At 47.0% G+C, this 574,030-nt stretch overlaps 6 protein-coding genes, 4 long non-coding RNA genes, 1 other non-coding gene and 1 pseudogene across 23 annotated transcripts; 6 read left to right on the top strand and 6 right to left on the bottom strand.

The window, feature by feature from the left end:
* Positions 1–44,213: 44,213 nt before the first annotated feature.
* On the bottom strand, positions 44,214–46,014 carry TMEM158 (transmembrane protein 158). Its single transcript, XM_077859196.1, has one exon. It carries the CDS (start codon positions 45,678–45,680, stop codon positions 44,802–44,804), a length of 879 nt encoding a protein of 292 aa, XP_077715322.1. The 5' UTR covers positions 45,681–46,014; the 3' UTR covers positions 44,214–44,801.
* A 112-nt stretch (positions 46,015–46,126) lies between these two features.
* Positions 46,127–54,719, top strand: LOC144290205 (uncharacterized). Of its 3 annotated transcripts, none has more exons than XR_013357996.1 (3): positions 46,127–48,334; positions 53,363–53,556; positions 53,889–54,719. It is a non-coding gene; the product is annotated as an uncharacterized LOC144290205 (long non-coding RNA). The 3 variants fall into 3 exon arrangements; XR_013357995.1 differs by having other exon boundaries at positions 53,360–53,556; XR_013357994.1 differs by lacking the exon at positions 46,127–48,334 and adding an exon at positions 50,408–50,962 and having other exon boundaries at positions 53,360–53,556.
* A 41,145-nt stretch (positions 54,720–95,864) lies between these two features.
* Positions 95,865–108,891, top strand: LOC144290204 (uncharacterized). 3 transcript variants are annotated; one of them, XR_013357992.1, is made up of 3 exons: positions 95,865–96,273; positions 104,744–106,643; positions 107,090–108,891. It is a non-coding gene; the product is annotated as an uncharacterized LOC144290204 (long non-coding RNA). The 3 variants fall into 3 exon arrangements; XR_013357993.1 differs by lacking the exon at positions 95,865–96,273 and having other exon boundaries at positions 102,756–105,373; positions 105,487–106,643; XR_013357991.1 differs by lacking the exon at positions 95,865–96,273 and having other exon boundaries at positions 102,756–106,643.
* Positions 108,892–127,420: 18,529 nt separating this feature from the next.
* Positions 127,421–316,398, top strand: LARS2 (leucyl-tRNA synthetase 2, mitochondrial). 9 transcript variants are annotated; one of them, XM_077859190.1, is made up of 22 exons: positions 161,808–161,963; positions 166,508–166,761; positions 172,690–172,818; positions 186,031–186,122; positions 188,329–188,389; positions 216,924–217,013; positions 227,934–228,077; positions 247,695–247,802; positions 250,213–250,372; positions 259,941–260,045; positions 262,801–262,916; positions 266,206–266,489; positions 270,232–270,330; positions 273,345–273,482; positions 288,147–288,247; positions 290,625–290,807; positions 292,070–292,239; positions 294,042–294,119; positions 297,777–297,888; positions 303,449–303,521; positions 309,891–310,018; positions 315,075–316,398. In XM_077859190.1, the coding sequence occupies exons 2-22, from the start codon at positions 166,528–166,530 to the stop codon at positions 315,143–315,145; spliced, it is 2,676 nt and encodes an 891-aa protein (XP_077715316.1). In that variant the 5' UTR covers positions 161,808–161,963; positions 166,508–166,527; the 3' UTR covers positions 315,146–316,398. The 9 variants fall into 9 exon arrangements, with proteins under 9 accessions (XP_077715314.1, XP_077715315.1, XP_077715316.1 ...); XM_077859188.1 differs by lacking the exons at positions 161,808–161,963; positions 303,449–303,521 and adding an exon at positions 127,421–127,492; XM_077859189.1 differs by lacking the exons at positions 161,808–161,963; positions 303,449–303,521 and adding an exon at positions 160,522–160,593.
* LOC144290203 (uncharacterized) lies at positions 160,928–171,744 on the bottom strand. The gene is made up of 3 exons (XR_013357990.1): positions 171,644–171,744; positions 162,874–162,983; positions 160,928–162,694 (listed from the first exon to the last, which is right to left on the bottom strand). It is a non-coding gene; the product is annotated as an uncharacterized LOC144290203 (long non-coding RNA).
* A 23,661-nt stretch (positions 316,399–340,059) lies between the features above and the next one.
* LOC144291319 (small nucleolar RNA U3) lies at positions 340,060–340,180 on the bottom strand (annotated as a pseudogene).
* Positions 340,181–340,759: 579 nt separating this feature from the next.
* On the top strand, positions 340,760–411,002 carry LIMD1 (LIM domain containing 1). The gene is made up of 8 exons (XM_077859186.1): positions 340,760–342,569; positions 371,147–371,248; positions 396,490–396,557; positions 399,557–399,619; positions 404,528–404,658; positions 405,472–405,523; positions 406,066–406,134; positions 407,388–411,002. Exons 1-8 carry the CDS (start codon positions 341,225–341,227, stop codon positions 407,523–407,525), a joined length of 1,968 nt encoding a protein of 655 aa, XP_077715312.1. The 5' UTR covers positions 340,760–341,224; the 3' UTR covers positions 407,526–411,002.
* Positions 411,003–416,559: 5,557 nt separating this feature from the next.
* TRNAR-ACG (transfer RNA arginine (anticodon ACG)) lies at positions 416,560–416,632 on the bottom strand. The gene has a single exon. It is a non-coding gene; the product is annotated as a tRNA-Arg (tRNA).
* A 258-nt stretch (positions 416,633–416,890) lies between these two features.
* SACM1L (SAC1 like phosphatidylinositide phosphatase) lies at positions 416,891–473,857 on the top strand. The gene is made up of 20 exons (XM_077859185.1): positions 416,891–417,021; positions 435,355–435,452; positions 437,015–437,089; positions 438,308–438,435; positions 441,184–441,333; positions 443,804–443,863; positions 444,776–444,809; positions 448,622–448,723; positions 451,164–451,249; positions 452,026–452,112; positions 452,828–452,896; positions 457,189–457,268; positions 460,795–460,893; positions 463,886–464,024; positions 466,159–466,228; positions 466,350–466,422; positions 467,357–467,450; positions 467,567–467,659; positions 468,597–468,654; positions 472,012–473,857. Exons 1-20 carry the CDS (start codon positions 416,990–416,992, stop codon positions 472,146–472,148), a joined length of 1,764 nt encoding a protein of 587 aa, XP_077715311.1. The 5' UTR covers positions 416,891–416,989; the 3' UTR covers positions 472,149–473,857.
* Positions 473,858–479,949: 6,092 nt separating this feature from the next.
* SLC6A20 (solute carrier family 6 member 20) lies at positions 479,950–518,403 on the bottom strand. Its single transcript, XM_077859184.1, has 11 exons — positions 518,216–518,403; positions 503,090–503,230; positions 501,389–501,480; positions 497,274–497,501; positions 493,876–493,986; positions 492,735–492,976; positions 491,687–491,849; positions 488,310–488,514; positions 486,364–486,523; positions 483,417–483,582; positions 479,950–481,252 (listed from the first exon to the last, which is right to left on the bottom strand). Exons 1-11 carry the CDS (start codon positions 518,334–518,336, stop codon positions 481,100–481,102), a joined length of 1,782 nt encoding a protein of 593 aa, XP_077715310.1. The 5' UTR covers positions 518,337–518,403; the 3' UTR covers positions 479,950–481,099.
* Positions 518,404–540,895: 22,492 nt separating this feature from the next.
* Positions 540,896–555,580, bottom strand: LZTFL1 (leucine zipper transcription factor like 1). The gene is made up of 10 exons (XM_077859183.1): positions 555,422–555,580; positions 552,963–553,087; positions 550,375–550,569; positions 549,006–549,066; positions 547,769–547,840; positions 546,471–546,536; positions 546,307–546,384; positions 543,446–543,622; positions 542,552–542,655; positions 540,896–541,362 (listed from the first exon to the last, which is right to left on the bottom strand). Exons 1-10 carry the CDS (start codon positions 555,422–555,424, stop codon positions 541,344–541,346), a joined length of 900 nt encoding a protein of 299 aa, XP_077715309.1. The 5' UTR covers positions 555,425–555,580; the 3' UTR covers positions 540,896–541,343.
* A 4,894-nt stretch (positions 555,581–560,474) lies between these two features.
* Positions 560,475–572,960, top strand: LOC144290197 (uncharacterized). The gene is made up of 3 exons (XR_013357989.1): positions 560,475–562,457; positions 566,602–566,720; positions 568,180–572,960. It is a non-coding gene; the product is annotated as an uncharacterized LOC144290197 (long non-coding RNA).
* Positions 572,961–574,030: the final 1,070 nt, after the last annotated feature.

Here is a 574,030-nt window from a genome sequence, read left to right as displayed (position 1 = left end):
GCCTCTAGGAAAGTGAAGATCAGGATTTAAGGACTCCATTCTGAAGGGGGATAAAGAGCTCTGTGGGGCCCTGTTGGGTGCATTTTGGGAAATTAAGTCATAGACACACAAGTCCTCCTCAAAAGGTACCATTTTCAGCAACTGGTTGAAGGAAAGGCCCCCTAATTCTACAAGGTTGGTGTTTTTCCAGGCACTGCTCCTCCCCTGGAGGGCAATTTCCTGCTCTTATTTAAAAAGTGAGCTGCTCTGAGTAGGTCTCTGTAGAGACAGCCCTGTAATTACTGCTGAGTGTGAACACATTCATTAGCTAATGCCTCGTGCCCAGAGGGTGGCTAGGCTTGTCAGAGGCGTGGGGGGGGGGGGTGCAGAGGGTCTCAGGGAAGCCCAGCCCTTCCAGGGCCTGGCCTGGTTTTCCTGGGGCCTCAGTTCAGGAGCTCCCTCACAATGAGGGCTTGCTGCTGGACTCAGGACCTGAGGTGCAGACTCTGATTTCTAGGTCTTTCCACTGCTTCTTCCCTCTCAGAAGAGTGCACTCAACAGCCTTTGTCTTAATACTATGGGTTTGTTTTTGGGGTGCTTGGGTGGTTCAGTCGATTAAGCCTTTGGTGCAGGTCATGATCCTGGAGTCCCAAGATTGAGCCTCGTGTTAGGGTCCCTGCTCAGTGGGGAGTCTTCTTCTCCCTCTCTCTCTCTCTGCCCCCCCTGTGCCCCAGCTCCTATACTCCCTATCTTGCTCTCTCTCTCTCAAATAAATAAAATCTTTAAAACAATAATAATAATATGGTCATGTTCTTACTTTTCCAGCCGCTGGCTGGGAAAATGTGATGCCAAACCTGGTACAGGGAGGGAAGCTCATAAGAAAAGCAGTGGGGAAGGAGGAGTGCATGAAGAGACAGGCCTCAAGGAAGGGGTGGGGTGGGGTGTGCAAGTCCCCAACCCAGAAGTTGATCTTCCTTCTTCGTCCCTCTGAATTGAGCAAGAGCGAGAAATCATGATGTGCTGGGAGGGGGTTGGGGGCTCATGGAAGTTTGTGCAGGGCCACACCTGGGTGCTACCTCCCGTGGGGACAAGACACGGTTGGCAGAATGGATGTGGCCCTGGCTGACCCCCTGGCTAGGCCTGGCCAGGGCAGTCTCTGCCCCCACCCCCCCACCCCTCCGCCCAAAGCCCCTATCTTGGGGAAGAGAAGCTGATGCCTGCACTGTGAGCCCAGCTGCTTTGGTGGCTTGGAGGCTGGGCCACCTTCCATAGAGAGAGCAATTATGTCTTGCCCTTGCACAGAGAGAAGAAAAGGCCTGGGTCTATGCTCTGAGGGTCGGGCAGAGTTGTAGAGAGCTTGTGGGGCTGGGCAAGGGACTGAGAATGAAATCCAGGATGGGGAAGCCTGGCGGGGCGGGGTGGGGGGCGCTGAAGAACTGTTCCGACCCCTAGGATCGTCCTGGCGGTCTGTTGGGCCCCAGGTTGCAAGGTCTGATTTTCCAAACATAGATGGCATCGTGGGACACGCAAATGCTGGGAGCTCATTTAAAGAAATTGTAGAGATGATTTTTGACCCCCAACACCCCATCTGTGTCCATCAGTGGATGAATGGATAGCAAAGTGGTGTATCCCGACAATAGAATGTTACTTGGCCACAGAAAGGAATATCGTAGCCCTGACTTGTGCTACAATACAAAGTGGGTGAGCCTCAAGAACATTGCACTGAGTGAGAGATGCCAGTTGCAAAAGGCCACATATTATATGATTCCATTTATATGAAATGTCCAGGACAGGCAAATAAATCTGCAGAGACACAAACCAGGCTGGCGGTTGCTGGGGGCTAGGGGAGAGGGGGATGGAGAATGAATACGTAATGGGAACAGGTTTTATTTTGAGGTTTTGAAAAAGTTCTGGAGCTAGATAGAGGTGATGGTGTACAACATTGTGAATGTACTAAATGCCACTGAGCTGTTCATTTAAAAATGGTTAATTTTATATTATGTAAATCTCATCTCAAAAAAACCCTCAAAACCAAAAAACCAACAACCATCTGCCTCCATCCACACACACACACCATTAGCAGCTTTTCTCTGGTTCAGGGCCCCTCTGAGGGGTAAGGAGGCTCTCTAAGGCCTTTCTTCCCACCAAGGAGCATATGTGGCGGTGGCCTGGAGGGCCTGGGCCTATGGGAGCTCCCCCCTTGGGCCAGGGGAGTAGCTGGTGGGGCGACTGGAGGCTGGGCATTAAGTGAGGCTGGTGCATAGTGAGGCCTCCCAGGCAGGGTTTCCCAGGAGACACAGCTGTGATAGGCATCCCTGGTCACCGGAGCAGCAGCGCCAGGCTGGATGGGTGGGGAAGGGGGGGTGGAGAGCACTTGAGAGTAGCCTCCGGTAGTCACAGTCATGTGGAGGCTCCCAGGGACCAAGACTGGGACTACATTTCCTGGGACTACACACACCTTGAAATTTTGATAGAGCCCCAAGGAGGCACGGAGATGAGTGATAGGGCACATAGTCCAGGTAAAGGAGCTTAGCATCACATTAGTTTGTAGGAAAACAAAGAAATGTGGTACCAGGTCCGGGGATGGGCATGGAGCAGCCTGGGAACCACTGTCTGTAGGGAGGCAGGCAGTGAGAGGATACTGGGCCAAGCTTTTTAATGGCAAGTGATAGAAATCTCAAGTAAACTGGTTCACAGAAAAGGTGGATGTGGGCACATGTGCAGGGAGTAACTGGCTAAATAACACGAGGATCCAGAGGTAGACCCCCTTCGGGGGCACTTTCATCATGGCTTGAATGCCCCCCCCTCACTGCCCCCCAGTCCCGGACCCGCTCTGTGGTTTTACTCTCCCCTCACCTTTGCCCGATGCTCCCACGGGCTCCCTCCTGGGATCTCCAGGGGGCAGATGAGAGAGCCTCCCCCTCTCCCAGCTCCAGGTCTGATGGCTGTTTCTGACTCAGTCAAAGCTGCCTGGCGTCCCACTGTGCTCAGTACCAGAGGCTGTCCTGGTGGCCAAGCATGGTCCCAGCGGGGCTGGTGGCAGCCTTGCCCCACCAGATGCACCAGAACGGAGCTGCGGAGGCAGAGTGAATGGGTGCTGGGTGGTCAGACAAGCAACCAGGAGGCTCTATCTGGGAAGACTTCCTGGAGGAGGAGATGTCTAAGATGAAGAATGAAGAGAAAGATTTGAGTAATGATGTTGAGACAGATTGGTGGAAGAAGCACGAGGGAGGGGACACCTGGGTGGCTCAGTGGTTGAGCATCTGGGCGTGATCCTGGGCTCATGGCGTGACCTGGGGTCCAGGGATTGAGTCCCACATCGGGTTCCCCATGGGGAGCCTGCTTCTCCCTCTGCCTGTGTCTCTGCCTCTATCTCTCATGAATAAATAAAAATCTTTCCAAAATTAAAAAAGAAGAAGAAGAAGAAGAAGAAGAAGAAGAAGAAGAAGAAGAAGAAGAAGAAGAAGGAGAAGAAGAAGAAGGTGAGAGAGTCTCCACAAGCCAGAGCGCACTCAAGGAGCTCGGCCTCTGGGGAGCATGCAGTGCAGGTGGCTCGGCAGGGCAGCGTGGTGAAAGGTGACATTCCTGAGGTCAGGAGGCCATCATCGAGGGGTGCATTTGCTGCACCCAAAGCATATCAGCTTATCCTGAGGACAGCGGGGAGCCACGGAAGGTTTTTAAGCAGGGAATTAACGTGGTCAGATTTGCATTAAAGAAAGACCGCGCTAGATGCTGTGAGCAAGCCGTGACGCTTTCTCTGTTATACAGAGAAAGAAACGGTCAGTAGGGGCCTTGCGCTACCCATCCACCAGAGAGCCTCCCTTATTTTAATACTATCCATCTGCAAGTTTTGATACACTTTCAAGAATACATTTAAGTCACAAAATACTTCAAATATACAGAAAATTATATACCAACTGTTCAGATTTCCCGAAAGTTAAGACAGTGCCACATTGGCTCCAGATGCTATTGTATTTCAGAAATAAGAAGTAACCATACATTTCTGTCCCTCCTTGCCCAGAGGTGACCCCTACCCCAAAGTTAGTGCCAGGCCTTTCCAGCCATGTTTTCACACTGTAACTACAAACACCAAACATACACATATGCATGGGTAGGCATTGAGCACTTTTTTTTTTTTAACATTTCATTGAAATATATTTAAAAGTCCCTTTTTATAGGTCACCTGGGTGGCTTAGTATGTTAAGTGTCCGCCTTCAACTCAGGTCATGATCTTGGGGTCCTGGGATCCAGCCCTGCATCAGCCTCCCTGCTCAGTGGGGAGTCTGCTTCTCCCTCTCCCCCTCTCCCCCAACTTGTACTTGCTCTATCTCTCTAGGGCTCTCTCTCTCTCTCTCTCAAATAAATAAATAAAACCTTTTAGAAAATAAAAAATAGAGATCCTTTCTCTTCTTTCTTAACTGCTTGCTTTACAAAGACCAAGTCTTCTCCAGTGAGTAGAACTGAAGCGTTGACATGGGTATTGGGATAATTCATGTCCACAGAATGTTTTGGCCTGAAATACTCCACGAAACAGGCAAACCTTTGCCTCGGCTCACAAGAGCTGACAATAAGCATGGGCTTGCACTTAACTTAGTTGATGTGGTTTTGGTGAAAGCCCCAGGAAGGGTGGAGCACACCATCAAAACCCTCTACCAGAATTTATATCTTTCCTTTTTTTTTTGTTGATGATTATGTTTATTTATTTGAGAGAAAAAGCATGAGTGGAGGACCAGAGGGAGAGGGAGAAGCAGACTCCCCACTGAGCAGGAAGCCCGATGTGGGACTCGATCCCAAGACCCCAAAATCATGACCTGAGCCAAAGGCAGACGCTTAACTGGCCGAGCCACCCAGGGCCCCTGGAGTTTATATCTTTCAAGAGAAAGTGGAGTCCTTTTAAGATCTCCTGGGATCTCGGGCAGCCTGGGGGGCTCAGCGGTTTAGCACCAACTTTGGGTGTGATCCTAGATCCAGGGTGTGATCCTGGAGACCCGGGATCGAGTCCCACGTTGAGCTCCCTGCATGGAGCCTGCTTCTCCCTCTGCCTGTGTCTCTGCCTCTCTTTCTTTCTCTCTCTCTCCCTCTCATGAATAAACAAATAAAATCTTAAAAAAAAAAATCTCCTGGGATCTCAACTCTCTACTTCTTTATCTCCTGTCCCCTATTCACCCCTGAAATGAATCTCTGGAACTAAGTTAGATAGAGCCTTTCTGGGCTTCCTATAATGGACATTCCTATAATGGACATTGTCAAGGGCCATGAATAGCTGTGGTGCTTGCTGAGACCCTTCAGGCAGGCAGGGTAAGTGCATACCTGGAATCTGTGTCCATCCTGGACAAGGTGGGTCACTGACCCCTCTAGGGAGTCAACTTCCCCTCAAGTGGCTACTTGCCCTCCTGCAGGGCTACTACCACGTTGGGGTCTCAGTTGGTGCCTATTGCTGGCAGGTAGACCTCAGCAGCAGCAGGAGGAGCTGAATGAGCTTTGGGAAGAATAAGGCCATACTATTGGCCCATGCACAGACCTATTTCTGCCACATGGCTGTTTGTGTAAACCCTGGGTGGTTGGGGACAGGCACCAAAGGACATCTACTGGCTGAGCCATTCTGGTCACTAAATTAGTAGCGCCTCTTCTGCAGCAGATGTTCTCTGATGGGCATGAACATGTGGCACAGAAATCCTCACCACCGTGCCTATACCAGTAGGCCCATCTTATGCCTCCTCCTGGGACCTCCTTGTCCCCCGTCTTCCAATCCTGCTCCTCCCGGACACCGATCAACCAGCTAAGCCAGTTGGCACTGCTCACGGGTCTGTGTATATTCTCCTGTCCACACTGGTGGATGATTAGCTTTCTTTGCCCAAGCCCCGCCCATCAGGAAAAATTCCTTTCTCTGGTGTCTTTCACCCCTACGGGGGCTGCAGTGCCACAGGATCCACACTGTGAGCAAGCCCGCACACGAACCAGGCGTGGGCCTTTCCTCTTCTGGCAGCTGGTCACAGGGCCGCAAGGGTGAGCTGAGGGAGAGACATGAGCAGAGCAGAGATGGGTGACTCGACGTCTGTGCCACCTGCACATGAGGCTCACTTGTGTCCTCTGGTCCTGTTTATGCCTGATGGGGGATGGGTTCTGAGTCTAAGAACTGGTTCAAGTCTGGAAGCTGTGCAAGGAATTATGACTGTATATGAAGTGGCTGACTTTGGCCTTCTGCTCAACCTTGGGCACTTCTGATTGGTTATATAAGGCTGCCCATCCATCTTCACTACGCCTAAGAGCATTATCTTCGTATGGATATCCACACTCAGGCACTCTTGGTTGCCATTCTAACTTTGCCATGCATGTCGGTAATCACTCTCAACTTGATTTGGATGGCTGAGCGCTAGCCCCTAACCTCTACTACCCCCAGATCTGATCACCCCCACTGTGACTAGGGAACCTAGGTCTGTAATAAGACCTCTTACATCTATCCCCTACCTGCTGTGGACAGCCAGCACTAAGCTTCAATACAGGTGCCCCTACCAGAACATTTCTTACTGCTTTGGTAAATGGAGTGACCTCCAGGCCTTCCCAAGGAACATAATCAGCTGGGGGCAGGGGGTTGGGGGAGGGCCTCATATCTTAGATCCATGCTAGCTGCTCACTTCCTGAGGCCTTTGATCCATTTCTCTAGAATCTTCCACATCAGTTTTGACATATTGTTTTCACTTAATGTGGGCATTGCTTTTTCCAGGCTTCCAAGAGTCATCTTGACAGAGTATCAGTTCAAGCCCCTGGGACCTTCTCTGGGTGTTAAAGCCTATGTTCACATTGACAAACTCTTCCTTCTTGGACTTAATTCTGACCCCTTTGATCTAGCATCTTGAGGATCTCCTTCCAGGCACCGTCTCCCAGATCTGCGTGGATGTCTTGGCCCAGTCCTGTAGCTCCCCAGCACACAGTCCCTCTTCTCACTTCATGGGGCCAACAAAGCAGCTATGTTAACATTCAAGCTAAGCTGGTACCTGTCAAGCTATCAGGACCCTCCTGGTAGGTCTGGTGGCTGGGCAGTTGGGACAGATTCCTGAAGAGGGCAGCCACTGCCTCCTAAGGCCTCTGTCTCCTGGGAGACTTCTGTACCCTGCCATGAGGGGAGAAGAGGGGAAGTGAGGCACTCTTGCAGGCACAATGGGTTCAGGAGAATCAGAGGTCAAGTCTTTGAAATGCACCTATCTGCCTCCAGAATCCCATCCTGAGTTTCTCCAGGCTGAAGTTCTGTTGCTCCTACAGTAAGATCCTATGTCTACTCCCCAGCTCCATCTACCCTTTGCTTACAGGTTTGGGGTGGGGAGAGACCCTCTGGCTTTCATGTTTTGAACTGATGATCACTTGCCCTCAGCCTATTATTTTTTCTCTTCAAACATGAGTGGTGGGACACCTGGGTGGCTCAGTGGTTGAGCATCTGCCTTTGGCTCAGGTCTTGATCCCAAGGTCCTGGGATCGAGTCCTGCATCAGGCTCTCCACAGAAAGTCTGCTTCTCCCTCTGCCTATGTCTCTGCCTCTTCCTCTGTGCATCTCATAAATAAATAAATAAATCTTTAAAAAGCAAAACAAAAACAAAAGGAAAGCATGAGTGGCATTCAGCCATAGTCACCCCATTCCACTGGCCTTCTAATCATCCTCTCTCCCTAGATTTTTCATAGGTCAGAGACATTGTATGAGCCACCACATCCCATTCTACCTGCATCCCACCCCAGGTAGTGTGTGTGGCAGTCAGCCTTTGTCCAGCTTCAGGACACCAGGCAGAAAGAGAGGAAGGCACTTGCCCGGGTCTCCTCAGGAGCTCATAACCATGCTGGCACTGCTCATCCTGCTGGGCTCTACTGCATTGCAGGGTGGGGACAGAGGTGGGGGCACCCTGGATTCCAAGAAAAATAAACAGCCTCGAATCTTCTCAAGTAGGACAGAGTGCAGTTACTGCAAGGAATCACCCACTCAGGAAGTCAGGGAAGCCCAAATCCAGGTCTATGGAAACCATGAAATTGGTCTGCCAAGGCCAGAATCCACGCAAGTACGTCTGAGGCCACAACAGGAGGAGTTAGGCCTCTCCCTACCAGAACTGGGCACCCGCTGTGGGCCTGTTCCCCTCTCTTCTTCCATTCACTGGCTTTTTCTGTTGGTACTCAAGACTTAGGAAATCTGATTGGCACAACTCATAACTGTTGCTGCTGGGGAGACATTTTGCCATCAGAGGTGAGGGCACATCAGTGACTTTCCTCCTTCCTGTCCCATTTCCATGTGGTGAGTAGGATGGAGCAAACTTGTTTTCTCCCAGGGTAGGCCCCCACCCATCCTCTTTCACTTTCTGTTCCACGCAGGAGTCGCGCCCGACAAGGCTGGCCTTTCTTTCCGGTCCACTTTTCTCCCAGTAGGAAGGCTGTAGATCCAGGTGCCTGAGATCCGGGGGTTGAGAGGTGAGGACCAAGTGTCCGTGTAGGTTTGCTCATCCGAACTGCCTCCCTCAGAGCACCTGGTACCTGAACTCTGCACTGGGAGTCTCAGCTGAGCCCCTCTAGAACTCGTCACCCAAATCAGGCATTTTGAGAGAGAAAGAGGGGTTTCATACTGACCCTGGGGAAAAGATACAAACTGGGCATGTTCCTTGCAAACCGGGGCACCCAGTCACCCAGACTCACACAGCAGTATCTGGTTTCCCAGTTGGTTCCCCTTCCTGGTGAACAGATGTTTCGGTGTGAGATCCCAGAGGGAGAAGAGAGGAATGTCAGGATCTGAAAACCGAAACCCAACCTTGAATCTGTTACACAAAGAATAGACTCTTAATTAATAAGGGGGCAAGAGTGATACACGTAGCCGAATTACTGCACTGTGATGCTAAAACCAGAAGGTAATATTGTGGCAATGCCAGTAGTGAAGACAAGGAACTCTGGGAACATCTCTGTCTGGTTTGATAGATCTGAGAATGAGTTGGGACCCCAGCTCGTCACTTGCGAACTGTTGTCGCTCTGGGCATATTGTTTAACTCAGGGCTGTGTGTGATCCAAATGCCACTGGGGGCTGCCCTGCCCAACCCCTGGGGGTTTGGCACGTTTGACTTAAACACCTTGTGTGATGGGTTAGATAATTCAGAGTTTTTCTCAAAGTTCCTGCAAATCCCAATTCCGAATCCTTATTTTTTAATGCTTTTCCTTTATGCTGCTCTCTGTCCCCAGGCGCCATTGTGTGTGTATTGGTACAAGGATCAATCCCAGATGTGAACCTTAGCCCATCCTCCTTTCCGTAGGAAACCCCACCTTTCCCCACATTGCATGGGTGTGGAGGTTTAGAGATGTCCCTGAAGATTTGGGGGGTTATCCAGAGAAGTTCATTGCAGCGTGGCCGTCTGCTGTCTGGGGGGCTCCAGGTATCCCCCTTACCACTAGGTTGTCTTTCAGAGTTCTTCTCTCCTCCTCCCACACCCCATCCACTCCACAGACCCTTGGAGAATGCACTTCCGTCTCCCTATGACTTCTCTCGTGAGAACAGTATGCCCCTGCCCGCCTCTGACCCCTTGCTCTGTTTTAAAGCCTTCTCCTGAATTCTGCTGAAGAAAATTTTAGCCATCCCATCCCATGTCTTTTCTTTTCTTTTCTTTCTTTCTTTCTTTTTTTTTTTTTTTTTAGATTTTATTTGTTTATTCATGAGGGACACAAAGAGAGGCAGAGACAAAGGCAGAGGGAGAAACAGGCTCCCTGTGGGGAGCCTGATGTGGGACTTGATCCCAGGACCCTAGGATCACAACCTGAGCCAAAGGCAGATGCTCAGCCACTGAGCCACCCAGGTGACCATCACCATCCTGTCTCCTGAATAAGAATATCTGGGACAGGCTGGGCACACGGCACCATGACCATCTTGCAACCATGGAGATTCTCAATAATAGTGGTTCCTGAGTCTCTCTGAAAGCTTCAGCCTATGGCCATGCTGTGTGGACACACACATTTCTCTAAGGTACTCCTTCTTAGCTCTTACCAGATTTTCAAAGATGTCTGTGACCTTTGAAATGAGAGCTCAAGCTTTGAAGTTGGATGTCCTGTTTCAATTTAAAACTTAAAGCCTCCATTTCTATGAAAGAGGCACAAGGTTGAGGTGTCACCTAGACCTATCAGCAATGAATAGACCCATCTTTAGGCTCACAAAAGGAATAAAAAATGAAGAAAAGATGGAGCACCTGTACCCCTTCCCCCAAGGCAACCGAGCATAAGCCGGAAGAATGGAAGGGAAGGCAAATGAATTGGTTCTGTCAGTGAATCTACTTCCAAATACCAGCAACAGAAATACCAACTGGAAGTGGATTTAGTAATAAAAATACCAAAGTGTGGATGTCTCCAAGGGTGATAATTCAGCAGCTCAATGACACTACTGAAGACCCAGCTTCTTTCCATCTTCAGCCTTGCTTCGTCCCAGGCTGGTCACCTCAATTCCAGCAGCAGCAGGAGCGGACACAACAGCGTCCAGTGATGACAGCGAGTGGCATCTCTTGCCATGAATCCCTTCTAACCAGCGACAAAATAGCACCCCCAAGCCCCCCATAAACTTTTGCTCATTTCTCCCTGGATGGAATTATATCATGTGTTCCTGCCCAAACCAACCAATGGCGTCACCGACACCGGCCGGAGACTGATGGATCATGTAGCTGCCACAGAGGGAGGTGGGCACCAGGATAAAAGTGGATTTTCTTGGACGAGGGATTGGGTTAGCAGCCACATGTGCCACGGTGAGACTCAATTTACTGGTCTTCAGGTGATGAAGATGGGGGCGGGGTACACAGAGCTCAGCCCAGGAAGGAGAGGGAAGGGGGGGTGGCGGACAGCTCTCCCTGCTCTTAGGACCTTCTGGTTATTTCTTCAAAAGCCTCGGGGCAGGTAGAGGCTGGGGAAATGCAGTGTGAGTGGCCGTGAGCATAAGCTGCGGTGACTATGCTGCTTCTCACCCGGGGAGACTCACTGATGAGATTTTGTTTGCAGTCTGATCACAGCTGGTTCTGCTTCGGCATTTCCATTCCAATTCCTGTTCCAGCAACTTCTTCTAACACCGGATGCATCCTTCCTTGTCACGGATTCTTTAAAGCTCTCTCCACTTTTCATTCCTTTAGTGTGTCTTTAATTTTCTGAAGGTCTCAAGAAATACTTTCATCATCTTTAGTGTCTGGTCTAGACACTCCAAGTGGGAAGCAGCTGCAGATTTCGGCTCAGATTCTGCAGGGGTGTAAAGACGTCTGGTCCAGTCACAGGAGCCCTCTTGGGCCCCTGGCACCCTGAAAGAATTGAAATACCTTCCCACCCATGGATCCAACCAGTCCTTGACTGGTTAACCTGCTCAGAACCGACTGCCAGTCCACGCCACTGTAGTCATCCCTGTCTGCAGGCCATCTTTTGCATGCGTTTAGAAATCGAGTCATTTGCAGATAACTCTGTCCCTCTAGGTTCCCCATGATGGCACTGGTGTCCGCGGCAGTCTCAAATGAAACTTGCAACAAGGCTCCCATGATACCCACCAGGAAAGCTTCCCGGAACTGGGAGCCAGCACATCTCCATTCCTTCACCCTCGTTTCACTGAAATGCAATTTAGATAGTGCTTTTCTGGTTTCTGGTTCCTCGGGGTCTGCTGTGCACCGTGGAGACAAGGCCATTGGTTGAGATATTTCTGATTAGGAGAGCAGGGTTGGTGGGCTGTGCAGGGCCTGGATGCTCAAACAACATTCTGCTCCCATCTTGTGTCTCTTGGATACATGGGAACTCTGATCTGTATGGAGGGGGGAAGAATGGGTTTTATTTGGAGACGGGCTGGAGGGGACACAAGGATTGCGGGAAGGATGCTATGGCACCTGTTCTTTGACTTCGGAGAGAGAAAGGGATTCGAGACTGAGGCTGCTCAAGGGAGAGAGTCTGAGGACTTGAATCCAATTACAACTGCCTCGGGGCCAGAGAGTACAATGAGGTTGGGGTGCTGGCTATGGGAAGGACTGGCCTCTGCCCAGGAACCACTGATGGCATGCCCATGGTTTGCACCTTCGTGTCTGAAATTGGGCAGTGGCCTTGGGGAGGCTCCATTGAACAGCCTTGTTAGCAATGACCCCTGACCGGGAGGAGGGGGAGCTGGGGCAGGAAGTGAGGAGGGGAGGGGTAGAAATCACAGTATGTTAGGAGCCCCAGGAGGGTGCCCCCATCGGATTCCTAGTCTCTTACCTGGTTGTTGTCAGACAGTGGCTGGAGAAGCAGGTGTCTGGCCAGGCACCTCTCTCCTTTCAGGTGGTATCGGGGCCTCTGTGTGGCCTCTTCTTACAGCCTAGTTTAGGTTTCCTTACAGCATGGTGGCCTCAGGGTGGTCAAGATGCTTCCAGTTGGTTGAAGGCTTCAGAAGCGAGGACTATAGGGCCTCTGCGTGGCTCAGTCAGTTAAGTGTCTACTTTGGCTCAGGTCAGGATCCCATAGTTCTTGGATCAAGTCCTGCATCAGCTACCTGCAGAAGAGGAAGACTGCTTCTCCCTCTCCCTCTAACAATCTCTCTCTCATGAATAAATAAATAAAATCTTCAAAGAACCCTACACATACAAGTGAGGGCTACAGGTGGAATATGGGTCACCTTTTAGGTAGGGCCCAGCCTGGGAAGTCTCACGCACCATCATTTCAAGGAAACATTATTCGTTGAACCAGTCACAAAAGCTCAAGGGGAGGGGAATCAGACCCCAGCTCTTTTTTTTAAGATATTTATTTATTTATTTATTTATTTATTTATTTATTTATTTTACATAGAGAGAGGCAGAGACACAGGCGGAGGGAGAAGCAGACTCCCTTCAGGGAGCCCGATGCAGGACTTGATCCCAGGACCCCGGGATCACAACCTGAGCCAAAGGCAGACGCTCAAACACTGAGCCACCCAGGTGCCCCTAGAGCCCCACTCTTGATGGGTGGGGCAAGGTTTTAGAAGCACAAGGGGGACAAAGAGGGATAGGAGACATTGTTGCATCCGTCTTTGAAAATATAGCCACAACCACTTTTTCCACGCACGGCAAAATCATTGTTTTGAGCCTTCGTCCAAGGCCGGCTTCTTTTAAGACAGCCTGGGTCTGTGACTCTGCTCCTTCCTGATCAGCATGCAGCCACCTTTCCTACCTGCTTGAATTTCCACTCCTCTCCCAGGCTCATTTCTTCCTGAACCCTGTTTAATATGCAGGGCCTCAGACACAAAGCCTCTTCAGCTCTCCTGCTTTCCTGCTGGGTGAGATTTTCCAAAAAAGGGTTTGAGTTAACAGTTCTCAAGAGGGAAGACCGTGCAGAAACCCATCAGAATGCTGACGGGGATGCGGGGCGGCTCGGGGACACTTGGCTGATGGGAACATCCTGCGTGTACTTTGATCTGAGCATGGCACACACCAGTGAGACACTTAATTACACGGCGGCTGAGCGGATGGGGAGGACGGGGGAGTGAAAGGCTGGGGGTGAACCCAGGGAGAAAAAATGACTTGGAGACCAGCAGAAACTTCAGGGCCTTTTTTCCAAGCCCGAGGCATGTCAGGACAGTCCCAGATGGCCTGTAAGTGATTCAGCACCAATTGTCATGCAGCACAGTTAAGGATAATCATATGCAACAGGCCTAGAATCAAAACCTTTAAAAATAATAAAAGTAAAATTAATTATTTTAAATGTTATTATTTTATCAACAAAAAGGAGATCCTATGTAGAAGCCTAGAGAATGATGATAAATGAAAGGTCAAGACGGGGTCCTTCAGAGGCAGGACAGCAGAAAGTCAAGGATAGTCCCATGTGGCTATTAGGAAGGGGACTCATGGAGACCAGGTGCCTCTGGCCGGAAGAGACCAGTTTATGGAATCACTTATGTCTCCTGAAGTCACACTAAGCTGCCACCCTCTCCTCCCTGGGGTGTTTATCCTTTTTTTCAGGTGGCATTGAAACAACCAGGCCCCACAGGCATCCCGCCCTTTCGTTTCTTTGTAATTCTAGCCAGAGGACGTGGGGCTCAGACCCAAGTGTGTTTTCTGGCTCTGTCATCTTCTGAGCTGTGTGACTTTGGGGAAGTCACTTAACATCTCTGAATCTCTGCTTGCTCCTGGAAACTGTAAAACAGTCAACATTATGCCCTACCTTTGTCCTGGTAAAATGAGAAAATATAAATAAAGCATTTAGAAGAGCCTTGGATCCAACTGGTGCTTAATCAAACCCTCTTCCCATTTCCTCTTCATTTACCACTGAGCATCTTTGTTTCATTCTGCAACCAGTCTCAAATTTATTTCTTTTGCCAGGTGTGCCTTATTTAAAAAGCAAGGCATTTACCATCAAAACATGGTTATCTCAAAGGGCAGGTAATTATCTCTCTGGGGGATTTAGCAGAGGAAGTTTCCGCTCCACAGTTTTCTTTTTATGTCTGGGCCTTCCAAACCAACCTCTCTGCCAGGGGGTCTTCCCTGGGTGAGTTGAAAATTCATCTGCTCCCCCCAGGAGCAGATCTTGGCGATGAGTCAGGGACGTAGCCCACTCAGCATCCCGACTTTGGTCCTTGGATCCAGGATCCTAGATTGCCTAGCCGGTCACCGGCTGCCATCACAGGCTTAGGAAGGGATGGTTGGCAGTTTTGCTGCGGAGTCTTGGTCAGTGAAGCACCCAGGAGCCTTGGAAGGCAGACTTCATGTGCCCCATTCAAATCCAGCCCCTTCTGAACACACACCACGGATCACCTCATTCTCCTTCCCTGGCCAGAAATGCCCTCCCTATTCACAGGAGGCCTCCCTTCTCAGGCAGGTATGCCTTTCTCCTCTGAGGCTATGCAGTGCCTGGGCCACAGAGGCTCTCCCTGGGAACCCACGTGGGATGAATTGGTGCACACTGCCTCCCCCGCCAGGCCCCAGGCCCTGCAGACTCGGCCACTCCCCTCCTTGCTCACATTCCTACTTCCCAGCAGCCAGCCTAGCACAGAGCAGTGCTCACTGGTATTTGTTGACCTGAATCAAATTGATGCAAGGCAAGACTTTTAACCTCTCACAACCCTATATTCTGTGATTAATCTTTAAAAAGTGCCTACCCGGTTAACTTCATTCTCGGAATCTAATTAAGTCTAAAATAGATGTTGTGCAGTTAGAAATTTCACATTACAACTCAGATGTACATAAAAATGTTACTGAGAATTTTCTCTCTAAATGATTCATTCTGCTTTGAAACTTCATTTCTTTATATTTAAGATTGCATTTAAAATTAACAGGCTTGGAAAGAGGGAAAAATTTCTTAAATATAACACAAAAAGCACTAGCCATGAGGGGGAAATTGCATAAATTGAACTGCATTAAAATGGAGAGCTTCTGATCATCAAAAGATACCCTCAACAGTGTGAAAAAGAAGTTACAGACTGAGAGAGGATATAGGTAATAAGTATATCCAACAGAGGTTTCAAAATACATAAAAAAACTCATACATGTCAATAGATAAAATTGACAGCTCAATAGAAAAATAGACAAATGGCTTGGACTGGCACTTTCCAAAGAGAAAATTAAAATATTCAATACATAGACAAAAGGGGGCTGGTATTAGTTCCAGGAGCCATAGAGGAACGTTCTAGCCTGGGTGGCTTAAATTATAAATAAATATAAATAATAATACAAATAAAACTTATTTTTTACAGTTCCGAGGCTGGGAAGTGAAAGATCGGGGTGCTCGCTGATTTGGTTTCTGGTGAGAGCTCTCTTTTTTGGCTTGTAGATGACTAGCTTGTTGCCCTGTCTTTACATGGTAGAGGGAGAGTGAAAGGGAAAGAAGAGGGGGGAGAGAGGGGAGGGAGGAAGGGAGAGGAAGGAGGAGAGGGAGACGGAAGGAAGGGGGAAGCAGAGAGGGGAGAGAGGGGAAGGGAGAGGGAGGGGGAGGAGGAGGGAGAGAGGAGAGATCCTCTCTGGGTCTCTTCTTAGGACACACCAACCCAGTTGCTTCAGGGCCCCATCCTGATGACCTCATTTTCCCTTAATTACCTCCTTATGCGCCTTCACTCCGAACACAGTCACACTGGGGCTGAGGCTTCGGCCCGTGATTTTGGAGGGAACACACCTCAGCCCATCCAAGGCTCAACAGAGAACCCTGATAAAATGCCACTCGACAGCCACCGGACTGGCTAAAGGGATAGGAGACACTTCCAAGTGTTGGTGAGAACCGGGCACCTGGACGTCCCGGGCCCTGCCCCCAGGAGCATGGTGGGACTGGAACGTCCTGCACAACTGCACGTGCTGCACGGTGGGACTGGAACGTGCTGCACAACTGCTAGTCGTTGTTCTCTAAAACTGAGGACATGCAGACCATTTGCCCCAGAAATGCCCCTCCAAGGTACAGGGTGAGCCGAAGTGGGTGCCTATGTCTGAAAAAAAAAAAAAAAAGAAAGAAAGAAAAGCACAACAATGTAGCCCTGCCTGTAATTGCTGGAAACCAAAAACTGGCCCATGGCTTTAGCGCTATGGAAGGCACGGCGGTGGGCTGCACCGGTTCCCGCACCCCAACTTCCTATGTTGAGGTCCTCATCCCCCCAGGACCTCGCAGGTGATTGTATTTAAGGATGGGACCTTAAAGAGGTGGTCTAGTTAAAGAGGGACTGTTTGCATGTACCTGGGCGGGTCTGCCCCGCGTCCTTCTCAGGGGAGATTGGGACACACGCAGAGGGACACACGGGGGACACGGCGAGAAGGCTCTGGTTGGTCTTGCAAACCCTGGGGCGAGGCCTCAGAAGAAAGTGACCGTGCGGCCCCTTGGTCTCACCTCCAGCCCCCAGAATAGCCTTGTGCTGTGCAGGGCCGCCGGCCTGTGGTATTTTGTTACTGCGGCCTGAGCTGAGCCGGACCCCTTTGTGAGATGCCACACAGCAGGGGGTGGGATGCAGGAGCCCTGGCGCATCCCGCGACAGGTGGGGCCCTCACACAGGGGGGCGCACCCCGTGAACGTGTCAGGGCGCCTTGGAGCCAGTCACGAAAGAATACCGACTGCACCTTCTATTGTATAAAGCTCAAAGCTGGGCAGAACTAGGCTACGCTGTCTGACTTCTCACTGAACTGTCTCGTCCATACAGAAGAGCCTACTCCCGACCTAGGGGCCGCCGGGAGCTGCTCAGTTCTGATTCCCGCTCTGCGTGCTGATACATGCCTGTGTTGATTCTATCATGTCAACGCGTCGAACTGGTCACTTATGATTGATGCACTTTTCTGATCCTTTAATAAAAACTTGGCCAAGGGGGATCCCTGGGTGGCTCAGCGGTTTAGCCCCTGCCTTTGGCCCAGGGCATGATCCTGGGGACCTGGGATTGAGTCCCACGTCGGGCTCCCAGGGTGGAGCCTGCTTCTCCCCCTGCCTGTCTCTGTCTCTGTCTCTGTCTCTGTCTCTCTCTCTCTCTGTGTCTCTCACGAATAAATAAATAAAATCTTAAAAAAAAAAAAAAAACTTGGCCAAAAACTTTGGATACAACTATGTCGTTCGGCCAGTTTATAGAGTTCACACTCCCTAATGAGGGTCCTGTCCCCTCAGGAAGGCCTCTAGCCCAGTTTTTTTCTCTCAGTATGAGAGCAGTTGAGGAGGGTTCCAGAGTTGTCCTTTGCAGGCTCCCACTGGTCTGGGTGGAGGGATAGCTCAGCTGACCCAGCTTTGGGCATTGGCTCTTGTTGCTGCATACCCTGCTCACGTGTCTGTGGCTTGTGTCATCTGTAGTCTGTTTTCTCAGCATGGGCAAATTATGGAACTTCTTCCAGAGAGATTGGTTCAGCCCTCACCAGCATGGGTGTACCTAGGGTTGTGTAGTGCATAACCTACACATGTCCTTGGGCTGTCCATGGCAGCCCTGATCCTCACCTCAGCTCCTGGGGCTCTGCGGAGCCCCTGAGACCTAGAGACGCTCTCCATTTGTTCCCTAACTCACCTCTGCCCTGAGCTACTGTCACTGTTGGAACTGCTTCACCTTCTCTATCCCTCACAAAGAATGGAAAGTAGGCATTCCCTCCACCTCTTCTGGAATGTGCAGGTGTGGGAAGCCAAGAAGAAGAGAAGGGTGGCTGTGAAGTTGGTTCTGTCCTTGTGGGGGAAGCCAAGGAACTGAAAACAGCAGGCACAATGAACAGAGGGAGAGAGTAGTGAGTCTTAGCTTCTGTTTCGCCAGTGGCAGGTCCCACTTACTTCCTGGGCTTGAATCACTTAATCCAGCAAATTCCCCTTTTGGCCCAGGCTGGTTTGAAATAGGTTTATGGTCTCGAGATCAAAAAAGTCCTGACTAATGCATCCATTAAAGTCCTCCCCTGCCCACCCAAAGAAGCAGACTTCCTGCAAAGGCGAATTCAGACTTTTGGCTTGAAGAAAGTAGAAATATTCATTCAAGATTTAAAAGAGTGAGTCAGGTTGGCCCACCTCTTCACCCACTTCCCTTCTGATCATCCAGGTCATCCAAAAGCAGGGCTTGGCCTCAGCCCGAGTACCTGCTCCACAACGATTAAGACAGAGAATTAAAAAGGAGAGAGAGAGAAAGAGAAAAAGAATTTAGCTGGTGTTCAATGAGTAGGTGGTTGCTCAATGAACAGATCAAATGAATGTAACCAGAATAACACCACAGGAAACACACTCACTGACCTGGGGTTTCTTATCTTAGGTGCTGGTTTATCTGACAGGGATGATGAAGCATTTCTGGGAACCCCGATGAGGCTGACAGCAATTCAGGCATTGATGGGAATGTGGATTACATGGTTTTGACTGCAGGGGCAGATCTACTTTTCAATATTGCCCCACGGTTATGGCTGGAGACTCTACTGACCACTTGTTTGTAGGAGCCCAGTCTTTCCAGGAGCCCCCCAAGACAGTCTTGTCAGGAAGGCTGTGTCAAGAAGCCACTGTGACCTGCATCACCACAGGATGTGAAATGTCCAATGGAAAGATGCAACAGACATGGGTGGAGAAAGTAAAATCTCTGCAGTGATGACGGTTGTGGAAACAGGCGGGAATGGTCACGGAGACCAGGAGGCACCCCAGCTGCCTCCAGAGAGAGGGGTAAGGCTTCCCCCAGTCCCCTGAGTCCTCACAGGGACAGCCTCACAGGGCAAAGGCTCTGCTGGCACGACGTGCCCTCTGCCGTCCTCATGGGAGGGGTGAGCGGGTTTATGTCTCCTATTACTGCCTCTGCAACCCCAGATGTTTTGAAGACTCTGGCTACGGACCTGTGCACTCCACAGGTGTAAGGGGTGGAATAAAACAGCCCGAGCCCATGGGTGTTCTGCTTGAAAATAAAGACAGATCTGTTTCCCAGGAGCATCCGTTCCTGCAAAGGGTATCTCTATCCTGCAAAGGGTATCTCTGTCTGTTCGCCTTGGAGGAGTTTGCTAGTAACGCGTATTGCTAAATTAGATGCCAAGCTGCTTTCACAAATTTATGCTCTCACCAGGGCCTGCATCAGCACATTCTCACCAGCATTAGATAGGAAGATTTTTAACAACCCTTTCCTATATGAGAGATACTAAGTGATATTTATAGCTGGCTTTTGTTTGCATTTATATCTGTTTTTAAATAATGCGATGGGATAATGTTTTGGATATCACCTACTACATATTCATTTCTCTCTCTCTCTCCCTTTTTTAAAAAAATATTTTATTTATTTGACAGAGAGAGAGCACAAGCAGGGGGAGCAGCAGGCAGAGGGGGAGGGAGAAGCAGGCTCCCCAAGGAGCAGGGAGCCCGATGTGGGGCCCGATCCCAGGACCCCGGGATCATGACCTGAGCTGAAGGCAGATGCTTAACTGACTGAGTCACCGAGGTGCCCCCATATTCATTTCTCCATAGCCCATTCTCTCCCTCCTTAGTGCCTTGTGCCAGTAAGTGTGGGCCAGGAGGCAGAGGCAGGGCTCTCCAGAGTAGAGGAAGGCGGCCACAGTGTGAATCAAAGACGTCATTTCTCTGCTTTGAGTTTTGAAGCTGTCTTAAAATCTCATAGCAAGACAATGGTCTTAAAAGCCAGACTTTTCGGAGAGAGAACGGGTTTTCTTAAAACTGCCAAGGCTGGAATTTTCACACATCAAAAAATCAAAGCTCAGAAAAGTTGAGCGATCATTTGGTGAATCATAGAGGAGGGCAGAACACAGATATGACAAAAGGGAAGTCTCTACCTCACAGGAAGAAGAACAGCTGTTTTGTGATTGGGGAAAAGAAATGAGGAACAGGGCAAGAAAAGGCAAGCCAGCGTCAGGTTCTGAGGTGCTGGTTCTCCCCACCCTACCCATCCAGAGCAAACCCCAGTAGGGAAGGGAGAGTAAAAATACCCAGGTTGTTTTAAAGACTCCAAAAACATCAGGGCTGGTGCCTTTCCTTCCTGCTTGTAGCCTAAGGAGTTGTCGCATCTTTCAGTGGAGCCTTTGGGTCAGCCTAACATTGAATCCATCATGGCACCCAAGTCATGGAGTAGAAATGGTTGAGAGAGGTGCTTGGCAGGTTGGGTGTGAGGTAGCACCCCCAGTTCATATTGTATGGTCCAGTATGAAATGCGGAGGAGGTCTAGAAGCTCCTGTGTGCCATCAGGGGACCCAAAAAGTAGCTGGGGTGTTACCTGGTGAGTTCACTAGGACATCACCGTGGCAAGTGGCAAAGTGACCAAAGCTGCAGGATGGACTTCTCAAACTGGGGGTCAAATGGCTTTCCCATACAGTCCTCCAGGAATCAGGAGTCTCAGTGAGAGCCAGATAAGACCAAAGCCTCCAGGAAGAGCCTCCAACCTTCAGGCATCATATACTTGAGCCGCAAGATCAGATGATACAAAAGCTTCTCCTGCAACCAGTTGCCATCTTGGAATGAAGAGGGAGAAGGAAATCCTTTGCAGGTGTGGAGAAACCCAAAGACAAAGCAATTATGCAAAAGATAATCTTACCCCAGGAGAGTCTGATATACCATAATGGCAAGAACAAGTCTTTTGCCTGCAGTGGAAACGGGGCCTCAGGAGCTGACTGGGATTTTATTGGCAGCCCCACTTTGCACATCTGCGCAAATTCCACCTTCACAAGATGCTTGTGACTTTTATAGTAACGTCCTTCATTTTTTCCCAATTATAATGGTACTAGGGTTTCATTTTAGAGAGTTTGGGGCACAGCACTGTAAAATTGAAAATAAAACTCAACCCATCATCTCTCAAACCAGAGATAGCCAGTGTTCCCATCTTGGTTTATTTCCTTCCTGTTGGTTTTCTGTGTGTGTTGTTTGCTGGCGTGTGTTACTGTGATCGCACACTTGTGCATCTTGTTTGTGGGCAGGACTCTGTAATGTATAAGGCGCTTTTGCTTGTAGGAAGGAACACCCACCACTTTGTTACTTTATTAGCATTAAACAATTAATAGTTCTAAATGTTCACAGTAGTCATTACCGCTCAAATAGAAAATATATGAAGTTAACAAATTTGATTTCCCCAAATGCTTAAATATTGACTCAAGTGTGATCAATTCAACTTCCCTCAACATTTGATTACAAATCTCCAATATATGAGATTTTTCTCATGTGCTTTTTAAGTGCCATAAAATGGGGACAGAACACAGCCACCATTTGACAAGGATTTCTGCACTGCCCAGTGCTTGTTAACAAAAGTGCTGAAACCATGGATTTACAACCTCCCTTCAACATCATCATCTTCTTCTTCCCCTGTTTATTTCTCCCCAGGGACATAACTTTCCTTCCCACAGCCTCCAGAGCTGCTGCTGACTGAGGGGATAAAGGACAGTGGGTCAGGGACTTCTCAGATTATTGATGCTGAAGGCTCAGATATGGTTTGATTTGTTGTAGACCTTGTCTTTGGCCCCAGAATGACACTTGCTCTGGTGTTTTTCACTCTGTAGCCAGACCTGTTTTTGCAATTGTCCAGGGGAAGGGTGGTTGGAGGGGAGGGGATGGCCTGATTTAGATACAAATCTGTCATCCTGAAACTACAGCCCCTTTCTTGTTGACTATTTTGACCTACAATATTGACATTCTTGTTTTTCCTCCTAATACCATTTCATGATTTTAATGGCTGCATAACATTTGCTGGGATGGATGCACCGTCATTTAGTTAACATGTTTACTTAACTATTGGGCATTTAGATTATGTTCAATTTGGTTTTCATTAAACTCATCTCTGTTTGAACAATGCTTGCTCATGAATCTCAGCATACCTTTCTAGTTTCTTGGGTTAAACTCGTGGAAAGGAACCTCTTAGGTTCCTTGGTTGTGCAGATATTCAAGGCTTTTTTTTTTTTAAGATTTTATTTTTTATATGAGAGAGAAAGAGAGAGAGAGCACGAGGAGGGAGAGGCAGAGTGAGAGGGAGACACAGACTCCTCACTGAGCAGGATGCCACATGGGGCCTGGGGTGGGGTGGGTGGACCTCCTGGGCTCAATCCCAGAACCTTGGGATCAGGACCTAAGCTGAAAGCAGACGCTTAACCACCCAAATGCCCCATCAAGGCTTTCTATATGTAATGACGAAATGCCTTCTGGAACAGCTCAGTAGGCCTCATTGTTCTGGTCTGGGTCCTACACAGAATAGGAGAAGACATTGCTATCTTCCTTGGAGCCAGGGAAATCAAGACAGAGCAGAGCAAGTTGACCTTGGGAAGAATATTTGGAATCAGGACTATTCCAGAAAAGCTGGAACATATTATCATTAGCTATTCATACCTACATTGTCCAATATGGCACCCACTAGTCATATAGTGGCTATTGAGCCAGTATGGCTATGGAATGAAATTTTTAATGTATTTTTAAATTTTTAATTAATTTAAAAACTGATATTTGATTCAGTTATGGGAAAACTTTTTTTTAAATTTTATTTATGTATTTATTCATGACAGACACACAGAAAGAGGCAGAAAGAGACAGAGGGAGAAGCAAGCTCCTCATAGAGAGCCTGACGTGGGACTTGATCCCTGGACTGGGATCAGATGCTCAACCACTGAGCCACCCAGGCGTCCCATGGGAAAACTTTTTGGTATGTTTGGAACAACTCCAGTATGTGAGTTTTTAACTATAAATAGTGATAACTATAACTATTTTTTAACTATAAATTTTATGAAACCTAACTAAATACAGCTAAATATTTCCAATGACAATTTAGCATCCAAATTGAGATGTACTGTGTGGAATGCACACTGCATTTAAAAGACTCAGTATGAAAAAAGTATGCAAGCTACCCTATTAGTAAATATTTTATTTTATTTATTTTTAAATTTTTTTATTATTTTATTTATTTATTTTTTTTTTTTTTAAATTTTTTAATTTATTTATGATAGTCACAGAGAGAGAGAGAGAGAGAGGCAGAGACACAGGCAGAGGGAGAAGCAGGCTCCATGCCGGGAGCCCGACGTGGGATTCGATCCCGGGTCTCCAGGATCGCGCTCTGGGCCAAAGGCAGGCGCCAAACCGCTGCACCACCCAGGGATCCCAAATTTTTTTATTTTTTAAAGATTTTATTTATTTATTCATGAGAGATACAGAGAGAGAGCGAGGCAGAGACACAGGCAGAGGGAGAAGCAGGCTACATGCAGGGAGCCTGATGTGGGACTTGATCCTGGGTCTCCAGGACCATTATCCTGGGCTGAAGGCAGGTGCCAAACTGCTGAGCCACCCAGGCTGCCCTAGTAAATATTTTATATTGATAATGGTTGTAATGATAATATTGTGGATATATAGGGTTAAGTAAAATACGTCATTACAATTAATGTTACCTACTTCTTTTTAAAAATAAACTTTAATTTTAGAGTACTTTTAGATTTGCAGGAAGATTACAAAGATAATATGGAGAAGTCCCATATACCTCATGTCCCATTTCTCTATTATGAGTATTTTAACAATAGTATAATATTTTTATCACAATGAATGAGCCAGTATTGATACATTATTATTGGCTAATCTTTCATTCAAATTTTCTCTGTTTTTACCTAATGATCTTTTTTTGTCCCAGGATCCCAGCTAGGTTACCACATCACATTTAGTTGCCATGTGTCCACAGTCTTCTCTTCGCTGTGACAATTTCTCAGACTTTCCTTGTTTTTGACGACCCTGATCATTTTGAGGAGTACTGGTCATGTAGTCTTAGCGTGTTCCTCAGCGGGAATTTATCTGATGTTTCCTCATGACTAGACTGGGGTAATGGGTTTTCTGGAGGGGACATATGTTTCTTCTCCCTCAAATATCTATTTATTCAATCATTTATTAGTATCAATATGGCCTCATGGATATTTATTTTATTCTTTATATTGTTATTGGATACTACTTTATTCAGGTTGTTGCTCAAATTGTTCTAGCTTTGGCCATTGGAAGCTCTCTCAGTTTGCTCTTGCATCCCTTTGACACCTGCCCCCCCCGCCCCCATTGTGGAGTTTTGGGAGCCTGCTTCATTTTTCTTTTTTGAAATGTGGCTATCAGAAATTTAAAAATCGCACTTGTCATGTGCATTCTATGTCCATTGGACAGCTCTTACCCAGCCTCTCCTGTGTGCAAGGACTTGGTGTTTAGAAAAATCTTAACCCTAGGACCAGCAAGAGGGTCTATATCTTGTAGGCATCATAAATCTTGCATTTGGTTAATTTTTCCTCTTTGCTTTGGCCGCTGGGAAGCTCAGTGCCAATAGGGTGATCTTTATCTAGGCATATCTTAATATTCTAAATTTCTTTCTGGATGTATTTACCATGTATCTTTTCTGTTGCCTCAATTCCAACAATTTCATTTCTTTTTTTTTTAAATTTTATTTATTTAACAGAGAGAGAGAGAGAGAGGGAGATGGAGCCCACAAGGCAGAGGGAGAGGGAGAAGCAAGCTTCCTGCTAAGTAGGGAGCCTGATGTGGGGCTCCATTCCAGGACCTGGGATCACAACCTGAGCTAAAGGCAGATGCTTAACCAACTGAGCTACTCAGGCGCCCCTAACCATTTTCATTTCTTTGTATTGTACTTAATTTTGTTAACCCATCTTGAATCCCGTATGGAATAAGACAGGTTTATAGGACAAGGTTGCTGCTCTGCCCAGAACCCTTAGATCCCCTTTTACTGGTGTGTAGGTGTTGTGTTGTGTGTATGTTTCCACCACCATTCCCAACAGTCAGTCCCTGTGCCTCTTCTTTGGACATCCAGTCTTGGGCCATTAGGGAAGTTATTACCTGAGGATTCACACCTCTCTACGGTGACCCTGAACCAATGACTTGTGGGGTGTGAGAACATGCAGGTCTTGTCTAGGTGCACTGAGGGCAGGCCTGGAAGGGGGTCCTGAGGCGCCACTTGCACTGCAGCGCTCCCTATGGGACTAAACTGAAGCCACCACCCTCCAGGGGATGTTGCCTGGTGGGGGGTGGGTGTCTTCCCTGAGGAAGTCTTCCCTGAGGGCACATCCTTTATCAGTCACTTACAGAACTTAGTTCATCTCAATGTCTGCTTGGGGAGCCTGACCTAGACAGCCAGTGATACATTTTTTAATGTTAAAATAAATTTGAAAAAATAGCAGGCTCTGTGGGTGTACTTAGGAATTTGAGTTGGTTTGAACAGCTAATTAAGTAAAAAAATAAAGCCAGGCTTGTTTCCCTTGGCACATCAGCTGGGAGTGGAACTGGAACAGCAGGTGGGATCCCTGGAAGTCACAGAGGGTCACTTCTGGGGGGGCCGGAACCCGCTCAGAGGATGGGGAGTGGGCTTCCCTGAGCCTCTCCATGGCTCTTCCCAGAGCGCAGGTGAGGTGAGTAGCTCAGTGGGAATAGAAATAACGGTGCCCGACACACGGGACTCATCCAGCGCACACTCCAGGTCCCCCGGGGCCAAGAGGGAGGAGGAAGCAAACTGGGGGGTGCCTACCTCTCGCAGTGCAGGGGCTGAATGGAGATGGGGTTTGGGGCTGCCCTGCATGACCCCAGGGGGCTTCCTAGAGCACTGCCCCCTCCGGGCAGCTTCAGACAGCAGAGTGTGCTCTGCCCTCCACTGCAACAGCTGGAGGAAGCATGTGTGTGTGTGTGTGTGCGTGTGTGTGTGTGTGTGTGTGTGTGTGTGTTGCCTGAACAGCTCAGAAGCCCTGGGAGCTCTGAGAAATCAAAGACACTTCCAAATTCAGGTCCTGCCTTCTGCGCAGAGGCAGAGGAGGGACAGCTTGGTTCTTCCAAGCAGCTGGGTCAGATGGAATCACCACCACGTGCTTGCATCTAGGTTGCCTGTGGGCCTCCTTGCAGGGCGCCACCTGGTGGTGGGTGCTCTGCGGGGGGGGGGGGGCGGGAGGGCGGGGGGGGGGGGTGGGAGCTCTTTCCTCCCAGTCTCTTTCTCCTCTTGCGCAGCTGGTGTCAGGGGAGGTGGGGGCCAAAGGGACTAGGACCTCCCTGGCAAGCCACTGCCTCCGGCGCCTTCGCCTTCGCTGTCTTGCTGTGATTGAGGGCTTGGCTGGGGGCGCTGGAGCCAGATGCTAGCATTCGAGCCCCAGCTTAACTACCGGGGACCTAAGACAAGTTGCCAGGCGTCTCTAAACTTCAGTTTCTTACCTGTAAAGGACAGATCAAAGGACCTACCTCCCTGAGTTCTTTGCAAAGAAAAAAAATGAGATTATGCATTATCTGAGTTTGGGTTCCCCCAAAGCAGATCCTGAGAGATTGACATGTAAGCCGTTTTTTGGGGAGGGAATCTCAGGACATACCACTTGAAGGGAGAGAGGAAGAGGACGGCGGGAGTGGCACATCCAGTGCGTGTGCTGCCATTGGGACACCAGGCACTGGGTCCTTCTCAGCACTAGCTGGCCTGGGGCTCGAGGGAGCTGGGGCTTGTCCGCACTGATGCCCAGCAGTCCCTGATTGAAGCTGCTCCTGGGGTGTCTTGATGCCTCAGCTCTTCCGGCTTATCCTGTGCTGGGACACAGTGGGCTCCAGCAGCCAGAGAGTGTCCTAGGACAGATTCAGAAACGACCACATTTGGAAGTTGGGCCAACATGCATGGGGAGGTGGTACGGGTAGGGGAACCGCCAAAATCTTCTATATGCATATTTTTAGATTCGCAGAGCAGAGTGGGCTGCTGTAACATCTCAAAAAACAACCACTATTAATAATAGTACACTTCAGGGGGCCAGTGAAGGCCCCTTGTCCACCCAAAGTGTGACATGGCTGATAAACTAGAAGGGGCTACAGCTACACTGTGTGCCGTGGGGGATGCTAGATGCCCATCACCCTACAGGTAGGGGTTTGGTGTCCCCCATTTTATAGACAAGGAAACTGAGGCTCCCAGAGTGTGAGAGCTTTGCCTTAAGGTCACGTCAGATGACACCAGCGTTGGTGTCTCAGGGGCAGGTACTGCTGCTCCCACCTGCACCAGGATCGTAGGGAGTTTTCATCCTGTGCTTTCTCTCTGAGCCCAGCCATGACTGTGCAGAAATTTGTTTCCGTCTGTGAAATGTCAAAGCTGAATCTCTTATGTTCTGCCCTGGGTCTGCCCCCGGTGATGAACTCCACCCAAGCCCCACAGCTGCTTCCAGCTCCCGGGACTCTTTGGGAGTCTTGGAATAATAACAAAAGGAATAGTTCTCCATGGCAGGAGAGAGTGAGGGAATAGTTTTATCATTTTTTTTTCCTGCACGATTCAGACCCAAGAGAAAAGAAGAGGGAATTGGTGGAAGTAGGAGAAGCTGTGACCCACTCTCACTGGCTTCTGGGCGTGGTAACCCTGACCTTGGGAGCTGCCTGCCCACAGGGCCTGTGGCAGGTCCATCAGGAGCCAGAAACCCAGGGTCTCATTTCTGCATGAGGGGCAGGAATGGAGGGTCTGCTCAGCTCTCCTTCCAGAATGTCACAGCCCCAGGTCAGTGCTGGAGACCAGAAAAGAGGAGCCCCAGCTCCCTTGTTCCTGTCGTGGTGGGTGTGGGTGTGTGTGGAGCAGCTGGCGGGGGGGGGGGGGGGGGGGGGGGGGGGGGGGGAGGTAGGCAAGTGGAGCTCCCTTCAGGGAGCAGGGTTCTGCTCCAATCCACTGGGTGGAGGACAAAACTCATCTTTTATGGCCCTTGTTCAATTCTCAGTTGGAGCCAGATAAGCCTTTATTTTCATTATTTTAAATATATATTTTATCGTGGTAAAATATAAATAACATAAAATATGCCATTTTAACCATTTTTCAGTGGCATTAATCACATTTACAGTATTTTGAAACCATTGCCACTCTGTTTCCAAAACGTTTTTATCACCCCGAATGAAAACCCTGTACCCATTCATCAATAACTCCCACTGCCTCCTTCCTCCAGCCTCTAGTAACTTCTACTCTACGTTCTGCCTCTAAGACCCAGACTACTCAAAGTACCTCATGTAAGTGGAATCACTTTTGTCTTTTTATTTGTCTTTTTGTGACCAGCTTATTTTACTCACCATAGAGTCTTCAAGGTTCCTTCATGTTGTCACAGATGTCAGAATGTCTCTCCTTTTTTTAAATTTTAAGGTTTATTTATTTATTTATTGGGGGAAGGGGAAGGACAGAGGGAGAGGGAAACGTGAGCAGATTCTGTGCTGAGCGTGGAGCCTGCCTTCTGCTGTGCGGAAGGCAGCAAACAGGGGCTCCTGCAGGAATGCCCCAGGCCCATCTCATGCAGCGTCCATCTCGTGCTCGATCCCACAACCCTGAGATCACAACCTGAGCCAAAACCAAGAGTCGGGCCCTCAACCAACTGCACCACCCAGGCACCCCAGAATATCTCTCCTTTTTAAGGTCGGATAATATTTCCTTGTATGTTTATGCCACATTTTGTTTATTCATTCATCATGATGGTGGTGAAGCTTTCCCGACATCTACACCCAACTATACACTTTAGAAAGAAAGAGACAAAGAAGACACTTCAGCTCCCATAGGACAGTCGCAGCGCCGGTCCCGGCTCACTCAGGCCACTGAGGCCGCCGGTGTCACTGACACCCTTTGGTGAGGCTTCTGAGAACAGCGAACAGTGTGAGAGTAACGTACACGTGTTTCCATCCATTACCCGTAAGCATGGAGTTAACGTTTGGTCCTTGGAGGTGACTAGGACAGGCTGCGTGTCCCATGACAGCAAGGTCCAGAGCTGCTGGATCTCCACTCTGTACCCACCTATTGAGCCCGCAGTGATACTCAGGAAGTACTTTCTGATTATGGACAGGGAGTGATTTGCCGCCTTGGTGTAATAGCACAACCAGCACTGTTTCTTGAGTGCCTACGTGTGCCTGGTGCCTCACAGATATTTCCACTCCTCCTCCCAACAGCCCGGCAATAAGAGGCATGATTGTGCCTGTTTTATAGACAAGAAATCAGAGTTTGAGTATTTAACCCGAGGTAGTACACAGCCCCCAGGATTCCAGTCGTAATCTGTGCTCCTGGAAGAGTGTGGAGAGGAAGTAAACGCTTTGGTATGTTATCGTTTAAAATCCTTACAACAATACCTACGAGGAGGTACTTTTATGCTTCCCATTTTACAGACAAGGAAACTGAGGCCTAGCAAGTGGCAGGGCCAGTATTGGACATGACTGGTCTGGCTCACTGCCCACCACCTCTGCCCCCCTGATGGACCCCATTTCTCATACCATTCTGTAGGAATCCCTTCACCGGCTAAATGTCAAACATTGCTGGGTCTTTGGCTTCCCTCTGAGTGCAGTTGGATGAAGGGAGTCCAGAGGGATCTTGCCATCTCATCTGGCTAATTAAGTATGATTTGGGGGCTCCTGGATGAGGCAGATGTGAGTCATAAGAAACTCGGGCTCATCTTGAACCCCGTAACTACTCTGGTCATGCATCTATGTTTAGAACGGGCTGGGACGCTGCACGAGATGGGCCTGGGGCATTCCTGCAGGAGCCCCTGTCTGTTTGCGGCCTTCCGCACAGCAGAAAGACTCATCATCAACCAGAGGAGAACCTGAAGCCCCCTCCCCACATTGAAGAAGCAGGAACCTTGCAGGCACTTCCCTCAGCCCAGAGGCTCCCTCTGAGCCCTACAGGTGCCAGGACTCCCCATTTCAGCAGGGTTATCAAGGGGAAGGCAGAAATACCCCTCCCTCTGCATCCCCTTTGCCCCGGGGATGAGCCAGACTCCAGGCAGTGGGAGAGAGAGTGCTTCCAAAAGGTCAGGGATGACTGTTCTGGATGATTTTCCAACAACAACAACAACAACAACAACAACAACAACAACAACAAGAATAACCCAGCGATAATAAGCTGCATTCATTGAGCCTGTGTCCATGCCAGGGAGCACCTTTAGAAGGAACCCATCTCACACTCTCCTGCTGCAACGTAGGTATTACATTCCGCCTTTTACAGATGAGGAAACTAAACTCATGGGGTGAAATGCTGAGCTAAAACCCACACTTGGGTATACCCCTGCTCCTTTGCCTCCTGAGGAGGTGCCTCAGGGGGCCACTGTATCTGTGGGCAGGTAGGCACGTCAGTGCTGGTGGGGCGTGTGTGTGCGGGATAGGGGTAGGTCTGTGGCATCCTGGGTGGGAGATGATGGAGAGAGGCCCTCCTGGGGGTCACCTACAGCGGTCCAGAGCTCCTCTAGTTTCTCAGGACTGGCTCTCTGGCAGCCCCGGGTGGAAGGCATACCTGTGTCTGCCTCTAGGTGCTCCAATCCAGGTGAAGCTTCATAGAGCAGCCAGGCCAGGGCAGCTCCCCTTTCTTTGCAAGGGCCTACCTGGAAGGGTATCCAGTAGGAATGCCAGCCCTCACGGAGGCATAGGGGCTCTCAAAAAGAAAACAACCTGGCTGGCTCAGTCAGAAGAGTGTATGACTCTTGAACTCAAGATTGTGGGTTTGAGCCCCATGTTGGGTGTAGAGATTTCTAATAAACAAACAAACAAACAAATAAATAAATAAATAAATAAAAAGAAGAAGAATTCAAGAGCCCAAATGTTGTATAGTCTTAAAAAAAAAAAAAAAAAAAACCCAAACACACAAAACCTGAGGGTCAAAGAGGCCACAGAGGAATTCCACAGAATGTTTTCAGAGCCTGGGCTGGGAAGATCTTGGAAGGAAAGAAACCACTGGTGTACAAGATTCTTGCTTCTAATTCTATTCAACAGTGTTCCGAAGAGCTCGCTGTGGGCACATCTCTAGCACTCCAAGATGGCAAAATTCTGGGATTATTACTACACCCAGGGAGGGGACAGCTTATTGTCCCATGTTGGGATTTGGAGTCACACACTTGGCCTTGGTCCTGGTTCTATTTCTTATCAGTGAAGTAGCCTTGAGCAAGGGACATGAGGTCTCAGAGCCTCTCCCTTATCGTCACAGGGTGGGAGGTGAGGCTGAGTGACGCTGGCGCCGGAGGTGACGTACTCCTGAGTTCTCAGCCTATGGCAGTTACTGCCATCCTTAATTTTAATGTGGCAGAGCAGTTAAAAGTGGGTTTGTCTGATAAAGTACAGGGTGCCCAGTTGAATCTAAATTTTAAGTAAATAGTTATTTCAGTACAAGTATATCCCAAATGTTGAGTGAGATATACTTATACTAAAAAATGATTTGTTGTTTATCTGAAATTCTTCTTCTATTTAAGATTCTATTTATTTATTCATGAGAGACACACAGAGAGAGACAGAGAGAGACAGAGAAAGACAGAAACACAAGCAGAGGGAGAAGCGGGCTCCATGCAGGGAGCCTGACGTGGGACTCGATCCTGGGTCTCCAGGATCACGCCCTGGGCCGAAGGCAGTGCTAAACTGCTGAGCCACCTGGGCTGCCCTGAAATTAAAATTTAACGGGGCACCCTGTATTTTTATTTGCTACACCTGGCAACCCTAGGGCTTAGGCAAGCTGCTTAACCATTCTGTGCCCTGGGTCCCTTATCTGCAAATCCAGGTACTGCTAGGAACTCCCTCACAGGGTTCTCCGAGGCTAGATGGGAGACTTCTGTATTTAGCACAGAGCCTGGCTGCCTGGCCTAGCACGTGCTGGGCAGTGAGGGTTAGTGGTGCGTTCAGGGGAAGGGCGTAAGGGAGTGTGGCTGGACCCTGCCTCAGAGCCCCCCACCACCCAGGTTCTGGAACCAACCGAGTCCTTCGGGGGGAAGGAAGAGCTTATAGCCGGTCAGGGTGCGCACCCTCTTCTTTGCCTGCTGTCTCCCCTGCCCTATGAGGTGCCCCTGCCTTGTTCTTACCTCTACAGCCCTGCCACCTTCCGGCCTGGGCCTCTGCCTGTTTCTGCCCCCAGACACCAGGCTCTGGGCGCCCCCTGGCTTGCTAGGATTGCACCTCCCCTCTGGGTCCTCTGTCCCAGCCTCCAGTGCCGATGGTATCCATCTTTCATTCTCTACTGGACACCCCTTCCTGCTGCAGAGGTGCCCACGCCACATCTGCCCTGGTCCCATAGGATCCTCTGATGCTGGGTCAGGGCACCAGTGTGGCAGGGCCCTCACTGGAGCAGCCAGGACACCGCGGTGTTCCCAGTGATGGAGAAAAGAGACACCTCCCAGGTTGCAGGCTCTGGGGAGATAGGATGGTGTCAAGTGACCAAAATGGGCTTCCCCTACTTCAAGTCTGAGCTGAAGAGGCACATTTACATGAGAAATTTCTAGATGGCAGGGTCTTCTACAGGTCTGTTCCAGTCCTTTCTCATCACGTCAATTACTCATTCACCTAGAGGGTCAGAAAGAAAGATTTTGAATTTGTTTCTTTGGAGTTGAATGTTCTTTTTTTTTTGAGATTTTGTTTATTTGTTTGACACACAGAGAGAGCACAAACTGGGGGAGCAGAAGGAGAGGGAGAAACAAGTGCCCCACTGAGCAGGGAGCTCGAGATGTGGGGGTCAATCCCAGAACCCCAGAATCATGACCTGACCTGAAGGCAGATGCTTAACTGACTGAGCCACCCAGGTGCCCTGGGGTTGAACTTTTTAGCTTGATTTGATTTTAACACTCACCTGGTTTCCGGATATTTCCCACCATTCCAGCTTCCCGAGCCTCACATTTAATTTTGATGTTGTTCTTTAGGGTGATCCAGATTCCCTACATCTTATATATCAAGTCAAACTCTCATTGGAGGGCCATGAAGCTCCCAGTAGGTGGATTTGAACAGCCAATATTGCAGAGAAACCCCAAACTTAATGACCATAGGGCCAACAGTGCTGTGCATGGTTTTCTATCTTGTGAAAATATCAGACCCTTGGACTTGGATTCAAAAGCAAAGGGGAGGCAAACTAATTTCTAAAAATTGGACAAGAGTCTTTACAAAGGAAGATGCATGAATGGCCAATAATCATTAAAAAACCCTGAATCTAATCAGTCATTCAAGAAATGCAAATTAAAACCACAACGAGAAAGTGCTACACATCCATGAGGACACTAAAATTAAGACTGGCAACACCGAATGTTGAGGATGCTGGAGCACACCAAACTCATATATTGCTGATAAGAGTGTAAAATGATACAAAAATGTTGGAAAAAATGGAATTCTTATAGACAAACATAAACCTATGTCTACCCTATGACTTCCAATTCCACTTCCAGGTATTACCCAAGAAAAATGAAAACATATGTCCACGTATGTAAGTTTTCATGGCAGCTTTAATAAAGTAACTCAAAACTGGAAATAGCTCAGGTGTCTTGTCCATCAGCTGGAGAATGGGTGTACTGTGGTCCAGCTATGAAATGGAATCCCTCTCAGCAATAAAAAGAAACAAAATAGTGAAATGCATAGCAACATAGTTGAATCTCAGAGATGTGTTGGGCAAAAGAGATGCAGAAGAGCCCATAGTATGATCACATTTATATGAAGTTCTAGAAAAGGGAAAACCAACCAATGGCAATAGACGGGAATAGTGGTTATTCCCACATGTGTGTGTTGTGTGCACATGGGGTTGTATGGCATGGGGATTATGGCTAAGGTTAGAGACACGGGGGAGCTTTTTGAGGTGATGGAACTGTTCTGAATCTTAATAGGGTCTGGGTTACGTGGATGCATTTGTCAAAAGTGATTGTGCACCTGTGATCTCGTTGCACATAAACTATACCCAGACAAACCAGGACAATACAAATTCCTGTGCCCTATGTAAGTAAATTGATTAAATTTAAAAAATAAAAGAGAGGGGAAGAGAACACATTTTACTTTATTTAAAAAATATATTTTAAAAAAATAAAAAAAATTTTAATAATAAAATTTTAATAAAAATTTTTTTAATAAAAATTTTAATAATAATTTTTAAAAAATTATTTTTTTTTGAGAGAGAGAAAGAGAGAGCAGGGGGGAGGAGCAGAAGGAGAAGGAGAAGCAGACTCCGTGCTGAGCATGGAGCCGGACCCCGGACCCTGAGCTCATGACCTGAGCTGAAATCAGGAGTCAGACATTTAACTGACCGAGCCATGCAGGCGCCCTGAGAACACATTTTAAAATCTCTTCCCCTTCAAGTTGGATGCCCTGCGTGGTTCACCCTGTTCTGATGGAGAAGCCACATGTTACAATCTCTGTAGATATTCTTGTCAATCCTGTTTTATGGATGAGACAACTGGGCTTCAGCAGGATTAACTAACTTCTCCAGAGTGTCAGTTCCAGTCCTGACCCACATCCTTCTGGCTCTATAGCCCGTGTGGGTCCTCGTGCCTGGACTCCGATGCCGGAGCATCGATGGTGCGCTTGGAGAGAAACAGATTTTACTCTTTGATGATAAAGTAAAATACTTCCATTTTGTGAAAACAAACAGACTGTGGGGTAACAACAAATTTTGCATAAATTTTAAAAATAAAAGATAAATATTAGGAAAACCACCCCCTTGCAAAAGGCAGTATTCGATAACAACAGATGCCCCGGGATGGAGGGGCATTCTCCATTGTGGATGAGTTTGAGAACTAATTCGCTGCATCATTATACCGTCACACCCATGTGTCTGGCTGCCAGCTCCTGCCGCCGTTGCCCGTGCTGCTCACTGAGCAACCAGGCTCTTGTCTGATGCTCAGGGTCACGTACGCCTGGCAGAGAGCTGGTGTCTGCGCGTGGTGTGGCTCGTCTGCCGTGTCCCATGTTGTAATCTACCAGCCAGGCAGACAGAAAAGGACACAGAGCTTCTAAACACGCTGCCTGGAGCTTCACCAAAGTTAGATTATACTGTAGGATCAGGGCGTCTGGCTGGCTCAGTTGGTGGTGCGTGTGACTCTTGATCTCAGGGTTGTAGGTTTGAGCTCCACGTTGGGCGTAGAGATTACTTAAAAATAAAATCTTAAAAAAAAAAAAGGTCGTATCACAGGATCTATCAACACACAGAAGCAGAGCGCTCTGAGTATCTTAATGGGCAGGAGATTCATGTTGTAGGGAAGGATCCGATGTTTTCCCATGGCCTTTATTGCTTATCGAATGCTGTGTGCAAACACTATTTTCCTCACTGCTCTCAGCTCTTTGCCTGGTTATGTGATTCCTCGATCATCTGAAGCTTGGAAGTGGTATAGAGCACGGGTCCCCAAACTATAGCAAATGACCTGTGGGCTTGTTTTGTACAACCTGTGAGCTGAGAATACTTTTTGCATTTTTATTTTTTTTATTTATTTTTAAAGATTTTACGTATTTATTTGTGAGAGACACACAGAGAGAGGCAGAGGGAGAAGCAGACTCCCCATGGGGAGCCCGATGCCGGACTCGATCCCAGGACTCTGGGATCACTACCTGAGCCTAAGGCAGATGTTTGACCACTAAGCCACCCAGGCATCCCTCTTTTTGCATTTTTAATAGGTGCAAAAAAATAAAAAGAAAAATAATTCATGACGTGAAATTTATATGAGATTAAAATTTCTGTGTTCCTAAATACAGTTTGACTAGAGCATAGCCACACTTATCCGTTTACATACGATTTGTGGCTGTTTTTGAGCTCCAATGGCAGGGCTGAGTAATGAGAGACTGTATGGCCCGCAAAGCTAAAAATATTCACTGTTTGACCCTTTCCAGTAAAACATTGTCAACCGCTAGTGCAGAACAGAGCCCATCAGGACTCTGGAGGGAGACAGAATTACCTAGAACAATCTTTAGGGTGGTTGTCTCTCCTCCCCCAGTAGAATGTGAGTGGTGTCCCCAAATTCAACTTCCCCTGGAGATAGTAGCACTGTATCTAATACTAGTGCTAATGCTAGTACCAGTACTAATTCTGTGAGACTTCCCTTGTAATGCAAGTGTTGGGGAGTCAAGACTTGAACGCAGAGGCAAAGGCAGGCACTTCAGACTTTACCAGGGGGTGCCAGCATGACGGAGCCAGCTGTACCTCAGTTGGCACAAGTGCAAGACACCCAGAGGCAAGGCCAGCCAGCCAGGCCTCACTTGAGACTGGCAACGGCCTAGAGGTCAGCACACAAGTGGGACAGGGAGTGTGGAGTTTAAACAAGTCTGAGCTTCACCCCCCGCCACCCCATACCGCCGTTGTGTGGGACTCAGGGGCAAGGGGAGGTGTGCGGTGAATCCTGTGGGTGGTCTGCTCAGATTCCCTTTATGGGACTGCACAGGGAGGCTAATGCCACCCTTGCACCCAGACCTTGGCCAGCGATTGTCTGATATGGGAATACAAAAGACCAGGCCGGTGCCTCGAGGTGGGGCAATGCTGTAGTACAATTCCTGTTCCAGGGCTCCCGTGGGATCTGACCTGAGCTGACCCTGGCTGAGGACACATCCTCCCTTTGCTCCTTCCCCTGCCTCATCCTGTGTCCCTCACTCCCCTCCTCCTGAGAGCACCTCTCCATTAGTTCCATGTGTGAGTCTCTGCAACTCAGACCCCGCCTCTAGGGAACCCAATCCTAGACAAGAGTCATCACAGAAGACCTCGACACAGTCCCATTATCAAGAGTGATGCTGAATACATTTTGACCCACAGATGGTTCCTGTCTTTGGCCCCCTTGCCCGCCGCTGGCTGGATCTCAGGGCCTCTCCCTGGATGTTCTATATTTAGCAGTTGCCCCTGCATCAGGGCATCTGTGTGTCGCTTTGCTTGGCCATGTGGAGCCGGGACAGCTTTGGGGGACAGCATTCTACAGGAGCAATATCCTTCCTGCTTATTGAATCTCAGAATTCATTTTCGTACCAAAGACATCAAATAAACCCAGACCATACATGGCAGCTCCGTGGTTATGACCTGAGGAGATGAATCACATTGTTCATACTCTAAAGTTGTGTTCCTTATCAGCCTCATCTGGAACCTTAGTCACAAAGTGGACGCATTGCTCCAGCAGGGGTGGGAAGTTTGATCTGGCTTTGATATGTGTCTGGAGATGATAAACTTGGGATGAGAAAGATAACAGACCTCCCCATCCCCTGACACACACACACACACACACACACACACACTCCATCAGGCCTTTGGCCCTTGGATAGGTTTCAATATCCTGTATGGCCACTTTCCACCCCACTTGTTAGGAATCAACCTTTATATACCACCTGCCCTCAGAAGGCCTGCATTACCTTCTGCAGAGGCAGGGGACCACCAAAGAGCCCCTGAGTGCAGAAAGCAAAGCGTTAAGAGGCAGGCACCCCAGGGTTAAAATAGCAGACACATTTGACCATCTGTCAATAAATAAAAATAAACAAATCTGTGCTTGCCAGTGCTGACTTTGTTGCTAATATTGATCATTTATCTAATGAAGGGTATCCTCTCATTTTTCTGTAGTGTAGCACTTGTATAATAAAGTTTTTAAGGACAGTCAAGCATAGCATAATTCCAGTTTTTAATATAAATAATCAGTCACAGACACACATACACGTGTAAAAATAGACCGGGAGTAATTGCGCCAAGATGCTTACAGGGCTTATTTTTGGGTAGTGGAAATATGAGCTCTCTTTCCTTTCTTTTTTATTTGTCAACATTTCTGATACTTCTGCAATGAATATACATGATCTGTGCTCAAGCAAGAGTGCAAAGATGATGCTCTGGAGCCAAGTGTCCTTTCTGAGACTCGCTAACCAACACAAGTGCCTTCTTGGCGACATGGTGACAGCGAGGAGTTGACACCTTGGGCTGTGCCTCTCAGGCTGGGCGAGACTCCTTTCTTGCACTTGGTGATTCGAGCCTTCCAGGGCTGAAGGAGAGGACTGTTTGGGGGCAGAGGACAGCCGATGGAGCGGTCCCCATAGGGGTAGCTCTGTTAGGAGGGAAACCAGCAGAACCCACTCCTAACTGTCATCCCTGTGTCCTCCAGCCAGCAGCCATCCCCATGTCAGTCCCCAGGATGCTGTTCCTTCTCTCCATCTTTCACCTGCCTCAGCTTATGGGGTCTTTTACTTTGGTTGCGTGTGTATAGGAGGGGGATGGGATCTGAGAGACGATCATCCTTCTGTTGATAAAGCTGATGTTTTAATTTTCTTTCTCTCTTCTCTTCTTATTGCTTTTCCTTCTCCTTACCACTCCAGTCCAAAATAACCATTAAAAATAATATTATTGTTGTTGCCAGTGTAGTTCTTTAGCAGCCGCAGAGTGTTCTAGGAACATGGGGGTTGATGTATGGACCGTATAATGTGAAAGCCTATGGTCAGAAAATCAACATCTTTCTTACTAGAAGAACCACGGAGTTTAACCTGAACCAGAACATACCTATGATCATAAAATATTCTGCAATAAGATTCCAAAGTACTCTAATGATAACATCGCTATTCTATCTAGATCATGACCCAGCGTGCATCACGACTTAAGTCCAGGATGGCTAGCATACAAGGAAGAAAGCCCAAGAGGAAGGCTGGCATTCACGATCGGATCTTGGGACTAGAGCCACCGTGCTGCTGCAGACTGCTGGGGAACAGCAGGATCTCAGAGAAGCTGCCTCACAGCCAAGAAGTGGGGGTTCTTTAAAGTTCTCAATAGGGTTCAAAGCTGCAACCCAGGGGTCAGATCTGGGAGGGGTGGAGAGCTAAGTGGCTGGCAATCTGTTGCCCCTCCACCCCATGCCCGGTAGACCTCAGGAAGTCTGATGGAACTGCCCAGCAAGGACTCTGGTCACAGAGCAAAAAAGCGGGTCCTGGTAGGCACCCCAAATGGAGGTAGGTTTTTCCTTGAGTGCCAGAAAAGCTTATTGGGAGACAATTTGAACACAGAATCCAAATGGGGCCTTAGGTGTTATCAAGATGCGAAGTATTTTGATTTTCATCACTGCCCCTTTGCAAGCCCAGGAGAGAACACGTCCTCAGCCGTACAGATGCTCACTCCAGGACTTTGGGAGATGGTTCTGGGAATACTCAGGCAGTGAGAACACCAGGAAAATGCTAAGGGCACGGTGAGGAGAGAGCTTTAATTGTCCGGGGTGTGCAGCAGGCATGCCACCTGTCCTTAGGGGACCACAGGGACTCCTCACCCTGCTTGAAACATTCTTGGACCCCGTCCTGTCCTGGGTGCGGCAGAAATCACCAGGTGTCAGCGCTGGCATGGGGGATGCCGAGGCTGGGCTGCTAGCTGGAAGAGAAGGGGTGAGAGAAGGAGGTGCTTCTCAGGAGGCAGATAAAGGAGAATGAGTCTGCTGCTTCAGAGCCCTTGGCCAGCTGGGGCATCAGGAGAACTGCTGAGAAGGAGTTATTCAGAGCTGATGGGAAGGGCGTAGGCCCAGAGAAAAGTGGATTCTTGAAAATTCCTGAGAGCTAGAGACCTGTAGGAATCTAGTCCTCAGGGTAGGGCCCAGGGAAGACAGAGAGTAAAAGAAGAAGTCCCAGAGACCAAGACCTGGCAAGGAAGGTCTGGAGGACCTCGGGGTCTGCTGATGTGGAGTATGAGCTGACTGATTGGAGCAGTTTGCCCTAAAACCAGATCCCGAGCAGGGAAGAGCCAGGGAGAGAAGGTGAAGCCTGGTCAGTGCCTGCCCATAGCGAGTGCAGCAAGAGGCCTGTGTTCTGTTCCACTGTGTGCCCCGGAGCAGTCCTCCCACGCTGCAAAGTGGTGTGGCACTGTCACCCAGGAGGACCGAATGCTGCCCTGGGAGATGCCCCCTGGAAGAGGTGCGGCACAGCCAGGGAAGGCCAATGCACCATCTTTAGAGGATTGCCCTAGAGTGCAAGTGGGAGCGATAGAAGGGCCACTGGCAGGAGACCAGGCAGGGGACAGACAGCTCCCTGAGCACCCAGGACAAGGTACAAGGTGTGTACTGCAGCAGCCGGCCCACAGCAACCCGGGGGGGTCTAGGGCGCTGGTCTCTGCCCTTCTGACCTCTCAGTGCTCTCAGGAAAAGGCTCAGCCCGAATGTCTGCCTTGCTCTTAGCAATCCCAGTCCCTATAACTTTACACCTCTTCTTCTAACTGGAAATGATTTCTCCCCAGTGAAGCCCAGCCCCTTTCTTACTTTGAAGGTCAGTGAATTAACCATTTCTGTGCAGCGGGGAAGGGTTTAGGTCCAGGGTGGGGGGTGTCTGCTCTGACCTCTCCATTCCTTTCTCCCCATTTTATTCGAACTTTTCTCCCATCTTGCTCCCTGGATGACTCCTATATCATGGGGATCCAGAGAGCATTTCTGTCCAAACCTTCCAGATTGATCTCTTGGGGGACCCACTTTGCCCAAACATTGGAGCAGCCTCGAGGATGATGACCACCTTCACTTGTAAAATCGCTAGAAACAGGCTAGCTGCCAGTGAGGGCAGGTGATATAGGTGTCACAGGAGGAGAGTCTCGGGATGGCACTTCTGGGGTGAACCCTTTGTCTACTCAGTGAAGTCCTGGAGTTCTCCTGCGTGGCTCGTAGGTCACAGTGGTATTGGGTGTTGTTCGCATCAATGCTGTCCATCACCACCACCACCCCCAGGTTCTCCTCTCCTCCGGGGACTGGAAACATGACCTTCTTGGCTCCTCTGTCATTGGGTGAGGCCATATGACTCGTTCCAATCAATGAGCAAAAAGGATGGGACTTCTTGGCTGGAGCATTGAGAGCACAGCTCTCACCTGTGTGAGAGCCTCCAGAATTTCCTTCCTCCTAACTAGACAATGTGACCGTATTTGAGGTCAAAGTCACGCTTAACCTCAATCCCTGAGTGATTCCAAAGGGCAAAACCGCTGCCCTGTTTTTATTGTGTTAAGCATATGAGGTGTTGGGATTGCAAAGTACCACAGTGTAACCCAGCCTATCCTGACTGATACCATCATCTGAGAGGGAAAAGAAACAGGCTTTCTTTTGACATGTGTATCTAGGAGACGTGATGATTAAACAAGCATTGGCATTAGGGGATATTGCCCTTATCATCGCTGATTGTGGATATTACAGAACCATCCGAATGGGAGAGAAAAAGTAGAAATGCATGATCTGTGCAAAAGGAATACAAATGATAATCACTTATGAGATCTGCTCCTTGGATGTTCCTTGTGGCTGGAACAATTCTGCATCTCATTAGGTAAATTGTCCAGCACAGGTTGGGTTCCCGAAGAAGCGGGTTGTGAGCTAGAGATCAGTGTGCAGGAGGTTTGTTGGTGGTGGTGTTGGATTCACAGCCTGCGGGAGGAAGGGGTGGGAGGAGGCGGGAGTGGGCAGAGGGAGAAGCCAAGTGTCCCTGGAGTCTCTGTGGAAGCTTCAGCCAACGCTACCAGGGGTTCTAAAGGTGGAAGGACCCTTCAGAGCTCTCCCTAGAGGGCCAGGTGTCTATGTTGATGGGTCACTGGACACGGTGCCCTAGGAAGAGGGTGTGGCTTTGGACTAGGTGGTTCTCTTCAGCTGCCACAGGCGCTAGGGGAGACCAGGGCATTCAGATCCAGCCCAGGGGTTGCTCTCATGATGAGCGCAGACAACTCAGGGCAGCCTACAGCAGTGGCCGGATTTTGGAGGGTGGGTATGCATGATCCTCAGGGGTAAACTCTCTCTCAAGAGAAGCAAAAATAACTGGGAGTGATGCTTTATCCTGGGGACTTAGCTATGTCACTAACAGCTCAAGATGTCCTTAGGAGGCTTGAAGAATGGGCTGGAATCTGGGGATTCGGTACGCATGCACACATACCGGCTGGCCTTTAGTAAAATGCATACTTGGGAGTGTTTCACTACTGAGATGATGCAAGTTAAAATCGCCACAGGGCACAGATCCCACTGCTGGCACCTGCTGGGCCCTACTGACTCTGCCTGGTGGGCAATCCCAACTAAACAGAGACCAAAAGGACACTAGTTTCATCCTGACTTTGTAGCCTCCTGCTTGGGGGCTCTGGCCCTCAGAGGGCAGTGAAAGTCAGCATAAAAAGGAATCATCCTGTCCATCAGTTTTATATATGCAGAACATATATGCCTGTAGAGACGCACATGCGGGTTCCATGAGCAATTCTGGAAACGTCCCCTTAGGAAGGTCTATTATTGCAGCAATAGAAACTGTTAGTTCAACTCCACCCTAATAAAGTATACATTAGGCCCCATCCTATGTATGTTTGCATGTCTGTGTATCTATAGTGTGCATATATTATACACACACATGTCTATTTTTTTCTGTTAAGTGCCTGAGTGTCTTATTTAAAATAAATGTTCTCTGGCTTCTTTGGGCATATGGCTGCACAGAATCTGATGGTGACCGGGGTTGGGGTGGACAGAGGAGCAGACCTTGAGTGACTAGCTCCTAATTCTGAGAAAGGAAGTTTTTGCTGATGAAAAAATACCAGTTAGGAAAGCAGAAGAGCAAAGCTTAGTCTCAGCTCTGCCTCCACGATCATGTAGTTGTGTGACTGTAGACAAAATGCTGAACCTCTCTGGTCCTCAGTTTCTATCTTGGGAAGAAGTAGGGAGAGTGAGTGTGTGTATGTATGTGTGTTTGTTTTTGTTTTAAAATTTTTATTTATTTATGAGAGACAGAAAGAGGCAGAGGGAGAAGCAGGCTCCCTGTCAGGAGCCCAGTGTGGGACTCCATCCCAGGACCCTGGGATCATGACCTGAGCTGAAGGCAGACGCTCAACCACTGAGCCACCCAGGCATCCCTGTGTGTATGTGTTATACCAGGAATACTTAATGTGCCTTCCAGAATCACAAGTACTGTGATTATGTGAAAATTGACCGTTAGCAGTTGCTGGCTTTCTCCTGCTAGATACTGCAGGGTTAGAAAAGAATGCAGCTCATGGACCACCCCACTTGGAGCGAAAGGCTTACAGTGACTTGTAAGGCTAGCAGATTTGCATCACATTGAACTTAAATAGCTGGACCAGGAATAGGGGAAGGCCATCACCCTCACCCCCTCCTCTCTCTTGGTTGGCCTTGGCTGGAGACAGCCCTGGATTCTGAGAGCCAGATGGGCAGTTGAAGCTGCAGGGCAATGACCCAAACTCTCCTTCAGTTTCCTGTGGAAAGGGGTCTCATGTCTTTAATATAATAGGGACATCCCGAGATCAAAGGAGGCTTCATATTTTGAAGGTTCCCTTCTGCTAGTACACAGTAGTTCTCAAACTTGAAACACACCAGGATCCCTTGGAGGGCTTGCTAAAACACAGATTGCTGGGCCCCACCCAGAGTTTCTGATCCAGTTGGTCCTGGATGGGGCCTCAGTTTTGCATCTCTGAAAAGTTCCCAGGTAATGCTGATGTTGCTGGTCCAGAGATCTCACTCTGAGAACTACAGCTCTGGAATAGTATCAATTATTCATTCAAAAATGGGAGGAACCGGAGGAAGGGAAAGTAGCTTTCAAAATCTTTTTAAAAGGCTTTTAAAATGGTTTTTATGTGGAGTTGATTTAAGGATTTTTCATTTATCCTTCTTCTGAAAACCGGGAAGAATCTGAAACTACCGCCCAGAAGACACCTTAATAACATGGACACCAGGAGTGAGGAAAGCCTTGTGGTCGTGACCTACTAAGCTGCCAAGAGTTTACCTTAATGCCAAAACAATACCACAGGTCTTAAAACTAGCTTTTGAAATGTGCTCATAGGCTAACGTTTCTGCACACACAAAGGAAATCTACGTGCTTTTTAAAATGAGCCATTTCAGTAAATAAATAAATAATTAATTAATTAAAAATGAGCCATTTCAGTGAAAGATACCTAGCACAGGGGAATTACTGACTTTACCAGTTTGGCATTTTACTGGATGTTTCACAGCCTGTGAGGGAAGGGAGGGACAAAAAAGACAAATCGCATAGAACCCTGTATGCCATCCTGTAGAAGGTCAATGAGGAGGAGGGTGGGGTGAGGATGTGAGGGTGTTGGGGGGCAGCCTGGTGAGCCCTAAAACAAAGGCCATTAGGGCAGGTAATATAGTTTTCATCTCCTACTTCTCCTAGACAGGCATTATTAACCCCTCTGTGACTCTGGAGAATCCCTCCCTCCGTTTTCAGGGCAACATCTTGTAATTCCTGGATTCCTTTTCCTAAATCAAATAAAGAAAAAGCTACGTACGCATCTCTGGAGGAAAAAGTCTGTATTAAAAGCCAAAAAACCAAACCAAAACAGAAAAAAAAAAAAAAAAAAACCACACACACACAGAAGTACAAGAAACGCCCACCAGGCCACGTCACTGGATAGATCGACTTGGAAAAGGTTCATAAAGTTCATTTTTAGCCGTAACAATATGTGGGTGTGAAGTCCTTCCCATGCCCCTCCCCACCCCTTTTAAATAAATTAAAAAAAGAAAAAACAACAAACTTCAAATACTATGTCTGGATACAAAGAGCTTCTCTTACTACAGCAATAGCAACTTGAAATTTTTCTTTTTTTTTACTAAAACTTTCGTTTAAAACGGTTATTAAATATATAAAACGAATACACAGGATTTGGTCGTTTTCTGCCATGAATCTAGGGCACGTGGGTGCGGGGAGGGGAGGGCTGGGGGTACGCCGGCGGGGAGGGCCCCGGCTGACACCTGCCCTGCGGGCGCCGCCGCTGGCGCCGCGGAGGCCCCCTCCGCCCTGCCCGGGAGGAGGACTGACGGTCACCACAGCGCGAAGCACAGCGGCCGGGTGTGCGCCGGGGGGCGCGGCGGGGGCGCGGCGGGTCACTTGGCCGCCGCCCCCGAGGTGACGGTGACGGCGGCGGCGGCGGCGGCGGCGGCGGCCGCGGCGGCGGCGGCGGCGGTGGTCCCCGCGGGCACGGCGGCGGGGGCGGCGGCGGCCGGGGCGGCGGCGGTCCGGCGCTGCTCCATGCCGTTGGGCAGGAAGCCGGCGATGATGGGCACCGGCCAGATGAGGGCGGCCACGCTCCACACCACGATGACCAGGGTCATGAAGCAGGCGACCAGCGTGGACTCGATGGGCTTGCGGTTCAGCCGCCAGCCCGGCTCGCCCTGCAGCTCCTCCAGGCTGAAGTCCAGGCAGCAGAAGTGCAGCGGCTCGCCCTGCAGCCACAGCGGCCCGGGCGGCTCGGCGGCGGGGTAGGCGGGCAGCGCGGTGGGCGCCCCGGCGGCGGCGGCGGCGGCGGCGGCGGCGGGCCGGAGGCGGCCCGGGCGGCGGCCGCGCACCCAGCCGCAGCCCACGCACAGGCGCAGGTCCTGCTGCGCGCCGCCCGCCGCCAGCCCCAGGTGCTCGATGAGCAGCGGCGGCCCGACGCGGTGGAAGGCGGCGGCGAAGAAGGCGCGGCCGTGCGCGTTGGTGGAGAAGAGCAGCAGGTCGCACTGGAAGCCCCGCGGGCGGCCCCAGCGCACGAGCAGCGAGCTCAGCATCTGCCGCTGCACGCTGATGTTGCACGGCGCCGCCGCCGCCGCCGCCTCCTCCGGGCCCGGGCGCTCGGGGGGCGCGGGGGGCGCGGGGGGCGCGGGGGCCGCCGAGGCCAGCAGGCGCGGGGACGACGCGTTCACCGAGGCGTTGGGGGGCGCCCCGCCGAGGCCCGGCGGCAGCGGGCAGGCGGCGGCCAGCAGCGCGGCGAGCGGGAGCAGCATGGCCTGCGGCGGGCGCCTACATGCGCGGGGCGGGCGGCGGCTGCATGGCGCACGGGCGGCGGGCGGGAGAGCGGACGGCGGGACCGGCGGCCGGCGGGAGCGGGGGGCGCTCCCGGCTCCCAGTACCCGGCTCCCGGCTCCCGGCTCCCGGCTCCCGGCGGGGGCGGCGCGGAGGCGGCGGCGGCGGAGGCTCGCTCGGCGCGGGGATCCCTCCCGGCCCGGCTGCGTCTGGGGTTCCCCGCCGCCCCCGGCGCGGGGGCCCTCGGACGGCCCGGCTGCTCTGCAGGGCCCGGCGCTCGCCGGGAGCAGGATTCCCCGGCTCGGCTCCGCCTCCCGCGCCGCGCCCCGCCCCGCCCCGCCCCGCCCCGCCCGCCGGCCCGGCCGAGGCTCCGCGGAGGGCGGGGTTGCACGCGAGGGCGAGGCGGGGGCCCGGGCCGGCGCGGGGACGAGCGGAGGGTCGCTAGCGGCGGGGCCGGGGCTTGGCCGTCCGACTCCGGGCGCAGAGCAGGCTCGGGGCTCAGCTGCGGCCCCGCGGGGGACGATCCCCTTGCGACGTGTCGCCTTAGAGCTCACCTGCACCACTCTCGCTTGCACAAGGGGAAACTGAGGCCGAGCGAGGGCATCCCCCGAGGCCACCCCGCGAGCCAGAACCAGGACTCCGGGCCACGAAGCCGGCTTCCTCCACGGTGGCTCTTAACATCGCAAATCTGCAGACTTTTATTTTTTGATGCGCCTCGGACACACTAGACCCGCTTGGCATTCTCCTCGGGGCAAGCGGAACCCCGAGGAAGATGCCAAGAACTCACCCTAGGGAGCCTTGGGTGGAGATGGGCAGGTGCGGCTGCGGGGGCCCCCAGGGGGAGCTTCGCTCCCAGGAAGCCGCTCCTCCGGTGCAGAGCCCTGCCCGGCAGGCAGCGGAGCATCTGTCTGTAGAATCCGCCACAAGGGACGATTCATCCTCCCCGTTAGGAGAGTAGGTTGGGGGACGTCTGTCGAGAATAAGGAGCCACCATCAGATTCGTATTTTAAAACACTTTACAAGTAATTTGGCCTCTTACCTTTTGGGGGAAAAAATCAGGGATGCCTGTTATGGGAACGACCCTATGCTCTTCCTGAGTCTGACACGGAAAGGGTGGAGGGAGCTGCGAGTCGCAGTCAACAAAATGGCCCTCACGGAGGTAAGTTTCCTGAACAGAACTATACTTTGCATTAGGCATTGTGGCTGAATAGGTTTCTGGAAGCTTTGGCCATTGTTTCTAACAATGAATAAAACCAGGTTGGAAAAGATGTAAACACAGCCTCAAAATACCCGAACCTACCAGGCGTCTTTCCAGCTGGGCAAGTCATCATTCAGACTTGGCCTTGGTTTCCCCACCTGAGCAGCGGAGTCCTGGTACCTGCGGAGGAGGGATACTCTGATAAACGCACCCAACTCAGTGTCCGTCTGTCTGTCCACGGAAGTGCTCACCTGAGGGCTGCTATGCTGGACTTACTACCGGTCCTGCCTGAGTTGGCTCTGCGGAAGGGTCCTTGGTTTCTACAGAAAGGGCTAGTTTCCCCTAGGGGATAGGATTCCCCTTTTGTTTAAGCCTTTTGTGCTGGGCAGTGATGCTCCCAGAAAGAATAATGTGCATTTTCATGCTTTTACTAAAAATTACTCTTCCTATAAGCCTTGCATGTCAGGAACAGAATCTGTTGACTGCTGTTGGGGAACGGAGCCGTGTGGCTAGTGAACAGCCCCAGAAGAACACCAGGTAATGTGAGCTGGGCGAGGCCCAGTCTTCAAGGTGTGCATTCTAAGCCCGGCCGCTGTGTACAACAGGGGGTGACCCTCTCTGGGGTTTCAGCCAGAGGTGGGGGCTTCCCGGCTTTGTCTGGTCTGCGGGGAAGGCAATAACAAAGGGAGAAGACCACGATCTGTTTGGAGGGGGGCAAGTAGTTTCCTGCAAAGTTGCACCACCGTAGCCCTGTGTCCTGGCAACCTGCCCTCTGCCCACTTTTCCGACACGGGCCACAGGCTCCGACATCTCTCCTTCATTCAGATGGACAGTCAGTTCCTGTGTTTTCTAGACTGATTTGCTGACTTCTTGGACAATTGGAATTTGGGAAGAAAAGATAAAAATTGTTATTTTCTGTCCTGTTTACTGCTATTTACCAGCAACAAGAAAAGTACCTAGCACAGGGTAGAGGCTCAGAACTAGTGGCCTCTCACCTTATGGAGGCTGGGTTCCTCCTTTGAACATAAGAGAGTATATGATGCAAATCTATTTTATCTTGAGAAAAATGTTCAGTTGAGCTTCTTCTTAAAGATGCATGTTTTGGGGTGCCTGGGTGGTTCTGTCGATTAAGTGCCTGACTCATGATTTCAACTCAGATAGAGTCCCACACGTCAGGCTCCACACTCCACGCCTCTCCTTCTCCCTCTGTTCTCCCCCACCCCCTGTCGTGCTCTCTCTCAAATAAATAAATAAAGTCTTTAAAAAAAAGATGCATTTAAAAATATTTTGTTTATTTTTCATGAGAGACATATAGAGAGAGGCAGGGACATAGACAGAGGGTGGCTCCCTGCAGGGAGCACAACGCAGGACTCGATCCCAGGACCCCAGGATCACGGCCTGAGCCGAAGGCATACGCTCAACTGCTGAGCCACCCAGGTATCCCAAGATCCATGTTTTATAAGCGTATATGAACATGCTATAACATATTTTGAATATGTTATATTCATATAACATAGCTGATATTCTGTGCCATACCCTTTTCCGTATTTGAAATTAGCTCAAATTGATTTGTTCTCGATTTCTCTGAAGGTTCCTTCTTTGAATATATTTATATTTTCTAAGGAGTGAAATTTATTTTGGAAACTGAGTCCAAAGGACTGTCTTTCACACATAATGATCTCCTGTTCCATCCTTCAGTTTAGTTAACAAAATCCTGCTGTGATCATTCAGGATAAACAGCACAGGACACTGCAGTTTGGGATAATTTTTGTTTTTTAGCAGTTAGAGGAATACATCATTGGACTTGCACACCTAACTCATGATCAGCTATACGGTATTTATATATGAGAGATGATATGGGTCTGTACATTTGTGATAATATGGGTTTGTAACATATATAAACAATAGCATGGGTTTGTAACATTAAAATAAGGGGAAATTTTGTCTGTGTGTTTTATTGCCCTCATAGAATAATAAAGGTGTTACGTATTTAAAAATGTTCAAAACAGGGGCGCCTGGGTGGCTCAGTGGTTAAGCGTCTGCCTTTGGCTCAGGCCATGATCCAGGGTTCCTGGGATCGAGTCCCACATCAGGTTCCCTGAGGGAAGCCTGCTTCTCCTTCTGCCTATGTCTCTGCCTCTCTCTCTGTGTCCCTCATGAATAAATAAATAAAATCTTAAAAAAATTTTTTTAAAATAAAAATATGAAAAACATATATCATATGTTATAAACATTCAGTATATTACATTATAACCACATTATATAAAGGTTGGAAAACAGTGAGGAAACAATGATACTCCCAGCTACCTGTTCTCTTTACTTTCCTCTATCTGTGTCATATTTTTTTCCATTTTGTGTATTCTCTAAAATGTGCAACTATTACTTCTGGGGGAAAAAAAGAGAATTATCTTAAGGTCTCACCCCCTTTTGCAACTGTTACTGCTTTGCACTCTTCCCTTCAGCCCCGGGCCAGCCAGGGGCATAGGGTGCGCAACACCCCATTGCTGGCTGAGCAAGCGGCCAGGTTAAGAGTGCTGCTGAGCTACAAGGCAGAGAATTGCTCCTGGGCTCCTGTGTACGGTTCCCGGCCCGCTATCTGACCCATCTCCTACCAGTTTCCCCTTCCCCTCGCCTGCTCTGTCCCAGGCACACTGGCTTCCTTGCTGTTCCTGGAACATGTGGAGCAAACTCCACTTTTTTTTTTTAAGATTTTATTTATTTATTTATCAGAGACACAGAGAGAGGCAGAGACATACGCAGGAGAAGCAGGTTCCCCGCGGGGACACTGATGTGGGACACGATCCCAGCACCCCGAGATCATGACCTGAGCCAAAGGCAGCCACTCAACTACTGAGCCACCCAGGCGTCCTGCAGACTCCGCTTCTGAGCAAACTCAAGGCCTTTGCCCCTGCTGTTCCCTTCACCCCGACACTGCTCTTTCTGACATTTACTTTGCTTGCTCCCGTGTCTCCCTCAGCTCTCTGCTGCAAAGGCAGCTCCCCAAGGAGGCCCTTCCTGGCCACTCCTGTAAAACAGCACCCATCCCCCTGTCCCCACCACTGTCTTCCTAGTACTCACCATCAGCTGCCATACTGTCTGGCTTTATTCCTTGTTTGATGTCTCTTTATTGGGATGCCTACCCCCCAAAAGCAGGCTTTACCTGTTTTATTCAGCAGAACACTATGTGGCACATAGTAGATGTTCAGTAATCTTTGGTAAGTAAGTGACTTCAAAAGATTGTGGGTCCTGCAGGCAGGCTGTGGGGCAGAGTTTAGGGAGTTGAGATGGACAGAGCTACACTGATACCCCAGCAAGGCTGCTGTGTCCTGAACCAGCCTGTGCGCCAGGAGCTGCCCACCTGGCCCTGCCCAGGGCTGGCTGAGGAGCCAGGCCCCACCGGGCAACCACCTGGCTGGGCAGAGTCTGGCATAGAAGGCTGAACTGATCTCACGAGCTCTGCTGCTGAGCAGCACTGAGGGGCAAGGGCCAGTGCACACCAAATTACTAGGAACATTCCAGATGAGCCCAGATCTTCCTTTGATCAATGTAAGGAAGAAAAGCAAATGAGACTCCTTACATTTCCCCCAACCTTATATTTTTATAAAACAAATGGAACTTTCAGGCACCTCTGTGTTGTTCATATAACAGAAAGAGCAAGTTTTTCTACATGGATTGTATCGGTAGAAAACAATCATGGAGAACTTCAAAGAAAATAATTAGTACCAATGCACGTAATTTCATTCTCTTCATTCTCTATGCCCCTGCCCGGTATCAGCTAATTTTCCCTGTCTACTGCCTATGAAGTAAGACAACAAAAAAGATCTCTTTGGGTTATTTAAATTCCTTTCATCCCACGACCTCAGAATGGTGCAGGTAGGGTAACTTGTTAGTCCTCTCCTATTATGTGGGTGGAATTAAGATATTATTCCCACACATTGTAGACGGAGAAATAAGCAAGAACCACAAAAAGAATCATAAAAATAGGACAGAGAAGAGAAAGGCTTGGAAGCCAGTGGCTCAGCCACGTCAAGAGTCACCGGTGGAGGCTGAGCGAGTGCGTCCACGGTGTGTGTCGGGGACTCCGGGGTTGGGGGGTACTAGGGGAAGTGGGGGAAGATTCATACCTGTTCCCTGAGAAATCCCATTCCTCAGATGGCAGACTCGAGGACTGGTGGCAGGAGCAGCTGAAGAGCCGGTGGCGGGAGCACCTGTATTGGGGTTGGGGTGCGGTGGCTCTGGGAGCCCCCAGCCTTTGCAGAGCAGACCTTGACGATCCCGTGCCCTCTGCCTCCGCGCAGCTTCGTGATCTTTCTGGGTGCCTCAGCCAGATCTCCAGGGTGTGGGCATTTATGCTCCAGACCTCGTGGTCAGCGGGGAGCTGTGCATCTGCCGGACTGGCCGCAATGACGCCCGCACAGCTCACTTGGCCATTCATCATGGGCTGCCCTGGGCCTAGGCCGCTCTTGGTGGCTCCAAGCTGTCGGACTGGTGCCATCGTTCACTTGTGGGTACCCCGGGTGCAGGGTGGGCAGGGCCGCTGCTCAGATTTCTTTGGTATCCAGAGACCTGAGCACCGTGCTGGGTTTCTGGGAAGACTTCAACCATGACTTTTTGAGGAAATCAGAAGCCTCTGCTCTTACGGAAAGATGGGGTGTCTAAAAGAGGGCCAAGGGGAGAAAATGGTGCCCCGGTGGTACGTGCATGAGAGGATTTGAAGGGGAAAGGAGAGCCTGCTGAGCAAGCACCCTTCTGGGCTTGGCACCACATTGGCACCTTCACCAGATGACAGTTGTCCCCTAACACACACTTCCTGTGTACCAAGCACCGTGTCGAGCACTTGAGATTCATTCTCACCACAGTCCCCTGAGGAAGAGATGACTATGGCCATTCAACAGAAGAGTAAACTGAGGCTCCAAGGGATTCAGTCAGTGGTACAGAGTCACACAGGGGTGGATCAAGATTCAAATTTTGACAATCTCATTCTTTTTTTTTTTTTCTTTACATAAACTCTACACCTAATGTGGGGCTTGAACTCAAGACCCCAAGATCAAGAGTCCCATGCTCTACCGACTGAGCCAGGCCAGGCGCCCCTCAATCTTAATCACAGCCTTGCTCAATGGCCTCCGCCGTCACCAACAATCTTGTGAGTTGGAGGGTATTGCTCTGTTTTACTGATGAGGAAACAGGTGCAGGATGCCTGGGCTGCTGGCAAAGCCCGGCTCATCTGCGTCTCTTTGGCCGGTATTCAGTCCCAACTCATAAATCCCACTGACACTAAAGATGCTGGAGGATGTTTCTCCAATCCAGTGCATCCTTAATGATGAAGGCCTGGATTACGGTTCTCCAAATCCATTGCTCTGCCTCCAGGGCCACCAGGGTGCCTGGTATGGAGTAGATTCAGCAGGGGCTGCTTAGCTGGGCAGGAGCCTGAGGCTCCTGAGGTTACCTGGGAGCCTTTGGGTTGGACATTGACAGGTTTTAAATCATTTATTTATAAATGACTCAGAGAGGTGTTCAAGAGAAAGATAAAAAAGACCAGGGGTATCGACTAAACCACATCGTTGGGGACAGCAGAGTAGTTTCTGTGAAACACTTCCAGGGTTAGCATCTGTCAGATGAACCTAACTGACATTATTTTTAGAAAACATTTTTTTTTGTTTGGTAATAAAAGTAACTTATTGTGGGTTGGTGGTGAAAGACAACCCTTAAAGCAAGTGCTATTTTGTGGTTCTCTCTTATCTACCTTCTAAAAAAATTAGAATGCCATTTAGCAATTAGAATTGTAAATTCTGAGGATTTCAGTATGGAAAACCTGGGGGACTGAGCTGGGTCATCAGAGCAAAGGCACCTGGATATTCCCCATCAGCCACTAACGAGCATTGCACAAATTTACTTCATACTGCTTCTAAACACCACCAGACACTTCCTTCAAATAAAATAATTGGTATTCCACTTCCAGAGGTAGGGAGGAGATGGGGGAAGCAAGAGCCCATTTCTGAGAGAAGCAGGCGCATTGGAACACATTTATCAAAGACTCCGATGCCTTCCAACCACACCCTTCCTACTGGATCTTTCGGCACACACGTGCCTGGGGACATCTGTCATTTGCCTGGGTGCACTGAGTCATGTAGGTGTCTTGCCTTTGCATTAAGATGGCCTAACCTCTTGGTCTATCCGTTCTTTTTCTACTAAAGTCTCCAAATTTTCTATTTGAAAGAGCCCTGGCTATGAACATGGCCTTTGGAGCCTCACAGAACTGGCTTGGATGCACTACTTCACATTGCTGTGTCTCAGTTTTCTTGTCTGTGAAATGGGCCTAACAATTGTTCTACTGTGTGGGTTAAACAAGGTCATTGTTGTAGAACGATCAGATCAGGGCCTGTGCAGGGTAAGTATGTTTCTGGTTTTTTTGTTTGTTTGTTTGTTTTTTTGTTTGTTTGTTTGTTTCTGGTTTACTTCCAGAAGCATGGGAACATGACTCCTCCTCTGCTCTTACCCTACTGTGAACATCGGTATATTTGCACCTGTGGGGATTCATCACTGTGTGGAAAATACAGAGAGAGAGAGGGTCAGGTCTTGATTGAAAAGAAGCCAAACTCCTGTCTACGTGGAGCCATCTCTAGCAATCAAGCGAATCTGTAATCCTGTGGTCATGATTAGTAAGCATCCTGGAGGCCACCTGGTCCAAGCTCTTCATAGATGGGGAAACCGAGGCCCAGGGCCCTGGGGGTCGGGGGGCCGCTGGCCTTGCCAAACATCATAAACTGGCTGCAAAACCAGGGCTGGAAGCCAAACCTCTTGGCTCGCTGGGCATCAGATGTGGCAACTCTTTCTCGAAGTATAGCCCTTTGCAATGCTTTTATAGTCGCACTTTAAAAATGAGGGCCGGTTGCAAAGTGAGAGCAGAGAACCTTTCTAATTTACTTAGAGAAGAAGAGGAAAATGATGGGCTTGATAATTGCTGGAGTCGCACTTCTAACTCTATTTACAGGATGGAGGATTGATTGCAGGGGCTGAGAGTGTCGGCGCGCTCGGCAGGCTTCCGTTCTGATGCAATTAAGCCTTGCTCCTTCCAGCTCTGCCTCGGACCTGGGTCAGGCCCCACGAGACCTGGGTGTGAGCTGGAAGCCCAGGCTGGACCTACTCCAGCCTCGAGTCCTCAAGAAGTCCACGGGAGTAGGCAAGAACTTGAAGCCTCTGGTCCAAGCAAGGCCATCGGGGGCCATCAAGTCATGCTTCCTGGTACCTGGGCTGCTGGCCAGACTCCTGCAGCCACTCACATGGTATAGGAACCAACATGTCACTACCTGCTTCAAGTTAGGTGGCCCCCCAGAACCACCCAGAGCTGGCTGTGCTCTGTACTCACCACCCAGGTTGGCCCCCTGGACGACAATCTCCATCTTGATTGTGCCTGGGTTTGCTCTGCATTTTGCACTTTGGCGATGTGAGCTGTGAACCTCTCTATGGAAAACCCCAACACTACCCTGGAGCCTGTTTTCCCAGCCCTGTCCACTCCAGCCAAGCATGGCTCAACCTGTCCCTATATTTGGTTTTGATATTTATGAAAGCAAAAAATTGCTCCCAAATAAGGGGATGGTTATGGAAATGCAGAAATGTTGACCACTGTGAAAGAGTATGCAGCCCTGACAATTCTTATTACAAAAAGTCTTCTGCGGGCAGCCCCGGTGGCGCAGCGGTTTGGCGCCGCCTGCAGCCCAGGGCGTGATCCTGGAGACCCGGGATCGAGTCCCACGTCAGGCTCTCTGTGTGGTGCCTGCTTCTCCCTCTGCCTGTGTCTCTGCCTCTCTCTCTCTCTCTCTCTGTCTCTATGAATAAATAAAATAAAATCTTAAAAAAAAAAAAGTCCTCTGCTTAGCATGGCACTGAGACCCACCATGTTGAACTGAGCACTTCTCACGGTGTCCAAGGCATATGGAACCCCCGAGCACTTGGGTTGTTTGGATGATCATTACCAACACTTTGTGTACTTTGAGGGGATGTTACATTGCACAGGGCTTGTGATTCCATGGATAGTCCCTCCATATACGCCCCGTTTTGGGGGGTCTCACTCTTGCCTTTTTCCATGAGGCATCCAGCTCATTGTCTTCACTCTCCTCCCCTCTAGATGTCCTGAGGGAACCTCAAAAGCCCTTCCCTTCTGTCATGAAGAGCAATCCAGTTCTTTCCTAGCTCCCCCCCTCCACCCCCAGTTCATCCTGGGACTCCTCTAAGAACCATGCAGGTAACCAGACCCTTCCTCTTTATAAGGCAATTGAGCCCTGATTTTTGCCACTGGATCATGTCCTTGGGCTTCCCTGCCTCCACCGCAAATAGCTTCCCAGACCTTAACAGCACCCCAATCTCCTGGAAGGCCCCACACTAGCATTTCTGGGTCAGTAGGGTAGGGGTGGGACCTGACAATCTGCAACTCTAACAAGGTCCCAGGTGATTTCTGGATGGTGCTGATGCCGCTGGTCTGAGATCACGTTCAGAACCACTAGCTTGGGCCATTTCTTCTAAACGCATGAAAGACTCTCCCCGAGAGGAACTTTGGTGAAAAATGTTTTCTGCATCTTGTCACATATTATTATATCATTATTGGAGGTAGAAAAAGCTACGTAAAAATGTTTACACCTGGGGCATCTGCTTCCCAGGTTCTCCAGAGAGGCAGAGAAGGGGATTCAGAGAAGAGGATCCTAGACCCACCCATCAGCTGGGTTTGCTTAACCAAAAATGGAGGCCTGAGGCTTGCAAAGATGATTTCCAGTATCTAACCAGGGCAACTCTCATGGTTTCTGGGCCAGAGGAGGTGCAAGTACTGAGAGCAGCATTGGGAGCAGGGCCGAGCCAATAGGGGTTGGAATCCGGGACTTCAGAAGCCAGATCAAGGATCATGGACACACTGCCAGCTGTAATCAGATACCACTGTGCCAGGGGCATGTCTGAGATGGCCAAGGGCACAGCTGACCTAGCTGTCTCTGACCCCAGGGCCCTTGCTCTCTCCTGGGGGAGAGGTCAAGCCAGTGTATACAAATATGAAGACTTCAGACTAATGGCGGTCACTGGTGGGAAAGCCACATGGTGGAGAAGCTTCAGGTGACCTAGTTCTAGTCCCAGCCCCAATGTTCACTGATGAGGCTTTGATCTTGAGCACGTCAAGGCATCTTCCTGAATCCTGTGGTGTCTCATTGGTTAAAAAAAAGGCGGGGGGGTAGGGCTGAACTAGAGGATGTCCTTTGCTCCATAAGACTCCATGGCCAGATGGGCTGGCATTCCACTTCCGCATTAGGGTTGCCTTTTTTTTTTTTTAAGATTTTATTTATTTATTTATTTATTTATTCATTCATTCATTCATTCATCCATTCATTCATGAGAGACACACAGAGAGAGAGGCAGTGACACAGGCAGAGGGAGAAGCAGGCTCCATGCAGGGAGCCTGACATGGGACTCCATCCCGGGTCTCCAGGATCCCACCCCGGGCTGAAGGCGGCGCTAAGCCGCTGAGCCACCGGGGCTGCCCTAGGCTTGCCTTTTTTGTTTGGGGCCGGGACAGAGGGCCAGCTCAGATGTTGTGAGGACTTGGCCAGTCAGGACACAATTGTGTTTTGCAGCCTCCTTGGGCTGTGAGGGGTGGTTAGACTTTGAGAGGCCCAACACTCTGTCTTGGCTCCTGGGGTGCTCCTTTTACTCTGACAAGTAGAAGCAGTATGTTGGGGAGCACAGGTGTGGAGATGGGTGGCAGACTTGACTTCCAGATGTTGGGAGTGCCCTGCACAGCCAGACCACATTTGGCCCTGGTGGCGGCAGCTGTGTAGGAGATCTGAAGGCCCAGGGAGAGAAACATCAAGAGCTCTGGCTCGCCCTCTCTGGACTTGGCCCTGACTGCTTAAGATGGGTGTAGATCCTGAAGGGAAGGGAGGTTCTAGGCTGAGAGGGGATGGGGACGACGTAGGAGTCTGTGTGCAGGAGTGTGGCTCCTGGAGTCAGCCATGGAACTTGGTCTTGGCTGGTACTGGGGCGACTGGGGGACATTCCTCTAGTTTCCCCGCATTCTATAGTCAGATTGGTCCCAGGACTTAGAGAGGTCTCATCTGCCAACAGGAGCTCCTGGCTGCCATGCCAGCCTCAGGCAGGGCCCCTTCTCTGGCCAGATAGGTCTGGCCGTCCCTGTGACTTTGGGGGACAGCCCCAGACACAAGAATCTCCCTTTTTCCTCCTTGTTCTGTCTTTCTGGAGCCTTGGGATGTTCCTGGCCACAGCTAGCTGTGCACTTCACACCCCACTGAAAAGCCACCACAATAATTACCAGATCATTAACAGGGGATTTTGAAAAGGCACTTCAAAGCAGCTCTCCCAGAATTGCTAAGACAGGTGTAAAAGTCTATCTGGGCAGAGAGCAGCCAGTTTAAAAGGATGTTGGGGACTGAAGGGTAGGTGTTAATTAAACTGGGCTGAGCAGCAGCAAGGAGAGGGGAGCCTTCCCATCTGAGCGTGGTAACAACCGGGCAGTGGTGGGTGAGGGGACCTGAAAGTTCTAGACAAAATACAAAACATACAGACTTTGTCACTCCTCTTATACTTTATTAAAGAATTTGACCAAAACCTGAGCTTTTCTTTTCAACATCTGGGGGGCTCAGTGGTTGAGCATCTGCCTTTAGCCCAGGTCAAGATCCTGGGGTCCTGGGATCGAGTCCTGCATTGGGCTCCCCCGCAGGGAGCCTGATTCTCCCTCTGCCCTTGTCTCTGCCTCTCTCTCTCTCTCTCTGTCTGTCTCTCATGAATAAATAAAATCTTAAAAAACAAATGCCTGGTATCTGTTTTGACAAAGTTCATATATAATAAACATAAACCTTCCTGTGCCTCAGGCTTCATGATTAATTTTACTAATTAAGGTTAATGAACATCAAATGTCTAAGTGGCTGGGGATGGGGTACACAGATTGACCCTCCTTGTGTCAAAAACCCTATTTATGTCTCAAATAGGTGAATTCTTAGGAACACCCACCTAAGCTACTCACTTTACTGAAAGCATAACATCAGCTCTTGCATCATGACAAACCCCAAGGTTGTTTGGGTGGATATACAACCCTTCCTGACATGGGAACTTTGTTTTCAGAGATCCTCACCTACTTACAACCAATCTCTGGTCAGCAATATGCTCAAGTGCAGAGCTTAATGGCCTAAGTCAGTGAGTAGGTATAGGGAACCAGCATCTCTGGGGCTGAAGACCTAACATCCATATTTTTTTCAAGATTTTATTTATTGACTCATGAGAGACACACAGAGAGGCAAAGACATAGGCAGAGGGAGAAGCAGGCCCCTGCGGGACTTGATCCCAGGACCCCAGGATCATGACCTGAGCCAAAGCAGATGCTCAACCACTGAGCCACCGGATGCCCCTGGATTTTTAAGCAGCTATCAAGGTGATGGTTGCGCAGCCTTTAGTGTTCTGGTGTTTGGGAACTATAGGAGCCAAAAATACTTTTTGTGGTATATTTTTTCTTTTTTGTACAATGCAAGCTACTTCAGAGCATAACAGTTTCAAAATGTTGCCTTGGGGTCTTCAGCAACCTTAGCTCCTTGAGAGGGCTGATTTGCAAGATGCATTTCCTAGATGCCAGACAGAAAACGTAAGCCAAGCGCAGGAGCGTGTGGGCTCATGGTGACCATCTTCAGCGTCATGTGAGCATCTGTCTGGCACCTTGCAGGCTGGTGAGGCAAGTGTGAAACAGCTAGTACTTCACTGGGGCTTTGTATATAGAGTGTAGCAAACTCGACCTAAGACATCATGCTATCTGGGTATGACTTGCTAAGATGTAATTGTGTCCATTTGTCTATGACACCCCGTCCACCCCCCACCGTGCTATAAATGCGCTGGTCCATCCCATGCCCATCCCAGATTCTCTGCCTGGCTCTTGGACAGTGGGTCATGTGGCCTCAGGCTGCCTTTGGCTACCATCACGGTGGGAGGGGGAAGGGAGGTATGGGGTGGTCTCAGAGGGGAGGAGGGGGATGGGAGAGGCTGGTGGCCCCAGAAAGGATGAATGAAAGTGATGGGTAGGGTGCAGAGCTAGGGAGGAAGGTGTCACCAGCTACATGAGAGTCAACAGCTTGGGGAGACCCCCTGTAATTCAGAGATCAACCTGGGACCCCCCCCAAATCCTTCAATGTGTTGGTATCAGCTTGTCATTTTGGATTTTATTAAAACCACCTCAAAAACCTGTCCCTTTATCACAGGTGACCTGATGTCGCTGATGTCTCTAGGCATTCTGGAGGCACTTAATTTCTCTGGCCTGCCTGTGGCCCTGATTCCTGTCGGATGTCCAGTCTCTGTTCTGCACTACTATTTTTCCTACAGGATATCACCCCACCTCATTCCACCCTGACCTCTTCTTACTCCAAAGTGCCATTGACTCAAAGCTGGGGTGGAGCTGATTCCCAGACCCAGTTCAGCAGAGCCCAGACACATAGAAAGGACACCTTTGCCTTCAGCCTGGTCTGGATCCTTTATACACACGCTGCTCTTCGAGCTATAAAAGCAAAGCATGCGTCCTCTTCCTGGCCCATTTCACTCTCATCTCGCATCTCCTCCCTGCTCAGAGGCCTCTGATGCACCACTTGCCAGGACAACACTGCCAGCATGGCAGGGAGAGTGCAAAGATGAATGATTAAATTCAAAGGGCCGGGGTGGGGGGTGGTTGGGAGGGTTGGGGGAAGAATCCCTGGGTGGCTCAGCTGTTTAGTGCCTGCCTTTGGCCTCAGGGCATGATCCTGAGGTCCCAGGATCGAGTCCTGCGTCAGGCTTCTTGCATAGAGCCTGCTTCTCCCTCTGCCTGTGTCTCTGCCTCCCTCCCTCTGTGTCTTTCATGAATAAATAAATAAAATCTTTAAAAAAATAAAATAAATTCAAACGGCCACAGATTAGATTCTGCAGGAATAAGCCAATTACATGCAATTTTTGGCAAATCATATGCAAATAACACAGATGACTCTGCCCTGGATTGCATCTGCTTGGAGCAGGCAAGTAGAGCTTATTGGTGAAGTGTGTTCAAGAGGCGGGGCCACGAGCCCGAGACAGGAGAACAGTGGATCCCTCAACTCCAACTGCATGCTGGGAACTTGTACCTCTGCCATTTGCACAACTAGCACTTTCTGAGCGGCTGCTGTGTGCCTGGCATGGTGATGGAGGCAGTGACATCAACGAGAAGCAGTGCTTCCCCCTCCCAGAACTTCTAGATAAGTCAGGACACAAGTATGGTGACGGGGGTTTGCAATGGAAAGGCCACTCTGGGGGCATCTGGGTGGCTCAGTGGCTAAGTGTCTGCCCTTGGCTTGGGTGGTGATCCCAGGGTCCTGGGATTGAGTCCCACATCAGGCTCCCCGCAGGGAGCCTGCTTCTTCCTCTGCCTGTGTTTCTGTCTCCCTCCCTCTGTGCCTCTCATGAATAAATAAATAAAATCTTTTTAAAAAAGAAAGAAAGGCCACACTTTGGAAATGCGATGGTGGTGACCTGTGCAGGATGCTGTAGGGACACAGAACAGACCATCTAATCAGCCTGGGGGTATCAGGAAGCCTTCTGGAAGGGGTGATGCCTGAGCTGAACTTTGACGGATTAAAAGGAGATACTAAGTGAATGAGGGGATTGTATTTAGGGCCACCCCATGCAGGAGGCAGAGAAATGTGGTGCTGGGAGGAGTGCATGAGGCGGGGGCCCAAAGGGAAGGGGGCTGGGGAGATTCAGGAGCTGGATTGTCAAGGGTTTCAGCGCTGAGCTAAGAACGTGGAGGTCTAGTCTGAAAAATGAGGGTGTAAGCAGGAGAATAATGAAAAAAGGAGGTGTTTCAGGAAGCTCACAGACTGCAGTGTGGGGTGTGGATTGGAGCCGATCCGAGTGGGACAAAGAGGCTGGTTGCAGGGGTTTAGACTGGGCAGTGGTGGGAGACACCAGGAGGTGGACATTCTCAGGAAAATTATGTAGGGGCGGTGGGAGGAGGCAGGTGTGAGGACAACTCTATCTTGGACACATCTGGCGTGAAGAGCTGCAGGGGCTCAAGAAGTCATACCCAAGATGCAGGATGCCTTTCACTGTGTTGGGTCAGGTTCTCCAGAAGCAAGTGTTTCATCTGAGTGCAAGGACTGCATTACTGAAGAGCTCCCAGGAGAAACTGGTAGAGGTGTGGGGAAGGATCTGGGAAGGGGACGAGGGCCAATGTCACACCAGACAGGTCCACATGACAACTGCTTTGCTTCAACCAATCCCAAGAACTATTTTCACTCTCAGTTTACAGGCAGGAAAGCGCAGGTGCAGAGAGACTCCCGACCAGGGCTGCGGTGGGTGCTAATATACTAGCAAAGAAACTAGGATTACCAGGTCCATCTGCCTCCAGACCTCATCCCTAGATGCCATGATCCATTGCCCCAGGCCTTCCAGGGGAGGCATCATCCCAGCAAATGCCAAGACTGTCTTGGAAAATGTATGGGAAGAAGTCAGGGATGATATTTTAGGTTTGTTAGGGGGTCATTTAATTTCCTTTGGCAAGGAGCCTGAGGCCAGACTGTGCAGTACAGACTGTCCTGGCCTCCCAGGTGCCCCAGTCAATGGGAGAGAGGGCTGGGATCTGGCTGTCCTGTTGCTAGTGATTCCTGCAAGGGTAATTTTGCAAACAATGCTGAGAAGCTGATTGTGGCAATAAATTACCATGTTAAAAGGAATTATTTTTATCACGGTGTTCTGGGGCCCCAAAGAATGCAGCAAACAAAGATAGGTTGAGTAGAATATTCTGTTGTGTGGGCCTAGAGTGGAGGCACAGATGCAGAAGTGTGTGTGTGTGTGTGTGTGTGTGTGTTCACATTCCTGCCTGCTTCTCAGCTTGAAATGCATTATGCAGGCGCTGGGCCCTTGTGCCCTGGGGGTGTTCACAGGAATCTGAGATGCTGCATCTTCAAGGGTGGTGGGGGGGACCTACCTGCCCAGGACATAGCAAGAAAAACACTCTTTAGGGGATGATGTCTGAAGAGCCTATGGTTGAGGCTCATAACTCTGGGAAATAAATTCAGGGTGGCTGCAGGGGAAGTGATGGGGGAATGGGGTCACTGGGTGACGGGCATTAAGGAGGGCACTTGATGGAATGAGCACTGGGTGTTATATGCAACTGCTGAATCACTAAATTCTACTCCTGAAACTAATAATATACTATATGTTAATTAAATTGAATTTAAATTTTTAAAAAAATCTTAAAAAAATAAAAAATAAAAAAAGAGCCTATGGCTGGCCTGGACCTGAGAGCTACCTGATGAAGAGTTTGTGGCTTTCCCCAGGTATCTTCCTTTGGAAAGGCTGGCCAGGAAAGGCCCCATCACATGTCCAGCTGAGGTAGAGGTGGATGCTTCTCCCTTGTTTGCAGAGAACACATCACAGAGCACTCTGGCTTACACGGTGGTTCCATTTGTCAACATTTGATGAAAGCTAACATACTCAGGGCTGAGCAGGCCTATGCAGCCAGCACTCAGGGAAGGAAAACAGGGCCACCAGCTCCCCTCCAGGAGCCCTCTCCTGCCTGCTTCCTGTCACTGCCCAACCAGAGTGACCTCCTCTTGACTTGGAACAGCGTAGCTCAAATTCGCCTGTTTCTGTGCATGATATAAAAGAATCACACAGGTACATTCTGAAAGAAAGATTATAAACTTGAGTCCTGGAAAGTAAATGATAGGCTTACTGTCAGGGTTACTTGTAATTTAAAGGAATCTTCTCGTGAAGTCTTTTGTAATTGAATTAATTGTCCTTGGACCCGAGCCTTGTGCACGCCAAGGTTTCTTAACACTGAATATGTCTTTCAAGGATTAGAGATTCATTTAGCGTCCTGGACAATGGCCCATGTTGTAGACAGGGCATTAGGAAGGAATCACCAACTGAGTTTTTATGAAACAGGACCATGTTGCGTTGCCTTTGGCTTTAGATAACTGATTCTCAACTTCAGCTGCACTTCGGAACCCCCTAGAGAGGTTTAAAAAATAGTGATGCTGGGGTGGGGGTGGGGTGGGTCCTACCCCAGAGGTTCTGACATTCAACTTAGATAATTTTGGCCTTTTCTGTCCTCAGAGTTGACCTGTAGGGTGTGAAAGAAACGATTGTTCTGACACTTGTTAAAGATGAGGAGGCCGACTTTATTCAGAGGGGCCGCTGCGATGGGGTCTTGCTGTAGGGGAACTCTGAATACAACCAGGGAAAGTGGGGACCTACAGCCAAGGGGCAGGATAGAGAGGATCAGGGTTTGGAAAATTATTAAAAGGATAGGGCAATTCCTTGCTAAACTGACCTAATACGATTCTTGCTGAAAGCAGGTCCAGGTGAGCAGATATGACCCTAACAGATGAAGAACTGAATCAAGTATTGAGGGTGATCACAAGTTGAGGATGGGGGAGTCTCTGGCTGAACTGTCTAGATAGCATTCTTGCTAAGATTGAGCCATGCAAAAATAGGTATAGAAGTCCAAAAGTCGAAGCTTATTGGGAAGAGGATTCACAGGAACCCGTTGAGAGTTTGGTCAAGGATACTCTTTTAGTCAAGGGTATGGATCTGGGTAGGGAAGGTTCTAGGCAACTTCAGGGTGGAAGCATATGATGCATTTGCTAGCAAGATGTTGAGTTCAGCCCAGGCCCAGGGCAGAGGTCATTTCTCTATTCTATTCTCCTCCAGTGACAAGACAGTCCCCTCTATCCAGACATTGTTGTGATGACTGTGAGTAGGGATGAGGAAGAGGATGATGGAAATCATGAGGACTGGAGAATGTTGCTTAGTATCTCTGTAGCTGGTTTTTGATCTATGGAATGGGAGATAATAGCACCAAACCCACAGCTTTCCTAGAAGCACTGAACTAGGTAAGAGGAGTACGTCATTTAGCATGTCAATGGGCACATTGTGATTGCTCAATCAATTTCAAAAAAAAGAGAGAGAGAAGAAAAGAAAAACAAATCAAAACAAAAAAACCCCCGGACCAAGTAAATTGGATGATCTAATCGGCTTTATTAAACGATTCATGATCCGGGCAGCAGCCCAGCTAGCAAGTGGAGGGGAGCTCCAGGAAAGGAAAGTCTTTTTTTAAAGACAGAGAGAAAGCATTTAAAAAAAAAAAAAAAAAGGAATTTATCATCAAGGGAGGCATTGTTTGGGAAAGGCTGTCCTCCTAAGAGGGTGGGGGTCTCTCAGTGAATTTCCTGCAAGAAATTCCAGTGTGTCTCGTTAAGGGTTGCATCCTGGAGGAGATTCAAACTGCAGTCAGGCTAGGTTTTAACCTCAGTTTAGTGATGTTGGACTTTCATTTAATTAGCTCCATTATGGTCTCCATGGTTTTCTTTTTAACACCATCTTTATCGCCGGTTATTGAACGCCGCCTTCAGAAAGAGTATTTATGACTTTTATAATCCTCAATTAAGATGTGCCCCATCTGAGCTTAGCCAGAAAAGAACAGTGACATCACCTAATATTCTTTGGGCCAGATGGGCCTCTCTTTTCTGGAAACTAGTCCAGGTCCTTCACGGACCACAACTCTGAAAACAAATCCCCGGGGCTAATAGTATTAAAGGTGTGACCACCTCGCAAATGGAGGTCTAGGCCTGCCTAAAAACACAGGGGGAAAGAAGAGGCATGTCTGATGGCTCATTCCAGCCTGCGTAAGGCTTGCAAATTGGAGGCAGAGGGATTTTTTTCTCAAGAAAAATTAGTAATTCTCTTCTGAGAACACTGCAAATGTAATGGATTCAAGCCAGAAGCTAGAATTTTGTAAAAATCTCAAGAAGAAGAAAAACTTTCCTCTGGCTGAAAATTTAAATAGCCACAGCTCCAAGGACTCACTTCTCTTGGATTTTGATGAAATCAGGGTAAGGAGGACTCATGGTGGAGAGAGTCTAGTAGGGAGCTCAAGTATTCACATTCCATTTCAACAAAGTGAAGAGGAAATTTAAACCCAGCCCAAGAGCGGGCTTTGGGCCAACATCCAATCTCAGCTGGGTGATGTCCCCAGATGGTTTCCTGTGGGCCTATCACTGTTCATTCTTTAGCTTTTACATTCTGCAGAACTTTAAAAGAATATTTAATCTCTTCCGATATTCAAGAGCACCCTGTATGTGGTATCTCCATTTGCTAGATGTATTGTAGAAGATATATTAATTGTGATCTCCTTCCCTTTTAACAAAAGTTGTTTTTTTTTTTTCTCGGCATCTACCTCTGCCTCACATGACTCAGATGAGTCCTACTCCTATCTCCAGCTTCCATGATACATCCCGGTTTAATAACCTGCATCCTTCCCAATGATTAGTTAGTTCATGACATATGCCTCAATTTTAGCCAACAAGAAGGGAGAGGAAGTTTGCCGAGTGTCTCCAGGAGAGTTTGTTTTTCTCCTAAGAAAGAGTTGGCTTGGAAATTTCTGGGTCTGAAAACGACTCCGGGCACTGCTGCTGTGATCTTGCTCCTAAACCAATAATGAAACCCCTTAAGAGACAGAGTGCAGTGATGGAAGGACCTGGATCCTGAGTGACATGGTTGAGTTTCTGAGTATGTTGACTGGCCTAGTTCTGGACCTCCAGTTGTGTGAAGGAATGATTTTCTGGGTTGCTTAGTTTCCTGTTACTTGCAGCCCAAAGCATCCTAAATGCTGTATTGGGGGACTCAGATGCTTGGGACTCAGAAGTTAAGTGAATGACTTGTGGTTACGCAGGGATTAAGTAGTAAAAACAAATCTACATTTCCATACTCCTTGCCCAGCTTTCTGCTTTCCTCCATCCCAAAATGGCAAGGTTACTCTTATGAAATTAATCATAGGGTGTCCTGTCGTTGAATTGAATGCCTTGGGGCCCTTAATAAACCAATGCCCAGTTGCAGGCCTTAGCCCATAGCAGACAGAGCTGTCATGTCCTCACTGAAACTAAGCATGAGCCCCACCTGGACAGATGCAGAGGTCTTGCCTGTCTCTCTCCCTCCCTCTGACATCTTTGCCGGAATGTCCCCCCATAGCTTTTCTCAGCCCAGGCATCATATATTCCGATTTCTGGTTGCTCTAACCCATGCAGAATTGACTCACCTTTGCTTTGGTCATCACGAGGGCCTCTACCAGGCCCAGTTTAGCCATCCTATCCTGCATCAAGGACCCTGGTCTTTTGTTCCTTGTATGTTCCTTACCATGCTTTATATATTGGACACGTTTCTTTCCATCATCAGAAATGGCTACCATTGGCCCAGATCACAGTGAGGTACAGACACAGGAGAAGAAAGGGGACAGAAATCCTCATACCTTTCTCTTTTTATTTTTAGAAGACAATCTCTTCTCAAAGCTGCCTGAGAATTTGCCTGAGACCACAGAGCTGGTGATATAGTGGAGCAGGATTTATTTTTTTATTTTTTTTAATTTATGATAGTCACATAGAGAGAGAGAGAGAGTCAGAGACATAGGCAGAGGGAGAAGCAGGCTCCATGCACTGGGAGCCCGACGTGGGATTCAATCCCGGGTCTCCAGGATCGTGCCCTGGGCCAAAGGCAGGCACCAAACTGCTGCACCACCCAGGGATCCCTGGAGCAGGATTTAAATGTGACTCTAGACTGCCCAATAGAAGTATAATGCAAACTACATAAGCAGTTTTAATTTTTTAGTAGCTATAATTAAAAAACAGGTGAAATTAACATATTTTATTTAACCCAGTGTATCCAAAAGCTTATTTTAACATGCCATTGATCTATGAAATTTTTTTTTTATGAAAAATTTTTTAAAGATTGTTTTTTTTCTTTGAGGGTCTAGGTAGCTCTGTTGGTGAAGCATCTGCCTTTGGCTCAGGTCATGATCTCAGGATCCTGGGATCCAGTCCTGGTTGTCAGGCTCTTTGCTCAGAAGGGAGTCTGCTTCTCCTTCTGCTCTTCTCCCATGCTTGTGATCTCTCTCTCTCTCTCAAATAAATGAATAAAATCTTTTAAAAAATGATATATTTATAAAGTAATCTCTATATACAACGTGGGACTTGGACTTGTAAATCCAAGATCAAGAGTTGCAGGCTCTACCCACTGAGCCAGCCAGGTGCCTCTCAACCTATGAATTACTACTAAGATCTTTTACATTTTTTAATATTAAATCTTTGAAATCCAGGGTGATCTTTATACTTATACATTGAGTACATCTCAATTCAATCACTACATTTTCATCGGAAATACTTGATCTGCATTTATATTTCATTAAATTTACATTGAAAAACATAAACATACCTAAGTTGTTCCAAAAAGACTAAAAAGTTTCCCAATAGCTGAATCAAGTAGTGGTTTTCACATTTACAATCAAATTGATCAAGTTCAATAAAATTAAAAATCCAGTTCCTTGGGATCCCTGGGTGGCGCAGCGGTTTGGCGCCTGCCTTTGGCCCAGGGCGTGATCCTGGAGACCCAGGATCGAATCCCACGTCGGGCTCCCGGCATGGAGCCTGCTTCTCCCTCTGCCTGTGTCTCTGCCTCTCTCTCTCTCTGTGTGTGACTATCATAAATAAATAAAAATTAAAAAAAAAAATCCAGTTCCTTAATCACACTAGCCACATTTCAAGTGGCTAAATATATGGGGCACCATTGTTCTGGATCCTGTACTTCAGCTAATTTTTATCAAATTCTCTGTGACCTAACACATGGTAATGCATTAGCAGGTGTCCACTTATATGTAGCTGGTGCACAAGTTCTATAGCTAGAAGACTGGCCAATTAGCTGTGTAACCTCTAGTGAGTCACTATGCTTCTCTGGTCCTCTGTTGACTCACCTGTTATTGAGGGACTGTGATCTTAAGCATCTCTCCTAGCTCTCAAATGATGTATTATTTCTCTCTTCTAGAAGGGAAGGGAATGAGGACATTATTAAAGCCCCAGACCCTGAGGCACACATGCATTCTCTTCAGTGAAAAATAGGAAACCAGGTGTGGCCAGTCTCTGGCATCTGCTGCAATGCTGTGGGCAGGCAGGGACTCACATGGCATCTCTTCCTCTCATCCAGTACCGAGAGTCCGCTTATTGTCTCTTTGTCCAGAATGCCCAGGATAAAAAACACTGACGCATTGCCTGGACTCCAAGTTCCAGGAAATATTGCTGGTTTGTTCCTTTTTATACACCGCCTTTTAAGGAAGAAAAACCCTCTACGTGGACAGAAACCCCTGCATTGCTTTGTGCCATGGCTCTGAGTCACTGGGTTCCTGGACTGGCTCCGTCCTTTTATATATGAAAGAAGGGGCCCTCGGCTCTCCTAAATTCTCCTCCTATTAGTGTGTTTATATTCTGTGCTCCTGGCTTTTTAGTCAGAAAGGGGCTTTTGGCTTATCAGCATAAAACCTAAACTCTATTTTAACTCCAGAGCTACAAAAGAATGATCAGGGGATTCAAGTCAAACTGAAGAATAACTGTTGAAGCTTGAGGCTCAGCGCTCCACATAATAATTGGGTTTGACTCAGAACTTGCCTTCTGAGTGGAGGATATAGAGCCATCAGAGGGATAAAACTTTAGGGCTTTGTTAGAAGGGACTAGTTCTCAGAAGCAATTCCCCCAAACTGGTGACTTTTTGCTATTAGAGGTTCATTTCTTTGGGTTCCATAAGGTGGGCATGATGGAAATTGCCCCCTTTCCCCCAAATGAGAGAGTCTAGCCTCAGATTTGAACTTTGGAGAAGAGAGTCTCAAGAAATGAAATGGGAGCAGAGGGCAGGAAAGGGCAGCAGAAACCAAGAGGACACTAAAAGAAGATGCTAAATATGTCAGCCATTTTCCATTAAGCTAATGCCATATTGGAGTTTATACAGACCAGGAGATATGTAAAGAACCTGTCCCAGGTTCCCTGCTTAAAGGACACAGGAGTGTTTCTTGAATCAGAATGGCAACTGGCTTGTTTATTAATTAATTCGTTCATCTTTTCATCCATCAATTATGGCAGATAGCTTTCAAAGATGGACACCGACAATTCTTGTTAAGGGGCTCTGCAATTTCAGTGTATGGGAAAGCAGAGGGAGGGTGGCATTCCCTACACCAACAAGCAATTCCCTGGCACTGGCTGGGTGTCCTACGGTTCAACTCAGGTCTGACACTATCTACCCAGAGGCAGTGTGAGATTCCACCGGTGATGGTCTGGTCCTATGAGACTGCCCCCACTACAGATGCCAATGGGAGGAAGTCCAGATTGGAAGTTCCCATGACCCCTTCCTCAACTTGGGTTAATTTGCCAGGGCAGCTACACAGAACTCAGGAGATCTGTCTACTCACTAAATAACTGGTTTATTATAAAGGATATTAAAGGAGGCAAATCAACAACTAGATGAAGAGATACATAGGGTGAGGTCCCAAACAAAGGAGTTTCTGTCCTCGTTGAGTTTGGGGCCCAGCAGGGTGGTAAGTGGAAGTGTTCTGGTTCACTAGTCTGGGAAGCTCTTTAACTCTGTCCTTTGGGTTTTTTATGGAGGCCTCACTGCATAGGCATGATTGATGAATCATTGGCCATTAGTCATTGATTCAACCTCCAGCCTTGTTTGGGACTGAAAGGTCCAACCTTCTAATCACATGGTTGGTTCTCCTGGCAACCAGCCCCCATCCATAGGTCCTAAAGTCACCTTATTGACATGACAAAAGACATCTTTATAGCTATCAAGCACTTAGGTCAGTCCAAGAGGGTTTTTTTGGTTTCTGGGCCAGAAACAAGGACAGAGACCAAATATATATTTCTTATTATAAATCACAAATGTCACACCTGCTCTCCCTATACACACATGTTACTTTTGACATCAGGTGCTAGGTTTATTTTCCCCTCCACTTGATGCTGTGGAGAGATTGGTCTGGGACTTACTTTGATCAGTGGAACATGCTAGAAGTGACTCTGTGCCAGTTCCAGGCCCAGTCTTTAGGAGGCTGTGAAAAGAAGCTCAGGATACGTTACTGGATGAGGAGCTATATGGAGAAGGATAGGACATGCAGAGGAGCCTGAAATATCATACTTTTTTAGAATGAAACCTTCTGGGACCTTCCCACCGCATCTGGAAAGTGACCCCAGCTAATGCCACATGGAGCAGAAGAGCAACATATCAGCTTTGATTCACAGAATCATGAATGTTTTACCTTGTTATGATTATAAGCCATGATGTTTTGGGGTGGTTTGTCACCCAGCAGTACTTTACTGAACACTTATCATATGATTTTGGCAGTTATAATTCAGGCGGTTCCCTTTTACTTCAATTTTCTAGAATAGGTTTTTGGCCATAAATAAGAGTTGAAATCTGTTAAGTGATTTTTTTCTGCCTTTATTGAAATGATCATGTGATTACTTTTCTCCTTTAATCTATTAGTCTTTAATTTGCTCTGAAAATTTTCATAGTTTTTTAGCAGAGTTCTTGCACATTTTTCATTAAATTCATCCTTAAATATTTTGATTTTTGATACTATTATAAATAGTATCTTAAACTTATTTATTTTCCAATTATTTGTGACAGTATATACCAAGAATATTGATTCCTTTTTTAAAAAAGATTTTATTTATTTATTCATGACAGACACACGGAGAGAAAGGCAGAGACAGAGGCAGAAGGAGAAGCAGGCTCCATGCAGGGGGCCCGATGTTGGACTCGATCCCAGGACTGTGGGATCATGTCCTGAGCCAAAGGCAGATGCTCAACCGCTGAGCCACCCAGGCATCCCAAGAATATTGATTCTTATATATTGACCTTGCATTGTGGCGTTGCTAAACTCACTTACTTAGTTTTAGTAATTTTTAAAGATCCTTAAAATTTTCTATGTACACAAGCATTGTCTACAGACATGGCTGTACTTCCCTCCAGTCAGCATTTATGCCTTTTGATTTTTCTTGTTTTATTGAAATTCTATGATTTCTAAAACAATGGTGAACAGTAGTGGTAAGAGTTTGTATCCTTGCTTTGTTCCTGCTATTAGGGGGAAAAGTATTTTTCATCACAAAGTACCATGTAAACTTTAGGTTTTTTCATAGATACCCTTTATCAGGTTGAGAAATTCGCCTTCTAGTCATTATTTGCTGAAAGCTTTTATTATGAATGGGTGTTGAATTTTGTCAAATAGTTTTTCTTCATTAACAAGACATATTCCTTCTCTTTTATTCTGTTAATGGGTGAATTACAATGTGGTTGACAGCCTCTAGGATGGTCCCCAGGAACCCCCTCTTCCTGGTATTCATGCCTTTGTGTAATTCCCTCTCCTGAGAATGCTCTGGACTCAGTGATTCACTTTATAAGGAATATAATACAGGAGAGGTGGGAGCACAGCACTTCTGAGATTAGATTATGAAAAGACTGGGGCTTCCATCTTGACTGACTTCCCTCACTCATCTGTTCTGAAGAAAGTGAGCTGCTATGTTGTGAGCTAAACACAGGGATGTCCACATGTCGTGGATGGAGGGAGGTCTTTGGCCAATAACTGGAGAAGAACTGAGGGCTTCAGGCCAATAGCTCATAAGGAATTGAATCTTGCCAGTAACCACATGGGTGATTTTGGAAGCAAATCCTTTCTCATTAGATCTTCAGATGAGACCACCACACTGGCTGACCCTTTGACTGTAGCCTTATGAGATACCCTGTGCCAGAGAACCCATTAAAGAGCACCTGGGTTCCACACCCACAGACACAGTGAGAGGATAAATGTTCATTGCTTTAGGATGCTAAATTTTGGGGTGATTTCTTTATGTAGCAATAGATAACTAATATATACATCAAGTACTTTTTGAATGTGAAATAAATTTTGCATCCTTGGGCTAAACCCCACTTGGCCATGATATATTTTCTTTTTATACTTTATTGGATTTGATTTAGTAATATTTTGTCAAGGATTTTTGTGTCGAGGCTCATGAGGGATATCGGTCTGTATTTCATTTGTAATGACTTTGTCAAGCTTTTGATATTAGAGCTATGCTAGTCTCATGAAATGAAATCTTTCCTCCTCTATTTCTTGAAAGAGTTTATGTAAGACTCATATTATTTCTTCCTGAAATGTTTGCTCTACTTTGCCAGTAAACCTATAGGTTTCTTCTAGTAAACCCCTTTTTCTCCTCTTATGTATAAATTCAATAATCTTATAGATATAGGTCTATTCAGATTTTGTTTCTTCTTAGGTCGATTTTTTCCCCTTCTCCAGCTTTGAAGATTGAAAACAAAAATATATGGGTTGACTATCAAAATAAAGGCAACCATGGCATAATAAGAATTCCTAAAGCTGCTTAGCACAACAGACTACAAAAGATAAAAGGAGCACAATTAGGTGGGAATGCTTTTGTAGAGAAAAGTTCAAGAGACCAAGATGGCGGGAAAAGATAGCCTGGATGAGAGAGTTTTGTCGGAGCAGAAGAGTAAGAAAGTTTTAGGAGTTTTAGGCTACTAGAGATTTGAGAGCAGGAGATTTTAATGAGTTAAGGCCTAGATTGGATTCCCTTGTATCTGTGAAAGAAACATGCATTTAAATAAAATTTGTGCCTGTACCAAGCTGAAATGTGACAGCCCTTTGGGACACCACTATGAATGTTTGGGACACAGGGCTGGAGGGATGAATGCTTTGTAAGCATTGTGATTCCTAGGGCAGCCCGGGTGGCTCAGTGTCTTAGCGCTGCCTTTGGCCCAGGGCCTGATCCTGGAGACCTGGATCCTGGAGACCTGGATGTCAGGCTCCCTGCATGGAGCCTGCTTCTCCCTCTGCCTGTGTCTCTGCCTCTTTCTCTCTCTTCTCTCTCTGTTTCTCTCATGAATAAATAAATAAGTGAAATCTTAAAAAAAAAAAAAAAGGCATTGTGATTCCTTTGCTCTATTTAACTTCTTGAATGTCTTTAAAACAACTTAGATACTTTGTTCCCCTTGCTTCATAATACATTGCTCCAAAACTTAGTGACACATGAGAACCATTTTTTATTACACTCATGGATTCTTTGGGTCAGGAATTTGAACAGGATATATTATGCGCAAGTTGTCTCTGCTCCGTGTGGTCTCAAAGACTCAGTTCTCTCTTGCACCCCTTCTCTGTGCCCTCCATATCAGTGCCACTATGCCTTCCAGACCCAGCCGGTTGAAAGTCTTAGCTTCCTTAACGCACTCTGCATTTCTCTTGCCAAGGTTCTTCCTCCACACACGTGCTTCCCAGCCCAGAATGCTCTTCTCATATCTCCTTGACAGATCAATTCTCACTTTTTTGTGGGGCTGGTTAGATGGGATCCTCCTTGACCTTCTGCACCTGCTTTAAGTGCCCTTCCTCTGGGCTCCCAGCATTCTCTGTACTTCATCATAAAACACATCATGTGTAACTTCTTGATTTTTTTTTTAAGATTTACTTATTTATTGAGATTTAAGGGATCCCTGGGTGGCGCAGCGGTTTGGCGCCTGTCTTTGGCCCAGGGCGCGATCCTGGAGACCCGGGATCGAGTCCCACATTGGGCTCCCGGTGCATGGAGCCTGCTTCTCCCTCTGCCTATGTCTCTGCCTCTCTCTCTCTCTCACTGTGTGCTTATCATAAATAAAAAAAAAAAAAAAAAAAAAGATTTAAGATTTACTTATTTAAAAAAATTTATTTTTTTTTAAGATTTATTTACTTATTATTTACTTTATTCATGAAGACACAGACTGAGAGAGAGAGGCAGAGACATAGAGGGAGAAGCAGGTTCTGCGCAGGGAGCCCGATGCGGGACTCAATCCCAGATCCTGTGATCGTGACCTGAGCCGAAGGCAGGTGCCCAACCGCTGAGCCACCCAGGCGTCCCTAACTTCTTGATTCTACTGTCCAAATCCCCAGCCAGGGTGCCAGCTCTCTGAAGCCAGAGATGGCCGCCGTCTGTTCAAGTGCTATCCCCAGCATCTGGCACAGGGCTCAATGTTTACTTGTTGAATTCATAAATAGACAAGGCAGGCATTGTTATTCCCATCTCACAGAGGTGAAAACAGGGTGGAGGAGAATAAGAGCCAGCCCAAGTCATGGTCAATTCTTGACAAAGCTGAGTTTAAGTGCAGGTCCTGCTGCCACCCAACACACTAATGAGTCCTGGAAATAGATCACCAAGCAGGATTGTGGCAACCTCCCACAGCTTTGGTGCTTGGTACTCTGCCAGCTGTGCCCACTGTCTTTCCATCGTGGATATGCCAGGCAGCTAGGTCCATGACAGGAAAAGCCCTTGTTATTAACTTATTTTTATTCATTTGTCCATGAACCACCCAGCAGGAGATTATGCCATTAACTTGTCTTGGTAAGTGCAGCCAGAGAGATGCACATTCTATTCCCTTGATTAAGGCTCCTTTACAACTAAAATATTGATTGTAATTAGGAAATAATGCATAGAGAGGGCGCTGGGAAAAGTGGCAGCATGATGTGGAGACAATAGACATGTGAGAAGAGGAGAGGGTGGCAGTTCTGTCAACTTGTGTTGCTAGCATTCTTCTTTCCCATGTAGAGTAGTGACAAATTGTTTTCTTTTTCTTTTTCTTTTTCAATTGGGAAAAAAGTACCCACAAAGTACTCAAATCAGGGATAGAACAAGACTGACAGCCAGACAGCTGGATCACCCTGTCTCTTTTTAGTAGCTGCTCTTCATGGGTGTTGAATCAATACTATTGAACCCTCAGACTTCCCAGACTGGATACACCCAGATGCCCAGCTCTGAGGCAGGGGGAGCTGGGAGGTGAGGCAGGCCTGAACCAGCCACAGCTGGACCTGTGAGATGGTAATCAAGCAACAAGGCACTCAGGACTTGTGGCAGGATGGCAAGCGGAATTCAAGGCAGCAGCCTCTCGAGGCAACGTAAGAGCAAGGTCCTGAGACAGAGAGCTCAGAGGGCCAAAAAAACAGGAGGAAAAAAGACACCTGGTTACTAGAAGTGAGAAATCCAGATGGGCGTGGGAATTTCTGAATTCCATAGCAACCTAGTAAACAACGAATTATCCTTTTTGTTTTTTTTAAGATTTTATTTATTTGTTCATGAGAGACCCAAAGAGAGAGAGAGGCAGAGACACAGGCAGAGGGAGAAGCAGGCTCCATGCAGGGAGCCTGACGTGGGACTCCATCCCAGGTCACCAGGATCACACCCTGGACCGAAGGCAGGCGCTAAACCGCTGAGCCACCCAGGGATTCCCCACAATGAATTATCCTTAATACAGAAGCCAGATCCTAGTCCACAGGGGTGCTTCTGATACATTTTCTTCTTTTTAAAAGATTTTTATTTATTTATTTGAGACACAGAGAGAGAGAGCACAAATTGGGGGAGGGACAGAGGGAGAAGGACAAGCAGACTCCCCACTGAGCAGGGAGCCCAATGTGGGACTCCATCCCAAGACCCTGAGATCATGACCTGAGCCAAAAGCAGATGCTTAACCTACCAAGCCACCCAAATGCCCCCTGGCCATATACTTCCTTTTAAGAATGAAACCATTTTAATACATGACAAATAACACACAGGAGCACTTAAAAAACAAAGCCATACAAGTGGCCATTAAGCCTATGGAACAGGGGTCTCTGCTTTTCTAGTCATCAGGGAAATGAAAATTAAAACCACAATGAAAAATCATTTCATGACACAGGATGGCTAATCTCAGAATGGCTGGAGGGAAGGCAAAATGGTAGATCCACTTTGGAAAATGGTTTGGCAGGTTCTCATAAAGTACATTTGACTACTCTACAATCCAGTAGTTCCATTATTAGACATTTACCCAGGAAAAATGAAAACATGTCTACAAAACAATATGAATGTTCATAAGCAATTTTACATAGAAAGCCCCAAACTGAAACCAACCCAAATGTCCATCAACTTGAGACTAGATAAATACATTTTCTATACAATGAAATACATTTGACAATTTAAAAGAAAGAACTAATGATATGTGCAAGAGGGAGAATGAATCTCATAGGCATTATACTAAGTAAAAGAATCCAGTCATTTCTAGGTAATTCAAGAACAATTGAAAACTCATCTCCAGTGATGGAAATCAGAATGTGGTTAGGGATGGGGAGGACATGAGGGAACATTCCAGGATGATGAAAATGTTCTATATTTCATTTTGGGTAGTGGTTCCAAGAGCATAGACGACCGTCAAAATCCATCACCTAATATCATTGCACCTTGCTATGTGCAAATTATATCTCAGTTAAAACAAAGTCACAGGCAACTTGGAGTTTACAGGTTTAGGATGATAAATACAAAGCTCACCTACTGATACTTCCACTTCTGCTCTCAAGGCAGACATTATTAATTGATTTCAGCATTCTGTGCACAAAATACACTCCGGTGTGGCTCTGTGAGCAGCCTCTATCAATCCACCAATCTGTTAGGAGTCAAAGCCGATGGAATAGTATTGCTGTTACTGTGGCCCTTGACATATTTCTCTTTTGGTGAGGCCTGGGGGCATTCAAGTTTTTTTTTTTTTAAATAAAAATGATGATCCTATTACAGAGAAGTATTATAATAATTCATATCCCACTTTTTTAATCCTACCACCAGTACTGTTGAAATGTATTTCCTTTTACTATGTTGTCCTAGGTATAATTTAACATACAAGTGTGGGTCTTGGTTCTTTCTTCTTTTTTATTTCTTTTTTTTTAATAATTTAATTCTTGTATTTCTTTTTTTTTTCTTTATTCATGAGAGACACAGAGACAGAGAGACATAGAGAGAGAGAGAGAGGCAGAGACACAGGCAGAGGGAATAGCAGGCTCCATGGAGGAAGCCTGACGTGGGAATCGATCCTGGTACTCCAGGATCAAGCCCTGGGCCAAAGGCAGGCACTAAGCCGCTGAGCCACCCAGGGATCCCTTTTATTTCTTTTTTAAAGATTTTATTTATTTGAAAGTTAGTGATCGAGAGAGAGAGCACACTAGCAGGGGCAGATGGAGGGGAAAAGCAAGCTCCCGTGCTGAGCAAGGAGCCCGACATGGGGCTTGATCCCAGGATCCTGAGATCATGACCTGAGTGGAAGGCAGATGCTTGACTAACTGAGCCACCCAGGTGCCTCCTCTGGTTCTTTCTTCTAAGCATATGTCTTAGTTACTCGTAGCTCTTCTTTTTATTTTTTTCAAATGGTGGCATAATTCTCTGAGGCACTGCACTGTCATTTATTCGTCCTTTCCTATGTTGGCAAACTACTTGTCCTCCCTTTTTATTCATACGTTGTGGGGGTGGGTTTTGGGTTGTGAGCTATAGTAAACCTTCACTGAGTGCCTGCTACATGTAGGCACTGTGTTCAGCAGTTCATGTCTGTTTTATTTAATCTTTACAACCACTGTTTGGGATAGGCACTAATGATGCTTAATGGATAGGGAAACTGAGGCACAGAACTTTTGGAACTCAGGCAGGGCTACACCGCTGCTAAGTGGTAGTGTTAGGACTGAGCAAGGTGCCCACTCTTCGAGAGTAGCAAGTGAGAAGGCCAATGTACTCCTCGCTGGATGTATAGCTCTCCATACAGGTACATCTGGGGGAAGCTGGTTCTCCTGGTCTAATGCCACCAGCCGGAGTAGCCCATGCTATTTAGGCCAAACTCCACTTATCTGCTCCCAGCTGGCCCTCCTCAGCATCCAGAGAATGAATTGATTTGTTATTGGGAGGCATCGTGTGCTAATTCATTCCAGGGATTCCCGTGGGCCACTGAGTGGCTCAAGGTTAACTCAACAATCTAGAATCTTCCATCCAAGAGAAAGATGCCAGTAACATCCTGCCCTCCATGCCTTCCAGTCCATGGTTCTCCTCTGCTCAAGTCTTAGGGACAGAATTCTGGGTGCTGTCAATTATCTTTAATTATTGGAGCAGATACAGGCTTGTTTTTTGTTTTGTTCTGTTTTTAAACAAGGACTAGGGATTGGTTGCTCATGGGTACTCCTGTGGCCTAATTCTTAGCAAAGAAAGCATTATGAGTAGCAAGGTGGCTTGTTCTGAGCCCTTCTTTCACCATACATGAAATGGGGTAAAAAAAAAAAAAAAAAAAGAAATGGGGTAATAAGGTCCACCTCAAAAACCTGGCGTGTGGGTAATGACTTAGTTTATGCCAAACACTTAGCTGGTAACTTGGCAGTTTCCTTGTTCGGCCCGGATGAAAAGGCCCTACTGCTATTGCCCGATGTAACAGGCTCTTTATTTTAAGCAGAACTTCAACTTTTCCATCAAAATGCTTGCTGATTAGAGTTTCTAGATCACCTTTCCAATTAGTGGCAAAAGATATCAGCCTGCCAGATGCTTACGGTCAAGCAATATTCAGTGCATGGTGGACTCTTGTAGGGGTGACACCCTGCCTCTCCCACTTCTCTAAAACCTGCTCCCAGCTCCCCACCTATGGGGTGGGCACTGTGGACTCAGGTGTCCACTCTTCTCCTGCTCCTCTGGCCAGAGCTGGTGGGCCACAAGGATACTCGTATAACCAAGCACTGTAAAATCTAGGAGCTTAAACAATTCCTTATCACTTCCAAGCCTGCGGGTGGAGTTGGGCTCAGCTGAGCAGTTCCTCCCTGGGGCCTCTCATACAGCTCCTGCCTGATGGTGACTGCGGTTGTCAAGAGGGTGCATTCCCATGGCTGGTCACTGGTTCTGGCTGCTGGCTGGGAGGTCACCTGTGGCTATCCATCAGTGTGCCTAACGTGACTTCTCCACATGACTTGGGGGCTTCCCACAGCACAGGAGCTGGGTTCCAAGGGTGAGTATCCCCAAAGTAAACTTCCTGGGAGACTCAGTCATGGATGCTTCAAGGCTTCTCTAAAGGAATAAACACTGAGAGGCATGGTCACTGGTGGTGGGAGGCACATTTAGGGGAACTAGCTACCCCATTTTTTTTTTTAAAGATTTTTAAAAATTTATTCATGAGAGACACAGAGAAAGAGGCAGAGACACAGGCAGAGGGAGAAGCAGGCTCTCCTTAGGGAGCAGGATGGGAGACTCAATCCCAGGACCCCAGGATCATGACCTGAGCCAAAGGCAGACGCTCAACCACTGAGCCACCCAGGTGCCCCAGCTACCCTATTCTAAGGTCTTTTCAAGTTCCACTATTTCCCACCTACATTGTAATACACCTGAAATAATACATTATTTCACCTGCATCACAATATTTGGAATCCCCACTCTCAAAATGAGGAAACCAGTCACAGACAGGGTCCCTTTCACTGCAAGGCCAGTCTTCTCTGCCTGGTGGTTTGTGACCGGGCACCAGAGTGCTGCCATCAGCTGCAACCCCGCCAGGTTCCCAGCACGAGGCCAGGTTCCCCAGGAGAGGTGAAACAGGTGCCTCCGAATGAAACACGAGTCTTTGTTTTGAAGATTCCACAAAAGAAAGGATTGCTTTGAGTCTGTCTCCCTGGTATGACTCACAGGCCTTGAGAAATGCAAACACATTCTAACTTATTGACTGGATGCAAGATGAAAAAAAAAAAAAAAGAAAGAAAGAAAGAAAGAAATCTCTCCTTGAATAGCCATCTTGGAGAAGAGAAGTGCAAACCGGAGCGCAGGGGAGCAGCCCCCAGGCCCCGCTCCTTCCCCGCAGACGTGGGGTGGCAGCCACGTGGTGGGCAGTGGATCTAAGACCCTGTGGTCACAGAGGAGCATCTCGACGCTGGAGCAGGCCCGGAATGAATTTTTCCCACCATCAAAACGAAGATCAACTCCAACCCGTCCTGCCTGAGCACGCAGCTGGCCACATGCATCAGTTAGGCAGCATCAGTTAAACACCCCTAAAAATACCCTTCACAGAGGAACTCGTGAGAACACATTGCCGTGACAAAAGCTATTTTCCCCGAGATTCTTCGTCTCTCGGGACATTGAAGGAGTTTGCCTGGCCTCCTGGTCACCCAGCCCTGCGTAGGTGGGGGAGGAAATCCTGGCACCTCCGAGAGCTTCCTCTTTGGACCTCCCCCTAACAACTGCTGTTCTGCTCAGCACTTTACAGTTTATAAAGCCCTTTCACATATCCACCCCCTCCCCCGACACTCCCCTGAGACCTGGTGAGCTGGCTGTTATTCTTATTTTGCAGGAAAGGCAAAGTGACTGGGAGGAGGGGGAACACCTGGCTCAGAGAAATGTAGTTAGTAGAGGTTACAGCTAGAGCCTGAATGATGGCCTCGGACCCAGATGCCAGCCCTTTCTGCTCTGCCACAGCCCAGTGCACCGCAGTTAGCCTGGAGACGTTCCCTCACTTGGAGAGCCCGCCGGGGCTCCCGAGGAGCAGCACCGAGCCACTCAGTCTTGGCCCTTCATCTGCTGTGGTGTCTGCTGGTCACCTCGGTGGAGCCACTTGGAGAACAGGAGCGACCGCAGGCAGGCCACTCTGGCTCCAGGCTTTTAGGCTGTGTGTTGTGCAGCATAATCTGTAACCATGAAACTTAATTTTTTTTCTTCCCACCTTAAGTCTTTCCAAAAAAAGAGCTCCAGCTGAATATAACAAGGATGCCCTTTGGCACATCTCGCCAATCCTGCAGGTGACTCACAGACCTGAATCAAGACACCCAGGGATACAGTAGGTGCCATGTAGTTAAAAATATCCTCTGGAAGGTGCTGGAAGGTGTCACAGATGGACCTAATGAGCTTGCCCAGCTTCTCCAGACTTGCAGTAGTGTGGGTGGCTTTAAATGGGACTTCTTCAGGGTCTGGTTATCATCAAACCAGGTTACCAACCTTCCCAAATACCCCCAGAGCTGACCGGGCAGAAACCTTGGCAAGAGGTCAGACCCAGCAAGGAGAACAGTACAAGTTCTGTTCTGTGCAGTCTTTCTCATGGGACAGCCCAAGAGGCCCTGACCCCACTGACAAGGGTTTGCTGGAGGTCTGCTCCAGGGACCCCATCAGGGGGCAGAGGAATCAGGATGGGGCACCGGGGAGGCTGGACAAACTGTGGGTTTGGCTGAAGTCTTCTCTCAGTGGAGCTTGGAAGCACCAGTTGCTTTACCTGGAGGTAAGGCCTTTGGCCTTGGCACACCCACATTGGTCACCACTGGCCGTGGGCTGCCCAGAAACTTCCAGGCTTTTCTGAGTAAGGTGTTCCCTTGGTTGGGGATGATTCTCTGGAGAAGGGAACAGCTGTGAGCCATTAGTGGCTGACCCTCACAGCAGCTGGGGGACAGGTGCACTGGCCAGGTAAAGAGCAGCTCAGTGAGTCACCACCTGCCTCTACTAGGTGCCATTTCTTATTTGCTTTAAAATCAAATTGGTCAAAGCATCTGAAGTCCTTTGCTCATAGCAACACATTATTTTCTGTCTGTCCCAAAGGCAAGAGGAAGCCAAAGATGGTATCAACTCGTTTTATCTTTTGTCTGGTTGTAGACCTGATTTTCTGTGCATGGGGCAATCCGTACGAGGGAGAAAGAAGGACAAACATAAACATAAGGGATTACTCCTCCCCCTTACACGCTCAGCTCCCACTACCCACACTCCCTCTCTCAGGGCACATGCCCAAGCGTGCTCACTTGGCCCACACTTCAGGTTGGCCTGGTTCTTACTTTACAACCCGCTTGGCTCTATGAGAGGTCTGCCCAACAGCATGGGCCTTCCTCGTGACCAGGCTAAACGTTCCCCCGACTGAGTCCCCCCTGGCTGTCCCCTCTGGGAAGCCGCTCTCTGCATTGCAGCCCCTCCCGGGGCAGAACTGCCAGCAGTGACCAGGCCCACCCTGCATTAGGGTCCCCAGGGGAAGCATGGGAGTAGGGAGGGCGCACGGCAAGCATAAGTGTGATGTGTGTAAGTACGCTCATTCAGCAGAGTTTGGTCTTCAGTGACTTTCTGAGTTTCAGGTAGCTTAAAAAATAAGGGAGAACCCTTTAATTTTTCTTTTTTAAGGATTTTATTTGTTGATTCATGAGAGACACAGAGAAAGGCAGAGACATAGGCAGAGGGAGAAGCAGGCTCCCCACAGGGAGCCCAACGTAGGACTCAATCCCAGATCCCACTTGGTCCTGGATCCCAGAATCACGCCCTGAGCCAAAGAGAGCCGCTCAACCGCTGAGCCACCAGGTGTCCTAGACCTGTTTTCTATAGAACAAGAAATCTAGAGGTCAGGCAGCCAGTTCAAACCACTGTCAGCCACTGCATCTGGTTCTGAAGCCAGATTCCTTCTGGGTAACACCTCTTCCTCTTCTGAGTCTCTGGCAGTCCCTTTCGGATTCCCCATTACTCGTGGAAGAAGTCACAAAAACAGTAGGAGAATAGGTAAGAAAAGAACTGAGACGCGTGCATGGAAGGAAACATGGGTGGATGACCACGTTCATGCAGCCCTAGGTGGTGTCTCTGACTTCCTGCCCCTAACTGCGACTCCACATGGCCCTTCTCTTTTATTTATTTTTATTTATTTTATTATTTTATTTATTTATTTATTTTTATTTTTTGGCCCTTCTCTTTAGCGGCATCTCAACCAGACAGAGTTCTCGACCCAGTGAGGTGCCCCAAACTTTGATTTTTGAGGGCTCTGAGTCCCTGTGGTCTTGCCTGAATGGAGTTGTCCGAGTCTTCCATTAACTTTTTTGTTATACTGGGTCTGACTTAACCAGGTGTTGCCCTCCCTGTCGTGTAGGCGGCATTGCTCCCAGGCCTGTTATTTATATAACAGCACCTGTCACTGCAGCCTACTGCTAACCCTCTTTATGTCTGTTCACCGAGTTGCATGAAAGCATTGACTTGGACAGGTGGCAGCCTCAGTTTTCAACACAGTGGCACCCTTCTTTTGTCTTCTTTCTTGGGTGTTTGTCCTCAAAGCCCGCAGAGATGAGTTGCAGAAATAATATGCCACTCCGGATCCCAATGGAAAACTGAATCCAAGTGACTTGATTTAAAAGAAGAAACTTTGGTTGGGGACCACTTATAGAGGGAAGAGCAGGGTTAGGGAGCCTAACACAGGATGTCGAGGGACACAGACTAATGAGAGTGGAAAGCAGATAGCACCCTGTGGCTTGAAGGGGTAAGGGGTTTGCAAATATCCTCGCCTCTGTAAGACCAGTGAATACCATGATTTCCATCTAGCCTCCTTAGTTCTTTCACTCTTAAATAATTCCTTGTTTAGATGCAGTGTGGTGTGGAACACCTCAGTGGCAGAGTATTCAGCAAGTCTTCTGATGATGTTGCTGGAAGAAACATGGCACCCATGCAAGGCAAATTCAAATCCAGAGTGGGATTTTATGACCTGAGGACAAATCATTGCCCCCTTCAAGTTGGAAGGGAACTAGTACAAACAGCTTGCCATTGGGTCCCTGGCTATTCTGGTGATGTAGGTGCCATATCAGGTGCCCAGCAGGGGTCTTTGCTGCTGGCAATTGGGGCAACAATAGTAGCAGTAGCCAGTTCAACTTGATGAGAGGGGATCCCTGTTGTCGAGCTCATGTATGATCTCTGTCACTGCCAATATAGTCATTTTGTTTGATAACCCAATGGGGTGGCAGAGGTGATTTCTATCTACAGTCAGATTATCCATCTCACTCTTGAAAGCCTCCTCCCCAGAAGAGCCCTTTTTGTGACTATCCACATGAGATGCAACATCGTCACATGCTGTGCACCCATTCTAAGAGGCCCATTCCAACACCTCCCCCCATATATTTTCTTGACACTAATCTACCAGTGTTGTTCCTTCCAAATTTCTGGCCAGTTAGCCAATCCATTAGCCATACCCATGAATCAAGATGGATGCATTCTTCTGGTTATCTTACCTTCCAGAAAAAGTAGATAACTCAAAGTTCTTTCTTCTGGGAGTTTTTACTTCGTATTGTCTTCCAGAGATACCTCTGAATGAGTTCATACAATTTCAGAAAATAAAAATTCATCTGTAAGCTACACTTGACCATCTTTCTTTTCAGTCAGTAATGTCAGGAACTCCCTATGAGGGTAGGTGTGGGTTGAAGGAGAGGTGGCATTTAACCAGAGAAGGTACATCTTGCTCACATAATTCATCAGTGGCTTCAGAACTGCTCATATCACATTTTATATGTACTGCTTCCACTTCCACCGTGCCTGCCTTTACAGTTTGGTATATCAGATATTACCTAGTTATTCACGGGAAGTTCAGATCTCATGGTACTTGGTGCCCTTCAATCATGCATTCAGTCTCTACTAAGCTCAGAAGCAAGACATGAGGGACGCCTGGGTGGCTCAGCGGTTGAGCATCTGCCTTGGGCCCAGGGCGTGATCCTGGAGTCCCGGAATCAAGTCCCACATCCGGCTCCCTGTGTGGAGCTTGCTTCCCTCTCTGCCTGTGTCTCTGCTTCTCTCTGTGTGTGTCTCTCATGAATAAATAAATAAAATCTTAAAAAAAAAAAAAAAAAGCAAGACACAAATTCTCAAAAGGCAGATGGTTATCTGTGAAGAAGGCTTGGTTCTTCTCTTAAACCCTTGGGCTTGCATTATAATTATCCTATTGCTGTATGTTTTGCATAGCATCCCAGTCTACCATACCTAGGGTCAGCAAGTTGGATCTTCTGGCCATTGGCTCTAAGAGACAGAAGTTCTTTTTTCTTTTTTAAGATTTTATTTATTTATTCATGAAAGACACACAGAGAGGGGCAGAGACACAGGCAGAGGGAGAAGCAGGCTCCCTGCAGGGAGCGTGATGTGGGACTTGATCCCAGGACCCTGAGATCACCACCTGAGTCAAAGGCAGATACTCAGCCACTGAGCCACGCAGGTGCCCTGAGACAAAAGTTCTTACACCACAGCTTGCACTAGCTGGAGAGCTGATTCTTGCCTCTCTCAAAGCTGATTGTCTTTTGGGTAACTTGGTTAAAAGTTGGAGAAACACATCCAATCAGAGCAAATATATTCTCCTAAATACAATGAAGCCCAGTGACTATTATACCTCTTTCTTAATGTTGGGTACAACTACTTGCCTTTCACTTTGAAGTAGCTACTGCATCATTTCCCAGATTACTTCACCAAGGTGTCAGGACCTAGTATTTCCATGGGATTTCTCTCTTACCTTCTGGCATGCATGTGTCTTAACAAAGCCTCTCAGAACATTGGCTGCTTTCTGTCTTTTAGATTCTAGTCGGATGTTATTATTGGTGAAGCATGTGATGTCTTGTGGGATGGCAAAACAAACAAGATCCCTATAGACTAAATTATGGTCCAGAGTGAGAATGTTGACATAGTCCTGAGGCAAATGGTGAAAGTGGACTGCTGTCCCTGCCAAGTAGCTTCCAATTTTTCTCTGTTTATTAGGATAGGAATTTTTTTTTTTTTTATAGATGAAGACCTACAGTTCCAGAAACTATGTTTATTTATGCTGATTAAAGATCTATGTTTGAACAGTAGTTGTAGTTGGGGTCCTCTCCTAACTAAGCTTATGGTAATTTGTTGTCTTTATCCAAGACCCGTGAATCTTTGTAAATTCTTTGTTAAATTGGTGTGTTAAATGGGGGCTAGGATAGAAATCAATACCCCGACATCTTTCACATCTTTGAGTATTTTGAATATTAATTTTTAATTCATATTAACTAATTTTGGTAGTTCTCTCATAGGTGTAGACTTGTTTTTTGGTTCATAATTTTGGATTGCAGGAGAAGCTTTAGGGCCTCCTTTATGACTCTTCATACTATAATTGCCTTTAATCCAAGGTCAGTGTGGGGATTCTTTTTCTTGGTGAATATGTTTATTCCAACTATATACTCAGGAACTGGGAAATTAGCCATTACGTGCTAGGGTAGAAATGTGTAAGATATCAGCAGGCTGACTGGGATGGACCACTTCTTTCTGGTTCCAAAGGATTGTAGTGAAGCCTTGGGTCCCTCAGAGTAGATGTCCAATTCTCCTCAAATGGTCTGATAATTTCTTTTCCCCCAGGACATGGTTACCCTGGAGAATGACCACAGGTCCCATTGGGAGATTGGTAATTGCAAGGAGTGGAGGGAACTTGAGATTTGGATTTCCCCATGAAAGTAACTTAAAAAAAAAAAGAGTGTATTTATTTATTTGACAGAGGGATAGAGAGAGCACAAGCAGGGGGAGAAGCAGGTTCCCTGAGGAGCAGGGATCCCAATGTGGGGTTCAATCCCAGGACCCTGGAATCATGACCTGGGTCGAAGGCAGATGCCTAACCAACTCAGCTATCCAGGTGCCCCTGAAAGTAACTTCTTTAGGTGACATCATCACAGGGCCTCAAGCAAGGCAAGAAGAACTTCAAATTGGGGAGGAAGGGACACTTTCTGGTAAGAGTGGATTAGTGGAGTGTGGCACCTTTCTCGCTAAACTTCTCAGTGCGCCTGGAAGAAGCTGGTTCATCCCAGGCTAGTTATAAAACATGATGTTCATGCTTTTGGTATTATCACATTATCAAGGGTCCCGGGTTTTCTAAATGACTCAGATTTGGGAACTGCTCTTATAGTTCAAGTTAAGCTCTAGTTGGCCAAACTAGCAGTTTGGGATAATAATGTCAAATAGGATCATAGTTAGCTGGTACCCTATTCGAGTCCATAGGTTCCATGCACTTGACTTCTCCAAAAAATCTCTGTGGTCAGACTAGTCTGAGTGCCACCCTAGCCCTTCTGCTGACTGCTGTAACCCTGAAGCATCTTCTAGTAGCTAGTGTTAGTAGAAGGTTACCTCTTGGCCTCAGCCAATTCTGTATCCCTTCAACACACACTGACATCAGGGAGCCCATTTTATTTTATTTTATTTTATTTTATTTTATTTTATTATTTTATTTTATTTTATTTTATTTTATTATTTTATTTTATTTTTTAAAGATTTTATTTACTTATTCATGAGAGACACACACACAGAGAGAGAGGCAGAGACACAGGCAGAGGGAGAAGCAGGCTCCCTGCAGGGAGCCCGACATGGGACTCGATCCTGGGTTTCCAGGATCACACTCTGGGCTAAAGGCGCTAAATTGCTGAGCCACCAGGGCTGCCCAGGAAACCCATTTTAATGCAGTCTCTCTCCCTAGCACATCCAATCTATAGGTAAGAGCTACAATAGCACCTTCCGAATATTCTGATTCTTTCCTTATTGATGTAATTCTCAATACTTTGGCAAGGAGAGTATCTCCAGGGTCCTTTCAAGGTACATAATTAGGGAATAAGTAAGCAAATCTCATAGAATTAACCCAGTCCACATTTATAGCTCTTTCCCCTACATCAGAGCTTCATAACCTTGGGTATACATTTTAATCACCTGAGGAGCTCTGAAAAATACTGATGGCTCGGCTCCATCCACAGATGTTTTGATTTAATTGGTCTGTGGTGCAACCATGGCCTCAGTAGTTTGAAAAGCCCCTCAGGTAATTCTAATGTGCAGCCTGGCTTGTGAGCTGCTGTCCTACATTATGCCATGGAATTTCTGGAACTCTGTTTTATGCTGGTTGTCAATGAATCCAGGATTAAGTCAGCCAATCAATTAGAAAGGGTAATTAAACTACAACCAATTGCTCAAGATCGTCTGTTAAACACAGAAATCTCTGGTCAAAGCACTCCTATTGACAAATGCAACCTATTTACATAATACCCCTCCTTCCCTGGTCTTGCATCTTCAGAATTAATTCCTATACACAACTCCAACCTTCTTTTTGGCATAAATTAGCAAATTCTTGAAAATCTTTTAATATAGATGCTTTTTCTTTACAGGTTTAACTTTATAGTTGACTCCTAGTAACTATTGGAGTCTGATTTACCTCATAAGTCTCAAGATAATCATTGGTGCTGTTAAAGGGTAAAGGGAACTTGGAGGAATTTGGAGTTCCCCAGCAAAGTAACTTCAGTGGTGAGCCATTCCAGGGCCTCAAAAGCAAGACAGGGAGAACTTCTGCAAACAAGGAAGAAAATACTGTTCTGACAAAGGCAGGATAGTGGGGCCCAGTGCTGCTCTTGTTAAGCTGTCCAGTGTAGCTGGATGCAGCCAGTTTATCCCCACTGGCTCTGAATTCTTCACACTTTTCATATTTTTTTTGATGGCAGCACAGTTAGATCCGTCTGAACTTTGCCTTCAATGTGCTCTTCAGGGTGACCCCAGGAAATAGCTGACTCTACTGTTTTTAAGACTCATAGCTTAGACTGCCAGGTCCTATTCCTTAATGCTAACTGGCTCTTCAGTGCTATTTCTTCCAAATGGGTCAGATAACCAAACCCACATTCCTCCCCAAGGTTCTGTAGCTGGCAGTGACTTCTGGTCCCAATGTCTGGATAAGTCAGGTAGGTGTCTGATGGTGAAAAGCTGACCTTGACTAAGTAGAAAAGGTGTTTATTAAAAACACATTACCATAGCTCCCAGAAGTGTCGGGAAGGCTGGAGAATCATGCTCAAGGCTAAGTTTTCAGAATCACACTGCAGATTCTGATAAGGACCCCACCACCTCTGGTACTCAAGGAACCCCCACCCACCTACCACTGTGGCCACTTCTCTCCAGGAAGTAAGCTTGTATCCATAGCTGACTCTGAAATCCAGATGCCTCAGCTACCATCCTGTGGAAGGTTCTGGATGTAGCCTCTTTCTTTGTATTGCTAATTTCTGAAATCGAATCTGAGGTAAGCCTGAGAGTTGGCACAGAGGTTATGTGCCTGTGTCTCAGCAGCAAAGGAGACTGGGGAAATGGAGATTTCTGAATTCTACCCTCTACAAGCAAAATTCATAAGGCTGGTATATGAGATTTATCTTAAGAGATGAATTATCTTAAGAGATTGGCTTATGTGATTGTGGACGCTGGCAAGTCTGAAATCCTCAGGGCAGTCCAGCAGGCTGGAAACTTCCAGGCAGGAGCTGGTACAGGCAGTCTTGAGGCAAAGTTTTTCCTTCCTCAGGGCAACTTCAGTTTTGCTTTTAAGGACTTTCTACTGATTTGATGAGGATCACTCCCACTATGAAAGATAATCTCCACGTCTATAAAATACCCTCTACAGTGACAGCTAGATTAGCATTTGATTGAATAACTGGGTGCTATAGCCTAGTCAAGTTGACACATAAAACTAACTATTGCAGTTGGTTATTTCCCAAAATTAGCAATGGTGTTCAAAAGATACTAGGAAAAAATAAAGTAAGTCAGATATAATAAAAGCATGTGCACCAAAAAGCTGTTGGATAGCCAGAAGACCAAGCAAATGTTTAAAACACACCCCACATACTTGCCACTAAAGATGAGATGGTGATGATGAGGATTTCCACTACAATGACAATTTGTTGGGCTCTTACCATGCAGCAAAGGGCTAGCATATCACTATTTCATTTAATCCTCTATAATTCTATAGAGTGATTATGATCATCCCCATGTTATCAATAAGGAGTCCAAGGCTCAGTAAGGTCAGTTCATGATCACAGCACAGGTGGGGGAAAGAGGAGTGAGGTCCTCTCTGCTGAATTTTTTTTTTAAGATTTTATTATTTATTCATGAGAGACACAGAGGCAGAGAGAGAGGCAGAGACAGGAGAAGCAGGCTCCATGCAAAGAGCCTGATATGGGACTCGATCCCAGGACTCCAGGATCATGCCCGGAGCTGAAGGCAGACGCTCAACTGCTGAGCTACCCAGATGTCCCTCTCTGCTGAATTCTAGAGTCCGTACCTTGTAAACTGCTTCTCCAATTGTCATTCAGAGCCACGTGGGCAGTTTAGCCAAGCCTCAGTATCTGTACAAAGGAGGGGAAGAAGGAAATTGGTCAAAGCAGTGATTCTCCAACTTGAGCGCACATAATCATCACCCAGAGAGGCTGTTAAAGCACAGGTTCCTGGGCCTACCAACAGAGAATCTGATCTAGTGGGTTGGAGGCAGGACCTGAGATTCTTCATTTTTAACAAATTCTCAGATACTGCTGATGCTGTTGGTCTGGGACCAAACTTTGAGTAGCACTGGGTTAAAGAAATCCATACCTAATGCAAGCATCTCTCTCCTGTGCAAACTTAACAGCAAAATCTATAAATAGCAAACTGACTAGTATGGCATCTCTCCTCTCTTGCCTACGGCTGACAGTGAAATGATCAGAAGTCAATGGGGTATCAAGGAAGAGAAGAAGCAACAAAAGACAGCCTGCTAATCTCTTGTCAGAGAAGAACTGGCTGTCAGAGAGAGAAAGCTGGATTTCAGTTTTGTGAGCCCTCCATAAGCCTACAAACATTCTGGCTCCTTGTTCTGAGGGACCCCTGCTAGGTGAAGAGTTGACATAGTGTCATTTTTCCCACGGAGGAAATTCAAGGCTGAATTTCAGATCTTGGAGAAGAAGAGAGGAAGAGCTCAGGACGAGTGGGGCCTGTGGCCATCTCACTTGTATCAAGTTCTGCCCAAGTATACACTGGTTATGGGTAAGGAGATCCCATTGCTCTCTCCTGGCAGCTTACTGGGTTGGGATTTAAAACTTGGCCCTGAGAGTAGCAGAATTGAATGAGAATTCAAAAAATGAGAAAAGAGTCCCCGTTCAATCATTTAAGTGATAAAACATCTTGGAGTCTCAGTTTCATCAACTGTGAAATGGGGTAATACAACTTAACAACAGGTTCATGCTTCAGTGGAGCTCAGAGCCATCCCCGGTGCTGCAGCAGACCTCTGACAAGTGTGGGTTACAACACAGCAGGAAACCCAGACCTGCGGCCTGCAGATCCCGACCTGGTGAGTTCCAGCTCTGTTTGGCCACTGCTACCATGTTTTACTCTCCATCAGCTTCTTGGTAAGACAGCCACCAAGCTTTTCTCTCAGGATGCTTTCTGTATGTGCCCTGTTCTTGTTCTTCTTGTGTTAAGGTGAGGCCCAGGACTCACCTGCTCCCAAATTTCCTATTCCTGGATTTCTATCCCAGTCTCCATTTCCCCCCAGAACTTCAGTAATAATACAAAACAAACAAACATCCTAAACCTTAGAACCAGTGTTCCCATCAAGACTACATTTGGTGTCTAATTGGACTCTTAGTTGGGATCATCTAGAGACTACAAAATAATAATAATGCAACTGCCAAATCAGTGGAAGACAAGTGACTTAAACTCATTAACTCCTCAAAACATGCAATTGCAATCTGGATAGACTTACTGTTATTGGTCTGTAAAAACACTCAAGAATTCAGAGATAAGTCTCTTAGATCTGAAAATTACGGGTATTACAATATAATATGGCAGAGAGAACACGAGTCAGTGTGTACCACAATTGCATGCTTTTACCCTAAATACACAAGAAGCCTAAGCTTCCCACTAGATATTTTGCAACAAACCCTGAACAATCTGCCCACCTCCCTCATTCAAGAGTCTTGGTAAGTGTAGCTGCAACTCTTGAAACTTCTGCTTCAGTGTCTCGGGGAAGAACCAGGCAGGTTTTCCTGAGTCACATAATTCAACTCAGCTTGCAAACCATATGAGTTCCTACAATTGGCGAAGTCTTGTGTTTGCTTGGTGCTCTAGGAGAAAAAAAGAAGTGAGTTCCTGCTTTCTCTGCTCTCTGCATACACACATTAGCTCATGCTTTGCCACCAGCATTTCCTGGAGTTTAAGATGGATTTTGGAAGCAGGCACACCCAGGTTAAAATTCTGGCTCTGTCATATACTAACCTTATGATCTTGGACAGGTTAATCTTTATGCACTAATTTCCTTATTTGTAAAATGCAATATTAATAGTGTTCACGTTTCGAGGTTATTGTGGAAATGGAATGAATGTTAATATATGGAAGTTACTTAGTAGAGTTGGTAACACATGGTGAATTCTTATTAGCTGTTGAAATTAGCATCACCATAATCACCATCCCCATCTCTTTGTAGCTCAAAGAACAATGAGAGAATAGGACTGGGAGTCATGAGGGGTTTTTGTGGAGGAGGTAGAAGGCTGGTGTATGATTACATCAGATAGCTTCTGGGTTCACGATGTCTAATAAGCATAAAAGCAAAAAGGCTTTCCTGAGGTGTGGTGAAGAACCTATGAACTTCAGCAATTGTCCTAAGTAGACATCCATTGTTTTGTCTGCCCAGAGAAGCACCTTCTCCCATCTGGGAAATGCCCTATCTCTCACTCTAACAATGTGGTTTCACTGGGAGAACTGTATTGAAATAAGACTTAAACTCTTCAACTAGAGTGATGAGTCTGAGTTGGGCAGACCCAGACTGCACCAGTCTAACACCATGTAGGGATTTTTAGCACTGGAAGAAGAGACAGTTGGAGTCTTTCTCTAGAGGTGCAACTGGAAGATAAGTCAACAGCTTAGACCCATACCCAAGGAGAAATGGTTCTGAGGGAATGCAGAGAGAGACAGAGACCAAAGGCAGAGAAAGATCTGTCAGTAGTCACATCACACTTCTATCTTGTCTGCAAAGGCAGTGGGTGGTATGGACTAGATTATGGGGCTGAAGGCTGGGGATTAAAAAACAAAACAAAACAAAGAGAGGCCTTTCATGGATTGATGACAATAGTTGATATACTGAACTTGATCAACTTAATTCTGAGTTACTTCATGATGTCCTAAAGAAACTAATGAGTAAGAGAAAATTTCCCATGTGGAATCTGTCTCCCCTTCTTTTTACTTCTTCTAAATCCCTCTTTACTTCACCCAAAGACTTCTTTTGAGTATCCAGAGCCCCATTATTCCCTGTAAGCGATTCCCTCCTTTCATTACTGAATGTTGATAGTAGATCAGAATTCAATAATATCCATGGAAGGCAGGGACATAGAGGTGAGAACTACGTGCTTCTTCTTCTTCTTCTTTTTTTTTTTTTTACAAGTGTGGGGTTAGGACTTTATTCGGGGTGGTGTGGGCTGGTGGCAATTACTTCCAGGCATGGCTTTTCTACCTTGATGCTGCCACTGCTGAATGCCAATGGGGAAAGACTTTGTCTCCCTCCACCTCTTGTGCAATCATGGACAATTCAGGCTTGGCTGGAAGCTACTTGATGTTCTCTGGCCCCTTTGATGCTGCTGATGGTGGATTCTCTGATTCCATTCAACCCCCTACTCATGATAGCTGCAGCGGATTTTTCCATCAAGTTTTTCTTTTTTTTTTTTTTTTTTTTCCATCAAGTTATTTAAGGAGCAAGCAACCTCATCACGGCAAGCATTGACCTTGTTTCCCCCAGAGGCAAGTCCAATTTCAATATGAGGAAAGTCTCTTCCTGCCATAAACATAACTACTGTACTGCTGGCATAATTGTGACATGTAGAATGTTACTTTTTCTGCCCCTATGAGAGTTGTTAAAGTGGCTGCAAAAGGCTTCTCTCTCTTAGCCACCTGCACGGGTGGTATCAGCTTGGGTTAGAGTCTCCCAATTTCAGTTCACTGTGACAGTGGCTGATGCACCGGTGATGCACAATATGAATGCCTGCCCCATTCAATTCTTCTCTTATTTATGATGATATTGGCATTGATCTCATTAAATAACAATGTTCCCATCAGCTTTTTCTTTTACATTCTCTCCCTCCCCTCTTCTTCGACTTCTGGCCTTGTCTTTGCAGCTTGACCTCTTCCTTGTGATATTTGTATATCCCTTAAAATTATGAAGTGGTTGGTCTCTTTGGTGATAGATTCTTGAGAAATTCCTATCAGAGAAGAAAAAGAAATTTAAAGTCTCCCCTCTTCTTGACAAGGAGCTGTGGTTCTGTTTACATCAGTAGAGTTGCAATCAGAAAAGTACTAAACATCCCAGATTAATGCTCCAAACAGCTTCTGTGTGGGTGGGCAAGGCAATTAAAAGCTAGACATGTTCAAGTTTTTTAGAGGATGTCTAGGTGATAAAAATGCTGTCAACACATCCAAGGAGGACTCTGCCAGCATTTGTCAGAACAAAATTCTCACGTCCACGAAGGAAACTCTCATCTTTTCATCAAGTCCAATGTCAAACTGGAGAGGAGTGTTAGTGGGGGTGGGGGGATGGGGGCAGGAGCAGGTGGCTCTATGCGTAAAGGACAGCCAGAAAGAGATGCCCATTAAAATCAGGATTATGCTGCAGAGCTTTTAGAGACCAACATCTAAATTTCTAGATGGAAAAAGGGGTGAATTTCTTTAGAGTGTCTCTAAAGGCCTCCTTCAAAAAGTTTGAAGGATCCTTCAGCAGTATCTGGGTCTGCAGCTTGGAATTGCTCATTGTCATTGCCCTGAAGTTCCGTTGATCCTCATCTAGGTACCAGGAATGTTGCTGTGAGCTTCAAGTATCCCATTTCACGGGCCACAATAGTAGGCATTGTTGTCTCTATTTTGCAGGTGATGAGACTGGGTCTCACATAAATTGAGAAGCATTAACAAAAGTTACTCAGCTTCCAGAGGCAAGATTCAAATCTCAGGACTACCTCTGAAGCCCACTGTGTTCCCACTCTACCCCTTGTTAGTCTTTATTCTTTGAGAGAGCACTTCAGATTCAAAGATACAAGTAGACCAAAGTAGAAGAATGGAAAGGGTTATATCATGCAAATGGCAACCATAAGAGAGCTAGAGTGGCCATAAGATATCAGACAAAACAAACTAAAACAAGATGTGCTAGACTTAAAGATGAATGTTTTATAGTGATAAGAGGGTCAATCTATCAGGAAGATACACCAATTATAAGTATATATGCACCTAACAACAGAGCCCCGGAATACTTGAAGCAGAAACTAAAATGAAGGGAGAACTAGAACATTCAACAGTAATACTTGGGAATTTCAATACTCCACTTTCTTTCTTTTTATTTATTTATTTGTTTAAGTAGGCTCCCTGCCCAACATGGGGCTCAAACTCATGACCCCAAAATCAAGAGTCACCTGCCTTACTGACTGAACCCAGCAAGGTGCCCCTCAATACTCTACTTTCAGTAATAAATAGAACAACTAGACAAAAGACCAGCAAGGATGAAAAGACCTAACACGTACACAACCAGATTTAACAGACCTCTCTAGAACACTCCACTCCGAATGTATATTATTCACAAGCATGCATGAACATCCCCCAGGATAGACCACATCCTAATTTATAAAGTAAGTCTCAATTTAAAAAGATGAAATCATACAAAGTACATTCTCCAGGAACAATGCCATCAGATTAGAAACCTGTTACAGAAAGGAAGTTGGGAAATTCACAAATATGGGGAAATTAGACTTCCACACTGCTTTCCTAAGTAACCGATGGGGATAAAGAAGTCACAGGGGAAATTAGAAAATACTTTGAAATGAATGAAAACAAAAACATGACATCTCCAAGCTTATGAGATATGGAGGGATGCCTGGGTGGCTCAGTGGTTGAGTGTCTGCCTTTGGCTCAAGGGGTGACCCCAGAGTCTGGGATCGAGTGCTGCATCGAGCTCCTTGTGGGGAGCCTGCTTCTCCCTCTGCCTATGTTTCTGCCTCTCTCTCTCTCTGTCTCCCATGAATAAATAAATTTTAAAGAAACTTATGAGATTAGCTAAAGTAGCACTTACAGGGGTGTTTACAGCTATAAGTGCCCATATTAAAACACACACACACACACACACACACACACACACACACAAAAGGGAATCACAAATCAATAGCCTAACCTTCAATCTTAGGAAACTAGAAAAACAAGAGTGAACTGTAACCAAAGCAAGCCCAAGGAAGAAAACAAAGGGTTAGAACAGAAATCAATACAATGGAGAGTAGAAAAACAAAACTTGCGTTTTACAAGTAATAAAATAGCTTTAAAGAAAAAACTTTATATATTAGTATTTTTAACAGCACTTTTCTCCTGCTTTTTGAACAAGGGGCCCCACATTTTCATTTGTACCATGACCTGCCCGCAATACAGGAATTGTTCTAAAATGCAAGTCATACCTTGTACTTCAGCTACTTAAAACCCTGTACTCTTCCCTGCCTCCTCATTGCTCTAATGCAGCTTTTCAAGGCTCCTCACAATCCTTTCTAATCATATTTTCTGCTGTACCTCACATCACAGCTTTTACCTCCAAAGCATAGCTCTCCTTGTCATTGCCTGGACACCCTGTGCTGCTTTTATGCCCTAGTGCCTTTGCACGTACTGCTCTCTGTGTGTGGTATGTCTTCCCCTGCTTTTTTTATTTTTAATTTTTTAAAAGGTTATTTATTTACTGGAGAGAGAAAGAGAGAGAGCATGAGCAGGGAGGGGGGATTGGCAGAGGGAGAGGGAGAAACAGACTCCCTGCTGAGCCAGGAGCCCGACCTAGGGCTCAATCCCAGGACCCTGGAATCATGACCTGAGCTGAAGGCAGCTGCTTAACTGACTGAACCACCCAGGCACCCCTCCTGTTCTACTTTCTGCCCCAACTTTAGCATTTGTAACCCCCCTTCAGCCTTCACCTCCTCCCTGAAGCTGTTGTCTGAAGCCCCAGTTAACCTAAGGCTCTCTTTTTTTTGTTTTTTTGTTTTTTTGTTTTTTGGTCCTATATCTGTGCCTTGTTCACACTCCCCATTGTGATTGTGTTTTAACTGTGTCTTTACTAGGTCTCCATGATTGACTGCTGGCTCCTCAAAGGCAAGGACCCTTTCTTATTTACTGCTGTATTCTAAGAATCAAAGGAGATCAGAACTGAACCACAAGGTGAGCATAGCTCTGTTGCACTTGAACTAGGAAAGCAAAAAAGGAAGGTAGGTTACTACACTACAACCCTGAGTGGGGACCTGGCTTTCATCGGTAAATCTGACACTAACATAGTGTTAGCTGGCAATTCACTTAACATCCTCGAATCTCGGTTTCCTAACCTGTAAACTAGAGATGACAATATAAATCTCCAAAGTGATGTTGTTGTGATAACTAATGCAATGCAACAAACAAAGCAATTAATAGATGCACTAGCTGTTACTATTTATTATCATCAGGCTCTTTGACTCAGTAGCATTTGGGGGAAGGAATGAGATGTCGAAATGAGAGATGAGGTTGGCCTGCAGAGTCTGGAAAGTTTGGATGCCCACATGGCATCACTGAGACCTCTAGTAAATGCAATTCCTCTTTGGAATCATGGAGACCAGGACAAAGAGTGGTAGCAGCTCATGTTAATTGAGCTTCCACGAACCAGATACTTCTAGGTACTTATTAAGTCATCTGATATTCACGGCAAGCCTACAAGTTATATGACTTACTGTCATTAGCCTAACCACATAAGCTGAAACATAGAGAGGCGAAGTAGATGGACACAGTAATATTGGTGGAGAAGGGATTTGAACCCAGACTGTGTGGCTGCAGAGTTTAGACCCTTAACAACTAAGCTCTGCTACCTCTAGTTACAATATATCAAGCCGCTTCTATGTGCTAGAGACTGCACTAAATGTTTTCCATAGAGGTATTGGCTCAGTCAGCACTGTTTCTGACCTCTTTCTAAAGTAACTTCTTATACTGGGAAGACTGGAAAGTGAGGCATTTTTCAGATCCCGTAACAGCTAGTTCCCAGATGTGCTGTAGGTCCCTTGCACTGGATGATCTTGTGTAAGACTTCAATCTGCTCTTGAAAAGAGAGGCAGGGCACAAGGTGTCCAGGCTGGGCTAGAGGAGGCATGACCCTTGAGTCATCCCTTGGGTTCGTGATCTGGCAAAGGAAGAGCCCTTTTGGTAGACCTTTTGGTGGTTTTATGGAAGCTCGGCTCAGAGCCAGTTTCCTCACCCATCACCCTAGTTCTGTAGGTTTTATAGTCTCCTTAATAAATTCCTTAGCTAGAACAGTTTCTGTTGCCTGCAGGCAAGAGTCCTTGGTAATACCCTTGGATTCCCTCCCCATAGGGTTAGTTGGTTGGTATCTTCATGAGGAAATTGGAGCTCAAAGAAGTTAAAGACTGGTCAAAGACACACAGCTTTGTTAAGTGGTAAAGCCGGAACTCAGATTTAGCTCTGCCCAACTTCAAAGCCTGACACTCAACCACTATATTTTTCTTTTTCTTTCAATTTTTCTACTTGGCTCTGATGCAATCACAACCCATTATTTTTGAGAGATCTTTATTATCAGAGGCAACTATGTTTCTCTCTTCCTCTCTCAGCCGGAAATGTGGTTCTGAATCTCTTGACAGTTCCAGAAGCATTGTCTTCTTGTGACTTAGCTCCATTGTCATTGAGTTAGCCCCATGCTGGGAGTTTCGTACCATCCTCTAACAACCCCAGAAGGTGGGTAATATAATCCTTACCTTAAAAACCAGAAAAGAGACTCTGAGAGCTGTTGATTGAATATCCTAGCTGGTCACTTAAGGTCATGTTAGCTGTTGGAACAATCCTAACAATGGGATACAGGCTCAAATATAGTAGAAACTAATTTTTCATTCATCATAAGTCTAAAGCAAATGCTCCTGATTGGCAGGTGGGTCTCCTCCAAGTGGTGAAGGAATACCAGGAGGCTGGCATGTCCAGGGACAAGGACAGAAAAGCCAACTGGTGGGGTAGGGACAGGGAGGAAGGGACATACAGAACCTCATCATTCTCACCAGGGCAGTCTTTGCTTAACAAGCAGTAGGTCCCACAAGTAAGTGATGTATTCAAGCAGAGGAGGAACACAGAGCAAGGGTGGGGTGGGGGAGTTCACAGGTTCCCCCCACCCCAGCTGCTGAGTGGGGAGCTGAGCTGAAGGGGGAGGAGGGGAATCAGAGTGCAGAGGCAACACTTCACACCTGCACTGCATCCCATTGTCAGCGCTCTCTTTCTGCTATTTGTTTCCCCCACATATTTTTTTTAAATTGTATTTTATTTAAATTCAATTAATTAATATATAGTGTATTAATAGTTTCAGAGGTAGAGTTCAGTGATTCATCAGTTGCATATAACACCCAGTGCTCATTACATCATGTGCCCTACTTAACGCTCATCACCCAGTTACCCCATCCCCCAGCAACCTCCCCTCCAGCAACCCTCAGTTTGTTTCCTAGAGTTAAGAGTCTCTTATGGTTTGTTTCCCTCTCTGATTTCATCTTATTTTATTTTTCCCTCTCTTCCCCTGTGATCCTATTTTGTTTCTTAAATCCCACATATGAGTGAGATCATATGTTAACTCTTTCTCTGATTGAGTTATTTTGCTTTAGTATAATACCTTCTAGTTCTATCCACATCATTGCAAATGGCATGATTTCACTTTTTTTGATGGCTAAATCATATTCCATTGTGTATATATATACACATATTTTTTATCCATTCATCTATCAGGGAACATCTGGGCTTTTTCCATAGTTTGGCTAGTGTGGACATTGCTGTTATAAACGTTGGGGTGAAATACTATGTTTGTATCATTTGGGTAAATACCTAGTAGTGCAATTTCAGGGTCATAGGGTAGCTCTATTCTTAACTTTTTGGAACCTCTATACTGTTTTTCCAGAGTGGCTGTACCAGCTTGCATTCCGGCCAGCAGTGTAAAAGGGCTCCCCTTTCTCCACATTCTTGCCAACATTTGTTCCCTGACTTGTTAATTTTAGCCATTCTGACTGGTGTGAGGTAGTAGCTTATTGTAGTTTTGATTTGTATTTCCCTGATGCTGCATGACGTTGAGCATTTTTCATGTGTCATTGGTCATTTGTATGTCTTCTTTGCAGAAATGTCTATTCGTGTCTTTTTCTTTTTTAAGATTTTATTTATTTATTCATGAGAGACAGAGAGAGAGAGGCAGAGACACAGGCAGAGGGAGAAGCAGGCTCCATGCAGGGAGCCCGACGTGGGACTTGATCCCAGGTCTCCAGGATCACACTCCGGGCTGCAGGCGGTGCTAAACCACTGCACCACCGGGGCTGCCCTATTTGTGTCTTCTGCCCATTTCTTGACTGGATTATTTGTTTTTTGGGCGTTGAATTTGATAAGTTCTTTATAGATCTTGGATACTAGCCCTTTATCAGATAAGACATTTGCAAATATTTTCTCCCATTCCGTAGTTTGGGAGAAACTGTTTCCTTTGCTGTGCAGAAACATTTTATCTTGATGAAATTCCAATGGTTCATTTTTCTTTTGTTTCTCTTGCCTTTGGAGACCTGTCTAGCAAGAAGTTGCTGTGGCCGAGGTCAAAGAGGTTGCTGCCTGTGTTCTCCTCTAGGATTTTGATTTCTGCCTCACATTTAGGTCTTTTATCCATTTTGAATTTATTTTTGTTTATGGTTAAGGAGGTGGCCCAATTTCATTCTTTTGCATGTAGCTGTCCAATTTTCCCAACACTGTTTATTGAAGAGACTGTCTTATTTCCAGCAGGATATTCTTTCCTGCTTTATCGAAGATCAGTGGACCATAGAGTTGAGGGTCCATTTCTGGGTTCTCTGTTCTATTGATCTATGTGTCTGTTTTTGTGCCCGTACCATACTGCCTTGATGATTACAACTTTGTAATACAGCTTGAAGTCTGGCATTGTGATGCCACCAGCTTTGGTTTTCTTTTTCAACATTCCTCTGGCTACTCAGGGTCTTTTCTGGTTCCATAGAAATCTTAAGATTATTTGTTCTAGCTCTGAGAAAAAAGTTGATGGTATTTTGATAGGAATTGCACTGAATGAAGATTGCTTTAGGGAGCATAGACATTTTAACAATATTTGTTCTTCCAGTCCATGAGCATGGAATGTTTATCCATTTCTTTGTGTCTTCCTCAATTTCTTTCGTGTTTTCTTTCCTTTTTTTTTAAAGGTACGTCTTTTTGATTATCGCATCTATGTTTTGTTTTGTTTTGTTTTAAGGATTTTATTTACTTATTCATGGGAGACACACAGAGAGAGGCAGAGACACAGGCAGAGGGAGAAGCAGGCTTCATGTAGGGAGCCCAGTGCGGGACTCGATCCCGGGACTCCAGGACCATGCCCTGGGCCGAAGGCAGGCGCTAAACCTCTGAGCTACCCAGGGATCCCCCTCATAAGTGTTTTATAGCTTTCAGAGTACAGATCTTTACCTGTTTGGTTAAGTTTATTCCCAGATATCTTATGGCTTTTGATGCAATTGTAAGTGGGATCAATTCCTTAATTTCCCTTTCTTCTGTCTCATTGTTAGTGTATAGAAATGCAACTGATTTCTGTGCATTGATCTTATATCCTGCCACTTTGCTGAATTCCTGTATGAGTTCTAGCAATTTTGGGGTGGAGTCTTTTGGGTTTTCCACTTAGAGTATCACATCATCTGTGAAGAGTGAGAGTTTGACTTTTTCTTTGCTGATTTGGATGCCTTTTATTTCTCTTCGTTGTCTGATTGCTGAGGCTAGGACTTCCAGTACTATGTTGAACGACAGTGGTGAGAGTGGACATCCTTGTTGTGTTTCTGACCTGAGGGCAAAGGCTCTCAGTTTTTCCTCATTAAGAATGATATTCACTGTGGCCTTTTGGTATATGCCTTTTATGATATATTCTCTCAATCCCTACTACAGAGAGTTTTAATCAAGAAAAGATGTTGTACTTTGCCAAATGCTTTTTCTGCATCAACTGAGAGGATCATATGGTTCTTGTCCTTTCTTTTATTAATGTGATGTATCACACTGATTGATGAATGTTGAACCACCCTTGCAGACCAAGAATAAATCCCACTTGGTCATGGTGAATAATACTTTTAATGTCCTGTTGGATACTATTGGCTAGTATCGTGGTGAGAATTTTTTGCATCTATGTTCATCAGGGATATTGGTCCGTAATTCTACTTTTTTATGGAGTCTTTGTCTGGTTTTGGGATCAATGTAATGCTGGCCTCTTAGAATGAGTTTGGAAGTTTTCCTTCCATTTCTATTTTTTGAAACAGCTTCAGAAGAATAGGTATTCACTCTTTTAAATGTTTGGTAGAACTCCCCTGGGAAACCATCTGGCCCTGGACTCTTGTTTGTTGGGAGATTTTTGATTACTGCTTCAATTTCTTTTCTGGCTATTGGTCTGTTCAGGTTTTCTATATATTCCTGTTTCAGTTTTGGTAGTTTATATGTTTCTAGGAATGTATCCATTTTTTCCAGATTGCCTAATTGTTGGCATATAGTTGCTCTTAATATGTTCTTATAATTGTTTGTATTTCTTCAGTGTTGGTTGTGATCTCTCTTTTATTTTTCCCACAAGTTTTGAGTTGCTTAGGCAAACTCTTCTGATGTTTACTAATCACGTTCTAGAGCTTGATCTGGAAACTACAGGTCCTTCTAACTGCAGGTGAAAAAATTCTTATCACGATTAAAAAAATTGTCATCTCCTTCCTTGCCACTACAGAAAAGTGGATACTACTCTACTTCTTAATACAATCTTTGCAGAAGCTGTATCTGACAAGGTCTTCTCTAAGATGTCTAGATTTGGAGATGGTTGTGCTGCAGCTATAACTATGACCTATGACCTCTAAAATATCTCTGGTTCTAACTGATTGCCCTGGTAATAAGATTTAAAATAGTATCCTTCTCAGGATGAGCATTGTGTAATGTATAGAATTGTCAAAACACTATGTTGTACACCTGAAATGAATATATCATTGTATGTTAATTATAAAGAAAACAAAAACAAAACAAAAATAAAATGGCATCTTTACTTCCCAAAAATGAGTACTTACAAGGGTACTTTCTTAAGCCCTGAGGAGAACATTGATCATCCCCCTCTTATCTCTTTGTAAGAAAAATATATGCCTTTGTAATTTTTTTCAAACAGAGTTTGGTAGCTTGGGTTCATTTAAATTACTCTAGGAGCCTCATAGGGAGCTTTTGCAAAGCCCGGTAGGGGGGTGCTGCAGGCTGGGGTTGGGGTGGAGGCAGCAGGGATGAGAGAGTTGGGAATTGGACAGAACTGAGAAAGATTCTGGAGATTGAATTGAAAGGATTTGGGGGAAAGTCTGCACCGAGCGTGGGAGGTAAGCAGGGAGTCTTAAGGATGACTCTCAGCCTCCTTGCATGAACAGCATGGAGGATTGCCCATGAAAAGGAGCCGGAGGGTGGAATATCTCTTGGAAATCTGTTTATTTTACAATTGGTGGTGTCAAGAGGTCCTTTATGCAAAATTATCCTCCTCAGAGGCCCGTGAGTGAAAATGTAAAGGTCATTGACTATATCTGATCAGTGTTGGAGGAAATGAGGATGGAGTGGGAGGGTGACGGGGGTTCTAGGTGACTCAGAAGGTGGATTTTCCTCTGCAAACATTTCAGATGATGGATGGGGACATGAATAGAAGCAGAGTTCTATTCTGGAGTCCCCAAAGAGGCGACAGTTTTGTTGGAGTTCCGCTGAACTGTGTCTTCTGGCTACTGAGAGCCTGGGGGTTTGGGGGTAGGTATATTTCACACATTGTGGAAACTGTGACATTGGATTGTTCCGAGGGAAGTAAGGACAGGGCTGAATGACTAGGAGAAATATGCTGGGATTTGAATTCTGTATGACATTAAATATGTAAACAGTTATGACCAGAACATACATAAAAATAGAATTCTGACCCGCAATGTGCAGCCACTAGTTCAGCAAACAAGCCCACAACTCCTATAACAATTGGCACCAAATGACTAGGATGTAATCAATGGCTGGATATAACTGCTGGCTTCCCAAAAGTGTGTTCCCCTTCCAATTTAGGACCAATGAGAGAAGGCCAAACATGCTCCCCTCACCAATCACATAGGATGCCCCCATGTCTAGTTATCCTGCCTCCAGCTCCTCCACGTCCACACCTCCAACTGGGGCACACCTGGATCCTTCTCCTTCTCACTAGAAAGCTTCCCGCTCCTTTACCTGCCTGTGAGTCTCTGCCAAAGGCAAGTGATAGTGGCTGGCTCCATTGCTACAGAAAACTCTGGATAAATACCCTTCGCTTGTTCTCATTTGGGTGGTCTTCCCTTATTTCCATACCTGGCTCCTTCTGAGACCTCATCCAAAACATGTTGCTGGGGACCTGGGGAGAGGGAAGGCAGACTCTGAACCTGAGCTCTTCATTTTTCTCAGTGTTTGGGCAGAAGGCAATTCTTCATCCGGGCTGATGCTGGCAACATCTGGCAAGTTAGTCCAACATCTTCATCGTGTGTAGCATAGAAGTATGATTGGGTAGGAGGGCTGTCGGCTGGCACAGATTCTCCAAGACATTGCTGTTTAAAGGTGTGTGTGTGTGTGTGTGTGTGTGTGTGTGTGTGTGTGTGTTTGAGTGCATGCACGTGTTTTCCTGAAATCATTTACCTTTTTTATAAGAATAAAGCCCATAATGGCTGTCATCACCTCAGAGTTTGAAGCTGTACAAGTGGCCTGCATGATGTGTTCTCCTTCCCAGAGAATATATACAGAGTATGTGCACATTTTTCTGGCCCTAGGTCTGAATCCTGGCTTTACCATTCTCCATCCCTGTGAACTTGGGCAAGTTACTTGGCCCCCCAGTGTCTAAAAGTCTCCCTGTGTTTAGTTCATGGACATTTCCATGCTGCACGATTGGTCTAAGTGTGGTCTACACACTACCTGTGTAGTGTGTAAAATTCCCTGGGGTGTTAGTTAAGCATACAGATTCTGGGCCCCGCTCCAGAACTCATGTATCAGAGTCTCTGGCAGTGGGCAGAGAACTGCGAGACTGGCCAGCTCTGCGAGTGACCTCTCTACTCACTTGAGTTTAGGACTCTCAAGGTTATTGCATCTTGGGTAGTTGAGAGGTTATAGTGATGAGCAAGACCCAGTATTCCTCCTCACCAAGGGCTAGTGTACAGATACATCTAAGGCAAAGGAAATTGCAAAAACCAGAGAAACAGAAGAAACAAGAGCCATGGGAAGAAGAGACGAATTCCAATCTGAGAAATCCAGGAAGTTTGTATGAAAGAAGTGTTTTGAAAGAGAGGTAGATTTCATAATGCAGACATGGAGAAAGCGATGGAAGAGACCAGCAAGAGCAGAGACACAGTCTCTGTCAACTTTTGCTGAGTAAAAAACCACTCCAGTGATTAGCTTCAAACACCAATGTTAACTATGGTGTCTGAGCCCACTGATCAGCTGAATGTTTCTACGCATCTGGATCAGGTATGGTTGGTCTCTCAGGCTGGCTTGCTCATGGGTCTGCAGTCAGCTGGGGGACTGGCTGGTCTAGGGTGGCCTCACTCGTACCCCTGGTGTCAGCTGGCTGGGCTGGGGTGATATGGGTGACAGAGCCAGTACCCTCTTCACCCCACAGGCTAGCCTGGGCTTCTGCATATGGCGGCACCAGGGTTCCAGGGGGAAGAGCAGAAGCCTGCCAGAACTTTTGAGGCTTAGACTTGCAACTTGCATATCCTCACTCCTGCTGCATTCTGTTCGCCAAATCAAGTCATGGTCCAGCCCGGATTTAGGGAGAAATTGCCCCCATGACTTGATGGGACAAGCTGCAAAATACAGAAATCTATCACAGATTCCAAGGCAGGAAAATGCTAAGGATCTTCCTGGAACACCAGAGAGCAGGTGTTTGTGGAGGGCAAGGAGACACCCGAAGGGCCATGACTGTGAGTGTCCAAAGCTTCACTGTAACCGGTCCCTCCCGTAGCTGTTGAATGCCCACAGTTGGCAGCTGAGGCCCACCAGTGGGAAGGGGCAGTGGAGTGTTCCCCGCATCTGACAGAAGGTGAGCATTTTATTTTATTTTTATTTTTATTTTTTAAATATTTAATTTATTTATTCATGAAAGACAGAGAGAGAGGCAGAGACACAGGCAGAGGGAGGAGCAGGCTTCATGCTGGAAGCCCGATGTGGGACTCGATCCTGGGACTCCGGGATTACATCCTGAGCCAAAGGCAGATGCTCAACCACTGAGCCACCCAGGTGTCCCAAGGTGAGTATTTTATCATTGACATTCCTTAGAATTATTGGCACAGGGTGCCAATAACAAAGCAGACTAAATTTCAGTCACTTTCAGTGTATTTTTGTTTTTTTAATTCTCTACAGACAACATACTCTCTTGTTGCCCGCTCGCAGGGCAGGCCACTCCCACTGTCACTCCCTCGTTGAGCTGCTGCCAGAGTTACACCCAGCATCCATAGGGTAGAGCCCCACATGAGGAATGGGTGGTGAGGAAGAGGAAGATCTTTGCTCTCCATCACCGAGAGGCTCCACGTGGTCCATGGGTCCATGTATTACAGTGCCACAGGGCCATGCCAAAGCCCAGTTGGATGCCATTTGTCTAAGGGATACATAGTACTGTCCCTGCTTCATGGATGAGGGACCAGAAGGCCAAAGAAGCCTAGAGACTGGCCAAAAGGCACGTAGCTAGGACAGACACTGGAGGGTTGACTATGGAGTTAGTAGATCTGTAGAAAGAAGGGACCTTCTGTGGAGCATTTGAGGACAGGAGAGCCTCCACTGATCTGTTTTTTGGGGGGCAGCCATGGTGCTAACCATTCACGGTGGGAAACCTGCCCTCAAGGCAGGAATATGGTTAGCCACCAGCTCTGGGGAGAGGAGCCCTGGGTGGTCGTGCTTGCCAATTGCTCTGATGTAATCACTCCCAGCATGGCCGCACTATGGACATGATGTCACTGAATAGAGCTGGGAAGAGATGCACTCAGAGGGCTCTTGGGAACCAGCAGAAGGGGCTCCCGAACGCCGTGACTGAGGGCATGAATGAAGGAGAAGTTGAGGCCAGACACACCATGGGAGGTAAGTGATGCTGCCGGCTGGTCCGTGGGCATCTGGCTGGTTCTGAATGCCCTGTGGTCTCTTTGATGGGCTGTGCCATCTTTAGGGCTTCTTGGTCATGCCTCTTCTGAAGGATTTGAGCCATTTGCAGCTAAGGAACTCCCGGCTGTGGGCAGTGGGAGGGGTTGCACACTGTTCTACTCTCAGGAGGGAAAGCATCCAAGATCTTCACAAGAGTGAGGCTTGCAAAACAACTGGTCTCAATGGTCGAAGAGGCTCTGTGGGCCTGATGGATGAGCCAGAGGAGAATGACAGCTTCCTGACCTTGGGGACACCAGAGGAGAAGTGCTGGGAAGGCAGTGAGGGACCTCCCACCTGAGCCTGGCTTCACGGTGTGGAGACCGAGCTGAAGGAAGGAGGAAAATTTGCTATCAACGAACCTGTGCAGAACAATGGCAACCAGATAAGTAAGAAGTTATTATAATTTCAACATGCATGCGAATTTTGTGCTTTATGATTTTTATTTGGAATTACATATAGGGGGGAGGCAGGACAGATGTCTATTCTTACCCAGGGCACTAAAGGGATTTATCCAGTCCCACCCCACTGCCTCCTGACCCACATCTGCACTCAGTGAAGAGCGATGCACGTCACTCAAACACAGCTGCTAAATGAACCCCATGCTTGCAGTGGGGTGGGGGATGCTGTTACTTATCTCTGGATCAGAAGCTCAGCTGTCCCTCTCTGACAGCATCCTCGGTAACCAAAGAGACCAAGTTAAGGCAGAGCACACCTGGGGCGGGGGGGCACACACACCATCTAGGCAGAGAACACCCACCAGCAGAAGGAGGGAAGCAGTGTCCACCCAATCACGGAAGACCATCCGGGTTCCTGATTGTCCTTCCTCTTCCAGGACCCAAGGACCCAGGAAAAGGGCTTTGATATTGTTATTACTATTCTCCAGTGGCATCTTAAGGACCTCAGGTGGAGGACAGTGCCTGGCACGTGGCATCCACTCAGGTATCTTATGGTCATGAGGTGCCTAAGAACGTGGATACTTCTGGTGATGTGCTCTGAGGAGGACGGACGGGGCCAGGCTGGAGGCAGGAAGAGAGGCCAGGAAAATGTAGCAATCAAGAACAAAGAGCGAGGTGTAATGATGAGGATGGGGGGCACTTCACCCCCGGGCCCTTTCTCCCAGAAACCTATAGCTCCAATCTGAGCATGAGGAAAAAGACATCTGACAATCCCAAACCAAGGGGCTCTCTTTAGAACACCTGACCAGTAATCTTCCAAACTGTCGAGATCAGCAAAAAAAGGAAAGACTGAGGAACTGTCGTGGATCAGAGGAGCCTATGGAGAAATGACACCTGAATATAATGTGGCATCTTGGAGGAGGTCCTGGGACAGAAAAAGGACATTAGGGGAAAACTAATGAAAGTAGAGTAAGGAGTGAGGTTTAGCGTACCAGTTAATCTCTTAGTTTTGACAAACGTGCCACGGTAACATAAGATGTTAACATAGCGGACACTGGGTATGACAGATATGGGAGCTCTCACTACTATCTTTGAACTTCCCTGTGAATCTAAAGTGGTTCTAAAATCAGAAAGCTATTTAAAAGTGAGCAGCGAAAAGAGACATTGCTTCCTAGTGGGGTGCTCAGGGACAGCTTTGTGAACAAGGTGTCATCTGAGCTGTTGTACAGCACGCAGGTTTGGGTGGGTTGGGGTTTAGAGACTCGAGGGACAGGGGAGAGGGCCTGGCTGTCACCTTGGCGCTGCTTGTCTGCCTGGTAGATGTGGACAAACAGCATGATGATCTCAGTGAGAATTATTTGCTTTTGACTCAAGGATTCTCTGAATCAGGAGGTAATTCAGCAGCCCCAGGCCTCATGAGAGCACACGCAGATTCCATCTGTAGGGAGTGTGGGTGGGTGGGGGCGGGTGACTGCAATGCCCAGGAGCTCTGGGCCTGGGACAGGGCAGGGGAAGGGGGACTCCCCCTCCCTGCTCTAGTGAAAAACAAGTATGTTGGTTCCCCGCAAAAACCTGCACACAGATGTTTACAGCAGCTCTATTTGTAATTGCTAAAATCTGAAAGCAACCAAGATGTCCTTCAGGAGCTGAAAGGATAAATAAACTGTGGTCCATCTAGACAATGGAATTTTATTCCGCTAAAAGAACATGAGCTATCAAGCTATGAAAAGACACAGAGGAAACGTAGATGCATTTTACTAAGCGAAAGAAGCCGATCTGAAGAGGCTGCAGCTGTATGAGTCCAACGACGTGACATTCAGCAAAAGGCAAAACCATGGAGACAATAAAGATTGTCTGCCAGGGGTTGGGTTGGGGGAGGAAGGGTGCGTAGGCAGAGCACGGGATTTTTAGGGCAGTGAAAATTCTCTGTATGATACTGTAATGATGGATGCATATCATCACACATTTGTCCAAACCCACAGTAAGTACAGCACCAAGAGTGAGCCTTACTGGAAACTCTGGACTTGGGGTGGTGGCGATGTGTCACTATAGTGGTAACTGGTGCACTCCGGTGGGGGATGTTGACAAGGATGCTGTGTGTAGAGGGGAGATGGGGGTGGGGTGCAAATGAGAAATCTCTGTACCTTCCCCTTCATTTTACTATGAACCTAAAACTTCTTTAGAAACAAAATGTTAAAAAAAAAAAAAAAGCCAACCGGAATAGAAAACGCAAAGCCAAGTGTGTTGAGGGTAGAGCAGGGGTCCAGACGAGCCCTCTCCACTACAGGCACTGCCAGCCACTGGGCCCTCCCGTGAAGACACCGAGACTGGTCTGTCTGGGAGAGGCTTTGCCTCAACTGAAGTCATCCCAGGACCTGGGAGAGCACTGAGCCATTCTCTGGAGGAGGCTCCGGAGGAGTGGGCATTTTGCTGACATTCCCCTGTGACTGAAGCCCCATCCCAGCCCTCCCCACTTTCTCAAAAGTCCTCCCTAATGGGAACATTTTGTTAAATATAACGTCCACGCACATACTGCTCTCTGTTCATGATCTTCCTGCCACTTAGCCTGTCACTGGGTCCCCTCCCAGGCCTGGAAACTGTGCTGCTGATGGGCCCCTGGGTGGGCCGCGCTCCTTCCATTAAGTCTGAAAGATAAGCTCTCCCAGGCCCTCTGCTGCCCCAGCAACCCTGTTTTTCTTTACGGTGGCTGCTCTGGAAAAGGGGAAGAGGCTGAGTTGAAAATTCTTATTCTGCTCATTCCATCCCGATTCCCCCATAATTGACCTGGAGGCAAAGAGGAGCTCCAGCCTACACAGCCTACAGTCTGCCTTTTGAAAGGAGCTGGAGGGTTGCTAAAGAACTATTGCTGTTTCTCAGAGTGGACGGCTGTGTATCCTACGGAGAAGCCCAGTCTGGACTGTCCCCGGTGCGGATGGCAGCTGGCGTGATGGCACCCTAATTGGAAGAGGATCCTGTGACCTCCAAGCCAATTAAATGTTTCCTCAGGAGCCGGGAAGAGCTGTGTGAGGAAAACACTTGTAATTGCTCTGGGTAGCAGGTGAACGGGTTTCTGCCGCCAGAAGTGGCTCCGGCGATTGTAGGAGGTATCGACCGTGGGTGTTGTCTGGGTCCGGAAAATTGGACTCAGAAGCAAGAAAAGTGACATTAGCAACCTGGCTTTTTCAACAGAAGCTCTAACGAGGCAGAGCGGGGCTGTTGGGGAATAATTACTTCCAACTATCAGGAAAAGTTGCTTGGGCCAGAAATAGGTGCCTTAGACACACAACTTTCAGAGGGACAGAGAATTCAGGGCGGGGCGTGAGGTTTTGGGACCTCTACCCCCGGTCATGCCACTGAACTGCAACCAAAACTGTCTCTTGAGACTGTTTCTTGGGGATAGAGCTTTCTAGATCTTGATTGTGGTTGATGGTCACACGACTATAGGCAACTGTCATTTCTGGCATAAAACTGTAAGCTTCAAAGGGTTAGTTCTGCGACACATAGATTATTCCTGAATTGAAGCACACCCAAAACACCCGCACCCAGTGCCCCTTGAGCCTGCTCTCCTCACCCAGACCTGGGTGGGCCTCTGTGTGCTCTGATGCTAACCTCAGGTCCTGCAGAAGTCTTCAAAGGAGGAGAAACACCAGCACAGGACTTTGAAGACTTGCGGACCTCTGAAACAGTGGTCTACCACTGTGGTTGCTCTCAGAACCCCTTGGGAGCTCTGACACCCCGGTCGCAGGCCCCACCCGGCCTGAGGAAGAATCAGTATGGTTGGGACCCAGCCCAGGACTTTTAAGCCCCTCCCCCTGCCCCAACCTCCACCTCCCGACAGTTTTGTGAACCACAGCTCTAAAGTTATGAGGGGATGGCTCGTATTTTTCCATCCTTCCGTATCACATCTTTGGAGATAGTGTCAGAAGACTACGTTTGAGGTTCTGTGCCCTCCCCTCACCACCCCCACGCCAATCCTGCAGGATTTTCATCTTGCTGCTGTGGTGGGTTGTCAACAGGCTCCTCCCTCCACTGCCCAAGGATCCACTTGAAGCTTTGGCCCGGGGTTCCCACTGCCTCCCTGCACCTGCCACTCCTCCCTTGTCCCTGGGGCTGTAAGAACATACCATGCCCCCAGAGGAAGGAACATGCAGTGGTGGGAAGACCTCTCCAGGGCCCTGGGCCACGGGCACATCAGCCTCCCTGAACCTCATCTCACCAGCAAGATGTGGGAAAGAGAAAGGGGTCCCAAGGGATCCACCTGGGAAACTCAAGCAGTCAAAGCCTAGCTCTCCCTCATCCTGGCACCCTGGAGGGCAGGACCTCACAGCCTCTGGATTGCCAGCGAGTCACTGCCCTGCTCCCGGAGGTCACGGTTTGCCCAATGCGTTACTGCAAAGCCTATTTCTCGTGGGAAAGGGGCTGAGCTATTTTCAGGCGGGCAGGCTGAGTGCACTGCAGGCCTCCTCTGGAACAGCTGCCGGCTCCCGTGGGGAGGCTTCTGAAGTGACCCAGATTTCTAAGCGATCCTGTCCTCACAGAAAGGCTGTCACCATGGCCATGCCCACCTTCCCCCTGAGAGGAGGACCCTGAGCTGCCTTCCCACACATTCTGGCACTTTCCAGTGCAGCCCTGACACCGGGGGCTCGGGCTGTCCCCTGTAGGGGTGAGAATTGGGGAGCTCAGTGGGGAGTGGTGTTGCAGTTTGAAGCTTTTCCAGAATTGATTCGTTGGGATCATTTTTTTTAAAGATTTTATTTCTTTATTCATGAGAGACACACAGAGAGAGGCAGAGACATAGGCAGGGGGAGAAGCAGGCTCCACGCAGGGAGCCGGATACGGGACTCATCCAAAGGCAGACAGACGCTCAACCGCTGAGCCACCCAGGTGCCCCATTTTTTTTTTCATTTTTTTTAAAGTCCCTCCTTAATTGTTGGCAAAGTGGCCAGACTACCAGAAAAAACTATGACATGGACACCGACCCTCAGCCCTTATCAGAGTTCCCCACCTCCTCAGAGCCCTAGGGAGGCTGCCCAGCCCACTGCGGGGCATCAGTCTCCCATTCAGAGGTGGTGAGTACAGGGTGTGCACTGCACATGGCAGAGTGGGGCTGATGGAGGAAGCTCAAAACAACAGAAATTTCTTCTCTCCCAGTTCTTTGGGCTGGACATCCCAAATCAAGTTGTCCCACACTCCCTCTGATGGTCCTGGGGAAAAGTCCTTCCTTGCCTCTGTCTAGCTTCTGGTGGCTGCCAGCCATCCATGGTATTCTTTGGCTTGTACATGGGTCATTGTGATCTCTGTCCCTGTCATCACATGGTCTTCTTCCCTGTGTGTCTTCACATGACTCTCTTAGAAGGACATTAGTCATTGGACTTAGGGTCCACCCTAATCCACTATGACCTCATTTTAATGAATTATATCCACAAAGACCTTATTTCCAAGTAAGATCTGAGTGGACCTGAGTTTTAGGGGGATGCTACTTTAACCAGTACAGTATCCCTGGGGCTCACCTACTCCAGGGCCAGGAACCACCTCCCCTGCCACTCTGCCCTGTGCCCTCACCCCAATACCTATCATGGGGCCACCCTAGTCATGAGATGGCATTGATACAGAGCCTACTTGAACTCAATTGGAGGGGTTTCCTGGCAAAGTCTGGGTGAGGTGAGCTCAGCCTGAATCTGAAGACTTAGGTCAACTTCCAGCAGACCTTGGGGAGGTCACTACTCTTAGAGCATGAAGCCACCTGCAGCGCCACAGCTTACTAGGATTAAGTTCTAAGACTGAGTATATAGGGACACCTGGGTGGCTCAGTGGTTGAGCATCTATGTTTGGCTCAGGGCGTGATCCTAAAGTCCCCCATTTGAGTCCTACATAATGCTTCCTGTATGGAGCCTGCTTCTTTCTCCCTCTGCCTGTCTCTGCCTCTCTCTGTCTCTCTCTCTGTCTCTGTGTATGTGTCTCTCATGAATAAATAAATAAAATCTCTTTAAAAAAATAAGACTGGGTATATAAAGATTAACTGGCCACTTTCTGCAGGAAATTCCTTCTCAGGAAGATAAAGTTACAAATAATTTTATTATTTGCCCCTTGAATTTTCTGAAGATCCATTCGTCTGAAATTGTATTTATTACTCTACTAGCCTTTGCCAGAGTAAATAGCCCCTTCCTCAGAAGCTCAGCTGGGCTTATCAAACACTATTCTTTTTATTTATTTAATTAATTTATTTGAGAGAGAGAGAACAAGAGTGCAGGTAGCAGGGGAGGGGGAGAGTGAGGGGGGGAAAATCTCAAGCACGCTCCCTGCTGAGCACAGAGCCCAACACAGGGCTCAATCTCACCACCCCAAGATCATGACCCGAGCTGAAATCAAAAGTTGGCCGCTCAACGACTGAGTCACCAGGCGCCCCACGACTGTTTACTTTTAAGCTTCATTCAAAACCTTCCTTTCTCTGTTTCCCAATCCTCAACTTCTATACCAAAAACTCAGTTCAATCCCAATCAGCTCCCCAGAAGTGAAGACCTACCTTAAACCAGACCCCCCAAATCCCATAAATATGGTGCTCTTGACCTTGATGCTGTGAGGCAGTGCTTCCCTTGCAGCAAAAAGCAGTGAGTTGAGCTTTGCTGCCTCTGCGGGCTAGCTAGGTGATATTTTGCCAGGAGTTGGCAGTTGGCACCTCTCGAGCATCAATCTCCTGTATTTTAAATTTATATTTTATAAGTATGTAAATGCATGTTTTATACATAAATACACATTTCCCATTATGCATTTGCATACTTATGTTTTATAAAATCTATACAATGAGGTAACAATTCCCTACTTCATCCTCCACATAGACTCGTGGGTCCCCCACTCAGCCCCACTCCGGCACCAAAGAGGAAAACAGAGACTTGCAAAAATTCTCATCAGCAGAGCACACTCCGGGATCGGAAGGAACAGCTGCCCACTTGGGAGGTTTGGAGTCTTTTAAATGCGATATGTCTGTAAGAGAATTCTGTAAATCGTTGGCTGCTGTATAAACCTCAGGGACAATTATTAGCAGTTAGATATTTTCGTTCCTCCACCCTTAAATGGAAGCTTTTGAACCAAATAACAGAACCTACCCAGGCGAAATTAGCCATTTGTTGAGAAATTCTGGGCTCTCGACCAAGAGTTTCTTACCTTTTGTTATTTAGAAGTAGAAAAAAAAAAAAAAACCCACCTTCCCCCAGAGCTCAGGATGGACCAGGGTGTCTAGTGCTGGAGGGGCTGGAGGAGGGACAGTGCTGGGCATCTGCTTGGTCTCCCTCCAGCCCATCTTCAGTGTCTTACCTACCTCTCCACTGGATGGGAGTCACAGGAGAAATTACTGTGCAGTAAGTCAAGAATCTACCACTGAAAGTTTAGTTATCTGAACTGACTTTGGAGAGTTTTCTTTTTTCTTCTTTTTTTTGGGTAAGATTTTATTTATTTATTTGGCAGAAAGAGAGAACGCACACACAGGCGGGGGGAGCAGCAGGCAGAGAGAGAAGCAGCCCCCCATTGAGCGGGGAGCCCGATATGGGGTTTGAGTCCAAGACCATGGGATCATGACCTGAGCTGAAGGCAGATGCTCAGCCAGCTGAGTCCCCCAGGCGCTCCTGGGTAGTTTTCTGATTGGCACTTTATGTAAGATGGAGGAGACTGTGCTGTGTTGGGGTTGTGTGGAATTCCTCTTAGCTTTAGGAGCACATTGTGATGACTTCTCTGAGTGTCCAACAGGATTCTGGGGGTGGGGCTCTTGCAGATCAGGGAGTTGCCAACTGGGCAGCACCTCTGTGGTTTGGCCCAAGGAAAAATCAAAACACAACCCCTGTTTCACTTTCCCCAAGTGATCCTACTATGTCTTTAGACCTCCTTCCAAGTCAGCACCCAGTCCAGATTTGAGCATGGAATTTGGTTGCTGTGTCTGTTTCACTTCTGTTGATACAGAATGTTTTGGTCCCTGATGCTGTTGACTCCTGGAGAAGATGATTGGTCATAGGATGTTCTACCTTCTGGAATTTGTCAAATCGTTTCTTCCTGGTGTCATTTCACTTGTTTCTCTTTCTTTCTTGCCAAGTGGGAGTTAGGGCTCAAGTCTCAGTTAGATTCATTTTTGGCAAGAATACTTCATGGATATTTTTTAAATAATTTTTTCTGATAATAAAACCAATTCACATTCTTTGTAGACAAAAAAGATTTTTTTTAAAGATTTTATTTATTCATGAGAGACACACAGAGAGAGGCAGAGACATAGGCAGAGGGAGAAGCAGCTTCCCTGTGGGTAGTCCGATGTGGGACTCGATCCTGGACCCCAGAATCACACCCTGAGCCAAAGGCAGACGCTCAACCACTGAGCCACTCAGGCGTCCCTAGAAAAAAAACTTTTTAAAGAAATAGATACAGCCCAAAATCCTACCATCCCAAAATAAATATCTTTCGGTACATTTCTTACCAGCCCTTTGTTCTCTGGATGTATATATAAAGAGGGAGCAAGAGAGAAAAGACATAAATATTATACTTAAAAACAAAATTAAGCTCATAGTCTTTCTGTGTGATTGTGTGTGTGTGTGTGTGTGTGTGTGTGTGTGTGTGTGAGAGAGAGAGAGAGAGAGAGAGATTCATTATTTTATACTTTTTCTTGCTGGGCATTCAGGTACTTTCTAATTTGTGTCTGCTATGTATATGATAAACATCCTTGCACACAAATCCTCAGGTGTCCTCTTCCAAAATGGAATTACCAGACCAGTATTATGCACAAGACTTTCGAGACACATTGACAGGATGCCACAGTTGATTAATGTTTATATCAGCCAACCTCGTACGAGCCTGCCCATTTTGCCAAAACTTCACCAAAAGAGAATTGTCTTTAAAAAAATATTTTGATAGATGAAAACACGACGGTATCTAATTTTAGTTTTCATACCTGATTATTTGAGGAAGCCAAGCATACTTCCACATGCTCATTAGCCCACTGGGTTTTTCTCTAGCAGAATTTTTTCCATCATTTCTTGTCTGAAGGGATTTTTATCTATATTAAGAGGAATAATCCTATGTCATGTATGTCGTTCTTATCAAGTTGTAAAATGAAAAGCAATCTCAGAGCTCACTCACAGCTGCTCTCTCTGTGGGATGGAGGCTGGAACCTATGATCTGCTGAGCAGGGCAGGGTCTGCGGCTGAGATAGCGCCTGGCACGGTGCCTGGCACCCAGGAGGCAAAGGTTGGGTGCATGCTGCTTTTGCAGATGTACAACCCCAGGTGATTCCAATAAGCTTCAGAATGGTCCCTCCCGCGACCATAGGGACCCTATACTAAGCCACCAGGATGATTCTCAGTGCTCCTCCTGGCCTTGCTTCCCTACCTCCCACTTCATCCCTGTCTCTCCATCTGCTCCCGGTGAGCCCAGACCTGCTTGGATTTGCCTCTTGATTTTCCCCTGGCTGAACTACAGACTTGTTCCCCAGTTCCCTACGGCCTGATCTGCAAAAGCCCCACCCTTCGGAACAAGGTCAGTCTGAGATGCCTGGCTTAGCAGGTTGAACCCCAGAAGCTGCTGAGGATGGGAGCTGGGATGGGGGCTGAGATCTGAGTTTTCCCTGTTGCCATCACCAGTGACTTGCCTATCTCCTCCAACCAGACTGTGAGTGCCTGGGAGGTGCAGACTTGCCCCATTCGTCTCGGGGTCCCTGGCACCTGGGGCAGTGTCTGGCACATAGAAGGTATGGAACGAACTGCTGACTCTCTTTCTGTAAAAGGCTGCAGCAGACACAAGGGCTCAACAGGAGGGGCAAGAAACCCACACATTGCTGATCTTGTGCCCCCTTGGACAGCAAGGCCCAGCCTTTGATATAACTCAGAGCCAATGGCTGCACTGTGGAAGGAGGCTCGGGGTGTCCCCTGCTTCCCTCAGCTGTTCTAGGATGTTCACCCCTCTGCATCCCAACTCACACTCAGCTCACCTTGTCCAGGATTCACTGACATGCAGCAATTTAGCTTGGAGGCAGAGAGGAAGGGCAAGGTGGTGGTGGGGGGTGTGGATCTGCATGGGTCTGGGGCTGGGAGGGTCCAGAGACAGGAAGTCTGATTTGAAACAGAGCAGCTGCAGGTGGAAGGGGCTGCAAAGGCCACCTTGAACAATTTATGATAGCCTGTTACTGTTCTTCCCCACCCACCTGCATGTTTTAAATCATTTAAGCTCTCTTTACATGAAACGTTTTTTATAAGAAAACAGCTCAGATAGAAACCTGCTGTGGACAAAGAGAAAAAGATGGACCTCGGTCATCCATTCTCTGGTTTTCTCACTCCTGGTCCCAAAGGGCAAGATGCTGTCTCTAGGCCCCCCTCAGGATAGATGCTGCTCCTGGGAGTAGGATTCAGGAACCAACTCTCTCTCTCTCTCTCTCTCTCTCTCTCTCTCACACACACACACACACACTCACACGTGCACCCGCACTCATGCATGCACTTGGCCCCAGGCTAAGAGACCAGCCTTCTACAGCCCTGACACCCTGCCCTCACCTTTGCAAATCCCATCTGTACTGAGCCCTCCACCAAGGATCTTATTTGCTTTTGCTGGCTTTTACCGTCTGGAACCCTGACTGATACTGTTTTGTTTGGAACTTTTCCAAGAGCTGTTCGCCATCTGGGAAAATCATGTCACCAATAGCAATGCCACTGGTGGCATTTGAGTTGCTAATTCAACTCACCTTTCCCAGTCTGCATTTCAGAGCAGACACATGCGTGTCTGTGTCAAGGGTGTTTTCTAGCATAATCGTGCTCAAGCATTTACACATTGAAATGAATGCTGTTTTATTATACACTCCTCTCCTTCTGCTTCTCCTCCTCCTCCTTTTTTTCAAGAAGGCATTGTGATCATTTTTTTTAATCATGTGTATGGGTAGATTATCAAATTCAGGATAGCAAAAAGGATCTCATAAAATAACCTGCTTTAAAGAGAAGTCACTGGGGCTGAAAGGCTGGGAAACCAGTGCTCTAATCCTGTTCCCAGTGATCTGCGCTGTTTCTTCTGAGCCAGAAGCCCGGACTCACACTGCTATGCTGACCACAGCCACAACACGCACATAAAAAACACAGCAGTTGCCATTTGTCATTGTCTTCTGTGAACTCTCCGCTTCACATATGCTTTCTCCTCTAGCTTTGTCCCCACCACTCCCAATTTGCTATTTGATATATGACAATACCTATCCCCACTTCCCTTTGCAGCCCTAGTAAAAAATCAATATGATAATAAAAAGTATTAAATTTGTATAATAATTTTAAAAATTTTCTATAGATATGATATGAACAGCGCCTCTTGGAACGGGACTTGGCTGTGCTAGGTTCTGGGTTATAACGGGTGGGTTTACCATGGAGGAGAAATCACAGGACTCAGGCATCACCGAGAGAGGAGCCGTGCCCTGCAGCAGCCCTTCCCGCCCCATCACCCCACTCCTGATGGTCAGAAGCCATCCTGTCTTCAATTGCTCTGTCTCCCCAAGGCTGTCGCATCACAACTCAATGCTTATTTTTGCACTCCTGTATTATTTACATGTAACAAAGTTCACCCGTTGACAGTGTACAGCTGATGCGTTTGAGCAAGTGTGTACAATTACGTAGGCGCTGCCACAGTCCGGACCAGAATCATCCCTTCGCCCTATGAAACCCCGGTGAGCCCCTGTGCCCTTGCTCCCTTCCCCGCACCAACCTCAAGCAGCCACCCTGTGTTGCTCTGTCACCTTTTTTTTTTTTTTTAATAAAGATTTTATTTATTTATTCATGAGAGACACAGGCAGAGGGAGAAGCAGGCTCCATGCAGGGAGCCTGATGTGGGACTCGATCCCAGGTCCCCAGGATCACATCTTGGGCCGAAGGCAGGTGCTAAACCGCTGGGCCACCAGGGCTACCCTCTGTCACCCTTTCTTTCGTCTTTTCTAGAATTGCACATAAATGCTCTCACATACAGTCTTCTGTGTTTGACTTTTTCCTAGTCGACAGCTGTAGGGGTGCAGGGCTTCCAGAGCCCGCCTGACCCCGCTTCCCTCCCTCTGCCCACCACCCCCCATCAGGCTCTCTCCCTTCTGCCAACATCCTGCGTGCATTTCTTTTGCAGAGCTGACATCCTGCATGTGCCTCACCCCAGTTTGGTTGGCAACCTGCTGCTGGATTGTTCTACAGCCAACTTGTTTACTTGGAGAGCTGCGTTTCCCCAAATCCCCTTCCAGGTGTGGCTCTGAGTTTGATTTGGCTAAAACTGAAGTTCCAAACCCGGGAGGCAGGAGGCAGGAGGCAGAAGCAAAGCCACAGCTCCCAAGGTCATCGCTGGGGGGGGGAGTGGCAGCAGGGCAGGGCCGTGGACCCTCTAGTTTGTCCACCCCCTCCTTGCCCAGGATCCCTGCCAGGGGCTTCACCGTGACCTTCCAGATCTGTAGCCACTGCCCCTCGGTTAGCACTGAGGATGGCAAATCCCCTCTTTGAACATCATGTTTTCCTCATCCCAGGGGCACCCTGTTTTGGGGGTGCTGTTCTTTTCCGAGGGGGAGGGTTATGGTGCAATCGGGCAGTCATGGTTCCAAGTGGTGAGCTTTCTCCTGTCTGCCTCACATGATTAACATGGCTCATCCTGTTTTGAGCTTGGGTGCTGGGTTGGGACAAACAGGGATTTAAGGATCATCAAGGGCAGCAGGAGCCCCCAGGGATGGTTATAGAGCTAATCGAAGTGTGTTATACATTTCAAAACGACAAAAATCAGGGCAGACTGGAGGATTGAGACAACTCCCAGGGAGAAATATCAGGCTGCTTATCCTGTCTTTCTTGATAGCTTCCCTTTTTTCTTAGGGGATGAGGGTTGTTATGGTGATGGACTGAATAGTGAAGGGTTGGGGTTTTATGTGATTATTTATAGGCAAGGGCACGACTTATAGGAACCACTGTAAAAGTCGTCTTCCTTCCTTCCCTTTATTAACCCTGTGGACACGACCACCGAGGAGGATGTGGCTTTCTACCATTTCCAGAGCCAACTCAGTTTTTATTTTCTTGGCTTGGCTCAAACCCGCAGGGAGTCCATAGCTACTAAAGAGAGGAGGGAACAGCCAGGGCAGGTGACCCAGTGGCTGGGAACGGATATGTTTTATTGGTCATTTCTCCATCTGCTGATTTGGGCTCTAGAATTTGTACATCTTGGAACGAAGCACATGGCTGCGCTTCAAAACCAGTCACAACTCATTGGTGGGTACAAACTGCTTCCACTAGCAAAAAAGACACAGAGCCAGGCAGGAAAAAAAATCACTGGTCAGACTTGGGTAAGCTGTCCCTAAGGCCGTGGCTGGATGGTAGGAACCCTTGTCTCATACTCCAGGCCACACTGCATTTATTCACATGCTGGAGAGCCCGAGGGAACCCCTCTTCGAAGCTATCACACTTCTGTCTCCACCTGAAATCTCTGGGCCACCCAGACCTTCTCTCACCTTTGGCTTCCTTGGCTCAGGGACGCAGTCACATTTCTACGAGCTCCGGGAAGCTTCGGGCTTGCTTCACACACACTGCTCTTGACTGCTGGCATTATCCTCAAAGACGGAGGCTGTAATTATACCAATCACTCTGCCGGATAGACCTGGAGTATCCCCATGATTAATGGAAAAGATTCACTCAAAACACAAGATGTCTCATTTTCTAGTTGGGTGTACAAGTAAAATACTGGGGAAATGTAGCCTCCACTACTCCAGCAGAAATGTCTCAGCAGGTTCCTTTGATTCCTGGGCAATTGGAAACAGCAGGGGTGTTTCCTTAGAATCCAAAATCGAATGCAGGATTGGGGTGGGGGGAGGCAGTAGAGGTCCCAAGTGGCTTTTAAGCAAATATTTTTTAGAATATCTAATTTCAAGAGTGAGTTCATGTGCAATTCATTATAGAAAAGTTGAAAGTTACAGAAAAGCATGTAAAAGAAACAAAAAGTCATCCATAATCACATTGGCCACAGGTAATCCTCCTTGGCATGTTTGGTATCCACTTCCATCTTTTTTTGGTGCATGCACATAATAATAACTCACATGAATTATTCTGTTTTTTAAACTTTCCCCCCCTTAGCTTACCCAGATTATTAATATTTCCCAGTCAACACATATGGAACATTAGCTCCATACCAGGACCCATCTGCTGTACTATAGTGGCATGATCTCATTTGATTCTCTCAAGTCCTAGAAGAAAGATAGTTCCATCTCTTCCATTTTACAGACCTCTGGCTTCCCCTGTGAGCTCCCCCACCAGTGAGTGTCCAACTTCAAGAAGTGCCTGGTCTTTCTGGTCACCCTGTGCGGGCCTGGCACAAGGTGAGCCGTGCAAACCTCTCCTAAGCACCTGTTATGTGCAAGATGTTGTGACTACAAAGTTAAGAAACATGGGGTCCCGGCCTCAAGAACCTCAAAATGTAGTAAGGAGACAGACACCACTTCCTGGAAGTGTGGCAGAGCCAGGGGCTTCATGAGAAGACCCCCAGGGGGCCTCCTGCAGGCTACAGTGAGAGCAGGGATCTGCTGCTGGGGTGACTCTGAGAGCAGGTCAGCAGACCAGCTTTATCACCTGAAAGGAGGGCTTGCTCTAAAAGGCTGTGGATCCTCATCAGGTCGACCTGGCCAGGGGCCAGGCGGTAGTAGTGCTGGGAGTCAGTGGTGGAAGAGCCCTGGCTGCGTGTGGAGGTGGTGTACATTTGTTGCCATGGTGCCCAAGAGCAGGAGGGGAGCAGTGAGAGAGGAGCCTCTGGGCCACCTGCCCCCCAGCAGGGAGACATTCATGGTCAGGGGTATATGCCCAGGCAGGAAGCAGAGCCCCAGGAGGACAAGAGGACATGCCTGCCCACAGCCGGGAAGGCTGAACTTTAGTGACAGGGATGCTGTCAATGCCAGGATGCCAATGCCACACTGCCAGCCTTGGCCAGGGCGGCCACTTGTCCTTAGAGCTCACAACTGCCACTCCTGCATTCCCGCTCCTTCATCTGTCCTACCAAGCTGATGAGAGCAAAGGGGAGATGTTGAAACATTTTGAATGGCCAAAAGCAGCCGGCCAAGGTATAAGGTCTGGAGGGGTGCTTTTGCCTGCAAAAAAAAGTAGATTATTCTCATTAATGCACATCTCTGGAAAATTGAGCCTGTCCCCTCTGGTGACTGGGCTGTGCCCTTCTGTTGTTAGAGAAGGTGTCAGTGTCCAGGAAGCACACACTGGTGATATTTTCCTGCTCACAATAGCTATGACCACGGCCCCCAGGCATTTCCTCTGGGCAGGTGCTCGGCCCAGAGTTCCCAGTGTGCTCTCCCATTGAATCCACACAGCATGAGGCTGGTTCAAGGACTGCTCTTGTACAGATGAGGACATGACCCCTGGAGAAGCCGGGGCCATGCCCAGGGCCACACCGCCACCAAAAGGCAGAGTCCAGATATATTTTTTTTATTATTATTTTTTAACATTTTATTTATTCATTCATGAGAGACAGAGAGAAAGAAGCAGAGACACAGGCAGAGGGAGAAGCAGGCTCCACGCAGGGAGCCCAATGCGGGACTCGATCCCGGGTCTCCAGGATCACGCCCCAGGCTGAAGGCAGGTGCTAAACCACTGATCCACCCAGGGATCCCCCAGAGTCCAGTTTTATGTCCAAAGTCACATAATCACACATCACCGGGTGGGCTGCGTTATGACTGTGTCCCTTTGGGACCCTTGGAGCTCCCTTTGGCCTGGAAACCATACATTTAAATATTCTGGCTCATTTGCAATCATTGTGTTCAGGCAAAGCGTGCCTGGGCTGGGGGAGCAGCCACCGGAGAGGTTGTCTGGATCCCTGCGGAGCCTGGGTCCCCACTCCAGCCCCATAGGGGCTCCAGCGAGGGGGTTCCTGAGGCGGGGGCTTTGCTGCCGACCCCAGCCTCTGCAGCCGTTAGAGCAGCGCTGCACCCTGTGCCAGATGGAGGCAGGGAGGCTCAGGACACCGAGGTGAGGGTGAAGGGAGAACCCCTGAGTCAGCACTGACGCTCCTTCTCCATCTTGACCAGCTCACCCCATCCACCTGCTGTTCAGATGGGGGTCATCGACAGCCCACCCAGTCCCATAGTCTCACCTCCTGCGCTCGCTTCTGACATCCTTCCTACCAGGACACATCACCCCCATGTCTGAAACTCAACCCGTATTCCTCCCTCCCGCCCAAAAATCCCTCAGTGCTCCCTCCTCTCAACTCCTGGCGCACCTGTCTCAGCTGTGAATGCTGGGGGGGGGGGGTCCAGAAGCTCCCCCCGTCCTGCTCTGCTCTCTGCCCCCCTCCTGTGCCTGCTTGCCCTTTCATCGGGGCTCCAGGTCCTTTCTGGAATGAACTGTTGTGCCAAAAGTACCATATTGTCGCAGGACGCAGGGAATGATAGAGACATAACAGTTTTAGAATGATGTTTGTAGAATAATATTAGCATTAAGCCTATCTCAGTCCTAGCTTCTTTTGTTGCTTATAAGACTATGCATAGTTTTATTTTTATTTCATTTTAATTATTTATTTGACAGAGAGAGAGAGAGTGCGCATGCACACACATAAGCAGGGGGAGCTGCAGCTGGAGAGGGAGAAGCAGGCTCCTTGCTGAGCAAGGAGCCTGATGTGGGGCTCGATCCCAGGACCCTGGGATCATGACCTGGGCTGAAGGCAGATGCTTAACCAACTGAGCCACCCAGGCGCCCCTACTCATAGTTTTATATACCCACTGAACACCTAAAGTTTCCTGTGGTCCTCACCATTGCTGTCTCCACTTTCATTATGAGCTCCCACTCCTGCCACAAGGGCTTATGCATAGGACATGCTGTCTTGTAGGGATCTGAACACAGGGTCCACCCCAGGTCCCCAGGAGTGGAGGTGCGGTGGTTGCAAGGGAAGATCCTCGCTGAAAAGGTGATCTTTAAGCAGAGGGCTGAAGGAGTGGATGGAACCTGTGGTGGGGCTCCACGCAGAGGCATTGGCAAGAGCAGAGTTCCGGAGCAGGGCTTGCTGGGTGAGGCAGGTACGCTGTGGGGGGCAGATGAGTGGCCTATGGAGGTGGTCAGGGAGAGTCAGAGCAGGGGCCAAGCGGGGGGACTGGTCACTGAGGCCTTGTGGAAGGCTTTAAAGGGCTTTGGGTTTTGTGCAGATGGGTTGGGGAGCCTTTGAAGGATTTGACTTTATTTTTACTTATGTTTGAAAGCATTACTCTGGCTGTGAGTAGAGAACAGACCTGGGGGCGGGGCAAAAGCAGATCCATGTCAGAAGTGAGGGCATCAGAGGCAGGGCAGGGGAGCTGTGGTCAGAGTCTGTCTCTCCAGCCCCCACCCTGCCCTGCAAATGTCCTTCACCATCAACAAGATGACCAGGGAGTCAGCATCGACCACTCTGTTGGCTCCCTCTGGCACTAGGACCACAGAGTAGACTCTATTCATTATCACCCAGAGCTCCCAATCCAGTACCTTCTCAGGGTGGGCACAGCATGATTTGTCCTTGATACACATAAGCCCCACTGGCCTCAGAACAACTGAGAAACCCATATCCTTTGAGGGAACCCGGGGAGGAATGGGATAAACATGATACCTGATGAGGTGCTCCTATGCTGTAAAAAGGCTGAAAACACATTGTCACCCAGTTCATCAGCCAGTCTCCTGGCTGGAACAGACTCTAGCCCTGTTTCAAGAGACTTCAGTGATGGGGCCATTACAGAGACCACACAGGTTAAGGAAACACAGAGACCAAATGCAATGGGGGGTGGGGAGGGTGGGAGAGGTGGGGGAGGTGCTACCCTTGGACCTGAGGGGCGAGGAGAAAAAGGTGTTCACAGAGCACTGAGAGAGCTGGAGCCATGAAGGAAGGGCCACCTGATAGAAGCTGTGGTCGTGGGGCCATGGTCAGGGCCAGAGAAAGGCCCACAGAGAAGACCCCCTCTGGCTCTCCACCCCCATGCAGATCTCTGCTGGTGCCTTGCATTGGCCAGCCCAAGCAGAATCTGGAAGGCGACGATGCAGTCCTCAGGACCTGCCTCGTGGTATCTTGGGTAGGGCAGAGAGGACACAAGGGAAGAGACAAAGAGAGAATAATCAGCACCCCCGGAGATGTCCTAACCCTGGGGTAAATGGGTTCTTAAAAACCACTGATTGTTCATTACTGCTTCCCATAGACCTCGGCTGAAGTTGCAGCTGGAGAAAATCAAGTTCTCTGGAAAGAACATCCTGGTAGGAATAGTGATTAGGTACTAAAAACCAGAGACTGAAATCCTGGCTCTTGAGGGCTTTCCAAAACAGACGGAAACAATCGCTGGCTTCAAATGTCAGAGATCTTCCAGAAGGCAGACGGATCCATGCAAGACCCTTGCAGTCATTCCTAGCTCTGGTATCAACATATAGGACTGTGTTTTCCAAAACGGCCTATGCAACTTTATATAATGGAAACAGAAATCATTTCCAGGCAAACTACATACTAGCATATAAACTCAGGCTACAATTATGTAACCCTTTTCAGGGCAGACACATCATGGTAATTGGAATGGCACAGATGGCTCTTTAAGCCCTCATAAATTCCATATAATTAGAATACTTTGGAACCTAAAGGAATTCATTATAAACTACAACTAAATACACTGCGTTCTTAATGCAAAATATTTTTTAAAAATTAATACTTTTTAAATTTCTCTTTTCCCTCCAACAAAAATCTAGGTTTCCACAGGAGAGCAGCTGGCCTTTTGAATTGAGCAGAATTTGCAAGTGATTATAAAGTCAAAGATCAATGCTTATCAAAAATCAAATCAGCTTGGGGATCTATTTATTTTCCTGAGCTGTGGAGGCAGCTCTTCTGATACTGTGCACTCACCCTGTGTCTGCATTTTGGAGATATTCTGCATCTGAAAAGTACCCTCCAATCAATTCTCCTTGCCTCCCAACACCCAGGCAAGGTTGGTGGCATATTTCTACCATCCTCCCTTCCTGCCCCTTGGGACAAAGGCTGGGCTACGAACCTCTGGATTCACTACATCTATCCAGACGCTGGAGCCTAGACCTGCAGTGGGGCCTGAAGGCTTTGCTAGGATGTGCCATCTTTACCCTGTCTCCTCTCCTGGGTCTCTACGGCTACCTCCTGGTGTCTTTTTGCCCGTTTTTTCCCCTTTATCCTTTGGCAGGGACTTTTAAAGAGAGAGTTTCAAATAAGTGTTTGCATTCCCACTGGTCTAAGGAGGGAGGGATGAGGCACCTGGGTAGCTCAGTAGTTGAGCATCTACCTTGGCTCAGGTTATGATTCTGGGGTCCTGGGATCGAGTCCCCCCATAGGGAGCCTACTTCTTGCTTCTATCTCTGTGTTGCTCACAAATGAATAAGTTTTTTTTTTTTTAAAGGAAAGGGGACAAAGATATAGATGCAATGAAAGACCGAGACGCCTGCATCCTGATGTTTCTAGCAGCAATGTCCACAATAGCCAAACTGTGGAAGGAGCCTTGGTGTCCATTGAAAGACGAATGGATAAAGAGGATGTGGTCTATGTATACAATGGAATATTCCTCAGCCATTAGAAACGACAAATACCCACCATTTGCTTCGACGACGTGGAGGGACCTGGAGGGTATTATGCTGAGTGAAGGACAAACATTTATGGTCTCATTCATTCGGGGAATATAAAAAGTAGTGAAAGGGAATAAAGGGGAAAGGAGGGAAAATGAGTGGGAAATATCAGAAAGGGAGACAGAACATGAGAGACTCCTAACTCTGGGAAAGGAACAAGGGGTGGTGGAAGGGGAGGAGGGCGGGGGGTGGGGGTGACTGGGTGACGGGCACTGAGGGGGGCACTTGACGGGATGAGCACTGGGTGTTATGCTCTATGTTGGCAAATCGAACTCCAATAACAAAAAAAGACACAAAAAAATTTGAACATCAAAAAAATAATAAAAAAAAAAAATAAAAGGAAGGGGGATTTGGGGTCATTGGGTCAGCATCCTTTGTTTTGTAGAATCCAGGAAATGGGTAAAGAGGAAAAGACTAAAAATGAGATTTGGGTAAATAGACATTTAAAGCTAAGGCAGTCAGAGTGGTCAGACTGACCTGACGTGAAGTCTGGGGGAGAGGGGAGAGCAGAAGGTTGGAAAGGGGGACCACGGAGGGGGAGAAAATGAGACCAGACCCCAAGGGTCTCCGTGGGAGGAGGAGGTTTGGGGATCTGAGAGACACAGAAATGTCTGGGCAAAGACGGGAAGGAATTTAGGGAGATGCTCTTCTACGGTTTTCAACTGTTGGCTCGTTTATTTGCGCCAAACCACCTCCTGGCAGGGTCACACGGGGCCCTGGATTTACCGGCAGTTTCATCCCTTCCCAGGCCGGCGCGGGGAGCAGGAGTCCTCGGGCCTTTCAGATTCCCCTCCTCCTCACCTGCTCCAACACCCGGCTCTGTCAGCGCCCCACCTCCTCTGCTCTTTCTCTCCCTCTCCTGGAGTCCGTCCCCTCCGCCCATAAACACGCTCAGGTCTCCCCACGGTGACCCTGGCTCTGAGGGGACTTCCGGTCTGAGGCTTCCGGCCTGCGACCCCCTTCCCTCTTCATGGGTTCCTCGTCCTCCCGTCCCAGGTTAGGTTACATGACCGGCTCCCCAGGACCCCCCCTGCCAGGGTCACGCAGGCCGGGGAGCCTCGAGGGCGCCTCGAGGGCGCGGGCAGGCAGCGGGGCCCACCTGTTCCTCATCCGCCCTTCTGCTTCCGGGGCAACGCCTCCCTCTTCCTCCCCATGCCGCGAGCTCTCCAGTTCCGGTTCCGGTTTGGCTCCCGCGGCTTCCTTCGGCTGGAGCAGCCCCGCACCTCTCCAGCTCCAGCTCGAGTGCAGGTGAGTCGCTGTGGCCCAGGCCCGCCTTCCGGCCTTCGTCCTCCGCGCCGCGTTCCCGGGCCCTCGGCCTCCGCCGTCAGACCTTCTGCCTTTCGCAGCCCTCCTCTGCGCCCTCCTTGACCCCCTGCGGCCCCCCCCCCCCCCCCCCCCCCCCCCCCCCCCGTCTTCCTCCACCTGCGGGCATTCTGTCCTCCCAGGCATCCCAGGTACCGCGTCTCGGCGTCTCCAGCTGACCTCTCCTCGGAAGTCTCCACATCCCCCCCCCCCCCCCCCGTTTTATTTGTTTTCCCCTAATTATAGATGCACGCGGAGTCTCAGCACCTGCTGTTTTCGCTCCACGTGACCACCCAGTAGGACCCACTGGATAGGGTTCCTGTGACGCTTAAATAAGGGGGTGGTAACATCCTCCGGGTGGCTGGCGCGGGCCCAGGCCTTCATGGCTTCAGTGATTCTTCCGAAGACAAGACGGCAGCGCGCGTGGACGCTGGATGCGTTCCCCCCGCGGATGGGTGGCGCTGCCTTCAGTTACTCTCGGGGCCCTGGAAGTTTAAGAGGGAAAAATCTGTATCCGTAGATGCATGTGATTGAACAGCTGTGATTTCCACTGTTTTTCTTTCTTTCCCTTTATCGTGCTGTTTCTTTTCGTTTTCCATAGCAAGAAAAAAGGACGCGAAAGGAATTCCAGGCCTGTATAAAGTCGTGCTAATGAGTTAAACCAAAGCGTCCCATTCATTCAATAATATTAACGAGGACACTTTTGTTTTTTTAAGATTTTATTTATTCGTGGGAGAGAGACGCAGACAGAGGCAGAGACGTACGCAGAGGGAAAAGCAGACTCCTTGCGGGGAGCTGGATGCAGAACTTGATCCCAGGACCCCAGGGTCACAACCTGAGCTAAAGGCAGATGCCCAACCACTGAGCCACCCGGGTGCCCCAAAGGACACTTTTTTTTTGTTTGTTTAAGATTTTATTTATTTATTTATTCATGATAGACACAGAGAGACAGAGAGAGAGAGAGGCAGAGACAGGCAGAGGGAGAAGCAGGCCCCAAGTAGGGAGCCTGACATGGGACTCGATCCCAGGATTCCAGAATCATGCCCTGGGATGAAGGCAGGCGCATAAGCTGCTGAGCCACCCAGGCTGCCCCAAAGGATACTTTTTAAGCATTTATTTCCTCTCTGCTGAACTATGCTAAGAACTTTAGACGATTATCTCATTCAGTCTATAAAATTATTCCAAGAGATAACTGCTAATATTGTCAGTATTTCGTAAGTAAGAATTTTTTAAGAAATATTTATTGTGTCATGCCCATTACGCTAAATAGGGAGGAACAGGAAAAAAAAAAATAACACATAGGATGCCTGGCTGGCTTGGTGGTCGAGCGTCTGACTTCAGCTCAGGGCATGATCCCGGTCCGAGGATCGAGTCCCGCATCGAGCTCCCTGCAAGGAGCTGCTTCTCCCTCTGTCTATGTGTCTGCCTCTCTCTGTGTGTCTCTCATGAATGAATAAATAAAATCTTAAAAAAAAAAATAACATGTCCTTGCATTAACAGGCAGAGGATTGTGGGAGGAAAGACAGATGCATAAACAAAAACATGCAATAAAGTATGGGAGCCACCGCGAGCAACTGTTAGGGCTCAGATGGACACAAAGAAGGGAATGGTCCCTTCTTGGTGTTATTCAGGTGGATGTAAGTCCTGGAGATTTCAAAAGGGCTAGGGAAAAAAATAGACCTAGAACCATCATCTCAACCACTTTTTTGTTGTTGTCATTAAACCAAAGCTCTCAGCCAACCTCCTTTCTTGCAGTCACTTCTGCTTGCAGGTGCCCCTCTGCATCCCCATTACTGTGTTATCCCCCAGGCCCTTAGGTCCGCTCATTCCAACCTTAGAAAGAAAAGCCCAATATTTTTCACCCCATGTAGTGATTGTAAAAACTATACCCTGTTAATGGCAGCTACTGTAAACCTTCTTAGGAAAGCCATCCAGGGAAAAATAGCATGGCCAACCCCTTGAGGGCAGAGCAGGGCGATTACAAGGTAAGAACCTGAAAGTAATGGTTAAAAATGAGAGAGTCAAAGGAGTTTGTTGTGCTCTTGAGTAGAAGAGCAAGGAGGCAGAGCAAAGCCGGAGTTACTGAGAGGGTCCCTGGGGGCAAAGGATGCAGAAACAGAGGTCCCATACTGGTGGCCAAAGGAAATTCCTAAGAACGAGGACACCTGATGGCCAGTTGTAAGTTACAAACCCTTTTCTTCACGTCGCCAGCGCACGCTCACACACAGATTTGAGAGAAATCTACCACACTCAGTAACACCTTGACATCTTTCAGGGAGAAACAGAGGACTGAATTCTGTGTGGGGGTGAATGCCCTGTGGCATAGAGCTGGGCGCCTCAGTGCAGAGGCAGAGCCAAATTTCACGGTACCTGAAGCTTCTACAGTTTGGTGGGATCCCATTAAAGAACATAAAAATATCAAACTTTTGACAATTTTACTGAAGCCCATGATCATGGGAACACTTTGTTCGGCATCCTACAGCTGGAGTTTAGACTTCTTTAGCTTCCTTATAAATCTTCCTCTGGGCAGATGAGGCCATGGGAAAACCAGACCCCACTTGAAAGTCCCCAAGATCTTGGAGGGAGCATGGGCTCCACAAGGTGTGCAATGGGGGAGTCTGATCCAGATCTCAGGGACTGGCCGGATAGGTGGGTTATAATCTCTGGGGAGGAGAGTCCCGGTGAGAAGGTGGAGGATCAGCTGGCTTGATCCTGGAAGTGCCAGTCTGAAATTTTGTGCTCATGGAGGGCCTGGGGGGAGGGGGGCAGGAAGGATGACCACAGGCCTGCAGGGTGATATGAGCTGGCTCTTTAAAAGCTCTTAAAGTCTTAATTAGAAAATTGTGATAGCGAGATCCCCTGCCCTCGCCTCCCTCCCAGGGCACATGGTAAGATCTTTCCTCCACTCTGATTACCCTCATTTTAGAGCTCGGAAAGAAGCTAATCAGAGGGCTGACATTGTATAAGCCACTTCAAGTGCAATTCAGAATTCAGTCTGATGAAGGGAGTCGTCGGGTGTGTGATTATAAAGCAGTGTTCCAAAGTAATTAAGGCACGGAAGGTACAGGGCTCTCCATTTAGGGGAGGGTGGACAGGCACGGTTAGAAGAAATGAGCACAGCTCAACACCACCCTCGGCCAGCTCCCACCTCTGCACACCAACCAACAAGGACAGACCAACTTCATTGCGCTCCTATGTGTCTGGCAGCTTTTCTTATAATCCTCACAACGAGCCTTTGAGGCAGGTGTGTTAGTTTCCTAGGGCTGCTATAACAAAGTAGCACAAATTTAATACCTTAAAACAACACACATTTATTTTCTTAAAATCCTGAATGTCAGAAGTTCAAAATGGGTCTCCCTGGCTAAAATCAAGGTGTCTTCTGGGCCGTGTTCTTTTCTGGCGGCTTTGCCGAGAGTTAATTTTCTTGCCTTTTTCAACTTCTAGAAGCTGCCTTTGTTCCTAGGCTCATGGCCCCTTCCATCCTCAAAGCCACCAATGCAAGTCCTTCTCACTGTGACATTGACTTTCCTGCCTCCCTCTTCTGCATTTAAAGGGCTTTGTGATTATATTGGGCCCACCTGGGCAACCCAGAATACTGTTTATTTTAAAGGCAACTGATTACTTTCCCTTTGCAATATAATGTAATATTCACACATTCTAGAGATTAAGGGATTAGGATATGAACACCTTTGGGGCCGCTATTGTTCCTACTGTGGTAGGTAATATTATCTCCTATTTCCCAAGTTAGGAAAATGAGGAACAGAGAGGTTGTGTGACTTGCTCACAGCTGGTGAGCAGTAGAGTTGGGATCTGCCCAGGCCATCTGATGACAGACCCTGTATTCTTAGCCTTTAACCTGTACTCCTTCCAGATATTCCTTGCTCTTTCACTCAGTACTTTAGCACAGGCCTGCATTGATGGAAACAGAAGGATTTAAGGTAACAGAGCAAAGGACCCACAGGAAAAAATGCAATGGGTTGGGGGGGTGACAAGGAGTGGGGCAGGGATTGCTAGGGATTGCTGGTGGTACAGATGTGCAGAGAGAGGTATACCGTGTACCCCAGATCAGAGCCCTAATGAGTGTCTCCTTGTATTAGGTCACAAGAGAGCTCTGTTCAAATCCCAGCTCTGCACTGGTACTTCCGACCCTTCCAGCCAGTGTCTTGGTCTCTTGAGTTTCTTCATCTGCAAAATGATAGTAACAGAAGCCACCTTGTGGGTTTGGTGTGTTACTAAAACATACATGAAACACCACCTGAAGCACAGGTTGTGTTCCCTAAATGCTGCTGTTACTCCCTCTCTCTCCCAACTCCCACTCCCCCAAGGAAACCGAACTTTCTCACGTGTGAGTATTAACAGAGGAAGTGGTGGCTGAAATTTGTGGATCTGAGAAGGCAGGATCCAGGGGCAACGGTAGCTCCCTGTACCCCTGCACCAGACTAGATGGGAAATATATCCAACACCCTTGACTGCTTTTCAGGAGGCAGAACCTGGTTACCAGCTGTGGGTTACATCTGAGAGAAACCAGGAGCTCCATTTCATTTATCTCGGGTAGACCACCTTTGATATAATCAGAGAAAGGGTTCTAAAACAAATCTTAAAAACACTAATATTGGGGCACCTGAGTGGCTCAGTCCGTTAGGCGGCTGCCTTTGGCTCAGGTCATGGTCCTGGGGTCCTGGGATTGAGCCCCGCATTGGGCTACCTGCTCAGAGGGGAGTCTGCGTCTTCCTCTCCTACCCATCCCCCTGCTCATGCTTTCTCTCTCTGTGTCTCTCAAATAAATAAATAAAATCTTTTTAAGAACCCCACTAATGTCACCCTATCCATTCTTTCATTTCCTTCCTCCCATTCTCCTTGGTTTGTTTTTGTTTGTTTTGACAAGGTTACAAGAGAGGGAGAGAATAAATGAAATGTTCATTACAGTTAGAATCCCTTGGTTGAGAGCAACAGAATCTGACTCTGGCTAACTTAAATGCAAGCTGCAATTGGTGGAAGGATGTGAGGGGACACAGCACTGAAGACAGAGCTGAACATCTGGGTCTCAGGAAGACAGAAGCAGGCAGCTGTGGGGATCTGGACAGCAGAGAGGAGTGGAAGGTCTCTTCAGGGCAGTCACGCCTTAAGTGGAGCCCTTCTTGCCTTCTCCCAGGTTTGGCACTGGGCCCACTCTCTGTCTTTTAGGGACATTTGCTGGCCCCTTAACCCTCCAGAGCACCTGCAAGAGAGAGTTCCCCAAAAGAGAGAGGAACAGATAGCCAGCAAGCAGACAGGTGGGTTTTCTCCTGGACACTCCAGCTTCTTCATTCATTCCTTTATCCTGCAAAGTATTCTCTCAGCAGCTACTGCCACAGAAAACAAGACCAAGCAGTGTCCTGCTTCTTGGTGTGTGGGGAGAGAAGAGCACTTTATATATGTTTTATTATGGGGCCAGCCGAGTCTTGTCAACCCGGGATCCTGAGCATAGTGGCCTCCTGCCATGTCAGCATCGGTCCGAGGAATAAGGACCAGCATGTCCAATCCGGCACAGCCTCATACGTTACAGCTGACACAGAGATCTGAGAGCCTCGGCAACCTGCTCAAGCTCATGTGGCAATTTAGAGGCAGGATCACTGCTGGCTCCTTCCATTAAACAACCCAGGCCTTTGTGGGTCCATTAAGAGGGGGCCCTCCTCTTATCTGTCAGGCTCAGCTTTGCCCCATCATGGGTGAGGATGGGAATGGCACCTCCTGAAGTTGCCTGATGACATGGTGCTGGAACCCGGCAATGGGGAGCTCATGTTGGCTACCTTTTTTTTTTCTTTTTTTAAATTTAAAGCTTGTATTTTTGTTTTTATTTGAGAGGGAGAGAGAGGAGCTGAAGCAGGAACAGGACCAGAGGCAAGGGGAGGGGTTGGAGGAGGGAGAAGCCAACTTCCCACTGAGCAGGGAGCCTAGATGCAGGGCTTGATCCCAGGACCCCAGGATCACGACCTGAGCCGAAGGCAGATGCTTAGTTAACTGAGCCATCCAGGTGCCCCATGTTGGCCGTTCTTGAATTGTGCTCCTGGGAGAGCTGGTACCATGCTGGGGAGTTCTGAGCAGGTGCCACTCCCTAGACAGTTGTCAGTGCCCCTGGGGCTTAAAAAAGGAAAAAAGAAAGGGAGAAAAAAGGAGAAACTCCTCCAATCTCTGATCTTGCAGAACAAGGCAAATTTCTCATTTTGAAAGAATTAAAAGCCAAATCTGTCTTATCAAGAGACCAAAGGAAGTTACAAAGTTCAATAGATTTTTTTTCCCTTAAATTCTTGGATCCCATTTGAAAGGAAGATGGTTTCTGTCTTCAACAGAGAGGCAAGTGAAATGAGAGTGTCTCCAGGATGGAGAATTCAGAACTGTGGTTTGTCCAGATGCATCCAGGACGTAAGGGAGGGTGGCCTGTTTCAGAGTGTGGTTGGCAGGTCATTTGAGCAAGGGGTGCCAGACTGGAAGAAGGGCTAGGTTCCAGAAGAACTGGGGGCCTCCTGCTGTCTAGTGACTTCCAGATCACAGCCTTAGGTTTCAAGGAAGGCAGAGGAGAGTGAGCAAATCTAAGCCAGGTTGGTCCTGCAGTGAGCCTCCAAGCCCTACCTCCCATCACTAGGCCTCATCATCATACTCTACAGGAGGTGGAATCTAAACCCAAACATCTAATTTTACCTTGATTACGTTTTATTTCTATGCTGTTCTTGCATCCCGGCTTTTCTTCATGAATAGGCCACTTGAGTCAAAAACAAAACGAAAATGCAATAACCTGAGACCAACAAAATGAAGCAAAGCCAATAAGGTATTTTGTCAGGATAAAACATCTTAAGCCCAGATACACATTGCTTTGGTATCATGTGTACCTCATTTTATCTTTATGGTACCTTTGGCCATCAGCTGGTAGGAGGTTTTCAGAGTAAAGCTCAAACATTATCTTATCTGACAGACTGGCCATCCTATTCCAAAGAAAATAGGGCTTAGCACCTAGAGAAGACCCTGGCATATATTAGATGTTCAGTAAAAACTTGTCAAATAAATAAATGGCAATTTCATCCATAGTATGTGCCCGGAGCCAGTTATGCTGATGCTCAAGGAGTGAGTGGATCATTCTACAACATTTCTTGACTGCCTTCTAAGGTGGAAAAAGTAGGCATGGCGTGGGAAGACACAAAGGAAATAGTATTTCAGGTTGCTCCCCTGGAGGACTTAACCATGTAGTTTGGGAGGAAAAAAATGTACTTGGAAGTTATAGGGGCTAGTGAACTTGTAATAGCAGCAGAGCAGCATGGAGGCACATGAGCAGTCCATCTGCAAGGGATTGCATTCATCCACCAGAAATGCTCTGAGTTCTGGGGTATGAGGAGTCCTGAGGCTCACCCCTGCCCTCCCAGAGCCTTGGGTCTGGAGGGGTGATGAAGGGGTAAGGGGAGTGTCCAGAGACAGAGGCAATTTAGGTTTCAGACTTTAACAGGGACTGATTTAATTTGTTTCATTGCCTTAGAATTAAGGCAGAAATTTGACCAATAAGGTTCAAGAAATACATTTTAAGTTAATGAAATTTAAGAAATGGTATCTCATTTTATTTTTATTATTATTTTAAAGTTTTTATTAAGTAATCTCTATACCTAATGTGGGGCTCAAACTTACAACCTCAAGATCAAGAGTTGCATGCTTTTCTGACTGAGCCAGCCAGGTGCTCCTGGAATCAACTTTTAAAGCTGAGGCAGAGGTTCAAGTTCATCCAATCTACCCTGTACCTCTTTACTATCAGATGTGAAAACTGAGGCTCACATTGGCCAATGGATAGTTTTCCAGATAAGAAAGAGGCTCATATCCTGGGGTGAGGAAATCACAAGCTCCATATGGTCATGGGTCATGTATGGTGGGAAAAGCATACAACGCAGTAGCTAGTTTGTGGTGCTAATTAAAAATAAAGCTGCTAGTTATTTTGCCAGCAAAAAATGAGTTTATTTGGGAATAGCAAAGAATTGCAATCCCCTGCAAGCAAACTATGGCAAACCCATAGGCAAGTCTGGAGAACAAAGGAAATGAACACTCTTATAGAGAAAAGGGAGGAGACAGGAAGGGCAATTCTAAACAAAAAGTCTATGGGAGGAAACTGGGATTCCAAGCAGAGTGGCTTCTCATTGGCTGAGTTGTAACAGTCTCTCTCTCATTGGCTAGGCTGTTGCCGGGGGAGTAGGAAACCTTTCTTACTCCTTATTAAAGTAGTAGCTACAGTAGTATTAATTTGCAAGGTGTGTCTCTTCCAGTTGGGTCTGCAACTGAAGATGAACCGTAGGCTGTGAGAGCTCCTCCTGCCGGCCTCCTGACTCCACTCTAAACAAGCTTTCCTTATTACTTTTTGCAATGGTCCTAGGATTTTATTTTTAAATTTCATACAGCATTGAAGCATGATGTGAGAGTGATATTTATCAAAGTGAGCGTGTACACCTGACCCAGTGCTCTTCAAAAGCAACATGGTCATGAAAGATAAAACCAAGAAACTGCACAGATCGAAACTTAAGGAGACCTAATGCCTAAAAGTGCCATGATAAACACCTCCCAGTTACTTAAGATGTTAACAGTAGAGGGACCGGGATGGAGGGCATGTGAAAATCTTTCTTTGCAACAATTCTAAAATTATTTAGAACTAAAAAGTTATTCTAAAAAAGAGAGCAAAGAGTGTGTGTATGGGGGCACCAGGGTGACTCAGTCGGTTAAGCATCTGACTTGGCTTTGGCTCAGGTCATGATCTCAGGGTTGTGGGATCCAGAGCCCTGTGTTGGGCTCTGCCCTCAGTGGGGCATCAGCTCCAGATTCCCTCTCCCTCTGTCCCTCTTCCCTGCTTGCACGTGCCCTCTCTCATAAATCAAATAAATAAATAAATAAACAAATAAATAAATAAAATCTTTTAAAAAAACGAGCAAGATGTGGTAGACCATATTTTCTAAAAATGGTTCCACCAATAGTTCTGGTTCCACCTGCTGTTCCAGAAGTTTGCCACTTCCTCCTCAAGAGGTGGAGTCTGTGTTCCTTCCTTTGATTGGGGGATAGGTTACTTAACTTCTCTCTGTGCCTCAGTTGCACCTTTAAGATAGGAAAAATCCTGATGTGAAAACTGAGGCTCACATTGGCCAATGGATAGTTGCTTTTCCTATGAAATAACACGAATGAAGCACTTAGTGCTTGGAGATGTTGGATGTCATTGTTGCAGGTCACAAGTTAGGAACCCCATTATCACACTGGAACACAAGGTCAGAGCTGAACTGTCAATCAGAGTCACTTCCTACTGAATCCCTGGAATTCTGTAAACTGCTTCAGGAGAGAATCCTTCCTGGGGATGGAAATGCCAAGTCTGCAGGTGGGCTGGCTCTGGTGGCGATGCGATGGAAAAGACAAATGAGATTCCAGGAGTGGACAGTAAAGGATAATGCCTCTGTTCAAGGAAGGAGGAAATTTTTATAGGGGTTGTGTCAGGAAGGGGTGAGCTGTAGGGGGTGAGCTTGCACCCTGAAGGTTGTTTGAAGGTGCAGTTGAGCAGACAGGCAGGGAAGGGTGACAGAAGGGGAACTAAGGCTTCATCAGGTGTGTTCTCATGATCTGCCTAAAAACAGATAGGGGTTTGTGCTGATCAGCTCCAAGAGAGCTAGTCAGAGAAGTAAGCTGGGGTCAGGCCTTGAATGTCATGATTAAGGTTTGGACCAAGACTCTTTGCATGGAAGGACCAGGCAGAGAATCAGTCATCACCACAAACACCACCACTGTCACCATCACCACCACCACCATCACCATCGAGGCCCCCACTCAGCTTCCTGTCAATTCCCACTTCCATCTGGTCTTCCTGTCTCTATTCTCTCTCCAAACCAGCCTACCTATGGTTAGACTTAATTTCCTGAAATGTGGCTTCTACTTAGGATGTTCCACAGAACACTCTCCTTAGGGCTCTGGGAAAGCTACTGAGGGCCATGTACACCACTGGGTGTCAAAGGCTCTATCTGTTGAGGAGAGAGAGAGAGAGAGAGAGAGAGAGAGAGGGAGAGACAGAGAGAGAGATTGCCTGGGAAATAAGCTGACACTGAGCTGGCAATGAGGAGGATGAGGGAAAGATCCAGCCTTTCTTCATGATACCATTCCATCTCCTGGATGGAGCTGGCTTTAGCTCAAATCTCCCCTTCAACATTTTAGTTCATATAAGCTGATAAATTCCTTAAAAAAGGAAAGTTAAGTTGATTTGGTTTATGTTCCCTGCAATATAACTAGAATAGAGGGGTAAAAAGGACAAAAAGGAGAGAGGTTGGACAAGACCAGACCTGCCCAGTTTTCATTTCAATGTAAGTAGTACCTGTCGCAGACACTGTAGGCTTCCCACCTGACACCCCCACCCCCATAACCTTCCTTGTAAAGAGAACCTCGGTGTTTCTCAGGTGTTACCCTCCTACCACCGACCCAAAGAAAGGCGACTCAGTAACCCCAGACGCATTCTAAACTAATCTCGGTCCTCCCCTGTCCCTTACCAATGATTGGCTCAGGAGTGAGCATGCGACCCTGTTCCTCTAATGAGATGGCAGAGGGGTGGCTTCTGGGAGGAGCCTTTGGGAAAGACTGCAAGAGAGGTGGGCTCTCTCGGCTCTGAGCAGTATGGGTTGGGATGTGACACCTGGAATGGCTGCTTGCATGGTCGCAAGGTGTCCCTAAGCAGTACAACCAGCAGAGGAGCTACCTGGGCTTCTGATGACATGGAATCCTCGAATGCTGATTGTCTCTTGCCTCTTGTTATGTGAAGTAACAAATGAGAAAACGCCTTGAATTGGGGTTTTCAGCTACTTGCAGCCCCCATCCTGCGGAAGCTGCAGGAAGCCAACTCACCACCACCTTATTCTGCTGAGCATGGAACTAAGGCCCAGAGGGACAGCCACATGTGCGGGGCTCAAAGCTAAGTAAGGGTAGTGTGACACAGGTGTGCCTCACTTCTGCCACACTGGCCTCATCCTCTCATACCACAGGTTCTAGAATCTTCAGTCAGTGCCCTGCCCCCATCAGCCCAGAGCCTTGTGTAGTCAGATGCGCCTACCCAAGCTCATCTGATTGGAATCCAGCAGGCGATATTCCACCTAATTAAGCGATTGTAAGCAGGAAAGCTGTATCTCCAGAGCCTACCTGTGTTTTGTGATGAGTCTTTATAAACCCTCACTGGCTGTTGTGACGGGTTGCTGAGACCTCTGGAAACAGGGTCCTGCTGGGCCACAGTGGGGTCTGTGGCGGTGTCTGTTTATAGACCCAGAGTCTGCATTTGGATAATTACCTCCATGTAATTGTCAGATTAACATCACCTGAGCCCAAAGGTCTGTTTTGTGGGTTTTTTTTTTTTTTTTATGCTTACAGAAAGAGAAAAAGCAAAACCCTTCAGAGATGCCCAACAGCTGTGGACTTGAAAAAGCTCGAGTCCTAAAAATTAGGGAACCAGTGTAGCGAGGCCAGAGCCCAGCCAGCAGCATGCTGAACAAGTGTGCTTGTGGATGAGGCGGAGGGGAGGCTGGCAGAAAACATGCTTGTTTTCCTGCTTTCCTCTCACACATACACACACACACACAAAGGTGTGCAAATTCTCTGAGAAGTTGGCAGCAGTAGGCTCCTGAAAAGCTTCTGAAAAGTTCGACCTGGAAGATTCAGAAAGAAGAAGGCTGGGGAGAAACAGAGTGGGAACAGAAGCTACTTTCATCTTGAACACCCGAGCTGTTGCTCCTGTTACCCAAGGGCAGTAATATTGCAGCCCCAGTAAATGCCCATTCCTTGGAAGAGCTCTTCAAAGAAACAAAGGCTGGTGAGAGAGGTGCCACCTGCACACTGCTCAGCCAGACCGCACAATACTGAGTGTGCGTGGGGGGAACCCCCAGTAGGTGGTCCAGGCAGCATGTTCGTCAAGTTTGGGGGGGGTGTGAAATCCTCAGGTGGGTGCTCTGCAGACAGACCTTTACAGCAGCTGAGGGGGCTCTGAGAGGTGAGTGGTGAGTGTTTGGGAGGAGGGAGCAGGGAGTGGAAATGGTCCTGTGCACAGGTGGGATTGTGTATGTGTGTGCAGGTACACATGCATTCCTGCACACAAAACCCTGCAGGGATTTGGGCATCCCTGACTATAAAAAGTCCCTGGTGCTTTGGGAGGAAGCACCAGACCAGAGGTCTAGAGTCATGCTAGTAGAAACGTAATGTGAGCTAGATATTTAACTTTAAATTTTCTGGCAGCCATGTTAGAAAGTAAAATTAATTTCAATAATATATTTTATTTAACCCAACCTATCCCAAATATTCTCATTTCAACATCCAGTTAACGTACAAATATATGAGATCCCTTACATTCTTTTTTCTTCCAACAAAGTCTTCAAAAGCTGGTGTGTATTTTATCCTTTCAGTGCCCTCTCAGCTTGGACCAGCCACATGTCTAGTGTTAGTAGTCATGTGTGGCTCGTGGTCATGATACTGACCAGTGGTGGGTCTAGAGACTCGAATTTGAGCCCTTGCTCCGTTTCATTCCAGCCTTGTAGCCCTGAGAAAATCAGTGTTGTCATTTGTTTAAGGAGATTACTAATAGTCATGGCAGTTGTTCAGTTAGTGTCTTGTGGGTTGCTGGATGCCTAAGGGGCTAAATGGGTTGCTGGACCCGTGTGTACAGTGGTGTGTTGGGAGCAGGCTCCTACTGGTTCCCAAGAGCACATTCTTAAATATGTGAATTGTGAATTGGTGTTAAACCACTGTTCTCTTGAAATGTATCCTGGTAAGAGAACATTTATACCACGGAAATGGGCAAATGCTTACTCATCAACCCCTGCCCCTCCAGAGAGTAGATTGTTAAACATTTACCCGTATACCGCTGAACTTGGGAATATTTGCACGTAATTGAAGAGGCTGCTGCCCTGGCCATTTCCCCCAACTTCTCCATTCACGTGCTCCTATCTTATGGTAGCTCCTTCCAGATTCCTTTTCCCACTGTGAGAGGCAGCATCAAGCAGTTGTTAGGTTGGCAGAGCCTGGAGCAGACCCTAGTTCCAGTATTTACTAATTTTGTGACTGTGGATGGGTTATTTAGCCTCTCCGTGCCTTAGCTTCCTCATCTGTGAAAATAAAACAAGCTGAATTTCATAATGCATAGAATTGTTGAGTCCCTAGGTAGCACACCTGAAACTAATATAATCGTATATGCCAGCTATTTTAAAAATAACAATCATACCAGCTGAGAAATAGGGTTGCTCTTGTTGAGTAAATGCCATCCATGTATAGTGAGAGGACAGTGCCTGGTACACACTAAGTGCTCCATATGTGTACCCGCTCTGTGATGATGATGATGACGGTCTGCAGGCTCTAGCTATTGGTTACTACTGTCCACATTCTGGAAGGGGCAGGTGCTTATGGCAAATGGACGCATCCAGAGGAGGCACTGGTGAGATGGTAGCGTGGATAACAACACAGTGACATTGGACCTGGTATGATCTTTCCTTCTTCCCTTTCCATCCTCTGTCTCATCCTGCTGCAAGAATTGACCACCTACTGCGTGTGGATACAATTGGGAGTGGGTGAACACACAAAGTTGAGAAAAGGGTGATCCTCCCTGTCCCTGTTCTCATGGGGCTTACATAAGCTCTTTGATCTTCAATAATTTTTTAAAAGATTTGTTTATTTTAAGGGGAGAGAGCGAGAGCATGCTAGCCAGCAGGAGCAGGGCTCAATCCCATGACCCATGAGATCACGACCTGAGCCAAAACCAGGAGTTGGATGCTAACTGACTGAGACACCCAGGCACCCTGGGATCTTCAGTAATTTTTAAAAGTGTAAGGGAGTCCTTAGAACGAGAAGCTTATGAACTACTGGCCTGGGGTATAACGGAGAGACCACTCAATATTAAGGCCAGAAGGCTTGACCCAGGTTCTAGCTCTGTCACATGTTATTGTGTTCCTAATCCCTGGCCTCTGACCTCTGCTTCTTCCTCTGTAAAATGGGAGTGATAATGTGGATCACTACCCCAGCCACCTCCAGGGCACTGTGAAAATATATTTGAAAACTCTAAAAGCCCAGATGCAAGCAGGGCAACCTCAGGGTCACTGTGTGTATGAGGGTAGGGAGGTGCTGTAGGCACAAGATAGGCCCTGGGGGACCCTTTTCGGAGTCTGACATTTCATTGCCTAGAGGGTCTAATTGATCCCCTGAAGTGCAGAGAAGCTTAGCAAATACCCAGCATACTACTCCAAGCCCTGTGATCTGGCTTTCCAGAATGCCAGGGATTCTCTGGAACATTTCCCAAATCAGTGCATGAAAAGTAGAACCAACCATCTGGGTGACTCTGGAAACATCACTAGAAAATGCAGCCAACAAAGAGATTTAGGGGTTGAAATTTCTAGATTTCTGTTCCCCTTTTCGAAGTTAACAGCCCCAACTCTGTCATCTACCAGGATCAGTCTCGAGATGGAGGGCTCTAAGACTCCAGACCAGCTCCGAGGGGACATCCCTGCTTATCCTGCTTGTGACCTTCCTTCTGTTGACCCTGTCCTCCTCTGGTTCCAATGCTTTTCTTCCTATCCAGAGATGTTACCTTGACTGTTCCTGCCCATAGGAACCCATAGGTTGTCCTCCACCAGAACCCCCATCTCCTACCCCATTTCCCCTGGGACCCCCACCTGAACCTTGGTCATTGACTAAGTAGGGTAAGGAGACCCCACAGGATTTAAAGAGCTTTTCTCAAAGAAGGGCCTCAGAGGTTTCTGGGATGTTCAAATCTGTCAATATTCATAGAGACGTTTTAAGTAGAAGAAAATGCCAGGGGCACCTGGGTGGCTCAGTGGTTGAGCGTCTCCCTTTGGCTGGGGTCGTTCGTGATCCTGGGGTCCTGGAATTGAGTCCTGCATCAGGCTCCCAGCAGGGAGCCTACTTCTCCCTCTGCCTATGTCTTTGCCTCTCTGTCTTTCTCGTGAATAAAATTTTTTTAAAAAGAAAAGAAAATGCCAAATTAGAGCTGGTCAAAATGCATAGAATCACTCCATGCAAACTCAGAAACCAACAGGGCAGAGAGGGTGGATTCTCCTTAGCAGCATTCAGGCCGATGGCCTCTGCTCCTGGCATGCCCCACACACAGCTGTGTGCTTTCCCGGGGCCTCACCCTCACCCCTGCCCCTTAAGGAAGACAATGAGCCTCTGAGCAGAGGTTTCCAAATGACATTACCTCAGTTTTTCTATCTAGTTCAGGACTATTTCTGACAATGACTTTTAAAATGGAAATGATTTTTTAAACGTGAGTTTCTTCATTATAGAAGTAAAGCTTCATGTTTGTTTTTGTTGTTGTTGTTGTTGTTGTTGTTTTTTAGTAAAGCTTCATTTAAAAAAAAGTTTAAAATAGGGGGAAAAAAATCACTCCTATTCCCCCCCACCCCTAACATAACCACTACCATCACATTGGGGCTTTTCCTTGCAGCTTCTGTCCCTATAAATACATTTGATTCTAGCATTGTGATACTTGTCTTGGTCTTGTTCCCCAGAAAGCAGAGTCTGAGACGAAGGTTTCTGTGCAAGTATTTGATTGAGGTATGAAATTCCAGGGAGTGGTGATGAGGAATCGGTGGTGGTGGTGGGGGTGGGGGGTTGGCACTGTATTATGGAATTGGCCACCACTGAGTGCTGGACTCAGAACCGTCTGAGGAGCCATATGAAGACCTGCCATAGGTGGGGGGAGGGAAGAAGCATATTTCCCTTGGCCAGGGTGAAGGGCAAGAGCCACGGGCACACGATGTCAGGTTGCAGCTCTGAGAAGATGGCCAGAGTCTACGTAGAACTGGTCACCCCAGCACTGCCTACTCTAAGAGACAGGCAGGGTCAAGAAGATCTGAAGAGGTGTCTTAATATAGTCTTTGTGATGCACATGGAATTTCATTCTTGTTTTTCCCACTGAACATGCCATATTTAACATATTGATTAATATGGCTTTTTAGTGGCTGCTTGTTATTTTAGTAGATGAAAAGAAGCATATTTTAAATATAATCAATTTCCCTGCATTGTGGTATTTGCAAAACAGTGACAAGCCAGCCCAGTGAGGTGACCTGCAAAGGGTCATTTTATACATTTGTGGCTTGAAAGGAGGGGCTGGCCAATCCCCAACGCAAGTGGGTAGTGGAAGGGTGTTGATCTTTTTACTAAATACTTTTGCTTCTGTATCAAATACCTTTGAAAAATATTGATGATTGAAAGCCAGGAGAAAAAAACCCTACTGATTTCATGGCTCTGATTCAAAATCTATTCCTTTTCTTCCTCCCCCAGTGGCAATACTTTTAGGACTGCTGAATAATTCTGGATAAAGATGGGTTCAGGACTCCACTTGTCTCTTTGCACTCATTCATTCAATAAATATTTACTGAGAAACTTCTATTTATTCATGAGAGACAGAGAGAGAGAGAGGCAGAGATACAGGCAGAGGGAGAAGCAGGCTCCATGCTAGGAGCCTGATGCGGGACTTGATCCTGGGACCCTTGAGCAACTTCTAAATGTCAGGTATGGCACCAGGCCAGGGGATCCAGAGAAGAAGGAACATCTTTGTTCTCAGAGCATCTAGGTGATGCAGGCATGACAATCAAATATTGTCAAAGCTGCGGTGGTAAGCATGGGACCCAAGAGGGAAAGTGTAGGTCTGACATTCATTTATTCACTGATTATATTATCTGTTGCTGGGTAACAAATTGTCCCAATACTTAGTTATCTAAAACAACAATAATTATTATCACAAAGTTTTGGTAGGTCAGGAAATCAGAAGCAACTTGGCTAGATGGTTTTGGCTTGAGGTCTCTTGTGATGCTGATGCCGAGATGCCAGCCAGCACTTAGTCATCTGCAGGTTTGACTGGGACTCAAGGATCTGCTTCCAAAATGGCTCTTTCCACAGGGCTGTTGGTGGAAGGTGTCAGTTTTTCACTATTGAACCTGGACTATTCCAATGTCCACGACTTGGCAGCTGGTTACCCCAGAGCAACTGATCCTGGTAAAGGAGATTGAGGCCACAATGTTTTTTATGATCAAGCCTCAGAAATCGTACACCATCACTTCTACCATATTGGGACCAAAACATAAGAGGGAACTACCCAAGGGGTAAAAGAAAGTGGGGATCATTGGGGGCCACCTTGGAGGCTAGCTACCACATTGGTTCATTGAGTCAATCAATTGCCATGTATTAAGCATCTTTCAGGAGTCTGATACTCTGTTCAGGACTAGGGATACCAATATGGTTGTAATTATATTTAGGGACTGAGTCTTTGCTCAATTTTGTATCTCTGGTGTCTGGAACACAATGTCTCCTTAAAGGTTTATTTGTCAAAAGTAAGGAAAATGTAGTGGTTAGGAGCTATACCTCTGGGGCCAGTCTGTTTAGGTTCAAATCTGGCGTCTTCCTTCCAGCCCTGATGCTTTCCTGATAGATCTTGTTTAACCAGTGTTCATTTCTGTTGCCTAAATATAAGAATCCTAACTGGTACACTCAGTTTTTCCACTAATCTCCTTTGACTAGTTCATAATCCAATCCAGAATCCCCACAGAGCATTTCGTTTTTATGTCTCCTTAACCTTCTTTAATCTGGGGCAGTTTCTCAGCTTGCCTTGTCTTTTATGACCTTGCCACTTCTTTTTTTTTTTTTAATCTTTTTAAATTTATTTATTTATTTTTTAAGATTTTGTTTACTCATGAGAAAAGGAGGCAGAGACACAGGCAGAGGGAGAAGTAGGCTCCCCATGGAGAGCCCAATACAGGACTCGATTCCAGGACCCTGGGATCATGCTCTGAGCCAAAGGCAGGTGCTCAACCACTGAGCCACCCAGGCGTCCCTGACCTTGCCACTTCTGAAGAGTACTTACTAGTCAAGCATTTTATAGAATGTTCTTCAATTTGGGTTTGTCTGAGGTTTTCTTCTGATTAGGTTGAGGTAATGGATTTTGGACAAGAATACCAGAAGTGATTTTGTGAATCATATCAGGGATGCATGATATCAACATGTCATTACTGGTAATACTGACTTTGATCCCTTGGGTAAGATGGTGAGTGTCTGCTTAGTTTCTGTTTTTCCCTTTGTAATGAATAATTATCTTGAGACTATGGAATTATCCTGTTTCTCATTTTTTTTGCCCATAAATTTTAGCAGCCATTGATGATGCTTTTAGATGACAGTTATTACTATGCTGTTTGCTTATTGTTGATTTTCTATTTCTATCATTCCTTCTACGTTTATTAATTGGAATTCTGTAAAGAAGAATTGTCTCTTATTTATTCAAGTATTTACTTATATCAATATGGATTTGTGTATGTTTTTTTTCTTCCTATGGTTTATAATCCTTTACTATGATTGTTTGTTGCTCAAATTATCTCAGATTTGGCCATTGGGAACTCTCAATTGGTTCTTGTATATACAGGAGTATTTTTTTAATATCTTCATTTTTTATTATAAAGTAATACATGTCTGGGTAGAGGGCACATGGGACTTCTCTGTACTATTTTTGCAACTTCCTGTAAATCTACAATTATTTTAAAAAGAAAGTTAAAAATTAACATATACTCATTTTTTTTTAAATTCAGGAAGTACAGAAAAATATAAAAAATTATTATCTCATTTCCTAGACATAATCTCTGCCTGTGCTCTGTTTTTTTCCCTCTCCAGACTTTTCTTTATCATTTTAAATGGTATTGTAACACAATTATGGCTACTCTGAGACCAACATTCTGGTTTTGTAATAGAGAAAATGCAGGCCAGGGAGATGGGAATTAATAAGACAGTAACACCACCTGCCCTGACTTCGTGTGTCTGCCACCTGCTCTCAGCCCTCCTCATGCTCAGCCTCATGTAATTCCTGCCCCGGATGGTGTGGGGTGAACAATACTAATCAGATGGGGTATTGGAGGGTCTTGAACTATTGAGTCAGGGAGAAAAAGGTATCAATGTTAGCTCATAGAAACAGAAGGAGTTAAAGCTAGTAAATCCAGGAGAATGTACACAGGTCAGGCCAACTCTGCAGAGAGCGGAGAGAGGCAGGGGAGAGGTAGAGATTATTAGAGGGAGAGAAAAGAGAAAAACAGAAAATGTGGAATTTTTACATTCTTGCTACCAGGAAACAGGGCAGCCAAGAACTCAGTGGGTGTTTAACTAAATAGACTTAAAGTTTAGGTCAACGATGGACTTCCCACCTCCACTCTGGGTTGCCCTGACAACCTCCTCCTTCTTGTATTGACATTATTGCAAGAAAGTAGGAAAAAATAGGCAGATGAAGTCATTAGAGGCGGAACCAGTGGTAGTCTGGCTTGTTACATCCTGTGTGCAGGGTGGTCCAGGGAGGAGCTGGGAGGGGCAAAGGGCTCCTGGGCTGGGGCCGCAGGCAGGGGCACGACCATAGTGGGCCCAAATCTATGCACTGGAGGCTTTTACGAAATTCTAGTGAAGCTGGTCAGTGTAAATTAAATCTCAGTGTTTGCATATCCTCATTGCCTCCCTTGCCCTGTTGGAATTAATCAAGAATACTTAGAAGAAAACCCCAGAACCCTGACTCAGGAAATGGCAGCCACTCCCTCTTCCAGCTGGGCTCAGTCACCATATCTACCTGGCTGTTATAGTCCTCTCTTTGTTTCCATCACCCAAGATGGTTGGGACCATCAGAGGGTGTCACCAATAGTTACTACTTCCTTCTCTTTCCAGAGAAGGAAACTGAAGCTGAGACACTAAGCAACTTGCCTAAGTCACAAATCTAAGAAGCATGCTGGATTCAAACCCAGGTCTTGATCAAGTCAAAATATGTGCTTGGTAATCACCTCACTCTGTGATATAGAACAGTGGTTCTTCAACCACAGGTTGTGAAAGAATCCCCTGCAGAGCTTGTTAAAACATGGGGTGCTGGGCCCCACCCCAGAGTTTCTGATTTGGTAGATCTGGAATATTGCTGGAGATTTTGCATTTCTAATAAATTTCCAGATGGTGCTGATGCTACTGATGATCTGGGAACCGCATTTTGAGAAGTGCTTACATAAAGCAAGCCATTTAGTCCTTGAACCTCAAATATGGTCTTTATAGAACAAAGAGTAGGACTGGATTTGCAGTCTTTGATTGTGTCCTGAGGTTTCTACATGTTTCCAGAGGTGCCTTAGCCACAGGGCAGAGATAAGAAGGTTGAAGGAGTTCAAGTCCCCCACTGTTACTTAGGCAAAGTAGCTTTCTTAGATCTCTTTATATACTAGGGTTCTGTGTGAAATTTTATTGGAAAAGAGGTTTCTGCTATTAAACACAAAGCCAAGAGTTTATAAACTAATGAACTAAAAAAAAAAGTTAAAATACTGTTTGTTCCTATTATCTATTTGCTGTGGTTTAAAACAACAATTATTTTAATATGTAATTTTGTGGGTCAGGAATCTAGGCAGACATAACTCATGAAGGTTACTCAGTGGTATGCTTCTGGTGTCCGGACTGGTCTAAAGGGTCCAAGATGGTGTTACTCACATGTCTGGAGCCTTGTGGGGAACGGGCTGGAAGGCTGGGCTCAGTAGTGACTACTGACTGGAACATCTATCTACATGGGGCTGCTCCAGCACTGTGGTCTCATGGTTATTGGACTTCATGGTGGTTTAGGGCCCAGAGCAAGCTCCAAGAGAAAGTAGGAAGCACCAATCTCTTTAAGGCCCAGACCTAGAAGCAGGTATGGTGTTACTTTTCCATCTTCTGTTTCTCAACCAGATCAATGGAGCTCCCCAGATTCCCGGGAAGGGGACATACACCCCACTTCTCAGTGGGCAGAAAGTTCTGTGTCTATCTTTGAAGTGTACCTGAGAAGACACATCCATATCTGAGCCTCATTTAGATGATGAGACCCTGGTCCTCAAGCCAGGGGTGGTAGAGGGATGTGACTTTGGAGGGTATTTTGTACATTTCAGAAATGTAGTTTGAGGGTGGGTTATAATATGTCCTGGAACACCTGCTCCTGAAGTCAGTCATCTTGCTGGAGAAAGTCCAGGCAACCTCATGGAGAAGCCCAGAGAGAGAGAAACCCAGTCCCCCATCTCCACACCAACAGATCTAGCTGAGCAACCAGCCCATAGCCAGCACTAACTCACCTGCTGCATGAGTGAGCCAGTTAGGAAGGTTTCAGCTCCTCCAGCCCCAGGTGGGCTCCTTTGCCGCACTATATGGAGTGACATGATACCAGACTGGTCACTGGGATGGTTAATGTTATGTGTCCACTTGATTGGGTCATGGGTGCCCAGGTAGTTGGCCAAATATTATTTTGTATGCCTCTCTGAAAGTGCTTTTTGGATGAAATCAACAATCAGTAAACTTTCACTAATGTGGATTCCCCCTCCATAATGTGGGGGCCTTGTCCAGTCAGTTGAAAGCCTTGATAGAACAAAGACTGACCCCACCTGAGCAAGAAGAAATTCTGTGAACAGATAGCCTTTGGACTCACTGCAGCTCAGCTTCATGGAACACAAGTGTTTGATGAAAGCTAATAAGTCCTCAGCAATTTAAAAAAAAAAAAATGATTCCGTGGTCAATAATTTTTGGGAAAACCCTTTGTCAGACAATGCTTTTAAAGTCTCTGAATTGCAAAACTTCTCATAATTTGGCATGGATCTTTTGCCGGATGGGAGCCTCGGAAAAGGCTGATCTAGGCTTATTGTGAGCTTCCTGAAAATGAATCTTTATTCTGTTTCGAAAGTGGGTCACCCTGGTCAGTTTCCCTTTTTTTCAGAGGGTCTCCTTGGGTGAAGGGAAAGTGATGCATCACTTTTTCTCTTCCATGAGAGTGGCCCTGTGGGCCCATGAGGGAAGACTATCCAGGGTAAGAGCTGATGCCGCATTTCAACCTTCCCCTAGCTCCTTAGGCTTGCCCTTTCTGCAGGAGAGTTTGGACCACTCCATTTGATATTCTAGAGCAGAACCAATGAATTATTTCTGCCTTTTCTGCTGTCAAAGGATGCTAATGAGATGCTAATTGCAATTTCAGTGCAATTCCTGGAGACTTCTTTTTACTCAGGGCTGCTGGTTCTGCCCCCTACTGGCGATGAGAGATAGGAATGGTCAAAGAGCCAAGGAACTGAAGACTTCCCAGCCAGCTCTTCCAGACGGTGGAAGCCAGAGAACTTCAGAGACTGCTTTTCTGGCCGGGCATCTAACCATCTTCCTACATGTGGTTTTGGGGTTGTGAAGAATGGACATCCAGAAGATTGTTTTACAATTACACAAAGAGGATAGCACTCTAACCACTTCCTCCAGGATGTCTTTCCTGATCTCTCTCTACCCCCTGCATGCTCTCTCCTTCCTCTCCAGGCTGAGAGATGTGTCCCTCCTCTGTGTTCCATAGTCCCCATTCTTACCACCATCATAGATTATGGAAGAGAAGAGTTTCAATTGTCTGTCTCCACCATCAGCCCTGAGCTCCTGAGAATATGCATTTGGTATCTTTTTCCCTTTTGTGCAGGACTGACGATGGTGCTGTATATACAGGATGTTCAGACATTGTTTGGTGGGTTGAATTGAGTTGTTCATTTGTGGTTAGTTCAATTCAGAAGGAAACGTGATTATTTTGATAGGGATTAGTCTTTGCCTTTGGAGCTGCTAAGCATATTTAATGTGTAAGCAAGACTCAGATGGAGAGATGTTAACACTCTTAAAAATCTTTCCCAAGGTACTTTGGCAGTCTCCATTTGACCAACAGTTGACTAATTTCAAATAATTTGAATGTATTTATAAGTAAGTCCAATAGGACCAATTTCTATTTGGCAAAATTCTGTTCATTTATCTTTTTACTATATGGCCTTTGAAGCGTTTTCATTCCATTTTACTTCTTTCTCTCCTTCCTCCATTCCTTTCATCTTATTAAGGTTCTATTATCCAAGCTTCCCACTCATTCAGATGGGGTTTTGCTCCCAAATTTAACAGAATAAGTAGGGATTGGGGAGCACATCAGTGGTCATGTATCTTGTCTTTATCCCTGCATCACTTTTATGTTACAACTGACTGTGTGACACCAGGGCCATCAGTTAGCTCTTTGCTACTCACAAGGCAGGCCGTGGGCTGGCAGCATCAGTATCTCCTGGGAGCCTGTTAGAAATGCAGAATCTCAGGCCCGCCCCAGACTTTCTCATAACTGGGTGAGTCCTATGCACATACATATATGAGAAGCAGAGGTTCAACTAATCCTGTCTCATACCTTGTAGATGCTGTGGGAACTGAACTAAAGAAAAGTATAGAATACATACCTCTTTGCAATTTGTCATCAGCCTGTAGATCTACTGGATGGACACACTAGCCAGCTTGCCTTGCCTGCCCCACCCTGAGCTCCTGGGAGAGGAAGTCCCACATACAGTACCAAGGGCCGCCATTACATTGTGCCAGGAGCTGTGCCAACTGCTTTACGTGCATTCTCTTATTTAAGCCCTACAACAAGTCTATGAGGTAGGTACTGTGCCTGTCCCCTTTAGAGATGAAGAGCCTGGGGATTAGAGAGGTACAACAGTTTGTTTTCTGCCACCCAGTTTGGTATGCAGTACCAGGGTCCTGTAACTGAGGGCTCCTATCATCATCCTCCTCTTTCTGGGGCCAGGGTGGTCCTAATTTAAACAGAACAGTCCAGTTAACTGAGAAATTGCATCTTGGTGATCATCCTCTCTTTTCAACCCTTTGTGTACAGGAAATAGCATTTCCCTACCCTGAGCTGAGGGCTGGGGACAATGTCTCATTGCCTGTCCCATACCTCTTCCCTTCTATATTCCTCTACTCCTCCTCCTCCTCAGTTATCTTCTCTTTCTCCTTTTGATCTTCTGCCTCTCCTTCTGTTCCTTCTCTTCTTTTTATCTTCCTTCTCTTTCTCTTGACAGGCACTTGAACTCAGCTTCTCTTTCTTTCTTTCCTCCTGTCCTCCTTTCACCTTGGGCTTCACATAGAGAATTTGGATGCTGCTGCTGCCACTGACAGTGATGGTGATACTGATGCTGATGGATGATGATGGTGGTGATACTGAGGGTGATGGGTGATGCTTATGGTGATACTGATGGATTGTGATGATGATAGTGATGCTGATGGATTATGGTGATGGTGGATGGTGATGCTGATGAGTGATACTGCTGCTGCTCCTTCTGGTCATGGAGATTTTGTTGTTATTGTTCAGCTGACCAGGATTTTTAGCCCCTCAGCTCCCTTTATTATTTTTATGTTGCACACTGGTAGGAGAGAGGTCATTCAGCAGAAGAACATGAAGTTCTGCTACAAAAGGCAGCCAATATTAGGAAGAGAAAAGGTGATTTGTTTTTGAGATTTAGACACTCTGTAGGTGGAGGGAGGGTCATGAAATTAAAAAAAGGGGGGGGGTTGTTTACAGGGAATGAGGAGGGAGGAGAGAAGAGACTAGAAAGAACGACTCCAGGTGCTTGCTTCTCAGACACATATTCTGGTTGGTCTGAAAGGTGACTAGTAGAAAAAATATAGATATGTTTGGCACCACCTTCTCTACTTGGGGTGTGTTTGTTATCAACCACTGGAAGGCTACTGCCAGTAAGCCCTTCTAGCCATTACAGGACACTGAGGAGCAGTTACATTACTGTTACCATTAATATCAGCCCACCACTTCCCAACCTCCCTTCATGTGCCCAGAGTTTCTTAATTCTTTACAAACATTATCTGTATGCCCCATAAATTGGGCAGAGTAGGAAACTGAGGTCTATGATGTCTCTATTTGTCTGCTGTATAAGTTGGGATGAAAAACACTAATCTAGATCTTAGGGAGTAACATACAACTTGTGTTCTGTGTGTATAAAACTATACTACTGGTCAAGGATGGGAGAAGTATGATCATTGATTTAGTTTATTGTCTACTTAGGAGAAGACATATGCATATAAAGTCAAGACTACTTTACAAGAATATAGAGATGCCAAAAGATGGTGACTAAATGCCAAATTAATGGCAGAGGTGTAGGAACTGTAAGATCTTATTAACATTTATTTATTAAAGTTGCAGATATCATCTACAGATAAGCAAGATACACTTTATGCATTTGCAAATAAATTCACGTTACCTGTAGACCACTCTTAGACAAGCAATAACACATTCTGAATATATTCAGGTCAAATTTAACTCAATACAGCTTTTCCTTGACTTACTGTGGTGTTATTATGTCTTGATAAACCCACCACATGTAGAAAGTACTGCAAATCGAAAATGCATTTAATGCACCTAACCTACTGAACATCACAGTTTAGGCTTGCCTAATTGAAACATTCTCAGAATACTTATATTAGCCTACAGTTGGAAAAAAATCATCCAACACCAAGCCTATTTGTTAATATACTACTGAATATCTCACATAATTTATTGAATAGTGTCTTGAAAATGAAAAACAGAATGATTGTAACTGTATTTATTGATTGTTCACCCTTGTGATCCCGGGACTGACTGGCAGTTGTGCTCTCTGCCCCTGCCCAGCATCATGAGAGAAGGATCAGACCACATAGCACTAGCCTGGGAAAAGATCAAAATTCAAAATTCAAAGTACAGTTTCTCCTGAATGCATATCACTTTCTCACCATTGTAAGTCAAAAAATCATAAGTAGAACCATCGTATGTCGGGGACCATCTGTACTGTTTTATACATTCAGTATTTCTTCAAATAGGATTATCTTTTTCTAGAAGCAATCACAAGGCCTAAGAAGATTTGCAGCAATAGAAAAGATTTTTTTTCTCCCCTGTAATGAACAGATTAAAAGCTTAATCCCAAGCTCTGTTTCTGTGTCCAAGTATAATTGTTGTGTTAGCCACTCCAAATGGGTTTTCTCATAAACACTCAAGAACTATAAGGTATTCAGAGGGAGGACCCCAAATCTAAAAAGTCAACAAATGAGATCACTTTCAGTAGACTTTGTACCCTGGAAGGGATGACAAAAGTGAGTGCTTTTTAATATCAGGCACCTAGGAAAATAATGATTTTACTCCAGACCCTTCAAGGTCAAGATTGCATTGTGGCAACTTTCAGAAGGGCATCTACTCTTATTTTCCCAGTTACTGACCTCTCTGATCCTGGCTCTGCAAAGATTATCATGAGTCTTTTGGCCCATCAATGCTGCTGATTTGACTTTCAGCTCAGTAAGAACTGTTAAAGAATTATCCATGACATTTGTTAAAACAGTGAGGGGCACTTTTCAAATAGACGTAGGGACCACTGCAATGGGGTTTTGCAGTAGGGGAGGGGTATTAGGCCCAGGTCTGGATATAAAATAAGGAAAAGTGGGAAATTATAGCCAAGGAGCAAGGTCTGAGGGGCCAGTGAGTGGGCTGAGATATAATCAAGGAAACTGGCCTCTGCTGGGATGGGAATCCAACATTTACCAAAAGACCCATATGCCAGGCACCATAAGAGGGTTGTTGTACTTAACAGTGACACCATCTCTGCAAGGCAGACGCTATTAATTATCATTGGAGGTAAAAAAAAAAAAAAGCAAGGTAGGTGGTCTGTCCAAGTTCACACAGCCAGTAAGTAATTAAACTGTGATTCTTTATTTTTTAAAAGATATTTTTTTTATTTGAGAGAGAGAGAGAGAGAGAGATAAAGGGACACAGAGGGAGTGGGAGAGGAAGAAGCAGACTCCCTAGGGCTCGGTCCCATGACCCTGAGATCATGATCTGAGCTGAAGGCAGATGCTTAAGCGATCGAGCCACCTAGGTGTCCCTAAACTATGATTCTTCCCTGGATCTGCCTCCCTCTTGAGCTTACTCATTTGGCATCACATCACTGAAGGTGTGTGCAAGATTCAGTTCCTGTCCTCAAGGAGCTTGCACTCTGGTAAAAATATCACCAGGGCACATTCCATGCCACTCCCTCCTGGCCTGAATGGGGTCAGTACTAGACAGGAGATCTCTTTCTTTCCCGTACAATCTTGGCATTTGCCAAGCACTTGTAGTGTGTGTAGGCCAGTTCTTTAAATTCAATAAAAATGACAAAAGCAATAGATCCTGTTTATTGAGTATTTACTCTGTAACTTGGCCAAACACTTTACATAATTTCATTTACAAATTTTTCATCCTCCCAGCAACCTAATAGGTGAGCACAACAATCCTCTTTTACAGGCAGAGCAACTGAGAATCAAGGAGGCTGAGGAAATTGCCCACAACCATTCATCTTGAGAGTGGTAGAGCTGAGCTAAAAGCCAGGCTGCCTCTGCCCAGAGCATGTGCTCTTGATAACTATGATGTCAGAAGAGCTGGGTCACTCCTTTTTGCTTTCCACATGCAGTTAGTTGTTTCACATCATTCACAGTAATTTTGTTCTATAAAGTCACCCGAGCTCTACATTAGCGAATATTGAAGCATTTCTTCTAAGGAAAATACAGGGTTAGGTTCCTGAAAGCCTCTGGTCATAAAGTTTTTGCCAGCTGATCCATTTCTTGTATGTGAGTTTCTGCTTACTGACACCTATTTAATATAGATTGTTGATTCATTAACGTTGAACTTACAGCCCAGAGCCCTGTAACTCATGCCTGAACAAAGATCATCTAACACACATTCTTTCCCCATAAGACACATCGCAGCTTTATTGTGCTTGGAACCGGGACTTCTGTGCTTTTCTTCAGATCCATTTTCAACCGTGAACTCACTAGCAGAAAGCACAAAAATATAAAAAAACATGGCATGTAATATCCTGGAAAAATACTCTGTTTATAGTATAAGAGCCAAAACAACGAGGTAGAGTGGCATCTTGTTAGGTCTCATGGGAACATGCATGGGATGGGGGGGTGGCACTCAAACTTTTCACTCCTCTGTGTATGTCTGTGAATGACCACAAAGGTGCCACAAGTATTGATTTTGGGGTTAACACAGATTTTAGAGAGTAGATGAATTCACAAATATGGAATCTGTGTACTTGCCAGTTTTAAAAGATTGCATTTAAAAGACATACACCGAGTACCCACCGTGTACTGTCCTTAGTGGTAGATAGATGACTAGGAAGTGGTAAAGAGGCCATTGCAACAGTGCAGGTGAGAGAGGAGGGTTGTATTAAGTGCCAGGCGACAGTGGAGGGCTGGGGAAAGCTATTTGAGAGCAGAGGTAACAAAACCTGGAGACGGTTTCCATGTGGAGGGAGGGAGAAGGGTGGGTGACGTCCCTGTCAGTTGGGTAGGCGGGTATAGCAGGATAACTTTTGTTGTGATGAACAGAAAACCCCAGTTGAACTGGCTTCAGCAACTAAGGGGCCTCCCCAGCTCCTGTGCATGGGAAGTTGAAAGGCGATTTAGCTTCAGGCAGGGCTTGATTGAGCAGATCCTTCTGTGGTACCAGGACCCACTTCTTCTGCATCCAGTCTTAGCAGGCTCTCCTAATGTGATTCTGGAATGTTTGAGGCAGCAACTAGCAGCCAAGAAAGAGAATCTTGGTTCTATTTTTTTTTAAGATTTATTTATTTATTTATGAGAGAGAGAGAGAGAGAGAGAGAGAGAGAAGCAGGCTCCATGCCAGGAGCCCAACGTGGGACTCAATCCCGGGACTCCAGGATCGCGCCCTGGGCCAAAGGCAGGCGCTAAACCACTGAGCCACCCAGGGATCCCCGAGAATCTTGGTTCTAATGTTCCCAGCAGAAGGCTTCTGTGCTTCCTTCTGAGAGCTCTGGCTTAGGTCAAGTGCCTGTCTGAACTGTCTCTGTGGTCAGGGGATGGAATGAGCAGATTGATTCAGCCAGACCTCTGACCTGGGGATGAAAGGTCAAGTCCACAAGACTAAATGGCTCAGATTTGGGGTACAGGGGTGGTTTCCTTCAGGGAAGTCTAGAAGCCCTGGTCAGGAAAGAGGGAAGAACAGGTGTTGCTGTGAAGCATAGATGATAAGTCTATCTACACCTTAAGTGATTTGATTATCAGGACTCAGGCATTTTTTTTAATCGTAAAACAATCCATATAGTAGTAAGAATCTTGGGTTTTGCTTTTGTCTCCATAATGGATAACTGAATGCCATTCCCAGAAGACCTGAATCAATGTCTGAAATGTGACAGCTCAGGGAAGAATTTACATGGCTGCCCCAGTGACTTATTTTTGGAAAGATCACAAAAGCATGGAAATAAGTGTCCGGTTGGAATTATTTATGACTTCGGCACTTCTAAGTCACTTCTAGTAAATTTGCCTTACCTTGTGAGGTAAGATAGAGGAATAGTCTTATTTTTACACTGAGGAAAAGAAATGGAGACTCCTAATTCTGGAAATTGCTGACACACAAGCTTTTATATTAGACAAAGAGAATGCAGAGCAAGTGGGAGGGGTAAGGAAATGAACAGAGAGTAGAGAAGGGAAGCCACCACACCCCTTCAAACCAAACACATGGTGATGGGCATTAATTTATTTATTACCAAAAAATCTTCTTGATTTTTTTCTGCATAGAAAGTCATGGAAGCTGAACTATCACGCTTCCTATGGCTACCGTAACAAATTACTACAAACTTGGTGGCTTGACCATCAGTGTCACTGGGTCTAAATCAAGTTGTCAGCACTCCCCTTGGGAGTTTTAGGAGAGGATCTGTTTTCTTCTCTTTCTTTTTTTATTAAAATATTCATGAAACACCATTTGAACCATTTTTAAGTGTATAGTTTAGTGGCATTAAGTATATTCATGTTGTTATGTAGCTACTTACCACCAACTGTCCCCCTGGACATTTTCATCTTCCCAAACTGAAACATTGTGCCTATTAAACAAATTAAATGTCTTCAAGGTTCATCCATGTTGTAGCATGTGTAAGAATTTGCTTCCTTTTCAAGGCTGAATAATATTCCATTATAGGTTAACATCATATTTTACTCCATCCACTCATGACTCAATGGACACTTGGGTTGCTTCCACCTTTTGGCTATTGTGAATAATGCCTCTATGAACATGAGTGTGCAAGTATCTCTTTAAGACTCTGCTTTCAACTCTTCAGGGTATCTCCCAGAAGTGGAGTTGCTGAATCATATGGGAGAATCTATATTCTTGTGTTTTATATCTTCCAGAGCTGACTTATTGCATTCCTTGGCTCAGGGTCCTTCATCTTCTAAACCAGAAGGGTATGGGGGCACCTGGGTGGCTCAGTGGTTGAGCATCTTTGGCTCAGGTCCTGGGATTGAGTCCCGCATCGGGCTCCTTGTGGGGAGCCTGCTTCTCCCTCTGCTTATGTCGCTGCCTCTCTCTCTGTGTCTCTCATGAATAAATCAGTAAAATCTTTTTTTCTTTTTTTTAATTTTTATTTATTTATGATAGTCACACAGAGAGAGAGAGAGAGAGAGGCAGAGACACAGGCAGAGGGAGAAACAGGCTCCATGCACTGGGAGCCCGATGTGGGATTCGATCCCAGGTCTCCAGGATCGCGCCCTGGGCCAAAGGCAGGCGCCAAACCACTGCGCCACCCAGGGATCCCAAAATCTTTTTTTTTTTAATAAATAAACCAAAAGGGTAGCATCTTGCTTTAGGAGTCACATTGCCTCTTCTGTCTCAAACTTCCCTCTGCCTCTCTCTTAGTAGGACAGATATAATGGAATGTAGGGCCCAGCAAGATAATCCAGGATAATCTTTTTAAAAAGATTTTATTTATTCATTCATGAGGAGACACAGACAGAGTCAGAGACACAGGCAGAGAGAGAAGCAGGCTCCATCCTGGGTCTCCAGGATCACGCCTTGGGCTGAAGGCGGTGCTAAACCGCTGAGCCACCTGGGCTGACCAATCCAGAATAATCTTATCTCAAGATTCCTAATTTCATCACATCTGCAAAGTCTCTTTTGCCATATAAGGTGACATTCCTAGGTTCCAGGGATGAGGACCTAGATATCTTTGGGAATCATTATTCAGCCTCCCACACAAGCTAATAGAAATTAGCAAATGAATACAGAAGCTTGTCATAAAAAGAAAGGCCCAGAGAACCACCCCATCCCGAGAGATCATCACAGGATATAGGGACATAGTTTTCTAGATTTCTTTCCACACATATACTAACAAATGTATTTCTTTTATCTCCTTTCCTTTTAAAAAAATAAAAAGTGGGGTAACTTTCTACATGGCCCAGCAACTTGTCTCTTTCATTCAATAATGCATCTTTGCAGCAAGCTTTTTAAGAGTGAAAGGGATTTACTTTCATGCTACTGTCTTCTTTGATGTAAAAATAGCAACTTTCCAGTAAAGCAAATGGCTTTTAGAAAAATTCTATTTGAAATAATCTCCTAGAAAAGTCAATGTTAACTTTAATTCTTAAGAGAGAAGAGAGATTTTGAACCAACATAAGGGTGGAGGCTACTTAGAGTTTAGTATTTTGGATAATTAGAGAAAGGGCGCTCTAGTTATAGATGGATAAAACATGACATACCTGAAGGCTAAATTACTTTAAGTGTAGCATGTTAATATGAGAGTCACTGCATCCATGGTGTCAGTTTTAATTAAGCATCTAAGGGCACCTGGATGCTCAGTGGGTTGAGCGTCTGCCTTTGGTTATGATCTCAGGGTCCTGGGATAGAGCCCTACATCGGACTCCCTGCTTAGTGGGGAGTCTGCTGCTCTCTCTCTGGCTCCCCCTGCTTGTGCTCTGTGTTTGTGTGTGTGTGTGTGTGTGTCAAAAAATATATAAAAATCTTTCAAAAAATTAATCAAGCATCTAGTTTCAGGGGTGGAGAGATCAGAAGACTTGGATTGGAATCCTGGCCTTTCCATCAACTGGCTGTATGACTTTAGGCAAGCTGTATCTAATCTCTGGGCCTCAATGTCCTAATCTTTGAAGTGGGAGGGTTGCAGCGGTAGCTGCCCCAGATCCTCGTGACCTTCCCTTCTGCAATTTGGGAAGGGCACTATTCTAGCAGGCTACAGGTCCGGTGGCAAATCACAAACCTTCCATTAACTTGTTTATGACCTTGAACTTGACAAGTCAGTTCTGTAGGGCCTCGGTTTATTCATCTGTAAAAGGAGCAGGCTGGTCTAGAGTGTTCTCAAGATCCTTTCTAACATTCACATCCTAAGACAGTGAATCTCAAACTTCCATGTGCCTGAAAATCCCCTGGGGATCTTGTTAAAATGGAGAGCTTGATTCAGCAGATTACAGTGTGACTTGAGATTCAACATTTCTAGTAAGTTTTCAGGTGAGGCTGATGGGAGTCTGGAGACCCCACCCTTTGAACAGCCAAGTATTTAGATTTCCCACTGTCCGGAAACTTGGTTAAAGACTTGGAAACGGGCAAAAAAATTCCTGTGTGTCCCTTGGGTGGAGTGCTGGTCTGGTACTTATCTGGTGCTAGCGGTGTATGCACCTTTCCTTATCTTCCATTGTTCAGCATTGTAAGAGTAGAAGTTAAAATGTAGAATATGTATAGTAGTGGACTGACTTGTTTTATAGAAGTACAACTGATGTCAACAATGGAAAAAGATGGCTCTCAAACATTACTTTTTCTTGTCCTTTAGGATCATCAACCAGTTTTGCATAATTACCAAGTTCATTTCAGTATTCCTGATTGCCCACAGATAGTTCTTCAAAATCTCCTTTAAACAGGCTTATTGGGCACCTGGGTGGCTCAGTGGTTGAGCATCTGCCTTCCTGCTCAGGTTGTGATCCAGGGTCCTGGGATTGAGTCCCTGATCCAGCTCCCTACAGGGAGCCTGCTTCTCCCTCTGCCTACGTCTCTGCCTCACTCTGTGTGTCTCTCATGAATAAATAAAATCTTAAAAATAAAATAAACAGGCTTTACCTTTTTAAAAATCATATGCCACTGGTCCTTTACAATTTGTTCGTTGATTCCTTCATTTGTAGCAAGAAACACTAGTGGGGTCAGGTGAGGGGTTGGGTTGTGGGTACATAAACTCCTCCAGGAAAGTGGTTGGTCAGGAATCCTGCTTTCCTGACTCCCAGCCCACTTCCAGGTGAGAAAAGTACACTTTATCCCAAATCACGGCCAGGTAATTCCCTTCACAGGGCTATAAAAATCACAGAATATGATGGAAGAAGATCCTGAACCATCATTAAGGACCCAGAGGTCACAAGACCTACCCAAGGCCAGCAGGCAGTTGTAGGTAAGCTAGGATGCAAATCCTTTTTTTTTTTTTTTAGGATTTTTTTAATAATAAATTTATTTTTTATTGGTGTTCAATTTGCCAACATACAGAATAACACCCAGTGCTCATCTGGTCAAGTGCCCCCCTCAGTGCCCGTCACCCATTCACCCCCACCCCCCGCCCTCCTCCCCTTCCACCACCCCTAGTTCGTTTCCCAGAGTTAGGAGTCTTTATGTTCTGTCTCCCTTTCTGATATTTCCCACACATTCCTTCTCCCTTCCCTTATATTCCCTTTCACTATTATTTATATTCCCCAGATGAATGAGAACATATAATGTTTGTCCTTCTCCGATTGACTTACTTCACTCAGCATAATACCCTCCAGTTCCATACAGTCGAAGCAAATGGTGGGTATTTGTCGTTTCTAATGGCTGAGGAATATTTCATTGTATACATAAACCACATCTTCTTTATCCATTCATCTTTCGATGGACACCGAGGCTCCTTCCACAGTTTGGCTATTGTGGACATTGCTGCTAGAAACATCGGGGTGCAGGTGTCCCGGCGTTTCATTGCATCTGAATCTTTGGGGTAAATCCCCAACAGTGCAATTGCTGGGTCGTAGGGCAGGTCTATTTTTAACTCTTTGAGGAACCTCCACACAGTTTTCCAGGGTGGCTGCACCAGTTCACATTCCCACCAACAGTGTAAGAGGGTTCCCTTTTCTCCGTAGGATGCGAATCCTGACATCAAGACACTCCCAGTGCTCTTTACGCCACCTGCCATCTAGTTTATTCCGGGGCCACCAAACTGGTGTCTTTCACTTGTCTGCAGCAACTGGAATAATCGGACCTGCAAGTAATGGTTTCGGTGACGTCAGAAACCCGGTAGAGGGGCAGCCCGGGTGGCGCAGCGGTTTCGCGCCGCCTTCAGCGCAGGGTGTGATCCTGGAGACTCGGGATCCAGTCCCGCATCGGGCTCCCTGCATGGAGCCTGCTTCTCCCTCTGCCTGTGTCTCTGCCTCTCTCTCTCTCTCTGTCTATCATGAATAAATAAAAATGTTTTTAAAATCTAAAAAATAAAATAAAAGAAAAAAGAAAAGAAAGACACCCGGCAGAGGACTGGGCCGAAGGGCGGGGCTTGCGGCCGGGAGGCGGGGCCCGGGAACGGGGGGCGGAGCCTAGGGCCGCCGCGCAGATGCCCCGCCCACAAGCTGCCGGGCGTCCGCCTCCCGGGCCCCGCCCCCGCCTGTCTGTGTTTGCGCCGGCCGCTACCGATAAAGTTGTTGTTCTGCCAACATGGCGGCGCCCACAGTGACTGTCCGGGCCGTGTTCCCTTAAAAGTGGAACCAGAGGCGTGAGGAGCCGCAGGCCAGGGCCTGTGAGCAGGTAAACCCCGGCCCAAGGCTCAGAGGGACGAGGGACTTCTGGAGGGGAGGCCTCTGCCCCGGCATCTGGAGGCTCCGACTGGCCGAGGGCAGGAAGGGGAGGCGCGGGCTGGGTTAGGTGGCCCCGGAGCCGGGCGTTTCTGACCTAGGAAGCCCCTGAGCCCCGGGTCTTCAGACTCCTGCAGCCACGGGCCCTGAGGATAGCTCTGGGCTCTCCCGTCCCCAGGAGAATGCACCTGGTCACGTAGTTGTGTGCTTAAGTTCCCCTGCCCTAGTTCATCCCCGGATCTTTGCTTCCCTGGGCCGGGGGTCGGACCGTCCAGGGCATCTCCGTGCCCCGAGGTCATTGCCGCCGCGTAGGAAGGCTCGGGAGCCCTCAGAGATGACGTGGGGCCACCTCCTCATCGTCCAAAGACGACCCACGGTTCCCGACTGGAAATCATTGTCTGAGGCGCCACAGGGGATTTAGTCCTTGCAAAAGCCAAAATCTGTATTTTTTGTCACAAAATCTGTTTTCTTTAAGATGCACCTTCCCCGGCCCCTTGCACATTTTCTGGTGGGCGCACGCAAATGCCCTCTCGTTCCTTCTTCCGTGTGTTCAGTCTGTTCGTCCGTCTCCTGCTCTTCCGGTAGGTTTCTCGGCCCATATAGGATTGTCATTTCTGCCCTGTTCTTAGGCCTGTCCCGTCCTGACCACGAGCCACTGCCTCCATCGTTATCAGAAAGCTTAACCTTAAGCCCCAAGAGAAGGTGAGATCAGGACTACTCTGAAGTGCAGTAGTGAGGATTGATGCTTTGGAAGGATGTGGGAGAAAAGACCGGATTCCAAGCATCTAGGCAAGAAAGTGGATGAGACAGAGATAAGGAAGAAAAGGGCCGAGTTGATCCTAAATACAAGACCCGAGCCACACCTTTCACATCGATGGAATGGGCATAATTCTCTAATAAAACGGCTGCATCTGTTGCCAGGAAGAGGCTGGGCCCCTCAGGGCTTTGGTGGTGGAGTGGCCAAGAGCAGGGCCTGGAAAGCAAAGAAAGAGAACAGCACTGAGCATCAGGAAGTTCCTGTCAAGGCAAATTGAACAAGCCTTTTAGAATTTCTAAAAGAAAGTGGGTTTTATTCAACGCCAAGTTAGGACAGCTGCTGGGGTACAGAATCTTCACAAAGAAGACAGTGCTCCTGTGAAGGAACATTTGGTGTGGGGTTATATAAGCTCCAGGGAAGGAACATTTGGTGTAGGGTTGTATACATTTTTTTTTTTTTTTTACATAAAAAGTTGCAAATCATTAGACAAAGGATGTTTCAGAAAGTTGCAGACCTTAGTTTATGCTTCTAGTATATGCAGGACTGTATGACTTTAATCTTATGGGAACCAGGGAGGTTTTCCCATTTTTAAAAATCTTTATGTTTGGAATGCTCCTTTTTGTATTGTTTCATAAACGAAGCAGATATACAACGTGTGCTGACACAGAAAGAGAGCCCATACTTTGCCAAATCATTTTGACCCTGGTAAGTGTGTTAAAGTGTAGCTTCCCTGGGAGCCCAGGAGCAGGGCCCACAAACATTAAAGTTGAAAATTTTTCTTTATTTTATCAGTATCATACTATATGCTGTGTCCCCCTGAGTCTTGAGGATCCCTTAACTTTGGGCGTGAATTTTTCTTGAAGATTCTTGACATGTTACCACATTGCTCCCCAGAGAGGTGGAATCCGTTTATATTCTCACCAGCAGTGTGTAAACATGCCCATTTTTCACTTAACAGATTTTTGCTGATCTGTCAAGCAAAATATTTCATTGTTGTTTTAATTTGCATTTTTTGATCAGTTCTTAAGTTGATGTTTTTCATATGTTTCTTAGACATTTGTATTTCTGTTTCCATTTTTCCTTTGCCCATTTTTTAAATTGGATTTTTAATGTTTCTCTCTCTCTTTTTTTTCTTTTTAAAGATTTTATTTATTTATTCATGGAGAGGGAGACCAAGAGAGAGACAGGGAGATGAGGTAGAGGGAGAAGCAGGCCCCATGCAGGGAGCCTGACATAGGACTCGATCCTGGGACTCCAGGATCACGCCCTGGGCTGAAGGCTGGTGCTAAACCGCTTGAGCCACCCAGGCATCCCCAACGTTTGTCTTTTCATATGTTTCTTTTCATATGTCTCTTTTTCAACGTTTCTCTGTTCATATGTTTCTTTATAGGGTAGGATAATCTTTTGTTATTGCAGTTTTGGCAAAGATTTTGTCTCAGCTTATTGCTTACTTCCTCATTTTGTTCATGGTGTTTTTGTTATACTGACACATCTTCAGAGTCAAATTTATTAATGGTTTGTGAACTCCTCTGTTGCTTTATGCTCAGGACAGAACATCCTGCACCTTGGAAAAATATATTAAATACTTATATTTTTGTCTTGTTTTATGATACTTAAAAAAATTCTTTAATCTGTATGGGATTTACACTGGCTTATGGTTTAGGATGAGGGTCTAATTTAAATTTTTTCCCGTTCATTAAATAATATATCACTTTCTAATCTACTTGTGCTTTTTTCTTTATGAACTTTAAGTTCTTTAAATGCCCAGATCAGTTTCATCTATACCACTGGTTTATGTAAAGGAGAGGTTGTCAGTGAGCCATGTATTATGTAAGCATATTTAGAAAGCTTATTCTCATTGGTAGATAGTCTTGTATGTGTTGTTTACAATTAGTATATAATATGAGGATGTTACAGAGACATTTAGAATTTTCAGTGAAAGAATGACCTCCCTTCATATTGCTCATATTGGTGATCTGTCTGCACTCTGGGTTTTCATGTGTCACAATGGCCAACAAGCAATGAAAGCAAAAACTTGTGAGACTGTGGCTCAGGTTAATTTGTTTTTATGTTTTTTTGTGTCCCATTGTTTCTGTTGGGGAGAATAGTCCCGAACCTTCTCCTATGTGTTCTTAGGGAATGAAGTTCAGGAGAGAAATGGCAGGCATCTCTGTGTGCTCCTTGCTAATTGGGCAGTCTTTGGCTTGTAAAAATAGGAAAATGCTGACTTAGCCAAGGAACCATGAAATCCATGACTCCCGTGGATAGTTCTAATTATGTAGAAACCCAACCCTTAAAAAATAAATACAATTGCCTCAAGTGTACAAAGTGTCTATATATCAGGTTGGTCATATGGACTTGCTGTTATTCAACCATTTCTATATAGTTAACCTTGATATCTATAGTCACATCTACACACTTTAGAATAGCCTAGCCCAGTGGATATGGAGGTTTTCAGGTTTTTGTTTGTTTGTTTGTTTTGTTTGTTTTTTTTTGTCTGTTTCCACCCCCAAAGAGGCAAAAGGTGTTAAATACAGTGAGACTTGGTATATCAAGATCTTTGGCAGACCATCTTGTAAAATGCCAACACTGTGATGCCATTTTATGTGGGTGTGAAACCCACTTGTGCAAGCCTATGATAAACTCTCTTGGCAACATCTGTGACCCAGGACCTGTGTGAAAACAGGCCAAACACTAGTAGCTATGGAAAAATTTTTGGGAGAATCAAACAATTAACACCAGCTTAAAGTGCACGTTCTTCCTTTAGTTCTCTCTTGGTTTTATATCTGTTTTTTTACTGTAGCACTTCTCACGTGGTCTTGTATAAGAAGGCAGAAAGATTAGGCTATTTAGTCATAAGTCTTAAATATTTGATGACCTGTCCCCTCAGCCTTTTAGAAAAACATGAAACTGCTTCCACGAGGTCATTTTTGGAATTCACCTTTGGAGAAAGCCAGTGAAACATTCAAGTTGAGTCTTGAATGGCTGCTGGATGTCCTGGTGGACCCCAACCTATGGGTTGTATTCTAAAAACACCATGGCACTCACCACTATTATACACGTATATTTATTTGTTTGTATTCTTACCTGCTTTTCTTTACTAATGTATAAGTACCACAAAAGAAGAGACTTTATGTTCTCTGCTGTATCTCCACTGCCTAGAACAGTGTGTGGACCTAGTGGCACTCAATACATATTTGGTGAATAATGAATGAAGAACTAAATGAATAAGCAGTCTTATAAATAATAGTTATTTCTTGGCTCAGTTTATGAGTACATGGAACTTACAATATGTATGAAAAATGCAAGTAATTTCTCCAAGTCTCTGCACCTCTGGAAGGCAACATCTGAGCCCCAAGCCAAGCCAACTTGTGGTTGGAACTCCTGAAGCCTGGATGATGGGACGAGAAGTGTGCTGGACAGACCCTGGCCTGGTCTTCAGGAAAGGGAGACTGGGAGCCTGTGGCAGGGGCTGGCCCAGCTGGCAGTCTCCATTTGCTCCTGTAGGAGTTTTGTATCTTTGGCATCTGGAAACACTGACTGCCTTTATATTTTCCATTAAAAAGTTTGTGTTTTGTTCAGTTGATGTTCTCCTATGTTATTTTCAGGAAAGGAAGTCATCAAAAATAAGAGAGCATGTGCATGTTCAGGAGACACCAGACTATGTGGAACAGGAGGACAAACTAGTGAGAGGGTTCTCTGGGCAGCTCCTAAGTGTGCTCTCTGCTCTCTTTATCAAGGCCTTCCACCTTTCTGCACAATGGCTTCTGCCTGCCGGAGACTGGGTTTTTACATCTCTTTTCTGAAAAACCAGCTAGATGGTGGACTAGCTATCATCAGTGTTGGAAGGAGAGTGATTCCGGGATGTGCCAGAGGTATTTACAGTGCCACGGGAGAGTGGACGAAGGAGTACACGCTGCAGACAAGAAAGGATGTTGAGAAATGGTGGCATCAACGAATCAAAGAACAGGCCTCCAAAATTTCCGAAGCTGATGTGAGTATTCTGAGGGCTGAAGTTATCATTTGAAAAGTAAATCAGCCCACTCCATCCTCCTATTGAAAAAGGCCTTCAAAAGATCCCCACTGCCTTAAGTAGGACATAAAAACTCCTTACACTGGCCTGCAAAGCCCCCTGCAGTCTGTTCCCTGCCTCCCCACTCGTGGGCACCTCGCTGGCTTTCCTTCAGCCACAGGGGTCTCCTGGTTGTTCCTCCCACATCCCAGGCCCGGTACTACCCCAGGGCTTTGGATGTGCCATTCCCTCTGCCCGGGTGGCTCTTCCCCAGGTGTTCTCTTGGCACCCTCTTTTACCTCCTCCAGTCCTCTGATGTCACCTCCAAGAGGCCCCCAACCCCCCCTGGTAAACTGCTCTCGTGCCACACACACACACACACAAAAGGGGGTAGAAAAGAGGGGCTAAGGACTTGGACTCCGGGGCCCTATTGCCCAAGGTCAATTAAGTTAAGTGAGTGACCTTGAACCAAGTGGTGGAATCTGTGCTTCAATTTTCTTATCTCCTATAGACCGTGCTAATAATAGTACCCACCTGCTGCCTCAGATGCTTGTGAGTGATTGAATGAGATCAGACAAAGACAGTGCTTAGGGTTTCAGCGTGGTGCATATCCACAGGATCCATGCAGACAGTGCCACACTGGGCATGCTGGAGCTGCATTTACTGGAGAGACTCATCAGGGCTGGAGCCGTAGCAGGGGTTGGGTCCTTCATGGTGCATTGCATGGTGGGGCAGCGCACCAGGATCAGGCAGGGTCAGACGTGAAGCTCCAGGAATGACACCTGGACCCCTCACCTGTGGAGCTTTTAATATTCTGCATATTTTGAGAAGTGCCTGCCTCTCCCCTGGCCATAGACTGTGACCTCCAACCTGGTTCTGCCATCTCAGCATCAAGGTTTGGGACGTGCCAGCCCTTCCCTGGTGTGATCTGGGGCTGGGATCCAGGCTTACAGTGGCAGCTGTATGAGTTAGTGAGTCCTTGACTTCAGCTCTGGATGCATTGGTATTCCCCTTGAATAATTATCTTAAGTATTTTGTTGTACTCCATTTCCGTGGGGTGCCATATTGGAGCAGCGCTCCTTCTCTAGGAGTCCAGCCTGTCGGGGATAGTCTTGGGTATGGTAACCCTTACCTTTTGATACTGGTCAAATTAACAAATGGGAGATGTCATGTGTTACATGAAATGTTGACTCTGATCAGAGCCAAGCACTATAAGATGGTTTACTCTCAAGTTCTGACCATCCTTTTGTAATAGTTACCAAATAATATAGACTTTCTACATTTAACATAACATTAAAGAGATTCAGCCAGAGGCAAGCAGTTGAGTAAATATAACTGCACGAGACTGCTTTTCCCTAGACTTGCCTTTTCCCATCTCCTGATTCTCGTTCTTTTCAGACTCCTGCCTTCTAGGAGATTGATCACTGTGCAGAGTGCTGAGGGCAGTTATTTGTGTTAAAGTGAAGAGGATGGTTTTGGGAATTGGTTAGAAAGAAAATCTGGTATTGAGAGAGGTATAGTGGATAACAAGTGGAATGATAAAAAGGAAGGTTTGAATAGGATGCATGATTGTACATTGAAAGCCTGACGTCTGCCTCAGCAGGACATGAAAAGCCTTCATGTCAACACAACCAGACTCATATAACTAAACGTATTTTGGAAACAAACTAGGGAGCAGTTGAATTCTGAACAAGGAGAGTAAAATTAGCATTTCTTTTTGTCTTTTTTCTTCTTAGTTTAGATTATAATTTAGTGGCTGCCACACATTTTAAAGTTGTAGCTTACTGATTTTTGTGGGATTTCATTCTTAAGTAATTGTTTTTGGTTTTTTCTTAATTTAAATGGATCACAGGGTGCCTGGTAGGTGGCTCAGTCATAAATGAGCCTCTGGTCCTTGGCTTTGGCTCAAGTCATGATCTCAGGGTCATGGGATGATGCCCTGCCTCAGGCTCTACGCTCAGTGTGGAGTCTGCTTGGGATTCTCTCTCCCTCTCCCACTGTCCCTGCCCCCTGTTCGCACACATGTGCATGCACTCTCTAAATAAATAAATTCTTTTAAAAAATTAAATGGATCAAAATAAACTGTGTATCAATAATTGGAGAAGTAGCTAGAGGGATGTGGAGAGTGATCTGCTGGTGGCACCCCCTCTGGGTCTGCACTGGGGAATGATAAGGTGGAGAGGGGGCGATATGCCCAGTCTGGGGCCGGGCCAGTACTATGGGCTTGGCCTCAAGACCTCAGCCTGATTGTGGCACCTCTTTGATCCTCAGATTTCTTTGCATTGTTTTTCTCACAGAATTGTTTTGAGAACCAAGTGAGAAAATGTGGCTGAACACATTTTACTCACTGAAATGTTACATAAATCAAAGATACAAGAGGATAAAAATGTGTGGTATCTTTGTGAGGGACTATGAATACAAGTGGATGTCAGTGGATTTCGAAGCATTTAGAATGGACCTCACTCTGCTAGTAAAGATATTTAAAATCCATCCAGGGACAGCCCCGGTGGCTCAGCGGTTTAGTGCTATCTTCAGCCCGGGGTGTGATCCGAGAGACCCGGGATCGAGTCCCACGCCAGGCTCCATGTGTGGAGCCTGCTTCTCCCTCTGCCTGTGTCTCTGCCTCTCTGTGTGTGTGTGTGTCTCTCATGAGTGAATAAATGAAATCTTTAAAAAAAAAAAAAAACTTTATAAATAAATTTATTTACATAAATAAATAAATAAATAAATGCATCCAGATGAATTTCTAGGAGTTGAATGTCCTGCCGTTATCATCATTATGAAAATAAGTTCCATTTAATGAGCATTTTACAGTATGTCAGGTCCTATCTTTCTATTACCTCATTTAACCCTGAAATAACCCTGGGGAATTTTTGAGAGATGAGAAAACAGAGTCTCAGTGGGAGGTTTGGTAATTTATTGGGATACCTGCCTACCACCTTTTGTTGCCTCACCGTTGATTTACAGTTTCTGAGCCCATAAAGGCAAAGGAATTTGCCCAGTGTTTCACAGTTAGTAACAACGCTAGGGCCAGAGCTGGGACTCTGGGCTCCTTCTCTCTGCCCGTTCCAGCCTCCACCACAGCTCTGGGACATGATCTACAAAGAGGCAAAAGTTATCTTTTCTCCTGACATCAGAAGCTGGCAAAAATAATAGGTCCCACTTATAAAAACCATCCCCTTCCCATCACTTGCAATCTTAATTTCTTTTAAAGGCTTACATTCTTACACTTTTATATAATTACGAGAATTTCCCCTTCAGTCAGATTCCTGCTCTGTTTTACCACAAACAACCATAATTCCTTCTTGCCATCCCCAGAGGATAAAACTCATTTCATTATCACGGAGGAAAATGATTTAATTCACATAGAAAAGCAAAAGGCAGGGACATGAGGGAAGCTGAATACCTCTTCTGCAATAAACAAAAATAGTCATGAATGTGAAAGACTTCTGCTAAGCAGTGCTTTTCTGCATATCTTCTATAAGCTCCATTTTGGAGTTTGGCTTAGTTAGTACGTAATGAATCACTCAATTGTACTATAAATTAAATCTGTTGGACAGACCTGAAGAAAAGAGGTAGTCAGGAAGAGACTGTATATGGAAAATGTTTGGGGTAAGATCAGTTATTAAATAAACATAATATAGAAAGATAAATCACTATAACAGAAAGAAGGTAATAAAAGAAAAATGGGCTAAATGTCAAAACTTAAAATGAAAACCCAGAAATGGTTTATATCAAGGATTTTATTGATTTTTTTTTTTCCCAGATCCTAAAGACCTCTGTGTAATAGCTGTTTTCCCACATCCCCTAAAAATGCCCCAAGAAAAGGCAATAGAGGGATCCCTGGGTGGCGCAGCGGTTTGGCGCCTGCCTTTGGCCCAGGGCGCGATCCTGGAGACCCGGGATCGAATCCCACATCGGGCTCCCTGCATGGAGCCTGCTTCTCCCTCTGCCTGTGTCTCTGCCTCTCTCTCTCTCTCTGTGAGACTATCATAAATAAAAAAAAAATAAAAATAAAAATAAAAAAGAAAAGGCAATAGACCTAATCCATTGTGAGGAGTGAGGAGTGAGGTTCCAATGGTTTGGACAGTTTGCTCCAGATTCTGCACTGAGTGACAGAGTAAAGTCTTGCCCCTTCTTTGAGGGACTGGTTTCCAAGCTGAGAGGATTATATGTCACTTTCCTTCTTAAAGACAGCAAGTCCTGAGTCCCCATTGCCTCCACACCTCAGGGACTGTCTGTCTCCTGAGGTTTTCCTAAGGATCATGGATCTGCAATTTCTGATAAAAGTGTGTGACCAGCGTGCTGCTTTCCATCCATTTATGTAAATCAATTGCACTTGTCACTCCAGCATTATGCGATTTTCTCGTTTGTGTGTTTGCCAGAGTCCTCTGTATTCTCTTTTCCCTTTCTTTCCTTCTGGTAGCTTGACTTACCTCTTGGTAATTTTGGGTTGGGCAGTACAGAGAAAATTCTAGTTTGTTTTGCCCCATATTAGTAGCCCAGTTAAAGGTTTGTTTAACTTCTTTGCTGCAGGAAGTTTAAAGCAAAGGGTCAAATGAGACTTGGAAAGAATCTGATTTCTGGTTTCTTCTGCTTCCCTGATTCTAGTTGGCTGTGTCAATGATCAGTCGTGCAAATACTTAGCAAAAAATATACCACCCCCCTGTACACGAAAGAAGGGTCACGAATATTCTGTTCTGCCTTTGTTTTCATTCCTTTTGGAGAAGCAAAACCTGCAAGTACTCTAGCAGGGCTACAGGAAGGAAGGAAGGACAGAAAGAGAAAAACAGGAGGCAGAAATAAATAAATGAGTGGTAATATCAGAAGGTGCTGACCCTCAGAGACCCAACAAAGCAATTACCTCTTCCTTTCTTCTGAGAGCCCTGCCATGAGAGCATTTAAGGCTGGGTAGCGGGAATGCACCTGTCCCCTGGACAGGATTTGTGTAGCTGGGGAAAATGCCCTTAGGTCCTAAGTACTCTGTGGAGGCTGGGTATTAAACTCCTGCTGGGGGTGGGGGTGAGATGGAATGAGGTAGGGGGGGATGGAGAGGGAGATAATTAAACATAGCCTTGGCCCTTGAATCACAGACCCCTAATTAGCAATCAATTAAATATTACCATGATTCCTTTGGAGGCTTATCCCCTCGGGCAGTGTATAAGCCCAAAGTCAGCAATCTCAGAAGGACTCCCCGCCCTGTGTTCATTCCATTTGGACACACATACTGTTTTTCTGTTTCTCCTGGTGCAGCTGTGTCTTTGGCAGCTGGGAGGTTCTCTAACCCTGGCAGGAGGCTGTCTGTAGATCACCCCTGGGAAACAACAACCTTCTTGCCTCGTTGGCTATGATTTTTCTCATTACTTTCCCCTTTCAACTTTGTCAAAAGATAAGCTCACAATACAGCAGAGAAAGCCAGGGCCCTAAGTGGGGCCTCAGGATCCTGGTCAACTTGTTAAATCCGGGTCTGAATACAGCTACAGGGGATTTAGGAAGGGGCTCCATTTTTAGAGGTGTCACATCTGTGTAATTCAACTATTGTGTCTTTGAATTATATGGATGTATGCATTAGAGCTTCATTTGGAAAAGCATCTAGTTCTTTAAGGCCTAGATAGAAACTGTCTTAAAAGGGAAGCTTTGAAAAGAGGGGGGAAAAGGATTAAAAATATATATATGGGTAATTAGCACTTTGAGGCATTATTTTGGACATTCTTTAGCTTAAACAAGGGCTTTGAAGTTTGGTTTTTGATGTTTTTGTCAGTTTATGGGAGCAGCTTTTTTTTTTTTAAAGGAAACTTTTAAAAAATGTTAAACTTTTAAAAAATAGTGCCAAAATTTTATGTACATATAGGTCTCAGTCAATGCTGGGGAAATAAATGCTCATTGTCATTCTTTGTCATTCTTTCCCAGAAATCAAAGCCCAAGTTTTACGTGCTTTCCATGTTCCCTTATCCTTCTGGCAAGTTGCACATGGGCCATGTGCGTGTGTACACCATCAGTGACACCATTGCACGATTCCAGAAGATGAGAGGGATGCAGGTAAGGAAAGACACCTGCTGGAACACCCGTTCCCCCCCCGCTCTGTCCCACTCAGGGTGGCAAGGATGTTGTAACGTGGTCAAGAAAAATGAAGAGAACCAACTTTAGTTAAAATCAGGACAGCTTGGAAGATAAACATGAAAAGCCTAGTGTGTCCTTGTACAAGTTAAAAGACCTGATAAAGCACTTGGATTAATGGATTAATGGAGCCGTGTGTTTGGTGTTGTGCTAGGGATGGAGGTAGGCCAGGGTGGGGTTAAATGGAGCTACAGATGTTGGTAACACAGGCCGTCTTCCCAGGTGAAGTTCACATGGTCTGGTAGGGGTGAAACATAATAGATAGTCACTGGGTAGGGGAGTGAGTCCAATACTACAAATAGGGATCAAGTGCTGTGAGGAGGGGGAGGTGAGGCCACAAGAGACTTTTCTCTGTCTTTTTGATATTTTCTATCTTCTTTAATGAGCAAGGATTATTTGAGAAAGGAAAAATAAAAATTTTTATAAGAAAAAAAAATCTGGGGTGTAACAACTATGGGGCATTTGGGAAAGGTTCCACTAAAGGGAATTTCTGACCTGGGTTTTGAAGGACAGATGAAATTTACCAGAACAGGAAGAGAAAGCCCCTTCCTTGGCTGTTGTGAGTCCGTCCCCTTCACCACATTTCAGTTACCCCAAAGCTTGCTCTTTACTCTTTAGCAGTGTATCATCTGTAAAACGGGGCGGGAATGGTCACAATACCTTCTTTACTTACAGAGAGGTGAGATAGAGGAGGGCAGTTGAGAGCAGAGACCATTGAAGCAGATGGCCAGGACTTGAATGCCAGCTCTTCACATTTACTAGCTATGTGACATTCCCTCATCTATAAAATGGGGATAAAACCATACCTGACCATTGGCCTGTGATAAAGATCAAAGAGAATGGCTATGAAGCATTTAACACGTACCTGGCACCTAGTACATAACGAGTAAATATTAGCGATCACCAGCGGCTGGCTGGAGCATGTTCACAGCAGCTCCTGAGAGCCCACTGTGCACATCTCTCTCCAGCTCTGTGTTGATCAGTCACCTCAGTAGCTTGAAATCACAACCACAGTGGGAGTATTTACTGGACATCATCCATGGACATCAGCAAAATGCTACAACTCTGGGTTTTTTCCTCCAGGGAGGTATCTGTTAAACATTTCCTGGCTCTCCCACTGGCTGTTGCTGTGATTAACCTGCCGGGTCCTATACAAATGACATCTGCCACCTCGTAGTTCATTCTAAAGATTTTTTCTTAGAGAACTAGGTGCATCTGTTGTCACAATTGGTTTGAAAATTTGTGCTGCACTGACATTGGCAAGAAGTATTCCTAAAAAGGAAGGCAAGTTATAATGGCTCTTTGTCACTTGAAGAGTTAATAACTTTATACTACCAAATGTGGAGATTTGTGTTCTACTTTAATAGTCAAAGGTATTTGTCTTCCTGGTTTATGTCAGATATTATTTCCCCCAGACATTGTTTTCCATCACTGCTGCTATGTTTATTAGAAAGAGACGGTGCAGAGTGAATTGGCTCTTTGCCTGAAGTATAATTCTTTGTCTTACTGTGATTCTTCAACTGGATTTATCTTGTTGTTTTTTACTTACACCAACTTATTTTGGACAATTAGTGAGTATAGGCAAATTGCCGAAGATCAGGCTTTTATAGCAAAATTGTACATTTATGAAAGGGTGCAGGTGGTTGAGGGGGTGTAGGTGGGATTCCAATTGCCTTGGATGGGATGAGATGTTCCAGAGGAAGCTCAAGGAAGAGCTCCAGGCCCAGAGCTATTCAGGCCCAAGAGACAAAATGGAGACCCCTATAGTAACTGAAGCCTAAGGTCAGGCTGGACCTAACAGGTGGAAAACCTAGATTTGAACAACAGTCTGCCACCTTCTTGCTGAGGGACCCTGTACAAGTCATTTCATGGCTATGAATCCCCACTTTCCTCATCTTTATTTTTTTTTTAATTTTATTTATTTATTTATTTATTTATTTATTTATTTATTTATTTATTTATTTATGATAGTCTAACAGAGAGAGAGAGAGAGAGAGGTAGAGACACAGGCAGAGACACAGGCAGAGGGAGAAGCAGGCTCCATGCACCGGGAGCCCGATGTGGGATTCGATCCCGGGTCTCCAGGATCGCGCCCTGGGGCAAAGGCAGGCGCCAAACCGCTGCGCCACCCAGGGATCCCTCATCTTTAAAATAGGGAAAACAGTAATTCTTGCCTCATGGGATTGTTGTGTGAGTTAAATGAGATAGTACATGTGTCTGGCAAAATAATAATCCCTTAATAAGTGATAGCTGCAATTATTATTTACATTGATTTGATTTATTTTGGAGGTCAGCCACCACCACTTAATAAATGAACCTTGCTCTCTTCACCCTGGTGCATGCCGCATAGAGTTACCTCCTCAGAAGCAGCTTAACTATAAAACATTGCCTACAATTTGTATTACCCATCCTATGACTTGGTGGGTGCCTAAAGCTATTCTTTGTTATTTAGTTTACAGTGACTGAGTTTGTGTGATTAATAGGCACCTAGGGTTTGCCTTGTTTCTAAGTTTCAGTACTGTTTAAAATGATAAACTATCTTTTTTGGGGTATCCTCCAGGTTCTGCTGAAATTAATTTCTAGTTAATTTTCATAAGCCATACTTAAGTCAGATCATTTCATCTATAACTCCCAAATTTGGTGAAATCTTGTCCAGCTATTTTTTAAGTGATACGGTAAGAGAGAAACAAACCTCAGTGTAATTGTCAACAATATGAGCGCCTATTGAGTTTGCTGCTGTTGTTTTTTTTCTTTTTCTTGTCTTTTTTTTTTTTTTTAATTAGGTTAAGTATTTTTTTTAAGGTTTTTATTTATTTATTCATGAGAGATACAGAGAGAGAGGCAGAGACACAGGCAGAGGGAGAAGCAGGCTCCATGCAGGGAGCCCGATGTGGGACTCAATCCCGGGTCTCCAGGATCATGCCTGGGCTGAAGGCAGGCACCAAACCGCTGAGCCACCCAGGGATCCCTGTTTTGTTTTGTTTTTTTTATTTTTAAATGTTATTTATTTGACAGAGAGAGAGAGAGCAAGCACAGGTAGGCAGAGAAGCAAGCAAAGGGAGAGGGAGAAGTAGGCTCCCTCCTGAGCAGAGAGCCTGATGCAGTACTCAGCCCCAGGACTCAGGGATCATGACCTGAGCTGAAGGCAGACACTAAACTGACTGAGCTACCCAAGTGCCCCGTTTGTTTTAAAATCCATTCCCAATGTCAGGACTGGTCCCTGAGATGGAGCAGGATTGGATTCAAGTCAAGTTCAATGTTTCTCACTCTAGGAAGAAAGGAATGTCTAACTTGGAATAATAACAGAGTCTAATGTGTATTATTCATTCAATAAATAATAGCTGAGTATCAGCTTTGTTCTGAACACTGGGATTTCTATTGTATTAAATATAAATATCAGAGTTTTAGTATCAAAATCAGTCAATAGGCCAAAGAAAAATTCAGCAAGCTTTGCCTTTTTCTAGAACCTGTTAATTTGTTGATTGGTTTGCTTTACTCTTGAGTAGAAATACATGAAATAACTCTTAAGTCACACGAAGAACAGCATGGGAAATAAAAAGTGGAGTGACCCATGAGGCGGTTCTGCTCTCTTCAAGGCTACCAGTGACCTCCCTGGATGTGCCTCTGTCCTTGTCTTTCCCAACCTCAGCAACATGAAATATGGTAGACTGTTTTCTTCTCCTTAAAACACCCTGACCTCATGGAGACCCTGTTCTCCAGGTGCTTCTGTATTTTGGCTTCTCCCTCCCAGGTTACTCCACAGACTTTTCCTAGTCCACTCCTATCTTTGCATTCTCTTTATCAGGTTGAAAAAGTTACTCTTTATTCTTACTTTGCTGAGAGTTTTTCTTATGAATCGGGGTTGATTTTTGTGAAATAACCTTTCTGTATCTATTGAGATGAAGTTAAGTTTTTATCTTTTATTCTGTTAATGGGATGTGTTCTGTTGATTGATTCTTTAAAAAATTTTAAATCAGCCTTGTGTTCCTGGGACCAATTCTATTTGGTCATAATATATTTTTTTAATGCATAGATTGTTGTATACAATTTGTTAATCTCCCCATGTGTGTGAGAGATACTGCTCTGAAATTTTCTTTTCTTAAATGTCTTTGTCTGGTTTTGCCATCAGGGGGATACTGGCCTCATAAAACAAACTAGAAGGTGTTCCCTTCTTCTTATTTTCTGAAAGTGTTGTGTATTATTGATGTTATTCTTTCTTATTGTCTAATACCGTTCACCAGGGATAGTGATGCCATTTTCTTTGTGGGAAGTTTTAAAATGACAGATTCTATCTCCTTAATGCTGTAGGGCTATTTAGATCTTCTGTTTTCTTCTGTGTCAATTTTAAGTTGTGTTTTTCAAGGAATTTCTCTACCTTACCTCCAGTTCTGTTCTGCTCTGCCTTCCCTAATTTTTATTTTTCCTTTGTTCACTTTTCCTGGGTAATCTCATTTATCCCCTTTAGTTTAAACAGGATACTGAAAAAAAAATATGGAACATTTCCAACAGAGAATTTCAGAGAGCATTATCACAGATACCCAAATCCATGTCCTGATAGAAGATGCCAGCATGTAATCCTGTTAGCCTCAGTGCTTCTGTTTCTTTTTTTCCTTTTTTATGTTGTGGATACAGTTGTTCCTCTCCACAATTGGATTCCAATCCGTGAAGTCAAAGTAACTACTATTCAGGAGTTAGTGTATATATCCTTTGCCTTCGGGATCCCTGGGTGGCGCAGCGGTTTGGCGCCTGCCTTTAGCCCAGGGCGCGATCCTGGAGACCGGGGATCGAATCCCACATCGGGCCCCCGGTGCATGGAGCCTGCTTCTCCCTCTGCCTGTGTCTCTGCCTCTCTCTCTCTCTCTCTCTGTGATTATCATAAATAAATAAAAATTAAAAAATAATCATAATAAATAAAAAAAATAAAAATAAATATCCTTTGCCTTCATGCTTTCACTGTTATCTATTGTTTAGGGATACATACACACTTATATGCAGTAATGTGTTTTTAATTTTATATAAAAGATCTTAATTTAATATTCTGCATATTTTTTCACTCAGTATTTTGTATCAAGGATTATCCTATGTCTCTATAGTTATTCCATCCATTATAAGTGCTGCACAATTATGACAATAGTTAATTATCCATTTTCACATGGATAGAGTTTTAGGTTGTTTCGTATTTTTACTCCAGATGAACGTCCTTGTACCTGACTAGTTAGCCTGTCGGAGAAGTGGCATTACTGGGTCATAGAGTGTACATAGCTCAGCATTATTTTAAATCTTTCTAAATTCCTTTCCAAACTGTTGAGACCAATTATTACTCCCACCAGCAATGAATGACGTTTGTAACTGCCCTACATCCTTGATAACACTTAGTAAGGTTAGACTTTTTAGTCTGTGCTAATTTGTCATATGGGAAATAGCATCTAATTGTGTTTTTAATTTACATTTTCCTGAGTACTATCCTAGTGAAGCTGAGATATTTTCATATGTTTATTGCCTATTTAATTTTCCTTTTCTCTGTTTGCCTTGCTCATATTATTTGCCAAGTTCCTCTTTGGTTGTTTATATTTTTCATGTTGCTCTGTAGAATTCTTTATATCGTCTGGATTATTCACTCTGTGTTGGTTAAATGCAATGCAAATGTCTTCTCCCGGTCTCTGGTTTGTTTTTGTATGTTGTGAACCCAGCCAGACCACAGATTGTAATTTGGGTTTGAGAACGGGTGAGAATGATGATTTGGGAAGTTCAAGATTGCTTGTACTGGGCAGCCCCGGTGGCGCAGTGGTTTAGCGCCGCCTGCAGCCTGGGGTGTGATCTTGGAGACCCGGGATCGAGTCCCACATCGGGCTTCCTGCATGGAGCCTGCTTCTCCCTCTGTCTGTGTCTCTGCCTCTCTCTTCGCTCTCTCTGAATGAATGAATAAATAAATCTTTAAAAAAAAAAAAAAAAGATTGCTTGTACTTTGGTTTCCTCCTATAATGGTAAACAAGTTGTACAAAGGAGAGAAATGAGAAAAGAGTGCAACTGGATCATTATGGCCCTCCATCCTCCATGCTGTCATTCCTTTATGGAGATAGGCCTAAAAGCCATGACAATCACAGCTTTCCTGGGAAAAGCTGACATCACAAACAGCTGACCAGGCCATGGATATGCATGCCGATACAGAGTTTATAAGTGGAGAGTTAGGTGATTTGGGGGTGATGAATTGATCAGAAATAGGGGCTTTAGTCAATGCCAATGATAAGTCCTGCCCAGCCCACCTCACAGATTTGTGGCAAGGTTCTTATGAGGCAGTGAGAAAAACTGTAATGCAATTTCCCGTGTAACCCAACTGATAGTAGCAAAAATAAGGTAGTCCTGACGTTTGGATGGTTAAGCAGGGGCCTCTTGGAGCCAGAGATCAGTTATTCTCTCTCAAGAGTCAGAAAAGACTGCCCTGCCAATTGGCTTCTTCTTAAACTCAACAGTGTCTGATGACGTATTTAAAGCTTAGCATATATGGTGATTTTGTTGTGTTTTTGTATGTTGTATGCACAGGGGATTTGAAAATAAAATGACCCACCTGGCTGGTCTTCTTGGCACCCTCTGGATCAAAAGCAGGGTGATGACAGCATCAAGGTGCCCAGTCCCTCTCCCAGGGTTGGGCTTGGACTCATTTGTCTCAGGCCAGAAGCCTCCGCACACTGCCCAAGTCAGGTTTTCTGCTTGAGCCTTTTTGCTAGTCACTGTGGAGGAGGAAGTAATTGAGGCTCTGTGTCTTGCTGCTGCATGATCATAATGTGATTACCCCCAAATATCAGGAAGCGGAGGGAGTTCTTAGCAAGTGAATGATAACAAATGTTTCATCAATTTTCAGCCTGCCAGCCAGTCAACAAGTGTATATGAAGTATCCAGAAGGTGCATAGCAGGACATTTAGTTTTCAAATTTTTGACTCTCTGCAGCTTCTAAAAGTGGAGAGTGGATTTCCAGGGCTTATCCTCTCCGATTTAATTTGAAGGGAGGAATGAATTGCTGGTCCAGTGTCTTGATTAGAAACTGGCTGATTTATCTGCTTGTCACATCTCTCCACCTTCCCAGAGGAGGTCTTCTGGTTTGGGTCTAGGTATTGTCATTCGGGTTTTTTACTCTGAAGTCCTCGCTTGAGGACTTTGAGCCTCAGTCTATAATAATGATGGGTTATTACACTTGCTAAACAAAATTAAATGTTGTGCTTCTCATTTCTTGGAAATAAAGTGTTGAATCTACTCCAGAGAAACCATGACATTCTCTGAAAATAGCAATTTTTTGAGAAACAGTAACCATGGTTGCTCTCAGCTCGAAGCTGAATTGGTTTCAATTGGTTTCAACTATAAAGTTTTGTTTTATGATGAAAAGGGGAGAAAGCTGGTCATTCCTAGGGAATAGGTTGGTAACCTATTCTGTAGTAACAGCTGTGTTCTTCCTCTTGCCATCAGGAAGGCAGATGATCAGCTGCCCCAGCTTCCTTCCTTTTTACCTTAAAAGTTTTCTTACCTCTACTTGATCTTACTTCCTGTGTTGGAGGAAGAACTGTATCTTTGCCTGTTCTTTTTTTCTTTCTTAAAAAATGTCTTTTTGGGATCCCTGGGTGGCGCAGTGGTTTGGCGCCTGCCTTTGGCCCGGGGCGCGATCCTGGAGACCCGGGATCAAATCCCATATCAGGCTCCTGGTGCATGGAGCCTGCTTCTCCCTCTGCCTGTGTCTCTGCGCCTCTCTCTTTCTCTCTCTCTCTCTGTGTGACTATCATAAATAAATAAAAATTAAAAAAAAAAAAAATGTCTTTTTAAATTGCACATAACATCCCATATTCTTCCCTTTAAAAAGAAGAAATATGAGATCCTTAGTGGCTCAGTGGTTGAGCGTCTGCCTTTGGCTCAGGGTGTGATCCCGGGGTTCTGGGATCAAGTCCCACATCAGGCTCCCCATAGGGAGCCTGCTTCTCCCTCTGCCTATGTCTCTGCCTCTCTCTCTGTGTCTCTCATGAATAAATAAATAAAATCTTTTTTAAAAAAGAAGAAGAAATATGACATAGATGAGGCTAGAGTCTCCTTTGCCTACCCCCTCCAGGACCAGGCCCTTCTGGGCAGTGACCCCTGGCACGTTCCGGTGTATATCCCTTCAGAACCTCATCTGCATGTTGTCCTATGTAACCGTGCTCTCTCCTATATCTTTTTTTTATAGTCTACTTGCCATCCACCCTGCCTGCCAACCCTGAGATGTCCACAGCTCAACTCGCGAGGCAGCAGAAGGCCCTGTCAGGGTGAGCCCTGGGCACGTGATTCTGTCCACACCAGAGACTGGCCTAGTCCCAGCTCCCAGGCCTTACCTTCTGCCCAATCTTGGTTTTAGTTGCCAGGCTTCTGATTCCTTTGTTTGCCCTTTGACAGTGGCTGGCCTTGACTCCCCTTTGACATCTCAAATTGTGGTAGGTTTGAGGTTCCTGGGCTGGCCCTTGGCCCGTTGGCTGTCAGCTCCACCCACTGCTTTGCTCTGACCCCTACAGAGCAGAAGCACAGACCCCTGCAGACCACGTTTCCCAAGCCCTAGTGGCAGCTGGCCTCCAGCTGGTTTTGGACAAGAAGAAATTCTGGCAAGCCTGGCGTGCAGGAGGAAAGGAGAAGCTGGAGAATTTCCCTCTGTCTGCCCTGGTCAGCATCTTCTTCAGGAATCCAGTTCCGTCTGGGCAGACCCCTGTATTTCAGTTTCATGACCTCAGGTGTGGAGCTCTGTTACTTCTGCTTCCCACTTAATTCCTCCTTCAGTCTAGGGGTGGTGGCGGGGTTCTCCCGCTCTTCTGGATTTGGGGGTTGTTCCACTGTCCCTCTCAGCTTCTCACTTAATTTTAAATGTGTAAAAGAGTGTTAGAAGAGCAGCTGGAAGTGATGGTTTTTCACACACTGGAAATTTAATTTAATAGATTTCCAAGTTAAAGCTACTAAGACTTTTTTTTATGATTCCTTTTCTACAGAAAGCACTCATGTCCAAGAAGTGTTAATGCCTAGGGAATTGAGAGGGATTGGGTAGCCCTAGCTGTAAAGGTTAAACCAAGTTAGGGTGATAGGAAGAAAGGAGGAGGAATTTGAGAACTAAAAAGGAGAGTTTGAATTCCTTCCAGTGAATGTTTTGGATAGTCTTGGCCACAGGAAATCACAGGCAAGAAGGCAGGCATCCTGGGTCTACATTGGAGGTATTCCATGTGGACGATGTCTAAGAGACCAAGTGGTAAAGGAGGCTGGCAAAAGAAGCACGTGACGTGGTATCTTTACTATCAAGGGGCTGTGACAGTTTGTTCAGCAAATAGAATTTGTTGCCTCGGAGAAAGGGACAGGCTTTGGTATTTTCATGATCCTGTTACAGGCTTTACTGGGTTCCTGCTTGACAGTGGTGAATCCTCTCCTAGCACTAGAGTGAGTTCTGCACTTGGTCCCGGAGGCTCTGGAAACCCAGGTAGAGGAATGATGGGACCCCTCTCCTGTTCCATAGAAATTGGCTCACGGGAACATTTATTCCAGTGACTTGGCCCATAGTGGAGAGAACTCTTCTGACTTCAGGATGCAAAGAGGCCTTCCCACAGTATGTATTCTAGGGCAGGCGTTTGCTTTTTTGTCGATTTTTGGTAAGAATGGAATATTAAGAAGCTTTAAGATTTTCTAACTTGATTTTCATAGACAGCTTGGGAACATAACATGTGGGCTAAGAATATCTTTTCATGTGAATTTCATCTGAAAACAAAAATAGAAAAATATTACGTAAATCCAGACCGGTTTTTGTGACGGCCTCTGTATTGACTTTATTTAAAAACATGGACAGCATCTAACAGAATGTTGATAGGCAGGAGCATTGAACCAGTGTTATTTTGGCACTTCCAACAAAGAAACCAAGGGTAATTAAGTTTTCCCCTTTCTCCTGGAGCAGTTACACAACAGTTACATTTTTCCTCCAGTGAAGCAGCCCCAGGAGAATTAAAGCACAACTGGAAATCACACTTGCTCTTGTATAGTCCATGGAAGTAGTGCAGAACTTTCTAATAATCCAGCACAAATCTCCAACATGTGATTGATTGGTTGATTGAATTTTTTTTTTAATTTTTTTTATTTTTTAGCTTTTGGAAATTAAAGAAAAAGAGAAAAAATTATGAAGCTTAATAGTTAATACAAGGGAATGTTTCTCATCTATGGATTAAGCAATGCTGAAGAGACAGCTGTCTCCTGAAACATGTTTGTTTTGCTCAGGATTCTTGGCTACCAGAGACTGCAGCCCCCAGCTCAGACCAGCTTAAGCCACAAGTGGGGTGGGGGGGAGTGTTTGTTTTTATAGACTCTGGTGTAGTTCACAGAATCAGAGGTAGTGTCAGAAGCCCTTGGGGACCGGGACAGGTCCTGGAACCATGTGGGTATCCCCAGTCTTTGTCCCCATACCAGCTCTGTTTTCTTAGATACCTCTACCAGGTGGAGGGTGAGGTCACCCAGAGTCCCCGTCTCATCTCCTTGTTCCTCTGGGCCAAGGAGAAATGAGTAAAGTGAGTGTGTTGTCCTTTTTCTGATCTTTGTTGCCTCCCACCTCCACCCCTACCCCCACCCCCTGCAGACAACAGACAAGCCCAGAAAAGCAGCATTCAAGCATGTGTAACCAGAGGGGTGGGTTTTGTGATTGGCAGCCCCCAGCAAGACTGTGTGAAGTTGGAGGAAGAGCAGTTTCCTGAAGGGGAGGGACACCATCTGGAAGGATGAAGCATTTTGGGTCTGTCCCATTTATTTTATTTATTTATTTATTTTTAAATTTTTTTTTTTTTTACTTATTTATGTTTTAAGATTTTATTCATTTATTCATGAGAGACACACAGAGAGAGGCAGAGACACAGGCAGAGGGAGAAGCAGGCTCCATGCAGGGAGCCCAATGTGGGACTCGATCCCTGGACCCTGGGATCACGCCCTGAGCTAAAGGCAGACACTCAACCGCTGAGCCACCCAGGCGTCCTGGGTCTGTCCCATTTAGCAGGAGGAAGAGAGATCTTGGATCTGAAAGATCAACTGGATTGGGTTGTATCTGGTCAAGTTCCTAAAACTACAAACAGCAGATATACCTGGGGAATGTTAGGATGTTTTAAAAGGCCACACACAAGCACATAGGTGTACACACACATACACTTACATCGTTTGTACAGATGTCCATGATATGTTAAATGAAAAAAAAAAAGCAGATCATAAAATAGCGTATAACAGGTTGTTTCCAAAATAAACCAGCCAGCTCCTATGTATATGTACATATGTTTGTATATCTGTGCTTGAGTGAGAAGAAAGATGTAGAGGGATACAGAGGCTGGTGTTACCAGTTAAGTCAAAGAGCTGAGAATGGGGGTTGGCGCCAGGGGGGAGAGTCAGCTTTGCTTTTATGTATCACGTACTGTGTTGTTTCATGTGTTAAAGTAAGCTCGTATTTTGTCTGGACTTTGAGAAACATCCTGTAAAGGAGAAAGGAAGGACCCTATTCTCACTGAACTCAGGAGGTGTACAGATGCAGGGCTGAACGTGGGAATCATGTCATCTTTGCCTGGACATCCAAGGCTTCCCAGCCTCCCCTGTGGCAGTAGCCAGCTGGAGCACTCCACAGTGCTGTTTGTTCACCAGGCCTATATCTCTTCTGGAAAGCAGATCTGAGTGGGTCAGACTCACCACCACCCCTACTATGGCCAGATCTACTAGGCAGTGTGTCCTTGCCCAGGACAGAGGCAGGGCTCTTCCCACCCAGGGTTCCCGGTGGCTGCCTTCTCTCCCGGGCTACCCCTGCTTTGGCCAGCTGTGGCAGGAACAGCTGGACTACTTTGAAGTGGAGCATCTGATAGGAGTCACTAATTATGCAGGACAGAACCACTGGGCCTCTTTTATGGAAAAGAAGGCCAAGTAGATGACTGGCCCTTTGAAGCTCATGGTCCATTCGGTTTGGTTAAGAACTTCCAACACCTGGCACCAATGTGCTGCAGACAGTTGTCATGAATAACTCACGTTCAGGAAGCTAAAGGGGTAAGGATGCGTGTGAGGTCAAGACGTCTGCCTCCCTGCTGTCAGATGGCCTCCGTAATACCTCTGGCCAGTGACACCACTGAAATATTGTGGGGGAACCAGTGATGTGCCGTGTTGTGGGTGCTGCCTACCAGGGTAGCAGATGACAGTGGCTGCCACAGTAGCCCACGCCCCCAGGTCTCATGTGCCTCTGAGTATTCGTCATTATCCCAAGGAAATGCAGCTTGTGTGTGAACAAGCTCAGGCTGTCTATATGATTACAAACAAGGCTGTCCCTTGGTGCCACAGTATGTGTTTCAAGCCATTGTTCCCATTCGTGTAAAATAGGTTGACAGGAGCTGCCAACTGAACTGTAACTGTTGTCCATTTGCAGAATGAATGCCTTACTGGCACATCCTGGCTGAAGGTAATTGCTACTGCTGTGATGTGGCTAGGCTGCTCACTCTTGCGAGGCCCTTGTTGCTTAAACTGTCCAATTAAAGGGGTTAGGCCTGGATGACATATCAAAGCCTTTTGAGCTCTAAGATTTTAGGCTGCTTCTTCAGGGAATGGGAACGTCTTACAGGAAGTGATTTGAAGTGCCTGTTGCACTCTTGAAAGGTGGCTAGCATGACTGAGGAACTGAATTTTTTATTTTAATTTAAGTTTAAATTTATATAATCACATGTGGCCAGTGGCTACCGTTTTGGATGGCCCAGCTCCTCAACTGGAAGAAAGTACTATGAGGTGAGCATTTTAAATGCCTGTGCATTTTTACATGTACATATTATTGAAATTTTTTAAAAACTGTAATTTTAGATAAACGATTTGGTTTCATTATAGATAATACAGCCAAGAGGAAGAAAGTAAAGAGTAGTCATGAAGATGAGTCTACTCAGAGATAACTGCTATGGGCACCTTGGTGTGTAACGTTCTATATGCTCTCCTCTCCATTTGTCATGGTAGTCAGCTGGCTTTCAGAAGCATAGTCTGGAGTCGTCCAGAAGGGGATATGACATGTTGGTAGGAGAGAATGCCTGTTTATGACCCAGAAGAATATGGATAGAGGTGTTAGCAATCTGCCATGGCTGATGTTTCTCTTCCGGGTGCTAGGTCATCAACCCCATGGGATGGGATGCATTTGGACTGCCTGCTGAAAATGCAGCGATTGAGAGGAATCTACATCCAGAAAGTTGGACGCAAAGGTATGTATTTACAGGCGTCTTCAAATACTTCCATACAGAAACCTTAAAAAAATGTTTTACTCTGTGCCTGAGAAACAGATAGTGAAGCAAACAAAACATTGCTGTCTGCCAAGCGATGAGCAGGATTATGTATATTGGCGTTTGTCTTTTAGCTTGCTGTATTCTTAACTGAGAAGTCCCAGAGAAGGTTCTGGGTATTCATTCGGAATGTGTTCATTTTGATGCTTTGTTGTTATAAAGTTATTCTTCCCCTGGGTATTTGCATTTGGAAGGGAAAAGAAGGACAGGGTTGCATTTGTTAAATTTCTATAGTGTTTCTCATCCGCTTGACCACAATGTGGGCTATATCCAAATTCCACATTGTAATTTTCTCGGAAAATTCTGTTAATGTTTGCCTTCACCATTCTAGAACAATGGAAACTTAGACATTCAATGTAGAAATATATGGCCAGTGTATTTTGAATATGGCCTTCTCCAAGGGGGACACATCCCCAATTCCACCTGTGCCTCAGGCTTCCATGTACATGTGGGCCAGCAGTGCCCATCTCTCACACCAGAACCCAGCGGAATGTTCTGGGCTCACTCTGCCAGCCTCTTTCACAAAGATCTGGGGGCCTTTCCCCACTCCATGCCTCAAGAGATCTAGAAGGGCAATTCCAGGGCCTATCTCAATTGTCTTTGACCTCCCTTTGCTTTATTTTGCCCGAGGCTACTTTGTAGAATCATCCATTGTACCATTCACTTCCCTTTTTTTCTCCTAACCCCTAGTTACCACTTTCTCAGTTATGGTTAATTTTCGATTACATGGGAGTAATGAAAAAAGACAGAAAAGATATTCAAATAAAGTGGACCAAAGATGGCACAAAATTGATGTAAAGCTAGATGGGGGATTAGCAAACTAGGCCCCATGGGCCATATTCGGCCCTGCCTGATTTTGTAAATAAAGGTTTATTGGAACACAGTCATACCCATTTGTTTACATATTGCCCATGGCTGCTTTCATGATACAGGGGCAGAGTCGAGTAGCTGTGATAAACCATATGGCTCACAAAGCTGAAAACATTTACCATCTGGCCCTTTGCAGAAGTTTGCCAACCCCTCCACAGAAAAAATAGTGGTTAAGAAGATGGCCCCTGAATCAGGCCACCTTAGTGCAAATCCTGCTTTCTTGGTAGCTAATCACCTTGAGGAAACTACTTAACGTCTCTGTGCTTCAGTTTATTTGTCCGTAAAAGAGGGATAGTCCATCTTAGTTGGCTGCTATAACACAAATGCCATAGTCTGGGTAGCTTATAAACAACAAACATTTCTTTCTCATAGTTCTAGAGCCTGGGAAGTCCAAGACCAAGGCACCTGCAGATTTGGTATCTGGAGAGGAGCCCCTTCCTGGTTCACAGGTGGCCATCTTCTCTGTGTCCCTACATGGCAGAGGGGCAGGGAAGCTCTCTGGAGTCTCTTTCATAAAGGCACTGCTCCCATTCAAGAGGGCTTCCCCCACATGATCTTGTCACCTTCCAAAGTCCTCACTTCTAAATACCATCACTTTGGAAATTAGGTTTCAACATACAAACTCTGGGGGGGACACAAACATTGTCCATAGTAGGCACTTTTCTGCAAAATGTCTAGCACGAAGCCTGGACGAAAATAAACTATTGTTGGCTAAGCAGAGATTACCAAGGGGAAAAAAAAAACATATTCCCTTATTTCATTTCATAATAAAGTTGATTAATTTGCTTTTCTCCCCCTATCTCAATTATTGGATAGTTTTAGATTTTAGGTTTTGACCGATAAACCCGAAAGCGGGTTTCTTTTGGATTCCCACAATTTGTACATTAGGGTTTTTTTCTTCAGCTGATTTTAAACTTGTAAATGCTTAGCTTAAATTTGCATGGAATACAGACATAGGGATGGGCCAGGAGTGCACATACCACAGGGGTTGCCTATCACAGCCAGAGGAAGAGCCAGTCCCCAGGGCCAAAGACCACTGTGGTTTCTAGTAGATTCTGGATGAATCCAAATAGATATCTTCTAATACACTGATATTTTCGTTGAGTCTTACTGATTAATCTTTTTTCCCCAGGGCAAAACAACATTGGAAGCCCTTTTGAATAACTTAGATTTTTACTTTCCCTTCATATCCTCAAAGTGTTGATTGTCTGTGGCTTCTGTCTTCTGAAAACCAAACTTTCTTCCCTCCATTTCACAGTAATATTGAACACATGAGGAAGCAGCTTGATCGACTGGGCCTGTGTTTCAGCTGGGATAGGGTAAGTCAGCCCTTTATCCTGGAAAGTTTTCCTTTTTATGAAGGTCGCCCTTCCATGGGGAACCATGTGCACTTACTTCACATTTCTCCTCTTTGGGTTGGGAGAAGGGGAGGGAGAGATGGGAAGGATCAGCATTCCACAAATGAAAAAGTATTCCCAGAGGACAGTCTGCCTGCCGACAAGTCATTTTCTGTAGGATTAAGTGAAGAGAGTTAACTTCTTATTTAACTCCACAGCTGGCTAGAATTTATGGGTATCAAAAGCCTCACACAAATGGATTTTTCCTCTTTGCAATATTTTAAAAAGACTAGTGGAATCTATATTAACGTGATTAATTATCAGCCTCTCTGGTTTTTTGGGGTGAATAGGTGTTGAGTTGACTGACCATTTATTTATCTGCATTCCAAGTTCCAAATTGGGTCTGATAACAGCCCATAATGATTATGTCACAAATAGCATTTTGGTGTAAAATACTTTTGAGCTGTGTATTAAGTCAGTGGAGAATCCTAGACATGGGAGGAGTTCATGAATACCACCTGGGTGTTAGGAACACTCAGGTAACTGGGAACTGAGCCCTTGCACACTGTGGCTGAAGGCCCACCCCCTTAGACACTGGTGGCCTGTTTGGTAAGAGAGACCCTTCTAGGGCAGGCCCGGTGGCCCAGCAGTTTAGTGCCGCCTTTGGCCGGGGTCGTGATCCTGGAGACCCGGTATCGAGTCCCACATTGGGCTCCCTGTGTGGAGCCTGCTTCTCCCTCTGCCTCTGCCTCTCCACCCCTGCCCCCTTGTGTGTCTCTATGAATGAATGAATGAATGAATGAATGAATGAATGAATAAATTAAATAAATAAATAAATAAATAAATAAATAAATAAATAAATAAAAGAGGGACCCTTCTAGTGTCATGAACCCTTCTAGCATCCCTATGTTCCACAAAATGATTGAGGTTTTCATTACTGGGCCTGTCAAGTTCAAGTTCACATCCTCTTCCTCATGAGAAGCACCTGGAACAAATCCAAAAACAATCTTTTCCTCCTCCTCCAGCAATTTCTTAGATAATTGAGATTTGTTGAATACAGTGAGAAAAAGCAAACACATCCGAACAGTCCTTTTTGTTTGTTTTTTGGTAGCTTCCTTAGATAAGGTCACGAGTTGAATTAAGTTCTAATTGTACCACCGATGCCATTTTTACCACTGACTTGATTTGCAGGGTCACCTCAGTTGTTCATTTGGTGAAGGGGTGAAAAAGTCCTGGTGCCCCGGTCACATTGTCCCAGGATGTCAGCCGGGAATTACTGATGAAATGCAGTCTGTTGCAGAGAGAGCTGAATACTGCCCATAGCTCTCCAGAGCTGAGATTCTAGGTTCCCTGAGGGCAGAGATGGACTTGTTAACCCTCTAGTCCTGCATAGGAACATCAGCCATAAATGGCTCAAAATATTAGCGGCTAATTTTCCTGATTATTTTAGAAAATTAGAAATTACAGAAAAAATCTAAAGAGTGTAAGTCAGTGCAGCTAATTTAACATCCCGGTATAGTTCTTTGTATATTTTATTCTGGAATTATAAACATCTATGTAATTTACTTTTGCAGAGTTAAATCCATAATGCACATTTTTATCTTTTTTTTACACTTACCATCCATGAACATTTTCTCATTTTATTAAATATTCTTTGAAAAACTGACTTTATAGAGGTATAGTTTTCTATCTTATGACTATATTATAATTTATGTAACTTCTTATTACCATACATTTAGATAGATTTTAATGTTTCTCTTATAAATATGGGTTCTCAATCCCTTCTGTGCAAATCTAAAGTCCAGAAAGCTCTAAAAACTAAAAAAAAGTTTTTTAACTCATTTGACTGCAAAACCTGAACTGATATTTATCTCACTTAGAATGAGTATTCATATATTTTTCTGTATATATAATAATATAATTGATTACTGGGTACTCTCCTAGACTTTGTTGGATAAATATGCTCTTGCTTTTTGATATCCAAAGAAGGTCTTAATTCTGAGGCACATTTGACTGCAAGCATTTCAGGAAAGAGATTTTGAACCTATTGTGCGATGTTGTAGATAAATATGCCCCTGCTGCTACAACTCTCTAATAGTTACAGAGCACTTACCATGGGCTAGGCATGCATAATTATTTCTTTGGGTCCCTAGTAAGCTCTAAAATGAAAATACTGGGGCACTTGGGTGGCTCAGTGGTTGAGTGTCTGCCTTTGGCTCAGGCTGTGATCCCAGGGTCCTGGGATCGAGTCCCACCCACATCAGGCTCCCTACAGGGAGCCTGCTTCTCCCTCTGCCTACATCTCTGCCTCTCTCTGAGTGTCTCTCATGAATAATGAAATACAATCTTTAAAAAATGAAATGAAGATAAATTTATTACCATGATTTTATTGCTGGTTACTCAAGCAGTAGGGCTTGGCTAATCCCCTGGCCAATTTGACTGCTGTGTTCATCTCCCACTTTTGGGGCACAAATCTTGGTAAACATGTTCTATTATTTCTTTAATGTGAACTCTCAAAAAAGCCATGAACAAGTTTAAGGCTTATATAGATAGGTACTTGAAGGAAACTTAATTTGGCTTGTGGTATTTGAAAGTTTGAAGACCATTTATCTCTCAAGTTATTAGATGTTTTCATCTGTATTTCTTTCATTATTCATGATAGTGAGGTTTCATTTTGTTTTGTTTTTCATGTGTTAAATGGATGTTTGAATTTAGGGTGTGTGTGTGTATGATCTAATCCTGTCTTTTGCCTGCATAGGCAAGGAGTATTTGTTCTTTTCCTTTTTCTTCCTTTTTTTTTTTTTTAAGACTTTATTTATTTATTTATTTATTTGAGCAATAGACAGGGAGAGAGAGAGCACCAGCAGAAGGGGCAGAGGGAGAGGGAAAGAGAGAATCTCAAGCAGACTCTGTGCTGAGCCCAGAGCTCAGTGTGGAGCCAGATCTCATGACTCTGGGATCATGACCTGAGCAGAAATGAAGAGTCAGACACTTAACCAGCTGGCGCCCCTGTCCTTTTCTTAATAATATTTTTTTATAGATATGTTTTCTCAGTTTGTCATTTGCCATGCATTTTGTTTATAGTGAGGTTATTAGCATACAAATATGTACTTGGAAAGACCTTCTTTGAGATAGATACATTCATATCTTCTCAGTCTTTTATGGTTTAAGTTTTACATTGAACTCAACTGGAATTATTTTAGTATAGAAGATAAAGAATGACTTTTTCTAAATAACCAATTGTTTCTGTTTTTATTTTTATTTTTATTTTTTTATTTTTATTTTTTTTGTTTTTATTTTTAAATGGTCCTTTTCTCATTGATTTAAAGGGCTACCTTAAATATAACTTAGTTCTTTTATGCTATTATGCTACTAAAGCTCTGTTTCTGATCATTTGATCCATTTGTGATATTATTACTCCCATATTTTAATTATAGTTGCTTTATGATTGGTTTTAATGCTAATACCTGGTAGTCTACAGAGGCTCCCTCTTATTGTCTGATGTGACAGTGCGTCCCTGTTGTCTTGTTTCTTTGATGTGTTTTGTCCACTTTTTTTTTAAACTTTTAGCCCTTATCTGTCAAATTCTTTTGTTACATCACTTGTAGACTCAGTTAAAACATAGTTTTAGATGTCTTTTTTTTTTAAGATTTATTTATTTATTTATTTATTTATTTATTTATTTATTTATTTATGATAGACATAGAGAGAGAGATTGAGAGAGAGAGGCAGAGACACAGGAGGAGGGAGAAATAGGCTCCATGCTGGGAGCCCGACGTGGGACTCGATCCCGGGACTCCAGGATCGCGCCCTGGGACAAAGGCAGGCGCTAAACTGCTGAGCCACCCAGGGATCCCTAGATATCTTTTTTTTTAAATGGGTGTCTTACAGTTAGAATTTTCTCTTTTTTTCCTCTAGAGATTAAAAAAAATTGTTTTTTTATTCTGCTAAAAGATAGCTTTAAGTGTTTTTCTTTAGTGTTTAGTATCAACATACCAAATAAAACCAGGTATTTTTTGCTTGCTGTGTGCAATAAGGAACTTGAGAGGCAGTGACACTTCCACTTTATACAACCTATTTTTCTAGGGTTTTTTTTTTTTTGATAAGAGTTTTTTCTTTTTCTTTTTTTTTTTTTTTAAAGATTTATTTATTTATTTGAGGGGGAGAGAGAGAGAGAGAGAGAGAAGGAGAACATGACTGGGGGAGAGGCAGAGAGAGAGGGAGAAGCAGACTCTCCAATGAGCAGGGACCCAACATGGGGCTTGATCTCAGGACCTGAATCAAAACCAAGAGTCGGATGCTTAACTGACTGAGCCACCCAAGCACCCTTGGTAGGAGTTTTTAGGCCTAATTTATTCTTTATATTATACCTTTTCTGTTCATGTATTATTTCTTAAACATTATGTTTGGTATTTGCTGCTAGTTTTTAAATCACATCCAATTATTCAAATTGAAGTCTCCTTAACTGGTTTAATGCTCATCAGTAGAGCTTTTTAGAGCTTATGTCTGCCCATTTAAAAAAATCTGACTCTTGCTTTTTGTGACATCATATGTTGTCTTCATAATGGAGAATGATTGTCCTTTGCTTTCATGTGTGAACAGCAATATGCTGAGGTATGGAATTCTTTCTTTCAGATTTCTGTAGTAGACCTTGATGCTTGGCCGACCATTTTTTTTAAATAATTACAGAATTATAGGGGGTTGCCAGACAGTACAGAGAGATCCTAGGTACCCTTCACCCAGCTTCCCCCCAGTGATAACATTTGATAGAACTACTATATGATAAAATAGCAAAGCAGGAAATTGACACTGGTATGAAACTATTAACTAGAGTATGAATCTCATTCAGATTTCATCATTTTTACATGTAGTCACTGGGGTCTGTTCAGTAGTAATCGTTCTGTGCAGCTTAATTCCATGTGGAATTTATGTAACCACCAGCCTCTGACCCTCTGACCTTTGGTGGGGAAGTCTGAGACCAACCCAGAGGTTTGTTCATACATGCAGTAATCTTATACCCCCCCCCCCATTTGATGCTTGTCAGATTCATCCTATCTCTGCCCCCACCGCTTCCAGTTTTCATCAGAGCATATTCCTGTATCACTCCTTCAACTTAAATTTTGGGTGCTCAAGGACTCCTTTCGATCTGTAGTTGTGGGCCTTTTCCTGTGACAGTGTTATGGGCTCTGGTTTTCAAGAACTGTACACCCGCTCTGCTTGCTGTCTTCCTTTGTTTTCTCTGTCTCCCTCCTGACCTTGGTCCCTTTGTTCTTCTCTGCCATGTGGAAGAACTTCTCATGTTTGCTTTCCACATCACCGGTCCAGTTTCTATTGAATGAGTGTTGCTTTGTGTGGTTTCTAATGCAGATACTAATTTTGCTATTGTATTTTTAGATTTCATTATTTTCTTTTTACTTATCTCATTCAGTTCCCAGTTTCTTTCTCAAGCTTCTTTATTTTCTTGTTCTTTTACCATCTTATCTCATCTTCACAGACCGTGTATGTTCAGAAATTTTGAGAATATAAGGAGATGCTGTTGAAAACTTATTTTTGCTTCCTGTACTGAGTCTTTTTTACAAGTAAGAGTGCTGCGTTATCCTTGTTTGTTTTGGGATCTTTTCACAGACACCTTGTGGGTTTTCTCCTGTGTTTGCTGAGTGACCTGGACTGGTATATCAAGTTAGAGATCTGTCAGCCTGAGGGGTGGGGGGAGGACGCTCCTTCATCATCTCTGCATTACTGATTCCTTTCTGGGCTTGGGGAATCCACTGTTCCTGGTGCATCTTTTCCTTTGGTCGGATTCTCACCCAGGGATGAGTTGTGATGTCACCATACCCCTGACCGTGACTGCTTGAAGTACCGCTGCACCACCACAGCCACAGGGGTCCACTTTGTGAGCTTTCCATCTGTCCCGTGGCCCAATGTCCCCTCAGGACTTTGCCCTTTCAAGTAAGAGGTAGCAGAGCCCAGCTTCTCAAGAACCCAGCCTGTTCTTAAGGTTGGGAGGTGGTGCACGGTTTGGCTTATGGTATTTTTCTTCAATATGGTTCCATCTGCCAAAATTCCGTGACATTTGTGGCATGTCAGTGACACCTTCTTTTGTTCCCCAGTACTGGTGCAGTCCCCTGTCCCCTGTCTTTATATTCTGTTGGTCATTTTTTTTTTTTTAAGATTTTATGTATTTATTTAAGAGAGAGAGCACGCACACATGAGTGGCAGGCGGCAGGGGGAGTGAGAGGCAGTGGGAGAGGGACTGATCAGGGAGCCCAATGTGGGGCTCAATCCCAGGACCCCGTGATCGTGCCCTGACTTGAAGACAGACGCTTAGCCGACTGAGCCACCCAGACACCCCACACTAGTACTTTTTGATTAAATGTTACAATCTGTTTGGTCATATGGAGTGGCAAAGTCAGGAAGTAGAAGAATAGTTTATTTAATTGGCAAGGCAGACCTGTGCCCTTTGCAAGTGACATTCCTAAAGTCTCATAAAACCTGGCTAATTCAACAGATGGGTAGCTGTCAACAGAATATTTTAAAGATAAGATAGCTCAGAAATGCTTCTTCCCCAGATGGAGAAAGTCAACTTTAAAACCTGGGTCTAGGTCTAATTCTTCCTGCCTCTCCCCGGGTGGGACTCCCATTAGAATTGTCCAGCTCTTGAGCTACATTCTCATCATTCTGACATAAGAGGCTTAATTCTTGGGATTAAAAAAAAATGTGTACACTTCTAGAGTTAAGGCATGTCTGGTGAGCCAGAATGAGAATCAAACGTTGCTGTTAGCACAGTGCTGGGTTTCACTTTTTCAGATGTTACTCCTGAAACAGCTTGTGTCATCTTGAGAAGAGGGAAAGTAAGAAGCCGAAAGCTGAATTTGAATGGCTAAACATCTACTAAGGGAAGAATAAAGAGGAAATGAATTCCAGACTGTGCAGTGAGAGACAGGGACGTGCTTCTTCTGGAGCACTTACTCTGTGGAAGAGTTGGCAGCCTTCCTGCAGAGAAGGCTTGGGCTGCGTTCTACTCTCGTGGGCTCAGGTAACAGCCTCGGCAGTGGTCACCCACTGGTCCTAGGGGATGGCTCTGTGAATTCCTTGTGACAAATGACAGAGTTCACTTTGAAGTTGTTTGATGTGGGCTATGGAGGCGGATGTGTCTCTGGACTTCACGTCCTGCCTGCTTACCAGTGCTCTGGGGCCTGAGCTGGTTCTAGAGCAAGCCTTGGCTGCACATCTTGATTGAAGTAGACTCTGGGGCCTGATTTCTTATCAGGAATTGTCTGCATAATTGTTGTGGGAGCAGTCCCTAGGAGTTACCTCCAAACTGAGACAAGTATAAGAAGGAAGAGAAAGTTCAAACCAGATGAGACTCAAAGTAATTCCTGTGGAATCAGCCAGAGGAGGGCTTTATTATTTGCTTTTGGTGCTTGCTGAGCAATCCCCAAACACATTCATACTCCAGCATAAACTCAAAACAAGACAAAACGGAAACATATTCCAGGACTTGGCATAAACGGTGTTTGGATTAATTTTTTTTATTCTCCTGTACTGGAGCAATCAAGACTTGACTCTCACTGAGTTTCTTTATAGTGGAGATTATAGGAGTTTTAATTTATACTCATTTTCATTGGATTTTTAATTCCTTTGTCTCATTTCCTCCTTGTATTTCTGGGTTCAGTCTTCTGTACATGTTGGTGTCCAGTAATAAGATTGACACTTTTGCCCATCGGTCCCAGTAGGGCCAGGCAAACTCCAGAATAGCTGCCCCCTAAGACAGTCATCCATTGAAACGAATGCAAATGCGCTTCCCCAGCTTCCCGAAGGCAGAAGGCAAGGCTGCACAGCAGGCTGAGAAAGGCATGGAGCGTGGCTATCTTGGAGCTAACACAGGAGGCACATCAGAATTGCACTCTATCAGGACTTTTACTAGGATAGACTTTTGGTGCCTTTGAGCTTCTCCGGGTTTTATCTGGCAGTACCACATAGCCTCCATGAAGTAGGGGGGGTTGCTGGGGCACCCAAGGTGTCTCCACCACATGCACAGGTCTCTCCGTCTGTCTTGTCTTTCACTGTCCTCTTTTCCGTTCCCTTGTTCACTCTCACTCCTTCCATTGACTCACTTGCTTTCCTTTCCAACTCTCCCTCTCTCTTTTCTTTCTCTTTTCTCTCTCTCTCTGTTTTTTGAATAATTTTTCATTATGGAAAAATTCTAGCTTGCACTCCAAAAAATAGACTGGTATAGAGAACCTCCAAGCACTCATAACCCAGCTTCCACAGTTTGCTGTTTCGTGACCAGTTAGTACTTCATCCCTACCTTCTGCTCTGAATTACTTTGTAGCAGGCATGAGGTCAGATAACTTTATCTGTAAAGAGTTCAGTACGTGTTGCTCGAAGATGAAGGCTTGCTCTTTGCTCCTTTCCCTCTTCACATTCCCATTGTCACAGCTGAAGCAGTGAATGACAGTCCCCTAACATCGAGGAGGAGTACCAGTCATCTTGCAGATTCCAATTCCGCTGGTTGTCTTGTAAAATATCTTTCTCCTGTGCTCCTGCTGGTCTTTGGCGCTTTCTCCACCCACCCATAGGCGCTTCGTGTTGTTATCATGGTTTTGGAACAGCACCCTCTCTTCGTGCAAAACACACAAGCTCTTTGGACCATACCTTCATGAGTTTACTTCCAAATGCAGCCTGATTTGTATGATTACAAGAGTGAAAATTAATGTTTGCTTCAAGGGCCTTAACCTTGGCATTTTGTTTACATAGAGGACCAGACATCTGATAGGAAAGATTAAACTCCAGGAAGTAATGAGGGCTCAAAGAGAGTAGAAAGATATATTTTTAATGGTTTTTATTTTAGAAGACTTTAAAGAATAGCTCAAAACAAAAAGAACTTGGGGGCAAGCGAGGGCCTGAAAACATGGTTGGGAAGATTCCCGCAGCGAGAGCTGGGAGCTGTGGTTGCCTTGACAACGTGTAACAGGCACTCAGAGTGACTCTCCGAGTCTTCTTTCAAGTTCTTCCAGAGGTGAAACAGTTTGTCTGGCAGAGGCAGAAAATTAACCTTTTTCCGGAGGTTTTCCTTTGGGTGAGAGGGAGAAGGGGATATCTCTATTGGAGCTGAAGTGAATTGGCGGCTCATCCTGTAGTGCTTACCTGTTTACAGGGAGGTTGGTGCTGGTGTTCAAGGGTTGGTATTCAGGACTGTGGTCGTCTGGAGGTTGTGAAACACATGTCTTCATTTTTTTTTAAAGATTTATTTATTTATTCATGAGACACACACACACACACACACACACACACAGAGGCAGAGACACAGGCAGAGGGAGAAGCAGGCTCCATGCAGGGAGCCCGACATGGCATTTGATCCTGGGTCTCCAGGATCACGCCCGGGCTGAAGGTGGCACTAAACCGCTGAGCCACCGGGGCTGCCCAAGCACCTGTCTTCATGAATGCAGAACACATGTGCCTCTGACCTCATACAGGGCAGCGCCAGTCCACTAGTTTTGCATCCACATTTGTCGCTTCAACTAGGATGGCTTTCTTGGACTTGTCAGACCTAACTGATGAAGGAAGTATCCGGAGCCACTCTTGATTTGACTATCCAAGGAAGTTGTTTATTTTATCCAAAGTCCTCCCCTCCTGGTGGTCACGAGCCCGGTCAGGCCATCTTTGTCAAGGATGCACACTCTGGTTAATGGCAGTGGCATTACCCACTCATCTCAGAGGCCTGGATTTGGGTGATGGGTCTTGTCATTCACATGTGGTGGGCATCATCTATTGCTCCTCTAAGCCTCAGCTTCTCTCCAAGTGAATGTTTCTTATGGTTATTGAAGAGATAACTCTTAGATCACTCTTTAAATGTCTTAGAAAATAAGAGTATAAACCCTTTCTGTCCACAGCTGAATCAGACCTCCAGGTCAATCTTGCCCATCAGCCATTGGGACAACCATTGATTAGAATGGCTGCCTGTAGTTGTATGGGGACAATGGGCTTGAAGCATGTTGGGAAGCAATATCTAGAATATCTTGGAGATGAAGTTGTAACTCCATGAAAATGAGGATTACTTAGAAGTGTACTTATACCACTGGTTTTTAAACTTTGTGAGCATCAGAATCACCAAGAGAGCTTGTTAAAGCACAGATTTCTGGGCCTCGCTCCCAGAGTTTCTTATGCAGTATTTCTGTGATTTTGTTTTCCTATTCAGAAAAAAGGATCTTAGGAATGATCATGCTCCTGAACCTTATTAGTTAGGAATCAAAATACAGGCCTACCCTCAATTATTTCTGGTGTAAGCTAGAGCATAAATGAATAATAAAAACAAATTTTGAAAAAGCTGGCAATATTTTTGCAAATACAAGTATTATTTATATAACTTCTTAAATTGTGAGATATTACACATATATAGACTAGAACATAAAACATGTTTGTGTAGTGACCTCCTAGGTTACAAAATAAAACTTCACTAGCACCCAAAAACTATTTGTGTGTCCTTTTCTGTGTACAAGTTTGTCTCTCCCCTCTACAAGCGACCACTGTTCTGACATCTGTGATCGTCACTGCCTTATTTCCAGTTTTACCACCTATATATGTCTTTTACACAGTTACATAAATGGACTCATACAGTATGTGTGTGTATGTTTTTTTTTTTAATAGTAATCTCTACACCCAACATGTGGTTCAAAATCACGATCCCAAGATCAAGAGTCGTATGCTTTTCTGACCGAGCCAGCCAGGTGCCCTTAGTATGTATTATTTTGTGTCTGGCTTCTTTAACTCAACAGTTTTTTTCTCCAGCAATTTATAAAATGTTTTTGAGCATTTATCTGCCTTCACCTGTGTTCAACCATCACTGACATTTTGCCATATTTGCTTCACAACTTGCAGACATGGTGGCACTTTCCTGTCTTTGAAGACTTAAGATGTCCTCCTACATAACCACAATACCATTTGTCAACTAAAAAAAATTAACAGTAATTCCATGATATTATCTTATATGCAATCCATATGTAAATTTCCTGGTTGTTGCCAGAAAGTCTTTCATAGCTATTTTTATCCTAGACACATCTCCTGTATTAGCTTACTGTAAAAATTACCACAGGGGCACGGGGGTGACTCAGTGGTTGAGAATCAACCTTTGGTTCAGGTCATGATCCTGGGGATTTGGGATTGAGTCTCACATCAGGCTCCCCTGAGGGAGCCTGCTCTCCCTCTGCCTATGTCTCTGCTTCTCTCTGTGTGTCTCATAAATAAATAAAATCTTAAAAAAAAAAAAATTACCACAAACTTAGCATCTTAAAACAACACGAACTTATTATCTTAGTTTCAGTAAGCTGGAAATTTGGTTGGGCTTTACAGGGTCCTCTGTTTGGGATCTTAAAAAGCCGGCATCACAGTGTCAGCAGAGTTGTGTTCCATGCTGGATGTTGAGAAGAAATCTGCTTCTTGCTTCGTTTGGGGTGTTGGCTGAGTTCAGTTCCTTGGTGCTTGTCCCCCAGGCTCTTGGTTCTTCCAGTCTGCCTGCACTCCTCCTGTGCCCTCTGTGTGGCTTCTCCAGCAATGGTAGTTGGGTCCCTCTCATCTCTCTCATGCCTCCAATCCCTCTGACTTCATCCTTTTGCCATGTCCCTCTGACTCCAGCCAAAGAAAGATCTCTCCTCCTTAACCAGCCCATGTGATGACATTGGGCTCACCTACATAATTTAGCATAATCTCCCTGTTTTACCTACATCTACATAATTCTTCTAGCTTCTAAACTAACATGTTCACGTGTTCAAGGAATTAGGGAGTGGACATTCTACTGCCCACATCCCGACACCAGAGGATACCCACAAATTAAATCTCAATAGATTGTAAAAGATATCATACAAGGTATTTTCTCTGACCACAATGGGATGAAGAGGAAATTAAATAGCACATTCTTAAACAATCAGTGACTCAAATCACAGGGACATTAGGAAATACTTCGAGACAAATGAACAAGGAAACACAACATACCAATACTTCTGGGATGCAGCAAAAGCAGTTCTAAGAGGGACATGTATAATATATGTGCTGACATCAAAATACAAGAAAGATGTCAAATAAACAACCTAACTTCACAATCTAAGGAACTAGAAAAAGGAGGGCAAACTGAATCCAAAGCTAGCACAGGGAGGGAAATAACAAATATTACAGCAGAGATCAATGAAGTAGAGAATAGAAAAACAGTAGAGAAAACAAACGAAACCAAAAGTTGGGTCTTAAAAAAGACCAGCAAAACTGACAAACTTTTAGCTAGGATTGACTGACAAAGAAAAAGACTCCCATTACTACTAGTAGTATACTACTAGTAGTATAATGTAGATGAAATAGGTCAATTCCTAGAAACAAAACCTGCCAAAAGGAGATTGGATCAGTCATCAGAAATCTCCAGACAAAGCAAAGTCGTAGCCTGGATGGCTTCACTGCTGGATTCGGCCGGCGCAAGGTACAGAAGAGGCCCAACCACAGGAACCTCTGTCCTGATGGAACCAGAATGGGCCTCTCTTCTGGCTTGATGTTTATCATCCCAGAAGCTCATAAAATCCCATTGTTCAAGAGTTTTTATGGAAGTCCCACCCCTTCTCTTCCTTTCCAGAAGTTGGTGGTTGTGGCTGAAATTCCTAGTCCTCTATTTGTCTTTCTGGTGACCATCCTGAGTCTATCTAGGGTCCGCACCCTAAGTCACCTCAGGTATGCTCAGAAGGACAAAAAAAACCTTTTGAAGGACAAAAAAAGACCCAACTTCTATCAGGAAATTCTAAGGATTTTTGGAGCTTTATGCCAATAATGGGGACAGAAATTTTATACAAATATATTTATTATATCACAGATTTCAATTATGAGATTTTGTTTTATAGCCCAGAATATGACCTGCCTTGGCATCTGTTTTGAGAATGATGTGGATTTGGCTGTTTTGGGGTAGAGTGTTCTATAAATGTCAATTAGGTTCTGTTGGATGTTGAGTTCTAGCTCCTATCAGGTTCTGTCATTCATTTTGAGGGAGGTCTTAAAGTCTTCAACTGTAATTGTGGATTTTTTCCAATGTCCTCCCAGTTTTGGCAGTTCCTGCTTCACATATTTTACAGTTCTGCTGTTTGGTGTACATACATTTAGGACTGCTGCATCTTCTTGGTAACAGACCCTTTTATTGTTATGTAATGTTCCTCTCTGTCACTAGTAATTTTCTTTGCTTTGAAGTCTACTTTATGATGTTTTACCTTGTAGTACATGAAATATAAATGAAATATACTGATAATACAGCCACTCTACTTAGTCTCCTTTATCTTACATTAATAAAGCCTTTCTTTCTCTTTTGTTTTATTAGAGTTGGTTGTTTTTGTCTTTGTTTTTTAGTTTCAGAGGTAGAGGTCAGTGATTCATCAGATTTCTTCCTTTCAGCTAATTTTTACATGGTATATCTTTTTAATCCTTTTATATTTCAACCTACTTACATCATTATATTTGAAGGGAATTTTTTTCAAAACAGAATATAGTTGGTTCATTTTTTAAAATCAATTTTGCCAAACTCTGCCTATTAATTGGTATATTTGCACCATTTACATTTGATGTAATTATTGATATGTTGTGGCTAAATTCTGACATTTTAACTTATTTTCTAGTTTCTTTTATTTTTTTTGCTTCTCTGTTTTCTTTTTCTGCCTTGCTATGAATTACTTGAGTGATTTTTAGAGTTCCATTTAGATTAATCTATACTTTTTTGTTTTTAGTGTGTTGTATAGCTTCTTTAGTTTTTGCTTTAGGTATTATATTACATATATAATGTATCAATGACCATTGGTATGGTCATTTTACCAGTTTGAATGAAATGTAGGAACCTTTACATTCTTTTACTCTTTTCCATCTGTAATATATTCAGAAAACTCGGGAAAAAGAAAGGCTATTGTATTTACCTATATTTTTGCTTCTTTTTTTTTTTTTTTCATTCCTGATGTTTCAAGATTCCCTTTGGGGGCACCTGGATAGCTCAGTCCATTGGGTGTCTGACTCTTGACTGTAGCTCAGGTCTTGATCTCTGGGTTGTAAGTTCAAACCATGCATTGGGCTCCATGGTGGGCATGGAGCCTCCTTTAAACAAAAAAAAGTTTCCCTTTCTTATCTTTCTTATCATTTTCCTTCTATGTAAAGAACTTCCTTTAGCCATTCTTTAAGGTAGTTTTGCTCATGACAGATTCTCTTGGTTTTTCTTAATCTGAGAGTCTTGATTTCTGCTTCATTGAAGGATACTTTCACTGGATAGCCAATTGTGGGTTGACAGTCCTTTTCTTTCAGTACTTGAAAAACATGCCACTTCTTTTTGGCCTTTATGGTTTCAGGTGAGAAATCTGCTGTCTTTTGAATTTTCTCCTTATGCATTGTTTCCTGTACATCCTGTAATGCATTGTTTCTGTCTGTCTGCTTTTAAGGTTTTCTTCTTCATCTTTTGTTCTTAGACATTTGATTATGATTTGTTTTGGAGTGGATCTCTCTGGATTTATCTTGTTTAGAGTTTTACTCCGTTTCTTGAATATGGAGGTTTATGTTTTTCCAAATTTGAGAAAATCTTGACCATTATTTCCTAAAATACCTTTTCTGTTCCATTCTTTTTCTTCTTCATTTATGAAACGTCAATGACTTGAACGTTAGATCTTTTGTCATCATCCCAGGTGTCCCATCATCCCATCTGTTCATTTTTCTCCAGTCTGTTTTCTCTCTTCTATTCAGTTTAGATAAATTCTGTTGTGCTGTCTTCAAGTTCATTGATTCTTTCCTCTGCCCCCCTCCATTCTGGTGATGAGCCTATCCTTTGAGCTTTTTATTTCAGTTATTTTATTTTCTAGTTCTAAAATTTCCATTTAGTTCTCGTTATAACTTTTCTTTGTAAAGACTTTGGGTTTTTTTTTTTTTTTTCATTTGTTTCAAGTGTGTTTATAATTTCCTATTGAAACTTTCTTATAATGGCTGCTTTAAAATCCTAGTCAGATAATTTTGGCAGTCTAGTCATTATGGTGTTGGTACATGCCAATTGTATTTCTTTCTTAAAGATTTTATTTATTCATGATAGACATAGAGAGAGAGAGGCAGAGACACAGGCAGAGGGAGAAGCAGGCTCCATGCCAGGAGCCTGACATGGGACTCGATCCTGGGACTCCAGGATCGCACCCTGGGCCAAAGGCAGGCGCCAAACCACTGAGCCACCCAGGGATCCCCCCAATTGTATTTTCTTACTCAGTTTGAGATCCTCCTGGTTCTTGGTATGACTAACGATTTTTTTTTTTTTTTATTGAAATGTGGACATTTGGGGGAATTCTTTTAAGACTCTGGATCTTATTTAAACCTTGTATATTAGCAGGGATTCCCTGGTACTGCTCCAGTGGATAAAAGGGGAGCACTGCCTCTATACTTCTAGGTAGATGTGGAAGTCTAGAATCTCCAGATGTCCACCATCAGTACCCTGGGAATGGAGAACCTCCTTGTTACAGCTGGGCAAGGGTAGGATAGAGGCTCCCCACTAGGCCCCTGCTGATATTACCCTAATTGGGAAAGAGGACATTGTTACTGTCCCCATGAGGATGCCACTGACACCATAGGGGATGGCCCTGTTACCACTGAGCAGGGACGGACTTCCTGACTCCTCTACCACTCCCATCAAGGAAAGGGAGGGGCACTTCATTACTGCTGGTTGGGGTAGTTCAGATATACCCTGTGGTCTCCACTATCACTGCCAAGGAGAAATGTTCATTAATGCCCAGTAAGGGTAGAAATTCTGGTTCTCTACTAACTTCCTCTGACACTGCCCTGGTGCAGAGTTTGAGCTGCCTGGCTATAGCCAGCCAAAGTTGTAAGTCTAGGGTCTCCCACTAAGCCTTTGCTGGTGGGAGTGGGCTGCCATTTTTTTTGTGATCCTGGGCAGAATAGAGCAGCTGTCTAGGTTTCCTTTCTTGCTAGGTTGTCCCTTCCCTAGTATTCGGGCTAGAGCAAGCAGGCTTTTCTTTTTTCTTTTTCTTTTTTTAAATTTTTAATTCTAAAAAATTTTGGTCTGTACTCCTTGACATTTCTGGGTTACTGGCTTAGTTAGCTGCCATTTCGGGACTTAGAGATATCAGGAAAATCCATGGAACTTACCAATGCGTCATTCCTTAGGTGCTAAGGTCTTTAACTGCTCCGCCTTCTCTTTTTCATTTTTCAGAGTCTTAAGTTTGTTTTACACACGGAATAACTAGAGTTTTTAGTTTTACCTAGTGAAAAGAATAGGGGAAAGTATATCTATGCCATCTTCTTCTAGGAAGAAGATATTTTTAAAACTCCCCCTTACCTCCTGTGAGATTCTGATCTGTGCTTCCCTGCCCCTTGCCCTTCCCTTAAAAATCACTGAACAAAAAGATATCCAAAATAATTTTCTATACTTTTTTCCCCAGTTTATAGTTTTATCTATTGGTCTGTGTCACATGTGACAGGTTTCAAGCTGTGACAGGTTTCTACTACTCATTGCTTACGGCACTTGCAGGCAGCAGAACAGCTCATTTTGCACACTGCTGTCACTGTTTTTGCATCCATGGAACTGATGAATTGATATTTCCTCTTCCTCTGGATCCATGCCCATGTCTAACAAATAGCCTTCATATTATTCAGGAAACCTGGAGAACTCATGTCTCAAAATACCTTTCAGAGGACTCTGTCCTGCTAATCCCGAAATTTTCAAAAATGTTGCAGATAAAATTAACATTCTTTTGTCCCAGAAAAATGGGACAATTGTAGGAGAGCAGGTTTGGCTCGGACAGTTGAAATACTGGCATCCGCCCAAGTAGACTGATAACAAATTGCAATTCAAACCCATTAGTCTCATCTGTCGTTTAATGGAAGGTTTTCTGTTCCCAACTGTCTAGTTAGAAAAGCTGTCTGTATTGTTAGACGGCCGTGATGAAACCCTTGTCAGCTGGCAGAGAACAATTACCAAGAAATTAAGCAAATTGTTGCTTCTCATCCGATTATGGATGAGATGTCGGAGTCTTGTGTAGTTTGTAGCAGGAGATAGCTTTCAGGTTCCCTAAAAATGATAGTGCTCAGAGTATAATGGTCAAGAAAATAGCAAGAAGAGAAACTCACCAAGCTGATTTCAGTTGAAAGACAATGTGAGCTGTCTTAAAACTGCAAAGACCATGATTCCCTTCCATTAATACTCATTCTCTAAATTGGCCTCAAGAGCATGTAGAACATAAGCCTTTCAAATTACGTGAGAATCTAGCCGTAGCCCTAGATTTGAAAAACAAGACCTTCAAGAATAAAATGCATGCTGTATAAAAGCACAGTGCCTAGCATTTGTCATTTTCAATTTTCATGAAATGCTCATTTTCAGTCTAAAGTTAGACTTGAGATAAAGGAACATAATTACATAAAAATGAGCTCTTAGACAAATGTTAGGGTCATGATTAATTAATTACCCTGATATTAACACCTGTTCCCTCCACTCTACACAAAAGAGGAGAACAGGGAAGGTAAAGGAGGCCAGAGGCAGAAGCTTGGCAAAGATAGAATCTAACAGATGGTTGAAGGAAGAGAGATACAAAGAAGTGGCCAGTAAGGCTGAGAAGCCTAGGCTTTGGGAGCCTTAGGAAATAACAGTCTGGGAAGGAGGAAGCAGTGGCCATGTGGTCTAGGATGGGAACCCCTGGCCAGGCCTGTAGGCGACTCCTGGCCTTTCCCCGTTGATGGGAAAGGTGCAAATGAGGTAAAATGAAGCAACCTAGTGGCAGGGGCAGGTGCCAGGCCTGGACTGCTCGGGAGTTGGGGTGGATGGTGGATTGTCTCTCTTTCCCCCTCAGATAAATGTGACTGCGTGGTCAGGGCTGGGGATGATAATTCAGAGGAACTTTGCATAAAGAAGGACAAACCATGAGATGGTCCACTATAGGTGGCCTTAATCTTCTTAGTGATGGAGGAGCAGTCCTCCCCAAGCCACCAACTAGTGCTCATAATGTAGCTGGTACCCAGTAAATGTCTTTGGAGCGATTCAGTAAGTGAATGAGCAAAGAGAACCTTGACTGGGGTGGAAAATCTATCCTTTCTGCTCTCACGTACCACCATTTTCTCTCCTTTGCTCAAGCCGATTAGTGAGTCCCCCAGGATGAGAACTGGGTAGTAGACCCTCAGTGAATGTTTTCTCCTGGGGATCCCATGGGAAAAAAACAAAATTCAGAACCAGCTTTATACCAGGGAGCTGAGAAACTGATCTCAGTGAATTTCTTTTTTAAATTATCATTTGTTACTAACATTGTAGAAGTGGCTAATGGAGGTAAACGTGTTTCCTTTTTTTGCTTTTGGAAGTTTGGAGATTCTGCATACAGAAGTCTTAGAGCACTTAGTGTGGTATGAATTTGGGCAGTATTTCTCTTGTGAACCCATATTTGACAAAATTTAGTACAAATAAGCTAGATTGTGGTTCTGAGAAGAAACATACCACTTTTTAAGAAAGCCTGCAAGTTTAAGAAATAGCAAGGGCTCTGTCTCAAGACTTTTTTGGGTTTTTTTTTTCTTTTTTAAGATTCTGACACTTGACTACCTGAATTTTGATATATTTGTTGTTTTAATGAAGATTCATTGAGTACCTGCTGTGCATCTATACTGAGCCAGACAAGCTGACCCTCTTCAGATAACCTTGATCCTTATAGCAGTTTCCAGATGAAGAAAGTGAGCCTTAGGGAGGTGAGACCTTTGTTCAGGGTCACCAGCGAGTCCATAGCAGATCCATGAGCAGAATCCAGTGCTCAGACCCTGGTCTTTAGCCTGCCAACCAACCCTATGCTCCTGCCATCCGCCGCCCTCCACCTGCCATCAGGGGCTGACAGCCTGTCTTGGAAGGTGAACAAATCTTGGGGACTTGAATCACAGAAGCAAAAAAGTCTGTGTTAGGTCCTAAAAGAGGGGTATGTGCTTGACATTTCAGATGGAGTCAGGCAGGAGCATGGAGCACTAGGCCTCCCTGTCATTCCCCCGTGGCCTGGGCAGCAGACCAGTTGTCTGCCCATGCTGTGGAGAGGGAAGCTTGGTGATGCGGGGATACCCTGGGGGCTCCACCTTCTCATCTGCATGCTGAACATTTGCCAAGTGTATTACCCACATTTTTTTCATTTAGTCATTGTGTCCATCCCAGGACTTGGTCCAATTAGTGACCCCTTTTACCAACGTATTGGTTATCTCTTGCTGCATAACAAGCTGTCCCCAAACTTAGTGGCTTCACAGTTTCTGTGGATCAGAATCTAGGCATGGCTCCCCTGGGTGCCCTGGCACAGGGTCCCTCGTAAGGCTGTCACCACAGTGGAAGTCTCGTCAAGAACTGTAAAACTATGGGCTAATTTCAAGTAATAGTCACTCTATGAAATCAGTGACGTTTAGAAAAGCCGTTTATAATTTTAAGAGAATCACCCATGCTCAGTGTCATCCTGAGGCAACCCAGTGTGTGTTTATATGTTGCCCCTTTTCTCCCTGACATTCTTTTTATATTTTCATTATATAACTGAAACCATAAAGTATATTCAATTTTGTATCAAATATCATATTCCCATGTCATTAAACATTATACAGTGTTTATGTAAGTAAAGGATATAGTATTTAAGCCATTTCATTCGTTCTAGCATTAGTGCACATCATGCAAATATTCAGTGGAAAGACAGCTGTGTAAACCTTTATAATACAAGTTTAAGTGTATGTTATATGTGTTTGGTTCACACAGCACACCCTGCTTTGAAAACACTTGGCATCACGTCTTATAAAAGTCAAGCTGACTTTGAGAGGAGGAAATCATTTGCAGAGGTGCAGATCCCGAGTCACTCTGACCCACATTTGGATCCTAATTTTGCCTCTGACTAGCCATGCAAATTTGAACAAGTTATCTCGAGTCTTGTTTTCTGATCTGTAAAATGATGATTTATTCATTCAACAGCCATTCACTAAACATCCGTGGTACCAGGTAGTGTTCTAGGCACTTGGAATACATCAGTGGGAGGAAAAAAGACAAAACTCTTTTACAGCGGAACCTTGAAATGAGTACACTAGGAGTGGGGAGAGAAGAGGAGACAAAGATTGGCAAATTATTATTAAACATAATAAATAACTGAATAATAAAGTACACTAGAAGAATATAAGTGCTATGGAAAGGAAAAAAGGTAGAACAGGGCAAGGGCAGGTGGGAGGATCAGGCGGTGAATTGCAGTTTCAAACCGGGAGCTCAAGCCCACATTTGATAACCAGAGTAACTGACTCCTGGGATCATACTAAGAGCTAAATGAGATGCTTCTAAGTAGCCGAAACCGAGTCCAGCACTGCTCAGGGCTTGGGAAATGTTCACTGTTACTATGTCTGCTGCTGTTGTTTTTGCTCAAAGCATATTCACCCCGGTATTCCTTTATGGAGGAGTGTTCTGGCTCCTTCCTTCTGCTTGATTTACCCAGACCTCCCGGGAGTATGTGTGTGAGTCAGTCCAGGCACAGCAGGGCAAGCCAGGGGGTACTACTCAAGGTGGTGTTTTACTCCCTGATGTCCCTCTGAGTCGAGATACCTGGGTTCCAGTGTCCCTCCTGCCCCCCCACCCCCACCCAGAGCTGGGCAGCCTTGGGTGCTGCCCTCTCCCCTAGCCTCAGCCAGGTGTACAGGGTGCACAGTGCCTGCCACAACGGAGCTGCCACAGGGAGTGAGATGAGAGGAGGAGGGAAGAGCAGTGTGGGAGCATGGAGCTGTGCACAGACGTGTCCCGTCGCCTGCTAATTAAGACTCCCAGCCTGAAGCTGTGTTGTGCCACCTGCCTCCATTTTCTCTGCCCCCTTCCTGCCTAAGTCCCCTTTAGGGGCATCCAGGTGAGGATTTAAACATCTTCCTCCTCACCCTCTCCCCAAGAAGCCTCACGGGAGGACCCGGCCACCATTGTTGGTTTTCTGCAGCCTCCCCTCCAAGAAGCACTCTCCTCTGGGCAGAGACATGAGCTGTCAGAAAGTCTGGCATTTTTAAGCAGTCGACCACTGAGCATAGGTAGTTACCCGATCAGGTTGCTTTTTCTGTTGTTAGAAAGGTGGGTTTCAAGTGGTGATTTCTTGCTCTTTTTTTTTTTTTTTTTAAGATTTATTTATTTATTTATTTATTTATTTATTTATTCATTCATTCATTCATTCATTCATTCATTCATTCATGAGAGAGAGAGAGAGAGAGAGAGGCAGAGACACAGGCAGAGAGAAGCAGGCTCCATGCAGGGAGCCCAATGTGGGACTCGATCCGGGGTCTCCAGGATCACGGCCTGGGCTGAAGGCGGCGCTAAAGCGCTGAGCCACCCAGGCGTCCCCCCAAGTGGTGATTTCTTATTGTTTCCTGCCTGTGTATGTCTTGGGAAGACAGAGAGGGCAAGGACTCTGTGAGAAGGAAGTGAGTCTGTGCTGGGCAAGACGGGAATCAGGCAGGCTGGTGGAGAGATCCCGCTCAGCACAGAGCGCTGGGGACCTTGGTAGAAATCGCACATCGACTCAATCGTGCTCTTGGCTCCTGCTGAAGCCCAGTTAAATGCTGTGAAGACATGGGCAGGACCAGATCCTGCCTTTCATGCAGTATATTTGGGAGGGAGATGTATTTGGGGGGAACCTCTTTGCAGTGATTCTTAACACTGGCTGCTCTTGACACTTCTGGGGGTGGGGTGAGACCCAGATGCCAGAAACCTCTATAGCTGTGCTCCAAGGTGCCACAAAGTTTGAGAGCCAGTGCTAAGTTTAGAGGACTTCCTGTGGGGGTGGCCGTTACTGTCCCATTCTGGCAGATTTTCTTCCTCTTCCTTCTTCTAGCACAGTGGGTGCATGGAGCTCTGGACTGGAACCTTGTACCAGCACCAGTCAGGAACATCTGGTGCAGCCTGGATTGATTTTTTTTCTTGTCTTCAGCTGCACACTATGAATCCTGAGGCCGGCTTCTCATGTCCTTTGAGCTATGCTGTGTTTTCAGAGCCCCTTCCCTCTAAGATTGGAGAACCTGACAAGGTCATTACCATACGTTCCCTTTGGATCCAATGCAATAAGGAACAGATGACAAAAATGCACAGTACAGAAGATCAGTTTTTAAAAAGGGACCTCTCTCCTCTGTTTCCAGGGTCCATTGATTTGAAGGCAGGAGGTTCACAGTGAGACCAGGGAGAGAGGGCGAATGTCTTGCCTCTGGAAACCAACGCATGGCAATTGCTCACCTTTCTTATGGTGTTGAGTTCCCAGGGTACTGGGCTACTGAACGGCTGACTTAATAAACATGTAGCCTCAGGTTTTTGTTTTATTGTATGTAATCCTAATAGCTAAGCTGAATATGGTGAGGCTGCCAGGCAAATTAGATTCATGATAGCTTTGAGTGATGTTAGCTCTTCTGTGGTCGAGGACCAGTCTCTGTTAGAGATGCCAGGGGAAGCAAGGAACAGTGGGCTAGCTAAAGCCTACCAAGGCAGAGGGACTTTGGGGAGGCGACTTATCTGGCTCTCCCTGCCTGGGTGTATGTGTGTATGTGTTGTGTGTGGAGGTCTCCAACTGGGTCATGTGTTTAGTCTTTCCCTCATAAGCACAATCTCTTTGTAGTAAGAAGGCCCATATTTGGGAAGGTATTAATGATGCTAAGTAACAGTGAGTTAGCTCTCCCTTTCACCTTGCTCCAGTGGCCTGCCTCTGAGTGTGTGACAAGGAAGCCAGCCTCACACTCTGACACACCATGGGCTAAGCTAAGGGAAGTAGCCCCGGCAGCCCCTCCTATGTGGCCAGCACATGCTCTATATACATTATCACATTTGCCCTGACAACATCCCACTCAGATGGTCTTCAGTACCCCAATTTTCTAGATGGGGACACTTGGCGAGGGCCACATAGCTAATGGTGATGTTAGGATTTGAACCCAAGTCAGTTGGCTCCAAAGTAGATTGTCTTTCTTGTAGATCACGCTCTCTCCGAGTCTTCATGGAGTGAGGAGTGTGAGCCTGAGGAGGCCTCTGTGAAGTACACAGAAGGTAGCTAACTACCCTCATTCTTTCTTCACAGACCAAATACTGTCTCATATCAAGGACCATACAGTAGGCTCAGCCTTCTGGGCTTCATCAGGGCCGAATCAGGGTGCTACAGGAACCCCCTGGCAAAGCCAGCTTCATTATTAACTCATGCAGTCAGGGAGGTATGGCTGGTAGGCCTCAAAGGATGATGTTTTGAGCCTCACCTTCTGTGTTGGGCGCTATGTTTGGCTGTGAATGTGCAAAACATTTTTAATGCTAAAAACCTGGCATTATTGTAAGATGTAAAATTGCAGTGCAGAGGAACGATTCTAGGTAAGATCCCAGATTCATAAATTTCGTCTCTTGACAGCAAGATTGTGTTATCTGGAGTTCAGGGGGATATAAAAGGCAATACTTTTATATAAATCTATGTGGAGTATGGCTGAAATGCAGCTGCTTTTGGAGCTATAACTTTGAACTGCTTGGTTTTGTTTAAAAAAACAAGTCTACAGCAATATTTGGGTGGCTCAGTGCTTGAGCGTCTGCCTTTAGCTCAGGTCATGATCTGAGAGTCCTAGGATGGAGTCCTGCATCGGGCTTCCCACAGGAAGCTTGCTGCTCTCTGCCTATATCTCTGCCTCTTTCTGTGTCTCTCATGAATAAATAAATAAAATCTTAAAACACACACACACACAAGTCTACAGCAACTTGGGTGTTGGCTTATTTGGAAAGCGGGACAAAGGAAAGCAGGGGGATGAAAAAGGATCTGGAACATAGTGAACATTATTCACTTGACTTCTCTGGTGGTCTCATGGAGAGGTCTTACCAGGTTGGTGCCACCCCACAGCTTGTGGGCAGCTGTAAGCAACAGAACCATGGACACAGGGCTCCCCCTTGGGGTCACTGGCAGGGCTGGCCCTGGAGGGGGCTGGATTCCAACAGAAGATACTTAAACTCTTATTTGTTCAACCACTCTCTCATGAGAGAGGGATAAACTGATGTCATATCAAGAACAACCGTATGTCTCTCCTACTTCAAAATAGGAGAATTTATTACCCGAAGTTACTACGTGAGATTTGCCAAGTCAGATGACTTGGAGGCCTTTTACATGATTTAAAATTTATATAGTTAAATCGGTCACTCATTTCCCAGTAGCACTTTGCGTGCAGAGGAGAGTTCCAGAATCATAGCTGCCTACAGCTGCCAGATTTGACAGACCTCTCCCTCCGTTGATCTTGGAGTTGGTAGAAGGGCGAGGAGGTGGCGTCCCACAGCATTTCTGTGTAACCCTGCAAGACGCCCTCAGCAGAGATGCCATCACGCCAGCTGAAGAAGGAATTCTAAGTTAACTTCTTTGTGTTTCCACTTTTATGGCTTTTTATGGAATGCCCGCCAGAGAGTTGCTTTGTTCACTCTCCCTTTATCTGCCTGTGGTCACAGACTCAAAAAACTAAAAAGATCAAAACCCTTAGAGCAGGGTCTCTCCCCTTGGTATTACTGACATTTGGGGCTAGAGAATTTTTTGTTCTTGAGGTTGTCTTGTGCATTGTAGGGTAGTACCACTACTACAGTAGTGACAAAGATGCCCGCCAACATTACCAGGTTGGGATCCCTGGGTGGCTCAGTGGTTCGGTGCCTGCCTTCGGCCCAGGGCATGATCCTGGAGTCTTGGGATCGAGTCCCACATCAGGCTCCCTGCATGGAGACTGCTTCTCCCTCTGCCTATGTCTCTGCCTCTCTCTCTCTCTCTCTCTCTGTCTCTCATGAATAAATAAATAAAATCTTTAAAAAAAAAAAAAAACAAAAACATTACCAGGTGTCCCTGGGGAGAGGGTGATCTGTGTTAAGAACCCTCTTCTTAGGGAAAGGAAAGAAGAAGGGCTGTTAACATCTTTGTGAGTGCTGACCACCACCCCCCCACTGTGCCCCCCAGGAGACCTTTGTCCACAGGGCTGGGTTTTGAGTAAATAGTTCCCCAGACATGGAATTTCTAGTCCGTTGACAAAAGTTAACAAAAGTTAAAGTTTAACTTTAACAAAAGTTAAATTTAAAGCTTTTAAGCAGTTCAATTCCAGAAAGATGTCTTCGATATTTTGTACTGAGATGAGACATTAGAAGACTAGAAAGAGCTATTTTGGTTTTTTGAAGTTTCCCCAAATTAGCAAATCAAGAGAGGTTCCCGAGGGTTCTAGGACTTTTTTCAGGAAATGCATTTCTGAGCAGGGTCGATCTTCCAGACCATGTTTATGGCTCCTGGGGAGCCTGGTGAGTATGTGCTCTGGCATGTCTTACAGGTTAGGTGGAAGGTAGTGAGAGTGCTGGCTGGGCCTGGTGTCCAGCAGATGGGAGTAACTGGAGATCAGATCCCATCTCAGGGCATCCCCACCTCTTCTGGGCAGGTGGCTTTGGCACCAGGCATCACGACAACTTTGGGGGAGGCTGATGAACATGCAATTGAAAACTGTCAGGAGTGGATAAAGGTCCTTGGAGCAGGGCTCTTCAAGCTTTACCCTTCTAGCAGCTGACAGGACTTTCTCTTCAACCAATATGTGCAGAAACCTAATATAAATAAGATGAGTCAGAGCCAAGTTTGAGGCCAGGGTGCATGCAGGGGGCCCACAGGCCCCTTCCCCTCCCCTTTGCTCCCCTCCCCTCATCTCACCTCACTTCACCTCTCCTCCCCTCCCCTCCCCTCACCTCCCCTCACTACAGGGGAGAAGGCTCTTTGAGGAGAAGGCACTTTGCATTACCGTCTGCCTGAAGGTAGGCTAATGCTTGGTTGGATAACGATCTTTTTCTTTTCCTGACTGGATCTATCACCTTTTTTTTCTATTTTAGGTGAAAGTGGTTTTCAAAACCCTAAGCCAGGATGAAGATAATAATGCCAATCCATTCCTATTTAATTTTTCTCTCAATACAGAGGCAGATTCAAGGGCTGAGAATACACACACACACATACACACACACACACATTCATTTGAAGTATTTTGATATTCTCTTATGAATCATAAAACTTAAATCTATAGAAAAATAAAAGAGAACTCCCTTCTCCATATAACAGTTGTCAATGATTTGGGTCACATTTGCTTCACATGTTTCCTTAAACTTCTAACGCATGAGAATTTTAAAGACACAATAACAAGGTCTGGGAATATTTTTACTCAGTTCCTTTGCCCCTCCCCCTCTCCCAATGCCCCCGTTCATCTTGTGGATTTGATGTGATTTGAATTTAATTTGTGAAACCTATGCGAGGGATACAGATTTGACTCAACATACAAGCATTCTTCTTTCCATTTAATTTTGGGGCGCCTCAACCTGAGCAAAACAAAACACACAGAGCATGGCTCCTGCCCTGGGTTTTTTTGTTTTGTTTTGTTTTTTTAATTTTTTTTTTTTTTTTTTTCTGCCCTGGGTTTTGATAAAAATGGGAGCTCTTAAGTAGCTTCTCTGGAAAACTGGGGAAGATGAGTTCTGTGCCATGCCTGTGAGGGCTGGGGCTGAGCACGTAGCTGGTAGAGAAAAGATCATGAAACCTTAGAAGGTGAATTTGGAGGTTTGGGGGAACAAGCATGCCTATCGTGTGCTGGTCCCATGCTCGAGTTGGCCAAGTACTTTGTTCATGACACCCCTGCAGACCTAGCCTCCTGGGGCCTCAGGGCTGTGTTGAGCGTGTCCCAGCTTTGGCATTGCGTGAGGCCTGGCTTGCTGGGGGACAGCTCCAGTGGGAGCAAAGCTGTTAGACTGGTGGGTTATTCTCTACCTGCCTTGCAACAGGGGGTGTGGAACCAGTGATCAGAGTTGAATTCCTTGTTTTCTCAGAGTTCACTCTGCTGTTTTTTACAAAACAGCAGACAAAAGGACCCAAGAATCCTACAAAAGAAAAAGAGCCTACTGGGGGCACCAGTTTACCTGATATCTTGCCAAGTGCTGGTCACACTTGCCCTCCCATCCTTGGTTTTTCAACTCTCTTTTCATTCATTCATCTAAAGAAAGACTAAGTTGTTTGCACTTTTGATACAAGTATGCCTTGTATCTATAATTCATTCTAAATCGAACCATTTAGAATGGTCCCTGCTCTACATTCATTGCATTTATTTATTTATTTATTTATTTATTTATTTATTTATTTATTATTATTTTTTTTTATGATAGTCACACACAGAGAGAGAGAGAGAGAGAGGCAGAGACACAGGCAGAGGGAGAAGCAGGCTCCATGCACCGGGAGCCCGATGTGGGATTCGATCCCGGGTCTCCAGGATCGCGCCCTGGGCCAAAGGCAGGCGCCAAACCGCTGCGCCACCCAGGGATCCCATTTTAGCTATTTTTTTGAAATTAAGGACCACTTGAAAAGAAACAATGTGACGGGGATCCCTGGGTGGCTCAGTAGTTGAGCGTCTGCCTTTGGTTCAGGTTGTGATCCCAGAGTCCTGGGATTGAGTCCCTCATCAGGGGAGTGAGGAGCTTGCTTCTCCAACTCTGCCTGTGTTTCTGCCTCTCTTTGTGTCTCTCATGAATAAATAAATAAAATCTTAAAAAAAAAAAAAAGAAACAATGTGACAGTATAGAGGTTGTATGCTTACTTGACTTTTATCAACTTAGAGATTGGTTCCTCAGTAACTTGTTTTTAAAGATTCTATAGTAAGGGGATCCCTGGGTGGCTCAGTGGTTTGGTGCCTGCCTTCGGCCAGGGTGTGATCCTGGAGTCCTGGGATCGAGTCCCACATCAGGCTCCCTGCATGGAGCCTGCTTCTCCCTCTGTCTCTCTCTCTCTCTCTCTCTCTCTCTTTCTCTGTGTCTCTCATGAGTAAATAAATACAATCTTAAAAAAAAAAAAGATTCCATAGTAAATGGCGTTTTCGGGACAAAAAAACAAATTTTTGGAACCTTAGATTTAGGCTTAGAAATATAAGCCAGGTAATTTCTCACTAAGTTTAATTTTTAATAATGATTTTAATGGGTCCTCCTAATTACGCAGGAGCCTGATTCACCTAACGGGATAAATGGAATGTAAATAAGTCTAAAAGAGCTTCCAGGGCTTTGTTATATGTAGAAACACAAGATTTGTTTTCAAATGAGTATCCTACTGAAGCAGGCAAATATTCCTCTTGAATTTTGTGATTGCTTTCAAAATTCAAACTACGTTCATGAATTAGTGTCACGATCCCCAAAATACCTGCTGACAAAAATATTAAAGCCCAATCTTATACAGTGTCGTTCACCTGTTACTTGCATGGCCTGGGGAAGAAGTATGCAGAAGACTTTGAGTTTCTTATCATTAAACTGACCCTGGGACAAGTAGGGGTGGCATTTCAGTAATAACCTTTCTTCCCAGAATGAATTGCTTCTTCCCCCACTTTACGAATTGGCAGAAAAAAATATTGCTTGGTAAATATTTTTGCAGTGTGATTGCTTTTCAAAATTGAATCGCAGGGCCAATGCATACATTGGTGGTGGGGTGAGGAGAAATGTTTACAATGGCCTCTGAGTGTTTTTTTTCCCCCCCTTTGCCAGGAAATAACTACATGTTTACCAGATTACTACAAGTGGACTCAGTACCTCTTTATTAAACTCTATGAAGCGGGGCTGGCCTATCAGAAGGAGGTAAGTTAAAGTTAACTGCACTGTGAAATTTTTGTAAATCTTCTCAGTCTCATTAGAGCACATTATTATTAAGTAAGCTACAAAACCAGAAACCGTGGAATTGAACACCACCCCAAGTTCATGAAATCAGTCACAGCAGATGCAGAAAATAACTACCCTCTGGCTTAGTTTGGTGCCTCCGGGACAGGCCTGGGGTTTCTTTTACCCTTGAATTCCACCACCACGTGTCTGGTGCCTGGAATGACATCAAGGAGGGAGCATAGGAGGAAAGGAAGTTTCTCCAATCCCAGCTTAGCAACCTCTCTCAGCAGCATACAACCTGGGTAACTTAACTCCAGGAATTGTGGTTTCTTATCTGCTAACTGGGTGGTAGCATCTCCCTTGGGAAGGCTTGAGGTGCTACTTAAAGAACAGCTATCATAGGGACACCTAGCTGGCTCAGTCAGTCAAGCGTCCGCCTTCGGCTTGGGTCATGATCTCAGAGTCCTGGAATCAAGCCATACATCGGGCTGGGCTCTCTGCTCTGCTCTGCAAGGAGTCTGCTGCTTCCTTTCCCTCTCCCTCTGGGATCTCTCTTGCCCTCTCTCAAATAAATAAAATCTTTAAAACAAAATAAAGAACAGCTATCATAGTGCCTGCACATAGTGGTATCCTAAGAAGTGGAGGTACCTGTTCTGACAGGGGCTCAATCATGGTAGATAAGCCTTAGGTGGGGAGAGAGGAGGGAGAGAGCACCAGTGTGGCCTGGGGCTGCATTATCCACTGTAGTAGCCACTAGCAGTGTGTGGTTGTTGTTACTTAAATTTAAGGTAACTAAGATGAAATAATATGAGTAAGTCCAGTCCTCAGTCACACCAACCACCTCTATGGGCTGGGAAGCTAGTATTGGACAGCGCAGATATAGAATGTCTCCATCATAACAGAATAATGATGAGCACTCGTCTAGAAAACTCAGAAGTGACAAGTAGAAAATCCATTGAGCTTTTCTGTTTGAGACATTCTCTTTTGACCAGAGGGATTTAATGACATAGAATTACATTTGCTTTTCTGTGGTGGTATCACACAGCTTGGTCTTGCAGTGAACGGACTTACATAATCCTTATGTTTTAAGTTGAAAAATTTTTAGAATCAGCATGGAGACAAATTCAGAAGGCTCGATTTGAATTTCAGAATAAACCCCAAATGTCATTAAACCTTGACAACATAAAAATCGCAAGGCTGACCAAAATCAGGAGGTGAATTTGGAGAAGTAGAAGCAAGGGTGAGGCGACCCCTTTATCTTTCATAACAAGGAGGCGTAGATGAAGAACTAGAGGTGTAGATCTGTTTTATTTATTTATTTATTTTTATAGTTAGAAAGGTAGCTATTAAAGCTCAAGGTAACAAAGACCCCTAAAACTAGAAGAGGAATTGGGGGGAGGAAGGCTATATGACCGTGCTGAATACCTCGAATTTCATGGCAGAGAGTCAGTAGAACTATCTAAAGGTGATATGCCAAAATCGAAGTGTAATTTTATTAAAGTTACAATGGCAAACACCAGAAGAATGAATGGACAGAAGCTGCTCAAAGTGGGGGAATATTTTAATAACCATTTCAGATTATTTATGAATGTTCTTTTTTGATAGTACACCAAAACTCAACAAGAGGTGGTTTCTTAAAAGTTAGTTGCAGTATTAAATCTGAGACATCAATGAACTTTTATACTCTGTTAGATTAAAAGTGCATCTGTCTTGCACTTTGAATGGATTTTTTTTCCCCCGTGCATCATCTTGTAAACATCATGCTTTGGTCACTTGGAAAATCCCAGTCTAGTGAGTTATGCAGATTTCCCAAATGTTGCCATATTTCATCTCAGAATACCATCAGAAGAGTTTTTAAGTGGTGGGAAGCTGTGAAGTTCATGGTGGGTGGATGCAAGTTTTCTAAAATTCTGATTTTTCACTTCAAAGTTCAAATTTTATCATTGGCAACGGAAACCATCAGTTGTTTTCCTTGGAGCAACAGGCTCACTTTGTTTATTTTTGAGGAAATGTTTGCCAGATTCATAAGTCTCAATAACCATAGTTTATCATCAATCATTCTTTCACATAAAAACATAGTTGCATAAAAAACTGACTAATCCTGCTCACAACTCAAACAGTCACATGTGTGTTTTTTCTCAAGACAACTGTCCCACTTTGCTGTGTGGCAGCACTTATGCGTACGTCCCATTTCATCACAGAAAATACTAAGAGGATGTGTGCTCAAGTGTTAAGATTTAAGAACGTGAATACATTGTGCTGCTTCGTCAAGCACGTTATTGGTGAAACTGACTTTTTCCCCCTTTCTAACTGTGAGTGCACAGTAGCAAATAATCCAATGACCACTCACAGAGTCTGGGGCACCACCTTGATTCATGCTGAGGACCAGTGGTCTCACCCTCCATCACTTTTGCACTATCACTGTAGCTGTGAACACAAGGGAAAAAGCGAACAGTGTCTTGTTATAACAAAGAGTTTTGACCTACAGACCCCTTGAAAGGGCCTCAGGGACCCCCAGAGGCCACTGTACAAAGTACACAACCCCTACCTTGTCTCTGCTCCTATCTTTAAATTAAGAATATTAAAATGCTGATTATTATTGACTTTATTTTTTTGGACAAAGCATTGAGTCCCCATTAACATTTGGGATCAATTGATTGCGAATTTTGTGGAACTGACTCATACTGATGTTCAACCACTGAAGATTCTCCTGGTCAATTTAATTCCTTAACTCAGTTTTTCCTTGGCTCAGAGTCCCCTCAGGTGGGAAATGATGAGAGACAAGAATACCTGTCCAAAGTTCCTGACCACAGCAGATCTCTTTGTATTGTTTAGTTTCCAGGAATTAAAAACCTGGCTCCCATACAAATACAAAATGAACATGTGTCAGAGATTTTATTCAACTCATTAATTAGTGAGGAAACTAGTTGTATGTTAAAACTGGTTCAAATCAAGGTTTCAAGGAATGGAGATTTATGGAGTCAAACGAATACTGCAATGAATCTGCTAATAGAATGCAAACCACTTAATGTCCTACAAGGCAGTAAACCTAACTTTGGGAGCTGTCCTTGCTATGATACAAATCATTTGTTGCCAGTGGATGGGAGCCATTTGTATTACTCTCAGACAGAAACCATTTGCATTGGGATAAGTTTTCTAAGTTAACCTCTCCCCTCACACCCAGGCAGGGTTGTAAAATAACTCAAACCATAGTAAATAGGAAGTCAAAGGTACCCACGTCTAGAAAATCAGATCATTCCTGGGAGATGTGGGCCCACTCAGCAATCCCAGCCTACATAGAAAAGACACCTACTAGTCCCTTTGGTCTATTTCTAAAATTTGGATAATTATTCTAAAAAGGATCATTCAGTATTCAGAAATAAAAGGGTAGGAAGAGAATCAGTAGAAAATTATCAGAGTCCCACTTCCACTCAACAGTTTCGGTGCTGATCTGGCAGCCTGACAGGCACATTTGCAGAAGAGCCTCCCTTGCTCCAGTAATTACGTCCCAAAGGGGTTTCCACACTGGCATCACCCATGGGTCCAGGCAGAGGGAAGGAGATTTCATGAGCTACATCGTGTTTCCAGGTGACAGGAAGGATGAACTCAATCAGATTAAGACATGAAAAAGCCATAGCAAAGCAGAGAGTGCACTGGAGGTAAACTACAGGGAAGAATAAACAGTTCTTTGAAGAGCAGTTGTGTGAGCAGTTGTGTGAGATTATCCAATGTTCCCTTGCCCCAGTTGTGTGGTTACTGTTTATTTTATATGCATGAGATATGAAATGATGGGGCACGTTGACGCGATAGTGTAAACATTTCTCACATGGAGCCCTTACGTGTGTTGTGTAATATACCTTCATAGGACACTTTATTTTTTGTAGCTCTTTATTATGTATTCGAGTTGAATTTTTGAGTATATTGAATATTTATTGTACTATTCCCACACAAAGGACACTTGCTTCTCTGTCTCTGCACTCAGGGTTTGTTCATGGTACCTCAGTTTTACAGCACATCAAACCCAAATAGGAAACTTAACCACATCACTGTTGGGTTGAATCCAAAGCCAATCATGTACAGCATCTTAGGAGCTAAGAAACTTGTTTTAAAGATGGAAGGGGTTCTCAGGGAGGGTCTCGTTGCATGGACACAACCGTCCTGCTGGCTCTAGATGTCTCTCCTCCTCACCTCACCCCCCTCCTCCATGACACATGCCCCTGAGGAACACAGTCCAGTTTCCCCACTGATGGTTTCTCTCTTAGGAACAACTTATATTAGTTTCCTATTGTTGCTACTGTAACAAATACCATAAACAGGGTGGCTTAAAACAACACAAATTTATTATTTTATACTTCTAGAGGTCACAAGTCCATGAAATGGGTTTTGCTGGGATAAAATCAAGATGTTGGCAAGACCACCTTCCTTCTGGAGACTCTAGAGGAGAATCCGATTGCTTGCCTTTCCCATCTTCTAGAAGCCGCCTGCATTCCTTGACTAGTGACCCCACTTCCCTCCCCCCACCCCCAATCTTCAAAGACAAAGCATAGCATCTTGAAATCTCTCTGACCTGTGCTTCCACCAACCCATCTCCTTCTCTGACTCTTCTGCCTCCCTTTTCTCTTAGAAGAGTCTTTGACATTTGGGCCCACCTGGGTAATCCAAGCTAATCTCTCCGTCTCGAGATCCTTCATTTGATCATATCATCCCAAAGACCCTTTTGCCCTGTAGGTAATATATTCATCAGTTTTGGGGATTAGGACATGGACATCTTTGGGGTGTGATTGTTCTGCCTGCCATAAGCCTCTTCTCCCTGATTCACTGAGGATTAACCAAGTCAACACTTGTAAAGAACCTGGAATGGTGCCTGGCACAGAATTGGTGCTCAATATATGCCTGCCAGAGCGTGCCTGCAGAGTTACCTAAAGTTGTAGTTAATTTAAATTGAAAAAATAGAATGGAAGAAAATCCTAAAGCTTTCTGGCTAATTCTAAGGCAGCCCATCCATGGCCAGGCATTAGGGAAGAATAATACAGCTTATTTTATGAATTTCATTTAGAAAGATAGTGTTTACATTGTTGCTAGTTGTTAACTGAAAGGTTTTTGGCGTATTAATTTATTTGAGCCCACCGAGTCATGATCTTAAGAAAAAAATCATAAATAGAATGCAAAAATCCACACTTGGTATGTTGTTTGAAGATCAGCATTAGCCTTAATCCAAAGTATTATTCCATGTAGGTCTCCTTTTATTGGATAGCTATTTCCAAATTGGCTTGAAAATGTAAAATGTATTGATGTCAATTGGTATTCCATTCAAAGGGCTTATTTCAAAATATAAACTTTTGAAATTAACATCAGAAAGTTAATTGACTCCAGAAAGGCTGCACATAACATAGTCTGTGAAGCATATTAAGCCAAAAATAACCTGCATATTTATGCCTTTCCTCTAACAGCATTGTCATAACTTTTTTTGAAATATGAGATAGCCTTAACCCTTTAATTCAGTTCTGGTATAAGCTGTCTAAATAAACTTACATTTGGGGGAAGTATTTTAGCAGAGCGTTGCTAAACATAGCTGGAGTGTTGAGGTCTTTTGTTCTTAACTAGCACCATCCATCAAAATGCTCATTTCCTGGGACGCCTGGGTGGCTCAGCGATTGAGCGTCTGCCTTTGGCCCAGAGCATGATCCCAGGGTTCCGGGATCAAGTCCCACGTCAGGCTCCCTGTGAGGAGCCTGTTTTTCCCTCTGCCTGTGTCTCTGTCTCTCTTTCTCTCTCTCATGAATAAATAAATATGATCTTTAAAAAAAAAATGCTCATTTCCTTTGCCAAAAGAATCTTTTCTTGCTCTCGCAAAACTATTTTTAGCCAAAAATATGACTATAAAGACCTCCACTTGGCAGAACCTTCATTTCACCTCTGATTAAAAAAAATAAATGAAAATGATGTAGTAGAGGTAGTTAGTAGGGAGGATGCTATGTTATGCTTGGGCATTCTGGGGAATTATGGAAGCCGCTGAATCTGTGAGTTTGTCTTTGGCCTCCTACATGATTTCAGAAGCAGCTGGTGACAGAGCTAATGCACCCACCTGAGTGAGCTAGGTTTGCAGTGTGGCCTCGTGTTTGTTTGGGGAGCGTACAGAAGGAAACAGTGCACACAGGGGCAGCCTCTCCCACTCTGCCCTCTCGTGGCTTTGGAAGGTGGTGGCAGTAAATAACTGGTAGCCTTGGCAACCCTTCCCTCCGGACTCAGTCCAAACTGAAGCCCATTCTAGATGGAATAGAGGAAGATAAATTTTGAGGGTTCGATTTCTTAATAAGATCTATGTGATGTTCCTTAATTACACATGGTTTTGTCAGGAAAAAAAAACTAATGGACCTTGAGAAAATCAATACCCTAAAGCATCCTTCTGGAACCTGCAGCTGCCTAACAGCATACTCAGGAAAGGTTTTTGGTAGTAAAAAGCAGAGCCTGAGGAGAAAGAAGCAAGGGAAAAGATGGAGGGTAGCCAAAGGCCTGAGGGGTGATGCCTTGGCCAGGAGACAAAAGCATGCTAATGAAGGGTGTGATCTAGAAGGGACTGGTGATCTAGAAGGAACTGGCATCCGTGTAAAGGGTGAGGCCCAGGGAGGCAAGGGGAAGGAGGATCCAAGTGGAGGGGAAGGATAAGATAAGAAAGTAGGTTTGGAATAGGAGGCCCACTGGGGCAGTAGACACCACATGGCTGATGTGTCACAGAAAATTTATAAATGATAATATGAGATGAAAGCACCCCAAGAATCTCTCCTGGAGCCCATAGTCACCCACCCCTCTGAGAACCTAGGGTCCAAGAAGGAGAGGGGAAAGAGGGTGGAAATGATGGGACACCTACCATCACTCTTGTGAACATGGCTGATTAAGATTTATGACTATGTCAGGGGTGCTTTTCTAAAAGACTTTCTGAAAGCTTCCCACAGATCACAAACAAAAATATATGAATCCTGGTATTTAACTCTTGATAGGCTGGGGAAATTCTCTTATTTGGAATGGCTCCTTCTGTGATGTTGCCAGGTAACTTAAAAGAGAGAAGCAGTGGGCAAAATCTCCTAGAATCCGGTATGTTTGTAGGTGCTTTAATGATATCATGGATTGATTGAATCATTTATTTATTTAAGGTTGATTTCAAAACACAGGTATAGGCTGTGTTTTATACATAAGAGTAGTTAACCATAAAGAAGCATCGAGGTGGCTTTAGTGGGTAATGGCAAACAAAGGTTGATCAGGAAAGAAAAGGAAAAGACCAGAAGCAGTGAAGTTGTCCAGAAACCACATTAAATATAGCAAGACTGTGCTTGAGTAAAAATCAGGGTGTCCATCAAAGTCCATGTTCAAGGTGTGAAAATCCAGAAATGTTGGATAAGACCCTGGTTTCAAGGGAAGCTATCTGATAGAAACTGTTTATAAGGATGGAGACCCAAGTAAAAGGATTTGGGAAGCAGGTCCTGGGAGCTTCATGAGACTATACATGCTGCACACCCAGGACCCCGATGGCCCTGCATTTGTCCCGCCTCCCTGGATTCACCACCTGTGGAGACGTTGCGCCTGACCCCTGCAGGTCCTGGGGAGAAACGCCAATGGGTTCTCAATTCAATGATGATTTGAGAGGCTGTTTCCTTTGATGCCTTTCCTCTTCCTCTAGGACTTTCATGGAAGGGGGACAAAATTGGTTTTGTGTTTTGCTTTTGTCTTTCATTCAACACCAGAGTTTTATTATAACATATAAACCTCTTAGGAGCACATCTCCCTCATTGTACTTTGTAACCTAGAGCCTGAGAGATGCCAGGCCACATGGGAAAATGTTGATAAGAAAATAAAGTCCTATTTGTTTCTGCAATCTTCCTGTTTGCTCCTCCCATATCCTTGGAAGTTTGCTGAGGGCAGGAGGCAGAGGTGTGGTATAAAGGAATTTTTTTTCTTTCTTCTCTGTTTTATATAATTTTAGTTGTGCATCTTTTTGGGGGGGAGGGGAGCTCTTGAAAGACCTGTGCATGTTCCTAAATAATACTTGGCCCTTTCTGTTTATCTTTTATTTTACTTTATTTTTTAAAAAGATTTTATTTATTTATTCATGAGAAACACAGAGAGAGAGGCAGAGATCTAGGCAGAGGGAGAAGCAGGCTGCCTGCGGGGAGCCCAATGTGGGACTCCATCTCAGGACCCCGAGATCACAACCTGAGCCACCCAGGCGTCCCTATTTTATTTTTTAAAGATTTATTTATCTGAGAGAGAGAGAATGTGAGTGAGGGGAAGGGACAGTGGGGGAGGGAGAGAGAAAATCCTCAAGGAGACTTCCCACTGAGTACAGAGCCCTGTACTGAGATCATGATCTGAGTTGAAACCAAGAGTCCACGATAGACCAACTGAGCCACCCAGGTGCCTCTTATCTTTTAAGTACCTCTTATCTTTTAGGTACCTCTTCCTATAACGCCCTAATACAGGCAATGATAAATAGATAAGTAAATCATCCTGTTTATTACCCCAAAGTGTTCAGATCTAAGATACTTTTGTCCTGTATTTTGTCTCTCTATATTTATGGATCCAAGGTTTTCAGGGACCGTGAAATGAGAGAAGGAAAAAATCATTCAGTGCATACCTTTCCCCCTCTGCCTCTGTGCTTTCAAGCCTAAGTTTTTCAGTGGATGCACTATGTTTTAGTTGTAAAAGCACAACCCATGGATGGGTTAGTCTGTCCTCCACTCCTAATTTTTAGATATATCTCTAGATCAGTCATAGTCTCGGCAGGAGACCCAAAAGCAGTTATTGAAGAAAATGTGATAAAAGGACTGATTTTGTGCAGTTTAGGGAGACCCACAAGGAGTAGTTAAGCACCTGGTGCTGGCAACAGAGGGAAGCCTTTGCCACCCCAGGCTGAAGGGGCCGCTGTTGGAACTGGGAGAGCAAGAACAGAGAGGCCTGTGTGCCTGAGGATGTGTGGACTTTGGTGCCACCAGATACGGCCCAGTGGAGAAGATACTAGGGTGCTTCTCACTGGTTGAGCACAGCCATAGAACAAGGGCCCAGGTTAATGCGGGTGCAGAGATCAGCTTCCTAGGGTGCAGACCAGGGTGGAAAGAGGATTTGGAGGGGCTGATACTTCCCACTGAGTATGGAGCCCTATACTGAGATCATGACCTGAGTCGAAACCAAGAGTCAGTCTATAATCTCTTCTTAGAATTGCTTAGTAAAATTTTACTTATTTAAAAATATTATTTTTAATTAATTTATTTATTTGAGAGGGAGCACGTGCATGAGTTGGGGGAAGGGCAGAGGGGGAGAGAGAATCCTTAAGCAGACTCCCTGCTGAGTGCAGAGCCCAACACAGGACTCTATCCCGTGACCTGAAATCATGAGCTGACCCGAAATCAAGATTCTGCCTCTCGACAGACTAAGCCACCCAGGCGCCCCTTATTTTAAATATTTTTTAAAAACAACGAGTATCAAGTCAGGATATTTCAGAACCTGGACACATCTCCTTTGGATTTATTGTATTCATTTGTATTCATTGCCTTCTTTGCCCTAAGTCTTACCCTAATGTCATAAAAGGATGAACATTGACAGCTAAAGTACTTATTTTAAATGATGACAGAAACAAATTAGCGCTCTGGAGAGAAGCTTCAGTTAAGACTGCAGGTGCAGTCAGCCGGCCATGTCTGTGGGGACAGATCTCAGAATATTGCTGCCTGTTGGGGACAGATACTGATTTGGGAGAAGGCACGACAGGATTATTTGGGGTTCTGGGGATGTTCTGTATCTTGATAATGAGCATTGACAAAAATTTGTTAAGTTGTACACTTCAGATTGATCCACATTGTTCTCTGTATGTTCTATCTGAATTTAAGTGGTTTTTAGGGCACTGGTAAGCATCCAATTCTTGATTTCGGCTCAGGTCATGATCTCAGGGTGGTGAGATTGAGCCCCACGTTGGGCTCCATGCTCAGCGGGAAGTCTGCTTAGGATTCTCTCTCTTCCCCCTCTCCCTCGGCCACCACACTTGCATAATGCACGCTCTCTCTCACTCTCACATAAATAAATAAAGCTTTAAAAAAAAAAAACGGAGTTTTTAAAAGTTGCAAAAAGTTTTTATAGTTTCAAGAGACCTAAGTTCTTGCCCTTTCTCTCACTTACTGACTCTGTGACCATAGACAAGTTATCAAATCACTCTATTCTTCAACTTCCTCCTCTGTAATATATTCTTACCTCCGCTGGCTGGCCAGTAAACTCACAAGTGTAGGTGGTATGCTATACGAGAGGCAAGTCTTTTATTAACACCACAAAGATCTCTGGCCCAATGAGTGGAATCCGAGAGTAAATCTTGCTGCAAGTAATGATAATAATATTCTTACCTTTAATTCTTACCCTTACCTAACCCTTACCCTTATTTTACCCTTAATGTGAAGACTTAGAAGAGCCAACCTTAGTTTGATCCTTAGCACAGCATCTAGCACATGATAATCACTCAACAAATGCTAGCTATGTAAATTTAACTAAATATATTTATTTCCCCTAAAATAACCTGGTTCTGCTAAGTTCCAGTACCGTTTTTTTCCTTTTATTCTATTTACTAAAATTCCCAATCCTGCAGCTCCATCCTTTCACACAAGAATATACCAAACTTGATTAGGCACCTGCTCACAGGCTTCCTCCCAAGCCCACTCTATGATGAAAGCACAGAGGTCGTTCATGTGTTTTTTTTTTTACACCACACTGGTGGTTTCCTTGCCATGCAGTACTCCCAAGGAGATGCCCTCAAGTCTCAGAGCAGAGAGACTGCACTTGCAGACCCTTCACATGTAAGGAACCTTGAGATGACCTCATTTAGTATAGTCACCAGATTGCATCATTTTGTTTTCTGAATTATAACAGGCCTTGGTTAACTGGGACCCAGTGGATCAAACAGTGCTTGCCAATGAGCAGGTGGATGAACATGGCTGTTCGTGGCGTTCTGGAGCAAAGGTGGAACAGAAGTACCTCCGACAATGGTTTATTAAGACGACTGCCTATGCAAAGGTGAGTATCTACCTAGTGCCTGCCCCCGGCCCCAGTAATACCATCTGTGTTGGGAGGCAACACCAAGGTCTTCTGGGTCTTAGAGAGCCTCGCTGTTGGGAATAATCTCCAGGAAGGGCTCTTGGAGCTGTGGGTGTGTAGACTGGAAGCATGTGAGCCTTAGGGTCACTCATTGAGAAGGCGATGGGTTTGGGTATTTTCAAGGTAAGTCAAGAATGGTACCTAGAGGTCATGGTTGGCCATTGTTTTGCTGACCTTTCAACACACTCAGTCATTGTGCTGCCATAAAGGCAAAAAAAACATTCAACTTTGCAATTATATCAGCAATATAGTTAGAAAGGAAAAAAGTATCTTCATCTGTATAATACTAATAAAACCTCCAGAAAGAGTAGGACATTTCAGAAGGTCCAGAGAAGACCATCTAAAAGGAGTGAAGAGGGGTGCCTGGGTGGCTCAGTCAGCTGAGTGTCTGCCTTGGGCTCAGGTCATGATCCCAGGGTCCTGGGATCAAGTCCTAGATTGGGCTCCCTGCTCAGTGGGGAGTCTGCTTCTCCCTCTCCCTGCTTGTGCGTTCTCTGTCTCTCTTTCACTCTATCTCAAATAAATAAATCTTAAAATAAAATAAAGGGAGTGAAGAGATGGTCGATCTCCATGAAGGAAAGTCAGAGTGTAAATGAACTAAACCAGGAGCCAAAGCTCTGATTTTGACTCTTGTTGCATCCCTAATTAATACTGTAAACGGTGTGAGTCAAGAGGCTTCATTTTCTCATCAATAAAAGGAGACGGTGGGACCAAGTGGTTTTTAAGGTGCTTTCTGGCTCTTTCTGTGTTCAGAAAAGTCAGCCATTGAAAGAACAGGTTTTTTTATGAAATCACTGATAGCCTGAGCAGAAGAACTCATTCTGGATATGCCAGAACCACTCTGTGCAAGATACACTTCAAGCTTACTGAGTTTCAGAATACGGAATTGAGAGATATTTCCCTGAAACTCCAGAGAGAAATGACTAGAGCAAATCAGGGATGCTTCCCATGGCAATCTGATAATCTCCAGATTTTTTAGCTTACGACTGGACATAAACAGGATCTGAAAAGGTAAAGACCTCTTGACAGGCTACTGATGGTGTGCCATTCTAATTCTTGCCCCATGGTAGTCACCATGAGAAGGACAGTTATACCCATCCATAGTAGCCTCTGGGGTGCTCTGTCAGAGAGAGGGTGGTGGGCTGAAATGGACTTTGGGTCAGATCCAATACTGTCTTCTTACATGCCAGGAAAGCACAAAGTTATAAATAACCTCTGATCAGTACAGAACTTTGCTGAATTAGAACTGCAGTACACGAACTCACAACACCAGTGCCATATGGATATATGACCTCCAGTTTTCTCACTCAAAAGACAGGTCTTAAATGAGGCAGTTTTCCCATTATAGGTTGTTCAGAATGTAGCAGAGACTAGCATATGGATTTGGCAAACTACCCATTAGAACTTGTTAACACAGTGCCTTGCTCCTTTGAAACACACGGTAATATCAAGAGACTGATTGAGAAAAACAAAGCTGAGGATATTGTTTCCATAACATCCCAGGCAGTGGGAGCCCCTATCTGCTGACAGCCTAGGTCCGCTGCATTACCAGGAGGGAAGCCAGGTCATCTCCAGATGACTCTGTGATAGGCATTGTGGGAAAGGCCATCTAATTAGGTCTTTTTTTTTTTTTTTTGACCTCTGCCTCCAGCTGGGAATGTTATAACCTAACTGAGGGACATTATTCTTTAAATTGTCAGCTGTGAATTTTCAGCTGTTCAGCAGAAATGGTTAGTTACCATGGTGATTCACCTGGTTCTTGCTGAACTCCTGTGCAGATTTATTGAAAAAGCTGTCTCTAGAGGTCAGCACTTGGTTTGCCCTGAAAATCAGGAGAAGAGGGAGTGGCATGGGAGTGGTAAGGGCGAGCAGAAATCAATGTACACTGTAAGTCCTTGGCTGGAGGCTACACATGCACCAAAGCAAGACTCCAGAAGCTCTAACAGAAAATGATCACCGTGAGACAGGGGAGATCAGATACCAGAAGACTGCATAGTGCTCAGAGATTTTGGAGTCATGGCCCAGCCAGAAGTCTGCAGTTGAGACTCCCAAAAGGCCATATATTAGAGGTATGGATGACATCCTAGGACCAAAGACAAAATCAGAATAGACTCAACTTAATAAAGAGTAAAAGTCAACCCAACAGTTTCGAAAGGAGCTTTCAAGACAAAAGTCAACACCTTTAAAGGGAGACAACATTATCCAGACTTTGTACATAGTTTTTATCTGCATGTTCCACATATAATTTAAAAAATACTAGACTTGGGAAAAATTGAGAAATCGTGGCCCATCAAGAGAAAAAAAAAAGGGAGAAGGGGCAGCCCAGTAGAAATAAATTCTGAGATGACCCAGATGTTAGAATTAGGAGATAGAGCCAGAGACATCTGTTATATAAATAGTCTGGGACTTAAAGGAAAAGATGGTCATGATGAGTGAACAGATGGTGAATCTCAGAAGAGAACTGGAAACTATTAAAAAAAAAACTGGAAATCTAGAACAGAAAAGTACAATATCTGAAATAGAAAATCACTGTTTGGGCTTCAGAGGGATGAGTAAGGGTTAAATAAAGCCACAGACTGGAGGAGAGCTCCTTCATATGGGGAACGTCATGTGGTGGCCCTGAAGTAGAAACGTATGTAATAATTTTGAGAAACTGAAAGAATGACAGAACTGCAACAGGAAGCCAAGAGGAGAGCTTCAGCAGGGCTGGAAAATCTGGAGAGGAAGTTAGGAGCCAGATCAGCCAAAGCCCTTTAGGTCTTCAGGAATTTGGACTGTATCATGGGGGCCGTGGGAAACCACAGGTAATGGATTTGAAATTTCAAAGATCAAATGAGGGATCCCTGGGTGGCGCAGCGGTTTGGCGCCTGCCTTTGGCCCAGGGCGCGATCCTGGAGACCCGGGATCGAATCCCACGTCGGGCTCCCGGTGCATGGAGCCTGCTTCTCCCTCTGCCTGTGTCTCTGCCTCTCTCTCTCTCTGTGTGACTATCATAAATAAATAAATAAATAAATTTTAAAAAAAAAAAAAAAGAAATTTCAAAGATCAAATGAGATAAGACATCTACCTTAAAACCTAGTATGATAGAAATAGTGTTGAATCAGGGAGGAGGTCCTGCTATAGAGAGAAGATGAGGTGTCAGATCAGTTAGTAATGCTCTCAGCTGCAAGTAACTAAAAACTTGAGTTAGTGGTAGCTTGAACAAACAGGAGTTGACTTTTCCCACATAAGAAGGCCCAAGTTGCTGGGACTGCACCGGGATTGGGCTTTCAGCTGGCATCTCGGTGGTTCTCTTAGCCCTTCCTTCCTGCTTATCACCTCATGGTTGTAAGATGGCTGCTGCAGCTTCAGACATCCTATTCAAGACAGAAAGAGACAGAAGGGGCAGTGTGAGTGACTTTCTTTTACCTGGAAAGCAAGAACTTGCCCACAAACCCCCAACAAAATTCCACTGATGTCCTGTTAGCTCCAGGTGTGTCATGTAGCTACTGCCTGGTTTCCTTTTTTCTTTTCTTTTCTTTTCTTTCTTTTTTTTTTTTTTTTTTTTTTTTTGAGATTTTATTTATTCATGAGAGACACAGAGAGAGGCAGAGACACAGGCAGAGGGAAAAGCAGGCTCTCTGCGGGGAGCTCAATGTGGGACTTGATCTCAGGACCCCGGGATCATGCCCTGAGCCAAAGGCAGGTGCTCAACCACTGAGCCACCCAGGTGTCCCTACTCTCCAGTTTCAAAGGAGACTAGGAAAGCTGTCTTGGGCTCTTTTTTTTTTTTTTTAAGCTTTAGTCAAGCTGTTTGAGGGAAGAGAAGGGCCAGTTAGTGCTGGGATGGCCCGTGAGCTGTGCCCACCACAGTCATCTTTAGAGCTTTGTGTCTGCATCTGGTTTTGCTGGGGAGTGTGGCTGTGCGGGGGCCCGCCTTTCACTCACTCACCTTCCAGATTAGCAAGACGAGGCCCAATGTGAAAATTAGAGGGAACCCTGAAATGCAGAAATCCCTTTTTAAGGCTCTTCTGTGATGTTACTGGATTTTTCTCCCCTTACCTCCCTACCCAGTCTTGCTAGGACTCTTTGCTTTGTGAAATGTTAAGAAAACTTGCAGTAGGAGTATCAAAAGCACATGAATTAGTCTTGGCAGAGGTGTGTGGGAGGTATCCTGTGGGCAGCACCACGAGGTGAGAGCAAGAGGAGGAGCAGGGATTGCAGACCTCCCTACAGAAAGAAGAGATTCAGGGTCTGAGCGAACGCCTCAGCTCCTCCCAGCCGGGTGACAGTTGGAAGGTGAGACAAAGACCTGGCTTCCCATTTGAACTTTTCTAACAGATCTGCAGTTTTGATTTCTGTGGCTGCCTCCTGTGGCCCCCAGATGCTGCCTCCCGGAGGCCCTCATCTCCTGGGGCACTGTACATAGGTTCCCCTTTGGCGGTAAGATGGGCATCATCATGCCGTTATGGTGCTTAGTCAGCCACCACCCTAGATTGGTGGGTATACCGTCCAAGTGTTCAGGAATTACCTGGTAGCTGCTAGAATATCAAAGTCTATCTTCTCTTCCCATTTCCTACCTGTTTGCCCATGATCTGATCAGATCTGATCAGTGCTCGGGCTTCATACAGACACCATCTTACGTAACCCTCATGTTATTCCCCCTGAGGGCTGGGGTGCCTGTTATCCCCATTTTAGTGAAAAGGAAACCAAGGCTCCCACTGCTAATAAGTAATAGCACTGGGGTTCAAGTCCAGGTGCTGGAGCTCGTGGCTGGCAGTCTGTATCACATCTCAGGGAGTGAATTCATTCATTCTTTCCCCAGATGTTACCGAGCGCCCGGCCAGACCTGGGCTAGGTGCCCACAGGGAGGATGGAGGCTAGTGCAGGAGACGGGCTCAGGTTGAGGGGGCACAGCACAATAGGATCCCTGTGACAACACAGGTGAGCACCAGGGAGGGGGTGAGGCGGATCTCCAGGAAGTGATGAAGGATGGGAAGTGCAGAATGTCTCTCAGGGAACATTTTATTGCCTTCCAGACATGCAGGAAACTTCATGTCTCACAGGTATTTGCAAGTAGAATTTCTGCTGGCAAGAACAGCCAGGCAACAATGCGCCCTCATGAAATCGGGGAGCCCTCAAGAAATCAGGGAAAATGAGAGGGAGTAGCCTCCATGCCCCTGCCCCCTTGCACCTCTGCCCCGATTTCATGCCGGGGCCTGCTTCTTCACAGGTGGGTGGAGGCCCAGATGAGAGATGGGCTGAGGAGGCCAAGTTTCTGGGAACCGAGAGGGACAGGTGAGACATGTTTAATGAGCTGTCTGCTTCTCTGCAGGGCTGTTGGGATAAAAAGCAGTGAGGACACTGGCCAGGGCCACATTTAATGATGATGCTTGGGCTTATCTAATGTGAGGGTTGGCTTTTAAAAGCCCTGTGGCTTTAAAGCTATTATGGCATCATCCCTGCCATGCCTCTTGGTGCTCACCAGGCCTGGAAGGGTGGCCTTATGCCTCTCTGCTTGTAAAAACAAAATATGTTCTCCGCTCCTGAGTGGTAAGAGTAGCTGAACCCTTGCAGGCTCCAGACCCCTGAACTCTGAGAGCAGCGCTCAGGGGCACCCTCTGAGTGCGAGCTTCCTTCTAGAATTCTCCCCCTGCCCTGGCTGTCTCTTCTTTTGGAAGCCACAGACTCTGCTCTCGTCCCTAAGATCTGGTTTTGACACCCTGTCTCACAAAACTAATTAGTTGTTAAATCTGCTCCTCCTTACATAATCTCTCTGACTTCTTTCTCTCCTCTGTATTCCCTGCCTCTCTAGGATCATTCCTCTCCTAAGCTGTAAGGTGAACTCAATCCCCCACCCTCCATGCTGTTCCCTCTACACAACTTGGGGTGATCGTCAGCCTTCTTACAGGGAGAGCTACCCCTGAGCCCCCTGGAAGTCATTCTGGAGTGGAAGTGGGCAGGACCCAGGGAACAGGGCCGGGAACAGGGCCGAAAGGAAAGCAGGTGCCTTGAGACCGACAGCTCCCTGAAGTCCCCAAGCCTCCTGCTGCTTGGAGTGGGTCACAGCCACAGCTGGGGGTGACAGTGAGACTGCAAGAGGGGTGGCTGGCTGGCTCCTCGCAGCCTTTGGTGGGAACTCTGCCCGGAAGGGTTCATCAGAGTTGGTGCAGGGCAAGGGCCCTGGCTCCAGGGTTCAGGAACCCACAGTGTTTGTGGATGGTACCGAGATGACACTGGTAATTAGATTTCCTCTCCCTAGACACAGGGCCTTCCTGGCCACCTCTGGCAGGCCCTCTGCCAGTGCCTGATCACATCTGTGTGTGTTCTCCATCAGCTCTGTTCCCTGTGAGCCCTCCTCTCCCTTTTCCTGGTGCCTTGCAGTCTGGGAACTGAGGACAGCTGTGCCTGCACAGCCTGCCCAAAGCACTTCTGAAGCGGACACATGGGCTCCTGGTCAGTGTGCACGCTTGACAAACAAGAAGCTTCCATTTCTGTGTTGTTTGGGGGGTTTTGTATCTAACATAGAAGGAATGACTGCAAAGGGAAAAATGAGAGAAATAAATACCATTGACCCATGAATAACATGGGGTTCAGGGGTGCTGACTGCTGCCCCCTCTCCATGCAGTTGAATATTCACAGATAACTTTTGAGTCCCCAGAAATCTAACTAGTCATAACCTACTGTTGACCAGAGAGACCTAACATCACAGAAACAGTCGATAAACACATATTTTGTGGGTTGTATGTATTATATACTGTAGTCTTACAATGAAGACACCTAGAGAAGAGGAAATGCCAGGAGGAAAGAAAATCATAGGGAAGTGGCACCTGGGTGGCTCAGTGGTTGAGCGTCTGCCTTTGGCTAAGGTCATGATCTCAGAGTCCTGGGATTAAGTCTGTGTTGAGTTCCCAGCAGGGAGCCTGCTTCTCCCTCTGCACCTGGGTGGCTCAGTGGTTGAGCGTCTGCCTTTGGCTGAGGTCATGATCTCAGAGTCCTGGGATTGAGTCTGTGTCAGGCTCCCTACGGGAGCCTGCTTCTCCCTCTGCCTGTGTCTCTGCCTCTCTCTCTGTGTCTCCCATGAATAAATAAAATCTTTAAAAAGAAAAAAAAATCCTAGGGAAGAGAAAATACACTTATGGTGCTGTACTGTGTGGACCTGTACAGTTCAAACCCATGATGTTCAAGGGTCAACCTATACTTCTTCGGTTATACTGAAAATGAAATAAATTGTAGATCTGATTAGGAAAAAATGAAGGCAAAACTAAACATGTTGTCTTGCTCTTAAACCCTGAGGGGGCTTTCTGAGCTCCTGGCCAGATCCGTTGGGGTGTAAGAATCTCTTTCCTTCTCAAAGTGTTAACTGGACTCCATGAGAATAAAGGGCTTTGTTATCACCTTGTTGTGGGGGTCTCTGGGTATGCCAGAGAGAGCTGCTGAGTGTAGTTACCAGTGAACCCCTTTAACTTAGGGAGACATTTGGGTTTTAAAGATTGATTTTATTTATTTGAGAGAGGGATGCCTGGGTGGCTCAGCAGTTGAGTTGAGTGTCTGTCTTCAGCTTAGGGCGTGATCCCAGGGTCCAGGGTTGAGTCCTGCATCGGGCTCCCCACAGGGAGCCTGCTTCACCCTCTGCCTATGTCTCTGCTTCTCTCTGTGTGTCTCTCATGAATAAATAAAAATCTTAAGAAAAAAAAAAAACAACTCATTCATTTGAGAGAGAGAGAGCACATGCACATGACTGAGGAGAGGGGCAGAGGGAGAGGGAGAGAAAATCTCAAGCAGACTCCCCAGTGAGCTTGGAGCCCGACCCAGGGCTTGATCCCATGACCCTGAGATCATGACCTGAGCCAAAGTCAGAGGCATAAACAACTGAGATGCCCAGATACCCCAACATTTGGATTTTAAAGCTAGAAGAGACTTGAGCAAACAGTGCATAGGCTCCCCAACATTTAGCCCACAGTCTCTCGTGCTTTTTAAATCCCTGCCCTGATCTGAAAAACATAAATGCAAACAAAAAAAAAACCTCATGATTTTGAAATTACAAAATCAGTATGCAATCTAAAGACAAATTAAAAGGATCGGGCATTGCTTGCTCTTTAGCAGCATACATCTTGCCCCACCTCCTACTCCCCCGGCGGCTCCTGGCCAGCTCGAGGTGTCCTTGAAAATGACAGACCTGGCCCATTCCTCATTTTAAAACTAGGCTCCCAAGCCCAAGAAAGCCAACACCCAATTTGGGTTTCCTGAGAGCCAGGTCTGCGTGCTTTCCACCAGCTCTTGAGGACAGGTTCCCAAGCAACCAGGCATTTCTGAGCACTCCGTGCAGTCAGAGGGCAGGTATTGGCAGGAAGGCCAGACATTAGCACAGTAGGAAGTGTAATAAGGGCAGGGGCAGGGCATAGGTGGCCAGGTAATGGCAAGGACAGTGGTTGGAAGTTTTCTAGCTTGTTCTTGATGGAATTGGTTTGCTGGCCTCTAACCTGAAACTGTGTCTTTTTGTGTCATCTCTCTCCTCCAACGTCCTGTCCTTACCCTAGACCTTTGGAGCCTGGCTGCTTGGGGAACAAGGACACTGATCCCATGGCTGCCGTGCTGTGAGGCAAGCAGGCATTAACAGCCATATCCATAATCATATGATAGTGCTTTGTTATTCAAAATAAATGTCCTTCTTAGAGAGGAAAACAATTTTCCACAGTATCTTTCCATTTCTCTCTGTTTTGTTTACTATTCCACGGTGGCTAATTTTGAGTGTCAGATTTGCTCGAAATAAAGATTTAATCCTTTCTAGAGCGGTAATAAGTTGTGAACTCCAGCAAAATGCACACTCTGGTAGTTTAAAAAGAGTAGACTAACAGCATGATCTTAACTACATGAAGATCCCATGAGTACCCACAACCCTAGTACATTTTATCAGCTGTAACACGTGACTGGCATTACATCTTTTGTTCCATAAGAAAGAAAAATGGTGTCAAAGGCACCATTGATTATAAGACAGGTCCCAGTTTCAGCATTTATGGGGAAAATATACATCTTTGGGGCACCTGGGTGGCTCAGTCATTAAGCATCCAACTCTTGATGTTGCTCATGATCTCAGGGTCATGGGATCAAGCCCTGTATCTGACTCCATGCTCAGCAGGGAGTCTGCTTGAAATTCTCTCTCCCTCTGCCCCTCCCCCCGCTCATTCTCATTCTCTCTCTCTCTCTCTCTTTCAAATAAATAAATAAATAAATAAATAAATAAATAAATAAATAAATAAATATCTTTAGAAGGAAGGAAGAAAGAAAATGTGTATCTTTGAATCAGTGGAAGATGAGGTATAAGTAGGATGGAAAGCCATGGAATAAAATATTAATAGTGACCTCCCTAGGTATTTATATTGATTGTGGGAAACTTGTTCTTCATCCTTCATATTTTCCAGAATGATTATCATCATTTTAGTAATCATAAACCAAAACACCTGATAGCAGGGTTATGTCAGCATTTATTTACATATCTTCTGTAGACCCGAGTGCCTCGGAAGGGATGGTCTTATGTTCCTGCAAGTTTTCAATTTACAGGCAGGCTTCCAACTTGAAGGTAATTGAGTGGAATGTCCCATGAGACTGCTGTCCCCATTTTTTTTTTCCTCCCTTATTAGACCAATAAAAGCTTTCAGTCTTGCTCCTAAGACTCTGCTTTCCCAGAACAAAAGCACCTTTCCAGACAAGGCTAGCCCAGAGCTACAGATTGGGCTGAGTGCATGGTGTGGCTGTTTCACTGCTTGCTCCCCTTCTTGTGGGGTACAGGATAGCCTTGCTTGTGTCCTGTCCATCCAGGGGCAGGGAGGTGACCTGAGTGGCCCCTGGGAATCAGAAGCAGCCTCATCCAGATAGATGACTGTCACCAGGAGATCCTGTCCTCTATCATCTACATTTTTAGGGGCATGGTGGTGACATTTTAGAACCTGTGGTCAGTACCTCTTGGAAGTTCGTGGAATTAGAACTGTTCTGAGAGAGCAGTGGTTTGCTTGGGTCTGAAGTGGGGGGAAAAGACTGCTAGGTGTGGCCTGAGTGAACGTATGCATACAGGAATCAGAGATTACCCAGAATGGCTGCCACCATGCTTCCTGGTCTCCCTCCCCACATGCATCCCTGGTGGTTGCACCCAGAAAGCCCTTCCTTCTGTCCAGCTGCTTGGAAGCTATTTAATAGTACTTGGTGTGTTTCTCTCTTTGACTAGGCCTTGAGATGCACACTCAGTGTTCGTGTGGGCTGCTTGACGGCTCTCCTCCTCTTACCCTCGTGGCCCCAGAAATGCACGCCTTGTTGTCAAGTTGTGTATCATCAGTAGGATGCCTTGCTCAGTACTGATTATCTCCCTTCTGGGTTAACAACACCTTCTCTGGAATTGAGACTCTTGGATAGCACAGCTGTCTTTGCAAATAAATGTTTTGCCTTGAGATGCCACAACAAATGGATTTTGCTAGAAATACATATCACCTTCAGAAGAGAGGTGAAAGTACAGCTGTCAGAGGGAAGTGAACAAGGTAAACATTGCCAAGTGAGCTTTGTAATGCAGAAGTCCTTGTGGGAGACTTCATGCCAGAGTCAACACAGGAGAAGGAGACTAGACTGCGGGAGAGCTTATCCCTCTAGAATATTCTAGACAGGACATCTGGAGTTTCTGTAAGCATCTTACTGCCTTCAGCATTTATTTTCCTTTATTACACCTCAAAGGTACGCTGATACACTGTGTCTTTGGAGTGACTGCATTGAAATGATCTCAAAAACAAAAAGAATAAGGACATCTTGGCCACAAGATTTAGTTTTAGAAAAAAGTACATACGAATTATAATTCAAACATAATTGCTACTCAGATCCCACTGATTCAGAACTAGGCTAAATGTTGAGACTTTAAAAAGTGTCCATTTTAATTAAATCTTGTCATTAAGTCTTTCTGTTCTATTCTGCCTCCAATCTGTGTCCAGCTCTCTGGGCTCCAGTTTCTGAACTTCTCCCTTAGTAGCTAATAAATCCACTTTATTTCTCAGTTTGCCTAAACCATTTTTTTAAAGTTTTTTTTTTTTTTTTTTTTTTAACCAAGGTCTTCTAAAGTGTATCATGTTTTTAAAACCACTTCTTCTGGAATTCTTATTTGTGGGCCTGCTGTGCCTTGTTCTTAATGCTTTAGCCCACGTACTGTCCTCTCTTGGGAGGTATGGATTTATTCCTGGCATTATTTCTGCTTCTTTGAAGAAAGAGGCAGATTAGCCATGTTATATTTAATTCTCTTTTTATCCCCAGCTTTTTCGTTTTAATCTCTGTCTTTTTTATTCCTATGTTTTGTATCCCCGAAGCTTTTTTGATCGGATGCATGCGTCAGCCCATCTCTTGTTGGTTCACGTTCTTAAACCCTGGCTCCTATTCAGACTCACTAATGTACAGTCCTGTTTCAGCTTCTTAAAGCGTCTGCATTCAGATGGTATACCTGTGGAGCAGCAATGGCAGTATTTTCAGACCTATCCTGGTGAAAATGATTGTAAGGGCCCTTTGCCAACCACAGTACTTCTGTGTATGCTGAGTAATAACCACAGGGAAATGGTAGTCTGACTTCAGGTAAGTATAGTATAGTCCTTATTTATAAAAATTGAGTAAGGAGCCCATTCATATGGTTAATTTTTCGGTTTTGTGGTTGGAAGGTTTTGTGGTTGTTTAATTTACATAGAGATAACTGAAAATAGCACAGGGGTTCCAGGACAATAAGGAGACCTGGGTAATTCATTATTTGGAGTTTGCTGTTGACCTGGTTGAGTGAGTTTTGTTTTTGTTTTTGTTTTTCCCATTTATCAGGTGAGGGATGTTGAATAAATTAGTCGTTGCCAAACCGTGCCAAGCCTTAGGATTGATGGGGAGGGCTCAGAGGAGAGAGCAGGGCGTGTCCTGGGATAGTTCAGCTTCCCTCTGAGGTCCCTGGAAAAGTGATTTCACCATACTTTTTAAGGAGCATGTCAAAACCTGCTGTTTCCCCGGGTTTGGGGATTCTGTAAACCAGTAAGATTTCTGTACACTGAGGTTGGCCAGGATGGGGAAGGGAAGCACTGCCAACTCTACCAGATGAGATGAATTCCATTGACTATTACCATAATTGCCTCAAAAAGGAGGAAGAATATCTGGTCTCAACCAAAGAACCCAACCAAACAGATAAAAATAGCCTACTTTAGATCAAACAGCTGCAGTACTCTAACCGCCCCCCCCCCCCACCTTGTTCCTGGTCTGGTGGAGCTGGTGGGGCAGCACAGGATGGAGAGGTCCTTGGGGCTGTTGGGCTGTGCTCTCTAAAACTCTGTTCATCAAAAACCAGTGCATAGGGGCACCTGGGTGGCTCAATGGATTAAGTATCTGCCTTTGGCTCAGGTCATGATCCCAGGGTCCTGGAATCAAACCCCACATCAGGCTCTCTACTCAGTGGGGAGCCTGCTTCTCCCTCTCACTCTGCCTACCACTCCCCCTGCTTGTGCTCTCTCTGTCAAACAAATAAATAAAATCCTTTAAAAAAAAAAAAAAAAAGAAAGACAGTGCATAATGCATCTGTTTTACAGTGGCGACGAAGCAGTGTTTGCTGGTTTGTTCTCAAGATGTTGATTTCATTTGGTTTATTTGTCAAAATTTCTTCTGGTTTTTAAAAAATATTCATATATTGGATTAAGATTTTAAGCAGGTAGTCCCCCTCATAATTAGCATATCAAAACATTCACATTTCATTTTATTCAAATTTTTGTCCTCACCGAGATCTGAATATTTTAAGCAAAACACCTCCACCAGAGGTATTTCAGCCTTGACAATTCAATCTAGAAGGAAAACATGGTGAGAGGACTTACATACTCCTTCAGTGATGCGGGGGTGGGGAGTGGGGCGTCAAGTGTGGTCAGCATTGGGCCCTATCAACTCTGAATTTTCTGTGGCAGGAAAGGATAGTGTGGGATATGGAGCTAATCTTCAAATCATGTAACGTGGGTTTTATCAGATGGAAAGACATTAGATGCCATGAGACCACATGTGGGTTTGCTTGGAAGTTAAATGGAATTTATCGATTGTTGGAGAGGATAAGCCATGGGTCATTTTTAGAACTTACAATACACTAGTTATGTGCCTGTGGGCATTGAAGGACCTCTAAATCATTCCATAAATTGAAAAGCTTTCTAGAATGTGCAGTTTGGTGGATTATTAGTTTATTAATATATTATTGTTATATTAATATATAATTAAGATATTCAGGATTTTATACTTTGATTACAATGATAGCAGTGTAGTACAGCGTCAGCTAATAGAGATATTCAGGATGTTGAAACTTTTAAAATCCATTGATATTAGTTAGAAAACTTGCTGCAAACAGCAACCTCACCTTATTCTGGTTAACTTCAGCTACAAAGGAATTGATCAGACGAGGATCAAGTTATTCACAGTTCAGTGGGGAGGACAGAGACTCAGGCTTTGGCAGGATTCATGGAGAACAAGACTCAGCTAAGACCATGCCCAGGAAAGATCTGGTTAAGCCATCACCACTGTCAGTCCCAGAATCTCCAGCCTCTCAGGTCTGGTGTAACACTTAAAGCAGTTGCCCATGTGCCTCTGTGTCCCTCACCCCCACCCTGCAGCGTCCCAAGGCTGTACTGAGCCTGCACTGTGATTGGTTACCCTGTTTCGCTTCCACAGAGGAGAGTGGGCCTGGGAAAGCTTCCATAGTTGGTGATGGGTCCCTGCCACTCACCCACCATGGATCGCCCCCAAGAAAGAAGAGCTTCAGGTACTGGGCAGCTGATCCAGTAGAAGTTCCCTGTGTCACTGGGGAGAAAATTTGAGCAAAGTATGTGCTAGTTAAATGAGGACTGAGTAGCATACTAAGGACTGGAGTTTTGGGGCCTGACTCCAGTTAGCTAAGTGACGGTGGACAGATTGCTAAAGCACTGGGGGCCTCTGTGTCCTCATCTGTACCGAGAGAGGGAATTTTACTGACTGCCTCAGCCCCATGACTCCATAACCAGAGTCCTTCTTTCCAGCAATAAAATTTAAAAATAAATGAGATAATAGAAGCAGACAGAGCTGTAATAAAGCATCTCTTCAAAGTTCGAGAATGCTAAGTCGACACTCCTTGAAACCTGGACATGAGAAAGTTTAAGTATTTGGATGGCAGAGTGGTCATGGTGTAGCAGGTGTAGGAATGGATGGGCTTGAGCGCTGCTTTTCCAATGCCATCACCCCAACCCTGTCCTTGCAGGGTGCCGCACGGGAGATTTCTGAAACTTGTATTCGCATCTGCAAGGTGGACTTGCACTGTTGTGAAGATGAAATGTGCCTCATCTTCATTGAGGCCACACATGTAAAAGTACCCAGTGCATAGGAAGTGTTCCAAGGAGGTCATTCCTTCCCTGCCCAGGAGGCTGATGGGTCTGGTTCTCCTGGTTCTGCTCTCTCAGTCTCACCCTCGAATAGAGGGAGTTAAATGGCAATTCAATGAACATTCGTCAAACACAAGGCACATTTCTGTGCTCTGGGCCAGGCCCGCATGGGTTCTAAAGAAAAACCAGAGTCAGAAGCTGCATCCCACAGGCCAGCCCTGCCCTGTGCCCTGCTCTCCAGGAGCCCTCTGGGATTGAGAGCTGTGACCTCTGCAGTACCAAACCTAGTAAGTTTTTGTTTTGTTGTGACATTTTTTGCTGTAAAATGAAATGCATATAACCATATGAAACAAATATATAGTTTCTTGATTTATCTTTAAGCAGCCACACTTGGAAGTCAAGATGCTGAATTGTGCCAGCACCCTGAAGCCTTCCCTATGCCTCTGTCCCATAATAAATGACCTCCCAAGTAGCCACTGTGCTTTTAGAATAGGTACTTCCTTAACGTTTCTCTGTAGCTCAGTCACCCACGTGTGCCTCCCTAGACTCTCCGGTTTATTCATACCCTCCCTTTTTTTATTTGATGATGCCTTTTAAGTGTCTGAATCTGCAGATCTGCCTCTTCCTCCCTTTCTTTTTCTTAAAATTTACCTGTTGGAGTAGCCAGGCACTATGGCCCTTAGAATTTCATGGGTTTTGCTGATCGGACTCTCTTGGGGCAATTTGACATGTTCCTGGTGTCATCTGGAGATCCTGGTGCCTTTTATTACACCAAACACAATGTCTCCTGTAGAAGAAGGAGCTCAGTGACCATTTTGTAATTGAAGTGGAATGGTGCATGGGAACTTTGGTACGTGATTCATTCATAATGGACATACCACATGTCATGTCCACGTTTCCAAAGCCACTGGTGACTTTAAAAGAACAGACTTCTCAGAAAGCCATATTTTTAGATGATGTGTACTTTGCATTTCTTACCAGCTCACTTGGTGTTCTCTCTCACACACCTTTAGGACAGTGGATCCTGAGATCAAATCTCAGAACTCGCCTTGCACTCTGGGTTATACTAAAATTGTTGTGTGGCTTCTCAAGTCTGTGTTATCAGTAACAGAAACTCTTCTGTGTTTCTGAGCATTCTCAAACCATTGCATACATACATAGCTCCACAATTCACATTCTGTTTATGTGAGTCAGGAAAGGAAAAGATGGAGAAGCCATTGTTTATCTGTAAGAGTCAGGAGACAGGCTGTCTGAATCAAGTCAGTATTTTAGCTAGCTGAGTGTTCATCCAAGTGTACTATCCTTGATGTACATGGTTAGTCAGTTTCCAAAGAAATCTGATCCAACTAAATATATGTAAACTATACATGGCCTATAATTGAACTTTGCTTTGATGAGTCGGGATCTTATACTGCCTTCAGCCATCACCATGAGTGATTTTTAGACACCCCAGAAGTCACATTTAAAAATAAACCTGGTATCAGGGGGTTGGGGGTTGTTATTTTTGTTTTGTTTTGTTTTTAGCCTTTTGTAGCTTTCTCTTAACGCTTATAGTGTTATAATCATGGGATGGAGGCCTCTTGAGATCTCTAAGAGAGAAAAAGGAAGGGATGCCAATGAAACTGAGAGGCCACCAAAGGGCCACCTCAAGAGCCAGATTTGTGGTGCCAGGCACCAGGAGGACAAGACCACCTATGTGCAGTTAGTGGTGTGACCATTGGGACAGACCTCCTGAAAGCAGTGTCTCAGCTGTTCCAGATTGTTAGAGACAGGCTTTCTCTTCATTATCGGAGGGCAGGGGAGGAGACAAAAAGGTTGGTGTCTACATTACCTTGGCAGGAGACCCATTTCTCATTTATTCATGTTTTTCGTGGATTCTGATATATTGCACACTGTAGGTATACTGTAGTTGTGGTGTACTCAGTGGTGAACCAAACCGAGTGCAGTCCTTGCTCTCGGGGAGTTTCCAATCTGGAGGATGGACCAGGCTGTCAGAGAGCAAGCACGCAGCCCAAAGAAGAGATGAACAATTAGATGGAGAGTGAGGAGAATGAAGGGGTACTTTAGCCAGGGTGGCTAGGGCAGGCCGGAAGCATAGCCTATGCCCGGGCCTTAGGCAGACTTGGTATTTTTGAGAAACTGAAAGCACATCGCTTTAGTTGAAGCATCATGAACAGTCTGGAGCAGGACTTCTACCACCTTCCCTAAAGTCATTTTTTACTATAGCAAATACAGAAACATCGTGGGTTACTTTATACCATCAAGTATTTTATTTTATCTGGGTGGAGAATGGGCAGAGGGATAGAGAGGAAGAATCTGAGGCAGGTTCCACACCCAGCACAGAGTCCAACACTGGGCTCAACACATGATCCTGAGATCATGACCTGAGCTAAAATCAAGAGTCAGATGCTTAACCGACTGAGCCACCTGTGCACCCAACTGTCAGGTATTTTAGATTTCTCCTGTGAAGCCTTCTCACAATTACAGGAAGTTGGAACGTATGTTTGGCATTTGTACATGGTTGATTTGTTCCTTATTCTACTTAAAACTAAGAGCTCTAAGTTCTCCTTGATCTCCCTTGGGAGATTCAGGCAAGCATTCCTAGAACTCTAGTTTCATCAGTATCATAAAGTGTCTGAAGCACAGATCGTGGTAAACTCTCAAGTTTTAAAACTTACCTTAAATCTTTACCAACCATTTGGTTTTCACGGATCTCCTATCCAAATTACCAAGTAGATTTTAAAATACCCGCAGTTTCTAGTTGATTGCATTTCATCATAAAAAAGCAGTGTTCATCTTACATGAGTAACAGTCCAGAAACGGGCGAAGCCTAGGATCATTTGTTAGAAACAACCTATAAACACCCCTGGATGCTTGGGTCTCTACACTGAGGATTGCGCCAAGTGTCCCATCGCTAGGTTCATTGGTGGCAGAAAGGAAGGGGCCTCCCTAGCCTTGGTGTGCTGTTGTGTTCAAAGGACAACTTGAACTCTCGAGGCTTTCCAGTGCTCTCCCTCTTTCGTTTGCTTGTTGCTTGAGACTAACAGCCCTACCACAGAAAGGCTCACCATGTCACCAAGCAGCTGGTAAGCCGTGTCCCATGTCACACTGTTCCTTGTGCCTTCCTGTGGACAGATGCCCCGTAGCCCCACACACAGTAGCATTCCCTCGCCTGTGCCATTCCTCCATTACCTGTCTGCTTCCAAGCCCTCCGCCCCCCCTGCTTTATTTCTTCCTGTCTTTCCTTTTTGGAGCCTTGCTTTCCCCACTACCCACTCCTGTGACTTTCCTTCTCCTCTGGGGTTCATCCACCCAGCTCTTTTGTATCTCTCCTTATTTATCCCTCTCTTCCTTTTCTTCCCCACCTTCCCACTATTTTTTTTCTTCCTTGCCTCATCTCCAGAACCTGTGTCTCACTTTCTGTGATGCTAATTATATCTGGCATTGAATCTTGATCGGTTACCAACTAACAGCAGCAGACTGCATGTGTGCATTATTTAAAATTAATAGGAAGGACTCTGGCACATCCTACTTTGCATTTGCCCAGGCCTCCAGTGCCTACATGAGGTCCTGGTGTGGAGGCGTGGCTGGCTAACACGTCATGGTGGAATAAGAAATGAATGAACACATTGCTGGTCAGCTTGATGGGGTCCATTATCCATAGTTTCTGTGGCAGAAGAAATTTCTGAATCTTGAAGCTTCCAGACTCTATTGAATAGATGAGGATAGACAGATAACATGTATAGAAAGAGCTCTGTGTTGTTTATCACATGACTGAATGAGAATCTCTGTGCTGGCGGAGAAAGAAGTCTGTTAGTAAGTCTGGGTTCTAATCCTGGCTGGTCTGTTCCTGCAGCCTCACATCAGAGAGCTATAACCTTTCTCAGCAAAAGTTGATTGATATGAAAGTGAGCTGCCTTACCAGAGTATGTATGAAGAGATGTGTATAAAAGCACTTTATGAATCACAAAACACTAGACAAGTAAAGCATCATGTTGCCCGTATTAATCACAATACAATTAAGAATTTAAAATTGGACTCTTCACATTTCTTTTTTTTTTTTTTTTTTAATTTTTATTTATTTATGATAGTCACACAGAGAGAGAGAGAGGCAGAGACACAGACAGAGGGAGAAGCAGGCTCCATGCACCGGGAGCCCGACGTGGGACTCGATCCCGGATCTCCAGGATCGCGCCCTGGGCCAAAGGCAGGCGCCAAACCGCTGCGCCACCCAGGGATCCCCGACTCTTCACATTTCAAATATGTTATTTACTCTTTTAAAAAAATGATTTATTTATTTGAGAGAGAGGGAGAGCATGCACACGAGTGGGCAAGCACTGGTCGAGGGAGGAGGGAAGAGAAGGGAGAGAGAGAGAGAATCTCAAGCAGACTTCCCTGCTGAGCATGGAGCCCAACTCAGGGCTCCATGTCACAATCCTGAGACCATGACCTAAGCCGAAATCAAGAGTTAGATGCTAAACCAACTGAGCTACCCAGGCCCCCCCTATGATTTACTTTTAAATCCGTCTTTTGAAGGAATGTGTCTCATCGTCAAATGCTAAAGGATGGCATGTACTTGAGGCCATAGAGTAATTTGTAGAAAAGCCTCCCTGTTATAGGAATCTAGGACTAAAAGTAGACCAAAAAAACAGTGAAAATATATATGCACTTCTGATAGAAAATGTTTACACAAATCAATGGGACGGTTTCCCTTATGCTGATTTGGAGGGTAGTTTTTTTTTTTTGAATTTTTAAATGCAAAGATGTAACTTATAGTGTTCTATTTTTGATACAGCTGAGTTGTAGCATGGCCATCCCCATGAGTTGTTCATCTTAGAGTTTCAGAATTCATAAACTTGAACTTCTTTTGTTTAGTTCCCAGACTGTGGGAGAGAATGTACTCCCTGCACTCAGCAAAGATACTAATTAAGGTCTTCCTTCATTAATTTTCTTCCTTCCGAGAAATGTTGGCCCGGTCAGAGTAGAGAAATCGGTCAAACCCATCTTACTAAATTGAGTCGTGGTGAGTGCATCTGTTTCTGACTTTGCTGGGCTCCCCGGATTGGCAGGTGGACAAGAAGCGGGCTGGATCTGGAGCAGGCTGACCTCCTGCCTTCTCAAGCCCCTCATCCTGTGCTGTCCCTTTAGTAAGCTTTGCTGTCTCTTGTCATTCCTACAGGCCATGCAGGACGCACTGGCAGACCTTCCAGAGTGGTATGGGATAAAAGGCATGCAAGCCCATTGGATCGGGGACTGCGTGGGCTGCCATCTGGACTTCACACTGAAGGTGATCAGGCAATGCCTCTTCATCGATTGAAGCTCACAAATCCCTTCTGCAGTTTCTGAACTCACTGAGCAAACCAGCAACTTGGTGAAAAATACTGCCAGTCACACATGTCATTTCAAACTTCGTAGTGGCCACATTTTTAAAGTGCACAGAACCAGGCGAAATTGATTTTAATAACATATTTTTATTTAACCCATCGTATAGAAAACATTGTCATTTCAGGATGTGATCAGTAACAAACTTTTATGGAGAAAACAGTTTATACTCCAGATTGATTGATTGATTGATTTATAGATTTTATTTATTCATGAGAGACAGAGAGAGAGGCAGAGACACAGGCAGAGGGAGAAGCAGGCTCCATGCAGGGAGTAAAATAAGGTAAGTTTTAAAACTTGAGAGTTTACCACGATCTGTGCTTCAGACACTTTATGATGCTGATGAAACTAGAGTTCTAGGAATGCTTGCCTGAATCTCCCAAGGGAGATCAAGGAGAACTTAGAGCTCTTAGTTTTAAGTAGAATAAGGAACAAATCAACCATTTACAAATGCCAACATGTGGGACTCGATCCTGGGACTCCAGGATCACGCCCTGGGCCGAAGGCATACACTCAAGTGCTGAGCCACCCAGGCGTCCCTACACTTCAGTTTTAGAACAGAGTCTTTGAAATGTGCATTATCTCACACTTACAACAATCCTGGCCACATTCCAAGTGCTCCGTCACCTCATGCTACTACTGGCCACCCTACTGGTCAGCCCAGATATAGAGGGTTTTCTGTGGGCCCATGAATTCCCTGCAATGATGTGTGGAATGTTGGGTGGGCATTTTCTGGAGTAGAGGGCCCAGAGCTCAGAGGGGTTCATGTCTACAAAGCAGGTTAAAAACCAGCTAGGCAAAGGCTGATGCCTTCTCAAAACTAGCCACACCCGAAGCTGGTAAGGGCTATGGGCCTACCCAGGGTTCAGTAGAGCCTATTTGTGTGGAAACACTGCTCAAAGGTCAATACTGAGGGCCCACCTACTTTGGAAGGTCCCCCACAAACTTTTCTCTTTGTCTCTACAGACTGGGTTGTTGTTGTTTGGCTGTTTCTTACCTGGGTGGGTTATGGTTTGGTTTTTTTTAATGCTTCTGATGTCTCCTTTCTACTTAAGACTTTTGTGCCCTGTTCATTTAGCTCCAAACTCATCCCTCTCCTTAAGCCAGACCTTTCAAAGGAGGGGACAGCAGCCAACATACAGAGTTGACCTAGTTTTCTAGACTCCTCCTACTGACAGCCATGCTGGTGTCTGCTGAGCACCTGCTACTTGTCACAGAGCTCACACTTCCCTGTGCCATCTCACAGAAGTGATCCACCTCACTGCAGACATGGGAAGCCCCCCATGAGGGAGTGAGAACTTTGGAACCTTTGAAAAACAAATCCTGAAATGACCAAATTCTCTCACCACTTTCCTGAAAAAGTGGTGAGATTTCTGAAATTCAGCCCAGCTGCGACTTTGGTTGAGACTCTCAGGGCCATCTCTTTGAGCTCCTGTGCATTAGGCCAGGGTGAAGGCTGAGGGTCTGTGAGCCATTCAGCTGCTGTATATGAAGTGGCTCCCACATTCTCTCCTTTACCCAACATTTTATTATGAAAATGTTTCTGTTCCTGGACCCACATGAAAGTGAGTTGCCTCAGGGATGGGAACACTCTCAGTCCTGTAGGTACAGGATCATGTGGCCATGCCTCTGGCACCCTAAGCCAGGCTCCCTAGGTGACACCTAACTGGCACTCAGGCCATAGTGTAGACTCACACATCACTGGCTCACTGTGAGCATATTTGAGTGAATGTGTGAAGGAAGGAGCCTCTGTCCTCTCTGTGTCTGTCATAGATTTGCATTCAGTGGATGCCTAATGTGTGCCTCTTCTTTGAAAGGCATTTAACCAGCCCTAGAAACACTTAGTCATGAGCTCAAGTGTCCTGTTTTCTTCCTTCTCAGAATGGTTTTAGCCTCAGTGACTGTTTTTCTGGTTAGAAAAGTAGATGCCTTTATTTTTTTAATCTCTACCTTAAATCCTGGAGAAAAATATAGTTCCTTTGTCAAGACAGAAACAATATAATGTTGATAGTTAATTCTTGATTCGTGAACAAAGGAGCCAGGAAAATGGGGGAGGCATCTTTCTGAGCATGCTTTGACCACCTTCCATTTGGGGCCACCAGCGGCAATGGGCACCAGGCTTCTCAAAGAGGAATGGTGATCCTCTTCTCTGTCGTTCACCTCTGCCCCTGCCAGGGGCCATCTTAGGGCACCATATCCCTGGGGCTGCAGCCAGAAACTGTCCCCAGAGAGAAGGGAGAAGGGAATGTGGCCAGGGAGCACGACAGCCCAGAAGGAGCCCTAAGGAATGAAATGGCTCTGCTTTTACCTTCCAGGTGGATGGACAAGTCACAGGAGAAAAGCTAACTGCCTACACGGCCACCCCCGAAGCCATTTACGGTACCTCCCACGTCGCCATCTCTCCCAGTCACAGACTCTTACACGGGCACAGCTCCCTGAAGGAAACCCTTCGGAAGGCACTCGTTCCTGGCAAAGGTGAGCTGGCAAGTTCAGGCGAACATGTGGATTACAGCTTATAGTTGGATAGCACTACATGGGTTCACGGTTCTTTCTCATATGTCATCCTGTGTCATTTGTTCTTCACTTGGCCCTGACTTGTTGGTTTTTTATTTTAAGGGGCACCTGGGTGGCTCAGTCAGTTGAGGTCTGCCTTTGGCTCAGGTTGTGATCCCAGAGTCCTGGGATCCAGTCCCATGTCAGGCTCCCTGCACACTGGGGAGTCTGCTACTCCCTCTGCCTCTGCCTGCTGCTCTGCCTGCATATTCTCTCTCTCTCTCTCTCTCTCTCTCTCTCTCTCTTCTCTCGCTCTCTCTCAAATAAATAAAATCTTTTTTAAAAAATAATAAAACAGGGTAAATAAGAGCCCTGAAAATATTGTTACCCCTGGTTTCACTTTGAGTTACTAGTTTATCTGCTTCTTGAATTTCTGACTGAAAGCTCAACTCTTTCTCTTTAAATATAATCTAAATTTAAAGCTCTTTCTGATAGGAATAGAATCTTCTGCTTGATTTATAATTACATCATCAAGTGAAACTTTCCTGATGATGGTGACAAGGAGAAAGCCAGTGAGAATCAGAGGAAGCATTTTCAACAACTTCATTTTATGACTTTAAAGAATTCACACAATCATTAGAGCAGCTGAACAGAGCCCTGCTCGGTACAGGCCTTTAGTCCATGGATCAGGCTGACCTGGGAGAAGCCTAGCAGGTGTTATTGGTCAGTGAGGATTTGGGGAGTACCTGTGTGTTAGTCAGGATGCTGTGGTTGCAAGCAACAGAATCCATCCCTGGCCAAACCAGATGACACACTGGAGGCTGTGGGAACCTTGCTGACTAGCAGGAACTGGACTAAAGAGGACTTGGATCAGCCAACTGTTGGGTTTTAGCAGCAGGAACAGTCTCTTGAGCACCACTGACTGAGTGAATCTGTTCTCCCTTCGCCCTCAGTGTTTGGACCACTTGATCTGAGATTCCTGTTGCAAGGAAAAGTATCTGAATGGCATAACTGAGGCCCATGACCTTTTTCTTGGGGTTTTTGGACCCCTTCCTTGTTAGACTACCAAGACTAGAACCAGTGAGGACAGGTAGCTCCCCTAAACAAACTCAGAGGCTCTTACCAGAGGAAAGCAGTATGGAGCCTTGGCAGGCAAAAGAAAGTCCCCCTACCAGTTAGAAGTAAGTCTCTGGGGCAGCCCGGATGGCTCAGCGGTTTAGCGCCGCCGTCAGCCCAGGGTGTGATCCTGAAGACCCTGGATCGAGTCCCACGTCAGGATCCCTGCAGGGAACCTGCTTCTCCCTCTGCCTGTGTCTCTGCCTGCCCTCTCTCTCTCTCTCTCTCTCTCTCTCTCTCTCTCTCTCTCTCTGTGTTTCTCATGAACAAATAAATAAAATCTTTAAAAAAAAAAAAAAAAAGAAGTAGGTCTCTGGATAGGATGCCTGGGGGGCGCATTTGGTGGACTGTCCACTTCTTGGTTTCTGCTCAGGGTTGTGAGATTGAGCCCCACATTGGACTCCACACTGAGCACAGGATCTGCTTGAGATTCTCTCTCCCTCTCCCTCTGCTCCTCCTGGTCATGAGCATGCACTTGCTTGCTCGTTCTCAAATAAATAAATAAATCTTTAAAAAATAATAATAATAAATGAATGAATGAATAAATAAATAAATCTTTTTTTTAAAAAAAGGTAGGTTTCTGGAGAAATGTAAATATTTCTGTAAAAATCTCATCCTTATTCTCTTTTCATAGACTATAAATTTCAACCCAAAGAACACAGTCTGAATTATCAGGGTCTGTTTGAATTATTTGCCTAACAAAATGATTTGCATGGTGATGTAAAGTTTTGGTTTTATTGTTTTTGTTTTGTTTTTAAGATTTTATTTATTCATGAGAGACACTGAGAGAGAGGCAGAGACATAGGCAGAGGGGAGAAGCAGGCTCCCCTCAGGGACCTGGATATGGGACTTGATTCCAAGACCCCAGGATCACACCCCGAGCTGCAGGCAGATGCTCACCCCCAAGCAACCCAGGCGCCCTTGTTTGTTTGTTTGTTTGTTTTAATTGCTATTCTTAAAATAACCAGAATGAAAGGTTTCCTGATATCAGGCTGGAAAGATAGACAGTGTCATCCCAACTTACCTCTGCTGAAGACTTAATTGTGAACTTCCAGCATTGAAGCCAGGGTCAAATCAATGAGCACTTAGGATGAGTTTGCTGTGTGCTAAGCAATCTGGGACGTGCAGAAGACCAGTCATGGTCCTGCCTTTGTGGGGGACCATAACAGAGGAGAGCCAGATGCAAGTGTGATTCACTCTGGCCCAGGACAGATACCGCTTGCTGTCATCTCTTGATGTTATGTATTGAAACAGAAAAAAGACTTGTGTTAAAATTTCAGTGTTGTGCTCATTAAAGTCCAGTGTAGCTATCTCTCTGGGTTTTTTTCCACTTACTCAAAAAAAAAAAAAAAAAAAAAAAAAATTGGATCCTTTTTCTACTGTTTAAAGGGAAAACTCATAATTTTTACTCTCATGAGCATTTTGAGATTCCTTGTGGGCTGTGATGGTTGAAAAATACCTAAAATCGAAAAACTAAAAAATGTAAATATCCAGCCCTTAGATTTTGTTTTCTTACAGTTAATCTGGGGACACAATTTAAAATGAGGTAATATTAACAGGGATTTAATGAGATCATACATTATAAAAGACAGAGCTCCTGACATGAAAGGGACTGTATAAATTCCCTACATTTTTATATATAAGAAATTTAATTTTCTTAGCAGATGCAAAGAGCGATGTTTTCATGATCATTTGGGGTATCGGCACTTCTGACTTGTCCCATCATTTCATTTTAGCACTAAATGGCTCACTAGCTTCGTTCTCACCTCTTTTAATAATCTCTGAAATAATTTCAAATGGAGCATTGCATTTGGCTCTATCTTTTCCAGTTCCAATTTTCAGAATAAAAATATTCTTTTTTGCAGATGTCAACTTATTCAAAGTCTCAAGTTTAATTTGCACGTCAAGTCTCTGGATTTTGACATGTGACACTAGTTACGTAAGGCCAGTACGGTGCCTTAAGCGTAATGCAGTTTTCCTAAAATTCGAATTAAAATCACCATATGAATACGGGTGGATACCTTCTTTGGCTTTGGAGGTTACTTTTTATTTTTATTTTTATTTTTATTTTTATTTTTATTTTTATTTATTTATTTATTTATTTATTTATTTATTTATTTATTTGGAGGTTACATTTTAAACCCAAACATCGTATTGCTATTGTCATTTACCATTGCCAAGTGGCTCAGCTCAAATCAGACAAGCGGCTGGATTTTTTCTCCAGCATCAGGTTTTGAGGGCGACTAGTGACCGCCGAAAGTCAGGACAGTGCACAATTGTGATGGAATGTGTCACTTGCAGAAGTTTAAATACTCAAATGTGAGTTCCTACAGCCACTAAGTTGGTTTCTGTATATCAGTGCCTTTGTGGGCAACAAGATGGCCAAGAGCCATCCTGGCTGTTACTTAAGGAAAGTCACTTCACTTTTGGGAGTTTGGCTTTCCCAGCCCAGGGGGCAAGGTGGTTGTGGGGGTCCTGCGGGTCCAGAAGGAGCCCTCAGGGGCTCAGAGGAAGGTGACACATGCGGATAGGGTGATGCTTAGCAGAGGGCAGGCAGGAGGACCTGCATACCATGAAGACAAGAAAACAGCATTTGTCAGAATGGAGGGTCCGAAGCAGCTCCCTGAAGTATCTGGAAAGCATCAAGGGCAGACCTCTAGGCATGCTGCCCTAATTTCTGGATGGGTGGACTGGGTTGCCAGTGTTATTGACTACAAATACTGTTTTGCTCAGCATCCTATAATTTGGCATAGATTTCTTTTAAAAGAGCAAAAAAGTCAGGTGCTTCCCTCCAGAGTTCTTCAAACTGAGTTTATTTCTATCATTCACGTTGCCTCCTTCTCTCAGCTGACCGCCTCTGATTTAAGTCGTGTTATGTAAGCTCTGACTTGATGGGAGCAGAAACCATAAAAAGCATCAATAGGGAAATATCATCAGAGTTCTAGAAGCTGTTCTGGCTTTTCCTGACGTCTTTTCTTACATTTCTGATATTAAAATATTCAAACCCTGAGGCTTTGGAACCACACATTTCAGCTCTGAGTCACCAGTGGTCTCTACGATGCATTTTTTGCCAAAAGGGTAAGTGAGGTCTCCCTCTGAGTGAGGGTACCTCAGAACCCCGTTGTTTATGGACACATCAGAGAGCAGGAGCCTCATCTCCCTGGAAGCCCCAGGACATTAAATAATTAATTCCTCACTCGGCCCTTGCCCCCTTTCTGCTTAGTGTGTGTGGGAGGATGGGAAACAAGGCAAGGAAAGGAATCCTGTAGATTATAGTCTGTTCTTTAATCAAGCTATTCCCTCTACCATCCTTCCAGCACATGCTAATAGATGTTAGGCAGAGGAAAGAGTCTCTGTGCTCACATAATGTGGAATAAACAAAGACAAACAGGTTTCTTTGCTCCTGGATGTCTCAGAACCTTTGTTGTGCCATTTTACACTGAGACTGTCCAAGAGTGCAGGTCACATGGCACTTTTCACACTTCCTTGACCACACAACCCAGTTCCCACAGGGTGTCCCTGCGTGGAGCACTGCTTTGCTGATCACTGAAGGAAAGCCATCTGTTTGTTTTTTCCAGAGGGCACGAAAGACCTGCCTGCTTTGCAGTGGGGCCCTGGAGCAGAGGGCACCTTTTGGCCTAGAATGTTTCCTTCATAGGCTTTGTACTAAACCCATTTGGTAGGTATAGAGCCTCTGTAGGAAACGCTTTAGTTACTTTGGATTTCTCTGTGGCCTTCTTGCTTCCTGCTTCACGCTGCTAGCACCTGACAGGAGAAATACAGAGAGCTCTCGGTCTGGTTCGAGAACTTCCAATTTTAGTTTTGTCCTTTCTAAGGAATAGATTTTGACCAGGTGCAGCAAGCATGCAAGATGCTGCTATATATTCATTACAGATCTGCTAATAATTTGAGTTCATAGGCCAATTTTTTTTTTCTAATTGAAAAACTGTCCTAATAGAACTTTGAGGTGGAAAAATAAAAATAAAACAAAACCCTAAACCCAACTGTTTAATATAGTACTCTACATTTGTTTCATATTTTTCTTATAATGACTTTATTGGGATATAATTCCCATACCATGAAATTCACCCCTAATTTAAAGTGCACAATTCTGTGGTTGTTAGTATATCCACAGAATTATGCACAGTTTTATTTATTTATTAAGATTTTATGTATTTATGCATGAGCGATGCAGAGAGAGAGGCAGAGACATAGGCAGAGGGAGAAGAAGTTTTCCCTGTGGAGAGCCTGATGCAGGACTTGATCCCACAACCCCAGGATCATGACCTGAGCCAAAGGCAGACCCAGGTGCCCCTATGCACAGCTTTAGAACATTTTTGTCACCCCCAAAGAGATTCCATACCCTGTACCTACTGTTACCCTGAGCCCTAGCCAACTGCTAGTCTACTTTGTCCATAGATTTGCCAATTCTGGACATTTCATATGAATGGAATCGTACAGTATTTGTTTCTTTTGTGACTGGCTTTTTTCACTTGGTATAATGTGTTCAAGGCTCATCCATTTTAGTATTTTTTTCCCTTTTATTTCAGAATAATATTATACGTTTTATTTATTCATCAGTTGACGGACATTCTAGCCATTTTCTAGCTACTATGAGTGGTGTTGCTGTGAACATAAATACAGATTTCTATGTAGACATAGGTTTCATTTCCTTGTGTATGTATTTAGGAGTGGACTTGCTGGATTATATGGTAGCTCTGTTTTTAACTGGTCAGGGAAGCATCAGAGTTTTCCACAGCAGCTGCACTGTTTTACATTCCCACCAGCAGTATACGAGGGCTCCGATTTCTCTACATCTTTGCCAACACTTGTTATCGTCTGTCTTTTTGATCATGATCATCCTAGTTGATGGAAAGTAGTATCTCACTGTGGTTTTGATTTGCATTTACCCAATAGTTAGTGATACTGAGCATCTTTGCATGTTGCTTGTTGGCCATTTGTGTATCTTCTTTGGAGAAATGTCTGTTCAGACCCTCTGCCCACTTTTTAATTGAGTTGTCTTTCTTTTGTTGATTTTTAATAGTCCTTTACATATTCTAGATGCAGGTCCCTTGTCAGATGTATGATTTACAGAAATACTCTCCAGTTCTGTGGGTGGTCTTCACTTTCTATCTTACATGTAGGTCCTTAATCCATTTTTTAGTTAATTTTTATATACAACAAAGGTAAGGGACAACCTTTATTCTTCTGTGTCTGTTCATATTACCTTTTTAAAAAAATTATTTATTTGAGAGAGAGAACAAGCATGCGTGAGCAGGGAGAGGGGCATAGGGGGAGGCAAAGGAAAAGAATCTTAAGCAGACTCCTTACTGAACACAGAGCCTAACATGGGGCTTGATCCCATGACTCCAAGACCATGACCTGAGCCAAAACCAAGAGTCGGACGCTCAACCGACTGACCCACCCAGGTGTCCCATCGTGTGATCATAATACTTTTTAATTCATGTTCTCACAGAAATGTATCTTAGATACCAGACAGCTTCTGTCTTTATGTTTTGGTCTTCATATAATATCATTTCAGAAAGGGGAAGGGGTGTTGGTTTTTAGGCAGGCTTCACAATTCTTTTTTAATCCATACAAAATATTACATTAGCTCAATGTACCGTAATATCCTCAGTCTTCCCTATCATATTGAACATTTGGCCTTTTAATGTTTGGGCCTGTTACAGAAATAGCCACTCTCTGTATTTATATCCACATAGCTCTTTTTCTCTGTAGAATTACTTCCTTAAAAGACATTTCCCAGAATGGAAATTACTTGGTCAAAGGTTATGAACATTTTTCTAGTTCTTATTACAGGTTGCTTTTATTGGTTTCTGAAAGTACTATTATCAGTTTATAATGCCATGTACAATGATACACAAATTTCAGAGCAACTTCACAAACAGTGATGGTACCTTTCTAAAAGTTTTTGCTAACTTACCAGGTGTAAAATGATATTACTTCAAGATTACTTTAATGTCCATTTCACTTTTTAAAATTAACTTGTGTTTTATAAGATCCAAGTGATATATGTGTATCACATGAAAAGTCAAAAAGTGGGGCAGCCTGGGTGGCTCAGCAGTTTAGCGCCTCCTTGAGCCCAGGGCATGATCTTGGAGTCCCGGGATCGAGTCCCACGTTGGGCTCTCTGCATGGAGCCTGCTTCTCCCTCTGCCTGTGTGTCTCTGCCTCTCTCTCTCTCTCTCTCTGTTTCTCATGAATTAATAAATAAAATATTAAAAAAAAAAAAAAGAAAAGTCAAAACATATTAACAACGGCAGGAGCTTCCTTATCCAGCCACTTCATATCATTTTAGGTATGTGTTACTTAGGATATAAGTTTGGTGGCTACAACAGAGTCCTGAAAACACAGTGACTTAATAAGACAAGTTTATTTCTTGGCCACATGAATCTCAAAGCAAGTATAACAAGTCTGCTTTGTGAATGAGTCATGGCCAACACTCTTTCTGCGTTCCCACTCTGCCCTTCAAGGGTCCTGTCTTTACCTGTGTGTTTTGAGATGTTCTACACATCATCTGTGTTGTAAGTAAGAAAGAGGGAAAGAAGGACATCCTTCTTCCCTCTGAGAGCATGCCCTAGAAGTTGCTTCTGCACATACCCCATGACCACACATAGTGTAAGGAAGGCGGAACAGTGCTCTTGTGAACTATGCAGACGTGTGTCCAACTAATCATTCTGTTGCTGAGTCAGAAGGCAATGCAGGTCTGGGGTCAACTGTCACTCTGTGCTACAGCTGTTTCTATGGTACAGACCTCCATGTGTCCGGATAATATGCCCTCCCTGTTCCCTCCCAGTTCACCAGTTCTCAACATTATCCTGTGACTTTTACTCATATACCACTTCCCCTCATCTTCCATCCTTCTCTTCACATTTTATCATGTGATGTTTTTGAGAAGGGGCAGTACAGAATCAGAAATATTGGTGTCCACTTTGAGAAGTGCCAGCCACTTAGACAGCTGAGGGCAGCAGGTGCCTCTTAGCTTTGGTACCATTGGTGCTACTGAACCTCTACCCTGGAGACCCGTTTGGGTTACATGCTACTCTGCCCCCATTATAACCTGTCTTGTGCTTCCTGACTACCCCCACCAAGGTGAGTGAAGAGAAGAGCTGGCTTAGATGCCTATAGAGCTTATTTTACCCTCTTTGAAAAGAATAAATCTTACTTACTGGGCATATTCTAACTTTGGGGTTTATAAAACAGATTTTAGATAATTGTATAAAGTCTTAAAATATGGCAACTATAAGTAGTAAGAGTTCAAAAATTATAACTGTTGTCAGTTGCTTGTGTTGGAATAAGCTCAAGTAAACTCACTGATTGTTTAATTTACCCCTTTCATCCTTTCTTTCATTGGGACTGTGTTTGGGCCTTCATGCTTCCATTCCTGTATATAGTCAGTAACGATTCATCTATCAATGTCTTGTCTCCCTGCTGTGGTGGTTGTAACAAGCTTCATTTAAGATGACACACTGTTTGGATAATTCCAAATTAAGTATTTTATTATGACTACATAAATGTCATTCACAACTGAGCCAAGTATACTATGATTACATTTTCCTTTTGGTAATATACTTTCTGTTTTGCCTGAAGTTAATGATGTCCTTTTTTTTTCTCATTTGCTTTGTGTTCCTTGAATTTCTAAGTCTTCCCACACCCTCCCAGAGGCTCTTTAAAATTCCTCTCAATAGAGTTTTCTACATATTCCAACCTGTCAGATAAAGTTTTGATTCTCCTTTTTCCCCTGAAGATGCTCCCTGGGCCCTCCATACTGTTCAGGCCTGACCTGGTCACTCTCAAGGCCTCTGCTGCCCATCTGCCATCCTAGGGCTTCCCCTTATCTTTGTTTTGAATGTCCTGATCTTCTTTCCTTTGGTGGATCCTGTTTCCTAGATCCCATTTCTGTCTCTTTCTTGATTTGCCCCTTTGTTTTGCTGGAACACATCCTGCACTATCTCCTAAAAAAGGGTAGGTGGGAAGAACTGTTCTATCTTCGTATGTCCAGAACTCTCGTGCCCTCTGCTTAGTTATTCTCTATGTTCCTGTCCACTTCCATCTTCAGGTGTTAGGATTTAGAATTTCAGACATCTTCTTAGTCATCATAGATTTTTCTATTGCTTATTCTGTATAGTTGAGGTATTTTTCAAAAGGAAAGGGAGGTGGCGGGAACATCTTTACCATCCGTAAAGTAAAAATCCCATTTCACTTCTTTGGTTCTGAACATAGATGAACTTTTTTGTGTATTTGCATAAGCTTTTGATTTTCTCCTGGTGTGAATTATCCATTAATACCTTCAAAGAACAGATTCTTTAACAATTAGCACAAAACAGAAGTCTTAGTGCTTATTTTTCTCACTTGTCTCCTCAGAGACTCAGATGGTCTTAATATCCCAGCTGTCACTCGCTCTCATTTTCAGATTGCCTCACACCCGTGATGGCTGTGAACATGCTCACCCAGCAGGAGGCCCCTGTCGTTATCTTGGCCAAAGCTGACTTTGAGGGCTCTCTGGATTCCAAAATAGGTAAGTAGCTATTAAAATATAATCAACTTAATACACTCAGCAGGCTTCAGATCCAAATACCAGCCTGTTGCTGTCAACTGGAAGAGCTCACTGCTGATTCACGGTCTGTTTTACCTGTTTGGAAAAATGATATGCCTCTTCATTTACCCACTCACTATTTAAGAGCTACATTTTTGAAAACATACCCAGTATATCACACCTTGCTAGTTGCTATTAAGAATAATAAAAAGTGTCTGGCCCACAGGTCTGGCCAGTAGAACTAGTTGGTGAGACTTGCACGTATGACATGGGGAAGAGCACAACTCAGATGAAATCTGATTTCAGAGCTCATAGAACGAACAGCAACTGCAGAGCTGGAGATGCTGAGCACACATGATGGATTGGGCAGGGTTTGAGTGACGGCTTGAGGAGGTGAACTTGAGCCCTCTAGGGAAAGGACCATGACACAGCAGTCAGGTCGAAGGCGCATTTAGAGCTATGCACTGGAGGTCCTCCAGAGCCTTGCTCAGCCCTGGGAGTTCTAAGTTGTCACCCCACAGAGGCTGGGGGCAAACCAAGGACAGAACTGCCGACAGCTGGTCCAAGATCTTCCCTCGGATGGACCTGGGTACCCCTCTCCCCTGGCATTCCCGCTGCAGATCCCAGCCAGTCTCAAAATGCCAAAAGCCTGCAGAGAAAGTTCCTTCCACACTCTCAATTTCCTGGCACCCAGAAGAAATAGCATTTCTTACTGAAATCATGTTTTCCATCGTGATTCCCAGATCAGTTTTTGACAGAGTGATTTGAAGAAACATCCAAACAGAAAATGGATATTAAGCCATTCGGGTCATTCCCTTCTGACCATTTAAATCTAGAAAGTGTGTTGCTTGAGGGAAATAATTCCTTCTATTATTTTTATGTATTTTATAATTAGTAAGATGCATTAACACAACCAGCCAAGAGAAGCAATAAAGGAAGCTGTTGATGTGGCTTTTTCTCTATTGGGGGTAGGGAATATAATTTGAATCAAATTACTGGCACAATATTGAAAATTCTGAAAGAGGGGAGCCTGGGTGGCTCAGTTGGTTAAGCATCTGTCTTTGGCTCAGGTCATGATCCCAGGGTCCTGGGATCAAGCCCTGCATCGGCTCCCTGCTCAGTAGGTTCCCTGCTTCTCCCTCTGTTGCCCCCCCTGGTTGTGCTCTCTCAAATAAATAAATAAAAATCTTAACAAAAAGAAAAAATCCTGAAAGAAGAAAAAAATCTTTTTTTTGGATGTGCATGGAAATCATTTTCCCTGTTGTCTTGATTTCCCGCAGTTCCATTATTAACATTTTCTAAGTTACTGCTTCTTGCCTTCCAAGAACAAGCAATAGAAATAGAAAAGAGAAAAAGCAACTGTTTTTGCCATCCCACCTGCACGTTACAAATAATTCACATCCTGCTGAGCCCCACATAACCCACACTGTGGTCCAGAGCATTCTTTATGTGGTCAAATAAATTTTGGCCATAATGTCTCCATTCGAACATTTTTCTTGGTTACTCCAAACCATATGCTTCGGAACGTAGCAAATGGCTCTTTCCCTTCTTGCCCATGAACACTTTCTACTAATACTTATTGCTTGCCATTTGTCGTCAGCCTTCCATATCCTTCAGGTCCACTCTTAACATTTATTTGCCTTGTTAGATGCCTTTTGTCAGTTACCTCATCTGGAACACCACAGAACTTTCCATCACACCATGGAGCTTTCCATCTTGCCAAGGAGCTTTAGAACATGTCTCCCAAACATTAAATCACCCTTGTAGGGCAGTGTTCCAAAGAGGCCCTTTACGGAAATCTGATTCAAGCACTTTGTGGGTTGTCCTTAGTTTTCCCTCTTGGTGGCCACATGACGTGTTGTGTCTGCAAGGACATCAACAGTTTTGACAGCTGACTCTACAGCAGGAGTCCTCCACCTGGGGCGATTTTTGCCACCAGGGGACGTTTCACAATTCTACAGTCATTTTTCTATCACACTCAGGGGAGTGCTACTAGCAGAGACCAGGGGCTGCCCAACATCCTACGATGCTCAGCATAGCCTCACAAATCCAGGATACCAGGAGTGCCAAGATTGAGAAGGTCTGCCCTGCAGAGCCAACCACCAACAAGCTTGTTTTGACAAATAGCTGAAGCCAACAGAGTAGGCCTTGGCCCTCTGGATGAGCGATTTACTTATGCTCAGCTCCATCTCAAGGGCGTGTGTGGGTTGAACAATAAATTTCTATTCAGAATGAATGTACCATTGCCTTTGGGAACAAAACACAGCGTGCAGAAACACAGTGGCCAGCTTTCCACTTCCAGAGTGTGTGGATTTTTCTAAGGTGCCAGGAAATGCTAAAGGAGTCAGCCCTGCTTCTCGAGAGAATGCCTCTGTCCTTAGTCACTAAGGAAATTCAGATAAGAGGCTTTTCCAGATGCTCAGCAATTCATGATTTCAGTGACCAAAGGCATCTCAAATCATATATTTTAGAATTACAGCTATTTTTTTTTTAAAGACATGAAGCACAGCATAAAGAAAGGAAATCATGCTAGCGTGGTAAACTGGTTGTATTAGAGTGGTGGGTTTCTCCAAGACTGTCCTCCATTTTCCCAAGGAATGTGCTGCATTTTTAGAACTTCCATAGCTAAAAGAGAGTCTCCCTTAGGAATCGAAAGCTGAGTGTCAATGCTGTCAGTTATTTTGTGACTTGGGTATTTGCAAAGAAGGCGTTCTGTGTTTTTTTCCCCTCTGAATAGGAATTCCCAGCACCAGCCCAGAAGACACCACCTTAGCCCAGACTCTGGGCCTACCCTACTCTGAAGTTATAGAAACTCTGCCAGACGGCACGGAGAGAATGAGCAGCTCTGCTGAGGTTGGTTCCCTGTGGCACGGGCCTGACAGCTTCTCAAATCCTGACCTTGAGGATCCAAACAGGAGTTTGATGAGACATTTTCTTTCAGGTGCACATCACAGCCTACCATTTCACTCATGGTCTTGCAGCCTCATTTCATAATCTATGAAAACAAAACCATATTTTTCTTCAAGATCTAGAAATTTATCAACTCTACATCAAGCCTAATCCTAGAATAGTATGGTTTTCATAGTCACTATATTTGGGGAATCTTCTCCTTGGAGGGGAAAAAAAAATCCCCTCTTCCAAGGATACGGATTCCTTGGGAGGGTGGCTGAAATTGGCTGTTCTTCCTGGAGGTCTCTATTCTCCCCATATGACTGACTTGTTTTTGCCTAAAGTTAAGCTTATGTATAGAAGTGAACACTGAAGTTGAATCACGTTTATTTACTTGGGTCAGGTTCTCTCTTGCCAGGTGGTAGGTCTGGCAGGATTTGACCTTAGCCTTACCATTGACCTAGGCCAGGAAGTGTGATGATAGGGGTAGAGTGAGGGGTGAGTGGGAGACAGCAGAGATGGTGTTTCTCAAACCTAAGAGTAACCCCAGAATCGACTGGGGCCTTGTTCACATACACAGTGCCTTCCCCAACCTGGAGATTCTCATTCAGCAGTCCTGGGTAGAATCTATGAATTTGCATTTCCAACAAATTTACAGGTGCTGCTGCTGCTGCTGATGATGATGATCCAGGATCCACACTTTGAGAATCACTGGCCCAGAACTTTGCTACTCAAAGTCTGGTCCCGGGACCAGGAGTGCAGGCATCACTTATTAGAAGTGGAGACTCCCAGACCTTGCCCGAGTCTAATAAGATCCCCATGCAATTTGTGTACTTATAAAGGTTGACCGTTCTGATTTAGAGTACTCTCTCTTAAATGTGGCCGCCTTTTGGAAATACCTGGAAAGTTTCTAAACGACTGATACTTGAGTCCCACCCCAGAAATTCTGATGTAAAGATTATGGGGTGGGAGACACGGATTGATCATCAAGTGTGTTCAGAACTCCCCTGCTGTGATTTTATTTTATTTTATTATTATTTTTTTTTATTTATTTATGATAGTTACAGAGAGAAAGAGAGGCAGAGACACAGGCAGAGGGAGAAGCAGGCTCCATGCACCGGGAGCCCGATGTGGGATTCGATCCTGGGTCTCCAGGATCGCGCCCTGGGCCAAAGGCAGGCGCCAAACCGCTGCGCCACCCAGGGATCCCCCCTGCTGTGATTTTAATGTGCCACTGAGTCTGGGGACTACTGGTTTCACGTGCCATGTACCTGCCCATGTCTCTGAATCACCCGGGAGATGCTTATGGGTCCCAGCCTGTGTGATACTGATTCAATTAGATCTGAAGATCCAGGATTTTCAGGTTTGGGATTACCTGGCTAGAGGATATTTTATATATATGCATATAGATAAATATAGATGTTTAAAAATAAGAGTAAATGACAACATTTTCTGGCCTCATGTTTGTGCCTTCACTGCATAAATGGTATCCCCAGACATGAGTCATGCTCTAAGATGTTGAACCTTAAACCTTCTTTTAGACTGTGTTGGAGCAGGTTCCCTGGAGGTGGGGCAGAGCCAAACCAAGGTGCCTCTAAGGGAGCCCTGGATATCTCTCTGCAGGGCAAGAAAGGGGACACTCGTGGCTGAAATTAGGCATCTGAAGTGCCCAGAGAGCTGTGCACTCCTTAGTATAGGACTGATGTTAATTATGCTCCCGGGCTTCTCCAGATAGTTTTGGTAGTCTGTTGAATCCTCTCCTGGCTCTTGACTGAATATATAGGATAATAACGAATTCTTTCAGTGAGTGGAAGGAGAACAGGTGGTAAAAGGCTCCTATCATCTGTGAGTTTCTGGAATGTAAAGACAGTGATACATGGAGAAGGTGGCCTTTCAAGAGAGCTTGAAGTCATTTGTCCTGTGATTATATGATGGTGGGAGCGCAAAACAAAGAAGATGCCTCCCAGAGTATGAGTGCTTCCTTGGTAGCAAGCTCTCTGTGTGCCTCCAAAGACACTGCAGACCCCCCTTTTTGATAAAAGTCACTATACTTCTCTCTTTATGCCTCATCATCATAAGCTCGTTGCAGGCAGGGGACAGAATGCCTAGCAGAAGCCTGGCACATAGTAGGTATGCAGTCCATCTTCGGTGAACCAATTCCAGGATACCCACGATCCCCCCGTTGGCATTCCACGCTGACTTGATGCTCATTAGCTTGGTTCTGTGAAAAAGCATCAGGTGAAGAGAGAATTTCTCTTCTACTTTTAGTGTTTTGCTCTGCTCTCTGTGAAATGGGAGCAATTTAAATATAAAAGGAATGGTTCAAGTTCTTGCAGCTGTGGCTCTATGTTCCCCTGCTTTCCTGAAATACTTCTGCTTTAGGATATTGAATTTTCTTTTCTGGATTATTTTTCTCCCAACAGGGTACTAGTCATTAGAAATACATATCATGCAGTTCTTTGCTGGCAGCTCAATGCTGACATTTGATGATCTCTGTACTATCCCAGGGCTCAGGTGATAAGGAGAACCGCAGAACCAGGGCCAGTTTGTCCATGAGACACGGGGGACACAGTACCTAGGGCTTTTATGGTACTTTTAGGGGACCCCAAAAAGATGTCTTTTTTTTTTAGGTTTTATTTATTTATTCATGAGAGACACAGAGAGAGAAGCACAGACATCGGCAGAAGGAGAAGCAGGTTCCCCACAGGGAGCCCGATGCAGGACTCAGTCCCAGGTTCCCAGGATCATGACCTGAGCCAAAGTCAGACACACAGGCAGCCCCAGTGGCGCGGTGGTTTGGCGTCGCCTGCAGCCTGGGTGTGATCCTGGAGACCCGGGATCGAGTCCCACATCGGGCTCCCTGCATGGAGCCTGCTTCTCCCTCTTCCTCTCCCTCTGCCTGTGTCTCTGCCTCTCTCTCTGTGTCTATGAATAAATAAATAAAATCTTAAAAAAAAAAAAATAGACGCTCAGCCACTGAGCCACCCAGGTGCCCTGCTGATTTCTTTTAAAATCAGAGGGGAAAAAGTGAACTTTTAGGGTCAAAATAATGTTCATCCTTGACACAGTCATAAGACATAATTTTTAATACTATCCTAAGGAGGAAAGGGGCCACAGAGGCAAAGGCACCTAAGGGCTTATGAAGTCACAACACTGCCCAGCACAGACTATAGCAGTATGGGGGGGGTAGGGGGGTGGGGGACAGCTTGTCCTTGTGGAGGGAAGAATAGGCTCTCTGTCCTTTCCCTCACAGTTCACAGGCATGAACCGGCAGGATGCGTTTCTAGCCTTGACGCAGAAAGCCCGGAAGAAGAGAGTAGGTGGAGACGTGACAAGTAACAAACTGAAGGACTGGCTGATCTCACGACAGCGGTACTGGGGCACGCCCATCCCCATGGTGCACTGCCCGGCCTGTGGCCCAGTACCCGTGCCTCTGCAGGATTTGCCCGTCACCTTGCCCCACATCACGTCTTTCACCGGCAAGGGAGGCTCCCCACTGGCCGCGGCTTCAGAGTGGGTGAACTGCTCCTGCCCTAGGTAAGGAACCGCGCCCCCAGCCATGGCCTTGGCTGTGGCCCCCAGCAGCCTGCTGGAGTTTCAGGCTCTCAGTTCCCTTTCTGGCACTTCCGCCAGACTGGAAAGAATACCCTAGGTCTTTCTAGACCTTCGAGAGAAGGGGCTGGAATCTGAGGCCTGGCCCCCAGCATGAGCTCCCTCTCCTCTGTTCTGTGCTGGCAAAAGCAACAGCGTCCATTCACACCTTTACCAGAAATACCTGCCAACCGATGGAAAGCTACACGTTTTCATCCTGGCTTTCTAAAAGACCACTGTCTTCCCTTTCATATTCCAGAGAGCTCCTTGGAGCTGATAGAAAATGTTTTCTCCTCTCTGCCTTAGTTTTCCCACCTAGTAGCTGATGATAGGGGAGGTTTTTTCACAAGTAGCAGAGTGGTAGCTCCAAGGGTGAGTATGCACAGGGGTTTCATTCTGTAAGACACTGAAACATCTTCTCACTTTGGAAGTAGGATTGTATTTTATGGTTAGTTCACTGGCAAATAGGGTGTTTGTGACACCATACCAGCTGATTAGACAAATAAGTAACCAATCCCAGCTCCAGAATCTTTCTCCTTCCTTCTCTGCCTTACAGATCTTGATGAGGATGTTAAACTAATTTGGTCCTCTGCCAGTACAGAGCTGGGTTACGAGGTTGGCAATCAGGTAACAATCTCACAGTTGCAAGGCCCAAGCTGGGGAGTCAGACAGTAATGGATTCAAGCCCTGGCCCTGCCTCTTAACTAGCTATGTGATCTTGGTAGAGTCACATAACTTCTCTGAGTTTCGATTTTCTTATCAGAAACTAATATAACCCCTTCAAAGGGCTACTCAAAAGTACAGAATTAACACCTGTAATCCTCCACAGTGACACCTAACAAATATCTAGTAAATGGAAGTGTTACCACCATCCTTTCAGGTCCTCATCCCTAGGTGGTTTTAAGATCTAAGATGGGACTTGTGGGCAGGAACATAGGGAGCTCTGAGCCTTTTCAGGGTAGAATTGTGGGCTCCAGGAGAAAATAGCACACCCTCTTTATTGATAAGCAGTGACAAAGGGCTTCCCTGCTAGAGACACTGGCCTTCAGCACACCAGCTACAGCAGCCCAGGACCCGTCTGGTGGGGATAAGGCTTCCAACCCTGGCTGCAGATTCCTGGAGGGTGGAGCCCAGACTGTGGTGTTGATGAAGGCCCCCTGGATGATTCTAATGAGCATGCAGGACCATTAGTCATGGAACAGCATGGCCAAGCAGGGCAGTAGAGTTCAACAGATGTGGATTCCTTACTCTTGTGCTCCAAGACCTTGGGTAGATTTCTTAACCTCTCTGAATTTTAGTTACTCATCTGCAAAACGGGGACATGAGTAGTATCTACTTCGTAATCTCCAGGGTTCCTAAGGATTAAGTGAGAGAATGCCCGGGAAGCATTTGGCTCAGCGCCTGCACCCACTTTCACTGTTGGTACCATTGGAGCTAATGATGATCATACTGCTGTCACTGTCACCATCACCCATCTGCCCCACTTACCAAGTAGCCTGTGCCACACTAGCTCTTAGTGTCAGGAATAAAACGTGTTGGTTGTCCTCAAGTCCCACGTGACTGTTACAGAGAAAATCATCATGGCAAGCTGTAGCCAGACGTTACTCCTTTGATCAGTTGAGCCCTGCATTTTCTTCCTTTTTTTTTTTTTTTTTCAATTTCTATTTATTTATGATAGTCACACAGAGAGAGAGAGGCAGAGACAGGCAGAGGGAGAAGCAGGCTCCATGCACCTGGAACCCGATGTGGGATTCGATCCCGGGTCTCCAGGATCGCGCCCTGGGCCAAAGGCAGGTGCTAAACTGCTGCGCCACCCAGGGATCCCTGCATTTTCTTCCTGACTTGGACACCTGCATTGATGGTGAAGGAGAAGAAGTAACCTTTATCTTGTCATTATTTCCCCAAATAGTGTCTGAGTTCTGGTTGATTGCTCTCCACATAAAGAGATGTGGCTTTAATTTAGAGATGCACTGAGATCAGTGTCTTCTAGTAGCTCTGGGTGGTAGGAAACAGGACTCCCTCCCATAAACATCTGCCCCTAGGGACCACCACTGTTCCCGGAGGGAGGCCCCGGTGAGTCCCAGAGCCCCCTCATATCTGGGGTTCCTTTGTCTCTGCTCAGCCACTTCTACTTAATAAGCAGGAGTTTGGGGGGTGGCTGTTCCCTTCGGTACGATTTATAAAGCCAGTATGAACTGCTTCACAGATGCAGGATATAACTGCAGGCCTTCTTTTACTTTTAAATTAAAAGCAAACTCATACTCTTGCACACAAAGTTAGCAGACAATTCATCCGTTCCTCTCGAGGCTTCTCAGAATCTCCAAGAACCCCCAAGGATTCAGACTGCCAAAAGGGCAGCATTTAGAGGGGTGGTTGGTCCCGCTTCTACACCTCAGAAGGAAGAACCTGGAATGAGAACTGTTCTCCTACTGTGCTTCTCATTGCCACAAAGGGCCCCCGTTAGTAGCTGATGGTTGCTGACTCGTTGCATCCACTGCTGATCCAGGCCTTGAGGAGTCTTTAGTGGCGCTGGGCCCCTCCTACGCTAGGCTTGGCTAAGGGCATCCTCTCATGGGTTCCTAGAAGTGGGGTTTTTTGCATCCGGTTTGTGCAGTCCCACAGGCCCATCACACTGGGCACATGCTTCAGAACCAGTTCAACAGTTGGGCCCTTGAGGAACCTTACTCCTCCCCAGACATCCCCATCCCTAGGATGAGGATCACTTGTTCTTTTCAGCCCCTCACACACCAGCGATCTCTCTTCATTCTGGAACAGTGGTGCTATCTTCACCCTTCTGTGTCCTGCCCTTCAGTGATGGGAACTTCTGATTTGTGGTGTTTGCCAATTTCTATAGTATTGATACTTCCACCAAGGGCTAGTTTCGGCTACAAACTTGACATCACTTGTCACCGAGCTGAGAAGAGGTGCGAACACTTGATTTTCACAAGCTGGTATGAATTGGCTCCAGCACACCACTGCCATTGGGCCTCCAAGGTGACCTCCCTTCCAAGGTCATCCTGTTGGGTTTCAATTTCTGCACTACCCCCAGTCCTCACAGAGATAGAGAAAACCCAAGTTCATTCCTCAGCACAACATCTATGTTTGGTTTTCAGCTTCTCTTTGCAAATTGATTGGTTTCGCAAGTATCATGAAGTAGGCCTTGGCTGAAGGCAGTCTTGACATGCCTAAAATAAAAGTTAACGTGCAAAACAGACACTCCTGGTGATTAGATTTTCAACCAGGTAGAATTGAGACAAGTGGAGAATAATGCCTTTACTTGTTGAAGATTTAAATTTCTATTTATAAATTTCTTTATTTTTTTTTTAAGATTTTTAAAATCTATTTATTGAGAGACACAGAGAGAGACAGGCAGAGATACAGGCAGAGGGAGAAGCAGACTCCATGCAGGGAGCCAGACGTGGGACTCGATCCCAGGACTCCAGGATCACACCTTGGGCCTAAGGCGGTGCTAAACTGCTGAGCCACCCGGGCTGCCCTATAAATTTCTTTAAAACTGTACTCAACCGTACAAGGGGAGAGCATCTTCTGAATCACCAGTTCATGATAAGGCATTGTTCTTAAGACCTTCTAAATTGATACTAACCTGTCATAGCTGTCTCAAAAGCTGGTGGAACACCACATTAAGATTTATAAACGAACCAATTGATGAGTTTCCTTTATTTCTTAGGTGCAAGGGAGCTGCCAGGAGAGAGACAGACACGATGGATACCTTTGTTGATTCCGCCTGGTACTACTTCCGCTATACTGACCCGCAGAACACTCATAGGTGAAGCACTGCCGAACCCTTTGAATATGCGTCAGTCTGGGACCTCCCAAGAAGCTGATGCCAAGATGGAATTATAGATGCGAGAGATTCACTGGGGGCAGCGCCTGAGAGGATGGGGGGGAGGGAAGCAGGAGTTGGTGGGGAGAGGCCTTAGACCACCATCGTGCAAGCCCCACACCCAAAAAATAAGTAGGGACAGGAAGGAGGGATGGGTTGAAGAGCCTCAGACCACAGCACAGTTCTGAAAAAGTCTCAGCCAGGCCGATGGGAAGCCCTGAGCAACACTTGTCCAGTAGAGTCCCAAGTCCAGCAGAAATATCCCTGTGCTGGTCCCCTCCCTTTTGGGGAGCAGGAGCTGGCAGTGGTTCCGAGGCACACAGCTGGAAGCTGCTAGTCAATTGTGCCCCTTGAAACAGGCCCTCATAAGGCAGTATGTCGGATTTTTTTTTAAGATTTTTAATTTATTTGTTCATGAGAGACACAGAGAGAGAGAGAGAGAGAGCCAGACACACAGGCAGAGGGAGAAGCAGGCTCCATGCAGGAGCCTGACGTGGGACTCAATCCCGGATCTCCAGCATCACTTCCCGGGTGGAAGGCGGCGCTAAACCGCTGAGCCACCCGGGCTGCCCATGTGTGTTGGATTATTAAGTTCAATTCTTCACAGCCAAGCAGATCCCAAGTACAAGAAAAATGCAAAAACCAAAGAAGCAAGAAAATGCTGTTGTCCTAGCCTTCTTGGCCCTGTGGTGAACCGCACTGATGGGGCCATAAAGATGTAATGTTGTTTACTTAGCTGACAATAATGATGAGAGGGACGTAGGTAGGGAGCAGGAGGGAGCTAGGAAGCATTGTCTCTTGTCACATACACACAGTCATCTCTAAAACTGATAAATCGATTGTGAGTATAATTGCCAGAAGAGATAGCTACAAGAATTCCGAGTGGCTGAGGGCTGAGTGGGGGCAGTGTTCACAAAGGCAGGGGCTGGGGGCCAGTGTTGAAAGGACAGACCTCTCGGTATAATCTGAGTTTGCAGCCCTTTGCAGATTTCTCAAAGATAAATAGATGACCTCTGGGGATAAGAGCCATTGGGAGAGGGGATAAAGAGAATGAGCAAAAAAGAAAGCAAATGCCGAGTGCACAAAAACCACAAGCACCGCACTTCCAAGACCTTGCCAGGCTGCTCTTTGTCCACAGAAGAACCATCACTTTCCTAAGTCCACGCATAAAAATGCCCCCTTTTTCTCTCCAGTGGCTGTAAAATAATACATATCCAGTGAGATGGGTGCTCCTGCCCTCCCCCTGCCAGAGTCGTGCCCTGCAGTACTGCGATTCTGTCATTCCAAGTCCAGGCCATCCGGGAAGGAGGGGACCCGAAGTAAACGGTGGCCTGCAAAGGCAGGATAATGACCGGAGGCTGCTGTGGCCCCTCCTTCTGACTCTTCCTTCTAGAAAGGGCTACTGGTGCTTTCTGTTCAGTAACAGTTGCTTAGAATGCCAGGGCAGTCAGGCCCTTCCTCTCAGAATGCTTCAAAGAAAAATCTTACAGATGATGGAGGCTCAGTGGTGGATCCTTGACCAGGAGACACTTCTGAGGCCTTCACAGACTCTGATCTGGGAATACCACTTAGCACCTCTTTGCCCTCATAAAATGCGGCTGCTAGTTTTTCAGCACCAGCTCCAGTGCTCCCTAGGCGGGTTCTGTACTAAATCATGGATCTGAGCTACTTTCAACATTAAATGCACCCCACACTTGTTTTGGGATGAGTACCATCACCCTTGACCTCCCTTTTTTTTTTCTGTCACGTGGATTAGTAGTTGGATTTTTCTGAGGAACCATTATTCACAAAGGAAGAAAAAAAATTGTTTTAATTTTACCAGAATTCTGGCCCAGAGACCAGAGAAAACCAAGCTGCATTAAGATGCAAATATGCGGGGCTGTGGGCCAGGCCTACCTGCTGAGCTGCAGGCTCAGCCAAGTCCAAGGGGGCAATATGGCCTTTACAGTCCTTACAGCCTGAGCCAAGTCCTTGCTGGGGGGGGGGGGGGGGGGGGGGGGGGGGGGAAGTGCCTTGAGGTGTAGGGAAGAGAAGTTACAAATATTTGAAACCATGGAGTACAGATCGTCCAAAGGCAGAGATTGACTTCATTGGATGATCTCTACGAAGCACATTATCTTGAGATTGAGAGTCTGAGCCAGCTTTGTCCCCCTTCCCCACAACACGCACGTGTGTGCACATGCGCACACACACACACACACCCCTGCACACTCATAGACTCCTCTCAAGAGTTACAGCCAGAGGTTAGAGGGAAGTGGTGTTTCCTTTACTCCCCAGCATCCATTAAAACCATGGGGTATGAGGAAGCCTTTCCTGTAGACTCTTGATCACTGACAGTATCTATTAGGTGAGAGGGAGAAGTCCAGCAATCCTGTGTTAGTTACCCTAACTATGCTCCTTGCATGCAGGAGACCATATACAAAGCTCTTGCTAACTTTATTTTAAGGCTTCTTTTAAAAAGAAGACTGAATTTCTGTTTTAAAATAAACATTTAGTGGCTGCAGGTTCATCTCCTTTGTAAAGGCCATATTGCCCCCTGTTGGTAAGAACTCTCAAATCCCAATTGCCTAATCATAATAAAAATTAAGATAAAATCCAGATATTCAAGTACACACCTTACAGAAATACCTTTTTCACAGAAATACCTTTTTTTTGCTGCTGTTTTTTCCCTTTGTCCTCGTTTTATAAGAGAATCGCATTTAAGTCAGTAATGGCTTCCAAGACAGTTTTTACAAATTTCATAATTTAACACTGATCTGATTTTTTTTCTCCCTTATTGTATCAGCTTTTCTCTTATTAGATTTTAAAAAGAAAAATCACTGTTTTTCTCCAACATAATTTGACTCAGGGCATATGCAGATTACAGTAGCTCTGTCTAATTTATGTTGATTGTAGCAAAACGGGTTTTTAAAAAATGACCATCTCTCTCTCTCTCTCTCTCTCTCTCTCTCTTCCAGCCCTTTTAACACAGCATTGGCAGATTACTGGATGCCTGTGGATTTGTACATCGGAGGGAAGGAACATGCCGTCATGCACTTGTTCTACGCAAGATTCTTTAGTCATTTTTGCCATGATCAAAAAATGGTCAGACACAGGTGAGCATTTATACCACTTTGCAAAAGAATTCAGTTCCACAAACGACAGCTTAAAGCAGGTGTCAGTTCTCCCAGAGCAAACACATGTAGCAGAAGACTTTGGTTTTTCAGATATACTTTAGCCGTCACTGTCAGCCTTAACCATTTGAAGTACATTTCTGTTACTTCATCCTGGTTCTAGCATGTGATGTTGCAGGCTCGCACTGAGGCTTGCCTTCAGCGCTTGTCTGTTTAGCTGAGTTAAGTGATTGAGATTTTTACTTCTGAGGCAGAGAGAAGCAATTCATAATGTTGTACAGTTTTTTACAGCTTCTCGTTTGAGGTCGTGTTTATCATCTGGCTGTCCTGTGCACGCTTTTTTTCTAAGCTTGACTGAATCCTGCCTTGATGGAGCACTCTGATAAAAGTAGGTAATGGATTAAGCCAGGGAATCACATTGCAAATCCATCGATAAATGTTTTTCCTTTTGGCCCTATAACCTGTTCCCATTATGGTCACAAAGAGCTCTGTGTGTGCTTTTTTCCCATGAAATATATCATATATATATATATATGATGTATTCAATGTCTTATAGATATTTTAAGAATAAAGTGACTATCCCTGTACTGCCTGAGAGCCACCCAGGTGCCCCTCTTTTTTATATCTTGTCTGGCTTTTTCACTTATCACCAGGACAATAATTTGATTCTCTGTTCTGCCATATTGCCAAGAGCATAATTCCTGGGATTCTTTTTTCAATTATTGTTGTGTTTTGTTTTTTGTTTCTTAAATTCAGCATCCCTTAGAATTTAAGTTAAGAAAGAATATTACAAGTCCCTTAGAATATATCCAGGGTCTTCTGTCCATCTCCCTACCCCCTGTCCCTCCTCAGCCAACCCCTATCCTGAAATCATGACTATTAATTTCCTTTATAAATTTATCACCTCTCTGGGGGCACCTGGGTGGCTCAGTTGGTTAAGCGTCTGCCTTCAGCCCAGGTCATGATCTCGGGGTCCTGGGATAGAGCTCCACATTGGGCTCCCTGGTTAGTGGGGAGCCTACTTCTCCCTCCCCTGTGCTGCTCCTCCTGCTTGTGCATGCTTTCTCTCACTCTCTGTCAAATAAATAAATAAATAAAATCTTTAAAAAAAAACAAACTCAAGGTCGTGAGTTCAAGCCCTGCATTGGGCTTCATGCTGCACATAAAGCCTACTTAAAAAACAAACAAAGCAAAGCAAAAAAAACCCCTATGCTTGGATCAACAGAGATGAGGGTTCCCGTCCCCACACATCTTTATCATGTCAGTGTTGGTTATAGTAAATCAGTTTGTGGGTTATGTTTGAATAACAATGCTCATATGATGATATTTAGTGTGTTTTTAATATATGTAGGGACTTCGGTGTTTTCTCTTACATTAAATCCCTATTTGCGTCCTTTACCTTTCTTTTCTGAGTTGTCTTACATTGATTATAGGAATTTTTTTTTTTTAAAGTAGGCTGCAAACCCAGCGTGGGGCCCAATGCAAGGCTTAAACTCATGACCCTGAGATCAAGACCTGAGGTGAGATCAAGAGTCAGATGCTTTACTGACTGAGCCACCCACGTACCTCTTGATTGTAGGAATTTTTAAATTTCTATTCTAAATGCTAATCCTTTTCCAGCTATATGTATTGCAAGTATTTTTCCCAGATCTTAGTTTCTCTTATTTTATGGTGTACTTTGGTGAACAGAAACTCTTAATGCAGTAAATTTTAATAATCTTTTCCTTTATGGCTATTGCTTGTAGTGTCTCAGTACCGTTAATGGACCAGTCCATGCATTTCCTCATTGATCTTTAGTGCTCTCTCCATTGTAGTCAGGTTTTTGTATATATGCAAGGGCCCCATTATCGGACCTTTATTCTGTCTGTTGGTCTCTTTGCTTTTTGCTATGCTAGTCAATTACTGGCTTTATTTCATTTATATAAATTCCAGGTCATCTTTCTACTTTGTTCTTTTTCTTTAGGAGTATCTTGGCTGTAATTGGACCTTTGTCCTTCCAAATGAATTTCAGATTCACCAAGTCACATTCCACAAAAATATCTTATTGGGAGTTTAATTGGGATTGCATTAAATCCCATATTTACTGATATCTTCTCTCACTCTTCTTATTTTGTGTCTCGGACCTTAACATCTGAAATTATTTCCTCTTAAAGTTTGTTTGTTTGTTTGTTTGTTTGTTTTTAAGTAATCTCTACACCCACAACCCCAAGATCAAGAGTTGCACACTCTTTGAACTGAGCCAGCCAGGTGCCCCTGAAATTATTTCCTCCTTATCTGAAATATTTATTTTAGAATGTTTCTTGCTGTCTTTAGTGAAGATACATCTGCTAGCTCTTATTTATTTCAACCTCATTTCTTAGTTTACCAGTTCAATGACACATTTAAAACAATTCTTTAGAAAAAAAAAAAAAAGATTTTATACATGAGAGACACAGAGAGAAAGGCAGAGACGTAGGCAGAGAGAGAAGCAGGCTCTATGCAGGGAGCCCAATCCAGGACTTGATCCTAGGACTCCGGGATCACGACCTGAGTCGAAGGGAGATGCTCAACCACCGAGCCACTCAGGTGCCCTTCTTTTTTACATCTTCTTTAGCTTTTTCACTTATTACCAGGACAATAATTTAGACTCTCTGGTCTGCCATATTGCCAGGAGTATAATTCCTGGGATTCTTTTTTCAATTGTTGTTGTGTTTTGGTTTTTGTTTCTTAAATTCAGCATCCCTTAGGCTATTTTTAATATTTTATTTTTTTATTTGAGAGAGAGAGCACGAGCAGGAGAGGAGCAGAGGGAGAGGAAGCAGCAGACACCCCACAGAGCAGGGAACCCGATGTGGGGCTCGATCCCAGGATCCTAAGATCATGACCAGAGCTGGTTAGACGCATAACTGACTGATCACCCAGGTGCCCCTCCCTAGACTATTTATTAATTGCAGAGAAGAAGAGGGGGAAAAAATATCTAATGATCTCCTTGTTCAGATAACCCATGTTAATGATTAAGAAACATAAAACAAGAAAAAAGCAATACACGTCTAAGATTAAGATTTATTTTTAGCTCCACAGAAAGCAAACTCGCTCCACCCTCTACCGTTCTCTTCAACCTGTTAACAATTTCTTTTGTTTTCTTCCAGAAGAAATTTGCATTATCTCCATATTTCTATGAACATACTCATTTTTAAAATGTCACATATATTACATATATGCCTTTTGCTTTTTTGATTGAGTAATATATCTTAGTGATCTTTCTGCATCATCCTGTAAAAATCCCCCATTCTTATAATTTATGCATAGTATTCCATCGCATGGATATACCATAATATATGTAAGCACCTAGTTTTCCAGCAGCTATTGCCAAAAAGAAAAAAAGCCAGGTGGCTTTTGGCATCTATGTTCTTGGCCAATATTTGGGATCATATCTGTAGGTTCAGGTCCTGACAGTGGGGGATGCTGGGTCAAAGGATATGTGTTTTTAAAATTTTGATAGATAAAGAATTATTACTTTTATTTAAAAAAATTTTTTTAAGATTTACTTATTTTAGAGAGAGTGCACATACATGAGAGGGGGTAGGGGCAGGGGTAGAGAAACTTCAAGCAGACTCCCTGCTAAGCATAGAGCCTGACATGGGGCTCAGTCCCACAACCCATGAGATCATGACCTGAGCCAAAATGATGAGTCGGACACTCAATTGGCTGAGCCACCCAGGCGTCCCTAAAAAACACATTACTTTTAAAATCTATTACTTTAAAATCTGGTAATGAAGGGGCACCTGGGTGGCTCAGCGGTTGAGCATCTGCCTTGAGCTCAGATCGTGATACCAGGGTCCTGGGATCAAGTACTGCATCAGGCTCCCCACAGGGAGCTGCTTCTCCCTCTGCCTATGTCTCTGCCTCTCCCTCTGTGTCTTTCATGAGTAAATAAATAAAATCTTAAAAAAAAAATCTGTAACACAGACTGTAATCCAGTCTTGGTAAAATGAAGCACATTGAAAGTCCCCTCCCTTCACGTCACCCTCAGAGCTGCTTCCCCCCACCCCGTTCTGTGCTCACACACAGGGATTAAAGGTCTCCTGTAGAGAAAATGCTTTTAGTTTATAAATTAAATGCTTAAAATAATTTTCTTTTCATTAGTCCCAGAGCCCTTCATGTGTAAAAATAAACTGATCCACATCAAAAGAACAATGAACACGTTAGCAGCATTAATCTTCAGTCGAAATGTTTGTGTCCTGGGTTAGAGAATTTGCCATCGTTCCTTGCATTTCTTGTCTGTGGAAACTTATTTACCTCACCAGATAAAAATACCCCCGGAGGATGAGAATTATGTCTTGTTGCTGTGACAGTATTGTGGACATCATACATTCTCAGTGAATATTTGTTTAAGTAAATCGAGTGTAACCTCTTGATATAAACAGATAAAAGTTTTATGTTTTTCGTAGCCCACCTGGCCGGCTTTGGTAGAGTGTGTGGCTCTTGATCTTGTGGTCATGAGTTCAAGCCCCATATTGGGTGTGGAGCCTACTTTTAAAAAAAGGAGGGAAAAGTTTATATTTTTCAAAGGAACTGTTCTCCTTGGGATAGAGAGAAAATGTAACACGAGGAATGTTTCCTTCTTACGTAGGTCTAGAAACAAAGATCATAAATGATTTCTGGCTCCTGGGCACATTTCTCCAGCTTCAAAACAGTTATTTGTAGGAGCAATGAACGAACCAATAAATGATCCATTGGCTAGCTATTTCAAAGTATAAGACAAGGCCTGGCTGCTTTTGTGACTCCTGTATAGTGGTTTTATTTTTTTTTTTTTAAGATTTTATTTATTTATTCATGAGAGGCAGAGAGAGAGAGAGAGAGAGAGGCAGACACACAGGCAGAGGGAGAAGCAGGCTCCATGCAGGGAACCCGACGTGGGATTCGATCCTGGGACTCCAGGATCATGCCCTGGGCCAAAGGCAGACGCTCAACCGCTGAGCCACCCAGGTGTCCCTGTATAGTGGTTTTAAAACTATATTCAAGGAGAAAAAAAAGTTGGCAGCAAATTTCTGATGTCATTTTAAAATATGGTTTTGGGTATGACTTTATATCTACTTAAATGAATCTTTAATTTGCAGAGCTTCCAGGTACGCCTGGAACATGCTTTACCATCAACCTCAAGGGACAGCTCTAGGGTGTGAATTGAAATATATCTATGCAGTATTTTGTGTGCATCTTTAAAAACTCTTTGCAAGATAATAAGATTCTACCCCATGCCCTCCCAGCCCCCCACCAAAAAAGAGAGAGTTATTTTAAGTACTGAAAAAGTACTTATTTTAAGTACTGAAACTGAACCTTGAAGAAGGTTCAGAAACTCCTCTCTGTGCCTCAGCACAGTTGTCAGGGTCCACTCTCATGAGGTCACATCAGGACAAGGACAGCCTCTGGAAATGGTCCCTGAGCACGCCCTTCCCAGCAGAGCTGTCCTAGTAAACCAGTCAGCCACAAAGGCACTGACAGTCGCCCACTTTCTGCACTAACTCAGAATTCTCCAGTCAAGATTTTTAAAGGCCTTCCAACAACTTTTTCAAGCTGGCCTACGAGGAAAAATTGAGGCCTGTCAACCACATGTGTACTTATTTGTCTTTCTTAGCTGTTTTTGCCAGCACATGTCTAAATCAGAATTTTATGTCTATTTCTGTAACTGCTTTTGGGTAGCATTGTCCTTCCGGGAGGGATTTGGGGCTACAGACACTCCCTTCTGTTTTCATTTCTCAACCTCTTGGCCACCATGTTAGGCAGTAGCTCTAGCCTGGGAGCCTGAGGCCTGTGTCCCATGTTCATGTGGGCCCCTGCTTTGCTCTGGACAGGTAACCCCTTTGGCTCTCAGGAGCCTCATATGTCAGCAATTCAATCATCTCTGAGCGCTGGATTCACTATGTAATTCTAGTAAATTTCATCAAGTATAAACCACAGGGGTTTGTGCAGATCTAATCCTCTTTTCTGTTTTCTTTCTTTCTTTTTTTTTTTTTTTTTTTTTAAGATTGTGTTTATTCATGAGAGAGGCAGAGACAGAGGCAGAGGGAGAAGCAGGCTCCCTCTGGGGAGCCCAATGCAAGACTCGATCCCAGGACCCCGGGATCACAACCTGAGCCAAGGGCAGATGCTCAACCACTGAGCCACCCAGGCGTCCCCCTCTCCTGTTTTCTAAGTGAGTCCTGGCCCTCTTTCACACTTAGGCACTTAGGTCTGTACTTTGAGCTTTCCATAGGTCTCCTAACCGGCTACAAGAAGTTGGTCTTAGGGTTGGGAGTGCCAGCACACAGTATAGTGCGGTGCAGTTGTGTGTCAGCAATACCAGGTTAATGATCAAGCCAGAATTCATGTCAGCAGGAAATTTGCAAAGAAGATATAGTCAAATGACCAAGAAGTGTACCCTGCAATGTTTCCCTAACTGGTAGTCTAAGAAATACAAATTAAATGGCAGTGAGGTACCATTTTCCACATAGTGAAGAGGCTGAGATGAACAGCATCTCATATACTGCAGGAAGGCTGTTTGAATAGTGAGAGCCTTAAAAACATTCACGCTTCTGGACACACTAATTGCACTGCTAGAAATTGAGCCTAAGGATATAATCAGAAATGCAAACTTATGCACCAAACTGTTCTTGTGTTATTTCAAATAGCTAAAAGTTTGGATATAACCTAAATGCCCTGAAAGTTTGAGAAAGAGAAAATAAAGTCTAGCCCTTCTATATGAAAGCCTCTTGGTTATACAGACTGTTTAATAATATAAGGAAATGCATCTGACATGCTTAGAACTGAAAAAGAAAAAAAAAAAAAGCAAGATACAAAATTATAGATGCAATTTGGTTACCTCTGCCTTTAAACATATGTTCACATATATGCACACGACACAAAGCAAGAGAAAAAGCTAGGAAAAATTATGCCAGCATGTTCACACTAGTTTTCTCTGGATGATGAACTAATCGATGATTTTATTATTTTTTTCATGCACTCCTGATTTTTTTCCCAGATTTTTTACAACAATTATGTAACTTCACAATAGAAAAAAAAAAACAGTTGTTCAGAAGCAGAGAAATAGGCGGAGCCTTCCAGTTTGATTCTGAGCAAGGGGAAGACAACAGCTTTGGCAGGACATCAGCCCTGGGTCGAGGGCACAGGGATGGGAGCTGCTGGGGACCTCTGCAGTGAGGGATGTGTTGCAGCTCATCTCCACTGGACTGCAATTCAGGAAGCCTTTTCTCTCCCTCCGTGAGAGACAGCAGTAAACTTGGGCATCATGTCAGCTTTTGTTGTTGCTATTAATACAGCTCTGGGGAGACACGAAATGCCCTGAACTGATGCTCTCCCCACAGTTTCTACTGACAGAGAGCAGCCGCGCCCTGCTGACCACTGAAAGCTCCCATCCTTTTTCTCTCATCACACCAGAAATGAGCTTTGGGAGTAAGGGAAGAGAAGGGAAGCTTTACTTGGTTCTCACCCTATTAATTGGGGCTCCTCCCATGCTGCTGGCTGGCTGCTAAGAAATAGAAAAGGTGGTATTTTAAGAATGAGCCATGGCTTAATACTTAGAAACCAGCTGATTATGTGAGCATGATGGCTCCCGGCCCAGGGCAGGGAAACAGAGGAAGTTCATGAACTTAGTCTGAAAAGTCCACGTTAGAGACTTATTTTCAGAAATTCAGGGCTTTCTGTTCTCTTCTTTCCAGATCTATGTGGGAGCCACCTGAGCAGGTCAGGACAGTGGGCAGCAGGCTCTCTAGGATCTCTTAAGTAGGTAAAATGTCATCTGCAGTGACCAGTTAGTGCTCTGATAAATCCTGAGCTTCCTTTAGCCACATCCCGGGTTGTACCTTACTTGTATAGCAGTGATTTGTCATAAGGGCACTTAAAATACCCTCTCATTCTACACTCTGAAATTCTTTGTTTATCCTAATGATTACTGACCCTGCTCACCCTGCCCTGCCTCTTGCCCTCCCTTCCTCCCTCTCTTCCTTTCTTCCTTCTTTGGTGGGACAGAGGTGTCTTTCTGTGACCGGCAGGTATCAATTGTTGGATTTTCTGAATTAGGGCCACGCAGACTATCCAGGCAGTACTGAAGAGGGCATCACACTCCCTCATTCTGCTGCCAAGTGAAAGCAGACTCACCCCACCTCTAAAACTGAGCCAGAGCAGAGAGCACAGCTTTGCACCCACCCCAGGGAAACCAGCTAATCCCCTGCAGGCAGGGGCCCCGTATAATGCCCCCCCACAAACACACACAGAACTATGATGCTTCCAGGGCAGGAGGGGTTTGGCAGTGGTTTCAGATTCTTCACTTCCTTCTAAAGCCCTCTGCTATACCTGGTCACTATGGTATGACTGCATACCTCAGTTGCTTTTGCAAGTTTGTTCCCAGTGCCATTTGTTGAGATGAATGGACAAATAGGGAATATGTTCCACTGGTTTTTTTTGTGTGTGTGTGTGTGTTTTTTTTAAAGATTTTATTTATTTAAGAGTGAGAGAGAGCAAGAGAAAGAGGAGAAGCAGGGGGAGGTGCAGAGGGAGCAGCAGATGCTTAACTGAGCTGCCCGGGCACCTCTCACTGGTTGTGATTCTTAGTAATGAACCTGGCATTGGTGTGATCTCTGCTCCAGCAAGACTGGGTTCCAAGCTCAGCAGGACCCTTGATGTCCCCCTGGCCCTCATGCCTGTGCACCTTGCACCTCCACGTCACACTAGTGCCTCCTCCCTATGGTGTAGATGTCTCAGATCACCCATTCTGCTGGAAGCCCTCTAATGGCAGAACGCTTGATACCCAGCTGTTGCTCCTGTGCATGTGGAATGTGCTCACAGGTGCAATTCACTCCAAGCTAAACTACTTGTGGGTGTGTGTGACCAGCTTCAGCCTCAAGAATGAGAACCAGATTCCCAGAGTCCTGTGGATCATTTGCTGGAGCGCTGCACGATTGTGGGGGAAGGGGTGGTTTGCACCCCTCCCACCGTGAAATCCGGTGTGAACAGTCTTGGGGCCCTCTCCCACGCTCGTGCCCTTGCTCCTTCCTGCAGTCAGACTTCCTGCGACCTTGAGTGGGCAGGGTCTGAAATCTCACTGTGCCTCTCCCTGCAGAAAAGTCATGGCCCCAAATGGAACCCGAGACATCCGTGCCTACCCGTCATCCACCTCCCTTCCTTCATCTCTTGTCCCCACTCTGTCGCTGGCAGGTTTATTTCTTCCCTCATGGACACAAAGTTCATTGAGTTGAAACCAATGAATGAGTGTTGAGCATTCACTGTGAACCAGGCATTAGGAGGAGACTCACAGGAGGGCAATAGGGAGGGAACTCACATGAGAACACATTAATATTTCATAGCTCCCAAGTACAGGTACCACACTGCACACACCAACAACGAGCAGTTCTGGGGGCAGCCTCCAAGGTGCACTGACCCCTGGGATCCCTCCCTGGGAGAAGGAAAGAAATGGTGTTTGTTTTTATTCATGAGAGATAGAAAGAGAGAGGCAGAAACAGAAGCAGGCTCCCCGCAGAGAGCAAGCTACAGGACTCAGACTCAATCCCAGGACTCCAGGATCATGACCTGAGCCAAAGGCAGATGCTCAATCACTGAGCCACTCAGGTGCTCTAGAAGTGGCTTTGAAATAGGCAGAATTGGGACACCTGGGTGGCTCAATGGTTGAGCATTTGCCTTTGGCTCAGTTTGTGATCCCGGAGTCCTGGGATCAAGAAGTAGGGAGCCTGCTTCTCCCTCTGCCTATCTTTGCTTCTCTGTGTGTGTGTCTCTCATGAATAAATAAATAAAATCTTTAAAGAAAAAAAAAAAGGAAAGAAAGAAATAGGCAGAACTGATCAAGGGCATCAGCAGCTGGGCTGGCCGTGCCTGCCATGGGGAGGTAGGGCCTTCAAAAGGTCGGAGTTGTGAAAATTCAATCAAGTCCTACCCCTAGGATTTGTATACTTTTCAATATGCGTGCTGCACTTCATTTCACAGTTTACTTTAAAGAGAAAAAAAGAGGGAGAAGAATTATAAGCCATGAGGCCTGAGCGCAGCAGCGTCAGGCAGGATGACTGGGGTTAGGGGCAGATGCTGGCAGGTGTAGTGCCGTCCATTCCCAGAAGGTGGCAGCATCTACCCGCTTGAGAAACTGCAGGACCCAGGACAGGATTCCTGCTTTCTTCCCCTGAGCTCCCCGCCTTGGGGGGCTGAAAGCTACAGATATACAGCTATTCATCATACTACTCATCTTTACTTTTGGGATCCAGATTATTCCCTCCTTCATTCCATACTGGTCTTATATTTCTCGTGACCCAAGCCATGTACGTAGAGTGAGAGAGGAAAGGAAAAATCTCAGAAACTAGTGCAGACAGTAACAAGTTCATCCAGCTGGCACAGGGCACAGCAAGGAGAAGGTGACAGTCTGGGTTTTTGAACATTGTTTTTTTTCCATCAAGCTGCGGCATGTAAAATTATCTGAGGGAGATTCTGATCTAAAAGATGAATTTGTGCGCCCTGAGTGTGTGGCCAGATCATGCCTTTGAGCCTGCTGATGCTCAGCAAAGGCACCACTGGGGCTTGGGTGAGGGGAGGGTGCCCTTCCTTGTAGAATACTGGCTCAATTTGCTTTGTGCTTTTGAATGTATTTGTGTCCAGTCTCTTCCTTTACCTGCCCAATAAAAAGTAGCCATATGATTTTTTATTAAGATTTTATTTACTTAAAAAAAAAGATTTTATTTACTTATAAGAGATACAGAGAGAGAGGCAGAGACACAGGCAGAGGGAGAAGCAGGCTCCCTGCAGGGAACCCGATGTGGGACTCGATTCCAGGACCCCAGGGTCATGCCCTGCACCTAAGACAGACACTCAACCACTCAGCCCCCCAGGCATCCCTAGCCATATGATTTTCTTATCTTGTTTTAAAACTGTTGCCGTATAGAATATGTGTGGGGGTTAAAATCCAGGTGCCACCTTAAGTCGCCTGGAAGGGAGAGATGGCTTCAGGAGCTAGCAACAGCAACCGCCCGGTGTCGTCCTCCTTCCATCCCGCTGTCCTCCTGTAGGCATCTGTTTGTGCATATTTGTGCATTCATTCATCCCTCCGGGTTTTGGACAATTTTTTTGAGCCTGTCGTTGAGCGTTGTGCACAGCACTAAGAGCTGGGACAGAGGGAAGAATAAGAGACTAGTCCTCACCATGGAGGGGGCAGGGTAGGCTGGGGACTGGTCTTCACATAGTAGTCACAACACCGTCTGGTCACACTCATCACGACAGCATGTGCTGGACACTGCAGGACACAAGGGAGGGCATGGAGATGTGTAAAGGGGACTGAGCTGGCCACCCAGAAAAGGGAATGCCCGAGTCTGGTGGTGAGTGCTGAGTTCAGGTCTCCCCAGGGAGCCTAGGCACTTGATCCTTCGGAGCACAGCACCTGCTGGGAACAGCCAAGTGCGCATATGACCTCTGTGAGGAGCAGGTGTGTTTAAGTGTCAGAGACACTGGGAAGGTCAACAGGGGCTGATGGTAGAAAAAACCAAGAGCTCTGCCGGGGCTCAGTTCTCTGAGCTTCCTGAGGAAAATGCAGCCCTGCTCCCTGGGCATCCAGACCCCCACCTGCCCTGGAGAAAGCCTGTGTGGTCTGAGGACACCTGCTCCTCATGCTGTTGGTGCAGGTGTTCCTGAAAAGAGGGGAGGACCACAGACACCGTGCCTCCCCCTTCTAGGTGCTGCTGGATTCAAATACATAAGATCCATCTGAGCACATTTGGTTGTTAAATAACCTTCCATGTTTTCCTCTGTGAAAGACTAGCATTTTGGGATCCCTGGGTGGCTCAGCGGTTGAGCACCTGCCTTTGGCCCAGGGCATGATCCTGGAGACCCGGGATCGAGTCCCACGTCGGGCTCCCTGCATGGAGCCTGCTTCTCCCTCCTCCTGTGTCTCTGCCCCTCTCTCTCTCCCTCTCTCTCTCTCTCTCTCTGTGTCTCTCATGAATAAATAAATAAAATCTTTTTAAAAAAATAAAAATAATAAAAATAAAAGACTAACATTTTCTAGGAATCTTGTTGGCACATGAACAGTGGCACAGGAGGAAGTCAGTCTGCCAGACAGGACTTTGCCGGTGGAATGTCATGGGGGAAGCTGGACAAAGGCAGTTGTGTGACTCAAAAGAATTTATTATTAGGATGGATTTTAGGGCCTGCACAATGACGTCAATGACTTCTGTGCACACATGCATGTGGCATTTCTCCCAAATTAACATGGTAGCGTACCGATGGCCCCCGAGACGGTGGAGAAAAACATTGAGTAATTTGAACAAGTCTCAAAAATGTGTGTTACATTTCTACTTGAATGTTAAATATATTGGGTCTCCTCCACCTTAGAGAATACCTCAGCACCACCACCACCACCACCACCTCTGCACACACATATACACACACACTAAGATTTTAAGATACGAAGGCTAGGAGTCTTTTTTTCTAGCTGACCTTCATCTCTTTCCCAATCAACTCTTTGTTCCACGCCATGCTCAGAATCCACTAGAAAGTTTCTCATACTAAATCTGTCCACACACCCATTTGATGAGGGCCACGTGGGTACAAATCAGGGGCCTGCCAGTGGCCTTGCTGGGCATCCCAGTTCATCTAAATCCGACTACCTCTCGTGAGAAACGAGGATCCTGTCAGGTTAGCCAAGCCAGCTTCCTCCCTCCATCACCAGAGCCTCCCTTTGGCCTGCTGGGCCTCTGAGGTAATTGGTTTTTTGAACCTCTACATAAGAGCCACCTTGAGTAAATGAACTTGAAACGCCAAAGGGTTTATCTTTTGAAAGTTGCATCGTGCTGCTGGCGATGCTCTTGGAGAACACGGCTCCCACCACATGTCCCTGCCTGCTGTCTTTGTGAATAACACACGTGTGTTATCAGCACATGTCCCCACAAATCATCCTTGGAGTTTGGAATAGTGCTATGCTCATGTGCTTCAAAACAGAATCAGGTGGATTTTTCAGGAGATACCATTTCAAATCAGAAATAAAGTCCTGGGCAGCCCGGGTGGCTCAGCAGTTTGGCGCCGCCTTCAGCCCAGGGTGTGATCCTGGAGTCCCGAGATCGAGTCCCATGTCAGGCTGTCTGCATGGAGCCTGCTTCTCCCTCTGCCTGTGTCTCTGCCTCTCTCTGTCTCTCATGAATAAATAAATAAAATGTTAAAAAAAAAAAAAAAAGAAAAGTCCTTTCAGCATAGGAGTCAAACTCAACTTGTCCCCTTCAGAGAAAAAGTTTATATTTCACTCTTCATCCAGTAAAAGTGATGAAAACCAGGCACTATAAACAAATTATAATCCATCTGTACCGTAGACCTACTAGAGAGCTGTTTAAAGCTGAGATAGATCTGTCTGGACTGTTGTGGAAAAATCCTTCCTATAGTAAATGAAATACCACAAAGTAGTATATACATGATGATCAATTTAAATTTTTAAAAAATTACACCAAAGGGGTGCCGGGGTGCCTGGGTGCCTGGGTCGGTTAAATGTCTGCCTTTGGCTCGGGTCATGATCTCAGGATCCTGGGATCCAGCTCCACATTGGGCTCCCTGCTCATTGGGGAGCCTGCTTCTCCCTCTGCCTCTGCTCCCCCTGCTTGTGCTCTCTCTCTGTCAAATAAGTAAATAAAATTTTTAAAAATTTTTTTACAAAACTCAGGATGCCTGCCTGGGTGGCTCAGCAGTTGAGTGTCTGCCTCTGGCTCAAGGTGTGATCCCAGAGTCCTGGGATCGAATCCCACATTGGGCTCCCTGCATGGAACCTGCTTCTCCCTCTGCCTATATCTCTGCCTTCTCTCTCTCTCTGGGTCTCTCATGAATAAGTAAAATCTATTTATAAAATAAAATAAGAATTGTGCAAAACTATATATATGTATATGTGTATATATACTCATTTGCATGGAAAAGACATTCAGTAAGTCTCTAGACTTTTCCAGGTATATTCACCATACAATTAATAACGTGGCTCTTCAGGCCGGGGGTAGGCCTAAGAGGAGGGTAATGTTTGAATTTGAACAGAAAGGGTAAATACGTGATTGGTTTCTATGATTTAAAATTTTTTTTAAAGATTATAAGTAGCCACAGTATACAAGGTTGAGGTGAAAGGAGTCTGCTTGAACAGAGCCCCAACTTCAACTTCTCTGCATCCTCTTGAGACCTTCCTGATGCTAGACTCCGCCTGTAGCTGACTTTTTTATGGTTCTTTACAGTTTATGAGTATGTTCACACAGTCATATTCTCGAATCCTCCCAACAGCCCTCTGACAGATTTTTATTGCCTCTACTTAACAGAGAAGCAAACTGATGCTAAGAACCAGTAAGGGACTTGTCTTGGCTCATGGAATTTGTCGAGAAGGAAAATGGGTTCAAATCTAGGTCTTCCGAATCAGAAGCCTCGTGCTCTTGCCACTTCGCCAAGTGGACAGGAGTTAACGCCTGCTGATTGGACTTCACGCTCTTATCACTTCTTTATAAGGAGCGGTTTGTTCCAGTCGGGTTTACAAGTGGCACTGGCCAGCCCCCCTGCTTTTGTGAGGGGCAACTATCTCCATCCAGCTGATAAGGTTTGTATTGCTGTCTTCTGGACACTTCAAATCCCTACCCATCGATTTCTTTTCCTGTTATTTTTCCTCAGAGAGCCTTTTCATAAGCTGCTGGCCCAAGGCCTTATCAAGGGACAGACATTCCGCCTGCCATCTGGACAATACCTACAGAGAGAAGAAGTAGATCTCACAGGTAAGAGTGGCCCACCTGGTCCCATCCCGGTACTCACAGGCCTGAGAGCCATTGACAAAGCAGGTGTTTGCCCAGGGCCTCAGCTGTGGAAAATCCAGGGTCTCCAAGCCTCCGCCCGCTGCGGGCTGGTGCCCTCTGAAGGCTGGGGTTCAGACAGCTGCCTGCTTCTCGGCCCCAACCCAGCCCCAGCCATGTCGGTTCACTTCCGGCAGGTTTTCGTGTGTATGTAACCCAGAGTCAACCTGGCCATCAGCTCGTGTCCTCACTTATGTTTGACAGCTCGTCTCAGGGATAGAGCCCCCAGACCCAAGAGACACTCTTTGAAACTTGGGGTACTCCCAGCACTTCTCCCTAGTGGTTTAGAGGCGTGGCACTAAACTTACCCTGCAGCACCCCAGAGCAACCCCATCTAGCACTTCCCTGGCTTTCCCCTGAACTTTTCCTCAGGGGTAGCTCCTCCTACCAGATCTGTAGTGTAGCTCTACCAGATCTATAGGTGGCACCGTGAAGGTGTTGTGTGCACCCAGTATACCGATGAAATCAGAAGATGGGAATGGGGGTATCTAGAGGCCCCTGCAAGAAACCCCCAGAACTCTGACTTAGAAAACCCAGTGCACTATGGATGAAATCATGTAAACCCAACAAACCCCTAATGGTAGGCAGCCTCCCAAGCCAAATACTAGAGGAAAGATTTAGGTGGAAGCCATCAAGGGAATTACCTAATTAATGCAGTAATATATCAAGAGTTTGGAATGGTCCAAGGGAGAAAAAGAAGCTAGAAAGGCAGAAATTGGCAGTGATTCTCCAGCAGACCAGCGGGGAAAGGAGCCAAATCCAAAGGGCATCCAGATTGCAATTGTCAATGAAGTGCTCTTTGTGTTAAGGGCAGGACTGTCATGTACAGCTGTGCAGTGTGTATACTGCACAAAGGCACCCAGTCAAGGGGCTGAGCAGGGCCTCAAATCCAGCCACTTGCCAAACTTAACACCTCAAGGCCACATCTGCCAAGAGAGGGCACCTCTAATTTCTCAACTGCTCTGCCCAGATAGATGCCTTTTTCCTAATTTGCACAACAGTGCTGAAAAGGGTAGCTACAACCCGGAGGAAGTGTGCAGAATAAACGGAGCAGTGATTCCCTGAGCCTCACCACAGCCTGGATAAAGCAACTTCGGTTCCCCTTTGCTCTGATGTCACAGGGCCAGTGTTGTGAACATCTTCTCCCTTCCCATGCAGACTTTCCCCGTGGGAGAGAATACTTGGAACAGCCTGGGCAGGCTTCCATCTCCTTCAGGGGTGCACTTCTGTGAACTATGGAATTAGCTCTTAGGCACACACATCAATCCCTTGGGAGTTTGGTTGTGGCCAGAGTCCAGGACTGTCTGCCTGGAAGGAACAGAAATGCACCCAAAGGCAGGTCGAGCGTGGGATATAGGGCTGTCACCCAAGCCAGCTGCCGGGGCTTAGCCTGGCCTCACAGCACACCCGCGGTCACCAGCTGCCACACAGATGCCAGTCTAGGACTTCTTCCCCTGTCCCCTAGCTTCTCATGCCTGTTTCACCTGCCCTCTTCTTCTGCCCTATTCTCCTTTCTCCACCAGGCTTGGCTTCTGAGGTTACAGGGTGACCTTGGGGAGACACCAGGCCATGGCTCACCCCATCTCCTTAGGACTTTATGGCTCTGGTTCCCAGGAACACTGAAACAAGAGTTTCTGTCTCTTAATTCTGGTTTCTGAGAAGACCTTAGCCTGGCCAGATGTCCTTCCTTGTCCCAGCCACGGAAGGCCTTCTCTATCAGCACCCTCTGGACCAGTGGCATGTGGGTGGGGAGGAGTCACTTCCAAAGAACAGGCCGTGGCACCCTGGCACCACTGGGTGTACCCCATTCCGCATGAGCCCATGGTCTCCTGGGGCCAGACCACGTGTTGGGAACTGTAGTGACCTCTGGGGGTGCTCCTCTGCCCTGAAGGCCCAGACCAGTCCACCACCAGCTTCCAGAGGAGACCATGAATCCATAAAGAAGACAGTACAGCATGCAAAGCTTTGTTGCCCTATTCCTACTTTCTCTTTTAGATAAAAGTAATTGACTTTTACAAAGCAGGAAATTGCTTTGTCTTATATTGTGGTCGAGAAAAAGCTGGCCCAGGCACTTCTGACCGTACCGTGTATTCCCAAAGGGAAGGTTTGTGGTGAGAAGTGAGCCTCACTTATTTCAAAGCGAAAACATTTCCTGTAACATCCTGTAGAGAAGGAGAAAGAGGCGTGTTAAGTGAGTCAGTGGGATTCCTCAGCTGGACACTTGGAACAGCTCTTCTGAGATGGGCTTTTCTAGAGCTAGCTCAGAACCACACATATCCCCACCTGTTATTTCGGTGTGTAGGCTCTGTTCCTGTTCACTCAGAAACGAAGGAGCAGCTGGAGGTAACGTGGGAGAAGATGAGCAAGTCTAAGCACAATGGGGTGGACCCCGAGGAGGTCGTGGGGCAGTTCGGCATCGACACCATCCGGCTCTACATCCTTTTCGCTGCCCCTCCCGAGAAGGATATCTTGTGGGATGTGAAGAGTAAGTCCCCTTCCTGTCCCCGGGGCCGCCTCCTTTGTGATCTGCCTCAGATGCCGAAGGAGTTTAGGGGAAGGAAATGTCGTGGCTGAAGACAGTAGCGAGGGTCCTAGGAATCGGGTCCCTGAAACGAGTAGTGGTTTGTCCAGCATCCTGTGCCAATCTTAGACAGGGCCCCCAGATGTAATGAGCCTCAGAACCCCGGGGGGAGCTGGTGGCCATGTGGATTCCCAATCCTCACCCCAGACCTGCTGACACAGCGTCCAGGGGGTCCCAGTGTCCAGTCCCTGCCTTTGGCAAATCTGTGGTATACTGCTGCTGGTCCTACAAAGACCCCGCCTGAGAACATTCCACAGGAGCCAGACTGGCTTCCATGCAACCCTGAGACCCCTCGGTGGTCCACAGAGGCCAGTCCCCTCTCCATCTACCCTGAAAGGCAGAGGGAGAAGCAGGCTCCCTGCTTGGAGCCTGATGCGGGACTCAATCCCAGGACCCTGGGATCGTGACCTGAGCCAAAGACAGACGTTCAACCACTGAGCCACCCGGGTGCCCTCTGGGGCCTCCTCCTAATGTTTTCCGTGACCTCTGTCACCCACAGCAGCCTCCAGAGCCCCCTGAGGGGAGATTTGTCTGTACAGAGTTGATTAGATCTGAAAAAGGATGAGGTCCAATCTTAGGTGTCGGGATGTCCAAGAATAAGCGGCCCAATGCTCACTCAGTTTTCCTTCCTGTGGTCCACCCCTAGTGTTGCTATGGGGAGGAGCCATCAGTGCCTGGGATGACCGCTTACCCAGCATCCCTTCCTAGTGCTAAGTGTGCTCTGGAGCAATCGTCACAGGTGCCAGTCCTGGAACTGGCCGCATTGGAATCAGGGACTTACAGAGTGCAGACGTTCAGGCATAGGTGTCGTTGGGGACACCTTTGTGGCAGCAAGCTTCTTACTGAAGGCAGCTGGTCACCGAGGCACATCCCCCAGGGCTCCTGAGCTTGTGGGGGCCAGGGGTGGTTGAGGGGCAGCACTCTGAGTAGCCCTGCAGCCCTGAGCTCTGAATACCCAGGGCTCTTGAATATGGCAGAGTAGTGCTGCTCTGAGCTCCCAGACCCTGGAAGCCAGGGTGGACCCTGCAGCCTGCCCTGGATAACCCCCATTGGGGCACAGTGACGCATGTCTTCAATGCACAAGTCCCTCTCTGGGCTGGGGTACAACCAGGTCAGTCACTCACATGTCTCTCCTTCTCTGTCTCATTTCTTGTCATGAAACTCAGCTGATGCCCTCCCGGGTGTGCTAAGGTGGCAACAGCGTCTGTGGACCTTGGTGACCCGCTTCATTGAGGCCAGGGCATCTGGGATGGTTCCCCGGCCCGAGCTGCTGAGGAACGAGGAGAGAGCCGAGAGCAAGAAGCTCTGGGAGTACAAGAATGCAGTCATCTCTGAGGTCAGGAACTTTCTGGGGATGCTGGTTAACTTGGTGACTGAGCGCTCTTGGTGTGGGTGGGCTACCCTTCTTCCTTCCTCTCTGTCGTGCGCCTCTGGTCTTGAAGGGTTGCCGTCAGCGTGTCGAGTATCTCACCAGCGGGGAGCAACAGTCCACATGCTGAGGAAGACTCGCTCTCAGGAAACGGCTTCCTCTAACCGTGGTCCCCACATGTCCATCCCAGATCTCAGGAGGCCGCTCCCTCCCTGTGGCTCTGCACTTAATACACCGGGGCAGAGAACCAAATGCAGGATTATGCTGATGACGCATACGTGGGAGATCAACAAACAGAAGTTTAGAAGTGAAACAGGCATGAGGAGACTGTTCTTTGGCCTCCTCATTGTACAGGTGGGGACAGAGATGGGGCCCAGAGACTAGAATCCAAGTTCCTGGACGCTCAGCATAGTGAGGACTTTCCCACCACTTACTTTGTTACACAGAATCTGTGTGAGTTACTATGACGTAACTTTTGCCAATAAATTATTTGTTCATATTACCTTCTTAGAGAATGTTTTATTGTCTAAATCATTTTATCTTTTCCTGTCTCTAAAGACTTTATTTTTAAGTGACCTCCACACCCAGCGTGGGGCTTGAAGCCCTGACCCTGAGATGAAGAGTCACACACTCCACCTCCTGAGCCAGGCAGGCGCCCCCTCACTCATTTTAAAAGATTCTTCATTGATAACAAATCCCTATACATTTCTTATCTAGAAGTCTGACACAATACCATGACATTTGCCTTTTTAAGCATTTTGTAAAAAAAAAAAAAAAAAAAGTCCTATCTTTGAAAGAAGGCTTTTAGGAGATCTGGAGCTGTATTTTTAGTGGGTACCAAACACACCAAATACTCCTCAGGCTGAATTTTTAATTTTACCTCTGTTTTTTAGAATTGCCAATCTAAAGTCAGCCAGGGTCACTTTTCTGGACTCGTAACTGATGACCTTGGAGGAACAGGGTTTTCATGAGGCCACGGGTGCAGCATGGTCTCATTCGGTGACACTTCTTCAGGGAAGATCTCTATCCTCCCCACTCTAGGGTAGAGACACAGAGCTCACGCAGTTGAATTTCATGATGTGAGTGACGCCTGAATGATTGTTTTCATACCACATATTTCCTGTAAGGATTTGGCACATTTTTCTGTTCTGTCAGATAATAGAATTGGAGTATTTCAACAACATCTTTAGATGTGTTGTTTTTCGATATCTTTAGACATGTCGTTTCTCTGTATTCTTGGCCGTGGCCGAAATTGAAAAGCACACAAACAGGAAGTAGCTGACAGGTCATACTCGTATTCTTATGTTGACTCCATATTCAAAAATGCAAAACTTATCCCATATACTAATAACCTTCGTTGTGAATGAAAGTCACGTAGCCACAGAGAAGGGATATCCTGTACCCCACCTCCTGCTGACTGTTGTATAGATGTTTGCTTGTCAGTGGGTCTTGCCTCCTATCCAGGTAGTTAGCAGCATTTGGGATAGTGCTGTGAGAACCAGCACTGTCCCAGATGTGGGGCGGCTGGAAGTGTTGAATAGTGGAAACACTATAGATCCTGATTTTAAAAATCTTTGCCAATGAAATGTTACCATGATTATTCAAAATGGTGAATACATTTATAAACATCTTTGATTGCATTCATTTAATTCCCCCTGCCTTTTTTTGGATAATTCGTTTGCTTTGTTGTTGTGTTGTGTTGCATTGGTTGTTTATGAAAACCTTAAAGGAATTTTGAAGACAGTGAATAATTTGACTTTTATAAATAGGTGACCGGCCATTTCACAGAGGACTTCTCACTGAATTCTGCAATTGCTCAGCTGATGGGACTCAGCAGTAACCTCTTGGTAAGCGGCCCTCCTGCCCTCATTTGCTGGTCGCAGAGGAGGGCAGGTGGCTGCCAACCACATTGTTAGGTGGCCTGCAGGGGGTCCTGGGTCGTGGACAGAGGGTAGCATCATGGTGTCACCTCCTTGGTGTGGCTCTGTTATCTTAAAGAAGCATTTTTTCCATAATCACAACCTAGTTTTATAGCTAGAAGATTCTTTTTTTTTTTTTTTTTTTTTTTTAAGATTTTATGTATTCTTGAGAGACACAGAGAGAGGCAAGGACACAGACAGAAGGAGACACAGGCTCCCCATGGGAAGCCCAATGCAAGACTCAATCCCAGGACCCTGGACTCATGACCTGAGCCAAAAGCGGATGCTCAACCACTGAGCTGCCCAAGTATTCCTAGCTGGAAGGTTCTTAAAAGCTGGTCCAAACCCTGTTCCCTCTCTCTCCTCCCCCACCCCCATATCTTGCAGATGAGTTCAGTGACACCCAACAAGGTTAGATGACATGTCTGGATGATTAGTGACAAACCAGTACCAGACTCAAGCCCCCTTCTCTTCCGGCTCTGCTCTTTTCTTCATGCTTCCACTGCCTGCTTTCCCGATTGATCTGATACCCCCTCGGCATCATTAATATTTTACACTCATTTAACCTGGACAGATCAGATTTGTGCTCACTAAAAACAAAAGTCAGCGTTTTTAGCATAGACTCATCTTGCTACATATGACTAGAATGTTTCTTGCCAGGGGAAGCATTTGTCAACAAATGGAGCTTAGACCAGTGGTTAGCTGTTTGGACAACACACAACAAAAAGCACATTAAAACTATTAACAAATGCCTATTTTTTTTTTATTTTATTTATTAGAGAGAATGAGAACACAAGCAGAGAGAGGGGCAGAAGGAGAGGGAAAAGCACACTGCCCACTGAGCAGGAAGCCCAACATGGGGCTCCATCCCAGGACTATGGGATCATGACCTGAGTCAAAGGCAGAGACTTAACCAACTGAGTCACCCAGGCGCCCGAACAAATGGCTTTTATAATGAAGCTCTCCCCAGACTTTAAGAAAGTGGAAAAAATTTACATGCTTGACTACGTGAAACTTAATATTTTTAGTATATTAAAACATGACATATTAAAAAGGTAAAAACTGGGGAAAATAGTTTATAACAAATATGTCAGATATGAGCCTTAATATCCTTAACATATTAAGAGCTCTTTACATATGAATATGAAAATACCTAACCTAAAAACAGTGAGAAGATGTGAGAAGACAATAACCCACAGAAAATGGAATAGAAATAATCTGTAAACTTGGCAGAAAAAATATATCTGCCTTGCTAGTTATCATGATGAATGCAAATTAAAAATACAATGCTATTTTTTTTAACCTATCAAATTTGTAGAGACTTTCTAACATAAAGTCTGTCCTATGACAAAGGCAGTGAGAGAGTATCACACAGCAGCAGTGGCCGTGGTTGATGTAACCTTGCCAAGAGGAACTTCAGCTTTGAGGTTGGTAGCCCTACTACAATTATTTAGGTCCTTTGGCTCAGGATACCCATTGGCAAGTGACTCATAATCACAGACATGTAATACCCCAACTGTCCTCAGATGGGGAAGTCGTAAAATGACTTGTCATATCAATAAGAAGGAAATGTGCCACCACCGCTCACATCATACCTTCCAGGAATCCTTACTCTCAGAAACTGTTCACGATACAACATCAAGTAAAGACACACAATACGGAAGTGCCTGCATGACAAAAATTCCAGTCGAGCAAAAGGGTATGTGGACAGTTGTGTATACTCACATATTTTTGCCTTTTTGCAGACCAGGATAAAAATACATCTGGTTTTTTTCCTAGGTGATACAGTTATGTGTAATTGTATATTTCCCAAATTTTCTTTGTTGAGTGTGTGTTATTTTTTTTAATCAGGAAAAAAATGGCTAATATTATAGAAAAATGAAATTTCTTCTCCCCAACAGCTACTTCTGGCAAATTCTCTCTGTACCGTCTTCTGTGGAATTATATTTAAATCTCTTAGGCAGTTTTGCAAAGATCATATATGCATGCTTTTTTGAAAAAATGTTTAATATATTTGGACTCCCTTTACCTAGCAAAATACATTATGTGGGCTGCCTACTTTTTTTTTAAGACTTATTTATTTATTTATTTATTCATTCATTCATTCATTCATTCATTCATTCATTCATTCATAGAGACACACAGAGAGAGAGAGTGGCAGAGACACAGGCAGAGGGAGAAGCAGGCACCACACAGGGAGCCCGACGTGGGACTTGATCTAGGGTCTCCAGGATCACGCCCCAGGCTGCAGGCGGCGCTAAACTGCTGCGCCACCGGGGCTGCCCCCGCTACCTACTTTTAATTTTAACAAACACATCAAGGGAGTCTACTTCTGCCTATGTCTCTGCCTCTCTCTGTGTGTTTCTCATGAATAAATAAATAAAAATAAATAAGATCTAAAAAAAAAATCCTAAAATTAGACCAAAACTGTTTTTGCCACAGGGTGACAAAACATAGACTGAGTTAACAAACATAGACTGAGCTGCCACCATCACTTTAGGCTGGTTTTTACCATGACTTCCCCAGGGTGCCTTGAGAACTGCCAGCCTCTGGGAAACTCAGGACAGTTGTTTGCCTCCCTCTGGGCTGTCCTTGGTCTACAGTCGCCACCTTACACCGTGCTTTGCTGACCACCCTCCCTCCCTACCTGCACCCCGTGGAATCCTCACCCTCGATTCATTTGTCACTTTTCCCCTCGATCCTCTGTAAACTCCTTGAGGGCAGGGACTTCCCCAAAGTCTAGCATAGAGTAGGTGCCCCATAAATTAAATGGGTGTGGCTGCGTTATCTGACCAGCTGCATTGCAGGAGGAAACCAGGTCTTTACTGTTAACCGGCAAAGCTGTTTAATAGAAGGAGGACCCCCGAGGCCCCTGAGCGGGCAGGAGGGCCCCTGCACTGGACGTTCCACATTGCAGAGCCTGTGGGCAAGTCTTTTTGTGTGTCTCACTGGCCCTGCAATGCACGGGAAACCTCGCAGAGCGGTTAGTAGTTTAAGTCTGGTGTAAGACAAAGCTGGATTCTCATGGGGGCTGCGTCACTTGGCTAACCACATACCTGGGAGCAGGTTACTCTCCTTTCGTGGTCTGTAGCTGCTTCATCCGTCAAGGGTAAGAACACCACCCTGTAAGGGTAGTTGTGGGAACCAAATGAGCCTCAGACTGAGGGCCTAGTATGTGCTCAGTTAAGAGTCGTGTATGTGGTGCTGCTGCTGCTGCATTCCTTTGAATACTCTGATTGAAAGGGGCAAGTTCTTTGTCCAGGGCAAACACAGATGGTAAAAGGAGGGTTTCGGCCTACCCGCTTGTGTCTCTGCACTTCAGATACATGAATGGCTTTTCTTAGGCAGGCTTATTTTGTTCGTCTCAATTTTTTTTTAAAGATTTTATTGATTTATTTGAGAGGGACAGCACACATGAACAGAGTGGAGGGACAGAGAGAGAGGGAGAAGCGGGCTCCCCACACAGTGCTCAACCCCAGGACCCTAAGATCATGACCTGAGCTGAAGCTTGACGCTTAACCAACTGAGCCACCCAGGCGCTCCGATCATCTCAGTATACTTACACCATTCTTTTCTCTTCCTCAGCAAGCTTCTCAGAGAGTGGTTCTTCACAGCCCTGAGTTTGAGGACGCGCTGTGTGCCCTGGTGGTGATGGCTGCCCCAATGGCCCCTCACATCACCTCGGAGCTCTGGGCAGGTAGGTGGGGGTGTCCTCATCTGAGCAGGATGTGCTCAAGCCTCTCGTGGAACACAACTTGGGGCTCAAGTGTCCTCAGGCATGGGGTCCAGTGTTTGGCATCTCTACCCGGGACCTCTGTCTTACGGTCACAATGGGGCTTCTGCATGGTCACCCCTGCCGAAGGGGAAAGCACTTCTCCACTTCAGCACACATGTCCAGACTGGGCATTCTTTCTCCTAACTCAGCCTCCTGCTCTCCATATACCGTGACCTCAGGTTATCTTTTTAAGGTGGAAACTCAGGTTTAATCCCACTTGACAGATGGAGAAAAGGGCTCCTGGATCATACTGCAGATCTAAAACTCACATGAACTGGGATTTGGTCGCTCCAGCAGACCATCATGCCTAAACTGGGCACTGAAGCAAGTCCCACTGCCTGAGGCTTTTGTAAGCGAAATATGGAAGCTTCCACCTCACCTGCCCCCTTAGAGGTCCCAGTTCTGGAGCCAGGAGAGTGCTTGGAGAGTGGGCTTTTGATTGACTGGTTGGTTGGTTGGTTGGTTGGTTGATTGATTGATTGATTTGACAGAGAGAGAAAGTGAGAGAGCATGAGTGGGGGGGAAGGGCAGAGGGAGAGGGAGAAGCAGGTTTCCCGCTGAGCAGGGAGCCCGACTGGGGCTCAATCCCAGGACCCTGAGATCATGACCTGAGCCGAGGGCAGATGCCTAACCTGCTGAGCCACCCAGGCGCCCCGTGACTGGAGAGTTTTAAACCAGCTCTTAGGCAATTCTGATCCACAGGCAGGCAGGGGATTGTGTCTCTCTACTGTTAAGACCTGACTTTCAGAGGAAAGCCCAAGGCAGGACTTCATGTACTTTTTCTGTCTTAGGGTAGCCTCTTGAGAGCATTTTTCAGGGCCAATTGGTCATTCTAAAAGGCTATCACTAGGAATACTTGTATCCTCTCCTTTTAAGAAATATTGAAATGTTCTTTACCCTGAACTGCCTTCAATAGTTCATTCTTTTCCTTTTTGTCATCTCTATTTTTTGTGAATTTTAATATGGAACTACTTTTTCAGATGGTGTGAGGTTTAAAGTGTCTTCCCATTTCCTATCTTTGGACACCTAGACTATTTCAAACTATATATTATTGTTCTAAAAATTGAATAGCAGGATACCTGGGTGGCTCAGTGGTCGAGTGTCTGTCTTTGGCTCAGGGCATGATCCCAGGGTCGTGGGATCAAGTCCTACATCGGGCTCCCCCAAGGAGCCTGCTTCTCCCTCTGCCTATGTCTCTCTCTCTCTCTCTCTCTCTCTGTCTCTCTGTGTGTGTGTGTGTGTGTCTCATGAATAAATAAATAAAATCCTTAAAAAAAAAAAAAAGGTAGGAGTTGAATAGCTAATTTTTTGTTCACATGCACAATCCTGAGAACACATGTCTAAATGTAATGCTTGTTCAGAAGAGATGCAAAATAGTAAGGCTTTTGATGCATATTCTCAAATCAGCTTCCAAAAAAGTCTCTGGATCATGAGTGAATATCAACAAACAAGAGCATCCATCACGATTCCAGGTGTTCTGCAAGGCCTTTGCAATCACTTAGTGATAAACTCACCCCACATGCTGGAATAACCTAACCTGGGCACACTCCTTCCCTTTGAAATCCTGAGGGATATGCTCATGCCTTTGCTGCCATGAAGATGAACATCAGAGCCACACATCTTATGGGACCAGAGCAGGTGAATAAATCTTAGAGGAGAACAGTTCCCTGGGCCTGGGCCTCAGTGTCAGAGGCCTAGCGTGGCCTGTCAGGACCTACTCAAGACAATCAGAATGTGGAACAATAGTTTGGGCCATCTGTGGTTTTACGTGGAGGTCCAATTGGCTTCCTAAGAGTTTGCAAAAAAAAAAAAAAAAAAAAAAATCATCTGTGAGTATTTCCAGTTTAAAAATAAGATACACTTATAAACATTTTAGATTTTGTGTGTGTGTGTGTGTTTTACTTGTAAACATATTTAATCACTGCATTAATTGCCCACAGGCATGACTTTGGTAACTGTTCCGGTGACGTATCTAGCATTGGCTCCCATAATCCACCACGGACAGTTCTGTGCATAGATATGAGTTTCCATTTCAGATGATGCCCTTGAAATGGAAAAGATAAGAATGTTTTTAAGGCTCTTGATCTATGTTGCCAGACTATTTTCCTGAAAATATCCCCGTTTCCACTCGAGGATCTGTTTTTGAAGTGTATGTTCTGTTTCACTAATTTAATTATTGGTTTTTTTCAACATAGTTTAACATCTGGTGGGCTAGCCTCCCTTCATTTTTTTTTTTTTTTGTCATTATTTGAGTTCTTCTCACCTGTTTATTCTTCTCAGTAGAACTCTGGTATAATTTTGTGCTTAAAAATCCTTGAGATTTTGAAATGTGGTTAAACCTAGAATTAATTTGGGAAGGCTTTACATCTTTACCTCTTCCAGACTTCCATGTGGTCTGGTCTGTCTCTCCTTTTTTTTTTTTTTTTTTTTTTTTTTAAGATTTTATTTTGGGGACGCCTAGGTGGCACAGTTGGTTAAGTGTCCGACTCTTGATTTGAGTTTAGGTTCTGATCTCAGGGTCATGAGATCAAGTCCCATACCAGGCTCCTCAGTCAGTGCCGAGTCTGCTTGAGAGTCTCTCTCCCTCTCCCTCTGCCCCTGCTGGTCATGCCCCTCCCCCTCCCCTCTAAAATAAATCTTTCTTTTTTTTTTTTTTAATTTTATTTTTAAGTAGTGTCTAGGGCAGCCCGGGTGGCTCAGCAGTTTAGTGCTTCTTCAGCCCAGGGTATGATCCCGGAGTCCTGGGATAGAGTCCCAAGTCAGGCTCCCAGCATGGAGCCTGCTTTTCTCCCTCTGCCTGTGTCTCTGCCTCTCTCTCTCTCTGTGTCTCTCATGAATAAGTAAATAAAATCTTAAAAAAAAAAAAAAAAAGGTACTGTGCACTCAACGTGGGGCTCAAACTCACAACCCCGAGATCAGAAGTCACATCCTCCCCCAACTCATCCAGGCACCCCACCACTCTCTTTATTCAAGACTTCCCTTACGCTGAGTCAAGTTTTATAGTTTTCTTCATGTGAGTCCTAACATTTCTTAAGACTATTCCCAAGTATCTTTTGTTATGTTTTATTTTTATTTTTCTAAAGATTTTATTTATTTATTTATTTATTTATTTATTTATTTATTTATTTATTTATTTATGAGAGACACAGAGAGAGAGAGACACAGGCAGAGGGAGAAGCAGGCTCCATGCAGAGAGCCCGACGTGGGACTCGATACCGGGTCTCCAGGATCACACCCTGGGCTGAAGGCGGCAAACCGCTGAGCCACCTGGGCTGCCCGTTATGTTTTATTTTTGCCCTTGTAACTGGAGTCTTTTTTCTTTATACATTTTGAATGGTGATGGCTGGCATGCAATTTTTAAAATTTTTTGCATACTTACTCTCTTATCCCAATTCCCTCTCTCTCATACTTTGTATAAGGGGTAAGATCCTCTTAGATTTGGTAGGATTCTGTGATCAGCACATAAAGGATAAGGGTTCTCTTTCTAACAGTTATGGTTTGGAGTCTGTGTACGTACTGTATTTTACTGCTCAGAAAACCCTACAGGATATTGGAGATGCTAGTCCACATGGTCTTGTCTCACTCCGGATTGAAGGGGAACTAACATTTCTCTGTTGGGTTGGATATTGGCTATTGGTTTAGAATAGATATTCCCTATAATGTTGTTTAGGGTTTTTTAAAGAATTTTTGAAAGAGTGTGTGTGTGTGTGTGTGTGTGTGTGTGTGTGTGAGAGAGAGAGAGAGAGAGAGAGAAAGCAGGGTAGAGGAGGGGCAGGAGGAGAGGGAGAGAGAATCTTGAGCAGATTCCCCACTGAGCATGGAGCCCAATGCAGGGATTGATGTCATGACCCTGAGTTCATGACCTGAGCTGAAATCAAGAATCAGACACTTAACGGACTGAGCCTTCCAGGCGACCCAAAATCCCTTATGATGCTAAGGAAGCAGCTCTCTGTCCTTGTTTCCAGAACTCATATTAGGAGTGGGAGCTATGTTTTATTTAACATCCATATTCTTCAATTGTTGAGGTATTTGTATCATTTGCTTTTAATCTCCCCCATTGCCCTGTTGATGGCATCTATGCCCAGTTAATTGACTGCCTAACCTCAAGCTCCCCTGGCATAGGTTCACCTTGACCGTGGTGTTGTGGATTTTCAGGATGCCATTGAATTCTATCTGCAAGTGTTTTCTCTAGGATTTGGCAATTATTTTCCTATGGAAGACCAGGATGAGTCTTTCTCAGGATGAGTGGTCAGGTTTGGAAATGAGGATTTCACTGACTCCACTGAGTGAATTGCATTGGGTTCCTCTGCCTCTTGTGGTGCTTGTTCTAAAGACTAGAGAGAATGAGACACTCACTCTTTGCTGCATAGACAGAGTGCCCTAAAGGGAGGTTGGTCTCAGGCTCTCCATGCTCATGCTGTATTATATTATGCAGCCTTTTATTCTTTCCTTGGGAAGGAAACGTGGCTCTTTGATCTACCATTGGCAACCACAATAAGTTTTTTAAATGGCACACTGTTCATTCTTTCCTAGTCTTCCTCTGCTCTAAAACAAAACCAAGGGATCCCTGGGTGGCGCAGCGGTTTGGCGCCTGCCTTAGGCCCAGGGCGCGATCCTGGAGACCTGGGATCGAATCCCACATCGGGCTCCTGGTGCATGGAGCCTGCTTCTCCCTCTGCCTATGTCTCTGCCTCTCTCTCTCTCTGTGTGTGTGTGACTATCATAAATAAATAAAATTTAAAAAAAATTAAAAAAAAAAACAAGCTAGTTTGTAATAAACTTACTCTCATCCTAGAATATGCACATCTCCTCCTTTTATCTTCCTTCTTTGTCCCACATTATCTGTCTATCTCCCTCATTTCATTTCGCCCAGGAAGGACTAGTGTCAGTACGATTTGAAGAAACTCCTCCCTCACATGGCCCTTCATTTGTGCTGCAGGAGGGCGGAGAGGATCTACTCTACTCAGGGCCCTGTCCCTACCTGCCCAGTCTTAGGACACGAATATGCAGCATGGTGTGGCCCTGCCCGTCTATCCCTCAGCTGTGTGACAGGATCCCCAACAGGACACATGCCAAAGCATTAGGAAAGAAACCAGCCCCTTCCAAACCTTGCTCCATGATTTGTCCTACCACACACAGCTTTTGTGAGCTGCAGCATGATGAGTAGGTAGAGATCGAACCTTAGTTTTGCTACAGAGTTTCGTTCAGTTGGGTTTATTGAGCACGTATTATGTACAGGCTCTGTTTAGGGCATTTGCATGAAAACTGGGGAGGGTGGTCTAGATAACATTTTCACTCAGGCTTTACAAATTCATATCAATTGATTTTATTATCTTGAATTCAAGGAAGTAATGGGGAGCCTTTGTCTCCTGGCTCCCCACAGATGTACATTTGACACCCTCTGAATGAGCCACTGGGTCCGTTAACAGTCATGTGAAGAGTCCCACACACCTGGTGTGGCACCCTGTTCTTTACATCACAGGTGCAGGTCAGGTGCCCTCAGGAGAGAGTGGAGACATGACCGTCCCAGAGCTGAAGAGGGCCAGTGTGTCAAGGTATGGGGAGTGCTTTGCAGATGGCAGCACTGTATTACGAGGAGCATCATTATTGCCATCCCACACTGTCGATCCTTCTCCATCCAGGCTTTGATACACATTTCATTTGTTCTAGAAAATTTGGCTTTCCTGTAACTTCTGGTTTCATTCCTGCATCTTCGACAGATAAGTCAGAATGGTTGTAAAGGGAATACGGTGAGGATGGAATGTTCAGAAATGGCCATTTTCTGGAGTTGCCTAGAGAAGCACATTTTTCCCAGGAGAGAGCCTCCCTCCAAAGAGCAGCAGAATTGGGATCTGTCTTCTAGGGGAGATTCGGAGCCCTGGGAGCAAAATGGCCATCACTGCTGTGGATAAAAAGGAAACATTTCAGAGAAGCTCTAGTAGTCCCGAACCAACCCCTTAAAGGGTCAGCGGAGACCTTCCAGTAAGAAACAGAACCAGTGTCTTGCCAGTTGGCAAACTGTAACAGGATGAGGAAATCTTTTTTCCTTCCTGAAGTTTGGGATCTGAGCTCAAGACACCATGTCTGAATTCACACAGCTAACTTTTGTGTACCATAATAGAGTATTGTGCTCCCCAGCTGAGAATGTTAGCTGCTTGCTTAGGGAAATTTTGTGTATTTGGAGTCACGGATACTGTTTCCACACAAAAGACACAAGGTTTCTTTGTTGGTGGACAGTGAAAGCAGAAAATCACCCTACAGGGAGCTTCTCCGTGGTACTCTGGTTGGAGGTATAATTTCATCATCTTCAGAAGTGACCTTTCTTTAAAAAAAAAAAAAATTATTTATTCATGAGAGACACAGAGAGAGGCAGAGACATAGGCAGAGGGAGAAGCAGGCTCCATGCAGGGAGCCTGACGTGGGACTTGATCCCGGAACTCTAGGACCCCAGGATCATGACCTGAGCCGAAGCAGATGCTCAACCATAGAGCCACTCAGGCGTTCCTCCAATTTTCTTTCTAGACCCACAAGTCTTGAATATTGAGATTCTGGCCCTGGAACATAGTAGACCATGAGAAAGGAAGGAATTTATTTCTCTTTGGAGAAGTCTTTAACACACACACACACACACACACACACACACACACCTGACCAGATGCAACCATTCATTCATCCTGCTGGTGTCTGAGGCGCCTGCATCACTCAGGAGAGCAGGATGAAGTGGCTACAGGATGCAGTCACAGGCCAGGCCTATCTCCATGTCCCACAAGCTCTGCTGCTCGAGAGTGCCCTCGCTTCTCTGTAAGAAGCCGGGCTGCAGGGGACACCTGGGTGGCTCAGTGGTTGAGCATCTGCCTTTGGCACAGGGCATGATCCTGCGGTCTAGGGATCGAGCCTGCATTGGGCTCCCTGTAGGGAGTCTGCTTCTCCCTCTACCTGTATCTTTGTGTCTCTAATGAATAAACAAATTAAATCTTAAAAAGAAAGAAAAGGAGGGAGGGAAGAAAGCAAGCAGACCAGCTTCAGAAGAAAAGGCCTAGAGCCAACTGCACAAATTAACTCCCCCTCCAGTGCACCTCTCTGGGCTTCTTTTTTTTAAGATGTTATTTATTCATGAGAGACACAGAGAAAGAGAGAGGTAGAGACACACAGGCAGAGGGAGAAGCAGGCTCCATGCAGGGAGTCCGATGTGGAACTCGATCCTGGGTCCCCAGGATCACACCCTGGGCGGAAGGCGGCACTAAACCACTGAGCCACCCGGGCTGCCCTCTCTCTGGGCTTCTTAAAGCAAAGCAAAACCTCAGTTTTTAATTGAAAAGTCACGTCTGTGCACATACTGTGAAACATTCAACTGTCGAAGAAGGGTGTGTCCTAAGCTCCATAGCACCCTTGCCCTTGTCCCTCTGTTGCTCTGGGAACACCTGCTCCGTATTGGCTCTTCAATCTGACACTAGAACTCCACGCATGGAGTATGTGAGACATGCATCTGTTTCTATGCAAATGTTGGCAGGCTGTACAAACGCTTTTCTCTCTCTGTGTGTGTGAGACCAGTTCTGTGTCAACACTTACGGACGTACCCTTTCTGTTTTACCGGCCATGGTGTGTGCCATCCTGAGAACGTCCCATGAGTCATCCAGTAGTGGGCATTTGGGTGATTGTTCTGCTGCTACTTTTTGTGCTGCTTACCCAAAATACAAGTTACTTAAAATGTGGTGGTAAGATCTCTGTTTCTACTTTTCTGGCCACTCTTATGGCTGTGTAGCAATTTCTGTCTGTGCTCCTGCCTCAGGCTTTGCCTCGTGCGAGCTCCAGGTGTCCCTTCACCACCATAATTGTGAGGTCACAGCAAGGGAACCCCGTGCCCCCACTTACGCATCCAGAGGTAACTCGTAATCCTGAAGGATCAGGCTGCTGCCACAAATCCATTTTTCTTTGTAAAATGAAAGTGGCTGCAAAATAGTGTAGCTTAGCGTTTTGCTATATACATATGTATCCCTTAATTTCAACAAAATTACAAACATACAAATCACGTAGGGGTGTGTGTGTGTGATCATTGTAAAGGAAAAGAAGTTCTCACTGATGACTTGGTGGCATTTTACATATGAATATGGGTGCAGAGTCAGTGTTGTTATTTCAAAATAATGTCAGTGGAATTCTTTCTGTGGATAAAGGCTCAAATGAAGCGGCATCACATTCTATCCATTTTCTTGGAATCGCCAGAGCCAGATGAAGCTCAGTTGGCTTCAGAGGCCATTGGAGTCCCCAAATCCACCCTTGTGTGTGAGTGCACAAGCTGGGGTGGGGGTGGAAGCAGGCCTGATGGTGGCCACCATCAGAGGCTGCTGTCCCCAGACACCGCAAGTGCACCACCACCCACTCCCAGGTGCCATGGTGGCCGTGGTGACCTCACCAGCTCTCAGAGCATGAGAGGAGGCTTGAGTCGGTTGTTTCGGTCGTTTCGAAGGAAGGTGAGCCACAACAGCTCTCCCAGAGGAGGAGCAGGAAGGGGGTGGGCCGTGGGGGACAGCCGGCCCTGTGCGATGGCCTTGTATGCCAGGGCTCTGACACTTCCCAGCCTTCGTTCAGACTCTCCAGGGCTTGCTCTCGCCCTGGCCTGTGTCTCGTAAAGAAACCATCGTATTTGCTATATGCAAACATTAGGTATTTTTACTTCCCTAAAGAGGAGGGAGACAAACACACTGCGTAGAACCCACAGCCATTGAGTTTTTTGTTCCTCGCCGCCAAGGAGGATGGCTCCACTCCCATCTATATGGAAACTCTGGCGGGGACCCAGGCTGCTATAAATAAGCATCCTGATTGCTCCAGGAAGGCTGAGCTTCCTCATTTTTTTTTTCCAGTGGAATTTGCAACAGCTTCTGCCTAGAACATTTGTGTCCAAGGCCCTTTTCATCTCCCAGGCATCCTGTACAAGTACCATGCAGAAGTTCTGGAGTCCTTCCCACTGCAGCTGGATCACAGGATGAGCCATCCTGGGCCAGCCTGCTAAAATAAAGAAGTGATTATCTCCCTTCTGTGACCTCTGTCTTGTATTTAGATATGAGTCTTAATAGTACCCCTTCTGAGTAACAAGCAGGAAGCTCCTTTCGGACCCTGCCAGAAGGCACATCTGTTAGAAATGGAGTAGGTTCATCAGTAAGTGCTGGAATCCCAGGGCTTAGGGGCAGCTGGGCCCCAGGACTACATCTTTGACACCACTTGATGCACAGACTCCGATGGGCTTTCTCTTCCCTCAGGCTGACGAGCAGCACAGGGTTACGCCAAGAGGGCCAAAGAGTAAAAACCTATAATGTGCAACACATAAAAGACTGAAGTCGACAGCGTGGAATGGGTCTGGAGTGGGCTGTAGCCCTGAGGCCTGTCTGGGCACTGGCTATAACAGTCTGCAAATGAGATACGCAGCTTGAGCTGAGAACTTAGACCAACTGTGTCTCCGAGCACACATCTTAAGTTAGGCTGACCAAGTTCTTGGTAGCAAGACTTTCAAAAAACCAGTGTGTGGATCCACATTCCAGCCTCTGCTCCAGCACATGGCAGATGGGCACTTTGAGTAGCTTCAGGTAGTAGCTGTGGATGGTCCTGAGACAATCCCCCTATGGTATTTTATAAAAGAAAAATCACAAACCAATGGGGAAGGTTTACTCTCCGAATTAGGTTTGGGCAACCATGTTGTGCTCCTCTGCTTCACACACAAAATGAAGTACAGCTGGATTCAAAAATTAAATGGGAGGGCAGCCCGGGTGGCTCAGCAGTTTAGCGCTGCTTTCGGCCCCGGGTGTGATCCTGGAGACCCGGAATCGAGTCCCACGTCGGGCTCCCTGCATGGAGCCTGCTTCTCCCTCTGCCTGTGTCTCTGCCTCTCTGTCTCTCATAAATAAATAAAATCTTAAAAAAAAAAAATTAAATGGGAAACAAAATGCAACCTTAAAAAAGAAACCAGAAGAAAAATCTTGAACTGACCCCACAGTGTGGGAAAATTTGATTCTGAAATATCCTTTCAAATTACTGAAGTAATAAATGTTTTTTTGTAGAGAATCTATAAAGCATTAAAAGAATCACCGATGCTTCCACCTCCCAGATAGAATCACTGCCGTTATTCTGCTTTATTCTTCTGACCTTTTATCTGTTCATATAAATATTTAGTAAAATTAGGATCATGCTGTATGTGCTATTGTAGATCTTCCCTTTCCATGAAATGAAACATTGTCTTAAAATAATGAAACGAAGGGAATACAAAGCTACTATATAGTATGATCCTGGGGGTAGTGGTTTGGTTTGGTGGGGTTGGTTAATTTACTATTCATTACATACATTACTGTTCTTCAAAATCAGAAGTTCAGGGGTGCCTGGGTGGCTCAGTTGGCTAAGCATTCAACCTGATTTCAGCTCAGGGTCATGGGATCCAGTGCCATGTGGAGTCTGCTTGAGACTCTCTCCCTCTCCTTCTGTCCTTCCCTCTGTTCTGTGTGTCTCTCTCTCAAAATAAATTAAATCTTTAAAGAAAACCAGGAGTTTAAAAAGTGCTATGCAGGTGAACATGACTTTCTACTTTATAGTTTGACCTTTTCAAATTTTCTGCAAGGAACATGCCTTACTTTTGCCATCAAGGAAAATAAAATGTTATTAGCCACAGCCCAGCATTCCAGGCACTGGCGTTGGTGGGATTCACTCCCTCTGTCTTGCAGCTGGCCTCAGACCACCTGTGAGGCTTGGGCCCATTCCCTCAAATGCATCTCCTGGGCACAAGGAAGAGGTGTGCAAGGGCCAGCCCACCTCCACCACCCTTGGAAAAGCCATTCACGGGGTGAGGGCCGTGCAGCTGTGATGGCTCTGCCCAAGCAGGGGGCATACTGCCTCATTCACTGCCAGCCCCTGTGCCAGGCCCACCTCCAGGAGGATGAGGATGAGGAGGCAATGGCAATGTAGCCACACTGGTAATACCCTGAGCTCTGTTTTCTGATGTGTGTGTTTCTTGCACGTTTGAGGGCATCTCTTGTGCTCATGAGATCGGCAGAGGCTCTGAAGTCGAAGCTTTTCCCATGAGCAGCCCTTGGCTGAAGTCCTTATAGAGCACTGTGGGTGCTGAGCACGGCTGCCTCTACTGGGGGGCTTCAGCAAGGAGCCCTCTAGGACACAAGCCTTCTGGGGCTTTCATTCCTCACTGCTGGCTTGCATTTGACCCAGCCTGAGCCAAGTCAGCGCTCCCAATTCAGTCATTGGCAGGAGCCCCTCTCAAAAAGTGTAGTGTGAAGGCTGAGATCCCTTTGCAAAGGTCGAGAAGGAACACCCTGCTGTTCTCGGCATGTTGGCTTCAGTGATCATGAGTAAAAGGACTGGATCAGAGGCCTTTACAGACCACAAGTATTCACAGGCAAGAAAGGAAGCGAGCACAGCTCATTATTTTGGGTTCTGCACTCAGGAGCACAAAGGCATTCCTTCATCAACAGAAGTGCAGAGACCAAGGAAAATCAGCAGCCTTGTTTTTCCAAACACACACTTTAAAACAACGTGCCCATGCATCTTTGCAGTTCTGGGTACGGTTTAAAAAAGGGAACAGGGGGGCACCTGGGTGACTCAGTGGTTGAGCAGCTGCCTTGGCTCAAGTAATGGTCCTGGGGGCCTGGCATGAAGTCCCACATCAGGCTCCCCACAGGGAGCCTGCTTCTTCCTCTGCCTATGAATAAATAAATAAAATCTTTAAAAAAAAAGTTGCTCTTATAGGTTTAAAAAATGGGGAGGGGGTGCTGCCTATAACCCAGGATGATAAGCAAGGCCAAAGTAAGGGGGGGTGCTGGGAGGCTGTGTAAAACCAAGGTGTGGCCTCCTCAGGCAGCTCCAAACCAGGCTGTGTTGGGGCAAAGGCTATTTACCCTGCTCCCATGACCCTCTGTGCCTTGGTGTTGCAGGCCTGGCGCAGGTGCCCAGGAAGCTGTGTGCCCACTACGCCTGGGACGCTGGTGTGCTGCTTCAGGCGTGGCCTACCGTGGACCCGAAGTTCCTTCAGCAGCCCGACGTGGTGGAGATGGCCGTCCTGGTGAGTGTCTCCCGCAGCCCCAGAGCCGGGGGCGGACCTGACCAGGGACAGGTCCCAGTCCCGCTGCAGCCCGCAAACACTGTGGGGTTGAGAGGTGTCCCATCAGGCCTTTCTAGCCCACCCAGCCTGACCCAGCCTGACCGTCCCTGCCCATCTTACCTTTGCACACTTCAGCTTTGAGGTCACCACATACCAAAAGCTTGTGAGCAGAAAGCGCTCGAGGCCCTCCAGGGATTAAAAGGGCCTGCATTACCGGTTCTGATCTGGCCTTGCTCTCCCACTGTGTTCCCATCTCCTCTAGCTTCTGCTTCATTCAGTGGCTCTTGGTTCGTTCAGGGAGGAGGGTGATGGTGAGCAGGTTGGCGGACCAGGAACACCTTGAAAAATCTATTTCAGAAAGGCTACATAACATTTCTATCTTTCTTTCTTTTTGGTTAATTACATCATTGTAGATACATAAAACTAGTTTTTTATTGCAACCTTTTATAGAGCAAATAACAGTTTATCCTTTATGTAATCCTTGAATATCTAATGTGTTTACTCTGAAACACATCATACAGAAAATTGATGCTGATGTGGCTGAAGAGGGAAAGAGGAATAGGGAGACCTCTTAGCGCGTCTCTGCACCACACATGGAGCCAGGCCATTCACATCCAAAATGTAATTAAACTCCTATCACTCAGGAAGGTAGGCATTTCCATTCTCATTGTTTTCACTTGAGAAATCAGGCTCAGAGAAGTCGGTCACCTGGCCCAAGTTTATTTGCTTATTCCTCAGTAATTATCAAGTTACCTGCTGTGTGTCAGGCTCAGTGCTAGGCTCTGGGGATACAAATCAAACAGGACAGACAGGGTCTGATGCCCTGATGGAGCTGAAAGCTGAGGGGGAGAGATTGGGAAAAGAAAAAGGAAAGAAAAACAAATAAAATTACTGCACATGGTGAAAAGGGCCATGGACACACATCACTTGGGAGCTGGGGGAGAGCCCAGGCTCACAGGCACTCAGTCTGCCAGGCCCCTGCCCTCCTGCATCTGTACAAACCCTGGGCCTAGCCGACAGGTCGGTGTTTGAAGAGCCAACTCTGTGGAGGAGACCCGGCCCCTTCACAGCCACTTTGTCTCCACACCACCTCTCCAGGCACCTAGTTCCCCACCAACCCCACTTTGCTTCCCCCATAGCAGGGAGGAGGTGGGCCTGCCCTGGTGGGCTTCTTCCAAAACTCCTCAAAACCAGAAGAAGCCTTGTGGCACAGAGAGATTTCTTTACCTTAAGTAACGTTTATAAGAAATGTCTTGTGGGGGATCCCTGGGTGGCGCAGCGGTTTGGCGCCTGCCTTTGGCCCAGGGCGCGATCCTGGAGACCCAGGATCGAATCCCACATCGGGCTCCCGGTGCATGGAGCTTGCTTCTCTCTCTGCCTCTCTCTCTCTCTCTCTCTCTCTCTCTCTCTCTCATAAATAAATAAATAAAAAAAAAAAAAGAAATGTCTTGTGTACCCCCAGAGAACTCGTTCATAGCACAAGAAATGCCGACTTGAGAAACCAAAGTTTGAGTCTGTAAACTATCATTCCACTTTAATCACTGCAGAAAAGAAATTCAGTTCTGGTAATTGATAAAAATAGTTCTAAGTTATCGTGGAAATGAAAACCCAAAGTTTAAAATGTGAGTAGGACTCCCTGTGGGTTTGCCCAGTTGGAGAACCTCCGGCTCAGGGCAGCGTGCCACGCTGTGCTCTGTGTCCGTGGGATCCCGACTGGTGCCCTGGACAGAAGGAGCAGCTGCAGTATATATAGCACATTGTCATTCAGCGTGGTTTGGTCTCGCCGTGCCCATGTCACACAGGGCTGGGCCCAACACCAGGTACACCCAGGCCAGAGGCACCACCATAGATTCATGAGGCTCAGTGCCCAGGAGTGATGGTCTCAGGGCTCCACAACTGCCACACACACAGGGAGTTCTGTAGCCTCAAGGTTAAGGCGTAGAGCTTGGGAGTGAGACTGTCCTGGTTGGAAGTGTCCATTTTACAAAATGCTTCTGTAGCCTCAGCTTCCTCAGCTACAAAAGGAGGCAAACGCAGCACCTAGCTTTGCCCGTTGTGGAAAGAATTAAATCGAATAATACCAGGAGGTGCTTAGCCCGCTTCTTGATGCACTAACAACAAAACCCTTTAACAAGTAGTGAGCGCCGCGTAAGGGCCAGGCTCTGCCCTAAGAACTTTCCAGATACTCGTTTACCCCACACGACAGCCCTGGGAGCAGGCCCTGTTTTCCCCATGTCACAGATGACATGTAACCAAGTCCACAGTACAAGTGAGGGAACAGCGGCAGTACGGGCCTAATCCCCGAGGGAGATGGCAGGTGCCGCTGGCTGCTGCTGTGGGCAGTCACTGCTTCCGGCAGCGGAGACAGTGCAGGGAAGGGGCGTGGGGCGGGCTCTATGAAGGGGAGCGGTGTTTCCCTCATGGAGAAGAGGATGCCTCATTGGCAGAAGCAAAGACAGGGAAAGCCCTCGGGGATGGTGGGTCTGTGAGCTGGGGAGAAGGCCAGGCTCTGCCTCTGAGAGGGTTGGGGGCAGGCAGGGCATCTAACGGGGGTTGAGGGGGGTCATCCCATTCACATCACTTGCTGGATGAAGTGGCTTCACCTTGTGTGCCTCAGCTTCCCCATCTGTTAAATGGGCACAGAGTGGTTATACACGCACCTCACAGGGTTGTGGGAGGATGAACAGGTTGGCTCAGTGGATTGCGTAGCTCATCACCTGGCATGGGGTGAGAGCTTAGTCAGCGGGAGCGTTCATTGTTCGTAGCTATCACAGGGCTGCCCTTGTGTCGCTGGGTGGCCATGGATGAGACGGAGGTAGTGCTCATGGCCAGGGGCCCATCAGGCAACAGTTGGCAAAGTCTCAGAGAACAAAGCTGAGGCCCTGGACCGAGGCTGTGAGTAATGAGGGGAGGTGGCAAAGATGGAAGCTTGCAAGGCCACCAGATGGGGACCAGAAGACTTTTCGCAAGTCAAATGGCCACTACTTGAGGTGATTTGAAAGAGCTTCTTCCCCTGTGGACCCCTGAAGGCCAAGTCCAGTGTGGAATCCCACCTGGGCTTCTGTTGTCCATTTACCTGGTGCCTCATGCCAGGAGGTGGAGTGCTTTGGAGACCCCCTCACTCTAAGGAACTGCCCTGGGTTAGGCAACTAAAGGGAAGGCCCGGGGAGCCAGAAGCCGTGAGAAGGTGTCCAGGCCATGTGGGAATGCCCACTGGGCTCCCTGGCCACATCCAGGTCACTTGCCCCACCCTCAGGCCCAACTAGGGACAAAAATGACTCAGCCCCTGGACAGGCCTCACCAGGGACAGCTGAGAGTCAGCCCCCAGGCTCCACGGAGGCACTCGGTCTAAAAGTAGGGTCATGGTGCCCAGGCCATGTATAGAAGAGGACATCTCACACTGGCTCCTTCCATCGTGGCCAGGAGTCCAAACAAAGGGGCATAATAAGGGAGTGACCTTCAGACAGGTTATCTCCCTCAGCCATCCAGAGAATTCCATCCTTAAAGAAGAGAAAACTGAAGTCCAGGCCTGAGAGTCTGCATGAGAGCATGTGCTCTCTCCCCACACGCCCCATCACAGCAAGTGGCTAAAGAGCCCTTGCCCTGGGCCACTCTTCCCTGGGTCAGAACCAAGAGCCAGAGCTGGAGCCGGGACTCATTACCACTCCCAGTTCTGAGAATGCGTTTTGGGGCCCCCAGGATCTGAAGAAGGGCACAGCTTTGATGTGACAGGGTGGGGTGTCTTTTCTGAGGTCTTGGTCAAAGCAAGCATGTGTTCATGAAAGAAGGCGGCTTCTAGTGGCTTAGAAACAAGGTGGTGGGAGGACGGGGTGGCAGGGGGCACAGTCCTTTGACTAGCAGCCCCAGTTCATAGCTTTAGGACACCAACACCCTGCATCCAGGAGGCTTTTTTAGGAGAATCATATTTTAGAATTATTTCAGGACACAATGTTTTATCTTATTGGGCCCCCACCAGTGATGTAGGTTGATACAACCAAGAAAAATGCCACTGAGTTCTTAGTAAATCTGAAAAAATGAAGTTGGGTCATGAGGGACACCTGATAGGCTTTGGTTGAAACCTACAAAATGATTCCTGATAACTTTTCATAATACAATGTCTATATTTTCCCAGTAAAAAAAAAAACAAGACCAAGACAGGAACATTAGGGGCACCAGGGTGGCTCAGTGGTTGAGCATCTGCCTTCTGCTCAGGGTGTGATCCCGGGGATCAAGTCCCGCATTCAGTGCCCCACAGGGAGCCTGCTTCTCCCTGTGCCTATGTCTCGGCCTCTGTGTGTGTCTCTCATGAATAAATAAACAAAATCTTGGTGAGGGGAGAAAGAGCACAAATGAAAGAAATGCAAGTGTTCCTACAGGAGCGGTGGGATGGAGGATCTAAAGCAAGGCTGTTCAGAAGCTCCCACACCCAGTGCCGATATCTATTCATATTTGCTGTGAATTTTGTCCTCACTGAACAGTACTTGGTGAATACCCACCGATGTCTGGAACCAGACGGACCCCGTTCTCGGCAAGGCTGAGTTAAAGTGATGTGGGTCCAGTTTCCCAGTCCCCATTCTTGGGTGCCCCATTTCGGAGCCAGGCCCCCAGCCAGGAGGTTGCCTGCCATCCCCAGGAGCCGGGGTTAAATCCTCACGGTGACACCCCCCTGTGAGCAGAACTTAGACTCGGTCCCCAGTGACCCAACCATCCCTCTCCCCCTGGAAGCCGCTGAGGGTCTTGAGCTAACCACCAGCACAGCTGGTATGGGGTGGCGCTCAGGAGGCACAGGTGCGCACTCGGGGCTGGGGCGCCCGCATCCTCTCTCCCCCCTGGTCTGTGGTTTACGGGCGTTAATCCTGTCCTCACTGCCCTCCATCCTCTGGGGAAGCTGGTGCTTGTGTCTTCCTGCCTTCCCGCACAGATGCTGCCGTCTACAGGAAGCGGGCGTTGGCCTGGGGCCACCTGCCACTCTCAGGACCGCTCCTCATGTCTCTGTCTCTGTTCTTCTCCCTCCCAGATCAACAACAAAGCCTGCGGCAAAATCCCTGTGCCCCAAGGAGTCGCGCAGGACCAGGACAAGGTCCATGAACTTGTCCTCCAAAGCGAGCTGGGTGTCAAGCTCTTGCAGGGGCGAAGCATCAAGAAGGCTTTCCTGTCCCCCAGAACGGCCCTCATCAACTTTCTGGTGCAGGACTGACTACAGGAGGGCGGCCTCTGAGGAAGGAGGGGGCCTCCTTCCCACTGCTGCAGGGGAGGAAGGCTTGGGAGTGTGCTGGCCCAGGGCGGGGGAAGCAACAGATGTCCTCCTGCTCTGACATGGGCTTGGGCAGTGAGCCTGTGTGGCGGGGCCGGTGCAGGGGTGAGGGTGGGTGTGGACAGAGGAGGAGGGCAAGCAGGGGCAGAGGGCTTGGGCAACCACTGCAGGTGGAGGAAGCCAGCTGACGCAGGTGAAGCCACCAGAGGAACTGCTGGGTGTCCCCTGGGGGTCTACAGGAAGGCAAGAAGAGAAGCAAGTGAGAATGAACGAGGTGCCTCTTGAGCAGCCTGGGAGCTCTGACTCCTAGAAATTGTGCTGCCTTAGGCACACCCCGGAAACATGAGAGTAAACTGAGGACCCACACCCGGCACAGGAGCAGTATGGACAGCCAGTGTTAAACGGGTGACGGCTTGGGCATCAGTGCAGATGGTCTACTCACTCTCAGGCTGGACGGGGGAGCCATTTGGATCGTGTCCAGATGTCCAGCATGTGGCGAGCCCGCTGCAATCTGCAGAAGCTGCTCTGAGCCCGGTCCTGCAGGCGTCCCCGCTGCCGGGCCTGCTCTGCTGCTGACACACGGGCTCTTGGGCGAAGCATGGCTTCCAACTCCCTCGGGATGAAAAATGTGCTGCGGCGTGAAGCAGAACCACGCTGGTTCTGAGCTCAGCTGGAGCCGATCCCAGGCCCACCGCAGCCCCACGGGGAGGCTGCTCATGTGGGCCCCAGATGGCCCGACGTTGCTGTGTCCCCAGCGCCTCTCGTTAGCCAGAGCGAGCTTGCCCCAGGCGAGTGGGCCGATGCCACCGAGCGCTGCCTCCGCGTTCGAGCCACCACTGCCGTCTGGCTGCCAGCGAGGTTGTCCGTGCATTAGGGTAATCTGGTTTTATGTGAAGTCAACAATTAGGTGCTCTTACCAGAACTGGCCTGAGCCACTGATGAATGCTTATTGGGGAAGTGGAGGAGAATGCAGCCATTCTGCGCCCCTGAAAATCTCTATTATTTTTCCAAAGTAGCCTCACATGTGGCTACAGCTGAGCAGCTAACAGATGACTTTTTTTTAACGCAATAAAATGTTTGTCATGTATGACTTTGGGACATATGTGTGATCTTGCTATAGCCACCATATTTCCAATTCTAGGAGTTAATCAGGAACAGATTGAGGTGCTCCATTGTCATCAGAAGCACCGGCTCTGGGCCTGACTCCACCCGGAAAGTCACAAAGTGAGGTGTGTGCCGGACTTCCAGAATGCGGTATACAACGCTTGTTCAGGCCCCTTAGCAACAGCAGCAGTTAAGTTACTGATTCTCAATACAGCCTGGCTGGTCCGAAGGTAGTGAGTTATCTCAATTGATTGTTCACAGTTACAGATCAACTTAATACAGCCTGGTCCCCATGTCCCGAAATTCCGATTTAATTACTTTAAGGTGTATTTGGGCCTCAAGGAGCTTTAAAAGCTGCATGGGTGATTCTAACCGGCAGCAAGTTTTGAGCGCCACTGGGTTAACTGATGGATTTGAACCATAATGTCTAACGAGCCCGTCCTCTCCCTATCTTCAGCTTCACTGAGAGGAGTCTGGTGTAGGGACCCAAACATGAAGGAGGAAAGCTAGGAAAGACGAGGCCCAGAACGGGAGGCAGGACCAGAACTCCCCAGCAGGTGCTTAGATGCTCCCGAGCTGACCCGGGTGCACACAGTCCCATTCTACAGCCTGTGTAGGTTCAACATAAGCTAGTGGATGAGGATATTTGATACAGGGAGGGAGCCTCAAGTGTTTTTGCTTGATTGTCCTATTTCTTCCTAAAGTAAGCTGAGTGGCCTGGAACCTGCCACAGGGTAAGGGCAGGGAGCCCTTGATCTGCACATAATCTGGCCAGAGCAATGGGCCATTAAAGCCTCAAGGCTGCTGGGCTAACTGGTCTTGCCTTTGGAGAACTTTTCTTCTCCAAAGAGGATAAACCTTTGGAAAACAAGAGCTCCTGGGATGCCTGGATGGCTCAGTGGTTGAGCATCTGCCTTCAGCTCAGGGCGTGACCCCAGGGTCCGGGATTGAGTCCCACATCGCACTCCCTGCATGGAGCCTGCTTCTCTCTCTGCCTGTGTCTCTGCCTCTCTCTGCGTCTTTAAAAAAAGAAGAAGAAGAAAACAAGAGCTCCTTGGTACTAGTGGAGATGGTTGGTATAAAGGAACAATGGAACAGAACGCTAATCCCTGGGGGCAGGGAGGTGGGGTGGGGAATGATCTCAGTCCTTTATTAACTACTTTGATTAGGTCAAAAACTGGACTCAACAGGTTCCCTTGCATTATGTCATTTAACTCCCACAGAAACCCTAGAGGGAGGGTATTAGCTTCATAAATACGAAGAAGCTTGGGCTCTGAGGTTCAATGATTTGCTCTGATTCCACAGCAGAAAAGTAGAACTGGGATCCAAACCCACATCTGGCCTCCGAATCCCCTGATGCCTCCCTACTGTGTTTGCCCGTGCCCCCGGCCCCCACCTCGTAACTGGCCTTGTGCAGGGAAGGAGAGTGGCTGAGGTTGTGAGAACATGGTGTGGCTTCCGTAGGGCTGGAGGCAGAGGTTGAGGCCACATCGGTGGATTGCCCAGGTTCACGGGCGATGGCAGGGTTACTGCTGTCAAGCGAGTGAGTTACGAAGCAGGCTTACGCATAGAGGAGGCGGCGCCTGGGAAGCCCCATGACAGATGCCACTGCAGTAGGCGCCAACTGCCTGCCAAGGAAAATGAAATTGATCTCTGACACCCTGAAACAATAAATGAGCTGGAAAAAAAGGCTTAGACATGCTTCCTCCCAACCCAACTACACACCCTTCGGGAGCTGGTTAAGGAAAATAGGGTGCAGCCAGTTAATGGAAGGAAAAGCAGCCAACCAAAGATGGTTTATAAAAAAAAAAAAAAAAAAAAAAGTAATGTGACATCTTTCTCATGAATAAATCAGAATATTTACACAATGTGATCCTGACCTGATAATTTTTTAAAATTCCAACCAACCCTAACCTTTACGCAGAGAGGAGATTTGCCCACAAATCATTGGTTGGGAGTCCTACAAGTAATTTTTTCCTTCTCTCCACTTTTTTGCATATTCTAACTTGTGTTGGCCATGCAGTATTTCAATAATGGGGGAAATATATCAAAATGTGCAATTATGTGAAGATCCAAATGAGCTAAAAGCCTGTCCCCCTTGATTTTTCTTGTTTTTTTTCCCCCCCTTGATTTTTCTTTTTTTTTTTTTTTTTCTCCTGCAGTAGCTAGTTGCCAGTTAGGACATGCCCCAACTAGGAGAGCATAGGTTCTTTGTTGTATGCAGTGGAATCTAAAGTGAAAAGCAGCCCCCTAAAGCTGTTGTTTGCAGCCACTCAGTGTGGGCAGGTGTGGGAACCTCCTCAGACTCTTGCAGCCTGAGGACAGAAGAACAGGAGGTAACATTCCCTTCGTGGAACTCTCCTGTTCCCAGTGGATAAACCAATATGGTGGCCAAGGGCGTGAGCTCCGGAGTCAGCCGGACCAAGCTTCTGTGTGACTGTGACGGAGTGACTGTGTCACTTGAAACCTCCGTGACCTAGGCAAGCCCTGGAATGTCTCTGATCCTTTGTTTTCTCAACTATAAAACAGGAGTAAAAATAATGCCTTGGGGTATGAGGATAAAGTGAGAGAATGTGTGCAAAGCACATGGCACGGAATAAGCTCGCAATAAATGAGAACGCCTTATTATGAGTAATCTTGCCTGAGTAAGAATAAGCTAATGGTCTAGAATGGGATTATCTTTGGTCAGAAAGTAGAGAACATTTAGAAAAATATGCATCCCAGGCCTGTTGAGGAAAAAGATTTAAACTGTAAACTTGGAGGAATTTTAATCTCATTGGGTAGAATCAGCCCTACTATTTGGTATTTTCACCTCCTGTCCTGAAAACTTTGTATTATCCGCTTCCTTGATTCCATGCCTGCTGGTTTGTTTCTTGGAGCTTCATCTAGGTGACAGTGATCTCTCTGGTGCTGGAGATCCACTTTTCCTTAAATGGTAGCCCCACCACAGACAGCCTGCCAGGGGCCTGGGAAGCTCCCAACCTTGTTCTGGCCCCATTGTGGCCATTCACTTTTGTCCCAGGACACACTAGATTGTGACATGGGGAAGAACAGAGCAAGGGACAAAAAGCCAAGAGCTGGAAACCATACGTGTGAGCCTAGCCTCAGCCCTTCGATCAAGTCTGGTTCAGGTGGGGTGGCCTGCCTAGGGCACCCAGAGTAGAAGTTTTCCCGAGTGGCCTCTGCGCCCTTCCCTCCGCAGCAGCTACAGGAAAGAGAGCCTGTGTTGTGCTGGGGATGCCTCTTGACAGAGTGGAGCAGCCTTGGGTTGGGGTTTACTGATTGGTGGGCTGAGGCTGCTGGGGGCAATGGTCCAGGGTGTGAGCTGGAGGTTTGGGGGCACATAGAGTAGTCCACCAGAGACCTGGCAGGTCTTTCATGGCCCAGGGGCCCCATGGCAGGCCAGTGCTCAGGTAATATGGCCTCTAAACCCAAAGTGGGGTATCAGAAGTTTTCATTTACAGGTGGTTTGGCTCCTGAACTGAGCCACAGAGGAGGGGTTATGAGGTCACTAGTGCCCATGGACATGCCACAGTGAGCAACAGGCCTGCAACACTCCTGCTGGGCCAGGGTTGGTCACCACAGACCACAGGTCAGAGAGGGCATGGTCCCTGCACCAGCTGGCCTTCCCCCCAGCTGCCCTCCTCAGCCTTCCTCCTCCTGGGAGAGAAGGGAAGGGGCAGCCATGCTTCCAGGGTCATTTTTTTTTTTTTCTAAAGATTTTATTTATTCATGAAAGACACAGGCAGAGGGAGAAGCAGGCTCCATGCAGGGAGCCTGATGTGGGACTTGATCCTGGGTCTCCAGGATCACTCCCTGAGCCAAAGGTGGACGCTCAACCGCTGAGCCACCCAGGCCTCCCTCCAGGGTCATGTTGTGCGCCAAACGCCATTGCAGAGGCTTTGTCGCTACTCTGGAATTCGTACATCGAAGCAACAAAGTAAGAATTATGACCCACTTCCTATAAATAAGGACAGAAGCCTAGAAATGTCTAGAAACCTACCTAAGTCGTCCTGGGTCTGCCTTTCTGTCCCCGGCTCCTGCTTCCTCTGCAGCACCAACCTGCCTACCTGGGAGGCAAGATGTGGGATGTCTCGCGGTGGGGGTGGGGGGGAGTACAGCCCATTTCTTGCTCTTTCTATCCAGAGAATTCTAAACTGGAGCTCTGGCATGTTGTGTGGCCCTGCAGACTTGTCCTGCCTTGCAGAAGGGGCTGGGCTTTTGTGCTTGAATCTGTCCATCACTGGCTGCGGGTCACTTCTGGGTGTGGAGGTGAGAACTTTCTAGGCATCTGGGGATGAAGGGACCCCCTTCCTTGGCTCAGGGAAAGTCTCCCAAGATGGGGCACAGCTGAGCCCTCAGCAGCCACCCTGCAGAGCAGCTGGGAACAGCCGCCAGCCTGTGAAGAGGATTGATCGGAGCACCCACGGCGACCACCCGGAGAGAGAAGGCGACAGTCCAGGCCCGAGGAGCAGCGAGCCTGTGGGTGAGCAAAGGCTCGAGGCAGCAGCCAGACTCGGAGAAGTGGAATGCGGCGGGATGGAGTCTGAACAAGCCTGGCCACCCCTGGCCTCCTCGCGCCAACGTGCCGCTGGCTCCCGGGCGGTGGGTGAGACCGACCAGGAGGCCTTACTGTCCCCCTCCTGCTGGTGACCAAGCTGTGGCTCGAACAGGCTGGGGCTTGCTTGAGACCGTGACCGTAAGTGACGAAGCATCTTGCCTCTGCTCTGTGCCCAGTCCACTCGCAGCACCCCTCCCCTCCTCTGTAGGCCCAGCCTGGGGCTCCCGGCAGCAAAATTCAGCTCAGGACGGAAATCCCCCCGATGCACGAGCCCCACCGCACCCTGTAGGCCAGGGGAAGGCACAGGGTAGACAGAATGAGAAGGATCTGCTCTCCCCTTTCTCCCTGGGAGGCTGACGAGCAGAAACATCTGTTCCGTGGGCTGGGTCCCTGTCCGACCCTCCGAGGGTGGGCGGCTAGAGGATCTCATCCAAGCCGATGAGTTTGGAGATTGGAATCTGGGATGACCGACAGTGAGCAAGGGGGGGATCCCCCCGAGGGCGAGTGGGTGGGTGGGCATTGCTGGTGCTGGCGGGAAGGGGAGAGCCTGCAACACCCAGGGAAAGGCCAGTCCTGGGGGCAGAGGCCCCAGATGCAAGGGTGGGGCCGCTCCAGGCTTCCACTGTATCTTGGGGCCACCCGCCCGCATGGGGGAGGAGCGCAAGGAGAGGGAGGCCCTGCAGGGGAGGTGGTGGCCAGGTCTGCTGAAGTCACCCAGCTGGCCTGGGACCCAACACTCATGACTCACCTCCCCAGCCTCAAGCCCTGAACTTGAATTTCCGTTCCTGTCGGGCCTCTGGAAGAGCGTTGCCCGTGCCAGACACTCAGGGTGTGGGAGCCCCAGTCTGGGATCCCCTAATACTAGCAATGATAATATTGACCATTTATCGCAAACCAATTACATGGCAGGCCCCGTTCTGACGACTTTACCTCCGAAGGGGCCTTGCTCATTCCACACGGGAGAAGAGGGCAGAGCCGTGATTCTGACCCTGTCCCACCAAATCTCCGATCATCCCAAGGCACCCCCGCTTCCTGACCTGCAGCCCAGAAGGGTAGGCACATCCCCCGTGGCCTGAGGCACCAACTCAGCGAGTGCCCACGGAGAGAGGTCTGGGCGCTCTCCGAGCCTGGGACTGACCCCTCCCGAGGGGCCACCACCTCTGGCAGGCCGACCGAGCCTCCTTTGGGCTCCATCACGGGGACCTAGAAGTCAGGGAGTCCACTTGCTCAACCCACGTGCCACTAGGGAAATGCCGCAGAAGGAGGTGGGGGACACATGGCCTGGGCTGACCTCAGGGCGCAACAGAAGGACCTCATCTGGGATCAGAGCTTGGCTGCCCTTGGCCCCTTCCAGAGGAGACCCCCCACCCCCCCCCACACCACTGCAGCTGCACCCCCATGGGCTGCCCGCAGGACCAGGAGAGAACTGTGTCCTGGGGAAGGATTCCCCTCCCTCAGACAGGGAGGTGATGGGGGCGCATGCAAAGGGTGTAGTGAACACTGTGGGGTTCGCCGGGGAGGCAGGGCCACCCAAAGATTGATGACATTCCCTGGGTCTGGCGTGTCACTCATCAGGAGAAGGCAAGCTTCCCTTTCCACTAGAAATAGAGCCAAGGTGGGCCAGGGAGCCTTTGTCTAGGGGGGTCCAGAGGGGCCCCCCGTCCGTGGGCAGGACACCAGGGCGGCCACTGTGCAGAAATAGGCTGGAAGAAGTAGCTGAGAAGCGGGGGCCCTGGGCCAAGTGTCACCTACTATCTCCAGTAGTAGTTATCAATAAACTTCTTCATGGTCACTTAAAAAAACAAAAAGAAAGAAAAGAAACTAAGACATTAAGTTTTTTTTTTTAATTTATTTAAGAGAGAACACGAGACAGAGCGAACAAGCATGAGCTGGGGGATAGGAGGGGCAGGGGGAGAAGCAGGCTCCCCACTGAGCAGGGAGCCTGATGCAGGACTCGATCCCAGGACCCCAGGATCACAACCTGAGCCGAAGCCAGATGCTCAACCGCTGAGCCACCCAGGCATCCCACATCTTAGTTTTCTGTTAATAGTTTGACTATTATGAACTCAATATGACCCCCCGAAATTCATATGTTGGAAGCCTGTCCCCGCCAAGTAATGGTGCAAGGAGGCAGGGCCACTGGGAGGCGATGGCATGTGATGGGGTCCTGGGGTAGGCCCCCGTCAGTGGCATCAGTGCCCTCGGGGGAATCTCAGAGAGCTCGCCTCCCTGCACAGAGAGGGGCGGGAGCCCAAGGAGAAGCGGGGGTCTGCAGCCCGGGAAGGCTGCCGTCACCGGAGCTCGGCCGTGGCGGGACCCCGATCTCAGACACGCGTTCCCGGAACCGTGAGGAATAAATTTCTGTTGTTCATAAGCCCCCCGGTCTGTGGCACTTTGTCCCAGCGGCCGACAAAGACGGCGGTCACCACGTCCGTCATCAGCGAACCGGCAAGCATCCCAGGGAGTACAGTGGCCTCTCGGGGCCCCCTTGGAGAGGGGCCGAGACCTCCTAGTCACCGGTTCCTCCCTTATTGCCTACAACCCCGTCCCCGCGCACCGATGCCTTGCTTGTCTGCTAGCCATCCTGGTCGCCGTGCATCTTTACAAATAAAAATGCCTAGAGGGGCGCCTGGGTGGCTCAGTCGGCTGAGCATCTGCCTTCGGCTCAGGTCATGATCTGGGGTCCCCGGATCGAGCCCCGCTGAGCAGGGAGTCTGCTTCCCTCTCCCTCTGCCTGCTGCTCCCCCTGCTTGTGCTTTCTCTCTCTGTCAAATAAATAAATAAAATCTTTAAAAAAATAAAATTGTAGGTATCGGCTAACTGATAAGTGTAACCTCTAAGGCCCGAAACCTCCGCGGTCTCACAGCAAACCTTGTTTCGCATTCCCAGAACTCTAATCCTGGGAGAAGGAGCAGCGGAGGGGGCCCTGTTCCGCGCTCCGGCCTGTGGGAGGGACCCAGGGGCCGCGGCTCCGTCATGCTGGGCTCCTGCTTTCAGGGTCACCCTGGACACTGACATCCAGCCCGAGGGGCGGGGAGGGAGGGAGCCGTGCCCCAGGGAGCTTTTCACGTGCCAGGTCTGGAAGGGCCATGCGTCTCTTCCACCACCCTGTCCTGGCCTGAATGCGGTCACCCGGCCTCGGGGGCAGGGGGGCTTCTGGGAAGCATGGGGGGAGGGGGACCCAAGCATGTGGTGGGCCCTGGCTGCCTTGCCCCCGAGGCTTCAGCCCCAAACCCAGCTCATCTGTGTGTCTCTTCTTGATCTCCATGTCTGCTGAGCCCTGGGCTTCCAGACCTCCCCCGAGGACAGCCGCAGGCCGTCGGAGTCCGGGGGGCGGGGGGAAGGGGCGATCCCGCCTGCGGCCACAGCCCCGTCCCCCTGCCCCCTGCCCCGCCCCATGGACATGCGAGAAACCACAGGCCCGGTGGGGCCTCAGCAGGTGGGCGGCTGCCTCGGCTCAGGCTGTGATCCCCGAGGCCGCACAGGGCCCCCCGCAGGGAGCCTGCGTCTCCCTCTGCCTGTGTCTCTGCCTCTCTCCGTCTCTCATGAATAAATAAATAAAATCTTAAAAAAAAAAAAAAGCAAGAAAAGAAACCACAGGCCTGCGGTGTGCCGTCTGGTCAAGGCCGATTTTTACCGCAAAGGTCGGTTGGCGGGTCCCGTGAGGCCCACACGCTGGTTTGCGGAGGTGACTTGGAAGGTCTGTTGGTCTGGAGTGTGCGGGACACCCTGAAGGGGAGAGAAAGGCGGGGGTCCCGATGCCCCGCGGGGAACCCGGGCGACTTCAGGTTCTGCTCCTGAAGGGTCGTGGTCATTCAGAGTGGAAATGTGGCACGTCCCCGGGTGTGTCACTGTTCTGGTCCCGGAGATCTACGCCTCAGCCCTGCCTGCCTCCACCTCCACACACACACACACACACACACCCCACGTACCATATACTAGCACAGCACACACATACCACACACACTATACACACATACACACCCATAGCCCACACCACACGCCTACACCCAATACTATACGCATTTATTACCGATACACACACACCCCACATGCATATACTACACACAGCACATACGCACAGACCACGTCTCACATACCGAACACACCTCACATGCACCGACCATATACACACGTACCACATACACGCCACATTCACCACACGTGCATACATGTATCACACACGCAAAACACACGGCACAGACGCTCACCACACACACACCACGGCCAAGGGCCTGCTCTGGGGGCGGGTCCCTGGTCATTTATTCCTGCCTGATGGAGGAGAGCCCCACAGCCACGGGATGAGGGGCCGCGGGGAGGGCAGGTCAGTCATGAGAATGGGTGCGAGTCCCAGCTGACAGTCAAGGACGTGCCGGAGGCAGGGGCCACTGTGGACCATTACACATGGGGGCCCCATCCTCACCAGTGCTCAGGGGACCTCACCATCACCAGAGGCATCGAATCTTGGGGGCTGGGGCAGCCCGGGTGGCTCAGCGGTTTAGCACCGCCTTTGTCCCAGGGCCTGATCCTGGAGACGGGGGATCGAGTCCCACATCGGGCTCCCTGCATGGAGCCTGCTGCTCCCTCTGCCTGTGTCTCTGCCTCTGTGTGTGTGTGTGTGTGTGTGTCTCAGGAATAAATAAATAAAATCTTAAAAAAAAAAAAAGAAATCTTGGGGGCTCCCCCCGACAGCACCCACCTGTGGTGGACGCCCTTTGTATTGTTAATAAAAGCGAATAATAGTAATCAGGGCACCACCTGTACTGGCCGCTGCGTATCAACCATTAATTTTCTTCGGCGAGACACTGAACCGGACAAACGGCCTGGCAGGTGGGGCAGAGGACTCTGGAGCTCGGCTTGCTGGGAGTCCCAGCCCTACGGCTTCCCGACCCCGAGAGCTTGGCGGGTCGCTTGCCCTTCCTGAAGCTCATTTCCTCACCTGGGCCTGGGATACCAGCTCCACCTTGACGTTATCGTGAGCAGGCTAAGGTATGCGAAAAGGCTGAGAGCTGGCCAGTACTCTCACAACTGTACGCTTATCACACCAAATACTAAAACCAGAAAAGCCAGTTGTGCCTCACCCAGCCTGGGCTCCATCTACCTCCTCACGATTTCCCCCTTTCCACGGGGCAACCACCAGGCTGGGGGTGGGGGTGCGTGTGGGCTCTGGTGCACAGTAAGTGCTTAGCACACACGAGCTCCCTTCTGCTCCCCTCTCCCCACACTCCTGGCAACAGGTCCATTCCTTTGGGGTATGACTGCCACAGTGGGTTGCAAGTCTGTGTCTCACCCTACATGGCCCGTGGAGAGGCTTCTGTGGGGCAGCTGGGGAACATCCTAATGCTATGTGCATTTGGATGGTGGCATGCTCCAAAGACCTGCCTATTTTTTTTCTGGGAGAGTGGAAAGAGTACAAAATGCCTAGGCTGTCCCTTCTGTAAGGTTACTGGTATGGTTGTGTAGGTTGTACACTGCACAAAGGTATCTTCAGGGGGCAAGTGGCCAAGCCATGTGCCCAAAGGACTGACTGCCCAGAACAGGCAGTTTTTCTCCTTCATATAAATATGTTATAGAGGTGATCCATGGATTTGCCCCTCAGCCCCTATGCAAAATGTTTTCTGCAGCACCTTTCAGCTTAGATCCTAAGCATCAGGTCAGAATGAGCTAGAAGACTGACCTTCGGCATCGGTCCAAAGTCTTGATGTGATTCCAAGGATCAAGAAGTGGTCACAGACTTCTGGGTGAATCTTGGTGGTGCTGGACAGCTTCGAATTCCGATTCTGGCCCCAGGTGGGCACCACCACCTTGAGCAATTTGCTAAGGACGGCGGAGACGTTTATCTCCTTAGTTACAAAATCGACCCAGCGATGCCAGCTGGTAAGTGAGATGGGCATCCTGGGAGGGAAGACCGCTGAAGGTAGTCTGGGGATATTTTGTGCAATGGAAACCCCTGCGCAGCCCAAACTGACGGTCTGGGGATTTCTTGGCTGGAACAAAAGTGTAACAGCTGGATGATTGCCCGCAGCCTCTGGGCTCAGGCCTCAGTTCTGGCCCCTCTCGCCGGGGCTTTCGTGGGTTCAGGGTGGAGGGTGAGGCACGGGCCGCTCCCAGAGGCAACAGCCCCTTGCACGTCTAGTTTGTGTGGGCTTTAAGCCTCGACTGTCCAGAACCGGGCTGAGCCCAAGGGCCAGGAGCCTGCTGGGGAGGGAGCTTTATAGAATTTTTTTTTTAAGATTTATTTATTTATTTGTTTGTTTGTTTATTTATTTATTTATGATAGACATAGAGAGAGAGAGAGGCAGAGACACAGGAGGAAGGAGAAGCAGGCTCCATGCCAGAAGCCCGATGAGGGACTCGATCCCGGGACTCCAGCATCGCGCCCTGGGCCAAAGGCAGGTGCCAAACCGCTGAGCCACCCAGGGATCCCGGGAGGGAGCTTTAAAGCAAAAGGCCCTGTGGGGTCAGCTGTGAGACAGCAGTGGGGAGCTGCAGGGGGAAGCACGGGGGCGGGGGGGGGGGGGTGCGGTATTTTAAGCCTAGAAAGAAAGAAAGCCGAGGGAGCACGAGGTGATGCAATAATCAGGGCCCAGAAATCAGGGCCCATTTACCTCTGGGCAGGAATGAAAAGGAACCAAGTGTCCTATTTACCATCACGGTGGGGCCAGAGCCCAAGGGAGCCAGGAAGGGGAGAGGGGTGGGGACAGCCTTATTGGCTCACATACAGCCCGTTGCCTTGGTCGGTGGTTCCGGACCCCGGCTGTCCATCAGGATCATCCTCCGTGGGCCAGAGCTGAACACCACTTGATGGTGCAGTAACGCAGAGATTGGCCAACTACGGCCCACCTCCTGTTTTTATAAATAATTTTATTGGAACACTCCTGTGCTGAATTGTGCATATATTTGTCAGTGGCTACTTTTTTTTTTTTTTTTTGAGATTTTTAATTATTCATGGAGAGAGGCAGAGACATAGGCAGAGGCAGAAGCAGGCTCCCCGCAGGGAGCCTGACACTGGACTTGATCCTGGTATCCCAGGAAAAAGACCTGGGCCGGGGCAGATGCTCAACCACTGAACCACTGAGGCACCCTGTCTGGCTGCTTTTGCACAAAGTTGAGAAGCGGTGACAGAAACTCTATGGCTCCCAGAGGAGCCTAGGATATTTATTATCTGGCTCTGCACAGAGGAAGCTTCTTGACTCTTGGAATAATGGAAGGGGCTGGGAGGGTCCAAAAACTTGAGTTCTGGGGCACCTATTTTCTATCCAGCGACCCCAGGCAAAGCCTTAGCCTCTCCAAGCCTGAGTTTCTAGATCACTCTTAAATTGGATGGTAATGGCCTGCCCAGAATGGTCTACCCAGTTGTCATGAATATTGAATAGATAATATATTTGTTATATTTCTTTATACGATTTTAATGATTATTTTAGACATTTCAGCGTACAAACATAACTGGTAATAATCTTTCTTGAGTTTATTTTGTACCACTTCACATTGTACAAATTGAACTGCTATTCCAGTCCTTTGAGCTACCTCCAAATACTTTTCCTCTCTATGCTGTAAATCCCACATAAATTGCACATTATTTTTGCTTTAAACAGCCAACAGTCTTTAAAGAAACTTTGAAAAAACATTTTATTTATTTATTTATGAGAGACACAGAGAGGCGACACAGGCAGAGGAAGAAGCAGGCTCCATGCAGGGAGCTCGATGTGGGACTCAAACCCGGGATTCCAGGATCACGCCCTGGGCTGAAGGTGGCACTAAACTGCTGAACCACCCAGGCGCCCCTAAATAATTTTTTTTAAGATTTTATTTATTTATTCATGAGAGACACAGAGAGAGAAGCAGAGACACAGGCAGAGGGAGAAGCAGGCTCCACGCAGGAAGCCCAACATGGGACTCGATCCCAAGTCTCCAGGATCACACCCCAGGCTGAAGGCAGCACTGAACCGATAAGCCACCAGGGCTGCCCAGAATTTTTTTTTTTTTTAAGAAAAAATTATCTTTTGTATTTACCCAAACACATACCATTTCTGATGTTCTTGATTCTGACCTTTAATCCAAGATAATTTCCCTTTAGCCTTAAAGAATTATTTCAGGGTTTATAATAGTGGTCCTACTGGCAGCAAATTCTCTCAAGTTTTGTCAGCTTTTGTCTGAAAAAAATTCTTTGCTGTACTTTCACGAGAGACTTCTTGGTTGACACGTTTTTCTTTCAATGTTCTAGATGCCATGCCGCTGGCTTCAGGCCGTCTTCATTTCTGATGACAATGCTTTTGTTGTTCTGTTGAAGACCTTTCCTGTTGAAGCGTCTTTCCTTTGTCTGCTTTGAAGATTATCTCTTTAGCTCTGTATTTCAGCACTTTGAGTTGGATGTGCCTCCATGTGGTTTTCTGTTTTCTTTTTAAGACTTTATCTATTTGACAGAGAAAGAGAGCACAAGCAGGGGGAGCGACAGAGGGAGAGGAGAAGCAGACTCCCCGCTGAGCAGGGAGCTGGATCCTAGGACTCTGGGATCATGACCTGAGCCAAAGGCAGACGCCCAACCAACTGAGCCACCCAGGTGCCCTCGATATGGTTTTCTTTGTCTACACCCTGCTGAGGTTCAGGAGACTCACGGGTCTGTGTTGGGATGACCTGGGTTTCGACTCTTCCTGCCCCCCACCTCCATGTGCTGCTTCTCGCCCACCACCACTCCTTCCTCCCAGGTTCCTACTGTCTGGACAACAAAGAGATACCCACAGACACAAGAGCAACAGGCTCTCCAAGAGCACAGCCCGAGAGAAAGACAAGACCCACAGCATGTGTTTCCCTAAAAACTGCCCAAAGTCAGGCCGTCCGGGGTGTGGGGGCATTCAATTATGGAGCCACCATGCCCCACCTGAGGGCTGATTTCTTGGGTTCGGATGACTGAAGGGCCCCCCTACCTCTGCTTTCCTTCATTGTCGCCTCAATTTGGAATCCAGATGTGAGCCTGTTTTTCAATATAGGCTTAGTGTGAGGTCTGCACATACACATTCGAAAGGAAGTAGGGAGGGCACATTTTCAGACGGTGACCCGCCACTCCCCAGGAGATGACAGTCTCATCATGGCCTCATGCAGGCGCTTCCACCTCCCCATTTTAAAATCCATTTGTGAGAGGGGTGCCTGGCTGGCTCAGTTGGTGGAGCTTGTGACTTTTAAATTTTTATTTTTAAATTTTTATTTGGAGAGCAAGAGTGGGGAGGAGAGGGAGAAGCAGACTCCCTGCTGAGCAGGGAGCCCAATGCAGGACTTACTTAATCCCAGGACCCGGGGATCATGACCTGAGCTGAAGGCAGACGCCCAACTGACTGAGCCACCCATGCATCAGACCATGTGACTCTTGATCTCAAGATTGTAAGTTTAAGCCCCACTTTGGGTTTAGAAATTACTTTAAAATAATTTTTTTTAAAAATCCGTTTGTGAGAATAAGCACGTGGATGAAGATTTAACTGGGAATGTTTCTCACTGAATCTAGAATAAATCCGGGACCCCTGACCAGCCCTAGGGGGCAGCCTCCTGCTCCCACCCTGTCTCAGTTCCTGGCCCCCTGGGAGGACTTCCCTGCCCTTGCAGAACACTCCTCACAGAGTTATTGTCTGACTACCCCACTCCTCCTGCCCTACTGCGCTCCCGGGAACATGTTCTCCTCTTTCTCAGCATTTTCCACCACTTGGAATTCCCCTTGCCCTTGTGTGATTGTTCCGTGTGCGCCTGTCTCCCGTGAGCCTGGATGCTGCGTGGGGCGGCGGCCCATCCGCTCTATCTCCCATGGCGTCCCTGGCACTGAGCTCAGGGCCCAGCACCGAGTAGGTACCCGATAACTACTAGTCGAAGGAATGAATGAGATGCTATATGCGTTTTCCAGCTCTGCCTCGCTGGGGGATTCTGAACATTCATGAGGGGGCTGATTGGAGGGGACCCAAGGGCTGCCATGTGCCACTTTGGGGCTGGGAAGGTACCACAACACAGTGCCACAACCTGAGTGGGTTTTTTTTTTTTTTTAAGATTTTATTTATTTGAGAGAGAGAAAGCACGCGTGCACACACAAGTAGGGGGAAGGGACAGAGGGAGAGGGAGATGCAGGGAGCCTAATGTGGGGTTCAATCCCAGGGCCCCAGGATCATAACTTGAGCTGAAGTCAGATGCCCAACCTACTGAACCACCCAGGCCCCCCTTGAATGGTTTAAGCAACAGAAATGCGTTCTCTGACCACTGTGGAGACCAGAAGTCCAAAAGCAAGGTGTGGGCAGGGCCCTACTCCCTCAGAAGGCTCTAGTGGGGATCCTCCCTCACCTTTTCCAGCCTCTGGGGGCTCCGGTGTCCTTTGCTATGCTGGGCTCGGTGGCTGCGTCGCACAAACCTGTGCCCATTGTCACAGGGCATCCTCCTCCTGTGTCTCGGTGTCTCCTCCTATCAAGGCACGGGTCATGCTGGACTTAGGACCTGCCCTCCTCCCACGTGGGGACCTTACTTAACCGGTGACGTCTGCCAACACCCCTGTTTCCAAACATGGTCACATCATGAGGCTCCAGGGACGCCGTGACTTTGGGGGAACACGGGCCTCCCGCTGGTCTCTCCCGGTGGCCTTCTCCACCCGCTCCCCATGCCCCCTTCTCCAGTGCTCCCCCTTCTCCTTGAGGAGGGGCTCTGCTGGAGCAGCCTTGCCAGGAGGGTGGCCTTCCAGGCAGAGAAGGCTGGGGCTGTCTGCTGCCCTCCCACCGATTTCTGGAAGCTCTAGGTGTGTTCATTTGGATCCTCAGTGGAGCAAATGCCAAGATGGGAGGGAGCGGGGGAGGCAGCCATCCCCACCCAGGCCCGCCAGACCGCCCGGGGTGCAGGTCACCCAGGCCCGCCAGCCCACGGCAGTGGGAGTTTCAGTGAGGTGCTCTCACGTCAGTGAGGGTTGGCAGGCCTCAGAGGGAGTTAGACCGTGAAATCTTTTCCAACACAAGAGGCCCATTTATTTTGACAAGAAGAAAAACAGTGGCTGTGAGACCGGCCCTCAGATGTGGGGTGCGTGCGCCCTGTGGATGCCCGCTATGCCTCATGGTCCATCCACAGCTCTTGGAGGGAATGGAGCCAGTCTTTGGCATGTTTTTGGATATATATATATATATATATATATATATATTTTTTTTTTTTTTTTTTTTTTTTAACAGACTTTGAGAATTGTGAGCATTTTATACTTGAGCTCCCTTAGGCACAAGGTTGGTGGGCATGAAGACCTCAGCTGGTGTGAAATGTGGCAGGTGGAAATAATAAATAGGGCCTCCTTCCCTCCTGTCTCCAGAGCTCACCCTCCAGAGCGGGGTCACCACTCCCAGAGAGCAGGTGGGGGGGCTGCTGCACACCCAGATCCTCATTCCGGTGTCTGGCAGCTTCTAGGGTTCTCCTCGGGCCCCACTGTGGCCGGGACATGCCTCTTCCAGCGCTCACACCCACCCACGCCGATTAATGAAAATGTCGCAGGCACTTTCTCCTTTTTGATGTTGCTTCACAAAGGTAGCACAAGTGTCCCACGTGCGCCGCCCTTCTGGAGTTACCCATTTCTCATTACCCACATAAAATGGATGTAGGCCCATGCCACCAGCCTGGGGGAAGTTGTGCCCTTCCCCGTGGAAGCCGGGCCTGCCAATGGCCTGTGTGTGACAAGGCCCGGGGACTCGCTTCCACCCTCCTCTCTCAATTTCCCAGATGCGCTTTCCCCTCTTTTCTTGCTGCCTCCCTGGCCACTCACTCAGCCTCATTTTCTGGCCTTTTCCTCTCTCTGAATGGTTCAGGACTGGGTCCTGGGCCCTTTCCTCACCAGCTGCCTGCACCTGTGAGCTTCTGTTCCTCCATTTCTAAAGTGGAAATAATAATGGGATTTACCTTGGAGCTGCTGTGAAAATTAAAGGAGGTAATTTAGGTGAGCTTTTAGCGCCCCATGAAAGTCAGCTATTATTAGCATCATGATTATTGAGGACACTACCCGTTCATTGTGATAATGCCTTGAGCCGGGTGCAAGGTCCCGGGTGAAGCACGCAGACCCATACCCACCCTCGGGGACCTTGTGGCTCAGCTCCCTGACTGCCGGGCCCCACAGCGGTGCTGGGGACAGAAGACATGGTTCCCGTGAGGGCTCGGGAGGCAGCCAGGCTCTGGAGGCAGGTGCAGGGGCTCCGGTAGCCGGCGAGCACCCAGGAGATTGTGTCGTGACAGGTGGCGTGTTGCACGGCCGGGCTGCCTGGGGCCCCTCCTGGATCCACCGCCTCCCCGCAGGGGGACTCCAGACGATTCCTCAGCTCCCCTGGGCTCAGTTTCCTCTTCGGCACAAGGGAGCAGATCACAGGACCTCGCCGATGGGCCGTGGCGGGGATTCCACACCGCCACGTCCGTGGATGTAGAGAGCGGAGCTGAGCAGGCCGCGTGACATGTTGGTGATCAGTGTCGCGATCATCGTTCTTGTCGTGGCCACTCAGCGCTCCTAGCACTGCCCCCAGGGAGACGGTGGTACCCGGGGGCACGTGGGGCAAGTCCTTGGGGTCGGTGAGAGATGCAGGTAACCAGTCATTTCCGCAGCTCCGCGGAGATTTCGGGAAGCCCCTGCCCCGCGGGCTTATCCCGCAGCCGCGCCAGCAGCAGGTGTGTCGGGGCGCAGCCGTCGCTGCCGTGCACGCACTGGCAGGAGAGCGTGGAAGCAGCCCGCAGGCCTGAGAATCGGGGTGTCGGGTAAAAAGTCCATGACTCGGGCCGCCCGGGGGCTCAGCGCTTGAGCGTCTGCCTTCGGCTCAGGGCGTGATCCTGGAGTCCCGGGATCGAGTCCCACGTCGGGCTCCCTGCATGGAGCCTGCTTCTCCCTCTGCCTGTGTCTCTGCCTCTCTCTCTTCTGTGTCTCTCATAAATAAACAAAATCTTAAAAAAAAAAAAAAAAAAAAGCCGATGACTCACCCAGAGAAAGGGCAGCCATCGCCTTGACGAAGGCAGCTGCTTGTGAAGTGGTGTGAAAAGATGTTCAAGAGCCTGGTCAAGTGCAGGAGGCAAGGGGGCGGGCCGTGTTCCACTGTGTCACAGAAAAGGGGGACAGGAAGAGATGGACGCGCTGTCCTTGGAGGGGGCGCTGGGGGCCTGGGGCTCCATGGGGGGAGGACGCCTACTTTTCCCTCGGTGCTCGTTCACCTTTCGCGTTTGAAGCTATAGGCACGTCCCGCTTGCTTAAACATCCCAAAGAGGAAGCAGAAGTTGGAGCTGGCTCGTGAAGGAGCACCCCAGTTCACTGGGTCCCGTTAAACATCTTTGGCAGCGCTCAGAGCAGATGGCGCTGGGCGGGGTTGGGCCGGGGCCAGGGGGAGCCCCCCGTCCCCCCGTGGGTGTGTAGGAGCCACGTGGAGCCCTGTGGTCAGGCACATGCCTGCAGCGTGGTGCAAGGGCCGGGGCGCGGGCCTGAGACCATAGGACAGTGGGCTCCAGCAGACGCACACGGCAAGGTCAAGGGCGGAATATCTGGGTCTGGCCCGGGCAGTTTTCCAGGGCAGACGATCATGACACCAAGCACCAGGAAAAGGCCTTCGGCACATCCGTTTCTCTCTATTCTCGGGGCAATTCCACCGTGAAGGCCAAGGCCGGAGCCCCCAGGGTTCTGGGAAATAGATTTGGAGGGGCCGAGCTTTCCTGGCCTGCTCTGGGCATCAGCAGGGACCAGCCCAAGGGAACCTGGGTTCTTCATTCTTCATCCATCTGTTTGAATGAAATATAAAGATTCTTTTCAGAGCTCTCCCTGAAGTGGCCCTCCAGCTTTGGGACACACACAGCATTGTGTGCAGAGACATTCCCTGTAGCCAAGCAAAAGCAACAGAAAGGCCCTTTCAGTTAACTGCAAAATAAGCAGGGCTCTGTCTAAAGACGGGGGCCCTTGGCCTCACGGGCCCCTTGGTAATTCACAGGCTGAGGCACCGTTTGCTGCCTGCGGACTATTGGATTAGGGTTTTTCAAATGCCCTTTAGTCAACAATTCAAGTATATAAAAAACAGACATGTATGCATGCAAACAGATTTTTTAAAAAAGATTTTATATATTTATTCATGAGAGACACAGAGAGAGAGAGGCAGAGACACAAGCAGAGGGAGAAGCAGGCTCCATGCAGGGAGCTCAACTCGGGACTCGATCCCAGGACCTCAGGATCAAGACCTGAGCCAAAGGCGGATGCTCAACTGACTGAACCACCCAGGCACCCCACAAACAGATATTCTTCAGTCAAATACCCTTTATACATTCAAACACATATATTTATATATTGTCATGCTCTTGACTAGCAAGATAGGGGATGTATGATGTAGATTGAACATTTGTACAAGGTCATCACTAAGCTCTAAGAAGGTTTGCAAAGTTACCAGGGTAATAATACAGCCTCCTCTTTGTCTCTCCAAATCTGGGTCATGGTTGAGCCCAATAAATTTTTTTGTTCACCTATAGATGATAATGCCTGTACTCCCTTTTCTGATTTATTTACCAAACATTTAAAAAAATATTGTTTATTTATTCATGAGACACAGAGAGAGGCAGAGAAATAGGCAGAGGGAGAAGCAGGCTCCCTACGGGGAGCTCAACTCGAGACTCGATCCCAGGACCCCGGGATCAAGACCTGAGCTGAAGGCAGATGCTCAACCACTGAGCCACCCCGGCTCCTCTATTTACCAAGCATTTTGAGGAGCCCCTACCATGTGCCAGGCATCGTTCTAGGTTCCTGGGATGTAGCAATGAACAGAATGGCCAATGATCCATAGCCCGGTGAGGTTTGCGTCCTGGTGAGGAGATGGAGGTTCACCACTGTGCCAGGTGAGGACAGGGCGTGGAGACAGGGAGTTGAGAAGGAATTCCTGGAGAAGGGACCACAGAGCAGAGAACGGAGGGTTGAAGCCAGGGGGTCACACCGGTATGGGATGCTGGGGGAGGGGAGGAGGCTCTAGGCAGGCGAAATGGCAACGTCTTGCCACTCTACTTAGATTGCACTCACTTAGCAGAAGCCAGTCCCAGTTAGATCCAGCTCTCCACCTACTTCATACCCACATCTGTGTAACTGAACCTTGGCTAAAGAAAAACATGCCACCATGCCGGCCTCATCAGGATCCATGCCCTGGATCCCAGGGTGGGGGTTGGGATCCCAGGGGAAGCCTCTGTCTTTCTCCAGGCCACTGACTCTCCCACTCCCCTAGATGACCAGTTCCCAACAGCTGTTCCCCTGGCCTCACTCTCAGCTAACTCTCCTTACTTCCTATTTCACCGAGAGAGTTAAAGTAATCGGAAGAGCCACATACCACTCCAAGATTCCAACACCTTATGTACCTACCTCCCTACCTGATGCTAGCCCACATCTTTTCTATCACCATGGCTGAAATACGCAGTGGAGCCCGCCCCTCTCTGCTACTGAAGCACGTCACCCTAGACATTCCCTTCTTTCTCTCCTATAAGAGCAATTCTCCTCCCCCAACCCCTACCTCAGTGGGCCATTCCCATCAGCATAGAAACAGGTACCATTTCCCATATTTAAAAAAAGAAAAAAAAAAAACACCTAAAGAGGCCTCTCTTGATGGCATTTCCCCTCTATTCCACTTTACCCAAAAAAACTCCTGGGAAGGGCCGTTTTGATGCGTGTCTCCCACAAGGCTTCTTCCATTTGCCTTTCTTCAAGTGTGTGCTCAGGGAGAAGGCCCTTGACCATCGTATTCAAACTGGCGTCCCCTCCTTATCTGCATCTTTTCATCTTTTGCCGCCACCCTCCTCACTTTCTAATGTCCTCCACGAGGCACGTGTCTACTTTTATTGTCCACCCTGTCCCACTGGGATGTAAGTCCAAGCAGGACAGGCGCGTCTGGCTATTTTGTCCATTGCTGTGTCCTCAGCACCCAGAGAAGGGAGGGCCCAGGGCATCCTAAGTACTCAGTGATGTTTGTTCAGTGAGGGCACGGTGAGGGCATGGGCCCGGGACTATGAGGAAGTCCGTGTGGCTGAAGTGGTGGAAGAAGGGGAGACAGAGGGGAATTAGGAGGTAGGCACAGGTGGGAGGAGGCCACATAGGGTCAAGGGGAAGATCTTTGTTCTCAGCATGATTCAGGATGCTGCCGGAGGGTTTGGAGCTGGAGAGGTACAGGATCTGATGGATGTTGTTGAGATTCTGGCCAGGTCAAGCTGAAAATCCCGTATTTCACAAGTGTGTTCATGGGCAGGCACTTTTTGTTGTTGTTGTTGAGGGAGAGAGGGGAGGGGAGAGGGGCAGAGGGAGAGGGAGAGGGAGAGAATCTTAAGTAGGTTCCTTGCCCAACACGGAGCCCGACACGGGGCTCCATCTCACGACACTGAGATCATGACCTGAGCCAAAATCAAGAGTAGGACACCTCACTGACTGAATCACCCAGTGCCTTGAGGGCAGGTAATTTTTACATCCCTGTGCCCATGAAAATAAGCTTCCAGACCAAAGGAAAGCTGTGTGTTGATACTGACTTCGGTCCTACTGGCAGGGCCATGGGGAATGATCACCACCTTGGAATAGCTTTCCTGGTAAAATAGAATGTGGAACATTTCTCACTCAACAAAACACATCATTGGTAAACACTGAAACAAAACCATCCATTCTCTGCCTACTGATCAATAAAAATATTTAGTTCTTCAGTATTTTGCTTTTTAAACAACTGATGTGCAAGTATGAACACATATTTTGAGATTCGAATCAACAGATGTTTCCAAGCACACAGAACAGACAACGCCGGCCTACGTTAAATAGTCATGGTTGGGATTCTAAATGTTGGGCACAGAATTGGAAGACATCTCTGCCTTTTAAATATTAAATAGCAGTGGGAAAATATCCAGGTGTCTGCTGGCCATGGCTGTCAAGTCTGAGTGCCCCTTCACAGTAGTAGCATGCTATGTGGTTTGACGCTCATGGGATGCCATCTTTCCACTGACCAAGAGGGGATAAGCCAGTCTGGTGAGGAAATATGTAGATGGTGGGTTCAGGTGTATGTGTTTAGTTGGTGGAGATGGTGCACTAGCTTCTAGAACTGCAATGGGGATGGGGAATGAAACTATGGCTTCTGAGCACTCCAGGCAAGGCAAAATGAGGGTTGCAGGGGGGAACAGATAGGGACCAAGGATAATGGGCCCAGGCGCTGCCAAGTCAGCACGAAAAGAGAAAACCGATTTACAAGAGGCCTGGCTGGTGTTCGAGGCTCTAGTACCAGGGTTGCAGCTCCTAGAACTGGACACCCAGGACGCTGGCTCCAAGCTTGCTAGTCTTCACACGGGGATGGCCATGTGTTCCCAGCGCTTTGTTAGCTACGACCCCAGTACTCGGGGTCAGGCAAAGTGGGCCACAGCTTTCTACTCTGATAGATGCCCTCACCTCTCTGTGTACCAAGAGGAAGCACTGGAACGCTAGACCAGCGGGTCTCAGGTGTGGTCCGTGAACAAGTTAGCAATGCAAATTCTTAGACCTCACCCTAGAACCGCTGAATCAGAAACTGCAGGTAGGTCCCAGCAACCAGTGTTTAATAAGCTCCCTAAGGAATTCTAATGCGTGTTTAAATTTGGGATCCACAGGCTTAGACCAATTCCAGGTGATGCTGATGCTGCTGGTTCCGGGACCATACTTTGAGGACCACTGTTCTAAAGAGTTCATGAGCCTATCGCTCACTTTGTGAGTAAGCCCAGCTATTAATTAATATTACTGAAGACATGGGGACTGTTTACTTTTTTATTTTTTAAAGATTTTATTTACTTATTCATGAGAGATAGAGAGAGAGGCAGAGACATAGGCAAAGGGAGAAGCAAGCTCCTTGTAGGGAGCCTGATGTGGGACTCGATCCTGGGACCTTGGAGATCACAACCTGAGCTGCAGGCAGATGCTCAACCACTGAGCCACCCAGCATCCCAAGGACTGTTTAATGAGGGATTGTGGGTAATTCCTTAAAAGTTTATGTATCTTTGTATCGTTCAAAGTTGTCATCATGAACAGGTATTCCTTTTGTAGACAAATACATTAAAAGACTTTGTAAAAGTAAAAATACCTCATTCTGTATAGTTCTCTACAGCAGTGCTTCTCAAACTATTGTGCAAAGAGTGCACTCAAGAAACTTGTTCCAATGAAGATCTAGTTTAATAGGTTGGATGGAAGGGGGAGTCGGGAATGTGCATTTTCAACAAGTTTCCGGGTGATTACCATGCACGGGCCCATGTAAACCACACTTAGGGGTTACAGAACGAACACAAAGCACGTTTAGGTCTATTATCTTTTTTTTTTTTTTTTTAAGGTCTATTATCTTATTCGTTCCTTGTCACAGTCCTGGCAGACAGAGTGAGGAATTCACTTTTTCAACCACCAGGTACTACTACGCACCAGGCACTGAGCATACAGATAGGGTCTAGGGAGGTGGAAAACCCACCACCCACCAGAAACACTGCATGTTAACAGATAAGTAATTATAAATAAATGATAGAGACTGATCAGAAAAATAGAGACGGTACCCGAAAAAGAAGGCCTCTGGGAGGAGGTGATTTCAGCACCCGTGGGAAGGATGAGCTGGGAAGTTCAAGGTCGGCTCCGGGCAGACACCAGGAGGCTCCTGCAGCTGAAGGCTCCCAAATCGGGGTGGGGGAGGGAGGGCGCGAAGCCCCGGTAGGCAGCTCATTTCCATCTTTGCCGGAGGAAAGCATTGAGGGTGTAAGCTGGGAAGGGATTGGTCTGGTACATCTGCCTTAGGGTCGCTCTGGCTGCTGCCGCCGCACGGGCGCCTGCGACCTGACACCTCTCCGGGGCCACCGGGGCGCTGGTGCAGGGAGCTAGACCAGCGGGTCTCAGGTGTGGTCCGTGAACTCGTTAGCAATGCAAATTCTTAGACTTCACCCTAGAACCGCTGAAGCAGAAGCGGCTGGTAGGTCCCAGGAGCCGGGCCCCGCGCCCCCCGCAGCGCCCCCGCAGCGCCCCCGCAGCCGGGCGGGCGCACCCTGGAGGTGGGGCTGGGACGGTCAGGCACCCGCATCTGAATCAGGAGTCACCGGGGCGCGTTTTTTTTTTTTTTTTTAAGAAACCACTCAGACTGCGTTGTCTCCCTCTTGCTCCCCCAAGGGAGAAGAACGATCATCAATTGCCAGCAGCAGCTGCCTCGGCGACACCAAGAGCAGGCTTCGCGCTGCGGGGAGCACGCTGAGACCCGGGCGCGTTCTTATTGCCGCCCTCCGCGCCCTGAAAGCGCGCGCTCCCGGGAACAATGCGACTTTTTAACACCCCCCCCCCCCCCCCCCGGTTCAGAGGACCTGGGCTCCCGCGGTGGCATCTTGGACACTTCCCGGCCCGTCGAGCCTCAGTCTGCCCACCTGTTGGAGAGGACTTGGGGGCCAGGCCCGGGGCCTCGGATCGCGCACCTCGGGCCTGGCACGCGGGGTCGATGGGCACCCGGGGAAACTGAGGCACGGCAAGCGGCACGTCCCCGCAGGCGACTCGGTGCCCCCCCCCCCCACGCCCGCCAGCGGTCTCCGCGCCGAGCCCTTCCCCCACCCCCGCCCAGCGTGGCCAGGGGCGGGGCGGGGCGGGGCGGGGCCGGAGGGGGGGCGGGGCGGGGGCGGGGCCCGGATCGCGGGGCGGGGGGGGCCGGGCAGTCCCCGCGCGGGGCCCGCTCGCCGGCTCGGAGCAGCCCCGCGCCCCAGCCCCGCCCCGCCCCGCCCCTGCCCTCGGCCGCCTCCCGCCCCGCCCCTCGCGGCCCGGGACGTGCCGGGCCGGCCACCGAGCGGCGGGGACTGCGTGCGGCGCGCTCACTTCCGCGTCCCGCCGCCCTCCGGCCCGCGCCCGCCGCCATCGGACAATAGCGCTTCCCGCCGCGCCCCGCGCCCCGCGCCCCGCGCCCCCGTCCCCGTCCGCGGCCGGGTTGCACTGCTGACGTGCTCACCGAGAAGCCCGGCTTTTTTTTTTTTTCCCTCTATTTCTTTTTCCTTTTAAGATTTGAAAAAGAGGAGAAGAGACGCCCGGCGGGCGCGGGCGGTGAAGCGCGGACAGCCCACAGCCCGAGCTCCAGCGCCCGCTGGGCCTCCGGTCTCATCGCCGCGACCCGGCCTGGGGTCATGACCCTCCCGCCGGGCAGGTGGAAGGCTCTACCTGTCGCGGGCTGGACGTGAGCCGCCGCCGCTCCTGGCAGCCAGCCGGGCCCCAGCACCCGCGCCCCCAGCCCCGACACCCGCGCTAGGCCCCGACACCCGCGGCGACATGGACAAGTACGGCGACCTGGGCCTGGAGGCCAGTAAGTTCATCGAGGACCTGAACATGTACGAGGCATCCAAGGACGGGCTCTTCCGAGTGGACAGGGGGGCGGGCAACAACCCCGAGTTTGAGGAGACACGCAGGGTGTTTGCCACCAAAATGGCCAAAATCCACCTCCAGCAGCAGCAGCAGCAGCTCCTGCAGGAGGAGACCCTGCCCAGGGGCAGCCGCGGCGCCGCCAACGGGGGCGCCCCCCAGGCCCGCCGGGAAGCCGGCTCGGGCATCAGGCAGCCGGTGGATGGTGCGGCCAAGCCTCCTCTGGCCTCGCTCGCCCCTGGGCAGCCCGCGTGCCCACCCCCGGAGCAGAGGGCCAGGCCGCCCGCCCGCGGCGCCGGCCCGGGCAGCCAGGACTGCGGGGCCAAGGAGGGCCTGGCACGCTGGGAGATGCCCGCTTTCCGCCAGCCGGGCCCCTGCGAGGATCCCGCCTGCCTCACCCACGGAGACTATTACGACAACGTCCCCTTGCCGAGCCCCAAGTGGGCCGACCAGCCAGGAGTGTCCCCCAGCGTCAGGCCGGGCGCCGGCAGTGGGTGGCCCGGCGCCCCGGGGACGGACGCGCCGCTGCCCAGACCCTCCAGGGACCATCCCCTGTACCAGCCTCCGCTCTCCCCGAGCTCCGCCAAGTCGTTCGAGAGCGGCCGGGATGGCGGTGCTGGGGGTCGCGCTGATGGGAAGCCAGCCGGGCTTTGGACTACCGCCTCCTCGCAGCGGGTGAGCCCCGGCCTCTCTTCCCCAGGCCCGGAGAACGGGGCCCTCCTGGGGCCCACTCAGCCCAGGACCCCCTCTTTCTTAGCACCCTTGGCCCAGAGCTGCCCCAGCCAAGGAGCTCTTCCGAGAGCAAACTCGGGGATGGGGAGTGAGGTTGCAGGCGCGATGCCCAAGCCCACTGTGGATCCTCAAGCCTGGTTCCCAGACGGACCCAAATCTTACCTCTCTAGTTCCGTCCCACCATCCTCACCAGGCAGCATGGACAGTCTGCAGTCGGGTGCGGCCCCTGGGCTGGGTCCCAAGCCCGTCTGCACAGACCCTGGCATGGGTCCCAAGCTCAGCCCCACCAGCCTTGTCCACCCACCTGAGCTGTCTTGTAAAGAAGGTCCCCCCGGCTGGCCCTCCGATGGCGGCCTGGGGCCTGGGCTCCCGGAGAGCCCCAGCCCCCCCCGGGTGAGGCTGCCCTGCCAGACCCTCATCCCAGGCCCCGAGCTTGGGCCCTCAGCTGCCGAATTGAAATTAGAAGCCCTCACCCAACGTCTGGAGCGTGAGATGGATGCTCACCCGAAGGCCGATTACTTTGGTGAGTGAGAGATTGGTGACCTCACCCACCATGGGTGACAAGGTCCCTACGTTCGGGGGAGGTGCTCCCCATCGGGGATGCTGTAGGTCTCCTTGAGCCGCGCACATATGTGTACGCGTGGCTTCCTCTTTCTGCTGCATCTTTTGATCCAGAGACTTGAAAGCGTCCCTGAGCAGAAAGCGGATCTTGTATCTGGGGGTTACCTACGTGCAAAGGGCGAAAGCGGGGTGGGATTACTCATGACTGCTTTCGAAAAAGGGAAATGCTGTGACTTTGGGTTTTGGGGGTTCCGGGTGTGGCCCAGAGTGTCTTGCAGTGACTGGCTCGTCCAGGACTCGAATGGCAGCAGTTTCTGAGGTCCAGGTACCCCTGTGGGTTCTGTCCCCGGCTGGGCCGGGCTGGTCTGTCTATCTGAGGACCTGTGGTTGGGCAGGGGCTCTCTCTCTGGCCCTGTCTGTCTGTCTGTCTGCAGGTACTGTGTACAGTTGCAAAACTCACATGGAAGATTTTGCTCTCAAGCATTAGTGGTTCTCAAAGTGTAGTCTGTGGGCCCGCAGCATCCCTTCACCTGGGAACTGGTTAGAAAGGCACGTGATGTAGGGCCCCCTCCGCCAAGACCTTTATCTGAAACTCAGTGAGTTGGGGGGGAAGGCCATAGTCAGCGGTGCAGGCAGGCAGTGTGGACTCTCAGGCAGTGTGGACTCTGGGGGAAATTTGAGACCTGTGGGCTAGGTGTCTCTGAGCTCAGCCCCCACCCTGGGTTCTAGCCCGCAGCCAGGTAGCAGCTGCAGCCCCTGCGCCCAGTGGGATGGAAGAGGCTCCTTGCTGGTTTTACTAACAGGTTCAGGGTTCTGTTTTATTCTCTTTAAAACCTTGAATTCTTGGAGGCTGCTGGCTTCAGCTTTTTCTTTTGCTCTGCGCAGGGGTTTGGAGGCAGTGAGAAAGCAGTGTGTTCTGTGGAGTCATGATGTTGTGGTCTCATAGAACTAACTAGAAAGCTCTTTTTAGAAGAGTCTGAGGGTTTTTGTCTTGTTTCCCCCCATTTTTGAACTCTGGAGAATTGGGGTCATAATGTCCCCCTCTGAGGCCAGAGAGCCTTGGGAAGCCGAGTCCTGGGAGGGTGCCCGCTGTGCCACACGGAGGAGGGCAGGGCCCAGGAAGGGCCATCAATCTGTCCTGTCTCTGGGGCCTGAGGTGCTTGCTGGGACGGGGTCCCTGGCGCCCATGGCAGCACGGTGTTACTTACCCCCTGAAGCCTAATGGGACCAGCTCTCACGGCACAGAGGGCGCTCGTAGGTTGGGGTGACTTAGTTGGTTTGTGTGTCTGAGCATGTAGCACCCTCTTACTCCTCTTTTCCTTTGCAGATTTCTCTGGGGAATAACACTTAGCAGGAAATACCGTGGTTTTAAACTGTCAACTGTTGCTAAATTTTTAATTCTGAGCTCGCTAAACAACAAAACAGTACTTCTCTTTTGTCAGGGAGGCAGGTTTACACCCCAGATGGGGGCAGAAGTATTTGCTCACACCAGTCATTCCACATGTTTATTGAGCCCCTGCCTTGCCCTGTTCAAGGCCTCGGTGTCATACACAGTGAACAGGACAGACCGTAATCAAGTCCTGGGGAGAGACACAGGTCGAGGAGGGGATGGAGCCTCCCGGCAGGTGGCAAGAAAATTTCCAGTTTTGAATTGGGGGTCAGGGAACGCCCCATTGGGAAGGTGGCATTTGAAGAAAGGTCTAACAGGAGGCAGTATTTCCTTGGGTGAGCGTGTCCTAGGTGGGCAGACAGCAGGGGCAAAGGCCCTGGGGCCGGTCTGTGCCAGGCCCCACCTGTGCTGGACACTTACCCTCTACTGTTTAATTTACTAGTTGCAACAACCCTGGGAAGCAGGTTCTGTCATTAGGCCTGTTTCACCGATGGGGACGATAAAACCCGGGGAAGTTAGATCATTAACCGAGGCCTCCCAGGTGGTGGTGCTGGGTGAAGCTGCTAGTCGAGCCCCCCGGTTCAGACGCCGTGGCCCTGTCCCTAACCAGCATCGCCACGCTGCCTCCCAAGCACAGATGCGGAAAACTATTTTATGTCCCAATTTATTTATTTTTGTGGCTTTGTTTTTTTAAATTTTTAGTTGAGGTGAACATGACACATCACAAAATTTAGCCATTTTAAAGCAAACAATTCAATGGCATTTGGTACATTCACAGTGTTTTACAAACACTCGCTCTGATAGTTTCAAAACATTTTTATCACCCCCAAGGGAAAATCCTATACCCATAAAAAGCAGTTGCTCCCTATTCTCCCTCCCTCCCAGCCTCTGGAAACCACACCTTTGTGCTCTGTCTCTGTGAATTTACCTATTCCGGATGGTTTAGGTCAATGGAATCCTATTTTATTTTATTTTTTTAAGATTTTATATTATTTGTTCATTCAGGAGACTCTGAGAGAGAGGCAGAGACACAGGCAGAGGGAGAAACAGGCTCCCTGTGGGGAACCTGATGTGGGACTCGATCCCAGGACCCTGGGATCATGACCTAAGCCAAAGGCAGACGCTCAACCGCTGAGCCACCCTCATTTCTATTTTTTGACCAAGCGTGACATTTGTGTGTAGAAAACTCAAAAGGCACCCAAAAACCTGCACAAAGAAGGGTTAAGTGTGTGTCAGTCCCATTGGTCTGTGCTGTCCACCAGCCCTTTGCCACCGAGTGGTGTGTCTCGGCAGCTGCCATGTGTCAGCGCATGTTGAGCCGGTGCAGTGTCACCCATAGGGACGTGCCCAGGTCATGTGAGCTGCGGTCACGGCGGACCTGGAGAAGGGCCCCCCTGCAGGGAGCAAGCCCAGCTGTGGGCCAACCCCCCGCCCCCAGGGTGGCGTTGTGAGGCTGGGGCCTTGTGCCCTTCCTGAGTGGCCTGCTTGCCCACCGCACGGGAGAGGGCCCGCCCCATGGCTGGAAGCTTCGGCAGCCCAGCTCTGTCCGCCCTTCCATGACCGGCGGTGTGGCGGAGGAGGGAGCCTCTCATCGGGGCCTCTGGAGGTCGGTTCTTGGCCTAGTCCTGCTGGGGGGGCTTGAACAAACCCTCCTGTCTTCTAGGCCTCACCCCCCCTCTGTAGTGCCAGGCGGCCGGCCCCAGGGTGCCTCCCCTTCCCTCACTCTGGTGGTCTTTGAAAGCTGTGCCTGCCCCGCACGCTGCATTTCTTGAATTAGGATGAGATTTTACTTCCCAAGAGAAGACTCTCTATGGATACAGGGCCCTTGCCAGAGAGTCGGGGTAACGTCACCGTAACCATCAGGGCGCGTAGTTCGAGCCAGAAGCCAAGCAGAGTAGACGTTTGGGCTGCTTACGTGGGCCCCTCCCTGGGTCAGACAGAGGCGTCCCCGGGGGCGTTTACACTGTGGGAAGAGCTCCTGAGTCCCTGTGCTTGCCTTGGAGAACACTTAAGTCTGAAGATGCCTCAGTTTCCCGTCCTTGATCAGCTCATCTCCGAGGACGCTTCTGGCACCTTCCTTGGCCGTCTTCGTGGCTCTGGTGCGATGTGGTGCTGGGGGCTCCTTCTCCCTCTCGGTCTTTCCCGTTCTTCCTCTGTGGCCTCTTTGTGTCTTTCTGTCCGTGAGGCAAGAGGCAAGGACAGATTCTTGATGCCTCTCGCACCACTGTTTACCCTGCAGGGGAAGGGAAGCGGTCACCAGGCCTTTTGTTTACTCTTTCCTGGCCTTTTCCCCCAGGCATCCACTGTCTTCCTCACACTGGTTCCCTCCTCTCTTCCCCAGGGGAAGGATACAAAGAGGCCACTGTCACAGCCCGGGCTTCCTGTGGAGGGCGTGGGGGGGCCCCGAGGGGATGCCCTTGGGAGGCGGGTGGAGGGGGCTCGGCCCCAGTGAGGGCCTGACATGGCCCATCCCGCAGGGAGTGCGCGAGCCTTTCAGAAGTGTCCCGAGTCGGGGTGAGATATCCGGACTTTCATGTTCCCCCCTAAGGTCACCCATCAGATGTGGGCCGCCCTGGGAAGGCATGACCCTGGTGAGGCGTCCCTCTGCAGCTGGCACAGAGCCCGAGGCCACGTCCCAGTGCACCCCGGGCCACCGGGCCCCCCACCGCAGCCCCCCACAGCCAGGCAGATAAAGACCCCTCGTACCGTGGCCTTTGGGCTCCGTGATTCCAATCCTCGCCACCCTGTGTCTAGTGCCCGTGGCTCGGTGGGCATCGGGCACATGCTCTGCGTTACCCTTCACCGCCAGACACCAGTCGTCTCTGTTCACAGTGGAGAAACTGAGGCCCATGATTTGCTCAGGACCACACAGGCCTACGTGGTGGCGCCTCCACACCAGTTGGGCTCTGACCGCTCGCGTGGTGGGGCCAGGTGGCCTTTCAGGTCTGCGTTTGCTGCTGTTTGTCCCTCCAGTTTCACGCTCCGCCCAGCTGCTGCGGGGGCATCGGTGGGCTCTGTGCCTGTGCCTGCCCTCCCGGCTGCGGGTCTGGGGCTCTGTCACTGCTGACGCCCCCCGGGAGAGAACCACACTCTGCCCTGGGGTGGAGGAGGCCCTGCCCGGCTTCGTCAGGCACAGGGAGGGGGTGGAGGGGCCAGAAGAGACTGGTCGCGGGGTGTCCCTCACCCGGCCAGGGGATCGACGGGCCTCCCCCCACCCTGCATGGAGCAAGAGCAGTCTCGGGAGCCTGTAAACAGGTGTGACTCCTCCTGGGAAGGGCCCCGCCCCCGCCAGGGGCTAGGGAGCCTGTGGCACTTGATTTTATTCTCCTAGGGAAGCAGGAGGTCAAGGACACCTTCCAGAAGAGCATGTAAAAATCCTGTCTGCTCCTTCCCAGCAGACGGTCTCGCCAGCCTCGAGCTGCGCGTGGATTCTCTTGCTGCCCTGTGAAGCACCCCCTCTCTGGCTTTTCCAGCAGCAGATGCTTGAGGTGTGCAGCTCACATAGTGCTGAATGAAACACCGAGGATGGTTCCAGAGCACTTTTCATGGCAAAGGAAATCACACAGGGCCATCCTCTCATGGGGGAGCCTCCCCCAGAATTCCGGGACAGAGGCCTGCATGGACCCTGGACGTCCCGCTTAGTCCCCAAACATCATGCATTTCGGTCAAGCCAAACTAGGGGCTGAAGTAGAGGAGAAGGTGGTGGAAGATCATGACCATGAGGCTCTGAGCGGCTGGCACGGTGCGGTTCCCCGGGGACTTGGCCCCAAATTCCTTCCTGAGTCGCTGTGCCGTACCATAGACCGAACTGAAGCCAGGCTTCTATTGCCATGGGAGTGAGCTTCTGATCCTCCACGTAACTTGCACATTCTCTCACTGTGGCCCTAAGGCCGCACGGGGGCTTTCCCCAGCCACATGGTGCCCACGGGCTCTGTCACACCAGCGTCACTGCTGGCCCCAGCTCCTGGAATTCCTCCCACCATGAGGTCCTTGACCTTCCCCAGCCAGCGGTCCTTCTGGCCAGCATGGAGGTGCCTGCCCCTGCGACCCCACTCTGAGAAGGGGGCTCCGGCTGTTGCCCTGGCAGGCCCTGATGGTGGGCTCCCACGGCGTGTGCCCCGTCCCATCGCACTTTGTCTCTGCGGCCCTCCCTCCCTGGGATGGTGTGTTTGTGCTCCATTCCTCTGTGACCAGGAAAGCATGTCTTGTTTTTTCCATTAATAATCCACAGCATGAAACTGACCTTCTGACAGCGCAGGTCTTGCCAGAGGTTTAAAAAAAGTTATATTTCTTTACATCTTTTTTTTTTAAGATTTACTTATTTATTTATTTATTCATTCATTCATTCATTAATGTGAGAGAGAGGCAGAGACACAGGCAGAGGGAGAAGCAGGCTCCATGCAGGGAGCCTGATGTGGGACTCGATCCTGGGACTCCAGGATCACACCTGGGTCGAAGGCAGATGCTGAATCGCTGAGCTACCCAGGCATCCCACATCTTTTTTTGTTTGTTTAAGAATTTATTTATTTATTTATTTAGGGAGAGAGCATGCAAGAGAGAAAGTGCAGGTGGGAGGGGCAGAGGCAGAGGGAGAAAGAGAATCTCAAGCAGACTCTGCTCTGAGCACGGAGCCCCATGTGGGGCTCGGACCCAGGACCCGGAGATCGTGACCTGAGCTGAAACCAAGAGTCGGATGCTTGACTCTTCCTTGCAGGAGCGCCTTCTTTACATCTTTTGATTTATGAGTTCTACATGGGACACAGAAAACTGTGGAAGAAAGGCCCGATTTGGGGAGTGAGGACACCACGTGTTCTGAGTCTGATCCTCCCAGCGGCCCTAGGGGTGACAGCGGGCAAGCCGCTCCTCCTCAGTGCAGAGCCACGCTGACCTCTCAGGCTCGTCCTGGCCCCAAGTGCTGTGGTTGCGGCTCTGGGTGCCATCAGATGCCTGGGTCTCAGCTGACTGAGTAGCCAGCACTGCTGTGGGCAGCGGCGAGAGCCTGGAAAGGCAGGGGCTGCACAGCCTGGCCTTCCTTCCCCCTTGCAGACTTCTACGGAAGTGGAACACAGTTTTGCGTTTTACTTATGGTTACGTTTTCTATTGCAAAGTGCAATCGTTGTTACTTTAGGTATCTGGAACATACCCTGCAGTTGAAGCAAGAGCCATGAGTCACTGACATGCCTGCCACCCTTAGGATAATCCATGGGAAGATTTTCTGCAGAAAGTTTCCAGTGCAGAGCCGCGGCCGGAGCCCGCTGTGACTCAGGATGCGTCATGTGCTGCGATTCTTGGCTCTCTGGCCAGATGGAGAAGCATTTACTCAGCGAGAGGTCACTTACTGTGCTCTGCAGAGTGTGTCTGAGGAAAGCGGGGTGAGGAAGGAAAGATCCCTAGGAAAGCATCAAACAGGGAGACGCTGGTGTTACAGCCGTCACCCACCCCGAGGCCTTTTGAGGGTCTCATTCTAATTAAACGTGGGGTCCTCAATTCGGGGGACGGCAAGTAGCTCTGGCCGTGGGGCTCATGGACCTGTATTCCCTGGCATGCCCCAGGTTCCTCCCTGGGCTCCTGTGAGGTCTGTGGTGGTGTTGGGTCATTGGATGCCTGACAACGGCCTCTGTCAGGGGCCCACGTAGTGGGTGCTTGGAGGATGTCTGTTGGAGGAATGGAGGGGCTTCAGTTGGGGGTGAAGGGAGAAGAGGAAGGGATTTTATTTTATTTATTTTGTTTATTTTATTTTATTTTATTTTATTTTATTTTATTTTATTTTATTTTTATTTATTTGTTCATGAGAGACACAGAGAGATAGAGAGTCAGAGACGCAGGCAGAGGGAGAAGCAGGCTCCATTCAGGGAGCTCGATATGGGACTTGATCCCGGGACTCCAGGATCACACACTGGGCTGAAGGTAGGCGTTGAACCGCTGAGCCACCCATAGATCTCTAGGAAGGAATTTTAGATCGGGTTAGCTCTGAGGTAGTTGTGCTAAAATGTGTGTCATCTTTCTAATCATCTCACACACATTGGCTTGTGGTTTGTTCATTCCTTCCAGTAAGCCTGGTTCCCTCGCCCCTTTCACAGGCAGGCAAACGGAGGTACGCAGAGTTAAGTCACCTGCGGGATACATTTACCGGGGGTCCTGGCTGAGTTGGAGATCTCGGCTACTCCGCTGCACTGCCTGTCAGCTCCTGGGAGCACACCGGCTTTCTGACAAAGGGAACTTGGAAGGGAACATGGCCCTGAGTGGGTCAGGGCTGAGGTCTTCCCCTCCTGTTGGTGGAGTGGTGAGGGAGGCAGGGTACAGAGGGGTGCCTGAGCTGACCCGAGGAGCCGGACCCCATTCCTGCAGCCAGGCTCGGCATCCAGGTTCCTTTCTAGGCCAGGAGCCCGTGCCCGAACCAGCTCCTCCCTGCAGGCTGGAGATGGAACCACGAGACTCAGAAGGACACACACAGAGGCCACACAGTGACCTTGACTGCCCACGGCCACCAAGGCCCCTGACTTCTTGTGTTCCTCTGAAGGGTGTGGGTCAGGACCAGCGGGCAGTACTCTTGGGGAGCTTGTGACACCCTCCCCAGTGTTGTGGACGAGGACAGGGGTGTGCCGAGATGCCCTGGTCTGAGGATCAGTGTCAACCCTGGACTGTGCGGAGGCGCTTAGAACCAAATGTTGCATGAAACGATGCTTAGAGTCCATCTGGCAAAGTGAACCGAAATCTTACCCAAAACCAAAACAGGCCTCCCAGATTCCCCAGGCGCATCCATGGCAGGGCAGTACTTGCCAGCAAATATTTATATCTGCTTCAGGTTTTGTTTTTCATTTGTCCCCTCCCAGGGAAACCAGCTGGACACGGAATGTCAGGGTCACGTTGGAAGGCTGGAGACTTTCTGCTTGAGTGTTTCAAAGGGAATACTTTAGGGTCCACGGCCAGGCTATTTTTAAGTTTTGAGAGCCACGAGTTTAGACTTGGCCAAGTTCCTTTCTCATCTTTCTCTGTGACTCAACTCTGTGTGTCCCAGGAGAGCAAGGACTGGTTACTCCCGGTTACTGGAAGACTGTTGGGAGCATATCAGGGACCTCCGTCTTTTCTCCTCCACACTTGTAATTGCAGTGTATAGAAAGTTCTGGAAGCTTGCTCTGATGCCATCTGTCACTGGAGAGGAGGGGCCTTGAGTTCAGTGTATATCTGCTCTTCAGCTGACCTGGGAGGTATAGAGACCCAGGTAATATGAGAATGAGTGGACAAGGCACCCCTCTTATAAAGCAGGCCCTGAGTATGGGGGCTCTGGGCACACATTATAGCAGGCTCTGGGCCGGACAGCACGGGATGGTCATTTCGGCGTGCTGAGATAGTAGCTCGCTCGTTTTTTGCTGACCGAAGCCCCTCTGACCGTAATAGCAGCCTCCCTGTTCTCCCGAGCCTCTCTTCCAGCAGGGTGGAACAGGGTTGTGGCTGGGTTTGCTCACATGATGGTCAGGGCTCGCCCAGGGCATTGGGGTGGAGCTTTTGCATCTGCTGAAATGTCGCCTGGCCAGTTCCTCCCCCCCCCCCCCCCCCATGGCTTGCATTGCTTCCTGATGAGGCATTGAATTTAGAAAGATGGACTTGGGGGCAGCCCAGCTGACGGCTGCAGGCTGGTGGGGCTGGGCCCGCAGGGCGTTTGCTCACAATAGTTGCCTTCACCGTGAACAGGCTGGCTGGTGGCAGGAGAGCAGCAGGCGGCCTGTGCACTTGCCAGCTGTGCCCCTTGGGCATCTTGCTTCACTCTTTTGCTCTTGGTTTCCTGGCCTGGTGGAACCTGGATGTCCTGAGGTTGTTAGAATTCTGTTCCCTTCCGGGGGCCACCAGCCTCCGGAGCCAGGGATGGGGTCAGGGCTGTTGGCAGAGAAGCCCATACAAAGAGGAGAAGCCTGGGATGGGGAGTGTGTGCAACACACATGTGTACATGGACACACCCTGGGTGGCCGGCGAGTGGTTGGTGAACTCACTTCTCTGAGATGGCCCGCTGGGTCCCTCTGTAAAATCCCAGTCCCCAATAGGGGTGACTCTGAAACGCTTCTACCCCCATAATGCTTGTCCTCCTCGGCCTGACTCACGAAACCAAAGCTACATTTTTTGGGGGGAGAAAAACAACTTAAGCTATATATAAAGCGGCACTCAAATAAGGAAAATGAGGAAATAAAACCAAATACCAAGTTAGTGATAAGTTTCAAAATACAAAACACAGGGCCTGGTCTGCGGAAGAATCAAGTTAACATGTTTTGCTTGCAATGCCCCTGTTTGCTCAGCCATGATGGGCTGAGACCCTGTGGATGCCACAGACGTCATTGCTCTGTCCCTCGTGCTGGGTGGTGGCTGTGACCCCGGACAGCCTATCAGAGCCGAGGGCTGAGCGGCTTGGGTTGGGACTTGGGTGACGCACAGGTGGGCCAGACAGCTGAACACTGGCCGTGCTGAACCTCCTGCATCTTAAACGGGAAGCATCCTGTTCTCTGGGGCGGGCTGGAGGCCTGGCCCCACTTTGAGGAGAAGGGAATTTCGGTCAGCACGTGGTCACCTGGGGGAGTCTCTGGGTGGTTCCTGTCTTGCTTGGCCAGGTGGCCTCTGGAGTTCTGCAGCTGAGGGTGTGGCTCTGACCCCTGAGTGGTCAGCAGCTTTCCTGCTGGGTCCCCACTGCCCCTCACCCGGGCTCTACCCCAGACCCTTCCCCACCCCTCCATCACCACATCCAGTTCCAAGCCCAGATAACATACTCTTCTGACAGTCATTATGGAACACTTACTGTATACAGGAGATGGAATTAGGATTAGCGGGGCTTCCTCTGTGCCCAGACTTCTTGCTCAGGTCTCTCTGCAGGAACGTGGGCTCCCTGAGACAGGGGTGTCTGTTCTGTTCACCACTGTATCTCAGGGCCCAGGGCAGTGCCGGGTGCATAGCAGACGTGCAGTGAGTGAACCCCACCCCATCCCAACGGAAGGATGGGGACAGCCCCTGACTCCCTCCTGAGTGCCGGGGCTTTGAGTGGGGATGTTACTGCTGTGGTGGGCACACACTCCAGAGCCAGTCCACACCCGCCGGCACCTGCTAGAGGGTGCTAGGGAGACAGGGGCACCAGACTGGCCGTGAGCTGGTGAGAGACCCGGTGAGCTCTCCCACCTGGGTAGAAGGTGCTTCGGGTGGTCTTCTGGAACCTGGAAGGGCTGGAAGAGGTTGGCATGCCAGGGTCTGTCTGTCTGGAAACTTTGCAGAGCTCCAGGCACCAAGGTCCTGGGGTTGTTTGGACAGGAGCAGGGAGACGTGCCGGCAGACGTCCGTGTTCCTATCTGAGAAGTTCATATTGCACCAAACTCAGAATCTGAGGAGCTGCGCATGGGCTCTGGATCTGCCCCGGGCATGCCTGTGCCTCAGGCTCCCCATCAGGACAATGTGGACGTGGCCCTTGTGGGGACTAAATTCGTTAGCACTGATCTGTGCTGGTCGCTTTGGGAGCCGCTAGCCACAGGCAGCTGCCAAGCACTTGAAAGGTGGCTGGTTCCACTGAGATGTGCTCGAGGTGTGAAATGCACTCTGGGGACTTGAAGGCTTGGTGTGGGAAAGAGAGGTAGAATAGCTCACTAGTATTTTTTACGTTGATTCTGTGTTTAAACGAGAGTACTTTGGATGTATTGGGCTAATAAGTAAAATACATCATTAAAATTCATTTCACCCATTTTTCCTTTTTTAAGTATGGCTACTTGAAAATGTAAAATCACGGGCGGCCTGGGCTGTTTTTCTGTCGATCGGGGCTGTGCCTCCTGAAGCATTTAGAAATTGTGGCCTGTGGTGATTACTTAGGGTACAAGCACTTACAATGATCCTTTGCCCCAATATATTAAAGCATCTTTACCTTGTCCCACCCGAAGGCCACGTTCAGTTGGTTTGTTCAGAAGCACAAATGCTGGGACGCCTGGGTGGCTCAGTGGTTGAGCGGCTGCCTTTGGCTCAGGGTGTGATCCCAGGGTCCTGGGATCGAGTCCCACGTCGGGCTCCCTGCATGGAGCCTGCTTCTCCCTCTGCCTGTGTCTCTGCCTCTCTCTCTCTCTCTCTGTGTATGTGTCTCTCATGAATAAATAAATTAAATCTTTAAAAACAAAAACAAAAGAACCACAAATGCTTAAACAGATTGTAATTTGTCCAGTTGCCACTTCCTGAAAAAACGAGGCTGTATGCCTGCTGCAAGAGGTGGCAAGAGGCCCTGAGCTCCTCAAAGTGTGTCTTTTCTGATGGAGGGAGAAGGTACTCTGGGGTCTGAGCAGGTGGTCGTTGTAGCTGAACCAATTTTCCAGGACCTTAATAACACCTTCAGCCTAGCAAGGACAGGCGTAGCGTCCAGGGGGCCGCCCCACCCCTCGCTGTCCTTAGAGAAATGAAAGCCAGTGTATCCTGTAAGAGCAGTGGGAGAGGGCCCTCTGGGGCTGGGCTCCTCTGGGCCCCGGCCGACAGGGGCCCCCACCCTGCACCTCTGCTGGGTGCTGGAGGCCTTGCCTGGCTGTGGGCAGAGCGGCCAGGTTGGGTGGCTTTGCAGGCAGCCTCCAAAGGCCTGATTGTCTGCGCTGGTCTGGCGGGGCTGACGCCTTCCTCTCTAGCAGCGGGGCTTAGACAGAGGCCCTTTAGTGGCTGGCCTCGGAGCTCACTTCTCTTTTAAAGCCAGGCGTCCCTCCTCTGCCTGCGGCCCCCTGCCACAACCCTCAGAGTCACCCATGCCTGCACTGGGTGTGGGGGTGTGTGGGTGTGTGGGGAGGCAGCCCTGCCCGAGTTTATAGCCAGAGAGCAAAGGAGCAAAGGGGGCGGGCAGCAGGAAGAAAGCAACTGAGGCTGAGTAAACCAGCAGGGCCTCAGCCCAGCTGTGCACTTTGTGGGGTTTCAATCTCTGCGCTAGATATTTGGGGGCAGGCCCAGGGCCTTTCTGCTGTGTGGCCTTTTCTGACCCAGCCGTGGAAGTGGCTTCGTGTCACTTCTGCTGTACCCCATTGGTCAAAGCAGCCATAAGCTGCCCCTCCCTCCTTTCGCGGGAAAGGGTGGTGGACTCTCCCCACCTCTGGGTGGAAGGAGTGTCAAGGAATTTGTGGCTGTGTTTTTAAAAAGTTGCATTTATATACCCTGAAATGCAGTTGGGTTTTAACAAACGCTTGCACCCACGTAATGACCTGCCCTCCTGTCAAGATCTAGAAGAGTTCCAACCCCAGGAAATTCCCTCGTGCCTCTTCCGGTCACTGGCCACCCCCAGACAACACCTATCCTGATTTTTTCATCATTTGTTACTTTCACCTGTCCTAAAACATAATATAAATGGATTCAGACGGTATTCACGTATCGCCAGTCTTCGTTATTCGTGGATTCTGTATTTGCGCATTTGCCTGCTTGCTAAAATTTGTTTGTAACCCCAAAATCAACTCGAGGCACTCCGGTGATCATTTGGGGACGTGAGCAGAGGTGTGGCCCCGCACACATTCCCAGCTGAGGGTGAGCGGGGCAGGCTGTGCCTCCTTGTTTTGGCTCTCGGACTGTAAGCAGAGTGTCCTTTTTTGTGGTCTCTGTAGTGCCATGTTTGTTGCATTCTTGTGCTCTCTCTCGGGGATTTTTCTGTTTAAAGTGTTCCCCAAGTACACCACTGAAGTGCCGCCTGGTATTCCTAGGCTCCGGGCGGCCTCGTGGAAACAAGGCCTGTGTTAGATGAGCTCCCTTCGGGCGGGAGTCCTGGTGCTGTGAGCCCTGAGTTCAGCATTAATGAGATCAACAGTGTCTGTTACATGCAGTGTCTTTAAACAGAAACACGGATAAAAACAAGGTTGTGTATCGATCAGTGATCGATAAACGTTGCGTCCAGAGGCTGGCGGGAACCGAACGCTGTATTTCCTCTGGAAGCAATGTCCACGATTCGCTAATTTCGGTATTTGCGGTGACTTCATGCGACAATATCCCGCGCGTATCGAGGGCGGACCACAGCTCTCCTTTGTCTGGCATAGTCCGCGCAGAGATTGTGACATTCATCTCCGTTGTTGTGTGTGTCAGATGTTTGTCCTTTTTTTTTTTTTTTTAACTGCCGAGTAGTGTTCCATTCTGTGAGTACACAGTTTGTTTTTCCATTTCCCTGTTGAGGCATGTTTGGGCTCTTTCACTCCGGGGCGGAATAGTAAGTCGGCTGTGACCGTTCGCGTGGGCGGTATATGCTTTACCCGCTTCTCCTGGGTAAATACCTGGGAGTGGAATTGCTGGACCTTAGTGTGCGGATGTGTTTTAACATCTCTGCAGCTGCCAAAAAGCTTTCCAAAGGGGGCTATGCCGTGTGTGCGAGCGTGGTTCTCCTTTGGTTCTTGACCAGCTGTGTCAGGGGCTCCTCTGGGCTCCTCTCCGAGCTGGTGTCACTTGGTGGACACCCTGCCAATTTCTTCTGCTCCCATACCATCTTCACAAGCGATTTTCAAAAAAAAAAAGAAAAACAAAAAAAAACACCAAGCGATTTTCATGCCTTTTTTGGTAGTTACTATACTCTCACAAGGGTTTGATGATATTTTTTTTTTTACCGGCTTTCACCAACACAGGACACTTCTATGGTTTTTGCCATTTCTGAAAACTTAAACACAACGAGCTGTAGGAAAGTCTGAAACTCTGAATGCTCTGAACACACAGAAATAATGATAAAAGGGACCCACCATTCCGACCGGGGATAGTCACTGTTAAGACAGATTTTTTTTTTTTTTTTTTTGTTCTTGCACATGGATATCTCATTTTTAAGCATCTGAGTGCACGAAAGTGAACTCTGTTGGAGAATGGAGGTTTTGGTGAGAACTGTACTGGTGGAAGGCCCCTTGGGATGCCGCAAACCCGGAGAAGCCAGCCGATGAAGCCTTTTCCCCTTCAGTTGCTTGTTGGAAATGGTACTTCCGTTTGGTTTCTGGTACTTTCTGGGAGGCTTTGTGTCATCCCAGTGGCTTGATTTTTTTGAAGGCCAGCTAGAGTCTGATTCGATGCAATCCTTAGAGAATCAGAATGGAGAGCTGGGGGCCCCCCACCCTCCTCTTGTGCCACAGGAAGCTCTTCTCTGGACCCTCCTGACAATCCCCTCTCCCTTCATTCCCCTGGGGAACCAGCAGCGGGAGGGAGCCCCCTCTCCGGGGCAACCAGCGTGTCGGGCGCTTCGGGTGGTTAGAGAGTCTCTCCTCTGTCTGGCCAGCAAGCAGGCTTCCTGAGGATCTGACCCACTTAGCAGCTGGGTTGGCTGATCCCGTTAAAACAAAACCAGGTCCTGTCACTCCTGGGCCCAAGAGAGAACCTTCCATGCCCTTCTTCCCGGCCCTCGCTCATAGGCAAGCCACATCTGTGTCTGTGCGCTACATACAGATGGCCGGCCTACTCCGTGGGTTCTGAATGAGACAGTCTTCAGAAGCAGTGTTTTTGTCTTTTCTCAAAAAGGGGAATTCATGATTTGGCCTGTGTTAGCCCCTCAGTCAGGCAGCACACCACCCACGTGAAAGCCCCTGCCCTGTGACAGGACCCCCACTCGGTCTCCCCACACTGTCCCCTTGTGAGGCCTAGGACTGGTCATGGAGGGAGTGCTGTGCCTGGCCTTTTACCTGCACAACCTGTTGCTTCCAGCAGTTTCCAGCAGCTTCCAGCAGCTTGCAGGGCACCGATTATTCTTGCCTGGTTTGGAGATGGGGAAAGGAGGGCGCAGAGCACCTACGTCCTCTCTCCAAGGCCGCGCTCCCTGGATTAGCCGCAGAACTGAGCAGAGCGTGCTTCCAGACACTGTGTTTGTTCCAAGGGGAAATCTGTGGGTGGTGGTGACTCTCTGAGCTGGCACGGAAGGGGAGACTCTCCCCAGCCCCGAGTCTCCTGCTCCTAACTCCCTGGGGGCGGCGGGAGGAAGAGAAGGAGCCAGGCTCTGTTTGGAAACTGGAGAGCACGGACATCCTCCCCGCCCCAACCCTGAACTTGAAGGTTCCACCAGCCTGGTCTTCTGTTCCTTCACCAAAGGTGAAGGGTTCCTACACTCTTTTCCCCCTTCTTTGGTGAATGCATACTTAAAGCATCTCTAAAATCAGCCTTGTAGGGACACCTGGGTGGCTTAGTGGTTGAGCGTCTGCCTTTGACTCAGGTCATGATCCCAGGGTCCTGGGATCGAGTCCTGCATTGGGCTCCCCGTGGGGAGCTTCTTCTCCCTCTGCCTGTGTCTCTGCCTCTCTCTCTGTGTCTCTTGTGAATAAATAAAATCTTAAAATAAAATCAATCTTCTGTTATTCTGAGGAAAGTTCAGGATTTTATTTTTTCCTTAAAAAAAAAAAGTATTTTCTTTCTGGATCCTTCCTAGTTCCACATGGCCAGCTGTGACTGTGACATTGGGCTGTGGTCTGAGGTGGGGGCGTCTCACTGCTCTGGAATCACATTATGTTAGAGCCTCTCTGTGCCTCAACATCCCTTCTGAACACAATGTGTCCTGAGCTCAGCCTACTTTCCTGTCTGTGATTGGGATGTGGGATGGGATCCTGGTCCAGATAAAAGGACATTAGTGGTCCACTTGGTAAAATTTGTAGAATTTGAATAAGGTCTGTAGATTAGCATATATATAAATATCCATACACACACACACACATCTACATACGAGTGTGTATTAGACCAGTGTTAATTTTCTGAATTTTGGTAATTGTACTGTAGTCATAAAGATATTAACACTTGGGAAATCTGTATAAAGGGTATATAGGAAGTTTTTCTACTACTGTTATAACCTCTTTGTACGTCTGGAGTCACATGAAAAACGCCTGAAAGGTAAATGAGTTTAGAGGCGGTGGGGTGTGTGTGGGACCAGCAGTACCATGTGTAGGATGGCACTGGTGGTGAGGCTGCAGGGTGCTCTGAGGACTTTGGGCTTCTCCTGTAGGCATCAGAGACAGAATTCCTGACCAGGAACATGATGTAGTAGATATACATTAAATTTTAAATATTCTTTAAATCTTAAAAACCCCGCCATTTCTGAATATGAACAAAGGTAATATATCTTTATCATAGAATATTTGAAAAAGATGCAGGAGAGTTAAGAGATAAAATAAAAATCATCCATAATTTCTTCTTCTTAGAATATTTTCATGTATAAATACACTTTAAAAGAAAAAAAGATTTTATTTATTTACTCATGAGAGACACAGAGAGAGAGGCAGAGGGAGAAGCAGGCTTCCTGCAGGGAGCCTGATGCAGGACTCGATCCCAGGACCCTGGGATCATGCCCTGGGCCAAAGGCAGATGCTCAACCGCTGAGCCACCCAAGTGCCCTGGTGTGAAGGTTTTTTGAGGCATTTGGTTACGTGGTGCCCTGCTGCCCTCCAGAAGGCTGGTCTGCATTTAGGCTTGCACTGCCGCCGTGTGCTGCACCCTGGGTGACGCTATGTCATTGGTTTCTGTCTTTACCGGTGGGCCAGTGACAAGTGCACCCCGCTTTGCATGTGGCTTCTGGCAAGGTGGGACACTGTGTCCTGGGCTGGTCAGATAGGGGAGAGGGGCCAGGCCTCTGCGTGGAGACTGGCCGGTGGGGGGGACAGATGGAGGAGGATGAACCTAGGGATGGGGTGCCCCAGCGGCTGCTGGTGCCAGGCTGGGGGTGCAGGGCCTGCTCGGGGGTACCTCAAACTCTGTGTTCCTTTGGGGAGCAGAGGGCAGGAAAGGATCGAGGCCTGTGGGCAGTCTGGCGAGGCTAGCTCCAGCCTGCAGGGATGAGGAAGTTGGATGGAAACTTCCGCACCGTGATGAAGCGAAGCCATCGCTGGTTTTGAGCGGCTTTCAGAGGGAAGAAAGCAGACTGGTGCAATGACACCCTAGCCCGGAGTGGCCTTAAATACTTCCTTTGTGGCTTGGGGAGAGTTTCCCCCCGCCTTGACCCTGGAACTTGGGGATGCATAGGAGAAAGGGGGACAGAGGCAGAGGCAGGGAAAGCCGGGGTGTCAAGGAGGACGGTGTTGGTCGGCCCTCGACCTTGGCTGCCCCCAGAACCCTCCGAGGTGCATTGGCCGTGCCCTCCCAGACTGGACCCGAGCCGCTGGAGGTCGTGGTGAGCCTCCGCTCTGACCCGCACCACCAGACCGGAGTGAGGCCGTCTGCATGGGGTCAGGGGCCCAACACCCGCTGCCTCTGGGGGTTTTGTGAGCTTCCGTGGGGCCGAGAGGAAGACGGTTACTGGGTCATTGGTCCAGCTCTGCCCCCAAATGCTTGGCCCCTCTTTCAGAACCTGTGGACTCCCGGCACCACCCAGGTCCTCAGGCCACAACCTTCAGCTTGCCCAACTTGTGCCCAGAATAACTCCTTCCATGTGCCCCAAGGAGGCCTGCCCCCTCCCTGCCAGCCCCCAAGCCTCGACTAGAGGCCCTGATCCCCACCTCAGGCCCTTTCCTGCACAAGAGGTGCTTCCTGGGTGTGTGGCGTCGGGGCAGAGCACAGAGAGGCCCTGGGATGGCCACTGCGGGGTGGAGGCAGCTCCCAGAAGCCTCCCTGCCTCACTGAGAGAGGACCGGTGACCGGGATGGGGCAAGGCCCAGGCGTGAACTGGGGGGCTGCGGTGTCCCCCACAGGCTAGCCCGACAGAGCCTTCTCATTTCAGACCTTATCCAACACCAACAAAAAGGTCCCCCCCTGGTCGTCACCCAGGTTGGTTGTGTGTTCAGCAGGCTCCGCTGCCCAGCTGCCCGCAGGAGGCAGGGAGGCAGGAGGCCTGTTGCCAAACCTCACACAGAGGCTGCCGTGCTATCCTGCCTGTTTGTCAGTCCAGCCCTCGCACGGGAGTGGGGGAAGGCGCCGTGGCCCGAACCCAAATTCGTTTTTTGGCTCTGAGTGCACAGGAGATAATTTAATACCAATTTGGGGTAGCTTATTTCACCTGGAACGCTGCCCGGGCTGGGTGGTGTCTGCATTTGATCAGTTATACCGTGTTATTGGTTCCCAGATAGTTTCCCTGGAACTGCGCAGGGGGCCGGGACATTCCAGGGGGTGCAGAGTGAGAGCAGGCTCTGCCCCACCGAGGCCAGAGTGCTTTCCCCTCTTGTCTGCTACATGGATTCATTCGCGTTTCCACTGATTTTTGTTGTTGCTTTGAGAGAAGTTTCTCCTGCTTTAAGAACCACTTTGACGTTCTCAAAGAATGTCTTTGAGAACCACTGCTATGCACAGAGAGGCGGGCCTGAGGGCTGTTAACATGGAGCTAAAGCAACGGCAGTGATGATGACAGTAATAATAAAATATAATAAAATAAAAAGTAATTAAATGTCGGAGTCCTGGAACAGTAACACTTTTTGTTTACTTCTGGTGAATTGAAAAACCCTTCCTGCCTTGGCTGCTCAAGGACATTGCAGTCCTTCATGGCGGTCTTCCTTCCTCTTTGGTACCCAGTCTTTCTTCTTACCACCTGGAAGACTGTATGGAAAGCTCTGGACAACTGCCTGAGGCCCTGGCCCGCCCGGACAGCCTCCCTCTGGGATGACAGCCTGTCAACCAGGGAGGGCCACGTCAAGCATTGAGGTAGGGGCTCTGTGTTCCAGGTGGTTCTGTGGCCCCAGGAAGCGTGAGCCACAGGGGTGCGTGACAGGCTTGGAGCCTTCCAGCAGGAACTGTTGCCTCTCCTACAAACTCTGCAGGGGCCCTAGGGAGTCCTGCCCTAGGTGTGCAAGGTGTGTCTTCCCCTGTCTTCCCTATTCAGCCCCGCATACACCTCCCAGTCCAGAACCATACTTCCTGTCGCCTCCTGTGTCCCAGGGGGCCCATGGGGAGTTTCCCTGCATCCAGTCCCTGCCTCCAGCCCAGCTGGCTTGTTGCTGTCACATTAATTATCCCAGTTGTACACATGCCTCTCTGGCTTTCCTGTTCCTGTGCTTTCTCTTACCTTTTCCTGAACCTGGGTCACCCTCCCCTCCCCTTACTCTGCCTTTGGAATGCTTTCAGTGCTTATCTGGCATCTCTGTGTGTGAGGCACTCTGCTTTCCTTCTGTCCTTGGGGATGCTACAATAGAAAGCCAGGTCTCTGCCCTCAGCAAGCTTATTATTATTTTTTTGATGGATAAGAGGAGACATAAACTGCTAGCCCTACCTGCACCATGAGCCACAAAAGACAGGTGGTTGAAGCGCCTGGATAATCCTTGGTGGCTCTTTGACTTCTGTGATACATCATTTAAAACAGGAAACTGTCCCTAGTCCTTGCCCTTTCCTGTGGGAATATTATGATTTGTAAAAGAATCCCAGACAGCCACTTTGGAAGACAGTTGGACAGTTTTATAAACATACTCTTACCATACATCTCAGCAGTGTTGCGCCGTGGGATTTACCCAGATGAATTGAAAACACGTCCCCACCAACATCTACTACGTGGCTATTTACAGCAGCTTTATTCATAATTGCTCAAACTTGAAAGCAGCCAAGGTGTCCTTCAAGAGGTGAATGGATAAATCAGACAATGGAATCCATCTCCAGACAATGGAATCTTACTCAGCGGTGCTACAAAGAGATGAGTGATCAAGCCATGGAAAGACATGGGGGAGCCTTAAATGAATATTACCAAGCAAGAGATACCAATCTGAAAAGCCTACATACTGTACAACTCTACTTCCATGATATTCTGGAAAAGGCAAAACTATGGAGGCAGTAAGAAGATCAGGGGTTGCCAGGGGTTGGGGAGGAAGGGATCAACAGGAGGAACATAGAAGATCTTTAGGGCAGTGAAATTTTTCTCTGTGATACCATAATGATGGAGACGTGTCATTATCCATTTGTCCAAATCCATTAGATGTTCAACAGCTCAAGTAAATGATGGACTCTGGGTGGTAATGATGTGTCAGTGCAGGTTGGGTAGCTGGAACAAACGTAGCCCTCTGGTGCGGTATGCTGAGAATGGAAGGGGCAGTGCATATGGGGGGCAGGAAGATACAGGAAATCTCTGTACCTTCTGCTCAGTTTTAATGTGACCTGGAAACGGTTCTAACAAATAATTTCTCTTAACAAAACTGCCAGAAGGAAATCAACCAAAATGACAAATGTCATGTAAAAAAAAAAAAAAATCTCTACCCCAATATATTGATTGTTAATGATCTTTCAAGAACTCATCCAAGATCTGCCAGGCTCCTGCAGTGATCCCAGGAAGCAGAAGGCCAGGCACATGTACGCTTTCCACTGGGGCCTCTTCCTGCCCGGGACCCCAGGCCGCATCTCTGGTCGGGGAGGGGTTGGTGTGGCCTCTACCTCAGAGCTGCAGCCAAGAAAGGGCTCTGCTCCCCCTAGTGAGCTTTATTTATGGATTTGTTGATACCCCAAAATGTGAAGACATTAAGTTTTGAGCCTTTGGACCTTTTCTTTCTCCTTACTCTCTAAGTTCCTCTTATAAATTCAGGGTGTGGACTGGAAAGGACCCAGTGTCCAGCCAGCCCAACTTTGGGCATTCTATTCAATCTTTGAATGTCTGTTTCTTGGCCTGTAAAATTATAATAATGATGTTCTGTGGGATTTTTTTTTTTTAATATTTTTTTCTTTATTTATTTATGATAGTCACACACAGAGAGAGAGAGAAGCAGAGACACAGGCAGAGGGAGAAGCAGGCTCCATGTACCGGGAGCCCGACGTGGGATTCGATCCCGGGTCTCCAGGATCGTGCCCCGGGCCAAAGGCAGGCGCCAAACCACTGCGCCACCCAGGGATCCTGTGGGATTTTTTTTTAAGATTTTATTTATTTATTCATGAGAGAAACAGAGAGGCAGAGACACAGGCAGAGGGAGAAGCAGGCTCCATGCAGGGAGCCTGACATGGGACTCGATCCCGGGTCTCTAGGATCACACGCTGGGCTGAAAGCAGCGCTAAACCACTGGGCCACCCGGGCTGCCCTTCTGTGGGATTGTTATTGAAGGAAGAAAGACGTATAAATTGTGTCCTAGCATTCTAAAGATAGAGTCACAGGCCTGGATTAACCTCCTTTCTGAGCCGATCCAACAAACCACCAATGAACAAAAACCCGACCAAGTATATGAACCAAAGGTTTTCAAGACACTGGACATCAGGCAACAAAGGATGATGGTTCTTGAGAGACGGGAAGCAAATGAGGTTTAGCTGCAGCATGCTGCCTTGAGAGAGTGCCCAGGCTGTGACATAGGGAAGGGGAAGTAGAGGCATTACCCAGTGGACTCCGTGCAACACCATTGACGGTCCGAGGACATGAAGCACCTGGAGTTATAGGACTCTGGCAAAATCTTCACAAGGCATGTGTCTAATAAAAGACTGTATCCCCATTATAAAAGTAATTCTCGGGGTGCCTGAGTAGCATAGTCGGTTGAGTGTCTGACTCTTGATTTCAGCTCAGATCGTGATCTCAGTGTCATAGGATCGAATCCTGCGTCAGGGTCCGAGCTTGGTGTATGGAGTCTGCTTGAGATTCTCTCTCTTCCTCCTGCCTGCCCCTGCCCCTCTTTAAAATCAATAAATCTTTATTTTTTTTTGTTTTTTTTTTATAAATAAATCTTTAAAAAATAAAAGTAATTCTCATAGCTCAACAAAAAGGAAAAAAATGGGCAAAAGATTGAAACAGACCCTTCACTAGAGAAGATACAGGATTGGGATCCCTGGGTGGCTCAGTGGTTTAGCGCCTGCCTTTGGCCCAGGGCATGATCCTGGAGTCCCAGAATCGAGTCCTGCGTCAGGCTCCTGGCATGGAGCCTGCTTCTCCCTCCTCCTGTGTCTCTGCCTCTTTCTCTTTCTCTCTCTCTCTCTCTCATGAATAATTAAATAAAATCTTTAAAAAAAGAGAGAGAAGATACAGGATTGTAAATCAACACATGTGAAGTTCAGGCATAATATCACTAATCACTTGAAAAAAGAAAATTAAAATCACAGGGAGATAACACTTTGACCTATTAGAATGGATAAAATTTAAAAAGACTGCCATTCCAAGTGTTGACAAGGATGCAGAGAAATTAGGAGTCTGATAAACTGCTGATGGGGCTGTAAAATGTTAGAATTTGTTTGGAAAACACTTTAGCTTCTTTGTAAAACTTAAACGTACACTTATCGTAGGGCTCAGCCATTCAACTCCTAGGTCTTTACCTGAGAGTAAAGGAAACACATTTCTATGCAAATACTTGTACACAAGCACGGCCCCAAACTGGAAACATCTCAGATGTCCATTAACAGGGGAGTGGATAAACAAGTTGTGATATATCCAGGCACGGAATACTACTCAGCAATGAAAAGAAACAAACTCTTCATATTTGCAACAACACAGAAGAATCTCAGAAATAATTTGCTGAGAGAAAGAGGCCATATACAAAAGAATACATATTCTAGAGTCCCATTTGTATAACCTCTAGAAAATGCAAACTAATCTGTAATCTGCCCCTCCCACCTGCACTTTCTCTCTTGCATGCTCTCTCAATAAATAAATAAATAAATAAATAAATAAATAAATAAATAAATAAATAAATTCTTAAACAAACAAAAAAAGATGTGGGGTGCCTGGGTGGCTCAGCGATTCAGCATCTGCCTTTGACCCAGGTGTGATCCTGGAGTCCCGGGATCGAGTCCCACATCAGGCTCCCTGCATGGAGCCTGCTCCTCCCTCTGCCTGTGTCTCTGCCTCTCTCTGTGTTTCTCATGAATAAATAAATAAAACCTTTTAAAAAATTAAAATTAAAATTAAAATTAAAAAATAATGAAATTTCAAATGTCAGCATTTATCAAATTGTTCACTTTAAATATGTGATGCTTATTGTATGTGACTTACATCTCCTTGAAGCTCTGTTCCAAGAGGCCACTCTGGCTATGTTCAGAGAATGGTTTTCAGGCATATTCCTTTTTTCTAAACATTAAATTCCTTCTTTCCCTCACTTTCTTCCTGGTTTATGAGCTCAGATGACTATAGTAACATGTGTTGACATTTTCTTCTTTTCCTCTATTGGACATGACTCTAAAATCCTATAGCTAAGGGGCCATGTGAACACAGAAGGGTCTAGTCGCCTTTTCTCCATGCTGAGCCCTGGCTTGCAAGGACTCACTTCTGTTTCTTCTCTGCACCTGCTACTACTCACACTCACGGCGTGCTGACACCAGATGTGCAGGTTTTCCCACACCGACCATTTCTCGATGCCAGCTGGCTGCCCCAAGATCCCATTCAGTTCTGACACTCTCTACCTGTGGGTAACACAGCCCCTGGAGATCAAGGGCTCAGTTCTACAAGACTGCTCCCACCTCAGAGGCCGGTCGCAAGTCCAGGTGCTCACCTGTGCTTCTGACCAACCAGCTATAAATCGGAGTCCCCAGGGCCCCCTCCTCAGTCCGATCATTTGCTAGGATAGCTGACAATACTCAGGGAAACACGTCTACCAGTTTCTTTTATAATAAAACATGTGACCAAGGATACAGAAGAACACTGGATGAAGGGCTGCATAGGGCGAGGTCTGGGAGGGTCCAGAGCACAGGAGCCTCTGCCCTGCAGAGTTGGGGTGCATCACTCTCCCAGCCCGTGGATGCATTCACCAACCCAGAAGCTCTTTGATCCCCGTGCCTTGGGGATTTTTGTGGCAGCTCCATGTAGGTGTGATGGATCATTGACTTCTTTTACCACCTCCCTCTCCTCTCCTCTCCAAAGAATGGGATGGGATAGAAAGTTCGAAGCTTCTAATCATGATTTGGTTTTCCTAGTGACCAGCCCCCATCCAGTGAGCCCACTGAGAATTGCCTCATTAGAACAAAAGATGCTCCTATCACCCAAGAAAGTCCAAGGGATTAGGAGCTCTGTGTCAGGAACTGGGGACAGAGACCACTGTGTTTCTTATTATTTCATAAGCCGGAGCCCCTCCCCAGCCCTGGGCACTCGGTGGACTCGCAGCGTAGGACTGTAGGGGAGATTGGTCAGCTCTCCTATCAGAGGTGTCAGATTCTGGTTCCTTGGTGTGACTGTTCCCTGAGGGCAGTCACCTTGCTCACTGTCCTGTTGCCAGCAGCTAGAGGCCACCTGGTTCTGAGTGAGTGAGCTCAGAGCAGCATCTGTGGGGTGGATGCTTCAGTCGTAGTGTCCCTCCAGGAGGGCCGGAGGAGCCGAGTGAGGGTCTGTGTGGGGGGAGGCCCTGTGTGGTTGGGGTCCCAGGTGGGAAGACAGCCTGTGTGCCAGGGATAGAGCAGAATGGCAGGTGGGCCGGGGCGGTCAGTGGGCGCTCTGGGGCAGGGCCGGGCCTGGGTCTTAATCCCTGAGCAGATGGTGTGTTGAAAGTGAGGAAGGACACACTCATTTCTGAGCGTGGCAGGAATTGCCACAGCTGCCAACCCAGCCGGGATAACGGGACCTTTGAGTTTATTTATTTATTTTTTTTTAAATTTAAACATTTTTTTTTTAATTTTTATTTATTTATGATAGTTACACAGAGAGAGAGAGAGAGAGGCGCAGAGACACAGGCAGAGGGAGAAGCAGGCTCCATGCACCGGGAGCCCGACGTGGGATTCGATCCCGGGTCTCCAGGATCGCGCCCTGGGCCAAAGGCAGGCGCCAAACCGCTGCGCCACCCAGGGATCCCGACCTTTGAGTTTAGAACCTGGGCTCGAATTCCTTCTCCCAAACCTACCAGCCATGCGCCCTTTGGCAAGTTACGGCACCCTCTAGATCTTGGGTTTGAGAAACGGGGTGGCAGCAGCTCCTTTGCTGGATGGAAACTCCCAGTGCGGGGTCTGGTGGGTATGTTATTTCCTAGAACATGAAATTTCCTTTTTTTCCTACCAAAGGAAGACTAGACCTATTTCCTGCCCGTGAAGTACTTTTCTGTCCGTTTACCACAAGGCCCAAGGATGAAGTACTTTCCCACCTAGTGGCCACTTCTGGGCTCTTCCTTGCTCCGTGACCGACGGCTTAGAGCACACGCGGCTTCCTTCCTCGCTTTGTGTGTGTGCTGGGTGGTCAGAGTGGTGGGAGACGAGGTGAGCAGCCCATAGGACGTGGGCTGCAGGAGTCAGGAGGTCAGAGCCCTCAGGTAGAGAGGAAGCCACAGGGAAGCGAGGAAGGCCTGGCGTGCAGTGATAAAGTCGCAGGAAGCCCCGAGAGACCTGTGCACTTTCCACTTGGTGACACTGTCACCCTGCCATTGGCCTTACGAGCAGGAGTGGGAGAGGGGTCTGATTTCATTCCCCAGGCCCAAACAAGAGGAGTCCCTGTCTTCATTGTGAGTCAGCGGCATCCCACTGACTCAGGAGGTTTATCTCACCTTTCCTCTGGCACACCTTCTGGAAGGCTGGCCCTCTCCTCCCCCTCTCCCCCACAGGACAGGTGGAAAGGCTGCCCACACCACACCGCAGGGCCTCACGGCTCCTCTGCTCTCTGCAGCTAACATTGCTACAGTGGGTTAAGCCAAGAGGCCCCCATGATCGACAGGGAAGAAGTGATGTTGCCTTGGGGCTGGTTTTCTCCCATGTTCATGAGCAGAGTTATAGTCCCGTTGCTTTGACGTTCCATCCAGTCTGTGGATGGTCTGCTTTGTACTTTGGTTGCTGCCCGACAATCTAGCCTTTGTTGCCTGTCAGGGATCTAGAGGCAGGTCAGTGAGGGGGCTCCGGATGGGTGGTTGGAAGTGGGTCTCAGAATAGTGTAATTAATACCCTGCCATTGCCTAGTATTTGATGTTTTTGTAGAGAGCATTTCTCTTCGTTATCACATCTGACGAAGATCGAGGGAAAGGGCATTGGGTGCTAGGGTGCTGGAAATATTCTGTATCTTGGTCAGAATTTGCATTACTTAGGTCATTTGTCAGAACTCATTGGATGGTAGACTCATCACTTGTGCATTTCATGATTTATGGATTTTATCTTGAAAAAAATAACTAAGCAAATAATGAATTCATGATTTACAGGCTGCCATGCTCAGGGGTGAGGTAGACTGCTGTCTGCACCTTTGAAATGCATCCAAAGCTAAGATAAGTCATTGGATTGATTGACAGCAGAATGTTCACGATTGTGGAATGGGGGCGGTGGGCATCTGGGTGTTAATTCTTTCAACCTCTCTGCCAGTTTGAACATCTCATAATAAAACGTTGAAACAGAAGAACTGCAGATAACTAGTACTTGTGTTCTCTAGAGCTTTCCATAAACAGATTCCCGTGACAGCTAGTTTTTCCTGGCTGACACCATACTCTTCCTATAGACGGCCTCACCCGCTTCCCCAGGGAGTGTCGGTGAAGTCATTGAGCGCCCTTGGCTTCATGTGCTCTCTGCGAACCTGGTGTGGTTGGTGTGGGTGCATTTCACGAACTGTGTGTTAGCTTGGACCTCCCTGAGGTCACCTTGAATGGGTAGAGCTCTGAAGCACAGGCTGGGGATTTGCACCTGCTGGCCAAGAATGCGAGCTGGTTACCCCAATGGACATGAGGAGAGCTGTGTGTGTGTGCGTGTTCAAAAATCCTAATGTGGGGATCCCTGGGTGGCTCAGTGGTTTAGCGGCTGCCTTTGGCCCAGGATGTGGTCCTGGAGTCCTGGGATCGAGTCCCACATCAGGCTCCCTGCATGGAGCCTGCTTCTCCCTCTGCCTGTGTCTCTGCCTCTTTCTCTCTCTGTGTCTCTCATGAATAAATAAACAAAATCTTAAAAAAAAAAAACCCAAATCCTAATGTTATACAGTATAGTTAAACATACTCAGATGCTTTTTTGACACTAGACTTTTTTCAGCTGTAAAGTAACACCGGCTCTTTTAAAAATTTTTTTTTTTTTAATAGAGAACATGCAAAGAAATAAAACCAACCATAATTTTATAGCCTCAAGAAACCACTCTTTATATTTTGGGATACTTACTCCCTGAATTTTTTTTTATTTTTATTTTTTTAGTCTCATACATTGTTTATATAATTGTGATGCTTTTCATTTGAGTCTAGTGAAGGAGTTCTTTGGAAGAGAGGCTGCACAGCCTCCTTTATGTGGACTGGCCCAGAGACTGGGCTTTTGCCGCAGAGATTCTGGGTTGGTCCAGACAGGGACTTCCGGCTCCCTCACAGGGTCCGATCCTAGGAGGCCTGGAACTTCTTAGGGAGCCCATTTGTTGTGGAAGCACCTTCTTGTCGAATGCGGTGGCATCACTGCATCCGTATGACAGGCCTGCCTACGGAGGGCTTACCCAGGGAAAGGTGTTGTTCTGAGCACCCCGGGCGTGTTCTCTCCCAGGAAACCCTGCCGTCATCCCAGCTTACAGGTGAAACGCCAAGACAGCAGGAGTTCCGATGATCTGCCCTAGTCACATAGTGAGTAGGTTGTGGCCTTCTAGTTCATGAGCAGGCCCTCGCCTCGGCAGTTTGTAGCTGGGGCCGACCAAGTGTGGAACGTGGTGGTTTGCAGAGCACCCCGGAAACATGCAGGGCAGGTGGAACCAACCTCTTTCCTAATTGAGAAGTGATGCTCAGAGAAGTTAACTCACACCACGTGGGAAGGGGGTGGGTGGGAGGCCGTAGGTTACAGCCTGTTCCGTCATGTTGCCTTCAGAGCCGGAGAGTGGAGCGGGAGGAAGACCTGGGGACTTGAAGGGACAAAGCGTGGGTGTAGGGTGTCTGGGCAGGGTCACCTGTGAGCAAAGGCTAAGAGCTGAGGCCCCCAGGGTGGGGCGCTGGGGAGAGCCCTGGCTTTGCCTTCGGACAGACCTGGGGCCAGGGGCCTGATACTTTTGTAAAAAGCAAAGATGGTCAACCCAGTTGGTTCCCATTGAAAATGGAAGGAAATAATTTTGTTGAAATTGCCCAACCTGTGCTCTTGACCTACTGGAATCACGGTGTAGGTTTTTGAACGTCGTCTGATAAACGGGGAGCCTGTGCAAGCTTTGGGCTGAGAAGGAGGCTGACGAGGCAGAGATTCCCTGAAGATCAGAGGCTAGTGTGGAGGCCAGTGGTGGGCGGGGGAGTGGGGCCTGAAGGCCAGCCTGGCCGCTGTGTCCTGCAGTTGAAAAACTGATGGATTGAGAGAGAGAGAGAGAGAGAGAGAGAAAAAAAAGGGAGACCTCAAAGGAGTAATACACAGGATTTGGTGCTGGGTTGGTTATGGGGACAGACAGACATCTAATTTTGTTCACTGGCTTTTTAATGACTTGGTTTACACCATCTCCCCCCACCTTCCCAACTCACTGTCCTGTTCTTGTCTTTCAGGAGCCTGTGTGAAATGCAGCAAAGGGGTGTTTGGGGCCGGCCAGGCCTGCCAGGCCATGGGGAACCTCTACCACGATGCGTGCTTCACCTGTGCAGCCTGCAGTAAGTGTGTGTGGAGGGTCGGGCGGGACAAGGCCCATGGGGTCCGAGATGGAAGGACAGGGAAGAGCATCCTTCCCAGACACACTTGACCCAGGACTACCGCAGTCCCACAGAAGGGCAGGCTCTGCGCAGGGCCCTGGGACTTACCAGAGCACCGGGAGTGCCTGCGACCTTAGTGATAAGTTGAGTGGGTTCAAAGCAATCAGTCGTAATATTAGGTTTGTTATGTGTGTCAGAGGTCTCAGAAGGGCTGGGGGGTGTGGGGGGCGTTGCGTGGGGATCCACCACCAACTGCCCTGTGGTCATGTATCTCCCCCACCGTGGGCCCAACCAAAAGACAGCCAGTGATGCCAGCACGAGGTGGGGCCCTCTTAGGACTCCGTGACCCCACTCTGATGTGGAGGCTGCTCTGTGCGTGTGAAGTGTGAGTGTGTGCGCACCACGGAGGTGTCAGTGCCGGTGAGCACACACACCTGTGGGCATTTTTGCTTCTGTGACAAGAGCAGCACATTAGGAGACCAGGCCTGCGCTTGGCCCCGCAGACCTCTCCTCCAACTGCTGGCTACCACAGTGGAAGATTCTCACACGTTGCACGATATTTGCCAAGCCTGACCGAGTCAGGACCTGTGCTTGCCTTATGCCCTCTACCAAAGGTTAATTTGAGGAGCATTCTTGTAGAGAAGTCCCACTGATGTTCTCCAGTTCGATATTGAGGCTACCAGCTAATGACTGAAAGGAAACACACCAACAAAGCCAGAGCGTCAGGGACAAAGGGGTCTTGTTATCTGGCCCAGTGGTTCTCAATCCCAGCTGTTCACTAGAATCCCCTAGAAGATTTTCAGAGCTAGTGATGCCCCATTGCCACCCCGACCAGCAGAATCAGAAGCCCTAGGGGTGGAATTTCTAGAGTGGGCAAGAGTACAGTTCACATCTCCTCAAGTGACTCCAGGGTGTGGTCAGGCCTGAGCACCCAGATTAGCGCCAGGCTCCTCATTCGAGAAGGCTCTGGAGAAAGGAGAGGGGAGCCATGCTGTGGCACAGCCGGAGAGCCTCCTGATTCCCAGGGTAAAGTTAATCGGGTGGCTGTGCACCTGCCCCCTGGCCTGCCCGACTGTGAAGGTGAGCTCGATGCCCGGGTTCAGAACCTCCAGCTTTAGTCCTCACTGCGATTTCTCATAAAACGCGGGCCTGAGACTTTGAATTTGTGCCACGATCGTATTCACCTCGTGGGGAAAATGGTGAAAGCCTTTGAAATGGGTCAAAAGTCTGCGGAGCGTCCTCAGTGGAAATGTGAGGTGTTGTCTGGGGAATTGGTTTCTCCGGGCCCCTGGCTATTCCTTGTCTTTGAGCCGTGCTGCACAGTGTAGGTTGTAGAATCCTGATGGGTTGCTTCTACTTTTTTTTTTTTTTTTTTTTTTTGGTTGCTTCTACTAAAAAGCACTTTTATTTCAGCACTTCTGATGGCTGCATAGCTGTGGTTCTCTGCACTCTCCCAGGTTGGCGTCTTACTGGTTCCCGCATTAGCTGAGGAGTTAAATTAAATCTTTGACCACGTGTCTGAGTCTTAACTGTACAAGAGCTGTGATCCTTCCTCTTTCTAAAAAGTTATCTTTTGCTTTTGGTTCCTACAGCCCTTTCTCAATATTTGCTGTTTGCCAGGGAAAAAGAAAATATTATTTAAGTAGAAGCTGTTTTTCATCTCAAGCAATTGACATTTGAACTAAGAGTTTTTCAGGGTGGGTGGTACCCATGAGTCCTTCAGAGCCGCCTGTGGCTGCATGACTAGCTGTCAGTTCCATAATGGGTTGAATTTATCTTCAAATGATGACAAACACAGACACTTAAGGAAAACACAGCTGGTTGGGGGGTTTTCTTGGTCTAGCATCTAAGGCTCTTGTGTTCTGGTCTGTGTCATAATGCTTCCTATAATTTGTCACAAACTGAACTCCCTCTTCCGCTTCCATATATCTGACCACATGGCCCCCTAGAATCAGCTCTCCCCACTCGCTTCATACATTTAAGTTCTGTCTGGCTATTAGGGCCCAACTCAAAGGCTGCCTCCTCCAGGAAGCCTTCCCTGTTCTCCTAGCAGGAACAAGTGGCTTTTTCTTGAATGTGGCATGCCCTGGTGCTGTCACGTAGACTGTGAACCCTACTCTCTGTGACTTCGGTGCCGGCAAGCCAGGCCCTAGAACGGAGTTGCCATGGGAATGAGGATGGAGACTCCCATTGGAAAGTGAGTGTGGCGCATTCCTGTTCCCCAAGGGGCCTGCATGGTTCCTGTTGCGGGGCTTCCTCTGCACTTGTGGGGAGCAGTTGGAGATGCAGGCAGGTGTCTGAGCAGCTTCTGTTGGGCGCTAGAAGTAACTTGCCATTGTTCAGTTGACCTGTTGCTGCCCTGTAACTGCCCCCAGCAGAAGGAGGCACCTGGGGACTCCACGTCGTGGCTCCCAGGTCCTTAAGTATGTCTCTGCAAGCACTGGCACCGTGGAGGTGGCACAGCTGGGGCCAGGCCCATTCCCTCCTTTGTTGGTAGAAGAAGAAAATGGAGGCCCAGAGAGGGGAAGAGAGTTTCCTAAGATTAAAGACCTAGCAGTGGGGCTGGCACCACAGTCCCAGCCTCCTGGATCCAGTTAGCTTTGCCTATCCCCGTTTTTTGGGTCAGCAAGTGTCTGTGTTAGTGGGTGTCTAGGTGAGTGTGTTTTCTCTTTGCCCATTTCATCGTGACAGTCACCTAGCTTATGACAGCATAGACATAGATTTCCATAGGTAGGCGCACACTCCTTGGCTAAGACTGATGGCTTTATTGGAACAGAATGTTGGGGTCCTGTCAAGGATATGCCAAAGGGGCACCCAGCCCCATGGGCCCTTGTCCCACACACCGAGAAGGAGGACATTGAGACAGATGGGGCCAGAAGAAGACAGTAGTGGACATTGTGAGATGCCGGCAGCTAGTCCTGTGCGCAGCTGTGCTGGGGGGAAGGCCAGGAACCCACCTCGTCGGATGAGACCGTTGGCTCCCTGCAGCCTCCTGTCGCCTGTGTCCTGGGAGGACTGCCAGGTGTTCCACTCCCGACAAACCCATGCCTCCATGGACGGGGCAAGCTCTCCGGGGCACCATGGAGGGCTCCCAGACACAGATGTGTGCTTCCCTGCCCCCCCCCCACCCCCCGACAAGAAGCAACAACATCTAGTTCACTTTCCCTTATGAGGACAACATGACAACCACAGCGAGGATTTCAGGGGCAGAGACCTAGCATGTGATTCTAGCACAGGCCTTTTTATGCATATGTTTTCCCTTCTAGGTTTTGTCCAAATTTATACGCGGCTTTTAGAGCCGGGATCACAGCACATTAATAACGTTCCATCCTTTCTGATTAAACCTGCATGAATTCCTCTGTACCTCCGCAGCCTCCAGAAGAATGATCTGAACGGTCACAGGATAATCGACGGCCTCGTGCCGCGGCGTTGTGGCCCTTGGCTCGGGTGGGGTTTGCTGGTTGGTCCTCGGAGCCCGCCCCTCCCCTGCCTGAACGTCTTTGTGCCTGGGTCGCGTCCTCGTTCCCTCTGCTGGATTGTTTCCTCCGTGTTCTTCCCAGAAGTAGGCGTTTAGGCTGCGGCGTGGGGGCGTGTGTGGTTTATTAAAACCCCTCCTTTCTGTGCTGCTCCTCGGGGGGCCTGTGTGTGTGGCCGCCATGGAGATGTGTGCTGGGGGGTGTCTCCCCCCCACTGCTCCTGCCCACCCCAAGGTCGTGCCCTCAACCGGATGCCCTTAGGAAGCCGTTGGCACAGCGTGGAGCAGGAGGGCTCAGGGCAGAGGGCAGCCAGGGCCCGGGCACGCAGCCGTGCTCTGTGTCTGACGCCGTGTGGCAAGTGGCCTGAGCAGAGGCTGGCGCCTGCCTGTGGCTGAGAGCGGTGGAATGCGGGGGGAGAAAAGGTGTGGGTCTGGATGTGTGGGTCAAGTGGGGCCCTTCTCAGCACCTTCCAGAACAGACTGTGACAGAGAGGGAAGGCAAGGCTCCGTGTCCTCGCTTGAGGCAGTTTCGGTCCCAAATGTCAGCTTTTGTTAATTTTGCAAAGGCCGAACAACTTCCATCCTGGAGTCCAGGTGAAACCTGTTTACCACGTCCGTGTTCGTGGTTGCTATGATTTTTTTTTTCCCCCGTATGAGCCAGAAATGATGGATCAGTTAGATTTCATGTGTTCTCCTGCCCCAAGGCCCACAGAACATGAGCGGCCAGGGCCTGGGCGTGGGGTGGGGTCAGGCAGGTCCAGGCCAATGGAGATTGTGCCAAGAGAGGCCTGAGCTCAGACAGAGGCCCCTGAGGGCCAGAGGGGTCCATTCAGGGCACGGGCCTGGGATGCGTGAGTCACGCCCAGGACGGGTGGCGTTCAGTGTTGTATCTCATGCTCCCAGTCTTGGGTGGGGGATGCACCGTGCTATGCCCGTCATGCCTCCGGGAAAACACTCCATAAGGTGAGGAATTAATGCCATTGCCCATCCCAGCTTCCAGAAACCAAACACTGGCCATGGTTAAAGATTGTGAATGGATTTCATAGTGAAACCTCACCCTTCTGGACCCAGTCAGAAGAAAGTCACTCTAAGTTTCCAAAAAGCCTGCATCTAGAACTCTAAAGTACTATTTCATTACTTCAGGTAAAGAAAACAAGCAGAATTAAGCCCAACATTATGGAACAGAGGTTCTTGAATGAATTGGTGGTTGTGACGGGTGGCCCATTATCCAGTATGTTCTGAAGAAGGGTGGGGGTTCTTGTCAGCTATTTATTTAAGTTATTTATTTATTTATTTATTTATTTATTTATTTGAGACAGAGCATGAGCAGGGGGAGGGGCAGAGGGAGAGGGAGAAGCTCCTTGCTGAGCAAGGAGCCTGATGTGGGGGCTCCATCCCAAAACCCTGGTATAGTAACCTGAGCCGAAGGCAGACACTTAGCCGACTGAGCCACCCAGGCATCCTGCTATTCTGGTTTTCTTACAAAGTCTAAATGCTGCCCCTGAGATCATGTTTGCCTTCTTTGTTGACTTTGCATACTACTTCGTCCCCCAGCATTCAAAAATGCTCACAGATCCTGAAAGAGTGGTGCCAGCACTAGGGAGGTCTTCCTTGAACTCATGGCCGGCATGCTTCCTTAAACCAGTCATCACAATATTTATAAGTAGTTTGTAGATGTGTTTCCTAAGCTTCCTGTCAGCTGACCCCACACTGAGCCCTCCACCCACAGAAGTGCATTAAATCCTGGAACAGTCCAGTGAGTTGGGCATTATTATCAGCCTCTTTTTGCAGATGAGCAGAGGCCTGGGAGTGTAGTTTGCCTGTGGTTGGTTACCGCATAAGCAGTGTGCTCAGCACGTGAGCTCAGGCCGTGGGGACTCACAGCCTTTGCTCCCACTGTGTTATATTACCTTTGCTCAGAGGGAGCGTGTGCCAAAGGAAGGAAGCTGGCTCTGCACCTGGGATCTTGTCCCGGGGCTGTGCGATGGCAGAGGCTGGGTTTTCAGAGACTCTCCGGTTGTGAGTGCAGGAGAGCAGCCTGGGACGTGGACAAGGGGAGAGAGGACTCCCTCCGTAGCAGGATGTACCCACGGGAGAGACATGGATTAAAGGCTTTGATGCCTGGATTTCTGAGCCATTGAGTCATGCCGACATTTCTTGTCACATTCAGCAGCTATGGGTGAGCCGAATGAGTGAGTCAGCTGGATCTAAGGAAAAAACGGGGGATCAGGAATGTGAGAAAGGAAGAGTAGGCATGTCCTAAAGGAAGCCAGTGGGTGAGGAAGAAATCAGGAAGCACCAGAAATAGACGTTTTGAGGCAAAGGGCCATGTGGGTCAGGAGAGGGCTGGGGCTGACCTTGACTTGGTGTGGGGTCAGAGGGTCTCTTGTGTTCGACGCCAGCAAACTCAGTTCTGCGGGGGGCACCCGTACTGGGGCTGGGCTGGGTTTCCTAGCTCAGACTCTATTGGCCTAGCAGAGGCCGTGACTATCAGGAGACAGTGGGAAAGCATCAGATCCTTCGTGCCTGTGACATTGGAGCACTGTACTGTCGAGGGCAACTCCACTGTGACCTACACCTGCTTGCCACATCTGTATTTCAGGTGCCCGATAGCGCCACACATGTGGTTTGGGGTGGAAATCTGATTTCCTTCAGGAATCCTAGACCCAATGTGATACCTGATGGGAAAAAAAGAAAAAAAAAAGAAAACTGATGGCACCCAATGTGTCCTCTGTCCCCTCAACTCTGAGGAGGGAAGGTTCTCTGGTATGTGGGGGGGCACTGTGCTGTAATTAGCACAAAGATGTGCCAGGTGCCACATCTCAGAGCCAGAATCCTGGGTTTAGGGAGCAAGGTCTCTTATGGAGGTCTGAACTTCATGCTGGCATCACAGACGCTACTTGGGTCTCTTCTCTTTGGCTCTCTTGCTAGAAACATCTCTTCTTTTTTCTCTTAAATGTTCTGTTTCTCAAATGTTCTCTTAAATTTCTGTTCCCACCTCTGACCCTGTGGTGGTTGGTGGATTTGGTGTGTCGGCTTGAGTAGGCCGTAGGTGACCTTACCTTTGGTCAAACATCATTCTGAGTGTGTCTGTGAGGATGTTTCTGGACAAGAGTAACAGTTGGTAGACTGAGTAAAGCAGATTTTTCTCCCTAATGTGGGCGGTCCTTGCCCAATCAGTTGAAAGCCCAAATAGAACAAAAACCCTGACGTTCCCACAAGTAAGGGAGTTTCCTCCTGCCGGACTGACTTGAGCAGGGACATCGATTTTCCCTGCTTTTGGACTAGAGCGACACTTGACTTGTTGGGCCTCTAGCTTGCCTCTTGCTGATCTTGGCACTTGTTGGCTTCCATAATCACGTGAGCCAGTCCTTTTGCTGAATCTGTTTCTGTCTGTACACACACAAACACACAAATATGCATGTGTACATGCATGCACGCTCATGCACACGCGCGCGCACACACACACACACACGCATGCACCCTACCAGTTCTGTTCCTCTGGAGACCCCTGACTAATACGGGGCCTTTCATCTTCCTTCTGCACTACTTTCCTTTCCCTCCCTACTTCCTGTCTCCCTGTGTCACCTCGCTGACAATTTCTTTTGCACCCGCAGTTTCCATCATGGAGCCCATGGCACTTCCATGCCCCTGACCCAGGCTGTGATAGGAGCCACTGTTTATGGAGTATTGTACTCTGTCTGCTCAAGGCTCCTCATTTGCCTCCCAATCCACCACACCCATTTACACAAGAGGAAGTGGAGTTTCAGAACAGTTGACAGCTGGTGCATGGGGGACTGGGATCCAGGTGGCCTCGTGGTGTGTTTTGCCACCACATGGGTGGGGTTTTTTTTCTTTTAAAGACTTTATTTATTTATTCATGAGAGACACAGAGAGAGGCAGAGACACAGGCAGAGGGAAAAGCAGGCTCCATGCAGGGAGCCTGATATAGGACTTAATCCCGGACCTCCAGGATCATGTCCTGAGCCCAAGGCAGACGCTCAACCACTGAGCCACCCAGGAGCCTGACACACAGGTGATTCTCACCCTTTCCTTTAGATTCCTCACGGTCATGAGGAGCTCCCTACAATGCAGACCCCTGGCTGCACTGTGCAGACCCTGAGTCCTGAAATGTGTGGAACAGAGGCCTGTGTGCATGTGCTCAATGAGCATCCCGGGGGATCTGATGCAGTCCCCTGGGAACATGTCTGTGGTCCCACTGTTTGCCTCACCACCTACCCCCTCTGCCTTCCTTTGGCCTCCAGCTCTCTCTAGCAGCCAATGGCCACACATGGCTTTTGACCACTTGAAATGTGGCTGGTGTGATTGAGGAATTGAATATCATATTTCATTTCATTTTATTTTTTTAAAGATTTTGTTTATTTATTCATGAGACATACAGAAAGAGAGGGGCAGAGATGTAGACAGAGGGAGAAGCAGGCTCCATGCAGGGAGCCCGATGTGGGACTCGATCCCGGGACTCCAGGATCATACCCTGAGCTGAAAGCAGACTCGCTTAACCACTGAGCCACCCAGGCGTCCCTTGTATTTCATTTTAATTAAAGTTTAAATGTAGAGGGCTCGTGGGTGGCTCAGTTGGCTAAGCATCTGCCTTTGGCTCAGGTCAGGATTCCAGGGTCCTTAGATCCAGCCCTGTGTTGGGCTTCTGGCTCAGCAGGGAGTCTCCTTCTCCATCTCCGGCTCCCCCCGGTTGTGCTTGCTCTATCTCTATCAAATAAATAAATAAAATCTTAAAAAAAAAAAAAGTTTAAATGTAGCTACACATGGCCAATGGCTACAGTATTGCATGGTGCAGGGAAAGCCTCTAGTTCCTAAACCAGAGTTCACTTTTTTTTTTTTCCAGAGTTCACTTTTTAACAAGAAATGATCAGTGAAGTTTACGATTCTTGTAGTTTATACATCACAAAGGCAATAGAGTCACACTGTTAAAAAAAATACATATGGGAGAAGAAAATTACCCATAACTCAACACCAAAGCAAGACCAGAACATGTCTGCCATACCTGCATAGCTGTGCTTGTGATTGTCCCTGGTGTCATGTGTTCACTTTGCTGCCCGCATTGTTCCATTTGGAAATGGTTCCTACACCTTCCTCTTCATTGCTCTGCAGTCTTTGAAACCATGTGCTGTGTAAGAGCCTGTTGATGACTCAAAATCAGCATAACCTCCCTGCCAGTTGAGTTCCTGACCAGCCTGGGAATCCAGCAGATGTACCACCAGGGTGGAGAGGGCAAGTTTCCCTGTGATCATGGCTGGGGGACAGCTGTGCCCCTTGACACCAGCAGCCTCCCCCGTGGTGGCCACCATTGCTGGGCCCCAGAATGTTCCATTTGGGGAAGACCCTCTCTCTTCCTTACGTGGATCACTGCTGACGCCTCCCAACTGTCTTGGGTCCTGTTTGCCATCCTGCCACCTCCATCCACATGGCCCGCACACGTTTGGGGGGACCACACCCCCGCTCAGAGGCCACTTCTTGCCCTATCATCACAGTCCAAATCCTTCACTTAGCATTGAAAGCATTCCTTAAGCCAGTTCCAGCTCCTTGCCTATCTCTTGTCCTGCCACCGTCTCCTCCACCTGCCATCTGGCAGTCCCCCTGCCCAGCGGGACACCACCTGCCCCTTCCTCTGTCCACCCAGGTGAATGCCACCCTCTAAGGCACTGTCTTTCCTCGAGGTCTCTCTTGTGGCTTCTCTGATCCCGGGTCTCATGTTTGCCTTGTTCATTTATCCATCTCATGGTGTTTGAAGCTATGGTTAGATTGAAGCTGGTTGCAGGGGTCTCCCCCTACGTGGTCAATTTTGGGAGAATGGGGATGGTGTTCAATTGATCTTGACTTACCCCCTGCCACCCTTGAATACCTTTAGCGTAGTGCCGGGTATTGCCTGTATGTACTCTTTATCCGTCCTTCCCCATTCTACCTCTCTTTCCCCCAGTTCTAAGCAACCACTAATCTACTCTTTCTTTTTTTTTTTTTAAGATTTTATTTATTTATTCATGAGAGACACACAGAGAGAGAGAGACAGACAGACAGACAGACAGACAGGCAGAGGGAGAAGCAGGCTCCATGCAGGGAGCCCGATGTGGCACTCGATCCTGGGACTCCAGGACCACGCCCTGGGCCGAAGGCAGGCACCAAACCGCTGAGCCACCCAGGGATCCCTAATCTACTCCTATGGATTTGCCTGTTCTGGAGGTTTCCTATAAATGGAATCATATGATAAGTGGTCTATTGTAACTGGCTTCTTTCACTTAACATAAGATGCTCCAGGTTCATCCATGTTGGAGCACCATCAGAACTTTGATCTTTTTAATGGCTGAATAATATTCCATTGTCTGGATATACCTCATTTTATTTATCTATTCATTGGCTGATACACACTTGTTTCCACTTTTTGGCTGTTATAAATAATGCTGCTACAAATACTCTTGTACAGTTGAATCTTGAACAATGTGGGTTTGAACCACAGAGTCTACTTATATGTGGATTTTTTTATGGTACAGTATTGTAAATGTGTCTTCCTTAGGATTTTCTTAACATTCTTTTCTGTCGCTTGCTTTGTTGTTAGAATATGGTATATAATACATATGACATACAAAATACGTGTTTGGCTGTTCATGTTATTGGTAAGGCTTTTAGGAGGTCAACAGTAGGCTGTTAGTAGTTAACTTTGGGGGTAGTCAGAAGTTATATGTGGATTTCCGACTGCACGGTGGCAGGTCAGCACCCCTAACTCCCATGTTGTTCAAGGGTCAACTGGATATGTTCTTGTGTGGACACATGTTTTCATCTCTTTGTGTATATATCGAAGAGTAGAATTGCTGGGTCATATGGTAGCTCTGTGTTTAACTTTTTAAAAAACTGTTTTTGCAAAGTGGCTGCAGCATTTTATATTCCTACCAGCAATGTGTGAGGATTTCAGCATCCCACATCCTTGCCAACACTCGTGATTATTTGACCTTTTGATTCTGACCTTCCTAATGGGTGTGAAGTTGAATCTCAATGTGGTTTTGGTTTGCATTTCCCTGATGACTAATGATGCTGAACATTTTTTTCATGGGCTTATTTGCACGTCTTATCTGGAGAAATGTCTATTCAGATCCTTTACCCATTTTTTATTGGGTTTTTAAAATCTTTTTTTTAAGATTTTATTTATTTATTCATTAGAGACCCAGAGACAGGGACAGTGGGAGAAGCAGGCTCCCTTTGGGTAGCCTGATGCAGGACTCAATCCCGGGCCCTGGGATCACCCCCTCAGCCGAAGGTAGATGCTCAACCACTGAGCCACCCAGGCATCCCAGGTTTTTAAAATCTTTATTATTGACTTTTATTAATAGATTTTTATATGTTTTATGGATGAGTCTCCAATATATGATCTGCAAATATTTTTACTCTTTCTATGGACAGTCATTTCACTTTCCTGATGTTATAATTATTAAATTTTGAGGTAGTCTAATTTATCTTTCTTTTCTTCTCTTTCTTATGTTTTTGATGCTTTGTATGAGAAAACATTGCCAACACAAGGTCACGAAGATTCATGCCCATATTTTCTTCTGAATATTATAGTTTTAGCTCTTAAGTTGAGGTCTATGATCCATTTTGAGTTGGTTTTTATATAGTTTGAGGTAGAGGCTCAACTTCAGTCTTCTGCACATGAATATGAAAGCTTCCCAGCACCATTTGTTGAAAAGACTATTCTTTCTCCATTGGATTGTCTTGGCAAATGTGTTGAAAATTAATTGACCCTAAATGTTAGGGTTTGTTTCTGGTGTCTCAATTTTTTTTTCGGTTGCTCTAGTCAATTATCTTTTAAAAGAGATTTAACTAATAAGAAAAAAATCTCATTTATCCATGCAGTTGCTATTTCTGGTCCTCTTCTTTGTTTAGATCCAGATTTTCATCTGGTACTGTTTTTCTTCTGCTTAAAGGCCTTCCTCAACTTTTTTTTTTTTTTTTTTATAGGGCAGATCTGCTGGTGATGAATCCTTTCATCTATGTCTTAATTCATCTTTGTTTCACTTTTAGGTTTAAAGGATATTTTTGGGGGGCGCAGTTGGTTAAACATCTGACAGTTTCTGCTCAGGTCATGATCTCATCATGTGTCCTGGGGTTGAGTCCCACATCAGGCTCGGCGCTCAGCTTAGTGTCTCCTTGGGATTTTCTCTCTCTCTCCCACTGCCCCTCCCCTGGTGCTCCCTTGCATGCGTGTGCTCTCTCTCAAATAAATAAATTGATCGTTAAAAAAAAATAAAGGATTTTTTTTTGTGGGGCTAGAGAATTCGAGGTGGATAGTTTTTTCTTTCACTTCATTAAAGATGTAGTTCCATTGCTTTCCGTCAAAAATCCGATGTCTTCTTTATTATCTCTGTTTCTCTGTAGGTAACATATCCTTTTTCTCTGGCAGCTTTTAAGTTTTCTATCATTGATTTTGAGAAATTTGATTATGATGTCCCTTGGGGTCCTTTTTATGTTTCCTGTGTTTGGGGTTTGTTGAGCATTTTTGGATGTGTGAGTTTATAGTCTTTGTCAAATCTGGAATATTTCCAGCCATGATTTCTTCACATTTTTTCGTTGCCCCCTCCCTGCTCCTAATCCCTCTCCTTCAGGGCTTTGTTACCCCTTTTCTTACCTCTTTGTTAGATTTAACAAATTGCCCTTTGAATTAAATTGTGTTTATTTATTTATTTATTTATTTCAAGGTTTTATTTATTTATTCATGAGAGACACAAAGAGAGACAGAGGCAGAGACACAGGCAAAGGGAGAAGCAGGCTCCATGCAGGGAGCCCGATGTGGGACCTGATCCCAGGTCTCCAAGATCACACCCCCGGCCGAAGGCGGCGCTAAACCCCTGAGCCACCCGGGGTTTAATTTTTTTGTTTGTTTGTTTGTTTGTTTGTTTGTTTTTTTCCCGGGTTTAGTTTAATTTAATTTAATTTAATTTAATTTAATTTAATTTTAATTAACTAAAGTTGCCTCACAACTCCCTTATATTCTTTTTATGCTTAAAATTCTTTTCCTCTCTGTTTCATTTTGGCCATCAAGTGGCCAGTTTTTATTATTATGCCTTTAAATCCACTAATCTTTTCTCCTGCAGTGTGCAGTCTCCTACTTTCATCCAGCATATTTTTCATCCTAGTACTCTAGTTTTTGTCTCTAGCCCCTCAATTTGGGCATTTTTAAAGATCTTCCTTTAACTTTTTGGACATATGGGATATAATAACAATAACTTGTATCTCTTTTCCTACTGATTCTAGGATTTGTGTCAGATCTGGTTTGATTTCCATAGATTGACTAGTTCCTTAATTATAGGTCCTCTTGGGGGGTGGGGGTGAATGGGTGACGGGCACTGAGGGGGGCACTTGACGGGATGAGCACTGAATGTTATTCTGTATGTTGGCAAATTGAACACCAATAAAAAATAAATTTATTATTAAAAAAAATTGCAGGTCCTCTTTTCCCACCTTTGTGGATGCCTGGTAATCTTTGATTAGATGCCAGACATTGCGATTTCACCTCGTTGAGTCCTGGATATTTTTGTATTCTTTTAAATCTTCTTGAGCTTTGTCCTGAGATGCAGGTGAGTTATTTGGGGACAATGATCTTTTCAGAACAGAGCTCAGTCTAGGGCCAATTATTCTTCACGCCATGGTAAAAGCATTTCTTGAGCATTTCACTCAATACCCAATGGATTATGAGTTTTCCTGCTCTGGCTGGCAGGATAGACATTGCTTTTGGCCATTGTGGATGACTTTTTCCCCGGGACCTGGTTAGTTTCTTCACAGGCACATGCTGATCTGATTCCCCGCTAAATACTCAGAGAAGAGCCTCTGCAGGTCTCCAGGATTTTTTTTTCTCTGTGTGGCATTCTCTTCTCCAATCCAGATGATAATAATGGTCTGGAGTGGTAGGAATGGAAAACAAAAAGAATGGATTTGTAAAACTGTAAAGAAATAAAGAAGACTTGGGAGCATCCAGTGAGAAGAGAATTGGAATGTGGACTGGGACTACTGGTGGTGTGGTCCCGAATGGTGCTGGCTGGCAAGGAGAGAAGCACAGAAATTGAGGCCATTTAGGAACATTCACAGCAATTTGAGAGTAGATTGTAGCTTAGATTTTATGTTTCATTTTCCCACATTATTTTTATTTTCCAAGAAATTAAGTCTGACAGGTGGAAATGAAAAACAAAACAAAAGCCTGGCCCTTTACCACAGGTAAACTGAGAAAAAGGAGGGATTGGGCAGAGGGAGGTGGGGGCGGATGAGATTTTTAGCTCAAGTAGGTTTCAGCTGAGAAACTGCTGAAGGTCATTGGCGGGATCCTGGCAACAGTGACTTACTATGCTAACACTTAGTATGGGCCAGCACCACGTTGGGCTCCCCACTGAGACCCTCAGTTTTGTCCTCTCCACAACACCCTCTACCAAGGAACCCACAGGGTCACGTGATGGGCCAACCTTGCATTTCTGAGAAATGGCAAAGCCTGGGACCTGACCCTGGTTGCTTTTCTACTTTCCACCTTTTGCCTATTTCCCTGGCCCTCGGAGGCTGCCTAAGCCTGGGAAATCCTGGTTGGTTGTTACATTTGCCCTGAACCAATTTGTTCAGTTTTTCTGTTGGTTTGTATTAGCAGCTCATTGTAAGAGTTAACCTTTTCTGGAAGCAGCTGTTTGAACAAGTAGATCAGATAGGATTCTGTGCGATAAAGCAAATGGTGCATAGCTGCCGATTATTTTAATTAACTTAGATTTACATACAAATAGCCACAAAAGCCTGGTAACCAGTGGACAACTCAGAAGTTACCATCTTGCGACAGTAGGATAACAACAGAATCTAAACAGTTGCTCATTTTTAAAAACTTCCTTTTTTCGAGGACTCCTCTCTGCCAGGAAAGCTTTTTTCACTTTTCACTTTTCAGGGAGATATTTTGGACAGTGAAGTTTGTGATGGAAGTCTTCCGGCTAAGGGCCAATTACTTTTCCAGAATAGACCAGTTGTTTCTATTTCTAGAGGGAGAATGGTGAGCGTGGCACGTTTAGTTTTATTTGTCAGGTTAAGTGGCCAACCTCTCTTTGTGACATCTGTAACTGTGGTCACAGTTTCCTTCATCGAGCTACACGGGCTTTATCCACATTTTTCTTTTCAACTAAAGGGGCCTCTGGAGGCAAATATAAAATATCCATTCACTGTCAATGGTAAGTGGCTTTTTGATGAGTCTGCACATGTATTAGTCAATATTCTGTAAATTGTTGCTGCGATTGGAAAATAAAGAGCAACTATGATCATTCTAAAGCTCTGGGAAAACTTATTTGGTCTAATTTTGTTGTGCACATCACTATGTGTTTCCTGGTTTAAGGAATTCCTCTGTCAGAAGCAGGATGATTCTGAAACCAAATTATAAAGACCTGGCACCGACCTGCCTTCCACCTCAGTTCTGTTTGTTGCTCATTGTTGAGGGATGGACTCGATGATCTTAGCCCTTTTGTTTGACCAAGATGAATCATGTGAAGTGGAAATGCTGGTTCAGAGACCAGCCTGAGGCATGGCCTGTCTCAGTGTGGCCCCTGGACCAGAACCTTCAGCATCACCTGGGAAGGGTAGACTCTCACGTCCCTCCCAGACTTATTAAATCAGTCTCTGGGAATGAGGCTCGACAGTATGTGGGGTCTTTTTTGGGTTTTGGGTGTTTTGTTTTTTGTTTGCGTTTTTTTTGAGAGAGAGAGAGAGGGTGCACAAGCAGGGGGAGCAGCAGGCAGATGGAGAAGCAGGCTCCTCACCCCGCAGGGAGTCGGATGCAGGGCTCAGTCCCGGGACCAGGATCACCACTCGAGCCAAAGGCAGATGCCCAACCGATTGAGCCACCCAGGTGCCCCAGCAGTCTGTGTTTTAACAAACCCACCAGGTGGTTCTGAAGCATGCTAAGCTTAGAACTGCGGCCCCTGGACCATTCAAGGTTGTGCCATGCCTGTTGTGAGCACTGCCGCAGCCATAGGTAGCTTCATGGTATCACACCTCCAGGTGTGTCCCGCTGTAGGAAGTGAGTGAGGACAGTGAAACTCATCCCCCCATAGGGGAGTAGAGTGGGAAAGAGGTTTGCTTGGGAAGGCCAGCAAATCCACCCCCTCCTCCCACCCCCAGTCTGAGAACTACTCAGTGCTGACTTTGTGCCAGAGAGCTAGGGTCAAATCCCAACTCATCTAGCCACCATAGGCACATCTGCCTGACTGATTTAGCTTTTGTATAACGTGCTGGTGGCGTTAAAATGCCTCAGGTGCAAGGTCATGTTGTTGCAGGATTGGCGAGTGACATGACCCACGCCATCCCCTTCACTACGGGCCTGGAGTTCTCAGTGGGTTATGCTGCTCCAACCTGTCCTGGTCCTGGTCCTGGCTGTAGTTTGGTGCCACCTACTGGTCTAGCGTGAACGGCAGCCAGGACCCTTCTGGGTTCTGGATCCTGCACTTACATCGAATTTCAGGACCCTGGAGTGATTCAGCCTCAAGAATATTTCCCCTCTGCCTTCCTGCTTTTGAAAACGAGAAGCCTCGGGGTGCCTGGTTGGTTCGGTCAGTAGAGTATGCAGCTCTCGCTCGCTCTTAGGGTCATGAGTTCGAGTCCCACATTGGGTGTAGAGATCGCTTAAATAAATAAATGTTGTTAAAAAAAAAAAAGAGAGAGAGAGAGAGAGAGCAGGGTGCCTGAATGGCTCAACGGTTGAGCTTCTGCCTTTGACTTGAGTGGTGATCCTGAGGTCCTGGGATCGAGTCCTACATCGGGCTCCCCACAGGGAGCTGGCTTCTCCCTCTGCCTGTGTCTCTGCCTCTCTCTCTGTGTCTCTCATGAATAAATAAAGAAAATTTTTAAAAAATTACCTTTCTCCATTCTGCGATAGGAAGAGAAAAAAATGGATGGCACATGTAGGTGTGCACTCACAGGCATTAAATCGTGCAGGCAGTCTCATGGCACAGTGGGACAAGCATGAGCTTCAGGGTCAGACAAGCCTGGGTTTCTGTCCTGCCCACTTACTGCTCTGAGCCTCAGGAGGTATAAAATGAAGGTAATGTTTATCCCATCCGTATCATGAAGAGGAAAGGAAACCCAGAAAGTGGGAACAATCCTGGGGCGTCGTTTCCGGTGATTCCTGAGGATAATTAATTCCCACATCTGTGTACTGTTCCATGGTACTGACAAGTGATGGATTGGGTTTCTGCGTCATTCTTTGGTGAACCATGTCCACACTTGCTGAAACCAAGAGCCTATAGTGAGTGACAGGAAATGATCTGTGGACTTGCCTGTAAAAGACATGTGGTGGGAAAAGGCCAGACAGGAGGGCTGATGGTGCAGTAATGTGTGACAACATGAAACGTTTTTAAACTTGCTAGCATGTGAAAGTTCTAAATGCAGTACTTGAAAGCTAGAAAACAGGGACGCCTGGGTGGCTCAATGGTTGAGCGTCTGCCTTCCGCTGAGGACATGATCTTGGGGTCCCCACGGGGAGCCTGCTTCTCCCTCTGCCTATATCTCTGCCTCTTTCTGTGTGTCTCTCATGAATAAATAAAATCTTTTTTTTTTTTTAAATTTTTTTTTAATTTTTATTTATTTATGATAGTCACACAGAGAGAGAGAGAGAGGCAGAGACACAGGCAGAGGAAGAAGCAGGCTCCACGCACCGGGAGCCTGATGTGGGATTCGATCCCGGGTCTCCAGGATCGCGCCCTGGGCCAAAGGCAGGCGCTAAACCGCTGCGCCACCCAGGGATCCCAATCTTTTTTTTTTTTTAAAGAAAGAAAACTGGAAAGCAATCAATAGATGTTAGGGTTTTTTTTTTCTCCTACTGATAAAATACAAACTAATTTAGTGTGGGATCTAATGGGGTAAAAAGTGGAGTTGAGTCCTTCAGAGCACACACTGGGCACCACCCTTTGCCTGTGGGGGAGTCTTCAATTGTTATTATTATTAATATTATTGTTATTGTTATTTTGGAACAAAGGAGAAGCATATACAGCCTTTAAACCCTTCCCTTGGCCTCTTGACTCTGGACATGGGACTTCTCAGCTCTGCCCACTTGCAGCAATAGGATTTGTCTAGCTAGCTTGGCACTTTATTTATTTATATATATATATATGTTTATTTATTTTTTAGATTTTACTTCTTTATTCATGAGAGACAGAGAGGGAGAGAGAGGCAGAGACATAGGCAGAGGGAGAAGTAGGCTCCATGCAGGGAGCCGGATACGGGACTCGATCCCAGGACCCTGGGATCAAACCCTGAGTCAAAGGCAGACGTTCAACCACTGAGCCACCCAGGCATCCCTGGGCACTTTTTTTAAAAGGACGATTAAAGTCTTTTTTTTTTTTTTTTTAATGATTAAAGTCTTACCTGCTCCTTAGTAAAAGTTTGGGGAAGTGTAGTAAAGTGTAAAGAGGCACACAATCTGTGATCAGCGTCCTCCTCTCCACAGTCACCACATATGTCCACTAGAGGCACTGTTGCTCTCGGGCAGATTTTTTTTTTCCAGTCTTTTTTCTTTGAATTTCTTCTTTACATAGTTGAGATATAGTTCTTAGATCTTGCTTTATTACTTTTCATATTATACATAAGGATTTTCTTTTACAAATTAAAGTATTGGGAGCACTTGGCTGATTTGGTTAGTAGAGCATGGTACTCTTAATCCCATGGTTGTGGGCTCAAGCCTCACGTTGGGCATCCAGCCTACTTAAAAAAAAAAAAAACAGAAAATGAGGGACACATGGGTGGCTCAGTTGATTGGGCCTCTGACTCTTTGTTTCCATTTGGATCGTGGTCTCTGGGGTCTTGGGATTGAGCCCGGTGTAGAGTAGGGCCTGTGGCTCTATGCTCAGTGCAGTTTTCCTGAGATTCTTTTCTTCCCCCTCCCATGCTTCTCCCCATGCATGTGCATGCACCCTCTCAAAATAAATAAATGAATAAAAATCTTTTAAAAAACCTAAAGTGTTATTTATCAAATGATTAAATATGTACTTCTAGAAACATTTATTTTTTTTTAAATTTTTATTTATTTATGATAGTCACACACACACACACAGAGAGAGAGAGGCAGAGACACAGGCAGAGGGAGAAGCAGGCTCCATGCACCAGGAGTCCGACGTGGGACTCGATCCCGGGTCTCCAGGATCGCGCCCTGGGCCAAAGGCAGGCGCTAAACCACTGCGCCACCCAGGGATCCCCTAGAAACATTTAATATAAAAGTGTATGAAAGCAAAAAGTGAAATTCTAATACCATCTATAAGTGTCCTTAATAATAGAAAAAGTTCAAATATTGAAATGTATGAAGTAGTAAGAGAAAGTCCCTTTAATACAACCTACCAGGGCTATATAGTACTAGATAATTTTAAATGATTGCACTGTTGGCCGTGTAATGTCCTGGTAATGCCGTCTACTAGTGCCAACCATTGTTAGTTCCAGCATGTGCTCTTTCAGAGTTTTTTCTCTTTTGTATATGTGTGTGTGTGTATGTATATAAGTTACTGAAATGGAATTGTACAGTTGTCCAGCTTGCATTTTTCATTTACTAATGTATTTTGAATAACCTTCTATAGTATAAGCATTTGCCAGTATCACGAAAACACTTATCTGAATGGTACTTTAAATGGCTACATAATATTTCATTATTTAGATGTTCTCTGTTTTATGTAATCATTTCTCCTAAGGCTTCCAATTTGAACCTAAGTAAATATTTATCCACATTTCTCATTCTTTCCTCAAGCTAAGTCACAGACAGCCGCACCAAGTCAGAGATAAACATTTCACGGTTTCCTCTCTGGGGAGAGCTTATCATTTTACACTTTCATCAGTAACTTACAGAAATATGCCATGACGGCAGTCATAAACGACTGTGATCATTTAAAAAAAATCTTTGTTGATGTTTAAGGGAAAAAGCTCTTGTTTGATTTGTGTTTCTTAGAATACTCAGTGTTCTTAGAGGTTAGAGCGCTCAGTGTTCTGGCAGGTTTAATAATCTTCCAGTGATTTCTGGAACAGAGGTAATATGCCCTCTATAAAACAAAAAATTAATTCCCAGCTCAGATTCCTTAGAACTTCCTGGACGTCATTCCTGGAACCAGAGCTTGGATGTTCTCTGCTTTGGATCAGAAACCTCATCTTTGTCTAGGAAGTCCTATGCTGTTTCCAGATGCCCCCTGCCCCCCAGAGTGGAACCTGTAGCCTTGCCCCCTTACTTTTTTTTTCTTTTTTTCTTTTCTTCTTTTTTATTTATTTATTCATGAGAGACAGAGAGACAGAGAGAGGCAGAGACACAGGCAGAGGGAGAAGCAGGCTCCATGCAGGGAGCCCAACGTGGGACTCAATCCCAGGTCTCCAGGATCACGCCCTGGGCTGAAGGCGGCGCTAAACTGCTGGGCCACCCGGGCTGCCCGTCTTGCCCCCTTTCCTCTCAGAACCTGGGAGCGGAAAAATAAGCGATCCTCGCTCCCAGGCTGGACTTGGGCTTTACTTGTGGTCAGACAGCACGAGCTTCGTTTTCCTCCATGGTGGGCTGTTTGTGTCCTTCCTTTCGCCTTGGCTGCCAGGGAGGGACTAGAGGCTGTCACCTGGGTGCCTGATGGGGGCAAAAAGTGGAGAAAGGATACTCTAATTGGTTCTCATTTTCCTTTGTAAAACACCGAGTCCTCTGGAATATTTATATAGAGGGGAAAGTTCCAAGAAAGTAAAATAATTATAAATGAACTTCAGTGGCTGTTAAGGGGCAGGGGGGGTGGGAATCCTTGGGTGGCTCAGTGGTTTGGCACCTGCCTTTGGCCCAGGGCATGATCCTAGAGACCCGGGATCAAGTCTCACCTCAGGCTTCCTGCATGGAACCTGCATCTCCCTCTGCCTGTGTCTCTGCCTCTCTCTCTCTCTCTGTCTCTGTCTCTCTGTCTCTCATGAATAAATAAATAAAATCTTTAAAAAACGGGGGGTAGGGGGTTCTGTTAGTGAACCCTGCAGTTATTTAGTTCTAAGTGCTCATTCTTGTTACCCTAGTTTCGCAGAGCCAGGAAATGCTATCGAAGGTTCTAGGACCTTCTAGAAGTGAGTGTAACTAACTTTGAGGAAAGAATGGGAGAGGTTTGGAGAGCTAAAGACTTGCACTGCAGCCTTCTAACATATGCCCCATTGTTCTTTCCACACTCCCTCACCCCATTATAATTTGTTTCAGGCTATGAAAATAACATATAGTCATTGCAGGAAAAAAAAACTAAAAATCACTCTTTTTTTTTTTTTTTTTTTTACTCAGAGATAATGACTATTAACATTTGGCATACATATGTGTGTATGCTCATACACATAATTTTTGATCATATAGGTGTGTGTTTCCATGTCTGTACACACACACACAAACACGCTTTTATACCACCTTTTATTTTTTAAAAGATTTTTATTTATTTGTGCGAGAGGCAGAGACACAGGCAGAGGGAGAAGCAGGCCCCGTGCAGGGAGCCTAACATGGGACTCGATCTCAGGTCTCCAGGATCACGCCCTGGGTCGAAGGCAGTGCTAAACCGCTGAGCCACCTGGGCTGCCCCATTTTAAAGTATTTTAAATATTAAAGTAAAGTATTTTATTTTATTTTATTTTATTTTTTTATTTTTATTTTTTAATTTTTATTTATTATTTACGATAGTTACACAGAGAGAGAGCTAGAGAGAGGCAAGAGACACAGGCAGAGGGAGAAGAGAAGCAGGCTCCATGCACCAGGAGCCCGACGTGGGATTCGATCCCGGGTCTCCAGGATCGCGCCCTGAGCCAAAGGCAGGCGCCAAACCGCTGCGCCACCCAGGGATCCCAAGTAAAGTATTTTAAATATCTGTGTCATCAAACCTATTTTTGAAAACAGTCTTTTTTTATGGTTGCATAATAGTATACGTGCTATAATTTATTGGGAGTTAGATATTGCTTAATGCTCATTTTTAAGTTTTTAATCTTTAAAACAAAAGATTTTATTGAGAGAGAGAGAGAGAGCATGTGCATGCGTGAGTAGTGGAGAGGGTCAGAGAGAGGGAGAGAGAGAATGTCAAGCAGATTCCTTGCCACCTGAGCAGACTCCTGAGCCACCCAGGTGCTCCTCTTTGCCTATTTTTTTATATCAAGCTGTTAATTGAGTTATTTGCATCTCAGGGTAGGTTAAGTTGTTTTTTGTTCTACAGTGCAGATGTTTTTTCTGGTGTGTCATTTGCCTTTGGTTTATAGTATTTCACCTAAAGAAGGTGTGCATGTTTGTTTTTGTGTATAGTTTCAAAACTGCAGGAAAGTACAGTAGGAAATAACCTTTATTTACCTGCCACCCAGAATGCACAGATATTTATATATTGTCCTTTTGACTTATTTCTGATAAAGGAAGTAGAATATTACAGACAGATTGGAATTGTCCTGGTTCCCCCTCCCATATTCCATTTCCTCCTTCCCCAGGGCAGCTGCTGTCATGAATTGAGCGTATGGATCCTTCCAGTCCCAGTTTTTCTTCTGTTATCACATATACAAGATTAATAAGTATTAGTTTGTGTGTGCTTGTGTTTGTTCATGCTTTAACATATACATACTATCACATAATTTACATATATCATTGAGCAGTTTTCTTTATTTGCACAGCAATGTGTTCAGTTCAATTCATAATTATATATACAAATCTAGTTCATTTATTTTGACCGCTGTGTAATATGGCATCCATGGACTATAACTCCAAATTCTTCCTAAATGTGTTTCTTTTTTTTTTTTTAAAGATTTTATTTATCCATTCATGATAGACAGAGAGAGAGGGGGGGTGGGGGGGCAGAGACACAGGCAGAGGGAGAAGCAGGCTCCATGTAGGGAGCCTGATGTGGGACTTGATCTCCAGGATCGCGCCCTGGACCAAAGACAGGCACTAAACCACCGAGCCACCCAGGGATCCCCCTAAAAGTGTTTATCATTTTTTCTATACTGATGAACATTGAAGATGCTGCTGGGTGTCTAGGTTTTCTTTGCAGTGCTGCAGTGAAAAACTGCACACGTTTCTCCTTCTGCAGGCTGGGAGATCTTCTCAAAGGGCCTGCCTAGGGGTATGTGGGGGTCATGTGGATTTCAGCTCTACGGGCTCTTACCAGATTCTTCCTAGAGTGCTCATTCCAACCAACACTCCCACCAGCCGTGTGAAAGGCTTCCTCCTGCCCCACACCTTCACCAAGACATGGTACTGTCAGGCTTAGTGATTTTTAGCCCATCCAGGAATGAGATAGCATCTCATTGTGGTTTTAATTTGCATATCCTGATTGCTAGTGGGATTGAACATCTTTAAAAATAGTTACTGTCTAGAGTTTAACAGATTTTTCTCTTCTCTGCACTTTCACTTCTTACCCTCCACTCACTTTTTCCATTGGGTTATCTTTGTCAGATGGGTGGTTAGTGTTCTTTATGTTTTAGATACTAGTGTCTTATGTGTATTGTGGCCATCTCCTGGTCCCTGGCCTACCTTGCCTTTTGCTTCTTCAACTTAGCATATATTGCCTTCAGTTAGACCACTGGCAAGCCCTCCTCATATAAGGCCAAGTTGGAGGCGCATTATATTCTTTTTTTTTTTTTTTTTTTTTTTTTATTCATGAGAGACACACACACAGAGCGGCAGAGACACCGGCAGAGGAAGAAGCAGGCTCCATGCAGGAAGCCTGATGTGGGACTCGATCCTGGGTCTCCAGGATCAGGCCCTGGGCCGAAGGCAACGCTAAACTGCTGAGCCCCCCAGGCTGCCCCACATTATAGTCTCAAGGAGCACGGCATCTATTCAGAATATTAAAAAGTTCTATAGGAACCCATCAGAGGGTTGGGGAGACATAGAGACAGCACTGGGTCTGGCAGCAACAAGCAGGACACCAAGAAGGGGCTGAGCAGGCCAGGAGGAGGACGAAGCCTTCTTGGTGAGGGGGTTGCCGAGGCAGAAATGCTGATGGTCAGTCTCAGAGTCTTCATCCTTCCTTGCTTCTGCCTCTTTCTCTCCTCATGGCCTCCAGCCTGCCGGCCCCTGACCCACTCCTGCCTCCTTGCTCAGAACAGTTTGGCTTTTCAACAGTTTGATCTTTGGAACTTTGTATGTTGTTTCATGTTGAACAGAAGCCTGATTTTTGATGTCCTATGTATCAACCAGCCTTTACCTCTATAAGGCATGCCTTTTGTGTCTTACTGAGGAAATCCTTTTCCACGCCAAAGTCAAAGACAGTTACTCGCGTTTTCTTATGATAACTTTTGTTTTTCACACAGTCTTTAATCCGTCTGGAGCTTTTTTTGCTTTTGTAGTTAAACTTTTCTTTCCTTTTTTGTGGCTCTTCCTTTGCATCGATACTTTCTAGGCCCTCTCTGAGCTCCAACAGGTCTAGATCGCCAGGCTTTTCTCTGCCACCTTGTGCTCTTTGCTGGTTCTGGGAGTCCCAGGTCGGGGTACTTGGTGTTTATCAAGGAGGTTTCTCTGCCTCGAGCACCTTTAGTGTTTGGTTTCATGTTCTGGACCCTGGCTCCAAGGGGCATGATTCCACTGGAGTTTAAAATTCGTTCAGTTTTTGAAACTTTCATGGTCTATTGTGTATGTGTTGTGCCTAGCGCTCGAAATGTTCTCAGATCTGGAAATGCTACAGAGTCACAGACCAGGGTCTCTTATAAAGATGCTCCTGCTTACCTTGAACTTGTGAACCTTTGTATTTTATCATAAGGGATCAAGGGAATTGATAAAGTATGCTACTCTTTTTTTTTTTTTAAGATTTTATTTATTTATTCATGAGAGACACACAGAGAAAGACAGAGACACAGAAGGAGAGGCAGGCCCCCTGCAGGGAGCCCAATGTGGGACTCCATCCTAGGACCCCGGGGTCATGAACTGAGCCAAAGGCAGGTGTTCACTGAGCCACAGGCACCCCAAAGTATGCTATTCTTGTCAGCATCCTAGCTTTATGGAAACTAAAGTTACACCTGAGAAGCTGGGGTGTTTTGAAATTTTCCCACCCCTCCTCACTCCATTTATTTATTTATTTTTAAAATATTTTACTTACTTATTCATGAGGGACAGAGAGAGAGGCAGAGACACAGGCAGAGGGAGAAGCAGGCTCCACGCAGAGAGCCCGACATGGGATCCAGGGTCTTCAGGATCACACCCTAGGCTGAAGGCAGGCGCTAAACCACTGAGCCACGTGGGCTGCCCTTCCTCACCCCATTTAGATCAGGACAAGACAAGAAAAATCATTATCCATCCAACAATGTGTATTTTCTGTATAGTCAAGGTGAAAAGAGACATGAAAATAAAGTTGACCAATTTATAGGACTTTCCTGATTGGTTTTCACCAGTGGCCTCTGGAGAGCATGTCAAAGATGATGTCCCAAACACCTGTGGGAAACAGCTTACAACAGGCCGTCGCCCTGTACCCGCACTGAGCGTGCCTCTGCCATCCTGTCCCCAGATGTCTCGCTGGCTTCTTGCTCAGCGGAGGGCAAGTGGGAGAGGTGGGCGTAGGATGATTCTCAAGGCCGTGCTGGTGTCCCTGGCCGCACAGCACCTGCCAGGGGCCGGGCCTGGCCATCCCAGGGCCACAGCGGCTTTCAGTAATCACCGCTCTTAGTGACAGTCGGCAATTTTGTGCATGTTTGTTTCTTTTCTCCTTTTTCACTGCATACAACATTTTCTTTTCGCCCTGCCTTTGTCTTTTTTCCTTAGGCCGGAAGCTGAGAGGAAAAGCCTTTTATTTTGTCAACGGCAAAGTGTTTTGTGAGGAAGACTTCCTGGTGAGTGTGTTCCCCAAACCTGCCCTGCCCGCAGTCCCGACCAGAGTCAGGGGGAGCCTGTGGGGAGACCGGGCCAGCCAGGAGAGTGTGGTTCCCCTGGGTGATCCCCGGCGGGGGTCCTGGCTTTCCTTTGGTGGATGCAGGGGTTGGCCTGGGATCCTGAAGCAAATGACAAGCCGCAGAGCTTTGTGCCTGGAAGGGACTTGAGGGTCACCTGGCCTGTCGTCTTGGTTCTGCCCATTTCCGCCGACCCCACCTCTCTTAAGCCTCTGGACTGGGGCTCAGGCCTTCGTTCCTCCGAATCCTGGCTGCTCTCTGTGGGCATCCAGCCTCCGCCACACTTCAGAAGTCTGTCCACGGGCCAGTGACACCCAGCCCTGAGCACCAGCTCTGTCGGCACCTCTCAGGCCAGCGGACGGTCCCCCGGGCTGTCCCCCAGCCCTTCACAGTCCGCTTGTCTGAAGCAGAAGCATCATGCTGCCTTGGGTCCTCATCTCGGAGAACGGTTTTCTGGCTCATCTTCGGCCCCTCCTCCTTCCCACCTCCCCCAGAAAGTGGCTGAGCATTGATCCCCGTGCCACCATGGCCTCCCTGGGCCCACTTAGCTCCCCAGGATGGGTTGCAGCTCAGCGCCCCCACCCTGGGTCCTGCATCGCGAGGGTTCAAGGCCTGTGCAGACAGAAGCTGTGCTCCTGAGCCCAGACCTGTGGCTCTCCCACTCTGCTGCTTGCTTGCACCCCTGCACAGCCTCAAGCCTTTGTGCCCTAGCTTGTGCCACTTCCCCTGCCTGGAGCGTCTTCACCCTTTCTTTGCCCCGATAACTGACAGCTGTGCCCCCTCCCCGACAGCGAGCTCCCACCCTCCGTGCAGCCACCACACCAGGGCCTCTCTGGCGCAGTAGGTAGAACAAGGCAGGGTGGCCTCCCCCAGCCCTTTCTCTCTCCCCTGGACATGCTTCTTCCCCTTGGCCTCGTCAGCCCCTCACCTAGCACCAAGCATCCAGTGGCGCTCAGTGGACAGTGGATGACCTGAGCCTACGTTCCCCAGAGGACCCAGAGGTGGCTTGGGTTTGATGCACTGTGGCCCAGGCTTGCCAGTAACAGACAAGCCGACCCAAACCGGTAGAAGCAAAAAGGCAATGCACTCAGCAGGGGCCTCTGAGTCACTTTCTCTTCATTGGGGCCCTGCCTCTGCAGCATCAGCTCCTTCCTCAGGAGATTCCTGGTGGCCACCTGGTGGCAGTGGCATCGCTCTGGGGTTTGCATCCTCTACCGTTCAGCGTTCAGCGCTGATGGCCCAGAGTGTCCGTCCTGCTCCTCCAGCCTCATTGGCTCTATTGGGTCACATGCCCACCTGTGGGCACAATCGGTGCTGAAGGGAAACTGGGGCTCTGATTCCCCAGGTCCGAGTCAGTGCCCTGCCTTGCTTCCCAGCAGGTGGTCACCCCCCCTCCACCCCACTCTTGGGAGTGCAAGGTGGTGGGGTATGTGGCTGGCTCCCCATGAAAGTAAGGAACTGCCACCCCTGGGACTGCACAAAGTTCCCTTTTTCTTTTTTTTTTCCACCTTCCTTTGTCTTACAGCCCCCCCCACCCCCACCCCCCCCCCCCCGTGTGTAATATCTAAACTTGTGGTATCTTTCAGTGTGTGGTATCTTTTCTTTGTGTGCTTTTCTGAAAAGCATTCTTCATTTCTTTTGAGAGTCCAACTGTGTGTGTGTGTGTGTGTGTGTGTGTGTGTGTGTGTTTGGTAAAGATAGAGAGTATTTACCAAGTTTCTGTGAAACTAAGGGCATTGGCTTTTTAACCAGACCAGACTTGAATTTGATTCCTATTTTTACCTCTTAAAGGCTATGTGACCTTGTGAAGGTCACTTGACCTCTCTGAGCTTTCATTGCTTTCATCTTAGAAATGGGATGATACATACTTTGTTTTAAGGATTAGAGAGGGGTGCCTGGGGGTACCTGAGTGGCTCAGTTGGTTAGACATCAGCCTTCCACTCTGGTGGTGATCCTGAGGTCCTGGGATTGAGGCCCACGTTGGGCTCCTTGCTCAGCTGGGAGCCTGCTTCTCCCTCTGTCTGCTACTCCCCCTGCTTGTGCATGCTCTCTCTCTCTCCTTCACAAATAAATAAATAAAATATTAAAAAAAGAGAGAGGTCCCTGTGTGGCTCAGTCAGTTAAGCATCTCCCTTCACCTCAGGTCGTGATCCCAGGGTTCTGGGATAGAGCCCCACATTGAGCTCGTTGCTCAGAAGGGACTATGCTATGCTTGTCCTTCTCCTTCTGTCTCTTCCCACACTTGTGCGCACTTGCTCGCTCTCTCAAAAAAATAAAATAAAACAAAATCTTAGGGATGCCTGGGTGTCTCGGCAGTTGGGTGTGTCTGCCTTTAGCTCAGGGCATGATCCTGGAGTCCCAGGATTGGGTCCCACATCAGGCTCCCCACATGGATCTTGCTTTTCCCTCTGCCTATGTGTCTACTTCTCTCTTTCTGTGTCTCTCATTAATAAATAAATAAAATCTTTAAAAAAATCAAAAAAATGTTTTAAGGATTAGAGCCTGCATCAGACTCTCCTGAAGGGCTTATGAAAATACATGTTACCAGATCCTCTCCCAGCGTTTCTAATTCAGTAGGTCTGGGGTGGAGCCCAAGAATTTGCATTTTTTACAAATTCCCAGTTGATGTCAGGGAACTCCTCTTTGAGAACCACTGGCTTAGAGATTGAAGCCTCTCTATGCACAGCCTCTTACACAGAGCCTAGCATGTTGTGGATGCCCAAATGCAGCTCTTGTTAGAGTGAGTGGTATTACTATTTGTAATGACTTTGTGGCAGAAGACATTCCATGATTCATCACACAACTGTGTTGTCCTCTGGGAAATGACAGATTCCTGTATGGAGTGACACATCTTTCTGAGAAGTTCCTTGTCATTCTGGTGGGCAAGTGACTGGGTCATCTGTCCTGCCTGGGTTTAACTTTCTTTTCTTTTTCCTCTGCAGTACTCTGGGTTCCAGCAGTCTGCTGACAGATGTTTTCTTTGTGGACATCTGATCATGGACATGGTGAGTAGGGTCAGCCAAACAAGATGATGGCATGGTAGGAGGGGGAGGCATTGATAGAAAAAAGAAACTAATAGTGGAAAACTGTATTTCCTACCTTGATTTGTGGTTGCATCTGGTTTTATTAAGAGAAGACCTGTGCAAGGCAGCTGCTTGCTCTAGGAGAAGCCACATTGTTTGCTTTTACTGATATAGCATGCTTCACCATGTAGTCCACACAGTGTTACGTCTCTCTCTCTTTTTTTTTTTTTTTTAAGAATTTATTTTATTTACTCATGAGAGAGAGAGGCAGAGACACAGGCAGAGGGAGAAGCAGGCTCCATGCAGGAAACCCGAAGTGGGACTAGATCCTGGGTATCCAGGATCACGCCCTGGACTGAAGACGGCACCAAAATATTGAGCCACCCGGGCTGCCCTGTGTTGTGTTTCTTTCTTTTTTTCCTTTTTTCATTTGTTCCATTTTATTTTATTTTATTTTATTTTATTTTATTTTATTTTATTTTATTTTAATTATTTTTTTATTGGAGTTCAATCTGCCAACATATAGCATACAGTGTTGTGTTTCTGATGATGCTCTTTTCTCTGGGCTTTTTGGATCATACTGGCCTCCCTCTGATTTTCTGTGGTCCTTGTGATGTCCTGGGTGAGATGCCAAATGTCAAACTTCATCTCCCTTGGAGTTGGGTACAGAAAGCTGGATAAACACAGTTGCTTGCCCCATGTTCTTCCTGGCTCTTTCTGTTCCTAAGATGAGTTTTGGGGGCCTGTTGTTAGTTCTGAGAGAGCAGAGCAAGAAGCAAGTTTTATACATTCTGTTCCTCACTCAGCCACTTTCACTCACTGGCTCTCTGAGCTTGTCTTGGGCCTCAGTATCTTTATCTCTTCACTGGGGACAGTTTTTCTTTCCTGGCCTCCTTATAGGGTAAGGTTGTGAGGTTAACAAATACAAAATACTTAGTGTATCTCAGGGATCAAACAGTTCACCATTGGATATCAGGCTTTTAGAATTTCTTTAATATACTGATCAAGGAAAAGTATCATACAACATTCCTTTAGTTGGAAAGCGGTAAATCCCTCTCTAAGCTGACACATTAACTATTCTGGAGAAGGGAATTGCTAATCATTGGTATTTTTTTTCCTTTACCTTTTTATTGAGAAACAACTAGGTAAAGAAAGGGTGTGTGTACATCTTAAGTGCATAGGTGAATGAAGTTTTGCATATGCACATACCTATGGAACCACACCTGGTCAAAGTGTGGATGTTTCCCACATCCCACACCTCAGAAACTTCCTTCTTGTCTTCCTTCCAGTCCAGAACCCCTCCTCCAAAGGTGCCCTCTGTTCTGAGCTCTATTGGTCTGCCTTTTCTCACTTAAAAAAACAATAGCAAAAACCATTTTGGGGGGATGGGGCAGGGCCAGTGGGAGGAGGAGAGAGAATCTTAAGCAGGCTCCATGCCCAGTGTGGAGCCCAGTGCGGGGCTCGATCCCACGACCCTGAGATCATGACCTGAGCAGAAATCAAGAGTCAGACGTTTAATCAACTGAGCCACCCAGGCGTCCCTAGAAAATGTTTTTTAAGTTCATCCATGTTATATCCTGTGGTAGTAGTTCATTTATTTTCATTGCTAAGTAGAGTTCCATTGTATGGATACAGCAGTTTGCAAATCTGTTGTTCTGCCGATGGGGATTTGGGTGGCTTCCAGTTTGAGGCTATTTATGAATAAAGCTGTTGTGAATATCTTTGGCATGTTGCTGGACAGAAACACTCATTTTTGTTGGTTTCGTGCTAACATGTATAAAACAGCAGTGAACCGGAGCCTGCCCTGTTCACGAGGACAACTTGCTCTTGTCCAGTCTTGAACACACCACGGCAGAGCTTAGCCCTGTGAGGGCTGAGTCCTCATTAGTAGCCAAGCCTCCCTGGAAGCATGGCCATCCACCCATTCCCCCAGAGGAGGCAGGGAGCCACACACCCTTAATCCTACCTTCCACAGATGCCAGCCAGACTCCACAGGGATCTGTTTCTTTGGTGGAATTTGTCCTCAATTTTAGAGTCCTTCTGGCAAACCCACCACATTTGAAGTCAACAGTATCCAAATTTATGAAGGTGATTATACCCTATTTTTATTTCTGGGTGTCATCAGGCTTCTTTGGGCCTCAGGGTATTTTAGTTACCTGTTGCTACATGATGAACCACCCCAAGAGGTCATAGTTTAACACAGCTCATTTATCACGATCCACAGAACTCCAATAGGTCTCAGCGGGATGATTGTTCTGCTCCGTGTGGCATTGGCTGGGGTCACTTATTCAATGGTGTTCAGCTGATGTCCCATTTAAGCACCCCGAGATGGGCTCTGCCCTCCAGGCCCCTCTCCCTGTGGCCACTGATCTCATCCAGTCATCTAGGTTGGACTTCTTACAGCAAAAGAGGAAGGAGAGCTGCCAGGCTTCTTAAGTCCTTGACTCGAAATCTCTCAACATCATTTCTTCCCCATTCTGTTGATCACAGAACATCACAAGGCCAGTCTCAATACGCGGCAGGGCAGGGAGGAGGGGCTCTCCTCCACTTCTTGAAGTGAGGACCAGCCTTGCATGCAGGAAGGGAAGGAATGAAGCTTTAGAGGCCACCTCTTCCACACAAGGATAGTGCAAAGTTGAACCTGGGTCCTGGCAGGTCTTCTCTAGGACTTGAGAACTTTTAGCAAATGTCTGTCCGGTAGTGACACCTACTTTTAAAAAAAGAACCCTTAACTGCTGCCAAGAATTTTTTTTTTAAATTTTTATTTATTTATGATAGTCACAGAGAGAGAGAGAGGCAGAGACATAGGCAGAGGGAGAAGCAGGCTCCATACACCAGGAGCCCGATGTGGGATTCGATCCTGGGTCTCCAGGATCGCGCCCTGGGCCAAAGGCAGGCGCCAAACCGCTGCGCCACCCAGGGATCCCTGCCAAGAATTTTTGTAATGCAAGAAAAAGCATGCCTGCAGATGCCATTCTTGGTCCTCCAAGAGAAACAACCAGTTGTCCAATTCCTTATGTAAATTGTGGCCCCCGCCCTCCGCCTCCCCGGTTAGTAGAGGGGAATACTCTGAGCTTGCATGTTGAAAGTGGACATTTCCCCCCACATTAAAAAGAATCATCACAGCAAGTCAAAATGCAGCAAAATGGCATCTGTGTCCTGCCACGCTTCAGGCTCGTTGTGGGTGAAGTTAATTTAAGGGTCTCTTCTGCCAAGATGGCATTAGCCAGAGAGCGAAATGCATTCCAAGGTACAGATTGCCAGGTGGACTTTGGAAGCCCGGCCAGTTGTTCTTCCTATTTTGGCAGTTTATTGCAGATGGAGAGGGGCCTCAGGGGTTAGTGACACACCAGAGGGAATGAGGAAGCTGGGAGAGCACTCGAAGTTGCCAGCTTGCCTCAGAGGCTGCACCGTGTGAAGTGTGGTGTTGGCCTTGGCGGGGGAGAAGCAAGCCTCGGGCTCTGGAAGGTGCGCACCTTTCCTGCAAGTGTCACATGCATCAACACAAACTCAAACCGGTGGTTTTTCCATTTTAGCTTGCATTGGAATCATTTTATGAAAACACCAACTGCCGGGTCTGACCCTAGCTCTTCCGATTCTGGAGATCGGGGCCTGAGGATGTACATTTATAACAAGTTCCCAGGTGATGCTCATGCTGCAGGTCCAGGGACCACACTTTGGGATGAGCTGCCTTAAAAGGAAAACTGTTTGATGTCACCTAGCAAGGGGCCAGGAGGGACACAGTTCTGAAGGGAGGTGATTTGGCCACTTGCTGACATCCCCAAGGACATTCTTTGCATCTCTTCTCCCTCCTACCCTCCCTGTCTTAGCTCTGTCCCAGCTTCTTACCTTTCCAGGCATCATAACCAGATCAAATGACATTCAGAGGAAGAAGGTTTGTGGGACTTTCTCTACACTGTGTTTTATTTTTTTTTATTTTTTTAAAGATTTATTTATTTATTCATGATAGACATAGAGAGAGAAAGAGAGGCAGAGACACAGGAGGAGGGAGAAGCAGGTTCTATGCCGCGAGCCCGACGTGGGACTCGATCCCGGGACTCCAGGATCACGCCCTGGGCCAAAGGCAGGCACTAAACCGCTGAGCCACCCAGGGATCCCCTACACTGTGTTTTAAAAAATCAGCAGCGGGGCGCCTGTGTGGCTTAGTTGGTTAAGCGTCGACTTCTGATTTCTGCTCAGGTTGTGATCTCAGGGTCCTGGGATCCAGCCCTGTGTCAGGCTCCATGCTAGGCAGGGAGTCTGCTTGGGGATTTTCTCCCTGTGCTCTTCCCCCTGTGCACACACATGTTCTCTCTCTCTCTCTCTCTCTTTAGTAAATAAATAAATCTTAAAAAAAAAAAAAAAAACAGAACACCAACAAAGAGGCTTTGCTTAGGCTTGGCTTTGAGATAATGAGTGGTTGAGTCACAGCTTCTGGATTATCACGCTGCAGAGTGAAAGCTGCTTTGGAGGGGCTCTTGGGAGGCAGAAGTTAAGAGGTTTTCTGAGCTCTGCCATTTCCATGTGGAATTAACTTTAATCCTTCCATGGATGGGCTGCCTCCTAAATCTGGGACGGAGCCTTGTGTGGCCCTGCCTGCTTCGCATCATTTCCAGCAAAGAACTGCAGAAGAACCTTCTAAATTATCCTCTGGAGGGTTATGTAGAGGAGAAGGATCCTGTTTGGCTCCCTCCTGTTGTACATTCACCCAGATTTGCCTTTCCTTCCCTGTGATCTCTTGATGCTGGTCCAAGTGCAACTCGGACGAGTGTGCGTCATGTGGTGTGATCACCCCTAGGGTCCCTCGGCCTGACATGTTCCTCTCCTTCCCACCGTCCAGCCCGTCCCTGTGGTCCCCACTGAGTCCCGGCCTCTTCTTTTCTGCCCCAGATCCTACAGGCCCTTGGGAAGTCCTACCACCCCGGCTGCTTTCGCTGTGTCATCTGCAACGAGTGTTTGGACGGGGTGCCCTTCACTGTGGACTCTGAGAACAAGATCTACTGTGTCCGAGATTATCACAAGTAAGGAGGGATGGGGCGCAGAGGGGCCGCAGGTGCGAGCCACGTTGATCTCACCGTGTGAAGGGTGGACACCTGCTGAGGGGCATCCTTGAGCTGCTTGTTCCCTTAGGCCACAGTCCAGCAAAGGCTTAGTGGTTTTAAGGGTGTAGCAGGGGTTGGGATGCGTGGGTGACTCAGTGGTTGAGCATCTGCCTTTGGCTCAGGTCATGGTCCTGGGGTCCTGGAATTAAGTCCCACATCAGGCTTCCCACGGGGAGCCTGTTTCTTCCTCTGCCTATGTCTCTGCCTCTCTTTCTGTGTCTCTCATGAATAAATAAATAAAATCTTTGAAAAGGGGGGGTGTGTAGCAGGGGCCACGGGAGGTCCACTGATGCCAGTGCAGACAGGAACTGGTTATAGGATCATGTTTACTGAAAAATCAGAACCCAAATCCCTAGACTTAGATTCCTAGTGAGGCCTCAAGAGGCATCTGTCAAGCTGGTGTCTCCAGCTTTACTCAGCCTCACATGGCAGCGACTCAGTGCTGAGTGCCACCACCTTGGCGTCCCTGGGCCTGTCCATGCTGGGCACCATAAGGGAGAGAAACAAGGTAATCTTTATGCCTAGTAGAGTAAGAGGGTCCAGGTAGGCTTGGTGCTACTAAACACCTCCCAGGGAATGAGCCAGGCTATCTTGATACAAGGGCTGGGGGTGGGGGGTTCAGGTGAAGAGTGATGGGCAGGAGACCAGCCGTGAGGAAGGCTCCGTATCGGCTTCAGGACTTGCCTCCCAGGAACAAGACAATACACATTCTACTGCCTCTTCTCCCGGCAGGGTGCTGGCTCCCAAGTGTGCAGCTTGCGGGCTTCCCATCCTTCCACCTGAGGTAAGATACTTTTTCAGACTTGTTCTTGGTGTCTTCCATGACATGAATATCTCCCCAGGATCATCGGCAAGATCTGTGTCCCGTCCTTACACCTTTGAAAACAATCCTTCTAAAATGCCCCCTCTGACATTAATAGTGTCCTCACCAAGAAGCCCCTCTCTCATTGGCTGGTCTCCCCAGCCCAGTGCCCCTCGTGTGCCCTATTTGCCCCTACAATCAGGTTAAACTCCTGAATTCGACAGTGACTCCCACATTAGAAGATGAGCAGAAAGCTTGCCTTTCATTCGTTATTTTTTAGAAAAATCACTCTCCACATAGGTGGTTTCTTCAGTGTTGACCCTGACATTCCAGAAAGTAGGGTGGCTGTCCCTCCTATTTCCTCTCTCCTCAGTTAAAGATGTCCTCTCTCCAGTGGGGGACCTCACTATGGATTTATGCTCTCCTGAGGCCACCCACTTGCTACCTCAGAATCCCCTACCACAGCTTGCGGAACCTAGTGGGTCCCCCAGCTGGGCTCTTGTTCTTACTTTTGCTCCATCCAGGGCTCAGATGAGACCATCCGTGTCGTGTCCATGGACAGAGACTACCACGTGGAGTGCTACCATTGCGAGGTAGGCCCCTCCCTGCCCAGATGCCTTAAGCCTGTTTAAAAAGTGCCAGAGAAGAGGATCCCAGGTTGACTGGGGCCTGAGATGGTCAGGAAGGTGTGGTCAAGGGCTGCCCTGCAGGTCCAGGGGTGAAGCCTGACTTGTGGGGAAGGTTGGAGGACATGCAGATGTTTGGGACCTGAAGGTCATTACTGTTTTCTCTACGTCTGTGAACTACCAAGTCCTAAAATCATGGCAGTTTGTCTTCATGAAGCTGCAGATGGGAGGTTCTTGGGGACTGTGGGTTTCACATGCTCCATTGTCAGGCAGCTGTGTGATTTGGGGAGCAGATGCCCTCCCCTCCAGTTTATAGGCCATTCTGTCCACCAAGAGCGCCTTCCTGAGCTGAGCTCTGGAAATCATCAGAAACCAGCCCCTCCTCGGGAATAAGCACGTCACTGGTTGGTGTGAAGGTGGGTGGGGGCCCATCTACCCCCTCTCTTACCTTGTATCACACCGGGGCTGAAGGAGCCCCAGGGGCCCTGTGACTCTCAGGCAGGGCCCCTCACCGGCCCACATGAAGGGTGCACACACTTTAAGTGCCCATGGAGTTTCAGCCAGAATCAGGTGGATTCACCCATGGAGGGAGAGTAGATTTCTTCTTTTGTGACGCGGTGGGTGGGAGAGGGCATGGGGGTCAGGGTGGGAGGCTGGAGCTCACTGCCAGCATGGAAGATCTAGGTGGGAGCCCTTGCCAGTGGCACCCCAGGCCGGAGAGAAAGGGGGTGGGGCCATTTGCTCAGGACAGTCCTCTCTATGCATTCAGTGTGGTGCTGTCCCATAGAAACCTGAGAGCCACAGGTTCAAGTCACAGGTGTCATTTTGTTTTCTAGTAGCCACATTAGAAAAAGGAAATGGATGGGATTCATTCTTCTAATATTTTATTCAACTGGTATGTCCAAAGCGTTGTATCCATACGCAGTCGGTATGAGGCATTTCTCACGAGGCCTCTTTACGTTCATTTTTTGCCCTAAGTCTTGGCAGCGCCATGTGTGTATACACTGAGGTCCCATCTCCCTTCTGACCAGCCCCGTCTCAAGTGATCCATAGGGACGAGTCACCCCTTCACTTGGCAGGACCCCCCCTTCTGCACTGGCATTTGCTGCCCCCAGAGAATCATGCAGCACCCTCTGCTGGTCCCCGGGACGTCGGCCTCTGGGTCAGTCTTGCAATCCCTTGTGTTCTGGTCTGTTAGCACTGTTTGCTTCCCCCCCCAGGACTGCGGTCTGGAGCTCAATGACGAAGATGGTCACCGCTGCTACCCCCTGGAAGACCACCTGTTCTGTCACTCCTGCCATGTCAAGAGACTGGAGAAAAGCCCCTCATCTGCAGCTCTTCACCAGCACCGCTTCTAGCCGGAGCCTCTTGCACACCTCACCCGGCAGAAGAGAAGCCAGGGCAGCAAAGCAAGACATCTGCCTGTTGGCTCCTGTGGCCCCTGGGGTGGAGGTGGGGCGGGGGGGGTGGGTTTCTGCATACGCCTGGGGTGCCTTTCCTTTCACCAGGGAGGTGAGCCCTACCTGTCTGGTATGTGTATTTGCCAAGTGCCTTCCTCCACCGCCACGCCTTCATCACGTTACTCAGGAAGACGCTCCAGCAGTGTGTGGCAGGCGACAGGGCATTGCAGCAGCGCAACCGCACGCACCTGCAGCCCCTCTGGGAATAGTCCAGGCTTCAGGGGGGAAGGTTTGCACTGAGCATGTTTCACAGTATCCTCTGCAGAGAGATCTCAGCTGCTAGTACAGTCAGCCCTTTCCTCTCCCTTGGGAAAATACCTGCACCCAAACACTACCCCCACCCCGTACACGTCCATGACATGATTTAACACTGCACCCAGACACACCACACACACACACACACACACACACACACACACACACACACACAGCATTATTTAAGACTTCCACCCCAGAGACTCCTTTCGTCTGTAGAATGGCTGCAAATTTTCATTGCGTTATGACAAGAGGGAAGCTCTGACATGTGCTCTGCATCTTAGGAAGAATTTAGTGGGTAAACCAGAGCCAGGTTTTGGAATACGTGAGCCAGACGGGGTTTTGTTGTGATATACACTGACAGTGTTTAGGGTACCCCTGCAAATCCTCCCTTCCTTAAAGGCAGCTGGGAGCTCGAAGGAGATTTGCTGTGTTCTAGCCAAGTGTGCTTTGGGACGAGGTCTTGGTGCAGGCACCAGGCCTCCTTTGCCCACTGGTTTGCACTGTTTCCCTCTAGAGCTCTCGAGAGTCTGTGACTTCGGAGTTGCTCCCACAAAGGCAGGTCTCAGGATCCCACATGGTGGGGGACCTCTCCATGCCTGTTTCAGCTTCTTTATCAGTGGGCTTTGGGCCATCCTGCCCACATGCCGAGAGCTAGCCCCTTACACACGGGGAGTGTGTGTGTGTGTGTGTGTGTGTGCGCATGCATGCATGTGTGTGCGAGATCTCTAAGAAGCATAGGAGTGGGTGCCTCAGGACAGATCAGTGTGTTCATCTCCCACGTCTCTCCCTCACCCAGTTCTTGGCACAGGCGTGACGTGTGAAGAAAGCGGTATAAGGTACACTGCTTTTGTCTGTTGTTTCTTCTTTTTTAACTCTTTGCCTCCACTTTTGGTCTTCCACACACACAAAATACCTCACGGATACGAGCTACGCAGATTAGAAGGCGTCTGGCCATCACACTGAACTCACATGCTGGTGTGTGACGAGCTTCTGCCTCCACGTGGGCCAGACTCCAGTGGCTCAGGTCCCTGTAACCCGAACGTAAGGTCAGCTGTCTGCAGATCAGATCAAACATGGGCATTATTGCCCTGCTGCATTTCATCATGCTGGTTCCCCAGGGTCGCTGGCAAGGGCTGAGGGAGGGCCACATGCTGGCAAGATATCAAGGCCACCTGCGTACTCAGGAAGCATAGCTTGCCCTGCGTGTCACCCTCCTGAGGCCAGACGTCCGAATTCCTGGTATTTCAGTGAAAAGATGGTGTAAAAAAATAAAAAAGAAGGTTGGCTGACATTTGCCCACTTGGCCCGCTGGCCTATGTCTTGTCACAGGAGGCAGGGGCCAGCTCATGGCTGCTAGCCGGGTCCGGGGGCATCACGTTGGCATCTGCTCCCCGCCTCCTCACCTCACACCCAGGGCAGCAGGGGCCGTGGAAGGCGATCCGCAGAGCCCAAGGCACTTGGGACTAGCAGCCTTTTCAGTGGGGCCCGGCTCCAGCTCGAGGCCCTGTTTTGCTTCATCTGGTAGCTGCTGCTATAAGAAGCACAGAATTGGCACCATGAGTTGTCTCCTGTTTTTCTTAAGTTCGTTCTGTTAGATGGCCAGATGTCACTTCAGTCCATCGATTCCGTTGCATAGGTTGAGCCTCCAGGAGCCTGTGGATGATGCATGGGGCTGGGGAAGTGAACCCTGGGGCTGAACCCCCCTCTTCCCGTAGAGTTGTCAGCTCGGCTCTGGCAAGGCTGGTGGGCGTGTGAAGCCAGCCAATACATCTTGTCTTGGCCAACCTAGGAACATTCCTGGCCTTGCTGACACCTTGACTCCACTTGCAAGTCCAGCAAAAGTGAAGAAAATTGCCTGAGAGCAACCGTCAGAAGCAGGGACTTATTTGCAAATTGGGTAGCTAATTAGTTAGAAAAATCTGTGATTAATTTTTTTAAATGAAATGTTTTTAAGTTGCTTTGATGGAGGTGATTTGGATATCTGCCGATACGGTGTTTTATACTGTTGGGGAAAGAACCATAAGAGTTTCTAGAAGCCCTAGAAATTGGAGCGGCGAGTGGCGTTGTTTCAGCATCCTGGAGAGAGCACGGGTAGGCATCTCACGCGAGTTTTGTTTCTCAGGCTCTTGCGCTAAAAGCCCTGAGGAGACGTTCACCTGCGTGGCATCTTAAACATTCTGTAAGCTGTTAGCCAAACAGAATTATAATGGGGTTGCATTTATAGGCACCTAGAAAGAAAACACAAGCACTGGGTACACCCAGGTGCATATGTCTGTTTTTAAAAGTAGAGCGGATAGCCCTTCCTGAGTTCCCTAGATAGCTCTTGGCCTTTAGATAAACAAGAATTACGGTCCGATCGCAGACCCCAAAGCCAGCCCCCAGCCCTCTCCCCCACCTCGTCTTGCCATTCGTTTTTTCCTTCCCCCAGCGAAGGCCGCGCAACAGCTGCCAGGGTCTGGGAGAGCCAATAGCCTGGTTTGGCCGGCTCTTCTCTCTGTTACTGTCCTACCCGGCGCTGGGCAAAGAGTGATGTGTTCATCTCTCACCGTGGAAGGGCGTTGGGTCCTGTCTGCGTCATCGCCCGTACCTGGCAGCGGGACTTCGTTCCTCTGTGGTCAGTGCCCGAGACAGAACCTCTTTGGGCCGGGGCCACTGAGGCGCTGCCGCCAACCACGTGTGCGGGACTGGACTCCAGACCGGCCTTGTTGGCTGGACACCCCCACTTGTTCCACCTCTGTCTGCCAGGAAACCCGAGTTCTTTATAGTCTCCTCTGTGCCAGGAATCCATTCTCATTTCCAGGTTATTTGAAATGAGTCTTAAAAAGCAATAGAAGAAAGTGAGTAAAACACGTTAGCTGTCGTTCCGAGCCGGAACTGGACAGACGTAGGAAATTCCCGTATGATGTATGAAAATTTCACCGTGCAGGGAAATTACTTCCCTCTGAGATCTCCTCTTTTCCTATAAAAATTATTCAAAATTGTACTGTTACTGTCAAATTACTCAAAATATTGTTACTATGAAATTATTCAAAATTGTACCGTTACTATCAAATTATTCGACATATCATGCCAATAAACTGCATCAATTTGTAGACGATTAAAGTGTTCTCCAACACAGTGACGCTCACTGGGTTTTCTTTGGGGTGTGTGGAAGTAAGCAGACAGTGCTTTTTGCTAACTGGATTTGGCTGCCTTTTAGAGTTCTAGATCCTTAAGGGAACACATGGGCATCAAAACTACAAAAGGTCCAAGATTTTAGCCCCCTTGCCCAGCTAATAGGGTAACATGCTGTGGGTTCATGGATCGTGGTGGAAGTTATGAGACTCTTAGGTCAGAGACAGAGGAAAGGTAAATGTGCACCAGCCATAAGTGACTGAATCCCTGAGCCTTCATCCCACGAGGGCTCCCAAGAAGAGGGCCAGATGGTGGCCCGCATGCAGCTGGGCTGCATTACAAGACACCCAAGCTTAGGGAACCTCAGTTTTACACTGACCAGTAAGCCTGCCTGAGTGTTGCTCCAGAGAGAGACACTGTGTCTGCCTGTGTCTGCCACCCAACACCGTTCACTACAGCCAGCATCCCAGAAGAGACAGTCTGGAACTGAGGCAGTCTAGCTCACACGATGTGCAAGAATGTGAACAACCCTTGGAGAATCCTCTTCCGAGAATCAGCAGTTTCTTCACCTGGGTCCTAAATATTGAGACACAGGGTCATGGTGCTGTAGTGGTGATCGCTTTGTCTCCTTTTGTGTATGTTGTTTTTTTTCTAGTGAGGCTCTGATCAAAGAATCCCAGAGGTGAGTGGCCCTCTGGGTTTGAGTCCAGCACGCACAGGAAGGCAGGCCTTGCAGAGGGAGGGGCTGAGTGTGTGCTTGGAATTCCTGGGGGCAAGGGTGCGGTGGTCCAGGGACTTGCCTTTCACTGCTCAGTACGTGAGCTGGTTCAGGCTTCGGGTTAGCTCTTGTGGCTGCCAGGTCTGATGTACTAGGGACACGGGAAAGCTGAGAGCTAGGGTATTGACAGGAGTGGTGTCTTACTGGAAAATACAACCTCTTTTTACATGATGAGAGCACATATACTGATTTTACAAATGTGGGCTGCCGTTTGCCTGTGACCCTGATGCTATAAGCAAAAAGGGGGAAAGGTGGCCTGGACCCAGGTGTGCTGGTACCCCAGCTTTAGGGTGGGAGGTGGGGGTTAGGCCCTGATTTGTGCTGTGCTGTTGGCTGGTTGTTTTTGTTTTTGGTTTTTTTTTGGCTGGTTTCTATGGTGTAAATCTTGCCATCACTGCCAGTTTCAGGCTATCCATGTGAGATCCTTGGCCCTGGAGCTGGGAGGAGATGGCACAGTCAGGAGTGGATGCTAGCCGGCACAGGCCTTTGGGCCATTTGGGGCTGAAGCAGTGTGGAAATCTGGCTTGGTTTTAGGTTCCATGATTAAAGCAGTAACAACAGTGACAGCTGACATTTATTGTGTGCTCACCGTGTACTAGGTACTAAGGATCATATTCTTAATAATCTTCTATTTTCTGGACCACTGAGTCACAGAAGGGTGAAGTAACTCTCTGAACATTCAGTACCCAGTAAACCAAGCCCAGGCAGTCTCAGCGAGAGGGAGTGTTTCCACCACTCTGGCTGCTGGGGGCAATAGTGTCCTTCAGTGGACTCCTTCATGAGAGCCACCTAGCCTGAAACACTCATTGTGAGGGGGAAGAGGGGCCTGTCGCTGCTCTCTGCTGGCATCTCTATTGGTTTCTTATTGCTTCTGGGACAAATAACCAAATTAGTGGCTTAACAGATTCTTCATCCTACAGTTCTGGAGAAATAGGCCTCATAGGGCTCCAATCAAGGTGTCAGCAGAGCCAAGTTCCTTCTGCAGATGCTAGGGGAGAATCTATCCCTTGTCCTTTTTTCAGCTTCTAGATGTCACCCACACTCCTTTGCTTGTGGCTCTGTCTTTGAAGTTTGTTATCCCACTTCCCCTCTCTCTCCCCCTCCTGCTTCTTTCTTATGAGAACCTGTGAGATTACACTGGGCACACCCATCTGGGCTAGGATAATCCCCATCTCATCTGGAGACCCTTAACTAATCATAGCTGCAAAATCTCTTCTACTTTGTAGGAATAGCTATTCATAGGTTCTGGGGGATTAGGCCATGGACATCTTGGTGGGAGGGTATTACTCAGTTTACTACAGAGTCCAACAAACTTTGTAGGTGGAATGGGAGACTATCCCGGGATCATTAGGTGCATTTTCTTAAAGAATGGCTAACGGTGGGGCTTGCATTTTCCTTGGATTGAAAACAGAGGCGGCCTGGGCAGCCCGGATGGCTCGGCGGTTTAGCACTGCCTTTGGCCCAGGGCATGATCCTGGAGACTGAGGATGAGTCCCACACGGGGCTCCCTGCATGGAGCCTGCTTCTCCCTCTGCCTGTCTCTGCCTCTCTCTCTCTCTGTCTCTCATGAATAGATCAATAAAAATCTAAAAAAAAGAAAACAGAAGTGCTTCATATATGAAAGTGATTGGGACCTGTAAAAACAAACCAAACTAGGCCATACTCTGGGGTGGGGGGAATAAGCCAGTGTTCTGGTCCAGGAACAGGTTCCAGGTGTGTGACTGCTGAGGTGTAGAACTTTTGGGAGAAGCCCTGGTTACCTAAGGTACTTCCGTCCCTCAGTTATACACCTGATATACAACTGATCCAAGTCTTCAAGGACAGGTGGCTGTGGGACCTGGCCTACAGCAGGCTGGTAATAGAGAAGTGAGGAAATGCACCCAATTTGGAGACTTGGCAGAAAGGCAGATGTGACATAATGAATGGATCCAAAGTATGTAAGAGCTACATTTGGGAGCCACACTTCCCTAGAGGAGCATGGACCTAAAAGCGAGCAGCAGAGATGGTACCAACAAACCTCATCTGCAGCTTAGATTGCTTCCATGGGAGGCCCCTTGGCAGATTTCGTAAAAAATTATATTTGTATTTACATAGGTAATATAATTTCACTATAGGAAAAACTTGGCTAAAGACGTCAATTTATATCACTTATCCTTGCCTGATTTCTTATCCTGAACATTGTTCTCCTTAGATCCGATTTTGGTTTGTTAGGCATTTTAAAACCCCAGAAGAATGGCTGTCTCTGCCTGGATTAGTTTCCATTTTCATTGAGTGTTCATAAAGGCCTTGGCTTGTATTACACAGCTGGCAAAAAAAGTTCAACCTCTGTGTCTCTTTTTTCTGTGGTGAATATGTTTAGAGTCCAGGGAGGAGCTCTCGGCAGGGCGGTGGCTGTTCAGCTGGAAGCATTCTTTTCTTAAAGCCTTAAGAGATAGGCTGCAACTCCTATCCCCCTTTTATTAAAGAGGAGGAAATGTCCAAGAGCTCACAGCTGATGAGCTGAAGGATTATCAGGATTTAAAGATAAGATCTTCTGATTGAAGGCTGAGGTGCACACGTGAGTGTCATTCATGCCCAGATAGGGAATGACCCTGAGTCCACTCATGCGGTCCACCCTCTTGTGCACAGCAAGCTCAAGACCAGGATGGCTTTGAGGTCAAGAGCCCAGACCCAAGTTCTTCTTCTTCTTCTTCTTTTTTTTTAAGATTTTATTTATTTATTCATGAGAGACACACAGAGAGAGGCATAAATATAGTTAGAGGGAGAAAAAAAAAAAAAAAGAGGGAGAAGCAGTCTCCCCATGGGGAGCCTGGTGTGGGACTTGATCCCTACACACAGGGATCATGCCCTGAGCCAAAGACAGACGCTCAGCCATTGAGCCACCCAGGTGCCCCCATACCCAGGTTCTAACCCAGGCTCCACCGCCTAATTGCTCAATAACCTTAAGCAAATTTAGTTCCTGATGTAAAAATGGGGTTAACTAAACTTGCCTTATAGGATTGTTGTAGGATTGATTGAATGAGTCCAAACAGAGTTTAGAGCTCTTAATTGCTCAATAAGAGTGACAGACTGTTAGACTCAATTGATCTTTCCACTGAGAGAACCAAAAAATAAACAACAGATGGACTAAATGGGAAAAATACAAACACACAAAAATGTGAAAAGATCACATATGCCATAGAAAAAAACATAAAGTAAAATATTGCTAAATTTGAATATATAGTAGTGAAAACTACTTTAGGCTCAAAAATACCATAAGGAAAAGGTAAATGATACACCAGAAGACTGTGATTTGTTTGATAGCCAAAGAATTAATATCCTTTATGTATTCTAATAAATCTAAGAAAAATTGAATATTATACATATATCAAGAGACTATAGATACATTAAGTCATGTATGTAAAAGGAAATTTTTTTTTTTTTGAAAATTGCTAAGAAATCATAATGTAACCTATGATACTGTGTTGGTTAGCAAGCAAGAAAACAGATGCTGTTGGGCAGCCCGGGTGACTCAGTGGTTTAGTGCTGACTTCGGCCCAGGATGTGATCCTGGAGACCCGAGATCGAGCCCGACGTCAGGCTCCCTGTATGGAGCCTGCTTCTCCCTCTGCCTGTCGTTGCCTCTCTCTGTCTCTCATGAATAAATAAATAAAATCTTAAAAAAAGAAAACAGATGCTGTTAATGGAATTGTTGGTTTTAGTTTTCTGGAGGGCATTTGAAAATATGTTCCAAGTCTCAAAAATGTCCATTTGATCATTCCACATCTAGAAATTTATAAGGCACATCAGGAATAATTCAACACAGCATTATCTTTAAAAGTGTTAAGCTGACAACAACCTAAATTCCCCCAAAGAAGGTAATGCTAAAAATGATCTAGTTCTTGGCTGGGGTAGCTTCAAAGTATATTTATTCAATGTCCTTAAATCTCAGAGAGAGGACGAAAGGGACAATATGGGAACACAAAGACCTTTCTAGTACAACCCCAAATTTGGAAAATTCCGTGAGCAGGTATATTCCTATTAAAAAGCGTGGAAGCAAAAATATCTAAAAGGAAAAAAAGAATCATTAATAGTAATAATGATCTTGGGATGGGAATTCACATTTTTATTCCAAATAGTTTTCTGTATTTCACAAATTGTGAAGAATTTTCTCAGGAGGAAGAAAAAAAAAGTCTTGTTGGAGAGATGACTTGATGGATGTCCGATGTCCCACGGCTTGGCCAGGCCACCTTTCAAAGCGGGTTCGAGTCCGCTTTTCTCCGCAGAGGTTTGGAGACTTCTCGGGTCTCTGAGCCACTCGTAATCGAATATGCCAGATCCCCTGGGGGTGACCGCACTGTAGACACATGCACGTGTTAAGGCTTCCCGGGGGGGCCTGGGGACCAGCGGGCCCTTGCACGCCGAGCCCCCTCCGAGCACCGGGCTGCGAGGCCCGCACCCCTGCAGCGCACGCCGTGCCGGGAAACGTGCTGCGCCGCTCTTCCCGTCTTTACGGGACTCTCGGCCCCCGGGGCAGGGGCCAGCGGCTCCGCCGGGCCCGCGCCTCGGGGTCACCAGGAGGAGGACCCCCGGCCGCCTTTTCAGGGGTGTCTTCCTGGAAGCACCCCACTTACAGGGACTCCAGGCTCCTGCAATCGACAAACCACCTCGCACGACTCCGAAGATGACATTTCGGGGAAAGTGGCGGTAAAATTCGAGACTTCCAGCCCTTCACACTCTAGTTAGAATCCTTCCCGGGGAGACCCCGTAACATCAAGCTCAGCGGGGGCAAAAAGCGCACCCCGAGCCAGCCAGGAGTCGAACCTAGAATCTTCTGATCCGTAGTCAGACGCGTTATCCATTGCGCCACTGGCCCCGTACTGGCCCGGCCCTGGCTGCGACATACATCACCCGTGACGCGGCGCCCAGACGCTCCCCGCTGCGCCACGGCCTGCGGCGCCGCCCGCGCACAGCGGCCCCAAGGCGCTCCGCCAATCCGCGGCCGCAACGTCACGGCGCTCTTCCGCGCGCTCCAATCCGCGCGTCGCGCGGCTGCTTGGCGCGCTCTCCGCGCGAGCACTAAGTTTGGCCGCGGCCGCCTCCCGTCCGCTCGGGGGGCCGACGGGGGCGGGGCGAGGGGGGAGGTGGGGCGAGCCGGGCGCTGCGGCCGCCGAGCGGGGCGATCGGTCGAGCGCGGCGGCCGGAAAGAGGAAGAAGGAGCTGGTGGTGCACGATGGCGGCGACGACCTACGAGCGGCTGAAGCTGTGAGTCCCCGCGGGCCGGAGGCCGTTGAGCGGAGGGGGCGGCGGGCGGGCGGGGCGGCAGGTGCGGGCCGCGGCCTCGGGCGGGGGGTGGGGGGCTCCGGAGTCCCGGGGCTGCGGGCGGGCGCGAGGTCCCCGCCCTGCGCTCCCGGAGCTGGTCGGCTGCGGCGGCGCCGAGGCCCTCCGGAGGGGCCCCGGGCCTGGGAGGCCTCCCCTCGCCCTGCTCGGCCTCGGCGCCCGCCGCGGGAGCGCCAAGCTGCGGAGCGGGCCCCAGCGAGCCGGGGCGGCGTGCGCAGTGGCGGGCTGGGGCGCGCTCCCCTCCCCGCCCCCCCCCACTTGGTTGGTTTGTTGGTTTCTTGGAGAGGCGGCGGCTAAATTCATCTTTATTTGCTTAGCAGGGGAAAGGAGAAGTTGGCTTGTTTGTGTTTTCTTGTTTCAATGGACCCATCGCACACCGCGCGTTCGAGGCCACGCACAAATCGACACACCTTCCCTGGGCACCAGAGCCCTGCCTGGCCAGCCTGTAGGATGCAGGAAAAAAGAAAAGAAAGGAAAAAAAAAAAAAAAGAACAGTTAGTATACTCTTGAGGTCCTGAAGAATTTATGTGGTTTTTAAATATTACACAGCTCAAGCCCAAAGCAGGTTGAGGTTCCTCTTGACAGCCAGAGGCCGTTCTCGAGAATTTTGGCCACTGCTGCTTGACTTCTCCCTGAAGCTTAGTTCTCGAGGCTTTGGGCGATAGGCTCTGGTTGTCCGAGTGGTAAAGTTAGCATCTGTAGGTTCTTTGGGCTTGTTCTGAATCAATTAAAGGTGCGTTTTCTGTTAGCATTACCATCAGCTCCTTGGTTTTCCTGTCTCCGAATTAACTTTGTTGTGCTTTGTGTTTAATATTTTCCCTCCAGACTGAAAAATCCGGCTGCCCCATTCTGAGAATGCCCTTGGCCTCAGAAGCAAAATGTCGTTTGGAGGAAACTTACCCATCCCTAAATGAGCTAAAATGCCTCGGGATCTAGAGGTGGAGGTATCATATTTCTCTTTGTAGGGCTACGGAGGACATCACAGTGTGGTCTGGGCACTTCCTATGCTCTCTGGAACCTCAGACTCACTTAACTCTCTGGAAGGTTCAATTTGAAGTTGAGGCGCAGAATTGGGAGTGAGGTCATCTACTTGGCGTGCAATATTTTGCAGAAAAGACTTTTATTTTTTCCTCAGCCCACTCCTTTGCCGCTTTTGTGTTCTGTAATTGTCTTTTAAAGTCCCAGCTGCACACCTCCTTGCCTGTTTTCCTTGCCAGGTTTCCTGATTCTCTCCCAGTTCCCTCTGCAAGGTGATCACCTTGCTGGTGAATGAATCCAGCAAAAATGTCTTTGACTAGGGTACTGGCTGGGCCGGTGTCACGTGTGCTGTGCTGGCTAATTAGGTTATTGTTGACTATCTGATAGTCACCGAAGGGCTTAATATGATCCCACACCAGGTCTCAAATGTGTTTAAGCAATATGGAGCCTTGGCTTTATGCGCCTCAGTGTTAGGTTATGAAATGCAGTTGAATTTTCCTGTGGCACAGATTAAAAGGGATGGAAGACTTTTGAATTCTCATGATTGCTTATATATTGCCAAGGAGACACAAAACTCATCAGTCCAAACCTTCCAAAACAAAACAACTCTATATCCATAAAAGACAAAGGAAATTTGGCCCTTACGTGTGGGGATGATGCTTTTCTATTGATTTTTGTAGAAATGGAAACTATGAGTGAAAAAGTAAGTGTGGGGTTATGTGAAAGTCATTCTCTAATTTATCAGTCCTTAACTTTATTACCCACCTCCCCAGAAAAGTTTTGAGTGCCTCTGTAAATGTGAAGATCCTACTTCTCTGTAATTTTGTTTTTCTTACCAAGAAATTTGTGAGTTGGAATCTCTGTTCTTAATCCTTCCTTCTGGCCCTTCCTGCTCTGAGGCATGCTGCTCAAGGTTTTTAAATGCGGCCTCTGACCCTAGCAGTGTTCTTTTTTAGATGCATTTGGAGTTGGCAGTAGTTTCTGACCCATGTAAGAATTAGTAGGATCCATTTTTAAAAACGTGCCTAGAAATGTTTTAAGAAAGATCCATACAAGAGATAGTTTGATCATTTATTATAAAACTACTGCTACTGCTGAGTGTCACAACATTGAAGTGCTCCGGATGTTAAATAATAATTTGTTCTACATTATGTCACCAATGTGCAGGCCGCCTCTGTCCTGTATGAAGTTCACCTTCCTCTTTGATGCCCTGATTTTATCAGCTGCTCTCCTACTTAAAATCTCCAGCTCCATCTTGCTGAGTGATTGAACCTACATTTCTTAGTCATCTGGATTCCAGCCTCTTTCTAAGCTAACCCTTAACCTCCTTTTCCCTAACTGCTGAGTGCATTCTTTCTCCCTTCCACCAGTCTTGGCCACCCTGTTTTAGCCTCCCGCTTATTTTATTTTGTTCCTTCTATCAAAATGCTTTCTTCTTCCCCTCTTTACATGCTGATCACAATCATGGACCCATGGTAGAGCTGAGAGATGCAGACTTTTTTAGTCAGAAGAGACTTCGATTCGAATTCTGTCCTTGTCATTTGCTTTGCATCATGGCCATGTTACTTAACCTCTGAATTGGTTTTTCATCTGTGAAAAGAGAATGGTCCTACTTCATATAATTATTATAACGATTGAAAGAGAGTGTAGATGAGATACCCAGTGTAATTTACAGAGACTCATTTTCACTGAGAAGCCTTTTCCCCACATCTTTCCCTTCACTGAGCCCCTATAACACTCTACTGTCATAGAGACTGGACACCAGATGTCCATCTGGCTTGCACCTTCTGTCTTTTAGGATTGATATGCAGTGTATCATTTTTCAGCGACAGGAAGACTGAAAGTTGAACGATCAATCCACAGAACTGTTTGCCTTTTTTTTTTTTAAGATTGATTATTATAGTGGGTGTGCAGGGGAGGAGGGTAAGAGCTAGGGAGAGAAAAACTTCAGCAGACTCTGCTGAGTGTAGAGCCTGATGTGGGGCTCAGTCTCCTGACCCTGAGATCACAACCTGAGCCAAAACCAAGCCTCAAGATGCTTAACTGACTGTGCTACCCAGGTGGCCCCCTCCTTTTTTTTTTAAGTGGGCTCTGCGTGGAGCCCAGTGTGGGGCTTGAAATCACAATCCTGAGCTCAAGATTGAGCTGAGATCAAGAGTCAGACTTTTGGGAGGGCTGGATGGCTCATTTAAAAAAAAAAAAAAAGGGTCAGGTGTTTAACCAACTGAGCCACCCAGGTCCCTTTCCATAGCACTGTTTGAATTACTCATTTTGCCACTTAGAAATGATGAAATCATTGTAGTGCATATGCTTTGTCCCTCCCACTAGATTGTAGATCATATTCAAAACACCTTAACATTAATTTTTTCTCTAGTCCTCAGTACCTAGCATAAAGCCTTGTGCAGAGAGATCCTCAGTGAATCACCTAAGTAAATGAACTTTCCAGTGGAGAGATACCACAGCCAGCATTTCAAAACAAACACAATTTTCTGGAGTAATTTGGAGTAATTTGGAACATATTCTTTTGAAGTAGCAGCAGCTTAAGTCATTAAGTCATATTTGATTGTCTTTCTAATGCTTCTGTGAAGTCATAGGTTGATGTATATCCTCCATCATTGTTGAAGAGGGGAATAATTGCCCTTGGCCCCACAGTTACAGTCAAGCCATGGAAGAACTGGCCTTGGAACACAGCAGGCCCAGAGTCCAGAGATCTTTCCATTACACTGCATTATTCAAATTACTTTTTTCTTATCAGATTGCTTTCACCTTAGTCTTTGGATGTGCCTGGTATAGAAGTGAGTCACTTATATTTGAAAATAGCTAACATGTCCATATGGATTTTTAATATAGAAAACAATATCGATATGTTTAGAATTTAAAATTCTTTTAAGACATCCAGGCAGTTCTGAATAATCTATGTGACTCCTTTTTCCTTTTTTTTTTCTTTTTTAGATTTTATTTATTTATTCATGAGACACGCAGAGAGAGGCAAAGACAGAGGCAGAGGGAGAAGCAGGCTTCCTACAAGGAGCCTGATGTGGGACTTGATCCTGGGATCATGCCCTGAGCCAAAGGCAGCCGCTCAACTGCTGAGCCACCCAGGCATCCCTCCTTGTTTCTTTTTAAGTTACCTATGTAGGCATGGATAAAGTCAGACAATGATAAATTTGAAATTATGAAACAAGTGCAATAGAAATCCATTATTGGAAACATTTAAAGGACCCTCGCCTTCCCCTCTTTAAAAGGTTAGCTGAAACAGGTGTAAAGCTGGAAATTCTTTAGAAAGTGTATAAGGCCGCAGCTTGCCTCTGAAGAAACCTTGTTTCTTCAGTTAGGAAGTCACCTTTCTTGGTCAAAGACAGCCATAGCTGTGAGGTCAGTGAGACAGCTACAATGCAACCCTGACCAGACGTAAACGGAGTTACACAGTGGTGAAGACATATGTGGTCTGTCCAGTACAAGCAACAGTCAGCTTATTCACACATCACTTTGCAAGGAAGGATGGAGGGAAGGGAAGGTTATAAATTTGGGCACAGATCTGCAGAGTTTATTTCCAAGATATTCATTGGCTTGGTAGCTTAGGCTGGAGGGTCTGCACTAGGCTGCAGGCTGGGCTGCATCAGATCACATACTGCACTTGTTTTAAATGCATATTCCGGAGCTTCACATGAGGCCTAGTGAAAAATCAAGTTGGGGCCTGGGAATCCTCATGTTTAACTAGCTGTCCTGGTGGTTCTTCTGCACCCTGAAGCTGATTGGGAACCAAGGGACACTGGTGTGGTAGAGTGGCATTGTTTGGAAGGCTTGGGGGCCCCTAGAGGAGTTTACTGTGGATTAGAGCCTCAGGTTAGGTAGCAGTTAGATTTGGTTCTGTGAAGGAATCTGGTTTTTGGAGATGATGGTTTTAGGATGTGCAGAGAATAGGAAGTAGATGGGACCTCAGTGTTTTGAGGAAGAAGATGGAATTAGAGTGCATTAGCTTCCTGGAAATATCAACTGTTTGGTATTGTGTTGGGCTCTTGGGTGGTCTGGGATGAACCTGGGCTGTAGGAAAGATACCCTAGCAGTGGCTCAGTGAGGCGGAAACCCCTGGAACCCAGAGGGTGGATGGATGAGGGCTGGTGGTAGCACCTTCTGGGTATAGGTATAGTGGGCTCAGAGGACCCTTCTTGACTGTCTGGGTTTTTATTTTTTGCTAGCCGGGTCTAGGAAAGTGTTATTTCTGTATGTCTTGAACCAGAGATAGGTTAGGGTTGATTATTAAAACTTTGATTTAATTCTTGCTGCACGATTTTCGAGGATTTTTTTTTTTTGCTAGTTTTGTGCCATGACCGTTGACATGCTTCTGTGCACATGGTAATACTGTTTTAAATTGTGCTAAAATATACATAAGATTTATCATCTTAACCATTTGTAAGCTCCAGTTCAATTCACATTGTTGTGCCACCATTACTGTCATCCATCTCCAAAATTCTTTTCATCTTGCAAACCTGAAACTCTGTATTCATTAAACGACTCTCCCTTCCTCCTCCGCCTAGTCCCTGGCAGCCAACGTTCTACTTTCTATCTCCGTGAATTTGACGACTCTCTAAGTACATCATAGAAGTGGAATTATCCAGTATTTGTGCCTTTGCGATCCACTTGGCATAATGTACTCAGAGTCCATCTATGTTATAGTATGTGTCAGAATTTCCTTTTTAAGGCCGAACAATACTCCATTTTATGTATATATTGCATTTTGTTTATTTGTTCATCCGTCAGTGGGTGCTTAGGTTGCTTCCACTTTTTTGGCTGTTGAGAATGATACTACTGTGAGCATGGGTGTATAAATATCTCTTTGAGACCTCGCTTTCCATCTTTTGACCATATACCCTAGGGTAGAATTGCTGGATCATAAGATAATTCTTTTTTTTTTTTTTTTTTTTTAGATTTTATTTATTTATTTATTCATCCATGAAAGACACACACACACACACACACATAGAGGCAGAGACACAGGCAGAGGGAGAAACAGGCTCCCTGTGGGGAGCCCGATGTGGGACTCAATCTCAGGTCTTCAGGATCACGCCCTGGGCCAAAGGCAGGGGCTAAACCGCTGAGCCACCCCGGGATCCCCAGATAATTCTATTTTTTTTTTTTTTTTGAGGAACTGCCATGCTGTTTGTCCAAGTGGCTACACCATTTTATATTCCTGCCAACAGTGCACAGCATTCCAGTTTCTCTACATCCTTACCAGCACTCGTTATTCTCTGTTTTGTTTTTCATAATAGCCCTTGTAGTGGGTGTGGGGTCAGCAAATAGTAATACTTTTTAAGTGGGTTCATTTTGCTCTTGGGATGTGACAGGATTTTGAAGAGGTTAGTTGTTTCCTAGCGATGTAAATGTTACATAGAGGGGAAAAGGGATGTTTTCAGACACTAGAAGATCATAATTGCCAACTCTGAAAAAAAATTTTGTGTTTGTATTATAATTAAATATATTGCTTCTCTAAAAATTTGACAAGGGTAATTTTTAAAAAGCACTCTTAAGAGCTACTGAATCCCAAGTGGCTGTGCAATTAAGTGCATTTCTATTAAGAATAATAGTCAGAATTGCCCACAATGAGTTTATTAGCTCCTAGTCTTCTGAATTTTCCTTTTTATCTCATACTTGATCAGCAATCTTTACTACCAAATGAAAGTAGTCAGAGTAGGAAATAATTGTTATTTAAATATTCTGCTATTTTGATGTATCTCCCAGAGTCTGTATCTGTTTAACAGAAAGCAGAACTCAGAATGGAGAGAAATGAGACCGTAATCTTGTTTGGTTTGAGTTCATGGCTCATGCCTATTAGATTTGGATAACCTCGCTGGACAGTTCATTTAGGACCAGAGCTCTTTTTACTGTGCGATATTATTTTGAACTTCAGGGACTTGATATCAACAGCATAGTTAATGACCAAATAATCTTCTTGGATGGAATCTCCTTGTCTTAACTTCTAAAATCTATTTCATAAAAAAAGTAATGTGGGACAGTTTAATGAAATGAGAGACTTCAGAGCAGTGGATGGCCATTCTTTTGTCTGTTGAGAAAATATTTTCTCCCAGATTTTTGATCATCATTGAGTCTTCTGTCTTGGTTTCCATGTATTTATTATGTTGAGAACTCAGTATAACCTGTTCACTGGTTAATTTTGAAAAGCTCCAGGCAGAAATTGGCACCAGTGACACTTTTGTAGGCTATCTAACCAGAGACCACTCCTGTTTGCTCTTTTCCCTCTTGTTAGTTACACCCTACTCTCCAATCCAGTGTTTGACCTACCAAGATCTTTCCTTAGCTGGGAGAAAGGGAAACAGTTTTTAAATCCTTTTTATTCTGTCACTGAGCCAAAGAAAACATTAGTTAAGGGCCATAGAAGAAAATCCAACTTAGTGTAGATATTTGCTGACTGATTATATTATATTCTCTAAGAATATTGATTGAGCTTCTGCTGTCTGAGAAATACCAAGGAGAACAGAGAAGCAGAGTCCTTGTCTACAGAGACCTGACAGCCTATTTGGTGAAGCTCCCTAAACAAAAATAACAATAAAGCCATGCACACCAGCAAAAATTACACCACTGAATGGTTTACTCAAGTGTTTATGATGGTAAATGCTAGAGAGCTGAAGTTAATTTCACTGGCTTTTGAAATGAAACCTGGGAATCATAAAATTTACAGAATACAATTTACTGGGTAAAACGCATATACTTCAGGTCAATATGAAGGGCAATTTAAAGAGTGGTGGGAAGAGGAAGACAACAAAGAGGTGTGTAGATGTCTCCAGAGTTGAGATGACACCTGCTCTGATCATTAGTGGGGTTCTGAGTCATCTCTTACATTACTCTTAGAAATGTTGATTAGCTGGCAGGCACTGTTTGAATCTTCATTGCTCCAGTTCTTGAGCTGTTCTCAGTAGCATTATTAGAATAGGCTGATAGCAGCAGCAACTTGGGTTTCAGCAAGACTGGAGAGGCAATATCCAGCAACGGTCCTAGAGCCTTTGTTGAGGAGGGGAGGAGGGGTGGAGGTCCAGCAGAGGGAGGGGGAGAAGCAGACTCCCCACTGAGCAGGGAACCTGCAGGGCCAGGCTGATCCCAGAACCCTGAGATCATGATCTGAGCCAAAGGCAGGCACCCCTGAGCCACCCAGGCACCACTTAACACATTTTTAAACTTTATTTTTATTTTAATATAATACTTATATATGGTTTAAAAGTCAACAATACATAGAGCTTATATTAAAAGAGCACCTTTTTGCGCTCCTAATTCCCACTGTCCCAGAGACATCAACTTTCAACTTTATAAGCAATTTCTTCGGGTACTTTATTCCACTTTTCTTTCCTTTCTTCTTTTTGTTTTAAAAATTTTGTATTTTTAAGTGATCTCTGTACCCAGCATGGGGCTTGAACTTAAAACTCTGAGATTGAGTCATATGTTCCAGTGACTGAGCCAACCAGACACCCCTTTACTCCACATTACTGAACAACATGCTTGTATTGCTGTTTCCTGAATTTTTTTCAGGTTTAGTTATCTGGTGACTTTTACTTCTGAGGATGAGAATTTAGCTTTTATACCTCTCCCTCTTTTCCTCCCTTCTCCTTTCAGTGTATTTATAGTAAGATATTCAGTATTCACATTGCTATGCTCATGTAGATGTAGTTCAAATGAGTCAGTAGTATATTTTCTTATAAAAATGTTTTGCTTTTCCTGGAATGGAATGTGCCTTTTTTCTTTTTATTTGCATGACCTTTTTTTTTTTTTAATGGGCCTTTTGCTAATGCATCTTCAGTCTGTGTGACAGCAATAAAATTCCTCTCGAACACATTGGATAACCATCAATTCATTTTCTTCTCTGACATTTACTTATGGGAACCTTGTACCCCTTGCTTTAATCTGTACTTGCTTTTCTTTAGGCCTGTCATGTAGCTATTGTCCCTGACAATATCTTCATCAGAATTTTTTTTACTTCTGTCCTGTTTTGGATTCTCTTGATCTAACTCTTGATTTATTCCATTTTGGTGAAACAAGCCTTTCCTTCTTTCTAAGAAAGGTTATCTTTTGAGATGTTGCCCATCCGAAGATGTTTTCATTCTATCCTCACACTTGTTTGATAGCGTGGTTAAGTATAGAGTTTTCAATTAGAAATTATTATCTTGTAGAATTTAAAGACCTGCTGTTGAATAGTGCAGTGTGTTGTTGCTGGATAATCCAGTAGTGTGGCTATTGAATATTTCAGTGCTTCTCTCTCTCTCTCTCTCTCTCTCTCCCTCCTTCCCTCCCTCCATTTCTCCCTCCCTCTCTTCCTCCCTCCCTCCTCTTTCTCTTCCTTTCTCCCCCTCCCTCCTTTTTCTCCTTCCTCCTTTTTCCCTCCCTCTCCCTCTCCTTTTTTTTTCCTGGGAACTTTAGGATTGTCTGTGGCTTTCTGAAGTTTAATGCTTAATGTGCCTCTGTGTATGTATGTTATCTGTTTTTTCATTTTTACTATTTCTTTGAAGTTTTTTTTTTTTTTTTTTTTTCCCTGTGTGCTCTTTTAGAATTCCTGCTGAATTTGTGTTGAATATCCTGGATCAGGCTCCTCTCTCTTTCCCCCTCCCTCCCTGGCCCCCTCCTTCTCCCACTTCCTTTGCCCCTCTTCCGCCCTTCCTTCCTGTGCTTTCCCGTTTTATAGCTCTTATTTTTTATTCTGTTCTCATGGAGAGTTCTTCAGTTTTATCTTCCATTCTTTCGGTGGAATAGTCAAATTATTATTTCTGCCCTCACTCCAAGAATGTGTTCTTGCTTTCACAGTGTGTTTTTCTTGTTCTTATTTCATGACTGCAGTGCCCTCTCTCTGAGGCCATCAATTATAAAATAGTGTTTTGAAGTTGTAGACTGTTCTCAGCATAGTTCGTTTATCCAGAGTTATTTTTCTGTTTGTTTTGGACTCTTTCTTATATGACAGAAACTTTCCTCGTATCTGGTGATCCTTGGTTGTCATATCATGTTTAAGACGGAGGCACTACTGGGGATCCCTGGGTGGCTCAGCGGTTTGGCGCCTGCCTTTGGCCCAGGGCGCGATCCTGGAGTTCCGGGATCGGATCGAGTCCCACGTCGGGCTCCCGGCATGGAGCCTGTTTCTCCTCCTGTGTCTCTGCCTCTTTCTCTCTCTCTCTCTCTGTGTCTATCATAAATAAAAATAAATAAATCTTTAAAAATTTTTTAAAAAAAGAAGGAGGCACTACAAATTGATTGGAGGGTCTGCTTGTGGGTCAGGGCTTATCAACTGGTGGCTTTTGCTGGAGAGTGCTTGAGCAGGAACTCCACTCTCTCATGGGGGAGAGGGGCTAAAGGTCATAAGTTGCTGGTCTTTGCTTTCAGGAAAAGTTTCTTCAGAGACAGTATTCAAGGCTCCTGTGGAGGCTCAGGGAGAGGGGTGATGGGAGCTAGGTTGCCAGCATTCTGGGAATCTGGTACAGAAAGAGGGTAGGATGAGTTTCCCAGTCTGTAAGTTAAACCTTCTCTGTCTCCAGACTTCACTTAGCTCTCTCACCCTGGTCTTCAGCTGTGCCTGATGTCCGGAGGCCAGAGAGCATCTTATGTTGAACTGTGTTAAGCATTAGATCCCAGGCGTGGGTGGATCTGAGCGTTTCTTGCACAGACTGTCAGCCACTTCTCCTTACCCCAGTCCTTATTACTGTTTCCTTCTGGTTCTTGAGGCTTTTCATCATTCTGCTGCTGGGATCTGCTGGCTTTATTGGCTCTTACCAACAAAGTTGGTGACTTAGTGAGTTAGCCCATTTCCAAGCACTCTCCCTCTTGCAGGCATGCATTTGAACACATTTGAATCAGCCCCACAGCCTGCACCCACCTGTTGGCACCCCCTAGATTCCATGTTCTGAAAGAATATCAGGGCTTTTTTTTTAAATGCAGAGTGTTCACTCTTGGAAATCCATTTCATTCTTCTTCAATTAAAATTTTAGTTTGTTGACTGTCTCATTACAAACCTGTTGTAGATGGCATTTTTCTTCTTACAAAAGAAATTTCAGTTTCTAACTTTATAATTTTCAGGACTCTAAGGACTTAGTGAAGTCACTAACTTTGTGGTTATTAGGATTGTGACAATTAGCAAAGGCTTAGTTTTTTGTAGCTCTCTACTTTTTTTGGTATATAATTGAAGGTTTTCTTTTTAAGATTTTATTTATTCATGAGAGACACAGAGAGAGGCAATATAATTGAAAGTCTTAATCCAACGTGTATGTATTTTGTCAGTATTCTTACACCTTTCCAGATGAGTTTTAAGTTTAAATGTCAAATAGGGGGCACCTGTGTGGCTCAGTGGTTGAGCATATCTACCTTTGGCTCAGGGCATGATCCTGGGATTGAGTTCTGCATCAGATTCCCTGCAGGGAGCCTGCTTCTCCTTCTGCCTATATCTCTGCCTTTGTCTGTGTCTCTCATGAATAAATAAAGAAAATCTTTAAAATTTTTTTCAAAACTTAAAAGTTAAAGGTAGTCAAAGTGTAAGAAGAGGGTGCACTGAGGAAAGCAATATGCCTTTTTCTGCTGGCTGTTTATTGAGCTGCAAGCTTTGTGTTTTGTGCATTATATTAAAAAGTGAAGGAATTTGATTTCTGCAATTGTATGTTGATTAGTCGTCTTTTTGCATTAAAATAACATTGGTTATTAAAGAAGTAACTTCCCATTCATGTGCTAACCCTGCCCCCCAAATATAGCTGTTAATGGAGAGCACCATAGGCCCCTGAGCAAGATGAAGAACAAACGCAGGGACTTCACACTTGTGGTCACAATGGTGTAGCTGTCCTCAGGCCTTGTTTCATACAAAAGGAACCCAGGTGATGGCTTTGTCAAGAGACTCAAAACAACACAAGGCTTAAAAACCAGAGCCCACAGCCATCTGAGGTCATTCAGTAAAGTAATGATGCCACCATTTTGTGGACTGTCCTCTCAGTGCTGGACCTATCTCCTGTGTTCTCTCATTTACCCTCAGCTATCTTTCGTGGACAGAGCTGAGCTGGGAGGCTCTGTGTTTTGTTCAGTGACTTGAGGGACTAGGCTTCAAACCAGCTTTGTAAGAGTTTAAAAGCTGCGACTTTTCCAGCATACTCTATTACTAGAATTTGAAGACACTGTCATCTCTATGTGGGATGGTACAGACATTGGTGTGTTCAGAATAGACCCTAGTCAGTCAAGAAAATATGGTTATTTATACTGAGATTAATGAGAGGCTTTGGTTTAATAAAATTTGAATTACAGACTTTCCATTAAAAGTGGTTTAAAAAAGTTTTGTCACTTAGAGACCCAAACACCAGGTATCAAAAAATTCCATTGAGGGAAGCATCTCATTGTTTAGTGTCAGGAAGATGCTGTATCTATGGATTGGGTTTTGGCCAGGGGATTCTGTATTCTAGGGGATTTGATCACTGTGTTCGTTTTTTGTTGCCGCTGTACCCAATGACCATAAATGGAGGGACTTAGAACAAGACAACTGTATTATCTCACAGCTTCTGTGGTCAGAACTCCAACAAGGGTCTCAGTGGGCTGAAATCAGGGTATCAGCAGGGCTGCATTCCACACCGGAGGCTGGGAGAAGAATCCTCTTACAAGCTCATTCAAGGTGTTGGCCAAATACAGTTCCTGTGGCTTTGGGACTGAGGTCCCTATTTCCTTGCTGGCTGTCAATGTGGGGCCACTCTTAGTTTCTAGAAGCCTCTCTCCTCTCCTTGCATGTGGCCCCAACATCTCAGGAGCTATCAACAGTTTATCAAATCCATCTCATGCCTGAAATTTCTCATTCCCTTTCTGCTGCACTTCTCTGGCTCTTTCCTCTTCTGCTTTTCTGGGTTCCTCTGATTCATATGATTCCATTGGGTCTACCCTGACTACCCAAGATAATCTTGTTGTAAGGCCAGTTGATTAGTAACCTTAATCCCATCTGCAGAGCAGTACCTAGATTGAGTAATCAGGAGATTGGAATCTTGGGGTGGGGAGACATCTTCAGAATGGTACAGTTGCTTCTGCAATAAAAATTTCTAGCACATTCTGTCTGCAGTTTAATTGTTCAAACTTTTTAAAAAAAATCTCTTTAAAATTTTTTAAAATTAATTTATTTGAGAGAGAGAGAGAGAAAGAGGATGAGCAGAGAGAGAGAGAAGCAGACTCCTTGCTGAGCAGGGAGCCTGATGCAGCCTGAGATCATGGCCTGAGCCAAAGGCAGGCACTTAACTGATGGAACCACCCAGGCACCCCTAATTGTTCAAACTTTTAAGTATGCAAAATAAAAGTGGTTGCTGGAAGAAGTAACAAGGTATAATCAGCATTTCATGCTGGCTTCTTAAAGCCAATGTCTTATGTATTAAAAGCTTTTTTCCTGTTATAGAGTCATATTTACAAATAAATCAAGGAAGATAGTCATGTAATTTTTATTCACATTCTGTATTATTCTGGAATATTTTTTGATAAATCAGAGCTGTTTTATATGGTCTTGATATTTGAGGATACATATTTAGAAGATAGAGTTTGATTTCAGTATCTTCCTGTTAAAACCAAATTGTTCAGAGGTGGCCCATGTGGCAAAGATAACAGAACCTTCCATTGTATTATTTCTTTCAAGTGTGTATTAAGTAACTTTTCTGGTCCTGTCCTGAAATTTTGCAGCTTTTCTCCCTTCTCTGTCAAAGGATGTTTTTGTTAATAATAAAAAGTTATCACACCCATGAGGTAACTCTTATTCTTTGCAAAAGTATTTCATAAATGCTCATTTAATTCCTGCTGTCTGTGAGGTAGTTAGGGTAAGCAGTCTCACCCCCAGGCTTCATGAAGGGCTGTGATTGTGGGGCATCCCCAAAGAGTGGGGGCCAGCAGTGGGGGCAGTGAAAGAATTCACCCAAAGCCAAACAAAAGAGATAGAAGTTTATTGAGTACACTGCAAGGGAGAGGTGGCCCAGAAGCAGAGGATGGGCTCTTTGCCATGAGGCAGGGGTGAGGGTGGAGTGAGGGGGCATGGGAACATCACTGTGCCTGGTTAGTAAGGCCCTATGGCTGTTTCGAGGTGGGTCGCTTAATACACCTGTTTGCTTTTCCTGTTTGCATCCAGCTTTGCGGTTGCTGAGAGCCCCTTTGCTTTGCTCAGATTCCAAGCCCTTGCATGAATGTGGCCCTGACAGAGATGCCTTGTTGACAGAGATGTTTTGTCCTCGTTCACAATTGTGCCAGGAGCTTTTTCATGTTTCATTTAATCCTCAAGAGGACTGATCATTGTGCTTCTCTCACCGCGTTCTTTGCCAAGTCTCCCTATATTTATTATTTTTTAATAGCGGTTACCTCTGATATCACTGAATGACTTCTCTTGCCCATTGTATGTCTCCCCATTAGAACGTAAACTCTGTGATTCAGGGACTTGGTACTCATTACTTGAACGAGGGCTGGCATGGAGTGGACACCCATAACTTGTCCAGCATTACATATATAGCTAGTGGTTAGCAAAGTCAGGAGTCGAATCTCTGTATTTTGGACGGCAGATCTTGAGGCCTTTTCAGTGCCTCTACTCCTAATGCAGTGCTATTATAATTTATTGAAGTAGTATTTTGATTAGCGGCTTATCAGTTATGTGAGTGTTGGTTTTTGATGTAGGACACAAAGGCAAAAGAAAAATTCGCTTACTACCTGTAGCCCACTGATAAGTCCTTGAAATAAGCAGAGTGACATTCCTCTAGGAACTCACCTGCCCCAGTTTTAATATTTCGCTAAGGGCAAAAGGCAATCTTAGCCTGACCCCCAGGATCCTGTAAGTCTACTTTAAATACTTTAATATATAAAAATTCCTTTGGAAACTTCCTGTATCTCTGTACACCCCCCCCCCCCAAATATGTATTGGCAATCATCCTCTGAGCATATGACCCACCAATATACATCTGAACGGACTCAGGACAATAATAGATGACCTTTCCCAACAATAGCTAGCTCCCTTAGGATCCTGGAAATCTGTTGCCAAAATACCTGGGAGCCTTAGGCTCTCCCTAACCAAACCTTGAAAGTATATGACAGGGACACCTGGGTGGCTCAGTGGTTGAGCTCAGGGCTCAGTGGTTGCCTTCAGCTCAGGGCATGATCCTGGAGTCCCACATCGGGCTTCCTGCATGGAGCCTGCTTCTCCCTCTGCCTGTGTCTCTGCCTCTCTCCCTCTCCTTGTCTCTCATGAATAAATTTAAAAAAATAAAAAGGTATATGACGGGCCACTCCTCATGACCTCAGTTCATCTCTTTCTGCCTGCAGGTCCTGTCCCATGCCTTAATAAAACCACCTTTTTGCACCAAAGATGTCCTAAGAATTCTTTCTTGGCCATTGGCCTTGAACCCTAACCTCTTTCCTACATCAGTTTTGATTTCCCATGTAAACAAGGCTTCCAGGTGTTTGTTGATTGACCGGGATTCTGGGTGGCTTTGGCACTATTTGGACTAGGACAAGTCATTGGGAGTTGACTTAACACTGAAGCAGCATTGATAACTGGACTACTCCTTAGCAATGCTGTGATCATTATTTTAGAAGTAAAAGAACAGAGGAGAGGTTCTTTGTTATTCGTTTGAACCTTGTGAAAAGAACTCCTGGAGTTTCTTCACACTTCGGCTGGGCTGGCGGTTGGCTGGTGGTTGGCGGGACAGGATGTTCCAATATGGCACCAGCCGCCGGCACTCTTTCAGGTCCTGAGCCTGGTTAAGCCTTAGAGAATGCCTTGGGGCATCTGTGCGGTGGTGCAGCCGCTGTACACTGCCTGGAAAAGATGGGTGGCTGGTCAGAATAGCTTCTCCTTTGGAGACAGCACTTTTTTTGAAAGCTTTTATAAAGAAGTCTTGTTTTTGAGGTCTGTTATTGAAGTTTTTTTCCTATTATATTTTTTAATCAATCCCTTACCTCCCAGTCACTAATGCTTCTGTAATGATTAACACATGGTTAATAACTTTAAAGTAAATTTTTTATTTGCTCTTAGAGAGCAACATATGCTTGCACACAACATCTGCAGACAAGGACTGGCATGTTGATTTTCTTTTGTTTTCATGATTTAAGACTAGAGAATACTGTAAGTAGATTATCTGGAAGTTATATTCCTTTTAGTTGATTTCAGGACCTCTCCCTTTTTTTTTCTTTTTTTAAAAAAAGATTTTATTTATTCATGAGAGACACAGGGAGAGAGGCAGAGACACAGGCAGAGGGAGAAGCAGGCTCCATGCAGGGAGCTCGATGTGGGACTCTATCCCAGGACTCCAGGATCACGCTGTGGGCCAAAGGCAGGTGCTAAACCACTGAGCCACCCAGACATCCCTCCTCCACATATTTCAAGACAGTAGTACGATAGATTTTGATATATTTTTACACCCACGAAACCATCACCAGAATCAAAATCGTGAACACCTCCATCACTCTGGAAAGCTCCCTTGTCCTAGCAACCCCTCCCTCTTCCCACTATACAAGTTAAACATAAAACTCCCATAAGATCCAGCCATTCTGCCTCTAGGTAGTTACCCAGGAGAAATGAAGGGGCATGTCTGACTTAGACTTGTCCAAGAATGTTCATAGAACCTTTATTCACTTTTTTTTTTTTTTAAGATTTTATTTATTTATACATGAGAGATACACAGAGAGAGAGGCAGAGACATAGGCAGAGGGAGAAGCAGGTTCCATGCAGGGAGCCTGATGTGGGACTTGATCCCAGGACTGTAGGATCATGCTCTGAGCTGAAGGCAGACACTTGACCACTGAGCCACCCAGGCATCCCTAGAACTTTTATTTGAAATATTCCAAACTGGAAGCAGCTCAACTGTCAGTCAACAAGCAAATGGATAAACAAATTGTGATATAACCATCCATTGGAATGCTATTCAGCATTATAAAAAGGAATGGGCTGTTGTATTTTAGTTGAAGACTACCATATTTAAAGTAGATTCATCTTTGTTATATTTTGCTTGATTTGTATTAAAATTGATTTTCATTCTCTTAGCACCCCCTCCCTGCCCCTGGAGGAAACTAGCTTAACATTAAAAAGTTGGTTATAGATGAACCATACCAGGATGTAAGTTGCATTTGGATAGTTAAAAGTTGAGAACTTGTAGTCAGAAGTGGTCAGTACAGTTTGTTCCTGCTGAGGACTTGTTTCTATAATCCCAGGTAGTTTAAACACGATCTGTATATAAGAAATGAGGTTGGTGATGGTTGTGTGGATTTTTCATAGGCAGAGCCATGGAATAATGGAATAGAGGAAGTAGAATTTAAAAGGAAAGGAACAAGCCCTCAGGTTGGCTGCTGCACAGACAAATTCTTTCAAATAAAGCTTAAGATAACAAAGATTAGTTCCTGGAAAATACAAACAAAACAAAACAAAACCCCCGCAAAAACCCTAGTCCCTTTCCTAGCCTGGTCAGCTACTTCCTTCTCTTGCCTCTGGCTCAGAGGCAACAGCCCTGGCTTCATTGCTCTCAGGGTATTGTTTCTGCGAGGGGTTACTGTTTCCTGAGGCAGCCTCTAACCTCTAGCACCCCGCTTGGCCTAAGTTATCCAGGTGTTTTGAGGAACCAAAAAATGTGATTTTTGTTGGACTCTGCTTACAAAGTTGCATTCGCTCTGTGTAGTCTGTCACAACCCCGATTTTACCCCATTTATTTCTTATCTTGCAGAATGAAAAGTCTTTTCCCACCTCATTCTCCTTTTTTAAATGACATTCTAACAACAAAAACAAAAATGTTGCAGTATTAGGTATTTTAAACAATTTCCTAGAAACATTTTATATAAAATTTATTTTATTTTTAGTTAATATATCTTGCTTACAATGTATCAGATGTTATTCTAAGTGCCTATTAAAGATTAGCTCATTTTATCCTCATGATAGTGTTATTTGATGTCTAATATTATCCCTATTGATGAGTAAGGGAACTAAAGAACAGAGAGGATGAGTAACTTGCCGAAGTTCATGTGGCACAGCTAGTCTGGTTCTTTAGACTATGTCCCTGATTACTATGCTACATTTTGCACCATGTTGAGTGTAATAAGATAGAATTTATTATGATCTTCTTGTGTAAGCCAAATTGGTCTTACAGCAAACCTTGTGAGCATAATATACAGGTGAAGACAGTTCCAGTGAATGTGTCAGGACCTTAAAACAGCTCCTGGGAAATCCGTTTGATGGCACCACTGAAACCATTAAAATAAAAAGATTTTTTTAGAAGCCTTCATTTCATCTGGTGTGGTTATTTATGGTTTTTAATTTCTTTTTAGGCATGTCACACCTGAAAAATTTTACGTGGAAGCCTGTGATGATGGAGCGGATGACGTACTTGTCATTGATCGTGTGTCCACAGAAGTCACCTTGTCAGGTATTTCTCAGCCCCGGGCAGAAGTGGCAGGGAGAGACCAGTACCGCACTTGCAGTAATTAAACTGATCAGGGGCATATCCGTGTGTGGCTTTTAGAGTACCATCTGGTAAGATTTTAATTCCTGCCACCTCATTTGATTTTTATGCATTCGTTTTATGCTGCCTCCTTTTTCTGAAAAGGAGGAATGATCTTGATGTTTTTACTGTTTGTAAGGATTTATTTATTTATTTATTTATTTATTTATTTATGGTAAGGATTTAAAAACATAATTATTTCTTCATTTCTCCCTTCTTTCTACTTTAATGGGATTGGTTTTGTTGAGGTCTCAATTCCTTTCTAGCTATAAGATTTAAGGTTTTTGAGGGTGAGAAAGTTGTTTGAGCATTAAGTGTGTGGAATTTTAACAGCTGCTTTTGTTTTCGAAAATATTCATGACTGAGGATAATTTATTAAACAAAAAATTATATGTATATATGTATCACTAAAACTTGTGTTTTTGGCAAACAATGTTCCTAAGCTTTATCTATCTATATCTTGTCTGTCTCTCCAGTATATTTTGGTTTTGCTTCTCTGGGGTATGAAAAACAAGGTTTTTTTTCCAGTTGTATGGAACATGGATTTCTGATTAAATGTGAAATAATTTTGGTAATATCACATTTAGAATTTCATATTTCATTTATTGAAATATTCACCTCTAGACAGAGTTCTCTGTTTTCTTGTAAGTACAGTATTTGAGTAACCACTGAGTAAGCATTCAGTAAACGTAAATATCCTTTGAATGGTAAAGTGAAACATAAAAATATTTTGCATGAGATAGTAAGGTTTAAGAAATGGCTGGCTGTAATTTTCTGTTTTCTTAGTTATCTAAGTTATTCTGGTAAGTACCATACATAGTTTTCCTTTGATCAAATAGTGGAATTAGAGGTCTGTTTTAGTTGGATAATTTGGCATTTCCTATGTCCGTTGGTGGCTGTGCTCTCAAGATTGCCGATTGGTTTTAATCAATGTTAGGGCAGTTTTATTTTTTTATTTTTTATTTTATTTTTTAATTTTTATTTATTTATTCATGAGAGACACACAGACAGAGAGAGAGAGAGAGAGACAGGCAGAGAGAGAAGGAGGCTCCATGTAGGGAGCCTGATGTGGGACTTGATCTGGGACTCCAGGATCACGCCCTGAGCCAAAGGCAGACACTCAATCACTGAGCCACCCAGGTTTCCTTTTCTAATCCTCTTAAGTGGACACAGACTTAGCTTCTGGCAAGAGGTTGAATAATCTTGGTTGAAAAATAACCATAGAGGTATCCCACAGTTTGCTTGATGAGGATGCTAAAGCATGCCACTTTGGGCACTTTCTTCTAGATAGGCAGAGGCCTTTATATTCACATGAACTTCTTGATTTTATATCTTGCCGAAATGGAGGTCTAATAGTAATGAAGGACTATTGCTTTCTTAGAACAAATCATGCATGTTGATTTTGAAGTAACTATGGGAATCAAACTAAATTTTTTCTATCAGTGAGCTTTTTCTCTGTGATTTTTCCTTTTTTTTTTCTTTTAAAGTCAAGAAAGATATTCCTCCTTCAGCTGTTACGAGACCAATATTCGGTATACTGGGCACAATCCATCTGGTGGCAGGTAAGAAAAAATAAGCTAAGATGGGCCAAGAAGTTAATTAAATGGGCTTGAAGCAATAAATCTGTAGATTAGATATTTGTCCCTAATTTCTAAAAGTGACATATTACGACAAGCAGTTAAATTTATCAGCCTGTGGTTCTTTAAAAAAGAGTTTTGGTTTTATTTTTATTTCAACTGGACTTGAAATCCCTAGTCAAACTAGACATTTCTTCGTAAATTCTAAGAGTATTTAAGTAAATATTGTAAGGCACTGATGGACCAGAATATTCTATACCATCAACCCCATTTTGAGGTCGAATATGACATAGTGCATGTTAGAGAATGTTACCTAGTTCTGAGTTACTGGGAAAGTGATTTTGTTTATCTAAATTTCATTTCATTTAACTTAAGAAAAAGATTCTTATATTATCAGGCAGTGTGCTAGATGCTGAGTTATAGAAGATGCCAGACCCTTTTTTTCCCTGCAGTTTACAGTCTAGCGAGAGATTCTTTTGAGTAGTAAATTACTGTAGTAAGGTGTGACGAGTTCTAGAGAGAGATGTATGTAGGAGACTTCCAGGAAGGGTACTTGTGGGAAGAGCTTTGAATGGAGCTTAAGAATTAATTTAGTGGTAAAGGCTTACCCTATTTTATTTTGGGAGGAGGAGGAGGTGGCCAGGATCAGGGTTGGGGTATTATTCATGGTGCTGTGATACTTTCTTAATTCTGGACTGTTCATCTTGGTGATGTTGCAGTGACCAGTTAGTTATATTGCCCCAGCACATCTCTGTACTGTTTATAATGACGTGTAGGACATAGGAGTAATGTAGACAGGACATTACCTCTTCTGCAGTGACCCAGGACATTACCTCTTCTGCATCATGACCCATGATGCTTTAAGCTACACCCTGGGAAGTGTATTAGCAGAGGCCTATATGCCTTGGGGATGGCAGGAGAAAAAAAGGAGTGTATTCTGGCTTTCCCTCTGCTAAGATCACTGCTTTTGCTTTTATTTTTTTGAGAAAAGATTTGACTTTTCAGTAGGAACTTCTCTAAGTAATGCGCTGTTCTTTCTAGTCATAAGTCATAAGATTTCCTTTAAAAAAACTCCTGGGCCTTTTATCTGTATTGCACAGTGCAGTCTCACTCTGCTGACCTTTGGAGCTTAAACAATACAGAGTGCCACTTTTGGCTTTAGAGTTGCCTCTATTTATGTGTGTTTGGCTTTGCTTTTTGCAGGTAATTATCTAATTGTTATTACCAAAAAGACAAAAATAGGTGAATTTTTCAATCACGTAATCTGGAAAGCAACAGATTTTGATATCCTTTCTTATAAGAAGACAATGTTGCACTTAACTGATATTCAGGTAAGAACTGGAAACACTAATTGCAAAACCTGACATAATACCATGGTGGGGCAAGGCATGGGAGGGATGGAACAAAGAATGTTTGATGGATTTCTTTTAAGCCTAATGATTTCAACAGCCCAGAGAGCAAGGTTCCTCTGCATGCCTTTATTTATTTATTTATTTATTTATTTATTTATTTATTTATTTATTTAATTTTTAAAGATTTTATTTATTTATTCACGAGAGACACAAGGAGAGAGAGAGGCAGAGACATAGGCAGAGGGAGAAGCAGGCTCCACGCAGGGAGCCCGATGTGGGACTCAATCCTGGAACCCCAGGATCACGCCCTGGACCCAAGGCAGATACTCAACCACTGAGCCACCCAGGCATATGGGTGGCTCTATATGCCTTTATATGTAGTCATAAAATGTAGTTTTTAAAAGTCCTTTATATATTTTATTGTCCTTCGTTTGTTTTTTTTTAAAACTGACTCAAGGTCTTTTTTTTTTTTAAGATTTTATTTATTTATTCACGAGAAACACAGAGAGGCAGAGACACAGGCAGAGGGAGAAGCAGGCTCCATGCAGGGAGCCTGATGTGGGACTCTGATCCTGGGATTCTAGGATCGCACCCTGGGCTGAAGGCAGGCGCTAAACTGCTGAGCCACCCAGGGATCTCCTGACTCAAATTCTTTAGTTATGAAATTTCATATGTAGAGAAAAGGACAAACAGAAAATGCACCTATATCCAACAACCAGAAATAAAATATGAGATACCTTTGATGTTCCTCTGATCCTGTTGTGTTCCCTCTTTACCCAGAGAAAAAGTATTCATTGTGTTTACCACATGTAAATAGAAGTATGTGTGTTTCTGTCCAAATAGGCCCTGTTTTAGGGGCACCTGGGTGGCTCAGTGATTGAGCATCTGCCTTTGGCTCAGGGCATGATCCCAGGGTCCTGGGATCCAGTCCCACATCAGGCTCCCTATAGGGAGCCTACTTCTCCCTCTGCCTGTATCTCTGCCTCTCTTTCTGTGTCTCTCATGAATAAATGAATAAAATCTTTTTAAAAAGCCCACACACACAGCCCTCTTTTTAGCACAATTCCTGTAGGCACGGATTTTAGTTATCCTGGCTCAGCTGTTAGGGAATGCAGTCCCCCAACAAAACAGTTTAAATTTAAGTTACCATGGTATGTAAAATAAAGTTTGGTCCAGCAAGGTGGAAGTGCAAAGAAACAAAAAGTAGCGACTCTAGAAATGAAGTTTGAATTGAACATAGGTGGGGTAGAGAAGATGCAGCCGACCCTGGGAATGCGGCACTCGCCTTTCACAAGGTTCTGGTGCACAGCCAGAGGTCTTGGTGAAGGTGAACTTCTCTGCATTCTTGATGATTCGGTTGTGATGAGAAGGTTGAAGATGCCCCTGAGGAAGTGAAGTCAGTGACAGACTTCATAGGAAGGGAACTCTCTGGGGTATTCTATGACCTTGAGAGTGCAAAGGATAAGATGTTGGAAGCCAGTCCAGACTTAGAAAGGTTTATGACAGTTAGGGGCACCTGGGGGTGGCTCATTCAGCTGAGTGTCTGACTCTTGGTTTTCGCTTGCGTCATGATCTCAGGGTCCTGGGATTGTGCCCTGTGTTTGGTTCTATGCTCAGCAGGGAGTCTGTGTGAGATTCTCTTTCTCTCTCTTTCTCTCTGTCTCCCTCCCCCCCATCTCTCCTCTCGCCCTCTCCCCATCACCACTTATGCTCTCTTGCACATTCTCCCTCTAAGATAAATAAATCTTTTTTTTTTTTAAAGGTGTAAGACAATTGGTTAGGGTGTAGAAAATATTCTATGTAGATCAATATATTCACTCCTATAAGACATGGTAAATAAGAAATAAAAATGGCTGTATTTATTAATAACCCAGTAATATTTACCTGAACAGTTTCTTCCTGATTGCTATACTTGGTTGTCAGGCCATGCAACTAATTTTAACATTGCTCGCTGCATGTGTTTTGCTTGTACCTTTTGTTTTTTTTAAAAAAAAGTATGAGCCCAAATTAAAAATTTCATAGTATGTAGGTTTCTAACATGTAGATTAACATGTTAATCATTTGATAATCCATTAAACATTACCAGACATTATCAGTTATTTTTTAAAGGAAGGATGAAAATCAATGTCAATCTTGGTATTCATTGGGAAAGCCAGCTAAAATAATTATCAGAAAATAAAGATGAGTATTATCTTTATTTATCTGGATTTTTCTTCTTAGTCTTTTCATTTACAAAAAATTTAATTCTCATCCAGCCCCGTAAAGTTTCTTTAGGAAGAAGGATGGTATTATTCCCTTGTTATTTACTTGCTGTGTTTTTGGGCCTTCCTGACTTCATGGTTTCACTTATCAAGTGAGAGTAATCATAGTAACCCACAGGGTTTGTTGTAAGGGTGCAAGAGAGTCTCTAAAGGATCTGGAACTTAGGCGGTCATCACCTAAGGCGGTGATGTTTTGTTAAAATAACTTCTGCCCCTTAGAGCAAAAGCTGAAGGCTGCTGTAGGGCAACAGTTGTACCCCATCAGTTAAGGTAGCAACACCATTTGCTGTTTATTGAACTCCCTCTGCGGGTCAGGAGCTGGCCTAGGCCCTGGGGATGTGGTGAGCATTCTCTCTGGGTCCCCTTCCAGTGGTCTTTAACAGGGCCAGCCGGCTTACAGAGCTGGGCAGATCCCGTTTTTCAAGTGTGAAGCAGACTGATGTTTGTCCCTCCCCTCTGTTTACAGTTACAAGATAATAAAACTTTCCTAGCAATGATCAACCATGTCCTGAATGTGGATGGGTTTTACTTCTCAACAACATATGATTTGACCCATACTTTGCAGCGGCTGTCCAACACTAGTCCAGAATTCCAAGAAATGAGTCTCTTGGAAAGGGTAAGCTTCACCTTCAGTTACTTTTACTTATTTTGTTTTTGGTTTTTTTAAGGGGCATATTTCTATGTCATCCATAAAAGTATTATTGATTTTTCTCAGTTATGGCTATATCAGGCTCACATGTGGGGTCGAAAACACAACATGTTCTCGATATCCGTCACAGTTGCAAATTCAGGATCCCAGAATCTGCGAGTGTTACACAGACAGGATTGAGAGCCAGTGGTGTAAGTATTCAGAAATTCAGTGTAAACAGACATGTTGGTAGTTTCCTGGCTCTCAGTGTTCTGTAGCATAGCAGTTATTAATGTTAACAGCATAATTAAACTTGTAAAATTAATGTTCCAGCAGGTGATATTCTTTATGCAGTGGTGTTATTTATAGTTTTTGCAACTAGAAAAGTAAGAACTGATTTAAGAACTTGGAAAATACTGTTTTGTTTAAGGTGGGTTTTTTGTTGTTGTTGTTATTTTGCCCCCCCCCCTTCTTAAATATGAGTGTATCTTTGAAACTAGATCTCAGATGATATCATCCTAAAATTCCTGCTGTTCAGGAACCTGGATAATTGCTGCCTGGATTTTTTTTAGTAACAAACCGTAGGTGTATTTAGGGGGCAGACAGAATTTAAAAGGTTGCTGTCTGTTACCTATTAGGCTAGATCCTATGAAATTGCCAATAATTGACCATTTTGACCAGGAAAAATTATAATTTCGTACAGTTCAGCCTAAATCAGTGTTTTAGTTGACTGGTTCTTTTAAGATTTTATACTGTAATCTAGTAAAATTATATGTAGGCTTGGATGTAAATTTAGATGTAGGCTAAGCAATCAAGCAGTTTGGCTTTTAACTACAGAGACTGTTGCTTTTAAAAGCAGTTGCTATGCTGCATTCTCCATTTGTTAATCAGATGTCTCTCGGATACCTACTGTGTACCAGGTACTGTATCAGCCAGCAGGGACACAGAATGAAAAGGATGGCCCCATGTGGGATCCTGCAGTCTACTGGGGAAGCAGAAGTCTGGGCAGTCACAAAATAAGGGACAGTTGCTGTCATGGGACTGTGTACCAAAATGGGGTGGGATCCCAAAGGAAGTGGGGTCTCACTGGGTCTGGAGGAGCTGGGGATGACTTTACACAGGAAGGTACTTCTCAGCAGAGACTGAATGCCTTGGTCAGGGCACAGTGGGAGAAGGGAGGGTCCCAGGCAGAGATGGTGGCAGTGAAATGAGAAACAGAGCCATCTCACATGTTGGGAAGAGAATTTGTCAGCTAATCAGGAGTGCATTAAAGTTAACGTAGGAAATCAAGACAGTGACAAATGAACCATATGTACCTTAAACATTTTGTCTAACTTAAAACGTAAAATTTACACTGACTGGTCAATATTTTGGTATAGGACTCTAAGCTTTTCTTTGTTTTGGGTTCCTTGATTCCTGTGCAGAGTACATCCATAACACTTTCCAGTTTGTACAGGTTCTGTACAGTTTGTACAGAGTCTGTACAGGTTTGGACACCCACAAAGTGATGTTTGCAGAATCCTGTAGATTTTGACTGTGTTTCTCTAACCTTCTAGAGCTGCCACCCCTCCTCTGGATCCAACAGCAGTATTGTTTTAGCTTGCCTTTGATCACTTTAAGTTCCACATATCATTCAGCTTTATAAAAAAAAAAAAGTACTTTGTTTTTAAGTCCCATCTCATTGATGTGTAAGACATTTAGTTTGATTGTGTAATGATGAATAACAGGTGCAGCTGGCACAGAGCAACTGGGAGCACACTCCTGAGCCTGGAAGTGTGCCCTGGGGCTGACTGTGGCCACCAGAGCCATTCCCTGCCAGAGCCACACCCGGGGACTGTCAGCTGTGGAGGAGCGGGGAGTGTCGGTTGGTGTGTTTGGTAAAGAGAGTTGAGAGAGTCAGTTCACCTCCTGTGTTGTTGAGGGAACTTCCCCTGTATTTATAGTCTGAAAGTCAGTGGTCAGAGATCCCAGCACTGGGTAGGCCATGCAGAGGTTTTGTTCTGCAGGTAACAGCGAGCCAGTGAAGAATTCCCAGTGGACAGGAGACAGGTGGTGTGAGAGAGCCCCTGCTGGCAGCATGTGGAGGGATGGGTGAGAAGAGCAAGGCCAGGACTTGAAGCCCAGGAACCTGCGGTAGTGAGAAGCAGGAGTCAGGTGCTAGCCAGGGCGGTGGGAGCAGAGATGGAGGAGAGGGGGCGGATTTGGAAGGAGATTTAGGACTTGGCAGTTGACTACAGATAAGAGAACGAGACAGACCCCAAAGGACTCCCAGCTTTCTGTCTGGGCCCACAGCACGGGCCTGAGCCAGTGGGATGGGATTCACCCAGAGGGAGGGCTGATTTGAGAGGAAGACCTACATGTAGCCACCAGGTGGAGACATTGATTGTTAATAGTTCTCTTTCTGTAGAAACTTGGGTGGGCAGGAGATACTTTATTGATTTTAAATCTTCTCTCTCAGGCAGATCAGCGGTTTGTATGGAATGGTCATCTTCTAAGAGAATTTTCTGCTCAGCCAGAGGTAATGGACACTACATAAAACCTGCTTATTTGTTACAATCCAGGTTCTACTTGGATACATATGTAAAATGGCTGCCTAATCACCTGGGATTTTGGTAAATTAGTCTGATTTAACTCAGTTTATAACTTACAAAGCTTGGATAGGTCTCCCCCCTCGCATTGTTCTGAAGAAGCCCAGTTTTACTCTCATCTTCTATAGAAGCCTTAAAAAAATACTTATGTAAAAATACATTGCTTTCTGTGAGTAAGAGAGGATGGATTTTGGTGGGTGAGTAGTGGGGAAATCAGGGGCCCCAGGAGGTCCCCGGGCAAGTGCAGAGCTCTGAATTTGTCTTGAGTCACCCAGGAGAGACACGTGTGGATGTCATCTCCCGCTGTCCTTAGTTTGTACAAATGTGGGGTGAACAGGGACACCCAGCCGGGAAGCATTACATATTGAATCTAGTTACATAGATTTGCCTCGGGTCTTTATTTCTCGTCATTTGCTTTGCTTTGCTTTTGAAAAAGGAGTTTGAGCTGCAGACAGCACAGGTGTTTCTTTTCCCTGAATCAGTGGAATTGTTATAGGCAAAGTCTGACAGGGAGGGAGGTAGAAGTTTGGCAGCTTCATGCAGTTTTATTAGTGTTCCAAGACCTGAATATGTAAGCCCAAATGATGGTATCACATGCTTAAACTGTTTTTTAATTGGAAAGACGAGGGTACATTAGAGACATTTTAAAAAAATAAAGTTAACCATAAGCTTGATACCTCATTGTATTTGTATGTTACCTCCATAACGCACAAATATTTTTATAGAGTATAAAACTGTTTTATGCTGCACCTTTTATTTTAGGACCATATATATTCCTTTTTTTTTTGTTTTTTTTTAAGGACCATATGTATTCCTAAATGTAATGTCTCTCTTCATTTCAGGTCCATCGGTTTGCTCTTCCAGTATTACATGGCTGTATCCTTACATAGTATCACTCTTTAGTTATCTGGCAGTCTTTAATTCAGTTTTAGTATGAGGCAGGTTTAGGAACAACCTCAGTTGTATGAGGAGAGTGTTTTTTGAATTAATAGAAATTGCTTTTGATAATAAATCATACCTATTAACAGAAAATCTTAGAATACTGAGGGATGCTGGGGTGGCTCAGTGGTTGAGCATCTGCCTTGGGTTCAGGGCGTGATCCTGGAGTCCTGGGATTGAGTCCCACATGGGTCTGTCTCCCTGCATGGAGCCTGCTTCTCTCTCTGCCTGTGTCTCTGCCTCTCTCATGAATCAGTAAATTAAAAATCTTTAAAAAAAATCTTAGAATACTGGTAATAAGTGACCTCCCCCCCTTTTTTTTAAATGAACTCTTGAGATAAAATTATTCTCTCTGTTCAAGAGTTCTGGCGCTGATAGTTTAAAGAAGGAATATGCAGACTGTGTTTTGTCTTTTATCAGACTTTGTACCAATAAACAAGAGTAGTTTGAACCTGGCTATTGAAATGAAAACTTTCCCTTTCCCTTAAAGTAGTTAGATTCACAAACTGGGGTGACCTGGAGAGGAGAATTGAAATTAAAAATCGTATTTGTCATTTGAAATAACCACAGAACAAAATGAGAATAGATGGTACACAAAGATGTCTACCAGTATGCAGGAAAGTCTGTACCAATGCAAAAGTGGTGTCCCACAAGCAAATGAAAAGACTGTTTGAAGGCACAGGGGGTAATCAGCTGGTACGCTTCTGGTTGGCTAAATGTGAGCATTCGAGAAGGAGGTTAGGTACCTGCTCCCCTGCTTTTCCTCCCGAAATGAGGGATATCACTGATGAGAGGGATTCGCAGAAGGGGAGAGCACAGTCTGACAACCTTGAGTGTGTGACAGGTAGAGTCTAGTGCTCAGGTCCTCCTCCGCCAGGAAGAGAAGCAGACACATGGATGTGGATACTGGCTGGTATATGGGGATGGCTTTTATTTCCACAGAGGAACAGGAGACAATGTCAGTTGGGTGAGTGGGATGAGGGAGGAGGTGTGTTGGAGGTTGAGAAGGTGTGGCATGGGCAATGAGTGGCATAACGCATTGATAAAGACGAACTAAATATATTTACATGGTAAAAGTTAGATCATGGTGAGGAATGCTGTATGGTTTTTATTTTCTTCTTGTTCCTTCCATGCCTTCTGGATTCTCTGAAGTGTATGTATATCTGTCCTGTCATCAGAGGAAATGATTCAGAAAGCAGTCATTCATATTCTATGCTATACTTAATGTAATGGGTGAATGAATGAATAAATACTGCCTTGGATTCTGCTCTGGCACTGGGTTTTAAAGAAGAATGAATTGGGAGTTCAGGATGAATCATTAAGTCTGATGATAGTAGGTCAAAGAGAGGGATGAATCATTAGAAATTCATATTGCTGGTGTTCTTCAGTACCATCATTTTGAAAATGATTTGGCATTCTCTTGTGAATTTACCAGAACTTCCCCTATGCACGCCCAGTATGTTTATACCAGGGCAGGTTTGCAAGAGTATTCACAGCACCACCATTGGATGGAACTAAGGACTTAAGTTCCATCAGGGCTCTCGAGGTATAGTTAGGGCTCTCGAGGTATAGTCTTTGCAGATGGTAGCACTGAGGACAGGTGGCCTACTGGCTCGTGCAGTCCAAGCATGAATCTTAGGAACTTACTGGTGGAAATAAACAAGGACTGAAATTTATCAAGAATGTGGTGCTGTTTTTATAAAACCTAATGCATAAGCAAGCCATACGTTTTTAAGTCATGTTTGCATATGGTGAAATTAAGGCAGGAATGTGGTCTCCTGAGAATAGTGTTACTTCTGGGTAAGAAGTCACTTGGACAGAATGGGAAAATAACATAAGTAGATTCAGGGTTTTGGTACTGTTCTGAAGTTGGATGGTAGATTCATAGATATGTAATTTATTAGGCTATTAGGCTGTATAATGGATGAATCAAGCTGCGTTAAAAAATGTTACATATAAAAAATATGCATAGGGCAATCCCAAACAAATGAGGAAGGAAGAAAGATAATAAGGCCATTGAGACAATGAAAGAAACCTGTCTTTCTTTCTTTTTTTTTTTTTTTTTAGATTTTATTTATTCATGAGAGACACAGAGAGAATGAGAGTGAGAGAGGCAGAGGCACAGGCAGAGGGAGAAGCACGCTCCATGCAGGGAGCCCGACGTGGGACTCGGTTCTAGGTCTCCAGGATCACACCCTGGGCTGGAGGCGGCGCTAAACCGCTTAGCCACCCTGGCTGCCCAAAACCTCTCTGTTATGGTATCAAGCATTGGTAAACATGAAAAGTCAAAGTAATTCTTAAGAGAATTTGGCATTTTCTAATAAAATCCGGTGATGAATATACTCCATGACCTTGCAGTCTTAACTCCTTAGAGCCACTTCCTGATGTCTATGTGCGGAGATCTTTGTTTGTAGCACTTTTATGCTAGCAAAAACTGGAGCCAACCTGGACAGTAGGCTGGACGAACTAGTGCGGCCACAGTGGATAGAATACAGCTACAGCAGCAAGTGAGCCCCAGCCCCATATTGTTGAACACACAGAGCAAGCCCAAAGACATACACAGGATAATTCCATTTATGTAAAAAAGGTAAACTGTTGAGTCTAAACAGATTGCTCAGTGGCAAAACTAGAAATACAAGCAAGGGAGTCGTGTACTGATTGGCTAGTGGTCTGCACTTGGAGGGCAGCAGGGGGGGCTAGATGCAGAGGAGTGACTGCTCTGGGTGCTTCAGAGGTGCTAGGGGTGCGCGTGTAGGTGAATGTGAGAGCAGGTTTAATGATTTTTGTTATGATTAGTCATATGTAACTGAAACTGGCCATTTTAACCAATTCTGAGTGTATAGCTTAGTAAGTGGCATCTCTTTCCTAACATCATACGAAGAGCATCAAACCATCTCCCTCTCCCCAATCAGAAATTCTCCATCTGGGAAGCAATAGCTCCCCAGACAGGACTCTCTTTGTAAATATTTAGATACATTGTGTATTCTTTTCCGATTATTATATTTTCTAATAACATCGTTTTAATGTAAGAGGTTTGTATCTCTGTAGGCTTCTGCAACCCTTTATTCTGGCATGAGGTGGTGAGAAGCCTGTGTCCTGAGGGTTCGTTGGGATAGAGCTCCTGAGCTGTAGTGAGCCAGTGCAAAGCACTTATTGTTACAGTCATTAGGGAGATAATTTTATATCAAGAAAAGCTTTTGAGGGAGATACCTTTTTTTTTTTTTTTCATATTCAGTTTCACTTTTCCTGTTTCAAGAAAAAAGAATCAAAATTTGTTTCTGGATAATCCTGAATTCACAGTTTGATCTGTAAATCCTCATATGCATTCCAACTGTTTTGGTTAATTTATATTTGTAATTATGCATATGATATATTTATGTGTGTGTTTGTTTTAATTGCAGTAGCCTAGTACCCCCCCCCCCCTTTTCCATTTCTTACTTGGAGGCAAAACTATTTTAAATTTATGTTTTCATTTAAAGGAGGGTTTTTTGGTAATGTAGGTAATATTTTACTTTTAGAAAGTGCTTGAGGATAGCAGGGAAAGGAAATCATATTTTTAAAAAATTTTTCGTTTTTTGAGAGCACAGGTAGGGGGAAGGGCAGAGGGAGGAACCCAAAAAGATGATACATTCTTGGTCCGTTTTTTTCCTAAGGACGGAGTCATTCTTGCTAGAGTACATTTTCAAATGTAATCTGGAAATAATACCTATGATGTTTATAAATGTTATATTTTTCTTAATGTATCTAAGTTATTACTATGCACTCATGTTCTATTAATGGAAAATACTTTGATTGGATTCTCATCTCCAGGAGAAGTTGTTTCAGAGCTGGTGTGCGCTATTATGTAAGAGGTGAGATTAATTGTGTCAGTGTGATTCAATATTGGGTTATATCTATGACTAATTAATGTTTTGTCATATGGTGACATGAATGTAACCTTTTGTATTTTATTTGTTCTCATTATCATTTGATAGCCTCACTAAATATTTATCTCCTGCTTCATTATAATAATTAGGTAGGTTTTCTGTGCTTTACTTCAGCTACTGTAGTTACATTGCAAATGTTCATGAGACCCCATAGGCTGCTTCTTACTGCTTTAAGAGAACTCATTCATGTTGTTTGCCGGATGTCTGGAGGCCAGCTGAACTCAGTGTAGTTTCAGTAACCTAAACTCACATCAAAAAGTATTTTCTTTTATTGCTCTTGGGTTTTTTGCATGCATAAAGCTAGATATTTGACTTTATGCCTTCAACTTTAAAGATTTTCGTTTTGAGCATTTACTAGGGTTTGTACTAGTAACATGCTAATTTGCTTAAACCATGCTTTTAAAATCTGCCTTAAAAATTACTGGCATTCTGAAAAGGAGATTTTTCTTAACTTTTTCTTTTTTTCTTTTCTTTTCTCTTTTCTTGTCCTTCTGCCAGAAAATCAGAATAAAATCCTGTGGGCCATATATATCAGAATAAAATCCTGTGGGCCATTAGAGAAATTGTAGAAGTTTTAGGCCACAAAGTTGTAAAGGTTATTCCCTTATTACAGGTAGTATAGGCAAAAGAAGAAAGGCATTTAGTAAGGGACATGGTCAAAATCATACGACCAGAATTGGAGTTAGCTCCTTCATAACTAGATTTTCTTGGATGGAGACATATTTTTAATTAAAGCTTTTGAATAGATAATAGGTTCACATAGTTCAGGTATCAAGAAATATAAAGAGATAGGCAATAAAAAATATTTCTCATCTTTGAGCCCATCTGCTGCATCTTAACTTCCCTAGCAGCTGATCAGTTGTTAGCTTCTTATTTATCCTTCTGGATCATTTTTATACTGTTAGAGTTGTGTGTGCCACGCCCCCCCCCCCCCCCACTTTTGTAGGCATTGGTTGTATACTCTGCATATTTTCTTGCCCCTTGATTTTTCTTGTTTTTAAAATTTCCTATACCTTGGAAATCATTTCGTAAAGGTCTGTCTCCCCTCCCCCTGGCCACCCCCTTCCCAGCACCCCCACCCCCACCAGTCTCATTCTCACTTCTAAAAATATTCCTTAATGAGAATTACGGAAAGAACCAAGTATAGGATGCTTCTGACAAGTAATTTTAGAAGGTATTGAGAAAGCATTTCCTTGCTGATTGGACTCAGTAATCTTGTCCCTGTCACTGTTAACCACCGACCTCACCTAAAAGTGTTATGTTTGAGAAATAATTTGAGGTGGTTAAAAATAAAATCTATTGACTTCTTTAGATAATGTGGTCATTTGAGTCAGGGACTAGCTTGAAAGTTGCCTTTGCCAGCTTTTTTTTTTTTCCCCCCCACTTTATTTATTTATTTATTTATTTATTTATTTATTTATTTTTAATTGGTGTTCAATTTACCAACATACAGAATAACCCCCAGTGCCCGTCACCCAATCACTCCCACCCCCCGCCCTCCTCCCCTTCTACCACCCCTAGTTCGTTTCCCAGAGTTAGCAGTCTTTACGTTATGTCTCCCTTTCTGATATTTCCCACACATTTCTTCTCCCTTCCCTTATATTCCCATTTCACTATTATTTATATTCCCCACATGAATGAGAACATATAATGTTTGTCCTTCTCCGACTGACTTACTTCATTCAGCATTTGCCAGCTTTTTGTTGTACAAATAGACTTTATGAACAGGATTGTAGAGGATTGCTTCAGATAATTGAAAAGACTAATGAGTGTCAGGACTAAAACACTAGAGCAGTGCTTTTCAAACTAGGCTTTGTGGGTATGTTCATGGAGTTATGGGAATTCTAGGATTATAAAGTTTTTGTGCTCTTATTTTGATAATTAAAATCATTGTAAACATCTGGCCCATTTGCATTATTATAACAAAATACTGTTGCCGTGACAACCAATATTTACATTTAATACTGTGCTTAATGGTTTTAACTTTCAAAATAGTATTTTTCAAATTGGGATCCATGGGCATACTCTCAGGGGTCCTTGAGAATTGCATTTTTCTTGAAAATATTCCTCAAGTTTGAGAAACACTGTTTTAGAGGAATTGTGTATGTATAAATAATTGATATATTAAATAGCAGCCAACGTCATCTGATTATTAATTGATCCTTACTATGCTCCTGTAAGCCTGTTGCAGTGAGTGAGCTCCTGTTAGCTTTCTGATGATGTATGCATTTGTCTGAAATTTATTTTTACAAGTACTTTTCCACTAACTTGAACTCACTTAATTCTTTCCAAGTTAAACTAAATTAGCTTCTGATGTGTTTCTCATATAATAAATATAGTTAACTTTAACTTTTTTTCAATTTAGGAATTGATTCTGAAGGTCATGCAGCTAACTTTGTAGAAACAGAACAAATTGTGCACTACAATGGAAGCAGGGCTTCATTCGTACAGGTGGGTGGATGTGTCTGTCCTGTTGTTGAGATTTCCCTCCTCTTCCCTGCTTTTTAAAGTAAGGCCATTGTCTACGATGTGGGAAAAGTCCCCTCAGAACAAAGCTACTCTGTTAACCTGGCTCTTACCTGCCCATATTTCCTGCCCTTGAATTAATTAAATCCCTTGGGAGAGGGGAGGGGAGGAGAGGAGGTCCAAGAGTGGTGGAGGTGCAGCCACCTATCCACTTCACCCTCTCCACTTCTTCAAGGCAGTGGTGACGGGACAGAAGCCAGCTTGTGATGGCTTTACCTGCCCTGCCCTTCTTTGTGGGACAGTGTGTCTCTTGTTGCCTCCTTTCAAAGTTGTGGATTACTTGCTGCTCCAGAGCAGTAGTGGCTCAGCATATTTATAAATTTTTTAACATACTCATTTGAGAATGAATAAAGCAGTTTTCTAGTTTCATCATAATACCACATTACATAACAGACATAACTTACCAAGTTTTACTTGTAGATAAGTTGATTTATTTTGGAGTTTAGGGGAAACACAGAACCATTTACTACCCAAGTAGTAAACATGTATATAAAATCAGGAGGAAAAAGTCCTTTCCAAATGTATTCCCATAAAATATGAACTTTTGAAGTAGGTACACCCAGATGCCTTTCATAGAGATAGTAGGTTGTATTTTTTCTTTGTAGTCAGTGATACACACCCACAACCATACCTAACAGTAAGCAAGCTGAGAAAAACAAGTTTATGTGTATGTTTCTTTTTATATTTCTCTTTTCTTTTAGACTCGAGGGTCAATACCAGTTTTCTGGTCTCAAAGACCAAACCTCAAGTACAAACCGCAGCCACTGATCAACAAAGTAGCGAATCATGTGAGTATCTTCTGTGCTTTTTTCATTAGCTAAAAATAGCTTAATGGCATTATAGTTTGCACATTAAACATGTAGTTATTCCTCACAAGTCAGAATCCAGCATCTGCAGCCATTCTCCTTGGTCCTGGCACCTAGTGAACCTCTGACCCAAAGGCTGTAGAGATGCCATGTTGGAAATGCAGAAAGCTAGCGGTTGATCACACGTTTGGCAATTTCAGATTTTATTTTATTTTATTTTTTAAAGATTTTATTTATTTATTCATGATAGTCACACAGAGAGAGACAGAGAGGCAGAGACACAGGCAGAGGGAGAAGCAGGCTCCACGCAGGGAGCCCGACGTGGGATTCGATCCTGGGTCTCCAGGATTGTGCCCTGGGCCAAAGGCAGGCGCCAAACCGCTGCGCCACCCAGGGATCCCGCAATTTCAGATTTTAGAGATCTCGTAGCTTTGCAGCTTCATACCATTTACAGTCTTTAGTGTATTCTCTTTGAGGTCATGTTCAGAATTAAAGTATGGTATTGTAGCTCAGAATAGAATGACTTATAATGGTTGTTTACTATGTGGTATTCAGAACATCTAGAAGACCTGGTCCCAATCCTAGTGTCAGTCTCTTGAATATACAAACAGGATGTTTAAGGAGATACTTTAAAAGATTTTTAAAATACTCTTATAGTGTAATCTGGTAAAGTGTAAAAACTCTTTTCTCTTTCTAGATGGATGGTTTCCAAAGGCATTTTGATTCACAAGTAATTATTTATGGAAAACAAGTAATAATCAATCTGGTATGTTTCTTACATGTTTCTTGGGGGAACAAAACAAAAAACTAAGTTAAAAAAATATAACATTTACTATTTTAACTATTTTTAAAGTGGCATTATTAATGTATTTTACCATGTCGTGCAGCTGTCACCATTGACCATTTCCAGAACTTTTCATCATACCAAACAGAAACTCAGTGTCCACTAAACAATAACTTCCTATTATCCTTCTCAGCTCAGCCCCTGGTAACTATTCTACTTTCTTATCTATATAAATTTTCCTATTCTAGGTTCCCCCCCATAGGGGATCATATAATACTGATTCCTTTGGGTCTTGCTTATTTCACCAAGCTTAATGTTTTTAAGATCTATCCATATTACAGCATCAAAATTTCCTTTTTTTTTTTTTTCTTGAAGACTGAATAACATTCGATTGTAGATACCTTATTTTGTTTATCCATTTATCTGTTGATGGACATGGGGTTGTTTACACATTTTAGTTACTGTGAATAATGCTGCTCTGAACATTGGTGTTTGGGTATCCATTTGAGTCCCTGCTTTCAGTTCTTTTAGGGCTGTAATTAGAAGTTGAATTGCTGGATCATATGGTGATTCTAGGTTTAACTTTTTAAGGAACCACTCTACTGTTTTTCACAGTGGCTGCATTTTACATTCCCATCAGCAGTGCACCAGAGTTCTACTTTCTCCACATCCTCACCAGCGCTTGTTATTTTCAGGATTTGTTTTGTTTTGTTTTTTGATTATAGCCATCTTTATGGGGGTGGAGTGGTATGTCGTAGTTTTGATTTACTTTTTTTTTTTTAAGATTTTAGTTACCCATTCATGAGAGACACAGAGAGAGAGGCAGAGACTAGGCAGAGGGAGAAGCAGGCTCCCTGCAGAGATCCCGATGCAGGACTCGATCCCAGGACTCCAGGATCACGCCCTGAGCCAAAGGCTCAACTGCTGAAATTTTTTTTGTAGTTCAGTTTTTTGATTACCTTCTCATTTTCTTTTGTGTATATTCTACAGATATTTTCTTTTTGGTTGCCGTGAGGATTACCTGTAATATTGTAAAGTTTATAATATTTAATTTGAATTGATGCCAACCTAACTTCAGTTTGCATACAAAAACTTGACTCCTATAAAGCTTTGTCCCTCCCCTTTATGTTATTAATGTCACAAATTATATCTTTATACATTTTGTTCCCAGTAACATAGATTAATATTTATTCCTTTTTTAAAATTTAAATTCAATTTGCCAACCGACAGTATAATACCCAGTGCTCATCCTATCAAGTGCCCTCCTTAGTGCCTGTCACCCAGTGACCCCATCCCCCTACCCACCTCCCCTTCTGCAACTCTTTGTTTCCCAGAGTTAGGGGTCTCTCAGGGTTTGTCTTCCTTTCTGATTTTTCCCTACTCAGTTTCCCTCCTTTCCCTTATAGTCCCTTTCACTACTCCTTATGTTCTGCGTATGAGTGAAGCCATATGATGATTGTCTTTCTCCGATTGACTTGTTTTACTCAGCAGAATACCCTCCAGTTCCATCTACGTCGAAGCAAATCATGAGTATTCATCTCTTCTGATGGCTGAGTAATATCCCTGTATATATATACCACATGTTCTTTATCCATTCATCTGTTGAAGGACATTGTGGCTCCTTCTGTAGTTTGGCTATTGTGGATATTGCTGCTATAAACATTGGGGTGCAGGTGTCCTGGTGTTTCACTGCATCAATATCTTTAGGGTAAATACCAGTAGTGCAATTGTGGGTCATAGGGTAGCTCTATTTTTAATTTCTTGAGGAACATCCATACCGTTTTCCAGAGTGGCTGTACCAGTTTGCAATTCCTGCCAACTGTACAAGAGGGTTCCCCTTTCTCCACATCCTCTCCAACATTTGTTGTTTCTGTCTTGTTAATTTTAGCCATTCTTAATTGTGTGAGGTGGTATCTCATTGTGGTTTTGATTTATATTTCCCTGAGGTTTATAGTTTCTTAGATGCATTTGACTTCTGAGTCCCATAGATTATATAAAAAAAAAAATGGAGGTATAGATCAAGATTACAGGAATGCTGCCTTTTATATTAGCCTGTGTCTTGTATTTACCTTTATAGGAGATCTAAATATCTTCGTGTGGCTTCAGGTTGCTTTATAGCATTCTTTCATTTCAACCTGAAGGACCCCTGTTAGTTTTTCTTGTAGGGCAGGCCCAGTGATAATGAGCTCTCTCTGCTTTTGTTTATCCAAGAGTGTCTTAATTTCTTTCTCATTTTTGACAATTTTTCCAGATACAGAATTTTTGGTTTAGGCTTCTTTTCTTTCAGTACTTTACATATATCAGTCCATTGCTTTCTGGCCTCCAAGGCTTCTGAGGAGAAATTGGCCTATAATCCTGTTGAGAATACTTTGTATGTATTCCCTCTTGTTGCTTTCAAGATCCTCTCTTTGTCTTTTGGTAGTTTGATTATAATGTACTTGGCGTGGGTTTCTTTTATCATCCTTGGAATTGAGTGATCTTCTTGGATTTGAAGATTTATGTTTTTCATCAAATTTGGGAAGTTTGGGGCCATTTTTTTCTTTAAAATAGGTCTCCAGCTCCTTCTCTCTTTTCCTTCTGGGACACCTGGAATGAACGTATTGTCCCCTGGTTGTGTCCCAGATGTTCTCTGAGGTTCTGTTCACTTTTCCTCATTCATTTTTTCTTTCTGCTCCTCAGACTTGAGCAGCTTCTCATTTGTCTTGTCTCCAAGTGCTGATTCATTTTTCTTCCTGCACAGATGTGTTCTTGAACTCTTCTAGTGAATGTTTAATTTCTGTTTTGCATTTTCAACTCCAGACTTACTGTTTAGTTCCTTTGAATGATTTTTGTTTGTTTGCTGATGATTTTATTTGTTCATGTACCGTTTTCTTGGTTTCCTTTTGAACCTTGTGTTTTCCTTTAGCTCTGAGCATATTTAAGACACTTGTTTGAAACTTTTTTTCTCGTAAATCTTCTACAGGGATGTTTTTTGTCAGTTTATCCTTCTCCACTGAATAAGCCTTGTTTTCCAATCTTTTGTTTGTATTCCTTCATTTTTTTTTTTTTAAGATTTTTTTTCTATTCATAAGAGACACAGAGAGGGAGGCAGAGACACAGGCAGAGGGAAAAGCAGGCTCCATGCAGGGATCCTGATGTGGGATTCGATCCTGGGACTCCAGGATCACACCCTGGCCCGGCCCGAAGGCAGGCACTAAACTGCTGAGCCACCCAGGGATCCCAGTATTTTTATTGTTGAAAATTGGGCATTCTGTGATTTAATGTGGTAGCTAGGGAAGTCAGATTCTCCTTTGCCAGGGTTTTGCAGTGTTTTTGTTTTGTTTCTATTGTTGAAGGCTGTAGTAATCTATTTGTTTTCAGACATTTCCAAACCATTTTTGAAAAGACTATCCCTTGTTGTGTATGCTGAGTGAGGCCTCTATTCTTTGAGCTCATGTTCAGCTAATGTTTTGAGAGAGATTTCTTTGAATGCCAGGAACTGAAACAGACAGAGGAAAAAAATGAAAAAGAAAGAATAGCCCTATCTTCCAGTCTCTGCAGACTGGTTCTATGCTGGAGCAGTTTTTCACTGGTTTAGCCGGGCTCGCTTGAGCAGAGGTGTCAGCCTGAGGGTGAGGGCTCTGGATATTCTCAGGGCTTTCTGATGTGCCTCTTGCCTGGGTTTGCATGTGGATTTCTAAAATCCTCCTTATACCTGACTGCTTTTGAATGTCCTAATTTCCCAAAGAGTATAACCCCAGCTTCTTCTCTAGGCTGTAGATGGTCTATTTTATGGTTTCCAAAGCCCTTGCTTTAGGTAGCTGTTGGTTTATCATCCTCTTGTAGCTGTATGAACAGTGTCCGCTTCTTCTCCTGCTTGTGTTCAGAGTTATGTAAGGCATAGACAAGCCTGTCTTTCAGGTTGGAACAAAACATCCATGATAACTTGCAGAAAAGGTCTGGGGCCCTCTATCCAGTTTGAGGAGGTAAACCGAGAGCCTGATTGCCGCTTCTTAAGACTGAAAGCATCTTAAGATGGGGTGGGGTAAGGGCAAGTAAAAATGTCAAAGAACTGTCTATAGTTTTGAAGATAGCTGCTTTTGGATCAGGCGTTTGTTTGGTTGCTTTAAACCTTTGTTTTCCTGAGCTCCTACAGAGTTGGCTCAGATAACTTCTATTGTTTTCAGTGTTTTGGGAGAGAACAAGAGCTTAGACCTTTCTGGTCCACCATTTTGCTGATGTCATTCTCTCCTTTTAAAAGAAATTAAAGCTGTGGTGTTTTTAATTTTTTACAGGTTAATCAGAAGGGCTCAGAGAAACCACTCGAACAGGCATTTGCAACAATGGTGTCTTCCTTGGCCAGTGGAATGATCAGGTACCTTCCTAGAGATCTTGCAGGTCTCTTCAGGTTAGATGTGCACCTGCATACCCAGCTGTCCCTCCTCATCCACGGGCATCCATTCCCAGACCCCCAGTGGATCCCTGCAGCCGCACCTGGTCCTGAAGCCCCATATAGGCTATGATTTTCCTTAGATACACATACCTGTGATAAAGCTTAGTGTCTAATACAGGCATAGCAGCAGATTAACGGATAATAGAATAATTACAATAGAATAATTAAACCAACATACTATAATAAAGGCTGCGTGAATGTGGTCTCTCTCAAAACATCTTGCTGTACTATAGTTGTGCGTCTTGTGATGATGTGAGGTCATAAATGCCTACGTGATGAAATAAGCTGAATCATGTAGGCAATGACTGACCTGATTTCATGTCAGGAGGAGGATCATCTACTTTCAGACCAAAGTTGACCACGGGTAACTAAAGCCATGGGCGGTGAACCTATGGATAAGGGGAGACTACTGTGTACACCAGTACATAGATCTCACCAGACATATGGTGTCACCCACTTTCCAAAAGTCCGCGTCACACTACTTCGTTCTTACAAAAGCCCTGTTGGTACCTGTTCTCGCTAACCCAGAAGAAATCCAAAGATGATTTTTAACTTTTACGAGAAAGTCATTACCACCCTGATGGAGGTCTTTCTTTCACAAGAGCAGAGAGGCCTGTGGCATGAGGCAGACTTTTGGAAAGCAGGGGTGGTCTTTGCTTTAGGCTACTTCAGATCATGAAAAGTTCTATAGGACACACTCTACTTTTGGATAGTAGGAGAAACCTGAGTTATAGTTCAGCTTTTTTGTTTGTTTGCTTTTCAATACTAGGTCAAAGCATAATTTTGGTGGCTTGAAATTTTTCTCTGGCATAATTTATATTGCAGAATAACTTCTTAACAGATTTTAATTTGAATTTTGTTGAAGTTTAGTCCCTGGTCAAAATCCCCTCCTTGAGGCTTTGTGTCGCATGGCCAATCGGTCATGAATTTCAGTTCCTTGTGATCATTTGATGTGATCTCTGTGGTCCTGGCCACCACCGGAGTTGAAGAAATTTCCGCTTGCATGGTGGCCTTGTGTGGAGCAGCAGCTTTGCTTCTGTAAGTCACCAGGCTGTAGTTGTAAACCCTGTGTGGCCTTGTCAAAAGAAGGGGAATCTTAAAACATCCAACAGTTGCCCTGTGGAAAGGTGTGAGGTAATGAGTCAGCCTATTTGGAGCATTCTGCAGCAGGAAACTGGGCAGGAGGTGAGGGTGTACTGTGGTAGGAAGTGGTCATAGGCACTGAGGGGGAACTTTCCAAAGAAATGGTGTGGGGTTATTTGGGGAGAAATTTTTTTAACTTATGAAAAATTTTAAACATCCACAAAAATAGAATGATATAATGAACCTTTGGGGAAGAATTTAAGTGTCTTTCATCCAACTCAGAACTCTAACAAATTCATCAGACCCTCTACCCCATGCACACTTCTGCCTCTCTCACAGCGGAACTTTCTTAAACACTCTTCGGAGGACCCAGAGGAGGGTTCCTACCCAAGATGTGCCTCAGAATCCTCAGAGGAACTTAGAATAGCTCTTAGACCTGAAAACTTAGAATCTCTGGGTTTGGAGTCCAGCATGCATACTCTTGAGTGAAGTTTGTTTGCTGGCTGCTGTGTATACCCCTTCATAAGGCCCTTTTTCTGCCCACAGGGTTTCCACAGATACAGTGGTCTCCAGAGTCATCTTGACTTTGTAGCAGCAGCCAACTTTGAGAACTTGCTGCATAGGTCAGAGTTTAGAGTTAGGCCCTAGGTGTTCTGGGGAGCTTGGAGGGCACCCCAGGTCTCACCTAAAGAGTGAAATACCCAGGGCTGTTGTCATTTTCCTTCTGTGAGCTCTAAAGACCATCAGACAGAGGAGCATATTAAAAAAGCATATTTGAATATTTTTTAATTTAGTAAATCCATGTTGTGGCCGAGGGAAAGAATCAGTCTGTTGATTAAAGTGAAATTAAACAGTAGACTTAATTGTCATGTTTCAGATATCTGTTGGACTGATTCATTTTTTAGTTGTTTAATTTAGTTGCTTTGAGTAAATTAAATAAATGAAGTTGGTAGATTGATGAAATGACTCGCAAGAGAGAAAGGTCATATCGTTGCACTTCTGAGGAATGGTGGGCCTCTGCAGCAATGGGAAGTTTTTCTTTTGGGAACTGGATGAGAAAATGAGCCGTACTAGGTAATGTATCACTGAGGGTTGCTTCCTAGAATTTGGAAAGCAGCAGAACTGCTTGACTCTTAGGGTCAGAAGTAAATAATATATTTAAAGTCATTCATTGTCAAAATATAGCTATGTGGTTTGTTCTTAGAAGACACGAGTGTGATTTTAGAAGGATGGACGCCAAGAATCCAAGTGCATGTAGATGCTGGTGAGCTGCTTAAGTTCTTCAAGCCAGTCTGGGACTGTAACTTCTGGTGGGAGTACCCCAAAGTGACTGGCACTCTGCCACTCTTGTGGGAGTGGCCTCTCTGGAAATGCTTCCCCTGCTCCCGGTCTTCACTAAGTCTAGCCTTTCTGTTAGCTCTGTTTTTGTACTGATTTCTAAGGAGACCATTCTCTCCTCATTAGTGAGATAACCACTGAGGTGGTAGGAGCCCCTGGACCTGCTTAGAAGCCCATGCTCTATTGATGCTCCTTTGGTTTATTGGAGCCACAGGAGTTTTGAGAGGGCAGACACCTCATCTTGAATTTCACTCTGGATCGGAATTGAGGTCTTTCCAGTCCTACTTATGACTTGACTTGGTTCCTGACTCCCTTGACTTTCAGAAACTGGGTCATGGTTTTTTTTTTTCCTCACCTCTCAATCGGCAACATTTTCCAGCTCATGGTAGGACACCTTCACTGTCAGATGTGTTCTAACCTGCAGAATTGGGCCTATTAAATACCAGATAATTAAAAACAACCCATTACAGATTGACGGGAATGTATGTGAGACGTTGCATGTATGTGAGACGTACAGATAGTGATTAAGACAGCACATGTTTTGATTTGTTAAAGAAGGTGATGGGCAGTAAGTAACCAGGGTGGGAGCCATGTTGCCTCTGTTCTTCTGACAAACCTCAGTACAGGTCTGACACTCGCCTAATCCCCTGCAAACTGATTTGAGTTCAACCATTTTGAACATTTTAATCGATTTGAAAAATAATAAAAGGGATCCTATTCTTTGTACACGGGGGCAGATAATATACAGTGGCTATTCATTTGGGTAAGGCTACTTTATGTTATATACCTGATTGCTGTACCTGAGCTCACTTCTGCTTTTTGCTGGGCTTCTCTAGTCTTCTTTGAAGGCCTCTAGAAGAACATGTGAAGATAGAAGGGTGTGTGTGTGTGTGTGTGTGTGTGTTGGTAAACCCAGAGTGAAGGAGAAGAAATTGGTACACTCAGAGGGAAATTAGCGTATGAACACAGTAGTAGAAGGAAAATGACTCATCTTTGGTCAGTTTCTGCATATCTTTTCTTTCGGTAGATATGTTGCCTTTGACTTCCATAAAGAATGTAAAAACATGAGATGGGATCGACTAAGTATCCTGTTGGATCAGGTAGCAGAAATACAAGATGAACTAAGGTAAGCTATATCACTCCCCCATAGAGGTCCAGGGAAGAGGGTTGTGTGTGTATGCGTCATAGCTGTTACGCCTTATCCAGCACACTTACACGAATGCAGGTCCCTGGGTTGATGGCACTTGTTTGTACCATTAATTTTACTTTTCTCATTAAAAAGATGAAACTTAGTGATTTAAAAATATTTTTAGATTCTTAAAAGCAACCCAACACCAGGTATTTTCACATTTTTGTGAATCAGCTGCCACTCATTTACAAAGCTTTACATAATTGAACTTAGTGTTAGAATTTTATATTCAGTTGTTTTCACTGAACGTTCTAGGATGGGTCTTTTGATATTTTGTCTTTGTAATGATGGTGTGACACGGCTTTCCTATACTCCACTGTGTCATAGTGCAGGCTCTGTTAAATGTTCTTTTTCATATTAGGCATCTGGCTTGTTTTCTTGTCCTACCACAAAAGATTGAGCAGCGGTGAATCACCCTGGGTATATATATTCTTACTTCTGTTAAATTATTTCCTAAAATAAATTCTTGAGAGTAGGATTAATGGTTCAAAGGGTCTGAATAACTTTATGGTACTTTCTGTGCGTGTTTACCCTGTTATTTACCATGTGGGCTCACAGGTTCACGGTCCCCTCTGCATAGGTCAGTCTTCAGTTGTTTTAAAGCCAGAAGAAGGAATCTATAAACCATTCTGTCAAGTTCTGCCTGTGTGTAATTCTAACCCTGGCAGCCCACAGGGGTTAAACTAAAACTAACCCTTTTCGTTTTAGTTACATAGTAACATAGTAAAACTTTTCCCTCTAGGCATTTCTCAGTTTTTGAAAATATATTTATATACATATTAAGTAGCCAGCTATAGTAAGTTAAATCTCCTCATTTTTGATGAAGTTTTGTCGCGAGCAGCTAGTGAAGGGGGATTGATGAACATCATTATTCGGCTAGGGTGACACTAGACCTCGGATACTGTCAGAGGCGGTGGCTCCTGGGTTTGCCCATTAATTGCTGCCACACAAGAGTGTGAGAAAGGATTGACACCAGGCTCTCTGAGTTCCTGCCTGCTGGGTTCCATCGGGCAGTGGAGCTTTCCACCAGTGACCTGCACACAATTTCTCTGGACGTTTGTCCCAGGGGTTTGAGGGGGAATGGAAAGAATCTGGGCTTTGAGATATGACACGTCTCATTTTGAAATTTGTTTGCTGCTTTTTTTAAAAATTTATTTTAAGTTATTTATTTATTAATTATTTGAGAGAACATGTTAGCACAAGCAGAGGGAGAGGGACAAGTAGACTCCCCACTGAGCATAGAGCCTGACTTGAGGCTTGGTCTCACCCTAAGATCACGACCTGAGCTGAAGTCAAGAGTCAGATGCTTAACTGACTGAGCCACCCAAGTGCCCCAAAATCTATTTGCTTATTAGCCATATGACCCAGGAGCAAGTTAGTTACCTTCAAACCTTGGTTTCTCCATTTGCAAAGTGGAGATAATATCACTACCTTGTAGACTCAGTATATAGTTTAAGAAATAATATTTGTAAAATACCTAGTATTTATTTTTTAAGTACTCATGGGGTGCCAACGCCTATGTGCACTCATGCATACACGGACACATACCAGCTCCAAATGAACCTCACCAACTCTTCATGAATCTCATGTAGATTTTTAGCATAAACACATTCTGAGTGCTTACTTTTAAGGTCATGATTTTTATTTGGCCCACAGTAAATATGTTATTTCCCTGCCCATTTTGATTTTGGCAAGTAATTGCAATAAAGTTAACATTACCTGGTATTCATTGTGTGCTCTGCCCCATACACTGTACATTGTGCATGATTTCATTCAGACCTTGGAGCAGTGCCACTTCCATTTTGTGGATGAAAAACTTCAGATTTGGAGAGATTGGGGTAATTATTTGAAGTTACAGTTAGTAACTAATGAGATGTCTGAGTAGCTAAGGCTAGCAGAGTCCGTGCTAAGGCTACCAGAGTCCGTGGTGTTCCCTGCTACATTGCATGTTGTCCAGTTTCTGAGCTTATAGAATTATCTGAGGATATTGTTAAAAATTAGGGAAACACAGGGACTGGTGACCATGATTGGCTCCAGTGCAGACATCTGGGTGGTTAAGAAGAGAAAGGGAACCTGATTTTTCAAACAATGCCCTGTCAAATTTTATAAACTTTGTACTATTTGTATATATTTCCCATTGTAAGAAAGGTGTTAGGGGCACCTGAGTGGCTCAGTGGTTGAGCGACTGCCTTTGGCTCGGCGTGATCCTGGGGTCCTGGGATCAAGTCCTGCATCAGGCTCCCCGCAGGGAGCCTGCTTCTCCCTCTGCCTGTATCTCTGCCTTTCTCTGTATCTCTCATGAATAAATAAGTAAAAACCTTAAAAAAGAACAAGAAAGGCTTTAAAATTTTTTTTTTTTTAAGATTTAATTTATTTATTCATGAGAGACACCGAGAGAGAGAGGGAGAAAGGGAGAGAGAGAGAGGCAGAGACACAGGCAGAGGGAGAAGCAGGCTCCACGCAGGGAGCCTGACGTGGGACTCGATCCCGGGTCTCCAAGATCACACCCTGGGCCGAAGGTAGCACTAAACTGCTGAGCCACCTGGGCTGCCCTAAAAATGTTCTTAATGGACAATTTCCAGCTCTTGCTTCAGAGATTCTGACTTGAGTTCATCTCAAGGCCGAGTGTGTTAATTTTCAACAGACAGCTCAGGAGATTCTGATACAGTATAGGGACCATGCTTCAAGAAGTCTTGATATACAGCACAGTGGGGAGCAGCTTTGTCATAGGGGGCCTGCTTCTGGCCTAGTTATTTAAACTTCTTTTGCTCTCTGGTAATTGCATACCCCTGGGCCACAACTTCCTGGCCGCCCTTTCAATTCATCAGTTTTACTAATGTTACTCATGAGAGCCTGGATACAAGAGGAGGAGGGTCTTAGTACATTGGACTGACTTTGGTATGAGGGTGTTTATACAAATATGTTTTAGTTATTTTCTAGTGGACTCTGCTGGCATGGTGGTGACGAGTCAGGAGGGTGTGTTCCGCAGCAACTGCATGGACTGTCTGGACAGAACCAATGTGATCCAGAGCCTGTTAGCTCGCCGCTCACTGCAGGCCCAGCTTCAGGTGCACACACTTTTTTTCTTATTACGTCAACAATGGAGCCCCAAATTAAAGAAGCCGCATCTTTAAAAGCCTTAGCAGAAAACATTAGAAAAACAAGGGGTGCCTGGGTGTCTCGGTTGGTTGAGCATCTGCTTTCAGCTCAGGTCATGTCCTGTGATGATTGAGCCCCACTGGGCTCCCTGCTTAGCAGGGAGTGGGCTTCTCCCTCTCCCTCTACCCCTCCCCCTGCCTGTGTGTGTGCACGCGCTCTCTCTCAAAAAAAAAAAAAAAAAAGTAATTAAAAAAATATATTACAAAAACAACAGAAAACATTGATGCTGCTCCCCACCCTAACCTAGCTTTTGTTTTGTGTTTTTGTCTTTTCCATCCGTGGGTGTGCACGTTGCCATACCTGTGGTCAGCATATGTGTATGCAGTTGTGGGGTTTTTTAAACAAGATTATATTTTTAAGTAATACCTGCAGTCAGCGTGGGGTTCAAACGCATGACCCTGAGATCGAGAGGTGCACGTTCCACTGACCCAGCAAGTCAGGCACCCCTTTACACAGTTTTAAATTTGCCTGATCCTTTAGAGTTCTAGGGAGCCATAATTTTTTTTTAAAGTTACACTTACTAAGTTGCTACATTTTGGCTTATAAATAGCACTGTAGAGACTCTATCTGCATCTGTTACTATGAACTTGAATTCTTCCCTTTGGGTTCCTTGCCAGAAGTGGAATTTACTGCTAAAGAGAGTATGCTTTCCGAGAGGGACATAGCAGTCTATACTGCACCAGTGAGCGCGATAAGTGAATCCATTTCATTGAACTCTTGCCAGTGTGAGATGTTTTTATTTAAAACTTTTTCCTGTATTAGTACAGAGTAGTACCTCACTGTTGTTTTCATTTGCATCTCTTCTATTACTGGCAAGTGATACTAACCTCCAGCTAAGAAGTTTCTGACACAGCTTTCTTTACCACTAAAATTGGGCTATTGAGAAAGATAGCTATAAATATTTTCTTGTGTTTATATTTGGAATTAAAAATGTAGAGCCCAGATTTCCAGATCACATTGGCACTTAGTATGAGGGCCAAACAAAACGCATGCCAAGTGGTTTCCTGCCTAAATAGTAAGCTGCGTTTATGACAGTTCAACTTTATTATTTTATGATACCAGAAAAGAATTACGGAAGTAAAACACCTCTGAAATGAATTGCCTTTGAATCCTAAGTAACACAGGCCAAAGAAGTGGTTTCCCTGTTTGAGCATGCTCTGGTTTGTAATGTACTTTGTCCTTTTCATCCTGATGAATTTGCTTCAGGGCCTGTTTTTTAATAGAAACAATAGTAGCAAAAACCAAAAACAAACCAGTAGTAGCAATGATTGTTTGCAAGGCCAATAAACAAAAACCTATTTAATTAGGTTCTGTAATCTATGTTTAACTATTTTACATGCTGAATGTAGTATCATAAAACCTAACCAGCCTTCAGAGAGTCTTGGGGCATCAGTGCCAGCTGGTGGGGTCCTCCAGTTGTTCCCCCTCCCCCCCCCCCCCCAGCTGAGGGTCATGGAGGGCAGCTCCTGCGCTGAGGTGGGAGCACCATCCTGGGGTGGAGATAGAGAGCTGTCATCTGAGGTGCAGTGACAGTGGGGACTCTGAGGTGGTAGAGGTCTGAGACAAAGCAAGGCAGGGGCTCCTAATCTGTGGTCAGTGACCCCCAAAGGAGAGTCCACAGAGGGATTCAGGAGGTGCAAAGGGCTGTGTGTATGTGCAGTTTGTGGGGAGGTAGGTGTATAGCATTCATCTGGGCGCTGGGTGTGAGGGAAGCCTGGAGATGGGAGTGGGAAGCTAGAGGGTGGAGGCAGTGGGAAGTTGGGGAGTGCTGCGAAGGAGGAGGTGATGGCTAGGGTCCTACCTCTGCTCTCCCTTCTGCCCCCCTGTTCCTGTGGGGCTGGGGCATAGGGAGAGTGGGGGCTGCAGGGGGAGGAGTCCTCAGAGGGGGAGGCCATTGTGAGCTGGGGCACCCTGTAGGCGAGGACTGTATTTCCCACCTGCAGCCAGGAACCATGTGATGATACCATGGGGGATTGTCTGCTTTTCTGGAATCATGTGTGCTGAAATCGGTTACATATGAATATGGTGTGCTTCCTATTCCAGAGACTAGGAGTTTTGCACGTGGGACAGAAGCTTGAAGAACAAAATGAATTTGAGAAGATTTATAAAAATGGTAGGTAATTTCTTTAGTAGAGGCAAAGTTACTCCGATGGTGAAATAAATTAATATCTTGGATTTAGGAACTCTGGTTGTCACGTGAATCACTGTTGATTATCTTTTCCTTGTTTTCACAGCCTGGGCTGACAACGCAAATGCTTGTGCCAAACAATACGCAGGCACTGGTGCCTTGAAGACGGACTTTACCAGGTAAGCCATGCTTTTCACATTGCACTCTGGATCTGCAGGTCTCGTGTCCCATCCAGAGGCCACGACACCCAGGGCCTCAGGACACAGCAGTTGAGTCAGGTGTGCTGGGAGGGGAGGCTCAGGTGCTGGAGGCTTCCTAGCCTCCCTGGGTGGTTATGCTATGTGGAGAGGCAGCCACACCCCCTAAACCCCCCTCTGCAGACCTTGCAATTCCGGCCCCGGTCCCTGCAGTCTGAAGCAGGACCTGAGGTTCTGGACCTCAGGGAAGCACCCAGGTGATGCCCATGCGGCTTTCCAGGACCACACTGGCTAGTGAGAGGTCATCAGGACGTTGGGGATTTGTTACAGATGTTGGTCTTTCTCTGCTGTAGCAATTCCCCGAGAGCAAACATTCCTAGTCTGTTGTTCTGACCCTGGTTGTGTGTTTCTCTTCGGGTTTCTTCCCCTTGCAGCTGGACCTGAACATTTTGTCATTTTTGCGCCAACTTTGATACTATTTTAGAGGGAGAGTGCATGTTTCTTGGACTTGCCAGTGGTGTCTTTTGGGAGATGTCTTCTTGATACTTTTAGGGGTGATTTTTAAAATCCTTGTAACTGGACAGCCCTGGTGGCACAGCGGTTTAGCGCCACCTGCAGCCCAGGACGTGATCCTGGAGACCCTGGATCGAGTCCCACGTCAGGCTCCCTGTATGATGCCTGCTTCTCCCTCTGCCTGTGTCTCTGCCTCTCTCTCTCTGCCTGTGTCTCTGCCTCTCTCTCTCTCTGTCTCTATGAATAAATAAAATCTTAAAAAAAAAAAAAAAAAGAAAACCCTCTTTCTAAAAAAAAAAAAAATCCTTGTAACTCACTTATCTCCATATCACATACTTGCCACAAAACCGTGGGAGAATTTACTATACAAATCTGTAACTTGAAATTCACCTCTTCTCCCCAGAACCGGGAAGAGAACTCAGCTGGGGCTTCTGATGGACGGCTGGAACTCAATGATACGGTATTACAAGAACAACTTCTCTGATGGCTTCCGGCAGGTGAGTTTGTGTTTGGTGCTCATGTCTGGTCGTCAGGGGACCGCAGCTTTGTACTGTTCTTGAGTCACATAATTACATCGAATTGGGGACTTATTAATTCCTTTCCTCTGTTCTAGGATTCCATAGACTTATTTCTTGGGAACTACTCAGTGGATGAATTAGAATCTCACAGTCCTTTAAGTGTTCCACGGGATTTGAAATTCCTGGCTGTAAGAAACCTTTCTTTTTCAAGTTTTGTTTTTTTCTTGCAAAGATTTATTTATTTCAGAGAGAATGTGAGGAGGTTCGGGGGGGTGGGTGGGGAGGAAAGAATCTCAAGCAGACTGCCTGCTGAGTGCAGAGCCTAACTTGGGGCTCAATACAATGACCCTGAGATTACAGCCTCAGCTGGAATCAAGAGTCGCGGACACCTAACGGACTGAGCCACTCAGGCGCCCCTGTTTTTCAAGTTTAAAAGCATTAGGTCTGAAGGTATAGATGGCGCCAAGTCCATTTGATTTAAAACTCCCTATGTTGTTCTAAATGGACTGTAAATACTTCTTTTATCTGAGGAGAAGATGAGGGAAAGGAGTAAAAGAACTTTGGGACGTTTGTTTTCTCTCACATGTCACTGTCTTTTTCTGTGAGAGCACTGGAGCAGAAGGGAGCTCGGAGGGTTTCTCGTTTCAGGGAGGCTCCACTCCTGTCACGGTCAGGGGTCGCTGGGGGCAAAGCTGTAGCATGGAAAGCAGAGTGGTTCTTGACATTTCTGTCCTTTTTTTGACCTCTCTATTCACCAGACTTTGCAGGAGCCCCTCTGGGGTCTCACCCAGTGGGCAGAGTGCCCCTGCACGGAGCAGGCTTCTCACTTGGGCAGCCTCTCTTCATTTGGCTCCTAGGCTTGGGCCAGAGCCATGCTTCTTCACACCTTGTGGCCTAACCAGTCTGAAGACTTCAGCAGTTGTGATTGAACCCCCCCCCCCCGCCCCCAATAATGGGGTTTTGTTGGGAAAAGATATTTTGTAGTTAGATTGCAAAAGGGTTTTCTTTTTCACACAAAGCTTGCACAACAGACTTCGAAACCATTGAGTAGTGTTCTTTTTTTTTTTTTTTTTTCATTGAGTAGTGTTCTTAAGTGATGGCTTGTCTCTCCATTTTTCTTTTCAGTTGCCTATTATCATGGTTGTTGCCTTTTCGATGTGCATTATCTGTTTGCTGATGGCTGGTAAGTCTGCTCTTCCTTCACAGACTCACATTCCTTTCTCAGAATGTGGCACTTCCTTGTACAGCGTCTTGAGTTTGCAAGCATATTCTGCACTTGATGTTTTCCTGTTAATTGTAGGGGGAGCAAAGTGACCAGATGTGAGTAGTTTAAATGTAACAAGAGAAACAATTTATAATTCTTTGTTCAGTATTTTGTTCTTTGTTCAAATTCAATAATTGTTGTTAGGTCTTGGTTTTGGTTTTTTAAGATTTAAACTTTTTTTCCTTCTTAATCTAAGTAATACAAAGTAATCTTAGAAAACACAGGTGAAAAAGAAGAAAATATTATTTATCGTTCTGCTTTGTAGAGATAAGCTAACTACACTTAACATTGTGATGTTTTATTTATTTATTTTTTTAAGATTTTATTTATTTATTCATGAGAGACACAGAGAGAGAGGCAGAGACACAGGCAGAGGGAGAAGCAGGCTCCATGCAGGAAGCCTGACCTGGGACTCGATCCCGGCTCTCCAGGATCAGGCCCTGGGCTGAAGGCGGCACTAAAGTGCTGAGCCACCCGGGCTGCCCCGTTGTGATCTTTTAAAGATTTATTTATTTATGATAGACGTGACGGGGGGAGGGCAGAGACACAGGAGGAGGGAGAAGCAGGCTCCATGTCGGGAGCCCGACGCGGGACTCGATCCCGGGACTCCAGGATCGTGCCCTGGGCCAAAGGCAGGTGCCAAACCGCTGAGCCACCCAGGGATCCCCATTGTGATGTTTTAATCTTTGTGTGTGTGATTTTTTTTTTTTTTTTTACAAGTGAGATACACATTTTTTATAATCTGTTTTTTCTCATTGAGCAATATAATATAAGCCTTCCCCATGTTCTTTATTTTTAATGGCTGCATTAAAATCCATTTATGGATATATAGTTTATTTAGCCAGCCACCTGTTACTGGACAAGCAAATGTTATTAATAGATTAATACACTACTTATCATTAAATTTTAGTAGATTGAGGGGCAGCTGGGTGGCTCAGTCGATTAAGTGACTCTTGATTTCATCTCAGGTTGTGATCTCAGGGTTGTGGGATTGAGCCTCGCATCCAGCTCCATGCTAAGCATGGAGCCTGCTTAAGATTCTCATTCTTTCTCTAAAGAAAAAAAAAATTTTTTTTAGCCTAAGAACTTGTGCTAACGAGGTCTTTACTGGTTTTCTCTTTTTCTCTCACTGTTTTCCTGTGTTACTAAGCTAATAAGCACGTAGGATTAAAGTGTTTCCGTTAGGTACTCTTCAGTGCTATGGGATCTGAGTCTATGAGTTGGCTGTATTACGCTTTGAGATGCAGCTTTAGGCAGGTTGGGCTGTCTTTCTTGTCTGAGCTCCGCCCATTGTCAGGGTCCCATTCTCACTCTCCCCTCTCACAGTGGCCCTTTGTTCTCCCACACAGACCTTACCCCCTTCTCATCTCCACAGCATCATGTCCCTTTCTTACAGCACTGTGTCCTTTGGCCTCATAAGCATCTGGGGATCTCTTTTTCTGAGGTGGCGTATCTCTGTGGTGTACCCAGCATCCCTAGTGAACATCTCTCTTTGTGGGTCATGATTTGCATATTCGTTTATCTTTCTCACTGGATAAGCAACACTTTGAGGGCAGACACTGTGCCTTTCTCAATGTTTTATCTCCTGTGTCTGGGATATAGTAAGCCCTCAGCAAAAATTTGCTGAGCTAAGGACCCTTAACACCACCCCTACGCGCATTCTGGAGCAGAGGGTCAATAGGTACCTGTTCATGTCTGAAATCCCTGTAATCCCCTCCGTGTTCAGCGCCATAGGCAGTCATGACATAGGCAGGGAGCCATCCTGTTGTACTCTAGGGCAGGAGTTAGCAAACATTTTCTCTAAAGAGCAAGATAATAAATAGTTTTGACTTCCAAACTACATACCATCTCCATTTGCACATTATTTGTTTTGACAACTTTTGGAAATGTAAAAACTCTTCTTAGCTCACAGTACGAAAACAGGCTGAGGGCTCTAGAGCACGGGCAGTGCTTTGTGGCATAATTTGGGCCCTGTGTCCAGTCTGGGGACAGGAAGGAAGGTGGACAGGGCCAGCGAGCACGTGCCTCTCGTGATTCCCAGGGGATCATGCTCTTCAATCCCTAGACTCTCTGACTTCTTTAAAACACTGCCTAGTGGATGCCATTTTCTGGGAGCCTGTCGAATTAGTTTTGTTACTTTGATCTCTTCTGTGTTTTCTTGACATCCCTGTAGAACATCTGGGGAGGGAGGAAAGTTGACAGCTCAGCCTGAACAAGTGATGATTCCTTTGGGGAATGTCCTGGGTTGGGCTTGTGAGGAACTGCCTTTCTTCTTTGTCCAAGAAGAATTTTAAAACTCAGAGGTATGAAAATGAGCGATTATGTAAATTTCTATAAAAAGAGATGGATGCTGAGGATAGCAATGTTTCATGTTAGTGCTATAAAATGATGAGCATTGTGATGTTTAGATGTGATAGCATCTGATTTCTAGCCTGTTCTTTGGGTTTTTAGAGAATGGGGAATAAGCGCAGCATGATCTCCGACAGCTTGCTAGGAAAGAGCCTGCCTGGCATGCTTTCTCACCGTCTCCTGGCCTCTGCACACATCTCCCAGGTCTGCAGGTGCAGTCAGTCCTGTCACAGGAGGGAAGCTGTGCTAGGTTCAGCTGCTCAAGTAGTAGAACAAAGTAGATCTTTTCCCACTGCTACTAACCCTCGTGAACTCTAGACATTGCAAAAAATGCTTATCGGGAGAGTTGTGTGAAATTGGTCATTAAGATATGTTACTGAGCTTTGTCTTACACACTTTTATACATAGCTTTTCTGAAGCATGTATGTATGTTTTGTACAGTTATTTTTTGTGTAGGCATCTTGATTGTGGTAAATGTATTAATAGTTTCTTGTAATATAAAAGTGCTGAGTCTAAAAGTAAGTAATTATTTGCATGATTGGAATGCAAATAGTTTGGTCAGGTGGTTTTTAAGCTGTGGCCTCTAAATCAGTGGCTTCGACATACCTGGAAACTTGTTAGAAATGCAGATTCTTGAGCCCCACCCCCACCTGCCAAGTCAGAATCTCTGGGGTTGGCCCCAGCAGCCCACACCTTGTCAAGCTCTGGAGAGTTCTGATGCCAGTCAGAGTTCAAGAGCCACTTGTTTAAACCTTAATTGAGAGGTTCCTATATTTTTCCTGCAGATGTGGTAATAAACTTTGATATTGTGAAGATGAAACTTTAATATTTAAACACTGGACTTTAATTTTGCTAAGCAGCTGAAAACTGCCTCTGGGATCAATAAAATGATTTTTATTTATCAACTCTTTTTTTATATATCAATAGGTGACACTTGGACAGAAACACTGGCCTATGTGCTTTTCTGGGGAGTTGCAAGCATCGGAACATTTTTCATTATTCTTTATAACGGCAAAGATTTTGTCGATGCTCCCAGATTGGTCCAGAAAGAAAAGATGGACTGAATTTGTGTCTGTGGAAAGCGGCTTGGCTTAGAAGATTCCATTATGCAGAACTGGAGTCTTTACTGACCCGCTTTCCACGTCACCCCGAGGTCTTTCGAAAGCCTTTCTCCAAAAGCCCACTCTGTGCGCCGTGTGGGGGGATGACCTCTGGTCAGCCTGATGTTCCTGCCTTGACCATCTCTTCACTACTTGGACAGCTCTAGTTATAATTTGAAGCTCTTCTGTAATTAAAAGGTAACCTGAATCCAGCTCCTGGAATGGAAGGAATCTATTCCTTGTCAATTTAATCAACTCTTGCAGAATAAGTAATATATTTAAGAAATCTAGCTTCTTTCCTTATTTAAAATGGTAAAATTATTTTTCTAGCTCAGTTTCCTTATTGTCACTGTAGAGGCAGTTGCTGTTAGCAAGCGAACTTCCCCACACATCTTTGAATTTTTCTTAAAAGTTGAATAATAAGCTAATTTGCCTGTGTGTATGCAGTGTGAGTGTGTCACAGACATCAGGTAGTTTGACAAAGCAGATTGTGACCTCCTGGCAGGGCTGGCGGGGACCGGGGCTGGCGTTTCGGTTGAGCTGCCTTCTGAGTTCAGCTTGAACTTGGGTGTGAAGAAGAAGTTCAGATTTACTTTATCTTTTTTAAAAGGTGTAAATGAAATCAAAGAATGTAAAGTCTGTGTCTTATGCTAAAGGTCCAAAGCCGCCTCTGTTTTAAGGATTTGCCCCAGTGTGGAAGATACCCTCCGTTGGTCGGTTCCTCCCTCCTGGATGTGTTGGTTTCTTTGGGGTTCGTTCATTGAGACTCGTGAGCCTCTGGGAGGCTCTGGTGCTGGACTTGGTGTTGCACTTGGAGGCAGCAGCTGCTTTCCACGCATGGTACTATCAATGCTTTTCACTCTGTAAAGGTTTCTGTTAACGATCAATAAATGTGTCTGAAATTTCGTGCTTCCAGGTAGTTAGAGTTCTCCAAATCAAGGACCAACTTAAATGTTAATTTATGTGCAAAAACAAGCCTGAAAAATATGCTTTAGAAGCTGTGCATAGTTTCTAACTATAAGTTGGACTGTATATTCAAACTGTAATTATGAGGTTTAAATATTAGGAAAGTGTGTAGGGTAGCATACTTGCCACTATTTTAAAACTGTCAATTAAATACTGCTACAATATTTGTGTTGTGCTTGAAAATATGTACAGTTTTTTTCAATAGTAAGACCTTCTGTTGTCCTTAAATCTCTCAAAGCGCCTTTATTTCAACATGACTTTTTTTTTTCAAACATTATCTTTTATAAACGTTAATAAAGAGTCATTGCTTCTAGAAACTCTAAAGGAGATAGTAGCTGGAAGCCCTCTGTAGCTTAAAATCAGTCATTAAAACTCACAATAGGGTAAGTAATTAGGACTACCTATTCTTAACATGTAAATAAGCATAATTTGTTCCAAAGATGAAACATTTGAAACTTGGTTCCTGTCTACTGTAATATATTACTCAAGTGCTACTGGACATTTCACGTGAAGAACCGACTTCCACAACCACAGCAAAGACCAGCTGGGAGCTGCTCGTGTGGCTCATGTGGCTGCTCTGCAGCAAATGGACTCATGCTGGTGTGTTAGAGCCTAAAGTATCCGTATTCAGAACCTGCCGTGATTTTATTTCTAAATTCATGTACTGTACATCCTTAAGTGAAAATAAATGTCATACTCTTTTCTAACCACCGTTGGTATCATTCCTATACTTTGTCTCGAAAGGGATGTTCTTTAACAATTTTTTTAAAAGATTCTATATGGGGATCCCTGGGTGGCTCAGCGGTTTAGCACCTGCCTTCAGCCCAGGGCGTGATCCTGGAGTACCGGGATTGAGTCCCACATCGGGCTCTCTGCATGGAGCCTGCTTCTCCCTCTGCCTGTGTCTCTGACTCTCTCTCTCTCTCTCTCTCTCTGTGTATCTCTCATGAATAAATAAATAAAATCTTTAAAAAATAAAAAATAATAATAATAAAAAAGATTCTTTATGAGGGGCACCTGGGTGACTCAGCGGTTTAGCGCCTGCCTTCAGCCCAGGGCGTGATCCTGGAGTCCCGGCATCGAGTTCCACGTCGGGCTCCCTGCATGGAGCCTGCTTCTCCCTCTGCTTGTGTCTCTGACTCTCTCTCTCTCTCTCTCTCTCTCTCCGTCTCTCATGAATAAATAAATAAAATCTTTAAAAAATAAAAAAAGATTCTATATGAGGGGCACCTGGGTGGCTCAGCGGTTTAGCACCTACCTGCCTTCGGCCCAGGACATGATCCTGGAGACCCGGGATCGAGTCCCACGTCAGGCTCCCTGCATGGAGCCTGTTTCTTTCTCTGCCTGTGTCTCTGACTCTCTCTCTGTGTCTCTCATGAATAAATACATAAAATCTTAAAAAAAAAAAAAAAGATTTTATTTGAGAGAGAGCACGAGCAGAGGGGAGGGGTACAGGGAGAGGGAGAAGCGGACTGCCCTGCTGAGCAGGGAGCCCCATGTGAGACTTGATCCCACGACTCTGAGATCATGACCTGAGCTGAAGGCAGATGCTGAGCCACCCAAGTGTAAGTAAGCAAGACATTTCATAGGTTCTGAAATCCTGCTTTGCAGGTATCACTTGAGAAATTGTTTTTTCCTCTATTTTTTAGTTATAGATAAAACCAGGGAAACAGTAAAGTATGATATCTATAAAAAGATTTCCCTGGCACCCCACCCCCCAAAAGTTAGTTTTTCAGAATGACACAGGTCTTACGTGGGAAGAGGGACAGTGTTGCCTATTAGAAAATGATCTCTCAGGCCATGGGAACATGTGCATGAATGAAGTGGGCACACTGGGGTCAACCCTTTGGCACCTAGGAGGCCCTCACGGGAGTGAGGCAACAGTCCTTGGAGATGGGCTGTGGGGTATACAGTCCCCCTCAGGAGCCCAGCAGAGCCGCCTCGGGCTGTGTCGTGCCTGTCCCTGGTGGCAGCTCCCAGCATGGGCTCTAGCAGCTTCCTTTCTTGCACACTGGTGAAGGTGAGCTGCCCCAGCGGCTTCCTGTGAAGAGGTTTTCAGGAATTCCCTACCACCCACCACCTGGGACCTTCTGTCCTTCCCTCCCATACATTAATCGGTGTTTTGTGCTTGGGCATCCAGCTCCTCCCTTCCATGGGGCAAAGAGAAAGGTTAATGATCCTCTGATTGCCTGGTTATGCTTGAGTATGAATGAGATTTTAGTCCATGTGTTACCCACGCGTCTGTCTGTGCTTTTATTTGCAGCTTTGGAATAGCAGGTTTGTCCAATTGAGGATCCTGGGGCTGGGAGTGAGGAGGGGTGGGGGAGGCGGTCCCCAGAATGATGTGATGCAGATTCCTCCGTTCTGACAGCAGGGGATGGACTTGTGGTGTCAGGATTGGAGTTGTTGCACCAAGCCCAAGGCCTGGCCAGAAGGGCGGGGAAAGCGCAGGCGTGTATGCGTGTGCAGGGGCGGGTGGTGCTGGGGGCAGCGGCTTACACAGATGAGGGTCTCGTTACACAGATGAGGGGTTGTCTCGTTCAGAGTCCCGAGGTCAGAAGAAAGTATCCCAGTGAGGATATGTTACGTGTCGGTTGCCCCGTGAGGGCCCCCAGCACAGCTGCTCGGCCCAAGGAAGGCAGCAAGGCGGAGTGCCAGTCCTCCGTAACCTAAACTCAGGAGTGTCGTCGGTCACGTCTGCCGTTTCCCGTGTGTTGGGAAGCAGTCACTGGATCCAGCTCACGCGAGGGGAGGAGAGGGACCACACGGGGCATGAGTGCCAGGAGGTGCGCATCTCTGGGCCATCGAGAAAGTCTGCTGTCGCAGCCGATGAGAGAAAAACCCAAAAGCCGGGGACTCCAGGCTGGGGCCTGGAGAACCCGGTGGCCCCTGCAGGCGGTGCCGCATAGGCTGGGACCGCCTGCGTAGCACACGAGCCCCGGAGTGGCACAGGACGACCGTGACGTTTGTTCTGCTCGCACAGCCCTGCCTGGTAGGCCTCGCTCCTCTGGGCTCCGCTTGGCACGAGTGGTGTGGCTCCGAGGCCAGCGGCCCCCAGCAGCAGCAGCTCGCCCCTACCTGGGACGGGCCGAGGGGAGGGGAGAGGGAGGAGGCGGACACAGGCTCTGCGGTGTGCAAGGGTCTCCCCGTCCAGAGCAGCTGCCCGAGGGCCCCGCGCCTGGCACAGCCGCGCTGCTGTTTGCGTAGCTCCTGGCACCCTTCTCTCCGTGGAAGGAGCCTGGGGAAGGACACCTCGCCCTAGAAGTTCAGGACCTCAGCTCAGTCGCAAGCTTCACTGCTTCCCTCCTGTACTTTTGGGCGCCCGTAACAGAACGGGGGAGAAGAGGCCCTGCACCTGTGGAGGCCCGTGTACTTCCCAGGGCCCCCCACTACGTCCTCCCAGAGAGGTACTTGTCTTGCTTCACATTAACTCCTATTCCCTACTAGTTGAGGACGCCCGTGTATTCCTAGAGAGGTTCACGCGTCGGCATGTTCATTCGGATTTATATACATATATATATTTTAAAGATTTTTTTTTTTTAATTTTTTTTTTTTTAATTTATTTATGATAGTCACAGAGAGAGAAAGAGAGAGAGGCAGAGACACAGGCAGAGGGAGAAGCAGGCTCCATGCACCGGAAGCCCGATGTGGGATTCGATCCCGGGTCTCCAGGATCGCGCCCTGGGCCAAAGGCAGGCGCTAAACCGCTGCGCCACCCAGGGATCCCCTATTTTAAAGATTTTATTTATTCATGAGAGAGACAGGCAGAGGGAGAAGCAGGCTCCATGCAGGGAGCCTGACATGGGACTCGATCCCGGGTCTCCAGGGTCACGCCCTGCGCTGAAGGAGGTGCTAAACCGCTGAGCCACCGGGGCTGCCCTCATTCAGATTTATAGATCACAGTTCACTTTTTACCCGATCTGATGCAGATGGACATCTGGTGGTTTCTGGGGGTAGCTCTTGCACTCAGTTACGGGTTCTCCACGCTCTAGGAATGCCGCTTGGCTCTTTACTTTCTAGCTAGCATTTATGGAATGACCACTTTGGATCAGTCACTATAGTTTGTGCTGCTGCGGGAGGAAAATGAGAAATAGAGATACTTAGCTTAGCCTCCTGGCTCACGACGGAGAGTGTTTCTCCCTGGCATCTGCCCAGAAGAGGAATTAGAAGCCAGAAATAGACAAGATAACATGAAAGCATTTTCTAAATTGGTTGTGCCATGTATATGCCTGGTGGTTCCATGTTACTACCAATGCCCGGTATGCCAAATGGGCCTAATTTTTTAATCTGGTAGGTATAAAATGGTATCTCATTCTGGCATTTCTCCAATCACTGATGACACTGAGCATCTTTTCGTAATTCTTTTTTTGGTCGTTGGTGTTCCTGTTCTGTGCCTTGTTGAGGTCTTTTTGCCTGTTTCTGTTAGACTGTCCTTTTTGATTTGTTGAGGTTCTTTATATTCTAGAGAGTAGTTCTTTGTTGGTTTATATGTGCTATATAAATCTTCTCCCAGCAGAGTATGCAGGGCAGGGCCCTCATGTTAAACAGTCTTGCTTTTTGAAGAAAATCTAAGTCCCTGGTCTGGCCCAGAAGGCCTTACTGACCTGACCCTGCCCACTCCGTGCCCACCTCTGATCACCCTCCCATTCTAACCACTGGCTCCTTTCTGCTCTCTCTCACCCCTGGGCCTTTGCACGTGCTGTTGCCTCTGCCTGGACAGATATTTCATCCTCAGAGATCCTCCTCAACCACCTGATTGATGTGCTGCCCCTCTCACACCATCACTTGACCCATTTCTTGGCTTCTTAAAACCATCACAGTCTCTACTCCTCTCATTCGTTACCCATGACCATCGCTCTTCCCTTCCAGAATGTAAGTACCCTAAAGATCAGGAACGTGTCTGTTCTGTTCAGCACCATCCCCGGCACCTACCCCGGGACTGATGTGCAACACACCAGTTGGTGATCTCAATAGAGGCTGATAACATGCAGGTAGGCGACTGTCAGGAAGTGGTTCCCATGTCAGAGACCGGTCAAGACATTCTGGTTAAGAATTTCCTATTTGTCGATGATGTTTTTGCCTTACAAGTGAATGTTTAAATCTGTTACCTATTTTTTTCTCTTCCCGTGACTAATGTCAAATAGAAACTGATGGGAGAGTTAATTCTCTGACCCAGCTTTTCTGACAATAAAGTGGAACAGCCACAAATTAATTTTTCTGCCTAACTCGTATAAAAGTCTAACACAATAGCTTGGACACACGCCCCCCCCACCCCCCCCGGCCCCAGGACAATTGTGAGGGCACACTCAGGCCTGCTGCGGTTTCTTGCCTCCGCCAGAGAGAGCCCCCGAAACGGGCAGGCTGGGCAGCATGCCTCTCAGAAGAGTTGAAAAAATTTTGCATCGATTCAGAAGAGCTCACACTGTTTGACATCCAGCAAATTAAACATTATTTTTCTGATCTTTCTTAGGGAATCTGACCATCATGTGAGGGTCTTTGTCTGTTGCATCAGTGTGGTTTCATTGGCTGTGTGAGGGGGAAATGTGGAAGGGGATAGAAACAAGATGCCGGGTGGAGTCTCCTTTATTTACTGTGTTTTCGGAATCAGCTTGTCTTTTTACATAATGATGGAAAATCTTGTATGAAGAAAGAGCTCTTAAAACTGCAGCCAGTACATGACCCAAAACCTATAGATGCAGTTGTTTAGGATTTTATTTATGAGGACAATTGCTAAAAACCCTGATATTTCTCTCCCAGATTTCTTAGAGCTAAGTCAAGGGCCATTATGTCTCGAGCACTAATAGAGAGCTCCCTGGAGTCCACGATCTGGCCGTGGCATCATGGTGACTGTTACGTGGACAGGGATGAAACGTCCCCTTGTCCCCCCACCCCACCCCCCAAGCCCTCCTGGTGGAGGATAGACAAACACCAGATGACCACTTCTGTGCAGCACCTGGGAAATGGTCAACCAAGAATTTTTTGAGACAGGACTTACTCCTGGTTCAAGAGGATTACCGAGAAATGTTCTGCTCTTCGTGAAGTTCACAGAAACCAGAATAAAACTGAACCAAATTTAAGTGCTCGCACGCAGGTGGTTTGAACAGGCGGCCAGGTATAGAAACATGGACATCCAGTCACTGAATAAAGCAATGATTTAGGACAACGTTGGTCTCCGTGGTCCTCAGGATACTCGGCATGTGGGTCTGAAACACCCTGCTGGTGACTGACCCCCGGGAGGGGCGGCCCATGTCGTCAGACTGTGACCGTGCCAGGGTGAGGGTGGGGGGTCCCTCTCTGTAAGGATTCAGGAACTGTGTGCCGTGTATTTGACATTGAGTGTGCCCATGGTCTCAGCCCTGATATGTAAGGTTTTTCGATGCTAAACCCTCTGATGGAGAATCAGAGGACCGAGTATTAGTGGTTAGTAAATGCTGGGGCACGCATTTCAAAGGCAAGTGATTTGATTTTTTTTTTTTTTTTAATGTAACTGGCCATGAGGTGAAGCTAGGAAGTATTGATCAGATGGCTGTAAAAGATAGCAGAAGACCTTCCTAATGCCTGTTTTCGTTATAGAGGACATTTATAGCATGAAAAAAGTTAAAAAACCAAAACGCAAACCTCCAGCTGATGTCCTATATGAGTGTTTGTCTTCAAAAATGTTTGTACAAATCTACCCAGAGAAACTTCCCTGAATTCTGTATGCCGGTGAAGCCAGAATGTTAGGGCAGGAAGGTGCCCTCTCCACTTAGGGATGACCTTGATCTACTTATTGCCGTTAAAAAAAGACAGGAGACGTTGGCACGGTGGACTGATGCTGTATCATAAATATAGTCTTCAGTTCCAGGATGTTCTGTTAGAGTTATATACAGTTTAGGAAACTTATGTACAAATAATTTAAAATTGATCGTAAGTGATGTTCATGGTCTTTGCTATATAAAGAGTTGGGTACCATGTCCAAATATCACATCATCTATGGGCAAGTTAGATTTGCTTTCACCCTCCAGGTGGCTCTGGCACCTTTTCCGATGTGTAACCCCCCGGGGTAGGGTCCGTCTGCACAGACTGCTCAGGTGGTTTGGGGTTGTGAACTGTAGTTGGGAAGACTGGCCCTGGACCCAGTGTGAGAGACCTCAGATCACAGAAGTGACCCCCTTTTTATGGATCCCAACAAAGGCCTCCCCTCTGCCTGGTCAGCCAGTCCTGTGAGTGAAGAACACAGCAATTGCATATTCACCATGACTCAAAAAAAAAAAAAAAGAGAGAGAGACGTGATTTTGCACGAGTGATGTTCAGATCTGTCCTCTCAGGTGCTTTAAAAACAAACAAAAAACCCCTCTTTTCAAACTGATCTGAAAAACAATTGCCCTCGCACCTGGGTGGCTCGGTGGTTGAGCATCTGCCTTTGGCTCAGGTCGTGATCCCGGGGTCCGGGGATCAAGTCCCGCATCAGACAACCCCCAAGGAGCCTGCTTCTCCCTCTACCTGTGTCTCTGCCTCTCTCTGTCTCTCATGAATAAATAAATAAGATCTTTTAAAAAACAAAAAAACAATTGCCCTCTGATATTTTGGAATTTCTCTAGAAGAAAAAAATCGCTTTAAGTTTTATTCTGCAAAAATTATGGTCAGATTTGAGCTCACAGTGTGTCTGAGTTCTAGGACTTCCCTAGAATCAAGAAAGCAATTGTCTTCAAGACTGGCCTTGAAGAGCCTGCGTCTTTGGTGACAAGGAGGCAGCACAGTGCGACCTGGAGGGAGGCAGAGGGGACCAGGGGCTGCTCTGCAGGTGGAGTGTGGGTCCCAGGGACCCTTCTTCCGCGGTTCTTCTTGGTGGACTCGGGGACGACGGGCTGAGTATTTCTGGAGTAAATAACTGCAAAAGCAGCCGAGGAGATTCCCCCTGTAAATCGTAGCTGCAGAACAGTGAGCGCGGTCTCCGGGAAGCCCAGTCCTCAGGCCACGGGGGGCGTGTCTCCCTTCCTCTTGAAGCAGCGCGTGATGAAAGTCCCCAGGGCCACCAGGGGGATGCACATGGTGGAGGAGGCCACCAGCAGTCCAATGACGGCCAGTGCGTGGGGGGGGTAATCCTTGGTCACGAGCTGACCCTGAAAGGAGAAGCTGAGCGTCAGCGCCAGGAGGCCCGGCAGGCAGAGAGCTTGGCTTGGCCGAGAGGCTGTGGGCGGCGGGACTGTCTGGAATCGGGACTGTCTGGGATCGGGCTTCCTTACGGGCCACCTGGCGCAGCAGCTCGCTGGCAGGTGTGCCGGGGAGACTAGTTCCCCTTGGCTGCTTTCTCTTCCGTGAAGTTTTCTTTTTAAATTTTATTTATTTATTCATGAGAGACACAGAGAGAGGCAGAGGGAGAAGCAGGCTCCATGCAGGGAGCCCGACGTGGGCCTCGATCCCGGGACTCCAGGATCACGTCCTGGGCTGAAGGCGGCGCTAAACCGCTGAGCCACCCGGGCGGCCCATCCATGAAATTTTCAACCAGCGCATACAGCCGCTACTTGGCTCTATGCCTGAAGAGTAACCCCAAAAACAATCAAGGGCCTTTCATTTGAGGCACCATCAGAGCACTTAAATGTAGGGGGCTAACCTTCCTTAGGCCCCTGCTGCCCAACAGAACCTTCTGGGCTGATGGAAATGTTTCCGTATCGGTGTCCAGCATGGCAGCGCCCAGACACAGGTGGCTACGGAGCACACGCACACGCACTGTGGCCATGAGAGTGAAGAACTGAATTTTAAATTGTATCACGTTGTAATGAATTTCAGTGTAAATAGCCACATGTGGGTTGGCCACCATCCTAATGGCACAGCCCTAGTCTTACAAGAAGTCTTGATGGACCTCTGGATTTAGTTGGTGGATGTTTCCCTGAATGCACATGCTTTAAAGCTGATGAGAAAACGTGGCCAAGGGACACCTGGGTGGCTCAGCAGTTGAGCACCTGCCTTTGGCCCAGGGAGTGATCCTGGAGTCCTGGGATTGGGTCACACATGGGGCTCCCTGCATGGAGCCTGCTTCTCCCTCTGCCTGTGTCTCTGCCTCTCTGTCTCTGTGTCTCTCATGAATAAATAAATAAAATATTTTTTAAAAAAGTGGCCAAAAAGCCAGTAAATGTCCCCTTTCTATGCGGGAGCCACAGAACAGCTACATCCCAAGAGAGCAGGTGTTTGCTGCCAACCAAGCGTGGTTTGTAAGCCAAAACGTGGCTTAGAGTGTGGTGTGGGAACCAGCCCACAAACTTCTCGTTCCTCCCCAGTCCCTTTCTTTTGTTCTGTCCTGACCAGTCCAGAAAGTGGGAGGAAACACGTAGAAGCTGCTTTAGCAAATAGGCAGCTTCATCTTGAGTCTGTTGCATATAAGAAATAATTGGAGCCTGTATTCTATGTATCTTTTCTCATTTGACTTTTTGGCTGGTTCACTGGCCTTGCATTTTATGAAAGTGTCAGGATGCTATGGATTGGGGAAGACACCCCGGCCCCCCCACCGTCACTGGAACCGGGGTGGGAGCGCCTCCAGCCACCATCAGTTGTGTGCTCACGTGGAGCTGTGTCCTTCACCCCCCTTCTCTGCACGCCACCATGCACACTGGACACTGAGGGACACGTCCTCTACCCCTGGGCAGACGAGTGCCTGCTGGCCTGAAGTGTTACTGTCCTCACAGCATAAATATTCCCCATGGGAGTGCGTCTGTGTAGGGACAGCCAGGGCTGGCCTGCAGGCCGAGGGCATCCACGTGGCCGCCCTTGTTCACATAGGGATGGACACTTGCCCTTCCGGTCAGTGCACGGTGGCTGCCTGGTGCCCTGAGTGAGCCTGTTCTGTCCCAGCTGCACCCAGAGCCACAGCCACCCGGGATCTGGCCATGCAAGTGCAAGGGCAGGTCCCCTTGGACTCCTGTGGCATCCCTTCCAGGGCCCGGGCCCACGCCCTCCGGGCTCCCTCTGCCTTTCCCGAGGAGGCCTAAGTGGTCAGAGGGCCTGCGGCCGAGGAAGAGGGTGCTGCCCAGGCGGGAACCAGTCCCAGCAAGAGACCTTCTCCTGGCCGCCGGCACAGGTCCCCTGGGAAGTTCCCGCTCTCTTTCCCAGAGCACATGTTGGAAAACTCAAAGCCCACTTGCTGCTGTCCTGGGCTGAGTAAATACCCGGGTGATGCTTCCGTGTTGAGACGAATAACCTGCCCACACCGGGGAAATGGTTCTTTGGTTTCAGAAAACTGAAAGCCGGTGCTCGAGAGCGAGCCCCGGGGGGCCCTGAGACAGAGGGTACCTGGGAGGCGTCCCAGGCTTGGTACTTCAGGGTCCCCGTGAGGATGTAGTCAGTCAGGTAGAAGACAAAGAGGCTGACGATGAGCAGCGGGCTGACGCCGGCCCAGATGACCTTCCAGTACCAGTTCAGAGTGCGGCCAGTCATGGCCTTGAGGTCACTTTCAAATCTATTTGGAAAATGGGGAGAAAGTCTGGATTATCCATGCTGTTGGGGTGAGGGGGCTTCAGCTTTCATATCCCTGTGGTCCCAGGAAGATTCTGTTCTGAGCACCATCGATGACCTCTTGGGATCCCTCCCTGGTACCTCCTGGGGAGAGGGTGAGGGCAGGGGGTGGCGGGGGGAAGGGCTGAGGCCGTCGCAGAGCAGTGGAGCAAGGCAATGAACCACCCCATAGTTAGGGGGACGTCCGAAGAGATCTTCCCGGTGCTAGAGGAAGGCGCTGGTGTAGACCAGGGGGCGGCTCCCAGCGGCGGCAGGAAGAAACAGCAATGCGGGACATTTATCAAGCCAGCATCAACCCTGGGGAGGAGGGTGCCCAAGCTCTGCCCCCCCTCCTCCGTCCTGGTATCAGCGACTCTATACTGCACATAAAAATGCCTCCAGAGGGGAATCTCTTTTGTACCCTGGAACCAGAGCGGGTTTGCTGGGGCAGAGGGGAGAGCCAAACCCAGGAGCAAAGCACTTTGGGCCTGGCCCGTTGTGGCGGGCACAGAGAAGCCAGAGCAGCGGTCCCCAAAGGTGGCTGCCCGCAGACACCGCTGTGATGGCCATCGTGTCTGCGGAATGTGTCTTTTTCTTCCCTTTAAACGGAGTCTCTTCCTTAAATTTAGCAATAGTGCAACAGCATCGATTTTACCGTGGGTGTGACAAGTTACTCATGCTGATACAGACACAAGGAAGTATGGAAAGTATCTTCAGCACTTCGGGAGATGCCCACCCAGCCATCATCCCATTTAACAGCAGAAGGCATCAAGGCCCCAGGCTGTGAGGTGACTTGCCCGAGGGCACCCAGGGTAGTTTTAGGCCCAGACCCAGGCCTAAAACCCAGGTTGGTGTACTGCCTCCCGTCCAGGGTCTTGAAACTGCCCCCGAGGCGCTCTGGCCTTGGAGAGGGGTGGGGGTGGGGCGGGGTGAGCCTGTCAGCAGCTGCAACCACAGCCACCTGCCACACTTCGGCCTGTTTGCATGTCCTGAGTTCCCGCAGAAGCCTGCAGCTTGTCACCTGCTCCCATGCTGCTGCTGACCTGGCTGGCCCCTGGGTTCCAGGCCATGAAGGCTCATGTCCTTCGTGTGAATACCTGAGATTTTCAAGATTACACGTGGCAGAAAGGGCTGGGGTTCTCTGTCCCTTCACATCCTCTGCCCCCCACTTTCCTGGATAGAGAAGGTTGGGAAGAGCGAGCTGGCTGGGGGTGGGAGGGGTGGGGGGGAGGTGACATGGCACTGTTGCTAGGTGTCACTAGATGGCGCTGTCCCCTGGGCAAGCAGAGAGAACCGCTACAAATTATACCCCATTCTTTGAGATTCACAATTGTCTTCAAGGCTCCAAGAAGTCCAATAGGAAAGAAATCTTTGCTTTAACTTATTATGTCCTGAAATTATTTGATCATAGGAGTCCCTTGGTGTGACAGGAGACCCCAGGGCTTCCCGGACACAGTGGGGAAACGTGGCTCAAGGGGTCTGGTTTCTGGAGTCATGGCTTGTCCTCCCCACCCCCAACCCCTCCAAACCAGTTTGGAGGATGGGAAAAGATGGAGGATGGGGGGCACACCTTGACACACCTTTGTAATCGGCTCACATCTGAGCAGTGCTTCCCAAAGTGCAGTGTGCCTTGGATCCCTCACGTGTTAAAACGTCGGATCTGATTCAGTGGGCCTGGGTGGGCCCCAGATCTCACGTTTTAAACAAGCTCCCTGGAGGCGCCTGGGTGGCTCAGTGGTTGAGCATCTGCCTTTGGCTCAGGTCGTGATCCCAGGGTCTGGGGATCGAGTCTCCCATCAGGCTTTCTGCATGGAGCTTGCTTCTCCCTCTGCCTACGTCTCTGCCTCTGTCTCTCATGAATAATAAAATATTTAAAAATAAATAAACAAGCTCCCTGATACCACTGAGGCTGCTACTCTGGGACCACACCTGCAGTAGCAAGGCTCTCTAGACCCGCGGTTGTCAGACTGAGGTCCCCTGACTCCGCTGGGAACTTGTTAGCAGCATGAGTCCTTGGGCAGCTCTCTGCACCTAGGTGATCAGAAGCCCTGGCGTGAGGCCCAGCAGGTCAGAACCGACCGTCCACACTCAGGTTTGGAGTCTGCTCTAGACCAGGGGTCTCAGCCCCACCGCACCTGCCATCGCCTGGGGAGATTTAAAACATTCCAGGGCTGGGATGGAGAACCTGACATCCTGAATCTGCAGCACTTTCTAGGGTGTAAGTTATGCACTGGACTTTGGTCAGCGCGCTCGGAAAGTACTGATGTTCACGGATGATCAGTGTCTCGTGCCTGGAGGCACGGTTCCCTGCCCGGGTAAGCCGCTGGGGTCCAGCAGGGTCCACGGGCGAATATCCTATAACAAAAAGTAAAAATACAGGAAGTGGAGAGAGGAGGTATGAGCGGAGGGTGGGACGAAGGAAGAGAACCAGCCGCGCACAGGGACAAGCAATGCCAAGCTGGAAGCTGGAAGCCAGGGGTGGAGGGCCTGCGGGAAGGGGCGTGGCCTCCGTGGGGGCGTGGCCCAGGGGCGGGGCCCAACAGGGGCGTGGCCTCAGCGGGGCGTGGCCTCAGTGGGGCGGGGCCCAGCGGGGCGGGGCCTCCACGGGGCGTAGCCCCAGCGGGGGCGTGGTCCGGCGGGGCCTCCGTGGGGCGTGGCCCAAGCAGGGGCGGGGCTAATCGGGGGCGAGGTCCGAGGGGGCGTGGCCTCCGCGTGGGCGGGGCCAGCGGGGGCGGGGCCTCCTCACCTCCTCAGCCCGTACACGTAGCACACAGCGATGGTCTCCACCAGGACGATGAGCAGCAGGGACAGTGTGGCAGCGTAGTCATTGAATATGTCGAACCAGTAGTTGCCGGCCTCCATGGTGAACACCAAGCCGATGACACAGTTGACGAGGCACACCAGACCTGGGGCCGCAAGAGCACGCGCTCACCAGCCTGAGACGCCCACCCGTCCGTCCAGCTTCCTCTGCGGCAGCAGAGCCGCGGACCCCAGGGGGACTGTGCCGGGGACCGGCCTCCCTGCCCGTGTGTGCCACAGGTGCGTGGGTTCAGGGGCGCCAAAGGTGTCCCCGAGGAGGGGTGTCTGCACAAGTCGCTGATGTCAACTCAGGGAGCTGTCCTGCATGCAGGGGGCGTGGAACTCAGTGGAAAAGAGAAAGTTGTGGGCACTGCTGTCTGGGGGGTAAGGGGGGTCCCACCCAGCCTGTTTGCCCCAACAAATCAGCCCCTGAGCTCACAGATTTGCACTGGCGGGGCACCCCTCCCAGGACTTCCTAGGGAGGACTCACACCTGGCCAGAGAGGGAGTAGGGAGGGGAGGGGAAGATAGGAATGTTTACCCAGCTCCCGCTACTGTGCCCCAGGCACACGGCAGACATTGGATCTGATAGTCTGGGGAGCCCCCTTTCACAGCTGGGGAAGCCAAGGCCCAGAGATATGGAGTAACTTTCCCCACATTCCACAGCATGCAAGTGGTGGAGTCGGGATTCAGACAGAGGCCCCTGTGCCTCCAGAACTGAGGTTCTTGTCCCAGTCTCCTTTGGCTGACTCCGCCCCGGGGACCCCATGAAGTTTTTGACTCGGAAGCTCGCACCTGCCCTTCCCAGCGCCAAACCATATACCACCAGTCACCAAACCCCAGTGCCATCTTGAGAGGACACACAAGGAGAAGGGGCTACGTGCTGGACACACACGCACACGTCATGCGGCTACAGAGGCCAGGCGCAGGGAGGGATGCTCAGCACTAGAGGGTTCTGACAAAGGGTGGGCAGCTCCACCTGGGTGGTCGGGATTTTAAGGGGATGGGATGAGAACTGGGTGGGATCCGAGAGCTGGGAGAAGGGATGTCCTAGATGCAGTGGGATGGCGTCATCATGGGCAGGGGTGGGGGCTACAAGGTCCCCCAGACACAGCCAGGAAGGATGGCGCAGATGGATGGTGGAGTGAAGAAGGGAGGAGGGGTGATTAGAAAAAAATAGGTCCTTCCCTAAGAACGCCCCCACCCCACCCCACCCGCCCCCCGCAGCAGAATGGGAAGGTGCATGGTGGTGGGTGGTCTTACAGGGGATCATTTATCACACAGGCAGGAAAGGGACAGACTCGCAGCCAGTTGCCACAACAGGGTGAACTGCACAGAGTTTGGTGAAGACGAGATACAAGGAGCACAGATGGTGTGATTTCATTTATAGGAAGTTCAAGAGTGGGAAAAAACAATCCTAAATGGTAGCAGTCAGAGAGAGGTGGTTTTGGGGACAGAGGTCAGCGTATGGACCAGGAAAGGGTGGCAAGGGGCTCTCAGGGGCGGTGGGGATGCTCTGTATCTTGACTTGGGTGGTGGTTACTTGGGTAGAAACCTGTAAAACTCATTGAGTTTGTGTTTAAGCAATGTACACATGATAATTGTACACTTCAATTAAAACAAAGACAAAAAAGCAGGTCCTCTCCTAGCCTGAAGAGTTCTGAGCACCACGTTGGTGACTTTGCCCTTTCCCATGGCTGGAATGGAGAAGCAGAGGCAACGGCGAGTCACACAGACCAGGTCCTTGATGGCCCGGAGGAGGAGAGACCATGGCAGGACCTCTGGGAGGTTGGCACGTCGACGAGCACAGGGTCCTGTGGCAGCTCGCCCATCAGCTGGCGCCCCACGCCCGGCCCTCCCGGATCCAGCCTCCTCCACGGATTGGCCCACTCACCGGAGATGGCCTCCTTGGGCAGGTGACGGGAGATGACCTTGCTGTCGGTCAGAGGCGTGAGGATGGCCGCCGTGTTCCCCAGCATGCTCCCAATGCCCAGCATCAGCAGCATCAAGAAGTAGAGCACCGACCATAGCTGCGACACCTCCATGTTTTTAATGGCCTCAGTGTAGACGATAAAAGACAGGCCAGTGCCCTGGACTGCCTGCCCGTGGTAAGAAGACACCGGTTACACACCCAAGGGACGTAGGACTCCTCAAGCACACCCGATGCTAAGCAATTTGGGGGACCCTGGAAGTGGCCATGAGAAGCCACGTTCTGAGGTTGGCTTTGCCATCTGCAGCCCGGCCCCTCAGGCTTAGTGGGGCTGGATAGAAGTGGGACCCGTCAGGAGTCCGTGTTGGCAAATGTTCCAAGTCATCTTGGAGTACTGAGCTCCTCTCTCCAGCTCCAACTCACATATGTTCTGGATGAAATACAATAAAACAAGGTTTGGATCATTTCTGCTTCCAGTGTCATGACCACCTAGGTGTTCTGAGTCCTCAGTGGCTGGGAGCCGAGGTGGGCAGGTGGAACCAGAGCAATGGGAGCCAGAATAGTGGGGAGCTGGCCTGGCCAGCGGGCAACCAAAATGACAGGATTGCTCGGTGGCCAGATCCCTGCAGCGATAGCACTGTTGTGGGGATACTGAACTGTGGAAACAGAGCTTGGAGCTCCTGCTTAATGACATACCGTCAAGAGGGATGAAAGAGGTCTTGGGTTCGAGGGTGCCCCCTGGCTATCAGCAGCAGAAGCAAACCCTCTCTGGGGCAAAGCTCCCTTAATTTAGACCTGTAGGACCATCAGAGATGATCAAGCAGTGAGCTTGCAAACAGATGTATAAACCCCAAGATCGGACGCCTGGGTGGCTCAATAATTGAGCATCTGCCTCTGGCTCAGGTTGTGATCCCGAGGTCTGGGATTGAGTCCCACATCGGGCTCCCTGCGGGGAGCCTACTTCTTCCTCTGCCTATGTCTCTGCCTCTCTTTCTGGGTGTCTCATGAATAAATGAACTCTTAAAAAAAAAAAACAAAACGACCCACAGGAAGACAAGCCACTGAGTAAAAAGAGTCAGCAGGAATAATTCCCCCAGAATGGCAGAGGTTGGATTGGCAGATTCAGAACATAAGTCAGCTCTGTGGCATACTGATGAGCACAGTGGGATTCTCCAGCTCTGGGTGCAGACATCAGGGGTGATCATTTGTAGAGAATTCACAAACGGTAACAAAACCTGCTAACGTTGGCTTGCTTTTTATCATTATTATGAGCCCACACATCCTCCACAATGTCAGGGATAGCTATGTGTACGACACTTCCAAAGACACAAAAGGCAAAATTGCCAAGATAAACATATCAGAAGAAGCTACTAGAATGAAAAGCAAATTTGAGGGAGAAAAAAATCGTGTCCAACAAATTACTGAACCAAAAGGCTCCACCGGCAGCTAAATACCACTTGCAGCTGAAAAGAAAATTAGTGATCTGGGAGGTGTATCCCAGGAATGAATCCATAATGAAGAAAAGAAAAGAAGGTGGGAAAACATAAAAGAGAAATGAGGGGACATGCAGGGAGGGATGAGAAGATGTAGAAGGAACTCTGGACAGAGAAGAGAGACAGAAGTATAGGTGACGAGTAAGAGGTAACAGGCATTAATTTCCCAGAACTGGTAAGATACACGGATCCGTGGATCCAGGAAGCCCAACCATGCCCAAACCCACATTGCATAAATAAAAATACACTCGTGCTTAGATAGCAGAGGGCAGAGTCCAAGGAAAGGGGACAGAGAAATCAGAGAGAGCGCTGAAAGCCAGAGGGCTTTGAAGAAGGACAGGACATTATAAGAGCCTCCATGGAAGCCAGAATCACATGGCAAATATCTCCGAAGTGTGGAGAGAAGATCACTGTGAACCTGGAATGTTCTATGTAGGAGAAACTGTCTTTAAAAAGAGGGGCTGAATATAGACATTTGCATATAGACAAAACCTGAGGCAATGCATCATCAAGGAGCAGGTGCCGTGCACCGGGAACTAATATAGCACTATATGCTAATTATACTGGAATTAAAATTAAAAGAAAAAAAAAACCTGCTATAAAGGGATGCATTTTAAGGGAGGATAAAAAATCCCAGAAGATGTCTGGGTGCCAAAGGAAATGGTGAGCAAGTAAAATGGCAAACGTGCAGGGAAGGGTAGACACAGTCGTATGAAACGACACCTGGGGCAGCCTGGGTGGCTCAGCGGTTCAGCGCCACCTTCGGCCCAGGGCGTGATCCTGGAGACCGGGGATCAAGTCCCACGTCGGGCTCCCTGCATGGAGCCTGCTTCTCCCTCTGCCTGTGTCTCTGCCTCTCTCTGTGTGTCTCTCATGAATAAATAAATAAAATTTAAAAACAGCAACAACAACATTTGTATCCAGCTTACAGGCTCAAAAGGACAGAGCCGGACACAGACGGTATTTGAAACCAGAGGGATGAGATGAACGTGCTCTACAGTCCTTGTTCTGTTTGGGTGGGACGTCAAGATCTTGTTGAACCTCAGGTGTTGTTAAGTTAAATGTGCATGGGACAAATTCGAGAGAAGAAATTCGCTAGATCAGCTCCAAATAGCAGAGAATAAAGCAGCAGGCGGGGAGGGGGCAGGGGGAACAGAGGGTAAAAACAGGAACAAACGTATAACAAGACAGTCTGAATAAATCAGCAACCACATAATTCTTGGACACTGAGCCAAGCTCAGATGTAAGTGCGGAAAACTCTCAGGGGCCCTAAACAAAAAGGAATTTTGAAATGAAAACACCCACCAGGAGCTGAGGCCCCAAGGGGAGGGATTGAGGCCTCAGAGGCGGGGGCTGGGGGTCAGGCCGGTGTGCACGCAGTTGGCTGCCTACTGCATGCAATGAGCTGATCAATGACAGGGATGCCAACCGAATGCCCGAGAAGGTGGCCCATACTGACAGGTGCTGGTAGACAAGCCACGGGAGAAGGAGCTCCGGGCCCCTATGTTACCAGTTGCTGTGCTTTAAGCTGTTTAGCTACACACTTGGCTGAGGAACCAGACACCGCTCGCCACGGCTTCGACAAGAACGCACGTGATCCCAGCATGAAGGCCACAGAAGCAGCTACAGGCCGGGGGTCCTCGACTACGGCACCCACTGACCCAGTCACTTGCAAAGAAGCTGCTGCTACATCGCATGAAAAGCATCTGGGAAATAACACATGGGTTTGACACTAAGGCTGCCTCGAGAATCTTCCTTGGCTTGTGCTTTGTTGTGGGAGGCTCTCAAAGGTCCCTGTGGGCGGCTCTCCGCGGAGGGAAGCAAGCCGAGACCCCGCCCGCAGCTTACCGTGGCCAGCTCTGATTGCAAGCTGCAGTTTTTAATTTGTGGGAGCACCTCGCTGTATTTGCTGGGGAAGGCAGACGCCAGGTAGCTCTTCACCTGCTCCAGGTTGCTGGGTGTCAAAAAGCCATCTTCAAGGTCAAAAGAATTGGTCAGCAGCAGAATCACCCTACAGAGCAGAGCACCAGATGGACCTTCGCTGGTTAGCAAGGCCTTTGTCACTGAACCCCCTCGAAGCCTGGGTGCCGGGGGTTCCTCCCCATCCGATGGGGCGAGGTCTCTCCAGCGAAGGGAATCTGTTGATCGGTAACCTTTAAAGTCTGGGGTGATTTTGAATGGCTTTGGAAGAGACTCAGAGCAGGACCAGAAATGAGAAACCAACCCGCACCCCTCAGCCACCTTCACCTCTGGGCCGACACTGTCCCGACAGAATGTGATGGGGGGGATGCCCTACCCCCGCGCCGTCCTGTGGGGCCCCCAGGGACCCATGAGCGCTTGAATTGGTGAGTCTCACCGAGAAAACCACTTGAGTTCATTTACATTTAAATGGAAATCAGTTTCAACAAAAATTTAATTCATCGACTTAACTAAGATCACAACTGCTTCGATTCATTAAAATTGAATCAACGAATTTAATGAAGTGAATTTTTAAAGATTCACTTCATGATGTCAGTCAATCTCCATTTAAATCTGTAGGTAGCCACTTGTGGCCAGTGACTCACTCCCGTGTGGGACAGTGATGGACATGGATGAGGTTTGTCGTGTTTTGGGTAAGGGGGGGCAGGGAGTGAGTTCTGGGACCTCCATGGCTCACCCAGAGAGCACTTGATGGGCTAGAAGAAACTACGTACGGTTTGTCTGTTGAACTGCCCTCAGTCCCCAGGCGGGGTGCCCGGGTTGGGGCCCCAGGTGGAGGGCTGTGAAGCTGGTGGCCTTTGCCCCTGCCCCCTTGCCTTCCCGGCACCCATCTCTTCCCAGGCAGACCTGGGAGCTTGGGGGAACGCACCCCCCAACCTGAGGCCCAGGGCTCCTGGGGTGGCCGGGCTGGGCTTACTTGTCCAGGCAGCTCTCGTAGTTGAAGGTGGCTTTGAAGCCATAGATGGAGAAGGTCACGATGCTGGCGAAGATGGAGGTGGAGCTGTTGATGAGGGACACGATGATGGCGTGCTTCTGGCAGTTGTTGGACGGCTGGTTGTAGCTGGCGAAGGCGATCAGGCTGCCGAAGCCCAGGCCCAGGGAGAAGAAGATCTGGGTGGCCGCGTTGATCCAGGCCTTGGGGTTGGCCAGCTGCTCCAACTGCAAGCCCACAGGGGACGGGGCCAGTGAGCCACCTCTGTGACCGACGGGCAGGGGCAGGAGGTGCAGAAAGGGGACCGAGAGGGCGTGCCAGGGGCCTGGGGCCACAGCCCAGCTCTCCTGGCCCGCTCCCCAGCAGCTGAAGCGCACGCATCACTCAGGCCCGATGCTCCCCAGCGCCTTTCCCAGCCGACGTGTGCAATTGCAAGAAGCGGAGTGAAGTCATTTAAACGGGTGCCGAGCCCCTGACCGTGAGCAGCGGGCCTGCGCCTGGAGGGACGGAGGTGGTGCGGCCTGCTCTGGAGGTCTCGGTCTGGGTTGATGCTGGGGGCCATGTGGAATGTGGGGAGCATTCGGGGTGGGGGGGTGCTGCCCCCACAGCCATTTTGTTTCTAGGGGTCGGATTTGCTAAATGAAGAGCTCCTTTGTCCCAAAGGCAACAGTGCCCCCGCCTCCGTCTCCACACCCCCTGCTGCTGGATGAGCGTTGGCTGTGGGGTGCCGGGGAGCACAGAATACCCTGCGGAGTGTGGATTCTTCCCTGTAGGGAAGGGGTACGTGGAGGTGCACAGCCAGGAATGACAGGTGGTTGGGGGATGAATCATGTAGTCCACAGGCTGCCAGGAGGGTGCGAGCGGAGAGTGGATGGGCCAGGAGACCAGACTTGAGGCTGTGGTAGTGGTCGGTTGGGGCTCAGGGAGGACAAGGAGGAGGAGTCAACAAAAGAGTCAGTGCCCCAGAATGAACGGGGTTTGGGGCCGGCCTGGTTGAGGAGGTCACCCAGCGCCCATGGGCAATCTCTGCTGCCCCAGCCTGGTGGGCTCCCACCCACCTCCCAGGGTCTTCCCCTCTTTCCACCCATCCTGGAATATGGCAGGTCCCCTTCCCTCCAGCCGGTACCTTGGGGGTGAACATGTAGGCCAGGCCGTTGGTGGCTCCGTGGAGCGTGAGGCCCCTGACCAGGTAGATGAGGAGCACGCAGTAAGGCAGCGACGCGGTGAAGTACACCACCTGCGGGCACCAGGGGGCACCAGAGGGATCCAGAGTCAGCCTCGGAGACGCGGGACCACGGGCCCCCTTGGTCCCTGGGACAGACCCCTGGTCCCCATGGAGCACAGGGCACCGTCCTGGGCGTTCGGGCTACGACGGCTGGAAAGGCATGGCCACAGGCTCTGAGTTTGGGCTGGGGAGCTGGGGTGCTGGCATGCATTTCCCCGCCTCCGTAACCGCCAGGCAACCTGCTTCCTAGACCAGAGGAAACTGGGTCGAGGCCTCTACCTCCCACCCTCCCTGCACCCGGGCTCTACTGCAGAAAGGATTTGGGGATACCTAGGGCATTGCTAGTTTTAATTGCTAGAAGAGAGACAATGTGAGCGATCCAGGAAGATGAGCCCAAAGCGAAAGCCCACAGGATGCGTGTGTGTGTGGGGGGCTGGACCGTTTGGGAACCAGATTCCTTCCCCATCCAGCTTCCTAGTGGCCCCCATGCAGCAGAAAGCACCATCACCTACACCATTTATGGCGTCTTTAAAGAGAAAAAGAAACTCAGGGCCTTGGATCAAGGGCACGTGTCTCCAGAACTGAGACCAGGGAGAAGCTTGGGCATGAGGGCTCGTGAAGGAAAAGTGGTGATGGTGGTGTGGGGATGGTGTCCCTATCAGAAATATGTCTGAAATTCAACAATCTGAGCTTGTTTTTTTTTTTTTTTTTTTTTTTTTTATAAAAGGCTTCACTCTTGCAGGCTTTAAAGCTGCACATAAATGGAATTTTTGGTCAATCAGGTCTTCTCGGGAACCCTGGGTGGCGCAGCGGTTTAGCGCCTGCCTTTGGCCTGGAGCGCAATCCTGGAGACCCGGGATCAAATCCCACGTTGGGCTCTCGGTGCATGGAGCCTGCTTCTCCCTCTGCCTATGTCTCTGCCTCTCTCTCTCTCTGTGACTATCATAAATAAATAAATAAAAAATTTTTAAAAAATGGGTTGTTGGATAAATGGGTCAAAGCAACAGTCCTAATTATAAAAAAAAAAAATCAGGTCTTCTCTTCCTTCTTTTTTTTTTTTAGGTCTTCTCTTCCTGCTGACATGCATCACAAGCTCAGTGGCATTTTATCCTTGGTTTTTGTGGTAGTTTCGGCAGTCTCGTACTTTGGTTCTGCTAACTCTCACTCTTCCACTGCCTTCAAATAGGGACCTCCAAGCGCACGCGAGCCTGTCCAGGACCAGCGTCTTTCCTCTATGTCGACTTGGATGTGCACCAGAGCCTCTTTACGTAAAGCACAGAAATACTTTGCAAAATTCTATCCTGCGAGATAGAATTGCTTGAAGGTTGGGTCCTCATGTGGGACATCTGGTTGGAGGCCCACATCCAGATGGGCTTGGATGGGATCGCACTCAGCCCTCCATTCCTACTGAGGTGTGGCACCATCATCCTGGAAATTCCCAAGGCCACCAGAAGAGCGGTCGTGCCCTCTCACCCCGGGCACACAGGCAGAGGTGGGGCCTGCCTGTTATCATTGGTTCTTCACTGAGGTCATCATAACTTGAGAAGAGTCATCAATCCAGCTGACTTGACAAGAAAATAAACCAGGAGTGACATGGAGACAGATGAGGGCAAGGACATCTGGCCAATGAGCTGAAGAGGGGTGACCAATGTCCATAACTAGTGGACACATAGGGGGCACTGAGAGCAGACCCTTGGGGCTTCCTTCCTTCCCCTTAGGTCTGTAAGTTTCCTGGCAGGCTCTCTGGGCTCATTTCTCCTCATCAGGAAAGTCAGACATGTGACCCAGTCTACATCGTTGGGAGGAACCATTTCTGACCAGTCCACAACAACTCTTGGTGGTGGTGGGAGGGGGAGCGGATATTCTAAGAGAAGAGGTGAGGAAATACCACACAGTTTTTAACAGGATTGCTGCCCATACATAAAGCTATTGGGGGCACTTCTGTCTTGGAGAGAGGGTATGGCTTGAGTAGAGGAAATAGTAAGAATAAATAAGAATTCATGGCATGACATGACCTCATTTCGCACATTTATAAATGATCTAGAAAAGAGGGCCTCGTCACATGTCGAAGCTTACAGATGCTGACCTCAGATCTTTTGTCACGTTCATTAGAATCAAGCAAAGACAAATTGCAAAAAACATTTTTTTTTTTTACGAGCATAAAGTATGAGCCAAGCTTCAAGATGGTGGCCATGGGATGAGCATGGTGCTGGGGTCAAGTATCACGAGGAGTTCTGGTCTCGCTGCCTCAAGAGAAACACGGTGGGGCTGGAGGAGGCGACTCAGGTGGTCAGGAGGGTGAGGACAGGTGGCCTCTTAGGATCTTCTGAGGGGAACAGTTGGGGTGAATTATGTCATAAAAGGTGTGGAGAGAGCAAATAAGAGGTAGCATATCAGACCAGGATGGATGATGGGGAGTCTCAAGAGCAAAGCTGGGTCTACCCTGGCTCTGCCCTTGCTGGTAGGTGCCCTTGGGCAGGTCCCGTTTTCCCTCTACGCTCCAGTGGGTGGGATAATGAACTCTACTGTGAAGGGCTCCTGCAAGAGGGAACAAGGTGCATGCCTGACCCCCCGGGGATGAGCTAGGAGGAGTGACCACGTATGAGGCAGGGCACGCCCCGGGCGGCCAGGCATCTGCTGCAGATCCACAGAGCTGGCAGATGCTAGAGACATTGCAGGAAGACTGTCTCCATGGGGGCAGATTAAAGAGCATCTCAGCCCCTGCGGGAGTCTAAGCCTGGGAACACACCAGGGACACACCAGGTCTATAAATCAGGCCTGACAGCTCCGCGGGGTCAGTGACAGCAGCTTAGAGCAAAGGTTCTTGGACTCAGCAGCAGATTAGATTAGATTAGAATCACCCGTGGGAGCTTTTAACTACCCGATGCCCAGGTCCCTTCCCATACCGATTGCTCCAGGACCTCCCGGGGAAGACTGAGACCCCAGAGTTCTAGAAGCTCTCCGCATGTCACTGACGTGCAGCTGAATTGGAGAGCCAGCGGCTAGGGGGTCTTGGGGACATCTCCAGCCCAGGGAAAACTCGCTGTTGAGTTGCTCGGTGCCACTTGGGTGGCACGGATTTGGGGCTGGCGGGCACAGACCTGCTCATCCCTTTAGGTAGCTGGGAGAGTCCTCATTTCAAGACCACAACTTGGCGCGGCACTGGCCATGTCGCCTAGGAGTGACTCGTGCCAGCGATGCTGTCGGCGCCCTGTTCCCCAGCACGGCTTCCGCCCCTCGAGTGCGGGAGGCAGCCCCGTGGCACTGCCCGGGCCCCGGGGGAGGCTCTGCGGTCCCACCTTGCCGGTGGACTCGGTGCCCCGCAGGATGCACAAGTACACGACGAGCCAGGCCAGCACGAGGCAGAGCGCCGGCTCCCACTGCACGCGCCCGCTGTCCTGGATGGATGGGGAGATGTTGAGGGTCTTCCTGTACCAGAAGTACTGCGTGGAGGACGCCTTCTCACACTCCTCGTCGTAGCCCGTGCGGTTGTGGTTCAGCGGGCACACGGACCATGGCAGGGGATCCTTTGGGATCAAAAGAAGCATTACACGGACAGGTGAGGGCAGAGGCCGAAGAGCAGGGTGGGGAGGATGGGCACGGCCCCGATGGGAGGGTGCTGGTCCCCAAAGCACAGGGGCCCGAGTACCTGAAGGCAGACAGGGAATGGGAGGGTTGGTCAGGGGCACGGATGGGGTGTGGGGTGGGGGGGAGAGGTGGGCAGAGGGCTCCACACACAGTGCCACCCTACAGGTGTTCGTTGAGGATGACCTCGCTGTATCATGGGTCCAAAGCCTGGATCAAAAGGACAATGGCCAGGCCATCTCTGCGAGCAGAACCCACAATGTCTGCAGCAAGGAGCCCAGGGGGGCTCCAACCACCACGTCTGCATCTCTGCGAGCAGAACCCACAATGTCTGCAGCAAGGAGCCCAGGGGGGCTCCAACCACCACGTCTGCAGTAACCACCCCACGTCTGCAGTGGGGGGAGGGGGCAGGCCCTGGTCAGGGACCGTCAGCTTCCCTCACTTGTGTGCTCCCCAGCTCCAGACCAACTGGGGAAGGCCAAAGATGCTCCCCTCATCACGTGGCTAGCACACCCACCGTCTCCCACACCTTCCAATTGGGGCACACTGGGAGCCTTCCCTCTGCCCCACACTTGCCCACCCCTCTGCCTGCCCAGGGGTCTGTGCCAAAGGCAAGTGGTAGGGAGCTCCGGATAAATAGCATTTGGGTGGACTCTGCCTATTTCCACACATTCCTAGCAAGTCCTGGCTTGAATAAGACTTGGGTCCTGCCCTCACTAAATGGTGGTGGAGACAGGCATCTCCCACGAGGGACTCTGGGTTTAAAGAGTCAGGTGGGGATGAGGCGCAGCCTCCCTGCAGCCTTCTTGTGCCCCTAAGGTGGAGTCTGGCACCGCTGACTTTGTTTGAGCCTGGGTCAAGCTATACCTGAAGCAGTGCCACTCCCGGACTCTGCAGATGGAGCCAGGAAGAGCCTCTGCTGCTTCAGCTGGTTTGAACTGGGTTCTCCGTCACTTTGGAACACAGGAGCCTAAGGATGTGTGTGCCCAAGGACTGTGGCCCAAGGCCAAGTGCTCATACAGGTACGAGCTGAAGGAGGGAGGGCAGTGGATTTAATTCTGGCTCCGGAGTGGGCAGGGGGTGGGTTAGGAGTCCCACCTCTGCTCCACCAGGCCCCTTATGTCAGGGTCCCATAAGCTCAGATTTCATTCGACAAAAGTTCTCCATGGACAGAAGCAAGTCCTCACCCGCTGGGTTCCATCTGTGCATTTCATAGGAAGCAGATGCCACCCGAGGGGCCAGGCCGCTCTGCCAGCGAGCAGCTGGAGCTCAGGTTTGAGTCCACCTGGAAAATGCTCCAGGGGACACCGTGTGGGTGGGACCCTGGCAGCAATCGGTGGTCTTCGCCCGTTGGAATAAGTGGGTTTCCAGCTTCAATGTGGAATTACTTCCAAAGACAGCCACCAATGGTTCCTTCCATTGAAAAGTGGCATCTATGGCCCCTCCCCGTGACTCCCGGCTGCCTGGGATTTGCTTTGACCGGGAGAATGCAGCGAAATGGGGACACCTGGGTGGCTCAGCAGTTAAGCATCTGCCTTCGGCCCAGGGCGTAATCCTGGAGACCCGGGATCCAGTCCCATGTCGGACTCCCTGCATGGAGCCTGCTTCTCCCTCTGCCTGTGTCTCTGCCTCTCTCTGTGTGTGTCTCTCATGAATGAATAAATAAAATCTTAAAAAAAAGAAAAGAAAAGAAAAGAAAATGCGGGGAAGTGATGCCCTGCTCTTTCCTGGCCGGGGCTTCCTGGGGCCTTGTGGCAGTCATTGTGGCCCGCCTGGAAACCGGCTGATGTAAAGATCTTCGGGCCACACTGCTGAGTGACAGGGACTCATGGAGGGAATGACTATGAGGAGCCAACTGATGAGGTGCGGGCCACAGCCAGCTCCACTCCCCAGGCAGGTGGGAGGGTCCCTTGTGGGCCTGGAGCCCAGTGGAGCTACCCAGCCTACAGGCCCTTGGCCATTCAGCCGGCCTGTGTGGGACTGACTGGTCCCCCCACCGCTGGACCACTGCTGAGGCAGACTGGCCCGGCCTGGTTTCAGCCTTGGCTACGGGATTGAATCCCCTGGGGGAAGGGACGCTTTAAAAAATATTTAAAAAATACGGTGCCCAGGCTGCACCCCCTGGGACTCTGGTTTCATTGGTCTGGGGTGGGGCCTGGGCATGGGAGTTTTGAGCGCTCCCTGGGGGATCCCAGTGCAGAGCCAGGGTGAAGAGGCTTTAGCATGTATGTAAGGGTTGATTTACCTGCCCATTTCCAGGTACCCGGCCTCCCCTCCTCTGTCTGAATGAGTGGGTCAGGCTGGGGTCATTGCATCTGCATTTCTATTAGCTTCCCCCCACCCCCACTCCCCCCACCCCCGCCCCGCTGCTACCCCCCCCACCCCACCCCCACCCCCGCCCCGGGGTGGGGGGGAAGGTTAGACAGGAAGCTGGGAAGACTGCCTGGTAGTGGGATAGACAAGAGCGTGGCCCCTGAGGCCAAGCTCCCAGCTACTCAGCTCTCCTCTGCCTCAGGCACTCCAGGGCACCCCACATCACAGGGCCGTGGTGATGGTTCCTAGGTGATTGCTTCTAACGTGCTTGCAACTATGCCTGGCTCAGAGCAAGTGTGAGTGAGTGCCTACTGCTCATACCGTCCCTGCCCCTGCGTGAACACACAAGAGGTCTCCAGAGCACAGGGAGTGAAGGGGAAGTACATGTGCCCATGAAGGATGGAACGAATGGACCATTAAGTGATTTTCAGGAATTGCTGGTCCTCATACTTTGGAGAGTTAGAAAAATGTGTCTCATTTCTTGTTTTCACACTATGGAACATGGTCAAACTATTCTGATTTTGCAAAAACAGGACACGTTGCTTCCATCTTTGGAAAACTGTCTTTATACAGATCTGTAACACTGGTGATGTGTCTGGCAACCATTATTTGGGGGTGCTGTTGTGCAGTGCACAACCTGCCCAACTGCACATGACAGCTCCACGCAGAGGAGGAGGAAAGGTCACTGGAGTGAAGAATAAGGGCCGCTGCTATTTCTACCCAGAAGGGGGAAGAGAGGCAGGGCTGTGGAGTCAGGGAGAAGATGAGGGGCTGCAACTAAGCTCAGAGCAGAGAGTCCTTCCTGTCAGGGACATACACAGGGCATTTTTCAGTGGAGGGACCCGGGTAGGGCTGACTGGGTAGCCAGAGTCGGGCGTGGATATGGCATCTTCCCAGTGACAATGCCAAGTCCCCGTCATTGAGGTCATTCCTCCAAGCATTCCTGGGGGTGCCAAAGAGTCAAGGCTGTGCCCAAGTGTTCCAGAGAGTGGCCTCACAGGTTGGGGGACCCCACGGTCCATGGCCAGCCCTGCCTTGCTTTGGAGGACAGTGTGTATCCTGTGGAGGCCTGGTTCAGGGGCAAGGGCGTGGCACCTGCTCAGTGACCTTCTGTCTGAGACAGAGGGGGGTGCTGGAGGGCCAGAGGGGGCAGTAGGCAGGGGGCCCCCCCGAGAGTGAGGGCGGGCGCGGAGGAAAGGCAGTGAGGAGGGGCGGCCTCCCCCTGGCTGGCTGGCTTGGAGGAATCCCATTGGCTGTCTCCATGGTTTCTGGGGGAGGAGGTGCTCAATATTTGCTGCTGGTGGGGGGGGGGTGGGGGTCACATCTTTCAGAGAGAACCCGGGCGAATCTAGAAAGCTGCTCCCCAGAAAAAATGGACACACGTGCATGCACACACAAAGGCCGGGGCGGCGGATGCGAGGTCTACACGCCCACTGTGGGGTTCGGGGTGCTCGGCGTGCCCCCAGCCCGAGGCCGCCACCCCCAATCTTCATCCCCCTTGGGGGCGGCCGCTCACCTGGAAGGAGTGGAAGAGGTACCAGAAGGCCCAGGCGTTGATGATGTTGTAGTAGGTGGCGAGGAAGAAGGACGCCACCACGCTGGCCAGGCCTGTGAGGGGCACAGGGGCGCTGAGGCCTGCCCGCAGTCCCGGCCCCGCCAGCCACTCCCCATCTTGGCAACACCCCGGGCCCAGGTGCTGTGCTGAGTACTTGAGGTACTTCGGGTCTTCCCGACAACGTCGTGGCGGGGGTGTCACTGCCTCCACTTCCCAGGGCAGAAACGAGGTGCAGAGGCTGCCCCAGGGCGCTCAGCTCTTAGCGGCAGGAGGGCGCTTAGACCCGAGTGGAGAGGCAGGCTGCCCGCCAATGCCACCCGGGGCTGGAGTCGCAGACGGTCCCCTGCGGCTTCCCTCAAGTGGGGTGGCATGTGCCCAGCCCTGCCTGGTGGTGGGGGGCGCGGGGGCCTGGGGAGTGGAGGGGACGGGTCTGCCCCAAGCCGGCCAGCCTGCAGGGGGGCGGGAGCGCGCAGCCAGCCCACGCGAGCCACTGTGTGCATCGTGGCGCAGCCCACCCCCTGGGACCCGCGTGGGTGGCGGGCCTTGGGCCACGGGGGGCGGGGGGCATTCACACCACCGGCATCAGTAAATGCCCCGGCCCGGCCCTGCCTCCCCCTCGTTGGGTGAGAGCCGGTGGTTAAACATTCGCCAGCACCCCTGCTTGGCGCAAACATCTGGTATCTTCCCTCTTGGCAGCAAATGCCACCTCGGAGAAGCCCTCTGTGATCCATCGCTTGGGCAGGTTGCAAAACCACACACCTCCTTGTTAAAGATTAACAGCCCTGCGAGATGAGGAGGCAGCGCGGGGCTGGGGGGGCGGCTCGGGAGGATTTGGGAGGCCACGGATGCGTTCCTTCTGCCTCGGAGACTAAACCCCTAACGGGTTTATGCTGTCCGCGCTCCTGAAACCCCATTTGGCTTCCCTGCCCGCCTTCCCGCCTGCGGGCGGAGGGTTGAGCAGAAGAGACCGTGGCCAAGGCTGGCCAAAGGTCCTCCTGCTCACAGGCAGCCCTGGAACGTGAGGGTTGCGCAGGGCAGGTTAACCATCTCCCAGAGGTGCCGGGGACGCCAGCTCCAAGTCACCGGGGGACGGGGGGTGCACCGTGGTGCCCTGCTTACAACCCATGTGCCTCTGCTTGCACGCACTGGAGATCTTGACAGCGCCCCACGGCCTCGCAGTGGTGTGACAAAGATTGCATGGGCTCATGTGCATCTGTCATGCGGGCTGGCACCTGGCACATAGTAGGTGCTCACCGAGAGGGAGGTGTTGTTAGTAATAATTAGCAGGGAGCACTTAGGGGAGTTCCCTGAATGGTAGCTGGCTGGCACACTGACTTCTAGCTCCTTGGTTGGGCAGCTAGCTCCCTCTTACAGAAGAGCAAACTGAGGCCCAGAGAAGAGAAGCATGGCGACCTCAGCTCCCCAGCGGGTGTGTGTCCCCCTTCTCACTGCCATGTGGGTAAGAAATCCAGCCCCTCTCAGCTGACATTCTGTGGCACCCCCTCCTCGGCCGTGTGTCCACCCATTCAAGGGCTCTCTCTTAGGCCTTGTGCTCACTCCTTGCTCCAGCTGTTCCGCCAATGGGTCTCCCACCCAACCCCCTCTGTCCGGGATACGGCAGGGGGTCTCCAGGTGGGCAAGGACTGGAGAGTACCCACTTACCAACACCACTAAGGTAGGGGCTGATGGTCCTCCAGGCACCGATGCTGCCCTGCCGCATGCGCTGCCCCACCGCCAGTTCCAGGTACAGCAGAGGCATGCCCTCTACAAAAAGCATGATGATGTAGGGCACCAGGAAGCTGCCTGTGGGTGTCCAGAGCCAAGACCGGGCCATCACTGATGGGTTTTACTCGAGCCCACATGACCTCCACGTACTTGTCCTTCCATCCACCCTCCCTTCTTTCCTTCAGTCTTTCCATGTGTCCATTCATACCTCTGCTTTCCCACCCATCCTCTCACCTTTCCATCCATCCTCCATCCTTCTGCCTTCACCCTCTTCCTCCTTGTTCCACAACGCACTGTTCCTTCATTCCTCTCACCTGTCATTCATCCATCCGTATTCTTCCATTCGTTCATCCATCCACCCACCTATCCATCCACCCATGCATCCCACCATCCACCCTTCCAACCATCCACCTATCCATCCACCCATCCATCCATCCAACCAACCACCCTTCCAACCATCCATCTATCCATCATCCATCCATCCATCTATCCATTCATCCACCCAACCATCCACACATCTAGCCATCCATTTACCCATCCAAATAGCCACTGGTCCACCCATCCATCTAGCCATTCATCCATCCATCCACCCGAGTACCCACTCATACATACATCCACAGATCAACAGAACCATTCTTCCATCCATTGATCTATCCATCCATCCATCCATGCATCCATCCATCCATGCATCCATCCATCCATGTATCCTTTTATCTTTCATTTATCCATCTGTTCATCTATCTATCCATGGATGACATGTGAACTTGTCAGTTAAAATGTTCAAATACTTCCATCCTGAATGATCAACTGCCACCGTTCCAAGCCCCTTGAGTGCCTTCCTCAATGCCTCAGCTGCCCCAGCTCCTCTGCTAGAAACCCTGGTCCATCTTATGTTGTACCAACCAATGACATAGGCAGGGGCTTGGTGTGTATGTGTTGGTCTCTAACAGACCGAGCCTAGGTCACCATTTTTTCAGAGCACCTCTACTGTGTGTGTATCTGTTTTATACAGTGGCCTTCAGCCTAAAATTTTATTTTATTTGGATAAAGAGTACAATGACTAACACACATTTAAAACCCGCTGGTTCCTGAGGAGCCACCCACAAACAAGTTCCTGTGATGATGGTGGGGAGCCAGGCAGTATGGATGGAGCTATGGAAGCCCTCTCCATTGCTGACACCTGGACAGAGGGTCAGAGGTGGGCAGCCTGCTGGGTGGGGGGCTCCCTCCACTCCTGCCCTGCAGAGCACTGCCCTGCTTCTTCTCCCGTGAGCCCCACCCCTCCTTCCCTCCTTCTCTGAAGCTCCGCTCATCCTCCCCCCTCCCCCCCAGCTCCTTGGCAGTGGACCTGAGAAAAGGTCCAGGAGGAGAAGGGCAGGACTCCGGATTAAAATAAAACCCTGACACTACAGCTGTAGGGGTTAAGGGCTGGTTATAGAAGGAATTCATTCCAAAAATGTTCAGGTAAACGTGCTTACGTGAACATCTAATATTTACAAGGATGCCTCCACTGAATATATGGGCGGCCTCAGAGCTCACTTTTCTCCCCCGGCAGGATCTCACAAACTCTCTTCTGACCACAACCTGTACATGTGCATCACCCCTCTAGTAGCTGCTCAGTATTTCACTAGGTAAACACACCCAGACTCCTTTCATCTGTCCTTGGACACTTAGCTGTAGCCAGTGTCCTCTCATCCTAAATAGAGCAGTGGGACAAAGGCTGGCCCTCATGTTTGGTTCTTTCCTCGGGATAGAAATCGCAGAAGTAGGATGGCTGGCACCAAGACCAAGCAGAGATGGAACAGGGCCACCTCCTACCCTGGAGAAACAGGCACCGGCTGTGCGCACGGGACTGCCAGGCCTTTGCATTCCGAGTCTGTGCTCCCTGCCCACACTGGGGCCTACGACAAGCGTCCCCTCTCACTTCTGGACTCTGTTCTGATGACGCCGCCAGGCCCTGCTCCCTTCCTGCCCTGCAGAAACATGTTTTGGCATCACACCAGGTTCCTCTTTGGTAGCAGGGAGTCCAAGAGGCAGGCTGCTGGGGGCTCCCACCCACCACAAACCTAACAACAAAGGTTGTGTTGGCACCACCTGTTCGGAGCAACATTCAAACCCTCAGTGGTTAGAAGAAAAGCTCATTTTCACCCAAGGTGTTAAACAGTAACCACATGAGGCCTGGCAAGGTCTGTGGCAGGATTTTCTCTTTGACAGGGCCTGCCTGATGGCCCACTGCCCATGGGAAGGCTGGAAATCCAAGGTGTGGTGCCCAGGTGGGGGCACGGGGGCTCTCGAGGCCTGCCCATCAGACAGTTCTATCACCCCTCCAACTATCCAAAAACACAATCTGAGTGAATTTGCTCTGCAATTGTTTTCTCCAAAAATGGTGTTAGAACAACTGAACACCCATATACAGAAAAAATGAATCTCAACCCACATCTCACATTTTAAATGCATCCCCCCTCACCCAACAAATATCTCAAATTGGATCACAGACTTATATGCACAACTCAAAACTATAAAACTTCTAGAAGACAGCCCAGGAGAAAAACTTTCTGACTGCAGGCTAGGCAAAGAGTTCTTGGCTACCACATCCAAAGCACTAGCTATGAAAGAAGGTATGGATAAGTCAGATTTTGTTTTTAAATTGTGTTCTATGAAAGACACAATTAGGACAATTAAAAAGGCAAGCAAAAGACTGGGAGAAACATTTGCCAAAGACATATCTGACAAAGGCTTAGTGTCTATATTTATAAAGGACTCTCAAAACTCAACAATGAGAAAACGAAGAACTCATTCAAAAAATGTATGAAAGAGGGGATCCCTGGGTGGCTCAGCGGTTTAGCGCCTGCCTTTGGTCCAGGGTGTGATCCTGGAGACCCGGGATCGAGTCCCACACGGGGCTCCCTGCATGGAGCCTGCTTCTCCCTCTGCCTGTGTCTCTGCCTCTCTCTCTCTCTCTCTCTGTGTGTCTCTCATGAGTAAATAAAATCTTTTAAAAAATGTATGAAAGATTTGAACAGATGTCTCACCAAAGAAAATATATTTCATGGGCAAATTAGCCCATGAAAAGATGCTCAACGTTGCCATTCATTATGAAAATGAGCACATTCTAGCCACACCGAGATGCCACCACACACCTACTGGGACGGCTAAAATAGAAAAATGCTGACAATACCAAGTGTTGGCGAGGATCTAGGGGAGCTCCTGTGCCTCACCTGTGACATGTAAGATGGCGCAGCCACTCTGAAAAGTGGTTTGGCAGTTTCTCATAAAGTTAAGCACACACTTGCTGTGTGATCCAGCAATCGTACGCCTATGTGTTTGCTCTAGAGAAGTGACAACGTTCACACAAAAACCTACATGTGCATGTTTATGGCAGCTCCATTCAGAGTTGTCAGAAACTGGAAACAACTTAATGGCCCTCCACTGGGTGAGTGGACAAATAAATTGTGGTACGTCCATACAGCGAAATGCTACTCAGCCAGTAAAAAGGAACAGACTGCTAATTCATGCAATAGCGCCAGAGGCTCTCAGAAGCATTATGCTAAGTTAAAGATGCTAGATTCAAAAGGTGACATACTGTATGATTCCATTTTTGTAATTTTTTTAAATTAATGATAGACAATAGAGAGAGAGAGAGAGAGAGAGAGAGAGAGGCAGAGACACAAGCAGAGGGAGAAGCAGGCTCCATGCCGGGAGCCCGATGCAGGACTCGATCCCGGGACTCCAGGATCATGCCCTGGGCCAAAGGCAAGCGCCAAACCGCCAAGCCACCCGGGGGTCCCCCATTTTTGTAAATTTTTAAATTTAAATCTAATCAATTAACATATAACGTATTATTGGTTTCAGAGGTAGAGGTCAGTGATTTACTAGTCTTATTTCATACTAAGTGCTCATTCCATCACATGCCCTCCTTAATGCCCATCACCCAGTTACCCCACCCCTAACCCCCTCCCCTCCAGTGACCCTCAGTTTGTTTCCTATGATTAAGAGTCTCTTACAGTTTGTCTCCCTCTCTGATTTTGTCTTGTTTTATTTTTCCCTCCCTTCCCCTATGATCCTGCTTTGTTTCTTAAGTTCCACATAAGACTGAGATCATAAAACTGTCTTTCTCTGATTGACGTATTTCCCATAGTATAATACCCTCTAGTTCATCCACATCATTGCAAATGGTAGGATTTAATTTTTTTTTTGATGGCTGAGTAGTTTCATTGGATATATATATATATATATACCACATCTTTATCCATTCATTTGTCCGATGGACATGTATGGTTTCATTTATATGACATTCTGTCACCATTTCTATGGAAACAGATCTGTGGTTGCCGGGGGTTGGGAATGGAAGGGCTGACTCTAAGGGGCATGATGGTGGTGGTGGTAACACAACCATACATTTCTTAAGATTCATAGAAGGGAACACCAAAAAAAAGTGTGTTTCTACATATACATATTTCTCAAGAAAAGAAAATTTAGTTTTGTGATCACTCTGAAAACAAGTCCATTAGCCAACCCTCTTCCCACTGGCCTCTCCCCATGTTCCTTTGATATAAAATCTCTGACCCTGTTTTAGCCTGAGGAGACCCCCTCGCCCCTGTCATCAGGAAGAGGAAGACGAAGGCCTTCGCTCCCGCGCCTTGTGGGGGCACACAGCGGGGGATTCAATACGGCTGCACAGTCTCTGGAGCCGCTCCTGAGAAGACCTTCCTATTTCCCTACCCATGAATCTGTGCTGGTCCTGGGACCAGCTCTGTCCAACAGGATGTGAGGGGAGAGGATGGCATGGTGGTTCCAGAGCCCCGGCCTCAGGACGCCTTGCAGCCTCACCACCACCTCCTGGAGTGCTCCCTGAGGCTGCTACATCTGGAAGCCGGTCCAGGGGACCTGAGGATGAAAAGCCACATGGAGGAGAACCAAGGGCCCATCCAGCTCAGGGCCAAGTGCCCATGTGTGAGGGCTTCCCCGGCAGATGTCGCCAGGACAGCCAGGCCTGGTGAAGCCCGGAGGGAGAAACGCCCAGGCACCCACAGAGCTGCAGGAAAGAATTCACTGCTTTAGTCACTATTTTTTTCCTTTTTACCTCTCAATACTTCATCACATAGTTCTTAAAAACAAGACATTCTCTTGCATCATCCCAGGGCAATGGGCAGAACCAGGAGAGTGACATGGAAGCAGCACTGCGATTTAAGCCGCAGACCTCACTGCAATTTGACCGACTTGCCCACGCCTGTCGTCCCTCTGGTCTCCCCATCACGAGCAGTGTCTCAGGCCACCTCTTGTCGGCCAACTTCAATCGGGGACAGCCTCTCAGGCTCTCTCTGTCTTTTGTGACCTTGACACGTTGGAGAGGACGAGTCAGTTCTTCTATGGAATGTCCCTCGCTTTGGGTTTTGGCAGGAACACCCAAGCCATCTCGGTCTTTGTCCAGAGGCACGTGATGCCGCCTTGCCCCATTCCTGGCCGGGTTAACTTCGCTCACTTGGTCAAGGTGGGGTCTGCTGGGCTTCTCTGCGGGAAGTTACTGTTTGCTCCTGGGAAATGATTATGTGGCTGGATGGGAGACACTCTGAGCCAAAGCAGGCATCCTGTGTCCCAGCATCGGACCTCTGCCCGCTAGATTTAGCGGCCACTGAGGATTCGTGTGGGAAACGACCATCGTTGTGTTGTGTTGGTTGCCAACCGGCCGACGGGTGACTTTATAATCGCATCATTCCTTCTAAGTCCTTAAGCTCTAGAACGGTCGGTGCTGCAGAGATAGGTCACGGAGTGCGGGTGGCGCGGGCCTGTGTGCGACTGCATGACCCTGGGTGAGGGGGGTGTTTCCAGTCACAGGGGACATTTATATTCCGAGCATATAGAGACAGCTCTGAGCCTGGAGAGCTCATACTCACTGCCACCTCCCCAGTGCCCAGCATTACGTCTTGGCCGCAGTCCCCTTGGTGTTGATCTTCTTGTGTCCACTCTACAGCTGCCCCTGCCCCCGAAGGCTGATTGTCAGATTGCATCACTCTCTGTCTCCCCCATCCCCGCCCCCTACACCTGGTCAAAGCCTCTATGGCTCCTCCTTACACTTAGAATAGCACCCACATTCCCTCCCATGGCCTCTGAGGCTCTGAGACCCAGGGCTCCCATTTCCTCTCCAGGCTGGTGGCCTCCCTCATGTCGCCGCAGCTGAGTGGCCCTTCCCGTCGGTCCGGCCTCTGCACACTTGCCCGTGGTGTTCCCTCTGCCTGGATTGCCTTTTCCTTTCTCTCATTTCTCTGCCAAACCTGCCTTCCTCACAGGGGCCTTCTTGGTCTGCCTTGGTGACCACAGCCCCCACGCCACAGTGATCCTCCAACTTCTCACCCCGCTGGACCTCCAAGCAGTGACCCATGTGACATTATGCTGCAATTTTAGCTGTCTACTTGGTGTCTGTCTCCCTCACTTAGCATGGATGCTCTTGCTCGCTGGTCTGCTTGGAGCAGAGGTGAGCAGAGAGCAGAGCACAGTGCATATTTGGTGCATGCAGGACAGGATCCTTCATGCTCACTGGACCTTCCACACACATGACTTCCTCCAGGAACCTCTCCGGATCACCAAAGCTGAGTGGTTCTGTCCACCCCAGCTCCCGAGTGCAGAGATACAGTCTGCCTGGCCCACAGCTGAATCTCCAGTTCCTAACACAGGGCCTGATACGAAGTAGGGGCTCAGTGAGTGTTTGCTGAATGACTGCTTGATGCTAAGTGTTCTACGTGGGTGGGCAATTTGTGAAGCTCTTACCAGAGAGAGATGATGGAGAGGTCTGGGAAAGTCCATCACGTTGCTAAAACCAGTGTGTCTTTTAAAATTTCATATCAGCTTCCTTCGAACTCTCACTTTATTTTGTGGCCGTATCAGGTAAGACGGACCTTGGGCAGGTCTACATTGGCCTGCACCTCCCTCAGAAGGGGTGAGCACTCAGAAGACAGTCTTTGGCCCTAAGATAATGTACCGCTGATCAAGATACAAGGGCCACGCTAAGGCATCGGAACAAATGTCTACCTCCAAAATTGATTTGCTTTGAGAAACAGAAGAAACAGGGAGCAAATTTCTACCACTTGGTCCCTAAGAGTGAAAAGGATGCTATGTTTATAGAACAGCCTCAGGCAATGAGGAAGAAAGGACAATTTAAGGATAGAAAATATTTTATGAAGATGAAAAAAATATAGCGAATGAATTTAAAGCCAATGGAGGCTATGGGAGCGGGGGTGGAAACACCCTGGGGACGCCTATGTGGCTCAGGGGTTGAGCTTCTGCCTTCCAGCTCAGGGCTTGATTCCAGGGTCCTGGGATGGATTCCTACATCAGGCTCCCTGCAGGGAGCCTGCTTCTCCCTCTGCCTGTGTCTCTGTCTCTCTCTGTGTCTCTCATGAATAAATAAATAAAAACAAACAAACAAAAAAACAAAAAAACACCCTGTAGCTCAGGGGAAGAGGATAAAGTGGAAATGACAGAAGGTGAGGCACGGACAGCAACCCCAAGCACCCATTTCCTGTGTCTCTAGAAAGAACCAAGCGGGAGAGAAGACCGTGGACACAGCAGCTGGAAATACAAATTCTACCTGATGTTTTCCTGGCCGTGTCCTTGAAAGGGCTCGCTAGTCCCACATAAAAATTTTTTAAAAGTCTTGTAAGAAAAATAAAAGGTTTTGTGAACGACGGCAGCAGGGAGCCAAAGCGATGGGCCCTCCGGAGCCCCGGAGGCGCGCAGCTGAGTTTGCCACCTGCAGGATCGGCCCCGTAGAAAACACTGGGGTGGCTCAGCCCCGTCCACAGGTGACCAACCTGGACCTGATGAGCATCAGATGGTGAGAAGGTGGGGCTCAGAGGCACCCTGAGAGGAGGAGGAGGGGCCCCAGGGACAGAGCAGCCTCTCCCAGCGGGGTGGATGCCTGTACCCTCTGGCCAGGGAAGCCCACCCCGGAGGGTTTCACCGTGTCAGGCAGCCCATCGCGCAGTCCCAGAAGCCCATTCACGGGGAAGAGTGGGCTCCTATCTGCAAAAAAGCGCAGATTTCCCAGTAGGAGCGCTGGCTCACCCTCCAGTGGGCCAAGAGCTGGCCTGAGGCATTTGTACTCAGTACAGGACCCGGGGAACACTCTCCACCTGGCCCTGGCCCCGCGCGGCGGGGGATAGACGAGCCGGGGCAACACTGATGAAGATGTGCTTAACACCGAGACGTGCGGCTTGCAAGGTTTGTGAGATTAAGCGCATGTTGGAGAATGGGCACGTTCCTTACGCGCCATCTGTAAACGGAGCCTCGAAGAGCGGTGTGAGTTCACAAAGACTGAAATGATTTTGGAAACGACTGTCGCAGGTGCAGTCAAATCAGCAAGACACAAAATCACATACAAATTATGCCTCTAGGGCGGCCCCGGTGGCGCAGCGGTTTAGCGCCGCCTGCAGCCCGGGGTGTGATCCTGGAGACCCGGGATCGAGTCCCACGTCGGGCTCCCTGCATGGAGCCTGCTTCTCCCTCTGCCTGTGTCTCTGCCTCTCTCTCTCTCTCTCTCTCTCTCTGTGTCTCTATGAATAAATAAATAAAATCTTAAAAAAATATATGCCTCTGATTTTGTTAGGTTGCAAAAAAATATAACAGTCATGACTTTTGGGTACTGGACTTTTGGGAATTGGGGGGTGATTTTGTATTTTATTTCTTTGTACATTTCTCAATTTCCCAAATTTCCTACCGTGAACAAATATTATGTACATTTATGACCTCCAACGCGTGCGCACACACACGCGCACACACACACACACACACACACACACACGAGTTCGTCATTCTAGAGCACGTTGCTACTTATTCCTCTAACGATCGCAGCCAGTTGCCCTGTTTGCCTCACCCAAAAAATTCACTACAAGAGAAATTCCTCTCTGTATGAAATTCATCTCCACAAATCTCTGTCCTTTGAGACCCACGAAGAGACCAAGCAATCAGATGCAGCCACTTGCAGGGGAAAGTTTGCTCAGGCTTTCAAACTCACACTCTTTCCACTTTCATACCTTTGTCTCTACAAAACCACACAGGGACTTTTTAACCTGATTTTTTTTCTTTTTAGGGTGTGTGTGTGTGTAAGGGGGTACAGACCACAAGTTCCCAGGTGATGCAGAAGCTGCTGGTCTGGGGACCACACTTTGAGAAGCGCTCTGCTATTCCCTGCAGCACCCCATCCTACTGTAACCTGTCTCCTCCTCGTTCACCCCCGCCCATCTTGGCTGTCCCCTAAAAGTTTGTTATTTGGAGTCAACTCCAGTCAACTTTTGGAAACGAAGAACAGAGACACAAGTAAGAAAAATGAAAGTTCCCTTTCACCCTACCTTGGTCTAAAACCTGTAGATGCCCATTCCACTGGCCCTGGTCCCTCCTTGCCCATCCCCTGTGCCAGCAGCATCATCACCAGCTACCCTGGTGAACGGGGTCCTGGCTTCCACCTTGGCACCCTCCCAGTCCCCCACGGCTCTGAAGGCCCTGCTTCTCCGCCTGAAATCCTGGCTCTGCTGTCCAAGTGAAGTTCCATCTTGTCAACCTGTTAGTCAATGACCTTAGGTTTGCATTCATGCTGGACTCTTCCTCATGTCCCCTCCCACCATGGCCCTGGCCCCCACCCCAGATATCCTGGCCACATAGTTTCCAGCCATTCCCTTCAGATGCTCATCCTTCTGTGTCTTTCGCACACACGGCTTCTTCTGCCCGGAATGATTTTGTCCCTAAATCTACCAATGAGCTGAGACTCATCTGTCCAGGCCTAGATGAAATGCCACCACTGCTGGAAGCCTTTCTGGGCTCTTTCAGGCAGTCAGCTCTTCCGCAGAAGGGGTATGTTCATGACGTGGCATCCTCAAGGGTGATGGCCAGCTTTGTCCCTGGACCGCAGCAGATGCTCAATCGATAACTTGTTGAAGGACTGAAATTAAATTCCTAAGAGGTTTTATTGTTGACTGTTTAATTTTCTACACTCCTGCCTCTTTGGAAAAGGATCTAAGATGGAAGTTCTCATCCCCAGTGCACATCAGGATCTCCTGGGGAGCTTTAAAGTTACTACACCATGAGACCAACCCTATCAGGATTTGGGGTGGGGAAATCATGGATGTCAGGGTGTTTCCCAGCTCCTGGGGGATGCTAACGTGTGGACAGGGAGGAGGCTTCTCCACTGGCAGGTGGACGCTGTGTTCTGGCAGGGGGCTCTTCCCACCATGGGGGACAGGGATGAGCTGTGTCAGAGTCCACGGTGCTGTGCATGGTAAGTCACGGCTTTAACTTAGAGAGCCGCTTTAAACTTAGGGAGGAGGAGGTGTCCCGGAGAGGGCGAGGAGCATGGGGTATGCCCCACAGAGGGAGGGTGTACATTTGGGAGAAGGGCAGGGGTGGAGGGAGGGCTGCCTGAAAGCCACAGGGGACACTGCGGACACCAGGTGCTCATCTGGGCCACCTCTGGTCACAGTGTGGGGAAGGGCCCTGAGCTGGAGCCAGTTCGGACCTGGGAGGAGGCCTGGGCCTCTGGAGCAGTCACTTCTGTCCTGCCTTTATCAGAACAGGAAACCCTGACACCAGGGGTCTGGGGAAGAGCCTGGCTCTGACATGGAAGTGGCCTGAGCCCCAGCTCCACCTCCAGGAGCCTCCTTTTCTTTCCTGGACTTGTGTCCTACTTCTTAGTGGGGACAACAGGACCAACTGCAGGGGTGCTGGGAGGAGGACGTTGGGTATTTGCAGGAAACACTTCACTGTGTTGCTACTAGGAGCCCAGACATGCTGGTTCCCAGCACTGAGTCTAGAAGCCCAGACTTGGCTTCTCAAGGGACTCACTGAGCACATTTTTCTCACCTACCATCCGGAGTTGACTTTGGAAATTTTATGTGGTCAATGTGCTACAACCTTTGAACTTCATGCTTCCGTCCCACCTAGGAGAACTGCAGAAACACACACGCACATGCACTGTGCACACACGCACACAGTACAGTGAGCAGCTGCAGTGCCATCCACGTGTCCGTCCACGGGGGCACATGGGGCCAGCTCAGACCAGCTCTTGAGGGCTGGCTGTGTGCAGTGTGCACCTCTGCTAGCCCCACGTCCCAGGACCTTACGCTGTCACATCCCAGGACATTCCAGTGTGAAATCGGCCATGGGGGGAGTATGTACAGTGCAAGGATCATCAAATGCTGCCAGTTAGATCTTACTTCTCCCACCAGAAGCCAGCTGCTCAGCGTTTTCCAGCACCTGGCTACCAGGCTCCTAGCAGCTGGTGGCCCGGTGGATGACACAAAAGCAACCCTGACCTTGGTCCAAGGACGTGCAGCATCAGCACCCCTTAGGACCTTGCTAGAAAGGTAGATCCTGCCCCTGCCTCCCCGCAGGTCTCTGAGTCAGAATCTCGGGGATGGGGAGCAGGGGCCTGAGACCTGCAGTTTATCAGGCTCCCCAGAAAGGCTACAGTTGGGGGTGCCATGCTCTGAGCGCCAGAGAGGAGCAGACTGGGCGTCGAGGGGGAGTGAGACATCCAGTCTGAGTGTCATCAAACCAATACAGGCAACTGTCCCCCGATTTCCTCCTCTTCACCAGATATAATAGAGAGAACACTCCGGGGGAAAAGCATCCACACTGCCACCAGCCACGCAACTGTTCCCATTTGTCCGCCTCTCTTCCGTGACTCGAGCATGTTTGTATGAAAAGCAGTTTCTGGTGCGTTTCTTTTCTACAAGGACATTTTCATCCCGAATTTCTTTCAAAAGAGCACCGCCTTAGATGCCGACACGGTCGCCGAGACCTGCTGACCCGTTCAAGAAGAGGTTTTGTGCCCTTTTATGTTTCCTCTAGTGCCGGCGCGCTGCACAGAGCTGGTTGGTACCCGGAGCGTAATCTTCAGAATTAACATTCCTCGTGCTGGGCCTGGCCCCGGAGCAGGAAGGACACAAGCGTCCCCAGTCACGGGCCCAGCCCCGTGGAAAGGAGCTCGGACCCTTAATCCGCTTTATTCTGGCAAGTATTTTGGCGCAGCTTGGCTCTGTAGCTTATAAACAAGCCCTTTGTTGGCTGGAGGTGGTGGGTCACGGTGCTGCTTAGAAGGAGGTGACACTTTCCTGATGTGGTTGGTTTACCTCTTGGCTTTAGGTAAAGAATGGGTCTGCAAAGGGCTGGGGTTTCGGGCCACATAAATCACTTATTAAAAGGTAACACGACCCGACAGGGGAAGACCCTTGGGAAGACCGCCAGCATCCCCACCTCGCGTACCCCGTGCTTTTCCTAACAGAGGTTGCTCAGCTGTCCAACAAATATTCGTTGGTGCCTCCTCTGACCCCACCAGTGGGGCTGGGGGCTGGCAGAGAAAGGAGGCCTCCAGGCCACCGACAGCTTCCCGGGTGGACGAAATGGCTCATGCAGAGAGTAGAGGCAGAGAGTAGGCATTTGCGGACAGAGAACTGTCCAGAACAGTTGGTGGGGCTGAAAGATGAGTGGCGGGAAATGGAGTGGAAAGAGGAGCAGATGTTGGGTGATGAAGTCCTTACTGTGCCAGGAGAAGCTGTGGGGTCCTTATTCTGTAGACACTTATGCTTAAGAAGGTGCCACCCGCACAGCTTATATCTGCCCACCCCGGACCCAGCCAGCCTCTCCTCGGTGTCTGCCCATCTGTCAGCCATCACCCATCTCTCTCCATCCACCCAGCCAGCCCGAGTATACTCTATACCAGACACAGCTTTTTTTTTTTTTTTTTTTTTTTTAAGATTTCATCCATTATTTGACAGAGAGAAAGCGAAAGAGCACAAGCAGGGGGAGCTGCAGGCAGAGGGAGAAGGGCGAAGCAGGTTTCCCGCTGAGCAGGGAGCTGGACATGGGGCTCGATCCCAGGACCCTGGGATCATGACCTGAACCAAAGCAGACACTCAACTGACTGAGCCACCCAGGTGCACGACCGCCCCCCCCCCCCGACCCTGCCCCCGGATTTCTTCTTTCCTTTTCTAGGTCTTAAAGGTCGGGCAGTTCCCCTAGTAAACTCCTTACATATATTCTATTTCAGCACTACTCCTACTGACCTGGGTCACCTGCAGACTATTCAGGGGACGGTGTCGTTAGAAACAAGGAAACTGTCACGTGACAGCAAGGCTCACCTGGCCGGGTGGTTGGAAAACATGCAGCCAGGACAAAGGTATCATAGGTAGGTGTGCTGAGCACAGGAGGACGTGGAATCTCATCCTGACCAATGATTCTTTCAAAAGTCAGTTAAGAAGCTGTTACAACACATGGCAAGGCATGCCATGCCCTTCCCATAATTATGATGTATTTCTACCCTTCAAATAAAAAAGGGAATCAGAGAGTTAACCTTTTGTCAGGTTTGGGGTTTTCTTTTTTTTTTTTTGGGGGGGGGGTTTCTTTTTTTGAGCTGGTTGGGGGAAGGCAGGGGGGCAGTAGTTTAGGTTTGGTTCTTCTTAAATGGGTTAAATTGTGTAAATAGTTTGGTCTAACATCTTTTATTGTCCTTTATGGTGAAAAACCATTCCTAAGTATAGATCACACACACACACACACACACACACTCACACACACGTGCACACACAGTCCAAGGCAAAGAAAAATCACCCTGAGATAACCATTATCAACATTTTGGCATATTTTTTTTTCTCCTCTTTTCTTGGCATATTTTTGAATTTATTTTATTTATTTATTCATGAGAGACACAGAGAGAGAGAGAGAGAGAGAGACACAGGCAGAGGGAGAAGCAGGCTCCATGTAGGGAGCCGTCGTGGGACTCGATCCCAGGACCCCAGGATCACGCCCTGTGCTGAAGGCGGCGCTAAACGGCTGAGCCACCTGGGCTGCCCCCAAACCAATGTTTTAATAGGGAATTTAAAGAACTGGCTCAAGATTCTTTTAACCTGTTTCAAACGAACTGCTTGGAGCATGTTTCGAATTTGAAAACTGTCGCAGAGGTTTCTGTTGAAGGGGACAATTTCCTGCTCACTTTTTGCAGTTAAATGTCAGGTTTACTCACTAGAAGTCAGACTATTGCCCCATACAGAGAAAACAGTCCGGAGCGCCCTGCTCACAGAGCTGGGGTGCAGGAAGGGGCTCAGCAGCACCTGGGGCAGAGTGGGGGGCTTGCAGAGGGAGTGGGGTGGGGGTTTGCGGAGGGAGAGGGGTGGGGGTTTGCGGAGGGAGAGGGGTAGGGGTTTGCGGAGGGAGAGGGGTGGGGGTTTGCGGAGGGAGTGGGGTGGGGGTTTGCGGAGGGAGAGGGGTGGGGGTTTGCGGAGGGAGAGGGGTGGGGGTTTGCGGAGGGAGAGGGGTGGGGGTTTGCGGAGGGAGTGGGGTGGGGGTTTGCGGAGGGAGAGGGGTGGGGGTTTGCGGAGGGAGTGGGGTGGGGGTTTGCGGAGGGAGTGGGGTGGGGGTTTGCGGAGGGAGAGGGGTGGGGGTTTGCGGAGGGAGAGGGGTGGGGGTTTGCGGAGGGAGTGGGGTGGGGGTTTGCGGAGGGAGAGGGGTGGGGGTTTGCGGAGGGAGAGGGGTGGGGGTTTGCGGAGGGAGAGGGGTGGGGGTTTGCGGAGGGAGTGGGGTGGGGGTTTGCGGAGGGAGAGGGGTGGGGGTTTGCGGAGGGAGTGGGGTGGGGGTTTGCGGAGGGAGTGGGGTGGGGGTTTGCGGAGGGAGAGGGGTGGGGGTTTGCGGAGGGAGAGGGGTGGGGGTTTGCGGAGGGAGAGGGGTGGGGGTTTGCGGAGGGAGTGGGGTGGGGGTTTGCGGAGGGAGAGGGGTGGGGGTTTGCGGAGGGAGTGGGGTGGGGGTTTGCGGAGGGAGTGGGGTGGGGGTTTGCGGAGGGAGAGGGGTGGGGGTTTGAGGAGGGAGAGGGGTGGGGGTTTGAGGAGGGAGAGGGGTGGGGGTTTGCGGAGGGAGAGGGGTGGGGGTTTGCGGAGGGCGTAGGGTAGGGGTTGCAGAGCGCGCAGGAGGGCGCCTTGGGAGAAGCGCGTGTCCGAGCCCGCGGGTCTGCACTCTCGCGCCCCCGGCTCCCGGCTGCCTCAGTTTCCCGGCCCGGCGCGCGCGCCCCCCGCGCGCCGCACTCACCCCCGCCGTACATCTGGCACAGGTAGGGGAAGCGCCACACGTTGCCCAGGCCCACGGCGTACGAGATGCAGGCGAAGACGAACTGCAGCGAGTTGGCCCACAGCGGCCGCGCCTTCTCCATGGCCGCGCGCGCGGGGCTGCTTCGGAGCGCGGCTGCCGGCGCGTCCCGCCCGCTCGGCCTGGGGGTGGCCCCGCGCCCCGGCCGCCGCCGCGCGCTCCCTTTTTAATTGCTAATCTCATTAACGCGCGCCGCGGAGGGGCGAGGCCGGTGAACGGATGACGCCGAGCCCCACCCCGCCCGGCCGCCGCCGCCCGGAAGGCGCCCGGGATTGCGCCCGGGAGGGCGCGGTGCGGGGAGCGCGTCGGAGCCCGCAGGTGCTCCCGGCCACCTGCCCACCGTCCGCTGGGTGCTCCTGGGTGCTGGGCATCGTCTGGGCACGCGCCGGGGGCCACACACACACGTCCCCAACCCTGTGGGACCCGACATTCCCGAGAGGGAACTGCTTACATTGGCCGGGATGAAAAGGTCCCATTTTCAACTACTGTTGACCCACAGAAAGGACATTTCATATTGGCCCATTCTAGTCCTTTATATAAAAGACTGAGACAGGGGGTCCCTGGGTGCTCAGCGGTTGAGCGCCTGCCTTTGGCCCAGGGCGCGATCCTGGAGTCCCGGGATCAAGTCCCACGTCGGGCTCCCTGCATGGAGCCTGCTTCTCCCTCTGGCTGCGTCTCTGCCTCTCTCTCTGTGTCTCTTATGAATAAATAAATAAAATCTTTAAAAAAAATAAAAGACTGAGACAGGAGAAAGGCAACTAAGGCAAAGCAAAAGGGTGAGCAGTACCGTGGGGGTAGGCTGGGGTGGTCCTGGAGGACTTCCCGGAGGAGGAGACAGGACGGTTACCCAGAAACTGGAAGGCAGGGAAGGAGGGAGGGAGAGAGGGACTTCGCAGCACCTCCACTGCTGCACACACTCACTCTTCTTGAAGGAAGAGCGATCCGCCAGCCAGGTTGCCCTCCATCTACAGACAGGCCCCACTTGACTAGGTACGTAGCGCGGGGAGTCTGGCTCTGTGGGGCCAGGCAGGGGTCAGGTGTGCGATACTCTACTGCTCAGGCGGGTCTAAGGGCTAGAGATTCTGCTCCATTTCACTGGAGTTGAGGCCTAAAAAAAAAACCAGTCTGGAAAGGCTGTTTGTTTCCAGGTGGTCACACCAGACATGTCTAAGCCTGGTGCTCTGGAGAAGTGCCACAGCTGGCTTTGGCTCTCAGCTCTGCCACTGAGCCGTGTGACCTTGGACAAATCACTGAACCTCTCGGAGCTTCATGTCACGGAAACAAACCTGTGACAGCTCGTGTGAGAATTACTTGATAACTTAGCTTAGGACCTGCCACATAGTAAGTGCACAATAAAGGGGCCACTGTTCGAAGTCCCCAGTAGTCTGGAGGAACGAACAGCTGGTACGCTAAATCAGCTAATGATAATGGTGCTTTGAACAGGGCCTGGTACGTAGGAAAGCTAAGAAAATGCTTGATCCATAAATAAAATTAAACCGAGATGAAAAGCAGAGTTGCTGGAGGAAATCTTCCATGAAGCCACAATGAAATCACTCTGGTTTCCCCCGAGGTCCTGCCCGGCTGGCGGACGGGGAAGGGCAGTGTGCTGAGGAAGGTGGAGGCTCCTCAGACCCACTGCCTGTCCTTGAATTTTCTAGCCCCAAAAGCCAGAGCCCCAAAAGTCCACAAGGCAGCAAGGAAGACTATTTTGCTTTTTGTTTATTTGTAATTTTATTTATTATTTTATTTTATTTTATTTTATTTTTTATTTTGCTTTTTAAACTTTGGGATTCTAGTGGGTGTTTTCCCTACACCTTGCATCCTCCCCGGAGGGTCCCACCATCCTGGTCTGCCTGGCTAGGTTAGTGCCGGCCGCTTTGACCTCTGTGCACATGAACTTGGACAGTGTGTCCTCTTCCATGATCAGCGTCCTTGTGGCTGTCATTCTGCTCCTGCGTGGACGTCCCTGGGCTCCTCTTCCTTATTGCTGTGTCATATTCCACGTGTGGACATACTCTAGTGGATGGCCAGAGGACGTGGGGCTCTGGCGAACATTCCAGTGCCCTTGGGGGATGAGTACACACAGCACTGGGACCTTCCAGGCCGGACGGTGAGTGGAGGGTTAGGGGGAGCTGGTATTGCCTAACTGTTCCCAGGAGAGGCAGTACCAGTTTTGCACTCCCATGGGAGTTTCAGGTGTTTGTGTCCTCATGGACATCTGTCACTCTGTCTTAAAAGTGCTACCTGGTTTTGTGGGTGTGTAGTGTTGGCTCACTGTGATTTTTATCTTTTTAAAAAATATTTTATTTATTTATTCATGAAAGACACACAGAGAGAGGCAGAGACATAGGCAGAGGGAGAAGCAGGGTCCCAGTGGGGAACCCGATGCAGAACTCGATCCCAGGACCCCGGGATCACGACCTGAGCAGACGCTCAAGCACTGAGCCAGGTGCCTCCAGGGGCTTCCAGATGCTCTTGATTTTAACCAAGTCCAGTTGGCCCATCTTTTTCTTTGGTGGTCTCCGTTAGTTTTTTTTTTTTTTTTTTTAAGACATCCTATTTAAGAGACGTCTCTCTTATTGACTCTGGAGTCATGAAGGGATCCCTGAGAATTTAAATTTGTGGCGAAAGAAGGCTCAGCCATCCGCATAGACAGGGCTGCCTTTTTAATGTCGTTGAGTAGTTTAGGACAGAGGCAGGTTGCCACCTCCAGCTATTTGCTTGGCCTGTTCTTTTCTCGTGAGTGAGTTTTCTCCAGAAGGTGCCTGGCCACACGGCGGCATTCGGGAACTGGGCACCCCAGACAGATGCCCAGAGCAGTTGCCTGCCACCTGGAACAGGAGGCTGCTGGCTGGTCATTGGTGTGACAAAGGCGAGGCCCCTCTTCCATTCCTCACCACCAGGAATCAGGCCAGCACGCCCCTGCGGTCACACCGCCAGCCGCCCCAAGAGCCTGTCCAGGGTGGGGGGGCCAGCCTGCGGGCTGTGGGAAGTACACAGAGACACCCCAGACTAGGACTAAGTAAATCCTTAGGGGCGATGCTCAGGCTCCTGGTAAGGTCCTCACGCCTTCCTGACACACACCCAACGGCTCTGTCTAATCTGACAAGACTGGTTGTGCTGCTAGAAGCCCAAAGAACAAACTGGGGAGGGGTGATGGTGTTTCCTCAGGGAGCCAGCAGAGCAGGGGTGGAGGTTACTGGTGTCAAATGCAACTGGCCAAGCCAGCTCTCCACGGACCTCTGCTTTGTGGCACTCACCAATGTCGCTGGTCTAAATACCCCCACCGCGGCCAAGGCCAAGTTCCAACTGAACACTGGGCAGAGACGCTCTGAAGCACAACGTTGCACAAATCTCCATTCTATACACGTAGTGGGCGAGCCTCGGGAGCCTGATGAAGGTGTAGTGAACGATTAGGAGGTGGTGGGGTTTGAGTGCATTTGGGACCTCTGTTTTACATCATTTATCTGTTAGTTTCTATAACAGAAGCTTTAATCCTGGCTGCCTTTAACAATCAGCTCACAAAATTCTGGAAAATGTACCAGCCAGGGCAGCCCCGGTGGCGCAGTGGTTTAGCGCCGCCTGCAGCCCGGGGTGTGATCCTGGAGACCCGGGATCGAGTCCCACGTCGGGCTCCCTGCATGGAGCCTGCTTCTCCCTCTGCCTGTGTCTCTGCCTCTCTCTCTCTCTCTCTGAATAAATAAATAAATAAAATCTTAAAAAAAAGAAAAGAAAAGAAAAGAAAAGAAAAGTTACCAGCCGGCACGCACAAGCCTATGGGAGCTGGATCCAGCACTCCACGGGGGCCTTGGGGTGGGGTGGGGGGACAACTTCTGTGTGGCAGGGGCCAGTGGGACAAGTTCAGGTCTCAGAGGTCGGGTGCCCAAGGACAGCAGGGCTCCCAGCTCCATGAAGCCTCACCCTGAGTGCTCCCTGGGGGCCTTTCACCTTCCCCTCCACCCCACTGATCCACCTGTCTGGTCCTAGTCGCCACATGTCAATCAGGACACTAATCCCAGAGGATAGAAGGTCAGCCTGCCCCGGTTATCTGATTTGGGGAAGAGGGTGGAGAGAAAATGGGCGCTCCTGATTCAGTTGCACAGGTGTGGTCACAGCCCGGTGCCAGGATTCCAGACTCTTCCCTACCAATTCCAGCCACGCAGCTTTCAATAATTAATGTGCTCACCCTGGCAATACTGCTGTTACTTAACCCTCAGCAGCCCCTAGCTCCCCGCGAGATAAAGTCCAAACTCCTGAGCCTGGTCTGTACAGTCCCTGAGGAATTTATTTTTTAGTTGGGCCCAGAGGAATGTGACCCTTGCTTACCTAGGCTCCAGGAGAAACTAGACTTTTCACCTTCCAGAATACGCTGTGCCTTCTTATCCTCCCGGGCAGTTCCCTCAGCCAGAAACACTTTCCCCCTTTTTGACCTGGGAAAAGCCTCTCTGTTCTCCTTGACCTGGATGAGAAATGCTACCCTTTCTGGGAAGCCCAGCCCCCCACCCCCCCACCCCACCCCCGCCCCGCAGCATCCCCTCAGCCAGACTACATTCCTCCCTCTTCCCCCCCATCCCAGGCTGGGGGTGCATATCTGGCTTCTAACGCTGTCTGTGGGGCCTTCTCACAAGGGGTGCATGATATGATATGTGTCCCCTCTGCTCTGTGGCTGCTGTCCCGTCTTATTTGTCTTTTCCTCCCTCCTCCATGGTCGAGGATCAGTAAAGGCTAGCTGAGAAATGAGCGCTGCAGTGTCGATTCATCCTTGTTGCTCCACAGCATCGACAACCACATTTCATAAGTTTTCTTAAGACTCTTTTTTTTTTTTAACAGATTTTATTTATTTCTTCATGAAAGACACACAGAGAGAGCCAGAGACACAGGCAGAGGGAGAAACAGGCTCCCTGCAAAGACCCAGATGTGGGACTTGATCCCAGGACCCCGGGATCACACCCTGTGCAGAAGGCAGACATTCAACTGCTGAGCCACCCAGGTGTCCCTTCTTCAGACTTTTGAGTTTTTGCTGCCCATCTACCCGGTGCCAGGAGCCTGCTCGGCTCCGGGGCTTGGAGGGACACCTCTGGAAAGGAGGGTGCCCCCCCTGCCCCCGCTGCCCAAATGCCTGCTTGCTCTATGTATGAGAGCACAGGACAGGCACTGTGCAGTTGTGGGGTGAAGAGGAGGGTCCTCCTGAGAGCTGGGGGCAGGGCGTGCCGCATCAAGGCTGAGTGTATGCATGCAACATGGGCGTGTGTGTGTCATGGTGCACATGTGCGTGTGTATGTGTGCATTGTGTAGATGTGTGTATGTGTATATGTGTACATGTGTGCACACGTGTTTGTGTGTGTGTGTGTGTGTGTGGTGCTGAGGGGACAGGAGCTCCTGTGAGACCTGAGCCTCTCCAGGCTGCAAGTACAGCTCCTGGGCTCCACCCCTGAACTCAGCACTGTCAGCCCTTTCGAGCAAGTGTGCTCCTCAAGCATCATCGGCGTGCCCACAGATGCCCTGGGGTCCTGCTTCAGTAGGTCCAGGATGGGGCCTCCCAGCGTGCATTTCCAACAAGCTGCCAGCACGTGCCACTGCCACTGGTCCAAATCCCTGGATCCCCAAATCAGACCCTTCAATGCTTTCTGTGCTCTGGCCACGTCTGCCGGGTTTTCATACCACCCTCTTGCCACATTGGTGAACCATGTGACTTTTATTTATTTATCATTTTCCTTTAAATTAGTCACTTTCTCACTTAAATACTTAAATTTTGAAAGGAAGTCTTTATATCATTACCATACATGTAAAGCTAGTGTTTTCCCAATGCAATGTAAGGTAAGCTGATAAATACTCAAGTTGCAAACTGTGTGTCTGTGGTGTGCTGTGAACCACCCCATGTCCTCCAGGGGCTACATGTGCCGTGCGGGTGCCACACACCTTGCCCACAGACTGGAATTCCGGAATCCCGAGGATGTGCCCGGGGCTTGGAAGGCAGTGGTCGGGGCCAAGTAGAGCAGCCCCACCAGAAGGTCTTTATTTATTTATTTATTAAAAAAGATGTATTTATTTATTTATTCATGATAGACACAGAGATTGAAAGAGAGGCAGAGACACAGGAGGAGGGAGAAGCAGACGCCATGCAGGGAGCCCGACGTGGGACTCGATCCCGGGACTCCAGGATCATGCCCTGGGCCAAAGGCAGGCGCTAAACCGCTGAGCCACCCAGGGATCCCAGGAGGTCTTTATATATTGGGTTTCCGTGGAGAACTTTGACAAGAGTTAAGGTCCCAAAATGCACTGGAGCCCCACGGCCAAGCCCATGCCTTTGTTTTAAAGGAGGGGACCTGGAGCTGGCCTGTCCAACACGCCAGCCACTGGCCACATGCTGTTACTTAACTTTAAAAGGAAATAACTACTAGCCACACTTCAAGAGCACAGGAGCACCTGTGGCTGGTGGCCACCGTGCTGCACAGCAGGAGGCCTGAGGGGGAGTTTCTGCGTGAATTCCTGCCACGGAGCTTTCCACCTTCTGGGCCTGGATTGTGAGCAATGGGGTGGGGGACACAGCAATGTCCGAATGCTGTCCCGTCCTCAGAAAAGATGGGACCTTCCTTTGCTCTGCTCCTTCACCTCTCAGGATGCCGAATGCAACCTCTCGGCCTCCCGTTGGGAGGCTGGATATGTCCTAGGTGCCTCTATCCCTTGAAGCCACTCCTGCTACAAGGTGGCAAACCCCAACCCCCACCCCTCCCACTGCCTTTCTGCCTCTGGGGACCCAGGCCCAGTCTCTGGCCTAGACCTCACAGTCAGCCAATTCCATGTCTTGCCCTCCCAACCCTCCTAGCCCCCAGTCCTTTTGCTGTCTCTCAGCCTTGTGCCACTCAAACTTGAGCTTCTCTGGGTTCTCTGACTGCTGGTAGGTGCTTCTGGAAAGATCTAGCAGAGCTGTGATTGGGTCTGCTGCAGCCTTGGGCCGTGAGCAGGGCCTTGCTGCTGCTTGCTGCTCTGAGATCCGGGTCCCCTCTCATGGCGTGGGCTGGGGTCCCAGATCTTCTCTGTGTGCCTCTCCAACCTCTTTTTCCATCCCCGTCAGCCCACGGATGACTTAACACTGGTCCTGAGCTCCCCTTGGCCAGCTGAGTGTGCTCCTTCCTGGCCAGCCTCCCTGAGGGTGGGGTCCCACTACCTCCTGGGACTGGCATCTATCCCACCGGCCACCCTGCTCTCCGTGACATGGCAGATAGCTTTTCCATGTGTGCATGTGCGAGTGCGTGCCACGTTCTCCGTCTCCATTCCTGGGCCTGCCATTCACTCCCCTACCTCTGATGGGGCAGTAATGTGACACCTAGACCTACGTTATAATGAGCTTCCCTGTGACCTCACACAGCTGACGCCAAGTGTACAGCAACTTTGAAGACTGGACAACTCAGTGTGAGGATGTTAACATTGTCATGACAGGAAGTTTGGCAAAAGATGGTAATAAGGAGAAAAAGAGATACTTACAAACTCTATTCCTGGTGAAATATAACAGCCATGCAGACAACTGCACAGAAGATCTACAGCTCAGAAATGATCGTCTCGCCCAGGTCGAGAATGGGATTGCCACCCCCCAGTGGCCCCTTCACCCATCCTGCGCCTCGGACTCCCGCCCTCCCTGCAGCAGGGCCTGCGGTGCTGATGGCGCCTTGCTTTTTGGTATGGTCCCACCCACCTCCAGGCAGGAATCCCTGAACACTACACTTTCATCTTATCTGTGTTTGAACTTTATATTGCAGAAAAATAAAGTGGTTATTCTTTGATGTTTGATTTTGTTCATGTCACATTATTATTTTTTAAGTTTCCTCCAAGTTGGTACGCGTAGCTGTAGTTAATTCTCCTTTTTGCCACTCTTTTGCATTTTCTTTATGATTATAATCACAGATTGTTTATCCACTTCACTCTCCGTGGACATTTGGGTTATTTTTAGGTTCCACTATCATGAAGAACGGTGCAGGGCATGCAAGTATGCGTGTCCTGGTGCATGTGTGCAAGCATTTCTATGGGTGCTCTTGCTGAACCACATGTATGTGCATTTTCAACTTTGGTAGATGATCTCTTTGGTGGTTATATTGATTTATGCATATGCATCAATACTCTACGGCAGTCTGCAGTTCTAGTTGCTTTATTTTCTTGCATGGTCTGATGAAAGCAAAAAAGAGGTGGGGCGGTGGGTAGGGGGAACTGTTAGTAAGAATTCAGAATAAATAGAAAGCAAAAAGTAAGATGGGGAAGGAAGTAAATCCCAGTGTGCCAGTAATGGACCAGGGGAAGCCTGGAATAAAAATTCATTTATAAGACACATACTATATGTAACATCACATAAAATTTTATGGTAAATTGATGAAAAGGAAATAACCGGAAAATATTATCCAAAAGAAAGCCATGAAGAGTTGTATTACATCAGACAAAATGGACTTAACGCCAAAAAGTGTTATTAGTGACAGAAGGGACGTCTATCACCAGAAAGATGTGACATTTTCAAAGTCGAATATGATGAATAACATAGCTTGAAAAAACAGAAAGCAAAAATTGATAGGACCACAAGTGGACACTGACCTAGCTGCCATCACGATAGAGACTTCTATGCTCATCTGTCCATGACTGACAGACAAAGCAGAAAACAAAAAGAGCAGAGAATGGAAAATGATACAGATCCTTAGAATAAGAACCCGGTGGAACTTCTTAGAAATGAAACGATGCAGTTAACTGAAATTGGAATCTCAGCAGATGGGTTTAAAAGTGGATTAGGGGATCCCTGGGTGGCTCAGCGGTTTAGCGCCTGTCTTTGGCCCAGGGCTCGATCCTGGAGTCCCAGGATCGAGTCCCACGTCGGGCTCCTGGCATGGAGCCTGCTTCTCCCTCCTCCTGTGTTGTGTCTGTGCCTCTCTCTCTCTCTCTCTATCATAAGTAAATAAATAAATCTTTAAAAAAATAAAAAAATTAAAAGTGGATTAGACACACCTGGGGCGGGGGGCGGGGGGCGGTGAATGAACTCAGGGATCTGTCAGAAGGAATTTTCTGAAATACTGCACAGAGAGACAAAGAGGTTTTAAAAAGATGGAAAAGGCTAAGCTATCTAGAACTTCGTAAAGTAACATATGTTTCTTTAGAATTCTAGGAGGAAGAGAGGGAGAAACTGAGGCGGAGCAATATTTCAAGAACGCTCAGCTCAGCATTTCCCACTATAGATTCATGCAGCCCAATGAATCCCAAATAGGATTGAAAAAAAAAGAAAAATATATATCAAGATACATCATGAAGATGCCCCAGGACGTCGTGGTGAGCCCTTCATCCCTGGCAGAGGTCTCAGTGCAGAGGAATATTTACTTCGTGGGATTTTGGGGGAAAGAAAAAAAGGTAGAACTTAAATCTTGGGTATGTAACTTGGAAGTGTGACAGGGTAAAATGTTCTAAGGAGAGATGTCTGGGTGGCTCAGTGGTTGAGCATCTGCCTTCGGCTCAGGGTGTGATCCTGGGGTCCCAGGATCGAGTCCCACGTCGGGCTCCCTGCATGGAGCCTGCTTCTCCCTCTGCCTGTGTCTCTGCCTCTCTCTGTGTGTCTCTCATGAATAAATAAATAAAATATTTTTAAAAAATGTTCTAAGGAGGTAACTTTAGGCTTTGTCAAGATGTGCAAAGTGAATATTTCAGGCAGTTGCCCCCGGTACCTTATGGCTCTCCAGGGGCTAATCAGGGCTCATACCTTGTCTTTGCCTGTTGCAAATAGAGCTGCTCTTAAGATGGTTTCCCCACTTTTTTATTTTTGTGGCATGAACTTTCTGGAGAGACCAGGCTGATTGTTTTAATTGCAGAATGGCCTACATTCAGGCCTGATGGTTTCACTGGGGCTCATTTAACATTGTTTTTTTTTTTTTTTTCTCCCTGGACCTTGTAGAAAATGTGTTCAACTTAATCTCTTTGTGGCACCTGTGACAGATATCGTTGCATGTGCGTGTGGGCAATTGGCAGTATGGTTATTGATGGACGTTGGTGGGGGGGGGGATGAGAGTGTAGCCTTTATGAATTTGCATTTTACATTTGCAGAATGGGAGAGACCGCTGGCCTCCCTCCTTGAGCACTGCCCAGCTGACCCTGGTGCAGTGGTGGCGAGCCCCAGGACGGTGGAGGATGGCCAGGAGGTGGAGGATGGCCAGCCAGGACTGAAGGCGGGGAGGCCGCACAGGATGGGGCCTGGGGTGGCGCGGCTGCCCGCTATGGCTGTTTCTGGCCCTCCCTTTGTTATGGGACATGATGAAGTAATGGACACGGGTGACGTTAATGGCAACCTTTTTAAAAATATATATATATATATTTTAAGATTTCATTTATTTATTCATGGGAGACACACACACACACACAGAGAGAGAGAGAGAGAGAGAGAGAGGCAGAGACACAGGCAGAGGGAGAAGCAGGCTCCATGCAGGGAGCCCAACGTGGGACTCGATCCCGGGCCTCCAGGGTCATGCCATGGGCCGAAGGCAGGCGCCAAACCGCCGAGCCACCCAGGCTGCCCAATGGCAACCTTAGAAACGAGAGAAAAGAAAATGAAAGAAGTCTAAGGCTTGTGAGCAAAGAGGGTCAATGGGAAATGCTGGGGTGAAGGTTTGAATCTGTATACTTTAGAGTATACACGGCTGAAAATTCAGGACCTCGAGAGCCTCGGGACAAGGTTAGGGGAAGCCATCAGTGTGACATCCCGGGTCCTCTCCCCCGTGGGGACCACTTCCAGAGGGCGATCCCCTTCAACCTTCCACAAAGTAACCGGACACGAGTTTCTGCAAATTGCTGTGGGCACTGTCTGGAGCAGCTAATTGGCATGAACACCCTCCCGGGCGGGGGCGTCCTTTAGAGAGGCCCCGGGTGGAACAAACAGGCACTGTCAGGCCCCAGGGAACAGAGGCAGAAGGAGTTCATTGGGAAAGGAGCACGGCCGCTCCCCACGGCCACTCAGCTGATCGCCGGCGGGGAGCCCCCGCCCGTGCTCTGCAAACACTGGGCCCAGCGGGCAGCCGAGCATCCCTCGAGCATCCCTCGGGCTCTCTGTGGCTGTTGGCTCAGCGGACGCCTCTCCTCGCGGATTTGTGCTGGGAACAAACAATCGAGACCAGCTAGAAGGCGCGATCTGCTGCGGAAGAACAGACGGGGCGCTGCGAAAATATTTTCAAGGCTCGGAGGGTAACTGGGGCCGCGCTGCCCCCATCGGCGACCCCCTAAGGACTTCCACTGTGTCCTGTGCTTTTCTTCTACTTCGAAACAGGAGGAGCCCGGTGCAGCTCGCCGTGCCAGGAAGCACGTGGGCTTCCCTCCGCAAGCTCAGCAGTTCGGGCTACGCTGGATTCCTTTCGCCGGACGATCCTCAAAAAGTGGTGGGTGGCCGAGCGTGGGCACCCACTGGGGGGCCTGCGAGAAATGCAGACGCACGCGGGCCCCTCCCCGGGGCCTCTGAAGCCAAAGCCCAGGCTTTAGCAGGCGAGGTCCCCGGGGGCGGGGGGGCGGGGGGTGCTGGCTTGCAGGAACGTTCAGGTCTGCAGAGCACGCTGGGTTCCGAGCCCCGGCTGTGCTCAAGACCACCGGGCGGCCTTAGGACACATTTTCCATCTCCCACTGTTTCCGGGGCTCCTGGTGGCTTTTTCTTTTTCAAGATTTTATTTTATTTGTTTATGAGAGACAGAGAGAGAGAGAGAGAGAGACAGAGAGACAGAGAGACAGAGAGACAGAGAGACAGAGAGACAGAGACACAGGCAGAGGGAGAGGCAGGCTCCATGCAGGAGCCAGACGTGGGACTCGATCCCGGGACCCCAGGATCAGGCCCTGGGCCGAAGGCGTCGCTATACCGCTGAGCCACCCGGGCTGCCCCTTGTGGCTTTTTCTGCCGCTTTCTCCCACCTTTCCAGCTTTCCTGAGAATACAGGGCTAGCAAAATAACCTCGGCCTGAGCATGTCTGGGGCGGGGGCGCGCTGGGCTTCGCCGTCTCAGGGAAGCGGTCTCTCTGCTGCCGCCACTTGCCCTCTGGCTTCTGCCCCGCTGCCTTTGGGTTTTGTCTCTGTTCACTCATTTAGAGCAAAACTCGTCGAGGGGCGTCTGTCCTGACTCCGAGTCTCTCTCCTCCCGTTACTTAGTCACCTGCACCAGCACCCCCCCCTCGTTTAAGGAAACTGGTCAAGGTCACCAACGACCCCATGCAGCTCAGGCCAAGGTCCTTTCTCCATCCCCGTCTGTGGGGCTGTGGCTGTGTCTCCCCGGGGACCGCCTGCCCCCTGCTCCCGGGATTTTACAGCCCCTGCTTCCCGCCCACACTCCCCTCTTTGGTCGCCTTCTTCCCCAGTGGGGCGGTGCACACGGCTCCCTTGTGCGTCAGGGCTGGGATGTCTGCGAGCCACAGACACACCTCCTGACCCCCACCTCCAGCACCTGCACACACCTCCTGACCCCCACCTCCCGTCCCTGCACACACCTCCTGACCCCCACCCCCTTGCACCTGCACACACCTCCTGACCCCCACCCCCTTGCACCTGCACACACCTCCTGACCCCCACCCCCTTGCACCTGCACACACCTCCTGACCCCCACCTCCTGCACCTGCTCCTCATCTCCACTGATGGAGGTGTTGCTGAGCGGTTGTTGCTCGGGCCCGACCCTCTGGAGTCACTCTGGGCACTGGAATGAGAGGCCCCACTTCTAGTCTGCTCGATGTCCTGTTTGTGTCTCCCTCAACACAGGTCCGGGGTCAGGCTCTCCCACGCAGCCAGCAGGAGTGTACGCTGGCACGGTGGACGGTGGGCGAGTCTGTGGCAGCGTCCCCTCACGCGCGATGCTGGTGCGTGCCACCATCCGGGGCGGGGGTCGCTCCCAGGAGCACGGGTCCCCGCCAGGAGTTCCACGGCAGGGGGGTGTAGCCCGGAACAACCACTAGTGTCCCCCCGTGGCTAGATGGTAAGTAAACCATGGAATGTTCTCGTGAGCAGACATGAGGCAGGGTGAGAAGGACTGCGGTGTGGCAGGCATCACCCATGCACACGGTATGCACGGTGTGACTCCATGTGTGTAAGTTCAAACACAGCCACGAGGAGCCTCGGGTGCTGGAGGGCAGGAGAGTGGGTGCCTCCGGGCAGAGACGGGCGCCGCGGGGGGAGCACTCGAGGCCTCCAGGGGCAGATAATGGGCGAGTCTTCCTCTGGGTGCTAAACAGAGTACTTCCCTTGCAAGAGTGCTGTGAGCTGTACCCCCAGGATCTGCGTACTTTGCTGTAAGTCTTCCTTCGATTCAAGATGCCCAGACTCAACCACTCTTCCCACCTCCACCGCTCCCTCCTGGATCCGAGCCCCGGGCTCCTCCCGGATGACTCCTGAGCTGCCCCCGCTCCCAGTCTTGCCCGAGGATGTCTGGTCTCAGCACAGCCCCAGAGTGGTTGGGTTTTTATCATTCCCAGGCTCACCTGTGCAATGTCTCCTTCTGAGCAGAATCTGGATTCTTTCCGGTCACCCCCACAACCAGCGTAATCCGGCCCCGTGGCTCCTCGCTGCCTTCCCACATGCCAACCGCTCCCGTCCGAGGCATCTGCCTGCTGTCCCTTGGCCTGGGGTGCCCGTCTCCCAGGGCCCACTCCCCAAGGAGGCCTGTTCTGACTGGCCTAGTGACCTTGCACTCAGCAGCCCCCAGCACTCCTGTTCCTGCTTATTCTACTCTACTGTTGTTACTTTACTCCAGCACCTTCTTCTGCATGGCTTGGATAGTAGCTCCCCAAAAATGTCCACCCAGAGCCTATGGATGTGACCTCATTTGGAAAAGGGCCTTTGTGGACATAATTAAGGATCTGGAAATGAGAGCGTCCTGGTTAGGAAGGGCACTAAGTCCCTTGGCAAGTGTCACAGAAGAGAAGGGGATGTGAAGACAGGGACAGAGATGGAGGCGATGAGTCCACCAGCAAGGATTGCTGGCCGCCACTGGAAGCGATGGGAGCAGCAGGGAGTGGAGTCTCCCTCCAGAAGGACCAGCGCCACCAAGGCCTTAATTTTGGATGCCCAGCCTCCAAATGTGTGCAACAAGTCATCTCTGTTGGTCTAAGCCACTGAGTCCCAGGTAATTTGCTACAGCAACTCTAGGGAACTCCTTTAGATACCATATCATTTCTTTATTACTATTACTTTCTGTATTCTCTCACCATTCGCTCTATGAGGGCACAAATCCCTATTTTGTTCCTGATGGGTTTCAAATACCAGTGCCTGGCACACAGTGGGCACTCGAGCCGGAAAAGGAACTGATTGATTGGGTTAAGTGTGGTAGGTCCCGGTTGAAGTCTTCTAAAATGTAGCTGAATGAACAAAGGGTGACACATGGCACCTTGGAGGGCCGGCCAGCGCCAGCAGGAATGGATGCGACACACGGCGATCGGATGAAGCTCAAGTGCATTCTGCTGAACGGAAGGAGCCAGACATAAAAGATAGCATCCTGTACGACGCCAGCTGAGCTCTCCCGAGAGAAAGCAGACCAGAGGTGGCCCAGGGCCCAGGGCCCAGGAGGTTCACTGAACAGGAGGATGAGCAGCTTTTGGGGGTGGTAAAAATGTCCTGTCCTGGTCGTCCTCACTTGGGTATCCACACTTGTCCAAACACATCACACTGGATCCCTAATATGGGTGCATGTTACTGTAGGTAAGTTATATCTCAAAAAGGTGATATAATCGGGTGGTTTATTTGTCTAGACTAGGGTAATAATGATCTAAAGCAAATCCCCCCTTATGGGCCCCGGAGCAGGGCTGAAGATGTGATTTTTAGAGTCCAAGAATATATGTGGCAAGGATGGACAGTACAAGTAAGCAGAAAGTGTAAAGCCAAATGGACAGAGAGCAGACGATGCTGACCATTTGGAGCCTGACCGAGGTCGCACGTACGAGATGGCGCTGTGGACAGAGTCCCCGTCTCAGACCTCACAGCTCCAGCTGCACACCTGCCACTTTGGGGCTCTGGACCCCACCAGCAACCTCAGCCAGGCGAGGAGCCCCTGACCGAGTTAACCGGGCAGCGGCCCCGGGGGACACGAGGGGTTGCTAGCTATCCCCGCCTACCTCCCTCAGGCTTCCCCCGTCTATTTCTTCTGTCCTTCAGGATGGGCTGGGTTCTGACCACGAATCACTGATTTTAGTTCCTAAGTGAGACGGACACTGGTTCAAGGGTTCAAAGGTGAATGCGAGCTGGTGATTGATTCAGAAGCATGACTGATGCCTTTCAAATAACAGCTGTTTTACAAGGAAGGGAACTCCCAGACCAAACTCCAACATGAAGGCTGATGCAAAACCCCCAAATAATTTGTCGACTAATAGGAACCAGCAAGATAGGAGATAGGTGCATCACAACTGCTGCAGACCAGGCCCCCCGGGAAGCAGACCCCGACACAGAGATTGGTGTGCAGGATCCCACTTTGGGGAGGGGGAAGGAGGCAGGGCTGGGTAGGCCCCATGGAAAGGCTCTCACCCTGTGGGGGGCTCTGCAGGGGGCGGGAGGGCCTGGTCTTTACACCTCTGTACTGACCCTTGTCGGATGCTGTCACCTTGAGGGGTGTGTAAACTAGGCCAACAGGGTTCTCTTTAGCTGGGACGTTTGCAAAGGACAGGCAGCTGAGGACCAACTCACAGTCACAGTCTCAGTGGCCACAGTCCCTTCTCCTGAAGGGATTGCCACGCACACAGCAGCAGCAGTCAACGTGGGACGGAGTCAGGTGGTGAAGATACAAGGAGCCACTTTTAGATTTAGGCAGTTTGTTACTTATATAGACAATGAATGGAGGATGGCGGCTCCCTGGATCCTTCTCCCACATGCCAGAAGGGGCAGGATGGCTGCCACAAGAGCTGGGGGACTCTGCTGCTGAGAAGTCAGGTCTAGACTTCACGGAAGCAGTTGATATTCTGCGTGCCTATCCTGAGCTCATCAGAACCCTCCTGGGGGGGGTGTGTGGGCAAGCACGTGGGGGGTGGCTTTGGGGTAGCTCCTCACCAGCCTCCCACCCCCGCCCCCTCATCAACTGGGAGAATCGTGGGACCATCTGCCAGGACTCAGATTAGCTGTGGTGGGGTGCCAGGGAGTGTTTTAGGACTCTGAGGATAGTTGAACATCAGAAAATTGTATTGAGCTTTGCAACATTAACAGAAAAAAAAAAGGGGGGGAGAAAGTCTATCATCTCAATAGATACAGAAAAGGCATCTGGCAAAATTCAATACCCATTTATAATTTTTATAAATGCTCTTAGCAAACTGGGAATAGAATCCTTAATCTAATACAGAAGACCGCAAAAATTATTACTTTTTATGAGAGGTGGGGAAAGGGCAGAGGGAGAAGGAGAGAGAGAATCTTAAGCAGGCTCCTAGCACGGAGCCCAACGCAGGACTTGGTCTCACAACCCAGGATCATGGCCTGAGCCGAAATCAAGAGTCAGACGCTTAACTGACTGACCCACTCCGGCACCCCTTGCATATGTATTATTTGTCAGGTATTTAAAGTGTTCCCTTGGGACACCGGGAATAAGGCAAGGATGTCCTCTCTGACCTTCTATTCAACATTGTACTAGAGGTCCTGGCCAGTGCAATAAGGTAAGAGAAATAAAAGACATAATATCTCACTTATCCAGAATTATTTACCTGCAAACTGCAATTATTTGAAACAAAGCTGATAATCTGGCAGGTTAACATTCTCTTATTAAGCATCTAAAAAATGCCTTGGAGCTGCCAAGATACAACAAAGTCTATGCACTTCGCTCATAGGAGTCCCTTAAACCCTCACTCTGGGGATATAATGCTGGTAAGCTTTTTCATTTTCTTTTCCAAGCCCATAACACTTAGAAGCAGCAACAGAGATTGTCCCACTGGCAAAAATCAGAGTGTGAGCTACCAGCCTGATAGGAAAGGACATCAGCGGACATGGGCAAACCATGAGAAAAGATGCAACGGTTCAAAAAACACAGTGCTTGGGGCAGGCACCTGGGTGGCTCCGTTGGTTGAGTGTCCAGCTCTTGGTTTTGGGTCAGGTCGTGATCTCATGGCTCATGGGCTCAAGTCCTGCAGGGGGCTCTGCACTCACTGGGGAGTCTGCTTGAAGATTCTCTCCCTCTGCCCCTCACCCCTGCTCACACAAACACTCGCTCTCAAATAAATAAATCTTTTTAAAAAAACAAACCACAGTGTTTGCAAAACACTTACTATTGGGGCACAGCACGTCACACCTCAGCTGCCCGAGGCCACTGCAGTATAGAACAGTCATTGATACGCCTAACAGTGACTTCCAGGCATCAGGAAAAGATAAAATTATGTTTGTGACTCACCACTTAAAAGGACACGAATTATGTTCTGTATGAAAGTTTTCTCTAATGGCCAGGTTTTTAAAATTTTTTGTCATTGGTATGGGGGAATTTTAGTATTAGAAAACTAACTTGGGATGCCCAGGTGGCTCAGCAGTTGGGTGCCTGCCTTCGGCCCAGGGTGTGATCCTGGAGACCCAGGACCGAGTCCCGTGTCAGGCTCCTGCACTGAGCCTGCTTCTCCCTCTGCCTGTGTCTCTCTCTGCCTCTCTCTCTCTGTGTCTCTCATGAATAAAATCTTAAAAAACAAAAACAAAAACAACTAACTTATAGGTAATAATGTCCAGTGCTGAACAACCTACGCAAGGTTTTTCATGGCCTAAGCAGGGCTTGTACAGGAAGCAGAGGTATCATTTTGCAAACTTTTGAACTAAGTTTTTAAAATGGGCCCTCATACTTGAGTCACCAAGCGGGGGTGGGGGGGTGGGGGGGTTGTCTGGCCTGAGGGCTCAGTCCAGGAATATTAAATAATATAATATAATAATATAATATAATTATATGATATAATATAATATTTGTCTCAGAGCCACTACTACTTAAAGGCAGCTGTAGCCTGGCCCCGTGAGCACACTGGGCTGAAAAAGGTGAGCGGGTTTTGTGATTTCTCCTGAGTTCACCCTTTGAGAGGTATGGACAGCACGTGCAGAATGTGGCCGCTGCATTTACCTTCCGTCATCTCAGTTCATCATGGGACCACATGCTATCAATGCCCACCGCCCCCACAAGCCACTTATCCTCGCCTGGAGGACTCTGCAGAAGGGTCGTTGTGTCTCTTCACCTGGAGGCCTTTCTGGGACATGAGAGCATGCTCAGCCCAGGCACAAGAAGTGCTGGGAGGTTAACATTCCAGGAGCAACACTCAACCCGATAAACAAGGTGGATGATGCCCTGGTCTCCTCACTCCTGAGTGGGATGGAGCTCGGTGGGCCACAGTGGTAACCTGCACCCTTTCTCAGCTTTCTTCCCTTTCCTGCCTCATGCCTCCATGCCCTTACCATGCTTCCTGGGGTCCCCTCCCAAGTAAACTACTTAAACCAAAACCCTTGTCTCAGGGTCTGCTTTCAGGGGAGCCCAGCTCCTGGACTTGGATGCCAGCCAGACAACAGGATCCCGTCAGACGCTGGCATGCTGCTGGGCCAGCTACCAAATTCCGACCTGGGAACGACTGGGGTGAGGAAGAGAGCATCAGGCTCTGGTCAACCAACTGTCACCACAGGAGATGCCAGGACAATTGGAATGCCCCATGGCACACTGAAAGAGACCCACGTCTCCTACATGCAGAGGATGGAATGTGCTGAGGATCAGGCCAGGATGGTATCATGAGTGGTGTGACCACGAAGTGGACCAAATTCACAGGCCTGGCAAGTCCCCTTGGCTCAAGGCAGGCTCTGATTAGGAAGGACGAGGACTCTGAGATGTGTGATGGGCCCATGTGAACAGATGCCTTCAAGAGCCTTGACACCCCAGACCTCCCTGAATGCTTGGGTCTAGCAAGCAGCTCATGCCCGGGCTAGTGAGCAGCCTCCTCTCACCTGGAGATCACGTAAGGCCTCTCTTGACAGAGAACGCTGGCAAGATAACCTCTGTCTTCCCCAAGATCTGCCCCCACTCACGCTCATTATTCCTAAATCAGACAACATGGAGGAGTACAAGTATGGCCTGCGTAGAGAGAGACTGTCCTGCTAGGAAAGGAAGTGAACATGACTGGCATGAGCTGACATGGACTGGCATGAGCTGGAAGAGCATGTGTGGGCACGGATCTTGAGGATGCTGGTCCAGTGGATGATGGAACAGAAGCGGCTAAGAAGAGTTTATCAGTGTGTGGGTTCTCCTCTGTGACTCAGGAGTTGGCACCTTGGCAAGGACACACAAAGCTGGTCCTAACACACTGCTGCAATGCCTCCTGGGAGGTTGGAGACCATGGCATAATGGGGATGGAGCCAGAAGACTCAGAGGGATGGCCCACCGGAGTGGATACCAGATGGGAGAGCCAGCCCATGGGCGGAGAACCCTCCCTTTGCTGAAGCAAGGAGAGAGGTAACATTAGTGCTGATGAGCAGCTCAGTGGGGCTGTCCTCCGTGGGCCACAGCACACAGTAAGGGATGCTGCTACACAACTGGGCTCCCTAGGACTTCTGATTCTCCAATGGACAGGATTCCAGACCAAGAGTCTGTCCGCAGCACATGGCCCTTCCTCAGTTCCCAGCAAGGCAGTTGGGGAACCTCCATCTGATTTCTGGTACACTGTACCCATCTCACATCCTACTGTTACTTTGAAAAAATTATGAAGGATTTTCAAATTCCAATTTTGCATTGTTTTTTAATCTGTAAAATATTGCAATCTTTTTTTTCTGCATGGTGTTGAAAATTGTTATTTAAATAGTATTGTCGGGTAGTCCCAGTGGTGCAGTGGTTTAGCGCTGCCTGCAGTCTGGGGTGTGATCCTGGAGACCTGGGATCGAGCCCCACATCGGGCTCCCTGCATGGAGCCGGCTTCTCCCTTTGCCTGTGTTTCTGCCTCTCTCTCTTTGTGTACCTCTATGAGTAAATAAATAAAATCTTAAAAAAAAAAAAAAAAAAGTATTGTCTAGGGAGGCCTGGGTGGCTCAGTGGTTGAGCATCTGCTTTTGGCTCAGGGTGTGATCCCAGGATCCCAGGATCGAGTCCTGCATCGGGGTCCCCGCAGGGAGCCTGCTTCTCTGTCTGCCTATGTCTCTGCCTCTCTGTGTATCTCTCATGAATAAATAAAATCTTAAAAAAAAAAGTATTGTCTAAATACTACTATTTTGCCTTTTAATTTTAAAAGACTTGCTTACATGAGACCGATCAGGTCTTGAACTTCTAATGGCAAAGCCTTAGTATAATAAGCATTTACACATGAGCCAAGGAAATCATTAACGCCAAATGTGTGCGATCCACTCTATCTAAAAGCACCTAGCATTTAAAAAATGTAAGCACCTCCACAGACCATTTCACTCATCAGAACAGAAATAATAGCAAAGGTTTTATGAAACAGGATTACACATTCAATTCAATGTAGAGCAGTATTTTCCTAATAAAGAATCCTATAAGACACAAGCAGATGATCACCACTTAGTTAACAGAGACTCAGAACGTACCACATAATGAGGAAAAAATATATGCTTAAATGTGGAAGAGAAGAAATTAATAACAAAAACCCTTTATATTTATTTTTGTCAACAAAAGGTCTGAGTCATAAGTTAGCAGGAGCCTTGAACTTTGAAGTTCAACCAAAGGTGCATCATGACAGCCAGGAATGGTACAGTGAAAGTTCAATCAAGACTTGAGCCAATACTCTTAGGAATCCAAAATATACAGACCAAAGAGGCTTGCTTTCTTATTCAAATGAGATAAATCTTAAAACTAGGAAAATATGCAAAAAATAAACATTTAAAACTTCATTTTGCTAGAGTCATGAGTTACACACACAGAAACAGGGGCAAAAGCAGAGAACAAAGTATTCAGATGTTGATAAATCATGTTGATTTATGTCAAAGGATAGCATATTTATCTTCACATGGGGCATAGTTAAGTTTTAAGGTTCCAGAAACACTTCCAATTTTTTTATTGAACTGGAACACACTCTACCAAATATTTCAAAGTTGCTACCAAAAAACAAGTTGAAATTCTATTTAGCGATACAGGTTTCCCAACACTTCCTCCTTCCCTGTGGGCATCAAGTTCAGAAAGCTTCAGGGCGGGAATGAGGGGATAGTCTCTGATGGATATACCAGCATATTCTATTTCTGAATTGTGTACAATACCTGGTCCTTAAGTAATGGAAGAGATTTTTGGAGAGAATATCCATCTGGGGCTAAAGAACTAGGCGGGTGACAGCTCTAGAAGGAACAGAGAATGAGTGACCTGAGCAGTGAGAGGGATTTGGGAGAGGATATGTGATAAATGCTGGCTAGTTTGATCTCCCCTCCCTCCTCAGACTCTTCTCATCTTTTTCAGACTGTCTTCTGTGTCCTTTTGGGGGGACGTTGTCTGTTTTACCCTTTATCACTTTTTCCTCTGATATTGTAACATAAAGCCTCTAAGAAAGACAACAAATTCAAGGCTAGTATTAAAAGCTTGAACAAAAATAATAATGAGCCTTATCATCTGATCAGTAAACACTTCCTGGTGAACAAAATCTTCATTTGTGCAAGTGGGATCAACTCTCTAAGCAGGCAGCACTCAGGGTGTGACACTGCTTCTGGAAATGCGAACAGTTACTAAGCGATGTGATAAAAGTCAGTCCTTTCTGATGCATTACTGTTTTGTGGACCTTATTCATCCTTACGGCATACCGATGCATTACATGGCTGTAGAGATTGAGGCCTCATTTCTAATGACTTATCCAAAATCACTCAAGAAAAAGCAGAACCAATAGAAATATAATCAGTACCCCTTGAAAATGCGGTACATTTTACGTTTATGTTTATTTATTTATATGCACCTGCACCAATTGAATCTTAGGTCTCATAACTGATTTTATGTTGAATATAAGTCATCTTAAAGTGTTATTTTTTTAAAAAAAAATTTTAGTTATTTAAGAGAGAGAAAGATAGTGAGAGATAGCATGAGTGGGGCGGGGGGTGGGGGGAGGAAAGGCAGGCTCCCCCAGAGCAGGGAGCCCAATGTGAGGCTCGATCCTAGGACCCCAGGATCATGACCTGAGCTGAAGGCATATACTTAACCGACTGAAAGACCCAAGCACCCCAAAGTGTTATTTAACATGTAATTTTTTTTAAAAAGATTTTATTTATTCATGAGAGACAGACAGAGAGAGAGAGAGGCAGAGACACAGGCAGAGGGAGAAGCAGGCTCCACGCAGGGAGCCCAACGTAGGACTCGATCCCGGGTCTCCAGGATCATGCCCTGGGCTGAAGGCGGTGCTAAACCACTGAGCCACCCAGGCTGCCCCTTAACATGTAATTTAAGAGAATATTCTGGAACATGGAAGTATAAAGATTATATTTATTCTCACTCTGGGTACTTTCTCAATTGTAAAGTACCGGATGGATCTGACTTCTTCATCCGTGATCCAGATTCATGATAAGTTGGCTGCAAAAAATGTCCCCCCATCCTCTGGTAATTACAGCATTTAGCTAGAGAGATGGAAGTTAATCAAATCCTCGTGTTTGCTATTAATTTTCCTTATAATGGATATAAATGCTGCCTATAAAAGTTGGTATGCACACTTTCAGTGCATTCATATGTTTTTATGAGGAAACAGAGAAAATGAATCTGGTTTTGAAAAATAAGGTTTATTTTGTAATAACTATCTTTTAATAACTGTTTTTATTTTTACACTGGGGGAATGCACAAGAATAGATGATGCTAGCTTTAACATTTAATGAAACGGTGTACACTCTTTCTACTAATGTAAAAGGCCAAGGCTCTTCTTCCCACTCTAAACATCTTTTTTTACTATAAAGAATTCTCATTGCATTGAAACTAAAACTCTGGAGCGCTCGGCAGAGGACGGCTGGCCAGAATCAGTCAGAAGGTCCCCTCTTCTCAATTACATAACTGAAATAGGAAGTCTAGTTCTAAATATTAGAAGCAAAGTCTATATATTAGAAAAATAAAGAGAGGGAAGATTAACAAACTGCTTCAAAATACATGCCTGAGGTGTGAAACAGCTTGTACTTTCACGTTGTGGCAGCTTCCAGAAGAAATCTTTTTTGAGTTTTAATCTTCAGGTTCGTACCTGGAAAGAGATTAATACTTCAGTTAAGACTGTAAACAGGGGCACCTGGGTGGGTCAGCGGTTGAGTGTCTGCTTTCAGCTCAAGGTGTGATCCTGGGGTCTGGGGATCGAGTCCTGCATCAGGCTCCTCACAGGGAACCTGCTTCTCCCTCTGCCTGTGTCTCTGCCTCTCTTTCTCTCTGTGTCTCTCATGAATAAATAAATAAAATCTTAAAAAAAAAACATAAATGATATCATGATACTTTTTGATGCTGTCATTGTTACCCAATGAGTTTCCTTGAAACCTGTGGGGAAGTTAGAGACGGTCACGACCTACAAGGGGACTCCTGCTGCAGGGTGGACAAAGGACACCTTTGGGCTCCACATCTCTGGATCTGGCACTTAGACCCATGACAGCTCAGGACAATAGAAACTCGGTCATCAACCAAGTTGTCAGATGCGAAGTGCTGAAAGGCCTATGTGAGGACTGGGTCAACAAAGCCCCTTCTCTAAAGACGAACTGGATCTGAGATTTCCTTCCTTGTGGTTTCCCTGGAGCCCTCATAAAGGTAAAATGGCAGCTGGGTTTCCAGACCAAACCGTGGAGGTCAGAAATGAGGCTGAGCAGCAGAGTCCATGCGGGCTGGGAAGACTGGCCGAGTGGTGAATATGTGGGCCCACTGCTACAGGCTTTCAACTGTGCGCCGAGTTCCTGTAACTGGACATGTCCCTCCCTGGGCAGCAGGCAGCTAGGGATCTGGTTCTATGTAGAGCACGGGCTGCTAAGCCACGCTGGCTACGGTACCCAGCCACAAGGACCGCATTCTCTAGCACCTAAATTGTCACTGAGGGCAGGCACCAGATGACCAGGTCTTAGGCTCCTACAAGGACACTCCTGGGGAAGAATACCCAGGGATGCCCTATAAGTTTGCTGGGCTTCCCTCCTGATATCCTGCTTAAAAGGATCTGTTGCTAAGAGGAGCCTAGTGTAGCTGTGTGTGCCTAAGTCCTAGCTGAACCCAACTGAAACCCTCGTGGGCAGGATGGAAAAGGCCTGGCCAAAGCTCTTCCGTTCTCCTCAAATGCAGGCTTCTAGACTAAATGACAGCAAGTACCCACTGGCCTGATCTCCCCGGACACATACTGAGATTTAATGAAGAACACACGTCAACCTGGCAGCAAGGCAAATCCAACAGTCAGCAAGGCTTACTTGGCCAGTCTTCTCCTCAGGTCTTTGATTTGGTCATTCTTCCTGGTGAGAATCTCTTTCATGTTTCGAAAAGCTGCTGTTTGTTGGAATTTCTTTTCTAATTCCTGCACAGTGAAAAGTGTCAGTCAGTTACTACGGAACAGTGCAGAGAAGTAGCACATCTCATAAGCGTGTACATTTTTGCTCTAATTTTGCTAATATTTTATATTATTTTCTCATTTCTATTATTATTTTCTGATTTCTTTTTAAAATTTACTTATACAAAATTAAGGCTATGCAAATTTTAAAAATACATTCCTTCAAAAGAGAAGTCAATAAAACAGCAACACTGTCAGTATATAAATACAACATTAGCATATGACCGGAACATATTATGCCCTAGACATGAGAAATCTGTTTGAAACAGTAAACTACTTCTTAGGTGAAATAAACATGATCTTTCCCCCATATCCCAGTGGTGCCAGTACTCTAGGAGGAGGATTTTTTCATTCAGTTACATTTTAGCTCCAATATGCTTGAGAATTTAATCCCTAAACTGCAGAACACAGTTTTCTAACGTTATTTCATAGAAATTAAGAACAAGGGATAGAAAAAGAGAAGTCACCCATCCCTGTGCCAGGCTGTAAGGGGGATGGGCAACATGGGGGGTGCGAGGCAGCTCATGGAAGCTATCCGCGGAGGAGGCTTTTACCATTCATAGGAAGGAGTGGGGATTTTTATTATCCTAGATCTCGCCCAAAACGGAAGAATCTCAATGGCTAGAAATGATATATCTTGAACACGTACTGGCTAATACCCTGAGAAAAAAATAAGGCAAATCTGTAGCTGGCCTCCAACATGTCCCTGAATTACACTTGTTCCTCACCTGGGTGGACACACACACACAGATCTGACCTTTTCAGCCATGCTCAGCTGTTCCTGAACCCTGAGTAGGTCATGCTTGGCTGTCGCCAGATTCTCCTCCAGGGACTTCTGACTTTCTGTCTTGTCGTTTAGTGTCTTCTGAAACTCACTCTTCAAAGCAGCAACTGTGTTTTCCAAGTCATTCAAGTCTTGAGCTTTTATAAAATCCTATGAAAGATACATGCACTGACATAATTTCTTGTTGGCATCCTGGCTAGGAGCTGTTTTACAACAGTGGTTCAACATTGGGACATGAAAGCAAGTGTTCCGCTGTGCGCCCCGGTTTCCCCTGCCAGCTGGGGGAAGCTCCTGCTCCTAGAGGGGAGGGGGTTGGCGTCCCCCGCTCTCCCCTGGCCGTCCTGCATGGTGTGCTGCACGCGGCAGACGCTCAGTGGTCATTGATCTCCAAATATGTAAGGTATCATTTATGAATTGCTGAAATTCCAAAGAGGAATAGGAGAAAGGTGAGATCCTAAATTTACAAGGTTGTGTGTCCCAGAGTAGGGACGGCGAACAAGTTTTGTTTTTGAAGTCGGTTAAAAAAAAATTCTAGTGAAGAATTCTGAATGATGTAGACGGAAATATAATAAACCTGATATAATTTGTTATAAAAAATTTAATAGACCTAGTCTTAGTCACTATTTACATTAAGAGAGCCAAATCATTGCTTACTGATATGGTTTGGTAATTTTTTAAGACTTTAAGTTTTTTTTTTTGTATTAATGTGGTATGCATGTTTGCACATACTGTCAGCATAATAAAAACAGCCAGATCATATTTTTAACTAGATAATATGTAATAGAAAAAAGTAATACATACTAAATAGGAAAATGGTCAAATTGCTAAATACGAAGATGAAGCAGTTCTACTGACAAAATTCCTTATTTTTTATTTTTAAAGATTTATTTTTTCATGAGAGAGAGAGAGAGAGAGAGAGAGAAAGAGAGATTGAGGCAAAGAAACAGGCAGAGGGAGGAGCAGGCTCCATGGAGGGAGCCCGACGCAGGAGTCGATCCCAGGGCCCCAGGATCAGGCCTTGGGCTGAAGGCGGCGCTAAACCGCTGAGCCACCAGGGCTGCCCGTCACTTATTTTTAAAATCTGGTCTTTTAAAAAGATTTTACTTCATTGCAGCTAGTGAAAGCATGTATACATTTTACTTTTGCCAAAATCTGAAAAGTAAAATTGGAACAAAGACCAAAATGGCTTTTAAATCAAATTCGTCATCCAAAAATGTTTGCAACTGTTTAACTTTTGAGAAATTATAAAGCTGTTTTCTGGAGTGTGTAACTCTGTGTTTTATAAATCTATGGTCCTTTATGTATGAATGAAAATCATATTTATTTTCCTTTTTTTTTTTTTAGCCATCTAAGAATTATCCTCCTATTTAAAAAATACCTATAGATGAAATGATGTAATGTCTGCGATTTACTTCAAAAAACAAGATGGGGGATGCCTGGGTAGCTCAGGGGTTGAGCATCTGCCTTTGACTTAATGTGTGATCCTGGGGTCCTGGGATCAAGTTCCACATCAGGCTCCCTGCATGGAGCCTGCTTCTCCCTCTGCCTATGTCTCTGCCTCTCCCTCTCTCTCTCTCTCATGAATAAATAAATAAAACCTAAAAAAAAAAAAAAAAAAAAAAAACAACCCAACATGATAGAAAGGGAGAAGTAGAGGTAAACAGGAAACCAGATTGGCTAAGCCTTGCTGATCAGCAAAGCTGAGTGATGAGTACCAGGGGTGCGTTACACTATTCCCTCTCCTCTTGTATATTAAAATTTTCCATACAATTTTTCCATAAAAACATGTAACAATAAAAGTCTAATGAAGTAAGTCTGGGGACTGTTTAACAGACATTTGCAATGACAGTACAACCACTAGAAAAGCCAATGCTGCATTGAAAATTCACTCTTCCAGTCTGGCTGATGTGAAATCTGTCATAGTATCTAGCATCAGTGGAAAGGCCACAAGGAACAGAATTGTAGACATGATAACTTCCCACAGGTGGAGGGCTACTCAGTCAACTGCTCAGACAGGCCTGGTGACCCAGCCCTGGATTTCAGCGCATTACACGAATACCACCAGACATACGTGGATTTGAAGATGCATAGCCGGTAAGTTCATTCTATTTTGTCATACTCACTGAAAGCCAACTTAATAATAAATTCTGTATAATAAAACTGAACACAAATCCAATTAGCTAAAAACTCTTTCTTTCTTCGTTTCCTTTCCCCCATTGTAATTGGAATGTCAAAACCAAAGGGGTAAGAACTTGAAAACAGTTAAACTTCAGAACATCTTATGTGCTAGTGGTCTCTTGGGACAGGTGAAGCATGTGAGCTGTCTACCTGCCCCTGTAGCCGCCCCCCTCCCTGGCCTTTCCTGGAGGGGGATTAGATGGCCAACAGTGGCATCCCTCTCAGGGAGGGGCAAAGACGAGGGGCATAATGAACAGTAATTAAGACTTCTTCTCCTTTTTCTTTTTTTTTTTAAAGTAGCTCCACGAGGGCTCTCCAACGCAGAGCCCAATGCAGGCCTTGAACTCATGACCCTGAGATCAAGACCTGAGCGAGATCAAGAGTTGGACATCCAACCGTCTGAGACACCCAGGTGCCCCAACACTTCAAGTTTATACCTTTATTTTACTTGAAAAACATGAAAAAGATAGCTAAAACTTATTCCACTTTTTAAAAAAACTTGAAATATAATTGACATGCCACACCCTATCATTTTCAGGTGTCCATCATAGTGACTGTATTTCTGTGCCATACAAAGGGATCCCTGTGATGAGTGCAGTTACCCACCATCACAAAATTCTTACAGTATTATCGACTACATTCAAAACTTCTTTCACCTTTGTATTTCCTTGGTCAAGCTGTAAATCCTGTAGTGCTCTTTCTAGCTTTGACTTCTCATCTAATGCTTGCGTTGCCTATAAACAGATTTAAACAAAATACATTCAGTATTCAGTCTGTAAGCAACTCTTTCAATAATTTTGTTAAAGTATTTCTCAGTTACCTGTATTTCAATGGTCTTCAGCCTTGACTTCAATTTCTCGTTCTCTTCTTGAAGTCTTGAAATTTCCTTTGTGAGTAAATTCGAGGTTTATTATTTTAACTACAGTGTTTTTAATACTTGGAAGTGTTTCACTCAAAAATTTAATTGTAAAATTAAATTTAAATGACATAACAACAGCTCAGACACCTGCATTCCCTAGTGGCCGGTGCTGTCCTGGTCCCGTCCAGCCCACTGCCCCCACACCTATGAGTCACCTGTGACTCTAAGCCTCTTCTCTGGTCTCTCAGGCTCCCTTCAGGCCTCTTTCCTCAGCCTTCTTCTCAGTCTCCCTCCCCTGCCACCTCTCATCTAGCTGGTCTTGCAACTCTTGGGTCTTTTCCGGGCTGACACAACATACCACCTGTACTTATCCCCAACATGGTCTTTATCAGTGTCACACTCTATGCCCAAGCCCCTAGATGCTTCTGTCTGAGCTGAGGCCAAAGGCCTTTGCTCCAAACAGCTCCTTAATAAGAGTCAGCTTTGAGCCCAGTCCTCTTCCTCTCTATGGCTCCAACACACATATCAGCCCAGTCAGACAGCACTGCACTCCGTGCCAAATCACACCAGCCTTCTGCCTCTCACTGCTGCCCATGCCATTCCCCTGTCTGCCATGCCCCTCTTCTTTCCTCTGACAATTAAATGTCTTTAGCCTTCAGCCCAGCTCAGGGACCACCTTCCCTCAAAGTCTATCCTCAGTCACTCATATCCATGCGGAAGGGTGTCTTCTCTGCCACCCTGGGGAACACGGGTTGGAATTCCCCTATCTGTTTCCAGAATATTAATTCTCCCTTCTCAACGAGACTATAAGGCTTTTGAGACAAAAAGCTAAGCATTACACTGCTTTTTTTTTTTTTAATCTAGTAACATCTAGCACAATGTTGAGAATACAGGAGTCATGAAAAATATGTGCATATAGGTAGTTAATCTTTATAAGTCTAATAAAAAACTCTATCACTGCTATCTTAGATCATAAACTTCAAATAGCCAGCAATAAACACTGTCCAAAACGCCATGCCCTTCCTGTCACCATGAAACGATGCAATTAAGACTGGCTTCAGACTTTCTGGAAGGTGGGTACCCTCTTTTTGGTCCATGGGAACCACAGAGTAAAAGGACTACCGTGGACTGATTACCCTTGGCGGGCCAAAGCCTGAATCGGCCACCTCCTACCTCAATTTCTCCACCCTCCGGCTGTGCAGGCCATGAGAGGGCTAAGTTAGAGGGTCTGCCTTTCTCACAACAAGCACAACGTTTACCTTGTTCAGGAGTTCCGTGGTTCCACCGTCGTTAAGTGGAACAAGTTTTGGCTTCATGGTATCTATGATGGGCTGACACAGAATAAAGAAACCAAACCAAATTCACCACAGAAGAAAACACACATTATCACTCAACACTTGTACTTTCTAAGTAGAAAACACTGTGTGAAAGCATATCCACTGGGATGCCAGCTCCATGGGGGCACTTCTGGCGTTGGGTTCTCTGCAATGCCCCAGGGACTAGGACAGTGCCTGGCCCATAGTACCTCCAAACAAATTAGAGATGCAAGTGAATCCATCCTCCCATGTCTTTTTAAATAAATTCAGATGGAAGGGAAAGGAGGGAACAGAGGCAGGAGGCAAGGTGCTCGAAGCCAGAGCAGATCTAGATCCCAGCCTCTAGGGACAGGAATTTTAATGTATGGGGTGTGAAACAGACTTCCTCATGAACCTGAGCCAGGGAAAGCTGCCACAGTGCGGCTACACTGAAGGTGAAGAGGAGCTTGGCTAGGCAAAATACTCTAGCAGTTCAGTGATACGTGTTAAAACAGGTGAATCCATGCCCTCTGACCCAGACACTTCTTAGCTAGAAATACATTCCAAAGGAATAACTGGAAAAATGTTTTGTATGTGTATGTGGACTCAGCATCATTTTTCTCTCTGACACCAGGGAGCGTTTGTGGTGCGTCTACATGATGCCATGTTAAGTGGTGACCACAAATAAGGAGAATGATTAAAAAGAGAAGCAGGTCACTAGTCACCACTAGGATTGTCTCCATTTGACAGATGAGGCAAACAAGGCTTGGCTGTCTCTGGCAACCCGCTCAAGGTCACAGAGTGGGAGAGACCAGGCCAGGATGGATGCCCATGCTGTGCATCATCTGAGTAAAGAGTTTATATGGCAGGGAGTGGGATGAACTATGGGGATTCTGTGTGTGTGTGTGTGTGTGTGTGTGTGTGTGAGAGAGAGAGAGAGAGAGAGAGAGAGAGAGAGAAAGAGAGAAGAGTGAGAGAGCACGTGTGCATGAGCAAGTGAGGAGACAGAACCATTTTTTCAGTTCCTTCCACAGTGTTTCTTTTTTGCCTGAAAATATGAGGTAATTACTGAATTCTGCTCTTGAATTGAATGTCTTTCCTTGACTTTACCTCTTTTCATTTTACCTCTGAATCCTCTTGGCAACTTGAGGATTTTAAATACTGGCTATTAAGATATGGACTTAGAATGACCAAAATTTACCTTTTTATTTGAAGATGTAAATTCTGCTTTTTCAAATTCTGCAACTTGTTCTAATAATTCTCTTGAAGATAAAAATATGAAAAAAAATTCATTAGAACAGATCTGTACCACACACCACACACACACACACACACACACACACACACTCTCAAGAATAAGGTCACTGGTAGTGATCTACTACAACATGGCAGGGAGCACAGAGCACCAGGAAGGAAACCTCACCATCTCAGAAATGGTACTTAGTTACTGATGGCCTGGAATCCTGACCACAGGGACCAAATTTAAATATTCTACAGCACCTAGTACCTTGCACCTACTGAATGCAATATAATTGTTAGAGCTAAACTACGGTGTCCATAGAAATATGTCTGAAATTTGTCATCAACTCTGTATTTTTGAAGTGTAAGAGACAGATTGCTCTATGACATAATATACATCCATCATTAGCTAGTGGATGTTCAAGAGAGGCAAACTGGTTTTAATAGAGTGGCCTCAGAAAATTGAATTTGTTCAGGTTATCTATGAAAAAGAGTATCATGGCTGCTGAAAAAGAATATGATCTACTTTGAAGGAAGAAATGCGGGGACCCAACCACCCGATTATAGTCCCTTTTCCCTGCAAAGGTCCATGGGAACTGACTACACAAAAGCCCGTAGAGGGAGTGGCAGTAACCACTCTCCTAAGCTTCCTGGGTCTGTTTCTCAAAGTTTTCTGGGCAGTGGGTAGAGTAAACTGGTTTTCCTGCCACCTTGTGCTGTTCAGCTCCCTCTGCCTGGGCCAGCATGCTGCGCTCTATTTCAAGGCTATGTCAAGCTTCCCTGGTTTCTGGCCCGGTTTCTCTTAGACTAAGTTTTAATTTCATTTTACTTTTTTTTTTTTTTAATTAATGAGCTCTTTGATACTGTCTAGATTATAATCGTTTTTTACATTTCTTATTTTAAAGGTAAGTGTATAATTTAAAATGTAATTATTGAGAAATAAAATTCCTATCCTCCTGGTCTGAATCGATGGCATTTGAATTAAATTTTCATTTGCTTCCTACTCTTCATTCTTTGTTGACCTGTATCTCTAAAGATTCATTATAATATAATCAGGCTGACCAAGAAATGGGCAGGAATAATAAGAGCCTATGAGGAATTTCATGGATCTCAAATGCATCTATAACACCTGACAACGGGAGAAAACAGAATTTTGAAGAGGTCGCTGAGTAGCACCTAAGAGCTCATTCAGTGATCAGATGCTTTGCTACCGACCTCCCCAAACCTTCTCATACCCCAGTTGTAGGAAAAGAAGCGGCAGAGACACTCACTAACTTTTGAGATCATGCCTGGGCCTCTCTCGTCCTAACTGCAGGTACGAATGTGAGTACCTGTTTTCGAGTTCAGAGATATCTGTCTGTAGCTTGAGGTACCACTTCTCGGCCTGTGAGAAAAGCTGCCGCAGAAGTAGCACGTTGGTGTGGGCTGTGTTGATGAGTTCAGACTCCACCTCACTGTAGACCACAGCCTGCAGCCCACTCAGGACCTCGGAGACCTCATCTACGGTGAAGGTCTCCTCCACTAGCCTGAAAAACAACCACAGTCCCAGACTTCTGGATAAACAACCCCGACCATTGACAAAATAAAAACAAAACTAAGAAAACCCACATTCACGTCATCTGAGGGCTTAAGGGTTTAGAGTGAAAAATCTCTCTGGGGGCAGCCTGGGTGGCTCAGCGGTTTAGCGCTGCCTTCAGCCCAGAGCCTGATCCTGGAGACCCAGGATTGAGTCCCATGTCGGGCTCGCTGCATGGACCCTGCTTCTCCTTCGGCCTGTGTCTCTGCCTCTCTCTCTCTCTGTGTCTCTCATGAATAAATAAATAAAATATTTAAAAAAATATCTTGGGGAATTATCTTCTTTATTAATAAAACATACCAAAAATAATTTAAGCTCAGCTAATATTTGTTGAAGCTCAGGTGATTTTTAATGTCTAGTGAAATGAGCAAATGGTGGGAGTGCACATTCTCTAAAAACAGGTACATGCTCAGAAATAGTCCTCCCAAACTTCCAAACTTTTGACTTTTTTCTTAAGTTTTTCAGTTTAAATTTTTTTTTTACTTGAATTTCTACTACAATTACTCTTACCATATTTAGTAGTTTCAAAAGTTACCCGGAAGGTATTATTTCTCCTTTCTTTCTTTTATTTGTCTAGCATTTCAATAATTGTATGAACTATTCATGTGAGAGTCAAGTGGCTATAAGAAAATCAGTGGTAATTAGATGTTAGCACTAAGGCCCAAATGAAAAAGAAATGGACTTAGTTCAAGTTCCTCTGAGCACTGTCAACTCATCATCATCAACAATAGCATTAAAACCCAGTCTCCCACAGAACATTTGAGTCGGGCGGGAACTTCAGAGTCATCTTCTTCCATCCTCTCATGTGACAATTGGGAATGTAGGCTCAGAGTGGGGAGGTGACACGTCTCTCATCCTGCAGGGTGTGACTCAGCCCCACAATCATTTCCAGCAATCTCAGCAACAGGCCCAACTGCTGAATCCTGGGAAAGCGTCTGTGCACGGCATCTACTTTCAAGGGCAGTTTGACAGGGAGAAAGCCTCTCCTCGCCCCACCTGCCCCCAGCTGCTCAGGGGGTGAGGACCAATGGGCCCCAGCCCTGGCTTCTCTTCTTCCAAAAGGACGATGATGAAGAGAAGGGCGACAAAGTCTTATCAGAGTTAGTCTCAAGTAGATAGTATTTGATTTATTACTCTTCAGAGTTTCATTTAACTAGATATTAACCAGTCTAAAAAAAAAATCAAAACTTAACTATTTTTTATGAAAATCCTTATTCGATATATTAACAATCTTCTTGTATGTTTTTTAAGATTTTATTTATTCATTAGAGACACACACACACACACAGATAGAGGGGGGCGGAGGGAGAGACACAGGCAGAGGGAGAAGCAGGCTCCATGCAGGGAGCCCAACGTGGGACTCGATCCTGGGTCTCCAGGATCACGCCCTAGGCTAAAGGCGGCGCTAAACTGCTGAGCCACCCAGGCTGCCCAATCTTCCTATATTCTTTAATAGAACATACCAAATCTCCTTAGAACTTTTTTTTTTTGCAACACAAGTTTATGAACATTTAAGGTACTCAGTGTATAAAGTAAGCACTGAAGTACCTTCTCTGATTTACAGTTGGGCCAGTGAACCTGCTGCTTTCATCTGGTGAAACCAGCTGACCAAATTACATTAGTGGGTTGAACAGATTAACAGTGGACAGCTGACAGTGTCTGCTACTGAGTGCCATGGATGGCTTTATGACACTTGTAGCTCACCTGGAGGCCTTGTGCATTTAACTGTGCCAAAGTCTGATCCCCAAATAATCTGATGTCTCTTGATTAGTCATTTTCTTTTCTTGTTTCCCCTATTTTTCTCTAGATTAAACATGTATTTTGCGTTTTCTACAGACTTTAATTATACTCTATGACTGGTTCAACCAAACTAGTTATCTACTAACAATTTGTTAGTTATGGCTTTTCATGGTTTTCTACTGTCCCCCCCCCCCCCACCACTATGATTTCTTCAATATGAACTGTAGGGATTCTCTCACTAAAAGCCATGCCTTATGGCTCTAATCCTTTAACTAATAACTCAGGTAATTAAAGTTCTAGGATCTTTAATACATCAAGCCAATCATTAACGTACATGTACTTCACTACTTCTGGACAGCTCTTCTGAAACTCTGCAATCTCATAATTCTCATATGTGTATGTTTGGTAATAGATTGCTCCCACCACAATAATCCAATTTCTTGAATTTCACCTATTCATGAGGTGTGATGTGGCTACTCTCAGTGAGTAACTGATCAGGATAATCCCAGCAACAGTTTGTATGGGCTCTGCTACAGCATCCCCATTACAGCTCCCAGAAAGGATGCATGTTTCCCCTTGGGTGTCCTTAGACTCCTCTGATACCTGCTCTCCTTGAGGTCTTGGAAGCAGGAATCTACAGTTTTGAGTCTCAGGCCTCTTTTTGAACGAGCAAATCGCATGTAATTGATAACTTCATTTTGATGGTGCTCATTTAGGCCCAACTCTGCCTAAAAGAGAGAGAAATAATCGTTAGTCTTTAAGATGTGATGAAGCAACTAACAATGAAAATATACAAGATGTCCAGTGGTAGTGATTGCTAGATGTTCACCAGATTCTGTTCTTCCCTTCTTCCCAGTTATATGGCTGCCCAACCATACTTCCCAGCCCTTCCTGCAGCTAGGTGTGGCCACATGACTACTGATCAGTAATGGATGTGAGCAGAAGAGATGTGGGCCATCTCCAAAGCCTGAGCCTTAGGATGTGGCCATGTCTTTGTCACACCTATTTCTCTGTTACCTGGAGGGGTGGTAACTTTGCTGAACCTTGAAGAGGATAATTCCCTAAGGGTTCGACAGACAGCAGGATGAAAGGGATCTATATCCCTGACTGATTCTGTGGAGCAGCATTGACCTACAGACTTCAGATGAGTAGAGAGATGGCCGTTAACTGAGAGAAATACCCTTCTGTATTCTTTAAGCCACTGTTTTTTGGATATCTACTACACCAACTTAACCTTATCCTAGCTGATACAGCTTTAAAAAATATATTTGGTTTTGAAATAGTTATTAATTGGGTCTTTATTTTAAACCAGATGAGAGCTTGACAACTACGAGCTAGAGATTAATGAAGTTTTCATCTTATAGCTATGCTGAAAAGGATGTTATACAACTGAACACGTAATGCAGGGACTAAATGAGTCAGGAATGATCTTTAAGAATAATGATCTATCATATCTTATGGGCTTCCAATGGGAGACTAGGTCTAGCTTCCGAGCCTCTTTTTTTCAGGCTTGTCACTATGGGTGCACGGGGTTGGGTTGTCTCAACACCAACACTAACACAACTGCCAACAGTAAGGCCACCGGGCCTGATCTCCTTCAGCTCCCAAGATGTTCTTGGGGGCTTTTCTGCATCCACACACTTCCTCCCTGCAGTCTCAATTTCCTTAGGACATATGTCTCTAAAGGCCAGGACCTTGCCCACCTGGTTCCCTGAGGTACCCTGTTCCCAGTACTAAGCACAGTGCCTCACAAGCAACAGACACCTGCCAACAAATGAACTTAAAGACCTCCTTTCGAAGGTCACTTCTTCTTCATTGGGCCTTAATGGGTTCTCTTCCAAACTCCTGGAGGACTTGACTAACCAATTATTCTCTCCTCTCAACATTCTACAAGTTTCTTCTTCCTTCAGACTATAGGGAAGACCATATATATAAACTTCATTCTTGCAAACAAAACAAAACAAAACAAAACAAAACAAAAACCACCTCAAACTTGAGAATCCCTCTAGCTATCCCAGTGTTTCTCCAGGCCCCTTCCACCTTTCCTATCCTCATGCTATCTCCTACTCCTTAAACCCATATGCAACTCAAATTGCTTTTGCAAAGCTCCCCAGTAACTTTTTTCTTTTTTAAAAAATATTTTATTGATTCATTTGACAGAGAAAGAAAGCACAAGCAGGGGGAGGGGGGAGAGCAGCAGAGGGAGAAGAGAAGAAGGCTCCCCACTGAGCAGGGAGCCTAATGTGGGGTTCAATCCCAGGACCCCAAGATCATGACCCGAGCTGAAGGCAGATGCTCAACCAACTGCGCCTTTTCTTTCTTTCCTTTAAAAAAAAATGATCACCTGAGAGCTTTTATTTATTTAAAAAATATATACATTTTTTAATACAGCTGACCCACAATGTTCCATTCGTTTCATTGCCGATGTATTTCAATGGCCCATGTCAGTGGTACCCCCAACTCTGGCTTCAGTCCTTCTTCTGAACACTATGCACTGGTTAAGTGGGGCTGCTATTTAAGCTGCCATTCTACATCTGCTGGAAAGATGAACGGAGACGTTTTAGCATATGGGACAACTGGCCTTTTCGGAACAGGTCAAAACAAAAGAAGGATCGCCCAAGTTTCTTGGGCTGTAAAGCGGCTGGCGTGGATTTTTATAGTCGCCCTCGCATCTGACAGCCGGATTCCATCACGTTCTCCCTCCTCAATCCGTTATGATACGTAACTGTTCATGCTGCCAAAGGGTGTGTGTGTGTGTGTGTGTGTGTGTGTAAAAACTTGGGAGTTTTCGGAACGGAATGAGAATTCCGCCCTGCGCCTTCTGCCGGTGGCCGTTCCCTCCAGCTCCCTCCACCAGCCATCTTCGAGGTGAGACTCGGGCCGGCCGGCCCAGGCAGGAGCGAGGAACGACACGACGCGGCGGGGAGAGGCTGCTAGGAGCCGGAGGGGCTGCGGCCGGCCAGGACGGCCCAGGACGGGCTCCGCCCGGCTGCAGCCACGCCCTCCCACGGCCCCAGGTCGGAGCCTCCTCCGCGCGCGGCGGCGCCCGGCCCGCTACTTACCATGGCGGCGGCGGGAGTCGCAGCCCAGGGGAGCGGGAGAGGCCAGGCGGAGATCCACCGAGCCCGGGGTCGCCGAGGGCGGTTGGGCCGCAGAAGATGCGGCGGGAGGGCAGCTTGTTTAGAAGCCTCCGGTTGCTAATGGGAACGGAGGCACGTGATCCGAAATGATGCATTTTTATTGGTCCTCAAGATCACGCGACAGGAAGCTCCGTGTGACCTGCCGACCGCCGCATGCGCACTGGCTTCCAGAGGCCGGAAGTCCCGCCTACCCGCGCCACGCCGACTAGGGAGCCGGCCGCCGTTGCCAATGGTAACGGGAGGCCGCCTGGACCCCCCGCGTTGGGGCGCGCTCTGGAGCTTCGGTGTCTGCGTTGCTCGGAAGGGGTGTCCGTCCCTTCCCGGGTTTGGTGACCCCCACGGTTGTGGCCTGGACGGCTGGCTCCCCGACTTTCCAGTGGTTTCGGGGGACCTGGGCGTGGGCGGCGGGGACTGCTCCTCTCTCCAGCGGTGCCTGGAGATAGGGACCCGCGTGATGGGCCGCATCTCCCGCGCTGCCACGTGCCGCGGTAGAGTTTTGAGTGTCCTCCCTCTGCCCCGTTTTTTTCCTTTTTTCCTCTTATACTCCTGGCAAAAGTCTCTAAGGCTACCTGTAGCCTTAAAAATTAAACCCAAAAGGAATTGGTGAAGGAGCAGTGAATTTCAAACTATTATGCTTAGAATCATCAGGGAAGCTTGGGGGGGCCTCAACCCCCCCCCTCCATTCTGAATTCTGAATCAGGGAGTGTACCTTGGGTGCTTGGAATCTACAGTTTTTATCACACACCAGTCGGGGACCCCTCTTGAAGAAACACTGTCCTGAATCATGGTGGAAATGCAAATCAAAACCGCACCACCACCTGACACCTATCGGAGTGGCTAAACTCAGAAACAACAAACGTGGAGAAGATGTGGAGAAAAAGAACCCTCCTTCACTGTCGGTGGGGACGTAAACTGGTACAGTGGAAAACAGTATGGAGGTTACTCAAAAAGCTAAAAACGGAACTCTAGGAGCCAGTAATTCCACTACTGGGTATTTTAACCAAAGGAAATGAAAACACTAATTCGAAAAGACATATGCACTCCTATGCTCACTGCAGCATTATTCATAACAGCCAAGATCTAGAAGCAACTCAAGTGTCCACCAACAGATGAATGGACGAATGGAGCCGGAGAGCTTGGTCCTTGCCTCGTCCAGTCGAAGAATGAATCTCGTGGACAAAGGAGAGTGTGTAAAGCTGCAGGAGTTTATTAAGTAAAGATACAGAGAAGGCCGTCAGAAGTGAGAGGGGTCCGGACAGGGTTGCTGCTGAGGGCTTTTTTGGCTGGCCTTTTATAGAAAACCTGAGTAAGGAGTTGATGGCCTTGAGATTTTGGTTTGAGTCTTGGTGATTACGTGATGGGAAGATACTTCCTAGTATTTTGGAGGCAGGGGCCAGATGTACTTCCTTATCTGTTTTTATTGCCTTATCTGTGTTGCATCTCAGTGTCCTTGGGATTTATGGGAGCCCAACCCTGGGGCCTTTCCCTTATCTTTCCCTGCCTAGCCTTATCTGTCACTAAGTCATAAAGAAGGTAGAGCGTGTGTATACACACACATACACACTGTGGAATATCATGCAACCATAAAAATAAGATTCTTGCCATTTGGGACAACATGGATGGAGCCAGAGGGTATCATGTATGCTAAGCAAAATAAGCCACAAAAGAAAGACAAATATGGCATGGTATCGCTCATGTGTGGAATTAGGAAAAAAAAAAAAGTCAAACTCATAGAAACAGAATAGAAAAGTGATTGCCAGGGGCTTTGAGGTGGGGGAAATAAGACGCTGGCAAAAAGGTACAAACTTTCATTTACAAAATGAATAAGTTCCAATGATCTCGTGTATAACATGTGACTGTAGTTGATAACACTGTATTGGATACTTAAAATTTAGGAGTAGAGCTTATGTGTTCTCATCATTAAAAAAAGGAAATTTAAAAAGGAAAAATAAATATGTGAGGTGATGATGGGGATGGCTGTGTTAATGAACACAAAGAGGGAGGTTTTTTTTTTTTTTTAAGACAAGGGCTTTTTTGAAAAAAAAAAAAAAAGATTTTATTTATTTGAGAGAGCACAACAGAGAGAGAGGGAGGACAAGCAGGGGGAGCAGCAGAAGTCATGACCTGAGCTGAAGGCAGAGGCTTAACCAACTGAGCCACTCAGGCACCCTGAGGAGAATCCTTTTACAACACATATATATCCAATTATCATGTTGCATACTAAATATATTAGAATTTTCTTTGTCAATCTTCTGTCCAAAAAAAGCAGAAAGAAAGGAAGGAAGAAGGAAAGAAAGAGAAAGGAAAGAAAGAGGCTGTCCTAGAAGAGGATGAAACAGATTATTGCAAGTACCAGGGACTTGGGGCTGGGTGGGGGAAAGCCGTAGAGGGGGCGTTTCAGCAGGCTCAGAACACAGAAGCATAAGCCAGACACACTGACAAGGGAATGAATAAGCTACAAAGTGAGTTTGGCACGATAAGAAGGACCACAGAGTGGGGGAGCGTCCTGAGGTTCTGGGAGACTGAAAACTCGGGAGAGACTATTTGGCATTACTTAGTCCTGACTCATGAATACATAAGCCAACTTAGATCATGCTTTTGGGGATTGTGTTGATTTTGGTCACTACACAGTGCAACTTAAAATGGGTCCCAATTGGGACCTAAATTTCTAGAAAGGGTTTTATGGTCCAGGTTCTACCTGCTTCATTTATGGATGGGGAGATTGGGAGCCAAGGTCAGGTGTCCGGATCCTCAGAGGACTGGGTGGAGGCATCTGAAGTTGGAGTCCATGATGAAACTAGCACAAATATGTTTTCAGGAGAAAAACCAGAAAGCAGGTGTGAACTCTTCTGGTACAGGGGGCGGTAAATCCTATTCTGGTTTTGAGAATTTCATTTTTCTTTTCATTTCTTGTCACATTCATTTTAATTCAACATAAAGCATATACCACATTATGTTCCTGGCTTAGGAGTTGTCCCAAGAAGTGAGCTCAGTGCTTTAAAAAGTAAACGTGAAACTTCCATTGCTAGAACAAGGTGGTAGCAGATACATCCTGTACAATTTATGAAGGGATGATGGCTTTAGAAAAAGAGGCACAGCGATGAACACACGTTTGTTAAGTTAAATGGCCAATATGGTAAAATGAAAATAATCTAAGTAAGTTTTAATTCAGACAAAATAAGAGCTAGGAGGAAACAGTATTTTCAGATGAGGAAAGACAGTTCAGAAAAGTAAAGGGTCTTGCCTAGTAACAGAGGCAGCAGAGCCAGGTCTGGAATCCAAAGCTCATGATCGCTGGTAAGAGTTTCTCAACCATTTAATCCTACCCAAATATAGGTGCCAGGGCTTTCTCTTTCAATTTTATCCCCACTTCTGTGAATGTAAGGCCCCTTGCCTTCTGCTTAGGGGAGTTTATGAATGTCCCATGGCTGTTGAAAAGTGTGGGGAAAAGGTGTAGATTTCCCGTTTACCTGAGGCTTGGCAAAGTCTTGGGGACACAGTGAGGAATCCTTCACTTAAATGATCAAGGGATGATATTATGCATGCAGTTGCCCATGGAAGGACCTTGAGCCTGAGGGACAAGAAGAACAGTAGGCAGGGTGCCCCTGGAGCACCCCCAAGGCATAGAAGAATGTTCTGGAGGCACTGGCTTGGCTGCTGTTTTCACCATTGTCTCCCAGTGGCACCTGGGCAGAATTTCTGTCTCCCTGCAAGGCCCATAGGTCAGGTTCTCAATGCCCACTCCCCGCAACCTGACCCCCTCCAAGCTCAGGCAAATGTCCACTTTATCATTGTCATCTTTCTATTGGGTGTGTTGAGTTTGATAACGGTTGCCATTGCTTGGTGCCTACTCTGGGCTAGTCATACTCCAGTGCAGTAGTTAATCTTCACAGTCTTGGGCTCTTAGTACAGTGGACATTCATGAGTTCACGCAGAGGGGAGGTCACTTTACTGGGTGCCGTGTTTGCGAGATAAAGAATAAGTATCATAACCACTTCTATGACATTTAGGTTAAGTTGTTCATCAGTGTGCATAGCTAAGGAAACTTAAGTCTCTTTTCCCCACAGGCAAACTCCTGTCTGGGCTTGCTAAGTGTTATTAATGCCGGGGGACAAAGAGTGTGGGTAGAGAATGCAAATCTGTCATTCATGAGTATGTTTGTGGCTTGGGGATTTTTCGAGTTGTTCTGCAAAGCTGCATCAGGTAGTTGTATTAATTTAAAATTCCATCTTATTGTAAAATCTTTTCTACCAAGGTGCTATAATAATTACGGTTAGCCCATCTACCCAGCTGAGTCAATGATTGTTACATAAGCTATCTAAATAGTGTCAGCAAATATGAACATGTATTTTTGGCCTGAAATTGATGAATTTGGCTCACAAAGAGGCTGAACTTGTGCTTCGGGTTGTTTACTAGGTTGGGTTGATTACCAAGGCAAACAGTTTGAGCTGTAGGGGAGAACAGCTCCACCCTGTCTTAATAGCAAGCTTCTTAATCTCACACTTTTTTTTCCCCAAGTTTTTATTTATTTATTCGCAAGAGACACAGAGAGAGAGAGAGAGAGAGAGAGCAGAGACATAGCAGACGGAGAAGCAGGCTCCATGCAGGGAGCCTGATGCAGATCTCAATCCTAGGACCCCTGATCATGACCTGAGCCAAAGGCAGATGCTCAACCACTGAGCCACCCAGGTGTCCCAGTCTCACATCTTAAAAAGAAAAATTGCTGTGACCATTTAAAAAGTTGTGTGTGTGTGTGTGTGTGTGTGTGTGTGTGTCGTATGTATGTGTAAATTTGGAAGGAGTAGATGGGAGGCACCCAAACGAGGCCATTATACACTTCTTAGCATAGTTCAACATAAATAAATCGAAGATCAACTATCTTTTCAGATTATCAAGAAATGAGACTCCTGTGAGTTCATAGATTACCAGTCCTAACACCAGCAACCCCCCCCCCCGCCCCCCGCCCCCCCCCCCCCCCCCCCCCCCCCCCCCCCCCGCCATGTCAGGGCATTTGCAACTAACACCAGGTAAAAGGAGGAAGGGGAAGGTCATTATGCGTGTCTCAATCTGCCACTATTTACAGAGCCCTCCCCTTGTGTGTGCGAGTTTCTGTGGCTGTGATAGAATCTGAGGAGAGATATGGGGGACTCAGGAGATCCCAGCTTTCCCTACCCTGCAGATCTTTGGTTAAGGTTGGGCCGGGAGGGGGGCACAAATAACAGAGAAAGAGATTTCGTAAAAAATGGTATAGCTGGTACACGGAAAAGGTACAAATCTTGAAGGTGATGTGGGGAAGAGGAAAGTTGGAGAAATACTGAACTGGTGGGAAATGGTTAGGGGAAAATCAGGGGATTCTCCTGAGTCTTTGGAGTATAGCTTCTTGCAGGTAGTACCACCAGGGTTCTCTCCAATTCCCCAAGCCCTACCCAGTTACAACTGAGAAGGTAGCCAAGACTTTTTTTTTAAGATTGTATTTATTTATTCATGAAAGACACAGAGAGGCAGAGACATAGGCAGAGAGAGAAGCAGGCTCCATGCAGAGAGCCTGATGCGGGACTCGATCCCAGGACCCCGGGATCACGACCTGAGCCGAAGGCAGATGCTCAACCACTGAGCCACCCAGGTGCCCCAGTAGCCAAGACTTTAAAGATGGGAAGAAGCCAGGATTGAAAGAGTCTCTACAGGAGCTATGGCAGCCGAGTGGGTCTCTAGTGGGCAAGAGATTACTTTCAGTTCCTCTGTTGTTTACTGCCTCAGTCGCTTGGTTTCAAAATGCTCCAGTGACCAGCAGACTATCACAAATTCGCTCAGTGAAATTACTATCACAGGCAGTAAAAGAGGTCAGGCAAGGAAGTGGTTCACCATAAAATACTACAACTCCCTTTAAGATTATGTAGATGACAGCAATTTCTTAGCCCAAATGATAGCTTTGTTTCCGTGATTATCTCCATATATTAAAACCCCCCAAAGGAAACAAACACCTGAACCATCAAAAAGTGAAGTCTATATAAGAAAAATGTTGGGAAATCAATGGTAGGGAAGGCCTTCTTATGAAGCATGAGAAAAATGAATATGGGGATATGCCCCGAATCCTTACCCCACATCCTCACATGTACATAGATCTGTTTGCATTAGATCTACACGCGCAGGCCTCGTCTCCAGTGATTCTTCCTGCAAAATGGGAGGATACACTGTGGAGAAGGGAACAGTGAGCAAGGTGGGGTTTGTACCTTTTAAGTACAAGTGGGGAAGAAATGTGGAGGTAGGGGCAGCTTTATGAAATAGTCCACAAACAAACCTGTGGGGGGGGGGTAGAGGGTAACTTTGAATATCTAATAGACGTAGGCTCAATACCTTTATGATTAGACTGGAGATAAATGGTCCTTAATTGTTCTTATCTGATAAAGTTGAATCTTGTTTTAAAAGTAAGAAGTGGAACACCTGCGTGGCTCAGTGGTTGAACATCTGCCTTCGGCTCAAAGTGTGATCCCTGAGTTCCGGGATCGAGTCCCACATCGGGCTCCCTGTGGGAAGCCTACCTCTCCCTCTGCCTATGTCTCTGCAGCTCTCTCTCTCTCTGTCTCTCTCATGAATAAATAAATAAATAAATAGATAAATAGATAAATAAATAAATAAATAAATAAATAAAATCTTAAAAAAAAAAAAGACATAAGCATAAACCCAAAGACAATACCAACTTTAGTATCTCCCTGTAGAGGTCAGAAACAAGTTTGCCTTTTAAGAAATTCAAGGTATGAATTTCTGTATTTGATTTTGTGTGAGAGAAACCATGAATAGCTTGGAGTTAGTTGTGTGTTTTTTTTTTAAACTAGGATCTCTGCTTGTATCTACATAAGAAGGCTCTGTCTGTGTGTTGAGAGACTGTCCATATGCTCAACATGTCTTGCAAAGACTTAGAATTTACAATATTGTGAAGATCTGCTTCTTTAAAATGGATGTATGTATTTAAGCCATCTGTGGTATGAGTCATTATAGCCGTCGTTTGTTGCATACTTGCTGTGTTTCAGTAACAAATGCTTCCTGTTTAAAATGCAATATTTAATTTACTCCTCAAAATAACCCCATGAGATAAATACAATGATTACTCTCATTCTTGAAGGGACAAAATAAAGGCTTGGTGAGTGTGGGTAACTTTTGGAAGGTCGTGGGGTAGTTGATGGTGGGGCTGGGGCATGAATGACTATGTGGAGTCCAGCAGCCGGGAGCATGGTCTCCCAGCCCCTCCAGAACAGCCTCAACCGTCTCACTGTCTCACCTCCTGGCAGCAGGGCTACAGCGGGGCCTTCCCCTGGAAGCTCCACATGGATGGTTCCTTCCTTCCATCTTATATTCTGATGCCCTGATTCCTAAACCTGTTGGCCCACATTGAATCAACCATTCCAGGGGCCCTAAAGAGCTCATTAGCTATCTCCCCCGCCTTCCTCTGTGCCTTGTAGAATACCCGTGCTGTTACTTGATGCCCTAGAGCCTCAGAGTTTTCCTTGAGCACTCCTCATCCAAGAGGGAGCTTCCTCCTTCCCACCGCCCATCCCCTCTACTCACACCCGTGGTAGGACAGGCAGTCTGTGCCTCCTTCATGGTCACCTACTGACTGACCCTTGAGGTAAGCTTCCCCCAACCAGCTTTTGTCTCCAAGGACCCCACCGCCACCTGTCTTCTATCAGCCACCTTCCTCCAACCTCTGGGTCATTCATTCACTCACACACACTCCTTGAGGCCTGTGACGTCTGGCTCCAGCCTGTCTTGCCGTCCCCGGGCTCTGCGAGCTGCGGGCCGGCAGCCTTCAGCTCTGTGTCGCCTTAGCACCTGCTCTGCTCCCACACCCTCTGAGAGCCGGCAGCCGCCCAGGAGCCGTGAGCTCACAGACATCCTTCTGTGACCATCACCAGCCATCCGAGCGCTGCTCCTGTTCCGTCACTGTCCTCCAACCTCGCCTCAGACCCGAGTGTGACCTGTGATCTTTCCAACCGTCGGTTTTCTTTTGTCCTGTCATCCCTTGTCCTTGACCCCTTTGCATCAGTCCCAGCTCAGAAGCTCCATGTCGTCACTCGAGCATGAGAAGTTTCTGTTTCTCACCAGTGACTCACCATTAACACCAACCCAAGTGATTCCAACTTTAAATTCATCGAGTCACATAACTAACTGTATTGGCTTCATAAAAACCTTTTCACTCCCCTCCCTCCATACACAATATCCCCTGGGCAATACACCTGCTGAGACATTTAGGGTCCGCTCCCGTCCCTCTTCATCCAAGGGGCCATCCCTTAAAGTTTTCCTGGTCCCCAAACATTCTTCCTCTCTCCCTGTCTAGTCCCAAAGGATGATTTCCCTCCTGTTTTTCTAGAACGGTAAGCTCCCTTGATGTCTCTGCATTTCTGTTCCAAGTGAGTTCCTTCATCGATAAGTGAGGACCTACTTCAGGACTATTAACACTCGATATTGCCTACGGCATAAGGGAAAAGAACATCTTAAAAAACTTTGGTAGGAGGATAAAGTAGTATGACTTTTTTTTTTTTTAAAGGCGTACTGGAAATTAGTATCAAAACTGAAAATGCACACGCCCTCTGACCCAATGATTTGCCTTCACTTCTAAGTATTTAAGAAAAAACAAGAGCGCCAAGACGTGTGTACAGAGATGTTTACTGTGGTTTTGATGTGAATGTTTCTCTTTTGGCAAAATGACCAAATAAATTGTGCTGTAGTGAAGGGCAATTTTCTATAGCTGTCACAAAGTAGGAGGAAAAAACCAAGCACGCTGACATGGAAAGATACCCACGATACACAATAAAGTGAAGAAATCAAGTTGCAGAATGGTAATTAGTTGGGGGGCGAGGGGATGCTTGCTTGGAAATGCACATACAGACCAATTTAGAAAGGTAAAGTGATAAACTCTTTATGCTCCAGTTTGGGCAGGGTGATCGGTGTCAAGAGGTGGTCAACCTCTGCTTTATTCACGCCTGTAATTTGAATTTTGTTACTATGTGGGCATTACTTTTATCATTCACTGATATAAAGAGAAAATAAAAATCACAGCCCGCACAGACACAGCCTTTGCCACATTTGCCAACGTCTTAGTGCTCACCACAACCAAGGCACCTTCCTTCAAAGGGCCAGGCCTCGTTTCTGTTCCCTTTAAGTAAGCAATTTCAGATCAGAAATTTCAGGTCACGGAGAGACCTGGATAGAGACCATCCAAAGGAACATGCACGCCCTTTCATTTTTATTCTTTGCACCAAACGCTATTCCTCATGTGTAGGTGTTTTCACTTTGGTTGGGGCCCTATGAGTGAGCTTTCTTCCTTTTTCTCTGATGTTGGCTGATGGCCTAGCAGGCCCTTGGCCTCTCACACTGGAGGTGGGATGAGTGGAGCCAACGGGAGGACTCTACTTGCTCAGGATTGATTGTTGCATGACCTTGTTCATGACCTCTCTGAGGGGGAATATCAAATTTTTTATTTGAATTAGGTTCACCGGGCAGGTCCCATTCAGATATTTTATAGCAAAACTAAACAGGGAGCTGGCATATGTCTCTGGATACAAAGATTTACCCTATGGGAATATTGTAAGCATTAGGGTCTTTTTTTTTTTTTTTTACTGCCTTACAGGGAATATCCTTTATAGGAAAGGTGTATTTCAATTTTGCGTGGCTTGCCTTGAGAACGATTATCAGTTATGGTTTATTATTGTCAGTCTTTTTCCAGAAATAGAAGATAAACTTAGATGTATGGCAAGTACTGCAGGGACCACACAGAGAATCCAAGCTTTCATCGTGTCTTCTAGAACACTCATGTACTTCTTCCCCTGGCCTCCCTGATTTTCAGAGGGCCTCCTGTCCAAGGCTAACTATGATCCACTTCTTGTGGCCCACGCCACCCCTTCTACTTCCGCGGGGACCCAGGTCCATCCATTATCCCTTAATATGTTTTTTGTGGAAGCTCCTATACTTTCATTCTCTTCCCCCTGTCTCTTTGACCTTTCCTCAGTTTAAAATCAGGCTCCTGTCTCCTCCAAATTAAAAACAACCCCAAATAATGATAAACATTACTCCAAACCGACCCTTCCATTGTTCAAACTCTTCCTATCATTGGCTGCCCTAGCATATTCCTTCCGTTGGCTGAGCTCCTGGAGAGGGGCCTCCCTGTTGACTGTTTTCACCTCACCTGTCACTCAGTCACCCCTGAGTCTGGCTTTCCCCCTCTTCTCCTTCCTGACACGATTTCCTCCAAACCCTCAAAGGATCTCCTCCTTACTAAAACTGATGCCTTGTCTGGCAGCTTCGCAGCACTTCAGAGTGAAACCACCCCCTCTTCCCTTACACTTCCCTTGGCTTCCTCTGCTTTCTCCCTTCTGTTCCTCCTCACTCTCAGGGTTGACTCCTCCTCGGCTCACCTCTGCCTAGTGGTGACCCTTGGAAATCTGTCCTCAGGGGCTCTCTCTGCCCACCATTCCTTCCTTGTCTGGGCCACTGCACTAACTCCCAGGTTTCATCCATCATCTATGTGCAGAGGACCATCAAATCTCTACCTTCAGGCCACACTTCTCCCCTGTATGCTCAACTCATAGTTCGAGGAGCTGCCAGCCTTCGAAGTGACAGGTGAACAACATGATGATATCCTTGCTTACATTTTCACCTCACATCACGGAGATAACTTTCCAATATCCCTAATATCTTTTCTATCCTGTGTTAAAGCTACCATCACATGCCACATTTTGTAGGCTCTACCTGTATGTGATAGATACCATAGAAACAAAAACTTAAAAAAAAAAAAAAACCACCACCTCAATTAAAAAGAAATCGAAATCTTGAAGAGGTACAGACACTACTTCTTTGATAGAGCTTTTGTTTAGATCCAAGGGAAAAGGATAGGGAACTTTGTTAAATCTGGACTCCTATTTATTCTCATTCTCAAAAGGTTGAGTCAGTCTTTGCTAAAAGGCAAAGAGTTTTCTTGTAATGCTATCATTAAAAAAATAATTCTAAGAATTGTTGATTTGAACCTTGAGGTTGAATATGTTTTTTATGGGATGTTTACTATAGAAATCGACACTTGTTCACCTAAACTTGTAAATTGTGGTTTTCAGAGGAGGTTGATTTACTTTGTCATCATTGAGATGAACCCACTGACTATGAGCCTCCAGGAAGCTCTCTGAGAAGTAGGGATGCAGGTGGAAATATTGTTCCTTGTAAAGATAATTTCCAGGTAAGCATAAACAGCATTCTAATAGTTGAACCAAAAGATAAAATGCAGAGTCATGCTTCTTTGGACAGTGCAAAGTTGATGATTCAACGTGCAGGACAGAAGTGGGAGCCGATCTCTTCCTGTATGTTATTTTTCTAAAGTTTTAATTTAAATTCCAGTTAGTTAACATACAGTGTAATAGTAGCTTCAGGTGTCTTCCTTCCTGTATTTCAGAAGCAATTGCTGTGCAGAAAGAATTTCTCATTTTGTAACTAACTTGTAACTTGGGTCTACGTTTTTTTTTTACTCTGCTCACACCTATCAGAAGGACGTGTGACCAAGGGCCCCCAGTTGATGCAGATGCTTTTATCTAGCACTGATCAAAGACACTGATGGGACTAAGTTCTCATTCCCAAATGGCAAAAGGTAATAAATGAATGAATGTGGATCTTTTGCAGAACATTACATGGAATACTTATTCAGTAATGTACAGGACTGAAATAAATTCACTTCCTTTTTGATACATAAGAATTTGGGAAATAATGACATCTTGCCATTTGCAACAATGTGGATGGTGCTAGAGAGTAATAGGCTAAGTGAAATAAGTCAGCCAGAGAAAGACATGCCATATGATTTCACTCATATGTGGAATTTTTTTCATATGTGGAATTTAAGAAACGAAACAGATGAATATGGCTGGGGGGATGGGGTCGGTGGTGAAGAGATGCAAACAGTAAAACATAGTCTTTACCATAGAGAACAAACTGAGGATTGATGGAGGTGAGGAGGTGGGAGGATGGCTTAAATGGGTGACGGGTATTAATGAGGGTACTTGTTTTTTTTTTTTAACTTAATTTAATTAAAAATAATTTTATTTAAATTCAATTTGCCAACAGTTAGTATAATACCCAGTGTAAGGAGGGCAATTGTGATGAGCACTGGGTGTTATGTGAGAAAGTGATGAGTCACTAGATTTTGCACCTGAAACTAGTATCATACTGTATGTTGACTAACTGGAATCTAAGTAAAAACTTGAAAAAAAAAAAAAAAGAATTTGAGAAACTTCACATGGAAAGGCATATTATATATATATATATATATATATATATATATATATATATATATATATATACTGTGTGTGTGTGTGTGTGTGTGTGTTAATGGAGAAGAGCAGAAGGGAAAAGTAAAGGACTTTGGAACCCTAAAATAAATCAGATGGTGGATGAGCATTTGTCACAAGCTTATCCTCATACATGCTTTTTGTGGGCAATGAACACAGTAGCATCTGCAATTGTAAATAATCTACTTTTCTGGTAAGAGAGTTGTGGAGGTCTCTCTGGCAGGCAAAGGTTTTCTTTACCTGAAATTAGTCTTTTATTAGTTTAGATTTTGGCAACATGCTCAGGCCAGGCTCCTAGTCTGTAAAAAAAAACAAAAACAAAAACAAAAACAAAAACAAAAACCACTCTGTTTTTTGCAGTGCAAGTGGAACACATGAGCGATTTTGGAAATGGACCACAGAGCCAGATGGAGTTCTCCGGGGATGAGGGGTCTGTGTGGCGCAGGGAAGGCCAGGTTCTCATCTGGTCTCATAAATGCCAGCACAGCATGGAGACCTAGAGACTCGGCTCAAGGGGTTTACCTACTAAATCTGAAGTAGCGGAGCTAGTTAACCACATGCAAACCGGTTTCATTCTTTTCCCACCTTAATGTTAAAAATCACCTTTTATTCTGCTGCTGAGACAGATTCACAGCTCTGTTTGTCTCTCCTTTAGGCGGATTTCTTCTGGGTCTTTTTACTGGGCACTGTTATTAGAAAGAAAAGGAACTCTATTTAGCACAGGGCCCAAGCACGCTGGCCTGGCAGGAGTGTGCCAAGGCTGGAGAGGCAGACGCCACTTCTGGGAAACTAGAGAGGACCCGAGGGGAGCATTTATTCCAAACCACTTAATCTCAGTACAGATACCGCTTGTGGGTATTACAGTTATTTTGAAAGAATGCAAAGAAGCAAAAAAAAGGGGAAAAAAAAGAAAAAAGAAAAAAGAAAAAAACACCCTTCAGAGATCAGACCCTCAGAGGGCAAAAGTTCAAGGGAGGATTTATTTTAATGTTCAAAGGGAAGATGGATGGTGAGTGAAATCGAGAGCACTGATAAAAACGTGAAAGCTCAGAAAGCCCAGAAGTGCCGTTTGGTTTGCTAAGTGTTTGTTTCGCCCGAGCCAGAAGCTAGTCAGGCAGATCTGCCCGATTCCTCAAAGGTTTTTCTAACTGGCTGCTAGTCTCAGGTAAAAGCCATATACTGCAGCCTCAGAAGCGTGCATGTGCATGTGTGCATGTTATGCCTGGTTCTTTGTAGATACAAGGAACAGAATCATAGATGCGTAGGACCTTGGGTGGTGAGCACTAGTGGCATTTTATTATAAGCTAAAGCCTACAGCCGATTTTAGGCCCACCACTTTCTGAGGCTTCCCCGATTATCTCTCTCTAACGGGAAGGATTTACCCACCCCTTATCTAGGAAAGACATCTTGCAGAAGCTGAAAGGAGTAAGGGACATTCACGTCATTTATTATGAGCCTGTCTCAGGGACAGCTGCTGGCTAAAACAGCGACACGACCTGCCACTGCCAAAGCATTTCATCTCCCAGCTGGTGGTTATTATGATCATCGTTGTTTTGTGAAGCTCATATCCAGGGAAAATATAAAAATTATATATGGCCAGCTAGCTAGGGGCTTTTGGACGCCAACTTCATTTATCTGTTCATCATATGTATTTTGAGACTCAATATATACATCAGGCAAACCTTAGGCTCTGAGGTCACATAAGGAAAATAGATATGGTCTCTGCTCTTGGGCAGTAAAGTGGGTCTTAGCACTGTGTGACTTGGTGCGAAAATTTTGCTCCTCTGCTGGAGAAACTTGCAGGTTAATTGCAAGCTCTGCGGCCTCCATTCGGAGAGGCTAGGACATGAGCAACAGCCCGGGAGATCGTCTCAGTCGCTGCTGAAGGGTAATAAAGCATGGCCATGCACACGGTGAGGCTCTGGGATGCTTGACTTCTTTTCAGGTGGCTCTGCTCCCCAGGAGGGACCCAGGACAAAATGAAAAGGCAGACCATGCTGGCCATCGAGAAGAGAGGGTTCCACAATACACCCTCCCAACAGTTATTTTAACAACAATAACAACAACAACACTTGGTGCCCTGTTTCTTGTGCAAACTGTGGTGGGGAAACCATAACTTGGTGAGGATGGGCTCTCATCCTCTTGTTTCTACCATCTGTTAGGTGAGAAAGAAACAGCCTAGAGTGGGTGCAGCTAAGAAAAAATTTAGTGACTATTGTGGCTTGGACATATCTTAAAGTATGGTCAGTCAACTAGTTCTTGAATATATCTCTGAGCTGAATTATTAACAACATATGTCTAAGTGAACATAATAGGTACAGGCTTGCAGCCCTCCTTCAGGTACACATTTGGGATTTTCCCAGATCTTGAGGAGGAGGAGAGAACATAAATGTGAATTAAAATGATAACAATAATTTATTAGATTATCTTGCCACTCTTCTCTTAGAAAGTAGCGCTTCCTCTTTCCAGAATATGTGAAGGTTATATTTGGAACCACCCTTGTTTTGAAACTTTGTTTTAAATTAAGCTTAGTTTGGGCTGGGTTGGGTTCTGATGAGAATAGTCTTATCACAAGAGCCAAGAATAGTTCCATAAAAAACTGTCAGTAAATACATGAAAATTCATGAGTCCGTAATGATACTCAGGAGAGAGCCAGAAGAAACTCATTTGAGGTAGCTAGTACTGACTCCTTATTTGGAAGCTATGTAATTGAAGGGGAAATAGGTTTAATGTCTTTCCAATAGGAACTCTATGTCAGGGTAACCAAACAGCTCCAGTTGACAAGATACAACTATTTTACAGAAGAATGCCAGCTAGATGTAGAAGGATAGGCATAGAAAAATCATAATCTTGCCATTCCAATGAGAATGTAGATCCAAGAAAGGACTATCAGCTTGTGGAGGGACATTTGCTAGATAGTGGATGGGACCTGCACCATTTACGTTGATCCAAAGCAACACCACAGTGATGAGGTTCTGGTCATCAGGAGAAAAAGATAATCATACAACGGATGGCTCAGATTGCCATCACCCTAACTAATGGTAGATCTAGCATCAGAAATGGTGGGACAACCCGATAGTACATGTTCTCCTGGTATCGTGCATTCTGAGGTCACAGAACCCTTGGGATGCAATCTAGCCAACGATATTCACTTGGGGTCTAATCATCCTGTAAATGTAATTTCTGGGAGATACAAAGGAGAGAGGAAGAAGCTAAATGACACCATGGGTTAAGCAAGTGGGGGTGGGGGACTTCTAGGCTGGCCCACTGGCTACAGTAAGAAGATTCCACAAAGATACTAGTGTCTAGATTAAAGGACGCTGAGGACATGTAGCAAGCAGGTGGAATGCGTGGTTTGAGACTGGTTCCTGGCATGAACAAAAAGGCTATGAAAGACATTTAGGGGGACATTTGGGGGAATTTGAATTTATAGACTATTAGAGTATGATTATTAATTTTAGGGGTGATAGTGTTTTTTTTTTTACATAAGCAAGCGTTACTAATTGATTAGAAATGCATTTTGAAATATTTAGGAGGTCATGTCATGATGTCCCTAATTTATTCTTTACACACACACTGTCCTACACATACACAGACTCTGAACCAACCATACTTGTCAAAGTCTGGCAAGTAATGTGTAAGTTGCTATCAAAAAGTGAGTAAAAAATGTCACATTTTCTAAAGATCGAAGTCTTTAAAGTGGGTAACACAAAAAAAGACTACCATGATTATTTGTTCAAAATAATGAGGAAGCCTCTCTCTGTGTGTCTCTCATAAACAAATAAATAAAATCTTTAAAAAAAATGAGGAAGGCATTATCATAAGCAGATAAGTAAGAAAAAACATTTAAGAACTGATAACTAAATTATTAGTACTTCTCCAGAACCTAATTTCCACTGGGTGCAATTAATGATTTTTATAACTTGTATTCACTTAGTGCTACTCAAAATCTTCATCTACTAGTGAGAGTTGATCAGTGGTAAGGGAATGTTTGGATAAATTATAGCATGCCCGTATTGGAAATATTGTGAAGTCCTTAACAATTAAGATTCAGATTCAATTTAACGCTTGGAATGATATTTAATAACATGAACACACGCTTACAGTACAATGGGAAGTGCAGGAGATGCCACTATATTGCAAAACGGTCACAATTTTATGCAGGTGTAAATGATTCAGCCCCCAATTTCTGTAATTGCTGAAAGGGGGTAAAGAGGTGGCATCTCGTGTAGTTATAGTAACACCGTGATTGTCACAAGAAAATAAGAGGAAAAAAACACCCACAGAGGAGACCGTAAAAAAAAAAAAAAAAAAAAAAAAACCTGTTGCGCTCACACGGCATGGATTGTCTGTGAGCATTGTTGTCTGTTTTAAGCAAAAGTGAGGTGTCTCACCACATGGGGCAGATGTGGTGAATTTTCTGTCATGAGAAAAAGAACCCCCTAATTTTACTCATCTCCAAAACTGAAAGTTGAAGAGTTGAAGCCCTTTTGCCCTTCAGTACAATTAAACTCAAGAGAGCCTCGTTGCTGCCAGGCACAGGCCCAGATGGCGGACTAGGAAAAGCCAGTGTTGCCCAGGCAAACACAGGAGAAGCATGCACACGACACAAGGCAGAGGTGTTTAAATGTACGGTCAACCATTACATTGTTCCCGAACATTCTCTCACTCTCCAGGAGGGCGGCCAAGCCTGTGGTGCTGCCAGGAGATCGGATCAACCGCGAGAAATGGACTCCTTTGTCATGGGCAGCCTTCCTGCCCTCTGCTCGGGAGAAGAAAAAGTGTTACATGCCTTTACGATTTTGAGGAGACCTGCCCTTCCATGGGATGGGGAAATAAAAGTCTGACAATGGGAAGCAAACCCCACCAGTCCCAATGATTGAAGTAGGATTCTCCCCAACAACTCACGAGGTGGAGGTAGGGCCATGGGCGCTGACGACAGAAGACCTCTAGGCTTCGGTGTGCATCCAGGGGAGCCAGAGCCAGAGCCAGAGCCAGAGCCAGAGCAACAGATCTCACAGAATCTCACCTACACACCCACACGCACGTATGTATGAGGAACTAGGACCGGAGTGGAACAAAAGGGACCTTCACCCTTTCTTACTCTCTATATTTCTGGATTAAAATTCTTTTTCTCCTTTTCTTTTCTTTTCTTTTCTTTTTTTTTTTTTTACAGCAGCCAGTATTTACTTCTTTCTTTTATACTTTTTCCAAAGAAGCAGAGACGAGTTCGCATGCCCCTGGCAGAAATGTAAAAATGGTACAGCCGCTTGAAAACGGTTTGGCAGTTCCTCAAAAATGAAACATAGAGCTACCATGTGACCCAGCCATTCTTTTTTTTTTTTTTTTTTTAAATTTTTTTTTTAATTTTTTTTTTTATTTATTTATGATAGTCACAGAGACAGAGAGAGAGAGAGAGGCAGAGACATAGGCAGAGGGAGAAGCAGGCTCCATGCACCGGGAGCCCGATGTGGGATTCGATCCCGGGTCTCCAGGATCACGCCCTGGGCCAAAGGCAGGCGCCAAACCGCTGCGCCACCCAGGGATCCCCTGACCCAGCCATTCTACCCTGAGGTGTTTACCCGAGAGAAAAAGAAATCTATGTAGGCAGAGAGACATGCATGTGGATTGAAGCATGTTTGTCACAGCCAGAAACTGGAGGCAACCCAAACGTCCACCAACTGCCGAAGGGATAGCACACTGGTTATGGTGTCAACTGAATCCAACAATGATATGGAACAACCATGGACACACATTGCAACTTGGATGGATCTCAAAATAATGATGCTGTAAGAAGCCAGGCGAGAAAGAGTCCATGTCATGGATTTCCATTTATAGAAAATTCTAGAAATGCAAACCAGACTCTGGTGACACAAAGCAGATGGGTGGTTGAATGGGGAGTGGGGGTGGTGCGGGGTGAGAGGAAGGAATTCATTACAAAAGAGCACAGTGAAACTTTTGGGAGTGCTGGGGAGGCTCGCACCCTGCGCTGGGCTGATGGTCTCTGTGGTGTAGGCTTCACCAACATTTATCCAACTGCACACTTTAAATAGGTGCAGTTGATTGCCTACTATAGCTCAATGAATCTGTAAAAAAAAATGTACATATTTAATATAGGAAATTTGGAAATAACCTACGAATGAAGGAGGGAAAAAAATAGCACCTTTACTCCACTGGGAAGACAGTGGCTGACAGGTGGGGCTTTTCCATA

Source organism: Canis aureus, chromosome 19 (genome assembly GCF_053574225.1).
Source record: "Canis aureus isolate CA01 chromosome 19, VMU_Caureus_v.1.0, whole genome shotgun sequence".
In the NCBI taxonomy this organism is placed as follows: Eukaryota; Metazoa; Chordata; class Mammalia; order Carnivora; family Canidae; genus Canis; species Canis aureus.
The sequence above is the reverse complement of the archived record's forward strand: the minus strand, read 5'-3'. Positions and strand labels throughout refer to the sequence as shown.

Bases quoted from the DNA above. Each gene is read 5' to 3' on its own strand.
- TMEM158 (XM_077859196.1), bottom strand. From the start codon at position 45,680: ATGCTGCTCCCGCTCGCCGCGCTGCTGGCCGCCGCCTGCCCGCTGCCG.
- LARS2 (XM_077859188.1), top strand. From the start codon at position 166,528: ATGGCTTCTGCCTGCCGGAGACTGGGTTTTTACATCTCTTTTCTGAAA. The intron at 186,123-188,328 runs GTATGTATTTAC...TCCATTTCACAG, and splicing joins CCAGAAAGTTGGACGCAAAG to TAATATTGAACACATGAGGA. The intron at 288,248-290,624 runs GTAAGAGTGGCC...TTCGGTGTGTAG, and splicing joins AGAAGAAGTAGATCTCACAG to GCTCTGTTCCTGTTCACTCA.
- LIMD1 (XM_077859186.1), top strand. From the start codon at position 341,225: ATGGACAAGTACGGCGACCTGGGCCTGGAGGCCAGTAAGTTCATCGAG. The intron at 399,620-404,527 runs GTGAGTAGGGTC...TTTCTGCCCCAG, and splicing joins GACATCTGATCATGGACATG to ATCCTACAGGCCCTTGGGAA. The intron at 404,659-405,471 runs GTAAGGAGGGAT...TTCTCCCGGCAG, and splicing joins TGTGTCCGAGATTATCACAA to GGTGCTGGCTCCCAAGTGTG.
- SACM1L (XM_077859185.1), top strand. From the start codon at position 416,990: ATGGCGGCGACGACCTACGAGCGGCTGAAGCT. The intron at 460,894-463,885 runs GTAAGCTATATC...AATATGTTTTAG, and splicing joins GAAATACAAGATGAACTAAG to TTATTTTCTAGTGGACTCTG. The intron at 466,229-466,349 runs GTAGGTAATTTC...TTGTTTTCACAG, and splicing joins TGAGAAGATTTATAAAAATG to CCTGGGCTGACAACGCAAAT.
- SLC6A20 (XM_077859184.1), bottom strand. From the start codon at position 518,336: ATGGAGAAGGCGCGGCCGCTGTGGGCCAACTCGCTGCAGTTCGTCTTC. The intron at 497,502-501,388 runs GTGAGCGGCCGC...TTGATCCCAAAG, and splicing joins ACCTCTTCCACTCCTTCCAG to GATCCCCTGCCATGGTCCGT. The intron at 488,515-491,686 runs GTAAGCTGCGGG...TACCACGGGCAG, and splicing joins TGCAATCAGAGCTGGCCACG to GCAGTCCAGGGCACTGGCCT.
- LZTFL1 (XM_077859183.1), bottom strand. The intron at 550,570-552,962 runs GTATCAGAGGAG...GTTGTTTTTCAG, and splicing joins CAAGACCTCAAGGAGAGCAG to GCTAGTGGAGGAGACCTTCA. The intron at 543,623-546,306 runs GTGAAAGAAGTT...TATCTTTCATAG, and splicing joins TTGACCAAGGAAATACAAAG to GATTTTATAAAAGCTCAAGA.